The sequence below is a fragment of the Leucoraja erinacea genome, chromosome 9 (assembly GCF_028641065.1).
Source record: "Leucoraja erinacea ecotype New England chromosome 9, Leri_hhj_1, whole genome shotgun sequence".
Lineage (NCBI taxonomy): Eukaryota > Metazoa > Chordata > Chondrichthyes > Rajiformes > Rajidae > Leucoraja > Leucoraja erinaceus.
The window spans coordinates 54034916-54611631 of NC_073385.1; the positions used below are offsets into that span (position 1 = coordinate 54034916).

Below are 576716 nucleotides of genomic sequence, written 5' to 3' on the forward strand. Positions count from 1 at the left end.
AGTTGATGGTAGGAAACTAGGGAATCGTAGGCCAGTTTAACATCTGTTGTCAGATATCATAAGAGGGTATTGTTAAGGAATGTGTATCGGATCAGCTTGACATTATGCAGCAAGCGGCAACGTAGTTTGAAAATGGTGGGTTTCTATCTGCCAAATCTGAATTTATTTGAGCAGATGTCTAAAGTAACAGACACAAGAAATCCATACGCGTTATGCATATGGACCAACAGAAGGCATTGAACATTATCCCCATAGTGTTGGCTAAAGTCATGAAATTGAAGGAAAATTACTGCCACGATTAGCAAATTGGAAAATTGGCAGGTACTCGAATAGGCAGGATGTGATAGTAGTGTACTCCAAGGATCTGTACATTTATAGAAAAGACACATGGTAGGTACCAAATTCTGGAGTAACTCAGCGGGACAGTCAGCATCTCTGGAGGGAAGGAATGGGCGACGTTTTGGGTCAAGACGCTTCTTCAGACTGATCTGCTGTTCTCTATAATACATTTTGGCCGCTCCACTGCGAAATCTCCTCGATTTGCAAATCTCCTAGACTGGCAACTGGGAGGAAGTGGACCCCAGCGGAGGCTGTACAGCAAGCCAAATCTGCTCTCTGGCATGGAGACATTGTAGGAAAGGGCAGCAGGGAAGAGGTGGAATTGGACGGGACAAGTCGGCCCTCATAGCACAAGGCAACATCCACCCAGAGAAGAAAGCTGTTTGTTGCTGAGGTCTGTCAGCAAGAGGAGGCAGAGAGATGTGCAAAGGCAGTCTCACAGTCCAAACGGGGCAAGTGGACTACCTGGGAAAACATGGAGCATCGTAAGCTTACCTGGAAGGATCTGTGGGAGATGGAAGGAAGCCGTCTTAGCTTCATCATCAGAGCCGCCCACGATGTTCTTCCCACACCCAAGAACCTAAACCAGTGGTTTGCAGAAGATCCATCATGTTCTCTCTGCCAAACCCCAGCAACATTAAGGCACATCGTCACCGGCTGCAAAACCGCTTTCGCAAGGCCGCTACACCTGGAGGCACAATCAGGTCCTGCGACAACTGCCGATTACCTTGGAAGGAAGGAGAACTACCACCAATGCCCTCCCTCCCCAATGCCTGGTTTCTCGAACACCACCTCTTTTGTAAAGGCAGGACAACTTCCAGAGAAGTCACTTGCGAGAAAGAAACCGACCCTCCTGGACACTACCCGGGACTGGAAAATACAGGCTGATATAGACCAGAAGCTCATCTTTCTACCAGAGATCATCACAACTAATCTCAGGCCGGACCTGATCTTGTGGTGAACCTCACAGAAGTCCCTGTACATCATGGAGTTAACTGTGCCTTGGGATGCTGCAGTTGGTGAAGCGTATGAACGCAAATGTCTGAAGTATTAAGAGAGAGAGAGAGAGAGAGATTCCATATCCCACAATACTGATTACTTTAGCACTGGCTCAATTTTAAGCAGCATGGATTGAAGAATAAATTGCAAAGGTATATTAATCGATTAAGTGAATTGTTAAAAACAATTGTAAGTGGATTTCAATGTAGATAAGTGTGAGGTCATCCACATTCGACTTAAATAATGTTGAACTGAGCAATTTCTTAATAGTAAGATGCTTAGGGTAGTGAAGATCTAATGATGCCTAAGGTACATAAATCATTTAAGTTATAAATGGGTATAGAAAATAAGCAAGGAGCAGAAAGGAGTGCTAACTTTCTGCTTTGGAGGATAGTGCCAACTGGTACAGGTCCACCAGACCATCAGAGGTTATGGCCTCCATGAGGAGACCAACTGCACCAGAAAGATCCTCCTCTGCCGCCGAGATACCGGCCCACAAAGTCGACTATGGGAATGGATCTGCTCCCTTCAGCTATACCAGTCCCAGCTGCAGGCGGCAAATTCGAGCCGTCAATTGGCCGTAGAAGTTGGCTATGGCAATGGATCTGCTGGAGTTCCAGACCCCTGGCTGGAGGAGGCAAATTTGATCCATTTATTTAGTGTGGCATTCCCAATGAGGTCGAGATCCACCACCTTACCCAGCCTGGGCTTCTGGGGGTGGCAGGGGTGGGGGTGGATTTCAAGTGTGCTCTCGTTATTTTGTCTGGATTAGAGGAGGTACCGGATCACCAGTTGCCAGAAAATTGTTGGTGGACCTATACAAGAAATCTGTATACAACTTGTAAATCCATCCAGGACATCAAGAGGGATTCCTAGAACAATCTCGGCTCCCTGGGATATCCACATAGATTGCTGAGGATTGTGACAATTCTCGCAGGCTACAAAGTGAAGTTGGGCAATATCACTAGCAACAATGAATCCCTACTCAACAAGCTTAATGCATTCTTTGCTCTCTTTGAAAGGAAGGGCGGTGGAATGATGTCTCCCACCCTGACGGTCTCAGGAGCACCTGATCAGATTAACCATCCTGAGAGTGAATCCACGGAAATCAACTGGCCCGGTTGGAGCCCCCTGCTGTGTCATCTGATCACACCATATCTAACCTGGTGCAGATGTTTCAAATGTGCTCAGGAACTGCTGAAACTTCTCATAAGGTCCAGAGAGTCAAGAATGTTTTATTGCCAGGAATGGAACAATTCCATTCCTACTTTCTGCAGCCTTTTAGGCACATGAATGCAACGAATAAGTATAAAATATACAATGTAATAAATTATATTGTGGTAATGTACAATGTGGTAATGACACACCATAATAGTGTAAGCTGAAGTATGTAGTGCAACAGCAGTTTGTTACTGAGGTCGAGTTATGCTTGGGGTTCTGCAGGGAGGTTCAAGAGCCTGATGGTAGATGGGAAGAAACTATTCTTGAACCTGGAGGTAATGGATCCTGTATCACCTTCCTGAGAGAAGAGAAGAGAGCATTGCCCAGGTGGTGTGAGTTTAGTTTAGAGATATATCAAGAAACCAGGGCCCTTCGGCCCACCGAATCCGCGCCGACCAGTGAACCCCACACACTAACGCTTTCCTACACACAATTGGGACAATTTTACAATAACACCAAGCCAATTAACCTACAAACCTGTACGGAGTGTGCTAGAGAACTGGAGAACTGGAGAGTAAAACCAAGGAGCTGATTGCTGACGTTAGAACAGCAAGAACGAGAATCCACAAACATTCATTGACAGGTCGGTGGTGGAGAGAGCCAACAACATCAAGTTCCTGGGCGTGCCTATCTCTGAAAGCAGAGTAGAATCCAACACCAAACTGACCAATCAATTCGGAGGTGGTTTGATCTTCAGTTTGCATCTCCGTTAGCTTATTTAAGAATTCACTTGTTCCAGATTTTGCTATTGTACCCAGGTTTTTAATCAGGTCCACTTTAGTCATGCCAATGCCTGTATCTGTGACATGAAGCATGTTCTTCTGAAGGTCTGTCCTGGACCCAGCTCAATTGATTCGATTAGAAAGAATGCCCATCAATTCCTATACTTTCTAAGGAGATTTGGTATTTAGATAAATACTCTCTTGAGCTTCTACAAATGTGCAGTAGAGAGCATATTGACTGGTTGCATCATGACCTGATTCGGCAACTTAAACGCCCAAGAACGAAGAACATTATGAAAATGGTGAACGCAGTCTGGTACTAAACACGGTCTGAACAATCATCGCAGGTACCAACCTCCCCACCATCATAGGGATCTATAGGAAGCGCAGGCTCAAAAAGGCTGTGGCATAGCGGCGCAGCGGTAAAGCTGCTTAAAGTGCCGGAGACCCAGGTTCGATTCTGACTACAGGTGCTATCTGGATGGAGTTGTACATTCTCCCCATGACCATGTGAGTTTTCTCTGGGTGTTCTAGTTTCCTTCCACACTCCAGAGTGTGGAAAAGTAGAATGATAGTGATAAAATAAGTGCAACAACAAATATCTTTTAAGCCTGAGCAAAACTGAAATCAGTGCAGAGTTAATCAGGTGGCCAACATTGCAGTCATTGCCTGGAGTCATATGTATCACTTAGCAAAATTACCATGGCCAGAAACAAAATGCTGGAATAACTCAACGGGTCAGGCAGTATCTCTGGAGAAAAGGAATGCTTGGCCCACTGAGTTCATACTGATCAGCGATCCCCATATACGAGCAATATCCTACACAATTTACATATTTTTTACCAAAGCCAATTCCTCTCCTGATACACTTCTATAAGATCACCCCTCATCATCCTCCACTCCTAGGAATAAAATCCTAGCCTACTCAACTTCTCCCTATTGCTCAGCTCCATGAGTAATGGCAACATCCTCATGAATCTTCTTCGCACCCTTTCCAGGGTTAACAACATCTTTCCCATAACAGTGACCAAAATTAAATACAATACTATAAATGTAGCCTCACCGATGTCTTGTACATGACCTCTGTAACATGACCATAACTGTAACATGAGCTCCCAACTTCAATACTCAATGCTCTGATTGTTGAAAGCAAATGTGCTGAAAGCCTTGAAGACCACCCTACCTAATTGTGAGGCCACTTTCGAGGAAATCTACTGTACTTTAACAAATTGGATTATTTGGTGACATGTCCTGGAGAACATGTGTTCAGCACTTGTCTGAAGAAAGTTCTTGACCCAAAATGTTCCTTTTCTCCTGAGATGCTGCCTGCTCCGCTGAGTTATTTCAGCATTTTGTGTCTATCTTCAGTGTTCAACACTAAATCTAGTTGCTGCACCAGACCTACTCTTCTAATAATATTGAACCTGGGTTGGTCTCTCGCTTGAAAGTAATGGTGGAGTGAGGGATATACTGCGCCTGACCATTTGTGGAAGAATCGATTAAAGTTGCAGTTGATGGCTCACAGTTTTATATGGATGGTTGTCATTGGAAGTGATCTATGGTAATTCCATTATACTAGACCAAGTGCAGCATCACACACTAACTACTAACTGGTTTTATAGTCCCTCCCCCCTGCTGCCAGCGGGGGCAGCAGAGAGAATGGAGAATTTTGTAAAATCATTAATATCTCTGTCATATTCCATCGACGGGAAAAATCCTCGGCACACATGGCGGAGGGGGGCTCTGAGCGTGGTGGCCAAAAATGACAGCCGTAGGTGGCAGCGTTCTCTCGGAAATCGCAGCACAGATCACCAAAACCGGTCAAGAACAGAGTTTTAGTAATATAGATAGATAACATGGTGTATTGCCACATGACACAATGGTGAGATCTCAGTTTGAAAGCAAGATTTTAGAAACATACAAAATAGGTACAGGAGTAGGCCATTCGGCCCTTTGAGCCAGCACCGCCATTCAATATGATCATCCAAAATCAGTACCCCATTTCAGCTTTCTCCCCATATCCCTTAATTCCCTTAGCCTTAAGGGCTAAATCTAACTTTCTCTTCAATGATAATGAGATGTTCATATACACCGATGAGCTGGCTTAGACTTGTTGCATTTGTAGGGTCTCCTACTGTGTCATTTGACTAAGTTCTATTCCCTATTGGTACTGTGAACTAAAGCAAAACATTTCCCACATCAACAATGAATAAGGAACTATGTTATTTCCAATGTGGATACAAGGACCTGCAGATGCTGGTTTATGGGGGGGAAAAAAAAACACAAAGTGCAGGGATAACTCGGTGGGTCAGGCAGCATCTATGGAGAGCATGGATAAATGACATTTAAGGTCTTTTCCAAACTTATTGTGGAGGAGGGGAGAACAATTTGAAATTCTTCAATCTTTTTGTCTCGCATCTTCTGTCTTTTCATTTTTGGCTTTGTCCACCATCTTCCTAGCAAAAACCTCCTTCATCTGTATCAAACTAATACTTGCCAGGGCTGCCTCTCCACTATTCTAGCTTTCTTTTCTCAAGCCAGCTACAAACAATCTGAAGTAGGGTCTCAACCCGAAATGTTACCTATCTATATTCTCCGAAGAGGCTGCCTGACCTGATGTTATTCCAGTACTTTATGACATTTTCTATGTTATTCCGATTCTTGAATATCTGGGGCCTTGACATTTCATGATCAATTTTAATGTTCATAGATATTAATTTACTATTTCACAATTACAAACATGCTATTGGAAAAGATTACCTAATTAGAAGTATTTTGTATTAAATAGTTAATCTTTGGGCTAAATAAATGTGTTCACTGCTGTAGGGCCATGAATAATTGAAAATGGCGTAGGTATCAACGTTATATTGGTCAATATAATTAAGATATAAATCTTCCAGATGTTACAAATTTCAGAGCCAGTTTTCCTTTTAAGAACACTGTAGATTTAAACTACCAAGGTTGTATTATCAAGGGATGAAATGAAAATCAACCGTGGAGTGATTGATGGGGGAAAGCACAAGGTCGAAAAACAAACGCAGCACTTCATTATCATTTTCACCTCTGGCACACCATATATGAAAGCGCTCAACTGAATTCCGGATTATCCATTTTAACAGCACTTATTGATATCCCACAATCTCCAATATAGTGTCTACTTCCATTAGCAACTCTATCCTCTCAGAGTGATTTGTAAAAAAGTTATTTCCAAAGTGCACTTCAGAAGATTCTGAAACACAAGGGAGTGCATACCATAAGTGCACTTGACCTGTGTACTATTTTCATGAAAATGCCTTGTGTTGGACCCGAGTTTAGTTTAGAGATCCAGCACGGAACGAGGCCCTTCGGTTCGCACAGTCCCCACTGACCAGCGATCTCCACACATTAACAATACCCTACACATGCTGGGAACAATTTTTACATTTACATCAAGCCATTTAACCTACAAACCTGTATGTCTTTGGAGTGTGGGAGGAAGCCCACAAGGTCATGGGGAAACATACAATCTCTGTACAGACAGCACCCTTAGTCGGGAACAAACCCGGGTTTCTGGCACTGTAAGATACCAACTCTACCGCTGCACCACTATTTGCCCACTTTTTATACCAGGTAAATAAACAGTGGACACAGTTCAGCTCCATAAGAGTCATACAGCATGGAAACGATTCAGCCCCCTATGTGCATACAGAACCCATCCACATGAATCTCATTTTCTTTCAGGTTTTTATTTATTTGTTTTTTGGGGATCTGGGCATCAAGGCAGCATTTATTTCTCACGGCTATAGGTTTAATGGTGGATGGCTATGGAGGCCAAAACATTAGGTATTTTGAAGCAGAGATTATTTGGTTCTTGATTATGAAGAGCGTCAAAGAATACGGGAAGAAGGCGGAGAATGGGCTTGAGAGGGAAAAATAGATCAACCATGATCGAATGGTGGAGTACACAATGGGCTGATTGGCCTAATTCTACCCCAATGTTTTATGATGTTATGGACATGAAGACGAGAGAAATTGGGACTGTTAGGGAGATGACTTGAGGACAATCTGTATTACAGTTGAGTTTGTCCTAATAGCTATGAAAGTAAATAAATCTCCCGGGCCTGATTAGGTATATCGAAGGACACGTTAAGAAGTGAGAGAAGAAATTCTAAGAATCGTAGCTGAGTTATAGGAATTATTGTTGGAGATAGGTCAGATGCTGAAAGACTGGAAGACGGCTAATGGTTTGTGTCTTGTTAAGAAAGGCTGCAAGGAAAAACCTGGTAACTATATACACCAGTAAGCCGAACATCTGTGGTTGGAAAGTTATTGGAGAGGATTGTGAGGGATAATATATATATACCTTCATTTGGAAAGACTGGTTGATTAAGAATAGTCATCATGATTGTGTGCATGGAAGATTGTCTCTCATGGATTTGATTAATTTTATGAAGATGTAACCAAGAAAATTGATGTCAGAGCCTTAAACAACGTTGACTTCATTAAGGCTTTTGATAAGGTTCCTCCTGGAAAGCTGCTCTGGAAGGTGAGATTGCATGGAATTCAGAGAGAGCTAGCTAATGGGATACAGAATTGGCTTCATGGTTGGAAACAGGGTTGTATTGGACCTTAATTTCTTGAAGTGAAGGCCTGCACTCTGTATCTTCCCCTATGTTCTATCTACTGTACTTGAGTTTGAACATTGAATCGAAGTATGGAATATCTGATCTGTTTGGCCAGCATTCAAAACAAAGCTTTTCACTGTACCTCGGTACACATGACAATAATAATCTAACCTAACCTGATGATGTTTCGACGTCAGGATTATCAGTTTCAAGAAGGGTCCTAACCCAAAACGCCAGCACATTTAAAATCTAAAGGAAGATTGACTCATTATCATCATAATACTATTTAAATTCATCCAAGGTCAGGAAAATTGGAAATGATCTTGAACCAACAGAGATTTGCCTATTTATAATATGAAAGCTGAGAGTAAAGAAAGTACAGTAAATCCTCGTTATAACGGACCATTGTAGGGGTAATGGTGTCCGTTGTTGCTGATTGTCCACCATAACTGAGTAATGAATTATCATTGCATAAGTAGTAGAAACAAACAACTTCTGGTTAATACACAAGGCACAACGTGCTGGAGTAATCCAGCAGGTCAGGCAGCATCTCTGGAGAATGAATTTGAGCCCCTTCTTCAGACTCTCGATTTGGAACTTGGCCTGGAATCCAGGTGAGAGGGGTGGATTTGCAGAGTGATGGTCATGGCCTGCAGGAATCCAGAGTGCAGGTAAGGGGTGATGGTGGTCCCCCATGCTGGCTTGGAAACGGCTGGGGGGACATGCCACCCAGCGGTGGCGTTGGCAGTCCGGCCCTGCAGAGAAGTTCGGTAGATCCGTCCACCATAACTGAAATCCATTATGAAGAGGTCCGTAAAAACCAGGGCTTACAGAGGAAATAATGGAAGTTGAAATAAGGAACTCTTAAGACTCAGTCCTGATTTTTGGTCAGTGAGATAAGATGGAAATTTATGCATTCAGATTCAAAGCTAACATGGTTTGTATCCAATCTTGCTTAGCTTCAAACAATTAGCAAGCAAACCATGTAATGACTTACCACATCCAGTTTGACAAAAGTGAACCGAGTTTTAATAATTAGATATCCGGGTATCAGGTGATGGAGTTCTCGGGGTTTCAATACACCACAAAGCTGATAGAAATAAAAAGTTGCCAAGGAAGTTGGAAAAATGGAGACCTATAAAACCATGAGGTGCTCTTAGACAATAGGTGCAGGAGCAGGCCATTTGGCCCTTCGAGCCAGCACCGCCATGCAATGTGATCATGGCTGATCATCCCCAATTAGTACCCCGTTCCTGCCTTCTCCCCATATCTCTTGACTCCGCTATTTTTAAGAGCCCTCCCTAGCTCTCTCTTGAAAGCATCCAGAGAACCTTCCTCCACCACCCTCTGAGGCAGAGAATTCCACAGACTCACCACTCTCTGTGAGAAAAAGTGTTTCCTTGTCTCTGTTCTAAATGGCTTACTCTTTATTCTTAAACTTAATCTCTTCTTATTGTTTAGGAGCTCTAACATGTCCTAGTGAACAATAACAAGCTTTAAAACAGATGGTGGTCAGTGTAATTAAAATACCATGTATATACTGTAGCTTATTTTAAATTGGAAGCTTGATCACATCAAATTTCTGAATAAACCAAACTATATTAATTGCTGAAGTCTGAAGAAGGATCCCGACCTGAAAGTCATCTATCCATGCTCTCCAGAGATACTGCCTGACTCACAGAGTTACTCCAGCACGTTGTGTGTCTTCTTTTTTTGCAGTTCCTTGTTTCTCTGTATTTATTGCTTGTCCTTTAATGCAACACAGTACAAATTGTATATACAGTATAACCACTGGATTTCTTCACTTAACTTCATGGATACATATTCCTAAAGTTAACTTCCTTTTTTTATTAATGGTAAACAATCATCATCTCTCTTATTCCCACCACCTATTCCTACCATTTATTCCAACTGCCTGTTCCCATCGCCCGTTCTCTGTAATTACATTTATATTAGTAATCTAGTCAGCCTTAACATTGCTATTATTCTGTAAATTCAAATATGTACTGCAATACTGAGCAGATTCCAACACTAACTTTACACTAAGCTGTAGAACGTTGCAATTGAAAGTATCAATTAGACCATTGCATTAAATTGCATTAGAGAAAAATAATCTCCCAGGTATTTTTGTAGTCTGAACAAAGAGTTCCATTATTGTCCTGTAACTGGCTGTGATGATTTGTATGAGTGCACTATAATAAAATTAAATAGATTAACTATCCTGATTTTCATTGTCAGTGCATCAACTTTTCTATTCAGTAAGAAAGGAAACTGCTGACTCGGGATATATCTGTATTAAAAGCTGCAGTGCACACCAACTTAGTCCTTTGATGGTCATTGGAAAGCTTGCTGAGCCTGGCTGAATTTTTGATTCCTGTATTGTGAACTTGGCTGTTTTTCAGAGTCATTTTGACAGCCATGGCCATTGTGGGGATACAGAGTTGAGGGAGCAAGGAGGAATTTGTAGTCAAAGTGGCTTGAGCAGACTTTTTTTGCTGTTTAAAAATTGATAGCTGTATTTTGATAAAGCTATTTGCACATCATAGGTTTTAGCCTTGGGGTACTTCCACTGATCTTTGAATGCTGGAGAGCTTTGCTTCACAGGTATTCGCTGAAACCAGCATCGCAAGAATGTGTGGTTGTAATCGGACGAGGGCAAGCACAGTAAGAACCACCACTCCAGCTGTGGGGACTGCAGGAACATGCGCAGCACAGCTTGGAGTTGCTTTCCACTTCACTTTAGTTTAATTTTTAGTTTAGAGATACAGAGTGAAAACAGGCCCTTCGGTCAACTGAGTCAGCACAGACCAGCGATCCCAGCATACTAACACTATCCTACACACACTAGGGACAATTTTCATGTATACCAAGCCAATTAACTTACAAACCTGAACGTCTTTGGAGTGTGGGAAGAAACTGAATATCTCGGAGAAAACCCACGCAGGTCATGGGGAGAATGTACAGACAACGCCCGTAGTCAGGATACAGTAAGGCAGTACCTCTACCGCTGTGCTATCGTGCCGCCCCTAATTACTGCAAACATGGGCTTGCACGATTGGGAAAAGAGGACTAAAGATGTGGGGCTGCAGAAGGTCCACTGCAATTTCTCACATGTTCTTGCAAAGCTGATTTCAGCAACCACCTTTGAGGCTCCCAGTAGGCTGTGGACTGCAAGGAGTGAACCGGCCACCGTTCGGAGGTCCTGACAGACAGCGGCTTGCAGGAAGAGAGCCGCCGAACTGGCCCGTGCTCGTCTCCCACGGCCAAACGCAAGATCCAGTGGTCCGCAGCCTTCAGGAGGAAAGTTGCCGTGCCGGCTCCTACTCTTCCCCCGAAGACTGGGGATGGAGGATAGAGCCAGTGTCGGTGACAACAACAGATGCAGCAGGCGAGGATCAAGCCTGGTAGTAGAGGGAACCGTGGTCTAGCCTGCCATGTCCTCAAGGTCCACTGCGGGAGGCGCCCCCAGGGCACAAGGGTGTGGAGAAGGATGTCACGTCCAAGGAAGGCACTGGCTGGTGGCCCGCAGCAACTTTGAGCTTGGCTGGATCGGGCGCTGCTCATAAGAACTAAAGTCTAGAATGGAATTTGAAAATGGGGTCAAAACATGCAAGCACAGTGGGCTATTTCTCTACAATTGCTCATCGAAGCTATGCTTAGGTCTGGGAATTCTGTACTGGACTGTATGTACGAAAATGCACCAATGAACCATTTCTCAGAATAAATTCCAGGCTGGTTTTCTAGATAAGATGCAAGGAGGTATGGATTTAAATTAATCACAGTAGGATTGGGGGGAGCTGAGAAAGGAATGTTTTACTCATTGTGTGGTGGGGATCTGGATCCCATGACCTGAAATCCTCACCATCTTTAAAAAGTATCTGGGTGAGCACAAGGACCACAATCTGCCATTTTACTGAGTCTACACTAGCCATCGTACCATTTCCAATAATCCTACACCAATCCAATATTCCCATCAGCTACCCTGCCCTCCTCTGCCCTGATTCTAGCACTCACTTATAGCAGTGATGAATAACTCACCAACCTGCATGTACTTGGAATGTGGAAAGAGTAGAGGAAACCCCTGCTGCCCTCAGGAAAACATGCAAAGTCCACATATGCAAATCCGGAGATCAGGATTTATCCCGGGTAACAACAGGAGCCAGATTGACAGGGCACTGTAAACTGCCCCTAATGTAGTTGAGTTGCAGGGAAAACTTGTGGGCATGTATGACAGTATGTATGACAGAATAGGTTGCAGGATAGAGTAATAAAGGAGACATGGTGGCGCAGTGGTAAAGTTGCTGGCTTACAGCGCTAGAGGCCCAGGTTTGATGGGTGCTGTCTGTATGCTGTCTGTATGTTCTCCCTGGGCAGTTGGCTTCTGCAAATTGTCCCTAATGTGCAGGTTAGAACTAGTTTATGGGGTGATCGCTAGTTGGCACAGATTCGGTGGGCCGAAGAGCATATTTCCACACTGCATCTCGAAGGTGTAATGGTTGGAGGATAACTAGACTGTGCAGACTCGTTGGGTCTGCTCCCCCTACGCAATATTCCACCACTCATGCATAGCCCCCAACTGCGGAGGTGCGGCTCATTGCCTCTCACCCCCCAGCACTACCTCCCCCTCCTCTTCACCCTCCCTCTTCTTTCCCCTCTCCTCTTGCCTTCCCCCAATCCCTCCCTCACCTCTCACTCCTTTCTCCCACCCTCAGTCACTCCCTCCTGCCATAACTGCTCTTCCCTCTCTACCCCCTCCTATCCCACTCCTCACCTCCCCAAATCTCCCACTATCCCTCCTGACCCCCACTTCCCCCTTCTCCCTCCCTACCCCCCCTCCTCTCCCCATCCCCCCCCCCCCACTCTCCTTCCTCACCTCTCCCTCCCTATCATTTGCCCTACCCTCAGTCACTCCCTCCCTCCATAAAAAGCAGCATCTGCAGTTCCTTTCTCCACTGGTCATTCATTGTTAGCTGTGATTTAGGACTCGTTGACTTGACTCGTGCGTGTGTCTGCGTGTGTGTGCGAGCGCTCTCTTGGTGAATACTCAGTAGATTTCAAACATCTTTGGAATAAATGTTATCCTTGATTTCTTTGCTCGTTGGACACAATGGTCTCTGATATTTTCCAGTTGCTTTTAAGAGTTTTTATTCCAGTGAATTTATACACATCAAGGTGAGATACATCAGTGAGATATCGAACAATATTCCATTTGGGAATCGATTATGAGCATCAAGCACTCCCAAGGCAGGTATAAACCATTCAAGTGCATGTGAAAAGCTTCTTCGCCTAAGTCATACACACAGAATGTTATTACCTACTACATTCATGTCACATCCTATTTTATCTGAATAAGGCAACTAGTTTGACATTGTATATTCCATGCCTATCAGAGTAAATGGTGATCTATACTTATTTCAGTAATCAAAAAAACCAGCATATTTGAACATCTCCAGATTCGGCAACAGTTTCTTCCCAGCTGTTATCAGGCAACTAAACTGTCCTCTCACCCACTACATTGTGGTCCTGACCTACCATCTATCTCATTGGAAACCTTTCATCAGACTTTGTCTTGCACTAAATAATATACCTTCATCCTGTATCGGTATACTATGGAGATCTTGATTGTAATCATGTACCACCATCTTATAGACTGAATAACACACAACAAAAAAGCTTTTCACTGTACCTCGGTACACGTGACAATAAACTCAACTAAATGAGAAGGGCTAAATTGAAGCAAAGCACAAACTTGTAAAGGAATTATTGTGGAATGATAAACCTGCGAACCTTCGTTTTCTTGCTTGCAGGTTGGTAAATTTGGACTATTTTTATGACTACTATATCTCGAAATTATCACAATTTGTTTACCAGAAGATACAGGAGGCCATTCAGTCCATAGGGTTTGTGCCAGTGGAAAAAGACCTACCCAGCCTTGCCCCACTGTCACGTTTTAAATCTAACCCCGTAAGTTACAATTACTCCAATACATATCCACCTTAAAATTGTGATGAGCGTTTTGGCGTTCTAATCATTCCAGGTTGTGAATTCCAAATCTCTATTGTCCCCAGGTGAAAAATATTTCCTCATCTACACTTTAATCCTTCTACCGATTAGATCCATGCACCGGGTTTTAAACCACTATATGCCCTTCCTATTACTTGACTGGGGTCCAGAGAGTACTTTATGAATTGATGCTGTTTTGTGGATGATTGCTAGCTAAACGTTTGAGGAAATCGTGGGAGGAGGTGGCTGATCTAGCACTCTGGTGCCAGGCTCCTCTTTTGAAAAACTGATCATGGACTTTAGGAGGGCACATATTTGTACACTCCAGATAAAATCCTGTTTTTTCTGTGATATGAATGGGCATCAAGCCTCAGCATGGTAGGCAGCGCCTTTACCACCTCAGGCAATTGAGGAAATTCAGAGAGATCCTCCAGTGCTTCTACGCAGCAGCGGTGGAAAGCATCTTGTCCGGGAACATTACCATCTGGTTTGGGAATTGCACTGCCATGGACAAGAAGGCTCTGCAGAGAGTTGTGCGTTCGGCCAAACGCACTATGGGAACTTCACTCGCCCTACTACAGGAACTATACAACAGGAGGTGCAACTCCAGAGCCAACAATATCATGAGAGACCCCCTTCCACCCCTGCAACGGACTGTTCCAGCTGCTACGGTCAGGCAAATGCCTCCGTTGCCATGCGGTGAGAACGGAGAGGTTGAGAAGGAGTTTCTTCCCAGAGGCAATTCGGACTGTAAACGCCTACCTCACCAGGGACTAACTCTACTGAACGTTTTTCCTTCCATTATTTATTAGTAAAAGCATATGTGTGTTAGATTGTGTTTATAATTTGTTTGGTTTGTTTTGTTGTTTGTCTTTTGCACAAAACAGCACTATGCCACTTTCATTTCACTGCACATCTCGTATGTTATGTGACAAATAAATGACTTAGACTTGAATTGCATTGGCTTTTTTTGAGTATTTCAGAAATTTTTAGTGAAAGATGTATGGTACAGAAGGGAGAGATCCTGCATCTGCACAAGGTATCAGATACTCAAGAACATGCTCAGGAAGCACCTCCAGTTTAAATTCCTTTTGGAATATTTTGGAGGTCCAAGAAACCAAGAGCAAAGAACAGTGGAACAGAATTATTGCTTTTTAGGTGAAATGTAGAAAGAAGGTGAGTAATTTCAAGTTCAAATGCCGCCATTGGATCCAGTGACTCATCCACCTATAATATCTATCAGTTGGGACTCTCACGCATTGACTAGGCCTCGTATTAGCAGCACATTCTTCTATTGCAAACTCAAACCCATATCCCAACAATTTGCACATCCTCAATCAGACACAATGTACGGTACTGGGGCAAACATTGTGGAAAACTTTGGACAGCAAACTAAAAAAACATCCATGTCATTGTAATTTAAGCACAAGATGAGAGCATCCCTGCATCAGTAGTAGAGGCATCTCTGAGTCAGTAGGCACTGAAGCAATCAATGTTGATGGTATCTGAATAATTCTCCTGCTCTATTTTTATTTATCCCACATTCTCTTCCCTCAAGGAAGCTACAAAGATAATAAACTTGCACAGAGTAGTTTACCCTAACTGAAGCCTTGCTATCATAAACTTGCACAGTTTACCATAACTCAAGCCTCGTTACCATTTCATTTTCACCTACCTGAGAACTTTGGGGGGGGAAAAAAAGAAAGTTTGAAAGCACACTGTATCTCTAAATAGAAAAAAAACATCTCATCTGATGTTGCAGTTGAACCTCCACTGGACTTCTGCGCAGATATACTGAATGAAAACATCAGAGAAAGAAAAAGGAATAAGGCATTCAGTGAGATCATGACTGACCTTTTAGCTCAGTTCTGCTTTCCTGCACTAATTCAACATCCCGTGCGTTTCTGAATATCGAAGGCAAACGAGGGACTGTTACCAAGTAGAACTGCAGCCCACTTTGGAGCCCAAGCAGCTCAACATGATTGACTCAGGAAGGTGCTAACATGGCTATTCATGGTATATCTACCCTGAATGTCTTATTCACAGCATTAGCAATAATGTGCTTCACCATGATATTTCCATGTAACCCATTCATATATTACAAGGAAACTTTGATCACTGTTCCATTTTGTAGTTCTCCATGTTGTTGTGTGAATACATTCCTCACAGCTTGTTTGGTGAACAAATTCTGGGTTGGTTGGTTGATGCAGTTTTTTAAAATTCTGAGTTTCTGTTCAGCTTCTCAGCTGGGTATGATGTATGACTGATTTTTGCTTCAACTATATAATGATCTTTGAATTACTCATCCTAAACGATAGGAAAGAAAACCAGATCAAATACAGCTTTTCACTGTGGGGGTGATATTTTTGTGAATACCTTAAGCATTTGGCTTTCACAATGTGCTTGAAACATGGTGATAATTCTCTGACCAACTCAATCACCTGAGAAGAAACGTAAAAACTGGATTCATTGATCTGAGTTCCAGCGTATTTCAGACTTTGGAGCTCTGAGACAGCAGTCCCTTTTAACATGTTGCCCACCAAAGGTACAGTATATTTCAGGACAGCTGCATTTATGAAGAGCTGTTCACATCCCTGAAATGGCGCAAAAATGCTTCCAGCCAACTACCTATGGAATTGTAGTCACTGATGATATATTGGCAGACTTGGGAGCTACTTTTAGATTAGAGATACAGCACGGAAACAGGCCCTTCAGCCCATTAATTCAATGCAGACAAGACCATCGATCATCCATTCACACTGGTTCTATGTTATCCCACTTTCTCATCCACTCCCTACCTACAGGGGCCAATTAACCTACAAACCCGCCAGTCTTTGGGGTGTGGGAGGAAACCGGAGCACCCTGAGAACACCTATGTAGTCACAGGAAGAACATACAAACTCCACGCAGACAGCATCAGGTGTCCACATTGAACCAGGCCTCTGGCACCAAGAGGCAGCAGCATGTCCAGATGCACCACTGTGCCATACATTTACAGCAGACAAGATGGCAAAATCAGATGAGATGTATCTGAAGGGAGTTAGGGTTAAAGCGGTGCTGTCATTTTGAAATGCAAACAACTTTAACAAAGATCAATTAATTCATCTGCTTTGGTAGTTGTGATTAGCAGACTAATGCTAGCGGACACATTTAAAAAGTCCTGCACAATGGCACAAAGGTCCAATGGAGCTTTGCGACATTTTTGCCATTGTTTAGATATTTGATTAACAATTCGATTTTTGTGATAAATTTATTTCAAACACACATGGCTTAAATATGTCTCGGAGCAATTTTAAGGCAAAATTGGAAAAAGTCATTCTAAAAACTGCTGGCTGATTGTACTTTTCAACAAAATGCTAATTTATTTTAGAAGTATCTTGAGAGAATAAAACTTCTCGTGTTTTGTGGAAATGTGGAGACATTGTGCACTTGGATCGCTAACTGCATCTGAAGTGAAAACTCCCATGGGTCTATCCTTGTTTTTCTAGGTAATATAACTTGAGGAGTGGTGTTTGTCTAAAATATAATTGCACCTCAACTAAGATTCAGATTTTGTTTAAAAATAAGCCCTCTGGTTAGATAGTTGAATGGTGCACAGTGTAGCTTTTGGATTGCTGAATGCAAAAGAAAATCAGCTTGTCTACCTGTATAAGAAATTGTAATTCTGTAACTAATTGAGAGGACCTTGTGTTGCACAGGGTCAGAACTGGGAGTTGCATCTCTAAGAAAGAAAAAAAATCTGTATTAACAGGGATATTTTTAAAAACATGTGCTGGCCATTTGTGCTTTTCAAGACCGGAACTTTCAGATAAAATTTTGTTTGGAAGGTCAGATTTGCATTGTTATAGGGCTATCATATTTACATTACTGGGGTTCAAATCAATAAAGTTTGGGATCCCTTGCTACCTACAAATGTGTGATGGCAGCAGATTATTCCAGTTTCTTCGCAGATAGACAGAAAATGCTGGAATAACTCAGTGAAACAGGCAGCAACTCTGGAGAGAAGGAGTGGGTGGTGTTTCAAGTCTAGACCCTATTCCAGTTTCTTCCATCTACATCCATGTATTTTAGGTTGAAAGCTCATGAAAGTTTCATCAAAACCTCTCCATTAAACACAATAAATTTTAGGATAGTACCTGACTCTGTAGAGGTGATAGAGATTCTTGCCAAAGCTAGCAGCAATTTAAATCTTGGGATTGTGAGATCTGATAATGTCTGGTCTTAGCCCGAGTAATGTGAATCTATCATGTGCTATCCGAGGGAACATCCACAAAGTAATGCATGGCATTGTCTACAGGTTATTGTTCCCAAATAACCTAATAGTTGCATTGATGGCAATGTATGGAGAGATATGACAACATTTAAGGGTGGCTTTAAAAATTGTACATGTATGGATGAAATAAACTGATATAGACTGCTGCCATATCAGGCAGTGAAGTGTTTCTGTCTCAAAGGGTTTCAACTCCTATATACTGTAGCTGGTAGCCTTAACATTTGCTTATGTTGTGAAAAGTGAATTGAAGAAAACTAACAGCCATTGGAGTCATACAGCATGGAAACAGACCCTTTGGTCCAACTTGCCCACACTGACCAAGTTGTCTCACCTACACTAGTCCTACCTGCCTGCCTTTGACTCGGATTCCTCTAAACCTATTCTATCCATGTACCTGTCTAAATGCTTCTTAAACATAACAATAGCACCTGCCTCAACTACCTCCTCCAGAAGCTTATTCCATACACCCACCACCCTTTGTGTGAAAACATTACCCTTCGGGTTCCTATTAAATCTTTCCCCCTTCAACTTAAGCCTATGTCCTCTGGTTCTTGAGTTACCTACTCTGGGCAAGAGACTGTGCGTTAACCTGATCAATTCCTCTCATGATCTTGAACACCTCTTTGAGATAACCCCTTATCCTCCTGCACGCTAAGGAATATCCTAGCCTGTTCAACCTCTCCCTATAGCTGAGGACTTCAAGTCCTGGCAACATCCTCGTAAAGGATTGCCCTTCCAAAAAGATGTGTAAAGATAAAGGAATATTTGGAAGTGGTGGCAGTGATACACAAACTTGTTTGGAACATGTAACATCGGTAGGTGTTGATTTAGATGAAAATACTAAGTATTACTTTGCTGTGCTTTTCTTCCATAGACAGGACCTGTACAATCTTTTATAAGATTAGAGCTGGAAGCTGTTGGCTCTATCTAAAATCACTGAGCCTATTTCGAAAGATGCAAGGAGATAGAGAACTGACAGATCTACTATGTTAAAGTGGGAGCAGGGACGAAAAATGTTTGACTTTTTTGGGTAATTCTGTCAAGGAAAAAAAAACGGGCAAAGAAATAACTGCATGCATTAAAATAGGTAAAAATAAAAAAAGGAGACTGTTATCCTTGTGATAGGTCTGTCTTCATACAATTTCAGGCTTAAATAGCAATTTAATGTACCACAAATCCATTTTGAATGCATTAGATAACTAGTTACTGTAGAGGGCAGAGTGGTATCTCATAAGTTCTACCAGAAACCAAGTCACTGAATTTCACTTGACAGAGAGAGGCAGATGCTCCATCAAATACATTGCTGTAAATGTCATTCCTGGCAAAACCAGAAATGATTTAATTATGATCAGATTTCATTTTTTTAACTGCTAGGTGTTGTCTGAGCATGTGATTTCTATATGTTTTGCTTACATTTGTATATTATTTGCATACAATTTTGCCCAAGGAATGTCAGGTGTAATTGATATTTTTTTACCCTTGTGTAGGAAGGAACTGTAGATACTGGTTAAAACCAAAGATAGACACAAAGAGCTAGAGTATCTCAGTGAGTCATCTCTGGAGAAAAATAATAGGTGATGTTTCGGGTCGAGACCAGTCTTCAGAATGCGAACCCTTCAGACTTCCCCTGATGTAGACAAAAATGTTGGAGAAACTCAGCAAGTGAGGCAGCATCTATGGTAGCGAAGGAATAGGTGACGTTTCGGGTCAAGACCCTTCTTCAGACTGGGTGGGATGGGGGGGAAGAAAGGAAGAGGCGGAGACAGTAGGCTGTGGGAGAGCTGAGGAGGGGAAATAGGGAGAAAGCAAGGACTACCTGATATTGGAGAAGACAATGTTCATACCAATGTTCGACCGCTGTGGTATAAACTACCCTAGCAAAATATTAGGTGATGCTCCTCCAATTTGCAGTGGGACCTCACTCTGGCCATGGACAAGGCCCAGAACAGAAAGGTCAGATACGGAATGGGAGGGGGAGTTGAAGTGCTGAGCCAGCAGGAGATCAGGTTGGTTAATGTGAACTGAGTGGAAGTGTTGGGCGAAGCGATCGCCAAGCCTGCGCTTGGTCTCACCGATGTAGAGCAGTTGACACCTAGAACAGCGGATCCAATAGATAAGGTTGGAGGAGGTGCAGGTGAACCTCTGCCTCACCTGGAAAGACTGCTTGGGTCCTTGGATGGAGTCGAGGGGGGAGGTAAAGCGACAAGTATAGCTTTTCCTGCGGTTGCAAGGGAAAGTACCAGGGGAGGGGGGGGTTTGAGTGGAAAGGGACAAATTGATCAAGAAGTTAGAGGGAGCGGGATATAGAGGAGACCCTGGTGAGAGCCTCATCTATAGTCGAAGAGGGGACCCCCGTTCCCAAAGAAAGAAAGAGGACATTCTTCTGATGATGGGGACATTCTTCCCCTGATTCTCAGTCGAAAGGGTCTCGACCCAAAATGTCACCTATTTATTTTCTCTAGAGAAGCTGCCTAACCCGCTGAGTTACTGCAGCTATTTATGTTTTACCCTTGTGTCTGGGGAGTGGCTTTTAGGAAGAAAACATTTGCTAATCAATTTAGAGTGGAATTATTTTGAAATTCATTAAAACAAAATCAGTATTATCTCAAAAATCTGCATGGAAAGGTTTGATTTGAATTATAGCTTTTGAATGTGGTAAAATGAATCCAGACTCACAGAGTAACACAATCCAGAAAACCATTTTGAAACAACAATTGCAACTGAGAAAAAGCTGCAAATAAACTCATTTTTTATAAAGACTACAAGCAATGTGCCATAAAATGTATGAAATTGCTGAAAACATGATGCAAAATGGTACAGATATGAACTGTACTCTACCCACTCTGCTTTAGTATTAAATGCAACCTCTTTCTGATCAGCTCTATTCACAGTTCTCTCTCACATGTATGACAAACTTTGTGTGTGTGTGTGTGTGTCCGTCCATTACAATCTGAATGATGTATCTCTTTCTTCTCATTGTACAATCTGCATCCTGCATTATAGTGTGTGAAATCATAAACTGTCCAGTATATGTACGTTTGATATCCAACCATTAAGACAAATAAAGGGGCGTGCAGGTTTGGAGGTTAGTCGGTCTCTATATATTGCTTCTAGTGTGTAAGGTGCAAAAGTGGGATAATACAGAATTTGTGTATGCGTGATTGTTGGTTGGCGTGGACTCGGTGGGCCGAAGGGCCTGTTTCCACACTATCTATAAACTTAACTAAACATGCTTTTGTGGGGGAAAAAGCTTGATTATCCATCCATATCACAAAGCTCATATGTTTGACGAAGGTTTAAGCCTTCCAAAGACATGAGGGACTACAGATGCTGGAATTTGGAACAAAAAGCAAACTGTTGAAGGAACTCCTGCAGTTTTTTTTAATTTATTTTTTTTAATTTAAGCAGTATAGCGAATTTGTCTGATTTGAGTCAGTTTCTCCTATACCTCAGTAGCTGACATTTTCTCTTATAGCTATGTCACAAATGAAGATTGCCTTCTATATAACCTTTTTTTAGAAATAAAATTGGGAGCGGCTGTATCTCTTCAACCTATTGATTGCTGTGATTCAAAGTTGAAAATCCCACTGAGACAGTCAGGATATTGGTGGGAAGTGGCTGCTTGGCTATTAAAACTGGACAACTGTAGGTTGCTATTAGGAATTCATTTCCATACCATACAGCATGGAAATGGGACCTTCAGCCCAACCCATCCGTGCCCACCAAAAGGCGCCATCTAAGTTTAAAAAAATATATATTTTATTTTATTAGATGTAAGTGCAATCATATGACACCAAAGTGCCTAATATATATTTTCATAATACATTTTATGTACAGCTTTATTTTGTTTGTTATATTAAAGAAAGATTAGAATAAGAAAAATAAGTTAGATTGTAAAGGATAGAAAGACGCGAGGTATATAATGTGTGAAGAAAAAGAAAAAAGATGAATGAGTGAAGAAAGTTGAGAAAAAGAAAATAGGAAAAAGAGAATAAAATATTAAAAAAATAAATTTAAAAAAAAAGTAAGGAGATCATTGTTTATAATCTTGACCAACCCTCGTCCAGTCCTGAAACAGTTACTTTTTACAATTACAATGGAAGTGCTGAGCCACCGGGAGATCAGGTTGGTTATTGCGAACTGAGCGGAGGTGTTGGGCGAAGCGATCGCCAAGCCTACGATTGGTCTCACCGATGTAGAGCAGTTGACGCCTAGAACAGCGGATGTAATAGATGAGATTGGAGGAGATGCAGGTGAACCTCTGCCCGCACCTGGAAAGACTGCTTGGGTCCTTGGATGGAGTCAAGGGGGGAGGTAAAGCGACAAGTGTAGCATTTCCTGTGGTTGCAAGGGAAAGTACCAGGAGAGGGGGTGGTTTGGGTGGGAAGTGACAAATTGACCAGGGAGTTACAGAGGGAGCGGTCTCTGTGGAAAGCCGAAAGTGGAGGAGATGGGAAGATGTGGCCAGTGCTGGGATCCCATTGGAGGTGGCGAAAATGTTGGGGGATTATTTGTTGTATGTGAAGGCTGGTAGGGTGGAAGGTGAGGACAAGGGGGACTCTGCCCTTGTTACGAGTGGGAGGATGGGGAGTGAGAGCAATTATGGGGTATAGAAGAGACCCTGGTGAAAGCCTCATCTATAATAGAAGAGGGGAACTCCTGATCCCTAAAGAATGAGGACATTTCTGATGCCCTGGATGTTAGGAACACCTCATCCTGGGTGCAGATGCTGCATAGATGGATGAATTGGGAGTAGGGGATAGAGTCCTTGCAGGAAGCAGGGTGGGAAGAAGTGTAGTCCATGGTATAACAATCTCTGGTGGGAAAGAAAAATATGGATTGATGAGAAAAAGTACATTAATTATTTATCATTTATTCAATTTTGTGAACTTTCTCTTAACACCAATGACACTCTTACTTGGGATTTTAATTTATTTCATTGAGCTTGTTTGTAAAGAAATCTAAAATATCTTGGAGAGGCTGGTTAATAGAAAAAGACAGTGCTCTAGTAACTCAGCTGGTCGGAGAGCAGCTGTAGAGAATGTGGATAGGTGACGCTTTTGGTTACGACCATTCTTCAGACTGTTTGTGGTGTGGGGGGGGGGGGGGGGAGGGGGGGGGAAACAGCTGAAAGAGATGTGCACCCATTTCTTCCCCCCCCCCCCTCTCTCATCCTACTTTCCACTGCCCCCCCCCCCCCCCCCCCCCCCCACCTGCATAATCTGAAGAAGGGTCGTAATTTGAAATGTCACCTCTCCATGTTCTCCAGAAATGCTGCGTAAACTTTGTCTTGCTTCTATTAAGTTTTGCTGTGGTGAGGACAAGATTTACTATTTTATGTTATGTGGAAATTTATATAGAGTACCAGACTAAGTGGGACCCGTTGGGTCCCATGTTCAAATGGGAGGGCTGGTCCCCCAACACAAAATTTCACTTCTCCACCAATTCCAATATTGGTGGCCAGTAGGGGGGGAGGGGGGGGGAGCTTTCTGGAGCACCAGTATGGGTGTTCTGGGCTGAAGGGACTGGCCAGAGGGCTAGCATGGACATTGTGGGCCAAATGGATTGTTGGGGTGGAAGCTCAGTCACTCAAGCCTGATGTGCTGGCAGCTCGCTCACGGCTGGTGAGTTGGCAGTTGACTCACGGCTATTCCTTGAAATTCCATTTCAAGCTGGGTGCAAGGCCACCAAATTCAGATGCAGTTTCCTACCACTTCAAGCAGGGTGAAACCACCATAAAACCACACAAAACACTCATAGTTCACTAGACATTCAATGTGTTCAGTTGATTCACAGCTCAGACAGTCATGACCTCTCCATCCCCCATCTTGCAGAGACTGAGCCACACCCACACTTCCAGGTTTTATAATCCCTCCCCCCCTCGTGGCCTTCGTGGCGTGATTGACATGAGAGAGATTCTCAACATTTTTAACAACACCAATAAAACAAAGCATTTTATCTAGAAGAAAGGAAAAAGGAAGAGGAGCCCGAGGGCTGAGGGATGGGAAACAGCCCAAGGGCTGAGGAAGGGGAGGAACCTCCACTCGGTCCACAATAACCAACCTGACCTCAGCACTTCAACTCGCCCTCCCATTCCCCATCCGACCTCCCTGTCCTGGGTCTCCTCCATGGCCGAGCAAGCAACACCAGAAATTGGAGGAACAGCACCTCATATTCCGCTTGGGGAGTTTGCATCCTGCGGGCATGAACATTGAATTCTCCCAATTTTGTTAGCCCTTGCTGTCTCCTCCCATCCCATGGCCAAAAATCAAGTGGCAGCGTTTTTTCTAAAATCAATATACAGAACAACAGGAAGTGGTCAATATGAAACTTTTAGTAATATAGATGAGGTGCTGCCATTGTTTGTCATGGACTTCTTGCAGAGTTTAGATGTGTCAATAAATGTTGGCTTTTCATAATATATGATAACATTTTTGACTTAAGTTATAAAGATCCTATCAGTAAACTTAGATTGCTGAACATGTCTTGATAACGTAGTTAATATTTCATTTCTATGGTAATTCCCAGAGTCACTAGCTTGGTGATGCATTCTGATATTAAAACACTGAGTTGAAGGAATTGATTTATAAAACTGGTGCATTGAGTTCTGTATCATGAGTAACATTTTTGTGTTTTCTATTGGCTGGAATAGATTTACTGTAGTTCCATGTTCCATTAATTTGAAAGAAATTTACTTTTTTTCACTATTCTTTTATTTTTCTCTCTCTGCTTCTGGGCCAAAGATTCATGCAGGGGTATAATCCCGCCTGATGCCAGCAGCAACATTGTGGCCTTTGGATGAAAAGCTCAGAGGTAGCTGTTAATGAGCTGTGCAGCCAGTACGACACAGATCGTTAACTCCTTACCAAAGCTCCACAATTTTGAGCAATAGTCATTAACCAGAAGTAGACTCTCTGAGTGATTCCCCTCAACCCACTCCCTATTTCATGGTATCAAAACCATTTCCACACTTTGGTTCTGGCTGACTCCGACACCACCGATTGTAGCTGATATACCTGGCACACCATCAAATGATAAAAAACAAATTTCATCTGTGCTATAATGAAATAAAGAAACTAAGATTTTAATGTGTTGCTTTTTGTAATTAAATTACATTTTGTTCCAGAAAATGGATTCCAAAAAGCTTAATTTTCCAGTCAAATCAGTAGTGCGATGTTAGCATTTATTTCAAGAGGATTTTAATATAAAAATGGCTGAGGCTTTATAAGGCACTTGTCAGATCATATATGTGAGGAGTTTTGGGCCACATGAGGAATGATGTGCTGGCATTGGAGAGGGTTCAGAGGAGGTTTACGAGAATGATCCCGGGGATGATTGGGTGAACGTATGATGAACGTTTAATGACACTAGACTTTTACTTGATGCAGTTTAGAAGGATGAGGGAGGATATCATTGAAACTTACTGAATAGTGAAAGGCCTGGATAAAGTGGATGTGGAAAGATTTTTATTTTTTCTCCAACATTTGATAGTTACTATTTAAAACATACTGATTGCCTATTCTTCCTATGAAAGTACATCTTCTCATAGATTCCTACAAGATGTTCAGTCTCATCCTTATTGTTCATTTATTTCAGCAATCAATATCCCTCTGCATTCATGGCAGATGCAGTGTAATGTGGATAAATGTGAGGTTATCCACTTTGGTGGCAAGAACAGGAAAGTAGACTATTATCTGAATGGTGGCCGATTAGGAAAGGGGGAGATGCAACGAGACCTGCATGTCATGGTACACCAGTCATTGAAAGTAGGCATGTAGGTGCAGCAGGCAGTGAAGAAAGCGAATGGTATGTTAGCATTTATAGCAAAAGGATTTGAGTATAGGAGCAGGGAGGTTCTACTGCAGTTGTACAGGGTCTTGGTGAGACCACACCTGGAGTATTGCCTACAGTTTTGGTCTCCTAATCTGATAAAAGACATTCTTGCGATAGAGAGAGTACAGAGAAGGTTCGCCAGACTGATTCCTGGGCTGGCAGGATTTTCATATGAAGAAAGACTGGATAGACTCGGCTTGTACGCGCTAGAATTTAAAAGACAGAGGGGGGATCTTATAGAAACTTACAAAATTCTTAAGGGGTTGGACAGGCTAGACGCAGGAAGATTGTTCCCAATGTTGGGGAAGTCCAGAACAAGGGGTCACAGTTTAAGGATAAGGGGGATGTATTTTAGGGCTGAGATGAGAAAAAAAAAATTCACAGAGAGAGTGGTGAGTCTGTGGAATTCTCTGCCACAGAAAGTAGTTGAGGCCAGTTCATTGGCTATGTTTAAGAGGGAGTTAGACGTGGCTCTTGAGGCTAAAGGGATCAGGGGGTATGGAGAGAAGGCAGGTACAGGATACTGAGTTGGATGATCAGCAATGATCATATTGAATGGCGGTGCAGGCTCCTGCACCTATTTTCTATGTTTCTACTTTGAATCCTCTCCAGTTTACCTAGTTATGTATTATCAATTAACCTGAATACTGTACTTTGTCTTCATCTTTTTTTTGTCCCCATTATCAATCTTTTTAATTCCTTGAGCCTTACTTCATGTAACAATCTATTCGGCGAAACCTGATCCAAGTTTATTACATCCATTAGTTCTCTCTTATCTCTGCTAGTTGTATCCTCAAAGCTTTTAGATTTGTTAAACACTATTTCCCTTTCCTAAATAGAATCTATGGTTAAAAATGACAGTTTATGCGTCATGGCATTTAACGTTATTTCATCTCTCCCCCACCCCAAATTGTTTCTTATTCTATTTGTATATGCCCACTGGCCTGATCATTAATAATTAGTACTTTATACATACTAAGGGGCATAATGTGCTCAATCTGTACTCATTAACCCACGGCACGCTCTTTCAGAGATATTCCCTCAGTTCTAACAATCCATCACACATCTCCCTACAACCAAGTTGGAGCATCCCTCTATCACTCAATGCCACAATCTGCTCTGCAGCACACCCCAGAGCCATACCATTCACCGTGTATGTCGCAGAGAGTGGTGAATCTCTGGAACTCTCTGCCACAGAGGGTAGTTGAGGCCAGTTCATTGGCAATATTTAAGAGGGAGTTAGATGTGGCCCTTGTGGCTAAAGGGATCAGGGGGTATGGAGAGAAGGCAGGTTCGGGATACTGAGTTGGATGATCATATTGAATGGCGAATGGTGCAGGCTCGAGGGGCCGAATGGCCTCTACTCCTACACCTATTGTCTATGTTTCTATGTTTCTATGTCCTCTCCCTTAGTCCTCCTAAAATACAACACCTAATATGTAGCAATATTAAATTCCATCAACCATTGTGCCCAACCATTGTTCCATCAACCTGCCCAACCGATCGAGATCCTGCTGCAATTTGTGCCAACTATCTTTACTATCTACAATACCACCCACTTTAATGTTATCTGCAAACTCATGTCACAACAGTTAGTATTTAATTGACTTCCATTATATGCTATATATAATCCATATTCACATGCTGCTCTTCTACAAGTAGTCTTACATATCCCAAATTTTTAGTAAAGAGCATTGTTCTTGTCAAAGATTATTAATGGCAGATTTCCATCGGCCTGTTCTTATCGAGTCCACACACAAGATTAGGTTGTTCAGCCAAACCTGAACACACTTCTCGGCATCTGCATACAATGGTGTCTGCCTTGTCACTTCTTGTGTTTGGTGGTGGAAACAGGGCCGCGACTTGAACAACCTTTCCTTGACCCCATCGCCCTGTTGAACTATTAATTTATTTAACTTGTGATATATATGTTTTTCCTCTAGCAGTTGTCCAGACCTGGCATGTGTGGAAAGATTTGGCATCCCATCCTGGATGAACCAGCCTGCTCATGAAGATAAGGTTCTGAAGCTTCCTGGACTGGGCACAATAATCCAGCCAAGAGGCACATCAATTTGCCTTTAATTTAGACCAAGCCTCAATTTTGACGATTTGTATGATAATCAGCATCGACAATACTTTAAAGGTTAAGGGGGAAGTGCATGCAATTGATGTTGGTTTGTGACCTGAAATGCATGTTATTGGACTCCCTTAATGCAGTAGCTGGGTCGGACCGAAACTTTAAAGGGTAACTCGCTCCCGATGAGTTTGAGTAAATAGTGGACGTTGGTTGTAAAGGCACGGGAGTTGATGTTCTTCGGGCATCTACCTTCCAGTGGCGATGCTGCCTGACCCATCGAGTTACTCCAGCACTTTGTGTCTTGTTTTTGTGTAAATCAGCACTTGCAGTATCCTGTTTCTACTTCAGTGATTTATTGTCGGACCAAAGTTTGGAGGTGGGAAGAGCAATCAGTGATCTGAATGTAATTGTATACCAAAGCAATTGAAGCAACCCATTTTTTTTCTAATCGTCCGCCGCCATGTATATTGGTTCTTCGTTATAATTGTCTGCATGGTTTTGCGATGTACACCAGAAGACGTGGATCGTTCTCTTCCATCCATTTCACTCGCGGAAGAGGGAATTCCCCTGGTATGTAGGCGCTGAAATTTCCGCTGTCTCTGGTGCTGAAATTGCAGCCGGCCTCCTACAAGTCGGAAGTGCAAAAGCACACGCATTGAAAGGACACGCCAAATCGTGTTGTAAGTTTGCCTGCTGCTGTAGGAAAATAATTAGCACCCCCAAGCACGGTGTTGAATGTGATTTTTAAAGAATGTGGTTGCCAAGGGGAAGCAGAGTCGCCGCAACGCAAAGCTATGACAGGAAAAATTACTTTGGCGCAATTTGTAACACATTTTTCGGGGAAAGGAATCTGTAGCTACCGTTAAATAAACGTGCGGTGCTGATTGTAGGAGTCGGCAGCGTCAGTGGGCGCTACTGCAGTCGCAGCTGTGGGAGCTTGGATGGAGGGCTGAGAGAGTGAATGAGCGGAGCCGGTGCATCTAGCCGATACATCCTCCCACTCTTGGCACTGACTCACCTGCGACCTGTATCTGGTCTCCTGGAGAACACACACAGACACCAAATAAACAACCCCTCTCGTCCCACCCACACTGCTCGGCACTGTCTAATTCTCCTGTCGTCGGCGCTGTGGAAGAGGAAGGGAAAGTCGTATCTCGGTTGCTAAGGTACGAAATAGGCCAGATGATGCGGAGAAAAAGTGTGTGTGTTTATATATGCAGCTAATTTGTTACTTCCTCTAGCATCACGACATCATTTATATAGAGTTGTTATTTGTGGATAATGATTCGCCGTCTTATTTTTGGTCTGGGAGACAATTTCTTGTCACCACAACCCACCCTGTTTCAGGCGAGGAGTTAAAAATAGTTTGTAGCCAGTGCACCGGGGTTGGAGTTCGGATGCAGATCGGTCGGAGGGATTTATGTACAAAGCAAGAGGCAAGAATACTCGTCGGCAGTCCGAGTGGCGAAGCTGTTTCATGGCTCAGTTTGCCATCCGAGCTGAGGTGAAGCGTGCGCTTGTAAATTCAATGGATCGGCCGTGTGTGTGTTTGACCCGTGTGGACTGAGTGTCACCCATTCCCTTTGTTCTTCTTTGTAGAGTTCAACTAACAGTCCCGAGATGGCTCAAGGCTCCTCCGAGCAAATTGTGTCTGGGGGCGGCGAGTCGGAGGAGACTTCCCCCAATATGCTCGTGTACCGAAAGGTAGGCACGCGGATTTAATTCCCTACAGGAATTTATTTTCCTTTTTATTGTTGGGATTTGTGTTTTGTATCGAAAAGTTGGTTGCTGTGAAATTCGGTCAGTGGAATTTTGGCGATATTCAGTGTCCTTGCCTTGCTGGGGTATCAGATCAACTTTTGGTCTGCAAGGCTTATTCCACAAATATCAATGCAGCTGTGTGATTTGGTATCCCGTACTGTTATTTTAAAAGTGTATTTTAAAAGATGACATGGATTCACAGTCAGTTGAACTGGAAGTTCTCCCGGTGTTATAGTCCACCGGATCCCATCGAAAAACAACACATCGCTCCTTCTCTAACCGTGTGTGGGCTGGAGGGGGAGCAGGGGGCAGGCACCGTCCGGGTCAAGTGTTTATCCACTCGAAGACAGTACTACGCGTTGGCGGGCCGTTGTGCAAATGTAGCTATCGCTGTGGACAGGGCTAACCAAACAAATTAGAGTGTTCTCACCGGGGGAAGACCGTTATTTACCTGGTGGAATTGTAAATGCAATTAACCCGCTGTATCGGAGTTTACGAGGTGCACGATTTTTTTTTCCAGCAACATACCCTGGGCTGTAGGAAAAGCTTCAGAACCATTAACACAAAAAGTCACCTGTGTTAGTTTGATGCTTTTCTGTAAAGTATTTTGTCAGTAAAATGTTTATTTTTCCGACTTATTGCCAATGTGAGTGGGGGGGGGGGGGGGGGGGGGGGGGGGGATCTGTTGCTTGTTTAACGTGGATCACGTTTGCAATGATCTCGCTGGTTGGCATCTGAGAGAGGTTAATACATTGGAGAGCCTTTTGACATCTCCAGCTGATGTTTGATCACATTGCTGAACATACGTTGGGGCATTGGCCCATGAAGCTGTGAACTGGTGGACGAGAAAATTATTTGGAGGACGTGTGTAGGGAAGGAACTCCAGATGCTGGTTTAAACCGCAGATAGACATAAAATGCTGGAGTAACATAGTGGGACAAGCAGCATCTCTGGAGAGAAGGAATGGGTGACGCCACCCATTCCTTCTCTCCAGAGATGCTCCCTGTCCCGCTGAGTTATTCCAGCATTTAGTGTCAATCGTTGGATGGACTCTCGGCTTTAGCTAGAACTGTATTTATCTCGTGAGTTATTGCATCTGCAAAAGTGACTTTTTAAAAAATAATTTTACATTCTTAATGCAGTTTGACAATCTCACTGCAGTAGTTGGAAGAGAGCAGCTCCATGGTTAAAGATGGGTGTTCACTTTATATATGGTGGCACGTTTAACCCCGTGTATCTTACCTGATTCGATTCATTCAGAGCAGAAATGAATTTCCACATTTAAATCTTCACCCAAAAAGAGATCTATGGGTCATTTATTGGGGAAATGGGAAATAAAATGGAGTGGGAGGGGGGGGGATTCAAATTTAAATCTTCAAATATTAAAATAGTGTAGGCGGAGAATTGTAGTCTTCGACATGAAACTGAATGCGGAGTCTAATTCCGAATATTAGATGAACAAATGCATTGGCAAATTTTGGACTTTAACGGTCATTGTCACCTCCTGACAAAGTAATGAATGCTTGGCTTTTCATGGGTTGCTGTTTCAGTAGTATTGATAATGGCAAGAGCAGAGAGCTGTACAAAAGCAATTATTTGTTTGGATGAGGCGCAGCCTCATGTTTCCAGTGTAAGAACATAACTCGGATTCAGTTCCCCTGTAACCCAAAAATGACCAATTACGGTGTTGAAGTGTTTGGGACTTGTGCAAGTTGGCAGCTAGACTTGAGGATACAAAATGTTGGAGTAACTCAGCGGGTTGAGCAGCATCTGGTGAGCACATGGATAGGTGATATTTTGGATTAGGACCTTTCTCTGACTGATTGTCGTGGATGGTGTGGTGGTGGTGGGGGGGAGGGGTCTGTGTGGAGGTGGTGGAAGAAAGCTTGAAGAGAGGAGAGGCAGGACAAAGTCTGGTAGGTAATAGCTAGACATAGGCAAGGTTTTTTTTTTATAGACAGATAGTTGGAACGAAGGTCAGAGATAAAAACAGGAGGTGTAAGAGTAGCAAATTAGGAAGCTAGAGGAAGGATGGGGGAGGAAAGAACTTGGTGCAATTCTGGCGAATCAGTCTGAAGTAGGGTTCTGACCCAAAACATCACCTATCCATGTTCTCCAGAGATGCTGCTTGACCCGCTGAGGTATTCCAGCATTTTATGTCCTATTGTGTAAACCAGCATCTGCATTTTCTTGTTCTTACATGATGCGAGCTGGACTTGCTGGTTTTGTGGTTAAATGATGAAAGTGAAGCTGAACAGAGTGACTGCATTTGGCACTCTGCAAATGGGAGAAAATGTGTGTTAAGCGCAATCAGCCCTTTACTGCTATTTAAAGTGGCTGAATGATGCTTTCATTATCTGAAGGGATAGCTGCACATGTTCTTCCTAAAGCAAGATCACATGCCAATGCATCCAATTTACTTTTGGAAATGTTATTTCCCACTTTTTATTTAATTATTCATTTCCTTGTTATCCTTGTTGTGTTTGTCAGAAGCAACCCACATTTACGTAGCACCTCTTAATGTAGTAAAGCACCTGAGTTCTTCAGCTACATAACGAACAAAATTTGGCTCCACTTCCCTTTGAAGAATATTCACAAACAGTTTCTCTGCATTCTTTTGTTTTTTTGTCAGTTCGTTATCTATCCATTAAAGCGGTTTAGAACTTATGGTAAGGAGTATGTCAGTAAATAATTCAAAGATGCATTAAGCAATTCATTCCTTTCAACCATTTGTGGCCATGAAGTTGAGATAGCTAGTTAAAGATTGAAGGCAACCACTGAATAAATAACTGAGTAGCTAACTACTTTTAACACACTCCCCTCGGGGATGAGATTTGGAATATGTTGTAGACCATTTTGGAGTGCGTTTCGTTTTTCAGTTTAGAGATACAGTTTGGAAACAGGCCCTTCGGCCCACCAAGTCCACGCCGACCTGTAACCGTACCACTAGACATTATCCTGCACATTTGGGACATTTTGCTATTTTTAACCGATGCCAATTAACCTATAAACCTATCCATCTTTGTAGTGTGGGAGGAAACCAGAGCACCCAGAGAAAACCCACATGGTCACAAAGACAACGTATGAACTCCGTGTAGACATAACACATAGCCAGGATCGAACCCTGGTCTCTGGCGCTGTTGGGCAGCAACTCTACCACTGTGCCATCTTTCCACCCCTTGTAATGAGAATAAATCTAACTCAGATGGTGTAAACTTCTGGAATGCAGTTGAGGACAGTGAGAGAGAGAGAGAGGGTGGAGTTTTAGCCATGCAGGTTTCTTTTTATATCTATGGCTGACAATCTTTTATTGACATAAGTATTTTTCCATAATATAACACCGCCTGAACTTTTGCTTTTTAAAACTGTTCCTTCATATTCAAAGTTTTTTTTGTAAATCAATGGTATTACTTTAATTTCATAATTTAAATTTTAACTTGTTATTTTGTTATTATGAGCAACAAAACATAATCTATTTTGAAAATTGTGTGTTGCCTTCTGAGCACATCTGGTGAAATTCACCTGCACTTATTCCCTTTTTGTTTATTCTGCATGATGAGTTTAAGTTAATTATTCTATTAAATTAACTGGGAATTTGCCCAATGTTTAGAATGCAAAAGACTATACAATCAGGATATTTCATTGTCACATGCATTGTTTAACACCAGCACTTGAATTATCTTATAATGGATGAAGTAATTATTGAGTCACTCTTAAGGGCCTGTCCCACTTGGGCGTCATGCAGGATCGAACCCTGGTCTCTGGCGCTGTACGGCAGCAACTCTACCGACCTCGCGTCACTGCCTACGCCACCATGCCTCACCACGCGCCATGTGTGCGTAATGCACGCCATCGTGTCGTGATGCGTAAATGATGTTGCGTAAATGACGTGCAAATGGTGCCCAAGTGGAATAGGCCCTTTACTGGGAACTGTAGGGTTTGTGGAGGCTGATTCACACATTTCTGTTGAATTTCTCCTGAAGATATTGTTCTTAAATGTATTTAAATTTTATTCGTTTATGGGATATTGGAATCACGGATGATACCTACATTTATTATATGTAACTTTAAATAGCCACACCGCAGTAGTCAGACTTCAAATGGCCCCTGGCGATGGATAGGAGATGATCTTGATTCTACTTAATCCCATTTTCATAGTCATAAGATTTGGAGTCGCTATTATATAACCTGGAAGCAGGTCCTTTGGCCGACTGTGTTTGTGCATCCACCAGGCACTCTTTTTCCAGTATTCCTCCAGTAATCCCATATTATTTCCTCAACATTCCCATCAATTCACCACTCAACTATGCACTACAGGTAATTAACTGTGGCGTATGAATCAAACGACCAGATGCACCCTGGGGTGTGGAAGGAAAGTGGAGCACCCGGATTCTCTTTGATGTCGGTTACTTCCTGCATGAGCTTACTGCCTAGTGATTGGCATTTAGAATACTAATCTGTTTGTTTTTCTCTTGCCATTTATTTAACTATTCTCGGGATATTATATTCAGTGGGGGCATTTATATCGTCTTCCTGGCTGATGTCACAGCAGAGGTTGGTGGGGAAACTAAGATTCTTGTCTTCATGGTTCCTCACTGACTACCCTCACATGACATTGGTTAGTGTGAATGTATTTATTTTTTCAGCATATTAAATAAATATATTAATTTAGTTGGCACTATGTTCAACACAGTGTCAACTAAACATTACAAAATTCTTAAGGGGTTGGACAGGCTAGATGCAGGAAGATTGTTCCCGATGTTGGGGAAGTCCAGAACAAGGGATCACAGTTTATGGATAAGGGGGAAATCTTTTAGGACCAAGGTGAGAAAAACATTTTTCACACAGAGTGAGGAATCTCTGGAATTCTCTGCCACAGAAGGTAGTTGAGGCCAGTTCATTGGCTATATTTAAGAGGTAGTTAGATGTGGCCCTTGTGGCTAAAGGGATCAGGGGGTATGGAGAGAAGGCAGGTACAGGATACCGAGTTGGATGATCAGCCATGATCATATTCAATGGTCTACTCCTGCACCTATTTTCTATTTTTCTATGTTTCTATTTGAGTAGTGCAGTTATGCTTTGTTTTAGATTTCAATCATTGTCATTATTCTGAACTGTTTTTATAACGAATGCGCCCTATAATTAAATGCAGTACTGGTGGTAGGGAGGGGGGAGTTGTTGTTGGTGATAATCGTCTGCAGAGGACCAAGTTCATTCATGGTGTTCAAAAGGAAACTGGAGAGGGAAGAAAAGGAGGACAGGTTCAGGGATCTGAGGAAAGAGCAAATAAGTTGTTTAACAGGATTCACAAGGCTGGATTTATATTGCAACTTCCTCTGATTCTGAGCATTTTCTCACTGTGAGCCTTGGGGGGGGAAATACAAGTGCAGAAGGTGATGATGAAATGTTTTATTTAGGGACATGGCTATTATCTTGCTGATTCTTCATAACATGATCTCTTGATATTTCACTTCTATCCTTGGTATGGCAAGAGTTGGATCCATGTTGGCTTTATATCAACGCCTCTCATCTTTGACAGAAAAGGAAAACTTACATTTTTGACTGTTGGATTACCCAAATAAATTCACATTGTGAATTAATATTTCTTGACTTGGTGACTAGTGGCCATTTGGATTAATTTAGTGTGTCATAATGATGGCCTTTGCCTTTAAATTTAGTCTGTCTGTAATTGTGTGGGTGGGATTTATTACGGTCGGAGGCATGTTTGCTGCTGGGTTATTTTGCACAGAAGCTGTTAGCTTTTTAGTTTAGTTCGGAGGACCATGGTTGAAGGAATAATTTTCGACCATGAGGAGCTTTCCTACATGAGGAGTTTTCTAACATTTCTAAGCAACATGCTGAAGTTTGACAAAGATTAAAGTGTACGAGTAAAAAAAGGTTGGAAGAATATCTTACTGTTTTTCTTCAACAATAAACTATTAATCAAAAGACTGTTATGAAGATTCTTTGTAACGAGAAGTTTGTAAAGTCTCGGAGAGCTCACATGCGTAAAAGGACATTCTCCTAATGCCATGTTTTCTTCTAAGTGGCTAGAGAGGTAACAGCGATCTCTTGAACGATATAATAATCTGCCACTATAGTGACTGTTGCACAAGCGATTTAAGCAAGCTGTAACATCTCACATACTGTGATGAGATGATGATTGATTACCCTGTCATCTTTATAGGTAGTCTCATCTTCTTGCGTTTGAGGCAGCAGAAGTTATGTAATGCCCTCCAGCCTTGGGTCTTCTGCATTCAGCTGCAGCAGGGTGATGCCATCCAGTTCGACATTATTTCTGCTGCTGGCTCTGTTGTCGTTCACCTGACTGAAGTCAGTTGACAGGGCTCACCATGGGGAGGTCGACAACATGAGCCCCTTTATAGGTAGTGCTAGTTGGGGAATAATTTACAAGGGATACTAATGCTTAGCCCTCTGTAGTTTAGTTTAGTTTATTGTCACATGTATCGAGATAAAGTGAATAGCTATTTTGTTGCGTGTTATTCAGTCAGCAGAAAGACTGTACATGATTACAATCAAGCATTCACAGTATACAGATACAGGATAAAGGGAATAATGTTTATTACAAGTTAAAGTCCAGTAAAATCTGACTAAAGATAATCTGAGGGCCTCCAATGAGGTAGATGGTAGGTCAGGACTGCTGTCAAGGATCGGATGGTTCAGTTGCCTGATAACAGTTGGGAAGCAACTGTGCCTGAATCTGGGAACTGTCCCTGCCCGATAGGAAAAGTTAGAAGAGGGAGTGGCCAGGGCCCAGTGCCGGATTTACGTATAAGCTAAACAAGCTATAGCTTAGGGCCCCCACTTTCTAGGGGGCCCCCGAAAAAATTAATGGGCCCCGAGGTCTAGGGGGGCCCCCGGCCAAGGCAGAACACCTACCGTTCAACTCTGGGCGGCCCCCCTCTCTCTCTCTCTCTCTCTCTCTCTCTCTCTCTCCATCTCCCCCCGCTATCCATGTCCGGGCCGCCGGGCTCCACTCGCTCCTCATCCGCCGGCACGGCAGGCCGCCTTGCACATGCGCACAACCACGGCCAGCACATCATCGGCCGCCCTGCGCATGCGCACTGCAACGGCAACTGGTCACTTTCTCCCTCGCTTTGAATTGTGGGCGATTTGGCCGCCATGGCTGTCCGGTCGTTGGGGGCCTCGCAAGTGAAACAGCTTAGGGCCTCTCTTCATCTAAATCCGGCACTGCCAGGGCCTAGGATAAATAAAACCATGTTAGTGCCCTCTCCCATGTCAAAGTTGCGGTATTAAGCTCTTAGTTACACCGATCACTCCACGAGAAGGGCACAATGTTCGCTTTCCGGCTACATAGTTCACACAACAGCCACTCTATCTTTTTCTGAAGGAAATTACAAATGGACAGAGAATATGCCCGGAGCTTTCTTGAATAAATGCAGCATATAAACCATATAACAATTACAGCACGGAAACAGGCCATCTCGACCCTTCTAGTCCGTGCCGAACACATAATCTCCCCTAGTCCCATACACCTGCGTTCAGTCCATAACCCTCCATACCTTTCCCGTCCATATAACTATCCAATTTATTTTAAAATGATAAAAACAAACCTGCCTCCACCACCTTCACTGGAAGCTCATTCCACACAGCCACCACTCTCTGAGTAAAGAAGTTCCCCTTCATGTTACCCCTAAACTTCTGTCCCTTAATTCTCAAGTCGTGTCCCCTTGTTTGAATCTTCCCTACTCTCAGTGGGAAAAGCTTATCCACGTCAACTCTGTCTATCCCTCTCATCATATTAAAGACCTCTATCAAGTCCCCCCTTTACCTTCTGCGCTCCAAAGAATAAAGCCCGAACTTGTTCAACCTTCCTCTGTAACTTAGTTGCTGAAACCCAGGCAACATTCTAGTAAATCTCCTCTGTACTCTCTCTATTTTGTTGACATCCTTCCTATAATTAGGCGACCAAAATTGTACACTATACTCCAAAATTGGCCTCACCAATGCTTAGTACAATTTTAACATTACATCCCATCTTCTATACTCAATGCTCTGATTTATAAAGGCCAGCACACCAAAAGCTTTCTTTACCACCCTATCTACATGAGATTCCACTTTCAGGGAACTGTGCACAGTTATTCCCAGATCCCTCTGTTCACCTGCATTCTTCAATTCCCTACCATTTACCATGTACGTCCTATTTTGATTTGTCCTGCCAAGATGTAGCACCTCACACTTATCAGCATTAAACTCCATCTGCCATCTTTCAGCCCACTCTTCCAACTGGCATAAATCTCTCTGTAGACTTTGAAAATCTACTTAATTATCCACAACCCCACCTATCTTAGTATCATCTGCACACTTACTAATCCAATTTACCACACCATCATCCAGATCATTGATGTACATGACAAACAACAGTGGACCCAACACAGATCCCTGTGGCACCCCACTAGTCACTGGCCTTCAACCTGACAAACAACCATCCACCATTACTCTCTGGCATCTCCCATTCAGCCACTGTTGAATCCATTTTGCTACTCCTCCATTAATCCCCAACCATTGAACCTTCTTAACCAACCTTCCGTGAGGAACCTTGTCAAAGGCCTTACTGAAGTCCATGTATACAACATCCACTGCTTTACCCTCATCAATTTTCCGAGTAACCTCTTAAAAAAAAATTCAAGAAGATTAGTCAAACATGACCTTCCAGGCACAAATCCATGTTGACTGTTCCTAATCAGACCCTGTTTATCCAGATGCTTATATATATTATCTCTAAGTATCCTTTCCATTACTTTGCCCATCACTGACATCAAACTAACAGGTCTATAATTGCTAGGTTTACTCTTAGACCCCTTTTTAAACAATGGAACAACATGCGCAGTACGCCAATCCTCCGGCACTATTCCCATTTCTAATGACATTTGAAATATTTCTGTCATAGCCCCTGCTATTTCTACACTAACTTCCCTCAATGTCCTAGGGAATATCCTGTCCAGACCTGGAGACTTATCCACTTTTATATTTCTCAAAAGTGTCAGTACTTCCTCTTCTTTGATCCTCATAGTTTCCATAGCTACTCTACTTGTTTCCCTTACCTCACATAATTCAATATCCTTCTCCTTGGTGAATACTGAAGAAAAGAAATTGTTCAATAACTCCCCCATCTCTTTTGGCTCTGCAGATAGCTGTTCACTCTGACTCTCTAATGGACTAACTTTATCCCTCGTTATCCTTTTGCTATTAATATAGCTGTAGAAACCCTTAGGATTTACTTTCACCTTACCAAAGCAACCTCATATCTTCTTTTAGCTTTTCTAATTTCTTTCTTGAGATTCTTTTTACATTCTTTATACTCCTCAAGCACCTCCTTTACTCCATGCTGCCTATAATTATTGTAGATCTCTCTCTTTTTCCGAACCAAGTGTCCAATTTCTCTTGAAAACCATGGCTCTTTCCAATTTTTACTATTTCCTTTCAACCGAACAGGGATATAAAGATTCTGTACTTAAAATTTCACCTTTAAATGTCCTCCATTTCTCTTCCACATCTTTCCCATAAAACAAACTGTCCCAATTTACTCCTTTTAAATCCTTTCGCATCTCATCAAAGTTAGCCTTTCTCCAATCAAAAACCTCAACCCTAGCTCCAGTTCTGACCCTCTCCATAATTATATTGAAACTAATGGTATTGTGATCACTGGACCCGAAGTGCTCCCCAACGCATACCTCGGCCACCTGACCCGTCTCATTTCCTAACAGGAGGTCCAGCACTGCCCCTTCTCTAGTAGATACTTCTATGTATTGCTGCAAAAAACTATCCTGCACACATTTTACAAACTCCGACCCATCCAGCCCATTTACAGAATGTGTTTCCCAGTCTATGTGTGGAAAATTGAAATCTCCCACAATCACTACCTTGTGCTTACTACTAATATCTGCAATCTCCTTACATATTTGCTCTTCCAATTCTCGCTCCCCATTTGGCGGTCTATAATACACCCCTATAAGTGTTGCTACCCCTTTCCCATTTCTCAGTTCCACCCAAATAGCCTCCCTAGACGAGCCCTCTAATCTATCCTGCCAAAGCACTGCTGTAATATCTTCCCTGATAAGCAATGCAACACCTCCTCCTCTTGCCCCTCCAATTCTATCACACCTGAAGCAACAAAATCCTGGAATATTTAGTTTCCAATCACAGCCCTCCTGCAACCATGTTTCACTGATCACCACAACATCATACTTCCAGGTGTCAATCCAGGCTCTAAGTTCATCCACATTTCTTACAATGCTCCTAGCATTAAAATATACACATTTAAGAAACGCACCATCTCTTATTCTCTGTTTATTTTCTTTTTCTTCTCTCTCCCCTACATTTTGGGTCAGAGTGCTACCATTCTCTGCCTCCTGCCTTACACACTGACTGCTAGCTTTCCCAATTTAAGTCCCTCCCCCCACCCATACTAGTTTAAAGTCTCCCCAGTAGCCTTTGCAAATCTCCCCGCCAGGATATTGGTCCCCCTCAAGTTCAAGTGCAACCCGTCCTTTCTGTACAGGTCGCACCTTCCCCAAAAGAGGTCCCAATGATCCAGAAACTTGAATCCATACCCACTGCACCAGTCCCTCATCCACGCATTTATTCTCCACCTCGCTCCATTCCTACTCTCATTGTCGTGTGGCACAGGCAGTAATCCTGAGATTGTTACCTTTGCAGTTCTTCTCCTTAACTCTCTACCTAACTCCCTAAATTCTTCTTTCAGGACCTCTTCTCTTTTTTTACCTATGTCGTTGGTACCTATATGTACCACAACCTCAGGCTCCTCTCCCTCCCATTTCAGGATTTCTTGGACACGTTCAGACACATCCCTGACCCTGGCACCAGGGAGGCAAACTACCATCCGGGTCTCCTGTCTACGTCCACAGAATCGCCTATCCGACCCCCTGACTATAGAGTCCCCTATTACAATTGCCCTCCTCTTCTTTTCCTTATCCTTCTGAGCAACAAGACCGGTCTTTGTGCCAGAGGCCTGGCCGCTGTCGCTGCCCCCAGGTAGGCTGTCCCCCCCACCCTTACTCAAACATGAGTACTTATTTTCAAGGTGTACAGCCACCGGGGTACTCACCAGTCCCTGCCTCTGCCCGTTGCCCTTCCTAACTGTGACCCAGTTTTCTGTCTCCCGTGGTCTTGGAGTGACCACCTCCCTGTAATTCCTTTCTATGACCTCCTCGCTCCCCCTGAGCAGACAGAGGTCATCGAGTTGCTGCTCCAGGTTCCTAACACGGTCCCTTAGGAGCCCCATCTCAACGCACCTGGCGCAGATGTGGAGAACACTCACTCCATGACCTCCCACATCTGACATCCAGAACAGTAAACTGCTCTGGCCCTCATTCTCCCTCTTATCCAAATACAATAAAGCCTTACCCAGGATACGCCAATCAGCTGCTTCCTCTGGTCCTCTTCCACCAATCTACAGGGACGTGAGGTAACTGGTCTCATGGTCACTCAATGTGGAGAAAGAAAATGTGGGTTTGTAAAGCGAACACATAGAAGTTCAGTACGAATGGCAGGAGTGCATTACCTCACAAGCTACCAACTTGATTGCTCACTTCATCAGGAATCGTGCCTGATCTGTCAAAAATTCTGCAGTTGCCATAGGGGCCTCATTACTCACTTCAGCCAACTGTTGTGCAAACAATTGAACCCCAATCCTTTGGGACTGCAGAACAAGATATTCATATTATGTAGGAAAGAACGGCACATGCTGGTTTAAAGATGGACACAATGTTGGAGTAACTCAGCGGGACAGACAGAAACTCTGGAGAGAAGGAATGGGTGACATTTTGGGTCGAAACCTTTCTTGAGACTGAAGAAGGGTCTCGATCTGAAATCACCCATTCCTTCTCTCCAGAAATGCTGCCTGTCCCACGGAGTTACTCCAAGCTATTCATATTACTGGGTATGAAATCCAATGTTTGACACCATATGGTTTCAGGAAAACTTTATCAGTACATTACACTTTTGGTACAAAACTTTAATTTCACTAACTATCATTGAACTGTATAGATCATGAAAGGGATCTCAAAAGTGATGAGATTCTGTATTTATTTTCTCCTACATTATACCCATACAATACTTCTGTACACACGTAAACCAAAGAAGTTCTTCTGCATATTTTTTGTATTTTAATTTGTATAGCTAACATTCTGTCAAATGTTTGGAAGCTCAAAATAACAATAGCTGTATTTTCAATGTTCTCTCAGGTTATTAGAGTGTAGCATAATTAAAAAAAAAAACTATTTTATTCCTAATCTCCAAAGAAATACAATTGGCACGTATCTTTTTCAACATTCATTGTACCATTGTTTAAATGTGTTATTTTTACTATGTGTTAATGCCATTCATGTTTCCTCATGAAACAATGCATTCATGAACTGATTGAGAGGCTGTTACACGGGCCCAGCCCCTCGGCAGGGTCCTGGATTGTGCTCCTATTATCGGAATGGTGTCAGATTAGGAAAAGGGGAGATGCAAAGAGACCTGGGTGTCCTTGTACATCAGTCACTGAAAGTAAGCATGCAGGTGCAGCCTTTATTGGGCTTCATTGCGAGAGGATTTGAGTTTAAGAGCAAGGAGGTCCTACTGCGTCTGCACAGGGTCCTGGTGAGACAGCACCTGGAGTATTGTGTGCAGTTTTGGTCTCCTAATTTGAGGAAGGGCATTATTGCTATTGGGGGAGTGCAGCATAGGTTCACCAGGTTAATTCACGGGATTGACATATGATGAAAGAATGGGTCGACCAGGATTGTATTCACTGCAATTTAGAAGGATGAGAGGATATCTTATACAAACATAAAATTCTTAAAGGATTGGACAGGAAAAATGTTCCTGATGTTGGGAAAGTCCAGAACCAGGCGTCACAGTTTAAGAAAAAGGGGTAGGCCATTTAGGACTGAGATGAAGAAAAGCTTTTTCAGCCACAGTTATGAATCTGTGCAATTCTCTGCCACAAAGGCAGTGGAGGTCAATTCACCGGATATTTTCAAAAGTTAGATTTAGCTCTTAGAACTAAAGGAATCAAGGGATATGGGGGAATAAGCAGGAACGGGGTCCTGATTTTGGATGATCAGCCATGATCATATTGAATGGTGGTGCTGGCTCGAAGGGCCGAATGGCCTACTCCTGCACCTATTTAAAAAAAAATAAAAAATTTCCTCTGCTTCCAAACAAAGCCTTTGCATGGTTGCCCCAAGCTTTGGTACATCCTTCAGCCTGGAATGGGACAATCAGCAGCATTCACATATGAACATTCTCCATCCAACTGGAGGGCATTATGCTGGGGGCTTAGTTTAGTTTAGAGATACAGTGTAGAAACAGGCCCTTTGGCCCACCGAGTCCACAGTATTTGCATGATTGTCTTATCTAACTCCTACCTCATGATATAGTTATTATGACATGTAATGAATGCAGCTTTGGCTTTTTGTGGAAACTGTTTTGTTTTCAAACAAAATCTGAGAACTTGAGAGACCATGGTAAAGCTGCCAAATAGCCTGCAAAAATTGTTAGATGCTAACATTTCTCATTAAATATCAAAGCATATATTTTTAGAACATAGAAAAATACTGCACAAGACAAGCCCTTTGGCTTACAATTTCTGTGCTGAACATAATGTCAAGCAAAACCAATCTTATCTGCCTCCATGATCCATACCCCTTCATTCCCTACCGATCTATGTGCTTATCTAAAAACTTCATAAATGTCGCTATTGTATCGGCCTCCACCTTTGCCCTGGCAGCACGTTACAGGCACCCACCACCCTCTGTGTAAAAAGAAAACCTGCCCCGCACATTTCCTTTAAACATTGCATTTTCACCTGATAGCTATGGCCTCTAGTCATAGTCATGGAGTGATACAGTGTAGAAACAGGCCCTTCAGCCCAACTCGGCCACACCGGCCAACATATACCAGCTACACTAGTCCCACCTGCCAGGGTTTGGTGCATATCCCTCCAAACCTGTCCTATCCATATACCTGTCTAACGGTTTCTTAAACATTGGGTTAGTCCCAGCCTCAATTACTTCCTCTGGCAGCTTGTTCCATGCACCCACCACCCTTTGTGTGGAAAAAGTTACCCTTGCCGATCCCCTTTAAGTTTTTCCCCCTTAACCTTAAACCTATGTCCTCTGACATTGTCTTTGACATTTTCATTTTGAGGGGAAAAAGGTTCTGACTGTCTATCCTATCTATGCCTCTCATAAATTTTCTCTATGTAATTTTAGTTCAGTTGAATACAATCACTGAATGTACAAGAGACGAAAGGGCCTGGCTCACTTGGGCATCATTTGCGCCTCATTTACGCGTCATGTAAAATTGGTCGACACGTGCATAGTGGATGGTGAGGCGGGGAATCGCATGGAGTGGCGAGCGGTATGGCGTAGTGTACCGAAATCCTTGCGCTCCATCTGCGTGACGTATCGCTTACGCACGCTGACGCATTGGCTATGCACGCTGACGCTTTGGCGTCGCATGCTGGATCGCGTGGCGATGCATGGTTCTGTCACCGTGCGTCAACGTCCGTAAACATGCGGCAAGCGCGCCACCCGTACGCAGTCGGCCCGCCTTTTACGTGTCATGTAACCTTTAACCTCGTCCACACAGACCTCTTCCTGGGTTTCTTGCTAGCCTTTCGTGTCGTACTCCTGCCTGGCTGATCTGTAAGTATGAGGGCTGCTGCTAACAGACATCTCTGTTGTTGCTGTAGCAATAAAATCTGTAGTTCTTCCATGATGGTAATGATGCAGAATAGGGAAGCAGGATTTCCTAATGACGTCTGTGCTGACGCACGATGACGCGTGATTTGCGTGCGACAGTCGCGCGTCAGTCACTACTGGCCTGTCGCGTAAATGACTCGCAAATTATGCCCAAGTGGGACAGGCCCTTAAGAGTCTCTCTGATTTGCATTGGTAATTGTTGACATATTTGCCGTGAAAAGCTTTTTGTTGTAACGTTCTGATAATTGCAAGAACCTGTGTGGGCCAATTTTAAAGCCAATAGTTAGATTAAAAGGCATCTGCTGTACTTGGGCAAATCACAAACTTAAAGTGCTCAAGCACACTTAAATGCTGCTCAGATGATGGAATTCTATTTTCTTGAGATTAAAATAATCAATTAGCACTCGCCTCATCCATTAAAAATCACTTTTTTTTAACTAATGCCCGGTTGAATTACCCTCGCACACTGGAGTGTTTCCATCTTTTCTTTGAACACAATAACATATGCCTGCTTATCCTGAAATTTATGTAGAATTCTTTATTCAGGTTGGGTTGCTTATCTGGAATGAATTGGGCAGTCAAAGAGGGTGTGTTCTGTGTTAGGGATAGTCAGCATCATTTTGTCGTGTCTCAAACATCTGAATTTTTTGAGGAGGTGACCAAAAAGATTTAAGAGCAGAGCTGTAGATGTGTATATAGTTTAAGGATAGTTTAAGGTCATAGTTTAAGGATAAGGGGGAAATCTTTTAGGACCGAGATGAGGAAAACTTTTTTCGCACAGAGAGTGGCGAATCTCTGGAATTCTCTGCCGCAGAAGGTCAGTTCATTGGCTATATTTAAGAGGGAGTTAGATGTGGCCCTTGTGGCTAAAGGGACCAGGGGGCATGGAGAGAAGGCAGGAACAGGATACCGAGTTGGATGATCAGCCATGATTATATTGAATGGCGGTGCAGGCTCGAAGGGCCGAATGGCCTACTCCTGCACCTATTTTCTATGTTTCTATATGGACTTCAGTAAAGCATGTAACAAGGTTCCATATGATAGGTTGCTCTGGAAGGTTAGGTCACATGGGATCCAAGGAGAGATAGAAAAATGGATAGAAAATTGGCTTCATGGAAAGAAGCAGAGGTTGATGGTAGAAGGTTGCTTCTCGGACTGGAGGCCTGCGACTTGTGGCGTGCCTTGGGGTTCGATGCTGAGCACATTACTGTTTGTCATCTATATCAATGATTTGGATGAGAATGCACATGAAAAGATTAGCAAGTTTGCAGATGATACAAAAGTGGGTGGTATTGCAGATAGTGAAGATGATTGTGAAAAATTGAAACAGGATCTTGATTGGGTGGCCTGATGGGCTGAGGAATGGTTGAAGGAATTAAATACCGAGAAATGTGAGGTGTTGCATTGTGAAGTCTAACATGGGCAGGACCTACACTTTGAATGGTAGGGCTCTGGGGTGCGTTATAGAGCAGAGGGATCTCGGAGTGCAGGTACATAATTCCTTGAAAGGAGTTGCTGGTAGATGGGGGTGGTCAAAAAATCTTTGGCACATTGGCCTTCATCTGTCAGTATTGAGTATAGAAGTTGGTAGATCATGTTGCAGTTATGTAAGATGTTGGTGAGGCTACATTTAGAGTTTTGTGTTCAGTTCTTGGCTCTATGTTATAGGAAATATGTTTTCAAGCTGGAAAGGGTACAGAGAAGATTTATGAGGATGATGCCTGGACTCAAGGGTATGAGCTATAGGAAGAGGTTTAGTAGGCCGGGACTATTCCTTGGAATGCTGGAGGATGAGGGGTAATATTATAGGGAATATATATATAATATCATGAGCGGAATAGATCGGGTAGATGCACAGAATCTCTTACACAGAGTAAGGGAATCGATGACCAGAGGACATAGGTTTAAGGTGAATGGGAAAAAATTCAATAGGAATCCGAGGGGTAACTTTTTCACACAAAGGGTGGTGGGTGTATGGGACAAGCTACCAAATGATGTAGTTGAGGCAGGGATCATCACAACATTTAAGAAACAGGCAGGTTCATGAATAGATCAAGTTTGGAGGGGTATGGCCTAAATGCAGGCAGGTGAGATTAGTGTAGCTGGGACATTTTGACCGGTATGGACAAATTGGGCTGAAGTGCCTGTTCCCCTACTGTATAACTCTATGACTCCAGTTGCACGATTAAAAGCCAGAGTTATTCTCCTTTTGGATAAAGAAATATGAACAGAGATTTGATGGAGGATTGCAAGATCATGACTGGTTTAGATGGAGGGAGCTGTTCCCATCAGTTCATGGATCAAGGTACCCAGATATAGTATTTTGTGATATAGACCTTAATAGAAACTTAAGGAAGAACTTTATGCAGGGAGTAGTTATGATCTGGACTTTGTCTGCAGGGATGATGGAAGATACAAGATACATTTATTTGCCACATGTACCAATTGGTCCAGTGAAATGTGTGGTCACCATACAGCCATATGAATATTAAAGTTGTTTATAATAAACCAGTAAGTACATTTTCAAGAGAATTGGATAGGCAAGAAATTAGATAATTTTCTGGGGGTTGTGGAAAGAACCTGCAGAATTGGCACAGATGGGATTTCATAACCAGAGGTCAATGTAGACTTTGGCCTGAACAACTTCCATCTCTGACTTGATAATTCCATGCTTGCAAGGGCTTTAGTGGCTGGAGTGGCTGATGTGTGATGATAGATAAAAGCAGATCAAGAGCTGGTTTTGTTGGAATTGATGTGCAAAATAATTATGCACTAATCTTCAATGCTTTCACACTTTGTGCCCATGAACAGCGTGTGTGCAGCTGCTACTATGGGCTCTCGGTCTCAGATAACTCATGATGCCTGATGTATCCACGCTGTATGTGTTCAATCAGTTTTGGTTTCCTGTACTGTTCATCATACATTGCAGCCATTTCAAACTGACCTTTCTGTCCTGGGCCTCCTCCAATGCCAGTGAGGCCACGTGCAAATTGGAGGAACAGCAGCTCATCTTGGTCTGAAGAAGGGTCTTGACCCAAAACCTCACCCATTCCTTCTCACCAGAGATGCTGCCTGTGCCGCTGAGTTACTCCATCACTTTATGCTTATCTTCGGTGTGAACCAGCATCAGTCTTGATTAGTACAGGTGTCAGAGATGGGGAGAAGACAGGAGAATGGGCTTAGGAGGGAGGATCAATCATGATTGAATGGCGGAGTAGATGGGCCGAATGGCCTAATTCTACTATTCCTTATGACCTTGTGCAGTTCCTTCTGACACACCTCGTATTTAACATGGGTAGCTTACAACCCACTAGTATGAATGTTGAATTCTCTAATTTTAGGTAATGTCTACATACACTCCTCTTCCCCCCCCCCCTCCCCCATCCGCTTGCTCGCCCCGACACCCCTTGCTCCCCTTCCTTCACTAAAAGTTGGTTAACCAGTTCTACAGTTTGCAATGATGTATCACACTGTCCCTACCCAACAATTGGCCTATCAGGGAACCACCCTGCCTGAGGTCATCCGTTGTTGGCCTATGATAGTCTTTTCATGCTTCGTGTTTTCCCCCCCCTCGTTACAATCAGTCTGAAGAAGGGTCCCGACCCGAACGTACAAACTCCATGCAGAAAAGCACCCATAGTCAGGATCAAACCTGGGTCTCTGGCACTGTAAAGGGCCTATCCCACGAGCATGCGACTACATGCGGCAAGCGAGACCAAACCAGAAGCAGGGGCCGCGCCTAGGTCGAGTGATCCCGTACGAGATGACATGAAGTTCGAGCGAAAGCGTATGCCGTGAAGATGCTGCGACGGCGTCGAGGCGCTGCGTACGGCCTCAACACGGCAGCGGGCTGGCAGGCCGTTGCCGTGCGGAATTTTTGGACAGTGTCAGTATTTCGGAGCCCCGCGCGATGTCTGGACCAGCTCCGCACAACTCCATACGGCTCCGGCGTCGAAGTGGGATTGGCCCCGCGAGGCCGTACGGCTCAAGCGACCACGTTGGGTCATGCTTGTCGCATGCAGTCGTATGCTCGTGGGACAGGCCCTTTAGGCAGTAGCTTTACCACTGGGTACCTTGCTACCATTCAGCAATGCCTGGTTAGATCCTATTGCTTTCTGAAATTCAGCTCAAGAAATGTCTTTCCGAGTGTTTTTTATGTTCCACAATCATGACTCCATGCATTGCAACATGGAAGATGCATGGAGTCGCGTTAGGAAAATCATGTTCAGCAAGAATGGGGCTGAATATAGAGGAATGTGGGGTTGCTCCATCAAAGTGATTGAAGTCAAAATTCTACATCGGGTCAATAAAAAGTACTCCAGGTGACCAGTACTTGTTTTTTAACATTAACTCAAGAGCCAAGCATCATTCCCAACACTAATATTGCACTTGTCCATGAGCTAAAATTAATATTGATGTTAGCTAATTTACAAAGCTTCCAACCACTGTTGTAAATGATTCCAATTAAATTCAATTCAACTTTAATGTCATCGCACAAATGCAAGTATGAGTACAACGAAATGCAGTTTTGCGTCAGTCCGTAGTAGTTGTGCATAAATTAAATTTTAAAAAAAAAAAAAAATAGAAAGGGGGAAGATACAGAATAATCAAAAAATACAGAATAATTAAACAATGGGGACGGAGGGACCGGAGAAATCTATCGGCGGGACTCCGAGTTCAGCAATGTGATTGTATTGTCGTAGAAGCTGTTCCTCATCCTACTAGTACGTGACCTGAGGCTCCTGTACCGCCTCCCTGATGGGAGGAGGGCAAACAGTCCATGGTTGGGGTGTGAGGGGTCTTTGATGATCTTCCCAGCCCGTCTCAGACACCGTTTTCGGTGGAGGGCATCCATGGCAGGGAGCGGGGCACCGATGATGTGCTGCACGGTTTTCACCCCCCGTTTTAGTGCCTTCCTGTCCGCAGCAGTGCAGCTGCTGTACCATACCGTGAAGCAGGTGGTCAGGATACTCTCTATGGTACGGCGGTAAAAGTTGGTCAGGATCCGGGGGGACAGGTGGGCTTTCTTGAGCCTCCTCAGGAAGTAAAGGTGCTGCTGTGCATTTTTGATCAGCTTGGAGGTGTTGAGGGACCAGGACAAATCCTCCGAGATATGTATTCCGAGGAATTTATAGCTGGAGACGTGCTCCACCTCAGTCCCGTTTATATGGATGGGGGTATGACTGCCTCCTCTGGTCTGCCTGAAGTCAACAATAATCTCCTTCGTCTTTTTGGAGTTGAGGACGAGGTTATTGTTGGCACACCAGGTGGTCAGGTGCTGGATCTCCTCCCTGTAGGCTGACTCAACGTTGTCGCTGATCAGTCCTACTACCGTGGTATCGTCAGCAAACTTAATAATGGCGTTGGATCCATACTTTGGGATGCAGTCGTGGGTGAAGAGGGAGTAGAGGAGAGGGCTGAGCACACAGCCCTGTGGCACTCCGGTGTTCAGTGTTATAGTGGAGGAGGTGAGGTTATTGACCCTAACAGACTGTGGTCTGTTAGTGAGGAAGTCCAGTGTCCAGTTGCAGAGGGAGGTGGAGATGCCAAGTCCGCTGAGTTTGGTGATCAAGCTGGCGGGGATGACGGTGTTAAAGGCAGAGCTGAAATCAATGAACAGCAGCCTGATGTAGGAGTTGTTGTAGTCCAGGTGGGTCAGGGCAGAGTGTAGGGCCACCGATATGGCGTCCTCTGTAGACCTGTTGGTTCGGTAGGCTGATGATTTCCACAATGGTCTGCAATTCCTAATACTTGGTGACAGCTCTTTAAATGATGTGCTTTCTTAGACATTTGCTCTAACAGACCTTATATTTGTGGCATGAATACAAATGCCTCTGCCATTTATCGAAGGAATTTTATATTAAGGGCCCTGTAAATGATAATTAATTCTTGTGTCACTTGACTCTCTAAGGGATTGATGAAATTCTGTTGTTGCTGAGGGTTGGATTTTTTGAGAGGATATCTTTGATGTTTTTGTTTAAAATCTTTTCTCAATGCAATCTTTCGGCAAAATTGAGAAGGAGGTGACATTTCTGGTCTACAGAGGCGAGGAAAAGGAGCTGAGGAGAATGAATAAAACAAGGAACTGTTTTGTTTTTTTTCTTCCTGTTTACCTCTTTTTTTTCCCCACTGTTCTTCATTCTGCTACTTTTGCAAATTCTTAAATTTTATAGGTGATTGATTTCTGCACGCACGCGATTGCTGTGCAATGTTCTTGCAATTTCTAGGTAGTTTAAGTGAATTTTATTTTTTAAACATTCATTAACTGATCCTTAAACTCTTCCCTGACTCGTGTGTCATCCCAGGCACCTCTTTGGAATTCCCTTACTTTAACCCATTTCAGACTGACCCTGGGGATAAATGTGCTGGAATTGTGGTGCATCTTATCCTTTGCTGGACCATTTGTAAGCTCCAACCACAGTAACATCCACCTAACATGGATTCAGTACAAGGGTGGGTACGTTATTTTAATCTACCAAGAAGGTTCTTGCATCATATTTACAAATGTCATTAAGTTCTATAATCACATGTCAAACTTCCCACAGTTCCTACTCTACATTTATGTCTGTTGAACCCTATTCTAATTATTGTCTTTGCTGCTCTTCCAATTCCAACCTCTGACCAGTAAGTCTTCGCATCCTCTCCATACCCATCAGCACCTGTGCTGTTATCTGGCAACGAAACCATCCCATCACCAACTCAAGAGTGGTCCTGACCCACCATCTACCCCATTTGAGACCCACGGGCTATCTTTAATTGGACTTCATTGGACTATATCTTCCCTTAACCTGTATCTGCACACAGTACACTCTGGACGGTTTGATTGTAATCATGTACAGTCTTTCCGCTGACTCGTTAACACACAACAAAGAAGCTTTTCACTTTACCTTGGTACACATGGTGACACGGTACACGGGCGGCAAGGTGGCGCAGCGGAGAGTTGCTGCCTTACAGCTCTTGCAGCACCATAGACCCGGGTTGAATCCCGACTACGGCTGCTGTCTGTATGGAGCTTGTACATTCTCGCCATGACTGCGTGGGTTTCCTCCCACATTCCAAAGAGTACAGTTTTGTAGATTAATTGGCTTGGTGTAAATGTAAATTGTCCCTAGCATGTGTAGGATATTGTTAGTGTGCGGGGATTGCTGGTCGGTGCGGACATGGTGGGCCAAAGGGCCTGTTTCCACGCTGTAACTCTAAACTGAACTAAACATGACAATAAGCACACTAAACAAAACTGAAAACCTGATTCTGTCACAACAGATCCAGCAAGAAGAAAATGGGGTGAACATTTAACATGGTTCTCCCAATCTCCTGACACTAGCTTGGTGAGAGATTTGCCAACGCAATGTAAACATGTGAAGCTCCCAGTTAATGATTGCAGTGCCGGCAAACGTCTAGGGATGCCATCTCTACTCCTTTGCCCTCATTACAGCCAAACACAATGTGCTTTACAGCAATAAGTTGTACTTCATTGGCTGAAAAGATCTTCAGAATGCCATGACATTATGAAAGATACTACAGCACAAGTAATTTTTCTTTACTATTTGAACGGGACTATCCCTTTAGATTTTAGATTCTGGAGATAGTGTGGAAACGGGCCCATCAGCTCAGTGGGTCCATGTCGACCAGCAATCACCCCGAACGCTAATATTATTCTACAGACCAGGGACAATTTTACAATTTTATCAAAACCAAAGGAAATGTGAGCACCTGGAGAAAATGCACGTAGTCACAAGGGGAACGTTCAAACTACATATAGACAGCACCAATAGTCAGGATCGAACTTGGATCTATGGCACTGTAAGGCAGCAAGTCTACCACTGTGCCACTGTGCTGCCCAAAACTTGTTATAACAACTTTATAAAACGACCATGATATGTGGTGACTATAGATCTGAAGTGAAAATGTATAGGACAACACTCTCAGTGTGGGGAAAAAATGCCAGATAGAAGCACTAGAATGAAATTCTACTTGCTCACTGTAGATGTGGCTCCGATTCAGTGCTAGTAACTCAATCCCATTATAAAAGATGCATAACCTCGAGCTTAATACACACATCACCATGGGAGAGAAACCAGTGCATGTAGACATTTAATAAATTGGAGTGATTTCAAGTTTGTAATCTCATTTGAATTCAGATGACTGTTTTAGACTCATTCACTTAAAATGTCATCTAAATCCCTGAATGCAATAACTCCTTTATAATAATGTCAGTTAGTTATTCATTACACCCTAATAGTCTACCTTATGACTTCTTATGAAATTTTTAAAGAGTTCACCCACAAGATGCAGGATATAAATAAAATCCTATTCTAAGCATACTGTATAATGACAGATTCAGCTTGGTAAATTGCATTTCACAAAATTTTATTTGGGGTAAATGGATGCAAACATTAGCAAAGTTTTCAGGGACCTAACCTCCAACGTGAAATTGTGATGTTCTTTTTACTGTGTTTTTTTTTTACTGTTGGTTTCCAAACATGCTGACAGAAGCATGCACAAAAAAATATCAGTTGTGGCAGTTCCATTGAGATGCAAGTAGTACTTGAAGTTTAAAATTAGAAGCTGTGAAAGAAGTGTTGGATGAAGAATAAAAGACAGTAAGCCCTTGCAATAATGGGACTTCTTTGGGTTGGCATCTGTTATTGCTGATTGACCGCTATAACCAAGTGAGGGGACTCGAGGCCAGGAGGGAAGGAACTCAGCATGGAAGAGGGGGAGGGGGGGTTTGAACAAGCGGTGCACCAGATACTCATACCCCCTTAATACTGCTCGATCTCTCCGCTCCTGCAACCGGTCACTCCCATCATGTTCCACCAGCTCATTGGGTAACTGGTGAAAATGGGGGTGGTGCAACAGGAACCTCGGTCTGCTAAAACCGAAATCCGCTCTATAGAATGCGAAGTCTATATTTGGTCTATAGCTTTCATCAGGTCACAGGGAATAGACCATTCGGCCCATCAAGTCTACTCTGCCATTCAGTCATGGTTGATCTATCTCTCCCTCCTAATCTATCTATCTCTGCCTTAAAAATATCCAGATGGCCTCCATAGCCTTTTGTAGCAAATAATTCCACAGATTCACTACCCTCTGACTAAATACATTTCTCCTCATCTCCTTCCTAAAATAATGTTCTTTAATTCGGAGGCTATGACCTCTAGTCCAAGACTCTCCCACTGGTGGAAACATCCTCTCCGCATCCACTCTATCCAAGCCTTTCACTATTCTGTATGTTTCAATGAGGTTCTCCCCCATTCTTCTGAACTCCAGTGAGTACAGGCCCAGTGCTGACTGAAGCTCATCATAGGTAAACCTACTGATTCATGGGATCATTCTTGTAAACCTCCTTACCAGTGCCTTATAAAGCCTTTCAGTTGTTGGACCTTCTGTGACAATGTGCATGCACATCTTCCTTCACAAAATCATGTGATTTTTCTGGGCAGAAATGAGACAAATCCAGTCCAATATAAGGGTATGGGAAGAAAGTACTTGGGGAAATCTTAGAAATTCCCCTCAAACCCCTGATTAAGGAGGGTTGAAGATCCAAACAATGTGGTTATTTTACTCTTTCCACAGATGCTGCCTTTCCTGCCTAGTGAGATCAGTATTTTCTGCTTATTTCAGACTTCCAGCATCTGTTTTTTTGCTTTTAAAAACATGTAAATGATAAGAGTTCTTGCCATGCCAATGTTGTTTCTCTGAGGATTAAATTACCATCCGTGCACTGTAGAGTAAGTATAATTAATTACATTTGTGTTCTTCTGTTATTCACCCACATTTTGGTGATGACAGCATCAGAGAACATCTTTCTAAACATTGGAGTGTATGGTTTGCAGCTGCCAAAGGCAGATTATATGCAACTAAATCTCAGTTAGCAATGCTTCTGCGTCAGTGGTCCTTCTGAGAGATTCCCAAATTTAATGTTCATGCCATTGGATTGTAAGCTCTCCAAATGGAGTACGAGGTGTTGTTCCCAAGCACCGTTCCCTCCTTGGTTCACTCATTGATCCCTTCTCCCTTCTGAATTATATCTACTATAAATTCAAATTCACACATGCACTGACTACACCGCCCAACACGGACTTCCATCTGTATATATGTATATTTGTATGTAGCGCCGCAGAATGTGTGCACCTATTCCACCCCCCATCTCCCTTCTGTTTTTTGTTTTTTCTGTTTCTTGTTTGTTGTGCTAAATTGTATGTACATAGGAGCTTTCAGTTTCACACCTGTCCCTCTAAACCTATCTCCCTCCATCTTCCATCCACCACCCCTCAGCAGGCTTTTTGCCAGGTGAGATGTAAGAGGTCCCCCTCCACCTCCTCATAACTTCAGCAGGCTTTCCATTGGATTTGCACCTCCTCTAACTTCACCTATTGTATTTGGTGTTCCCAATCTGACCTCTTTTATATCGACCAAGTTTGGACTCGATGACTGTCTCGCCGAACACTTGCGCTTGGTCCACCAAGGCCTGATAGATCTTCCAGTTGCTAACCATTTTCGCTATCTTTCCCATGACTATACTGACCTTTCTATCCTGGGCCTTCTCCACTGCCAGAGTAAGACCATATGCAAACGGGAGGAACAGCACCACATATTTCATCTCGTATTTCGCTTGGGTGGATTACAACACAACTGTTTGATCATCGTTTTCTTTATTTTTGTATCTCTAACCAACAACCACCCCTTGCCCTTCCCTCATACCCTACCACATATATCCATTCCCTTGACTTTAATGTTGGTGCCTCATCCTTATCTCAGCATTTTGTCTGCCTCTCATCTCGGCTTTTGTTCACCCATCTGCCAATAAAGACCCGACCCACCTCGCCTGTATCCACCTATCACTTGCCAGGCTTTGACCCATTCTCGCCTCTCTTCCAGCAGTCTCTTTCCCCCCCCCCCTTCCCCACTACAATCAGTTCTAAGAAGGATCCCAATCAGAAAAATCACCTATCCATGTTCTCCAGAATGTTGCCTGACCCACAGAGTAGCTTCAGCACGTTGTGTCTTTTTTTGCTAAAGATCTGCCGTTTTTTTCTTTCCACGGGATGAGCACATTACTCTTCTGTCCATCACCATCACACTACACAGAAAGTGTATATGTCTCTGCACGTACCAGAGAAACAAAGCATTTTGTGCAGGGGTGGGATTGTTGCCAGATATAATCATACAGTTGCAGTTTGCAAGAGAAAAAAGGCAATCGTATCACTGCTGCTTTCACCCGCCATCAAAAACTAGGAGATTGCTAATGCGTTCTAAAGTGGAGATTCTGTGGCATGGCTTCTGAAGACAGGCTAGTGTTTTGAAACAATGCAAATTTTCCTCTCTCAGTCTGCCTCTTCAGTGTCACTTTATTTCAAGTTCAATATCGCATTGGAGCACAAAGGAATGTCAGCGCTATGTTTTCATCTCGTTCTGTCTCAGAATTTATCTAATTCTACTCCCGCTAGTACATATCTAATTTCACCTCAAATGCATTTATAGATTTGCTTTAGCTGTTCTTTCAGATAGCAGCTTCCATTTGCAATGCTGTATGTTTGAAAATCAAATTTCTGTTTAATTCCCCTTCGACTATTTTGTATGCACAAGTTTTGAACTCTCCCACAAGCGTTTGTTTATTCAATCACCCCCTTTACCTCTTCAATTCTGTTACTGAGTAGGAAATCTGTAGAACTACAATTTCTGTGCGCAGCCTCAAGCGGTGCACATATTCCTGTAGTTTTCTTGAATTCTTAGTTTTCTAAACATAGAATCAGAGAATGATAGTTACCGAACATGGAGACCGGCTGTTTGGCTAATTCATCAATGCTGACCAAGATGTCAATCTGAGGCAGTCCCATTTGCCTGTGTTTGGTCTATATTCCTCTAAACCTTTGCTATCTATGTTCCTGTCTGAATGTCTGTTAAACATTGTAATTATCTCCACGTACAGCTTCTGCTGGCAGCACATCCATATACCAATGCCCTCGGTGTGAAAAATGTACCCCTCGAGTTCCAATTCAATCTTTCTCAACTCTCCTTAAATCTATATCCTCTAGTTTTAGACGACATTGCCCGGAAAAAAAAATCCTTGATCATTCTCCTTATCTGCCTCAATCTTATGTATCTTGATAAGATCACCCTTCAATCTCATATGCTCCAGGAAGAAAAGTCTCAGCTGATTCAACCTATCCTTGTGCATCAACCCCACCCTCCGAGTCCTGATAACATCCTCATGAATCCTTATGTACCTTTTCCATTTGACATCCTTCCTACAACAGGGCAACCAGAACTCTGCATATTCCCTTTGTTTGTCATCTGGCTTTTTTTTTGCCATCCATCAGTTTTATTTGGTGTTGTTCAGCCATTAAATATTTAATTTAATTTATTCTATTTAAACATTTAATGATTTTGAGCTCATTCATGACTTCTCCATCCTAATTAGAGAAACTTCAGCTTCTTCAGTTGATCCAATATTTGACTATTCCAACATTCTGAAATTCATATGCTTTAATTAAATTCAGTGTTCAGAATTGATGACATTTCCACATGATTTTCAAAGCCTACATCCTCAATGACATCAGAATGTGATATTTTGTGTGTGATGGGGTTGTGAATCCTTGTCCTTCATTATGTTGGCAGCTCTCCTGAGGCAGTGTGAAACGTAGATGGAATGGGGAATGCAGTCTATGTGCTACATCAACAACTCTCTGCAATTTCTTGTGGTATTGGGCAGAGGTGTTCCCAAACCAAGCTGTGATTCAGCCCAATAGGATAGTTTTCATAGTGCCTGCAGAATTTGGTAAGAGTCATTGGAGACGTACAAACTTTCCATTTATCTCTTGAAAAAGTAAAGGCACTGGCGTGCTTTTCTGAGTGTAGCTTCAATATGGTTGATCCAGGACAAGGCAAGTCAAGACAGTTTATTATCATGTCCCAGATAGGACAATGAAATTCTTGCTTGCTGCAGCACAACAGAATATTGTAAGCAAAAATACAGAACAGTTCTGTTCAATATACACATAAATAAGTAGATAAAGTGCAATAGGCTGTTACAGTTCAGAGTCTGTTTGTTGGCGAGTTTAATAGCCTGATGGCTGTGGGGAAGGAGCTGTTCCTGAACCTGAATGTAACAGATCTCAGGCTCCTGTACCTTCTGCCCGATGGTAGCGGAGAGATGAGTGCGTGGCCAGGATGGTGTGGGTCCTTGATGATGTTGGCTGCCTTTTTGAGGCAGTGACTATGATAGATCCCTTCAATGGTGGTGAGGTCTGAGCCGATGATGGACTGGGCAGTGGTCACAACTTTCTGCATCCGTTTCCGTTCCTGGACACTCAAGTTGCCGAACCAAGCCACGATGCAACCAGTCAGCATGCTGTCTGCTGTGCACCTGTAGAAGTTCGAGAGAGTCCTCTTTGACATACCTACTCTCCATAGTCTTCTCAGGAAGTAGAGGTGCTGATGTGCTTTCTTTATGATTGCATCAGTGTGCTGGGACCAGGAAAGATCTTCGGAAATGTGCACGCCCATGAATTTGAAGTTCTTGACCCTTGCCACCATCGACCCGTTGATATAAACGGGATTGTGGGTCCGTATCCTACCCTTTCCAAAGTCCAGAATTAGTTCCTTCGTTTTGCTGGTGTTGAGAGCCAGGTTATTGTGCTGGCACCATTTGGTCAATCGGTCGATCTCACTCCTATACTCTGACTCGTCCCCATCAGTGATACGTCCCACAACAGTGACGTTGTCGGCGAACGTGATGATGGAGTTTGCACTATGTCCAGCTACGCAGTCATGAGTATAGAGTGAGTAAAGCAGAGGGCTGAGCACGCAGCCTTGAAGTGCTCCCATGCTGTTTGTTATCGAGGATGTCACATTTTTTGAGTGTAGCTTCAATATGGTTGATCCAGGACAGATTTGTAGTAATATTTACTCCTAGGAGGTTGAACATCTCAACTATTTCCACCTCAGTACCGTTTGAAATGTTTAGGGTATGTACTGCACCATGCTTCCTGAAGTCAATATTAACTCATTTATTTCACTTCTTATGCTGAATTTTTACAGGTCCTCCCCAACATAAACGCCTGACTTATGTACAGACCGTACAAACAAACGGACTGGCGAGATAGATTTGCCAGCTGCTGTGGTATTGCGGACATTTGCACATGTTATCAAGAAAGAATTAGATTTGGCTCTTGGGGCTAACGGAATCGAGGGATATGGGGAGAAAGCAGGAATGGTGTGCTGATTTTGGATGATCAGCCATGATCATATTGAATAGCGGTTCAATAGTGGTTCAAAGTGCCGAATGGCCTACTCCTGCACCTATTTTCTCTGTTTCTGTGTTTCTGCCATGCAGGAAGTAGGTTTGCAGCTGCAATTCCCACGTGCAAACTGTTTAGGTTATAGTTCTCGGGAACAGCACCCTGCCATAGCCTGGGGTGGAGCTGTAGTGCATAAATTAGCAGCAATAAATTGATTCATTGGATATGAAGAACTTAATGTATTGAGAGTACATATGAATATAAATTACGTGAGATTACAATCAACATGTGAATATTCACTCCCCTCCCTCCCCTCACACTTCACAACGATGTATCCTTCTGGGGATCTCACTGTCCTTGACCGACAATTGGCTTATTAGGGAACCACCCTGCCTGAGGTTACCTGTTGCTGGCCCTGATTTGTCTTGGTCTTTTCTTGCTTCCAGTCTCTCTCCCCACCCCCGCATCATTCTGGAGAAGGGTCCCATTCTGGAGAAGGGTCACATATCCATATTCTCCAGGTATGCTGCCTGACCCGCTGAGTTAGTCCAGCATTTTGTGTGTATCTTTGATATAAACCAGCATCTGCAGTCCCTTTTCAATATATATTGCTTAAAGGTTTCCTCCATGGTGACTTTGCATATATATGTTTTCTTTGGCTGAAATTTGGCAGGTTAGCTCCAAATACACTGGTATTGCAGAACCAAGGATGAGTTTGTGAGGGGGACAAATGTGGATCTTGCTGCTATTTAAGGGCCTCATTGAAGAACTAAAATTGTCATCTAATTCCTCGCTGGCTCATTGTCCTGGCGTACATTAACCACGGGGCTTTAAGTTATGAATGGGATTTGCAGCTCTCTTTTTGAAACCACCATTGAAGCAATCAATAGATCCGTATCATTGGGTATAATCCACTGGAATATGTTTTAATGAAGACGATAGGATGTGACTCCTAGAAAAATAGAATGGATGAATAGTTAATGAGAAACACAGAGGTCAGGCAGATTTATTTTTTCACCTGATTCTTGTTTTCTTCCTCCTTTTGATGTGGTGGCAACAACGATCAAGATAATTGTTACAGGGATGTGCCCTGTGGAGATACTTTAAACATTTTTGATTAAATTATTTGATTTTCTGTTCCCACGTATGATTAATATTAAGCATTAGGGTTGCTCTTGCAATATAATGCCTGATTTGTTTGGATTGAAAATCAATCTTTTCTCTGAGGGCCCCCATGTCTTTGACATCATCAACCCTACTTCCGACAGCATCTGTAAATGTGCGCATTTCAGGCCTCTTGATTTTAATTGCTTTGCAATTGACAAACATATCCCTGTTACCTGGGCTGCGAATTCTGGAATCCCTCTCAGCAGCTCTTCTAATTTGTTCCCCTATCAGCTTACTTTTTAAAACATACTTCCTTTGCCAAGCATTTGATGAACTGCCTTAATATCATTCCATTACCCTGCTCGATGTAAAATGGTGTTTGAGAATGCTTCTGTGAATCATCTTGAGATTTTTAGATTTTAGAGATACAGCGCGGAAACAGGTCCTTCATCGCACCAGGTCCGCACCAACGTGCGATCACCCCATCCACTAACACTATCCTGGTGTCCACACGAGGGATAGTTCACAAATTGCAAAATCCAATTGACCTACTAACCTGCCTATCTTCAGAGTATGGGAGCAAACCGGTGCATCCGGAGAAAATGCACACGGTCACAGGGAGAATGTACTGTACAGACTGCATCCATGGTCAGGATTGAATTTGGGTCTCTGGTGCTGTGAGGCAGCGATTCTACTGCTGTGCTACTGTGCTGGCAAGCCAGAAGCCAATAGATTCATAATAAACAAGAGGGTGAAAGTTACCAAGGGACAGTTGAGATTAGAATCGGATCGGAAATGGAACAGGTATTCCTGCTCTTAATTCCGTATATGTCCTTATATTCCGTATTTTACATGGTAATGGTAGGGAATTGAAGAATGTAGGTGAACAGAGGGATCTGGGAATAACTGTGCACAGTTCCCTGAAAGTGGAATCTCATGTAGATAGGGTGGTAATGAAAGCTTTTGGTGTGCTGGCCTTTATAAATCAGAGCATTGAGTATAGAAGTTGTGATGTCATGTTAAAATTGTACAAGGCATTGGTGAGGCCAATTCTGGAGTATGGTGTACAATTTTGGTCGCCTAATTATAGGAAGGATGTCAATAAAATAGAGAGAGTACAGAGGAGATTTACTAGAATGTTGCCTGGGTTTCAGCAACTAAGTTACAGAGAAAGGTTGAACAAGTTTGGGCTTTATTCTTTGGAGCGCAGAAGGTTAAGGGGGGACTTGATAGAGGTTTTTAAAATGATGAGAGGGATAGACAGAGTTGACGTGGAAAAGCTTTTCCCACTGAGAGTAGGGAAGATTCAAACAAGGGGACATGACTTGAGAATTAAGGGACTGAAGTTTAGGGGTAACATGAGGGGGAACTTCTTCACTCAGAGAGTGGTGGCTGTGTGGAATGAGCGTCCAGTGAAGGTGGTGGAGGCAGGTTCGTTTTTATCATTTAAAAATAAATTGGATAGTTATATGGACGGGAAGGGAATGGAAGGTTATGGTCTGAGCGCAGGTATATGGGACTAGGGGAGAATATGTGTTTGGCACGGACTAGAAGGGTCGAGATGGCCTGTTTCCGTGCTGTAATTGTTATATGGTTATTATATGTGCGCATATTATTAAATACACACAACACTGTAATTGAACTTTGAATTGCAAGTACAGATAGTGTTCATTTATGTATCTTACAACTCATTAATCTCACAATAAAGATCTCATTGCTTCGAAGCATTTGGATCCATGAGGGCATCAACAGTGACAGATGGTGAAATTGCCCAGTCGGATCAAAGATGAAGAAACCTGCAGGCACGTTAAGAGTATTCTTGCCACAACTTTGCAGAGCATACATATAGGGTTTGCCCTACATATTCTTTTGCCATCTATTAACGCCATCTATTAGCCCTATCTCGAAAATTAAGAACCATTGATGCAACATCTCTGTATCTCTGCAGAAGGAACTTTTGAATCCAGATTGGTCTAATCAACCACCACTGTACGTACCACAGCAGTATAGACTATATGTCATGATCTTACTTGGGAATGAGTGATGTATAAGAAACTTCCTGTCTCAGTCAGATTGATATTTTAGATTACAACTTTTGGCAAATGTTTTGTCCAAAGATTTCAGTGCTCATTGACATTAAACAAAGACTAACAGATCGAGAAGAATCATCTGTCACAGTCATTTGGACTATCTGGCTCAGATCCAGATAGTCTGACTCCGGTGCTGTTTTAGACTAAATGTGTCGGAAGGAACTGCAGATTCTTGCTTACACCAAAGATAGGTACAAAATGCTGGAGTAACTCAGTCGGACAGGCAACATCTCTGGAGAGAAGGAATGGGTGATGTTTCAGGTTGAGGCCCTTCTTCTGACCAGTTTAAATTGCATAATTCTCACCAGACTTGGACGATATTAAGATATTAAGATATGCTCAGAGTGCATGTTCCATTTGTCAAATGACATGTTAAATAACGAGTCTGTCTATTCACTTAAGTGGACATTTGTTTGCTGCTCTTCCTCCCTCAACCAACATTAATTAGAGGAGATGCAGAAACAAGGAACTGCAGTTGCCGGTTTATGCAAAAGGATACAAAGTGCTAGAGGAACTGCCCAACCCGCTGAGATATTCCTGCACTTTGTTTCCTTTTGATTAAAGGAGATCATCTGTTCATTATCACCTTGCTCTTTGCATGCTTGATCAGCACAGGCTGGCTGTGGCTTTTCCCACATTGCAACACTAACCACACTTCACTCTCTGCGATGACTTGTGACATCCTGAGTTGGTTAAAAATGCAGGTTCATCATTCTCTTCTCTTCCTTCGTGACACAGTGCCTTTCTCTTTTGAAATATTTGCTGTTTTGGAAGCCTCTTGATGATGCAGATTTCTGACATCAAATTCACTTCTGTAATGTTTGCAGCTGCAGAAATACATGAGCAATTATTGCTTCCACACAAAGCTCAGTAAATGGGCATCCCAGCACCGCACACACAGTAATAGTTTGACAAGCTACTCTCCCACTGTTGTGACAGGCAGCAATGGTGATTCATTGCTGACTGATGGGACTGGCTATGTTCTTGGGCAGTAATCATGGAAAATATTTGGGTTTAACATTACCTTTCCTCAGTCGCAGATGGCTGTATAGCAATCTTAACTAGGCTTAGCATAATACAGCGTGGAAAAAGGCCCTTTGGCCCACCGAGCCCTCGCTGACCAGTGATCATCCGTATACTAATTCTATCCTACACATTACGGGCAATTTATATAGGCCAATTTACCTACAAACCTGCATGTCTATGTAATGTGGGAGGAAACTGAAGCACCCGGAGGAAACCCATGCAGTCACAGGGAGAATGTAAAACTCCATGCAGACAACACCCATAGTCGGGATCGAACCCGAGTCTCTGGTGCTGTAAGACAACAACTCTATTATTGTAACAGTGTGCCTTCCCTGCTCTCAGCACTATGCCGCCACTATGCCAATCCTGAAAACAGTAAAGATTTTCTTCCCAATGGTGATTTTTGATCAGAACCCTGAATTTGCCAATGTACTGCCTCCCCTGATAAAGTTCACTACTTAAAACAGACTATAACACTTAACAGACTATAAGGGTTAAAGGTAAACCAAGCCAGGCTTTACTCAATTCATCATGACGGGGGTGGCAATACACTCAGTATACCAATACACTCAGCATTTTCCGAGCAGCCACCCAAATATACAGTGATTTACAATTATATACTCTTAAAGTCAAGTAAATGCCTTAGTCATTTTTCCAAGAAACAACTGTTGTCATCTGTTCCAGTGACTGTTATCTTATCTTTTGCAGAGAAGCGATCTATGTACATCGGTTCGCTCAATTGCCATTCTGTAGCTAGCTTATCCCAGGCATATTCTGTTCTGTGGTTTTTCCAAGGATTGCAAGTTTCGGTCACATCAACATGAGTCAGCAGTATTTCAGTTATCAGTCACCCCCATACGAGGCACCAGCAATATTTCAGTTTTTATCTACATGAGTCAGCAGTATATTTCCTCTGTCAATAGTTTTAAAGTTACATGAGCATTTAAGCAAAAATAGAAGATGGTCAAGTATCCCATCATGCAAGGTAACCCTAGCTAACAGTGATTCAATCTTTCATTGATTCTTTTTTATCATTACATGATAACATGCCAGTCCTCACAAAGCACAGAGTGGTTAGATACATTGCATAACATATATCAACGTAAGCACCAACAGAAAAATAGAACCGTAATGTAGTATGGTCCCCGAGAGACCTCCAAACCAGCTAAATAGCCACCAGCTGCCCCCATCACTGTAGACATGCATCAGGCTTCAAATTTTAACTTATTGGGATATGTGGACAGCTAGGTTAGTAATGCTAAAGGATTCATCGGGAACATACGTGCAGCATTCCTGCCCTATTATAGTACAGGTACCTCCTTTTTTTTCTGCAGGGCTATAGTTCAAAGTGCAACCATTTCAGCTGTTTTGGATGAGAGGGCCTTTTGCGTGTAGGTAAAGGCGACCGCAGTTTCATTAACCAATGTCTCCAATACAGCGACCGTATTAATCGATTCCCGTGATAGGCGGGCTGTCCCGTAATGCGGGAAGGCAATCATCCAGAATCGCTTTGACTTCGATATACTTCACTTAGCCCGCATGGGGAAATACAATTCAGTTAAATGTTACACAGCTCGCATGTGAGGGACAGCAAAGGGCAAATAACTGCATCCCCTTCAGTTGTAGGCTGGCCTGATCAACCTTTCCCAATTCTTCTCATCCCCACGGGGGCATACCAGGTAACCTTGGGTATGCCCAGGATCCACACACAAAATACGTCCCATTTATTGGATGTGGCGGGCCACGAACACTAACCTTAGTGCAGGTGCTGTTCCCTAAGTATACCCCGTTGCCTCTTTTGTCACAGTAACTGGTGGTATAACTGGGCTGTGGGGGCAATCCACTAATTTAAGCTGTGGCATTTCCCAAGCTCTGATCTCATTTACTTTCCATCCCAGCTTGAAGGAGGCTGTATACCATACCATCCTTTAAATATGGGTTAGTCCTCAAGTTTGCCATTCTGAAGGCATCCATTAGTTGCTGTTTTACTGTGAAAACAGAGTAAGGCAAGAATCTCAGTAAAATTAATGGGTATTGTCAAGAGCAGTATTCCTCCTCCACCATTATATGGATGTGCGTACACATCCCAGCATACACTTATATTATCACAAAGGGAAAATTCAAAACTCATAGACAGAAACAAATTATTTCCCCAAGACAGTCCATCTGGGCCAACCCCAGAATACAAAGAAGGGTCAATAGCTCCATTGTCTTTTCTTGGTTCTCCGATCCGTTTACAGTCAATCAGATGTACCAACGGGGGTGATCTTCAATCTTCAGGGCGGTTGATGTTGTTGGTAGCACTTGGTACAGTCCCTTTCAACAAAGTCTTAATTTCTTCTGATCCAATTACCTTATCAGCACGTAATCTGACAGTATGAACTCGTCCCTGAGTTCAACTGATAGTAGCTCCTGTGCCTCTCCTACCTGGGAATGCAGACCTGGCAAGGCATGGGTTAATTGCTGTGCATACCTAATTGATTCATCGCTGAGGGCCTGTGGGTGTAATTTCCACACTAGTCGCAACCCGAGGGGTAGGTAGCGTGGGATCATCCTCATTTCAAGGAGGGTCATCTTCTGGTAGGTTTATAGCTTATCCTGTTATCAATTCAAAAGGCTTTAACCCTGTCTCTCTAGCTGGGGTTGTTCTGAACCATCGGAGTGGCTGGGAATACCTTAACCCATTCCTGTCCAGTCTCAGTCAAGGCTTTACTTAAGGGCCTGTCCCACTTGGCGATTTTTGCCGGCGTCATATCAGTGTCGCAAAAAGATTTCGAACAAATCAAAATCCAGCGGCGACAAAAAAAGTGGTTGCGACACTTGAGAAAAGACCACGCATCATACATCATCACGCCGCATCACCGCCGCGTCATACGTCATCATGCCATGTCACGCCGCGTATTTTGTGGTGATATGATACGTCAGTCAATGATGCCTGCAGTCGCTGAAATAATCGCCAAGTGGGACAGGCCCTTTAAACTCTTTAATACTATTCATTTCCTCCACTAATCCAAAACTGTGGGTGGTTTGGGAATGTGAAATCACTCTTTAACTACTTACAAGTCAGAAGCCTCCTTCATCACTCTCCCTGTGAATGTGTTCCCTGATCAGAGTCTATCTGAAGAGGGACCCCCACCCAAATATTACCTTTCTGACTCTTTATCACAATTCTAGCTGTTCTGTCTTGACATGGGAATACCTTTACGTAGTCACTTGCTTAAGCACATCAGTGCAGCCCAGCGACCACTGGACTTTGCCTAGTTGAACAGTATGCAACCGGCCTCATTCTGTCTTCATGGTCTGTTACCACCACCTTTTGTACCCTCCGTTCATTATCATAGCACAAATGGTAGTGTGTAGTCAATATAAGAATCCCAGTGCTGGGAAGGAGGTCAGGGTTAGTTGGTATTTTTGTCTTCAATTGTCCAAATATGTTTCTCCTCCCCAATCTACTTTATCTCTCACTTTGTAACCCCCCTAGTGAGTTATTTCAAACCTCCTTTTGTAAGCTATGGTCTGATGTAATCAACTAGCTAGCACAATACTGCACGGACCTTCATTTGTCTTTTACACAGCACATGCTTCAAGCTTCCACACAATTACTTGCCTGGACACAGGAGACTTGGCTGCTCATTTGCATTCTAAAAGACAAACACAATGAACACATCAAAACAAGCTTTCCCAAAAGAACTCAAACTCAAAATCAGTAATCCATAACTCGCCAATATCCTTAAACCCTTTAAAATAGATAATTATTAAGAAAAAACAATGTAAAAATTATTCCCAATTGTTCCAATCTATCTCCCCAAATTCAGTTTCAAATTCCTTGTATAAATGTATACTAATCACAATTTTCCCAATTAACATTTATTTTACGATATTGGCATTTCTAATCTCATCTAACACTTTAACCAGGTCTCTTTTTGAACTCAATTCAAAATAAATAGGAGAAAACAAACTTTAAATCATCGATAAGACAAAACAAACTGTATATTTGCATTTCTCCTCTGTTTAAGAGTTAAATGAAAACAAAGAATAAACAGTTAATTTCCACATAAATAGATAAGCATATCCAAAGAACAAAGAAAAAGAAAATAACTGGCTCCACCCACACAAAACTGCAATTTCTTAAAGAGACACTACCTCTTAAAACACATGAGATTCTACAATTATTTATTACGTAGAAGAGCAAAATCAATCAATGACATCCTATTTCATCTGAATTATAGAATTAATTCACCGTTCACCCAGACGCGGTTCTACCAAAACGTAACAATCTTTAAACTCACTTACTTTATACCTTTTTTTTCCTGTGACATTCACTCACAAGTTGCCACACTTCATGCAATATTCTAAATCACACAGATATTCACACACGTTAAAACAATAAAATTCTCACTGAAAAGTAAAATACTATTATATATACCTCAAAGAAATTATTCAAACTCTTAAAACTTTGATACACCCAAATACGCAAATAAGCTTGCGCACCATTCCACACGTGATGTACTGAATTAACAAGGAATTTTCATGAAAGAAAATGGGCATCACAATTAGGTTTTGAAATTGTAAGATGTATCTCCATTGTTTTCTCTCCTTACCAGCATGTGTAAGGGAGCGTATACATTATAAAAGAATGGGCAGAAAAACAAAATCATGTTATACAAACTTTTCCAGGAGTGGTGAGCCAGAGGCCCATCAAAGAGTCAATGGCGCAGCCCTCTCGTTTCCAAAAATCGCGTTGCGCGGTGGAGGCGTCCCTCTGTATTAACTTTACATCACTCATGTCTTAGCAAGGCCGTTCTGTCTACTAGAATCCTTGGTTGTGTAGGAACCAATGTGCAGAATTTGGTGCCTTGGTAAAGGGGCGACAGTAGTATACTGTCTCAATGATACTCTGTATTGTTTAACTCTCTCACTGATAGTTTCAATTACTACTCCTCCTTCCCCTTTTCCATAAACAGGGTTGCCATGCCAGACAAGGGGTCCCCGGGGTTATTTTGTTTTGGCGCTTTTTTTTAACCAATTGTCGCTTAAATTGCGACTCAATCAGGCCTTTTCTTTCTCGGCCTTTTCCTGTTTTATCGTGCCAATTACATTCTGCTTGTAACACATCCCAATTCTTAGGTATACCATCCTTTTTCAACTTTTCTGCCTTTTAAACAGTTTCTACATTTCATGTTCCTCCGACTGGCCAGGATTCATCCCCTAAACGTTTGGTTAGCTTATAACTTAATATTCTATAGTTTTTATTACTTTTAGGATTCAAATAACAGATATGTTAGACGGGCGTTCCCACTTTTATCCAGACTATTCCCCATAGCCGCAAGTCTCTCTCATCCCGGCTACTTTGTGAATGACAAACTTTTTTTGTTTGCTATATCCAATCGCCGACTACTCTCTTTAGTAGCAAAAATGTATTAATTAACAATAAACCTTATTAGTTTGCTCTATCCAATTGCCAACTACTTTCCCAGTAGCAAAATACCTCACCAACTACTCTCCTAGCAGCAAAACCTCTTATCAACTACTTTCCTAGTAGCAAAAATATATTAATTTATGACAAACCTTTTTGGTTTGCTCTATCCAATTGCCAACTACTCTCCCAGTAGCAAAATATCTTCCCGACTACTCTCCTAGTAGCAAACCCTTGTACCAACTACTTTCCTAGTTGAAAAAATATATAAATTAACGACAAACCTTTTAAGTTTACTCTATTCAATTGCCAACTACTTTCCCAGTAGCAAATTCTCAATATAGTTGGCCTTACCTTCATTATCTGCTTCTAAGGATTTCGGCAGGAAACCAGATCAATCATCTGATGAGGGACCTGAATTTTCCCGGGAGCTTCTATGGGAGGTCGGGCTCAAGGGGTCCGACGTGCACTTTTTTCTCCCCATCCAATCCCAGTCAAACTGCAGCCTCTCACTCAGTCGTCTGTTGATGGTCCCAGCAACATCCTGCCGACTATGCCAATGATAAAGTTCTCTACTTAAAACAAACAACAACACAAGGGGTTAAAGGTAAACCAAGCCAATCTTTACTCAATTCGTCATGATGCGAGTGGTGGGGACCAGTACAGACAGTATACCAATACACTCAGTACTCCCCGAGCAGCTACCCAAAGATACAGTGTTTTACAATCTCTTATATACACTTAAAGTCAAAGAAAAGACGTAGTCATTTTTCCAAAAACTACTGCCGAGGAGCACTTCCAAGAAACAACTGCTGATGCCTGTTCCAGTGACTGTTATCTTATCTTCTGTGGAGTAGTGATCTATGTACGTCTGTTCAATCAACTGCCATTCTGTAGTTACCTTATCCCAGGCATATTCTGTTCGCTGGGTTTTCCAATGATTGCAAGGTGCGGTCACATCTACACGAGTCAGCAGTATTTCAGTTATCAGTTACCCCCAAACGAGGCAACAGCAGCATTTCAGTTTACAGTTACATGAGTCAGCAGTATATTTCCTCTGTCAATAGTTTTTAAGCTACATAAGCATTTAAGCAAAAATAGAAAATGGTCAAGTATCCCGTCATGCAAGATAACCCTAGCTAATAGTGATTAACTCTTTCACCCCTGCCACAGTATCTTCACCCCCATTTTTGTACTTAGAAAAGAAAGATTTATATTATTGGGATTGTTGGTGATAACGTGTAGATTTATGATTATTTCACTCCACATCCTCCAGTTAAAATGATAAACTTCTTCCTTTCAATTAAATGTAGCCCCATTGTGTTTGGAATTTTACATTTGCCTCAAAGAAACAGATTGCAGCTGACTACTGCCAGACGGTCTATAGCTCTCAAGGCAATAAGGAAAAACGTGGATAAGAACCAGTGATGTAGAATTAAAATTTGATGCCCCTCACTTAGCTAGAATTGATTGGAAATGTTGTTTGATGTTCGCAATGCAAGTGAACAAATTCTCAGGAGCCAATTTACCTGGAGGAAAGCAAAACAATCATAAATGTGCTATGCAGGTGGGAGCTAAATACTTTAGAGGGTTACATGACTTCATTACATTTAGTATACTGTAGTTACTTTCACATTTTCTTTAAAAATATCATATGTTTGTGATAACCAAATCAGATTAGTTGATCATCATATACACCTTTTAATTCCGGTTCTTCAAGCACTGGAATCCAAACCCTTTTATTCAACACCGGTGGGTCGACTTCTGCTCCACTCACTCAAGCCCATGACAGTCTCGCATAGACAGAACAGAAAGAGAGACAACACCCCTACTGAAAGATCATCCTTTATACCCCTATAACTAACGGCGCAAAAATATAGGGGGAGGGCAACCCCTACAAACCCAATCACCGATACCAAAGAGAAGATGCATGGAGTGACAACTTCTTCGCCCAATCATATAACAGTACCTGCAAACATCTTCATACATAGCAACAAAGAAGAAACACCTTAGTACATCGAGAAACATAACATTGAAGGCAACCAATCACAGGTGACGGTGGAGAGATACAGACCAAAGTTAGAAACATCTTTCGGGCAATAAGAAACTTCCAGGGTTACACAAAAAAGCTGGAGAAACTCAGCGTGTCCAGGTGCAGGTGAAGGCCACCCTTCTGGACCAATCACAAGCATGCATCAGTGTTCTGGAGCTCCTGCAAAAGCCCAGACTTTGTGGCAACCAATGGGTCACAGGTGCAGAAGCTTCCTGAAACTTATGCAAAGTTCCAGACTTCATGGAGCCAGGTCCACCGGCTTGCAAAGTGATGTCATCAGCCCATTCTCACAGATACCCACTTGCCTTTTCCCAAGTACCCAAACCTCTGCATATTAATACACCAGGATGCAATTTAATTCCTTATTCACGCAGCCCACAGAGCAAATAATATACACACTGTATTGATAAATACAATAATGAATACGAGTACAGTAATAGATTGTAGCGCAATAGTTTGGATTGAGGAATTGTGAGGAAACACACCAGCTTCTCTCAACTAACAAATAATACTTCAAAAGTGCATCTCGCTAGGAATAAAAATAGTATCTCATCTGGTCCCAGCTACTGGTTTTCCCAAAACCAATGGAAGTCTTGGACCTATGTTTAAAAATATTATGACTAATGGGCCTGTCCCACTTAGGCGATTTTTCAGCGAATTACCGGCAACTTAACAACTTAACTGAAAAACAGGCAATTGGAACGGTGACTGTCAGAGTGGAACACACACACATACGAACACATCACTTCCTTCACCAGGCTGTTATGCAGGCGGGGGACAGGGCAAGCGGAGGGAAACTGTCTAAAAAATTCACATGGTGCAAAGCCAAGGTTATATAGACGCACGCCGCTAAGAACAGGAAGGTTGGCGCTGTAATTAAGGTGGCTAAAGCACAGTGTACGGTAAGTCCTTTAAAAGGGGGGGGGGGGGAGAGAGAAGGAATGGAGACCACTTTTAAGAAGCCAAGATACACGGCTGTGAACCTCGGCGGACATTTAACATTACCGGTCGGACTTCCTTGGTTCTCAAAATTACTGCTTACCTATTTTACTTAATGAGCCAATGAAATTCATAGGTCACTCTCCATGCCGGCTTTATTTTAGTCGCCGCAAATTTTTCAACATGTTGAAAAATTTGCGGCAACCATAATGAGGCCGTGACTAGTTCCCAGAATGCAGGAACTCCACGCGACCATGAAGGCGACTCCCCGGCAACTACCCGCGAACATGTGGCAAACGTGGCGACTTTCAACTAGTTAATAGTTCAATAATAAATCAATATATCTTAAGCCGATGACCTTACTTTCAGCTCGCTTTTGTTCCAGATTTTCTACAATTAAATCTCTTGCACTTCACAATCCACCCCTTTTAAGAATTAAAATCGAATTCATTATTTTCCACAGATTAATTTTTCAGCTTCTGAGTTCTCTGATTCCATTGAAATCCTAAAATTGGAAATCTTGTCACCCTCAAGCTATTTGGAATGAGAACTTCCCGGTAGTTCACAGTAGTTTCTGGGTGTTCAGCTACATTGAGGATTTAATTCCAGACTTGCATATGATTAAATAATTAGCCAGCAAAGAAAATGCTGAAAAGAGCTGGCATCCTGTCGCAAATGGGTGACATACAGAGCCAAGGAAATCATTTCAAACACATTTTGCCTCTTATAGTTATTAAATAGTAATTAAACATTCAGAGTAAAGTAGAAGATAATAAAGTGCAATTTAACGACCAGGGAATTTAATATTGGAATATTCACTGTGCAAGAAGCCAAAGCAATTTGCAAGCAAGCGCACCTAATCAGCTGAGTAGCAGTGCTGGATATGCTCGATTTTTAAATAATTGATCATGCCCCTATTACAAACCTGATGAAGTGTCATCTCATTCTGTGCTTGATTGATTGATCAATCAGGTCAATGGTAAATTCCTTTCCAAGGTTCAAAAGCCATCCAAGCTGGAGGGCAGGTAGCTTTCCTGCCTCTACAAGCAAGATTCTGACTATCAGCTAGTATACATCTCATAGTGGACTGATGCAACCACATTTCTTTAACATTCCATATCACGGCATGAATGAGGATTTGCCCCTATTGAACGTTACCCTAGTCATTCTATTTGACTGTGCAGTGAACAGCGATGCAGTCTATTGTGCATCATCATTCTGTGGAAGAGGCGATTTCCTCCAGAGTATCTTTGATCAAACACACAGCAAATTAGCATTAATGTTTTAAATACGGTAACTGCAGAATTTAATTTCATCTGATTTCACATGAATATCGGTATTAAGCAATAAACATGCATGTAAATTGTAGGGATGTACCTATTTGGAAAAGGGCATTTAGCTTTTTTTTTGGAAAAATGTTGTAAGAAAGTAATTGTCAAAAACTTATTCAAGACTTTACTCTGGGGAAAAAAGGCTATAAAAGTTACATTGGGGTAATCCAATTGGAATTTTAGAAGTGTTGTTCATATCACTGTGGGCAAAAATACAGTAGGTACTGAAAATATTTGCTCATGGGTACAAAAAAGACCAGTGCAATGATCTGTTTTAGTGAAACAAATAAGAACAACTTGTAGAAGCTAATCAATTCTATGCACATTGCATTTCAAGTCATTGCATCAAGATATTGTTTAAATATTGAAGCCATGAGCTGTTGGTCCCTCCAGCATAAGAAATCATACCATGGTTAGATTAACCTGAGAAAATAACAGAATAATTGTACACAAACGAGACTCTTGTGCCACATCTTCTGACACTTGACAAGTTAGTTAGAAAGGGAATTTAGATTTGTCTTTATTAAGCTGAGGCAATTTTTGCTGTTCAGTTCGAGGTTGAATCTGCAATCTCACTTTTGGGAATGGAAAAGGAACTGGACAAAGCAATAGGTGAAATGATACTCAATCAAAATCAAGTACCAAGTGGAGATTAGATACAAAAAGCAGGAAATGCTCAAAGATTAGCATTGAGCAAATATCTGTGGGCTTATCTGTGGTGAGAAACATTCAGGTCAATGATCTTTCATCAAAACTGATCATTTCTGACATTGACAATTTTGGGAAAGTGACTGGAAAGGATTTAAGAGGATTTATTTGCCATGTACAAATATATGGACAATATATGAATTACCAAAGAGGAGGCAGTCTTAAAGCGCATTAAGGTAGATAAATCTCCAGGCCCGGACCAAGTGCATCCTCTGGCCATTTGGGAAGCCCAGGAGGAAATTGAAGACGCTCTTGCAAAGATATTTGCTTCATTTTAGCCACAGGCAAATTTCCAGAAACTGGTGGATAGCTAATATTGACCATTATTTAAGGTGGGCTGCAAGAGCAAACCAACGAATTATAGGCTGGGATGCCTGACATCGTGGTGGGTAAATTAATGGTGGGAACTTGGATAGACAAGGGCTGATAGGGATTTGTTCATGGGAAATTGGCTCATAAATTGGTTAAAGTCTTTTGAAGACCAAGGGGATTATGAGGGCAGGGCAGTTGACATAGTCTATATGGACTTTAGTAAGGTCTTTGACAAGCTCCCGTATGGTAGGCTGGCCTGGAAGGCTAGATTGTATGGGATGCAGAGAGAGAGCTAGCTACTTGGATACTTTATTGGCTTTATGGTTGGAAACAGAGGGTGTTGGTGGAAGGTTGTTTTTGGAGTGAGGGCCTGCCACAAGGGATGTGCCGCAAGATTTGGTGCTGAGCCCATTGTTGTTCACAATTTATTTGAGTAAGAATGTACAAGACGTTTTGTATGTTTGCAGTTGACACTAAAATAGGTGGTATTGTAGCAATTAAGAAGGTTAAAAACAATTACAACAGGATCTTGGTCAGCTGATAAGTGGACCGAGGAATGGCATATGGCATTCAATTCAGTTTGGTGCAAGGTATTATAGTTTGAGGTCAAACAGGGTAAGACCTTCACAGTGAATGGAAGGACCAAGGGGAGTGATGTAAAACAGAGGGACCAAGGCGTACATATACATATCTCCTTGAAACTAACATCATATGTGGCCAGGGGGGTGAAGAAGAAGTTTGGCATGCTGGCCTTCATCAGCCAGGACACTGATTACAGGAGTTGAGACATTATGTTTCAGTTAAGGGCCTGTCCGACATAGGCGATTTTTTCGACGACTGCCGGCAACTGTCACAGTGGTAGCAGGTTGGCGAAAAAGGTTGACTGGACCCCCCCCCCCCCCCCCCCCCCCCCCCCCCCCCCCCCGACGACAATGTCTACGACAAGCTACGACAACCTACCGCCTGGTCGGCGTCAAGCTACGGCAAACCGGCGACCCATTAGGACGTCCACCTACGACCATACCTACAAAAACCTACAACCACACAGATGACAACCTACTACAACCAGTCAACCTATGTCCACCCGTGACAAGCTACGACGAACAACGACCCTGTCGGCGACAACTGATGACAATTGAGTCGCCGGTACCTGACGTAGGTAATCGCTGATAGAATTCACCGAAGTCAGCACCTGGCGACAACCTGCATCATCCTGGCGACAACCTCCGTCAGCACCTACGACAGGAGATGATAAGCTACGTCAAACCCGCAGTCGCCAAAAAGTTTTGAACATTTCAAAATCCAGCAGCAACCAGAAAAAACGTACGACTCTTCAGGCGACTTGAGGAGACCACTCATGACCATACAGGCATCACCCCGTGAACATGTGGCTACAGCCTAGTCCCCTGTAGTTGCCAAAAAAGTCGCCTAAGTGGGACAGGCCCTTTTTACAAGACAGTGGTGAGACTACATAGGAAAGACATCATTAAGCTGGGAAGTGCAAAAAAAGATTTACAAGCAAGTTATAGGGAGAGGTTTAGCAGGCTAGGGGACTGAGGGCATGGCCTTATTGAGGTGTATAAAATCATGAGTAGCACAGATACAGAGTCTTTTTCTATGGGACACTAGGAAATACTAGAGGACCGAGATCTAAGGTGAGAGGGAAATTATTAAAAGGAACCCGAGTGATAACTTCATCACACAACAGACCACCTGCAACTTATTAGATAACAGACAATAGGTACAGGAGTAGGCCATTCGGCCCTTTGAGCCAGCAACGCCATTTAATGTGATAATGGCTGATCTTCCCCAATCAGTACCCCGTTCGAGATGGCCTGCCTTCTTCCTATATATCTCCATATCCGCTATCTTTAAGAGCCCTAGCTAGTTCTCTCTTGAAAATATCCAGAGAACCGGCCTCCACCACCCTCTGAGGCAGAAAATTCCACACTCAACTCTCTGTGAGAAAAAGTGTTTCCTCGTCTCCGTTTCTAAATAGCTTACCCCTTATTCTGAAACTGTGGCCCCTGGTTCTGGTCTCCCCCAACATCGGGAACATGTTTCCTGCCTCTAGCATGTCCAAACCCTTAATAATCTTATATGTTTCAATAAGATATCCTCTCATCCTTCTAAACTCCAGAGCATACAAGCCCAGCCGCTCCATTTTCTCAGCATATGACAGTCCTGCCATCCCGGGAATTAACGTTGTAAACCTACGCTGCACTCCCTCAATAGCAAGAATGTCCTTCCTCAAATTAGGGGACCAAAATTGCACACAATACTCCAGGTGTGGTCACACTAGGTTCCCTATACAACTGCAGAAGGACCTCTTTGCTCCTATACTCAACTCCTCTTGTTATAAAGGCGAACATGCTATTCGCTTTTTTTTTAACTGTCTACTGTACATGCATGCTTACTTTCATTGACCCCCAATCCCGTTGTACTTCCCCTTTTCCCAACTTGACACCATTTTGATAGTAATCTGCCTTCCTGTTTTGGCTACCAAAGTGGATAACCTCACATTTATCCACATTAAACTGCATCTGCCCACTCACCCAACCTGTCCAAGTCACCTTGCATTCTCATAGCATCCTCCTCACAGTTCACACTGCCACCCAGCTTTGTGTCATCTGCAAATTTGCCAATGTTACTTTGAAACCCTTCATCTAAATCATTGATGTATATTGTGAATAGCTGCGGTCCCAGCACCGAGCCTTGCGGCACCCCACTAGTCGCTGCCTGCCATTCTGAAAGGGACCCGTTAATTCCTACTCTTTGTTTCCTGTCTGCCAACCAATTTTCTATCCATGTCAGCACTCTACCCCAAATACCATGTGCCCTAATTTTGCCCACTAATCTCCTATGTGGGACCTTATCAAATGCATTCTGAAAGTACAGGTACACTACATCCACTGGCTGTCCCTTGTCCATTTTCTTAGTTACATCCTCAAAAAATTCCAGAAGATTAGTCGAGCATGATTTCCCCTTCGTAAATCCATGCTGACTCGGACCGATCCTGTTACTGCTATCCAAATGTGCCGCTATTTCATCTTTTATAATTGACTCCAGCATCTTCCCCACCACCGATGTCAGGCTAACAGGTCTATAATTTCCTGTTTTCTCTCCCCCACCTTTCTTATAAAGTGGGATCATATTAGCTCCACTCCACGATTTCTAGAGCCACTTCCGTAAGTACCCTGGGATGCAGACCATCAGGCCCTGGGGATTTATCAGCCTTCAGTCCCATCAGTCTACCCAACACCATTTCCTGCCTAATGTGGATTTCCTTCAGTTCCTCCGTCACCCCAGATCCTCTGGCCACGAGTATATCAGGAAGATTGTTTGTGTCCTCCTTAGTGAAGATGGATCCAAAGTACCTGTTCAACTCATCTGCCATTTCCTTGTTCCCCATAATAAATTCACTTTTTTCAGTCTTCAAGGGTCCAACTTTGGTCTTAACTAATTTTTTCCTCTTCACATACCTAAAGAAGCTTTTACTATCATCCTTTATATTCTTGACTAGCTTACTTTCGTACCTCAACTTTTCTCCCCGTATTGCTATTTTAGTTCTCTTATTGTTGCTCCTTAAACATTACCCAATCCTCTAGCTTCCCACTCATCTTTGCTACGTTGTACTTCTTTGCTTTTATTTTTATCCTGTCCCTGATGTCCTTGGTCAGCCACGGTCACCCCTTACTCCCCTTGGAATGTTTCTTCCTCTTTGGAATGAAGCACCTTCTGTATTATTCCCAGAAATACCTGCCATTGTTGTTCCCCTATCATCACTGCTAGGGTATTTTTCCAGTCAACTTTTGCCAGCTCCTCCCTCATGGCTCCATAGTCCCCTTTATTCAACTGTAACACCGACACCTCCGATTTACCCTTTATCCTGATGATATTCTCCTATTCAAATCAATCAGATCAATTGAAATAGAGTTTGACCATTTATTTTGAGAAGAAAGCTCTTGTTGGTATTGTAGTTTTAAGATCCCCTGAATATGAAAGTTGATACAATCACAATTTTGCGGATGCGGGGAATCTGAAGTAAAACAGTGAAGTACACCTGCATCAAGCCTAGCAGAATTCATGAACAGAGAAGCTGTTTTCAAGGTTTCAAGGTCAGTTTATTGTCACATACCAATTAAGGTACAGTGAAATTCGATTTACCATAGAGCCATACTAAAAAAATACCATGTTAACATGTCATATCAAAGATTCTTCATCAGCCAACCTGACACATTAGAAGACCTGAAGTGCTGGAGTAACTCAGTGGGTCAGGCAGCATCTCAGGAGAACATGGAAAGGTTACTTTTTGGATTGGGACTGATTGTAGGGGGGGGGGGAGAAAACTGGAAGAGAGGAGGGGCTGGACAAAGCCTGGCAGTTAATAGGTTGATACAAGCTAGAGGATGGTATGTAGATGGAATGAGAGGAATAACACCTCATATTCTGCTTGGGTAGTTTACAACCCAATGGTATGAACATTTAAAGCTATAATTGGAGGTAACTACAGTATATAACCCTCCTCCTCTCCCTTCTTCCCCCATGTACACCCACCCCTCTTCTTCTCCCCTGTCCCACACTTCCCAATGCCTCACCTGGACTCACAACTTTTTCTCCCCTTTCCCTCCTCATCCACCTACATACCTTTCTCCAGCTTCACAATGTGCAACTCTTCAATCCTTTAGTCTCACACCATCTGTTTTTTCATCTGGCGTATGTCCAAGCATCTGCCTATCAAGAAACTCTCCTCATCTATATCACCCTATAATCTGCCACATTTGTCCCACCCCTCCTCTCTTATAGATTTATTTACCCCCCCCCCCCCCCCCCCCCTTACAATCAATCTGAAAAAGGGTACTGACAGAAAACGTCACCTATCCATGTTCTCTTTAGATGTTGCCTGACCTGCAGTGTAACTCCAGCAAATTGTATCGTTCATAGTGAACCAGCATCTGCTGTTCCTTGTTTCCACGAACTGAGACATTAACTATGTTTCTCTCCACACAGGTCCCCTTGAATGGTCGATTATTGACAGTACTTTTTGTTCTTATTTTGCAAGTAATTATAGTGCTGGAATTTGCTGGAAAATACAGATAAAACTGCCAGCATTTCAGTCAATGTGAGTCAGTGATTTCTCGACTCCCATGTATGAAATCCAAGTCACAAACTGGTTGGCTGATCCTGGTAATTTCTCTGCTCTACCTTTACCTTCACTATCTCCTCAGCATTCCACTGGGGGCTGTACCTGATGAATTTGGACCAATTTAGACTTAATCCAGCAAACAGAAACCAATCTATTTATTGGAGAGGATGGGCTGTAAGAGAGATGGGTCTCATAAATAATTAATTTATGTTATTGTCTTCTTTGCTTCATAATTTTCTTTACAAGTTTCTAATTTATTTTAGTATTGTTTAATCCCTCCGAACTGGCAAAGACATTTTTCATAGGTAGACAAAATTGCTGGAGAAACTCAGCGGGTGTGGCAGCATCTATGGAGCGAAGGAAATAGGCAACATTTCGGGCCAAAACCCATCTTCAGACTGATGTGGGGGGGGGGGGGGGGAGGGGCAGGAAGAAGAAAGGAAGAGGTAGTAAGGTCTCCTCCCCTTCTCAGCTCTCCCTCAGCCTCTTCCTTTCTTCTTCTAGCCCCCACCCTCCCCCACGTCAATCTGAAGAAGGGTTTTGGGCCGAAACGTTGCCTATTTCCTTCGCTCCATAGATGCTGCCGCACCCGCTGAGTTTCTCCAGCATTTTTGTCTACCTTTGATTTTCCAGCATATCCAGTTCCTTCTTAAAGACTTTTTCCATTACCTTTTTTTGTATGTGGGCTTTTTCTGGGCACTCACGGAATGGTATTCCAACACGCATGAGGGAGCTAGTCATTTTGGATCTGGACCTTGCATACCAGCAAGTTGGTGGAGTACCACTGATGTTCATCCATCAGCAGTTAGTGAGTAATCATTTTGGACCCATTACCTTATTGTCAGTTGTACATAATAAATTAGCTGAACCAAGGACACCTTTTCAGGCACAAAGTTGTCTCAATTGGTTAGTGAGTGAACCTTATTACAAACACTCCAAAAGCTGCCAAGGGATTGTGTACATTGAGTGTGACCAGGGTGGCACCAACTAAAGGCCGATTTCATAAGAAATACCATCACTATTAATTGGCCAGAGTTTTTAGACTTTAGAGATACAGCGCGGTAAGAGATTCAAGATTCAAGATTCAAGATTCAATTGAATTGTCATTTGGACCCCTTGAGGTCCAAACGAAATGCCGTTTCTGCAGCCATACATTACAAACAAATAGACCCAAGACACAACATAATTTACATAAACATCCATCACATTGCTGTGATGGAAGGCCAAAAAACTTATCTCTCCACTGCACTCCCACCCCCCCCCCCCCCCCCCCCCGATGTCAGAGTCAAAGTCAAAGCCCCCGGCTGGCGATGGCGATTGTCCCGCGGCCATTAAAGCCACGCCGGGTGGTGCAAGGTCGCATTCCGGGTCTTGGTGTTAGAGCCCCCGGCGTGCGCTCGCAGAGTCCCGTGGCCATTCCAAGCCGCGCGGGGCGGTGATGTCAGGCCCCGCTCCAGGAGCTCTTCGACCCCGCAACTCGGGCCGGAGAAGTCACCATTGCGAGAGCCCTGAAAAGCGGTCTCCCTCCAGGGACCCGCGGGCTCCCGGTGCCGCCGTCCGCCAGACCCGCAGTTGCAGCCTCCGAATCTCCGGAGGTCGGGCCGCGCAGCAGCAGCAGCGCTCCACCCGCTCCGGACTCGGCCAGCTCCGCGACGGTGAGGTGAGTCGTCGGCACCAGAGCCCCCCGGTCTTTCCTGTTGGAGGCCGCTCCTCGTTGCAGCCCCAACGATAACGGAGACCCGACAAGAAAAGGTCGGGTCTCCCGTGCAGGGAGAGATTTAAAAGTTACCCCCTCCCTCCCCCCACACACACACCCCAACAAAAAATAACAAAAACTACACAGAAACATAGACAAAAAATAATAAAAACGCGGACGGGCTGCAGAGGCCGCTGCTGACGAGAGTCGCGCCGCCACCAGTAAGAGGCCCTTCGGACAACTGAGTCCACGCCGACCAGCGATCACCCCCGTTCATGAGCATTATCCTACACACTAGGGACAATTTACAATTATTACCAAAGCCAATTAACCTACAAACCTGTATGTCTTTGGAATGTGGTGGGGTGGAACCAGAGCACCTGGAGAAACCCACACAGTTACAGGGAGAATGTACAAACTCCATACATACAGCACCTGTGGTCATAAACTAACCTGGATCTCTGACGCTGTAAGGCAGCATCTCTACCGCTGCATCACTGTGCCGTCCCTAGTCATCGATGAACAAGTGGCACTCTAAGATATCAGAGCTGGAATATTTAACAAGGACCAAGAATTGAATATTGAAGCTCAGGGTAGGCATGGGAATCTGTGGTTCCATAAGATTTTGAAAGAACATGGAGAGTAATGATACTCAATTGGTCTCCAAAATGAGTTTTTAGTGAATAAATTGGCAAATATAACAGTGCAGCTGCGAATGATATTGAGATGACTTTGTAATTAAGGTAGCATTGCTGTATCAATTTCACAGTGCACTGCATCATAATTCAGTTTTAAAGCATACTTTTGTAAGTCTCTCAGAAGACACATCAGTGCCAACATGCCTTCATTATTCTGAGTTGGGCCAAACCCAAAGCAATTATTGTTAAAATGTTACAGACAGCATGCCACTGTTCTCCAGCAGCTTTCTTTTTTAGAAGTCAATCTTCAATTATATTTTATGCCCAGGATTAGGATCCTGACTAATTGGGTCTATTTTCTATTCCCTACATTTCCAACTGTTGGAAAGCTTCAGTAGTTCTTCATGGGTGGTGAAGACCTTTGGAGCAACCTGAGATTAGTAAAGGTGCCTTTTGCCCTTTTGGTTTCTATTTTTCTTCCTTTAGTGGATTTAACGACAGTAATAACCATTCATGTTTCACACAGAATCTATCACTTTTGAGATACATCTTCAGTCGTTAGACTGTCCTTGGAATAGTTGGGAGTGGATGTATTTGTAAATATATAAACACCAAAGAAGTTACAATGAGCAAATATGTATGAAAGTTTCCTTGCCATAGATTATGTATCCTTTCTTTTATCCCTCACTAAACAACCTTTTACTGCTGCACCTTAGGATGCTAGTTCCATTGCCAAGTCAGTCAATGGCCAATCTTTGCAACCCATCTACAGTGGGATTCCAAGACCTCTTTGAAGCAACTGCAACTGTAAAGGGCTCCGTGATATCTTGGAATCCTCCATTTTTTTGTTTTGTTTATTTTATTAGAAGTTAATACAGTACAAAACAGTACAGTTTTAGGTGCCAACTATGTCATACCATAATCCATTCTATGTACAACCTCTAGTTTTATGTTATGAAAAGGAAGTAAGCAGGACAAGAAAAAGAAAACAATAGAAAGAGGCAAAAGTGGAAAAATAGATGGTAGAGAGTAGAAAAACGTGAAGTGTGTATGTAAAAAATAAAAAAGAAAAAGAAAAAGTGGAAAGTAGAAATAGAAGTGAAGGCCCCTTAAAAGAGAATTTTTCAAATCAGTATTCGGAGATGTAGCTCTATCCGCGTCATGAACTGAAATCAGCATTCTTTACGGTACCGCTGCATCACATGATTCCAAAAAGTCGATGAAAGGAGACCAACTCCTTAAGAATTGGTCATATTTATCTATTAGTCAGAGTCTCATTTCTTCAAGGCGTGCTATGTCCATCATATTCCTAATCCACCTTTTAACAGTTGGTATGGTTGTATTTTTCCAAAATTTAAGTATCAATTTCTTTCCAATTATTAACCCATAATTAAAAAAAAAAATTTTGGTCTTTATTTAAATTGGTATCTTCTCCTATTATTCCAAATATAATCCATTCTGTTTTGGGTTCTATTCTTGACTTGAAAAGCTTTGTAAATATATCAAATATATCACTCCAAAATTTATTCAACTTTGTACATCCTACAAATGAATGTGTTATATTAGCGTTTTGAAACAAACATTTATCGCATCTGGGAGAGACGTTTGGATAAAATTTATTCAACCTCATTTTTGAATAATATAGTCTATGGGATAATTTGAATTGAATTAAATTATGTCTTGCATTAATAGAACAGTTATGTGTATTCATCAAATACTTTTCCCATCTATCCTTCGAGATCTTTATCATTAGCTCATGTTCCCAATCTTCCCTTAGTGCTTCTGTTGAGGGTGATTCTCTATTTAATATATTATTATAAAAGTATGATATTAATTTTTGTGAATCAGCCTTAATATTCATTGCTTCTTCTAAAGGGTCTAAAAATATAGTTTGAAATCTATGTGTATATTTCTTCATAAAACCACATACCTGTATATATTTAAAATATTGATTATCCTTCAATTTAAATTTTAATTTTAATTGTTGAAATGATAACAGTTTGCCCACTTCATACATATCCCCTACTTTCCTAATCCCCAGTCTATCCCATTGTTGATATGTGTTGTCGATGAGAGAATGTTTGAAGGCGGGGTTGTTCAATAGTGGGGTTAGTACTGATAAATTATTTAATTTCAAGGATACTTTTATTTGTTTCCAAATTCTTATTATATTGTGAATAATTGGGTTCTTCTTATATATTATACTATTCAATTTTATCGGTGAGAGCAGGATCGTTCCTATATCGTGCGGATAGCACTCCTCTTTCTCCATTGTTATCCACTCCAACTGCTGAGTGGAACTATCCAGCCAGTACATTATGTTCTTAATATGCACTGCCCAGTAGTAATACATAAAGTTAGGTAATGATAAACCCCCAACTTCTTTAGATTTGCACAAATGCTTTTGTTGAATTCTATGTGTTCTGTAGTCCCATATAAAATTAGTGATAGTGGAATCTAGTTTTTTGAAAAAATATTTTGGAATATATATTGGGATCGCTTGAAACAAATATATTAATTGTGGTAAGAAAGTCATTTTTATAACGTTAATTCTACCTATCAATGAGAGCGGAAGCGTTTTCCAAAATTTAATCGTATCATTCAGTTTATTTAATAGTGGTATAAAATTGGCACTAAATAATGATTTGTGTCTTCTCGTAATTTGAATACCCAGATACTTGAATTTTTCTGTTGCAATTATGAAGGGGAATTTTAGTAAGTGTCTCGAATCCTGTGGTTTTAAAGGCATAATTTCGCTTTTATTCCAATTTATTCTATATCCTGAAAAATAGCCGAATTCCTCAATTAGTGTTAATAAGGTGGGTATACTCGTTTGTGTATTAGTAATATATAAAAAGATATCATCAGCATATAATGAAATTTTATTCTTTGAGTCCTTAGTGTTATATCCGTGAATATTCGGGTGATTTCTAATCCTTTCGGCCAGCGGTTCTATCATAAGGGCAAATAGCAATGGTGATAAGGCACACACTTGCCTATTACCCCTTGATAAGTAAAATTTTGGAGATAGCGTATTGTTAGTTAATATTCTTGCCGTAGGTCTATCGTTAAGTAGTTTAACCCATCTAATAAAATTCTCTCCCGTATTAAATTTTTGGAGTACCTTGTATAAATACTGCCATTCTACTTGATCAAATGCCTTCTCTGCATCCAGCGTGACAACTGAAATATCTTCATTGTCCTCATTATGAGAGTACATTATATTGAAAAGCCTTCTCAAATTATTAAATGATTGTCTTTTGGGTATAAATCCCGTTTGATCCGTATTTATTAAATTGTTAATATAATTATTTAGCCTTCTAGCTAGAATCTTTGCTAAAATTTTCTGATCCGTATTTAGAAGTGAAATAGCTCTATAAGAATCCGGTTCATCTAAATCTTTATCTTTTTTTGGTATAAGCGTTATTGTTGCTTCTGCTAGGGTTTCTGGTAGTTTATTTTCAGTATAAGCCTGCGTGTATAAATTGAATAATCTTGGTACAATTGACTCCTGAAATCTTTTATAAAATTCATTACTAAAACCGTCTGGTCCTGGGGTCTTCCCATTTTTCAGTGAGTTTATTATTTGTTTTATTTCTTCACTAGTAATCCGTGCTCCTAATTGCTCTTGTTCTAAACTATCCAATTTTGGGAGCTTGCAATTATCTAAAAAAATTGTAATTTTACTTACATCTGTATTTATTTTAGATGTATATAAATTATGATAAAATTGGGCAAACCTCTTATTAATATCCTTAGGCAATGTTAGAAACTCACCCTTATCTGATTTAATTTTAGTAATAGTTTTTTTTTTTTCCTTTTCTCGTTGCTTCAGTTGCCTCGCAAGTAGTTTATGTGGCTTATCCCCAAATTCGAAGTGTGCTTGTTTTGTAATTTGGAATAATCTTATTACTCTAGCCGATAGTATTCTATTGACTTTATATTTCAATAAAGTTATCTTATTATGTTTATTTATGGTTGGGTCAGTTGCATTGTCCAGTTCTAGTAATTTTATTTTCTGTTCTATCCGCTGAAGTTCTCTTTTATTTTACTTATTTTGAAAACTTTGGTAAGAGATTATGACACCGCGAATATATGCCTTGAAGGTTTCCCATAATAGCGGTGCAGAAATATCCGGCGTGTCATTTATTTCGAAAAAAAGTTTTGTTTGTTCTTTTATATACTCATAACCCTGCGGGTTATTTAATATGTGTGCATTGAATCTCCAAAAAGGTTTTATACTCAGCATTCCCTCAATTTTAAGTATAAAAGTCAATGGTGAATGATCAGAAATAATACTATTATGATATGATATGATATGACTATTATGACTATTAGCATCACTTCCTGGTTCGGGAGCTGCAAGGCGTACGAACGGCACCAACTGGACAGGATAGTGAAGACCGCAAGCAGGATTATTGGTGCTCCACTCCCCTTCCTGCTGAACATATACAAGAAGAGATGTATCAACAGAGCCATCTCCATCATCAAAGACCCTTACCACCCATCGCATGACATTTTCTCCATCCTCCCATCTGGGAAGAGGTACAGGAGCATTAGCTGCAAAACCAGCAGGATGCTCCTCAGCTTCTTCCCACAGGCTATAAGACTGTTAAATGGACTTTGCCCCCTGCCAAGTATCGCGCACAAACCCCCACACTGCTGCAGAGCCACTGTTGTGCCGCTGCCGGTCGGAACGGCTGTTGAATGTTTAGTAGAGTGTTAAATTTGTTCATGACATGTATTTTTTAATTTTAATTCCTATTTATTTTTTAATGCAAACTGAATGGACACTGGTTGAGCAACGTTTTTTTGTTTGCTCTGGGTATGCGAATACTCAGGAAATGACAATAAAGATTTACAATTACAATTACAATATGATGGTTTATTCGTATACGGGATTAATTTTGTGTCCAATAAGAAATAGTCAATTCGCGAATAAGTTTTGTGAACTGATGAATAAAATGAGTATTCCCTACCACTTGGATTTGCTATTCTCCAAACATCAGCTATGTTATTATGTTAATGAATCCTTCATTTTAATGACAACCAGCACTACTCCCTGGCGCCAGGTGCTTGTGATTATATACCCATTGTTGCATTTGAACCTGGAGGTTTCATTGGTGCTCATTTTTTTAAAAATTGATTTAAAAATAGACTTTATTCAAGTAATAACTATATACAATACAAGAAACCGTGCAAAAAACCCATCTGACATTATCGGAGGCTATACAAACATTCAATAATGTTTACACACATTGCTCAAATTTCACAAATTTATACCCCACCCTTGCCACTCATATGGGCCACTGATGTGGAATCCCTTTGTTTATTTTGAGGGGTGTCCCCACCACACCCTGCTCCCCAAGTTCAGCAGCGGAAGGGCCTTAGACTGTGGTCCTCTCCCACAGAACCTTGGCGTTGGCTGCATCAAGTTTCAGTGTGTTCCACAGCACGTACTCCTGCAGTCTGCAGCGGGCCAGTCGGCAACATTCCCCGATGGACATCCTGCTCCGCTGGGAGGTCAACAAAGCTCGGGCAGACCAAAGAGCGTCTTTCACTGAGTTGATGACCTTCTAGCAGCACTCGATGTCAGTCTCTGAATGCGTCCCTGGGAACTGTCTGTATATCAGTGTACACTCTGATGGAGCTGTTCAATATAAATCATGACAGGGACCCTTGCAAACCTCTCCAGACTTTCTTTGCAAATCCACACTCTGCAAAGAGGTGGGAAACCATCTCCTAATGATAATTGAAAACTTCACAATGTGGATTAATTCGACACACTCGTCCTAACCTGCTATTGCCTGATACTGGTCCTGTGCTAAGGTTGCCTAACTGGTAACGATATAAAAAATGTACTTTGAAACTTCCAGTGCTAAATATTTATATCCTTATGGTATTCAAGTAATTAATCAATTGGTGTCAACATATATGATGCCTTATTTTTATTTTAAATATGTATTGCGGGTCATCAAATGTAAATTTTGCTACCTTTTCAGGTCATTAGCTGTGCAATGTAATTGTTTTTGGTAGGAAGTTATCAAAATGGAACAGGTTTATATTTATACCACTGAAAAAATTGAGCCAGTATTTAATCTGTCCATAATCTGACTTGAATTCAAATAATATTGTAAATAGTGAAGGTTACACAAAAAAGCTGGAGAAACTCAGCGGGTGCAGCAGCATCTATGGAGCGAAGGAAATAGGCAACGTTTCGTGCCGAAACCCTTCTTCAGACGGCTATTGTAAATAGTGAAGTTCTACAGTCAGCAGGAAATATAACTTGGAGTACTGCACATGACCAGGAGAGATGTATGTGGCCAAACTGATAACACATGTCACCCTATCAGATCCCATTTACTAATTAAGATGCAACAGAAAGCCATTTAGTTCATCTTCTCCATTTTCCTCCAATACAACCACACCCCCTCCCATTTCTCTGAAACCTTACCACATATTTTCCCTCACTTGTCCATCAAATCCTGTTTTTTTTAATTCATTTGATGCTTTAGTCTAGTTTAGAGATACAGCGCGGAAACAAGCCCTTCGGCCCACCAGGTCAAGAGAGTAGAGTCAAGAGTATATTTAATTGTCATTTGGACCCCTGGAGGTCCAAATGAAATGCCGTTTCTGCAGCCATACATTACACACAAATAGACCCAGACACAACATAATTACATTTTACATAAACATCCATCACATAGCTGTGATGGAAGGCCAAATAAACTTATCTCTCCACTGCACTCTCTCCCCCGCCGATGTCAGAGTCAAAGTCAAAGCCCCCGGCTGGCGATGGCGATTGTCCCGCGGCCATTAAAGCCACGCCGGGTGGTGCGAGGTCGCACACCGGGTCTTGGTGTTAGAGACCCCGGCGTGCGCTCGCAGAGTCCCGCATTCCAAGCCGCGCGGGGCAGTGGTGCTAAGCCCCGCTCCAGGAGCTCTTCGACCCCGCAACTTGGGCGGGAGAAGTCGCCGTTGCAGGAGCCCTGAAAAGCGGTCTCCCTCCAGGGATCCGCGGGCTCCCGGTGCCGCCGTCCGCAGACCCGCAGCAGCAGCCTCCGACTCAGCAGCAGCAGCGGCGGGAGCAGCAGCAGCAGCAGCAGCGGCAGCGGCAATGCTCCTCCACCGCTCCACCGGCTCCGGTCTCGGCCAGCTCCGCGACGGTGAGGTGAGTCGGCACCTGAGTCCCCGGCTTCTTCCTGTTGGAGGCCGCTCCTCGTTGTGGCCCCAACGACAGCTGAGACCCGACGAGAAAAGGTCGGGTCTCCAGTGCAGGGAGAGATTCAAAAGTTTCCCCCTCCCTCCCACACACACACCCCAACATAAAATAACAAAAACTACATAAAAACACAGACAAAAAATAATAAAAACGCGGACAGGCTGCAGAGGCCGCTGCTGACCAGAGTCGCGTCGCCTACCGCCAGGTCCGCGCCGACCAGCGATCCCCACATATTAACACTCTCCTACTCACACTTGGGACAATTTTCACATTTACCAAGTCAATTAACTTACAAAGCTTTACGTCTTCTGAAGATCTCGGTGAAAACCCACGCATGTCACAGGGAGAACGTACAAACTCCATACAGACAGCACTGGTAGTCAGGATCGAACTCCACTTCGCGCCACCATGCCGCCTTCTATACTAAATGGTCATTTATAATGACTAATTAAGAATTAACATGTCTTTGATGTGGGAAGAAACTGGAGTACCGGGAGGAAACTCATGCAGCCACAGGGAGAAGATTAAAACTTCATGCTGGCAGGCAGGATAAATCCCGGGTGCCTGGAGCTGTGAGGCTGCACATACAAACTGCTTCAGCACTGTACCACTCTCCAAAATCTATCCAGTTCAAAGTATTGTCACCCCTGGTGTCTGCTCTTTATACTCAGCATGCCCTGGGTAAAATAAGGAGAGTAAATAAACCACACACTTACATTTTTTTTGATAATGAGTACTAATCTGCAATCTCAGGTAGATCATTGGAATTCACTTTAGAAGCAGGGAGTTCTGTCTGTAAGCACTTGAAATATTGTGGATGGACACTTTAAACAGTTCTAAACAGTTCTAAAAGCATAAAGGGTGCTTTGCTTAACAAGGAGCATGCTGAAAGAAGAGAATTGTGCTTATCTTTATGATGTCTGATTTATCAATTAGTTTTTATTACTGTGTTACGAGATACGAGACTTTAAGGAGAATGTCAATGTCCTTGGAACCACAGTAGTGAGATGAGAGCAGCCCCTTTATGGATAAAACAACTTTTTAATTAGACATAGAAACATAGAAACATAGAAAATAGGTGCAGGAGTAGGCCATTCGGCCCTTCGAGCCTGCACCGCCATTCGATATGATCATGGCTGATCATCCAACTCAGTATCCCATCCCTGCCTTCTCTCCATACCCCCTGATCCCATTAGCCACAAGGGCCATATTTAACTCCCTCTTAAATATAGCAAATAAATGATTATATATTACCTAAATCAAAGATTTCTCTCTTTCATTTTAATTCCAATATTATTTTAAAACAAAACATTTGTGATGTTGTGTATATTCAAATGTTGCTACAATAAGCCATTTACCATCTCTCAGTTAATTTCAGCAAATAGCTAACTTTGCCTCAGCACCGGATGCAGATTTGGCTCTAAGTATTTCACCATCACATGTAAAAAAAATTAAGCATCTTGATGCAAGACAATAATGTTTGTGCTGTAATCTGCAGAAGTTCTTATCTGTGTTTCTGACCTAATTTTGTACAGTGATTCAGAAGTAATTTACATCATCTTTTGATGCTTTCCCAGCCATTGTCTTTCAACATTGAGTTATTTACTGTACTTGCCACATGATATCAAAGGCTGCAAGTACTCTACTGTGGGAAAATATTATTCACAACCACAAAAATATCGGTGAGACATCTCATTATTGAGGCCTGCTTTAAAAGGACATCAATAATACCAGTGCCCAAGAAGAGTAAGGTGACAATCCTCATTCACTGCTGACCAGTAGCACCAATGTCCATTGTGATGAAGTGCCTTGAGAGGTTGGTTATGATGCATATCAATTCCTACCTTAGCAAAAACCTGGTCCCACTACAATTTGTCTACCACCACAATAGAACACTGGGGGAAGCATCTTGCTGGTTCTCCACTCTGCACTGGACCACTTGTACAATAATAATACATGCATCAGACTATCGTTCATCAACTATAGCTCAGCATTCAACACCATCATCCCCTCCAAACCTGTTATAAAGCTCAAGGAACTGAGTTCTGCACATCCCTATGCAACTGGGTCTTCGACCTCCTCATCAAGAGATCAACAATCAGCAACAACAATTCAGCTCAGGGACATTTGTGCTCTTTCGCCTGCTCTACTCATCCTTTCCCCTTGACTGTGTAGCTGACAGAGATCCAACTCTATCTTTACATTTGCGAAGGACAACAACATTATTGGATGATTTATAGGTATTGATGAGTCAGAGAATAGGAGAACAATCGTCTAATTGAATGGTGCCAGAACAATAATCTCAGCAAGACCAAAGGTCTTGACTAAGGGTATTGATTCTAGAATTTAGAAGAGGGACCCAAAGATCCACAAACCTGGCTTCATCGACGAGTTGGTGGTAGTGAGACTCAACAACTTCAAATTCCTGGATGTGGGTATTTCTAAATATCTGTTTTGGACCCAGCACATTGATGGTATAAAGAAAGTCCATAAATGCCTCTAATTCCTTCGAAGATTGAGGAGATTCAGTATGTTGACAAACACACTCTTGAACTGCAATGGATGTACAGTAAAGAGCATATTGATTGGTTGCATCTCAGCCTGGTTCAGCAACCTGAATGCTCGGAAACAATGGAGGTGCAAAAAGTGGTGGACTCCCTCTGGTCCATTATGGATACTAACTTCAAGATTCAAGATAGTTTAATGTCATGTGTCCCAGATAGGACAATGAAATTCTTGTTTTGCTTCAGCACAACAGAATATAGTAGGCATGAATACAGAACAGATCACTGTGTCCATATACCATTATATAAATATATACACACATGGATAAATAAACAGATAAAGTGCAACTAATCAGATAATGGTCTATTAATGTTCAGAGTTTTGTTTGAGTTGAGTTTAATAGCCTGATGGATGTGGGGAAGCAGCTATTTCTGAACCTGGATGTTGTAGTCTTCAGGCTCCTGTACCTTCTACCTGAAGGTAGCGGGGAGATGAGTGTGGCCAGGATGGTGTGGGTCCTTGATGATGCTGCCAGCCTCTTTGAGGCAATGACTGTGATAGATCCCCTCAATGGTAGGGAGGTCAGAGCATGATGGACTGGGCAGTGTTTACTACTTTTTGTAGTCTTTTCAGCTCCTGGGCGTTCAAGTTGCCGAACCAAGCCACGATGCAACCGGTCAGCATGCTCTCTACTGTGCACCTGTAGATGTTAGAGAGAGTCCTCCTTGAAATACCGGCTCTCCGTAATCTTCTCAGGAAGTAGAGGCGCTGATGTGCTTTCTTTATAATTGCATCAGTGTTCTCGGACCAGGAGGGATCTTCAGAAATGTGCACGCCCAGGAATTTGAAGCTCTTGGCCCTTTCTACCATCGACCCGTTGATATAAACGGGACTGTGGGTCCCCATCCTACCCCTTCCAAAGTCCACAATCAGTTCCTTGGTTTTGCTGGTGTTGAGGGCCAGGTTATTGTGCTGGCACTATTTGGTCAGTCGGTCGATCTCTCTTCTATACTCTGGCTCGACCCCATCGGTGATACGTCCCACAACAGTGGTGTCGTCAGTGAACTTGATAATGGAGTTCGCACTTTGACTGGCTACGCAGTCATGGGTATAGAGTGAATATAGCAGGGGGCTGAGCCGGAGAGAAAGGTTAGAATTCAGATTCAGATTCAATTTTAATTGTCATTGTCAGTGTACAGTACAGAGACAACGAAATGCATTTAGCATCTCCCTTGAAGAGCGACATAGCAAACGATTTGAATAAAAAAATTGGCAGGGTGATTGGCAGTCACCGAGGTACGTTGTTTAGTAGAGTGACAGCCGCCGGAAAGAAGCTGTTCCTCGACCTGCTGGTTCGGCAACGGAGAGACCTGTAGCACCTCCCGGATGGTAGGAGGGTAAACAGTCCATGGTTGGGGTGAGAGCAGTCCTTGGCGATGCTGAGCGCCCTCCGCAGACAGCACTTGCTTTGGACAGACTCAATGGAGGGGAGCGTGGAACCGGTGATGCGTTGGGCAATTTTCACCACTCTCTGCAATGCCTTCCGGTCGGAAACAGAGCAGTTGCCATACCATACTGTGATGCAGTTGGTAAGGATGCTCTCGATGGTGCAGCGGTAGAAGTTCACCAGGATCTGAGGAGACAGATGGACCTTCTTCAGTCTCCTTAGGAAGAAGAGACGCTGATGAGCCTTCTTGATCAGAGTAGAGGTATTGTGGGTCCAAGAGAGGTCATCGGAGATGTTGACTCCCAGGAACCTGAAGCTAGAAACACGTTCCACCTCCGTCCCGTTAATGTGGATGGGGGTGTGCGTGCCGCCTCTGGACTTCCTGAAGTCTACAATGAGCTCCTTGGTCTTCTTGGAGTTAAGGGCCAGGTTGTTGTCAGCGCACCATGCTGCTAAGTGCTGGACCTCCTCCCTGTAGGCCAGCTCATCGTTGTTGCTGATGAGGCCAATCACCGTTGTATCATCTGCATACTTGATGATGGTGTTAGTACCATGTACAGGTGTGCAGTCATAGGTGAAGAGGGAGTAGAGGAGGGGGCTCAGCACACAGCCCTGAGGAACGCCGGTGTTCAGGGTGAGGGTTGAAGAGGTGTGCTTGTCTAACCTCACAGACTGGGGTCTGTTGGTTAGAAAGTCCAGTATCCAGTTGCAGAGGGAGGGGTCGATGCCCAGGTTACCGAGTTTGGTGATCAGTTTTGATGGAATAATGGTGTTGAATGCTGAGCTGTAATCGATGAACAGCATTCTTACATAAGTGTCTCTGTTGTCAAGGTGGGAGAGGGCGGAGTGAAGTGCCGTTGAGATGGCATCCTCCGTACTCCTGTTCTTGCGAATGGGACTGGGAGTTAAAGGGCTGAGCAACCGGGAGATTATAGGAGTATATTATCTTTATATTTTATATTCTTGGTGTTTGTAATACTTGAGATACTTAAATATTATCCTTTTTCTATTATCCTTTGTATTAGCTTTGTTTTGGCATGTTTGGATTAGCTTGTTTATGTTGAGAGAAGACAAGACATTTGTGCAAGATAGTTGTGCTCACCTTTGTGTGTTTTGTTTATATAAATTGAGGGGGAAGGCATTTGGTTTCTGCTAGCTCAACACTTAACATAAAGTTACCTTTGTAACTTTGTAACACTCTTAGCTGAGATGACTAAGAGCGATAAAGGAGGCCTAAGATAGGAAAGTAAACTTGGATTCTGCTGGCAAAACACTTATCGTAAATCAATTGTGAGAATTATACGACCTTTGTAACTCTGTATCAAACCCTAGTTAAGAGAAATAAGGGGCCCAAGAAAGGGGTGTCATGTGATTTAAAAATAAGAATTACTGAATGGAAAATAACTGGGAAGGAGGAGAAAAGTAAAGGCAAGTGATTGGTTATTGCTGATGGAATGTTTGCAAGTGATTGGGTATGGAAATGCACCGGGGGTGGAACATACAGAGTTAAACATGCCGTAAAAAGGGATAGCTCTTTGTTTGGAGTGAACTATCAATTGATTTGTTCATTGAGTGTTCCAGCCTTGATTTGCAAATAAAGATTTGAACTTCTTGAAGAATTCTCCGCATCGCCTGAGTTAATTTTGAGTATCAGCAACCACAACAAGATCAGGTGGGGTTAAGGCAGACTGAGCAGAGGTGTTCATACGAAACAATCACCGAGCCTGCGCTTAGTCTCACTGATGTACAGAAGGTGACTCATGGAACAGCAGATACAGTAGATAAGGTTAAAGGAGGTGCAAGTGAACCTCTGCCTCACCTGAAAAGACTGTTGGGGTACTTGGCTGGAGTCAAGGGTGGAGGTAAAGGGACAGGTGTTGCATCACTTGCGGTTGCAGGGGAATGTACCTGGGGGTGGGGTGGGGGGGTGGGGGGGGGGGGGGCGTGATTTGGGTGGGAAAGGGATGAATTGACCAGGGAATTGCGGAGGGAGTGGTTTCTGTGGAAAGCAGAAAGGGGTGGAGATGGGAAGGTGTGGCCAGTAATGGGAACCCATTGGAGGTGGCGAAAGTGTTGGAGGATTATATGCTGTATGCGATTGCTGATGGGGTGGAAGGTGAGGACAAGGGGGCTCTGTCCTCGTTGCGAATGGGGGGAGGGGGAGCAAGAGCAGAGCGGATCAGAAATGGTAGGGAGATGTCGGAGATGATCCAAGTGAACTTGAGTGCAGGATGGAAATTAATCATGAATTTGATGGTCAGTGTGTTCTGAATAGGTGCAGGAGGCAGCACGGATGCCATCGTCAATGTCGCAGAAGTAGAGTTCGGGGATAGGGCCAATGTACGCCTGGAACAGTGATTGTTCGATGTACCCTATGAAGAGTCAGGCATAGCTGCGGCTCATATGAGTGCCCATAGCTACGCCTTAGATTTGGAGGAAGTTGGAGGAGTTGAAGGAGAAGTTGTTGAGGGTAAGGACCAGCTCTGCTAAGTGGAGGAGAAGGAGAGAATTGGTAGACAGAAATTGGCTGGTTCTGCGTATTGTTAGACGTGTAGGCTTTTGTTGCATGCTAACCTGTCAGTAGGTTCATGTGATGGTCTGTACTGCATTAATAATTCTCTGCAATTTCCCAAACCATACTGTGGTGCATCCTGATAAAATGCTTTCTTTGGTGCATCTGTAGAAGTTGGTGTGCCACCAATACATAACATAACATTGGTATTGCCAAGCATCAATCTGTAGGGAATTTAAAAACAACCCTTGCTCCAAATTTAATCTGTAGACATCAGAACTTGTTCCTACCAAATGCAGATTGCATAAAAATAGACAAGAAATCAGGAGTTTTGTGATTTGGATTGCACTCTGTTGTTGTTGAATGCAGGTTTAATTATTCCATTCAAAAGGATCTATTTAAAAAATAAATTAAGAAACCTGTGAGGAAAAGTAAAGGGGAGCATCCACATAGGTGGAATAGACTAAATGGTTTGCTTCTGTACTCTCTCATTGTATGAATATGTACTGCACAAAATGTTCACAGCGGAGGAGTTGATACCAAAAGAGACAGATTGTCTTTATGAAAAATTGTAAAATTAATATCTAAACAGGATTTCCATTTTGGGCAGGATTTCCATTATCTATTTAATATCATTGCGTGGTCATAATCACCGCCAAGCATCCACATTTTATGTCATTGATGTTCAATTTGAAGTATTATGGATGATACTTAATGGTCTAGATAATTAGTTTTCTTCCTGTTGTCTGTAAACTTGTACATTGTGCTAACCTCGAATAGACTGAGGCATGCACCATTAACATTGTCTGGAACATGGTAGTTCCACTGCAATGACAATGGGGCTGATCATAAAGCTGCACCATGTTATCATCAAAAGAACAAATGAGAAGTAAAAAATGCTCATGTGACGGTAGCAGAAAAAGGCCATTCGGTCCATCAAGTCTACTTTGCCATTCAATCATGGCTGACCAATCTCTCCCTCCTAACCCCATTCTCCTGCTTAGAGTATGTACAAATCAAAGAATAACAGAGTTCTCCCAATGTTCTGACCCACTGATATTCTGGAACTAAAGTTATCAAAAGCAGATTAACAGACCATCTGTTTCATTCATTTTCATCTGTCTTCATTGTACGTAAATTGGCTGCAGTGTTTGCTCACGCTTGAAAGATAATTAATTACCTACCCAGCACTTTGAAGCAGCCCACTGATGTGGTAGGCATGTATATTTTTATAATTTTTATTTCAAATTCAATACCAAAATATAATGGTAAGGAGATGCACAGTGAACTGAAGATCATGCCAGAGGAGTTATATTGTTAATAGAAAGATACAGCATTGCTTATGCAAGCCAGGTGATGTTTATTAGTAGGAAGGAAGTGCCGATGCTGGTTTACACTGAAGATAGACACAAAATGCTGGAGTAAGTGGTCCCTGTCTGCTGATCAAGAACTACATCTGCGCCTTCTTCTCTCGCACCATGGACCCGTTGCAGTTCGCATACCGTTCAAACAGATCCATGGATGATCCCAGGTTTTGCACACCACTCTCTCTCACCTTGACAGCCAGAAGGGGGGCTATGTGAAGATGCTGAGAAGCTGCTGGAACTGGAACTGAACACTCCCCTGGGTGATGGACTTTCTCACAGCCATGCCCCAGGTGGTCAAGATGGGGAGACCTACCTCCAACCCCCTCACCCGGAACATAGGATCCCCCCAGGGTTGTGTCCTCAGCCCTCTACTGTACTCCATGTACACACATGACTGTGTGGCCAGGTTCGGCTCCAACCCCATCATCAAGTTTGCTGAAGACTGTGGTGATGGGCCTGATCTCCAATAACAATGACAAGGCCTACCGGGAGGAGGTGGCTGATCTGGCACTCTGGGTGTCAGAACAACAGCCTCCTCTTGAATGTCACTAAAACTAAGGAGCTGATTGTGGACTTTAGAAGGGCACAACAACCAAGGACGTACACGGCACTGGAGATAAATGGGACTACTGTGGACAGGGTGAGCAGCTTTAAATACCTGGGAGTCCACATCACAGAGGATCTGACATGGACAACACACACTGCCACACTGGTGAGTAAGGCAAGGCAGCGCCTTTACCACCTCAGGCAGCTCAGGAAATTCAGAATATCTCTGAGGATCCTTCAGTGCTTCTACTTTGGTGCTGTAGAAAGCATCCGGTCCGGAAACATCTCGATCTGGTTTGGGAACAGCTCTGCCCAGGACAGTAAGACTCTGCAGAGAGTAGTGCGTTCGGCCACACGCACTATGGGAACTACACTACCCCACACACCCCCACACCCTTGCAGGAGGTGCAGATCCAGAGCCAGCAAGATCATGAAGGACCTCTTCCACCCCAGCAACGGACTGTTCCAGCTGCTATGGTCAGGCAAGTGCCTCCGCTGTCACGCTGTGAAAACGGACAGGATGAGACAGAGTTTCTTCCCACAGGCCTTCAGGACTGTAAACTCTGATTTCACTAGGGTGTAATTACTGTTGTGTTTTTTTTTAATGTAAATACTGGTTCTGTTCTGTTGTTTTGCACAATCCTGCAGGCATTGCCATTTTTATTTCACTGGACATCTCGTATGTGTATGTGACAAATAAAGTTGACTTGACTTGACATCTCTGGAGAGAAGGAATAGGTGACGTTTTGGGTTGAGACCCTTCTTCAAACTGAGAGTCAGGGGAGAGGGAGACACAGAGATAAGGAAGGGTAAGATGAAACCGAGAGATTAAAGGGGACGATGTGCATGGAAAATATAAAATAGAACATTGTTAGCTGGGGGAAGCTGGAAAAGAAGCATACAAAGGTAAAATGTAATTAGGAAGACAGTCAGACTGGTTGGAGAATTAGGATGTGGGAGGGATGGAAAGAGAGGGAAAACAAGGGATACTTGAAGATAGAAAAGTCAATATTCATACTGCTGAAATGTCAGCTGCGCAAGCATTTTATCAGGCAGCAGTCATGTAGAGGTAGAATGTTATTTAGTTACTATTAGTAGCCTGTGTGAATTAAGGTGATAAGAATGAATCGTGATAAGTTCATGTGCAGGTCATCTAAACTGTACGATCTCTAGACCTGCCATTTTGTGTTCCTTTGTTCCCAACATCTTTTGAAGTTGACTCAGATTTCAGTACGACATTGTTCATTAATAATGCCAGTGCATCACCTGTGGCAAAGCATGCGTGATACATCAAGGTAGGAGTCAAAGTGGTGAAGTGACAATCTGCACTCAGTGCCTTTGGCTTTTATTATAGCTAATTGTTCAAGATTTGCTGATTGAGTGGTTGTGATTCATGATTCACCTCTGTTTTGTTCTTTGTAAATCTGTGATTGATATTAATCTGGTGTAATACAAAGGATAACGGGAAATAAAATGAAATGCAGCATGTCTAAATGTCTTGCTTTTCAAATTGGATATTTATTGCTCACCATTAGTTTGTGTGAAATACTAGTGGTTGGAACATTCCTGTCTTTCAATGCATTTTTGGACCACAACTAGGAAGGGGCGCATCTGTTCTATGGGTCTCGTTGGTTTGGTTTATTATTATTATTATTATTATTATTATTATTATTATTATTATTATTATTATTATTATTATTAATATGTGTACTGAGATATGTGAGTCCAGGAAAGACATTGGATGTTTGAAGAATGATCTTATCCCAAAACCTCACCTATTCCTTTTCTCCAGAGATGCTGCCTGAACCACTGAGTTACTCCAGCCTTTTGTGTCTGTATTCAGTTTAAACCAACATCTGCAGTTCCTCCCTACATTTTTTAATGTTCTCTGTGTTCCCGGGTAGACTTTACTAGTCAAGTCAAGAGAGTTTATTGTCATGTATCCCTGACAGGACAATGAAATTCTTGCTTTGCTTCAACACAACAGAACATAGTAGGCAATGACATGTGTGTGGGGTGGGGAGGGCTTTTCCTCTACTCTTCTTTCCTTTAGTGACACATATCCAGGTGTGTATAAACCAAGGCAAAGCAGTGTTTCTTGTTACAGAAATCCCGATGCAATAGGCCACGACCTGTGTGTTAGAAACTCCTCTGTTCTATGAGCATCAATGAAATATGTGTTTATGAGGCCTCTGGATCTCAGTGTAAGTTACTCAGATTGCATTAGAAGAATGGGAAACCAGGAGCTACGGCTTCATTAGCTGTCATTGACCTATGGAAATTGGATCAATCATCACAGGAGATTCAGTACAATAAAATTTTGGAGGTGCTAATGGTGGAAATGGATACAAGCAAATGTACATCAATAAACCACCAATGCATTATCTAGATTAAGGAGCAGTGTAGAAATAGTATTAGTAGATGGAATTCAACTCTGACAAGTGCAGGGCGTTGCATTTTGGTAAATTGAACCAAGGCAGGACTGAGTAATAAATGGTAGGGCCCTGGAGAGCATTGTTGAACAGAGGGCTGGAGGGGTGCAGGTACATAATTCTCTGAATGTGGCATTACACATAGATGTTAGTGAAAAATAAATGTTTGGCATGCTTGCCTTTATGGGTCAGGGTACTGAGTAAAGGAGTAGGAAGGAAATGCAGATGCTAGTTTACATAAACAATAGACACCAAATGCAGGAGTAACTCAGCGGAACAGGCAGCATCTCTGGAGAAAAGCAATGGCTGACATTTCAGGTCGAGATTCTTCATAAGACTTGGGTCATCATTGCTACAACTGTACATATCATTGATGAGACTACTCTTGGAGCACTGTGTGCAGTTCTTGTCACCCATGATGCAGAAAGGATGTGTAAGGATGTCGCCGGATCTGGACGGCTTGAGTAATAAGAAAGGCTGGATGAACCAGAATATTTTTACTGGAAGTGTAGAAGATCGAGAGTGAACCTATAGAGGTATATAAATCCATGATTCCTGGGATGTCAGGACTTTCATATGAAGAAAGACTGGATAGACTCAGCTTGTACTCGCTAGAATTTAAAAGATTGAGGGGGGATCTTATAGAAACTTACAAAATTCTTAAGTGGTTGGACAGGCTAGATGCAGGAAGATTGTTCCCGATGTTGGGGAAGTCCAGAACAAGGGGTCACACAGTTTGAGGATAAGGGGGAATTCCTTTAGGACCAAGATGAGGAAAACATTTTTCACACAGAGAGTGGTGAATCTCTGGAATTCTCTGCCACAGAAGGTAGTTGAGGCCAGTTCATTGGCTATATTTAAGAGGGAGTTAGATGTGGCCCTTGTGGCGAAAGGGATCAGGACGTATGGAGAGAAGGCAGGTACAGGATACTGAGTTGAATGATCAGCCATGATCATATTGAATGGCGGTGCAGGCTCGAAGGGCCGAATGGCCTACTGCTGCACCTATTTTCTATGTTTCTATGAGAGATGGATTGTCACTGTTTTTTCCCCAGGGTGGGGAGTCTAAAACTAGATTTAAGGTGAGAGGGGAAAGATTTAAAAGGGACCTAGGGTGGGAGCATTTTTCATTCACAGCGGATGGTGGGCTTGTTAAATGAACAGCCAGAGGAAGGATACATGGATAGGAAAGGTTTAGATGGTTATGATCTAAACACTGGAAAATAGGACTACTTCAAGTAGGCATCTTGATCAGCATTGATGTTGGAGTAAAGGGCCTGTTTCAGTGCTGTGTGATTATATGATCATATAACATGGCAAACAAATTAACTTCAACATAGTACCTTATTTCTAAAGTGTGGGTGGATGCCTTTGTATGTGAATGGTGTTGTATCTGAATGGTGGCCGATTAGGAAAGGGGGAGATGCAACGAGACCTGGGTGTCATGGTACACCAGTCATTAAAAGTAGGCATGCGGGTGCAGCAGGCAGTGAAGAAGGCGAATGGTATGTTGGCTTTCATAGCAAAAGGATTTGAGTATAGGAGAAGGGAGGTTCTACTGCAGTTGTACAGGGTCTTGGTGAGACCACACCTGGAGTATTGCGTACAGTTTTGGTCTCCAAATCTGAGGAAGGACATTATTGCCATAGAGGGAGTGCAGAGAAGGTTCGCCAGACTGATTCCTGGGATGTCAGGACTTTCATATGAAGAAAGACTGGATAGACTTGGTTTGTACTCGCTAGAATTTAGAAGTTTGAGGGGGGATCTTATAGAAACTTACACAATTCTTAAGGGGTTGGACAGGCTAGATGCAGGAAGATTGTTCCCGATGTTGGGGAAGTCCAGAACAAGGGGTCATAGTTTAAGGATGAGGGGGAAATCTTTTAGGACCGAGATGAGGAAAAAAATTTTCACACAGAGAGTGGTGAATCTCTGGAATTCTCTGCCGCAGAAGGTAGTTGAGGCCAGTTCATTGGCTATATTTAAGAGGGAGTTAGATGTGGCCCTTGTGGCTCAAGGGATCAGGGGGTATGGAGAGAAGGCAGGAACAGGATACTGAGTTGGATGATCAGCCATGATCATATTGAATGGCGGTGCAGGCTCGAAGGGCCGAATGGCCTACTCCTGCACCTATTTTCTATGTTTCTATGTTTCTATGTCCTGATGTGCAATTGAATAATTCATACAAAAGTCAATGCTTTTGGAACTTGAGTGGAATCAAGTCATGCACGATCATATGGGTCTGCCCAAGAAAGGAAAGTAAATGCAATCATTTCACTAGGTACAAAAAAAGCCCTTTGCTGGATAATGACTCCATCTGACCTCACTAACATAGACAGTGCATTGCCTTTGATTAGGAAGTCAGATAAAACCATTACCCTATAGAATTATTATATTTTTAGCTGTGAAATGATTGTATTCCCTCTGCTTTCTTAGGCAGTCATTCATGATCAATGGTGACTTTCTTTTGCTCTTGTTTGGTGAATTCAGAGATGGGTGATAAGCCCAAAGGAGAGAGGGGGAGGGGTGGATTTGCAGGTTGTAATGGATGGGGAGAGGTCCTGATGGGGCAGGTGGTGGGTAGCTCATGAGGTGGTGTGCCTCTTCCACCATTTACTGTGGGCTTCTATGTGCTCGCACCACGTGGACCTGAGATCCATAATGCGGCCCTGAATGCTCCTCTATTTTGCGTGATCATAGATCAGATATTTCCAGGAGCCCGTGGGATGTTGCATTATTTTCAAGGAGATTTTGAAAACATCCTTTCACATTTTCCTCTGCCAGCCCAATGGTCCCTTGCCCCGATTGTGCTCAGAGTAGAGATCACACTAACAAAACAGGAAACATTGCAATTGTTGACTTGGTTTTTTTTGCCAAACAAACATCTCTCAATTGTTTGAGATTGATAGATTTTTAATGGGTAAAAATAGGTCAAGAGAGGGACATCAAATACAGGAAAATGAATTTCAATTGTGATCTCTCTGAATGATATACTTACTCTGGTTCCGAAAGGGGTGTTGTATTGGAAATGGAACAACTATTTGTTAGAGGGATGTTGATCCACAAAAGATTCTGAGTGGAACATGAAACAATACCTTGTGTAGACTGATCACAATCCAATTGTAGCCACAGTATTATGAGCTACTCCAAGTGGATTGGAAGAAGTGTCTTACATTTCATTGCATCATTTATTGAAGATATTAAAATTCAAAGAAAAAACAAGAATTTGAATGGTGCAGTTATTTATAACAAGGGATCATAAGCTTCACTGCCATATGTCGTAAGTAGATGGAATGAGCAAACACACAATCCAAATACTTTTTAACAACTCCCTTGGGGAGAATGTATACTTTAGATTAAATGGAAGCAGATAATTTAGAATGTGCAGAAAGGCATGAAAATTCTTCGACCTCAGACTGTCCTTTTAATTAGGCTGAAAAATCATAATTGTTCCATTTGTTCCGTGCTATTGAATCAAAATGGGACCATTGAAGAATAATACATTAGATCCTAACCTATGCCACTTATCAATGCATAACTGCCTGATTCTTGGCGATCGACACTTGGTTTATTATGATGGGTATTATTTTTGGTGGTGTTGCTTTAGCAGAGTTACATAAGATTGTGGGAGCAGGTATATGCTGGTGTTGAGTGTATTGATCTCTGCTGGAATAAAGTAGCAAAATAGTTACTGGGCTAATACTCGGCTGCTTGGATTAATGCATACTATGATCATGTATTGAACAACAGTGCCTATTACTCTCTGTGTAGCAAATAAACAATTGCCCCCATCTGGATTTGCAACTCGCCAATTGACTAGGTCAATGGGAATAGCTGCTATGAGAATACCAGCTGTAGAGGTTAACAAAACAATCAGGCCATTAAATCCGGCACTATGACAACAATAGAAGAGGAAGGAACTGCAGATGATGGTTTCTGCCGAAGACAGACACAAAATGCTGAAGTAACTCAGCGGGTCTGGCAGCATCTTTGGAGAAAAGGAATAAGTGACATTTTGGATTGGAACTGTCGAGTGACCCGAAAAATCACCTATTCCTTTTCTCCAGAGAAGTTGGGATGTAATGTTAAAATTGTACAAGGCATTGCTGAGGCCAATTCTGGAATATGGTGTACAATTTCGGTCGCCTAATTATAGGAAGGATGTCAACAAAATAGAGAGAGTACAGAGGAGATTTACTAGAATGTTGCCTGCGTTTCAGCAACTAAGTTACAGAGAAAGGTTGAACAAGTTAGGGCTTTATTCTTTGGACCGCAGAAGGTTAAGGGGGGACTTGATAGAGGTCTTTAAAATGATGAGAGGGATAGACAGAGTTGACATGGATAAGCTTTTCCCACTGAGAGTAGGGAAGATTCAAACAAGGGGACATGACTTGAGAATTAAGGGACAGAAGTTTAGGGGTAACATGAGGGGGAACTTTTTTACTCGGAGAGTGGTGGCTGTGTGGAATGAGCTCCAGTGAAGGTGGTGGAGGCAGGTTTGTTTTTATCATTTAAAAATAAATTGTATAGTTATATGGACGGGAAAGGAATGGAGGGTTATGGTCTGAGCGCAGGTAGATGGGACTAGGGGAGAATATGTGTTCGGCACGGACTAGAAGGGTCGAGGTGGCCTGTTTCCGTGCTGTAATTGTTATATGCTACATGACCCACTGAATTACTCCAGCATTTTGTGTTTATCTTCACATAACAACAATATGGGATATACGTCATGAGAGGCTAATGTACAAAAGGTGGAGAAGAGGTGGATGATTAAAGGGGGCATTTGGGGTGAGCAACTGGTCAATCTAAAGCATATCCAGAACTCATAGCAATGCACATATCTCTGTCTTCAAGAGCATTTCCCGAAGTCATGATTCCCTTATTAAATTTTAGGCTGCATCAGGATTTATTTACTTAAAACCATGTCTCTCAACATATCATTCCCTTCCTGAGCTCCTGAAGAGCTTAAGCCACGGCTGGATAGATTTCCAGAGATGCTGACCGTCTCAGGCTATGCCTAAAGAGCACATGCATGAGCCTGATCCAGGGTGATTGGTAGATGGATCGAGTAAATGACAAAAGATAGATGTAAAAAGGAGACAAAAGGGTGTTGGATAAGGAGAGGTGGAGGAGTGGGAATGTAAAGTTGGGAGGGAGTGATATTAGTGGAAGTGAAATGACCAGCAGATCATTCAATATCTGTATTTGGTAAGCATGGAGAATATTTTTTTTAGATAAATTGTCCCTGGACTTCTCATGAAGTGATAAAGACTACTTTATTTACTGAAATGTCTGATAACTCTGTCTTTGTCTTCAGCATTTGTGTACTTATCCATTCATAATTCAAGCAATTACCCTGTCTCTATGCCAGAAGGCACGGTTGCAGGGATTTGTATTTAATAACTCCTAATGGCCATTGACATGAACAGGATAGCAAAGAACCTGCAATGAGACACAGAAAATTGTTTTAGCAGATCTATATTTTTTATTACTGTGTTGGCTTTTGTGTTAAGGTGCTAATAGGTTCACTTTTGAAGTAGCCACTCGATCTGGTGTGTCACTGGCTGGTGTAAATGTACTATAAAAGATTTGACCATGTTATTCTGGGCTCTTAATGTCCAATTTGCTGAGTCTTAAAATAATGTTCCCACCGCTCCCTGACATTCGCCCCCAATCGTAACCTTGTGAAAACGACTGATAAACTCTGCATTATGAAGATAGACACAAAGTGCTGGAGTAACTCAGCGGGTTAGGCAGCATGTCTCCAGACTTCTTCAGACTGAAAGCAGAGGGGGGTGGGGCGGGACTGGAAGTAGGAAACGGTCAGAATAAATAAGGACCGTCAACAAATGACCAAGGAAGGGTGAAGCCCATAATGTCCCACTATGAATGCTTTCTTGCCACGTTCAGTCAGCAATAATGTAAAATAGTAAGATTAAACGAGTACTTACCAGTACGAAGTTTGATCTGTATTTTATGAGGAGTTACGATGAGGGATTACGTGAAGAACCCACCCAGCGCGCAGGCGCGGCATACTTCCAAGCAGCGGTGTGGAATCACAGATAGACACTAGTTGAAGTAAAGATAGTAAAGACCAACGAGACATTAGTCCGAATTTGATCTATATAATGAGGGTGGGAGCGGAGGGCACGTAATCCCTCATCGTAACTCCTCATAAAATACAGATCAAACTTCGTACTGGTAAGTACTCGTTTAATCTTACTATTTTACTTCGGAGTCACGTGAGTGACTACGTGAAGACTTCAAAGGTCTGTGATTTCAAACCGTGTAACAGTTATATCACTCACTGCCGAAAGATCATCGAGGGAGGAAGTGGTATCTAAAGACCAACAAGTTTGTTTAGTTATAAAAGAAATGTTTATTAACTATAACAAAAAATAGCTCCCCTGGGCTTTAAATCATAACTTTGCGGTTTCTAAAATGCTTTCCGCAAAGACGTCCGGTTCCATCAGCGGTTTTCTGTAGAATCTTTGGAATGTCGATTCCCTTGACCATCCCGCTGCTCTGAGGATGTTGTCTAGGGGAACCTGCATCCTATCCGCCGCTGAGGTGGACGCTGCCCTGGTTGAATGGGATTTAAAAACATCTGTGTTAATCCCTGCCATGTTGAGGACCTGTTTTAACCATCTGGATAAAGTCTGGCTGGTAACCCGTCCAAAAGGCTTTTTGTGGCTAACCCATAAGGCTTTCTCTCCCCCTCTAAGTGTTTGGGTAGTGTCTAGATAATGATGAAGGTGGGTCACCACACACAGCCTGGGTTCTGGAGGGTATGCCCGGAAGATCAACGGGGAGTTGGATGTACCTGGTCTACTTTGTTTTACCAACCCCGGCATGGTGAAAGTAATGGTATCTGGGGTGGTCACCATGTAGTTCAGATTTAGCTGGTGCAGCGACTGAACCCTCTGAGCCGAGACAAGCGCCATTAGCATAAGGGTCTTATAAGTGGCCTGTTCCAGGCTCAGGGATCCCACCGGAGGCCAACCTCGAAGGTGTGTAAGAACTACACTCACATCCCACATATGGGTGTATCTAGATGTAGGGGGTTTGGTGTTAAAGATCCCCTTAAGGAGTTTGATGACCAGAGGGTGGGATCCGACACTATGCTGTCCTATGGGCATGAGGTATGCGGACAGGGCGCTCCGAGCTGTATTGATGGCACTGTAGCTCATCTTGAGGTCATGGTGCAGGTGGGCCAGGAACTCCAGCACATCCGAGATCGAAGCCGTCTTGTAGGATGTGCCTGCTTCCAGACAGTACTGTTCCCATTTCCTGATGTAGGTCAGGTACTGCTTTTTGGTGGAAACTCGCAGGGATGCCGACATGGTGGTGATTGTTCTCTCTGATAACCCCAATCCCCGGTAAGGTCTGTTCAAAATCTGGAAACCAGGAGGTTCAATTTTTGGTGGCATGGATGGCTAATGCCAGTTACCGGGTGAGTCAATAATTGGGGGTGGCTATGAAGAACCATAGGTGTCTCTACCACCATGTCGTGGAACATTGGGAACCATGGTTGGGTAGGCCAGTCGGGTACGACCAGAATGCCAGAGGCTGAGTCTGCCTGAATTTTCTGGAGTACCCGACTGATGAGGCAGAAGGGAGGGAAAGCATAGAAAAAGAAATTTCCCCAATCCAGCGTGAAGGCATCTACCGCTGCTGCCTCTGGGTCTGGTTCCCAAGCCACATACATGGGTAGTTGGTGATTTAACCTAGATGCAAACAAATCTATATCTGGCGTACCATATTGCTTGACAATCTTAGCAAATAATTTTGGGTCCAACATCCATTCGATGTTGTCATTGAATTTTCGTGACCTGGTGTCCGCCACTAAATTTAGCTTGCCTGGTAAATAGGCAGCTGATAGCCAAATATGTCTCTCGACACACCATTGCCAGATAATAGCAGTTAATTTGTCGCATGATACTGATTTTATGCCACCCATGTGCTGGATATAAGATACCGCCATAGTGTTGTCGATCATAATTCTAACATGCACGTGCCGCATATCAGATGCATATGCTTTTAGCCCATAAAAGGCCGCGAGCATTTCCAAAAAATTAATGCCCAGTGATTGTAGTAGCGATGCCTCTGAGTTAGTCCATCTGCCACCTGTGCTGTCTATGGAGTTAGTAGCTCCCCAGCCTAAAGCACTGGCATCCGTTGTAATGATTATGTTAGGATTGGTTACGGCGATAGGACTGTGACTGTGCCAGATATTTTCAACCCACCACTGAAGTTCTGATTTAGCTTCAGTGGGTAATTCCATTTTGCGGTCATAATGTCCCCTATTAAGACGTAATGCATGAGTCCTTGCTCTTTGTAAATTTTGATAATGCAAGGGCCCATGTTGGGCAGCCGGGAATGCTGCTATGATAGAGCCAATAACTCTGGCTACATGCCGTATCCTAGGTTGCGGTGTAGCAATCAAATGGTTACAAGCTTCGATGAGTGAAACTTTTTTGTCTCTGGGCAGAGTGACAGTCATATGAATAGTGTCAATAGTGAAGCCTAGGTAGTCCATGTTAGTAGTAGGCTCCAATATTGATTTATCTGGGTGAATGATGAATCCCAAAGCTTCAAGGAGTTGCTTAGTGGCTAAAACTCCTGCGACAGCTTGTTCCCTTGTTCTTCCTAATATGAGAACATCGTCCAGATAGGCCACGACTAAATGTTTTAGTTCTCTCAATTTCCTCATGGCCACTTTAAGAATTTTCGTAAATAGTCTGGGAGCTGTCGTTAACCCATTGGGCAAGGCTCGGTACTGCCATAGCCGGCCCATCCAGATAAATTTCAGATATTTATAATAATTTTTATGAATGGGTACCAAATAGTAAGCATCTTTGATATCTATGCTTGCCATGTAGTATCCCTTGGAGATCAGTTGTCTGGCAGTGACAAATGTCTCCATTTTGAAATGTTGATACTCAACAGACTGATTAAGTGACGTCAGATCAATAATAATGCGACATCCACCATCTTTTTTGGATTTGAGAAAAATATTTGATACAAATTCTTGCGGCTCGTGTGTGGTCATTCCGATGATGCCTTTAGCCACGAGCCGATCAAGTTCAGCTTGTCCTTCTACCTTCTCAATTGCTGAGGGAAGGAATACCCTTTGGGGCATGTGCTGAACTGGCGGTTCTACGCCTGGTTTGAACTCAATTTTGTATCCACTAATACTGTTGAGTATAAACTTATTATTAGTAAGGGAGCACCAAACCTGCTTGAAAAACCTCAAACGTCCTCCTGTTAATATTACACCCTTTGTCTGTGTATGTTGACAGGAACCAGACCCACCTACCTCCATGTTTACTTGTGGGGTCGTTTTCGGTGGGTTTGGCCCAAGGTTGTCCGTGTTGGTGCTGCGGTGGGGCGGCGCATCTTCCCACGGCTCCGCCCTGGGCCCCGCTCTAAAAAAGAGCTCTGGGGGTAGTGGGAGGCGGTCACCAGGCTTTCACCAGCTCGGTACCTGCTGGTGGCTGCCGAGGCGTGCTGCCAACTGGGTGTCTTCACCCTGCTCGGTCCTGGCCCTGCCCTCATGAGGCCTACAGGTTTAGCCGCCTCTTCCAGCTCCTTCAGCCTTTTGGCCAGGTCTGCGCCAAATAGCAGCGCCTCCCGTTCGGGCGCTGGAGCCTTGCAGAGGCCCGCATATGTTGGGTTGAGGGCCGGCCTGATGTTGTCGCGCCGTAGGTTGTTTAACTCGTAGGTGGTGCTGCACATCAGTGCGAGGGCATCCTGTTGGGGTATGGTCAGGTCTTCATTCCCAACGGACCGAGCAAAGGCGGTGACGGCTGCTGAATGGAGCTTCAGGACTCGCTGCATTTTAACTTCCTGAGCCCTGATCTGCTGCCCCAGGTGGTTCCAGATCTGCCCATTGACCGTCTTGACCCTCAGCGCCTCACAATTTTCTGGCGCTGTGTATGTGTCAAGGGCCTGCTGGACGGCTTTGTCCTGCAGCGGGTTGTTGGACAGCCTGTTTATGCTGGCCGCCAGTCTGGGTGGCAACACCATCCCAGTTGTTGGGGGCGCTGCATATCGCCCCACTACACCCAGTAGCTCTTCTTCCACGCCCGGCATGCTGACGGTATCCTCCGCCTGCCCTTGAGATAGGCCAGCCCAGTCCTGGCCTCCCTTACTGCCCTCGAACATAGAGGGTACAGAAGGGTGTGGAGAGGAGGAGGCCAAAGCCCGTCCTCCTGGGAGATGCGTAGCCTGCATCTCCTCGTTGATCATTCGCTCAAGGAGCTGCCTCATGCAGCTTATCCGAGCGTCTCCCCTTTTCGGTGGGGGAGAGTGTTCCCGTTCCTCCGATTCATCGGAGGACACCGGCCGGTCGGTCTTATGAGTCGCCTTCCTCCCAGTGCGGGGCGTTGATATCTGCAGCACTGGGGGCGGCTCGGTGTCGGGAGAGCGGGAGCGTTGAAACGACTCCTCCGCTGCGAGAGGCTGCCGCCCAGCTATGGACCCCTCCTCGGGTGGAGTTGGGCAGGCAGTCCTCCTGGCTGGTCGCTTCCTAGAGGCCATTATTTCCCTGGAGCGACTCTGTAACAAAAAAGGCACTTACCTGAGGTCTTGTCTTTATGCTGCAGCTGGAGAGCCTGGCTCCAGCTGCTGCCGCTGTTGCACTGCTGACGTAATGCCGCGCCTGCGCGCTGGGTGGGTTCTTCACGTAGTCACTCACGTGACTCCGAAGTAAAATCTAGTTTAGATGTGTATAGATTTGACTGAGTTTGACAAAGTAATTAATGCTCAAATAAAAAATTGCAGATTCTGTGCCTCCCTTTGCAACTGGACCCACGACTTCCTCATCAACAGAACATAATCAGTGCGAATTGTCAATGACACTTCCCCCTCGATAACGATCTGAACTGGGGCAGCTCAAGGCTGTGTGCTCAGCTCCTTGCTCTAGTCACTATATACTCATGACTGTGTAATGACTCATAGTTCCAACTCTATCTTTAAATTTGCTGATGACACCACCGTTGTTGGACAAATTACAAATAATGATGAGTTAGAGCAGGGGTCTCCAAACTGGCCCCACGAGATTTTATCCGGCCCGCAGCAAGCTCTTAACATATTCCATGCGGCTAGCTATTTAGCGGGTTCTGTGGTAGCGTGGGAGCTTACAGTTTGCCGCAGGCTATCAAGTTGAGGGTTTGTGTGCAGCTGCTGACAGGTTACCGTTGATGGCCCCGAGGAGACAGTGAAGATCGGCAATAACGGTAGCAGTGGCTTCAGTGAGTGAGTGGGTGGGCGTGTGAGTGTGTGTGTACGGCCCGTAAAAATGTGTCAAATATATAATGTGTCCCTCATGTTGAAAAGTTTGGAGGCCCCTGAGTTAGAGTATAGGATGGAGATTGATGACTGATTGAACAGTGCCAGAACAATAACCTTACGCTCAACGTCAGTAAAACCAAGAAACTGATTGTTGACATTAGAAGAGGAAGGGCGAGGATCCACAAACCTATCTTGATCAATGAGTCCGTGGTTTAGAGAGTTAACAACTTTATTTTCCTGGGACTTCATATCTCTAAAGATCTTTTCTGCAACCAGCATATTGATACAATCACAAAGAAAGACCATCAATGCCTCTAGTTCCTTAGATTTTTGAGAAGAATCAATATTAGTGAATACTTTCTTGAACTTCTGCATGCGTATGCTAGAGAGCATATTGACTGGTTGCATCAAGGACTGGTTCGGCAATTCGAAAGCCTAGGAACAAAGGAGATGGCAAAAATTGTGTCTACTGCCCAGTCCATGATGGGTACTAACCTTTCTACCATCGTACGAATCTACAGGAGGCACTATCTCAAAAAGGCAGCCAATATCATCAAAGACCCACACTAGCCTGGCCACGCACTCATTTCACTCCTGCCATTGGGAAGAGGTTATGGTAGTCTTTTTGTTTAGTTTATTTTAGAGATACGGTGCATAAACAGGCCCTTCGGTCATGATTTTAAGATGTGCATGTGAACATTTGTGCTTCATCCACCAAGACCTGCTGCATCTCCCGAATACTAATAATTTTACTCCTCTTCCCATTCCCGTACTGAACTTTCTGTCCGAGGCCTCTCTCTAGCCTGAGAGAGGTTGCATACAAACCGGAAAAACAGCACCTCATATTCCGTTTGGGTAGCTTACAAGCCAGGGGAATGAACATTGAATTCTCCAATTTCAAGTAATACCCCCCTCTCTTTTCCATGCACCCTCAGCCCAATATGCATGCATTTTCCCACAATCTCTCCCCCCCATCACCTTGCCCTTTCCCCTACATCGTACATTCATCTCCAATCCCTGAATCTCATATTTCTATTTTATCCCCCTTCTCTCCCATTCCCCCTATCTCCTTCCACTTAAATCACTCCCTCCCAACTTTACATTCCCACTCCTTCATCTCTCCTTATCTGACACCCTTTCGTCTTATTTTTACATCTATTTTTTGTTACTTACTCGATCCATCTACCAATCAACCCCCTTACCTGTTTCCACCTATCACTTCCCAAGCTTTGCCCTGACTTCACCTCTCTTTATTAGCTTCCACCCCACTTCTCCAATCTGTCTGAAGAAGGGTCCTGACCTGAAACATCATCTGTCCATTCCCTCCACAGTTGCTGCCTGACCTGCTGAATTACTCCAGCACTTTGTGTTTAGCTGAAATAACCAATGCTTCCTTTCTCACTTTGCATCAATAAGTAACATAGATTTATTGGATGTCTGAACCAGGGTCTGCACTTTGTGTTGCCATCAATGCAAACTAAATTTTCCTCAAGCCATTATAGATCGGGATAAGTAGCAGTTCATGTACAGAATGAAATAATTGTGACAGCTAACTGATGACCAAGAATTTGAATCCAGTGAAGGACTGAATGTTAATGTAAGGGAATACGAAATGCATCCCCTCGCACCAAGTTGCCACTTTGTTAGAATGGATTTAGGGCAGTGGTGTTTATCTCTTTGGACATGTTTTAGCTTGGCTGACTGAATACAACAACGAAGAGGAAATCTGGGTAAGGTCCACAGAGAATTGATGTCATTCTCACTTTTCAGGATTTAGAGGACAGAATCCACACACAGGCGCACCCAAAGCACAAAAATACATGCACGTACACACCACACACACATAGACTTAACCGAAACATTGTTACCTTAGCCTTTTGCAAAAACGATATGTGAATTAGAACAAGTGCTCGATTATATTCTGTGACTTATTTTCATGTGAAGAGCAGAATCCTTAAATTTTAATTGTATCCATTGTCAGATTTTGTTTTTGTTCGTCAGCACATTTTTATGATCTGCTGCAACTCAGATTTTTGGTGAGGTTTCAATAATTTTGCTGGCTGTGTGAATCCTCCTCCAATAGGATTTGAAGCCTTCTGTAGGGAGATCTATATTGTTCAGCATCTGTGATGTTATTGAGCTGGCTGAACAGCCATCCAGATTGTAATCTCTCTCACACCACTAACCCAGGGAGCCAGAAGCCCCAGGTGTATAGATTTTTAAACAGTTTACAGAGAGTTAAACAAAGATTTGGGGAATACATTGATTTGCAGAAAAGGAAAGGATCAATGTAGAAGTAGAAATGTAAACCATTCAGCCACTAATTCATGGTGATAGAATGAATATATTTATCTTTAGGTCACCATCCTTAATGAATCCCATATCCCTTGGTATTCTTAATACGCAAAAGTCTATCAATCATTGTCTTGAATATGGAATATGTGACAAAGAACAGTGAAATCCTTTGCTTGTAGACCCAATGTATACAAATAGCGGCCACCTACGGCACTGACAAAGTTACAAAGCACACCGGCTCTTTTTGCTCCAGCGGTTTCCCATCGACCTTTGTTCTCCCTCCATTCCCATTGTCCATTGTTCTCCCCCCCCCCCACCACGATCCATTCTGCACCTGAGCCTCCACAACCCTGGGAGATTGGGAGAAAATTCCAAAGACTCTCTGGGTGCAATCTTTTCTTCCCCATCTATGATTGACCCCCTTACATTGCGACTGTGACCCCTGGTTTCCGTTGCTCCAGTCATCATACACCCTGAGAGGGGCGATAAAATTTTATATGTTTCAGTTAGAAGCATATAAGTTACTTCAAATTAGAGAATTCAATATTCACCCCTCTGGGTTGTAAGCTCCCCAAGCAAAATATGAGATGCGGTTCCTCCAATTTGTATGTAACCTCATTCTAGCAATGGAGGAGGCACTGGATACACTTCACCCTCCCCTCTAATTTCAGTCTGAAGAAGGGTCCTGACCCAAAACATCACTCATCCTTTTACTTGGGAGATGCTGCCTGACTTGCTGAGTTACTCCAGCATTCTGTGTTCTGATTTGATATAAACCAGCACATGCAGTTCTTTGTTTCTACATTTTGGCTGGTCCACTGAAAATCATGGGTTGGGCTATTTGATCCACTGATCAGCAGTTGCTGACTATTTTTCATCATTATAATCAGAATCTGTGTCTAAAATAGTTAGTTTTAGCCGCAGTTGTTCTCCCTCTGACTAACAGCAGAAGAAAAAGGGAAGAGGTTTGTTCTTCAATTCAAGTCAATTTTTTTGTAATTTGTACAAGTATGATGAGATACAGGTACAATGAAAGTTTTGCTAGCAGCACCATCACCGGTACACAACCCGAAACAGTACGTAAAAACATAAATTATATATAAATGACACAAAAACAGTGAGCAAGAAAAACACTGTGCAAATAAAAAAACAAGGCATCTTTTCGTGTCCATCTTGTTACAAATGTTGATGTCGCTGTCACCGTTCATCCTGTAAGGAAGCAAGCTTTCGGCGACAATCAGTGGAAGCCATCACTTGTCGCAATAGATGATGGTGGTAGCAGAATTAGCTCGGGATACTTCCAGTTTCCAGTCCCGTGACGTGGACGCTTCTGCTATGGGGCCGAGCCATTAGTGCAAAACAGAATTAGAAAACTAGTCCATGCTAGTGCAGGAGATGGTCTACAGCTGAGGTAGGGTGAGGGTTGCGCTGGTCTTTTCAAGAACCTGATGATTGTTGGCAAGTAGCTGTTCCTCAAGCTGGTGGTGTGGGACTTCAGGCTCCTGTACCTCCTGCCCAACAGTAGCACCAAGTAGAGGGATGGTGGGGATTCTTGATGATAGCTGCCACCTTCTTGAGGCAACGCCCTCATGTAGATGCTTTTGATGGTGAGATGCACTGTGGCCATAGACTGGACTGAGTCCAGCACTCTCCACAGCCTCTTACATTCCTGCCCATTGGAATTGCTGTACTAGGCCATGACATACGTAATCAGGATACTTTCAAATGAGCATCTGTCAACATTTGTTGGGAGTATTTGGTGAATTGCTGAATTAAAGTGATTCACTGAATACTCCCAACAACAAAGAAAGTATCTGAGATGTTAACACCCAGGGATTTGATGCTGCTAAGTCTCTCCATGGCCAACCCAACTACGGTAGTTATATTAAATGTACAAATGAGCAGGTTGTAGAACTTCTAATATCATCGAGTTTTGGGCAAGTGGCCATGGACGAAAGAATCATTATCTCAAAATTCCATCAAATTGCCAATCAAGCATTTGGCTCGCTCTGAGTAAATTAAATATGATGATTGTAAAAATTACCATCAAACGCTTTCAGCTATCAAATTAGCCCTGCAATCCTGGTTTCCCATTAGCTGTGAAAATATTTCCTAATCGATTCTTCATCCAATTCCCTTTTTGAAAGTTGTTTATTTCACTGCCCAGTGCATCTCCATGTTTCAGATCTTCCTGCATTTGTTGGGAGGTGGGGAGGAGATGGTGGGGAAGGGGGTAGGGGAGGGGATGCAAGGTAAATTAATTAGAAACTTGTCGTTTACTACAGCTATTTAATAATAATGTAATTGTTTTTGTTCTTTTTAATGTTGGAAATGCTTGTAAGCAATTTTCATCTGATGGCAGAACTTTAAGTCCAGGCTACTAAATAAACCTGAGTTGTATGTGTCTGCGTGCATGTGTCTGAGTGTGCGTTAGAGAGAGAGAGAGAGGGGGTGTTTGTGTGTGTGTGTGTGTGTGTGAATGCACATGTGTATCTTTGTGTGTGTGTATGTGCCTGTTTGTATGTGCACGTTTATGTGTCTACATGCATGTGTGCACACATGTGGATGCCTGTGTGTTATGCCTCATGGAAGTCGTATACTAAATTGGAAAGGTGAACTCTGTGCCACATGGTGATCCTAACTGTATAGTTATAAGTTTGGAAAGGAATTGGGAGCCCTGTGTTCTCATCCTGCTTTGCTTCAGTTATCACCTGGTTTACTCTGCAGGTGTTGTTGACAGTCAGGCAGAATGAAAATGAATCAAAAATTATTACTTTAACAAAATTAATTTTGATAAAATATATCTCTTGATGCTCCTGAACACATCATCAGTGATGTAACCTGGGGTCATTGGGTGTTTCGGGTCTCAATATCAGACACCCTCGCCCAGGCGACCCAGCCGTGGTTGATCACACCATGCCGTGCTCAGGTGGCATTCGCTCCTCCCCATGGACCTTCCCTCCTGATCCAGAGCCATCTCGAGGCGTTCTCCGCTGCCTCTGTGGTGTTCTTGATGGCTCTTCTCCTCTCCATTCTGTTGATGCCCAGTGCACTCAAGGCTTTGTAGAGCCATTGCCCTGCAAAACCTCTGCAGCCAACATCGATGGGCATACACCTTGCCTTCCAGCCCTGCATGTGGCAGTCTATGACCAGCTCTTCATACTTGGTCTTCTTCCTCTCATGCGCCTCCTCCAGCCAGTCCTCCCACGACACTCTCAGTTCCAACAAGACAATGTATTTGGTTGCCTCTGTGACCAGGAGGATATCTGGCCTCAGGATGGTCGTGACGATGTGCTGTGGGAAAGTCAGCTGTTTCACCAGGTCTACAGAAAGCTGCCAGTCCTGTGCAGTTGCCAGGATTCCTGATGGATTCCTGGCTGCTGTGGTGCTTGACAGCTGCACTCCGGCCTTCACGAAGGTGATCATCTGGGTGGTGGGGCGTTCTCGTCTGCAGCTGCTGATTCCCATGCTGATGGCTTCTGCAATGGGTTTGAGAACCTGGTCATGACGCCATGTGTACCGGCCCTGCCCAAGAGCCTTTGGGCAACAGCTCAGGATGTGTTCCAACGTCCCCTTGCCTGAGCATTGCTAGCAATCTGGAGATTCCGCTTTGCCCCAGATGAAGAGGTTCGATGGGCTGGGCAGGACATCATACACTGCCTGGACCAGGAACTTGATGCGCTGTGGTTCAGCCTGCCAGAGCTCAGTCCATGTGACTTTCAGGTCCATGGCCTGCTCCCACCTTGTCCAGGCTCCCTGCTGCCTCAATCCAACTGCTCTGGTACACCTCTCCTCCTCCACCGCTGCCCTCATTTCCTCCTGGACCAGCCCGCGCCTCTCCTTCCACTTGGCCTTGTCAAACTGGGGAGTTGGGATGGTTCCCAGACCAGCTCTTCCCTGCGTCACTGCACCCACTAGGACTCTGTGGCTTATCCGAGACTCAGCTTGCAGCACGGCTTCGCCGGCTCTCCACTTTCTCCCAGTTACACAAGAGCATAGGCCATTTAAATCTCTTTTCCGGGTGTGAACTATATTATTAGCTTGATGTGACATCTGAATCACTTAAAGAGATTAGAGTATTATTGTCACTCCTGAGTGCTCATTATTCTCCCATGTTGTAAATTTAGGACTCTAATATAAAATTAAAAGTAACTGCAATATGCCCTTTTGAGGCAACAGCAGAATTTAAACTGCATTATTATTTTGTGCCTAACCTTCTGTTGAGATGGCAGGGTCTTTTAAACCCAATCACAAATCTACTTGATGAAAACTGCAGATGCTGGAATCTTGAGCATAACACAAAGTGCTGGAGAACTCAGCGGGTCAGGCAGAATCTGTGGTATGTTTGTGTCATGATCAAGATTGCAGTAGCTGCAGTTCCTTGTATCTGCAAATCTATCCTCACACTTATTGTCGTTTAATTTTTGGGGAGGAGGAAAGTGGTTTATGTTTCGAGGGTCACTGCTTGCCATCTGAAACAGCAGCAGCTGTCACAGAAAATGACCATCCTTTGCATTTCCTGGTGTGGCACATATATACATATATAGGAGAGGTGGAAAGTGATTACCATCTGCAGTGGGCAATGGCTCTGGTCAAACCATGGTCCTGGAGGCTCTGCTTTTTTTAATGGAAGTCTAACAAATAATATTCACTGATTCCTTCCTGTCTTCCACTTGAATTGAACACCTGGCCAATGCGTGAGAGTAGATATTAGTAATAGGAGGCCGCATTCGGGGTAATATGAGATTCATGAAATAAGGGCATTGGATGAGAGGAATTGTATGGGAGCCATTAAAACAAAGGTCAGGTGTTGGACACAAGGGCCAGGATAGGGGAGGATTGAATAACAAGAGTGTACCTACAGATGTGAAACTTCTTTGTTAGACTTTGAGTAGGATTATAAACAGAGGCCCCATCTACCCTGTTGTGGAGGTGGAATAGATCATACAGCACAACTTGGAAATGGTAAGAGACGTCTTGCAAAATATTTATCTCTCAACCACTAAAGTGGGTGGTATTGTAGATGGTGAAGATGTTTGTTAAAAATTGCAGCCAGATCTTGATCGGTTGGGCTAGTGGGCTGAGGAATGATTGATGGCGAAACATGAGGTGTTGCATTTTGGGAAACCCATGATCTCCACCACCTAGAAAGACAAAATCGGTATGTCCGATGGAAGTTCCCTTTTATGCACCACACGCCGTCTAAACTTGGAAAAATATTGCCAATCTGTGATAACTAGATCAGAATCCTTGCACTCTCGACTCAACTAGTACTTCCACATCTGCAATAGTTTAAGAAAATGGCCCACCACCAACCCATCAACCATTTAGGGATGAACAATAAATGTCTGCCTTGCCAATAATACTTGCATCCTTTTATTGAATAAATAATATTTGAAAGTTCTGACAATTCCACCTCCAATTTCCCACAATGACACAGCTCCAGACTGAACAGAGTTTAATGAATCTTCCTCAGATTGTTTTTACACTGTTCTAAATGGATCTTGCCACATGGGGTTTCAGAAATGTGCCAGTGCATTAAATTATTTTATGAATGCAGTAAAACATATTTATCTATTAGTTAGCTTTTATTGTGAGCCTAATAGAAAAAATCAATTTATAGAGATATAGCAAATAGCAAATTGTTGGGCAGTTGGAAAGGCTCCCTTTATCATTAATATATCATTAAGAGAAACCTCCCTGAAAAGATGTGGAAAGTTGTGTGTTGTGGGGTATGATAAATGGCACTGCGCTTTGGAAATTAGGACATTGTGCACTGTTGAGCAGCCAAGATGTGGTTGTGAAAAATAGTCTAATGGCTGTGGGGAAGGAGATAATTTGGTCATAGCCAAATAAGTACCTGTACTCGCAGTGAAGGATCAGGATGTGGATGATGAAATGTTGCTGCTACTTCTTTAAAATAATGGGCAGCAAGGGAAGAAAAGATTGGTGCCCCATTGATATTCACAGTGCCAACTCCAGTACACTCCAGGGGACAGGAGGGAGAAGGAGAGTATGCTAGTTGAGGAGCTGATGGTGTCTGCTCTCATTACGTTCTGCCACTTGTGGTTAACAGATGCATGGTTACACATTGATTTCTAGAGCTGGGGAGTTAGAGAGTGTTTCTGAGCATTCTAATATCATTGTCATGAAAAGGACTGCAGTGCAGTAAATAAGGAAGTCCCATGACAGACAGATGGTGTTCAAATGACTTTAAAACAGAAGAGACTGCATTCATTCAGCATAATTTCAATGCTGTGAGTTTCTGGTGTGCCGAACATCACGGAGCTGGAAATAAGTTAGGTAAAGGATGCATCCCCACATAGATTTGGAGATGGGCCAACCTGAGATCCTTGGCTTTGACAGTGTATATGAAAATCCCTCCAATTTTAAATGGGTTGACGACTCTGTGAACACGAGCAGCTCAGTGGTGCAGCGGTAGAGCTGCTGCGTCACAGCGCCAGAGACCAGGGTTCGATTCTGACTAAGTGTGCTGTCTGTGTGGAGTTTGCACGTTCTCCCTTGAAAGTGGTGTTGCAGCTAGATACGGTGGTTACAAAGGCGTCATCAGTCAGAGTATAGAAGTTGGGCGGTCATGTTGCAGTTATGTAAGACATTGATGAGGCTGAATTTAAAGAATTGTATACAGTTCTGGGCACCATATTATGGATGAAAGATGTTGTCAAGTTGGAAAGGGTACAGAGGAGATTTGCAAAGTTGTTGCCAGGCTAGGACTCTATTCCTTGGAGTGCAGGAGGATGAGGGGTGATCTTATAGTAGTGTACAAAATCATAAGAGGAATAGATCTAGTGAATGCACAGAGTCCTTTGCCCAGAGTGGGTGAATCGAGAACCGGTGGACATAGGTTTAAGATGAGTGGGGATAGATTTAATAGGGAACTATGGGATTTTTTTTACGCTAAGGGTTGTTGGTGTGTAGAACGAAATACCGGAGGAGGTAGCTAGGTCAAGTACTATCGCAATGTTTAAGAAACGTTTAGACATGTATAGGTACAGATACAAGAAGGGCAATGGATGGTAGTGGGTTGATAAAGGGATATGCAAAGGAATTAATATTTTGCTTCAATTTTCATGATACAAATTAAAATTAAAATAACGTTTTCACAGTATCTTGGTAAATGTGACAACGGTAAACCAAAACCAATGGCATTTGTCACATTCAAGTGGACAAATATATGGATGGTTTACTTTTAAAAACTCTGCTATAAAGATGCAAAGTTTTTACCTTTAGTTATTCATATTACTATGGCTGATGTATCCACTGTAGTGAAAATGGTCACAGTTCATGGCATATTCTCTAAAAGAATAGCACCATTGATCTGCGCTTCTGAACAGTGATGCAGAAATAAGGCATTGCTCACACTGCTGATCCTTATCCTTTACTTAATGTAGATGTGTTGCAATTTCCCCTTCATGTACCGCCGTGCTCTATGATGCTCTAATAACCTTATTTTTAAAACAGTGAAAATAATGATAGAATATAGGGAGAAGGCACTTACAAAAAAAGACACAAAGTGCTGGAGTAACTCTACGGGTCAGGCAACAGGTGAAATGTTAATTTTAACATTGGAATTAGAGGATAAATTAAAATAAATATAGCAGCGTGAACAAGTGTAGGCTACACCTTTCTCAGTAGATTAATTTGTAAATAGCTAGTGTTGATCTGAGCCTAGGATATTAGAAATGCTGACAACTTTCATGAGGGAAAATGTATTCACTCATTTCTGTAGCAATCCAGTGAGTTGCACCATAATATGTTAATGCAAATTAGTTGTGGTTGTGTCTGATGCCTTCAAAAAGTGAACACCTTCCCAAAGCAATGCAGATCATGGAGACTTTTAGTCCAACTTTCCCGCACCGACCAACATGCTCCATCTACACTCCCACCTGCCTGTGAGTGGCCCACATCCCTCCAAACCTGCCCTATCCATGTACCTGTCTAATATTTCTTAAACACTGCAATAGTACCTGGCTTAACTACCTCCTCGGCAGCTTGTTAAATACAGCCACCATCCCTGCCGAGCACTTTGATGATGTGATGTAGGGCAGTTCCAGAACAACTCAAGCAGGGTCCAATGTCTTCAAATGATAAAGTAAACTTAATTAAAGCAAAACACAGGCTTGAGGATTTTTGTTCAAACCAAAAGTAAGGGGTGGCGCAGTGGATGGTGCCAGAGTGCCATACACCCGGGTTCAATCCAGACCTCGGCTGCTGCCTGTGTGGAGTTTACACGTTCTCATGTAGGTTGTCCCAGTGGGACTTAAGTGAGATGAATGGGAGGTTGGAGCGGACTTGGTGGGCCAACATGCTATTTCAATGTTGTATGTCACTCACCCACAAATGAAACAGTGACTTTGTAGAATCATAGTGAGATATTATGCAGAAAAGCCCCCCAGCCCATTGAGTCTACACAAACCATCAACCACCCATTTACACTAATCCTGCCTTCAACCCATTAGCTATTCTGCCTACATTTTTATCAACTCGCCTTGCATTCTACCACTCATCTACACATTAGGGGCAATTTACAGAGGCCAATTAACTTACCAACCGGCATCTTTGGGATATTCTGATAGGAAACCAGAGTACCCAGAAGTATAGTTTGTTGTCAGCATGAGCCAATAAATGTTAAACTATAAAGTAGGTATGTTACAATGCTTACCTTCAGCGGCGCTGCAATTCTGCCACTGGCCGTGTGCGCGATTTTGGTGCCTTTGAGGGGGTGGCGGGGTTAAAACGTGGGTTTCTCCGACCTGGGCCTGGATTATATTTTGTTGGAGTGCAAACTTTTGCTGAAGAACTTTTTCAATACTGAAGATATGAACGTGAATTAGGTGTCAAATTAAACTTCCTTTTATGCTTTATCTGATGGGATAAATTACAGACTTGATTTTTTAAATCTCAAAATTTTGTAACATTGCTATTTAAAATAGTGTCAAAATATAGGCACAAAACAAATTCCAAGATTTCAATGGGCGATTATTCAGGCAAACCAATTTTGATGTCAACTTTTAAATGGGGTTTTAATACACTTTATGTTTACATATATTTTGTTGGGATCTAAATTGTTTGACAACAGTTGTTTGCATGTTAAGGAATGAAAAAAGAGGAAACATCCAGGCATTCAGCCAAGTCGCTTTGTGTGGCTGAAAGCTACTCAAATAAATCTCAATCGCTTAATAACCTCACTGGTAGTTTGTATTCATTCAACAAATTCATTTTCTCTTGGAATTACTGAAGTTTTCATCACAGAAAATAAAATTACTTTTTTGGCTTAATGCAACCTACATAAATCAAACAGATCACTTTAAATTATGTAAATACAAGAATCAAGGTCATTGGCAAAAACACTAAGTTATGCATTTAATCTTACAATTAAAAATAAACATTAAATAAATGTACATATTCTTACAATGGTATTTTACAAGAATTACCCAATGGCGCTACAATAGAGATGCTGCTTTGCAGCACCAGAGACCCAGGTTGAATCCTGACCAGGCGTGCTCTCTGTACAGAGTTTATACTTTTTTATTGTGATCATGTGGGTTTTCTCCGGGTGCTCCGGTTTCCTCCCACATTCCAAAGATGTGCAGGTTTGTAGGTTAATTGGCTTCTGTAAATTGCCATTAGTGTGTGGGATAGAACTAGTGTGTCTGGTGATCGATGATTGACACAGACTTGGTGGGCCAAAGGGCCCATTTCCACGCTGTATTTCTTAATTTAACAGATATTAAAACTAAAAAGTAACCATAAATAATAGAAAATGAAAAAAATAGTTGAGTTTGGGAAAGATATATAGGAATGTGGGGAGAATAGGATTAGTGTGGGATTAGTATTAGTTGGTGCTTGATGTTTGGCATGGACTTGGTGGGCTAAAAAGCCTGTGTCTGCACTGAATGATTTGATGACAAAAATTTGACATTATGAATAATATGTTTAATTGCAATTTGAATGTTCTAGCACAATCTGAATCCCTTGTTCTTTCAAGTCGTACATTCTAAATCATAAGGATTATCTTGTGGACAATGTTCTCTCTCCCTCTCCCTCTCCCTCTCCCTCTCCCCTCTCTCCTCTCTCTCCCTCTCTCTCTCTCTCTCTCTCTCTCCCTCTCTCCCTCTCTCCCTCTCTCCCTCTCTCCCTCTCTCCCTCTCTCCCTCTCTCCGTCTCTCAAGAATAAATCTGTCACCTAAATTCAGATACTAGGTCCAGATCCTCTAGCATATGAAACAATTCTCCATTATTCCCACAAAACCATTCATTATTTTGAATGCACATGTTAGCTCTTTGCCTTGCTACTGTGGGGAGAGCAATTACAGATTTTCTGAATCTATCTATTGTCTAGCGGAGAATAGGGATATGGGGAGAAGGCAGGAACGGGGCACTGATTGTGGATTATCAGCCATGATCACATCGAATGGCGGTGCTGGCTCGAAGGGTCGAATGACCTACTCCTGCACTATTGTCTATTGTCCCTGGGGCATCCTGATGTAGGTGATCCTAGGAATTTCCAGCCGGTGGAATTTAATTTCTGATTGTTCAGGTCTGGTCTAAGCCTCTGCTGTTCTGACTATCTATGACCAGCTGATAATTATTCACCTAGAGCAGGGGTTCCCAACCTTTTTCGTTCCATTAATCCCTGACAACTTTAATAGCACATAGCTATGTTATTTCACTTATTTATGAACAACTAATGATGAACAGATTCCGGTATAAGCGAGTTCTGTATTCTGAAAAACACAAGGAATCATGGGATTTGTCTAAGGTCACAAGCGATAAATCTCCCAGCAGCCGTGCCGCGGCATGGACACAGACCTGCGCCTCATCTGCAGCCAGGATCGATCCCGGGTCTCCAGCGCCGCGATTGCTGCCGAACCACCACTGTACCATCCCGGCCCCTCCCAGTGTCCCCCCCCCCCCCCCCCCCCCCCCTTGTACGGGGGGTGGACAGAGAGGTTGGGAGTGACAGGCAGCGCGGAGAAGCAGCGCTAAATCAAACTCAATTTTGCCTGTTAACCTACCAGCCCAGCCTGTAATTACAGGAACAATGGCCCAGGCCCACAGCCAGCGCGGAGAAGCCGGACTAAATCCAGCTCAACTCTGGCTGTCTCGCCGGGTTAACCTGCAGCCCTGCCTGGACTGACTGGACATCAGCCCAATGCCATGGAGTTAGCCCTGCTTCTCCGCGCTGGCTGTAAGCCTGGGCCGTCATTCCCGTAAGTCCAGGCAGGGATGGTAGTTTAACAGGCAGAGTTGACCTGGATTTAGTATTTCCTCTCTGCGATGCCTGTGGGCCTGGGGGCGCCGCACCCGTCTGACTCCCGACGTCTCTTGCGTCCCCAGACTGGGGGGCACTCGGGAAGGGCCGGGATGGTCCAGTGGTGGTTCGGCAGCGATTGGGGCACCGGAGATCTGGGATCGATCCTGGCTGCAGATGAGGCGCAGGTCTATGTCCATGCCGCGGCACAGCTGCCGAGAGTGTTTTTCGCCTGTGACCTATAACCTGGGCATGCGCAGTCAGAATACCAAACTCACTTATACCAGAACCAAACCCAGTCAGTCAATGAGAAAAAATATGTACACATCCAGAATCAACAAATTCACCCCCTGGGTAGGCGAAATTTACACCCATGGGGTCAATTTACCCCTGGTTGGGAGCCCTTGCCCGAGAGCCTACACGCAGAGCTGAAACTTCTATCCATGGTTGCAATCCCACATCTGTTGCTAACACTGTTTCAGTGATGTTTACAAACCCAATACCATCTTTTCATTCTTATAATTCTTTCCATTGAACCAAACATTAGAGGCGTTTTTAATGTCCTAACAAATGAATGCAAACCCTTCTTGGAACTGATCCCCATTGATAAATACAATTATGGGAAGAATTAATTTAGGTAGATAGTTCATGGGCAGCTTGGACTCAGTGGGCCAAAAGACCTGTTACCACACTAAATCCCTCTAAATTTATAACCAGGTTCAATGGCCTGAAACCACTGCCTGATATTATTACCTTTCTGTTTTAATTACTGTAGATACAAAATGTATTCAGTTTAGTTTAGTTTAGAGACGCAGTGCAGAGACAGGCCCTTCGGCCCACTCTGTCTACGCCAACCAGCGATACCCCTACACTAACACTATCCTACACACGAGGGACAATTTACAGAAGCCAATTAACCTACAACCTGCACGTCTTTGGATAGTGGGTGGGAATCAGAGCAACTGGAGAAAACCCAAAGAGAGAATGTACAAACTCCGTATAAACAACACCTGTAGTTAGGATTGAACATGGCTCTCTTACACTGTCAGGCAGCAACTCTACTGCTGCACCACCATACTGCCCTCGTTGTATTATATTTTATCTCTTTTCATTCAAGTAAGATGATTGCAGTCTGTTCAGCTCTGAAATTTCAACAATCTCAGTGCGTTGCACCTTCCAACCATTTTCACCCTGTATTCCTGCCTGGCCTCCACATTATATTCTCACCATTCCACTGTCTTTATCCACAATGCATTCGAATGGTTATGCTGGCAGATCCCCCACTGCATTTTCACAGTTACTCTGTCACTCTCCCTACTGCATTCTCCCCACTGCATTCTTGCCACTACATTAGTTGTCTCAATTTACATCCACTTCCTCACTGTCGGTGAGGTTTACCAGAATGCTGCGTGGATTAAAGGGTTTCAGCTACAAGGAAATGTTGGGTCAACTTTCTCTGTAATTTCTCTGCAATTTTGGAGTTGAAGGGAGACTTGATAGAAGTATATAAAATTATAAGATGTACAGGTAGGGTAGACAGACAGAAACTTTTATACCCAGGGTGGAAATGCACAATGCTAGAGGGCATAGCTAAAAGGTGTGAGGGGGAAAGGTTACGGAGATGTTGGGGGAGTTTGTATACAGAGACTGGTAGGGGCCTGGAACACATTGTCAGGGGTGGTGCTGGAGGCAGATACGATAGTGGCTTTTAGATAGGCACATGGAAGTGCAAGAAATAGAAGGATATGGATTATGTACAGTCAGATGAGATCAGTTTGACTTGGCATCTTGTTTGGCACAAACATTGTGGCCTGTAGGGCCCATTCCTGTGCTGTAGTGTTCTATGTTCTACTTAATGGCTACATTGCCTCCCTTACTGGCCTCTTATCATGTAATAATACTACAGTCCACTGTGTATTTCTACTCTCATTTACATTGCATTCCTCTAACCATTTTATTACTGTGGCACTACTGCCCTTACTGTGTTTTCATTTTTACACTGCCTGCCTCACTATTCTTATCACGTTACAGTACTCCAATCTGCTGCATCATTTTATTCTCACTTACACTGCGTTCTTCTCATCATGTTCCTATTGTTACACTGCTGCCTCACCTAAGTTTCATTGTTATGCTGCCTGCCCCATTCCTGTCTATACTGTATTCTCTCAATTATGCCCTTCATCAGAACTGATCTCAATTTTCATCACAAAATGTGTTTGTACTTGTACTTATCCAAGCCCACCCTCCTCCAACAATGGTTACGGTACATTTCCATGTATATGTGTAAATCAGTAATGAGTCACAATTCAAGCATTTGGAGTAGCTGCCAATCTTCAATGAAGGATCAAAACGCCTGTTTTGAAAGTCCAAGTATATCTTAGAATTTATTGAATGCAGCACCAACCAACTCTACAACTTGATGTACAGTTCGACTTCCAAATAGTTCCTAGAGTATGGGAATCGAGAACTACAAAATTGGTTTACAGTGAGGGGAAAACAATTTAATAGGAACCTGAGAGGTAACTTTTTTACGCAAAGGATAGTGGGTGTATGGAACAAACTGCTGGAGGAGGTAGTTGAGGCAGGTACTATCACAATGTTTAAGAAACATTTAGATAGGTACATGGATAGGATAGGATTAGAGGGATATGGACCAAACGCAGGCAGGTCGGACTAGTGTAGATGGGACATGATGATCAATGTGGGCAAGTTGGGCCGAGGGGCCTGTTTCCATCCTGAATTAATCTGACTCAATATACGCCAATATAAGTATAGTTGAGAGAAACATCAATGTGTATCCATCGCAATACACAGGGTCAGCTATTGATGAAATTGAGAAAAAAATCCTCACCCAGAGGAGAGTGAATGTTTGGAAATCCCGACCCAAGATTGTTGGGGATCATATTCATGTCCACGATCATTACCTTTTCACATATTATGGAAATATAAGACTAGTGCATGAAATTAGAACTGAGATAAAAGATCAGCCATGATCTCATTGAATGGCAGAGCAGGCACAAGGGCCTGAGTTACTCACTCCATCTTTGGTTTTGATGCACCACATGTTCCTTGGACTTCAATCAGTGCAGCACTTAATTCCCCTTTCCACCGTGACCTTTTTCTCCTGGGTCACTTCCATCGCCAGATTGAGGCCACATGCAAACATGAGGAACAACACCTCATATTCTGCTTAGCTAGCTTACAACCTAACAGTATGAACATTGAATTCTCCAATTTTAAGTCTAAATCCTCCCAGCCACCCTATTTTCTCTCCCACAACCCCTGTTCTCTCCTCCCTCTCCCTTTCATCCCCTCGGCCCCACCTGGACTCCCAACTATTTATCTTCTTCACCCCCGGTAATTTCCACCCCTGGCTTCACAATCCACAACCCTTTAAACCTGTCAAAATGCCTAGCATTCTTATCTGTGGTCTTTGTTCCAAACTTCCACCATGCTTTGTCCTGCCTCTCCCCTTTTCCAGCTTCCTTCTCCTCCCCTACAATCAGTCTGAGGAAGGATCTCGACCTGAATCATAAGGTATCCGTGTTCTCCTGAGATGCTACCTGACCTGCTGAGTTACTCCAGCACTTTGTATCATGTTGTGTATCATGCATCTACAATTCTTTGTTTCTCTACAAAAACAAAAACAAATTAACACCAAAGCATCACAGCCATACTTCCTCATCACCCAGGAATAGGTCCACATGAAACCCACATTATATTTAATAAACATGGGTGAGATGTGTGTGTTTACATGGTGTCAATTAAGCAGGAAATTTAATTTGTAATGGGCATTTCGTCCAAGCTTTCTGGTCTTCATCTGCCTGAGATTTAATTTATTTAATGGAACAAACTACTTATCATTATCCCCTTTATGCAACAACAATAGATTGACTGGGCAAAGCATGGGAGATCTTTATTGTCACGTTATTGCTTTGATCTTTTCCTATTGTGTCTTGGTGACTGGCCATTGACCACTTTCAACTGTGCTTGAAGGAATGCAAATCCTTTTGGACAGAACCAATTTGTGACACGATTCATGGGATTTCTTTTAAGACAAAAACAAATGGAACTGACAGGCATTAATGAGTGCCACAAAAGAGATGCACCAACATTGCAAAATACAAGGAAACCTAAAATGAACCATGACACACAACAAATTCAAGTGAATAGCTTGTCATTGTTGTGACAGGTGACTCATCATACAGCAGTTAGGGGGAAAAATATTATTTCTCATTTAATATGTATTTTGTAAGCACTCTATTCACTATGTCATTAAATTCACTATCATTTAACTCTTTAACGAACGAGCCTTGTTTTGGATGTATGCCTTGTCATTTGTCAGTGAATTGTAGATATGGTGGGGGCATTTAGCCGTCTTTGCTCATCCATCTTTTCAGTTGACTATTTTTCAGGTGGTGCAGTGTGCCAGCTAGTAGAGCTGCGACCTACAATGCCAGAGGTGTGAGTTTAATCCTGAACTCTGGTGCTGTTTGTGTGGTGTTTGTATGATCTCCTTATGACCAATGGGTTACTGGACAGACAACCTATTTTGTGCTTTATCTCTTTATAACTCCATCACTGTGAGGTGCAAAGATTTAATGCAGAATTAAATTGGTGTTGGGAGTGTGGATGAAGGTTAACTATATTAGGAAACATCCCAATTGGATGTACTTTCACTCTGATTTACTACATTATCTAGAAGTATCCAGTTGCAATGGCTAGGTAGGTTTTTATTTATGTTGATTTATGTGTGCTTGTGAAATTAAAATAGGGTTTAATCTAAGATGAAGGAAAGCATAGGAGGTTTTGCTTGATGCAGGCAGATTGTTACAGTATAGAGGGTAACCCTTTGGCCCACAGAGTCCATGTTGAATATCAGGAATCCACTGAGTTCCTCCACAGAGCACAGTGATAATAGAAAAACATAAAATATGAAGATAGACACAAATGTTGGAGTAACTCAGCGGGTCAGGCAGCATCTCTGGAGAAAAGGAATAGCTGACATTTTTGGTCGAGAGTCTGAAGAAGGGTGGCTACCCAAATGTCACCTATTCCTTTTTCTTCATGACCTGCTGAGTTACTCCAGCATTTTGAGTCTTCAGTAATAAACCAACATCTGCAATTCCTTCCTACATGAGTCCCTCCATCAAATGGTTTATTGCACCATGTAAAGTGATCTTATCAGTTTTATTCCCCATAACCAGCAAATTATTTTCTCAAAGGTGCCTTTCAATTCTCTACTGAAGGCACAAATCACATCTCTTTTCACCACTCTTGATAGTAATGAATTCCATATTCCAGTTTCAACAAAATGCCACAGCATCCATGTGAGACAGTGGGGAAAAAAATTATCAATTCCCTTCTGTTACTTTTCAACTCTACTTCGGTTAAAGCATTCCCTAGTTTGTATGGGGTCCTTCTGGTGGACCAACTTTCTGGTAGGCAGCTTGGGAAGGGAATGTTTCAGATGTGCTGAAGAAAGGTCTTGACCCAAAACGTCATCTATCCATTCTTTCCACATATGCTGCCTGACCTGCTGAGTACCTCTCGCACAATGTGTTTTGCACAATATTCCGGCATCTGCAATTCCTTGGGTGTCCAAGGGAAGATGTCTGGTGTGTTAAACCAAAACTCCCTTCTACACACCGCTTTTCCTGGAATCCAGAGTGGCTTGTGAGCTAACTCAAAATAGTCTACTCCACTGAGATAAAAGTTAATGTTTGGGTAATTCTTTCGCACTTCAAAACCGGGGGCCTCCCATAAGACTTGGCAGGGGCCTGGATCAATGCATCTCCTTCCAGTGTGGCTAATTAAAAGTAGGATTATTTCAACGTGTTTATGTATATTATTAACTTGCAAAAATCAAATCACTGAAGAGAAATTGAGTATTCTTTGGTCTTAATTCATTAACTACTTTAAGCATGCACATATTGATGAGGATTTGGAACATAATTACGAACATATTTGTTTATTAGTTCATGGGATATGGAGCTAGCTGGCAGTTTCATTTATTATACATTGTTATTTATCATTGAACAGAATAAGTTGCTCGACCATTTTTGAGAGCAGATAAGAATCGACCACATTCATATAGGCAGGAATGGCAAATCTTCTCTCCTGAAGGACCATTGTGAACCAGGCAGGCTTGTGCAACAACCCAATAATTATTTGGTCAGCATTTAATAATCATAGTTTTTTACTCCTGATTTATTTAATTAATTGAACTTTCCTTCCTCAGCTGCCATAGTCATTTTGCAGTCAGGACTCTTGATTCCTGACGAGAGTCTTTTAGAGCGTGATGTTTATATAGATTTAAATACTTACAGAGAAAGAGAAATGTTTACATGGGTTCTGCTTATTTAATCTGAAAAGCTCAATCCAAAATAATAACGCTTGGCTGCATGCCATAGTGCCCGAGGACATACAGTTTTTTTCTCCTCCTAGCATTGGTCTGCATTATTTCGCTGACAAAGACAGTTGACTGGAATGAGGCTGAATGGGCTGAGGTCAAAACTGAAGATGTTCACTTTTTTATAAATAAGTAGTTTTGGTGCATCCAGTGCTGAATGTGAGATTGTTAGTTGGAGAGAGTATCAATAAGCCATGATAGGAGAGTATATGTTGTTCTGCTGTTTACAGATTATTATGTTTTATATATGTTGTGCTGCAGCAAGTAACATAGAAAACATAGAAAACAGGTGCAGGAGTAGGCCATTCGGCCCTTCGAGCCTGCACCACCATTCAATATGATCATGGCTGATCATCCAATTCAGTATCCTGTTCCTGCCTTCTCTCCATACCCCCTGATCCCTTTAGCTACAAGGGCCACATCTAACTCCCTCTTAAATATAGCCAATGAACTGGCCCCAACTATCTTCTGTGGCAAAGAATTCCACAGATTCACCACTCTCTGTGAAAAATGTTTTTCTCATCTCGATCCTAAAAGACTTCCCCCTTATCCTTAAACTGTGACCCCTTGCTCTGGGCTTCCCCAACATCGGGAACAATCTTCCTGCATCTAGCCTGTCCAACTCCTTAAGAATTGTGTACGTTTCTATAAGATCCCCCCTCAATCTTCTAAATTCTAGCGAGTACAAGCCAAGTATATCCAGTCTTTCTTCATATGAAAGTTCTGCCATCCCAGGAATCAGTCTGGTGAACCTTCTCTGTACCCCCTCTATGGCAAGAATGTCTTTCCTCAGATTAGAAGACCAAAACTGTATGCAATACTCCAGTTGTGATCTCACCAAGACCCTGTACAACTGCAGTAGAACCTCCCTGCTCTTATAAAGAATTTCATTATTCCGTTTCAGGACGTATGACTATAAAACAATGTGCACACATTAAGTGGCTACAATCTTTCAGATGACAATTTGTCCATCTTGGGTTTCCATAATGCTGACCTATCTGCTATTAACTAGCAGGGGAGACAGGAAAAGATGTTTGGTTGTAACAAATAAATTGGTGGATTGTCTTACCTGGGTCTTAATAAATCTCTTATCAATGCATTGCAAGTTCAGGGGAATTTTGCTATCAGCACTGGAAGAGGACAACATGCATTTAGGCATCAGGCAAGCTCCTGTGCTATTGGGGGTATTCCTTGGTGATGCCCTCTGGAATCAGGCTGCTGTTGTCTCCAAAGAGAAACTGGGAAAATATCTACTTTTAATGGATGGCAAATAAAATATTCCGCAACATGCACGATAGAAAACATTGGATAGATATATTTCTATCTTTAAGGAAGGCTCCAGGAAGATAAAGGATTTCAAAGCAGATATTTGAATGGAAGTAGAATCTGCTCCTATCTTCTTGAGAGACCAAAGAGATTGCAGATTCTGGAATCTTGAGCAAAAAACAAACAGCTGGAGGAACTCTGCAGGTCAAGTATCATCGATGGAGAGAAATAGACTGACAATGACTTGGGTTGGGTTGGGTTGGTTGTTTCATTCTGAAGAAAGCTCCCGACCCAAAACGTAGTGTGATGATTCCCTCCATAGATGCTGCCTGGCCCATCTTCTTTGAGCCCCGGTGCCTGTGCCTGAAGGAGATAGCTGGAAATAAACAGAATAATTTGGCGAAACAGTGGCATCCTGTCATGCAGAGAGCAGCGTGCTGGGCAGCTTCCACTGTGGTTTCACCTGAGTACAAAACGTTGAGTCAGTATTGTGTGCAAAATCAGCATAAACCGCGTTATAAAAGCTGAGATATATCCATTGCCTAATGCAGTGATTCAATTTACTATCTTGGCAGGCAAAGGTTCTTCAGTAAACTGAATTTATACTTTGCCCACTGATGCTGGTTGATCCAGAGTTAGAGGTCTACCTCACTAGTAAAAGGGTGTGCAGTCATCACCACCTTGCCTATGGGGTTCCAACTGCACCAGTGTGTGAATTAACCTACAAACCTGCACGTCTTTGGAGAGTGGGAGGAAACCAGAGCCCCTGGAGAAAACCCACGTGATCGAGAACGTACAAACTGCACACAGACAATACCGGCAGTCTGGATCGAACCTGGGTCTCTTGTAAGGCAGCAACACCACCGCTGCGCCACTGTGCTGTGCTAATGCTTGGATGAAAGAGGATTCACAAAATAGGCTCAGTTGATATTTGCATACTGGGGCACACTCACATGCTAATTGAAAGGACACCTGTTAAGGTTTTAATCGCCACATAAACTTCACACTCAATGGCTTTGCTCAAGATTGATTTGTCCTCCACTATTTCCAGATGTCATCTGCAGCATTTTATAAGACAAGTAGGCCGATCTGAATGTTGTGTCCTAGAGAAAGGTGATATTCTGGGATTTCAGGCAAATAGAGTGCCTGTGGATTTCTGGAGAGGTTGACAAGGCTAAGAGACCCTGACCTACAGAGCACCATTGAGAAGAGATATGTTCATGGTCACTTTGATTACCTCTCATTCTTTCCAACATCTATGGCAAACATTCTTCAGGATAATTGCGAGACATGGAAGACTTTGTTCCTTAACATAAGATTGCAACCTCAATCCTCACCAGCGATGATACTCCCAAGCAAGGACACTCTCTGCAACACAGGAAGACACTAAAAACACCTTCACTTTAAATTGAACATACCTGAGTGGATTTAGTTTATTGGTAACAGGTTCTGTAAATAGGCAGATTCATTGAACAACCTGCTTCAGTGGAGGAGTTAATAACTTCATGTACTGTGTCGGGTAGCGGCGGCAATGGCTGCCTCGCCAACAGTCTGTCTGTCTCCTCCTTCGTTTGTTGTTTGGTTGTAGGTGTTAAATGTATGTTTTTAGTGTTCTTTAATTTGTTTTATGTGGGGGTGGGGTTCAATGTGGAGGGGGTAGTTGGGGGAAGCTTTTCCTAATCTCTTACCTCGACAGAGATGCAATTTTTTTCGGTATCATATCTCCGTCCGCACTGTGGCCTAACATCGAGCAGTTGGCGGCCTTTGCTGGAAGCCAACCAGGACTTAGCACCAGGGATCGATCTGAGCTCTACCGCATGAGTCTGCCGGACTTTAACATTGTGGAGCTCGTGGTCTCTAGTCAGAGACTGACTTCTGGAACTCCAAGCCGCAGAAACTTTGATTATCCTGACACAGGGGTTTTGATCGCTGGCTGCAGGAGGTTCAATCGCCCCGACTGCAGATGGTTCGACTGCCCCGACCGCTGGAGAATAAAAGAGGAAGATCCTATAGCCTTCCACCACAGTGAGGAACATGGGGAACCTGCTGTGGTGGATGTTTATGTTAACATGTTGTTGTGTGTCTTGTTGATTTTTTTTAGTATATCTGTACGGTAATTCGAATTTCACTATATCTTAATTGGTACATGTGACAATAAACTGACCTTGAAACCATGAATAGTTAGAATTCATGTGTTCCTGTTAAGGGAGGTTTAGAAACATAGAAACATAGAAATTAGGTGCAGGAGTAGGCCATTCGGCCCTTCGAGCCTGCACCGCCATTCAATATGATCATGGCTGATCATCCAACTCAGTATCCCGTACCTGCCTTCTCTCCATACCCCCTGATCCCCTTAGCCACAAGGGCCACATCTAACTCCCTCTTAAATATAGCCAATGAACTGGCCTCAACTACCCTCTGTGGCAGAGAGTTCCAGAGATACACCACTCTCTGTGTGAAAAAAGTTCTTCTCATCTCGGTTTTAAAGGATTTCCCCCTTATCCTTAAGCTGTGACCCCTTGTCCTGGACTCCCCTAACATCAGGAACAATCTTCCTGCATCCAGCCTGTCCAACCCCTTAAGAATTTTGTAAGTTTCTATAAGATCCCCTCTCAATCTCCTAAATTCTAGAGAGTATAAACCAAGTCTATCCCCAGTCTTTCTCATAAGACAGTCCTGACATCCCAGGAATCAGTCTGGTGAACCGTCTCTGCACTCCCTCTATGGCAATAATGTCCTTCCTCAGATTTGGAGACCAAAACTGTACGCAATACTCCAGGTGTGGTCTCACCAAGACCCTGTACAACTGCAGTAGAACCTCCCTGCTCCTATACTCAAATCCTTTTGCAATGAAAGCTAACATACCATTCGCTTTCTTTACTGCCTGCTGCACCTGCATGCCTACCTTCAATGACTGGTGTACCATGACACCCAGGTCTCGCTGCATCTCCCCCTTTCCCAATCGGCCACCATTTAGATAATAGTCTGCTTTCCCGTTTTTTGCCACCAAAATGGATAACCTCACATTTATCCACATTATACTGCATCTGCCAAACATTTGCCCACTCACCCAGCCTATCCAAGTCACCTTGCAGTCTCCTAGCATCCTCCTCACAGCTAACACTGCGCCCCAGCTTAGTGTCATCCGCAAACTTGGAGATATTGCCTTCAATTCCCTCATCCAGATCATTAATATATATTGTAAATAGCTGGGGTCCCAGCACTGAGCCTTGCGGTACCCCACTAGTCACTGCCTGCCATTGTGAAAAGGACCCGTTTACTCCTACTCTTTGCTTCCTGTTTGCCAGCCAGTTCTCTATCCACATCAATACTGAACCCCCAATGCCGTGTGCTTTAAGTTTGTATACTAATCTCTTATGTGGGACCTTGTCGAAAGCCTTCTGGAAGTCCAGATACACCACATCCACTGGTTCTCCCCTATCCATGCTACTAGTTACATCCTCGAAAAATTCTATAAGATTCGTCAGACAAGATTTACCTTTCGTAAATCCATGCTGACTTTGTCCAATGATTTCACCACTTTCCAAATGTGCTGCTATCCCATCTTTAATAACTGACTCTAGCAGTTTCCCCACTACCGATGTTAGACTAACTGGTCTGTAATTCCCCATTTTCTCTCTCCCTCCCTTCTTAAAAAGTGGGGTTATGTTTGCTACCCGCCAATCTTCAGGAACTACTCCAGAATCTAAAGAGTTTTGAAAGAGTTTAATCTAAAGGGAAAGAGCATGGCATATCAATTTGTTGTTGTTTGCCCATCTTTAATTGCCATAGTTCTGGCTTACAAGCAGGGAGTGTTAGGAAGAATAAATAAAGGGCTGCATTCCGATGAATCGACTTTCTACATAATATAACAGCAGTTATTATAACTATGACCAACTTCTACAGATACAACATTTAACTGTATAACCCCTCCCCATTCTGTCGTGGGGTAGACTGAGACTGACTTCCCCCTCCCCATCTTTGCACATCCCCAATCCTTTCCACTCGTCACTTTAATTTCATGTTTCATGTATTTTGTGTTTTATGACTGTTGGCAGATCAATTTCCCTCCTGGGATAAACAAAGTTCTATCGCATTATGTTGTATCGTATCATATCGTAATATATTGTAACATAGAAAGTGTACTGTATGGTTGCTTCATATCCTGGTTTGGGAACAACTCTGCCCAAGACCGTTAAAGATCACAGACAGTTGTGGATGCAGTCCAGTCCATCATACAGACCAGACCACTGGCGACATGAACACTACACATCATGCTGCATTGGGAAAGCAGCCAACATACAGCTGTAGAAACATTTACACTCCAGTCTTTCCTTTTTCTCCCCACTCTGTCAGGTCAAGATACAGAAGCTTGAAATCACACAACATCAGACTCAGGAACAGCTTCTTCCCCTCTGTTAACAGTCCTTCCATAAGCTCATGCAAAGACCAATTCTCCTCTACCTCATTGCGGACATTGGATATTGTCCATAGAATGCACTACAATGCTGAGAACTATATTCTGCACCCTATACCTTCCCCTTTGCTCCATCTATTGTACTTGTGTTTGGCGATTGTATTTATGAATAATATTATCTGATTTGGTTGGACAGCATGCCACTCAAAGTTATTCACTGTACCTCAGTGCATGTGACAATAATACACCTAAACATTTAAGGCTCGATATAAAGTAGCAAATAAAGATGATAGGACTGAGAAAAGTTTCCAGGATTAGGTCAAACTCTATTTGGGTTACAGTTCCAGCTCTGTGTACATTTCTGGTTGCCGTGCTACATGAATTTGAAGCAGTGCAGAGAATATAGAAGCAATTTGGGAAGATGTGGCACAGGTAGAGGAGTCTTGCTATGAGGCAAGGAAAACTAAGGTGATTTTCTTTGGAACTGAGGGAGAATTTAATTCAGAGGTCTAGGTTGGACAGGAAAGACCCATTACCCTCAGTAGACTAGAAGAAAGTTTAATACCTTGAGGAACATTGACTTTAGGTAATTGTTAGAAGAATTTGATCCATATTTAATGATAGCATGATAGCATGATAGCAGGAAACGGAAGAGAATGTCCAGAACAGGTGTTGGGCTTTGATGATGGTGTGGATAGTGGGCAGGGTACTCTTGACATCAATTTATTTAAGACTCAATAATGTATCTGCATTGATTGCCTTGTTACTACAATGTAGTTTTGCATAAGTAAAATACCAGTGTTTCCCATGGTAATTAAATCTGCAGCGAATTAGTTTACACCAAGTAAAATAAATTACTAGGGGAATTGGGTGAATGCACAAAACAATTATTCTAACAATTAAAGACCTCCTTCAGTATAATGTATTTCTTCTGAAAGGGACTATTCCAGTAATATCTTTATGCTTAGGATATAAATAATATATTCTCATGCAATTAGATTAAAAGTAAAATCAAATTATATATTACATTTTGATGGTTGAGTTTATGCAAAAAAATCTGAATATAAATGCTTATTTTAAAATCTTTTATTTAATCTATCAATTTTAAGGGGATTATATTTTGTTTATTTTATCTTCTGTGTTATTAAAGTCAATATATCATTGGTGGGCAAGGAATTCTCTGATATTTGTGGGAGATACATTTTTGTCCTTTGTAGAAAATTGCATTATTGAAGTTGTGAATTTCTAATGTCATGTTTAATTTAGTTTAGAGATACAGCGTATAAAATGCCCTTCGGCCCACCGATTCCACATGACCAATGATCCCCACACATTAACACTGTCCTACACATACCAGGGACAATTTACAATTTTACCAAGCCAATTAATCTAGTGTGGGAGGAAATCTCAGAGAAAATCCACGCAGTTCATGGGGAGAATGTACAAACTTCATACAGCCAAGCACCCAGAGTCAGGATTGAACCTGGGTCTCTGGCGCTGTAAGGCAGCAGCTCCAACACTTCCCCATTGTGCTGCCCCTAATACACAGTGACACATCTGATACACAGAGTATTGAATGAGTAATGGATAAAGAGGGATGCACAAAACTTATCCTACCTCTGAAGCTCCTCTTCTCCCTTATCAGAACTCCAGTGTGACGTTGTAAAACATCTCTCTCTGCAATCCTGCTCTGTACTAAGTGACAACTGAGTTGCTCTATATCAGATTAGTAAGTACAATTCAATGATGTATTATTCCTGTGTACACTGATGCCGAATAGGCGGAGGGCCTATATGTGGAAATCCTTTGATTCATTGCTATTATTAATAGATGTTCCAAGTTTACCACATCAATAAACAATGATGCTAATTAAATATAACTTAACTCAATGGTTCTAGCTTAGTTCATATTTGCTGCACACCCTTAAATAAGAGAGAAAACTATTTGAAAGTGCCCTGACCCATTTACTGTGTCTGTGACTGATGCATAAGCCTGTGATAGAAGTAACCACCACAATATACAAAGACCACACTGAAGAAACCCTCCATTATTGTGTGCAGCACCACAGTTGAACAAAAAGAAATGGACCATGGTTAGTCATCCATGAAATGCTGTGGACTAGCATTAGCATGAGAAATGTAGACCGCCAAAATCAGTAATCTCGTGGCTGCATACATCCCTCTCACTACCATTTTTAATCAAGCCAGCAGCTTAACCATTAGTCGGCCAGGAATGCAAAAGGACATGTCTAATAGGCACATAGCATACTTAAATATGATGAGGTGACAATCTAGTGAAGATGCAGCAAATCAATATGTGCCAAGTCATTGTAGAGCCCACTATCTGACCAAGTGGGAGTAGCGGCGCCTAACGGCAGCGGCTCGACTACAGTCGTCTGTCTTTTTTTATTTTTGTCTTGTTAAATATATGTCTTGAGTTAGTTTTTATTATTTTTTTATAGTTGTGTATATGTGGGGGGAGCTGTGGGGGAAACCGTTTAAATCTCTTCCCTGTGCGGGGACGGGGACTATTCCCTGTCGGGTCTCGGATGTCGTTGAGCTTAATATCGTGGAGCTGGCGGCGACCTCCGGCCAGGACTAACCTGAGGGCTCCAGTTGCAGAGCCTGCGGAACTGACATCGCGGAACTGACATCGCGGAACTTCAGAGCGGGAAGAGCTGTGGTGGCGTGTGGCTGCGTGTGGCTGCGACCCGACTTTTGGAGTTCGGACGCACCGGCCGCAGACCCGGTGGACGGGAACATGTGGAGCTCGCAGGTCCCTGGTGGGAGACCGCTTTTCCGAGCTCCGCAACGGCGACTTCTCCCGCTGGAATCGCGGGTTTAAAGGACATGGAGCCGGGGCCTAACATCGCCCGGCGTGGCTTAAACGGCCTCAGGACTTACCATCGCCCGCCGGGGGCTTTAACATCGGAGCCCCAGTTCGCCTCGACACTGCAGTTGGACTGCTGGACCACGGGAGAAGGAACAAGGGGAAGAGATAAAGTATTTGCCTTCCATCACAGTGAGGAGATGTTGGAGACTCACTGTGATGGATGTTTATGTAAACTGTGTTAAGTGTGGGTCTTGGATTGTTTTGTAATGTAAAAAACTGTAGAAATTATATTTCGTTCAAACCTAGGTTTGAATGACAATAAATCTTATCAAATCAAATCAAATCAAATCAAAATGGTCCCAACCCGAAACGCCATCAGTCCATTTCTCTCCGCAGATGCTGCCTAACCTACAGAATTGGGGCAGCACGGTGGCCGAGCTATAGATTTACTGAACCAGTGACCCAGGTTTGATCCTGACTACGGTTGTTATCTGTACAAAGTATTTAGATGAATGCTCTACAGCTTTGGCAAATCAGGCTGTAAAGAAAGCCATGTGTGTAAGATCCTTCAATTCATCAAACCCATTCCCACTTTGAATATAGATACAAAATGCTGGAGTAACTCATTGGGCCAGGCAGCATTGCTGGAGAGAAGGAATGGGTGGCGTTTCGGGTCAAGACCCTTCTCCAGCATTTTGTGTCTATCTTTGGTGTAACCCAGCATTTGCAGTTCCTTCCTTTCCGCTTTGAATACTTCTGTTATATCCCACTTAAATGTCAAATATTTTTCTTTCTGACTTTTTCTTAACTTTCCTCATAAATTGGATTACATCTCCTGGTCCATTATAATTACTGGGTATTTTACTGGGTATTTCCTTCTTTCACCGCCTGAGATATACATCCACTCAGTATCCCGTACCTGTCCAGAGACCTTCTCTCTTACCCTCTGATCCCCTTAGCCACAAGGGCCACATCTAACTCCCTCTTAAATATAGCCAATGAACTGGCCTCGACTACCCTCTGCGGCAGAGAGTTCCAGAGACTCACCACTCCTTCTTTCACCGAATTATAAATGTATATAATGAAAAAAAGCGTAGAGCATGAAATTGTTTTTCATTTCTATTCATTCTCTCTGATCATACAGTTCTCTGTTTTCAGGAAAGTGCTGGGGTGATGCTTCAAATTAATGGTCTAAAGAAGTCTTCATATACTATATTGAGTGGCAACTTACACAAATCTTATTCTCTTGGGTAGAAGTTTTTCTGAGCTTTTCCTGCACCCTGAATCAGTAGAGGTGGATGATCTGAGACTAAGGCTGGACTAAAACTGGTCTACATGAGTTAGTTGGCAATGATCCTTGTCACGCCCACAATATACAAAAACACTTCTTCTTCACTTCCCCTTCAGCAAGATTGTAGTGGGATATATTTCCTTGGTGGTAAAGAACAGTATGAAGGGAGTGTGGACACAAGGAATTGCAGATACTAGTTTATCAAAAAAAAAACACCAAGTGCAAAACACAAGGGACTAATGACAACTGACAATGCGTATGGGGTGTGCTTTGGAGAAGAGAAGTAGCACTTCTATTCCTAGTTCCGTATTATTAATGGCAGCCCGATTTCCATCAGGAATTGCCATTTTATTGAGCTCAGCAAGGAATCCAACATTAACTGGAATGTTTATGAATTTGATTTCACCCAAAACATAGTGGTTGATTTGTTTGTGCTCAAAGCAGAACTTGGAATAATAATTGAGAATCAAAAATGCAGACGTTGGATATCTGAAATAAAATAAAAAGTGCTGAAAACAATCGCGTCAGGCAAAATCAGTAGAAAGAGACTCCGAGTTAGTTTCAACAGTTGCAAAGTTTAAAAAAAATGGATATTCTTATCCATAATGTTTGGTATACATTTCATTTTTTCTCTTCAAAATGCCATTTGTTTCAACCTCTTGACTGTACTGTAGGTAACCACTTTTACCAGTTACAATCCAGAATGATGCTAGGAGCTTCACTTTACGAAAGTCTAAAATGAAAGTCAAGTTTAGGAAAATGGTTGGGATTGTCCCTGCCTTTCTAGCTTGTGATGAGCGCTGTAAGCTTCTTAATTGAAATCTTCTTTTCTGGGACAAAGTTACATTTGTCCAGGAACAATGCCTATAAAATGTTACAAGGCATTTTCCACCTGTCATACATCATCCAGAGTTGTGTTATTGGTTGAGTTTAGTGCAGAGGAAAGAGAACAAGATTATGGTTTGCATCAAAAACATTTTTATTGATTTGTGTAGGTTTTGATCGAAGCAGCTAGGCTCAGTTGGGCTCAAATAAAAATAAAACAAAAATACTGTAATTGAAAGTGACCTTTCTGCCTACCCACAATTATTAAGGTGGAGTTGATGTTTAAATAACTATGGCCTTGACTTTTTGAGTGACAAGCTTTTAACCTACATTAAGCTACGTGGTTCTGTTGCTGAGCTTAAAATAGGGCAGACAGCACAATATGTCAGACATGGCGGCACGGTGGCGCAGCGGTAGAGTTGTTGCCTTATAGCGTTTGCAGCGCCGGAGACCCGGGTTCGAACCAGACTATGGGTGCTGTCTGTACATAGTTTATACTTTCTCCCTGACCTGCGTAGGTTTTCTCCGAGATCTTCGGTTTCCTCCCACATTCCAAAGATGTGCAGGTTTGTAGGTTAATTGGCCTGGTGTAAGTGTAAATTGTCCCGACTGTGTGTTATTGTGCGGGGATCATTGGTTGGTGCGGACTCAGTGGGCCAAAGGGCCTGTTTCGTGCTATATCTCTAAGACTAAAACAAAACAAATTGGAGACAAACGCCCTTCAGCCCAACATGTCCAGCCTGAGCAGCAATCATTCATTTACATTAATTCTACACTATCGTTTTATACTTCCTATGATCCAACCAACTCCCTCCAGATTCACCCATTCACTCACATGGTAGGGGCAGTATATACAATGGCCACTGACCGCCTAACCCACACGTTTGTGATGTGGGAGGAAGCTGGAGCACCCCACGTAGTCACAAAGAGAACGTGCAAACTTCACACAAACAGCACCCGAGGTCAGGATTGAACAGGGGGAACATGGTAGTACAATCTACAGTTGCACCATTGTGCTGCCCAAAGGACTGCTATTCTATAGCAAGGGTAATAGCCAGAAAGAAAAGTGTTAAAATGTAATTTTCATTTGCATTGTGTTGATGTCCAATGTATTCACAAGGTTCAACCACACACACCAACCACCAAATCTTTTTTTTTTGCCTAGAACTTGTACCCATGCCTGAAAAGTTTCATTGAACTTTAGGTGTTACTTTAGACATACAGCGTGCAAACAGGCTTTTCGGCCCACCGCCTCTGTGCCGACCTGCGATCATCCATGCACTTGTGCTATCCTACACATTTGGGACAACATACATTTTTTTTCAAAGCCACTTAACCTACAAACCTGTATGTTTTTGGAGTGAGGCAGGATTCCGGAGCACCGGAGCACTCGGGGAAGACCCACGCAGTCACAAAGAGAATGTGCAAACTCTGTATAGTAGTATGTATGTCTTATGATGAAACCCAGAAATACACCAGAGAATTTTCTTTTTAATCTGATAGCAATTTATAATTTGGGCATGTAATAGAATTTCCTAGCTTTTTAGTTTGCTGGCTGCCATGATAGACTTGAAAAGTTGTGAAAATATTGTAAAATGCAGGATCTTTATGTTCAATTTCCCTTAAAGTAATCAATGTTATTAATAAAGCATTACACAAGTAAATACTCACAGGCAATGCTAAACAAAAATGTATATAGCTTAAAAATTGGACACAAAGTTCTAGTGTAACTTAATGGGTCATGCAGCATCTATGGAGAACATGGATGCGATGTTTCTGGCCGGCACCCGTCTTCAGACTGTTTGGTGGAAGGAGAGAAAGCTGTAAGAGGGGTGCAGACAGAACAAACATTGGCAAGCGATAGGTGGAGAAAAGTGGGGAGCTACTGCAGATGAATGAATATATGTGGAAGGAGAAGTGGAGGAATGAGTGCAAATCCAATTGAGGCACAGGGAGGGGAAAAGTTATTGATTAGTAAGGGTGTCAGGAATGACAGGGTGAAGGCAGGAGGGTGCGGTTCAGAGGGAAAGGCAGATCAGATGATTGCATGATGGTGAAGACTTGATGCGTTGAATGGCCTCGTGGGCCTGTCCCACTAGGCGATTTTTGGACAGGTCTGAAAAATCAAGACAGGCCCATTAGTGTATTATGTTTACATATTCTGTTGTACTGCCCTGCAAGTTAGAATTTCATTATTCTATCTGGGACATACAACAATAAAACACTCTTGACTCTCTCTTGGGAGACGGGATACAGAGAGCTGGAAAAATCAAACAAAGAATCGGCATCAACTGCCTGTCCCATTCAGGCAACTTTTTAGGCGACTGCAGGAGACTATGCAGTCGCCACATTGTCGCCACATGTTCGCGGGTAGTTGCCGGGTAGTTGCCGGGGAGTTGCCGGGGAGTTGCCGGGGAGTTGCCTTCTTGGTTGTGAGGAGTTCCCGCTTTCTGCGTTGCCTCGAATTTTTCAACATGTTTAAAAATTAGCGCTGACTAGAATAAAGCCGCCATGGAAAGTAGCGAGAATTCTCGGGCCGTAGGTGGGTCGCCTGGAGGTCCTAGTGGGTTGCCAGGAGGTCGAAGATTCTCGTAGGTTCTTGTAGGTTGTAACTGATGCTGACCGGTGAATTTCATTGGGGAAAAACAAACGTAAGCAGTAGTTTTCAGAACCAAGGATAACCTTAATGTTAAATGTCCGCTGAGCTTCACAGCAGTGTATCTCTGGCTTCTTAAAAGTTGTCTGGCTTCTTAAACATTGTCTCCCCCCCTTCTCCCCCCCTTCTCCTCCCTTCTCCCCTCTTTTCCCCCCTTCGTCCCCCTTCTCCCATTGCTCAGCGGTAGAATAGCAGAGGGCTAAGGCAGTGGAACGTAGGATCTGTGGGCTAGCACCCCATCTTGTGTTGGTGAGCTTACTAACAACATTGTTACGTGCACTCACTTTCGCCTTTGTCTTCTCAATATGGGCCTTGAAGGTAAGACATCGGTCAAGGGTTACACCAAGCTAACCCGGATGCTCACAGTGCTCCAATGTTGTACCAGACCAGTTCACCTAAAGTTGCCTCTTGGCTTCTCGGTTTCTTAAGTGGAAGGCACACACATGTGTCTTAGATGGATTTACATGGAGGTGGTTCTCCTCATAATATGGTGTTAGTTGATTGAGAACATCTGTCAGCCTTTCCTCTACTACTGAAAAATCAGTATCTTGGGTGGCAACACCCAGGTCACCAGATAGTTGTTGGGAATCTAATACGATAAGAAAATTTTCTGCAAAAAGTCTGAAAAAGTAATTTAACTAGATAGCGAAAGAATGAGAAGTCCTGGGTGGAAGGAGAGTTGAAATGTTATCGTATTTCGCAAGGGCCACATAAATAATAATTATTGTTTGATGAGATGAAAATGACATGAAAAATACAAATGTTTAACCAACAATGATTTTACAAATACCAGATTTTGCTCTTTCAATTTTTCATTTGTATGCTGATTCACATCACACTGAGGAATGGAATAGATTTTTAATAACTTTCCTGTGCTACGGCTAAAGGTGAGTCTTGTCTATTCTTGCAACAGGATGCAGAGACTTTTCCCCAGTCATTTCCACAGTTACAATAACATGCCCATGACTACAAGAATATTTTACTGGTGCTTGTCACGTGGGCCGAGCCTTTCAATGGGAATCAGGGGAGATCCATGGGGAAAGTTGGGCCAAAGGGCCACTTTCTACACTGTATGACTATGATAAACTGATAGATACTGGGCACAAGATCAATACCTGAGGACAGGTGAAGGCAGTCACTGAAATGCCGTGGAATTGTTAGAGATTGACCACTGAGTTCTCACTGGGTTATGATCAGAATATTGATGTAATATATTTTATGAATTGAAATGTAAAAATAGAAGTAAAAATTGTTTGTTTAACAAAACCTGAATTTCACCTTTTTGACCATTTCATGGGTATTGGAATACAATTGAAAATTTAAGAAAAATATTTGTGTTGCTGATTTGAAAATAGCTTGTGGGTCAATAGCAGTATGTATCAAGTGTTCAGACTTCAACTGGGGTCAAACATTTCCTAGTTTAATCTGATGGGTTAGATTGAGGATGCTGATGGAAATAAGTAGTGGTATTGGTCTTGTATTTCTGGGTCCTATTGAAAGGGCTTTGTTGAAGTACTGACAAGTGACCAATGTGACATTAATTTTAATATAAAACAGGAGGAATAACCTGGATTTTTATCTCTTTTTTTCTTATTCTTCCTTCTTCCTCCATCTGCATCTCGATCATTCCACTGCCCAAGATTGCAGCTACATGTAGCTCAAGTGTAAATATATAGGAGGGGAGCAAACTGATGCCTGCTAGATCATAGTTTTCTTGGCCAGATTTGAGGTCTTGATATTCAAACAACCTTTTCCAAAATCAAGCAAAGGTTTGAATGGTGTATTAAAGATAGAGGTGAAATTCATCCTTAATGTCTGCCTCCACTGAGAGACATCTTCCTGAGATAGGAGAAGTTGTCCACATTTTCCAGGGTCTTACCATGAACCCTGATTGTTGGAGAGTGGTGTTGTTAAGCAGGAGCAGGTTGGGAAGAGATGCTTGGATGTTGAGTACAAGGTACTTTCTCCTGAATGTTTCAGGAGTGAGTTGAGAATGACCTGACCGTGACCTCCAACCGGACGCAAAATGTAACCAATGTTTAACAATTGCAGCTCAACTAATTATACAGCAATTACATTTAACATCAATCATTGGGAGAATGTTAGAATTTTAAAAACGAATAACTATCTAGAAAATAAATAGAAATATCCAACAAAAATGATTTTACAAACTTGATCCTGTTCTTTTGAGATGGTGATAAATATATTAAATGGGGCAAATAGAGAATGAGGGGCAGCTCGACTTTCGTTAGGCTTTTTTGAATTAATTTGAAGTGATGTTTTATTGTGTGAATGGAGTGCGATCGAGATGTTATGCGAAAACAAGGGATTTGTCTTGAGGCTGATTCTGGTCAGTGGCATTAAATACACAATATGGATCCATCAGTGTTATATCCTGGGTGGATGTTTGTTTCACAATATTGGCATATTTAGCGCTGCTGGAGGTTAACAAATTCTGGCCACCGGATTATACAAATCAGGATGAGAACTACCCCTGTGGGAAATAAACATCAAAGTAGATAATGTGTTGTAATTAGATGCAATCAATGTTGATCCAGGGAATTAATCTGGGAGGTGTTTCCTGACATGTTCAAAGTTGATATTAGAGGATTAGCATCTGGGTGTTACACTGGAAGTTATGGCCAATCTACTCTGTAACGAATGTGAGTGTCAACATTTGCCTTTGTTTATACCTTGTTCATAGCTGGAAGTCGAGAAGTAGCTTTCTGTATTTGCCAGCTGCTCCTGCACCCCCTCCTCCTTACAAGCTGTATAATCTCCATCAACCTATAAACTGACTTGAGGTTGAGGTACGTACAAGCTATTCTCCCTGTAAAATATTTACATGGAGTGGCATAATATGTGTGAATTTTATCGGTGTACTAAACTATACCCACTGGCTCTAAAATAATATCATTGTATATGTGTAGATTATAAATCCCTCATGTCATCTTTTCAAAAGTCAGTATTTTTTTTATTGTTTAATATTTCAGTTTCTACTTTAACCAAATGTGTACATTGCAATCTTTTATCTCATGTTCTTCAAAGTACTGATTCAAAAAATGCTTTTTATCCCCCTGGTTTGCTGGCTGTGAGAATTATTCACTGTGTCTGTTGGTCTCTCGGGAGCCACTTGAACTGGTACCTTCCGGCAACTGATGTCAAGAGAGGAGGAAATGCGTGAGCAGAGATCAATAAATTCTTTGAGAGCAGCTTTATTTGAGGCCACTGACGAGAAGCCAATTTGCCACTGATAAACTGTACAGGCCAAATACCATTGCTTACATGGTTGAACTGTTGTAAGCACTGTCACATTTTACACAATATTCATTACCTAACATACATTGGAAGAGTACATCCTGGTGAAAAATATGTCTTCTACTCAGTTCTGCCTAATTAATTTGAAGACCTGAGATGAAAGAAAAACATTCTAAAGCTCAGGTTTTGGGTGATCTTGTTTAACCGGAGTGTAAAATAGCTGACAGGTCTTCTCATTTATGCAATATGAGGACCACAAACCCATCACAGGCTGATCCAAGTTGTGAGCCCATGAGGCAACAACATTTATATTAGAGTTAAGAATCTTTTATTGTTATATGTCTCAAACAGAACAATTACATTTTCACGCAGCAGCACAACAGAATATATAAACATAGTAGTTAGACACAAAATGCTGCAGTAACTCAGTGGGACAGGCAGCATCTCTGGAGAGAAGGAATGGGTGACATCTGGGTCGAGACCCTTCTTCAGACTGAATCCTGTAAACATAGTACTCTGTTAACAATATAATAAATGAAAAATGTTCTATATATATATATGTGTGTGTGTGTGTGGGTGTGTGTAGATATATATATACACACACACACACACGCATGCACGCACGCACACACACACACACACACAAAAAAGTATTGCTATCTTGGGGGTTGGAGAGTGTGGGTTCAAAAATAAAGCCATTGATAATTACTGTATCAACTGATCAGGCTCGGAGATAAAAGGAATGCAGTCTGCAAGAAAGTAAGTAGTTGGTCTAGAAACTGGTAATAACCATGTGGGACAGTGAGCATGGAAATCTGAACAAGGCAGCATAGAACTGTACTGAACTGGCTGTCGATAAATTCTTACAATGTAACTGCTAAGCAATTCACTCATATTTTCTTGTGACATTGAAGGAGAGCATTCAGTTGGCCGAGGCAACACTGGCTCACATAGCAACCCCATACCCACATTTATTTAACTGTAATAATTCCTCTCTCATATGTCCTGTCCTGTGCTGTATGATCCTATGATATTCTATAACGTTCAACCTACCCTTTAATATTACTGGAGGTGTAAGATCCGATCTGTGTTGCATGCCAGTTCTAAGTCAAAACATTGTCTCCCAACTACCCTTGCCTTAGCTTAGAAAAACCTTCAGTTGTAAATCACTACAAACTACAAGAACATGCAGAGGATGAAGTCTGGTCACTGTCTCGATGTATCTGAGAATGGAGACATTTGTTACAAGCCATGAAAGACTGGATGCAGACGTTTCTCATGTCTGGAGTGAGAGGGGTGAGGGGAAAATAGAACCAGCTCATCACAGTTTTATTATAAATAATTTTTGACTGAGATAAGAGAGATATTACCTCATGCAAAGAGTGAAAAATCTTGGGAATTATTTATCCCACAGGGTAATGGTGGTTCAGTCATTGGATTCAAACGTCAAGAGTCAAAAGAGTTTATTGCCATATGTCCTAGACAGAACAATGACACTCTTACTTACAGCAGCACAACAGAATGTGTAAACATAGTATGTATGTATAGGAAGGAAGTACAGATGCTGGTTTATACCGAAGACACAAAATGCTGGAGTAACTCAGCAGGACAGGCAGCATCTCTGGGGAGATGGAATGGGTGACGTTTCCGGTCAAGACCCTTCTTCAGACTAGTCAAGGGAAAGGGAAAATAGAGATTTAGACAGTGATGTAGAGAGATATATGTTTGCTGCCTGACTTGCTGAATTTCTCCAGCATTTTGTGTCTGTTTTGATGTAAACATAATATTCTGTAAACAATATAATAAATGGAACAAAAAGTTCAGTTATATATATACACATATATATATATACTGTATGCACACACATATATATACATACACTTGATGCTAATTTGTGGATGCCAAATTCTCTCTTTAGTGCAGTTCTCAGTTTGAAGCCCAGAGGTAAATATCAGCTCAAGGTCCTTTCTCATCTCTCTTCCTGTGATGTTCAGAATTTATAACATGTGAAGCCCAATTTACAATGAATTGCTGCAAACCTGAGTGAAATTGAGGTCTCTGTTGATTTCTGCAAGGCCTTCCCAAGAGTAAAAAAGACCAGATAATAGGTTACGGCTGATTGAGGCGATGAGATCAAAGAAATGAAGTGGAGATTGGTTTCTATTGAAGCTAAACTGAAGAGTATTTTGTAACCATCAGTTTCATTTCACAGCTGGTTTAAGGTTCAATTCCTTTGTATTGGTGAGACTGTGCATAGCACTGATAAAGAACAAAGGAGTAATTGGCCTTTATATAATGCTGTTATTGCACAGTTTGTACTTACAGAGAATTCTGAAAAATGGCCCTAGATATTAACACTTCAAAGGCAGGCAAGTTTAAATATAGGAAACACTCACTACTTTATGGCAATTGGTAGCAAGAATTCAACATGCCCTGTTGCACTTTATTACAGTATTCAAATCCACAACACAGGCAGAATCCCCTACTCACAATTCCTCCGTCTACCCCGCATCTGCACCCAGGATGAGGTGAGCCAAACCAGGGCATCAGAGATGTCCTCCTTCTTTAGGGAACGGGGATTCCCTTCTTTGATTATAGATGAAGCTCTCACCAGGGTCACCTCTGTATCCCATAACTCCGCTCTCACCTCCACATCCCCCCACTCGTAACAAGGACAGAGTCCCCCTTGTCCTCAACTTCCACCCTACAAGCCGTCACATACAACAGATAATCCACCGACATTTTTGCCACCTCCAACGGGATCACACCACTGGCCACATCTTCCCATCTCCTCCCCTTTCGGCTTTCTGCAGAGACCGCTCCCTCCGTAACTCCCTGGTTAATTCGTCCCTTCCCACCCAAACCACCCCCTCCCCTGGTACTATCCCTTGCAACCGCAGGAAATGCTACACTTGTCACTTTACCTCCCCCCTCGACTCCATCCAAGGACCCAAGCAGTCTTTCCAGGTGAGGCAGAGGTTCACCTGCACCTCCTCCAACCTCATCTATTGCATCCGCTGTTCTAGGTGTCAACTGCTCTACATCGGTGAGACCAAGCGCAGGCTTGGTGATCGCTTTGCTCAACACCTCCGCTCAGTTCGCATTAACCAACCTGATCTCCCGGTGGCTCAGCACTTCAACTCCCCCTCCCTTTCTGAATCCGACCTTTCTGTCCTGGGCCTCCTTCATGGCCAGAGTGAGGCCCACCGCAAATTGGAGGAGCAGCACCTCATATTTTGCTTGGGTAGTTTACACGCCAGTGGTATGAACATTGACTTCTCCAATTTCAGGTAGTCCTTGCTTTCTCCCTCCTTCCCCTCCCCTTCCCAGCTCTCTCACAGCCTACCGTCTCCACCTCTTCCTTTCTTCTTCCCGCCCCCCAACCCCCACCCCCCACATCAGTCTGAAGGGTCTTGACCCGAAATGTCACCTATTCCTTCGCTCCATAGATGCTGCCTCACCCGCTGAGTTTCTCCAGCATTTTTGTCTACCTTTGATTTTTCCAGCATCTGCAGTTCTTTCTTAAACACAGGTAGAAACCTGATTTATGATCTTCTCATAGAGACTGCTGAGTCTCTGGAATTCCATGAGGGTGGCATGGTGATGCAGTAGAGTTGCTGCCTTACAGTGCCAGAATAACCTACCAGCACATAATTAGGATGTGAGAGGAAACTGGAGCATCTAAGAGAAATGCACATGGTTGCAAGGAGAACACATAAGCTCTATATATGGACAGCAATGGAGATTAGGATTGAACCTTGGTTCCAGATGCTGTGAAACAGCAATGCACCGATGGCTACACAATTCACAACTTTTCCAACCCGTGCTTAACAATTCGCAATTTTACATCCCTTTTGGGCTCACACCCGTCTTATCATCCCTGACCTTTGTCCAACAATCTGCCTGTCAAAAACAACTGCAGATACACCAAAAGCTAGTGTAACTCAGCGGGACAGGCAGCATCTCCGGAGAGAAGAAATGGGTGATGTTTTGGGTTGAGGCCCTTCATCAGCCTCTCGCCTGTGTTATTCTATTAACCGCCATGCTCAGCCCTGCCCCTATTTTCCAGCTTTCTTTCCCACCTCTCCTCTCCCCTCCCCCCCTGCAATCAGTCTGAAGAAAGGTTCCAACCTGAAAATGTCGCCTATCCATGTTCACCAGAGCTGCTTCCTGACCTGCTGAGTTATTCCACCACATTGTCTCTATCTTTGCTGCGAACCATCCCAGTTCTCAACAGGATGTCACTCGGTAGAGGTGGCAGAAATAATGAGAGGCAAGGTCATCAGGCGTTTGATCACAAGCATGGGAATTCAAAATCTGAGATGTTGGGACATGAATGCAAGTGACTGAATACTTTAATGTCTATAAAATGTGTGGAACACAGCAAATATATATCCAAACTGGATGATGTTTACAGTTTTTAAGCAATTGTGCACTAACTACTAACATGATCAGTATTTGAAGCTAGCTGCTATCTGAAGTTATTGATTGTGTAGGGGTTTTGGTTCCCTTTACTCCACTTCGGGCCCAACTGCCCGAGTGATTCTCTCCCTTGTTGGAGGGTCAATCGGCCACCACTCCACTCGAGCGGTTCCCAAGAGAGAGAATACAACAAAAAGGATTCCCCTGGGTTCTAGACCTCGGAATTATGTTGGGATATGATAAAAGGGTGAATTGACCAGAGTGTGCTGATGAGAGAAAACAGAAACTAAGACGGACTCAAAGCAAGTCTAAAATTTACAGGCTTTATTAAACAATGAGAAATCGAATCTCACCAACACTGCATAATACGTGGCTAAACTTATGCTTTAAACTAAGACTATGGAAGGAAAATTATCGGGCACGTTGTAAAACTTACTTTACACAATTTTACTTACAAGTACACCCCCTTTCCCCTTCTTCCCTCAACCTCTATCCTATTTCGGGAACTTCACCAAATCGTCTGGGGGTACTTACAGCTGGATCGATACAGGATCAGGAGGCGTCCAACAGAGCAGAAAAGAGAGCGAGTTCTGGCTTAACTCCTGCTTTTTATACCCGAGTTTCCCCCTTGAAACCCAGGTGGTCCTCTGGACAAAATGGGCTTTCGATGATTCCCAGTTTCGATCTGGCATCATCTGGCTTCCGATGATAATGGGTTTGCTGAGGTCATGATACCTAAGTCTGATCGTTATCCCATCACCTGGATGGGCTCCCATTGTCCCGATGGATGGGACATCCACGATGGTGATTGTGTTGCTGTTGGGCTGTTCACTGCCGTCTGCTGAGGCTCGGTTCCTTCCTTTGTGTTTCCAAGATAATCTCGTTATCTCCGTCTCAGCCTTTCCTGCTCACACCATCCGTATAGCGGTGTAATGCCCAGGCCCACAGACGGTTCGAAACTGGTTCTTCCTTTGTGGATTGGGGGTTTTTTTCTTTGCAGCCAGCAAGTTTGTTTTAAAAATGTCCATGGTCATCATCCCCGAGTTCTTCTATAATTTTGGAGGATTTGCCCCCAATAACTTACAATTGTGAAAGTTTTCATTCACTTGAGAAACAAGCACACCACAATACACTAAAATAATGACAATATAATCACATCTAGAGACACCAGAGAAAACATTGTGTTCCTTTTTTTAAGATAAATTGCTACTCTGCTCCCATTATTTTATTATGCACGTTAAACGAACGACAACTATTTATTTAGTCTGGTTACTAGTGTTCCAGGTCTGCCTGATCTCTTTAGGTGTTGTGGCATTGAACTAACTTTGGAGAGTTTGGATCAGTATTTGATCTCCAAGAAATTCTGTTCTTTGTCTGACATTTTTGGATTTGGTCCTTCAGTTCCTGAAATCTGCACTGGGGCTAACTTGGATACAACTTCATGTTTGAATGATTCACTACTCAGACAAGGTTCACCTCTAGCAGAGATCTCATGAACTACGTAAACACCACTTTCAACCAAATATCTCGGCCACCACAGACTTCTACAATAGATCTGCATTCAACTTGTGTGAGGTCAACTCGTTAGAGATGCTGAGAATAGAAATACTCTCCTTTTGCCTGAAGCTATGTTCCTTCTGATTACCGTAATAAAGATGATTTGACTCAACTTCTTTTGTTCAACTCCAGACGCCAAAACTGGTTGAACCATTCAAGCATACTCTCAACCTTTTCATAAAAAGCTTTATAGGTCATTGTGTACAGGGCTGACTTGGGGCGACGTTGGAGATAGTCAAGGTTAGACACAATGAGGAGCTCATAAAAGGTTTATAGAACAGCTTACTCTGGAGCCAATGAGAGAGAAGGTCAAACATTGTGCAATGAGATGGAATTAATTAAGACCTCAAATAAGTTTTTATATATAATCAAATCTTACATTCAATTCAAGGAAGAGAAGACTGAGCTGAACTGAAGGTAATTGTAAGGCCATGAGAGTAGAACTAGTTGAGGTGAGCCAACAAATTAGGTTGTCAATTGAGGTGCAATAGCGTGCATTTAAGTGCAGTTTTCAGAGTACAAAAACAAAAGATTTAACAAGTAGGTCATGGATGGCTCATGAAGGTATGATCTCCCCTTGCCAGAATTGCCCTGGTATCAGAAGATAATGATGATTCGAAGTTGAAGTGCTGCTGGGAACATTTGATGGGACATTCTCTGATGGGATAGTAAATAGGGAATAATGAATGATGTCATTGGGACTAAATAAAGTAGTGTGGCGGCTCCTAAGGGTCGTCCCATTATACTGCCGAACCCCTCGGCACAGGAGTGGTGCAGTCCGGAGGCGGTCCTTGATAATAAACCTGAGAATATAGAAATGCAAAAGAAAGATTGGAGATATTAGACAGAGCAGAAGTTGAACATGTTTCAAATATTGATTGAGTCATCGGCCCAACTTGCCCCATCTATAGTTCCACCTGCCTACGTTTGGCCCCGATCCCTCTAAACCTTTCCATTCCATATACATGTCCAAATGTTTTTTTAAATGTTGCGATAATATCTGCCTCAAATACCTCCTCTGGCATCTCATTCCATATACCTACACCCTTTTTGTTAAAAGTCGCCCCTCAGGTTTCTATTAAATTTTTCCCTCGTCACCTATACGTATGTCCTCTGGTTCTGATTCCCCTACTCTTGGTTAAGGACAGTGCATTTACCTTATCTGTTCCTCTCATAATAAGATATATCTCTATAAGAACACACCTCATCTTCCTGCGCTCCAAGCAATAAAGTCCCAAGCTGCTAAACTTCTCCCTATAACCCAGGCCCTCTGGTCCTGGCAACATCCTTGTAAATCTTCTATGCACAATTTCCAGCTTAACACCATCTTCCTATAACAGGGTAACCAAAACTGAACACAATACTCTAAATGTGGCCTCATCAATATATTGTACAATTGAAACATGGCCTATTCAATACGCTGACTGATGAAAACCAATGTGCCAAAGGCCTTCTTGACTATCTACCTGGGACATCACTTTCAAGGAACTATGTACCTGCACTACTAGATCCCTATGTTCTAGAACACACCCTGCCATTCACTGTGTAGGTCATGCCCTGGTTAGATTTCCCAAAATGCAATACCTTGCACCTCTCTGCATTAAATTCCATCGAACATTCCTCAGCCCACATGGCCAACTGATCAAAATTCTGCTGCAATTTTTGACAACTATTTTCATTGTCTACTATATCACCCATTTTAGTATCATCTGCAAATTTGCTAATCATGCCTTGTATGTTCTCAACTAAATCATTGATGTAGATGACAAACTGTAATGGGCCCAGCACTAAACCCCAAGGCACATCAATGGTCACAGGCCTCCAATCACATTAGAAATAGACCCAACATTATCAGAGAGTAATAATGCCAAATAAATGAAGAGATCAACAATTCCACGGAAGAGTTCAACAAAACAATAAAGGAATTTCTGTACGGAGAAATCTTGTTTGGTCGCTGGCATTGAGAAGACTGGATCTTGAATGGCAAAGAAGTCCACACTGTATAATGAAAGGCTGTCCGAAGCCAAGCTGAGCAAGAAGATTAACCGTAGAGTGATATCCTTAAGATTTACAAAATATAGTACAAATTAGGTTGTCTATGGTAAAAAATATTTGGAAGACATTGCACCTATCAGTGTTTCGGAATATACTTCGGAATTTATGTGTGACTACTTTAACAATTTTAGCAATTATGCCAATAATATTTGGGTGTGGATCATTGACAGTTATTTATTACTGATATCAATCATGTGTCAACCTCTATCCATCAGGATACAGGTCCTCTCCAATTTATGAATGGCCAACTGGCTGACTTATGTACAGCCCGTACATACGAGCAAGCATTTCGGAGACGGCAGGATGGATATGCCAACTGCTGTGGGGCAGTAATCACCTTATGTCGTGTTGGAACTTAATTTACAGCTGAATTTCCAACTTGCAAACTCTTCTGTTTATGAACAGTTCACAGGAACATAACTCTTCCATAACCTGGGGATAACCTGTATCATTGTACCAAATTATCCACTGTGCATCTTGCTTAGCCTGTTAGATTTTACAATATTTTGCTTCCTAAAATGTTTTCCAGGAACACATCACCTCAGGAAATGGCTCTAAATTGACAGGAAGAAATGGATGATAATTTGTAATGATCAAGTACTTGAGGGCCTTTAGCATCTTGCATCATAAAGAGGAGGACATAGAGCATATGCTTTAGCCATAGATTCTCTAGACTAGTGAAGACACGTGAAATTTACATGTAAGGTTCATTATACAGGCCAATTAGTCGTAGAATAACACTGACCTGTGTTATTTGGAATATTGGGAAAAGGGGAGTCTAATACATTATAACTTATGACACACCCACTACTGACAAAAATATTTTTCCTATGTCATTTATAAGATCTCTAAATGTATTCCGACAACCAACCGAATCCTTTTATTGCTGGGTGCATATGTGAACAACTTGGTCATTGGAAATGTTGCTCTTTTTTGAACATTTATTAATGCGATGATACGTCAAACAGATGTCTTGATTTATCTTGGATCTTTCTTCTTTATTCTGGATTTAAAATCATGTATTGTTTTTTTTAATATATAATTTATGATGCTTGTATGTGATATACTAAGATGTTATGTATTTTAAGATGTTTTTATATGCAATGCATTTTTATATTATGTTGTTCCTTGTCTGGACCTTCAGTCTGATATAAAGTTTATTATTAATATAATTATTAATATAATAATAATAATAATAATAATAATAATTATTATTATTATTATTATCCACATTGATATCTGTGTAACTTCTGTTTTTAAGGTAGTTCAGGCTTTTGAGAAGGCTTGCAAAATGCTGATTTTGGTGCATTCATCTGTAAATTCTTGTTAAGTTTAGATTAGTTCATTATTGTCACATGTACTGAGGTACAGTGAAAAGCTTTTTGTAAACTTGACCACTACATTCTTAACCGGTCAAGTTGTGGTTTGTACAATCTTCTACATCTGATATACGGAGAGCTCTGTGGCTTCTGTGCTTCATTTGAGGTCTCTCCAAAAATCTTTTCTCCAAACCGACAGAGCATTTTGTCATCAGCTAAAAATTGTGGGGCAGCAGGAAAAAAGGGGGAAGAAATGGAGAAACAAGGAGCCGCAGATGCGGGTTCACAAAAAAGGACACAATGTGCAGGAGTAACTCAACAGGTCAGGGAGCATCTCAGTAGGACGTGGATATGTGGTGTTTCGGGTCGGGATCCCTCTTCAGAAATGGGCTAAGCAAGAAGTAGGTGAGCAAAGGAGAAGAACGTCGAGAGGGATGGGGACTGAGTGAGGCATTTAAGGGAAGTGAGTGGCAGTGAGGGGATAGTGAACGGGAGGGTCAGGATGTTAAAGTAGGGCAACTGAGGAAATGAATGTCTGCAAAGTTGTATGTCTGCATGCATGGAAAGTTGGAGGTCAGAATAAGTCAGCGCATTGTGCTAAATTGGTGCTAAAGAGCCTGATCTCAACCATTTTGGGTCTGCTTGCCACTGAAATATCTCCTTGCCCCGTGCAGTCTGTGGGTTAGATGGAGTGCAATGGCTACCCCTAGTGAAAGAAACCATAACATAATAACAATGAACTGCTGATGTACCAAAGAGAGACACAACATTCCAGAGTAACTCAGCGGGTCAGACAGCATATCTGGAGACAATAGACAATAGACAATAAACAATAGGTGCAGGAGTAGGCCATTCGGCCCTTCGAGCCAGCACCGCCATTCAATGTGATGGCTGATCATCCCCAATCAGTACCACGTTCCTGCCTTCTCCCCATATCCCCTGACTCCACTATTTTTAAGAGCCTTATTGTAAAGACGAGTCAAAACGCACTATGTCTTCACTACTGTTTTTATTGCTGATCACACTACTCATACACATTACTGCCCTAGCTGTCCGTGGTCTGTCACCGGAGCTAGAGAGCGATCTAGAGGTGGGGAGGTTACAATTATACTGGTGATGTGGGGAGTGGGTAGTAGTGATGAGGTCACTATGTTAAAGGAACATGCACTAGTCTACACTTATCTAGCTCTCTTTTGAAAGCATCCAGAGAACCCGCCTCCACCGCCCTCTGAGGCAGAGAATTCCAGACTCACCACTCTGAATAAAAATGAATCCTCATCATATGGGCAGGTAACACTTCAGGTCTTTTACCTTCTTCAGACTAATTGAAGTGGGGCAGGAAATAAAGGTGGAGGAGAGGAGGGGCAGGACTAAGCATGACTAGTAATAGGTGAACACATGCAAGGGTTTTCTTTGGCAGGTAGTTGGTTGGACAAAGATCAAAGATGAAAAAAACATGTGGGCCAAAAGGACAAAGAGCTGCGAATTGTGAAGCTTGAGGATTGAAAAGTTGTGAAATATATTAGAAACCCTGAACAGGCACCTTCCACTGCTCAGTCTTTGATCCCGATAGGCTACCTGAGAGCAAGTTGTCACATGCTATAATCCCTAAAGCCACATTTATTGTTCACTACCAATATTACATGTTACAATTTCTTGACAGCCCTTTTACACTTTGTCCACAGATTATGAATGCTCAATTAATAGACACGGATCGATACAAATAATCTCCCATAATATTATTTAAATCAAATGTCTGGCTTACATACGTTCGCTCCTATGAATGACAGAACTATTCCTCTTGTCAATTTTATGTTTTTGATGCCATTCAGTACAATACCATGAAAATATGATTATAACATTGAACAATGTTTGTATATTTTCTGACTAATGGACAATATTGATTTATGAATGTCTGCAAAAACAAAACCTGGTCATTACCTGAGACCTGCTTGTACCTTTAAAATCACTGGTAATGCAGAATATAACTACTGGATCTTCTGCATATTAAGGCACAGTGACAGCTTTCACTCACTCGTCAGTCAGGGCTTGAGGGTCTCATCTGAATTGTTCTATTGGAGGCAAGTTCATAGCAAGGACTGGATATGAGGACAGTTGATACAAGCTGCGGCAGCTTCACTTCACTTCTTGACATGTCTTACTTTATATTCAGCCCATCCTTTCACTACGAGTAACAGAGCTGTCTGGAGTCTTATTAAAATGTGGAACGTGTCCCACAGCTGGTCATGACCAGCATCAAGATGTGCGGCAGCTAAAAGTTTCTCTGCATCGCAGCAGTTCACGTTTTCCCTGATTGAAAAAAAAGCTAGCTGGCACTAAGCCTCACTACCACAGTTGTTGGCTTCCAATTGCAAACAAATGTCATGGTGGCACAGCAGTAGAGTTGCTGCCTTACAGCGCTTGCAGTTTTGGGGATCCGGGTTCGATCCAACTATGGATGCTGTCTGTATGGAGCTTGTACATTCTCCCCATGACCGCGTGTGTATTCTCTGAGATCTACCATTTCCTCACACACTCCAAAGACGTACAGGTTTTCTAGGTAACTTGGCTTGGTGTATGTGTAAAATTTGCCCTAGTATCTGTAGGATAGTGTTATTGTGTGGGGATCGCTGGTCGGTGCCAACTCGGTGGGCCAATGGGCCTGTTTCCACACTGTATCTCTAAACTAAAGTGAACATGTCCTGCAGGTAGCATCATGGAAATGGAGGAGAGTCACTGAACAACATGCACTGCTAGCAATCCTGGGGTCTGCCTTGATTTAAAGTAGATGTCTACCAGAATCAGCTGGAAGATTTTGGGCACACAGCTTCACCACCTACCTTGGAGCGCATGTTCTCTTGATGACTTGCTCAATGAAATCCAGCCATGCAGTTGAAGAGATTTATAGAAGATATGCTAGGATTATTTATGAAGGACCTAGATTTATCCACAAGAATAATAAAGGGCTGTCATCATTAGATGCAACTTCCCATTCACCAACTTCCTGTTTCACCACTTTTGTCTGAGTTTGATTCTTCTGTAGTTGCAGCAGTTTAGGGCCAATGATGCAGAACATGTATTACAATCTGGGCCAATAAACAGCACCAAATTGCACCTTTAATGCCTCAAGGTGTTCGAAGGTAACTCAGAAGGACATTACTATCTCATCATGGTAAAATTAAAACAAGTAGTCTTTCTTAATGAATTAGATTCTAAGTAGTGTCTTAAAGGAGGAGAGGGAGGTGGAGAGACACAGATGGTTAGAGAAAAAGATTCCAGAGATTCCAGAACATGGGGCTCAGCGAATGGAAGGAATGATTAAAATTGGAGTGGAGAGTTGGAAATGTGCAGGACTCCAAAATTAGAAGCAAGCAGAAAATTTGGAGTTTGTTAGGATAGAAAAGGTTGCACAAAAGTGAGTGGTGAGATCTGGCAGGATTTGAAAATAAGAATGAGAATTTTTACATGGTTGCTTTGTCAGGCTGAAGGCGGGATAGATCATCATCATCATCATCAAGAAGGAGTTAGTATATAGGGAGCAGGCAATGTTTAGGATGTTCAAGTTACTTGATGGTGAAAGATGGGAGGACACAAGAGTAGATTGATTGGTTACAGTGTCGGCAGTGTAAAAAAAAAATCAAAAGAGAGCTAATGGGCATGCATTGGACAACATAGATGGCAAGAGTGCAGGGAATGAAAAGAGGAAACAGCAACACATATACAATGGGAGTAAGTAAGTCACAAAATGTTTACAAATAGTTAAGCTCAGAGTTCAGCAACAGATGTTATGAAATAGCTGAGTTGATTGATGCTATGGAGCTAGGTGTATTGTATGTAATAGAGCATAAGGGTGGTCAGAAGCCAATCGCAGTCAAGTACATCAACAAAGTTTTAAATTGTTTGGTTTACGCAGATGTTGTCACAGATAGATAGAGAGTCAAATGGGTGGTGTCGTGGATAATGAAGAGGATTATCTAGGATTACAACATAATCTAGATGCATATTGGGCCAAGGAATGGTGGATAAAATTTAACTCCGACAAGTGTGAGGTGTTGCACTGGTAAGTTAAACCGGGTAGGTATGACTTTCACAGAAATGGTAGGGATCCGGAGATTGTTATAGAGCAGAGCAACCTGGGGTGCAAGGTACTTAGTTCCCTGAAAGTGGATTTACAGGTAGACAGGGTGGTGTAGAAGATATTTGGCATGTATGGTTTTATTGGCCAGAGCATCAGTACAGGGGCTATGTTGCAACTGCATGTCCTTGGCGGGACCACGTCCTTGGCGGGACCACAGAAACTCAGCGGGTGCAGCAGCATCTTGGAGCGAAGGAAATATATAGTGCACAGTTCTGGTCGCTCAGCTATAAAAAAGGATGCCATTAAGTTGGATAGGGTGAAGAAAAGATTTGCAAAGATGTTAGTGTGACTGGAGAGCTTGAGCTATAAGGAGAGGTTGGATAGGTTGGGATTTCTTTTCCCCTGGAGCAAAGTTGCTGCACTGTGGAAGAAAGACATGGCAGAAGGAGAGTTACACTCAAGTTAACAGAGTGAGAAGGGCTAGTTAACTCAGATCACCCTCATACTGATTTGTGTTGGTGACTATGCCAGGAACAGAATCCTGGGCAGGAATTTCAAAGTACTCAGGAACTTCAAAGTGCAAAGGGAGGTTGGTGGTGGTCTGGTTCTAGGGTAGGACAGAAAGATCAGTATAGATTTTTTGAGGAAATTAGTATTATTTAGCAGGTTGGAGGTGAGAAATACAACAATGTGTGGTAACATTGAACCCAGGCGAGCAAGCAGTATGACGGGAATAGGGAACAGATATGATTGAGGCGAGGTTGAAGAGGATCTGAGGGATAATGATAAGAAACGTGTGAAAGAGTGGCAGATGTTTGAGGTACAAGATCGTGCAGATGTTGAAATTTAGCAATAAATAATGTGCTGGAGGCACACAGTGGGTCAGGCTGTATCTGTGGATGGAAATGGACAGGGTATGTTTTGGGTATGGAGCCTTCATCTGTACTGACTGATGTTGTGATGGCAGTAATTTGAGCAAGGTTCAGAAGGGATTCGCCAGAATATTGCTGGCTTTACTTATAAGGATAAATTTGTCAGCCTGGGTTTATTCACTCTGGCAAGTCAGAAGCTGAGGAATGACCTTGTAGAGATTTGTGAAATGTTGAGGCGGGTAGATAGACTACCTTTTTTCATCCAACCCCAGCAGAATAAATCATTGCATTCTGCAATGAAAATGAGAATTGCTGGAAGAAATGCCAGGATCAGGCTGCAACTGTAAAAGAGTTCATGATTTTGGCCTTTTTCAAGGCTATAGAATTAATTATAAAAAGCAGCCAATTCTGTGAATTGTAAGTCTGAGGACAAATTTTAAGCAAGCACAATGGCAAACAAAAGCAGATGAGAAGGAGGAACAAAAGTGTCTATAGTAGGAACAAAGACAGGAGAGGTTAAATAGCAAAAAGGGGTGGTGATTTAACAAGAAAATAGAGCATATGATGTTATTTCAGATTTCTTCAATTGTAGTCTTCTGTGAAGTGTCTGATTACTTTAGTCTCGACCTATTTCCATGAACCACATTTTCCAGTGGATACTCCATTGCATTTTTGATGACAGGCAATTCTTCAGCAGTCTGTTAAGCAAATCAATTGCTCCAGGATGGAGTCAAATTTCCAGTTTTGTTTGCTTATTGCTTTGGAATCTGTTCCCTATTAATTATATCCTAGAACTGTTCTTGTAGTCTTATGGTGACTACCAGCCATCTAGTTTTTGTGGCTTGTGTTAACCCTCAGCCTTTTTCTAATCCTATTCTTGAACTGTAGATGATAAAAGAGATTGGCAGACCAAGTGTGGAAAAATATAATTAAAAGGAAACACTTCTCTCAGTCAGGAGTGGGCCATGCAATCAGTTTACCCTGAGATGGTGTTTGATTATATTTTGAGACAATTATCTGTGGAGTTATATTATGAAACACAATCCAACCAAGAGCAATACAGTTGAGATAATGAAAAAAATATAGGTAAGGGAGTATGTTCAGTTCATCGTATGCAAGCTGGAGGAAAGACGTTGGACTGGATGTCGATTATTACTGAGAAGTTCCTGCTGAAAGCTACATCCCTCACTGTTCATGGGCTTCAGCTGCAGGGCATAAACAAAATTTAAAATACAATATTAAGAACTTCATGTTCCATTTGGCATTATCATTTGATAGCCAAAAAATTCTATAGTAACTCAGCAGGACATGCAGCATCTCTGGGGAGAAGGAATGGGTGACATTTCGGTTCAAGACCCTTCTTCAGACTGAGAGTCAGCCAGCATCTCTGGGGAGAAGGAGACAGCAATATGGAAGGGTAAGGTGTGAATACAAGAGATCAAAGGGGACGAAGTTCATGGAAAATGGAGGATGGATCATTGTTAGCTGAGGGGAAGGTGACAACGAAGCATACAATCAGTAATATTTAATCAGGAGGACAGTGAAACTAGTCGGAGAACCAGGATGGGGAAGGGATGGAGAGAGAGGGAATGCAAAGGTTACTTAGTTAGAGAAGTCAAAAGGCATGCTGCTGGATTGTAAGTAGCCCAAGTGAAATATGAGGTGCTGTTCCTCCAATTTGTGTTGGACCTCACTCTGACAGTAGAGGAGGGTCAGGAAATAAGGGTCAGTATGGGAATGGGAGGGAGAGTTACAGTGTTTAGCAATCAGGAGATTATGTACTCAAAGGCGGACTGAGCAGAGGTCATCAGCAAGATGGGCGCTGAGCCTGTGCTTGATCTCGCTTGTATATAGGAGTCCACATTTGGAACAGCGGATACCGTAGATATGGTTTGAGGAGGTGCAAGTGAACCTCTACCTCACCTGAAAGGACTGTTGAGGTCTTTGGATGAGGACGGAGGTATAGGACAGGTGTTGCATCTCCTGCGGTTGCAGAGAAAGGTACCTGGGGGAGGGATTGGTTTGAGTGGGAAGGGATGAGTTAATCAGGGAGTTGCAGAGGGAACGGTCTCTGCTGAAAGTGGAAAGGGGTGGAGATGAGAAGATGTGGCCAGTAGTGGGATCCCGTTGCAGATTATGAAAATGTCGGAGGATTATGTGCTGTATGTGATGACAGATGGGGTGAAAGGTCGCACCTGTTGCGACTGAAGGGAGGGGGAGCAAGAGCGGATATGCGGGATACTGAGTAGACACGAGTGAGGGCCTCATCTCGGATGGAAGTGGACAATCACCATTCCCTAAAGAATGAGGACATCTCGGATATCCTGGTATAGGACACCTCATCTTGGGCACAGATGAGGCATAGATGGAGGAATTGGGAATAGGGGATAGAGTCTTTGCAGGAGACAGTGAAAAAGTGTAGTCTAGATAGCTGTGGGAGTCAGTAGGTCTCTAATAGATGTCAGTCGATAGTTTATCTCCTGTGACTGTGAGATCAAGAAACAGAAGGGAGATGTCGGAGATGGTCCAAATGAATTTGAGGGCCGAATGGAAATTGGTAATGAATTTCTTGAAGCCTGTAAGTTCTGCATTGGTGCAGAGGGTGGCCCTGATGCAGTGGTCAATGTAGTGGAGTTAGAGTTCATGGATAGGGACTTGGAACAGGGATTGTTTCACGTATCCGACAAAAGAGGCAGGCATAGCCGGGGTACATACGAATGCCCATGGCTACGCTTTAGATTTGGAGGAAGTGGGGGTATTCGAAGGAGAAGTTGTTAAGAGTAAGGACCAGCTCCACTAGGTGGAGGAGAGTGTTGGTAGAGGGAACTTGGCTGGTTCTGCATTCGAGGAAGAAACAGAAGGCTTTAAGGCCTTCCTGGTGGTTTCTGCGGTCAAGGAATCATTATCATTTGGATTGATTTAGTGGTTGAATGCTTAGAAGCCAGTAAAATCCATCTTTGCTGCGGTTACCATTAATCTATATATTCAATCCCATTTTTACGTCTAACAGTGGTAGTGAGTGACGACATTGTGAGATGCAGTTAAATCAATAATTAAAGACTGAAGAAGCAGAGAAAGTACTTAATTATGATTTCAGAAACCACATTCCAAAGGTAGATGCCATTGGCTGATCTCATCTCACCTTCACAAAAACAAAAGCAGTAGAAAAACCTAGGTTTACTACCAGGTTACCTTTTAATTGCATAAAGGCAGGGTTGAAGTGTCTTCTTTCATCAGTTCCTCCACATCTTACTTATACCAAAATTTTAAATGAGTGAGAAGAGGGCCATCTGCTTCTGGTGTCTCGGAGGAGGAAAACGATACATCAATCTATTAATTTTAATGATTTGCTTTCTGTCTATTTGGCTTGCATTATGTTCTGGGACTCGATTAAGCTGAGTGCTAATGGCACGAGTCTTGCAGGTTGATTCATGAATCATAAAAGTGATGGAAGTGATGTCTATGGTTCAGTGCGCAAGAGAGTTTTCTTTTTAAGTAATGCTGAAATCTAAGCCCTTAGAAATTTAACAGTCTGGTGCAGTGTTTATGTGTCCCACACAATGTAATTTCTATTAAAATTGGCTACGAGTTCGCTACGAGATGAGCCCGATACAGTGAAAAAAATTGTTTGCAAGCTATTCAGTGAAATCGTACTACACATGAGCACAATCAAGCCACACACAAATACAACGGGTAGTGCAAAGAGAAAAATGCCAGCATGCTGAATACATAATTACAGCAGTATAACATAGAACATAGAACAGTACAGCACAATCACAGGCCCCAAGGCCAACAATGTCTGTGCCAAACATTATGCCGAGCCCAACTTTTATCTGCTTGCACATAACCCATATCCCTCCATTCTCCCCATGCCTATCCAAAAGTCTCTTGAATACCACTATCACATCGGCCTCAATCACCAACCCTGGCAGCACGTTCCAGGCATTCATCACCCTCTTATGTAAAAAAACCCTGCCCTGCACATCTCCTTTAAACCCTCGCCGCTCACCTTGAAGTTAAGCCCCCATTGTATTTGATTTTTCTCTCTGGGAAATAGGTTCTGACCGTCCATTCTACCCATCCCTCTCATTATTTTATAGACTTCCATCAGGTCACCCTGCAATCTCCGATGTTCCTGAGAAAACAATTCATGTCTGTCTAACTGCTCCTAGTCACTAATACCCCCTAATCCAGGCATCATTCTGGTAAACCTCCTCAACTACCTCTCCAAAGCCTCCACATCCTTCCTGCAATGGAGCATTCAGAACTGTACACAATAGTCCAAATGTGGCATAACCAAAGTCCTATAAAGCATCACTCTCTCTCTGTAACGTTATATCTGCAGAGAGATAAAGAGAAACAACCCGCAAGTGGTAGGTTGGGAGATCAGGAATTCACCAGTAACTTATGCAAGGACCATTCAGTAGTCTGATAACAGCGGAGATATAGCTATTCCTGGATCTTTTGTTACATGCTTTCAGGTTTTTGTATCTGCTACCCGACAAGAAGGAAGAGGGAAGGAAAGACCGGGGTTTAAATGGTCCCTGATTATGTTGGCTGCTATTTTGAGCCAGCATGAAGTGCAAATGGATTCAAAAGGGGGATGGCTGTTTGGTGTGATGGACTGGGCTGCATTCACTACTCTCTACAATTTATTCTACACTGCATCTGTAGAAATAGGTGAGATTCATTGGAGACATGCCAAACGTCCTTAGTCTCCTGAGGAAGTACAGGTGTTGGTGTGATTTCTAGCTTGGAGCTTCAAAAAGCTTGAAAGTGCGTACCACCAGATTAAGGAACAGCTTCTTCCCCACTGTTATCACACTACTGAACAGCCCTCCCATTAGATGAGGATGAAGTTCCAGTCACCCAGCCTAGCTCATAGTAGCCCTTGGAATTTGTGTTTTATCATCCTCACCAAAACAAAACAAAATGCAATCCTGCTCCCCACTCTCCTCAGCCAAATGCTGAACCCAGATCCCAATGCTCCAGCTCAATTCTAGCTGTCTAAATGTTGCCCCTTCCCAGGGCCGGATTTACGTATAAGCTAGACCAGTTTAACCTTAGGGCCTCGAGATTTAGGGGGTGCCTACTCACCTCACTGCCTCACTGACCATCCGCCCACCGGGACCTCCTACTCTTTGCCCGCTGACCTTGGCCACTCCACAACCCTCCAGCAGCCCACAGCTGTCGCCCTACCTGCAGCCTGGACTCAGCACCGGGCCTGAAGTTTCCACGCTGCAGATTCCCACTCCCCTGGGTTTGACTGCGCTGGGTCTTAGTGCTAGGCCCCCTAACCCTGATAATCTCAGTGGCTGTTCCACTGGGTCTTCCCCATTCCCCTCAAACCATGTGACCCCAGCTCTTCCCCAACCACACTACAGTCCTCATACCCCTCTCCCCCCTGACCACCCACCACCCCTCCACCAGATATCGCCTCGGCCTCAGTCCACTCACCTGCCTTCCTCCCGCCCCAACCCCCATCCCTGCCACAGGCCCAACACTCCAGCTTCAAACGGTGATCCAGGTAAGGCATCGCCCGCTCCGCAGTGAATCCAATATGTATTTTAAAACCAACTGTTTAATGACAACATACAGTAGGATCTAAAAGTGTCACACTGTCACTGTCAGGTAGTCATGGTCCTCCAGTCGTGGGGGTGGGGGATTGGGAGGGGGTGGGGGGGCTCACTAGTGAAATAGCTTAGGGTCTCTCTTCATCTAAATCCGGCCCTGCCCCTTCCCCACTTCTCATTGACTGATGCCTCCAATTCTGACACCAATAGTGTGCATGGTGGAGTCACCCTTCACTGCGTTGATTCTGCTAGCCTTGTTCTCTTTCTTGGCATTATGCTGTTCAGAATTTAGCATTCATTAGTCTGTTGTGCACCTCCGATTTAATGCACCTTTCCAGTCAGCAAAGAATGTTGAGGATTGTGAGTGTAGCAGAGTATTTCCACACATTGCATGGTGCAGTGGCAGAGTACTTCACTTGGCCCCATTTCAGGCGTTATTTGCCATATTAGTGCTGTTTACCTCTTGCTATGTGAGGATCTCGGAAGAAAAAATGGACCATTCTTCATTTCATGTTGGGAAAGCAAATATCTTAATTACAAGAGAGAAAGAGAGAGAGAAAGAGAAAGAGAAAAATGAACTGGAACATATTTCAAAGTAAGGATCTTCCAAAAATCTGCTGAGATTGAAGTTAAAGGGACTGTCCCACTGTACGAGCTAATTCAAGAGTTCTCCCGAGTTTCCCCTGATTTGAACTCAGAGAATTACGGTAATTGCCGCTCGTAGATACTCGGGGCTGTTGCGGACATTTTTCAACATGTTGATGAATCTTCACGAGTCTTCACGAGCTTACCGCATTTCATGAGTACCTGCCGTTAGCGTTACGAGCCCCTAAGATACGTCCCAAGCTCCGACGTACCCGCCACGTACATTCTACGTGCTCACCACGAGTTTGATTTTTTTTTAAACTCTGGAGAGCTCTTGAATTAGCTCGTACAGTGAGACTGCCCCTTAACATTCCAATAAGGACTGGATGAGAGGTGACTTCACTGGAACGAGATGAGTGGAGCTAGATCGATAATCTTGCAAAAATATTTCACCTGTGAACAAGTTAAAATCCACCTATTATTGCTTCATGCGATCAACATCCAGAAACATTGACAGAGCAGGATTGGTGGCTAATTCAGTCATAATTTCACAAACATTTCATACAAAGATCAGAATAGAAGTGCTTGCCAGAACAGTTTGTGTAAAGGCTGCAATTGCGCAGTTATACATCCCTGATCTTGTTTTATGTTTACTCGTCAGTAAGGAGTAAGCATAAAACAAAATTCCTGCAGATTAGGAGATCTATAATAAGCACAGATAGATACAGAAGATATAATATGTGGGCCAAAAGAGGAATATGATGCAATCTTGAAAGGGATATTAACACTGTTATTAAATGATTATATAAATATAAAATGAGAAAGAGAGATAAAGGGAATTGTGAAGTCATTGCAGTTGAATGCACGAGAGACTATTTTGTGGTATCAGGACTTGGCAGATTGCTACATGAGCTTTTTGGTATCACTCTTCACAGTTGAAGAAGAGAACTACATATCAGTTGTACAAAAAGCTGAAAATAACCCGAGAAGCTAAATAGAAATAATATATTTTTGAATGTGATGGGGAAAATAATAGCACTTAATCTAGGAAAAGTACGGAGCTTTTGGCTTTGCATCCCCATGTATTAAAATAACCAGATGAGCAAAATGTAAGCACGGGTCATCATTCTGAATCTTCATTGTATTTCCTCAGATGACAACAGTTTCCACACTGGTGCCTTTGTGTTTTCACTCTTCTACATAGACTGTGGCTTCTGCGCTACAGGAGAGAGGGGGGAGAGAGGGAGGCAGATTGCATGTTTTGGTCAGGGTCCATTGCTTTGCAGGATTACAAATGGTCTATCTTGTTCACATTAAAATAGCAGCCACAGGAAAGGATTGGTATTGGTCTTGCTTTATTATTGTCACATGTTTTGAGATACAGTCAACAGCTTTGTTTTGCATGCCATATAGGTAATTAATTTGGCACGCAAATTCATTCCTACCACACACAAATCTCGCTTGCAGCAACATCATAATCACATAGACTCAGACAATACCGAAATACTACTTATATTAAGTTGTGGCGGCTCCCAATGGTCGGGCCATCCCAACTATCAAACCCCTCGGCACAGGAATGGTCGACCAGAGGTGACCCATAGCTAGAGGGATAAAAGGCAAGGGTTTGGGTGCCATCTTCCTCTTGTAGACTTCTTTGATGACAAGAAAGATTCTAATAGAGTCTTATTAAAGATACCTTTAATAATCTCCCGAAGCTCCTGGCTCCTCGCCTTCATTTCGGGACTTATGCCCCACATTGGTGACCCCTGATGCTCCATTATCGTCATGATGGAGACAACCGCCCGTCCTTCCACCTCAAAGGCCGACCCGGGCCTGTCTCTCGACGCGGTCTTGGTGAAGTTACCCACCTTCTTGACCGCCTGGCTGCACATCTGGTTTCAGCAGGCGGAGGCCCAATTCCAGCTGCGGGGCATATTACAGCAGATGATACCCGCTACTACTACCTGATGGGGGCCCTCGACCAGGACACGGCCGGAGAGGTCACAGACTTCCTCGCAGCCCTCCTGGGCAAGGAGAAATACCTCGGCCTTAAGGAGCTCCTGCTCCAGATTTAATTACACATAAATTGTGCAAGGTGGTAAAAAGAAAAAACATTGCAAGGTAAAACAAGATATTTGTGCAGAACACAATTAGAAACAAACATGTTCATGGTAGTACAAGAAGTACTGTAGTGTTCTGTGGTCGACATATAATTAGGGTTGTGATAGTTGTAGAAAAATAGTTGCTCCTAAATTTGTTGGTTTGCAAGTGTTGTTTCCCATACTTCTGCCTAATGACAGCAGCATGTAAAGGCATGGCCCAGATGGCAGGGTGCCTTGATGATAGATGCCATCTTCTTGCAGCAGCTCGTCTTGTAAATGCTTTTGACCATGGATAGGGCTGATGTCCTCCACTCTTTGTACCCCTTGCATTCTTGTGGATTGGAATTGGCATTACCAGGCCACAGTGTAACCACTCAGGATACTTTCTACAGTGCATCTGTAGATGTCTGTTAGAGTATTGGGTGACATGAGTCATAGGAGCAAAATTAGGCTATGACGCCCATTGAGTCTGCTCTACCATTCAATCATGGCTGATCTATTTTTCCCTCTCAACCCCCATTATCCTGCTTTCTCCCCGTAACCTTTGGCATCCTTCCTAATCAAGAACATATCAATATTTGCAAACTGCATTTCGTTGTACTCATACTTGTATTTGTGCGATGACATTAAAGTTGAATTGAAAAAAATATCCACTTTTAAAATACCCACAGCTGTCTGTGGCAATGATTCATCAGCCTCTGGCTAAAGAAATTCCTCCTCATCACCATTCTGAAGGTACATCCTTTTATTCTGAGGCTGTGCTGTCTGGTCCTAGACTCTTCCACAACTGGAAACGTCATCTCCACATCCATTCCAACAGCAACAGCAACCTACCAATTACATCCAGCATGTGGTCTCCCAGCTTTCCCTTTCTGAAGCTTTCACAAGACAGTGTGAAGTATAGATAGAGTCAATGAGGGGGGATGCTAAGGTCAGTCAAAAATTATTAAAGGTATGAAAAATATGACTTTAATAAATATCCACTTCGAAAATGCTAATTCTCAGCTCCCCTTTAACATCCAATATGGAGAAGATTGCTACTTCAACATGAATATTTGCAAAATTATGTGGTTGGAAAAATAAAAGCCAAAATGCTCACTATAAAATTTTTTTACCCTTTCTAAATAGTTAAGAAAACTGTTCAGTAATGCGTGGGAGTGTAATGATACTTGTTGGTGTGTGATAAGCTGTGTCATTATTTTTCTGTAATGGGTTGATTTGTACGTGGGATTTTATTTTTAGTTGAATTTCGGAGTGTTTTATCCCCTTTTCTTCCATAGTCTAATACACATAGAGTATTGGTGAATAACTATACATTTTTAATCTTGGGGTATGGGCACAGCCATTTATTTATTGTTGCTCCTTCACTGCACTTTGAATGGATATGAGCCTCATTGAACTTAAAAAAAAACTAAAGAAATCTTAAAAGCAAATTTGAATCATGCACATCTGATGAGTGGAAGGGGAATACTGACAAAATAACTCATTACTGTAATGCTTTAAACAATCTCAGTTTATACAATTCCATGGGTTTTGATTGTAAACTAGAAGTAATTGCAAGGTGCCAATTTAGTAAATTAGCAAACCTGGAAGATTTCATGATGGTATTCATTCTTTTGAGAAAGCATCTGTTACCTATTATTTTCTGGGAACTCAACAGAGCAGGGCACAAAAATAGAGCAAGTGTAGATATCCAAGGCACATACGAAAAATTATTACTTCGTTAGAAGAAAGGTGACATTCAATCTTGCCATATCTGTACATAAAGGAACACAGTGATACCATACAACACACAAATATATCTTCTGTCGATAAATATTTATGCTGGCATACATTTATTAATAATATTTGTACAAACAATGTACAAATATTTATGCTGATATTTTATTGTCATATGTCCCGAAATGGAACAATTAAAGTAGTTGCAGCAGCACAACAGATACATAAACATAGTACTCTGTAAACCCAATAATAAACAACAAAGAAAAGTTCTGTGCGTGTGTGATATATATACATATACTCACAAATACACACACACACGCATGCGCGCACCACACACACAACACACACACACACACACACACACACACACACACACACACACACACACACACACACACACACACACACACACACACACACACACACACACACACACACACACACATATATAATATACACACCACCCGCTGATTAAGGACATTTCTCTTCATCTCCATTCTGCTTGTTGTTTTATTCTGAGGCTGCACCCTCTGGTTCTAGATTCTCCCACAACTGGACACATCCTCTCCACACCTATTCTATCCAGGCCTCCTTCTGTGGTTTTGTGTTTTAAAAAAAGACAGTTTTTTTTTTCAAATAAATAGGATGCCCCTATTTGAGTCCTCAGCACTCACTGATTATTTTGATTTTGCTGAAATAATTCTTGTTCTAACTCTGAGCGATATTCAGCTGAAGTGATTTTTAAGTATTGATCCCTGTAGGTTAAACATTATCATCCTGGTAATAAGCAACGGCCACACATTGAAAACAGTCCTCAATAACAAAGCTACATTTTTTCCTCTCCCATTATTCACTATAGGATGTGCAATGGAAGATCTTAGTCAATTTCCCAGAGATTCATCTCAATTGGTTGCTCCGACTAATCTATATAGTCGTGTCAGCATATTATATTGCGTCCATGAAATTCACTTGTTTGAATTTAATGAACTGGATTTCAGAGGCAGAATAAAACTGTTCTGCCCAATAATTGGCAGAGCAAAATAAATAATTATTAATGTTTGAATCCAGCCAAATATGCTAAATGAAAGAGGGTGAAGTAAATATACGATAATCCAAAAAGGAAAATCCCTTTAACTTTCCCCATTTTACCAACTCAAATACGTAATCAGAATCTCATCTGATTGAGGATAGTCCAATTAATGGGAATGGGAAAATGACAATGGAATGACATGACAATGGGAAAATTAACATTGTAAAAATTGGTGGAAAAGAGTGTGAATCTTTCATATTCCTAGTCTAATCTGTATTTGTTCATTGACTTTGGAGTAGAATATTTGAAGTTAAGTGGACAAAGCCACCTGTCAGACAATGAGCTGAAATGATTGAGAGAGAACTGCTGGCAATATGGTCATTGCTGGTTACCTTGTCGCTGAGATCTGCACCATCTGGTACACCTGACCATTTACACCATCATTAGACGTAACGCTGAGTCCAGGGACAAAACTCATGTCATGAACTGAGGAACTGGATGCATTTTTAATCTGGCCCGTGGGTCAACTGTTGTAGATGGATCATATGGACAGCATCATCGATCTTAATTCAAAATGTGTTTACTTTTGCCACCTAATCCATTTAAAATAAATTATATCACTTAAATTGATTGATTAGTTTATTGTCATATATGTCAGCTGCATTGAAATTATTTGTTTGCATGAAGAGTAGAGTAAACTACCTTTACAGCAATTCTAAATACAACAAACAACAAGTGCAAAACAGTGGAATAGGGCAAAGATAGCACAGTAATCTGAATTAGTGCAAAAAAGACTAAAAGTATAATAATGGAATATTCGAATGATGCAGAGCTTCTGATCCAAAACATCACCCATCCTTTTGCTTCAAAGATGCTGCCTGACCCGTTGAGTTACTCAAGCACTTTGTGCCTATCTAACAATAAGATTGCGTGGCAGCACTTCTGGGGGAAGGGAATGTCAAAAAAGTGAATGGTTGAGGAATATGATAATAGTGCGGAAGAAGCTGTTATTAGACCCGGATGCCTGGGCTTTCAAGCTCCTATATCACATCCCAGAATGTAGATGAGACAAACGAGAATGGCCAGGATGGCAAGCATCCATGATGACATTTCCAGACTCCCTGATGCAACACACCATGAGGATGGGAGGAGGTGACGAGTCTGTGATGGACTGTGTGGCATTCATCACTCTCTGCAGGTTCAGGCAATCAAGAGCAGAGCAGTTTCCATAGCTTCTTGCCCACTTAAATATATTCCATCAGAATCTACTCTATCACTGTTACTTCCATCGTGCCAACACATTCTTGCTGTAATGTGTTGGTCAGGTCTGTATACCATGAGACAGTCATCGAACCTGTGGTTCCAACAGTTCAAGCATAACTCTGCAGTTCTCAACCAATCAGGAAAGTATCCCATTGTTTTTCATTGTCACCTCTCTTCCTGCCTGGCTATTTTTTCAAGATCTGTGCACATGCACTACAGTGTCCTTCTGTTCATCTGTACTTTTTAGTATCTTGATCTCATCACTCGCTACTTCACTGGGTTGGATTAAAGTTCTTATTTTTCTAGGTAAACTATTGAGACCTTCATGCTGTCTGCAAGTTTCTTTTTTCCAACAACTCCATGGCCAATTTTGAAATGTTCTTGATACTTATTCCTGCTTCCTGCAATTATGTTCAAGACATTAGTTTGTAACATAATAATCGGGATAATATTATTGTGTCCCATGCAACCCCACTAGAAATGGGTTTTGATTTGGTTATATTTCAGGTAATTCTTTGGAATCAAGATTGAATTGCTTCCTTTCTATTTCTGAAATGGATGATGAGGCCAATAAGAAATCTACAGACACAGCTAAAGATGTCCTGGGTTGTCTTAGGCGTACTCCTGATGAGGAGACTTGAAGTGCTCAGTGTTACCTCAGAGGATCCATCGCTACTTTGAATAATCAGAGAGCAGGGATTCCCACAAGTCAACAATGGTGCCATATTTTTAAGGAGACCATCCGGTTGTCAGCCAGGTGGACAACATAGCACATCCACTGGAGCTGGCTGAGCATAAACAGCACTTCGATTCTAGGGATTTTGGCCCTAGAGACAATATTGGTGAATGATTATTTGTCCTGTGAGAGGGTTTCAGTCACAGCATCAGTGGAATTCCTCCTATTCTTTGAGGTGCCTGCAGAAGGTAATATGGTCTCCAAAGCATACACACTGGCGTAGTTCACTGTAGCCTGATAATCAATACATTTGAGATTGTGATCATAAAACAGTCTTTTCCTCGTGCCATCCATCACTCTTTACCTTTTGCTGCTAATGCAGGTTTGGAGCCAACTTGCTATTTTTCTTGGATCTGTGCACCCCTCTTTTCTAACCAGATTGCCATGCAGCCCCCTGTCAAAGGCATTGTGGACTCTCCTAATAGACAACATGAAATATTGTAATATACTAACCTTATCATTCCTCAAAATATTATCCCCAAAATGTTTAATCAACTTTGTCAGATGAACTTTCAAGACAAATTCAAACAGTTCTGAAATGAAATTAGCAATGGCTATCAACACAGGGGTGTGAAAACAATGCTGTGAAATTGCCCCAGTATTGCATTCACTAACCTAGCATCATTAATTGCTTCTGGTTTATAGTGAAAATCTGTGGAACTGTGTGAACTTGCATGGCTAAGTAATTAACAGGTGTGTTTTGAGTGGAGCTGGAGTCAATATTGTTTCGTTTTTGTTATGTGAATGTTATTCATTCCTTGTATGGTACATTTCCTTTCACCACTCTTCTCAATTCCCCCTTGCCTCTGAACAAGTAAGAGAAACATTCATCAGCCTCAAGAAAAAATAATTTTGGACACAGTTAATAAATGTTCAAGTTTTAAATGGCTATGTAGTTTCTCGGTCGAAATCGCTCTGATAGATGCTGCTGGGAAAACTTTTGGTTTGGGAGCTTTTAATTACTCATTGTCAATGTATCCAGTTTGAAGATTCATCCTTTTTTGTAGCTCTTCAGCAAAGTTAAAATTAAGTGAATGTATTAGATTAATGAGATATGTATCTCAATGTTCCAAATATCTTCAATGGAAAATATCTTAGGACAGCTGATATTGGATTTGCCCTCCTGCACATCAGCCTACTCCCCATAAACCCAGGCATTCCAGTTGGGGTGAGATGAAGTGGGCTCCTCTCTGTTATTTATGTGCCCCCCCTACCTCCACCTGCTGCAGGTTTGAAGAGGACAGAACCACTGGGACAAGCCTCCAAGAACACCAATACCGTTGCGTTGTCAAGAGTGGGTTGCTGGGAAGATTTCCTCAACAGCTAGCGCCTCTACTGACACTAAGACTGAGTGGCTGGGGTCAGGGCCTGAGACACCAGACCACTTCCTGCCCATGGACAGCAAGGGAATGTGCTCACACACAGAGGCAATGATTGAGCTGCCAGGATGAGCCATAGTCTGTTAGTGCCCCCTCTCGGGGCAATTGTGAACTGCAGGAAGAAGCCTGCAATCGCCGTGCATCATTCTTTGACACCAGGACTGAGCTACCGGGAGAAGGCAAAGAACACCAACACACCAAAACGACAAGGTATGGTATTGAAATTGGATGTGTGTGTATTGCAGCTGGGCAAAGGGGACCACAGGGGCATGAGGGAGGAGATGGCCAAGAAAACAATCTTGATTAGTACAGGTATCAGAGGTTATGGGGAGAAGGCAGGAGAATGGGGTTAAGAGGGAGAAATAGATCAGCCATGATTGAATGGCGGAGTAGACTTGATGGGCCGAATGGCCTAATTCTACTCCTATTCCTTGTGACCATATGGAACCCCCATGCGGTCCTGGACTTTTGTGTCACTCTAAATAAAACATACTGTGTGAGTTCATCCTCGTGCAAGTGTCAGTTTGGTCATAGCCGAAGCTGGCATCATCTCTGATGCTGCAACTAAGATGGTACAGTCACTGCCCCAGTCCCAGGTTCAATCGTGTGGAGTTTGCATGTTCTCCCTGAGACTGCGGGGGTTTTCTTTAGGTCTCCAGGTCCCAAAGATATGTGAGTTGGTTGGTTAATTGGCCACTGTAAATTGCTCTCATGCCAAAGTGGGTGGTGGAATCTGGAGAGAGTTGATGGGAATATGGGAGAAGTAAGAAATGGGATTAACGTTGCATTAACATAAATAGGTGGTTGATGGATGGTGCAAACAGTGGGTGAAAAGTCTGTTTCTGTGCTGCAGTTCTCTATGACCATGATAATAATAATAATAATAATAATAATACATTTTATTTATGGGCGCCTTTCAAGAGTCTCAAGGACACCTTACAAATATTTAGCAGGTAGAGGAAAAACATGTAAGGGGAATGAAATAAATAGTAGAGACATGACTAGTACACAAAGTAAATACAGAATTCAATACAAAACACAGTATGAGGCAATTAATGCACAGATGAAAAGGGACAGCACGTGGGGCTAAGGATAGGCAGAGGTGAAGAGATGGGTCTTGAGGCGGGACTGGAAGATGGTGAGGGACACGGAATTGTGGATCAGTTGGGGGAGGGAGTTCCAGAGCCTGGGAGCTGCCCTGGAGAAGGCTCTGTCCCCAAAACTGCGGAGGTTGGACTTGTGGATTGAGAGGAGATCAGCTGATGTGGATCTGAGGGACCGTGAGGGTTGGTAGGGGGAGAGGAAGTCAGTGAGATATGGGGGGGCAAGATGGTGGAGGGCTTTGTAGGTGAGGATCAGGATTTTGTAGGTGATCCGGTGGGAGATGGGAAGCCCGTGAAGTTGTTTGAGGAATGGAGTGATGTGATGCCAGGATTTGGTATGGGTGATGAGTCGGGCGGCTGCGTTCTGGACCAGTTGGAGTCGGTTAATGTAGATGGAGCTGATGCCAAGGAGAAGTGAGTTGCAATAGTCCAGTCGGGAGGAGATGAAGGCATGGATGAGTCTTTCAGCAGCGGGCGGTGTGAGAGAGAGGGTCTGAGTTTGGCGATGTTGCGGAGATGAAAGAAGGAGGTTTTAATAACATGGCGGATGTGAGGCTCAAGGGAGAGGGTGAAATCAAAGATCACGCCAAGGTTGCGGGCCTGGGGAGATGGGGAGACAGTGGTGCCGTCGATGGTGAGAGTGGGGTTATTGATTTTTCTATTAATCCAATGCATCCCCACTGATTTGATGTTCTTCCACACATTCCCTCGCTTAATCCAGTACCATTAGCTTGACCTTCTACAATCATCCTTTCTATTCATTCCAATGTTAATTCCATTCCTCGTCCAAACTTATTTTCCCCTTCCACACCTACCTTCTCTTTTTTGACTTCATCTCTATCTCTACCACTTGCTCATTGTCAGAAATTCAAATCAATCAACTTACAATGCACAATTCCACAGCACCATCAGTTTTCTGAAGTGAATAGCAGTTTCCTATAGATAGTGCTTGTAGTGCAGTTGGAATGGGCACAATGAAGACACCAGTGAATCAATCTTTTGTTATATACCCTATCTCCAATGGAAAAGAGCAGCGGGTGAAAGTATATTCTCTTCCTCAGTAACATTGAATTTCTCTGAGCAGTTAGGTTAGAATGGCCCAGAGCTGAGAGGTTTCATTAAATACATGAACCACTACAGCGAACACTTGAAAAATGCTTGCAAATCATGTCATTATTGAGTTTAATTGCATTTAAATTGAAATTTGTTTGAATCTTGGCTGGTTGGTGAATGACTGGTGTATACAGCGAAAGCAGAAAAGGCACCAGAGATCTGGCAACGTTACAAAGGGCAGCATTGCATAAAATATTTGGGAATTAATCCTTCAATGTGATGAAGAGGTCTTTTTGTCTGATGAAAATGGATCATGTCTTCATTTCAATTTTTGAGTATTTGCAGCTGTTTCTACTTCTGAATTCAACTATTGTTCAGCTGTATTCGGATAAGTTTGGGGAAAATACAAGTTTAATTGGCCAGAAATTTGTCCGTGAATGATACATTGCTTTGAAGTGATTCTGGGCACTCAATAGACATTAGTCTTTGCAGTTGCAGCATGGAAACAGGCCCTTCGGCCCACCGAGTTTGCACCAACCTTCGATCACCCTGTACACCAGCACAATCCAACACACGAGGGACAATTTATAATTTTACAGAAGCCAATTAACCGACAAACCTGTATGTCTTTGGAAGGAAACTAGAACACCTGGAGAAAACCCATACGGTCACAGGGAGAATGTACAAACTCTGTACAAACAGCATCCAAGGTCAGGATCGAACCTGGGCCTCTGGTGCCGTAAGGTAGCATCTTTACTGCTGCACCACTGTGCCATCCTCAAGATTTCTGTAATCTCCGGTAAGAAAGGACTTATGTTTACATAGTGTCTTTTTTATAAACTTGACACTCTGGGACAAAGAAAAGTGAAGTACTTTCTGAATTGAAATTAGTTGTAATATAGGAAATGCACCAGCCAATTTGTTCACAGTAAGTTCTCATAGACTATAATAAACAGATAGTTTATTTGCTGGTTGAGAGCATTTATTGACCAGGAAGCCAACAGAACTTCTCTGTTCTTCTTCTTCAAAGAAGACACATTGGATCTTTCACTGGATTTGTTACTGAACCAATAAAACAAAGCCTTCGCTAATAAACTGAATGCATCTTGAATTTCTGCCATATCAGCTGAAATGTTTAGAGTCAAGTAATTAGAGTATCCAAAATATATGGATGACATCAGTAAAGGTAACCATGGGACTAACAGAATGGTGCTAAAGAAATCATTTAAGAAGGAACTGCAGATGCTGGAAAATCGAAGGTACACAAAAAAGCTGGAGAAACTCAGCGGGTGCAGCAGCATCTATGGAGCGAAGGAAAAAGGCAACGTTTCGGAAGAAGGTTTTCGGCCCGAAACGTTGCCTTTTTCCTTCGCTCCATAGATGCTGCTGCACCCGCTGAGTTTCTCCAGCTTTTTTGTGTACCTGGTGCTAAAGAAATGTCTGGTTCACCCATATTCTTCTGTAAATGAAGTCTGCTGTCCTAAGCCAATCTGGCCTATGTGTGACTTGTTCTTGTTTTGTATATATTTTTAATTCTGAATGAGGTTTATTCTTTAGGGAATAATAGTTTGGGAGAATAAATGGTGGTCTTGCTATATCCTGTGCATGAATAAATAATATCTGACAGAGCTGTAAGGAATCCTCACTTACAGCTACCATCCGTGTTTGTCAAACTGGGGTCACCACTAGATACTTTCTTTAAAGTTAAGCAAGCACTTCTTATTTTTTGTTTTACTTTATATTACTATAACATAAGACATTTCAAGAAACTATAAAATAATTATTATTTCCTTGATTAGTACGGGTGTCAGGGTTTATGGGGAGAAGGCAGGATAATTAAGTTGAGAGGGAAACTTAGATCAACCATGATTAAATGCTGGAGTAGACTTGATGGGCCAAATGGCCTAATTCTGCTCCTATAACTTATGATCTTATGAATTATACATGAGGGGGAAATTTCAGTGGCTAATTAACCCACCAGCCCACATGTTGTTGCAATGTGAAAGGAAACTAGAGCACCTACAGGAAACCCATGCAGTCACCGGGAGACTGTGCAAATTCCACATAGGATCCATCAAAGTCAGGACTGAACGTGCATCTCTGCTGCTGAGAGTCAGCAGTTCTAATAGCTGGGCCTCTGTGCCTCTCCAAAATGGTAAAACACTACAAAACGTTGAGTAAAGTAGGATATATTGGTGCACTTTTTGAGCCCACTGATAATTCTTAACCTGATTATTCCATGTTGAAATAAGAAAGGTGGTTTATCAGGCCAGTGAGACTGAAAATCTCTCTGGAGTTGAATTTTGCATGTTGCACTGCTGTTGATGACATTTTAGAGACTTTTGTTGCAGAAAAGATTGTTGGAAAATAAAATGCCATGTCAAAATTAGATAAACCTTCATGGGTGCTGAGGCATCTAGAAAGCATGAAAAACATTGCTTTATTCCTGATTAATTTGTTTTCCATAGCACAGCGCCATTTTTGTTTGAGGTATGAATTAATTTCCTGCTCCAAGAACGTGGATCTGATGATGATAACATAACTGACATATTTCCATATCAGGATGGTGTAAGACTTGGAAGGGAACTTACAGATGGTGGTGTTTCCATGCTGCTGCTACCCTTATCCTTCTTGGTGGTAGAGGTCATGAGTTTGAGAGCTCACTGGACAAGTAACTACAGTGCATTTTGCAGATGCAACACACTGCCAATTGGGTCCACTCATGTTGGAGTAGCTTACTGCTTACGGTGTTGGAGTAGGTGGTGATCAAGGTATCTCTCGGCATGCTTGCAATATTAATGTGGATTTTCTAATGCAAATGAGGAGCCCTGCCAGTAAGGCTAATAAATCAGTCAGTGATTTAAAATCATTACTCAAAGGTGGGGAATGGTAGTTTTTTGTGATTAAGTTATTTTATGGAGTTTTAGTAAGGCCACGTGAGGTCACCATTCCTCTGCCATTGATATTTTTTGTAATTGGAAGAATAATGTTATTCTTTCCATAACATTTCCCAATTTCACTTGTTAATGAAAGATGATATGTTTGTGTTGAGATGACCCAAGGAATCTGAAGGCTGATAAGTGTGGAAATGATTTTCAGAAGTCAAATTTAATGGCCAACCATTATAGCATTGCATGTTCAGTGCATGTAGGAGATGAGGAATCTCAAGTTCATTTCAAGACGCATGCTTGCAACCAATTAGAACTATTTAACACAAATGACTTGCACTTGATAGTTTAAACCTTACCTTTCAGTAATGGTTATGCATGGCAAATAAATAGGGGGAAACGGGACTAGTGGGAATGATTTAAGATACCTGTCGGATGCTTGGTTTCCCTGTGTGATGTCAGAAAATATGAGTAATGTGAGAAATATGATTGCACTGAATCTTATCACGTTGAATTAATTTGTATAATTTTTACCAATCCTATGACTGTCATTAAATGAGCCATTGTTAGTATGCACTAATAATTAAAGAATGCAAATCACCAAGTTACTCTAAAATACAGTATTTGGATACAGATTTTGCTTTAGTATTTCTGCAATGGTTTCCCATGCTGGATGAGTCCAATAATGCTTTAATGATTTATGTGAACTGTGGTTGGAAATTATTTTGGATGATTGATCTGATGCCATAATGCCATTTCATTTCTGGAACTGCATTTTATTGCAGTCGGGAAGTCTGCTACACCCTAAGCACTATTTCATGCTTTTGCATTAAACACACTGAGGTTGGCTGAATCCCAGATAGTGTGATCTATCTCAGAAGACTTTTAAGTCCCTTATATAACAGACAGGAAATAAATTGGCAACCTGGAATAACTATAGATTGATATCCAAAACATCATCTATTCTTTTTCTCCAGAAATGCTGCCTGATCCGCTCAGTTATTCCAACATTTTGTGTCTATCAGTGCAATAACTGAACCAGAACTTTAGCTGCTTCCTTTCAGCAAGGTAATTTTGTAAAACATGCATAGCTGGATCACTAGAAAATGGACTGCAAGTCTTTAACCAAGTACCCAACATTTCTAATTTCCCAGGCTCGACTGCTGCACTTTCTCCTCTACAGTATCCCCCAGTTGCCACTCTCCTTAATGACTCTATGTGCCATGATATCATGTGATGATGGTGATGATGATGATGATACTTTGTTGTCACACGTAGACACAAAATGCTGGAGTAACTCAGCGGGCCAGGCAGCATCTCTGGAGAGAAGGAATGGATGACGTTTCTGATCGAGACCTACTTCATTCAGACTGATGTCAGGGGAGTGGGCGGGACAGAGATAGGACGTTTCAGGGTGAGAAGTCTTTGTCCCGCCCACTCCCCTGACATCAGTCTCAAGAAGGGTCTCGACCTGAAACGCCACCCATTCCTTCTCTCCAGAGATGATGCCTGACCTGCTGAGTTACTCCAGCATTTGTCTCCACCTTCGACTTAAACCAGCATCTGAAGTTCTTTCCTATACACTTGTCACATATACCTAGATACAGTGAAATTAATTGCTTTTGCATACAAAGTACACAAAAGAGTTGCCACAAAGGCATTGACAAAGTTACAAAAATTACTCTTTATGGGTCGTTAGAACTTTCTTTGGTGTTCCTTCCCCCTCCCCCCCCCCCTCTTCCCCCATGCTGGGTCCCCCTTCATTCTAGGCAGCCCACCCCCAACGCTGGATCACTCTTTGTTCTCAGCCCATCCACCTCGGCACGACCATCGGGACTCCATCCTCCAAACTCCAGGGACTCCAACAAATGGGACTCTGGCCTGTGTAAATGACATCCAGGACAATGAAACGTAATTTTTTACACTGTTATATTTGGATGGATTTACAAAACTTATTACCCATAATTTGATCGATGTAGGACGGATCGGGGAAAAATCTGATTGTTTAGAATTTAATTTGTCAGGCACTGTGAAGGAAAATCTTTTTTCACCATTTTGACTTACACCAATCACCTTTGTAAATTGATCTATGCATTGCATTCTCGCAAATCAGCATACCAATATAGGATGATTTTTCAGTTATTCTGATCAAGCAAGGGCATGTTGAGGGAGAGGTTGGTCTGACTGACAGGAGAACGTTTGTAGCAGAAAGCTATTTATTGATAGGAAAGCCTGTGGCATCTTATTCTCACATTAACGTCCCTGGTTAAATGCTTGCTGTTGGGACCTGCTGCGTATTTCAATGGTTTCCACAGCTCATCACTTGTGACTAACAGCGGGCGATTTATTCTGATTATATCACGTCCTTGGCAAGATCCATCAATTAAAGAAAGCGCCTGCAAAAAGTGAAGTAAAACACAACACAGATGGCTGCTCCCTTGAGTAGAAACAGGACCCTTTGAGGTGTAACCAAAACATACCGACTATGAAGGCTGAAGTCCCCATCCTTTTTTTTGGAGAATAGCCATATCAGTCCTTTTTAACTTCCTTTGATGATGATTGTGTGCTGGAGATAAACTTGATATCATCAGTGACTCCATCTCTCCCCCTTGCCTGGACTCATTCCAAGCACTTTAGAGTCATCAGTCTCACTGTACATTTCACAGCTCCTCGGGTGGCTGCGAGACTGCCTTTTGCTGTTATCAAAAAGTTTCCTATCCCCACAGCAGTCTTTTTCTCTGTTATGGATAACTCTGTGGTAGTTTATCATGGCACTGTATTGGAAGAAGCGACGCAATACAACCCTCGATTTAATAGAGTTTTATCTCGGAATGGGCTCCTCCAATTTCTCAATTTCCTATTCTCTGTAAAAATGCTCGAAACTTTTCAACTTTTATTCAGACACTGAACAGGTGACCTGCACCAAAGCATTTTAGCTCTTTGGTTTCTGGAAGGCTGAAATAAAAGGCGGTATGAAGTATGAATGTAATTGATGGTGGATTTTGGTTGGGGTGGGGTTTGTGTTGTGTGATGGTTTGTGCTAGTTTGTGAGATGGGCTAGGGTGTGTTCAAAACTGCAATTTTTTTGTGTTTTTGGGCACAGCAGTTGCCATGCTAAGCAATGATGCTTCTGTATACGATGCTTCCTATTGTGCATCTATAGAAATTGGTAAAAGTCAATCAATCAACAGTTTCTTTATGTTTAAGAAGGAACTACAGATGCTGGAAAATTGAACATAGACAAAAATGCTGGAGAAACTCAGCGGGTGAGGCAGCACCCGCTCCAATCTATGGAGCAGATGCTGCCTCACCCGCTGAGTTTCTCCAGCATTTTTGTCTGCCAACAGTTTCTGAACCAGGTACAGCTAAAAACATTTTTTCCATACCGTTCAGCAAGACTGTCCATTACATGAGCACAATCTCCCCCCCCCCCCCCCCCCCCCCCCCCCCCTCCCCTCCCCTTGGTTAGTACAGAATGTGCAGAACAGCCCACTGAGACTATATGCAGGAGGTGCAATTTTGGTGCCATTTTACTGTCCCAAATGCAGCTGGCCACAAAGGCCATTGCAGCCATCGCCTCCATTTTGGCCGTCTTATGAACCAATGTCCTTCTCCTCTTCACCCCTTGTTTCCAAGGGGGGCCTCCCGCAGCCATCCTTGAGGGCATGGAAAGTACAACCCCCCTGGTTCTTCTTATGTTCCTCTCTATGCCTGGCCGTTTGTCACAGTTGAAGAATAAGGGGTAGGCCATTTAGAACTGAGATGAGGAAAAACCTTTTCACCCAGAGAATAGTGAATTTGTGGAATTCCCTGCCTTAGAAGGCTGTGGAGGCCGATTCACTGGATGGATTGAAAATAGAGTTAGATAGAGCTCTTAGGGCTAATGGAATCAAGGGATATGGGGAGAAGGCAAGAACGCGGTACTGATTATGGATGATCAGCCATCATCACATTGAATGGTGGTGCTGGGTTGAATGGCCTACTCCTGCATCTATTTTCTATGTTTCTATGTCCAACATGCCAAATTTTGTCAGCCTTCCAAGAAAATAGAGACTTTCTTGGCCACAGCATCAATGTGGTTGGATCAGGACAAATTGTTGGTGATGTTTCCACCGAGGAGCTTGAATCTTTTGACCATATCTACTTCAGCACCATTGATATAGACTGGGGTGTATACTCCACCCAACTTTCCAAAGTTAATGACCTGCTGCCTTTCTTTTGCAGATATTGAAGGAGAGATTGCCATCATAACACCTTGTTACTAAGCTTTATATCGCCTTCCCCTACTCCATTTCTTCATTGAGATTTTATCCACCACTGTGATGTTATCTGCAAACTTGTGAATGGAGTTAGAGCAGAATTTAAATGTGTGTGTGTGTGTAGGTATCACCTCCTCTCTCTGGTTTAGGTAAAATGTCTTACGGCACTTTTCTGGAACAGGGCAAGGAAATCATTCTGGTATTTTGTCAACATATGTTCCTCAGTCAACAAATATCAAACAGATGAATGGGTCCTCAGGTCATCAGAGTTGACGATGCACAAATTGTCTCTTGTACTGTGACCTCACTTGAAAAATGCCTCTGTGGCTATAAAACACTTCTGGATGCTATAAAGAATGCTATATAACTGCTTTAAAAAGGCAAGTCAGATGCCAACCTCACTCAGGAAACACTTTATTCACTCTGATGAATTTACATTCTATGAAGTACAGATTGCCATCCAAGGTAGATGTGGAAAGTCTATTAATACATGCAACATTTATCATATTTTGCAATTGCATTACTCCTGCAAACGTGTCTAGAAGCAGGAATCACATTGGCACGGTGGAGAAATCTAATGATCCTGTTTCCACTCCTTCACTCATAGCAGCATGCACACTTAATAATTTTTTAGCAAGCATAACTAATATAGCCAAGTATAACGCCAATCAATCTTTAAATTCGTCGATGATAACACTTGTCGCAAGGATCAGATTACAGGAGTACAGGAAGGAGACCAGTGTTATGATTCTTAAGGGGTTGGACAGGCTAGATGCAGGAAGATTATTCCCGATGTTGGGGAAGTCCAGAATAAGGGGTCACAGTTTAAGGATAAAGGGGAAATCTTTTAGGACCGAGATGAGAAAATAATTTTTTACACAGAGAGTGGTGAATCTGTGGAATTATCTGCCACAGAAGGTAGTTGAGGCCAGTTCATTGGCTAGATTTAAGAGGGAGTTAGATGTGGCCCTTGTGGCTAAAGGGATCAGGGGGTATGGAGAGAAGGCAGGTATGGGATATTGATTTGGATGATCAGCCATGATCATATTGAATGGCGGTGCAGGCTCGAAGGGCCGAATGGCCTATTCCTGCACCTATTTTCTATGTCTATGTTTCTATGATGTCAGAACAACAACTTAGTACAGTTTTTCCAGGTGCTCCAGTTTCCTCCACATTCAAGATGCACAGGTTTGTAGATTAATTGGCTTCTGTAAAATTGTAAATTGTCCCTGGTGTGCAGTGTATGATGATCAATGGTCGATGTGGACTCGGTGGGCTGAAGAAGCTGTTCTCATGCTGTATCTTTAAAGTCTAGCCATGAATGTCAGAAAGACAAGAGACTTGGTTCTTAAACGAATGAAGGGATGGGGAAGTGAGCACTCTCCTGTACTCGATAGTGGAGATGGTCGACAGTTTCAAGTTCCTAAGTATCCATATCACCAGCGACCTAACCTGGTCACTCCACACTGATACGGTGATCAAGGAGGTGCATCAGTGTATTTACTTTCTTTGGCGTCAGAAAAGAATCGGCACATCCACGAGAAGTAACTCAAACTTCTATAGATGCGCTATCCAAAGTTTTCTGATGGGATGCATCTCAGCTTGGTGCAACTGCTCTGCATTTGACTGCCTGAACCTACAAAAAGAACCTACAGCACAGTCTATCAGAGGCTTGTCACTTTCTTCCATCCTGTTCATATTAATGGTGTGTTTCAACAGGAAGGCTAGAAGTATCATCGAGGATGCCTGACACTCTGGTCATTCCATTACTCTCTTCTATTTTCTGGAAGAAGATCTAAGAGCTCTGGACTGAAGAACAGTTTCTTCCCCACTGCTGTCAGACATCTGAACCAATCACTTATTTCTTGCATCCTTCCTGGAGGTGCTGCCACACACTCTTATTCGTAAACTCTACCTCATTTGACTGTTCTGTTAGTTACATGTCAATTACATGTCAAAATGTAAATTACATTTTAGGGGGTTTTTTTGCACTACTTCAGATTGCACTCCAATCTGGTATTGGCGTTAGTTGCAAACTTCTAAATGGAGTTTGAGCACATTTTGGCTGCGCAGTCATGAACGAATAGGGAGTATAGTTGGGGGTTGAGAATGCATCCTTGCGGGGCACCAGTGTTAACAATTATCGTGGAGATTATTTTGTTGCCAATCCTCACTGATTATGGTTCATGGACGTTTAAGATCCAGTTGCACAGGGGGACGGGGACACAGGGTAGGCATGGTAGGGAAGGAGCTGACTCCTATGTCCAGTAGTTTGGAGTTGAAATTGGTTGGAATTATGATACTGAAGGCAGAGCCATGGTCAATAAATTGGATTCTGACGTAGGTGTCCATACAGGGATCCTATGTTCCAGGGTTGTGTTTAAACCAGGGAGATGCCAACTGCCGTGGACGTGTTGTGGCGGTGGATCAAGGTTATCTGGTATGTTGGAGTTGATGTGCACCATGGCCAACCTCCCAAATCCCTTCATGATAGTGAAAAGCTGAGCATCTGGACGGTCGGTAGTCATTAATCTTGAAACCATTTTGCTATTTTGCATTCATTGCTGCATTTATTGTTGTATCTATCATTACTTATGTTGTCAACTCTATGAACTTCATGTGAGGAAGGAATTTCATTGCATTCTGGTGTTTCTGACAACAAACTCATCTGAATCTGCAGTACTATTGATTTTTTCCCACTAGATTTTGCCTTGCTTCTGGTATGATGCTGAGCAGATTAGTGGACAAAATATTTTTTTTTATCTCTTGTTGGGCATTGAGCTCCTGTGCTTAAACTTAAAAAAAAATAGTTGATATTTGACAGTGTGAACAGGGCTGCAAATAATGAAGAACACAAGGTTTGCACATTTTATTGGCAGTTCTTATTGAGGCATTGTGTTTGCATTCACGGCCGGCACTTTCTTGTGTTTTCTAAATAGTAAAGAAATGGGGATTTCAAAAACTCTTGCAATCATCAGGGAATTAACAGTGCAGGTTGAAGGGATGCAAGTGACTGGTTTTACTAGTTTACATTGGATATAGTCATGTCATGATGGATGTGGAGACATATTGCTACTTTTAGTGTCTGCCCATTTCATTGGTGTTACTGTGCATGACTGGTCAGATTGATCAACTGAACATTCTTTATTGAAGGCATCTAATCTCAATGTGTCTGTTAAGCAATGAATTAAGGTCATAGTGACACAGCGGTGGAGTTGCTACCCTGCAGCGCCAGAGACCCTGGTTTGATCCTAATTACGGGTGCTTGTCTGTATGGAGTTCTGTGACCGCATGGGTTTTCTCCGGGTGCTCCGTTTTCCTCCCACTTTCCAAAGACACACAGATTTGAGGGTAGATTGGCTTCTGCAACTTGTCCCTAATCAGTAGGATAGAACTACCGAATGGGGATCGCTGGTTGGCATGGACTCAGTAGGCCGAAGGGTATGATTCTATGCTGTATTGGCTTATGATCTAACCTTCTCATCTTTTAGTATTTATGCTGTTTCAGTACCTCCATGAATACATGGCAATTCAATGCCCTAATGGTGTACTATAAACTTGATAACTTTCTCCATTATGGCTTTATTCAACCATGTAGCATTTGAACTAAGCCATGAATCTTCATGTCTTTGCTTTTAGTGTGTATCTAGCTCTCTGACCAAACTCATGTCGTAAAGAATTTATAACAGTAAACAATCTGTTTCCTGCTGATCTGCAATAGTGCCCAACTTGGGTTCCAATGGAGACAATACTAACTTTGAAGAACCGTTCTATGAAATCAGTTGAAAATTAGTTGAATTAATATTAATGGCTAAAAATCAGTAAATTGAAATATGTGCTTGTATTGGGTTTTATTTCCAGGTGCCTTTCATTTCCCATGGGCTGCTCAAAGCATTTAGCCAATTTTAAATGCCTGTCTCATTGCCTATTTAATGAAATAAGTAAGGTTAATCTTGATGCTTGAGACTGGAGAGTTGAGTAATTAGTTTGGGTTGGAATAAATCAAAAACACCCGCGCGCGCAATGGGAATGGGGAAACTAGGCCTGTGCAAAGTTGACTACAAGAACTTTAATCATCAATAAGAGGTGAAAATGTTTTTGCTTAATTCATAATTCATTGCCTGCTCAGGTCGGCACATTGTAGGTGGTGTATTTGCAGTTTCAAAGGTTCCATCAACTGGCAGACGCAATGAATTGAGAGATGTCTCACATGATTTAATCTGATCCCTATTAGATGAAATCTTGCGTAACTTTTTAAGTAATGGGTTGCTCCAATTCCAATAGTACCTTACATGAAAAAGCAATTAAACTGACCAACCTCAAAATGCACTTTCCTTCACAGAAGACTTGCAGTGCAAATAGGACCACTCAGCTGTTTGTGTTAATTATCTGCTTATTTTCATCCCCAATTTACTGCTTAAACAAAATAATCTTGTAATTATGGGAGTGTTCACTTGGTAGTAGATCGGTGTTCCTTTCTACAGTGGCTCCACAGCTTTATGCTTCAACCAAATAAGGGTGCTTCAGTATTCAAGCTGACTGAACAGCATTGATAATTGATGCTCAGTGCAACTTACCCTAGCCACATCTACACCTGCAGTGTCTCTGCTTAGATGTAAAATACAGTTCATTTAACTAAGAAAACCAGCAACCTGGTGAATCCCCCTCCCCCCCCCTTTTAGTTTCTTGAGGATGTACAACAAGTCAACAAAGCTGAAGCCTATTTTCTGTCGGCACAGGATCTATGAAGGTGAATGTGCGATATGAGCCCCTGGGATTACCATTCATATTCACTGTCACTTGCATTAAGCAATTGTAAACTCCACGCTGAACCTTTCCCTGGGGAGTCTTGGTGAGACCTACTGTCACTGTGTGTAAGGAACTAAATTAAGTAGAAACTGACTCGCTTTAGCCCATTAATTTCACTCGATCATCATTAGTGGCATTAATTCATAATACAAATTTATTTCAAGTTTAAAAAAAAAGCTGAATTAACGTGCCTGTTAAATTATAGACAATTCCGAAGTTGAATTTGACTAGGATGGTTGATCCATTTTCGTTGGGAGTTGTAGATAGAATCATAAAACATGAAAACCTGTTCTTCGACCCTCCAATTCCATGCCGACCATCAAGCACTCATTTACACTCATCATTAATGTAATGGGAACCCATCTTCCCATTGATTCCCCCCCCTCTTCCCCTAATTGTACTGCTCAACCATACACTGGGAGCAATTCAAAGTGGACAATTATCCTACCAATCCATGCATCTTTGGGATGTGGGAGGAAGCCAGAGTATCTGGGGCAATCCCATGCAGTCACAGAGAACATATAGAAACTCCCCACAGCCAACACCCGAAGTCGGGAACAAACCTGAGCCTCAGCTATCCCACTATGCCGACCTGTATTTTGAAATCAAATGATTAACATCCTCGTAACTTAAACTTACATCTGCTGGAAACAACTTTTCAAGGTATGCTGTTGTTTAGGAAGGAATCATTATTATTAAAGTATATCTTTGATTTGTTTTGATAATGGAAATTTAATGTCAACCATTTAAAATTTTAACAGTCATAGAAATAATGAAATTGTCACCGAAGCTAACATTTTTAAAGTATGTGTTTAATCTGAGTTATTTGAACTTTTTTTAAAGTGTTGCAATTATTCATGCTAATCGAAGAAGAGGTAGATTAGTAGTTCTTCCTTCATAATTGCTAGTTGTGATTGAGAGTCTAAGATTGGTAGGCACACCAAGCTGAAGTAACTCAATGGGACAGGCTGCACCTCCGGAGAGAAGGAATGGATAATGTTTTGGGTCTTGACCTGAAATGTCACCCATTCATTCTCTCCAGAGATGCTGCCTGTCCTGCTGAATTAAAGGGTCTGCCCCATTTTCACAACCTAATTCACAACCATTTTTTAGTCGTGGGCATTTTTCATCAGGCTAGAAAAAACACCCCGACCTACTTGATGCCATGAGTATCTACGACTAGCATCATGGCCTGCTACGACCTACCTACGACCTCCTACGACCTCGTGACGACCATGCTGTATGAGTCAAGGGCAACCTCGGCAGAGGTCGTGAATTAGGTCATGAAAGTGGGACAGGCCCTTAATCCAACTTTTTGTGTCTGCGGTTTGATCCAGCATCTGCAGTTTTTTCCTGCACTATGAGATTGGTCTGGAGATTCAAAGTATTGCAGACACTGGCAACGTGAACAAAACACAAAGTGCTGGAGGAACTCAGTAGATTAAGCAGCATCCATGGGGGGAATTGACAGGTGACCTTTTGGGTCAGGATCCTTCTTCAGTAGGGGGAAGAAAGCTGGAAAATGGAGGCAGAAGTGAGACAAGGATTACTCTGTACAATTTATGTCAACTGTCTTTCTCCACCATTATCTCTATACATTAAGGGAATTGCCAATTTTCGAATGTAATTTTCCGCTGTTTTATAGTGAAAGCTTAAAACACCTTGATTTATGTGGTACAAACTAGTTTATTTGAATATTATGTGGATTGCCGTTAGAGGCATGAATAATGTAGAGCTTTAGAAACAAAACATAGCATCCAATTTTCAAGAACTTTTTGAGAATTTCTTGCAAGGAATGCAAAATGATAACGGGACGACAGGCTCGCTGTCTCTCACTGGACCTGATTGGAACATATAAAGTAAAATCAGGCTCTGCTCTCATATTACAGACTCTTTAACCATTCAAGGATCTTCCAGGAATACCATCGTAACCCACAACTTCATTTCTCAAATACACAGTCAATTCAACTTCAACTTTAAGCATGATGAGCTCATAGGCTTCTTTGATACTCCGCATATATAATCTTATGACAGATACATTTTGAAGAGGACGTAAAGATGATACGTGGGGTTATAGATAAGCTAAGTGAGTGGACAAAGATGACGCAACAGGGGAATAATGTAGGAATTGTCCAATGTGGAAACAAAACTAAAAAGAGAAACATGTTTTCCAAATTGTGGCAGAGTGGCGCAGATACAAACAGATTTGTATGTCCTAATGCATGGTTTGCTAAAGGCTGGTATGTAAGTATATCAAAGACTCTAGCACAGTTGAAACTCCTGTGCATATATGGGGGAGATGCAAGGTCCGTGGCCTGGTATCCTCCCCCATCCAAGACACTATTTCCAGCAATTCATGTGGATGTCCTGGCCAATATTTATTCATAAATCAGCATGCTGTAAATGTCAATAGCAGTCTTTACATTACCAGTTGTGAACCCTTGCTTTGTGGCAGTCATAAGTTTGATTACTGTTTCAATTTGCTTAGATTCTGGGGTCACATTAAAATTGGAACACATTGGGAATTGGGTTGGGAAGCTCTGCCTGTGTGCGTTGAACACATGGTCAACATAATTGCTGGGAAATTTGTCCCATATCAAAAATACCAAGCATACTTATCAATTCACTGCAGCACTATAGACGATAAATGAATTTCTGGAAGAGTGCTTGTTTTATAAATAATATTATTTATACTTTCACACCAACATTTCTTGAAACAGTCTGGAAACACTTTTATAATTATGCAACACTTTTAGCAAGTTTATTTCACTATGCTGCTGTTAGGTTTTTAATGTGATTTTATATTAAAGCAAGCTATAAAAGGTTTATGTAGAAACAAGAAATTGCAAATGCTGGTTTATACCAAAGATAGACACATAGTGCTGGAGTAACTCAGTGGGTCAGATGGCATCACTGGAGAAAAAGGATGGGTGACATTTTGGATCGGGACTCTTCTCCAGACTTCAGAAAGGTCCCAATCTAAAACGTCACCCAGCCTTTTTCTCCGAAGATGCTGCCTGACCTGCTGAGTTTTTCCAGCATTTGTGTCTATAATAGTTTTATGCTGGATGCTTGCAATGTTTCATGAGAGGTGGCTCAGCCCGCTAGATGGGGTGCTCAGCTGGAAAACTGGCCTGTCATTCACCAGATCTCAAGGAAAATACGTCAAATTATTACTACTTAGAACAGGCTTAGTATCTCATGCAGGTTGTCTTTCAAAGATATTCATTTGGGTCTTCTTCTGTGCCCTGGGTGTGTTATTACATGTCAATCAGCTGTTATAAAGGGATGTGATATCGCTTCTTACAGTTCTGTGGAAGGAAATTATTTTACAAAACCAAACATTGGGGGAGTCCAGAACCAGGGGCCACAGTTTAAGAATAAGGGGTAAGCCATTTAGAACGGGGATGAGGAAACACTTGTTCACACAGAGTTGTGAGTCTGTGGAATTCTCTGCCTCAGAGGGCGGTGGAGGCCGGTTCTGTGGATACTTTCAAGAGAGAGCTAGATAGGGCTCGATGATAGCGAAGTCAGAGGATCTGGGGAGAAGGCAGGAATATCAGATTATTGAAGAAATCAGAAGGTATTTTTAGGATACGGTTTGGAAAAGCATTATTAAGCTGGCGATTAAGTAAAGTACTTGTTTGACAGTAACTGCACCTAAGAGATGTGAAAGTTGGCCTTGACTGTTCAACAAAAAGGATTGTTGCTGTCTACATTTATATGTTATATATGAATATTTAAGGAGTTCAATGAGAATGACAAACAAATGGATCCTTGAGGCAGTATAAGAAGGAAAAGGTGAGGTTGCTCTGAATGAGGCAACAAAATATGGCAAGTACTTTAAAAAAAAAATAAAGTCATGTCGTCATAAGGAATAGGAGTGGAATTAGGCCATTTGGCCCATCAAGTCTACACCATTCAATCATGGCTGATCTATCTCTCCCTCCTAACCCCATTTTCCTGCCTTCTCCCCATAAACTCTAACATCTTGGGGCGGTTTGCAGTTTGGGAAAATTAGTAATTGATGTTGGAGTGAGCTAGACAGATGGGTAGATGGATAGATGTAAGGACAATGAGGTACAACCATAGATACAACATGGAAGGTGTTTATTCAACTGAGTCTGTCCTGGGTCTACGTAGTAGCAAATCAGATGGTTCCATTTCCCAAACCTTCTCCACACGTCAGTTCAAGTTCAATCACTTATCTAGCTTCTGTTTTAAAGGTACTGCCAAAATGAAACTGCCTCCGTTACTCCCCATTTCATTGCATTCTAGGCCCTAACTGCACAATGTACAAAACAAATTTTCCTCGTGAGAGTTTAGGTTCTTTTGCTAATTACGTTCATTCTGTGTCTATGTCCCATAGGTCTTGTCTCTCTGGCAATGGGACCAGTTTCTCTACATCCATTTTAAATGCTTCATGATTTTAAATGCCTCAATCAGATCTCCTCACAACCTCATGTGCTCCAAGGAAAACAATGTCAGCTTCTGCAGGATATCCACATAACCAAAGTCCCTTAATCCTAGAATTATTTCTGTACTTGTGCACCTACAGTATTCCCATGCCTTCACATCTTTCTATGGTCTGATGCCCAGAACTGGGCACAGATGTGGCTGAAATAATGTGTTATAATGTTTCAAGATAGACAAAAAATGCTGGAGTAACTCAGCAGGTCAGGCAACATATCTGGAGAAAAGGAATGGATAGCGTTTCAGGTTTAAACCTTTCTTCAGACATCATGACCTCCTTCCTCTTACATTGTATGCTTCCATATAAAAAGCCCATGGTCACATTGCATTCTTAACTGAATTTGCAGTCTGTCCTGCCATCATTAATCATTTATATGCACAAATTTCTAAATCTCTTTGCTCTTGTATCCCTTTTAGAATTGTGCCATCTGATTTAGAATGCCTCTTTTCATTCTTTGTACCGGTGTTACACTTCACATTTCTCAGCAATGAATGTCATCGTCCACAAATCCATCCATTCTAACCTGTCTGTCTTGTAGAGTCATAGGGCAATGAGACAGACCCTGAGGCCCACCATGCGCGTGCCAACTATCAAGCTCCCATTTATACTCATCCCATTTACCAACACTTAGATCATAGTGTTTCGATGCCTTCAAATAGCCTGTAGAGGAACCAACGAGAGAGCAGGCTATTTTAGACTGGGTATTGAGTAATGAGGAAGGGTTAGTTAGCAATCTTGTTGTACGTGCCCCCTTGGGCAAGAGTGACCATAATATGGTTGAGTTCTTCATTAGGATGGAGAGTGACATTGTTAATTCAGAAACAATGGTTCTGAACTTAAAGAAAGGTAACTTTGAGGGTATGAGACGTGAATTGGCCAAGATTGACTGGCAATTAATTCTAAAAGGGTTGACGGTGGATATGCAATGGAAGACATTTAAAGACTGCATGGATGAACTACAAAAATTGTTCATCCCAGTTTGGCAAAAGAATAAATCAGGGAAGGTAGTACATCCATGGATAACAAGGGAAATCAGGGATAGTATCAAAGCGAAGGATGATGTATACAAATTAGCCAGAAAAAGCAGCATACCGGAGGACTGGGAGAAATTCAAAGACCAGCAGAGGAGGACAAAGGGCTTAATTAGGAAAGGAAAAATAGATTATGAAAGAAAACTGGCAGGGAACATAAAAACTGACTGCAAAAGTTTTTATAGATATGTGAAAAGAAAGAGATTAGTTAAAACAAATGTAGGTCCCTTGCAGTCAGAAACAGGTGAGTTGATCATGGGGAACAAGGATATGGCGGACCAATTGAATAACTACTTTGGTTCCGTCTTCACTAAGGAAGACATAAATAATTTGCCGGAAATAGCAAGGGACCGCGGGTCAAAGGAGTTGGAGGAATTGAGTGAAATCCAGGTTAGCCGGGAAGTGGTGTTGGGTAAATTGAATGGATTAAAGGCCGATAAATCCCCAGAGCCAGATAGGCTGCATCCCAGAGTACTTAAGGAAGTAGCTCCAGAAATAGTGGATGCATTAGTAATAATCTTTCAAAACTCTTTAGATTCTGGAGTAGTTCCTGAAGATTGGCGGGTAGCAAACGTAACCCCACTTTTTAAGAAGGGAGGGAGAGAGAAAATGGGGAATTACAGACCAGTTAGTCTAACATCGGTAGTGGGGAAACTGCTAGAGTCAGTTATTAAAGATGGGATAGCAGCACATTTGGAAAGTGGTGAAATCATTGGACAAAGTCAGCATGGATTTACGAAAGGTAAATCATGTCTGACGAATCTTATAGAATTTTTCGAGGATGTAACTAGTAGCGTGGATAGGGGAGAACCAGTGGATGTGGTGTATCTGGACTTCCAGAAGGCTTTCGACAAGGTCCCACATAAGAGATTAGTATACAAACTTAAAGCACAAGGCATTGGGGGTTCAGTATTGATGTGGATAGAGAACTGGCTGGCAAACAGGAAGCAAAGAGTAGGAGTAAACGGGTCCTTTTCACAATGGCAGGCAGTGACTAGTGGGGTACCCCAAGGCTCAGTACTGGGACCCCAGCTATTTATAATATATATTAATGATCTGGATGAGGGAATTGAAGGCAATATCTCCAAGTTTGCGGATGACCCTAAGCTGGGGGGCAGTGTTAGCTGTGAGGAGGATGCTAGGAGACTGCAGGGTGACTTGGATAGGCTGGGTGAGTGGGCAAATGTTTGGCAGATGCAGTATAATGTGGATAAATGTGAGGTTATCCATTTTGGTGGCAAAAAACAGGAAAGCAGACTATTATCTAAATGGTGGCCGATTGGGAAAGGGGGAGATGCAGCGAGACCTGGGTGTCATGGTACACCAGTCATTGAAGGTAGGCATGCAGGTGCAGCAGGCAGTAAAGAAAGCAAATGGTATGTTAGCTTTCATTGCAAAAGGATTTGAGTATAGGAGCAGAGAGGTTCTACTGCAGTTGTACAGGGTCTTGGTGAGACCACACCTGGAGTATTGCGTACAGTTTTGGTCTCCAAATCAGAGGAAGGACATTATTGCCATAGAGGGAGTGCAGAGACGGTTCACCAGACTGATTCCTGGGATGTCAGGACCGTCTTATGAAGAAAGACTGGATAGACTTGGTTTATACTCTCTAGAATTTAGAAGATTGAGAGGGGATCTTATAGAAACTTACAAAATTCTTAAGGGGTTGGACAGGCTAGATGCAGGAAGATTGTTCCCGATGTTGGGGAAGTCCAGGACCAGGGGTCACAGCTTAAGGATAAAGGGGAAATCCTTTAAAACCGAGATGAGAAGAACTTTTTTCACACAGAGAGTGGTGAATCTCTGGAACTCTCTGCCACAGAGGGTAGTTGAGGCCAGTTCATTGGCTATATTTAAGAGGGAGTTAGATGTGGTCCTTGTGGCTAAGGGGATCAGGGGGTATGGAGAGAAGGCAGGTACGGGATACTGAGTTGGATGATCAGCCATGATCATATTGAATGGCGGTGCAGGCTCGAAGGGCCGAATGGCCTACTCCTGCACCTAATTTCTATGTTTCTATGTTTCTAAATGCTCATCTGGACGCCGGAAATATTATGGGAGTACCTGCCTTCACTGACTAATCAGGTACTGCATTATAATCTCCAACAATCACCTGAGTGAAATAATTTATTTCTCAAATCCAAGGTTTTCTACAAACCTACCCCTGCGGGTGCACATTGATAAGCCTTTGGAATAAATTAAATTCACTTTCACAGTCTATTGCACCCTTGGAACTTATGGTTCCAGTTAATGCCTGAGAATATATGAAATGGATAGTACACTGGTAAATGCTTGGTTGATTTAGGTTTCAATTCACGCTTGTCTTAAGATTCTATCTGTCTTGCTGTATTTACCGAAAAGAGACATTTTTTTTAGATGATACTTGTAGAGACTCCTACAAGGGAGGGCAAACTTGACCTACTCTTAGGGAATTAGGCAGGGGGTGTGACTGAAATATCAGTTGGCGAGCCTTTTAGGAACAGCGACTACAGTTCTACTAGCTTTAAAATAGTTATGGGTAAGAACTGCACTGGTCCACAAGTTAAAGTTCTAAATTGGGGCAACGACAAGTTTGATGGTATTAGACAGGAACTTGCAAACATTGCTTGGAATACGTTTGCAGGCAAAGGGATGTCCAGAAAATAGGATCATTTTAAAAGTGTGCTAGTGAGAATCTAAGTATGCATGTTCCTGTTAGAGTGAAGGGCAAGATAGGTGAGAGCAAGGAAATCGATGACAGGAAAAATTGAGGCTCTGGTCAGGAAAAAGAAGGTGGCATGGGACAGGTATAGGCAGCTGAGATTAAGTGTATCCCTGGAAGAGTATAGATAATTGAGGAGCATGCTTAAGAAAGAAATCGGGAGGGGAAAAAGAAGACATGAGATAGCTCTGCAGATAAGATTAAGGAGAATCCAAAATATTTTATACGTATATTAAGGAGAAAAGGGTAACCAGAGTGAGAATAGGCCTCTTAGAAACCAAAGTGATCATCTATGTGCAGGGGGTGGACAAGGTCCTCAGTGAATATATCTCCTCTGTTTTTTGGAGAAAGACATGAAGATTAGAGAAATTGGGACAGATAATAGAGATGTCGACGGCAGTCCATGTTGAAGTGGAAGAGGTGCCGGTTGTCCTAAGTTCATGAGAGGAATAGGTAAATGCACAGTCTCTTGCCCAGTATAGGGGATTCGAAGGCCAGAGGACATAGGTTCAAAGTGAAGGGGAAAAGATTTCATAATAATCTGAGGGGTAGCTTTTTCACTCAAAGGGTGGTGGGTTAGACAGGTACATGGACAGGACAGGTTTGGAGGGATATGGACCAAGCACAGACTAGTGTAACTGGGACATTGTTGGCTGGTGTGGGCAAGTTGGGCCGGAGGGCCTGTTTCCACACTGTATCACTCTATGACTCTAAGATGTGTGAGGACCGATAAATCTCCCGGGCTTGTACACATATATTCAAGGACACTATGGGAAGCTAGAGAAGAAATTGTAGAAATCCTGGCTGAGATATATGAATTATCATTAATCACAGATGATGTGCCAAAAAACTGGGTGGCGGCTAATATTGTGCCTCTATTTAAGAAGGGTTGCAAAAAAAAACTCGGAACTTAGACCAGTAAGCCTAACATCTCTGGTTGGAAAGTTACTGGAGAGGTATGTGAGCAATAAGATATAAATGTATTTGGAAAGAGGGGTTGATTAGTGCTAGCTGTCATGCTTTGTACTTGGGAGATCATGTTTCACAAATTTGATTGAGATGTTTGAAGATGTAACCAAGAAGAATGGCAATGGACATAGTGTTTATAGAACTCAGCAAGGTCCTTGACAAGGTTCTGCAGAATAGGCTCCAGAAGATTAGATCACATGGGATTCAGGGAGAACTAGCTAACCGGAATGATACAGAATTGGCTTTATGGTAGGGAGCAGAGGATGCTGGTGTAAGATTGTTTTTTGGACTTGAGTCCTCAGACTGATGGTGTGCCTCAGGGGGTTGGTTCTGAGCCTATTGCTATTTGCCATCTATATCAATGATTTGGATGAAAATATATGGCATTATTAGTAAGTTTGCAGATTACACTAAAATAGATGGTATTGAAGAAAGTGAAGATGGTTATCAATTGGAGTGGGATCTTTGTCAGCTGGGCAAGTGGGTCAATTGAAGTTTAATTCAGATAAATGTGAGGTGTTGAATTTTGGGAAGTCAAACCAGGGCAGGACACTCTGTATCTCCAGACCTGAATGGCCAGGATCTGGTCTTCAGAAGAATGCGGATCTCATGCTTCATCCAAGGCTTCTTGGTAGGAAACACTCAGAAGGGTTTTGTTTGGATGCAGCCCTCCACACATTTCTTTATGAAGTTTTTAGTGAATGTTCATGTCTGTTCATGACCATTGCCCAGTCCCTGAATATTGCCCAGTTTACAAACTCCAAACAGTCCTGGAGTTGTTCCTCTGACCCCCCCCCCCCCCCCCCCCCCCCCCCCAGCTCTGTACAATCCTCACCTCTGTCAAATCAAGTCAAGTTTATTTGTCACATACACATACGAGATGTGCAGTGAAATGAAAGTGGCAATGCTCGCGGACTTTTGTGCAAAAGATAAACAACCAAACAACCAAACAAACTATAAACACAATCATAACACACATATTCTTTTACATAATAAATAATGGAAGGAAAAACGTTCAGTAGCGTTAGTCCCTGGTGAGATAGGCGTTTACAGTCCGAATGGGGTCTGGGAAGAAACTCCTTCTCAACCTCTCCGTTCTCACCGTATGGCAACGGAGGCGTTTGCCTGACCGTAGCAGCTGGAACAGTCCGTTGCAGGGGTGGAAGGGGTCTCTCATGATATTGTTGGCTCTGGAGTTGCACCTCCTGTTGTATAGTTCCTGCAGGGAGGCAACTGAAGTTCCCATAGTGCGTTCGGCCGAACGCACTACTCTCTGCAGAGCCTTCTTGTCCTTGGCTGAGCAATTCCCAAACCAGATAGTAATGTTCCCGAACAAGATGCTTTCCACTGCTGCTGCGTAGAAGTACTGGAGGATTCTCGGAGACCCTCAGAATTTCCTCAATTGCCTGAGGTGGTAAAGGCGCTGCCTTGCCTTACGCACGAGTGCTGAGGCGTGTGATGCCCATGTCATGTCCTCGGAGATGTGGACTCCCAGATATTTAAAACAGTTCACCCTATCCACAGGATCCCCATTTATCCTCAATGGAGTGTACGTCCTCGGATGATGTGCCCTCCTAAAGTCCATGATCAGCTCCTTCATTTTTTTGATGTTCAAGAGGAGGCTGTTATCCTGGCACCAGAGTGCTAGACCAGCCACCTCCTCCCGGTAGGCCTTCTCGTCGTTGTCTGAGAGGTGCGCTCTTCAATTGCTGCCTGTAGGCAGTAAGAAGCTGCACCGCAGTATGGTCGGATTTACCGAAGTGAGGGCGAGGGATAGAGCGATAGGCATCCTTGATTGTTGTGTAGCAGTGGTCGAGGGTGTTTGGTTCTCAGATGCTGCAGGAGACATGTTGGTGGAAGTTGGAGAGCGATTTCTTAAGGTTGGCTTTGTTGAAATCCCCGGCTATGGTGGTAAATGCCTCGGTGCAAGCCGTCTAGTGCTTGTTGACCACGGCGGCTGATCGACATTCACCACTTTGTTTCCATTTTTATATGATACATTTTTTAAACAGCTAACTGTTCTACTACCACACTGCCAATGAGTAGCTTTAGCTTTGAGAAACCCTTTTTGGTTATATACGGAAAGTTGCTGCAACATTTGAAGTTGAAATTGTAGTTGAAAAATGATTGCACACATTGGGATAGTTTTGATTGTTATTGTCCTATTGCTGCAGGAATTCTGTTAGAATTAACAATTTGGAAGTCATAGAAATAAACTAACATTTGTGATTCTGTGGAGTTCTGCAGTTTGGAAAATGAATTGATAATCTACAATAGATCTATTGGAACTGTTGCACGTGTGGGAATCGAAGAGTAAAGGGCCTGTCCCACTTTCACGACCTAATTCACGACCTCTGCCGAGTTTGCCCTTGACATACTCGCCGCATGGTCGTCACAAGGTCGTAGGAGGTCATAGGTAGGTCATAGGTAGGTCGTGATGCTGGTCGTAGGTACTCGTGGCTATCGTAGGTCGGGGTGTTTTTATCAACATGATGAAAAATGTCCATGAGTAAAAAAAGGTCGTGAATTAGGTCGCGAAAGTGGGACAGGCCCTTTACTGTTATAGGTTTATCCAGTTTAAAACCAAAGTACTGCAGTTCTGTTGTACTGAGGGAAGAAGCAGAAATGATAAGAGTTTTGCAGTGCAGAAACAGGTCGATGCTGACCATCAAGTTCCTATTTATACTAAATAAATCTGGAAATGTTATACTGTTAAGTATAAGAGTGTAGAAGCACATTAGGTTGCATCATTAGGTTGCATTTGGAGTATTATGTACAGTTCTGGTTGCCCCGAAATAGGAAGGATGTTGAGACTTTGGAAAGGGTGCAGAAGATATTTACTAGAATGATGCCTGGATTAGCTACAAGGAGATGTTGGACAGACTTGGATTGTTTTCACTGTAAAGGGGCTGTCCCACTGTGGCGAACTAATCTGCGAGTTTAGACGAGTTTGCCCTCGACTCAAACTTACAGCATGGTCAACACGTGGTCCGAGGAGGTCCTATGAGGTCACTGGAACACTCTTTCATGCTCGAGGGAAGTTCCCGAATATTCGTGGCCTCAGCTAGGTCACGGAAAAATTTTCCTCGATTAAAAATTGGTCGACCTGGTTCTTTTCAACGTAGTGCAGTGGAGTGGGGTCACTATGTAGTTCCGGGCAGTCGAGGGCAGCCGTAGGCAATCTCCTTCGCTGACCGGGCATTTTGATTGGCTCACTGGAGTTTTCAGGCCAAGGAAAACCGACCGTTAGGTTAAATGCCCGCTAAACTTTATTAAACATTTTCTGACCTTAAAAGTGTCTCCACACCTTCTCTCCCCCCCCTTCCCCCCCCCTTCTCCCCCCCTTCTCCCCCCCCCCTCTCCCCCCCTTCTCCCCCCCCCTTCTCCCCCCCTTTCTCCCCCCCTTCTTCTCCCCCCCTCTCCCCTTCTCTCCCCCCACCTCATGCTCTCTAAAGGACTTACCGTACACTGTGCAGCCGACTTTTACCTGCCTCATCATCGCGGGTGTAAAATTTCAGACAGTGCTCCCCCGCTTTCCCTGGCCCCCGCCTTTGCGATGAGTTTGTGTGCTGTCGGTCGATCCAGCTCGCGGTTTTCATCGCTGACAGTCGATCCAGCTCGAGGTTTTCCAGGCAAGTGCCCTCAAGCTTGAAGGTTGAAGACACTCTTCTGAATTTGCGGATTAGGTCGCAGCAGTGGGACAGCTCCTTAATGCCTGAGTTGAGTAGAGAGGGGGGGAGTTGTGGGGGGAGAGGGGTATGTGGGCGGGGGGAGTGAGCTCAGAGAAAAGACATAGGATGAGCCATGAGGGAGGGGGGTATCGCAGGGGGGGGGGAGGGGGGCAGGAGCCAGCGAGGGGGACCAGAGTGGTAGGGGCTGGAGCTGGCGGTGCGATGTGGATGGGCGCTGTCCTCCATTGGGACACTCCGCTTTCCGTTTGGTGACATCGGCGACATCTCCGACTCTGGGCTTTGCTGGGTCTCCGACTCTGGGCTGGGCCTCTGACGCTGGGCTGGGTCGGGTCTCCGATGCTGGGCCAGGCTGGGTCTCCAACTCTTGGCTGGATCTCCGATGCTAGATTGGGTCTCTGATGTTGGGCTGGGTCTCTGATGTTGGGCTGGGTCTCTGATGTCGGGCTGGGTCTCTGATGCTGGGCCACTGTTTCTTAATGGCTTTCATTATTTGCCTGTTGGGGACAGTGAAGAGCACATAGAAACATAGAAACATAGAAAATAGGTGCAGGAGTAGGCCATTCGGCCCTTCGAGCCTGCACCGCCATTCAATATGATCATGGCTGATCATCCAACTCAGTATCCCGTACCTGCCTTCTCTCCATACCCTCTGATCCCCTTAGCCACAAGTGCCACATCTAACTCCCTCTTAAATATAGCCAATGAGCTGGCCTCAACTACCCTCTGTGGCAGAGAGTTCCAGAGATTCACCACTCTCTGTGTGAAAAAAGTTTTTCTCATCTCGGTTTTAAAGGATTTCCCCCTTATCCTTAAGCTGTGACCCCTTGTTCTGGACTTCCCCAACATCGGGAACAATCTTCCTGCATCTAGCCTGTCCAACCCCTTAAGAATTTTGTAAGTTTCTATAAGATCCCCTCACAATCGCCTAAATTCTAGAGAGTATAAACCAAGTATATCCAGTCTTTCTTCATAAGACAGTCCTGACATCGCAGGAATCACTCTGGTGAACCTTCTCTGCACTCCCTCTATGGCAATAATGTCCTTCCTCAGATTTGGAGACCAAAACTGTACGCAATACTCCAGGTGTGGTCTCACCAAGACCATGTACAACTGCAGTAGAACCTCCCTGCTCCTATACTCAAATCCTTTTGCAATGAAAGCTAACATACCATTCGCTTTCTTCACTGCCTGCTGCACCTGCATGCCTACTTTCAATGACTGATGTACCATGACACCCAGGTCTCGCTGCATCTCCCCTTTTCCTAATCGGCCATAATTTAGATAATAGTCTGCTTATCTGTTTTTGCCACCAAAATGGATAACCTCACATTTATCCACATTATACTGCATCTGCCAAACATTTGCCCACTCACCCAGCCTATCCAAGTCACCTTGCAGTCTCCTAGCATCCTCCTCACAGCTAACACTGCCCCCCAGCTTAGTGTCATCCGCAAACTTGGAGATATTGCCTTCAATTCCCTCATCCAGATCATTAATATATATTGTAAATAGCTGGGGTCCCAGCACTACCCCACTAGTCACTGCCCGCCATTGTGAAAAGGACCCGTTTACTCCTGCTCTTTGCTTCCTGTTTGCCAGCCAGTTCTCTATCCACATCAATACTGAACCCCCAATGCCGTGTGCTTTGTATACCAATCTCTTATGTGGGACCTTGTCGAAAGCCTTCTGGAAGTCCAGATACACCACATCCACTGGTTCTCCCCTATCCACGCTACTAGTTACATCCTCGAAAAATTCTATAAGATTCGTCAGACATGATTTACCTTTTGTAAATCCATGCTGACTCTGTCCAATGATTTCACCACTTTCCAAATGTGGTGCTATCCCATCTTTAATAACTGACTCTAACAGTTTCCCCACTACCGATGTTAGACTAACTGGTCTGTAATTCCCCGTTTTCTCTCTCCCTCCCTTCTTAAAAAGTGGGGTTACGTTTGCTACCCGCCAATCCTCAGGAACTACTCCAGAATCTAAAGAGTTTTGAAAGATTATTACTAATGCATCCAATATTTCTGGAGCTACTTCCTAAAGTACTCTGGGATGCAGCCTATCTGGCCCTGGGGATTTATCGGACTTTAATCCATTCAATTTACCCAACACCACTTCCCGACTAACCTGGATTTCACCCAATTCGTCCAACTCCTTTGACCCGCGGTCCCTTGCTATTTCCGGCAGATTATTTATGTCTTCCTTAGTGAAGACGGAACCAAAGTAGTTATTCAATTGGTCCGCCATATCCTTGTTCCCCATGATCAACTCACCTGTTTCTGACTGCAAGGGACCTACATTTGTTTTAACTAATCTCTTTCTTTTCACATATCTATAAAAACTTTTGCAGTCAATGTTTATGTTCCCTGCCAGTTTTCTTTCATAATCTATCTTTCCTTTCCTAATTAAGCCCTTTGTCCTCCTCTGCTGGTCTCTGAATTTCTCCGAGTCCTCTGGTATGCTGCTTTTTCTGGCTAATTTTTACGCATCATCCTTCGCTTTGATACTATCCCTTATTTTCCTTGTTATCCACGGATGCACTACCTTCCCTGATTTATTCTTTTGCCAAACTGGGATGAACAATTTTTGCACGATAAAGTATGTTTAATTGCAAATGTTCTCTTGCTGTTACATAAGTCATATTTTCACATTTCCCTTTTGGTGTCCAATGACCCACTTCAAAAATTAAAGTTTGTTCAGCACCATTTCACTCGGCAACCTGCAGAGCGCTGCTATGGATATTGTTTAATATTTATTTTAATTAAATTTCAACAGCTCCATAGACCATTTATGCATTTAATTAGGCAGAACATCGAATGTAATTATACACCCATTCTGTGAGTGTCGATCTGTTTTCCTTTAGGACATGAATTCTTGACATTGGTATGTGCTAATTCTTAAATGCAGGGGATATAACCTTGGAACAGATAGAAGGTACCACAGTTGTAGGCCAAGTTGCATACTTTGCTAGGAGGTTCACCATTATCTCTGAAAACAGAAGTTTCCATTGACAGTGACAGCTGCGTAAGGAGGGAGTGCTACAAATCACATTGTCTTGAATGTTGTTTGAATGATTAAGGGGAGAGTGCGATGTCCAAATATAGACTACAAAGTTATGGTTGTAACTCAGTTGTTTTTGTGTCCCATGCAATCTTGATATACATGAAATATCCAGGGCTTGCATACCCTGTCACCTATATCCAACATAACTTGTTGTAGCTGACTGTATGGGTTTTGTAAGCAGAATAATTCATTTTAACTGTGATATCCTCAGGTCAAAGATAGACACAAAATGCTGGAGTAACTAAGTGGGGCAGGCAGCATTCATTTTCAACAGATGTCTTAACTACAAGCCAATATTTAAGGAAGCCTTAAACCGATTCACCAGTCCTCAAAAGGTAAGTGTGGCATCAAGGTACTGTGGTAAACGTCAAGTCAATGAGCATCAAACAGAGAATGGTTGGAGTTATACACATCCCCAGGGCATTACAGATGCATTACAGCTCCATTCCATTATGAGGAAATGCTGGTGGATTGCACAATGTTCAGTTCCGTTCACAATTCGTCAGCAAATGAAACAGGAAAACCTGCACTATTTTTGCAAAATCTTGAAAATATTTAGTTTAGTTTACTTGAGATTATTGTCACGTGTGTAGGTACAGTGAAACACTTTTTTATTGCGTTATATCCAGCTTTTTTGTTGTCAGCAAAAATACTGTAGATGATTACAATCAAGCAGCGCACAGAGTACAGATACAGGATAAAGGGAATAATGTTTATTGTAACAGTTCAGAAAAGTCCGAAAAGTCTGATTAAAGATAATCTGTGGGTCTCCAATGAGATAGAAGGTAGCTCAAGACCGCTCTCCAGTTGGTGAGAGAATGGTTCAGTGACCTGTTAACAGCTGGAAAGAAACTGTCCCTAAATCTGGAGGTATGCATTTTCACACTTCTGAACCATTTGCCAGATTGGAGAGGGGATATGATGGAGTGCCCAATATTCAAGCATACATGGATAAGTGGCGAGTGCATTTGTACTGTGGACTGTCAATGAGTTACCTGTTTTAAACTAAGTATTAAAGCCACAGATGACAATATGTTCTTGAGTTCCTACTGTGCATCAATTCAGATGTAACAGAGGTACTGGCACATGTAAATGCACAGCTTATTCAGTAACCAGCGCAGGTTAATTAATATTGGATCCTTGTCTCTACTGCCTTGCAAACTGAAGAATAAAGCAGAATGTTGAACACATTAGTATTTCAACCATGATATAATTTGGTAAGACAGTTTATGTAAAGTGAGTTGGTCAATTATTTAATGAAGCCCCCATTAAAATGACTATGACTTTGGATGTTGTGAGTCTCAGAAAGTGTCCAGCAGGAAAGATGCACTTTTTATTTGTGAAAGAATTATCTCCATGAGAATATGTAGGATGGTGTGAATTGATCTGACATGTTTTCAAGCTCACACTTGTGCAAAAGATCCCATTGGAGCTGTCATTTGGAGGTGTAATAATCACAGTTTTGCAATTCTATCACTGACATTTTAAGAATTGTCTCATCGTGGTTGAGACCTGCCTTTAATTAACCAGCCTTAGTATACGCTGAACTCTGTGAAAATATTGGCAATTAATGGGGATATTTTTATTATTTTAGGTAGGTCGGGCAGAAGATCTTTGCGTCATTTTTCTAATGTTTTTGTAATTCAATCGCCTGTTTGGATGTAACTTACGTAATTGGATTAGTGTTTTGTGAAACCCACTTCCATGGCTGTGAAACCTCTGTAATGCAGTAATGAATGCAGTGAATCCTCATTGGTGTAAAGTATAGAGATGATTCACAAACATTAATCCTTGCATTACGATATATTAAGGAATTCCGGGAAAAGAAAAGTCTCTGCCCAGATCATGGTTGGAATGTGGAGATCACTTTCATTAAGAGTGAGATAAATAGTGAAAACAGATTCAAAAGGGGAACTGGATGAGAAAGATAGGAACAGCGGAAGTTCATGCCGAGGGTCACTAGTGACATTGACCAAATGTCTGGAATATCCCACATCTGATTTGTAAATTCAGGTATTTTAGAAAGGTATCTTTATGTAGTGGGGAAGGAGGGTAAAGTCTCGTGTTCAAGTCAAGAGCCAAAAGTGTTTAATTGTCATATGCACTGGGACTGGGACAATGAATGTCATACTTTCTGCAGCTTTACAGGCATATTAAATACACGTGCTTTCTATGTAGGAGGTACATCAACGTGAAGTCCTAACTATCTTGAACCAAGCCACAGAACCCTAACATTGAGAGAAAATTATTGTTTTGGTGCCACTTAACCTGAATATTGATCTTCATGAACCAGACTCATTGTTACCCATTATTCGTACAACAACCAAGGTTTTGTCGATACATTTTAAAATGACATTGGGGCTGCATCTGCCTATACAGTTATGGGCAAACAGAGAGCAGAGCAGGGGGCTGAGCACACAGCTTTGGGCTGCCCCTGTGCTGATGGCCGGTGATAAAGAGGCATTGTTGATGAGAAGTGAATGAGTTTTATAACAAGAGGAATCGAATATAGGAGCAAATAGGTCATTCTGCAGTTGTACAGAGCCCTAGTGAGACCACACCTGGAGTATTATGTGCGGTTTTGGTCCCCTAATTTGAGGAAGGACATTCTTGCTATTGAGGGAGTGCAGCGTAGGTTTACAAGGTTAATTCCCGAGATGGCGGGACTGTCATATGCTGAGAGAATGGAGCAGCTGGGCTTGTACACTCTGGAGTTTAGAAGGATGAGAGGGGATCTCATTGAAACATATAAGATTGTTAAGGGGTTGGACACGCTAGAGGCAGGAAACATGTTCCCAATGTTGGGGGAGTCCAGAACCAGGGGCCACAGTTTAAGGAGTAAGCCATTTTGAATGGAGACGAGGAAACACTTTTTCTCACAGAGAGTGGTGGGTCTGTAGAATTCTCTGCCTCAGTGGAGGCAGGTTCTCTGGATGCTTTCAAGAGAGAGCTAGATAGGGCTCTTAAAAATAGCAGAGTCAGGAGATATGGGGAGAAGGCAGGAATGGGGTACTGATTGGGGATGATCAGCCATGATCACATTGAATGGCTGTGCTGGCTTGAAGGACCGAATGGCCTACTCCTGCACCTATTGTCTATTGATGTATACTGATTGAGATCGGCTGTTGAGGAAGTCAAGGATCCAGTTGCAGAGGCAGGAAACGAGATTCAGCACCCTGAGTTTGACAATAGGTTTGGAAGGTCCAATGGTGTTGATCGCCAAGCTGTAGTCGATGAACAACAGCCTGCCATACATATTCCTGTTGTCCATGTGGTTCAGCGCAGAGTGGAGTGCCAAATAGGGTTGCATCCACTGATGATCTATTGTGGCAGTAGCAAATTGAAATTGACCCTCTTTTCCAATTCAAATGTAGGATGTTAGGCCGGTTGCATTAACTCTATTAATGCAGGGAAGCATTAGCTGCTTCTCTTTCCATGAATGCTACCTAGCCTGCTGTGTGTTTCCAGTCTTTTTCTACTTTTATTGCAATGTATTATTCATTTACCGAGGCACCATGGGGTTGTTTGATTTCTGCCTCACCACAGCAAACAGAAGATTTGTGGGGGCCGTCACTTGTTTTAACATCACTGGGAGTGTTTTCAGATGATCAGAGTGCAGTCACAAATGACATTTTAAAACCACGATTTTGAGAACCATTAAATCTTCAAGTGCGAAGCCCTGCAGCCATTTCTTGACCTTTCTTTGCCAGCAATTGTAAGCATGGAGATTAAGCTCTTCCACACACAGTGGTGCAGGTATATTAATTTAATGTGACTGCACGACAAACAATTACAGTCAGTAAACTTCCTCTTCATTGCTCACTGTTCTATCCTGAAGCAGGCTTTATTTTTAATCAAAGCAGTGAACACACTGGAGTCATGGAGTTATACAGCATGGAAACAGGCGCTTTTCCCCAACTTGCTCACACCAACCAACATGTCCCAGTTACACTAGTCACACCATCCTGTGTTTGGCCCATGTCTCTCTAAACCGGCCCTATCCATGTTTCCTAAACATTAAAATGAAGGGCAGCAAAGTGGTGCAGCAGTCGAGTTGCTGCCTTTCAGCGCCAGAGACCCAGTTTCAATCCCAACTATGGGTGCTCTCTGTACGGAGTTTGTACGTTCTCCCAATTGACCGCCTGGGTTTTCTCCGAGATTTCCTCCCACATTCCAAAGACGTACAGGTTAATAGGTTAATTGGCTTGGTAGAAATGTAGAAATTGTCCCTGGTGTGTGTAGGATAGTGTTAATGTGCAGGGATCTCTGGTCGGTGTGGACTCGGTAGGCCGAAAGGCCTGTATCCATGCTGTATCTCTAAACTAAACTCAAATGAAAGAGACCTGTCAGAGAGGGATTTGAGTCTTTGGATTGCAGCAAAAAGAAATGCAGTGGAAGGAAGGGAAAAACATTCTCATCTGATTTAAAATCCTATGAGAATGCCAGGTTAAGTCCTGCCTCGGGTACTTGGTCCAGTGCTGAGCACCACATGTTTGTTTGATATATTGGCTTTAGAAGGAGGGCAATATATGTTTTCTGAAATTAGAAACCTGGTTTTCAGAAGGGTCAATTATGCGAAGAAATCAAATGAGAGTTGTGTTCCCCAAATATACAGATTAAGGGGTGAAGTAATTGATCGTTATTTTATAATAAGGAAAACCGAATGGGCAAAAGGAAGTTCTGGTAGCTGGATGGACCAGAGGGGATAGTCAAAGAATAGAGGCAAATCTTTCAGGTGAGGTATTATTAGGAAGCATTTCTGTGCATGAGAGTAGTGGAGATTTGTAACTCTCTTCTAGAACTGTAATTAAATCTGATTTAATTGTTCAATCAATCAGAGTTTCAACTTAACCAGTAGTATTAAGGCTGTGAAGTCATACAGAAAAAATCACCGTTCATCCCACGTCCACATCACTTATCAAGATTATTAAATTAATCACATTTTTATTTTCCAGTCTTTACCCAGATTCCATAGTTGTGTGGATTGGTAGGTTAATTAGCTACTTCAAATTCCTCCTAATGTGTAGATGGAAGAATTTGATGGGATTTGAGGGGAATTTGGGAGATTTAATTGAGTTAATGGCAGAATAAGGTTGTTCTATGAGCAAGTGTATTCTCGAGGGGTCATAATGGCTTTCTTATATGTTGTATGGGTTCCATTGCCTATCAAGTACATTGGAGCAATTTACAAGAGGCAATTAACCTATCATCACATCTTTAGGAGGTGGGAGGAAGCTGCAGTACACAGAAGAAACCGACATAATCACAGGGAGACCAAGTATATGCCACACAGATATTACCAGAGGTCAGTTCTGGAACTGAGAGGCAGCAACACCAACAACTGAACTAGTGTTCTGCTCTCCAGTTAGTTGCCCACACTGCACTGTCAGGCCAAAACAGTTCCAGCTCAATGCTGCAATACAAAGATAATAGTAAGATTAAACGAGAACTTACCAGTTTGAAGTTTGATCTTGATTTTATGAGGAGTTACGATGAGCGATTACGTGAAGAAGGGCCGTCCGTCTGCGTGCGCGTCAATCTTCAAAGCAGCGGTGTTAAATCACAGATAAAAAGAAGACCTGAGAATAGTAAGATTGTGAAGAAACTGGAACTTCCATATGACCTTGATAGTATGAGGGTGGGAGTGGTGGGCACGTAATCGCTCATCGCAACTCCTCATAAAATCAAGATCAAACTTCAAACTGGTAAGTTCTCGTTTAATCTTACTATTTTACTTCGGAGTCACGTGAGTGACTACGTGAAGATTTCAAAGCTCTGTGATTTTACGCCGGTTACGAATCAAGGCGTCACACACTGAATGGATTGACCATGGATGCGTGTAATCATTAAAGCATTCAGACATTATGTAGTTAAGTAAAGAAACTGATGCTTTAAATGAAAGAAAAGTTTTTTAAAAAGTTACCGCTCCCAACCTTGGGGGGAAACTAAGGGACAGAACGTAAAATGGTCCGTGCAAACACCCCCAGTCCGGTTATGGGTTTGTTATATAACCGGTGGACCGTTATCTCATTCGTCCATTCTGCAGGCACTAGCCACTAGGGGCACATCCATAGCTCTTGTTCCCGACGTAGATGCAGCCCTGGTGGAGTGAGATTTAACCATATAAATGTATAATCCTGCTACCGCCATTACCTCTTTTGACCATCTGGAGATGGTTTGAGTTGACACCTTTTGGTGTGTTTTTTTAATGTTTTATTTATGTTTTTTATGGCTGATGAGGACCGATTGTTCTGAGCCTCTGAGGTTCTCCGTAACTCTCAGATAGTGGTGTTAGTATGTTACCACCCACACAACCGTTGATCCTCTGGATATGCCAAGAACTGGATCTCCATCCTTGGCATTCCTGGCCTGCTCTGTTTTATCAGGTTCCTGATTAGGAATGTTATGTTTGTAGTGCGTGGGTCTCAGAATGAGGCAAGTAGTCCGCAGTTTGAGAAGCACTATACTTTATTTCCTCCCGGTTCAGGGGAAGACGAAACCAGGGGAAGATGGCACCCAAACCCTGCCTTTTATACCCTCCGGCTAAGGACCGCCTCCGGACTGCACCACTCCTGTGCCGAGGGGTTCGGCAGTATAATGGGACGACCCTTAGGAGCCGCCACAGGACCCCCCCCCAGAACCAGAGGCACAAAACGCACCGGCGGGCGCACGACCCGGCCGGCCCGCGTGCGGAAGTCAGCAGATCCCGGGGCTTGCGGGGGCGTAGGTGGAGGGACAGGTCGAGGGGCCGGCGGGAGGACAGGTGGAGTGACAGGTGGAGGGAGTCGTGAGGGGGGGACGCCCTCGGGGCCGAGGTTGAGCAACCAGCACCGGCTGGTCAATGTCCAGGTGCGCCGGCTTCAAACGGTCAATCGACACGGCCTCCGGCCGGCCCCCCATGTCCAGGACAAAAGTCGACTGCCCGTGTTCCAGCACCCGGAACGGGCCCTCGTACGGCCTCTGAAGTGGCGTCCGGTGGGCATCACGGCGCAGGAAGACGTATGGGCAGACCGTGAGGGCCATTGGCACGTGTGGTCGAAATGTCCCATGGCGGGATGTCGGGACGGGTGCGAGCCTGCCAACTCGCTCGCGAAGGCGTTGAAGGGCGGAGGAGGGCGTTTCCTGATGCTCCGGCGCCGACGGCACGAACTCCCCGGGCACTGTGAGTGTTGACCCGTACACCAGCTCCGCCGATGATGAGGCCAAGTCCTCTTTGGGAGCGGTCCGGATGCCCAGCATGACCCACGGCAACTCGTCCATCCAGTCCGGGCCGGTGAGCCGTGCCTTCAATGCCGCCTTCAGCTGCCGGTGGAACCTCTCCACCAGACCGTTAGCCTGCGGGTGGTAAGCCGTGGTGTGGTGCAGCTGCACCCCCAGCAAGCGAGCCATGGCTGACCACAGCTCGGAGGTGAACTGTGGCCCCCGGTCGGAGGAGATGTGCGCCGGCACCCCGAAGCGAGCAATCCAGTGCGCGGACAACGCACGAGCACACGTAGCCGATGAGGTGTCAGCCAACGGAATGGCCTCCGGCCACCGCGTGAAGCGGTCCACCATGGTCAAAAGGTGGGTGATGCCCCGGGACGGTGGAAGGGGCCCCACAATGTCCACGTGGAGATGGTCGAACCGCCGGTGAGGTAGACCGAACTCCTGGAGAGGTGCGCGGACATGGCGCTGGATCTTTGCTGTCTGGCACGGGATGCAGGTGCGAGCCCAATGGGCAACTTGCTTGCGCAGACCGTGCCACATGAAGCGAGCTGCCACCAGTGCCGTTGTCGCCCGGATTGATGGGTGAGCCAGTCCGTGGATGACCTCGAACACTCTCCGGCGCCAGGTGGCAGGGACGATGGGGCGCGGCTGACCGGACGACACATCGCACAGGATTGTCATACCCCCAGGACCGAGAGGGACATCCTCAAGACGGAGTCCGGAGATGGCAGTCCGGTAGGTGGGCACCTCGTCGTCCGTGAGCTGTGCCGCCGCCAGAGCAGAATAGTCCAATCCGGGCGCCACCTCGAACACGGCATTTATAGCAGGGCGGGACAATGCGTCGGCCACCCGGTTCTCTTTCCCCTTGACGTAGCGGATGGCTGTGGTGTACTCGGAGATGTAAGCCAACTGCCGCTGCTGACGTGCGGACCAGGGGTCGGAAACCTTCTGCAGGGCGAAAGTGAGCGGCTTATGGTCGGTGTAGGCGGGTGAACGGGCGGCCCTCCAGGAAGTAACGAAAATGGCGCACAGCCAGGTACAGAGCCAGGAGCTCACGATCGAACGCACTGTACTTGGTCTGCGCGCGGTTGAGGTGCCGACTGAAGAAGGCCAGAGGCCGCCAAACTCCGCCCGTCAGCTGCTCCAGCACAGCACCAACTGCCGACTCCGAGGCATCCACAGTGAGAGCAGTCGGGGCATCTTCCCGCGGGTGCACCAGCAGCACGGCCCGAGCAAGGGCCTCCTTCGCGCCGTCGAAAGCTGCCTCCGCCTCGTGGGTCCACTCTCACGCTCTTCTGCTGCCCACACCGCCAGAAGTTGATACAGGGGCCGCATGATGTGGGCCGCGGATGGCACGAAACGATGGTAGAATGCCACCATGCCGACAAATTCCTGCAGGCCGCGCACCGTGCGTGGGCGGGGAAACCGACGGACTGCGTCAACCCTGTCAGGTAGGGGAACTGCACCTAGCGCAGTCACGCGGTGGCCGAGAAAGTCAATTTCGTTGATCCCAAAACGGCACTTGTCCAGGTTGATGGCCAAACCATGCTCGCTGAGCCGCTGACAGAGCTGTCGAAGGTGAGCGCAGTGTTCCTGCTGCGAGCGGCTGGCCACCAGGATGTCGTCCAGGTACACGAACACGAATTCGAGGTCCCGACAAACCCCGTCCATGAGGCGCTGAAAGGCCTGTGCAGCGTTCTTGAGGCCGAACGGCATCCGAGTAAACTCGTAAAGCCCGAATGGCGTGATGATAGCCGTCTTGGGTACGTCATCCGGGTGAACCGGGATCTGGTTATAACCCCGCACCAGATCCACTTTAGAAAAAAATGTGGCCCCAGCCAAATGGGCCGTGAAGTCCTGGATGTGGGGTACGGGGTATCGATCCGCTGTTGTTGCAGCGTTCAGCCGTCGGTAATCCCCACAAGGTCGCCAGCCCCCGCTTGACTTAGGGACCATGTGGAGTGGGGACGCCCAAGGGCTGCTCGAAGGGCGGACGATCCCCAAGGCCTCCATCGTGCGGAATTCCCGCCGTGCCAGACGCAGTTTATCTGGTGGCAGTCGTCGTGCTCGTGCATGGAGGGGTGGGCCGGTAGTCGGGATATAATGTACAACTCCTTGGCTGGGGGTTGCTGAATGAAACTGCGGAGTGAGAATGTCCGGGAACGCAGCCAAGATTCGTGCGTATCGGGAGTCCATGGACGCCAGTGGCCGCCCCACCGATTGACCCAAGTGCAATGTGATCGGCTCCATTGTAGTGGCGTTGACCAAACGCTGACGCCCGACGTCCACCATGAGGGAATGCGTCCGGAGAAAATCGGCCCCGAGCAATGGTTGGGAGACGTCGGCAACGGTAAAGTTCCATGAAAAATGGCAGGAGCCGAGCACGATGGGAACCATGCGCAGTCCATATGTGCGGATGGGGCTGTCGTTCGCCGCGGTGAGGACGGGCCCCCGCTTACCGGAACGAATGTCGGCCAGCGAAGGGGGCAGGACGCTGAGCTCCGCACCTGTATCCACGAGGAAGCGAGTCCCGGAGCGCCGATCCCAAGCGAAAAGGCGGTGAATTTGGCCGGCCACCGCGGGGACTATTGGCAGCCGGCCCAGGCGTTTCCCGGGAACGTGCATGGCTGGCGGCATTGTCGTGCTGCAGCACCCCAGCGCTGATGGAAATAGCACCAGCTCCTTGTGTTCGTGCTATTTTGAGCTTGCCTGCCCCTGCTGGTGGTGCCTGCAGCTTGCTGGCGCTGGACTGCAGGTGCAGTACCCCTCACTGCCGCTGGGGGTAATCGAACGGGCCGTCGGGCTGGAGCTGTCACTCCTTCCACAGCTCCCCCGCCCCACCGGAGGAAATCGGGAGCTGCTGGGGTGACGTCATCGGTGTGCCTGCCGACGGCCAGCGCGTTGACGTCACCGGCGTGCCTGCCGACGGCCAGCGCGTTGACGTCATCCCGGCGCGTCGACCTCAGCGCGACCTCGTCTCTGCTGACGCCCAGCGCGCTGACGTCATCAGGGCGCGCCATCCACATGGCGTCGGCGCGCCTCCCGAGGGCCCGAAGATCAGCAAACGAGGCGTCGGTGAGTTGCAACCGAATGTAGGCCGGCAGCAGATGCAGGTAAGTGTACTCGAACAACAGGCATGGCGTGTGCCCGTCTAATAACGCCACCATTTCCTTTAGGAGGGTAGATGGCCGCCGGTCGCCCAGGCCACCCATATGCAGGATCCTACCTGCCCGCTCCATCCTACTTAGTCCATAAATTTGGAGCAGGAGCTGTTTCAGGCCGAGGTATTTGTCATTGTCCGGGGGGGCTGCGAGGAAGTCCGTTACTTCTTCCACCGCATCCTGGTCGAGGGCTCCCACCAGGTAATAGAAGCGGGTGGCATCGACCGTGATGCCCCGCAGGTTGAACTGGGCCTCCGCCTGCTGGAACCAGATGAGCGGCCGTGTGGTCCAGAAGCTGGGCAGTTTTACGGAGACCGCGTCCAGAGACAGGGTCGGGCTGGCGTGTGAGGAGGTAGGGCTTTGTTCTGTCTCCATCATGATGCCAATGGAGCGTCGGGGGTCACCAATGTAGTGCGTGGGTCTCAGAATGAGGCAAGTAGTCCGCAGTTTGAGAAGCACTATACTTTATTTCCTCCCGGTTCAGGGGAAGACGAAACCAGGGGAAGATGGCACCCAAACCCTGCCTTTTATACCCTCCGGCTAAGGACCGCCTCCGGACTGCACCACTCCTGTGCCGAGGGGTTCGGCAGTATAATGGGACGACCCTTAGGAGCCGCCACATGTTGTTCATATTGGTGGTCACTTAAACACTTTTTATATGTGCATAAATGCTCGATCAACGTACGACATACTCTAATCCAATATAAAACATTACATAGACTATATTATTCAAAATCTAAAATAAATAAACTTTTCCCCAATGTCTCACCCATTTGTGATAAATGTCAGTTACAAGAAGCTAACATAGCGCACTCTTTTGTTTTCTGTATAAAAATCCAAAAATTCTGGAACTAAATATTTGAAATCTTCACAAAATTATTTAAAACAAAACTACTACCCAAAGTAGAATGGATCATTTTTGGAATATCGGAAGGTAACCCAGAATTAAATATGTTTCAAAAGAATTTACTTAATTATGGGCTAATAATCAGAAAAAAGCATACTTAAATTTTGGAAAAATGCTCCAATACCAACAACAAAAATGTGGATTTCAAACATGTTCAAAACATTACACTTGGAAGAGATGAGACTCCTCCTAGCAGGCAAAGCAGATCACTTCCAAAAGACGTGGTCTGCATTTATGGAACTATTACAAGCATAAGGTGCAATAATAAGTTATAACATAAAGGCTACCAAGACCTGGAAACGGGGGGTATAAAATAAATTTTTAATAAAAACACGGTTGGTATATACTTTTTTGCGGAGTTTTGTGTTACAATAGAGCGATTGATTTTCCTTTCTTCTTTTTTTTTCTTTTCTTTCTAGGGTCTTATTTCTTTTCTTTGCTTCCTTCGCTAATTCCTTCCATAAGGGGCTCTCTTCTCCCAACACTTTCCTGCGCCTTCACGATTCTTGCTTACTTTCCTTACTTCTTTTATTTCTATCTTTTTTAAAGCTCAAAAAATGAAGTGGTACAACATAATGTAATAAGATATATGCGATGTATTAATGTGATTTACTGTACTGCTAATAAAAATAAAATTAAAAAAAAATATATATATATTGGTGGTCATGTAGTCCAACCGTAGCTTTTGCAGTGTCTGGACTCTTTGTCAGCATACCACCTTCAGGGTTAGTTATAGGCTGTCCCCTCTGTCAAAGTAGGGTTTGTACCACGCTCACATCCCATGTGCCAGTGTACCTTGGCCTTGGAGGTCTTAAATTGTAAATTCCCTTCATGAATTTTGTTGTAAAGGGGTGCGTTCCTATCGAACTGTGACCTGCTTCCGGCATCAGATTGGAGGAGAGTGCGCCTCTGGCACTATAGATGCACTATAACGTAGTTTATAGTTATAGTACAGTTGATAGGAACTCCAAGACATCCGTTATCCGAACTGTGTTGTATTTGTTCGGACAGTCCTATGCCTTGAAATGGCCTCCTCAGAATCTGCAGACCAACAAGTTATACGTTCATGTAGTGGATGATTGCTCCCTGTAACTGGGTTCACTAGGAGGTCCCTGCTCTTGGGTACAGCCATAACTGGCTGGACTATAATTCTCAAACTTTTTGGGGACCAGGCTTGAGTAGGCCAATCTGGCACTACCAATATGCCTGTGGGTTAGTCTTGCTTGATTTTTGTCAAGCATCGGTTTGTGAGACAAATTGGCGGAAAGCATACATAAACATTCCTCCCCAATTGAGGGAGAAAGCATCCACTGCCTTGCTCCTGGATCCAGCTCGCAGGACACATATCTGGGTAACTAATGGTTAGTCTAGATGCAAACGGATCAACATCTGGTATGCCAAATCGTGTAGTTATTTCGTTAAATACTGTCTGATTCAACATCCATTCTGTGTTGTTATTAAACATTCGTGATCCAGCATCTGTCACCGTGTTATATCTACCTCGTAGATTTCCCAAATATTCCTCTCGATACACCAGTGCCAAATGAGGTTCGACAATCTGTCGTAAGATACAGATTTTACACCACCCTTGTTAATGGATATATGCCACCGCAGTGGTGTTATCAATCTGAATTTGAACAAGCACCGGTTGAATATCGCTACAGAGAACCTTGAGTCCATATTGTGCCCCCAATAATTCTGGGTAATTGATTCCATGTGTTGGGGAATTGCAGACTCCTGCTCATTTTTCGGAGGAGGCGCTGTCCTGAACGGCTGCCTGTCCTGCAGCTGTCCGTTTTTTTCCCTTCTTTTTTGTTATTTTTAGTTCGTTAAGTGTACAGTCAGGGGGTCTAATCTTTTTATGTGTGGGGGGTGGTGGGGGGGGAAGGGGGAAACTGCTTTTCCAAGTCCCTACCTGGTCGGAGGGGTTGCCTTCCTCCGAGCAGCGTCTTCGACCCGTCCTCGCGGCCCACCAGCGGGTCCTGGAGCGACGTTTTCCTGAGGGGCCCTGCCCAGAACATCGGCTTTGGTGGCGGCGCAGAACATCGGTTTTGGCGGCGGCGTGGCGCTGGAGTGCGGTCCTGGAGCGGGCGATGCCTTTCCTGGGTCGCCGCCCTGGGACTCCAGTATGCTGGGACCGCCGAAAACATCATCGTTGAGCCGCGGTTCTGCGGAGCGGCCAGCTGCGACGTTGAACCTACATCCCAGAGCCTGGGATCTCTCGCCGAGATCGCCAGTGTGTGGAGCTCCGTCCGGCGCGGTTAGTTTGGCTAGGAAGCCGCGGGCTCCGGTGGGAAGGCGCCCGTTCCTGGCACCTCAAGCCGCTGGGGGCTCTCCCGACGCCGGAGTACCATCACATCAAAATGAAAATGTCCTCCAAATATGCCATTACTATGTGGTTTTGAGACCTTTGTAGTCCCAGAATTGGTTTCTGTAGTTTAGTCAACAGTCTAGGAGCTGATGTCAACCCATTTGGCAGAGCCATGCCATCTAGTTAAACTTCAAATATCTCCTGTTCTTAGTGAATAGACACCGAATAGTATGCATCTTTGAGGTCGATGCATGCCATGTGACCATTTTATAGGAAGCTCCTATAAAACATTAGTTAGACCGTAACAAAAAATTGCTATTTCTAAAAGTCTGTACTGCACAAATGAGTTAAACCTGGATGAAGTGACATCCTCCATCTGTCACCTGTCCTGGAAGGCAATCCTGCCCAAAATACTGGGCCTGCCTTGAAGACAATCCCGGTCCGAGTTCCAAGTCTGCTTGGTACCTATGTATGTTGTGCAGTAAAAAATAATCACATGTTGTTATCAGTTTTTTAAAACCAGATCTGAAATTCATGTTATTGTCATTTTGAACAAAAACACAAGAGTAAAATTACCAACATGTAACTGGTCCACAATCCCTTGTTTCAGTAAACCCAGACCCACCTACCTCCATGGCTACCGGTGGTCTTGTGGTAAGCCCAAAGGCCCCTGATGCGGGTTCCTTTTCTCTCCTTGATTGGGAGTTGGACTGGTAGGAAGTGTGGATTCCATGTTTCTCCTGACCTCTGCTTGGGTCTTGGTCTGAAAACCTTATCATACTAAGCCTGCTTTGTAGGACAATTCTGGCCATAATTCTGAGTCTTCCTTGAAAGACGACTGATCATATTTCCGTGCCCAGCTTTCAAGCTACCACCGGCTTCAGTGAACTGCTTACCCCCTATGGAGGTGTGTGGTGTGTTGTCGCCTACTGATGCAGTTTGCTTATCGTTGGTACCTTGATTGGTCCAACAGCTTTTGCTTCCTTCTTCTGGTCTCACCTGAAGAGAGGATTCGGCGGCTGGTTTCTCCAAAGCACCCCGGCATTTATGAGGATATTCTGCCAACTGCTGTCTCTTGAGGCCATATGCATGTGCTTCAGTATGTTCATACTTTAATTCGAGATCAGTTACCTACTGACCTCAAAACCAAATTTCGTTGGAACGTTATGTGAGGTTCAAATGACAAATAAATGGTATTATATAGTATTGTAATTCGAGATCAGTTACCTACTGATCACTCACACTCTCCTCCAGTGAGAGTGAGATTTGTAGGTAGCCCTGAAAACAGGTGCTGCCGCAGGCCCCTGAGGATACCTGCACTGACAGGGCCCCTCCAGCGGGCCTAAATGAGATTCTTGCTTTGGGTCAGACTGAAACTGACCGTGAATGCTCCTCCTCAGAGCAGGAGACATTTTCTAGATCTCTATCCAGGGAAGCACCCAGTGGAACCTGGATGATTGCAGAAGTATTTATTTTCTTTTGTGCTTATTATTTATTTTATGTAAAGCTCTTTGGTGCAAGTTAACTTAAACAGTGCTATATAAGTAAAAGTTACTTACTTACTTACTTTCTTCTGCTTGTCCCTGGGAAGGTTTCACCCCCCCCCCCCCCCCCCCCCCCTGCTTTTGTACTCTGATTCAGAGTGGTTTCTTCCATATGTACTTCCCCCTCCAATGGGGAAGACATTGGGTTGCCCCATTATGCGAGGCTCCCGGTACTGCCTGCTGCTGTAGGCCAGGGCTGACACAGCTCTCTCCTTAGAGCAGGTCATTGTTGGAGCAACTTCTCCAAAATGTTGCTCCTATGTGGGAGAGTCGTCCTCAGACGCTCTCCATTGCGGGAGGGTATCCCCTTCCCTCCCTGGACTCTTCTGATGCAATGGGTTGTTTGACTTGCGGGTGGATTTTCCCGTACTGCAGGACCACCAACGGAGCTCTCCTCCTGCACCAAGGCTCCTGCCGGTTCAGCTGCCGGCGCTAAATGTCGGGAAACACCGTTGCCCGCTACTGGGAAATGCTGCGGTCTTCGGCAGCCGACTTCCCCGCGGACCGTCTCCTCGACATCTGGGCCCTGAAACTACAAAAAGTTTCAAGCCCGAAAGAATGCAGGTAAGTGATTCAACTTTCCTTACCTGCCCATCCTAACGGCCTGGGAGGACGCAGTGCCTCTGCCAGTCCGTCACGCGTTTGCGTTCAGACGTAATGACGCACACGCAGACGGACGGCCCTTCTTCACGTAGTCACTCACGTGACTCCGAAGTAAAATCACAGGCTTCCTTTCATTTCATTAAACCTACTATTCTTCCACACCTCCAGAGAGGATGTCAGTAGCTTGCTGGTAACTGAGATTGGGATGGTCCAGGCAGCTGCCAATGCTGATTATCTCTGTTTTTCTTCCCTACCAGGCAAATCCAAGAATTTCCTTCTTTTCCACGTTGTAGCTCTACTCAATAACCAAAAATCAGTAGCCTCCTTTTGCTCTGGCATTCACATGTTTAATCAATAATGATTTATTATTAATGTTTAATTTTTTATGTGTCATTCCTAACTGTCACTGTATGTCGTTGTCACTTGCGTGCGGAGCATGAAGGCAAATTCCTTGTATGTGAACGTATTCATTCATTCATTCATTCATTCATTCATTCATTCATTCAATGTCCTTCTCCAGCCATTGTCTGAATCTATTCTATAGGTCCTTTCCTATCAGCCTTAAAATTTTCCCCAAGTTCATCTTTATTCCAGAGATATATCCTGCCTCCTCAACCTATTTCCACAACACCCAACATTGGTTCCTCATTCCCATGTCAGTTCATCCAGTTAAGTTTAGCATGAGCTCTGAATCTTCCAACATTGCCCACTTCTCAATGTGAAGAGCTTATGGTTTTCGAGGTAATATACAATAAGAGCATGGATAGAATATTTGGTAAACTAATAGGAAGCAGTGAGTATGGATAAGGGGCTTTAGTTTCAGATTGCCAATCTATAACCAGTGGGTTATGCAAGGATCAGTATAGGAACCACAGCTGTTTCCAAATATGCTAAAGATTTAACAGAAGCAAAGTATTGTGGCCAATTCTGATGATGACATTTAAATACAATAGGAAGGTAGGGTGAAAGGAGGGTACAAACAGTTTACAGTTTTGTTAAAGCTTAAGTGAGTGGACTCAAGGTTGGCAAATGGAATACAATATGTGTAAATGTAAAGAGGTTCACTTTTAAAGAAGGGTCTCGACCTGAAACATTACCTATTCCTTTTCTCCAGAGGTGCTGCCTGACCCGCTGAGTTATTCCAGCATTTTTGTGTCTCTCTTTGGTGTAAGCCAGCATCTGCAGTTCCTTCCTACACATGAAAAATAAGGAAATTAGTTTTTAGATGCGAAGAGCATCTTAAGATGGAAAGAGCTAGAAAGGACAAAGGGACTATCTCTGATCAGGTGAGGCCAAATGGGTTAATGTAGCGATTTGATGCAAATTATGCTTCTTTGTTGTGCTTTGTGTTGCTAATAGAATTGCTGTGGGACATGCCCAACTAGTCAAGCTGTACTAATGGAGTGAAAAATAAACAGAGGCATTATCACAGATGAATGATTGGCAGAAATGGCCATTTCTGAAGTAGATCAGCAACAGTCCCAGCTGTGTCCCTGGTTTGTACCAATTTACCTGATGCTGCTGATTGTCAGCTACAGTGGTGAGAAAAGTTTAGAATTTTCGCTCTGGATTAATCTCACTAATTCCTTACACAAGCACACAGATAAGGATAACATTAGTTTCTCCAGCTCAATGCAGGCAACCCTATGTTACTGCTGTTCGGGTAACGGAGATTCGCTCTGACAGAATTCACATACAATTCACAAAATCATTGGTGGAATAGAATAAAATTCACTTTCATTGTAAATAATAAACATTTTTTTATTAGCGTTTCATGACATATGCATAATGAATCCTGGGTTCAATCCTGACCTGAAGATAGGCACAAAATATTGGAGTAACTCAGCTGGTCAGACAGCATCTCTGGGGAAAAAAGGAATAGGCGACATTTCGGGTCAAGACCCTTCTTCAGACTGAGAGTCGGGGAAAAGGAAAACGAGGTCAATCTTGACTTCTCGTGCTGTCTGTATGGAGTTTGCATGTGTTCCCTATAACCACATGGGTTTCCTCTGGGTGGTGCCCTTTCCTCCCACATCCCAGAGACATGCAGGCTAGTTGTTGATTTAGCCACTGTAAATTTCCCCTTGTGTGCAGGTGAATGGTATAACGTGGAGTGAGTTGACGGGAACTTGGAGAGCATGAAATGGGATTAGTGAAGGATTAGTTCAAATGGATGTTGAAGGGTGGGCATGGATTCCATGGACCCAAGGATTTCCCTCTGCACGGCCTGACTCTATGACACTAATGTCTTTCTTTGTTTCTTTTTATCTAGCTGATTTGACATTAAATTTTATCCATCCTTTTCAATTTGCTGTCATATCCAAACTTTTGCTGTGTACTTCTCAAGTCTGAAGTCTTGTGGAGTTATGGTTATCTGATCTGTTTATTCAGGTCTCAGATTCCCTGCCTCTCCTACACTCTTCTCACCTCTCACTTTCAGTAAATTTGCAGAGAAAATCTTTTCAATAGGAAGAGTATTGTAATAAGACAGCCTAACGGAAAATTATATTTTCTGTTTCACCCTGTAAATAGTATTAAGATCATTTGGCTACAGCAATATGTAGAACATGCATGGAGAATCAAGCAATATTCAGATATCAGAACAGAAAATGCCAGAGACAGTCAGCATTGTGAGGTGGCATCTGTGAACATTTGCCAGGGTGTTTCAAGTATTTTTTTTATTTTTAGATAACTGATTTCCAGCATCAGCAATTTTTGGATTTTCATGTGTGTTATGCATGATTAAAACTGAAGCCCTATTGTGGCTTTGACTGCATGTATCTATTTAGATTGGTTAATTGGATCTTTCCTTTTTTTGGGAGCAGTCCCTTTTGGAAATGTTTTTCTTTGGACGGTACTCAACTGAATGAATGACAGAACAGAGTTGCTCTCTGAATAATGATGATCCACTAATCAGTGCATTGGGTCTGGAAAGATAGCTTCCTATGTTATCAGTCAATAGACCAAACAGTGCAGCCTCTACATTGTATTGAGGGTTGGTGCTGGCTCCTTGCTGCATGTGGTACACATCATTAATATTGCCTGCTTACATTTTTGAACACCACTTTTGTAATGTATCTGGTCCAACTGCTATTAAATGTATTGTTTTCTGCAAGTGGTGAAGGATTAATACAGGGTCAGTGAAAATGATGGCCAATGGCCGGTGCCTATTTCCTTTGCTCCATAGATGCTGCTGCACCCGCTGTGTTTCTCCAGCATTTTTGTGTACCGTCGGTGTTGACTTGATGGGCTAGAGACCCCTTTACAATTCTATGACTTTAATATATCATATGTGAAAAATATTCATAGAAACATAGAAACATAGAAAATAGGTGCAGCAGGAGGCTATTCAGCCCTTCGAGCACCAGCATTCAATATGATCATGGCTGACCATCCGGAATCAGCACCCCGTTCCTGCTTTCTCCCCATATCCCTTGATTCCCTTAGCCCTAAGAGCTATATCTAACTCTCTCTTGAATGTATCCAGTGAATTGGTTTACACTGCCTTCTGTGGCAGAGAATTCCACAGATTCACAACTCTCTGGGTAAAATAGTTTTTCCTCATCTCAGTCCTAAATGACCTACCCCTTATTCGCAAACACTGACCCCTGTTTCTGGACTCCCCCAACATCGGGAACATTTTTCCTACATCTAGCTTGTCCAATCCCTTAAGAATTGTATATGTTTCTATAAGATATCCTCTCATCCTTCTAAATTCCAGTGAATATAAGCCCAGTCGATCCATTCTTTCAATTCTGTACAAACTGATCCAAAAATTACTGCTCATTATTTTTAAATTGTATCCTTGTCTTTTGTTTACGGACCCTGAAATGTACCCCATTTTCTATTCATTTTCCTGCATCTCACTAGAGGGCTGACTCGCCCCTTGATGTATGGCCTCAGCCATTCTTTAACTCTCCCACTGCATAAAACCCATTTTCTCCAAAATACTCCAAACCCTATATCTTGGAACCACACCTTTGAAAGCTTTCTTAAAGGTTTTAATCACATTTCAGTTATTTCCCTGAATGCATTTAATTCCTGGTCTTTGCTCAACACAGATGAGCATTTAGGCAGTAAAGGGATTTTATTTTGCATTGAACCTGGCATGGAAATTTGGGACAATAGTTCTGTAGAGAGATTAACACATTATGAAAATGGGCCTGTCAGCACAACTGGACCTCACTGACGGCAAACATCCATGGTTCACAAATCCCACCAAATGGTTTTAATTTATCCACATTCCCATCAGCTTCCCACATCTACCGCAGTTGTCAGTTAACTTACCATTCCTGATGCCTTTGGGATGTGGGAAGTAATCAGCATACCCCTCACATTGACAAGATGCATACTTCACACATAGAGCACCAGAGGTCAGGATTGAACCTATGCCTTTGGAACTGTGTGGCAGCAGTTTTACTGGGTGTGCCACTGTGATGGCCTCTGTTAGCGTGCAACTGAATGCCATTTTTTTTTCAGTCAGCACAAATATCATTCCACTAAAGAAGTGCTAAATTTGGAAAGATAACTCTTAACCAGAATGCCTATGAACTAGTTTGTGTTCCAGCATACCTACTTGAATTTAAGATCATCAAGATGTTTTTGATCCTTTGAGACTTACGGGGTTTAAGGCTTGGATTGAAAGCTGTGTGCATTAGGTATTCAAATATTATAAATAATTTCTCACTTGAAGTAGCTTGCCATGCAGCTATTTACATAAGATCCATGTGCAGAGAGGCACCTAGCAATTCAAATGTGTAGGAATTAACTGCAGATGCTGGTTTAAACCGAAGATAGACACAGAATGCTGAGTAAATCAGTGGGACAGGCAGCATCTCTAGCGAGAATATGTGACGTTTCGGGTTGAGACCCTTCTTCAGATTGGAGAAGAGTCTCGACCCGAAATGTCATCCATTCCTTCTCTCCAGAGATGCTGCCTGTCCTGCTGGGTTACACCAGCATTTTGTGTCGGTCTTCGACCTAGCAATTCATTTGTGGAACTGCAAAAGAAAACACAAGAGACTGCAGAACGCTGGAATCTTGAGCGAAAAACAATCTTCTGGAGGGACTCAGTGAGTTGGGCAACATCTGTGAAAGGGAAAACATAGTTGCCATTTTTGATCTGTCTGAACATGAATCCGACCCGAAATGTCGCCTAACCATTTCTCTCCACAGATTTGACCTAAGCTGCCGGGTTTCTCCAGCAGTCTTTCTCCTCATGCTTTGACTCTCCCTGTCCATGCTGACTTTCTCTTTCCCTCGCGTTCTCTGAATTTCCTTCTCTCCCTCAAACTTTGACTCTTTCCAACTCTGTCACACACTGGCAATCTTTTCTTCATAGTGATGTTTCTTTCTCCCCTATTCTTTCAGTCATTATCTTTCAGATTCTCTCTATCCTTACCTCGCACATTCTTTCCATCACCGAGACCTCCCACCCTCTCTCTCTCTCTCCTGCATACACACTTTCCATTTATTTTTCTTAATTCTTCTCCCACTCACGTATATCAGTGGAAATCAACAACCACCAATTGACCTGTCAAAAAATTGGAGCATTCAGGAGAATTGCATATTGCCACAGTGAGCATGTGGCAAGGTCCACACAGGCACTACTGGAGATCTGGGTTGATTGCAGGTCTGCATTAGCAAATCTCACTCCCTCAACACTCAGAATAAGCCAATTTTATGCACCATGGTGGATACAACAGGGCCTAATGTGGCACGAAGGTGGCTCAAGGTCTCAAGACAAGGTTGAATAGTTAAACTGCTTTCAGTTTTGGTTTAGTTTATGGTCACGTGCATTGAGTACAGTGAAAATCTTTTTGTTACATGCTAACCAGTCAGCAGAAAGACAATACATTATAATAATCAAACCATTTACAGTGTATAGATACATGATAAGGGAATAACATTTAGTGCAAGGTAAAGCCAGCAAAGTCTGGTCAAGGATCAACCAAGGGACGTCAATGAGGTAGATAGTAGTTCATCACTGCTCTCTAGTTGTGGTAGGATGATTCAGTTGCCTGATTATAGCTGGGAGGAAACTGTCCCTGAATCTAGTGTGCATTTCCACACCTATACCTTTTACCTGATGGGAGAAGAGGGAGTGGCCAGGGTGCAACTCGTCCTTGATAATGCAGCTGGCCTTGTTGAGGCAATGTGAGGTATAGATGGAATCAAATGGAGCAGGGTTGAGAATTTGTTTCCTTCAACAAACCTATGAAAGATCATTGGACATGAGAAGTGCTCTAAAACGGAGAGTGATCCGCAGAGTAGTAGCAGTGGAAAGCCCAGTATAGGTGAAAAGCCAGAGAGTCTAGAAACTGCAGATCTGTCCAAGACTCTAAAGAGTGTGAAGAAGTGTCTCACCCAAAAAGCCACCAAAAAGCCACCTATTGAGTTCCTTTAGCACTTTGTGTTTGTGCAGGTGAAAAAGCCACTTGGGTGACCAACTTTAAAATGCATTGGGTAGTTAGTTTAAAACCTTACATTATTTTTAAGCTTACTTAAGTCTAAGTAATAGGAGTACATCATTTACCATTGACTTCATTCATTAAGATCATAGCTAACCTACTTCCATCTTTCTGCGCTATGCCCATCTCATAATTATTTTAGGATCTTGAATCTATTGATTTTGGTTAAGAAATTAGTCAGTGATAAAATATCAACAAACTTCAACAATCAACAAATTGCTGCATTCCAATGATTCTGATTGATACAAATACATCGATAGATGCTCCAGAACACATCATCAGTGATGTAACCTGGGGTCATTGGTTCTTTCGGGTCTTTCAATATCAGACACCCTCACCCAGGCGACCCAGCCGTGGTTGATCAGACCACAACTTGTGTTCAGGTGGCATTCGCTCCTCCCCATGGACCTCCTCTCCTGATCCAGAGCCATCTCGAGGCCTTCTCCGCTGCCTCTGTGGTGTTCTTGATGGCCCTTCTCCGCCACTCCGTTTATGCCCAGTGCACTCAAGGCTTTGTAGAGCGATTGCCCTGCAAAACCTCTGCAGCCAACCTCGATGGGCATACACCTTGCCTTCCAGCCCTGCTTGCGGCAGTCTATGACCTGTTCTTCATATTTGGCCATCTTCCTCTCGTGGGCCTCCTCCAGACGGTCCTCCCACGGCACTGTCAGTTCCAACAAGACAATGTTTTTGGTTGCCTCTGAGACCAGGAGGATATCTGGCCTCAGGGTGGTCGTGGCAATGTGCTGTGGGAACTTCAGCTGTTTCACCAGGTCTACAGAAAGCTGCCAGTCCTGCGCAGTCGCCAGGATTCCTGATGGATTCCTGGCTGCTGTGGTTCTTGACAGCTGCACTCCGGCCTTCACGAAGGTGATCATCTGGGCGGTGGGCCGTGCTCGTCTGCAGCTGCTGATTCCCATGCTGATGGCGTCAGCAATGGGTTTGAGAACCTGGTCATGACGCCATGTGTACCGGCCCTGCCCAAGAGCCTTTGGGCAACAGCTCAGGATGTGTTCCAACGTCCCCTTGCCTGAGCATTGCGGGCAATCTGGAGATTCCGCTTTGCCCCAGATGAAGAGGTTCGATGGGCTGGACAGGACATCATACACTGCCTGGACCAGGAACTTGATGCGCTGCGGTTCAGCCTGCCAGAGCTTAGTCCATGTGACTTTTCGGTCCATGGTCTGCTCCCACCTTGTCCAGGCTCCCTGCTGCCTCAATCCAACTGCTCCGGTACACCTCTCCTCCTCCACATTCCAATAATTCTATATTAAACCTGCTCATCTGAGACCTCAATGGCCAATCATTTAGATTGCAACCCTAGAACTAGACTCCCCCGGCAAGTGAAACATCTTTCATATACGTTTCCTTAAAAAATTGATATGTTTCAGGGAGATTATGCCTCCTTTGAAACGTTTGAAACTGCAGATTTAGATTGGTTATTATCTTCCCCTAGGATAATCCTTTCAGGCCAGAAATAAATCAAGTGCTTGCACTCTGCATGACAAGTATATCATTTCTTTGTAAGGACCTAAATTGTCAGCGGTCCTCCTGCTGTGATGAACTATTCGTTCACTGATCCAGGCTGCTGGGCATAAAGTTTGTGTGCATCGGGCTTTTTTTTATATAGCATCTTGTGCCTGTCCATGAGATTTTAATTATCCAATTACATAGACCACTATCTCTCTGATGCTCCACTGCAGTACTTAGAATATATTTTGTTCAATCCTATTTTGGTTCAACGTGTGTAACCTCACATTCGTCAAACTAAATTAATTTGTCATGGTTTTGCCCATTTGCTTAATCTGTTAATGCATTTTGTGGAATTTTGTGCTTCCATCTGCATTGCTGAAAATGTCTTCCGTCTTCATCAATAGCGAACTTGAACAATTAGCTTTCTGCCCCTCAGTCGTAAATCCTTCTCAGATAAGGAAAGTTAATCTGTGAGCAATACTTCAAATGCGGTTCCATATAATTGCAATAAGACGACTTTCACTTTTGTATTCCAGTCTTGTTATAATAAGGATCACCAAACCAGATGTGTTCGTAATGCCTGGTGTGTCAACATATTAGCTTATGTGTTCTGTGCACACGGGCACACGGGCACTGAGGTCTCTCTGAATATCAGGTTTCTGGTCTCTTGTCTTCAAAATAAAAAACATACATTTTCTAGTTTTCACATTGAAATGGATAACACTAGCAACTAATATTCTTTCCTGTTTACAGTAAGTACTCAAAGAGGTTACATTGCAATGTGTATAATTTGTATTCGATACTCCAAGTAAACCATCGATTATGATTGTATATAGCCCTGCCTCCAGTACTGTGTCTTGCAGCACCACACCAATTATTGGTTGCCTTACTGAATATGACCCATTTATTCAATGCATTAATCACTCTACAGCCTGTAGCTAATGTATTATTCACAATCCCGAGAGTGCTGAGGAACATACCCAGAGCTGGAAAACAAAAATGTTTTTTATTTGCAGTGGAACTGCTTTTAATGGATGATATAAAAGCTGTACTGTTAGTCTTGCTGAACAGCTGGGGCTGCTGGTCTGACCTGGAAAGCAGCGGTAGTCAGTGGGCATTCATGTCAAGGGAATACGTAAATGACATAGGAAATAAAGCCAACCAAAAATTAACATTTTGGTATGGAGAAATCTACTTTGTTTTTTTTTTTAATCCTTTTTCAAAATGGCACATACTTATTTGCTGATCTAACTAGTTTCACTGAGCATGAGAAGCAGTTACAGTTTACAAAGGTAACCAAAGGAAACCTTTAGGCAGTGCCTAAATGGACAGAGAAATGTTGACATGGTGCAGTCATCTTCTTGAAGACATTGTCCCTTATGGTATTTGCTGTATTCGTTTATCCATTGGATGGATTGAATTGGTGGGATCTTAAATGTGGAATATTAGAGCTGAATATAAAAACCAAGAGAAGGTATGTTGGAAAAGTGTGCAAGAAGTTTACAATGGAGTTTTTCCATTATAAATGTGGACATGGGAATTTACATTTACAACAATGAGAATAGATTTGTGGATAGAAAGAGGATATATAGATTAGAATTTTGTATATACCATGGCTTGGATTTGAAAATGAGCATTTAACTTGTTTATGTAGTGACTTATTTGCAAGCGATTCTAAAATTATTGGGTTTGCGTCAGAGTAATTGATTTGTATATCATGGATTGCTGTCAGTATGAGAAATCAAATTGACATATTTTTTTAATAATCACTGTGATTACTTGATAAATGATTGTGCCGTTATGTTTGACTTAGAAATGTTGTGTAATGGGAAGTGTGTTGGATCATTTCTACGTACAAATTGGACCTGTTTATATCCAACTTTGGCAAATGGCCTCGATAAGCTGCTCACTCTATGCCAGGAGAAAACTATCTATTCAAATGCCTAACACATGTCTGCAAAGGTGGTCCATTTTATATTACTATCTTCATGCCACAAAGATGTATACCATTCATAAGGCCTAACCATTGCCAGAACAGATGGGTTATTTGCAGTGCTAATTCAATGGCAGGAGAAAGTGGTCCATTCATAATGCTTTGCTCACACTAGAAGGAATTGCATTGTTCATTTTTATCAATTCCCTGCTTGGCGATTTATCTTATTCATAATGCCAAGTCTATGTTGAAAGGTGGTCATTCTGAGTGCCTAGTCCATTATGGATGGAGATGGTTCATTCATAATGCCAAGACTGTCCTTCCTTCCAAGTGCAAAATATGTGCCTTTTGCTTTCATCGCATAGCAATTAGCATTGTTTTTGTTTGAAATAAGTTTGTATTGTTCCAGGTGAAGAATCATTAGGGAAACAAGGGCATTTTTCTCATGTCCTCATGAGGCACTATATAAATGTATAGTGGAGCAGAATTTAGGTATGAATTTCTCAAGATTATTGGATATATAATTTGAAAGGAAACAAATGCAGGTGTGGGGTAAAGAGGGAATGGGATTGATCTGCACAAAATATTGGAGTAACTCGGGGAATAGGATTGATTGGAGAGCTCATTTAATGACACAGAAATGGCATGATGGGCTGAATGGCCTCTCCCTGTATTGTGTGAAAGTGTGCAATAGAAACCACTGATGGGCATCACAGGTAGACAGCATGGTGAAAACATTAGCAAGGGCATTGTGTTTATCAGAATGCTTGATGTGAACTCACACAGACTTTGGTCAGATCTTCCCCCATCTCACCAGATTTGGTCTTCCTCTGGGAATTGATCAAATGTTATTTGCTGTTTGCCATGATGCGCACTTTTGAAGCTGCTTATTATTGATTCTCCTTTCTTCTAGTGGCCTGGCGTGGGTATTACAATTGATCACACTGATCATTTGACAGCGGCTAAAAAACAAGCCAATGAAGGAACACTGTAGGAAGGAACTGCAGATGCTGGTTTATACCGAAGATAGACAAAAAATGCTGGAGTAACTCAGTGGGACAAGCAGCATATCTGGCGAGAACAAATGGGTGACGTTTCAGGTGACCTTCCTCTCAGAAGGTTGTGAGTCTTTGGAGCATTCCTCTTCAAAGGACAGTGGCAGCACAGCCTGGATTTTTGATAAACAAGGGGGTGAAAAATGACTGCAGGTAGTGAGGAATGCAGAGTTGAGGTCAGCTCTGACCAGCCTTGAATTAGATCAGCCATGATTTTATTGATTAACAGAGCTGGCTTGAGGGGCTGAGTAGCCTACTACTGCTCTTAGTTCACATGATCATCAGGGAATCACTTTTCTGAAGTCTGAAACTATTATTTTCCTGGTCAACTTTCTAAAAGTAACTGGAGACTGCAAGCCACTGATCCAGTCATTATTTATTTACTGTTTCTGCTCCTTGTTGTGGACAAATTGCAGAAACAGTAAAGAAATAATGACTGGATCAGTGGCCTGCAGTCTTGTAGTGGACAAATTGCTTGTTGTGTTTCCCCAGGTTATCTGGAGTAAATGTACATCAAAGTATTTCCATGCCTCCCTTGAGTTGTGCTGAAATCAAGAAAGAGTTGGAATAATTACATATCCTTTTCCCTTTATATATAAACTAGATCTTAATGTAGTTTAGAGGTACAGCATGGAAAAAGGTCCTTCGGCCCAACGAGTCCGTGCTGACCAGCGATCCCCATACACTAAAGGGCCTGTCCCACTTAGGAAACCTAAACGGCAACCTTTGGTGATCTTGCCCGCCACACAACATTTCCATGAAGTCACCGGAGGTTTTGGGTCACTCCCCCTAATGGTCAAAAGTGGTTTCCGCGTGGTCGAGGCTTCATCTAGGTTGCTGCTATTTTTTCATCATGATTAAAACCAGCTTCGACTAAAAAGAGGTTGCCATTTAAAAAATGTTTTAGTCGCAGGTCTAGTCGGTCGGTTGTCTTCATAGTCGAGGAAAGCTTTCAATATATGCGTGGGAGGTGGTAGGAGGTCGCAGGTCACCTCGACCTTGATTTTTTTTTTGGGTGGTAGGCAAGGTCACCAGAGGTTGCTGTTTAGGTCTCCTATGTGGGACAGGCCCTTAACACTACCCCACACACTAGGGTCAATTTACAATTTTTACCGAAGCCAATTAACCTACAAACCTGAAAGTCTTTGGAGTGTGGTAGTTAACTGGAGCACCCAGAAACAACCCATGCGGTCACTGGGGGAATGTACAAATTCCGTACAGATAGCACCCAGGATTGAACCCGGGTCTCTGGCGCTGTAAGGCAGCAGCTCTACTGCTGCTGCACCACCGTGCCGCCCCAGAAAATAGACAAGTTGTGGACATGTGTGTTTGCTGTTCCAGACAGAATCACTCCAAAACGGGACTGTATAAATACCCCTGCCACCTTCACCAGCAAAAACACAGCAGAAAGATTAATTGCATGTGACTCCTTCAGCAGGAAACTGTTTCTTTGTGAGGTTGCCATCGACGGTCATGATTGTTAATTGAAACAGTCAATGCAGATTAAATCAATTGAATGTTTATACGGTACACTTTAAGAGGCACGGATATGATTAGTTGCCAAGTGCAAGATTTAATGCTTCTGAAAACTACTAACTCGTGCCATGCTGAAAATATAATAGCAATTTGTGCGTCTGATGTCAAGTAGAGTATGACTTTAGCTCTCAAAGAAAGATTCTCCTTTCTGATTTAATTCAAAATGTTTCAAAGTTATAAAAACATCACATTAGACAAACAGGGTAGATTGTACTTCATTGACGGTTTCTGCACAGTTTGATTTAACAGAGTGGCCATACAGATTGAAACCATAACTTCACACCAGATTAATATCAGAAAGACTTAAATTAGTAAATTAGTTTCTGTGCATTCTGTCATGAAACATTCAAATTACGTATTCTCTTTTGCATCCAAACACACTTTACATCAGTTTGATGGCCTTGTAATTTTGAGGATGAATCTGCAGTAGAAAATAAGGTAGCAGAGACTTTTCCAATACACTGAAGAAATAGGAGATATGCTACAGGCATTTGCACTTGTTTTAGTCAAAGAAAGATACATGGATATGCAGCAGTATTGCAGGAATGGGGCGCTGTTTTGTATGGCTCCTCTGCCTGCAATCCGTCCTTTCACCCTTTCTTATTTTTATTTTTAGTCCTGTTAAAAAACAAAATGTTAGTTGAAGGTCTTTTATGTGGTGGGTGAGGGGAGGTGAAGGGGGAAACTTTATTTCTTAGTCCCTACCTGGTCAGAGAGGTGGCTTCCCTCCGAGCTGCTTCTTTGCGCCTTCCTCACGGTCTACCATCGGACTGGAGCGGCGTTTCCTGCCGGGACTACAGCTTCGACGGTGGCACAGCGCTGGGACACCATCACGGAGCGGGCGATGCCTTACCGGGTCGCCGTGCGGTAAGCTCCGGTGTGCTGTGACCGCCGACTCCAACATCCGAGGAGCTGTGGATGCGGGCGTCCAGCCGCGGGCGGCACTGGATTTAAAAAAAATGCGGAGCCTGTGATTCGTGATTGCCAGATTCGGAGCTCCAGCCAGCATGGCCTGTGGACTTCGGATGCTGCAGTCTCCGGGGAGGAAGCGGCCGCTCCAGACATTCCAAGCCGCTGAGGAGTGTTTCACTCGACGCCGGAGCTCCGTCATCTGGCAAGAGGGCCTGAAAACATCGGACTGGCTACGGAGGCCACAAATAGGCCCCAACCTCAGGTGATCAAGGAGGAAGAGGACTGAAACTTTCTGATGCCTTTGTTGATTCTGTTGTGGGAGGACATTCATGTTGTATTCTATAATGTGTAATTTTTCTTTTTTTAAATTTCTCTATGGATGTACGGAAACTTAATTATTTTTTTCTATGTAAAGCACTTTGGTTTCAACGCAAGTTGACTTAAACGTGCTATATAAATAAAATTTACTTATTTACTTACTATTGGGTGTTTTGCAAGGAACAAGGCAGTGAAAAGCAATATGTGACTTATTGTTTGTTCATCCTGAGACTGTCCTGTTTAATCATGTCTCTGGAGAAGGAGAATAGATAAAAAGGGTCAGCTGGTGAATTGAGGAGCTGCCGTTGGGATGATGAGGGCTTAGAATAGGCTGGACCAGTGCATTTCATGAGGAATTTCAATTTATTTTCCTCACCTGAAAACTTCAATTTATTCAGCATCAGAAATTACAAGGATCATGTGTTGACAACCGAGAAGTGAGGTGAACAGTGCATCTGGGACCACGAATGAAAGGACCAACATAGAAATTCAGTCATTTTTCAGGAATAACATTTAATATTAAAGCAAGCACACTGTAGCCTTCTGAACTCAACAATGAATTCAGTTTCAGGCAATGGCTTAAGAAAAACAAAGTGCTGGAGACACTCAGTGAGTCAGGCAGCATGTGTTGATGGTAATGGCCAGTCAACATTTTGGGTAAGACCCTTCATCTATACTGCAGAAGTAGAGGGAAGTAGTGATTTTGGGGTGAGATTGGACATGAGCTAGCAAATGAAATTCTTGCTTTGCTTCAGCACACGGAACATAATAGGCATTGACTACAAAACACATGAATAAATAAACTGATAAAGTGCAAATAACAAATAATGGGTTATTAATGTTCAGAGTTTTGTCTGAGCCAGGTTTAATAGCCTGATGGCTGTGGGGAAGTAGCTATCCCTGAACCTGGTCGTTGCAGTCTTCAGGCTCCTGTATCTTCTACCTGAAGGTAGCAGGGAGATGAGTGTGTGGCCAGGATGGTGTGGGTCTTTGATGATACTGCCAGCCTTTTTGAGGCAGCGACTTCGATAAATCCCCTCGATGGAAGGAAGGTCAGAGCCGATGGTGGACTGGGCAGTGTTTACTACTTTTTGTAGTCTCTTCCTCTCCAGGGCGCTCAAGTTGCCGAACCAAGCCATGATGCAACCGGTCAGCATGCTCTCTACTGTGCACCTGTAGAAGTTAGAGAGAGTCCTCCTTGACAAACTGACTCTCCGTAATCCTCTCAGGAAGTAGATGCACTGATGTGCTTTCTTGATAATTGCATCAGTGTTCTCGAACCAGGAAAGATCTTCAGAGATGTGCACGCCCAGGAATTTTAAGCTCTTGACCCTTTCAACCATTGACCCGTTGATATAAACGGGACTGTGGGTCCCCATCCTACTCCTTCCAAAGTCCACAATCAATTCCTTGGTTTTGCTGGTGTTGAGGGCCAGGTTATTGTGCTGGCACCATATGGACAGTTGCTCTCTTCTATACTCGGACTCATCCCCATTAGTGATACGTCCCACACCAGTGGTGTCGTCAGCGAACTTGATGATGGAGTTCGCACTATGACCGACTGTGCAGTCATTAGTATAGAGTGAGTACAGCAGGGGGCTGAGCACGCAGCCTTGAGATGCTCCCGTGCTGATTGTTATCGAATCTGACACATTTCCACCAATACGAACAGACTGTGGTCTGTGGATGAGGAAGTCGGGGATCCAATTGCCGAGGGATGCGCAGAGACCCAGTTCTGCGAGTTTGGTAACCAGCTTGGAGGGGATGATAATATTAAATGCCAAGCTGTAATCAATGAATAACAGCCTGACATATGAGTTTTTGTTGTCCAAGTGGTCCAGAGTGGAGTGGAGGGCCAGCGAGATCGCATCTACCGTTGGGTCTGCAGTGGGTCCAGGTTTTTGTCGAGGTTACGCCATGATCAACCTCTCGAAGCACTTCATCACCACCGGCGTTAGCGCCACAGGTCGGTAGTCATTGAGGCACGTCACCTTACTCTTCTTGGGCACTGGAATAAATGATGCCCTTTTGAAGCAGGTGGGAACCTCAGACCTCAGTAGTGACAGGTTGAAAATGTCCGTTAAAAACTCCAGCCAGTTGGTCCGCACAGGTTTTTTAGAACACGACCGCGTATACCATCAGGTCCAGGCGCTTTTCGGGGGTTCACCCCTCTGAAGGATTTCCTGACGTTGGCCTCTGTGACTGAGACTGAAATACCATCACAGCGAATGGGGGCTCGGGAAGGCACATCAGTATTCTCCCTATCAAAGCGTGCGTAAAACGCATTGAGCTCATCAGGGAGTGATGTTTCGCTGACATTCAAGCTGCCTCCAGGTTTCGCCTTGTAGGAGGTGATTGCATTCAGGCCCCGCCACAGCTGCCGAACATCTGTCTCATCCTCCAGCTTAGAGCAGAAGTCCCTTTTAGCCTTTTTGATGGCCTTACCAAGGTCGTATCTGGACTTCTTGTAGACCACTGTATCATCTGACATGAATGCCCGGTGTTTGGTCTTCAGAAGAATGAGGATCTCAAAGTTCATCCAAGGTTTCTGATTGGGAAACAATCGGAAGGTTTTGATTTAACATTTAACACCACAACATACATTTTGGATTGAATTTAGTTTGCATTTGCATTGCACATGGTGGATTGACAAATAACTCTCCCATGTGCACATTGAGGAGGAACACAAAAGGCCTTGAAGTTTATTGGGAAGATACACAAAATGGTGGAGTAACTCAGGCGGCATCTCTGAAGAGAAGAAATGGGTGGCGTTTTTGGGTCGAGACCCTTTATTATGATGTTTTCTCATGAAACTTTTTTTATGCATGTAAAGAAGGTGACAGCTCTACATTAAGAACTTTACAGAAACAGTACCACAGCTGTAATGCAGCCAGCCCTTTGGCTCATCAAATCCTCACTGACCATCAAGCTCCCATTTACACCAATCTTACGCTGATCCCATTTTATTCTCCACACTCTCCCATCATCTCCACATCCATTCCCTTCCCCCTCCCACAGACCCTTCCACTCACCAATACCCTAGGGACAATATACAGTGGTCAATTAACCTATCACTCACACATCTTTGGGATTTGGGCGGGAGACCAACACAGTAACAAAGAGAATATGAACATTCCATGTAGACAACACCAGAGGTCAGGAGCGAACCCACCAGACATGTCCCCCTGAATCAGCCTTGAATCGCCCCTGTGTGCATGTGTCGATCTGGGCAATTGTAGGAATTGTGGGTCTGTGCAAACAAATAGACTCACTGTAGGCCAGAAGTATGTTGTCTACCACACAGACTACGACAAAAATGAAGGGCCGTCTCAAAACAAGTCTAGAACATCTGCAAGTAAAAATAAGGTGTCACACAGTGGCATGGAGCCTCCGGTTGCCCTGATTGCTGCTGGCATGCGTTGAGCCAATTACTTTTTCACATGGACCAGTTTCCCATAGAACTGAACTAGCAGTCGTAAATAGTGTCGTCAAAGACTCCAAACTTCAAGGGAAGTCTAAATAGTACATTTCTGAACGTTGATTTATGTTAAAACAATCGGATGCTGCAAGGACACTTTACCAAATACTACCTCAGTTGCCATCCTGATCACCCTCCCTGTCTCTTTGCTCACCCATTCCCTCTTGCTTCCTACGAGGAGAGCTGCACATGGGATCTTGCTGTGGTCAAATTCACTACCATATTTTTCTTCCAACAGTGGCTACTTTCACCAACTGTATACAGTGCTATATATAAATGAAATATTATGAAAAATGAAATGAAAATTATTTATTTTTCAAATTTTTATGACATTTAGCAGTGCAAATTCCAGGAAAGATATTTTTGCTCAATTTCTGAATAGACCTTTTGTGATCAAAGGTCATGAAATGTAAACGTTAACTCTTGTTTCTTTCTCTGCAACTGCTGCCTGACCTGATAATCACTACCATCATTCTCTGTTGTTATTTTCGATTCTCAGTGTGACTGCCCTTGAACTTGAAACTGGAGCACACTGAGAAAGCCCATGCGGTCATGGGAAGAACATACAAACTATGTACAAACTCGGATCTCTGGCGCTGTAAGGCAGCAACACCATCGCAGCGCCATCGTGTCACCCTTCATCACATAATCATCATATAACGCTCACAAAGGAAATAATTCAGTTTTGCTTTCCCTTGTGAGAATTGAGTCATCTTCACCATTCATAATTCCCAACTGATCCAATCTTTGCCTCAATGGTATCATTTAACTTTCATCCTTTGACTCCCTTGTGGTTTAAATGTAGCATGGGCACTGCTTACACTATGGCTCAGATAAGGATGAACAGAACAGTCAGAGGGTGGTGAACACCGTTTAGTCAGAGGGTGGTGAATCTGTGGAATTTATCGCCGTAGAAGGCTGTGGAGGCCAAGTCAATGGATATTTTTAAGGCTGAGATAGAAGATAGATTCTTGATTAGTACGGGTGTCAAAGGTTATGGGGGGAAGGCAGGAGAATGGGACTAGGAGGGTGAGATAGATCAAACATGATTGAACGGCGGAGTAGACGATGGGACGAATGGCCTAATTCTGCTCATATCACTTATGACCTTCTGACCACATGACAGCACCAGCCTGCTCTCCACAGGTACTCAGGGATACAGTTTATCAGCAGCATGAGGCAGTCTGCAGTAGGCCATACCCAGCACTCAGGGCGAACATAAGAAATAGGAACAGGAGTATGTAATTCACCCTCTTGATGTTACACTGAGCCAATTGATGTTGTGGACAATCATGTGTAACTTGCCTCAGTTGTTCCATCCAAGCTTAACAAATTTAGAATCAAGACTGACCTCATACCCCCCTTGCCCCCCCCCCTATTACCCTTCCCCCCCCCATCCCCCCCCCCCCCCCCCCACCTCATCCGACAATCAGTCTAAAGATGGGTTGAACTGCCTGATCTACTGAGTTACTCCAGCTTTGTGTCCATCTTTGGATCAAGGTTAGTTATGGCAGAACCAAAACTGAGTATCAATGAACAGGTTACTGATAAGCACTGCTTACTAGGAATGGTGAAGTTACTTGCCATCCCTTTGGTGATGATTGAGGAAAATAAAAATGATGCAGAAATCAGTCATTTCCAGCGAGCCTTGACAACCTGGGTGGAGACATTCCTTCCTCCTCTGGCAGGGCTTTTAGTTTAGTTTAGTTTAAAGATACAGAATGGAAACAGGACCCTCGGGCTACCGACTCCAACATGACCATCAATCACACATTTACACATGTTCTATTTTATCCTGCTTCTCATTCACTTTTACTGGGGCAATTGTACTGAGTCCAATTAACCTACAAATCAGCAGGATTCAATCATTCTCGATCCCTTTTACCTGCCAGTTTTCCTGAGGCTCAAGTAACATAGTCAGCTGTGATTGAAATGAAGAACTGTTTCTTTAAACGGTTTGAACAACCCACCTTCCCATTGATCCACTCTGTTTAAATAATGTTTAATTAATGATGGTTCGAGGCTGGTAAAGTTCTCTGTGAGATTAATTCCCTTGTGATTTTTGATGGTAGAGATTGTAGATGGGAAGGCAATATTGTCAAAATTACACGCTTCATTAGAAAACAAAGTTTAGGGTCATAAGTTCTAGGAGCAGAATCAGGCCATTTGGCTCATCAAGTCTACTCCGCCATTCAATCATAGCTGATCTATCTCTCCCTCCTAACCCCATTCTCCAGCCTTCTCCCCATAACCTCTGACACCCGTACTAACCAAGAATCTATCTATCTCTGCCTTAAAATATCCAATGGCCTCCACAGCCTTCTGTGGTAAATAATTCCACAGATTCACCACCCTCTGATTAAAGAAAGATTATTTTTTAATTAATTCCTGATTCTTTGCATTTGTTAAATTTACTCAAAAAATGTAAAGCTTCTATTTTCTGTGGACATTTGATTTTTATTATTCCAAATTATAGTGCTGGCTGGTTTACGTTCAGTTGTCACAGTGAAATGGGACACAGCTGTCATTTGCAATAATAAGTCTTAGTGAATAATAATAACAAGCAATAATCTTTGGATGACAAGTAAATGGGCCGGAGCTTTCTCAGTTCTACATCTGTTCTTTATGTCTAATTCTGTACAGATGATGTGAGGAGCATTTTTGTTTCCAGTCTGTCAGTTAAACCAGCCCTCTCTGATCATCTGCATCAAGTATCATAAATTGCAAGGTACAATAATTGTTCCCAAGCAATCTTGGATATGTACAAATGTTGAGATTGTTTTAAAGGGAACGGAATTACATATCTTGATTAAAGTTAATTAAACAAATCTGACATCTCAAAGTATTTCTGGAATTAATAGGTTTGGAAGATAGATTGTTGCTACAAGCTAAACTCTATGGGCATGTTGGAGAGTATAACAGGCATTGAAATCAGGTTCAAAGTTTGGTGGAACCTTTTAGAAAATAATTTTTTAATGCGAAACGAGGCATCAGCATATTACCAGAAGTGTGTAGCATGGGTAGATCATAGTGCTGACAATGTGCAATGGCAACTTGGCGTGAGATGCCACTTCAGAGCTCAACATTTCAGCTATCCCCCTCTTCCTGAAGAAGCATTTATCAGCAGGAAATATACCACACCAGTGCTCTTTAAAAGGAATAAAATTGCTTATGTCACTCATGGATTTCTTTCAACTCTTTCTAGGATTTTCTCGGATTAGTGTTTGTTGCTACGCTTGGTTGTTTCAAGTTGCGAGTCTGTAGCGAATGGTGTGTATGGTGAGGAATGACCTTTTGCAGGCTCTTCTGCAAATCGATTATTCCTGGACATGGATTCCTCAGCAGACGTCAAACTGGAATAGGTCATGACTGATAATAAGCGGAGGTCCAGCAACTTTAGACTCGCCGTAAATGGGATGAGGGAAAGTGGGAGAGGCTCTCACTATCTGCCCAAGCTGATAAGTAAGCAATTCTTGTCTCCGTGAAGAACCTTGTGTGAGACCATCTACATTACTCTCCAAAATCTAAAATCTGATGGAACCAGGACTGCAATTTCCAAGTCAGGGAAGGACTAACTTGCCAGTAGATATTGACACAATCAATGCAATAAACTCTGGCCCACTTGTTTCTAGATATACTTGTGGACCATTATTGCATATGCAGGGACTCTATTCAAACAGTGATGACTGCATTTCATCCCCTCTCATCAGAGAGAGAGAGAGAGAGAGAGAGAGGATACAGGGCTTCAAAATGATTGTGAATTCCCTAAATAAGGCAAGGAACCGTTGGCTTTGGGGTTTCTACAACACAACCACTCCTTCAGTCTCCAATTGGCTTGTGACTATTGGCACTGAATGATGCAAGTAAGGTCTTGGTAAACTGACAGCAGCAGACAACTGTTTGGATGGGGCTGGAAGAGCTTCCATTGAATGATTGCAATGGGGTCATCCACCATATTGATGGACAGATTCCCTGGTTGGTGACACAAGGGCCCAGTATGAGAATTCAATTGTAGCTACTCCAGCCCTATTTAAACAGAGCCAACCACATGAAATTTGTAGGAAGGAAGTGCAGATGCTGGTTTACACTGGATAGACACAAAATGCTGGAGTATTTGTGCAGCATCTCTGGATAGAAGGATTGGGGGATGTATCGGGTCGAGACCCTTCTTCAGACTTCTCTGATATAGAAGAATTTAAGCTGTGCGGCATCCTCAGTACTGTTAAGACTAAGCCCTTGCCTCACAGTAAGTGCATGAGTAGTAACAGCGTGAAGAGGAGGAGGAGAAGCAAAGTGAAAAGGTAACTTACTCATCTCCTTTCTGTATAACTGGTAATAACACCACAGCCCCCTATTCCCCAACCGTCTCACTCTGTCATTAACTAAAAAACAACCTTGAGTCAAGCGTCAAGAGTCTTTATTTGTCATACGTGCTGACAACAGGACTATGAACTTCTTACTTGTGGGAATTTAACTTGACAGTGGCAAAAGTCAACATCAATGCTCCATGTAAAAAGAGAGGGTGGCATAAGGCAGAACTACTACCTTCTTCCCACACTCCAAAGATGTACACGTTTGTAGGCGAATGGCTCGATAAAAATGTATAAATGTAAAATTGTCCCTGGTGGGTGTAGGATAATGTCAATGTCCAGGGATCGCTGGTTGGTGTGGACTCGGTGGGCCAAAAGACCTGTTTCCATGCTGTCTCTCTAAACGAAACTAAACTAAACATGTCCATAAAAGTGACACACAAAAATAAACACAATAATAATCAAAACCATCAATAACCGTAATACTGCTAATTATTATAAAACACTAGTGCTGAGCTGCATCACTAAAACAAATACAATTAAGACAATGAACATTCCTGATCAAAATTACAAAGGAAACAATGCCTAATTGTAAAGAAATATCCCTTGTAGATTCTCTTAATACTTACCTACCTAATGCCTTTGCCTGCCCAAATGTCCAAGTCCAATGGCTGCTGGAAGATTGTTGACCTTCGTTGAAAGAGACCGGAGATACACATGGAAGGCAACATTGAACAGCTCTAGACCAGATGAGGACTACATCCTCTTGCTGTGAGTGATGCATTATAGAGCATTGACCAGTTGTGGTCTCTAAAATAGTAAGATTAAAAGAGAACTTACCAGTTTGAAGTTTGATCTGTATTTTATGAGGAGTTACTATGAGGGATTACGTGAAGAACCCGTCCAGCACGCATGCGCGACATACCTCAAAGCAGCGGTGTTGAATCACAGAAAGACACAATAATTGAAATAAACATAGTAAAGAAAAGGAGAACTTAAATTGATCTCTATTATTGAGGGTGGGAGCAGTGGCACGTAATCCCTCATCGTAACTCCTCATAAAATACAGATCAAACTTCAAACTGGTAAGTTCTCGTTTAATCTTACTATTTTACTTCGGAGTCACTTGAATGACTACGTGAAGATTTTAAAGCTCTGTGATTTCAAACCATGTAACAGTTCATACTTCACTCACTGCCGAAGTCGTTCGAGGGAGGAAGTATGTTATCGTAATCAACCATGAATCTGTTTGTAAAAACAATAATGGTGTTTATTAAACAATAACAAAAAACAAATTGCTCCCCCGGGCTTAAATTATATATTTGCAGATTCTAATATTTTTTCTGCAAATGATGCAGATTCTGCCAACGGCTTATTATAAAAAGTTTGAAACGTTCTTTCCCCAGACCACCCTGCTGTAGCCAGGATGTGGTCCATTGGCACGTCCATTCTCTTAGCCGCCGACGTGGATGTTGCCCTGGTGGAGTGAGATTTATGCACGTTAGTATTTACACCAGCGGCTTTCAGCACCTGCTTGAGCCATCTTGAAATGGTTTGGCTCGTCACCCGACCATGAGGTTTCTTGTGGCTGACCCATAAGGCTTTTTCTCTCCCTCGAGGGATTCTAGTTGTGTCAATATAGTTCAGTAAGTGGGTCATGGCACATAACCGTGGTTCTGGTGGGTAGGCCCGGAATTCCATGACTGGGTTTGATGTTCCTGGTCTGCTCTGTTTGACCAGCCCCTGGATAGTAAATGAGACATGGTCTGGTGTTACAACCATGTTGTCCAATCGTAATAGGTGAAGTGACTGGACTCTTTGTGCTGACACAAGTGCCATCAGCATGACCGTCTTCAGAGTTAATTGTTCCAGGGTGAGGGACCTGGCTGGTGACCATCCCCTAAGATATGTCAGGCCCACACTGACATCCCAGATTTGGGTGTACCTAGGTCTGGGGGGATTGGAGTTAAATATCCTTCTCATGAGCTTGATCACCAGCGGGTGGGATCCCATGGCCTGTTGTCCTGGTGCCTGAATTAAATAGGCTGACAGAGCACTTCTGGCTGTATTAATGGCGCTGTAGCTGAGTCCTTCATTGTGGTGAAGGCCTGCCAGGAACTCCAGTACATTGGTTACAGTAGTAGTTGAGTATGTGGTTCCTGTGTCCGAACAGTATTTTTTCCACTTCTTGATACTTGACAAGTATTGTCTCCTTGTGGATACGCGGTGGGATGCTGTCATAGTGTTGATGGTATTTTCTGACAATCCCACACCCAGCAGAGGCCTTTTCAAAATCTGCAACCCAGGAGTTTAATTTTATCGTGGCATGGGTGGCTTATGCCAGATACTGGGTGAGTTAGCAATTCTGGGCTACTGGGGAAAGTCATAGGGGTCTCGATGACCATGTTGAGGAGCACTGGGAACCATGGCTGTGTAGGCCAGTCGGGTATTATCAAAATACCTGAAGCAGAGTCCATTTGTATTTTGCATAGTACCCGACTGATGAGGCAGAGGGGAGGAAATGCATAAAAGAAGAATTTTCCCCAGTCCAGTGTGAAAGCATCTATCGCTACTGCCTTAGGGTCTGGTTCCCAAGCGACATACATAGGAACCTGGTGATTTAGTCTGGATGCAAATAGATCGATATCTGGCGTGCCATATTGCTTTGTAATTTTAGCTAATACTTTGGGATTTAACATCCATTCGGTGTTATCATTGAATTTGCGTGACCTGGTGTCTGCCACTGTATTTAGCTTACCTGGTAGGTAAGTTGCTGATAGCCAAATATGTCTGTCGACACACAATTGCCAGATTGTGTTGACCAATTTGTCACGATATCGATTTTATGCTGCCCATATGGTTAATATAGGCCACCACCGTGGTATTATCTATTTGTAAACGAACATGCAAGTGATGCATATTTGTTGAATATGCTTTTAATCCATAAAATGCACCCAACATTTCCAGATAATTTATGCCCAGTGTAAGTAGTAATGATGACTCTAGGTTAGTCCATCTACCACCTGTGCTGGATATGGAATTAGTTGCTCCCCAGCCTTGAGCACTGGCATCTGTTTGAATAATTAACGTAGGGTTAATGATGATGATAGGGTTGGAACTATGCCAAATGTTCCCTACCCACCACTGTAACTCTGATATTGCTTCAGTGGGTAATTTCATGACTCGGTCAAAGTGACCTGCATGTCTTTTTAACGCCTGCACTTTTGCTCTTTGCAAGTTTTGATAGTGCAGAGGTCCAAATTATGTAGCTGGAAATGCTGCTAACATCTTTCCAATTACTCTCGGCACTTGTCGAATGATTAGTCGATCGTTGACCATTAAATTGTTACATGTTTGTGCCAATTCTGCTGCTTTGTCTTTTGGCAAAGTTACAGACATGTGGACTGAGTTAATTATGAAGCCCAGATAGTCCATGGTTGTGGATGGCTTCAACTTAGATTTATCTGGATGTAAGACAAATCCCAAGGTTTCAAACAATTGTTTGGTAGCTGACACAGCTGATATAGCCAATTCCATGGTTTTGCCTACTATTAAGATATCATCAAGATATACCATGACAATATGTTTCTGTTTTCTTAATATTGCCAAGGCTGGTTTTAGTATCTTGGTGAATAATCTTGGGGCTGATGTTAACCATTAGGCAACGCTTTAAACTGCCATTGTTGCCCCATCCAGGTAAATTTCAGGTATCTGCGATGATCCTTTTGAATGGGTACTGAATAGTAAGCATCTTTAAGGTCGATGCTTGCCATGAAGTATCCTTTGGAAATCAGTTGTTTGGCAGTTACAAACGTTTCCATTTTGAAATGTATATGCTTAACAAACATATTTAGTGAAGTTAAGTCAATGATGATGCGATGTCCACCATCTTTTTTAGTTTTAGTGAATATATTTGAGACAAATTCCAAGGGTTCATGTTTGGTTTTTAAGGGTTCAATGATACCCTTTGTAATTAGCCTCACCAGTTCAGCTTGTCCCTCTCGTTTTCCTTTAACTGAGAGGGAAAAGGCCCTTTGGGGTGTATGCTGAACTGGTGGCATGTTTTCTTGAGTAAATTCTATTTTGTATCCACGAATGCTGTTGAGTATATATTTGTAATTCGTGATAGATCTCCATGCTTGCACAAACAGGTGTAATCTCCCCCCTGCTAGTATAGAACCCCCACTTTTTATATGCTGGTAGGAACCAGACCCACCTACCTCCATGGTTACGGGTGTTTCTTCTGTTTCTTTGTGCAGATGTGTTGTCTGATGTGTTGTCTGATGTGTTGCTGGTTGGGGGTGGCGCATTTTCCATGGGGTCCGCTCTGGGCCCTGGCCTAAAAAAGGCTTCCGGTGGTAATGTGCGGACCCCGAGCTTTCACCAGTCCCATAGGGTTGACATCGACTGGTGGACGCGGTGGGGTACTGCCGCTTGGGTTTTGTGGCTTTGCTCGTCCCGGGGCCTGCCATCATGAGGCCAAATGTTTTGGACTCCTCCTCCATGTCCTTTACTTTTTTGGAGAGGTCCTTGCCGAAGAGCAGGATTTGTGGCTCTGTGGCTGGCATTTTGCACAAACCCGCGAATTTCGGGTTGAGGGCAGGTCTTATTATCTCCTTACGGAGGTTGTTGATTTTGAATTGGGTATTGCACAGCAGTGCCAATGTATCCTGCTGATTCGTGGTCATTTCCACCCCATCCATGGAACGAGCATAGGAAGTGATGGCTGACGTCAGGAGCCTGAGGATCCGCTGTAGTTTTAGTTCTTGGTTGCGGATGTTTGGCCCAACGTGCCCCCAGATTTGGCTATTGATGGCCGGCACGTTGAGCGAGGCGCAATTCTCTGGGGCCGAATACAGCTCTAGGGCCTCATTAACTACCTGCTCTTGTAGGGGCTTGAAGGACAGGTAATTAATGCTGGCCGCCAGTTTTGGCTCTAATGGCCGTCCTGCTCGTGGAGCTGCCACGTAGCAGTTGACCATACCCAGCAGCTCTTACTGGTCCTGTACCACAAGTGTACGCCCGACATCTTCGGCCAGACCCTTCTTCTTGACCAGCCCAGCCCTGGTCACCAACGCTGCCCTCGGTTGAAGGGGAAGCGATGACCAGTGCATTGTGAGGCACTGTGGTGGGAGTGCCTGAACTCCCTTTGCAGACTGCTCCAGCTCACGAAGCAAGTCTCGCTGGTGCATTTGCTCCATGAGCTGCTCCATGCGGCTCAGGCGGCTGTCTCTGCCCCGCTCGGGCGGTGAGTTGTCCCCGTCCGAGGAGTTGGATACCACCGGCCGGTTGGTCTTCCGTGCTGATTTACATCCAGCCCGCTGCTCAGGCTGCGCTAGCGGGACTGGGCTCGGCTCGGTGTCGAGGATGGCAGACCGTAGGGTTTGCGGTCCTACCGCCTCTTGCCCCCCCGCTGATGGAATGCTCCTCCGCTGGAGCACGGGGGGCAGGTTTCTTGGCTTGCCTTGATTTGCTCATATTCTTGATGAGACAAAACAAAGCAACTTCTTTTAGGAAAAAACGACCTCAGAATAAACTTACCTGATGGTCCGTCTTTTTTAAGCTGTAGCGGGAGCGCCTGTACTCCCGTTTGTCGCTGTTGCACTGCGTGAACGCTCATGTCGCGTATGCGTGCTGGACGGGTTCTTCATGTAGTCACTCACGTGACTCCGAAGTAAAATTTGATATTTACGTCCTAGGAAATAGGTTCTGACTGTCTACACAATCTATGCCTCTTGTAATTTTGTACACTTCCATGAGTTCTCTCCACAACCTCTAGCCATTGTTTGCAAGCTCTTCTTGACCAGCAACAGCAAGGATACAGGTGATAAGCCTTTTATGCTATAAAAGGCTTATCACCTGTTTGGTCAGGCTGGTAGCACAAGTACTATCTTCGTGACAGAGGGCAACACGGAATCACTCCCATTCCCCCCTAGTGCAGTGCCTCAGCAGTACAGGTGATACTTGGGAATGCAAGTTGCTGGATTGCTGAACATTTTGCACGTCCCTCAGCAGGTTTTAATCTGCACACTTAACTGACGTGGTGCCAAGCCGGCCTTAACAATCTTAAGAACTGTCTTAACGTTTCCCAGATCACCCAAAAACAGCAATGCCTGCACAATATACAATAGTTTCTGAGTCTGAAGAAGGGTCTAAACCCGAAACGTCACCCATTCCTTCTATTCAGAGATGCTGCCTGTCCCGCTGAGTTAAGTGCCTGTCCCACTTGGGCGTCATTTGCATGGCGTGCATTACGTGCGCATGGTGTGTGGTGGCATAGGCAGTGACGCGCGGTGCCCCAGGATTTTGGGTTTCACAAAATCTTCGCGCGTCACGCAGGTGGCTCAAGTGGCAAAGGCCCTTAACTCCAGCATATTGTGTCTAGCTTCGGTGTAAACCAACATCTGCAGTTCCTTCCTACACATAATAATTTCTGAGCCCTTTGCTAAGTTGGTGATAGATGCCTTCACGCTCCTTGATTCTCCCTGCAGGCTTTCTGACTGGCTTCCAACGTGCCAACCATTTAATTGTGTGTTATCATCTTCCTTCCTCCATACCAGTGCTCGTACATGCCCGTGAACTGGCACTTTGTGCTGTCCTTTTCTGATGCCCTAGCTACAAGCACACGTGCTCCCTATCAGTGCCTCACCAGTGTCCAATGTATAGCAACAACTTGCACAAGTCCATGGAGTGGTTTTGCTAGGATGGAATTTCTAACATGTCATCTAGTTCCAAGTTCATTATTTTCCTATTAATTGGCCAAGCTAATATTAATGAAAAACTCTGTTCCACACATGGTATTGGAACTCAGCCACAGTGCTGTCTCTGCACCTGCTGCACAGCACCTGTTTGACAGCAAGAATTGCTTCATTATAGCAATATTTCCAGCTGACAGTCAGAGTGGCTTCTCTTTTGCGCTGTTTTCTTCAATTTGCAGTCATTAATGATATGCTATTATATTCAAAATCAGCTACTTTGCAAATTGTTTTACTACATTTCAAACAATGTTTTGGTGCGAAGAGTTTGTAATGTGTGTCAAAAGCTGCAGGAATCCTGCGTTTTGTACAGCTTTGAATCATATCGGCATGTTACTGTCAGCAGTGGATTTCATGTTTAAGTTATAGTTTTTTAGTTTTAGATTTAGAGATACAGCTTGGCCCTTCGGCCCACCAAGTCCATGCCGACCAGTAATCACACGTACATTAGTTCTATCCTACACTCTAGGGTCAATTTACAGAAGCCCAGTAACCTATAAACGTATTTGGGATGTGGGAGGAAACTGGAGCACTGGAAGAAAACGCACGTGGTCACAGAATGAACGTACATACTCCATACAGGCAGCATCCGTAATTAGGAACAAACTTATGTCTCTGGCGCTGTATGGCAGCAACTCTACTGCTGCACCACCATGCTGCCCACATCCATGTGCAGGGGTCCTGTTACTTTTTTCTATCATTTTCCAATCTTAGTATATGTGCTGCCGAAGCCAGCACAATGTTTTGATGTATTTTAGAAAATTGGTTTGGGATCTATAGCAGCAACGGAGGATCCAGTTTTCAAATATTGCTAATAAACATAATTAAGGATTTTGAACTGCCAAGGAGATTTCACTGACTCATTGTGGCTCATAGGCAAACTGTTATTCCTACTGCTCTCCAATTGTTTTCTGATTAAGACTTCGATCTTTTGTGTTTGTTTGAAGGCCCCATTTGGCTTACTGCCACCAGAGAAGCAATCAGAGATCTCTGACAGGACCATTTCTGCTTAGTGGGAAACAGATACTCATTAGAAATTTCCATTTTCAATCAGGGAAGATTGAATGACATCACCTGACTATTTAGACAGGCTTTTTTACAAAAGAGTAATTAGTTCCTATATCACTTTCGGCTACTAGAAGTTGCAATTTTAGCACAGATACCTCTACAACAAACAGATAAAGGATCCTGGTAAAATTACCTTAAAGCTGTGTTTTGGTAAAACCAAGTATGTATAGGAAGGTAGTGTCTACTTTCATGGAAACATAGAAACATGGAAAATAGGTGCAGGAGTAGGCCATTCGGCCCTTCGAGCCTGCACCACCATTCAATATGACCATGGCTGATCATCCAACTCAGTATCCTGTACCTGCCTTCTCTCCATACCCCCTGATCCCTTTAGCCACAAGGGCCACATCTAACTCTCTCTTAAATATAGCCAATGAACTGGCCTCAACCACCCTCTGTGGCAGAGAATTCCACAGATTCATTACTCTCTGTGTGTGAAAATAAAAAATCTCATCTCGGTCCTAAAAGACTTCCCCCTTATCCTCAAACTGTGACCCCTTGTTCTGGACTTCCCCAACATCGGGAACAATCTTCCTGCATCTAGCCTGTCCAACCCCTTAAGTTATGGTTCATTATGGTTCTATGAGGAACCAAATTCAGATTCAAATTTGTTTATTGTCATATGCACCAGGGTGAAATTAAACTGCTTGTTGATCTCACAGAGTGAACACTATACATGCAGTAATGTTAACGAGTGCAAAACAGCAGAAGTTTCAAGAATTGGAATAGTTTTGGCTCAATGGATACAAGAGAATGGGAAGATACAAGATGCATGAGGATTAGAAACACTTTTGCTGGCAGCTTCATCAGGATTCGTTTAGTTAAGCTTAGAGACATAGTACTACATAGAAACAGGCCTTTTGGCCCACTGAATTCACGACTACCAACGATCATCCTAACACTAGGTCTATCCTACACACTAGCGACAATTTACAGAAGCAAATTCACCTACAAACCTGTGGCCATAGGGTTTCAGCCCGAAACATTGACTATGATGGGTTTCGGCCCGAAACGTTGCCTATGAAGGGTTTAGGCCCGAAACCTTGCCTATTTCTTTCGCTCCGTAGATGCTGCCCACCCGCTGAGTTTCTCCAGCAATTTTGTCTACCTTCACCCTCAAACCTACACGCCTTTGGTATGTGGGAGGAAACCCAGAGAAAACCCACACGGTCACAGGGAGAATGCATAAACTCCATACAGACAGCACCCATAGTCAGGGTTGAACCTAGGTCTCTAGTGCTATAAGGCAGCAGCTCCACCGCTGCACCACCATGCTGGATCTGAAATTCACTGGTGGAAAATCAGTTGCTATATTCAGTCAAGAATAAGATGACACATGAGAGATAATGATTTGAAGAGCTACAGGGCGTGAGGAGGGTGGGACTGATGGAATTACTTTATTTAGGGTTGACATAGAATTGGTAGGATGAATAGGCTCGTCATGTGCTTTTGTAACGGTAGGTTTCTCAGAGCAGTCAAAAAAGAATCAGATGAATATGCTTGTGCATGACTGATATTGTCATGGTGACAATGGTAATATGCTTGATGGGGAGAGGACACAGATTTTCCAATACACACAGACTTTTGCGATTGGTCTGTTTTTGAAAGCGTGACTTTGAATTTGTGTGGTATATTTCAAACTACATGGAATTTCAGTAATTCTATCCCAGCATGTTTAATCAAAAGATGCTGTGTACTAAGAAGAAGTGTGGGACTAAAGTATCAATCAAAAGGGAAAGGAAGGTATGAACATTTCAGAAAAAATAGATGGATAGACCAGAAAGAAAACAAATATTTTAGTGTCATCTATTACAATTCAGCTCAGTCATGATTTGTCTTGATCTACGTGAGTTTGATGATATTCTATAATAAATCTATATATGATATTTAGATTACGCACTTTGTCATTTGTGCAATGAATTAATTTAAGATTACAAATTGAAATGTGCTGATATATGGCTCCATGATTCTCAAGGACAAGTTGTATTGTTATTGTTTTATTATTGTCACCGGTACTGAGGAAATGTGGAAATATCAGGTAAACCAGCAGCTAAATGCAATTACTGATCAGAATGTATAGTCCATATGCCCAGGAATCTACATGCATAGACACTCTCAAAGATAAGGCTCTATAGGATTCACTGATGAAAACACTTTATTGTATGAATACTCCTCATCAATATACTTCTCAGGGGGAAAGGATGTGGAGGATGAAGCTTTAGGGGAGGGGTCTGCTAATATTTTAGTACATGTCACTGTCAGGAAGTAGCAAATGCACACAAGTGACCACACATTTAGGTGGACAAATCCCAGGACCTGATGGGATCTAGTGGAGGGCAATATGGAGAGCAAGGTAAGAGATTGCTCAGTGGAGGAAGAGTTGCTACCTTACAGCACCAGTGATCAGGGTTTGATCCTGACATATGCTGTCTGTGCGGAGTTTGTATGTTCTCCCTGTGACTGCGTGGGATTTCTCCAGGTGCTCCAGTTTCATCCCATATTCCAAAGATGTTTGTAGATTAATTGGCTTCGGTAAAATTGTAAATTGGCCATAGTGCGTTGGATAGTACCAGTGCATGGGATAATTGCTTGTCAGCATGGATTTGGTGGGCCAAAGCTCCTGTTTCCATGCAGTATCTCCAAAACCTATCTCTTACACCTGTCTAAAGTAGAGGCTAAAAATTGCCAGGGCTTTATTAGAGATTTTTGCATCTTTGTTTTCCACCAGTGAGATACCTGAAGACTGGAGGATAGCTAATGTTGTTTTCTTAGTCAAAAAATGCAGTAGGGATAAGCTAGGAAATTACAGGCTTGTAAACTTTGCATCAGTCATAAGGATATTATTTGAGAAAAAAATTAAGTGACAAGATTTCTAAACACATAGAAAGACTGTTTAGGTGGAGTCAAGATATTTTCACAAAATCCTCACAAATCTAATTGAACTTTTGAGAAATGTGGATGAAAATGTAGGTGGACTGATTAGTAAGCTGATGACACAAAAAATTGGTGGAATAGTAGATGGCGGAGAAGGTGGCAGAAGTATACAGATCTGTTGCACAACTAGAGGGTTGGAGAGAGATTGAGGATGTCAGATGTGAACATGATATATACAGTAAAATGGCATGAACCTCTAAAATGGTGATGTACAGAGGAACCGTGAGCTACAAGTTCATAGTTCTTTGAAAATACATCACAATACATTGGATGGTGAAGAAGGCATTGAGGACAAGGTATTGAGTACAAGTTGGAATGTTATTTTGCAGGGTTTTTTCATTCATTCAATAGTTAAGTGTTCGCAGCCAGAGGTGGCATTTAATTGATCATCCCTATTTGCCTTTGAGAAGGTAGTGGTGAGTTGTCTCCTTGAACCACTACAGTCCTTGAAGTGTGGGGATGACAACAATGAAGTTAGAGGAATTCCAGTATTTTGGCCTGGCAATGGTGAATAAAGGGTGATGTAGTTCCAAGTCAGGATGTAGAAAACATTAAAGTGCTGGAGTAACTCAGCTGGTCAGGCAGCATCTCTAGAGGGCATGGATTTGTGTGTTTCGGGTCGGAATCCTTCGTCAGACTATACAGAACATTTTGTATAGTTCTGGTCGCCACACAACAGAAACAAATGTGGTGTAGAATTATGAAGAGTGTAGAAAAGAATCACCAGGATGTTGCCTGGAATGGAGAGTTTCATTTATAAGGAGTGGATATATTGGGTTTATTCTCACTGAAACGTAGGAGGCTGGGTAATGACCTAAATAGAGGTTTCCAAAATTATGAGAGGCATAGATAGGGTCAGAATCTTTTTCCAAAGATATTCAAGTATAAAAATAGTGGCCAAAGCTTTAAGGTAAGAGGAGAGAAATTAAGGGAGATTTGAGGAGCAACTTTTCCATGCAGAAGTATGGTGGCAATATGGAACAGCTGCCAGAGGAAGTGGTAGAGGCAGATACGATTACAGTTTTTAAAAGGCATTTGGACTGGTATTTAGACAGGAAAGCAATAGAAGGATACAAGCCTAATGCAAACAAATAGGAGTAACATAGAAAGGCATCTCATCATGGATGAGGCAAACTGCGCATTTCTGTGCTGTACAACTTTATGGTTCGATGACTATGACATAAAAAGCCATTGGCTGTTAGTTTGATCCGTTGGTTTTGCGCACGTATTTTATGGTGTTAATTTTGCTCCTACAGACCTGAGACCTAGGTCAAAAATTTCCCAACCTCTCAACATGAAATTGTATACAACACTCCCATTAATCTCTTTCAAACTATTTGACTGTAATTTAAAGCTATGAAATAATCTGTAGTGTTGTCTTTCAGTTAATAGCATGACTCCTTACATTAAAAGAGTTGAAAATGTCAGAGAGAGCAGCTAAGGAAAAAGAGTTGCATATTAACCGATCTTTTATATGCCCAGATTGCATGTGGCCAGTTTACCATATAGATTAAAAAAATAATGACAAATTGTAAATTAATCCCGAAACTGCCTTGATATGATAATCCCTTGTGCTCCATTATCCAGTTCATTCCACTAATCCTATTTCTTTAATATCCCAGTAGTTTCGGAATTGTGGCTCTAACTTATTTTTTATGACTGTTTTTCTTTAAAGGGAGTTACAAAATATTTAAGTTTTAAAAATATATTGCATGTGAGATGACATACCATGATAGTTAACTCTTTAACTAAATCAAGCGTATATTTAAAGCCGGCTTCAGAGTTGTTTTTAATTCATTTTATATGGTATGCATACTACATTTTTCCAAACATGATGCTGGCTGTTTTGCCTTTGAGTTTGCTGTTAAAATCTGCACTGATCTTTCACTAAGGCTCCTCCTTCTTCACCCTATCTCGGAGTAACTTGCCCAATTTTTATTTAGCTGCTACATCTCCAAGAGATTGAAAGGAATCTTTGCCATAGATTCACATTTGCAAGAGGATATGCATTTTATACATGAGGCAGAAATAGGTTAGAAATGATGATTCTGATAAAAATAACTGCAAGGCCTAAAGATGATATTTTTAGACGACTCAAGAAAAATTGCACAGATTTGTAAATGAATGTTAGAAAAACTGCTGCGCAATACCAAAATATTATGGGCTAATTGAGAGCTATAAATTTAACGTGATAATTAACCTCATGCCAAGCATCCTTGAAATAGATTGACTAGACTGCACGAATTTCTTAGTTGGATAAATCTGTAGAAATAAAATGAATCCTTTATGTATTTTTTAATTCTTAAAAAAACCTTCAGATTTGGAGCAAGTGTTTAGCTTAAAAAGGCTATTTCAAGTACTTTAACATCCCAATAACTCGAATAATACACTAGAATCCGAATAATGGATGTTGAGATTTCCACAACATTGAATATTCATCCTTTAGCTATCAGAAAGAGCCAAAACTGTTCTTTGACTCTAGAGAATCTGATTAACTCGCTGAGTTATTCTAGCACTTAGTGTATTTTTTTGTTGCAGTCCCTTGCTTCTAGTCTTCTTAGGATTTTATAGGTAACTAGACTAAGTGGGACCCGTTGAGTCCCAGCATCACACAGGAGGGCTGGTCACCAACGCAATATTCCACCTCTCCACCAATTCCAATACTGCTCGCCAATGGGGGGGGGTTGTCTGTTGCGCAAGTATGGGTGTTGAGGGCTGATGGTACTGGTTTCCAGAGGGCTAGTATAGACATTGTGGGCCGTATTGATGCTTGGGCAGGCATCCAACTGTTGCAACGATTTTAAAAGCCAAGCCAAGGCAAACAATTGGGCTGTAGACACCCGACAACCAAAATTCATTTTGTGAACACAAACTTATTAAAAAAAAAGGCGAGGCAAACAATTGGGCTGCAGACACCCGACAACCAAAATTCATTTTGTGAACACAAACTTGTTAAAAAGGGCTGCAGCCACTTTACAGCCACATCAAGGGGACTCACCGTGGAGTAGACGTGCGTTAAGTGTTATTCGCAGCTCAGAGAGCCGTGACCCTCTCGCTTCCTGGGTCTGGCAGAGACTAAGTGAGGCACGACATTTCCTGGTTTTATAGTCCGTCCCCCTGCCGCCAGCGGAGGCATCAGAGAGAATGGGGAATTTTGTAAAAACATTAATGTCTCTCTCATTTTTCATCGACGCAAAAAATCCTCCGCACTCATACGGCGGAGGGGGGCTCTGAGCGAGGTGGCCTAAAATGACAGCCGTAGTCAAGAGTCAAGAGAGTCAAGAGTCAATTTAATTGTCATTTGGACCCCTGGAGGTCCAAACGAAATGCCGTTTCTGCAGCCATACATTACACACAAATAGACCCCAGACACAACATAATTACATTTAACATAAACATCCATCACATAGCTGTGATGGAAGGCCAAATAAACTTCTCTCTCCACTGCACTCTCCCCCCCCTGATGTCAGAGTCAAAGTCATAGCCCCCGGCTGGCAATGGCGATTGTCCCGCGGCCATTAAAGCCACGCCGGGTGGTGCGAGGTCGCACACCGGGTCTTGATGTTGGAGCCCCCGGTGTGCGCTCGCAGAGTCCGCGGCCATTCCAGCCGCGCGGGGCAGTGGTGTCAGGCCCCGCTCCAGGAGCTCTTCGTCCCCGCAACTCGGGCGGGAGAAGTCGCTGCCGCAGAAGCCCCGAAAAGCGGTATCTCTCCAGGGAGCCGTGGGCTCCCGGCGCCGTCGTCCACAGACCTGTAGAGAGCCTCCGACTCTCCGGCAGCAGCAGCAGCAGCAGCAGCAACAGCATCAGCAGCAGCAGCGCTCCTCCACCGCTCCGGACTCGGCCAGCTCCGCGACGGCAACGGTGAGTCGACACCTGAGTCCCCGGTCTCTTCCTGTTGGAGGCCGCTCCTCGTTGCGGCCTCAACGACGACTGAGACCCGACGAGAAAAGGTCGGGTCTCCAGTGCAGGGAGAGATTCAAAAAGTTTTCCCCCCCCCTCCCCACCCCACCCCCCCCCCCCACACACACACACCCCAACATAAAATAACAAACACTACATAAAAACACAGACAAAAATAATAAAAACGCGGACAGGCTGCAGAGGCCGCTGCTGGCCAGAGCCGCGCCGCCTACCGGAACTGCGGTACTGTAGGTGGCGGCGTTCTCTCGGAAATCACAGCACAGTCAGCCAAAAGCGGTCAAGATCAGAGATTTAGTAATATAGATGGTTTCATATACCCAGTTTTTCACTGAACAGCTGTAGACTATTCCAGGGTGGTAAAGATTCTGACCACTAAGTCAATGCTGCTTTTGCGATGGATTGTTATCAATTTGGTCTAATGATTCCCGTAGCCTCATTTTTAAACCATTTTATTATTAGAATCTGTGCCTTATTATGGGCCCGTCCCACTTAGGCAATTTTTTCGGCGACTACAGGCAACTAGGCTGTCACCACATGGTCGCGGGATAACACCTGCATGATCGTGAGTAGTCCCCTCAAGTCGCCCAAAGAGTCGTACCATTTTTCTGGTCGCCGCTGGATTTTGAAATGTTCAAAACTTTTCGGCGACAGTTGGTTTGACTCCGATGATCGTAGCTTGTCTTCTCCTGACGTAGGTGCTGTCGTAGGTTCTCGCCAGGATGATGTAGGTTGTTGCCAGGATGACGTAGGTTGTTACTGATGCTGACCAGAAATTCATTGGCGACTACCTACGCCAACCTACGTCAACCGGCGGCAGCTACTGGCGACTGAATTGTCTTAAGTTGTCTTCAGTTGTCACCGACAGAGTTGTTACATGTCGAGGATGAATGTAGGGTGTCATAGGTGGACGTCCTAATGGGTCGGCAGTTGTTGGTAGCTTGCCGTAGCTTGACGTCGACTAGGTGGGAGGTTGTCGTAGACATTGTCGTAGTGAGGTCCAGTCGCTGGTTTTTCAGCGACCTGCTACGACTGTGATAGTCACCAGCAGTCGCCGAACAAATCTCCTAAGTGGGACAAGCCCATTATTCTGATCAATAAACCTGTTTTTAAAGGCCTAAATATGTATATCTGCTTAACCAAGAACAGGAGAGGAAGATGGATATCCCTTGTAATGTCATTAATAAGGATTACTAACTACAGTAATTCTATCGGATAGCTTTGGATTAAACACATTTGGATTTTGAGCTGTTTACTGCTGTGAACATGTGCTAAACATGCATACGACAAATGAAAGACAGAGATGCAGCAGACAGTGCCATGAAATAATCATCTCCGAGACCCATCTCCATTGCTGCCAATGGCTTTCATGTTATCTTAATGGAGTTGCATGTTCTTCCTATGATCGGGGGAAGAATTTCCTCCCACATACTAAGGACATGTAGGTTGGTAGGTACACACAAAATGCTGGAGTAACTCAGCGGGACAGGCAGCATCTCTGGAGGGAAGGAATGGGTGATGTTCTGGGTCGAGACCCTTCTTCAGACTCTTCAGGTTTGAAGAAGGGTCTCGACCCGAAACGTCACCCATTCCTTCTCTCCAGAGATGCTGCCTGTCCTGCTGAGTTACTCCAGCAATTGTGTCTACCTTCGATTTAAACCATCATCTGCAGTTTTTTCCAACAAACCTACAACCTTACAAGCCTGCATGTCTTTGGAATGTGGGAGGAAACCGGAGTAACTGGAGAAAACCCATGCGGTCACAGGGAGAACATACAAACTATATAGACAGCACCCATAGTCAGGATCGAACCAGGGTCTCTGGCGCTGTAAGGCAGCAAGTGCGCACTGTGCCCCCCCTCCCCCCACCCTGTGATATTCAAATAAATCACAGCATACGCGAGTACAATCGAGTTATAGACAAGTAAAACAGGTAGTGCAAAGTGAAAAATACCATTGTAGAGAATATAATATTACAGCATTTATAGCATTACAGCTACAGGGAAAGTGCAGATAAAAAAAGTGCAAGGTCTGCAATTAAACCAATTGAGAGATCGGGGTATGAGAAGGGCAGTAGTTTGAAAACAGCGGGGGAATAAGCTGTTCCTGAATCTGGTAGAACATGCTTTCAAGCTTTTGTATCTTCAGCCCGATGAGAGAGGGGAGGAAAGAAAATGTTGGGTTCAAAATGGTCCTTGATCTCTTGGAGAACCAACAGACTGCGATGGAATCAATAGACAAATTACCAAGCCTAGTCCTTGAATGAGAATGTGTATCTCTGATATTACATTAAAATGGAATAGTGTCGCTTCTGTCCAAAAGTTAACCAGCGGCAATAATAGAAAGTGGAAAGATTTGCAATTGATACCGTAGTATGTGTAAGAACATTGTGCAGTGCCAGAGGCAGTTGGTACCTTTAATATGACATCTGTGCTTGCATATTACTCTAATCTGATACAGAAGCAAACCAGATGGACTGAGACCTCAGATTAGATTTTTATTGCTCCAGAAGGATAATTTTAGCAATGTCACCATGGGAAGGTGTCGGGTAATGAATAGCCAGTGTGCAATAGTTACACTTCTTCACAGAGGACATCATAATCATGAATTTCATATTTTATTTTATTGGAAGTCTTTTTCATTCCAAAATTAAAGTGACTAAGCAAACACTGGTGATCTAGTGACTAATAGCATTATTTATGGAAGGTACAGCTGCAGAACTGATGTTTTATTTGGATACCTGAGGGACATTACTTGTCAATAATAAAATAATTGTAAAAATATCTATTACATTACATTAAAATTAACTTTTAAATTAAAGCTTTGCTTAGAATTAATGAAAGGACTAAGATGGATGTCCCAAAAAACTACACTTTATTAATAACTTGTTTTTTTATGATACTAGATGGTTTGTCTTTATCCACTGTACCTAGCACATCAGAATTAATGAAAGGACTCAGGGGGATAAGATGTTCGAGTCTAAAATGGATATGAATTCTTGCCAGCTGGTGATCTCCAGTGCTGACCCTATCTTTGCTTGAGCAAAAATTGTAAATGGTAATAGGTCGGAGAACATTTTGGAAATGGATTTCAGACAATTGCTTTCCCCTGACAGCCTGAAATTCCCGTAGCAGTTTCTGTTGCTCCGACAGCAATTCTTAGTGAATGTCAAGTTGTGCATACAAATAAATCATTTGATACTGGAATCGGACAATGACCTGAACCTTGATCTCAGCTTTGATCATCCTGCCGTTCGAGTGGTCGCCACTTGTATCTATCACCGGGGCACTCGCACCAGAACCTAGCACATTAGGTTTCTTCACAGCCTCTACACTCTGTGCTGCTACCAACAAGGCTGGGAATTGATACAACTTCTAGTTATTTTGCCTTTTTTCTAGATTCTGGGGGGTATTGGTTTTGAAATACTTTATAGTGTGTCTATGATGGGGCTAGATTTTCTTGCAAGAAATGCGAAGCGTTGGGGTCGGAAAATACATTGTAGAAAGGAATTGCAGATGCTGGTTTACCCAAAGATAAATATTTCAGTAAACTCAGTAAATTAAAGGGAGCATAGGAAGCAGAGTCAGTTGAGTTTCAAGACAAAAGAATGGAAAGTGCTGGAGTAAGTGGGTCATGTAGACATCTTGGCAAAACAGAACCAGGTAAATTTTGAGGGAATACAGAAGCTAGAATAATTAAATCCCAGTGGAGCAGAGAAAATGTATAGGAAAGAACTACAGATGCTGGTTTATACCAAAGATAGGCACAAAATATTGGAGTAACTCAGCGGGTCAGACAGCACCTCTGGAGAAAGGGGATAGGTGACATTTGGTGTCAGAACCTTTCTGGAATCAGCAATGTGATTCATTGTGATTTTCGAATAATGGCACAACACATAATTGGAATTGTAGAGATGTTTATGAACTATTTGTCTACCTCTACATTACAAATAAAATACCAGATCAAGTTCAGTGACCAAATTTCTAATTAAATTCCCTTACATAGTTCACAAAAACATTGGCACAATACAATAGAAATTCTAGGCTACTACAGTCTGGCTGCTGTTGGTAGCTTTTACAAATTCATATTACATGGTGACAAAGAGGACAGTGCAACAATGTAGCTAATAGATCATTTTACATGAGAGCCATGAAAGCTTAAAAGCAGCTCTAAATATCATCATATTGTAATATAACATTATATAAATATGTGACAGTAACAGAAGTCAAAAACCTATAAATACAAAGGAAGCTGGTGATCAGCCCAAAATAAAAGCACTGTAGGAGACTGTCAGAATAATTCACAGGTTTTATTTTAGGTGGATTGCTGTCTCCTGATGCTTGTTTGTTTGCAGACTTGCTTTTGATAGTTTATTTTCAATTCAGACAATTGAAATGTGGAGGTCACAGAGTGTTGTGCATGTTGGGATATCACAAATTAAAAAAATTCTTGAAATCAAGTATTATAAAATGTGTGGATGTTCCTGAGACAAATAATAAAACTTGCCCACAGATGACACAATGCTAACAGTTGCACCACTCTACACCTCCCCTCACACCTGGGCCCTCTGCAGTCTATTTCGAAGTTAAAAGAAATTGGCAAAAGTTTAAATATATCTGGTATCTTTAGTCAGAGAAAATTCTTCACTTTAGCCAAGCTTAAATTTGCAATCTAACAGCCACTTCCTTTCTTACTCCAGTATTCGTGTCTATCTTTGGTATAAACCAGCATCTGTAGTTCCTTCCTACACAATTTTGCCTCAAGCAGATAAATCCACCACATATCGTCCATATATCCACCACCTCTATGTTAAAATGCTGCCTCTTGGGTTCCTATTAAATCTTTCACCTCTCATCTAAACCTATGTCCTCTGGATCTTGATTCCCTTAATCCCGTAAAAGACTCCGTACATTCATCATATCTATTCCCCTCATGATCGGATACATCTAAATAAGATTACCCCTCAGCCTCCTGCATTCCAAGGATTAAAGTCCTAACCCCTCCCCACAGCTCAGGCCCTCAAGCTGGCAACATCTTTGGAAATCTTCCCTGCACTCTTTCCAGCTTAATGACAACCTTCTTATAGCAGGCTGACCAAAACTGAACACAATACTCCAAACGTGGCCTCACCAACATCTTGTACAAATGTAACATAACATCCCAACTTGTATAGGAAGGAACAGCATCTGCTGGTTTAAACCGAAGATAGACACAAAAAGCTGGAGTAGCTCAGTGGGTCAGACAGAACCTATTATCTCAGTCTGAAAAAGGGTCACCTATTCCTTTTCTCCAGAGATGCTGTCTGGCCGGCTGAGTTAAGTCCCACCTACACGATTGTTTTTGGCGACTTGCCGGCACCTGTCATAGTCTCAGCAGGTCACCGAAAATTTTCAACAGGATGAAAATCCAGCGGCGACCAGACTCTTTGGGGGACTACTCACGACCATACAGATGACATGTTGCGGGGTGACGCCTGTTTGGTCGTGAGCAGTTGCCCAAAGAGTCGTACCTTTTTCTGGTCGCCGCTGGATTTTGGAGAAGACGACTGGAATTGTGATGGGGAAATTAGCATTTGGTGTTAGTGCACAGGGATGTGGAATTGGGATTGGAAACGAGAGACTAATTTCAGAGTTGTGACGGTGGGGGATGGAGATCGGGGTCAGAGATTGGCATGTGTTGTGGTGAGTGACAGTGGTGTAGTGGGGAGAAGTAGATTGGGATCATGGGTTGGTGGAACAGGAAATTGGGCCATTGAAACCAGTATTAAAACCGGACTAAGGAGAGGGGGTGTTTTGAGATCACAGCGATCATCTCATTCAGATGGGGAATGGAATTTGCAATGGGCGTGGGGATGCTGCAGTATTCGAGGGGTTGGCCTGGTGATTGAGGATAACTTATTTAGGAATCATATGTTCTGATGTCAGGTCACTATGAATAAGTATTTACTATTTAATTACTGTATTTAACTTAGAAGACAAATCCCAGTATATTTGAGTAAGAATCAGCTGGCTGGAAGGGGTTAACCAAGAATACAGTCTTGGCTGCCTGCCATCTATTTTACTCCCTTCCAGCTTGGGTGATTCTTTGTTAGTTTGGCTCTCATTTTCTTTTTAATCTATACTCCCCACATTGTCATCAACTTCCTCCGATTCTACCACTTACCTAAAAACTTGGGGCAATTCAAAAGCTAATCAACATACCAATCCACACATCTTTGAGATGTGGAAGGAAGCTGGAGAAATCCACAGTCACAGGCAGAATGTGCAAAATCCGCACAGACAGGGCAGGATTGAACCTGGGCCACTGGGAGCTGTGAGGCAGCAACTCCAATCGCTGCACCACCATGCCATCCTTCCCAGGAGTACCTAATGATGGTCAGGACAGCATGGTGCACATCCCTGCCAGGAGCTCCAAAAGGTATATTGTATGGGATGTAATATCATGTAGTGCATCCCCTGCAATATAAAAATCCCATCACCATTACCAGAATGGCTCCGAGTTGGAAAGTGCCAGAGCAAATTCCCAGTGTCATGCAAAATGATAAAGTTATTATTATATTTCACTCGGAATATAATTGACTTTCCGTTGCCTAATGCTGGAAAGAACATTTACAGTTCACCTCAGTAGGCAGAGCCGATACATGGACTAATGCTGCAGTTCAGTATTTATGGAATCCTATTAGATTGGGAGTTAAACCAAGCTCTCTGCTGAAAGCCCCCAAATAACAAAGGATTAGCTGTTGTAACATCAGATCTTGTACCCAACTCGAAATTTCTACAGTATGTGCAGCATTTTCTTTCCATGGGTTCTGGGAAAAGGAAATCGGGAAGCTTGGGCGATGGAGGAACTGAAGGAGTTTTGATAGCTGATTATTGTGCAAGCAAAGTTTTACATGCTCTGTGTAAACAGCCCACAGTGATGAGTCAGTCGAGTTAGCTCAGGCGTAGAGAGACATGTCCTGTCGCTAACATGGCAACACTGATGTCATAGCATTGTGCCCACCCCTTGAAAATGAAGGCAAGAGATTGATTAGGGGACAGAATAATCACAAGTAAAACACTTCCTAATTATGAAGGCCGTCCAGGAGGCACACGAGCCACAGCGGAGTTAGCATTCTTTTTATTCCCTCTCTCTTTGTTCCATTATTCAAGTCCTATTTTCCATCTGCATTCTGCATCCCCGGCCATCATGGTGACTCATTCCCACCTCAAGACATCACAGTCATCACGCACTGCAGATGGTTTAACAATCACCCAATCAATGAAAAGGTGCTGTGGTTAAAAAAAGAAATTAAGCTGTAGCGCAGATGATCCCAGCTATCCTGAGGTTAGAATTGCTCTCATTATATTGACCTGATTTTCACTTAACCCCGCTGACTTTGACCATTGGGTTAATTCCTGCAGCATAATGGTGAAGTAAAGGTTTATCTGCGCTTTCCTTAAATGTGTCAATTGCTTCGCGTCTAACTGTGTTCGGTGTTCTGATTTAAGGAGTAAGTTTCCACCCACTTAGCAGCTGTGCCTTAATTACCTCCTCCAGCAGCTCATTCCATATATCTTTGTGTAAAAACATTGCCCTATCAGGTACATCAGGTTCCTATTAAATCTTTCCCCCTTCACTTTAAACCTATGTCCTCTGATTCTTGATTCCCCTACATTGGGTAAAAGACTGTGCATTTACCCGGTCTATTCCTCTCATGATTTTATCACCATAAGATCACCCCTCATCGTCCTGCGCTCCATCGAATAAAGTCCTAGCCTGCTCAACCTCTCCCTGTAGCTCGGGCCCTTGAGTCCTGGCAACATCCTCGTAAATATGAGCTTATGTGAGAGACAGAATTAAGTCCACAGCGGAGACCATACTGGGAGCTATAGCCAGAGACAGCATTGAAAGTCCTGGCTTCATGTGCTAATCACAGCCTTGCTCCCTTTGTCAAACCTGGCCATGGCTCCTGGTCCTGTCCCTCAGCTATGACTCTCCACCTAAACTCTGGCCATGGGTCCTTCCACTGTCTTCACCATATCACCCCATGCTGAAAATGTCTCCGTAACATTGAGTGTCATAGAGTCATGCAGCACAACCGTGGGACTCTTGGTCCATCATATCCATGCCAACCTTATCTAAACTGATTCCCATTTACCTGCATTTGGTTGGTCAGAGCTGAGGTTCACACCACGAACCATGAGCTTCAATAAAGATCACTGCAGTTTTCCTGAGATCATTGAAGGTAAAAAGAATAATCCACCCTTACAACACACTCCTCCCCCTCCCCTTGGCTATCCTCTTGCCGCATGTCTTCAGATATAGGACAAAGTTAGCAAAGGGTAACAGTTTGTCTTTTCTGTTAGAAGTTATAACAGTGCAAATACCTTGCTTTACATTTATTGGGTGTCCACACATGTGCACTGGTGTAATTCTTCAGTTTGACAGTACAAATTGCATATATAGTAATTAAGGTGTAATTAACTTTAATAGTTCACCCCGTCTGTTTATCTCTTCACTGATGTTTTAATGCCATGCTGTAAATTGGCTGATTAAATAACACAGAGCTCTCTCCAAGATCTTTCCACAGCCCAGACTTTTGCAAAATGTCATCATTCCTTTAAAGCACTGGACAAAATTATATTATGATTTCACCCTCAGCGGGTGGCACGGCAGCACAACAATAGAGTTGCTGCCTTACAGCACCGGAGACCCAGGTTCAATCCTGACTATAGGTGTTGTCTGTACAGAGTTTGCACATTCTCCTTGTGACCGCGTCAGCATTCTCCAGATGTTCCGTTTTCCCCCCACATCGCAAAGTTGTGCAAGCTTGTAGGTGAATGGGTTTCTGTAAATTGTTCCTAGTGCATAGGATAGAACTAGTGTACGGGTCATTGTTATTGGCATGGACCTGGTGGGCCGAAGGACCTGTTTCCACACCGTGTCTCTTAACTCAACTCAACCAAAACTAGCCACTGTTAGGGTTAGTGCCAGAAAACACTAGGTCCAATTAATGTAATTGTATCTCAGGCACCAGTTCCTGTTAGAGTCATGGTTCAAAACATACCATCTATTGGTTGGGTCTTGGTACAGCATGCACTGTCTTTTCATTGGATTTTCACACTACCTACACTGATTCCGCAATGGATCTTTGTATCACATGCACCAGCTCCTAGTTGGTTCATCGTTCCATAATCACCTGCTCTTCATTGGGTTGTGATACAATACACACTGACTCGTCAATGGGTCATGGTCCCACATGCTCTGATCTCTGTTTGGGGTCATGGTCCCACACACACTGGTTTATTTTACAGTCAGGAATTGGTATTTACTTATCTATCAAGCCACAAAAGGAAATCTTCCTGTCCACTGGATTCATGGCAGCTCCCGTCAGTCCCTTTCCCTTTTCCCTTGAAACATATTCTCTCCCATTTAGTTATTTCACCATTTAGTTCTTTCACCAAGATTAGGTATTTCCTGATAATACCCATTGGGCAGACTAGTCAAGAATTCCTTGATTTCAGTTTCACATCTTTCATAAATAGGCATAGCATGATATTTTCAATCTAAATAAATAATTTCAGAATCAGCAGAACTTTGGAAGATTGTGGTTTAAGGATTTATAATGATTTTCATTCACAACCCTCATATTGCAAACCATCAATGTCAACATCTTCTCTGCTGTTCTTTTCCTTCAGTCAATTATGGCAAGTCCTCATCCTTCATTCAGCATCAACTTTGTCAGGATATCTGAGACTATGCTGTTCCTCCGATGTGTGTATTAAAACAAAGTAATGTTAAACATCTCTACCACTTTCTTATTTTCAGTTACATCAATGCTAAAAAGTCACTGTGTAGAATGCAGAAATTAGTTGTCGCAGTAGGGACATTAATTTTCTGTGTTGCAGGGTGCTAAGGGAAAGCAAAGTGCAAAGTAAATTTAATACATTTTCCTAATCCCCAGTTGTCAAGACCAAATGCAGCTTTACTGTAAAGTACAAAAAAAAACAGCTTTGTGTTATTTGCCTGCCATGACTCATTGAATACTCACAACAAATGAAGATGTTTGCTCCAGTGTTATTTCAGGAATGCTGTGTAGTATTACATGAGGACTGCAGAGCTAAACAGCACTGGTTATACTAATTTGATCATAGCCATTTGATTGAGAGGCAGAAATTAATTAGAAATTATAATGTGCTTAGAAACATGTGGAAAGTAGCACAGCACAAAAGGTCTATGTGGTATTCCAGTCCTGGAGAGGAGAATTTTTTTGTGTACGCAACATGCAAAGAGTCTTGCATGTAAATAGCACAATTATAAGGTCTTCAGCAGAGTGATCATGTACATCCTGGGGATTCTCGCAACAATTCAAACTCCTAATGTGGTGGGAGTTACTAAAGTGGTGGTTCTCTTTGGTATCTACTACCATAACTACTGGAGCTGAATCAGATGGCCTAATGTGCGAACTGGTGGGTTGGGTGCATGTGAAGCATCCCACAATGTGATTAGACACATTAGAGGCAGAAGTAGGTCTGGGAACAGCTATTGGAGCAATCAGAACCTATAACTCTCACCTAGAAAGCAGATTAGCAGTGGGCCCAAATCTGTTTCCAACGCTTGAATCGTAAGCCTTTGTTTTAAGTTGGACAACTGGAGCAAGAGTCCAATGAATTTACACCATAATTCCAAAAGTTGTAGCAGAAATATGCTTTCATCATTTTATTAACCTTACCAGCTAGTTATCCTGTTAACTGTATCTTGGTACTAAAAAACAATCACTTGATACAGTATGTCTCTGATTGCAAACATTTCTCCCCACAAGCCTTCTCTCACCATATGATTTTTATTTTCAATTTCCCTGTATGCTCGCCACTTTGGGGTTTCCACAAGTAGAAACATCTTTCACCTAATGAAGTTCAACAATTTCAGTAACATATTTCAGATCACTTGAAAATCCCTCTTCAAGAGAAATGAGCTGTTTCCAAATGAACTCGTGTTTTCCAAGGAGCTTCTTACGCCTACCATAGGGCCCGTCTGCAATTTGATTAGTTATTGAGTAGGGTCCTCAGTTTAACTATGCATCTCAAGTTGGTTCCTCCACCAACTTTTATTCAGTTCTTATCATTCCCAGGTCTGGATCACTTTGAACATAATAAATAACAATGGCACCAGCTCACAACTTTGTGGAGCACTAATTTCCACCTTCTGCTGGTAATTCCATCTTCATTCCTCCTCCAAAATGCAATATTGTCATTGATCTGCATCAAATGAAATCTTCCATGTTTCTGCCAATTTCAGCGGTTTGACAGTGCCCTCCTGAGATTTATCCCTTTCCCTTTCATTGGTTATAGTATGAAATAGAAAATTGCAGTGAACTGTTGAAAATCACTTCAGTTTTGTTTTAGGTGTAGGCTATGGGTCAAGAAAGCACATTTTACTTCACAAGTTAAAAAAAAGTTGTACTTAAACTAGGGATGATAAGTGGTTTGAAACATTTATGGTACATGCCAGGAAACGGCTTGTGTCTAACACTGCCCTTGTGACTCAATGACATGGCCATCATTCATTACTCAATGATCATGCTCATCACCAGGTCCCCCATCTGGAAGCACTCTAGGAATATATTGACCAGAAGGATTACTGCAGTTAAAGAAACACTTAAGGACAATTAGGGATTGCCAATGAATCATGGCCTTGCCTGTGATGCCCTTATCCTATTAATAAAAAAAACAAGAACACATATATATGTTACGATACGATACAATATAACTTTATCTATACCAGGAGTGAAATTCTTCTGCTAACAGTCATTAAACACAAAATACAATGAAACATGAAATTAGAGTGATGAGTGGAAAGGATTTGGGATGTGCAAGCATTGGGGCGGGGAGGGGGAGGGGAAGGGGAGTCAGTCTACCCCACGACAGAAGGGGGAGGAGTTGTACGGTTTGATATCCACAGGGAAGAAGGATCTCCTGCGGCGTTCTGTACTGCATCTTGGTGAAACCAGTCTGTTGCTGAAGGTACTCCTCAGGTTAACTAGTGTGTCATGGAGGGGGTGAGTAATTTGAGGAGCATGCTCCACTCCAAGACCACCTCCCATGAATCCAACTCCGTCCCCAGGATAGAGTCAGCCTTCCCAATGAGTTAGTTAATCCTATTGGCGTCTGCAGCCTTCGCCCTGCTGCCCCAGCAAACGACAGCAAAGATGATGGCACTGGCTACCACCGATTGATAGAACATCTGCAGCATCTTACTGCAGATGTTGAAGTAGCAGAACGTTCTCATAAAGTACAGACAGTTGAGCTTAACATTGGCATGGAAGGATTATTCAACAATTATGCTTATTATAAAATCCTTTGTTCCAGCTCAGTCTTTGGATTAGCTTCCAAGGAAAACTTAAATCGTTTGAGCTTATTTTGAAGTTGTAGTCAAAGAAACATAAGAATCTAATGCATTAATTTGCTTTAAGTTAACAGGGATCAGGAGCTGAATCATTTTTATCTGAATACACAAGTTACTGCTGTTCACATATTGAAAAGACGATTTGATTTCATACCATGATTAATCTTTTAATTCATTATATGAACACCAACATTGATAGCCATTTGATTGCCCTTCGTTGTTGCCTAGATACAAGTGAGTAGATTGATCAGATACTTTATAGGGACATTAAGAATCATCTCTTCTTGCTGTGGGACTGAAGTTGCATCAAGGTCGGATGAGCTAAGGGCATGTGTGAACTGGTTCAGTCAATTTTACAGGTACTGGCTCTTATTTTCCTGGTGTTTTTAAACTGAATTTTGCCTGTAAATCATCCACTGGCAATTGTAACCAAACTGCTGTGGTCTCCTTGTAAGTATAAGTAGTAAAATCTGCTAAAACAAGGTCCAGAGTAATTTGCTCCTATCCTCTGGGCATCTGTGGTGTTGCATCGCTTGTAGTCCTTGAGTGTCAAAGTTAAAGGAAATCTGTTTCTATTGTTATTAATATTATGATTAAAGAACTTTAGTTTGCATCGTGAATGACACAGTTTACAGCCATCTGAACATTTGCCTTCATGCTGCAGCATTTTGCTATATTGCTATAAAGTAGGCCAAATGTTTGCCCTCTCCCTTCAACCTCTTGTTTTATAAAATCTATTAACACATGGTATAGAGTAACTTGGATGAGTCTCCTGTCAAAAATGCCAAAGGAAATGCATAAATCATAAAGCATTCTAACTCTCCCCAAATTTTCATGCAGAGCAAGCAATCGACTTTCAAAATGATTATATCTTGAATTGCCTTGTCGTTAATTAAAATTACATTTATATTAGCCTCAAAACTCATTTAAATTCTATTCGGTAAATGCTAGGTGGCATAAGGCAAACAAGAAAATGACAATATAATGTGCTGAAAGTTACAGTGAACAATATTGTGAAGAAATTCATTGAATTAAGCGAACTTTCGGTTCCCGTTTTACTCGTATCCTTTTTGTAATTAATTAATTATTTATTTAGTCTTCAGTTGTTTGACACCAAATTCTGTCTCTCTCCACTTCAAACAATAGTAATTTTTTCTGTATGCTTGTTAAAAGGTTGTCTAACTTCTCTGATTTACATTAACCTTGTCATGTTGCAATGTTATCAAGTGGCCAAACACATCTGTAATCCATTCTTCAAAAACTTATCCTTGAAGAAACAAAGAACTGCAAATGCTGGTTAATACACAAAAGGACACAAAGTGCTGGTGTAACTCAGCAGATCAGGCAGCATCGCTGGAGAAGTCTAGCATCAGTACGTCTGGCATCATCTAGCAGTCTGAAGATGTGTCTCGACCCGAAACGTCACCCATTTCCTCTCTCCAGAGATGCTGCCTGTCCCGTTCAGTTGCTCCAACATTTTGTGTCTATCTCTGGAGAACAATGATAGGTGATGTTTTGGGTCAAGACCCTTCTTCTTGAATCCTATTTGGCCTCCAGCAACCCAACAAACCTCCATAAGTGCAGTCTCATGTAACATCCTTGGACTAAGAGAAGACTGTGTGAATAGAGAGTTATGGGGTGGAGGTAATGAAAATAATGAGCTACCTCTAAATGGGCCAAATCCAAGTTATTACATTTTTGCCAAGAAATTGGATTTCACCTTCCTTAGGTGCACTAAACAACAACTATTTGATTTTAATGCCCAGGTGAGTATTCCCACAAAATTAAACATGAAATTGTACAAAATATGTAGAAGCACCTTGATGTTTACACAATATTTACATTATTAATATAGTCATACAGCATGGAAACAGATTCTTTGTCCATCTTAACCATCCAGCACCCATTCATATTAATGTTATATTAACGTCTCCATATTCTCTTTAACCTCCCCCAGATTCGAACACACACCTACCTACTAGGGCAATCTATAGTAGCCGACTAACCTGCATATCCCTGTCTTTTACTGCATCAAAGGCACAACATTGGTGTTACTTGCTCCTCCCTCCATCCTGCTTTCCATGGACAGCCACAATATAATTCACACTGAAAGCTGAGGGAGGTGTAGCACCTTGCCAACCTTGCACTTTCTTTGCTAACTCAATACCAACTCTACCTTCTCAAGCACACAACCAACCCAACCCATGACCTAGTAGCTCAAACAAGTCTGGCATTTGAAGGCCTAGGACTGAATTAATGCCTTAGAATTTAAATTCGATTACTTGAAAATGTGGAATGTGAAATGAACTCTCACGTAAAATCTATGCCAAAGAGGCTGCCCATAATAGGATTCTCCTGTGACTTCAGTCTTTATTTTAGACTTTAGAGATACAGCATGAAAACAGGCCCTTCAACCCACCAAGTCCGTGCCGATCTGTGATTACCCCATACCCCAAGCAACACACATTGGGGACAATTTCACAACTTGCCAAAGTCAATTAGGGACATGGTGGCGCAGCGGTAGAGTTGCTGTCTTACAGCAAAATCCGCACCGTAGACCCGGGTTCGATCCCTACTGCGGGCGCTGTCTGTATGGAATTTCTACGTTCTTCCCGTGACCAGCATGGGTTTTCTCCAAGATCTCCGGTTTTCTCCCACATTCCAAAGACGTACAGGTTTGTAGGTTAACTGACTTGATAAATGTAAATGTAAAAATTGTCCAGTATAAAATTGTCCAACTTCCAGTATAGTCCCTAGTGTGTAGGATAGTGTTAGTATACGGGAATCACTGGACGGTGCAGACTCGATGGGCCGAAGGGCATGTTTCCATGCTGTATCTCTAAATTAAACGAAAAATAAATCTTGCCAAACCATTAAATTAATGGTCCGGAAAGCCATTATCTATTGTTTGCTAGAAATAACATCTGCTTGACTCTCTCTCTATATATATATATATCCCAAGGAGATCGCTTGTGATCTCCTTGTGGCTTTGTGCTGAAATATTCACTCAGGTGAAGAAAATGAAAATGCGGTAATGGCCCAGATATAAATTTAAATTCAACCATCCAAATATTATTGTTTACAGCATTCTACCAGCTGTCTGCTGTAAGGATTATCACTTTGGTAGTTTTCTTTGAAGGCAGAACAAATTATCACATGCAAGCACATAATTCAAAAACCAAATCCCAATTGAGAAAGAACTAAATGTCATTTTACTTTTCTTTTTCAACTCTCGAACCTCTTAGAATAAGGTTAATTACTTTGCTTAAATAATATAGTCCAGATTGTTGCCATGGAGACAGAAATTTATATTTCAAATCATTAAACATTTACAAAATCTAATACGGGCAACTATAATGCATAAAGTTTCAAGTCCAGAATGAAAGAGCATCATACGAATTTTAATTACTAGAATTTGGTTATTGTTCCACTATCAAGTTAGATTTTAACAATTTAATAGATAGTTGACCTCAATAATTACAATTTAATTTAGTCCAATATATTTAGTTAAAAATTGTTAATTTATTAACTATTGTTATCTTCAAAACATTAAAAGTGAACGACAGGGAGATGCTAGTGTTAGAGAAATTATTCAATTGTAAACTGTTAATATGGTCAATGTAACGTGCTTTTAAAAATTCAATGTCAGTGATAATATCAGGTGCCTTCCATATGGTTAGGCACTGCCATTTTTACCTCATGCTCAAGTCTGCAACTCAGACTTGTTCCAACTTGTGCAGAGCTTCTCAGACTCACCCCGCCATTGCAGTCATGTCATTACTTGACATCCTCGATGACTTTATAACTTCTCATGGCTGTGATTCTAAAAATGACTTTCTCAATTGGGATTTGTTTTTTGAATTGTGTGCTTGCATGTGATAATTTGTTCTGCCTTCAAAGAAAACTACCAAAGTAATAATCCTTACAGCAGACAGCTGGTAGAATGCTGTAAACAATAATATTTGGATGGTTGAATTTATCTGGGCCATTACCCCTAGCCATCTCCATTGTACATGATGTGCATTCATTGGCTTCTTAACCTCTAATAATGTCCAATGCAGAGTTGAGAATATATTTTTATACCTTTAACTTGTATGACTGGTTGACACAATTCTGTATTAGGAGTTGGGAGTTGGTCATAATCAGTATGGTTCAAAGTTACACCCATGTTACTTTTTTTAAATGTCTCCTGCCATACGTCAAAATAGAACAACTAGCACACAAGATACAGAGTATGAAAGCCATTACATGAGACTTGAAGACTTAAACAAAGTCGGCGTAGTTTATTCCACAACTCTTCACTGCCTCCAACACGTTCTATACATAATGTTTGCTGTACTCCCACACGGACATTGATTCCTACACATCCTCTGTTCTGGACTTTATAAACTCAACCATCAATAGTGTCACCTCCCTCAAACGGGTGACCATATTCCCGAATCAGAATCCATGGATGAACAGTGAGGTCAGGCTACTGCTGAAAGCACGGGACACTACTTTCAGGTCAGGCGATGCTCGAGCCTACAGTTATTCCAGGGCTAACCTGAAGAGGGGCATCAGGAAGGCCAAGCACTGCCATAAGCTCAGGATTGAGGAGCACTTTCAACAACAACTCCGACCCCCGACGCATGTGGCAAGGCATCCAGGCCATCACAGACTATAGACCCACCAACACCACCCCCACATCCAGTGACGCCTCCTTCCTTGAGGAGCTTAATCACTTCTATGGCCGCTTCGACAGGGACAATCTAGAGACAGCCATCAAGGCTGTGCTCCCTGCTGATCACCAACCCCTCACACTCACCCCCTACGACGTGTACGTGGCACTGAGTAGGACTAATGCACGTAAGGCTGCTGGCCCTGACGGCATCCCCGGGCGCGTCCTCAGGGCCTGTGCTGCGCAGCTGACAGACGTCTGAACTGACATCTTCAACCTGTCACTTGCCCAAGCAGTTGTTCCCACGTGCCTTAAAACCACCTCCATCGTGCCGGTGCCAAAACACTCCACTGCGGCAAGCCTCAACAACTTCCGCCCAGTTGCACTTACTCCCATCATCACCAAGTGCTTCGAGAGGCTGGTCCTGGCACACCTCAAAGGCTGCCTACCCCCCACACTGGATCCCTATCAGTTTGCCTACCGCAAGAACAGGAGTACGGAGGATGCCATCTCAACGGCACTTCACTCCGCCCTCTCCCACCTCGACAACAGAGACGCTTACGTAAGAATGCTGTTCATCGATTACAGCTCAGCATTCAACACCATTATACCCTCTAAACTGATCACCAAACTCGGTAACCTGGGCATCGACCCCTCCCTCTGCAACTGGATACTGGACTTTCTAACCAACAGACCCCAATCTGTTAGGTTAGACAAGTACACCTCTTCAACCCCCACCCTGAACACCGGCGTTCCACAGGGCTGTGTGCTGAGCCCCCTCCTCTACTCCCTCTTCACCTACGACTGCACACCTGTACATCGTACTAACACCATTATCAAGTATGCAGATGATACAACGGTGATTGGCCTCATCAGCAACAATGATGAGTCGGCCTATAGGGAGGAGGTCCAGCACTTAGCAGCATGGTGCGCTGACAATAACCTGGCCCTTAACTCCAAGAAGACCAAGGAGCTCATTGTAGACTTCAGGAAGTCTAGGGGCGGCACGCACACCCCCATCCACATCAACGGGACGGAGGTGGAACGTGTTTCCAGCTTCAGGTTCCTGGGGGTCAACATCTCCGATGACCTCTCTTGGACCCACAATACCTCAACTCTGGTCAAGAAGACTCACCAGCGTCTCTTCTTCCCGAGGAGACTGAAGAAGGTCCATCTGTCTCCTCAGATCCTGGTGAACTTCTACCACTGCACCATCGAGAGCATCCTTACCAACTGTGTCACAGTATGGTATGGCAACTGCTCTGTCTCCGACCGGAAAGCACTGCAGAGGGTGGTGAAAATTGCCCAACGCATCACCGATTCCTCGCTCCCCTCCATTGAGTCTGGCCAAAGCAAACGTTGTCTGCGAAGGGCGCTCAGCATCGCCAAGGACTGCTCTCACCCCAACCATGGACTGTTTACCCTCCTACCATCTGGGAGGCGCTACAGGTCTCTCCGTTGCCAGACCAGCAGGTTCAGGAACAGCTTCTTCCCTGCGGCTGTCACTCTACTCAACAATGTACCTCGGTGACTGCCAATCACCCCCCTCCCGGACACTCCTCCCACAGGAAAAACACTATGACTTTATGCATGTAAGATTTATTTATTGAAATCATATTCTATGTCGCTCTTCCAGGGAGATGCTAACTGCATTCGTTGACTCTGTACTGTACACTGACAATGGCAATTAAAGTTGAATCTGAATCTGAATCTGTATTAATTCCATCTTCCAGCATTTGGTCTTTTATATCCAGGAAATTCAAGTACTCTAAACACTTTGAAAATTGACCAAGACTTTGCTTCACTATTCTCTTAGGTAGTGTACTCCAGGTACCCACCACAACCCTTCTCAGATTCTTCTATTGTTTTGCCCTTTGCTCCTGTGCCCTAGTTTTATTTTACTTTGAAATGGAGATGTCCTGCAGCCTACCTTTTCTATGTCCCTCATAATTTGATATGCCTTAACCCATTTGCACCATAGGAGGGTGGGTTTGCGTTAGTTTGCTTAGTGAATGGCTTTGAGATTTCTAGTTGTGCCCCACCTGACTCGAACCTAGAAATCAAGAAAGCAAACGCACTTATTTTTAAAGTAATGCTTAGGAGATAATAGCTGATTTGGAGTCACTAACAATTGGCAGAGGGAGAATATATGCCACAAATCCCAGCCAGCCTCAACTCAGTCCGTTGGTTTGCTCCATACATCTAATAGTATTGTCTTGCTGCTCTGTTAGACTTGCTTTTAGATGCTTACAGACATTGAAACAGTGAAGTGCTGCTGCAGGATCTGTTTGTCATCAACACTCTCTGAAGCAAACAGAAAGAACTCTCACTGCTGAAACCAGTAAGGACCAGAATAATCGATGCAAGGCTCAGGGTCAATGCTCTGCAACATGTCTTTCAGCCTTCCTATCTTTGGGCACCGACTTGATAACACTCAGATGGGGATGAATCTTCCACTGCTTTTCCTGTATTGTGTTTTTATTGATGTATGACAGCAGCCTAACACACTTGGAAAGCTTTCCTGAATGTGCACAACCCAATTTCAATGAAAGCTGAAGAAAGAAGCAAAATGCTGGAGTAACTCAGTGGAACAGGCAGCATCTCCGGGTCAAGATGCTTCTTCAGACCAATTAAGTCATGTTAAGAGTTAATTCCATTTGGAGCATGATTTTAGCTCTTAGATTCTGGTAGTTCTTGTGCAAAGTTATGTATCTTTATATTTAAGTAATCCTCTTTCATGAAGCTCCCCAATTGAATAATTTATCATGAATGAACGGTAAATTGGCACTGGATGTTGGAATGCACATGGGAATAAACTTTCAAGAGGAAATATAATTAATTTAGCCTGACAGATTTTGGCAGACATTGCCACACTCATACTGAGAGAGGACTGAACTGTTAGAGAGGTGCTGTCTTTGTGATGAAATATTAATAAGGCCCCAACTGCTATCATAAGCAAATAGAAGAGAGTACAGCAGTGATTCCAAGAAAGTGGGCAAAAGCAGGCAAATAGGGTTACTGTAGATAGGCAAAAAACAACAGCCATTGGACCCATTTTTGGACTGCATATTTATATTTAGATATTTATCCCTCAACCAATACCTTTAAAGTAGACTATCAGGCTTTTATTGCTACTCTTTTTGGTTCCAGATGCCATAGATGGTTGTGGGGCCCAATATCCAAGTCAATGGATATTTTTTAAGGCGGAGATTAGTATAGGTGTCAGGGATTATGGGTAAAAGGCAGGATAATGGGGTTGAGGGGGATCAGCCATGATTGAATGGCAGAGTAAACTTGATGGGTCGAATGGCCTAATTCTGCTGCTGTAACGTATAAACTTATGTACAATTTGCTGACTGAATGTCATGCTTTAGAGTTTCAGAAGTTCGTTATCAACTACAAAGTAACATAATATTTTAAGGTTGTGAAAAGCGACATAACGATGAAAATGTTTCTCTTCTAAAAAAACATATATACAAAACAGAAATAATTATTCCATTCAACTATATTACAGAACTAAAGCCATCAAGGAGTGTGGTGAGAGGATTAGCTTATTATATGATAATGATCAGCAGTGATTATATTGAATGGCAGAGCCATTTCAAATGACCGAATGGGCTACTCCAGATGCTGTTTACTCTGAAATAATGGAAAAAGGGTGCGGATACTCTTTTGAAATAGTCCACTTTCCTCTATAGATTGTGCACTGCTGTTGCCGCATCCTTAATGTTGGGGATCACGTACAGCCTTCCTAACGTGAATGATGCACAATGTAATATTTTTCTAGATTAAAAACATTAAAGTAACCACCAGTAACACCTTCGCCAGAATGATGATGAAAATCAGAAATAAAATAGGAAATGCTGGAGAAAACTCACCAGCTCAAGCTGCATTTATGAGAGAGAAACAGAATTAATATTCTAGGTCAATTATTTATTTTATGAGAACAAGGAGAAATTGGAAATAAAAACATTTATATATATAGATACATAGAAAATAGGTGCAGGAGTAGGCCATTCGGCCCTTCGAGCCTGCACCGCCATTCAATATGATCATGGCTGATCATCCAACTCAGTATCCCGTATCTGCCTTCTCTCCATACCCCCTGATCCCTTTAGCCACAAGGGCCACATCTAACTCCCTCTTAAATATAGCCAATGAACTGCCCTCAACTACCCTCTGTGGCAGAGAGTTCCAGAGATTCACCACTCTCTGTGTGAAAAATGTTTTTCTCATCTCGGTCTTAAAGGATTTCCCCCTTATCCTTAACCTGTGACCCCTTGTCCTGGACTTCCCCAACATCGGGAACAATCTTCCTGCATTTTGCCTGTCCAACCCCTTAAGAATTTTGTAAGTTTCTATAAGATCCCCCCTCAATCTCCTAAATTCTAGCGAGTTATAAGCCGAGTCTATCCAGTCTTTCTTCATATGAAAGTCCTGAAAGTCCCAGGAATCAGTCTAGTGAACCTTCTCTGTACTCCCCCTATGGCAATAATGTCCTTCCTCAGATTTGGAGACCAAAACTATACGCAATACTCCTGGTGTGGTCTCACCAAGACCCTGTACAACTGCAGTAGAACCTCCCTGCTCCTATACTCAAATCCTTTTGCTATGAAAGCTAACATACCATTTGCTTTCTTCACTGCCTGCTGCACCTGCATGCCTACTTTCAATGACTGGTGTACCATGACACCCAGGTCTCGTTGCATCTCCCCTTTTCCTAATCGGCCACCATTTAGATAAAAGTCTGCTTTCCTGTTTTTGCCACCAAAGTGGATAACCTCACATTTATCCACATTATACTGCATCTGCCATACATTTGCCCACTCACCCAGCCTATCCAAGTCGCCTCCTAGCATCCTCCTCACAGCTAACACTGCCACCCAGTTTAGTGTCATCCAAACTTGGAGATGTTGCCTTCAATTCCCTCGTCCAAATCATTAATATATATTGTAAATAGCTGGGGTCCCAGAACTGAGCCTTGCGGTACCCCACTAGTCACTGCCTGCCATTGTGAAAAGGACCCGTTTAATCCTACTCTTTGCTTCCTGTTTGCCAGCCAGTTCTCTATCCACATCAATACTGAACCCCCAATACCATGTGCTTTAAGTTTTTATACTAATATCTTATGTGGGACCTTGGTAAAAGCCTTCTGAAAGTCCAGATACAACTGGTTCTTCCCTATCCACTATACTAGTTACATCCTCGAAAAATTCTATAAGATTCGTCAGACATGATTTACCTTTCGTAAATCCATGCTGACTTTGTCCAATGATTTCACCACTTTCCAAATGTGCTGCTATCCCATCTTTAATAACTGACTCTAGCAGTTTCCCCACTACCGATGTTTGACTCACTGGTCTGTAATACCCAATTTTCTCTCTCCCTCTCTTCTTAAAAAGTGGGGTTAAGTTAGCTACCCTCCAATACTCAAGAACTACTGCAGAATCTAAAGAGTTTTGAAAATATATCACTAATGCATCCACTATTTCTGGAACTGCTTCCTTAAGTACTCTGAGATGCAGCCTATCTGGCCCTGGGGGTTTATCGGCCTTTAATCCATTCAATTTACCCAACACCACTTCCCGCCTAACCTGGATTTCACTCAGTTCCTCCTTTGACCCGCGGTCCCCTGCTATTCCCGGCAGATTATTTATGTCTTCCTTAGTGAAGACGGAACCAAAGTAGTTATTCAATTGGTCCGCCATATCCTTGTTCCCCATGATCAATTCACCCGTTTCTGACTGCAAGGGACCTACATTTGTTTTAACTAATCTCTTTCTCTTCACATATCTATAAAAACTTTTGCAGTCAGTTTTTATGTTCCCTGCCAGTTTTCTTTCATAATCTATTTTCCCTTTCCTAATTAAGCCCTTTGTCCTCCTCTGCTGTTCTCTGAATTTCTCCCAGTCCTCCGGTATGCTGCTCTATCTGGCTTCTTTGTACTCTTCATCTTTTGCTTTGATACTATCCCTGATTTCCCTTGTTATCCATGGATGCACTACCTTCCCTGGTTTATTCTTTTGCCAAACTGGGATGAACAATTTTTGTAGTTCATCCATGCAGTTTTTAAATGCCTTCCATTGCATATCCACTGTCAACCCTTTTAGAATTAATTGCCAGTCAATCTTGTTCAATTGACGTCTCATACCCTCAAAGTTACCTTTCTTTAAGTTCAGAACCATTGTTTCTGAATTAACAATGTCACTCTCCATCCTAATGAAGAACTCAACCATATTATGGTCACTCTTGCCCAAGGGGCCACACACAACAAGACTGCTAACTAACCCTTCCTCATTCCTCAATAGCCTGCTCTCTCGTTAGGTCCTGCTCAAACATGTTTGATCTGAAACATTTACTCCCTCTCTCCTACCTCCTATCATATATTTACAAACTTAATTGCCCATTCCCTTTCCTTTTCCCTTTCCCGCTAATTTACTGTCCCACAGCTGCTGTTGTAAAGCTTTCCCTCTCCTCTCTTTCATGTCAACACCATTAACTTCCTCAATTAGCCAAAGCTGTGATTTCCTGGAAACTACTAATACATCTTCCAATTTACTTCCTTTACACACGTTCTGTATACATGATTTCATCCGCCTAACAGCTGGTTTCTATGCTGGATAAGGTTTATGCTCCTTCTGTGACATACAATTGGCCCTAATCAGGATCATAAACGTTCTGTATGAGTCTGACAGTGGGCAATATTACCGCTTTATTCCTTCCAGCCTTCGATATGGTGTGACTCCGATGAGAGAGTGTCAAATCAAATCAAGTTGAGTTTATTGTGTCGGAAGGAACGGCAAATGCTGGTTTACATCGAAGATAGACACAAAATGCTGGAGTAACTCAGTGGGACTGGCAGCATCTCTGGAGAGAAGGAACAGGTGACATTTTGGGTCGAGACCGTTCTTCAGACATATGCACAAGTACAGGTGCAGGTAGGGTTGCCAACTTTCTCATTCCCAAATAAGGTACAAAATGTCAAAATAAAGGACAAATTCCCGACGGCAATTCGTTGACCAATTCGGCCGTGGCTGGGCGAATGAGTAGTTGTCCCGAGTGCTGGTCTGCACACAAAGCCCAGCCGGCTGGCCAGCTGAGGAGTTTTGGCCCATGCGACGTCCGGCAGCCCATCCAACTCATGAACTGATGATCGGCCATGAGAAGGAGGGGTGATGGTGTCGGCGATACGCAAAGTTCGGGCAGCTGGCCAGGCTCCCGACTGCCAGGGCCACAAGTGAGGCACTGCTGCTGTACTCCATGGGCTACACTACGTCGGGACGGGTGAAGCGGGGCCGGACGCAGCGCTCCGACCCGACAGTCTCCGACCCCTCAAACCGAGTAGGAGCAGTCAAATACGGAACAAGGGCGGTCCAAATGGGACAAACCAATTGAGCCCAATTTACGGGATGTCCCTGCTAATACGGGACAGTTGACAACCTTAGGTGCAGGGTGCACTAAAAATCTTGCTTGCAGCAGCATCACAGACATATAGACTCAGACAATACAGAAAAACATAACATACATAAACGACACATAAATTATAAAAAAACTCAGAAAAGAAAAAGTCAGTGTAAAACAAGACATGTTAAAAAAAATCAGTTGGAAACAAGGCCAAAAAGCAGTGCAAGAGAGGATTTGTGGTGTTGCACTTCTAACGTAGGGTTAGGGTTGTGCAGTTTGGTTCAAGAACATGATGGTGGTGGCAAAGTTATTCCTAACCCTGATGGTGTGGCACTTCTGGTTTCTGTTCCTCCTGCCCGGCAGCAGCAGAGGGAAGAAGGCATTGTCATTGTCCTCACTGGCTTCATGGTTTCCTGTTCAAAGGTAGCCCATTTGTCTTAACAAGGAACTGTGACGGCTCCTAAGGGTCGTGCCATTATACTGCCGAACCCCTCGGCACAGGAGTGGCGCAGTCCGGAGGCGGTCCTTAGCCGGAGGGTATAAAAGGCAGGGTTTGGGTGCCATCTTTTCCTGTTTCGTCTTCCCCTGAACGGGAAGAATTAAATAAACTCAAACTTCAATACTTGCCTCATTTTGAGAGTACAGAAAGCAATGTTGCTTTCACAGCAGAAATCAAAATCTGGAGTAAAGCATGCATCTCTGGAGAGCATGAATAGTGACATTTTGGGTTGGGACCCTTCTTCAGAACACAGTTGTGTTTATAAATGGCTTGTCATCCACCATCTCACTGTTGTCTCCATAGTCCTATTCTTGGCATTTTCCTGATCTACATAGTGCTCTTGGAATCTCATTCACAGACCAGCACTCAGAGTAGAATGATCATGGAATTGAACATAGAAATATATAGAAAGAGCCAGTGTAGATCTTGAAGCTCCTTAATCCTACCCTGCCACTCAATAAATTCATGGCTGGTCTGGCCTTGCATGTTTCCATAAGATCATTGTTCATTCTTACAATACAATACAATACAATACAATTTATTGTTCATTCTTCTCAATTCCAGAAATTTTAAAACAAACCTTCATCTCAAGGATTAACCCAGTGGGCCTTTTCCGAAATGCTTCCAATACAAATATTAACCTCTTTAAATAAAGAGACCTAAACATTACACAGTGTGGTCTCTCCAACACCCTATATAGTTGGAGAAAGGTTTTAAACTTTTATACACATTGCCTTCAGATTCTCAAACTACTTCTCTGATAGTTAAACTGTAATTGCTCACTAAAGGCAACATCTTCATTGCTGCATCATCCTGCATCTTTCAATTCCCACTCCATATCAGTCTTCTTAGACCAAATCAACAAGGATATTCTTGATATCCTATTTGATCCAGAGCTGTATATTTCACCTTCCTGGTAATTTGATTATAAAGACTAACTATTTCTGCCTCTCCAACATCTGCTTCTGAGACTCATTAATCCTTAACTGTCTGACACCATCTGTCTCAACCTTTGCCATGGGTAAATTGTAATTAAAGTAAACCTCTGAGACTCATGTCCTATCTCAAACCATAACCAACGTTGATATCCCATGATTTGAGACCTATTTTGCATCTATTTTATTATGATTTTTTGAAAAAGTGAATAGTATTCTTTAAGTGCCATTCTTGTTGCTGGTCTCTCCACACCCAATCTCACCTGACTTCAATGATCTTCACTGACCATGTTGCTCCTCAGCTGTTGAATGCCTCCAGTGCTTTGCCAAGGCATCCATTGTTTATACATGAGATTAAACAACAGAGGGCGGCACAGTGGCGCAGCGGTCGAGTTGCTGCCTTATGGGCCTGTCCCACTTAGGCGACTTTTCAGGTGACTACCGGTGACTGTTAATTTATGCAGGAGGGGGACAGGGCAAGCGGGGGGAGCGCTGTCTTAGTGAAATTACATGAAGGTTGGAGCTGTAATTAAGGCAGCTAAAGCGCAGTGTACAGTAAGTCATTTAAAAGAGGGGGGGAGAAGGAGGATGAAGGAGTGGAGACAACTTTTAAGAAGCCAGAGATACACGGCTGTGAAGCTCGGCGGACATTTAACATTATCGGTCGGTTATCATTGGTTCTGAAAACTACTGCTTATTTCTTTTTCCCAAAGAGCCAATGAAATTCACTGGTCACCACCGGCTACAACCTACGAGAACCTTCGACCTCCTGGCGACCCACCTACGGCTCGAGAATTCTCGCTACTCTCCATGGCGGCTTCATTCTAGTCGCCACTAATTTTTCAACATGGTAAAAAATTCACGGCGACCATAATGAGGCCGCGACTAGTTCCCAGAATGCGGGAACTCCTCACGACCATGAAGGCGACTCCCCAGCAACCACCCACGAACATGTGGCGACCATGTGGCGACTGCAGAGTCTTCTGCAGTCGCCTAAAAGGTAGCCTAAGTGGGACAGGCCCATTACAGCACTTTCAGCACTGGAGACCCAGGTTCGATCCCGACTACGGATGCTGTCTGTACGGAGTATGTACGTTCTCCCCATGACTGCATGGGTTTTCTCCGAGATCTTCGGTTACCTCCCACACTCCAAAGACGTACAGGTATCTAGGTTAATTGACTTGGTGTATGTGTAAATTGTCCCTAGTGTGTGTAGGATCGTGTTAATGTGCGGGGATCGCTGGTCGGCGCGGCTGGTGGGCCGCTGGGCCTGTTTCAGTGCTGTATCTCTAAACTGAACTAAACTAAACTAAAAACAAGAGTTATGGACTGTTGAACCGTAAAGACAACAGCCTGTCCTTGCTGGACCACCACCTCCTTTGTGGCAAGGTGGCTGATTAGTGACTAAAGATGGGACAACTCTGGCTGATTTGGTTCTCACACTCTCGACTAGGAAATGTGAACCCAGTTTGAGGTGAGCCTGAGTTGAAGCAATCTAATGCACTTTCTGTTGTGCCTTCTTTATCAAAGTGGTTTGCACCATGCCAGAACATACAGTTTTTTAATTAAGCTCTTAGGTCAAATTATCAACACAGCAATAACAGAGCTTGAGAAACTATAAATACTGGCAGCTCTGGAAGAATCTCAGTTGGAGGAGAGAAATGTGCAAATTAAATACAGCAGGGTGCAATGGAAAGGAAATTAAAGAAAGAGATTCTGGCTGTATCTCTTTTTGATAGATCACTCTAAATCACATGGTGCTGCGAATCCCACTGTGGTTGTTATGTCATCCCATGGGAATGTCGGCTCAAATCCCATAGGGTCAGAGAGTAAACAATGATGTTCAAATGATTCAGGGCCACACTTAAAATGGAAGGAAATATTTATTACCATGCCTGCATGCAATATATTGCATTCCCAGTTATTACAGAGCAAAACATGCCCTCCTGTTCCACCTTAACATTGAAAACATATGATGAGCATTGGATGGCAATGGCCCTGTACTCGCTAGCATTTAGATGAAGGCGGGACCACATTGAAATCTAACGAATATTGAAAGGCCTGGATAAAATGGATGTGGAGAGGATGTTTCCATTAGTGGGGAGTCTAGGACCAGAGACTATAGGCTCAAAATAAAAAGACATATATTTAGAAAGGAGATGAGGAAGAATTTCTTGTCAGAGGGTGGTGAATCTGTGGAATTCATTCCCACAGAAGGCTGTGGAGGCCAAGTCAATGGATATTTTTAAGGTGGAGATTGCGAGTGGATTAGTAAGACATTTCTGTTGATTACAGATATTCTCATTCCTGCACGAAATATCACCTCCCGTTAGGCCATTTTAGTTTTCGTATTGGTTTATTAGTGTCAAGTGTACTTAGATACAGTGAATTTCATAACTTCATGAGTCATAATCTGTCGTAAGATACAGATTTTACACCACCCTTGTTAATGGATATATGCCACCACAGTGGTGTTATCAATCTGAATTTGAACAAGCACCGGTTATATATTGCTACAAAAACCTTGAGTCCATATTGTGCCCCCAACAATTCTGGGTAATTGATTCCATGTGTTGGGGAATTAAAGACTCCTGCTCATTCCATCTGCCCCCACAGCTCTAGACTGTGTTGGTGGCTCCCCATCCTTAGCCGCTTGCATAGGTCTGAAGAACCCTCGATGGCTTTCGAGCAAAATTTCCCTTGAGCTGTCTCACGTTCGTTATCCACCATAGTTATTCAACAATGGCCTCTGCTGGCAATCCATAGTTTTGCCAATTTGGCCTGCATGCAATCTGAATGTTTGTTCCTTTGCTCGCTGTAAATTCTGGTAATGCAAAGGCCCGTGACGTACTGCTGGAAATGCAGCTACTATTTGCCAATTACACTCGCTGTTTGCCTGATAGATGGCTAGTATTTGATTATCAGGTCATAGCAGGCCTAATTAATATTGTTGTTTGCCCCTAGGCAAAGTCCCCAACATATTTACTGTTTTTGATAGTAAATTCTAGGTAATCAATTACCCTTGTAGGTGTCAATTTTGATTTAACTGGATGGATGAGGTAAACAAGTCTTTCAAACAGGGTTTTGGTTTGCTTTGACTGATGCTTCTGCCAATTCTTGGTGACTCCAAAATGAAAAATGTCCTCCAAATATGCCATTACTATGTGGTTCTGAGACCTTTGTAGGCCCAGAATTGGTTTCCGTAGTTTTGTCAATAGTCTAGGAGCTGATGTCAACCCATTTGGCAGTGCCATGCCATCCATTTAAGCTTCAAATATCTCCTGTTCTTAGTGAATAGACACCGAATAGTATGCATCTTTGAGGTCGATGCATGCCATGTGACCATTTTATAGGAAGCTCCTATAAAACAGTAGTTAGACCGTAACAAAATTTGCTGTTCTGAAAGTCTGTACTGCACAAATGAGTTAAACCTGGATGAAGTGACATCCTCCATCTCTCACCTGTCCTGAAAGGCCATAATACTGGGCCTGCCTTGAAGACAACTCCGGTCCAAGTTCCAAGTCTGCTTGGAACCTATGTATGTTGTGCAGTAAACCAGATTTTAAAACCAGATCTGAAATTCATGTTATTGTCATTTTGAATAAAAACACAAGAGTAAAATTACCAAACATGTAATTGGTCACTTGAAACAATCCCTTGTTTCAGTAAACCCAGACCCACCTACCTCCATGGCTACCGGTGGTCTTGTGGTAAGCCCAAAGGCCCCTGATGCGGGTTCCTTTTCTCTCCTTGATTGGGAGTAGGACTGGTAGGGTGTGTGGATTCCATGTTTCTCCTGACCTCTGCTTGGGTCTTGATCTGAAATACTCATCATACTGAGCCTGCCTTGTAGGACAATTCTGGCCATAATTCTGAGTCTGCCTTGAAAGACGGCTCTGATCATATTTCCGTGGACAGCTTTCAAGCTACCACCGGCTTCAGTGAACCGCTTACCCCCTATGGAGGTGTGGGGTGTGTTGCCGCCTATTGATGAAGTTTTGCTTGTCGTTGGTACCTTGATTGGTCCGACAGCTTTTGCTTCCTTCTTCTGGTCTTACCTGAAGAGAGGATTCGGCGGCTGGTTTCTCCAAAGTCACCCTGATAGCGCTGTTCCCTTGCCGGCATTAGTAGCGTGCGGATATTCTGCCAACTGCTGGCTCTTGAGGCCATATGCATATGCTTCAGTATGTTCATACTTTAAATTCAAGATCAGTTACCTACTGATCACTCACACTCCCCTCCACTGAGAGTTAGATTTGTAGGCAGCCCTGAAAACAGGTGCTGCCGCTGGCCCCTGAGGATACCTGCGCTGACATGGCCCCTCCAGCGGGCCTAAATGAGATTCTTGCTTTGGGTCAGACTGAAACTGATCGTGAATGCTCCTCTCCTCAGAGCAGGAGACATTTGCTAGATCTCCATCCAGGGAAGCACCCAGTGGAACCTGGATGATTGCAGAAGTACTTATTTTCTTTTGTTTGTGTGGGAGCTTATTATTCATTTTAACACTTTGGTGTCAATGCGAGTTAACTTAAACAGTGCTATATAAGTAAAACTTACTTACTTACTTCCTTTTCTTCTGTTGCTTGTCCCTGGGAAGGTTCCCCCCCCCCCCCCCCCCCCCCGCTTTTGAACTCTGATTCAGAGTGGTTTCTTCCATATGTACTTCCCCCTCCAATGGGGAAGACATTGGGCTGCCGCATGTGCGAGGCTCCCGGTACTGCCTGCTGCTATAGACCCCGGGCTGACACAGCTCCCTCCTTTGAAGCAGGTCAATGTTGGAGCAACTTCTCCAAAAGTTGCCCCATGTGGGAGAGTCGTCCTCAGACGCTCTCCGTTGAGGGAGGGTATCCCTCTTCCCCGGACTCTTCTGAGTCAACGGGTTTGTCAAACTTGCGGGTGGTATTATGTCCCTCGGGACCACCATGGAGCTCTTCCTCCTGCACGAAGTCTCCTGCCGATTCTGCTGCCGGCGCTAATGTCGCCCGCTACTGGAAATGCTGCGGTCTTCGGCAGCCGACTTCCCCGAGGACCGTCTCCTCGACATCTGGGCCCTGAAACTACAAAAGCTTCAAGCCCGAAAGAACGCAGGTAAGTAATTCAACTTTGCTTACCTGCCCATCCCGACGGCTGGGAGGACACAGTGCCTCTGCCAGTCCGTCGCGCACGTTGCGCTCAGACGTAATGACGCGCACGCAGATGGACGGCACTTCTTCACGTAGTCAATCACGTGACTCTGAAGTAAAATCAGGAACCAGTTATTTCATGTGAACTGAAATGTCCATAGACACTATTTTCACTGTAAAATACTTTAAATGTTGGCTGATAGATAAATTAATTTACAATGGTCTATAAAAATCATAATTAACATTGTCTGCCTAGAAACCAAAGTTCATATGTGTGGATTTAATTTCCTCAGGTAAATATTTCAGCTATAATAAATAGATATATACATTGATTTATGCTTCTACCACAATCTTACGTTTATGTCCTAACCTTTATTTTGTGCTTTGTAAAATCCTCAAAGCTTTGATTTAAAATTGGATTTTACTCTTCCGGGTTTGCTGTCGGTAAGATACCATCAGCATTATTGGGTGCCAGGGACCCTTTAGAACTGATAATTGATAGTAACTAACCCTGGCAGTCCATGACGCAAGGATTGTTAGGTTTTTGTGGGCCAAGGTGGTTAGGGTCTGGGCACAAGCAAGACAGATTTAATTATGGAAGTCAAAACTTGCATTCATATCTATTTCTACCTTGGCAAAGTCTATATCCTTTCCCATTTTTATTGCAAAGCTTATGATATTATGATGGCTTCTTCCTAAATGTTCCCTACTGATACTTCTGCCTAGTTCATTTCCTGAACATATCCAACAATGTTAGCTTCCTCAGTGGACTAGAAACTTACTGATCGAGAAGTATCTCCTGAACACCCTCCAGAAACTCCTTTCCCTCTTTGCATCTTATCTTATGGCTAATGATAGATAGCTGAAGTCTTTCATTATCACTCCTTCATGGCTTTTGCACTTGTCCTTGATCCTCTCTGTCTATCTGTCCACAACACTTCATCTCTCTTCTTTCTTCTATGTTAGGGAAGTCCAGGACAAGGGGTCACAGCTTAAGGATAAGGGGGAAATCCTTTAAAACCGAGATGAGAAGAACTTTTTTCACGCAGAGAGTGGTGAATCTCTGGAACTCTCTGCCACAGAGGGTAGTTGAGGCCAGTTCATTGGCTATATTTAAGAGGGAGTTAGATGTGGCCCTTGTGGCTAAGGGGATCAGGGGGTATGGAGAGAAGGCAGGTACGGGATACTGAGTTGGATGATCAGCCATGATCATATTGAATGGCGGTGCAGGCTCGAAGGGCCGAGTGGCCTACTCCTGCACCTAATTTCTATGTTTCTATGTTTCTATGGTTCTCTTCCCGATGTTTCCTGAAAAATTTGGAGCCTTTCCCCGCTCTTTTCAGAGAGGTCTCTTATTTTCATATCGTACTGCACGTGGTTGATTGAACCTGAAGTACACCTACTTTGTTTAATGCACTGTATGCATTTCCAGACACACACTGTAAACCTATCGTAGATTTTCTCATGTAGAAAGGAACTGCAGATTTGGGTTTACACCAAAGATAGACACAAAATGCTGGAGTAACTCAGCACGTCAGACTGCAGCTCTGGAGAAATGGAATAAATTACTTTTTGGGTCAAGACCCTTCTTCAGATTGTTCTGTGAACTGCATACAAAGCAGAGACCTTTGCACAGGGTCTGTCAGTTTATGCTGAAGTGTCATACCATCCGCCCAAACACCTCCTGCTTTGAATATTCATACTGTTTTTGTCACCAACGGATCCTTTTGCCTTGCTGCATTTGATATTTATATATTTATTTGTATTGTTTTTAAATGTTCCGTAACTTCAGAATGTACAGAATCATGATGATCTATCAGTGACAGGAATTCTGCTGCTGTGGGGAATCAATTGATGTATCGAATGAGTAACGTCTCCCCAGACACTGACATTATCTCTCATTATCTGTGTGTATGTGAACAATTGAAGGCCCTTTTCTCTGCATCATGACGTATACAAGGAGTTGACGGTAGGTAAAGCGACCAACATAAGCAGAGTACTTAATGACATCCTGATGGACACATATGCATACTGGACAAATAATACAAGACTTGGGACCGGTAACACAGGAACCTCAATTCAAATCCCAAACAACCAAAGTATGTAATCCCAGTCAATTAACTCTGCAATTAAAATGTTAGTAATGGTGACCATGAAACTACCAGATGATTGTAAATACCCATCTTGTCCATAAGATTTGAGGCACATATAACTTGATTCCTAGAATAAGGAGACTGATGATTTCCCTAGCTAAACACGGAGTTCAAAGGGATTTAAGAATCACCAGATAGACACAAAAAGCTGAACTAACTCAGCGGGTCACCCAGCATCTCTGGAGAAAAGGAATAGGTGACATTTTGGGTTGAGACCCCTTCTCTTCCCTGTCTTTCCAGAACACTGTATCCAGGAACACTTTGAATCAACAACTATGTTGGCCTAGTTACTTCTTGAATATACTAAACGTAAGTAATGAGAAACGTGCAGATTAACAGCTTTGTTTCCTTGTATTGGACCTGCAATGTATGCCCATTATTAGCCATGAACTTGCATTATTAAATCTGCTTCCACATTAATGTTTCAGTTTTCAAAGGTATTTTATTGTCACGTGTACCAATTAAGGCACAGTGATGTGCGAATTACCATATAGCCATACTAAAAAAAAGCAACAAGGCACACAACTACATAAAAGATAACATAAACATCCACCACAGCAAATTCCCCACATTCCTCACTGTGATGGAAGACAATAAAATCCAATCTTCTTTCTCTTTATTCTCCTTTGTCTGGGCCAGTCGAACCATCCATCAGGGTGATCAAAGCTCCCACAGCCAGCGTTCGAAGCCCCCGTGTCAGGGCGATCGAAGCTCCCATGTCGAGGCGGTCGAAACTCCTGCGGCTTGGAGCTCCCGAAGTCGGCCTCTAACCAGAGACCACGAGCTCCACGATGTTAAAGTCCACAGGCTCCCACGGCTGGAGCTCAGAGGTCAATCCCTAGCAAAGGGATCACGGGCTCCGCGATGGTAAGTCCATAGGCTCCCGCGATTGGAGCTCCCGGTCCAGCAAAGGTTGCCAACTCCTCGATGTTAGGCCGCAGTGTGGATGGAGATACGATACGGAAAAACTACGCATATGCATCGAGGTAAGAGATTAGAAAAAGTTTCCCCCAACTCCCCCCCCCCCCCCCCCCCCCCCCCCCCCCCAGCCCCCACATAAAACAAGCTAAAGAACACTAAAAACATACATTTAACACATACTATTAAAACAACAAAGAAGGAAGGGACAGACAGACTGTTGGCGAGGGAGCCATTGCTGGCGCCACCTGGTGAATGCATTCCAAATTATGACATATTAAATTAAATGCCCTTCCCCACCCTCTACAAGCACCATAGTGGATTTTTTTCCAATTATCTTAAAGGGAAATTCTCTGCTTAGTGGAATTATTTTCTCAAATTTATTTCTCCACCACCTGTCCAAATTTTACAACACATCAATTGATCTTTTACTCAGATGAGCAACCCTGGTTTCTTTACTTTCTGGTTATTGCTCCCCAGTAGCTTTAACAAGGTTGTTGTGGTACAACTGGTGTAGTCTGTTGTTGATCCTGATCTCTGTGTGGGGATTGGATTTTATACCCTTGCCTGTGCAGTTTTCTCCTGGATTCTCCAGTCTTCTTCCACTCGCAAAGAAATATGGATTGGGAAGTTAATTGCCCATTGTCAATTGCCCTGTGTGTGCAGGTCAAGGGGAGTTTTAGAGAATGTCAGGTGAATAAAAGTTGAATTAGTATAACCGGATGCTTGATGGTCGATACAGACTTGATGGGCCAAAGGGCCTGTTTCCATGATGAATGGCTGCATGAAATACTTTCAGAATTGGACAAAAATTCTACCTTGAATCTAACCAGCGATTTAGTAAGATTCTTGAGTGTTTATGAAGCAGAGAATACTGTACAATTATTAATAACCTTTATTAACTTATCTTGCCTTCAAACATTTATTTATGCAAAGCCAGTGGTCTCTCACAATCTCTTTAAAATAATGTGATGCAGTTAACACTGCTTCTCCTCATTCTATCTTCAAACATGCATCTCTTTACAAATCTTTGCTTTGTATGTCATCTCCTCTGTGCCTTCCCTTGTCAGCAGTATGTTTCATTATATGATCCATGTGTTCTCAAGCTTTGAGTCATTTACAGGCTTTGAAATTGTGCCTCAGATACTCAAGTCTAGGTAATGATATACAGCAAGAAGATCTGTGATCTTATCACTGATGCCTGGGGATTACTGTGTGCCCACTTCTGTTTCATATTATATATAGCAAGCTTACATGATATAATCTCAACTGACAATACTTATTCAAGTTTGTGATGAAGTGTGCTTGCAGATTGGAGATGCGATAATTGGGGTTTGAAATTATGTGCTTTTTTAAGATTAGGTTTAGATTTATTATTGTCATATCTATTGAGATAATTGAAAATTAAAAGTTTTGTTTTGCACGCTACCATACAAACAGTTTAAACTCAAGTACAATAGATTGAGGGTGAGCAAAGGGGAAGGTACAGAGTGCAAAATATAGTTCTCAGCATTAGTGTGCATTGTAGCGCATCAATTCCTTAGACATAGTCCAATGATCTCGTTGGTGTTGAGGTGCCTAGCTTATGAAGAGACATTCAGAAGCCCGATAACAGAGGGGAAGAAACTGTTCCTGAATCTGGCATTGTGCATCTGAATGAGAGCGGGGAGAAGAATGAATGACCAGGGTGGGACAAGCCTTTGATTATGCTGGATACTTTTCAGAGAGCGGGATATGTAGATGGTGCCAATGGTGGGAAGTCTAGTCTTTGTGATGGGCTGGTCTCCATCAACAACTCGCTGCAATTTTCTGCGGTCTTGGGCAGAGCTGTTCCCAAACCAAGCTGTAATGCAATTTGATCATGTGCTTTCTATGGTGTATCTTTAAAAGTTTGTAAGAATTATTGGAGCCATGGCGAATTTCCTCAGTCTCCTCATAAAGTAGAGGCGCTGGTGTGCTTTCTTGACTGTTGTAATGATATAGTTGGTCCACCACAGATCGTTGATAATGTTGACACCGTGGAACTTGAAGCTCTCAACCATTTCTACCTCCGCAACAATGATGCTGATTACGACATGTACTCCACCATGCTTTGTGGAGTCAATAAGTAAACTGCTTTGCCTTTCTGATATTGAGGGAGAAGTTACTGTCCTGGTACCAAGGAAGAGATATTCTTGTAATCCATCTACATCTGTACTCCATCTCGTCATTTCTCCTGATTCTGCCCATGACAGTGGTATTGGATGCAAACCTGCAGAATTAGAATGTGGTTGTGAATGTAGTAGAGGATGGTCAGCAGCAAGTAATGCAGTATAGTAGGGAGTAAAGTAGGGGACTGAGAACACACCCTTGCAGGGCACGTGTTAAGAATTATCGTGGAAGAGGAGTTGTCACCTCTCCTCACTGATTGAGGTCTGTAGGTCAGAAAGACAACAATCCAGTGGCAGAAGGGAGGCGGCTCTGATTTCTCAGACCCAGAGTTTGGAGATGAGTTTGGATGGAATTATTGTGTTGAAGGCAGTGCTATAGTTGATAAATGTGAGTCTAACATATGAGTCCTTGTTGCCTAGGTGTCCTCGAGAGGAGTTTAGGGTCAGGGAGATGGCATCTACTGTGGACCTGTTGCAACGGCAAGCAATCTGCAGTAGATCAAGAGTAGCTGGAAGGCTGGAGTTAAGCCATTAAGTATACTGTAGTTGCTGGGCTTACAGCCATGTTGGCTTCTTACCTCACATTTTGCTCTGCCAATTATAAGCATTGTTTTTACTAATTTTATCGGACCATTGAATAGAAGTGGAAGGAGATTATGTTGCAACTTTAGAAAACATTTATCAGATCTCAGCTAGAGTATTGAGTGCAGTTCTACATGAAGGATGTGATAGCACTGTAGACTGTACTTAAGAGATTCACCAAGATCTTGCTTGCGATGGAGCATTCACCTATAAGGAAAGACTGGAGAGACTGTTTTCCCTGGATCAGAGATGAAGAGGGGACACGATTTAGGTATATAGAATTACAAAAGGTAATTACAACTAGGGTAGATTGCAGGAAATATTTACCCTTATCACAGGCAAATAAAACAAGAGGACACACATGTAGTGTAAGGAGTAAGAGAGTTAGATGGGATCTGAGGGGGAATGTCTTTCACCTGAAGAATGGTAAGCAACTAAAATGCGGTGTGTGAGAGAGTGGCAGAAGCAGGGTCATTAATGGTGTATAAGAGGTGTCCAGACAAACGCTTGCATCGTCTAAGCATTGAAGGCTACGGTTCAAGTAGGCTGTGGGCCGTATCAAAAATGTGTCTAGAAATCAGTTTTCGTGACCCAAGTCACCAAACTACATGAAATTTTCCACAGATTTAGATGAAATATAATTGAGAAGGAAGTCATAACTCGTCATTGCCGAAAGTTGCACATTAATTAATTAAACTAATTAGAAAATGAGATCGGGAAAGTAAGCGCCATCTAGTGGCCAATGCCCATATTACATGATGGGCAGCCTATTTCCGTGTTGCAGTCCATCTAAACTACATATCATTATACCTATATATATTCCAGATAGTAATATAGGTATAATAATATTATATTTAGGTATAATAATTTCATATTATATATTATTATACCTATATATATTCCAGATAGGATAATAGGTATAATAATATAATATATTATTTAAAAAAACATGATATAAATAACACTTGGAACATTGTGTGCAGTTTTGGTCAATGCACTATAAGAAATATACAGTATGACTGCATTGGAGAGCATGCAGAGTAAAGAAGATTAATTTGTGGACATTAGACACAAAGTTCTGGAGTAACTCAGCGGGTCAGGCATATAATATATTATTATACCTATAAATATTGCAGATAGATATATTCCTCCGTTTTCTTCACTATGTTAAATACATAGGCCCCGCGATCGGAGCACCTCTTCCCGGTAAGTTATCGCAGGCAGCTCCGAGATTAGATGATTAAGACTTATTACTCTACAACAAGCTGGCATTAGTGAAAATGTTTAATTTATCTTGTTATTGATACATATAGTTTAGGCCCTCAACTTCATGAATGAATGTCTAAGTGCATGAGTGAATGATTGAATGAATGATTGAGTGAATGAATGAGTGATGATGAGTGAATGAATGAGTGACTGAATAAGTGATGAGTGAGTGAATGAATGTGTATGAGTGAGTGATGAATGAGTGAGTGAGTGATGAGGGAATGAATGAGTGAGTGAATGAAGGAATGAATGAGTGAGTGATGAATGAGTAAATGAGTGAATTAATGAATGTACAGCCTCCAAATCTAATTTTTCACATTATAAAGGGTGCAATTAAATTAATTAAAGTCCATACAGATTAATTTTCATAAATTCAGACTTTAGATCTTACCTTTCAGTTGATTCACAAAGTTTGATTGCAGCACCTCAGCAGGGACTTTGCTTTCAAGACTTTCTTCCACTTCTATCCACTTAGCTGCACATTTTTCAGACTTCTTAATGCTTTTCTCACTTTTCTCACAGCTATGATGTGTGCTAGCCTGAAACAAAGCGCGTGATTGGCCAACTGGCAGAACTCTATGTTAAACTGTTTTGATTGGACTAAAAATACCCGATATTTTTCCGTTTTTTCTCTAATTTAATTAAAAAATGTGCAAGTCTTGTTCATGATGAGTTCCAGGGGTGATTTATATAATTTTTTTACACAATATGTGAATATTTCATGTAGTTCTGTGACTTGGGTCACAAAACACTGGAATAAAGCTCCTCGGCCCACAGCCTAAAGTGCTAGAGGATGGGATTAACATGGATGGGCGCCCACTGGTTGGCATGGTGGAACAAATGGCGTGTTTCCATGCTGTGTGTCTCTATGGTTTGATATAATATCATCATCCTTTTATTTCTGAGAACTGTGGAAGAGGATTCAATAATATTTTTTAAATGGGAATAGTTTATGTCTATGGAAAAAGGAAGGATTTCCCCGGTGAATGGGAAGGAGCTAGGGTTAATTGAGTTGCTTTCACTGCTACAATGATCTGACCTTGTGGGTTGATTGCTCTTAGTTCTGGTGTGAGGCAGAGCCTTATCAGAAACACAGTATGTACAGTGGCACAGCTAGTAGAGTTGCAGCCTCACAGCTCTGGTCACCTGTTCAATCTTTAAAGAAACATTATTAGAGAATCCTACAGTGTTTCCAATTGATTATTATACATTGTCCTTGCTAGTGTTAACTGGTGACATGTGTCTTGCAATGTAGCCACATGTCCTTTTAACAGTGATCTTCATCTGGTATGTCAGTGTAAGTGGGAAATCCTCTGAATATAATCACTGGTTGTCCTCTTGGGGTATCACTGGAAGGAATAATGTCTCAACCTCTACTGGTGTTTTACTACTGTCACAGGAGCAGCACAGTGGTGGCACAGTGGTAGAGTTGCTGCCTTACAGTGCCAGAGACAAAGGGTCAATCCTGACAATGGGTGCTGTCTGTACACTGTACACTGTACAGTGCATACGGGAGGTATGCTCTCCCTGTGACCGCGTGAATTTTCTCTTGGTGCTGCTGTTTACTCCCACATTCCAAAGACGTTCCGGTTTGTAGGTTAATTAGCTGTGATTAAAAATTGTAAATTGTCCCTAGTGTGTAGGATAGTGTGGTGCAGGGTGGTGATTGTTAGTTGTCGTGGGCTCGGTGGGCTGAAGGGCCTGTTTCCGCACTGTATCTCTAAACTAAACTAAACTAAACACTTATTGGCAACTGGGGAATAAAAGTACATTATGAGAATTTAGCTAGCAGGTTCATGGTGCAGGCTTTTTATCTTTATGTATATATTTGAAGGGAAAGCTTCTGTTGAGCAGCATGAAGGAGGACGTTGCAATGCAGTCACAACTGTAAAACATTTGGTTTGCTTTAATATGCAATTTCAAGTTGGAATGGAGCTGTATTTCAATTGCCACACACAAAGGATGCAGATGCTGATATCTTTTAACAAAATACAAACAGCTGGAAGAAGTCAACGGATCAGACAGCATCTCTGGACGGAAAAGGACTGTCTATCGGTCTGAAGAAGGACCCTGATGTGAAACATTGCCTGAAGAAGGGTCCCAACCTGATTGTCATCTTCCATTTCCTTCCACTGATACTACCTGACTAACTGAGCTCCTCCAGCAGCTTATTTCATGCAGCTTCTTCTTCTTGCGTAGGGTGTACACAGCCCAAAGTTTAGGACAACTTGTTTGATTGTGCACGCCGGGTTGATTGCATTTGTCGAAACAGGGCGGACCACATGAAGGTTGCAATCTTCCACCCCATTTCATACAGCGACGCTATGCAGACTTCCACCAAGGGACCAATACTGATTTGGAGCACAAGCTCAGCTGCTGTTAGCTCTGGAGACCTCCGCAGACCTCCTTAAACATTCATCTCTTTCTCAACATCATGCTGCTCTTTCTCAACATCCTCTGAAGACACCCTCTGAAATCTACCTCTCACCGTTCTTGAATGAGCTATGATTTTCTCCGTAAATATTGAGGGTATTGAAGCCACTTTTGTTGGACCTGCTCCTCCACAAGTCCAAAACCTTCGCCAATTAGATATTTGTACATCTTCCATGTATAATTTTAATAATGGTCAATAAGTATTTATTAACTTCATTCAATACAGAAGAATTGACCAAAAGGTCCACCTCTGCAAAGTCTCCACATCCTTCCTATAATGAATGGGGCGACTAGAGAGGTACAACTGTGAGAAGACAAGTATTGGTAGATGGTGTTCTAGCTATGACCAGACTGAATGGAATAGAACCAGCTGAGGATAGTCCTGTTCAGCCCAAGGATTGAGGAGAGGCTCTGGACGAGGCTGGACTGCTCATCTGAGTGGGAATAGATGAAGGTGGATCTCTAGGGTCAGGAGGCTGATTCCTACATCATAATTACATCAGATATAATCTCTGACTGTTGTGAGGCATTACAATTAACAGCACATTTTTGGTGAACATGCTGTGCATCTACTCCTAGTCTACTTGCCTATAAATATTCCTAAAATCTGATGCCCAAAGCTGAGAGCAATATTCCGAATGGGATCCAACCAGAGATTTATATAGACATAACACAATTTTGCATTCCATTTCGTATTTTTGGCATTGCAATCATTTTTCCATATCGAACCAATTTGTTTTCTTTCAATGACTGTGACATTATTGTATAACTTCTTGCCTAGTTCTATGCTGTAATTTTTCAAGTTGTTATGTGAATCAGGACAAATTATGATGTTCTCTCGTGCATGCAACATTGTGGTATTGTGATAAAAATAAGTCTTGCATTTGTTTTTCAGTCAGTTAATGGGAAAACCCCATCAACAGTCCATCCGGAATTTGTTAAACCAGCATATGCAAAGAGGGAAACAAAAGGCTAATCCATGCCTAGTTAACAATTCTTTATAATCATTTGAGCAGATAAGCCTGTTAAACTAAACCGTGCCTGCAATCTACATGAAGTGTTCAATAAACCTACTTTAATCACTCTGAACAGCTTAGAAAGAGTGAAAAGCAAATATACAAGACATTGCTTGTGGGACTGCTCTAAGTAGGTACGAATAAACAGCCATGGAGACATACAGCATGAAAACATGCCCTTCGGCCCAACAAGCCTGTGCTAACCTCAACCATTCATTTACATAATTCTAGGTCAATCACAGTTTTTATTCTCCCCACATTCTCAACAGCTCCTCCCTTTCCACCCATTCTCACTCACCCAGAGTTTACCATTTTCCAACACTTCAGGGACAACTTCCAGTGACCAATTTACCTATCAACACGTGCATTTTGAGATGTTAGAGGTAGCTAGAGCACTTGGAGGAAGCATGTGTGGGCCATAGGGAGGGTGTGCAAATTCCGCCCATACGATGCTAGAAATCCACATGAAACCTGGGTTGCTAGCACTGTGAGGTAGCGACTCTACCCGCTGTAGCCATTAACTGCTATAAGTATGTCAAAATATTGCAAACCCTGTCTTGGGTACCAAATTTCAAAGGGTCTTTCCTGATGGGAACATTCAGTGTACAGCAACAGGCACGGTGGCTCAGCGGTGGAGTTGCTGCCTTTCAGTGACACAGAGACCCTGGTTCGTTCCTTACTGTGGGTGCTGTCTGTATGGAGTTTGTACGTTCTCCCCGTGACCTGCATGGGTTTTCCCCGGGTGCTCCGGTTTCCTTCTACATTCCAAAGCTGTACAAGTTTATAGGTAGCTGGCTTTAGAAAAAGATTGTAAATTGTCCGTAGTGTGTAGGATGGTGCTAGCGTACGAGTTGGTCAGCGAGGATTTGGTGGGTCGAAGGGCCTGTTTTTGCATTGTATCTCTAAACTAAACTAAACTAAAACTAAATATTAAGTAAAAATCAGTTTCACCATTCTTCATTAGAATGAGTTGGTAACAAGAGGAGCAGCAGGGGTTTGTGCAATGGATACCATGTCTCATGAATTTCCCAGTGGAAGTCCCAGAAGAGGTCTACACGAATGATTCCAAGAATGAGTGAGATAGCATATGATGAGCACTTGACAACATTGGGCCTCAGTTCACTGGAGTTTAGGTTGAGGGGGAACCTCATTGAAAGTTACAGAATAATGAAAGGCATAGATAGAGTGGATGTGGAAAGGATGTTTCCACTGGTGAGAGAGTCTAGGACCATAGCCTCAGAATTAAAGGGCGCTCTTTTAGAAAGGAGGTGAGGAGGAACTGCTTTAGTCACAGGATAGTTATTCTGTGGAAATCATTGCCACGGATGGCTGTGAAGGCCAAGTCAGTGGCCAAGTATTTTTAAGGCAGAGATGCGTTTTCAGGCAGTTGTCCTTGTCTTAGATTGAAGACTAGTTTTCATTTGTATTAACTGGCTGCTACCACACTCCATAACTTTTGAAAACTTCCTCATACCTAACAATCAGAGGCTCAAAAGGCCCCAAAATCACAACGCATACCTAGTACGTGCAAAGTTATTGCGAGAACCTTAACAGCAGTGATTTACAGAGGGATCTTGGTGTCCAACACCATAGCTCCCTGAAAGTGTTAACATGAGTTGATAGAGTGGTAAAGCGGGCCTTTATTGGTCAGTGCATTGAGTATAAGAGTCAGTAAGTCGTTTATCAGCTTTATAGGAGTTTAGGTCACATGTGGAGTTTTGTGTGCAGTTCCGATTGCCCTATTGCAGGAAGGATCTGGAAGCCTTGGAGCGGGTACAAAAGAGGTTTACCAAGACACAGCATGGATTAGAGGATATTAGCTGTGAGGAGTGGTTGAACAAACTTGGATTGTTTTCTCCAGAGCATCAGCAGCTGAGTGGTGATCTGATAGACGTAAATAAAATTGGGAGAGGCATAGATAGAGTAGACTTTCAAAACCCTTTTCCTAAGGTGGATATGTCAAAGACTAGAGGGCATGGCTGAGAGGGGCAAAGTTTAATGGAGATGAATTGACCAAGTCTTATACACAAGGAGAACCTGGAACATACTGCCAAGTTTGATGGTAGAGGAAGATATAATAGTGGCATTTAAGAGGCTTTTAGATAGCAACATGGGCGGTGGGCGGCGCGACTCTCGTCAGCAGCGGCCTCTGCAGCCCGTCTGCGTTTTTATTATTTTTTGTCTATGTTTTTATGTAGTTTTTGTTATTTTTTGTTGGCGTATGTGTGTGGGGGGGTGGGAGGGAGGGGGTAACTTTTAATCTATCCCTGCACGGGAGACCCGACCTTTTCTTTGTCGGGTCTCCGTTGTCGTTGGGGCTGCAACAAGGAGCGGCCTCCAACAGGAAGACCGGGGGCTCTGGTGCCGACTACTCACCTCACCGTCGCAGAGCTGGCCGAGTCCGGAGCGGGTGGAGCGGTGGTGGAGCGCTGCTGCGGCCCGACCTCCGGAGATTCGGAGGCTGCAACTGCGGGTCTGGCGGACGGCGGCACCGGGAGCCCGCGGGTCCCTGGAGGGAGACCGCTTTTCAGGGTTCCCGCAACGGCGACTTCTCCCGCCCGAGTTGCGGGGTCGAAGAGCTCCTGGAGCGGGGCCTTACATCACCGCCCCGCGCGGCTTGGAATGGTTGCGGGACTCTGCGAGCGCACGCCGGGGGCTCTAACATCAAGAACCCGGTGTGCGACCTTGCATCACCTGACGTGGCTTTAATGGCCGTGGGACAATCGCCATCGCCAGCCGGGGGCTTTGACTTTGACTCTGACATCGGGGGGGGGAGTGCAGTGGAGAGATAAGTTTTTTTGGCCTTCCATCACAGCAATGTGATGGATGTTTATGTAAATTATGTTGTGTCTTGGGTCTATTTGTTTGTAATGTATGGCTGCAGAAACGTGATTTCGTTTGGACCTCAAGGGGTCCAAATGACAAATAAATTGTATCTTGTATCTTGTAAATGCATAGAGAGGAGAAATATGTATCAGCTCCAGGCAGAGAAGATTAGTTTAACGGCATCATTTTCAGCATGGCCATTGTGGGTTGAAGGGCCTGTTCCTGTGCTATTTTGTTCTGTGGCAATGACCTGTATGATACATTGGATGTCGTGTGGATAGAAGAATTTAAAAATCCAATGGCTCCCACAACTATCCTCCATAAAGTGGTTTCAACGCATTTTTAGTTGTAAAGGGCCTGTCCCACTTACACAATTTTTTCGGCGACATGCCGGCACCCGTCATAGTCGCAGCAGGTCTCCGAAAATTTTCAACATTGAAATTCTAGTGGCGACCAGAAGAAGGTACGATTCTTTGGGTGACTCCTCACGACCATATAGGAGCTTCACCCCATGACATGTCGCCAGTGTGTCGCCTGTATGGTCGTGAGTAGTCTCCTCAGTCACCCAAAGAGTCGTAACGTCTTTCCGGTCACCGCTGAATTTTCAACATGTTGAAAATTTTCGGTGACCTATGACGGGTGCCGGCAGTCGCCGAAAAAATCATGTAAGTGGGACAGGCCTTTAAGATTTTCTAAGCAGAAGTATACAATAAACTTTTGACCTTCACAGCTATTGGAACAAAATATGAGTGCTCTTCTTGTGAGATTTATTTCAGGGATTGTGGATTGGGATTCAGACTGCCGTCACTGCAAATCTTCGGCATTTGAAACATTATTTGATGCATTGTAGGACACCTTTAAATCAATCTCCGAAATCTTCTGCATTACAGATTTTGAACTATTTTAATAGATGCCCTGATGAGTTATGTTATTTAGAAACAAGGAACTGTAGATGTTGGTTTACACAAAAGGACACTAAGTGCTGGAGTAACTCCCCTGGAACTTACTCTGAAGAAGGGTCTCGACCCAATATGTCACCTATCCAGGTTCTCCAGAGATGCTGCTAGAGTCGCTGAGTTACAAGCATTTGTGTCCTTCTGAACTACATTATTCTACATTTTCAGCATTTTTTATGTCATTGGCCACATATTATTGAAAATTTGATTAGTTAGATTGGCATCATGTTCAGTGCATACATGATGGGCTGAAGGGCCTGGTCAAGTGGTGTACTGTTGTATGATCATGTCCACACTGACCACCAAGTATCCATCTTTACTGAATGTATTTACCAGCACTTGGTCAGTAGTTTTCTATGACGGTGACTATAGTACTTATCCAGATGCTCTTTAAATGTTGTGAGAGTACCTGCCTCCACCACCTCTTCAGGTAGTGTATTCCACCATCCATCAACCTTCTAGGTGAAAATATCTCTTCCTCAGATCTGCTCTAAACCTTTCATCCCTCGCTCTAAACCTGTGCCCTGTAGTGATAGACAACTCTACAATGGGTACACATTCTTACCCCCTCAACTTTCTCTGCTCCAAGGAGAGCAAACTCAGCCTTTCTAGTCTCCCCTCATAAATAAGACTTCCCATCCCAGGCAATGTCCTGGAGAATCTCTTCCAAACTCACTACCTTCTGTGGCAGAGAGTTCCAGAGATTCACCACTCTCTGTGTGAAAAATATTTTTCTCATCTCGGTCCTAAAGGATTTCCCCTTATCCTTAAGCTGTGACCCCTTGTCCTGGACTTCCCCAACATCGGGAACAATCTTCCTGCATCTAGCCTGTCCAACCCCTTAAGATTTTGTAAGTTTCTATAAGATCCCCCCTCAATCTTCTAAATTCTAGCGAGTACAAGCTGAGTCCAGCATTACTCCAGCATTTTGTGTCTATCTTCGTGGCAATGTGTAATTGATAGAGGTTCAAATGATACACTGATTGGCATTCATATATATTGATAAACTGAAGATAAATTGCTTCAGGAATTTTCAAAAATGTCTACACCATCATCACTCTTGTGTATCCCTGGGCTGTAACCACTCAAAGTGAACGAGTCTATCCAGGAATGTAACAAGTCCCTGACTCTCACAGAGGTCATGCACAGGCAATAGGACAACACATCATTCCAAACAATCCACCTCCTCATGCAACACCCACACCATCCTTGGCACAGTCTGTGAGACCAGAACGAACCACCTCTGAACGTAAAGAGTGCAGTAGGCTGACACACGTTACCCAATAGTCCCAGGAGACTGCCTGAAAAGAGGGTGACATTGTGAACTTCCAGTTACACTTGGTCTCTGTTCTTCCTTTTCCTCACCTTTGGTAACATAAGTAAAGACATCTTCCATTCAGTGCAGTTACGGATGTCATTTTCTGGAAACCAACATTTCTCTAAGACGGTGTTGTGTTTTGTGCATCATTTCATGTTTTAGTACCTTAGCTGTCTTTGCTGCCTGAATTAGATGTGTTGACAACAATTCCAATCAGATTTATGAGAATGTTACTGGATTTATAAGGAGAGGCTAGACTTGAACATTGTGTTGGCAAGACAACCCTTCTTTATCTAGGTTTAGTCGGGGGAGTTGCGAATGCAATGCCCATGCTGATGAAATCCAGGCGTATGGCACTTAAAGCAATGTGAGGAGATATACTTTGCTCTTTACATATACAAGGCCGCCCTGCCATTTCACAGGGTTGTGCTGGATCAGAGTTCAAGGAAGTGTGCAACTTAATCAGTAGAACTGAGAGGTGATGCAGAGGGATAGTGGTGTCCTGGGCGGGTGATTCACCAAAGGTTAGCAGGCATACCTCATAATCACAGCTTAGCGAATGCTTGGGTTGCCTGATCATACATTCATGTTTAATTTATTTTATCAGATGCTGAGTTAGAGCGGTAAAGACCATCTACAGTATGCATTGTAGGTATATCTGGCAATAGGTTAGAGGGACACAGTGTTTCTCTTATGCACATGGTGCCCTTGATGGTTCAAAAGGGCTGGCAAAGCATCCATTGCATGGGATATCCTGGGGCAGTCATGGAATATTCCGACTCGGATGATCCCTTTGATGAGCTTGAGGAATAGACAGTTTTTCTGGGTACCCAGTCATGGCATCGAAGGACAAGAAGCCAAAGCAAAGAAGTGGAAGCCAAATAACTGAACGGAAACAAAGCCGAAACACCAAATAAGCAAAGGCGTACAAAACCGAAATGCCAACAAACCGAAAGGGTGGGTTGCCTAAAAGCCACCTAACCGAAAGGGTGGGTCGCCTAAAAGCAAACTCACTGAAAGGCCGCTCTGCCAAAACGGCAACTCACCGAAAGGCTGCGTCACCTACAAGCCAACTCACTGAATGGCTGCTCTGCCGAAAAGTAAAATAACGGACATGACATCGTCGGGGGGGGGGGGGGGGGGGGGGGGGTCCTTGCTCTAGTATCTTTTGTTTTTTTTCAGCTTTTTGACGTCTTGTCCGCTCGGCGTCAGATTGTTTTTCGGCTTAAAATCTGACGGGCAACGAAAATTATGTTGAATAGCCTCTGCGGCAATCGCAGCACAGACGAGTCACTGCCAAAGATCATAGAAGCGGATTCACGTCTGACGCCACTAATGCAGAGCGGCTATGGAAGTTGGGAAAACTGGCACTGACAGCGGTCCATGTGAAAGATCAGCATCTACCAACAATGAAGGCACTATGAAACCAGCTGCCGCAAGCCCTTCCCACAGGACTGGGTCGGCATTAAAACTCAAAAGAGAGTTACTGATTTAAAAACAAAAATGTTACATGTATAAATAGTTCTTACATTCAGGAACCTGGTGAATTAAGTGGTGGGATTATTTCCCTGTCCTAACTATGCCTTTGCGTTAGCCAGTGGTTACATCCATTCCATCCCTCCCTCGCAAAGATATGATATTTCATTAAGAGCACACTTGGATGGATAGTTGTAAGTGGCATGTAAAGCATCTCTTCCATGCGCGTAATACATGAAGCCGATGAAATGAGACAACTGTCACACCAAAGATATACACAAAATGCTGGATTGACTCAGTGGGACAGGCAGCATCTCCGGAGAGAAGGAATGGGTGGTGTTTCGGGTCGAGGCCCTTCAGACAGTCTTCAGGTCTGAAGAATGGTCTCGGCACGAAACATAACCCATTCCTTCTCTCCAGAGATGTTGCCTGTTCCGCTGAGTTACTCCAGCTTTTTGTGTCCATCTTCGGTTAAAACAGATTACAGATTATCTGGTGTTTTGATGCATGGGAGCTTGTGTGTGTTACGCAGGCATTGAACTATATAGGATTACTTTCTTAAGATCAGGCATTTTAACTTATGAACAAATTAAATCAAGTAGAATCCATCTGGTGGGAATGTTTCAAAAGTGAAGATATGGAAGTTTTCACATCATTTAAATAAAAGGATTTAAATTATTTGAGTACACGCCTCCATTAGAAACATCAAAAATAATACGAGCAAACATTGTGCAAACGGTTGATTGATAATTTTAGGTCAGTGGAGTGTTAGTGATGGAGAGGAGCATGTAACTATATCTCAGTTGCAGATATCGCCACAGTATCACTGCCCCAGGATCATAATATGGAGATTAGTTACAGAAAAAGCAGGCTGGAGTGAAACTTAGAAAGATTAGAAAGATGCACTCAGTCAAATGCATTCTCAACAATTCAAACATGAAATGCATATGAAAAAACCAAACTGCAATAGGACCTCCCCTCTTCTATTCCAGTTTAAATCCCCCCCCCCCCCACCCCCCATCCCCACTTCCCCACAGTCAAACTGAAGAAGGGTCCCAACCCAAAACATCACCTGTCCATGTTCTCCAGGAATGCTGCCTGACCCGCTGAGTTACTCCAGCACTGTGTCTTTTTTTGTAAACCTGCATCTGCAGTTGCTTGTTTCAACTGCTGGAGAATCTCCATGGGTTAGGCAGATCTGTGGATTGGAAATGGGTAGATGATGTTTCGGGTTGGAACCTTTCTTCAGACTGATAGGAAACCTGCTGAGTTCTTTCAGCACTTTGTTTATCATTCAAGATTCCAGCATCCGCAGTTTCTTGTGTTTCCTTTCATCTATATATTGAAATGTTATTCATCTGTAGGCATCATAATGTGTGACTGTATGGAGTGTGCATGTAGATGTACTTTACTGTAGACTGAGGCTGGTGTGCCAGGCAAAGGGCAGTCGGGTCCCTGAAAAATATACTGAAGGTATTGAGATCAGTCAAAGAAGGGTAGGGTTTGGACGATTCTGTCCAAATCTATGCCTAGCTGGAACAATGAAATGTCCTGCCCTCCTAGCAACATAGCTGAGGCTCTACAAGGCGCTGGTAAGGCTGCATTTGGAATATTTTGAGCATCTTGGGCACCATATCTGAGTAAGGATGTGCTGGCTCTGGAGAGGGTCCAGAGGAGGTTTACAAGAATGATCCTAGGACAGGTGTCAGAGGTTATGGGGAGAAGGCAGGAGAATGGGGTTGTGAGGCAAAGATAGATCAGTCATGATTGAATGGCGGAGCAGAGGCTTGAGGGGCCTAATTCTACTCATATCACTTTGACATGATGAAACATTGCAGCCTTCATCAGCGCTTGCCTAAGAACTTATCAACTGCACAGTGGTGCTTATAGAGACATAGAAAGTGGCCGCACAGAACAGACCCCACCGATTCAATGCCAGCTGGCACCCACCCATTTTTACATTAATCCTACCCCTAACTGATTTTATTCTCCCCATTCTCCCATCAACTGCCCAACATCCCATCCCCCAAATGTTATCACTCATCTATACACTTCGGGTAGTTTAGAGTGGCCAATGAACCTACCAAAGGGGTTTGATACTGACCTTCAGTGGTGCCCATATGTAATTTGCCCATTCTTGCTCTGACTGCATGGGTTTCCCCACAGTGCTCCAGTTTCCTTCTACATACCAAGGACCTGCAGGCTGGTCGGCTAATTGATCATGGGAGATTGCCCCTTATTTGTAGATGGCTGGCAGGAAGATTAAGAGGATTTGTTGGGGATGTGAGTTGAGGTGGGTCACCAGGAAATTTGGTGAATGGGACTGGTGGGGTTTTCCTGAGAGCAGGTATATATGATGTGGGCTGAGTGGCCCTCTTCTATGTTGTAAGAAACAATGAAACTTCATATCTCTGGCCTTGGTTCCAATCTTCTTTTCTCCAGCATACACTCCAATGGATTACCAAATATCTAGCCTGCAAATTACTGACCTGGGGAATCACGCAATGTGTGCTTTGTTTTTACCTTTCCATCTTTCACCGTTCAGCTTAAAAGCTTTTTTTAGTATACCTAATTTGCTGGAGATAAGGTATATACCTATAGCACATTGTAGACTGAGCACAGTGGCACAGCCACTGCCTCACAGCTCCAGAGTCCCAGGTTTCAATCCTGATTTTGGGTGCAATCCATGTGGAGTTTCCATGTTCTCCCTGTGACCATGTGGCTTCCCTCTGGGTGCTCTCGTTTCCTCCCAAAGTCTGCAGACCTGCAGGTCGATCGGTTAATTGGCATCTATAAATTGTCTCTTGTGTGTAGATGCGTATCTGTGGGGCGTTGATGAGAATATAGGTTGATTTAAAAAGGGGATTCATGTAGAAAAAAGGACACAAAGTGCTGGAGTAACTCAATGGGTCAGGCAGTTTCCCTGGAGAACATGGTGTAGCGGCAGATTTGCATATCTTTCAGGTAATTAGCACCCTAGCCGCTATTTGGATGAAAATGGTTGAAGGTGGTGTCTTCTAAATGCATGCAAGCTCACTCACAGAGACCTTCAGAGCTTCTTCTCAGATATGGCTTCAAAACACAGTCATTTGAGTATAGAAGCTGGGATGTAATGTTAAAATTGTACAAGGCATTGGTGAGACCAAATCTGGAGTATGGTGTACAATTTTGGTCGCCCAATTATAGGAAGGATGTCAACAAAATAGAGAGAGTACAGAGGAGATTTACTAGAATGTTGCCTGGGTTTCAACAACTAAGTTACAGAGATAGGTTGAATAAGTTAGGTCTTTATTCTCTGGAGCGCAGAAGGTTAAGGGGGGACTTGATAGAGGTCTTTAAAATGATGAGGGATAGACAGAGTTGATGTGGACAAGCTTTTCCCTTTGAGAATAGGGAAGATTCAAACAAGAGGACATGACTTCAGAATTAAGGGACAGAAGTTTAGGGGTAATATGAGGGGGAACTTCTTTACTCAGAGAGTGGTAGCGGTGTGGAATGAGCTTCCAGTGGAAGTGGTGGAGGCAGGTTCATTGGTATCATTTAAAAATAAATTGGATAGGCATATGGATGAGAAGGGAATGGAGGGTTATGGTATGAGTGCAGGCAGGTGGGACTAAGGGGAAAAAAAGTTGTTCGGCACGGACTTGTAGGGCCGAGATGGCCTGTTTCCGTGTGTCGGGTTATGCTTGTAATAAGGCTCGTACCACGACGTAAACAGAGTATACCTTTAATCTGTACAATAACAACAGCAACTGCAACAGCCTCGTGTAAGCCCAGGCCTCTCTCTCCAACTGCCGACACCCTGGGTTTTCCAGACACATCCGGTTACTGGAGCCTGGCTTCTGGCAGGGTCCTAGTGCCCCTCTGCTCAGCCTTACACTATTAAAGCATAATACCACATCTCCCTTTCTTTGAGAACAAAGGGTGGACTACCTTTGTCTCTGCAGGTCTTAAGGGGTTTATTCTGCCCTTTTGCTGGAAGACCTGTCCCTGATCTAAGCATGCAAAATAGAAATAAAATAACTTACACGTTACCATACTGTGAACTATTCTTTCAGGTTTCAGGTAAATGTAACAGGTTTACAGAACATTTTCACATCACATTTCACTCTCTCTTTTTCTTTATTGTAGAAAACAGATCAATAAATCACAAATCAAGTCTCTTCGGCTTTCTAACCTCTCTCCCACACCTAGTCCGCACAGTCTCTGTGGTGGGGCCCTCTCCGCTGGGTGATGCTGTCACTGGTGGAGCTGGGTCTGGTGGAGCTGGCTCTTCTCCCACCGGTGGCTCATCCGCGTCGACTACCTCACTGTTGGTCTGCAGCGGCACCAAGTGCTGCCGGTTCCTCCTCAGTGTGCCCTGAGGCACCTGGACGATATAAGAGCGAGGTGCATTGTGTGTAGATAGCACTTTGCCCTGGACTCGTGCATCGGTGATCCACACATCCTCCCCAGGTATTAGTGGCTCCAGATTTCTCGCTCCGTGCCTCTTGTCAAAGGATCTTGCGTCGTTCCACCTCTTCTCCCTTTCTTTGGCCCCCAGCGCGTTGTAGTCAGGCAAAACTGGATTCAGCAGGGTTGGAAGGGCAGGAACTGTAGTGCGGAGGCGGCGCCCCATCAACAGCTCGGCTGGGCTATAGCCGTTCCGTAGAGGGGTTGCTCTGTAGGCCAGCAATGCAAGATATGGGTCTGACGCCTTTGTTAGCAAGTTTTTCACGGTTTGTACAGCGCGTTCCGCCTCCCCATTGCTCTGAGGAAACCTGGGGCTGCTCGTGATGTGCATAAAGCCATACTCTGCTGCAAAGGATTTAAAGTGGCTACCTGAGAATTGGGGCCCATTGTCACTTTTAAGAAATTCACAAATTCCATGACGAGCAAATATGGATTTCAGGTGCACCACCACATCTGTGGACCTTGTGGGTGATAGTAGCGCAACTTCCACATATCTTGAGAAATAATCTACGACTAGCAGATAAGTCTTGTTTTTCAGCGTGAATAGGTCAGCTCCCAAGGTTTGCCAAGGCCTGTCTGGCATCTCCGATGGCATCAGCGGCTCTTTGACGTTCCTTCTCTCTTGGATGCAGGTTCTACATTTCAGCACCATGTCATTCAGCTGGCTGCTGAGTCCTGGCCACCATACCGTCTGTTTGGCCCGGCCCCTGCACTTTGTCACCCCCAGGTGTCCTTCGTGTAGTCTCTGCAGCACATCACCTTGTAAGGCTGATGGGATGACGAGCCTCGTGCCCCGCAGCAGCAGCCCATCGTGCACAGTCAGCACTGCTCTATCAGCCCAGTAATGTCTCAGCACTCCCTGCAGTTGGCTTTTGTCGGGCCAGCCGTCTGTGCAGTACTCCATCAGTGCAGAGCATGTGCTGTCTGCCTGTAGGTGCTCCCGTAGGCTGCTCAGATAATCTCCACTGACAGGAATGTTGCTGATGACAGAGTCTACATAGATGTTGGTGTCCTCTAGTAGGCTTGTGTCTGTGTGTGTTCTTGCAGCTCTCAGAGGAGCACGAGATAAGGTGTCGGCTGTCCACAGGCTTTTGCCAGGGACATGATCTACTGTATAGCTGTACCTCATGAGTCTCATCCTAAATCTTTGGATTCTTGGTGGGAGGTCATCCAAAGCTTTCCCTCCCAGCAGACTCACCAACGGCTTGTGGTCAGTTTCCAGCTCGAATGGTCTTCCCAGGATGAAACAGCTGAACCTTTCACATGCCCACGTCGCAGCCAATGCCTCCTTTTCTACTTGAGCATAGCGCTGCTCTGTTGGTGTCATTGCCCTGGACGCATATGCCACAGGTGACCACATGGCATCGCTCTTCTGCAGCAGGACTGCCCCCAGGCCAAAGGAAGAGGCATCAGCAGAGATCTTTAGAGCACTGTTTGGGTTATATAATGTGAGCACTGGTGTGGATGACAGCTCTGTTTTTAACTGATCAAAGGCGGCCTGCTGCTCTGTCCCCCAGTACCAGTGGTTCTTCTTGGACAGCAGGTCTCGTAGCACTTTGTCTTTTTCAGCCAGGTTAGGCAAGAAGCGGCCCAGCTGATTGACCATGCCCAGAAAACTCCTGAGTTCGCTGACATTTTTGGGTGCATCCAACTCTTGTACTGCTCTCGTCTTCTCTGGATCTGGCTTCACTCCATCTGCTGAAATTACATGACCCAGGAATCTGACTGTGTGGCGTGTGAGCTCACATTTGTCCATGTTGAGCGTAATGCCGGCCTTTTGTGCCTTCTCTAGCACCGCATGTAGCCGCACATCATGCTCCTCCTGCGTCTGTCCCCAGACCAGGATGTCATCCATATGACACAGTACCCCCTCCAGGCCACCGGTCACTTCTGTCATCATCATCCTTTGAAAGTGCTCGGGGGCTGATGCTATGCCAAAGGGTAGACGGTTAAAATAGTAGCGCCCAAAAGGCGTGATGAAGGTGGTGTATTTGGCAGACTCTTTTGTCAATGGTACTTGCCAAAAGCCCATGTTGGCATCTAATTTGCTGAATACTGTTGCCCCAGCTAGCATGCCCAGAGTGTGCTCTACAGAAGGTAGGATAAACTTTTCTCTGCATAATGATCCATTCATCATTGTGAAGTCCACACAAATGCGAACATCACCTGTTTTTTTCGGCACCACCACCATCCCGGCACACCAATCAGTCGGCTCCTCAATCTTGGTGATTACGCCCATCTTCTCCATACGGTCTATCTCCTCCTTCACTTTTCCCATAAGCGGCAGAGGGACTCTGCGTGGCGTGTGGAGAGAGAAGGGCACAGCCTCTGGCTTCAATTTAATTGAGTATGGCCTCCGAACAAGACCCAAGCCGCTACACAGCTTCGGATATTGTTGTCTCACAGATTCCAAGGTGATGCCGTCAACCCTGCACACAAGCTGAAGCCTTTCTATGGCAGGTCTTCCCAACAGTGCAGTGTGGAGGTCTTTGACTACATAAATGTCCTCTATGGCTGTCTTGTTGCCTCTGCGCAGTGCTTCTCTGGCTACGCCCAGGACAGAGAGTGCATTGCCCCCTGGCCCAAACAATGGGCGTGTCGACACTGCCAGGCACTTCACATCATGCCCCCCTGTAATGTCATGGTACACCTCCGCTGGCATGGCGGTCACATCAGCACCAGTATCTATTTTAAAGCACACTTTTTGTTGTCTCACTTGTAGCTGCACCGTCCATGGGTCTTTTCCAGCATCCACGGATCCCAGGAAAAAGCTCTCTTCTTCCTCTGTAGTGACAGCATTGAGAGATTTTGCACTGTTTCTGCACACTTTGCCATAATGTCCCTTTTTGCCACAGTTGTGACACACAGCATCTTTAGCAGGGCATTCCAACTTTCCATGCGAGGGCATTTTTCCACATCTATAGCAGGCCTTTGAACCTGGCTGTGGCTGTGTATTAAATTTATTTTTGCCTGGTGTTTGTGCTTGTGGCTGAGGCTTTGAGGGAAATTTGGGTTTTCTGTAGCTTTTAGCATGCACAGCATCAACATTTGAGCACTTGCTAGCACCGCTATTTTCTCCTCTTAAGTCAGACCGCTGTCGTCTAACTTCTTCAGACTGCCTTGTCTTTGTTATAGCAGTTTCAAGGGTTAGGTCTCTGTCTAGCTGTAGCTTTTCGGACAATGAGACGTTTCTCAGCCCAACCACTAACCGGTCGCGGATCAGCTCGTTCTGTAACTGTCCATAGTTGCAGTGTTCGGCTAATCCATATAGAGCAGTGATGAAGGAATCCACCGTTTCTCCTGGCAGTTGCACACGCTGATTGAACTTGGCTCTTTCATAGATAACATTCTTTTTAGGCACAAAAAATGCATCAAAGCCTGCCTTGACATCCGTGTACACCCTCCTCTCATCTGCAGTTAGCGTTAGCCCCTTTAGCACATCATCTGCTTCATCGCCCATGCAATACACTAACGTGTTCACCTGGTTTTCTGCCGACGTCGCGTTTAAATTGCTTGCAAGCCTGAAGCGGTCGAATCTCCTGATCCAACGCTCCCATTCTTGAGGCTTGGTAAAATCGAATGGCTCTGGAGGTTGTATTGTGAACGTAGCAGTTGGTGTAGGTTGCGCCATATCTGCCAGCTCGTCTCCCATTTCCCGCCAAAACGATACACCGTCCTCTTCTTCTTTAATTATTTTCTTGCTTACAAGTCTCCCACTTCTGGCACCATGTCGGGTTATGCTTGTAATAAGGCTCGTACCACGACGTAAACAGAGTATACCTTTAATCTGTACAATAACAACAGCAACTGCAACAGCCTCGTGTAAGCCCAGGCCTCTCTCTCCAACTGCCGACACCCTGGGTTTTCCAGACACATCCGGTTACTGGAGCCTGGCTTCTGGCAGGGTCCTAGTGCCCCTCTGCTCAGCCTTACACTATTAAAGCATAATACCACACCGTGCTGTAATTGTTATATGGTTATATGGTTATTTGATGAATAAATGTTTTATTGGTGATAGAAAACAGTAAGATACATCCAAACTTCTTCCGACTCGTTACTACAATCTTCTTCGCACTCCAGCTTATTACTTTAGACATTAGAAAACGCCTCGTGTCTCTGTAACACTGGCAAGATCTGGCATGATCTCCTTTAGATCTCCCATGGACCCCGCATGGCCCGCATGGCTCGCATGATCTTACATGATCTTAAATGATCTTACATGGTAGAAGGGTTAACCTTCCCCATGGTCTCTACAAACTAATCTACAAACTAAGCTTCTGAGCAAGCATCTAAGCTCCAAACATGCCCAAAAACACGTCATAAATCCCACCCACAACATAACGGGCAGTCTAAAATTTAAAGGCACATGCCATCCTCAATGACATGCAAAACAGGCCAAATGGTCACTACACATGGATAGGCAACGTTTTGGGTCAAGATCCGACTTAATTGGAGTTAATTTAAATGTAGGTTTTGTTTTTAGTTTAAATGGGTTGTTGCTGGTCAGAGTGGACATGAACGGGCAATAGGGCCCGTTTCCGTGCTGTTTCTCCCTATGTCACTCATTCAATGGGAGTTAAGGGTGGAGAAAGAAGCAGAAGATTAACAAAGAATGAATCAGGGTCAGATTAGGATAAAAATAAATACAGGATTAGATAGAGGGAAGGTAAGGAAAGTGCGAGAAAAATAATAAATATTACCATTAAAATGTATTGACGTTTTAAAATGGGACCCCACAGTTTCTGAAAAGGTTAACTGTCTTTCAAGGAAGATAAATTACATCATTAAAAATATTTGTGCTTGAATATGTGGCACTGATTATTCTCCAGTGAGTTTAATTGGCAATTAATGGACAAATACTACAATTTCATGAAAGTCGCAAAGGTTAAGAGGAAGGCATAGGGACTGGAAATAAACTTGAAAAATATACATTTTTGGAGCCATGGGAGATGCCACTAATTAGATAGCTAGTGATACCGTGATGAAATGACTGTTGTTTCAGCCCATGCAATCCTATGAGTGTGTGACGGCTGGTATGTGGGAAATGGAAAGATTGGCTGAGATGGAGCACTGCTTAATGAGTCGAGTGGAGACAGACCTTGCTGGGGGTTTTGCAGACAGATCTTTGGTCGTTGAAGTTGATGATTGTTTCCCCATTGACCGGGGTGGGGTTAAGTGTTCGGCACCAAATCCATTGTGGATTTTCCGCAAGGCAGGACAGGCCACAAGCAGCCTCCATCTTCCACGTATCCTCTGTTACCACGGTGAGATTTGAACCTATGTGATCCGGAACATTGGATGCTGGTCCAATAACTTAACTATTATGCTACCCCACCCTTCACTTGAAGTAAAGCCAAATAAAATGGAAAAGATGACAAGCAGCAGAATTGTTTTTTTTAATTACAAGTATTGCTGTGTCTTGGTGTGGTATGAGGTAGGTCAGTGTTGAATATATCTCACGCTGTTCCCATTCCCTCACCTTCATGTCCCATTTTTGTTGAAGGAAAGATGTCAACTGAGAGAATTCCACTTCCAATCCCCCACAAAATAAAATGTTTCCAAGGCAAATCACCAATTATGTGAGGTTTCAGCGTATTGTGATTGAGTAAAAAGCACCAGCACAGTGATCGGAGTTGCTGCATTAAAGTGCAGCAAGGGGTAATGAAATATTAAAGGAAAGTGGAAATGAGAGAAGGTTCCTGGAAATAGACAGCGTTGCCGATGAAATTCCGTGGATTAAACATTCATTTGTGTCATGCATGTCTTTTATGGGCTGCAACTCTCTATTTGTGTGGTGTGTTAGTTTGAGATTGCTACATTAAAACACGCCTCATGCAGCTTGTAAGATTAAAATGACCTTTCCGCATGGAAAGTAGTGGGGACATTAATCACCATGTCACATGCTCAGTTGATGACTGTCCTCTCATGTTGGGCTGCAGATATATAACTTTGACTCATTTTGAGCCGCACACAGCAAGTCAGGCTTGGAATGACACTGCCTCTATTTCTATCCTCCTCTTGAGTTGACTCGATTCATGATAAGTAGTAAGCAGAAACACTTTAGACTTTAGAGATACAGCATGGAAACAGGCCCTGTGGCCCAGCAAGCCCATGCCGACCAGGAATCAACCCGTACACTAGCCCTATCCTACACACATGGAACAACTTTCAATTTACCACCACCACCTGTATGTTGCCCTTTACATGTATGAAGCTATGGCCAAGAAAGCACACCAGACATCTCTACTTCCGCTGACTACCAATTGAATCTTTGTGATGAAATGCCTTGAAAATTAGATCAGATTCACTGTGCCTCACCATTTTAATTTATGATTTACAAAATGAAAAAAGTTGCTATGCAGTTAAAGCTTGTGAATTTCTGTTGATGTAACATTGAAGTCTGTCCGAGCAGCTTTTCAATAGCTTTTTTTTTTGCAGAAAAATGTTATCGTAAAAACACTTGAGTGATTGCAGTTTCATAAAAATAATTGTCGCATGTTTGTGTGTTGGAAGTAACGACGCTGAGTGTTGTGCAAAAGGTTATTTTATCTCCATTTTTGGGTGCAGGGACCCCATAAAAAACCCGAGCAACTCAGCTCCAGAAGCATTGACATGCATTGCTCTATATCTGCATGATAAGTGCAAGCGTCAGTAATTCCTCCTATTAATTTGAACTGGATTTAAGCGTCGGCACATATATAGGCACACATATAGGGATATATAGGGCAGCACAGATGCGCAATGGTAGAGTTGCACCTTATAGTGCCAGAGACCTGGGTTTGATCCTGACCACAAGTGCTGTCTAGGGAGTTTGTACATTCTGCTTGGGACCGCGTGGGTTTACTCCAGGTGCCCCAGTTTCCACCCACATTCCAAAGAAGTGCAGGTTTGTAGGTTAATTGGCTTCATAAAATTGTTAAATGTATTGCTAGTGTGTAAGGTAGCGCTAGTGTACTGGGTGATCGCTGGTTGGTACAGACTCTGTGGGTCGAAGGACCTGTTTCCACACTGTATCTCTCACGTAAAGTAAAACATTCTCTTTTGCTCATGTGCTCCAACAATATATTCAAGGTGAAACTGAGCAAATGCCTGGTGAGAAGACAGATACAGGTTGCTAAATGCTTTAATATTAATTAAACAAACATTCAGGCCACCAGTTGTGCACTGACTCACTTGGGTCATTCACTCTCCAATACGTGGAATGGGTGGGTCGTCATGAGAAAAGGTTGGTCAGGCCAGGTCTGTTTCCACTGGTGAGGGAGGACTTGAATGAAATGTGGTGTGTTGACAGGTTGGATATGGAGAGGATATTTCCCCATGTGGGAAAACCCAGAACAAAGGATGTGTAACAAGGAACTGCAGATGCTGATTTAAAGCGATGATAGACACAAAATGCTGGTTAACTCAGCAGGTCAGGCAACATCTCTGGATAGAAGGAATGGGTAATGTTTTGAGTCGAGACCCTTCTTCGGACTGAGCCCAAGGGACTGAGACAAGGGATCACTGTTTAAAGATAAGCAGCCGTCCGTATAAGACAAGGATGAAGGGAAACATTATCCCTCAAAGGGTGGTGAGTGTTAGAAACTTTTTCCCTCAGAGGAAGGTGTCGACAGAGTTTTTGAATATTTTTTAAGAGAGAGGCAGATCACTACCTGATGAGCAGGACTGTGGTTCATTGGGATGCAGAGCTGAGGTTAGAGTTAGAGAAGCTGTGACCTTGTTATGTGGCGGAACAGACCTGAGTGACTAAATGACCCACTCCTGCCATAATTTATAGGTTTAAATGTTTAAAGCACAAAATAATGAACGACCTCTGAATCCCCATAACAGCAGGTCATCTGACTTGATTTAATGAGCTAATTTCTAAATCCGTACTCCCAAAGTGGCCTCCTTTTTATCTGCGAAACCAAGCATAGATTAGCTGAAAACATGCGCTCGGTCCGCCAAGGCCCGCTGAATCTCCCAGTTGCTAATCACTTTAACTCACCTCCACATTCCAATACCTCCTCCATAGCCAGGGTGAGGCCACATGGAAACGGGAGCAACACACCTCTATGGACCAACTCACTTGGGTCAATCACTCTCCAATGCATGCAATGGGTGGGTTGTTTAATGGGAAAAGGTTGGGTAGGCCAGGTTTACATCAATAGATATTTAGAAGAGTGAGGGGGGCATGACTGAAATGTAAGGTCTTCACAGGTTGGATGTGGAGAGGATATTTCCCCCTGTGGCAGAACCAACACAGGGTTGAAGGGAAACATCATCTCTCAGAGGGTTGTGAGTGTTCTAAACGATCTGCCGAAGATGGCAATGTAAACCGAGTTTTTGAATATTTCTCAGATGGGTAGATGAGGAAAGGAGTAAAAATATATTGTGATTCAATGGGATGCTGAGCAGAGGTCACAGACAGAGAAAATGTTCAGACCTGAGGGATTGAATGGCCTGCTCCTGCCTAATTTATAAGTTTAAATGTTTTAAAGCAGCAAATAATGATGAAGCTCTGAATCCCCATAACAGGTCTGGTGATTTAACAAGCTCATTTTGAACTCATCACTCCTATATTACATTCCCCTTGTTGCCTGGCTGTCTGGTAGCATTCTCTCTCGGACTTACTGACTGACTGTCGGTATCTGTACAGTTTTAAATCTTTTTCCCACCCACATGTGAGAAATTAAAGATCTGATACTTCAAATGCCCTAAAGGACCTGTCCCACTTTCACAACCTAATTCTAGACCTTTTTTACTGGTGGACATTTTTCATCATGCTAGAAAAACGCCCCAACCTACTTGATGCCATGAGTGCCTACGACTAGCATCATGACCTCCTACGATCTCCTATGCGACCTCGTGACGACCATGCTGCGAGTATGAGTCAAGGGCTAACTCGGCAGAGGTCATGAATTAGGTCGTGAAAGTGGGACAGGCCGTTAACTAATGGCTCTGCAGCACATTATGCTTATGTTTATCTAATACCGACACAAGATGATAAATTCCTCGTACACACTCTGTGAATAAACATGAAACCTGCTTCTTGAGCATCCTAATTACTGGATGCCTTGGTCTATTCCTTCAAACTTGCATGAAAATGCAATGTTTTAAGGCAAAACCTATATAACTAAAACACTCATCTTGTTTGTGTGTGTGTGTGTGTGTGTGTGTGTGTGTGTGTGTGTGTGTCGTCTGGCACAATCTGCTTGATTCACATTTCCTTACAAACGCTAGGCCACACCCTTCCCATTTTCACAAATTCTACTCACTTCTATTCCTGTGGAGGTGATAAAAATATTCCCGTCGCATTTCCACCGATATTCCAGAAGTTATTGATAATAGAAATTTTAAACACATCCCAATGATGTCACAATGCACTCCAGCTCTTCGCAGGGGGGAGGGGACGCCATGCTTGAATTTTGTGGAACCCCCCCCCCCCCTTTACCTGGCCCAGTCGCAGTCCTCCAGCTCAGGTCTGGGCCCGGGCTGGAGGTGCTGGAGCTGAAGTGAGGGCCGAGCCTGGGGCTTGGCATGGGGCCATCACCGGAGCTGAGAACGAAGCCGCCCGGACCCGCCTACAGTCTTACTCGAGTCTGGGCTGGAGGCGTTGGAGCTGGAGTGAGGGCTGAGTCCAGGGCTTGGGATGGGGCCGTGACCGGGGTCGAGAAAGAAGCTGCCGGTGGAACCAAGGACCAGCCAGGGCTGGTCCAAGGACAAGAACCAGGACGAGTTCCAGGCCCTGGCACAGCTCTACGACCTGCGGCAGGGAATGGGAGTGAGCAAAATGAGGAGGAGGGAGATGGCGTTGGGTCTCTAACCCTTCCCACTCTGTCCTTTCCCTCTCTACCCCCCCCTCCTCCCTCTACCACGCTCCTCCTCCCTCTGCCCCCCCCCCCCCCTCCCTCTCTGCCCCCCTCCCTCTCTCTCCCCCTCCCTCTCCCCTCCCTCTCCCTCTCCGCTCCCCCCTCCTTCTCTACCCACCTTCTCTCTCCACGCATCCTCTCTCTCTACTACCCCTCCCTCTCTACTACCCCTCCCTCTCTACTTCCCCTCCCCTCTCTCCCCCCCCTACCCCCCCCCCCCTGCCCTCTAGGGAGGGGTGGGTATTGGGACCTATGGGGGGGTGGTGGAGTATTGCGTTCAATGGGTCCCACTTGGTCTAGTTTACTATAAATCCTTTCTGCAAAAATGTTTCCAAGGAGCAGCTGGAGGTGGTGCTGCCTCACAGTGCCAGAGATCTGGGCTCACATCAGGTGCTGCCTGTGTGGAGTTTGCTTGTGACCAGGATGGTTTACTCCGGGTGCTCCGGTCTCCAACCATATCCCAAAGACATGTGCGTTTATAGGTTAGTTGGCCTTTGCAAAATTGTACCCCACGTGTCGGGATTGGTTAAGAAACATAGAACAAGTGCATGAATGGGTGATCAATGGTTGGGCTGAAGGGCCTATTTTCTATGCTGCATCTCTAAGCTAAACAAAATACCCCAAAATACCCCCAAATGTAACTGACTTCGATTTTTACAACACTGTTCACAACATCAGGTCATCCCTTTACAATCTGTATTTCAGCTTTACAATCAGTGAAATACATTAAGATTTTCGTCTTATGGTTGTAATATAGGAAATCTACTTCCCTAGCTTCTTCCGTCCAGCCATTCAGCTATTAAACACTTCAACCTTAAATAAGCTCTGAACTACATAGACTATTATTGTTATTGTTGCACTATTACTATTGTTTCGAATGGGTATGAATGGGTACAAATCGTACATATATATACTGTCTCGTATATGATCTATATAAATGTGTATTTGTGAGTATGTGTATATATACACACACTGAATTTTTTATCTCTCTCATTTATTATATTGTTTACAGTGTACTATGTTTACACATTCTGTTGTGCTGCTGCAAGTAAGAATTTCATTTTTCTGCCAGGGACATTTTGACTCCTAAAATCTGTCAGTCAATTATCACACAGCAAGCTCCAATATACACAGAGTGAAGACGATCGGATCATTTGTCTTTGTGACATTGGTAAAGAGATGGATATTGACGAATACTGGGAAACAACTCAATCAATTTCAGAATAGTGCCTTGCTACCTTTCAAATACTCAGTTTAATGCTTCATTCAAAAGGCACTGCGGTACTTTCTCTGAACCAACCTACAGCTTTGGCTCTTGCAATTGAAGCAGAAGTGGGATTCAAACCTATAACCAGCTAACTGAGCTGAAGATGTTATCCACTAAGCCATGGCGTGGTGGGGAATAAAAGCCTCAGAACAGCAGAGTACTTGATAACCTGAGATTACAAATTGAGCATAGCATGTTTCTTATCACCTCGTCCATCTGACTGTGATTCATGTGTATGCTAAACCCATTCGTACACATTAGGTCCATATCCATCTACTGAAGTCTGAAGAAGGGTCTCAACCCGAAACGTCACCCATTCCTTCTATCCAGAGATGCTGCCTGTCCCGCTGAGTTACTCCAGCATTTTATGTCCCTATACTTTCCACTGGGTGGTGAATATTTGGAATGAGCTAACGAGGAGGTAGTAGAGGCTGATACTATACTTTCCTGTCTAAATGCCTTTTATGCATTGTGCCACCGTGTTGCCCCCACTTAACATAAAGCAAATTAATAAGAAGTATTTTTCTTTCTCTGACAGATAGAAAACATCATCATACGGATGCAGGATGAAAAAGCAGGTGGAGTTCCTATTCGAACAGTGAAGAGCTTTCTGTCAAAGATTCCCAGTGTCATCACAGGCAAGTCTACTTTTCATTCCTTGGCTAGCATTTCCATAAAGCTGATGCAACTAATCCCACACTGCAAACGTATGAGTTGATATAAAATATAATAACAGGCAAATGATTATTTTTAAAAAATTGCTGATACTTGCAATATGACGGAATAGCAGAAAATATTGGAAAATTTCAGCAGGACTGGCAGCACTTGTGGAAAGAGAAATGCTATTACTGTTTCAGGTTGAAGAGTCTTCCTCAGAACCAGGAAGGAGAGAAGGCAAACCTTTCTGTTGGCTTTGGTGTCACCTTCTCCTAGCTAACTACATTTTCCTTGATCTATATCTCTTTTGATGTCTCATTTTCACACCTTACCCTTCTTTATCTCTTGCTCATTCTCCCCTGACTCAGTCTGAAAAAGGGTGTCAACCTGAAACTTCCTTCTACCCGGAGATGCTGCCTGTCTCGCTGTCAATCCAGCATTTTGTGTCTATCTACAGAGACGAAGCAAGTTAGTGATAAACTGAAGAGAGACTGGAAGAGGATTAGGCAAGGAAATATCGCTGGTATTTGGGCTTAGGTGAAGTCTTCTCCGCTACTCAAAAATAACTTGTTTTCTCTCATTTCCAGGAACATAAAGTCTGCTTTTCTCTCCATAGATGTACTTGACCTGATGAGCATTTCAAAGCAGTGAATGTGTATTAAACTCTATTTATGTTCAAACTAAAATGTGTAGAGACACTAGTCCATGCACCTCATAGATACTATGATACTGTTTTATATATGCAAGTATTTTACAGCCTATGTCTCATTGATATTCTAACAAGATTAGCAGTTTATCTTTTCCTCGCTGCATAACTAAAATCTTTCCACCTATTGGATTGCCATTTATCATTAACTCATGTTAGATTAATGCTACTTGGGTCTCTGACATCCATTGTTATTGCCAGGAGTTCACTGCTAATATCCCAATCAACATTTACTAATAAAATGGAGCTCCACTATTCTATTTTTGCATCCAAAGTGACTGGCACTTCCACCAAAGTAACATCAATAACAGCAGTTCACTTTATGAGATATTGATGAGAGAGGGGATAAGCTTTATGTAAATTTGAACACCTGATAAGATGTAAACACACAATGAAACAGAAGGTAAGACTATACAAACATTAGTGTTTTTATTTCATTCATATTTGGCTTGGGCAGCTTACGTATTGATTTCTCTAACTTCAAGTAACCTTGCTTTCCCTCTCTCTCCACCTGTCCCCCATCGTAATTCTCTGACTAATTTTATTGTCCTCCTGATTAAATTTCACCATTTGTATGTCTCATTCGCCACCTTCTCTCAGCTAACAAAGAATCATTCTGCATTTTCCTTGATCAACATCCCCTTTGATCTGTCGTTTTCACACCTTACCCTTCCATACCTCTATGTCTCCCTTTCCCCTAATTCTCAGTCTGAAGAAGGGTCTCGACTCAAAACGTCATCCATTCCTTCTCTCCAGAGATGCTGCCTGTCCCGCTGGGTTACTCCAGCATTTTGTGTCTATCATCAGTGCTTTCAAGCTGATTAAAAGTATAACTGATGTCTATTACAAACCCACTGACTCCCACAACTATCTCGACTACACTTCTTCCTACTATGCTTCCTGCAAAGACTCTATCCCCTACTTCCAATTCTTCCGTCAACGCCGCATCTGCGCCCAAGATGAGGTGTTCAATACTAGGACATCCGAGATTTCCCCATTCTTTAGGGAACAGTGGTTCATTTCTTCCATCATAGATGATGCCCTCAAAAACTCCTGTCCTCCTCGGTACCCCCCCCCCCCCCCCACCTCTGCCCTTGCTCCCCCTTCCCCTTCCCCTAGTCGCAACAGGGACCGAGTCCCCCTAGTTCTTACCTTTCAACCCATCAGCCATCGTATACAACACCTCATCCTCCAATATTTTTGCCAACAGGATCCCACCTCTGGTCACACCTTCCCATCTCCACCCCTTTCCGCCTTCCGCAGAGACCATTCCCTCCGCAACTTCCTGGTTAACTCCTCCCTTCCCACCCAAACCATCTCCTCCCCAGGTATCTTCCCCAGCAACCGCAAGAGATGCCACACCTGTCCATATAGTTCCTCCCTCGACTGTCCAGGTATCTAGACAGCCCTTTCAGGTTAGGCAGAGGATCACTTGCAGCACTTCCAAACTCATCTACTGTATCCGTAATTCAAGATGTAGACTCTTATACATCGGCGAGACCAAGCTGAATATCTTTGCTCTGTCTGCCTGGACCTATACGATCTCCCAGTTGCTAAACACTTTAATTCTCCTTCCCTTTCCCACGCTGACCTTCCTGTCCTAGGCCTCCTCCATAGTCAGAGTGAGGCTAAATGCAAATTGGAGGAACATGGTCTCATATTTCACTTGGGCAGCTTACAATCCAGTGGTATCAATTTTGATTTCTTTAACTTCAAATATCCCCTGCATTCCCTTTCTCTCCATCCCTCCCCCACCCAAGCACCAGCTTCTTGTTCTCACCCAACAAACAGCCAACATTGGCCTGTTTCCTTTATCATTGTTACTTTTTTGCATATCTTTAATTCACTGTTCTTTACCTCTCTACATCATTGTCTATGTCTCCCATTTCCCTTCCCCGTGACTTTCAGTCTGAACAAGGATCTCGACCCGAAACATCACTCATTCCTTCTCTCCAGAGATGTTGCCTGTCCCGCTGAGTTACTCCAGCTTCTTGTATCTATCTATAGTATAATTATCAGGTTTCATTACATTGTTTTTATGTTGCCAGTTACTGTGACATCAAAGGGAAAATTAAAATGTGCCAATATCACTTCAGTTTGTGTGTACATCGATTGGTTTCTCAATGGGTCACCAGAGAAAGTTTCATTCCTTGATGAATCATGCTTTCAGGTGCTTAAGTATTTTGGGGTAATTTTATGTTAAATTATCCACAGGAGAAAGACAGATTGAGTTTAGAACCAATGTTGTACTACGTCTAATGTTATATGACGCCGAATATGGATTTGAAGATTAGTAGCATTGCCAAATGTTTACTTTAGTGCTGTACTCTGATGTGAGATCCTCGATTTACAGTTACTATCAAGTCTGATTGCTCTACATGTAGATACAATGCTGAGGCTCTATAAGGCACTGGACAGGCCACATTTGGAGTACTGTGAGGAGATTTTCAAGAATGATTGTAGAATGGGTTACAAGAGTGGGTTAGCATATGATGAGCTCTTGACAGCCCTTGGCCTCTACCCGCTGGAGTTTAGAAGATTGAGGGGGGACCTCATTGAAACTTACAGAATAATGAAAGACGTTGATACAGTGGATGTGGAATGGATGTTTCCACTGGTTGGGAGAGTTTAGGACCAGAGGTCACAACCTCAGAATTAAAGGGTTCTGTTAGAAAGGAGGTGAGGACGAACTTCTTTAGTCACAGGCTAGTTAATCTGTGTAATTCAATGCCACGGAGGGCTCTGGAGGCCAAGTCTGTGGATATTTTTAAGGCAGAGATAGATATATTCTTGATTAGAATGGGTGTCAAGGGTTATGGGGAGAAAGCAGGAAAATGGGATTGTATTGTATATCTTTATTGTCATTTCCTGAGTATTCGCATACCCAGAGGAAACAAAAAAACGTTGCTCAACCAGTGTCCATTCAGTGTGCATGAAAAATAAATAGAAATAAAAAAAATACATGTATCATGAACAAATTTAACACTCTACTAAACATTCAACAGGCGTTCCGACCGGCAGCGGCACAACAGTGGCTCTGCTGCAGTGTGGGGGTTTGTGCGCGATACTTGGCAGGGGGCAAAGTCCATTTAACAGTCTTATAGCCTGTGGGAAGAAGCTGAGGAGCATCCTGCTGGTTTTGCAGCTAATGATCCTGTACCTCTTCCAAGATGGCAGGATGGAGAAAATGTCATGCGATGGGTGGTAAGGGTCTTTGATGATGGAGATGGCTCTGCTGATACATCTCTCCCTGTATATGTCCAGCAGGAAGGGGAGTGGAGCACCAATAATCCTGCTGGCGGTCTTCACTATCCTGTCTAGTTGGTGCCGTTCGTACGCCTTGCAGCTCCCGAACCAGGAAGTGATACCGTAGGTCAATGTGCTCTCGACAGTCCCCCTATAAAAAGTCCGTAGGTGTGTAGTGGGGAGACCTGCTTTACGTAGTCTTCGGAGAGGGTGAAGTCGCTGCTGGGCTCTCTTGACCAGAGCTGTGGTGTTGGCCGTGGACATCAGGTCATCAGACAGATGTAGTCCTAGGAACTTCATGCTGCTGACCCTTTCCACATCAGCTCCGTCGATGTGCAGAGGTGTATGGTGATGTTTCCCCGCCCTCCTGAAGTCAACCACCATCTCCTTAGTTTTTCCCACGTTAAGAATGAGGTTGTGGGATTTGCACCAACCTGTGAGCAGCTCCACTTCCATCCTGTACGCCGATTCATCATTGTCACTGATGAGACCCACCACTGTTGTGTCATCAGCGAACTTGTTGATGAAGTTGTTATTGAGTCTGGCAGTACAGTCGTGTGTCAGCAGACTAAACAGAAGGGGGCTTAGGACACAGCCTTGGGGTGAGCCTGTGCTCACGGCTATGGTTTTTGATGTCCTACTGCCCACCCTGACTGTCTGCTGCCATTGCGACAGAAAGTTCAGGACCCAGTTGCATGTGCCAGCATCAACCCCCAATAGCTCCAACTTCTCCACCAGCTGCTGCGGAATGATTGTATTGAAAGCAGAGCTGAAGTCTATGAAGAGGATCCTGGCATAGGTATTTTTCCGATCGAGATGTGACAATACGAGGTTCAGTGTTGTTGAGACTGCGTCCTCTGTGGATCGGTTGGCTCTGTAGGCGAACTGCAGTGGGTCTAGGTCGGCAGGTAGACTATTTTTGATGTGCTGCATAACTAGTCGCTCAAAACACTTCATTACAATGGGTGTTAGGGCCACTGGTCGAAAGTCATTATGGCGGGCTGGGTTTGGTTTCTTTAGGAGGCAGTGATCAGCCATAATTGAATGGCGGAGTGGACTCGTTTCGCCAAATGGCCCAATTCTACTCCTATAACTTGTACATGGAATGAATAACACACTCAATTTTTAATTTTGGCATCTGGGTTAAGCCAGATGTGTTGTCATAAAAATGAAGATCTTCTTCCTGCTTTTTACGTTGAAAAAACTTAATGTGATCAACGTTCAGATAATTTCATCTCATGTCATGTGGGCAGGAATCCAAAGCACAAATGTGTGCACAAATGGGCAATAACTGGCCAGATGGTGAGCTGGAAACACCGAACTGGTGTAGTTGGGAGTTGCTGTCAGCTCTGGTGCAGCCGAACTGGTTGTACATATGACTACATATGTCAAAAGGATAGATTCATCAGAGCACGGATTTAATATTAACATGGGAAATAAATAAAGAATTACATTTCCCTTGACTCTTTGCGTTAGTTAGTTCAGTTTATTGTCTCCTGTACCGACGTACAGTGAAGAAGCCTTTTGTTGTGCGATATCCAGTCAATGGAAAGACTATACATGGTTACAATCAAGCCTTCCATGGTGTGTAGGAAGGAACTGCAGATGCTGGTTTACACCCAAGATAGACACAAAATGGTGGAGTAACTCAGTGGGACAGGCAGCATCTCTGTAGAGAAAGAATGGGTGACAATTTGGGTCTTGACATCCACAGTGTTCAGATACAGGTTGAAGGGAATAATGTTTAGTGCAATATAAAGTCAAGCAAAGTCCGATTGAAGATAGTCCGAGGGTCTCCAATAGTAGCTCGGGACCGCGCTCCAGTTGTTGATAAGATGCCTGAAAACAGACAAAGTAGCATCTCCTGATAATATTCACAACAAAGCCAGACGTGCTCTTTCATTTATCGCAAGCATTCTGCAATGTGAATCCATTGTGTGCAGCACTTTCTCAGCTTGGAAGGCTGAATAGCACTCACTCATGTCACTTTATCATTGGTGTGCCTTACTCTTTATATAGGTACATATCAGACCTTTTTGATAAACACTTTCTCTAAATCCAGTGATGGAAGATTGGGACAGAAATAGAATACAGTAACTCAATCCTAATGTTAAAGTGATAGAGATTAAAATTACACAAAAGAATCAACACTGTTTATGTATTTCGAGTCCCAAGGTCAATTTTATAATAAAAAAATGTGGATAGTGCAATCCAATGGCTGTTAACGGCCTGTCCCACTTGGGCGACCTCATCTGCGAGTTCTGGCAAGTTTGCCCTCGACTCATACTTGCAGCATGGTCGACATGAGGTCGTAGGAAGTCTTCGTAACTCTCCGTCATGCTCGAGAATGGTCTCTGGGTACTCGAGGCCTCAGCTAGGTCGTGGCGTTTTTTTCAATATGTTAAAAAATGCCCCTGAGTAAAAAAAGGTCGCCATGGAAAAAATTTTATTCGTAGGTTTAGTCGTAGTAGGTCGGCTTGTTAGTCATAGGTAATCGAGGGTAGTTGAAGATAGTTGAAGGTAGTCATAGATAGTCTTCATCATAGTCGAAGGGAGGTCGAAGGAGATCGAAGGAGGTTGTCTTCACTCTCCACTATTCGGTGTCCAATTTTCCCGAAGTTAGTCATAGCTTGTCGAAGCTAGTCTTCAACATAGTCGAAGGAGGTTGAAGGTCTTCTACATAGTTGAAGGGCGTCTTCAACATGTCATTTTTTTTAAACTCTTCTAAACTCGCCAATTAGGTCGCCCAATTGGGACAGCCCCTTTAAGGATAGAAAATTGTGATGGTATCCAAAATCTATGTGCAGTTCATGATTTGGACGGATTGCATTTTTCAATATACATGTTACGCATTGAGATGGCTGCTATTTAAACAATATTGTTTTGGCTTTCACATTGAGAAATTGGTTGTACGTTGTTATGTATACATTGAACTATTCACAGGGATTGGGAAGAATATTCTTTTGTGCAAAGTTCATTTGAACTATCTGTGAGCCTTTATCTAAACACCCATTATTAAATGTAATTGGACAATTAGATGTTCTGCACCCTTTTGCAAAACAATTCGGGTCCTCTGTGTATGTGGCACGTATATAAGAGAGAGCCACTTGCATGAATTGCTGTCCTTTGTGCACGATTTTTATAAGGTCTTGAACAATGATGCAGGTCTGCGCTGGAAGTTTGATGAATTAATTAATGTTAATCAAGGGGCCATTCGTTTCTGAACTGTTGCTGGAGATTATGAGGTGTATAGTTTCCATAGGTTGCTATATTATCTTTTCATCAAAGACATAGAATGCTGGGATAATTCAGCGTGTCAGGCAACATCTCTGGAGAACATGAATGGGCAACGTATTGGATCGGAACCCTTCTGCATTCAGCCTTCTTCATTTGCATATTTTTGGGCAAACCACCCCCTCCTCAGGTGCAACCGCTGGAGATGTAACACCGGCCCACCAAGTCCACGCTAACCCACACGCTAACACTATCCTGCACACACAAGACAATTTACAATTTTTACCAAGGCCAAATTTACCCACAAACTTGTACGTCTTTGGAATGTGGGAGGAAAGCGGAGGTCCTGGAGAAACCCACGTGGTCACAGGGAGAACATGCAAACTCTAGACTAACAGCACCCACAGTCAGGATTGAACCCTGGTCTCTGGTGCTGTAAGGCAGCAACTCTACTGCTGCACCACCATATCGTCCCATGCCTTTATACTTCGTCCCTCACATCCATCCAATGACCCCAGCACCCCTTCCAGGTGAGACAGAGGTTTACATTAACATCCTTTATCCTCACCAACTGCGTTTATTGCTCCCGATGTGACCTTCTTTACTTTGACGAGACCAAGTGTGGGCTAGGCGACTGTTTTGCTGAACACTTGCATTCGGTCCACCAAGGCCTACTGGATCACCCTGTTGCTAACCATTTTTAATTCCCCTTCCCATTCCATGCTGACCTTTCAGTCCTGGGCCCCCTTCAATGCCAGAGTGAAGCCACACATTAACTGGACGAACAGTGCTGCATATTCCACTTGGGTAGTGTACAACCCTCAGTATGAACATTGATTTCTCCAAGTTTAGGTAGCTAAATAAAACAACCCTTTCCCCTTTCCCTGGCCCTTTCCACCTATATCCTTTCCTCTGGCTTCACATTTGGCACCTCTTCCCATCTTATCACACATCTCACTGCTTTGTGTCTTCTTCCCATCTCTGGCCTTTGACCACCGATCTGCCTCTCAAAATCCCACTCATCGGTCTCTACCTATCACTTGCCAGGCTTTATCCTGCCCCACCTCTCTTGCAGCTTTCTCTCCCCAACTACAATTAATCTAAAGAAGAGTTCTGTCCCGAATCATCACCTATCCTGTAAGATGCTCCCTGACCCCCCTGAGTTACTCCAGCACTTTGTGTTATTTTTCACAATCGGTATAAATTTTCAACAACACTTCCTCCTCAATAACCATGAACACGGCGGCACCTCAAGGCTGTACGCTGAGTCCGCTGCTCTACTCTCTCTATGCTCATGTCTGTGCAACCACACACAGTTACTTGATTAGTACTGGTGTCAGAGGTTATGGGGAAAAGGCAGGAGGGAGGGAGAGATAGATCAGCCATGATTGAATGGCGGAGTGGCGTAATTCTGCTCCTATCACTTATGATTTTATGATCTTACAATGCCATCTTTAAATTTGCTGAAGATACCACCATAGTTGGATGAATAACAGGTAACCATGAGTGCAGGAGGGAGACTGAAAATTTGTTCAAATGATGTCAGAACAACAATCTTGCTCGCAACGTTAGCAAGACCATGCAGCTGATTGTTAACTTCAGGAAGGGAAGGTGAGGCATCCATGATCAGGTCTTCATCAATGGGACGGTGGTGAAGAGAGTCAATGGCTTCAACTTCCTTGCAGGGGCGTGCATATCTGTTAATCTTTCCTGGGCCCAACATACAGCTACAATCACAAAATGTTCATCAATGCCTTCAGTTCCTAAGACGATTGAGGAGATTTGACTAGACCATGGGTGACAAGGTCCGTGCCCTGAAAGGTTTTAATGTAGGGTGACTTGTACAGCAGTCTTTCAGTACTTCCTTCCTCGATAAACAAACGTCTTTGTTTATGTGGTGTTAGCCTACAGTTCACTGAATGTATCGAATTCCTATTAACAACTTGCTGATTGGATTTGACTTGACATAAGAGTTGTGACCTGATTGTGATGCTGACGAGAACCCTAGAATGCAGCGCTATCATTTCCATAAAGATGGTTTGAGAAAGCAAAAATAATTGCTGCTGTGAAAAGCAAAAAAAAACTGGAAATGCTGTTTGCCTGAAACAAAAACAGATAATGCAGGAAACACTCAGCGGGTCAGGCAACATCAATGGAGAGAGAAATATCGGTAATGTTTCAGTTATTGTTTCATTGTCAGAAACGGGAAAGGGAGGAAATAGGTTAGTTTTAAGTTGCAGAGAAGATGGGGAGAGATGGATGGGACAAATGAATATCTTTAATTAGGTGAGGCCAAGGTTGATATGGTTCACCTCTGCCCTTTGTCACATTCTCCACTCACCTACCAATTAATCCCCCCTCTCCTGTATCACTTGTCCAGTTTTGTCCCACCCCACCTCACTTTTCCAACTTTCTCCCCCCTACCACGGCCAGCCTAAAGAAATGTCCCGACCCAACACCTAGCCTATCCAGTCCCTCAACAGATGCTGCCTGACCCGTTAAGTTCCTTCAGCACTTTGTGTTTTGTTATTTACTGAGTTGTAGCTCAGGTTATAGACATGGGCAGGCTTTATGAATCTATTATGAGATTCATTTTCAATGGAAAAGTTAACAAGAGCAGGAATGTAAAATGCATGCATGCAGGATTACACCATAATATAATTTATTGTAGATTAGTGCATTTATTATCTAACGTTGAAGCCATTTGATATGCTAGTCATGTATTCCTTTGAGATAATTAATAGGAAAAAAGAAGCCAACAAAACTACGAGAGAGAGAGAGAGAGAGAGAGAGAGAGAGAGAGAGAGAGAGAGAGAGAGAGAGAGAGAGAGAGAGAGAGAGAGAGAGAGAGAGAGAGGAGAGAGAGAGAGAGAGAGAGAGGAGGCCGAGAGGAGAGAGAGAGAGAGAGAGAGAGAGAGAGAGGAGAGAGAGAGAGAGAGAGAGAGAGAGAGAGAGAGAGAGAGATGAGAGAGAGAGGAGAGAGAGAGAGAGAGAGAGAGAGAGAGAGAGAGAGAGAGAGAGAGAGAGAAATTTGATTACATGTGAGAAAATTCTCATTTAGTTTTTTTGAGGAAGGAAGCCTGAGTTTTCCAAGAATATGTAAGGAGACATGCTGTCCAGCTAAAAAAACATAAATTGTATGCCAATAGTCTTAGCGCTGGGTCTCTGCCACTAATGCAGCAGCTGCTCCGCTGCACCACCATGCTGCCGGTTTGGTTAGAGCAGTGGTTCCCAACGTGGGGCGTACGCCCCACAGGCGGGCAATTGAGCGCGACTGAGGAGGTCTGGGTCCAAATTTCCGATTTTTTTTTTGGGGGATTTTCCATCAGGTAAACATATGTAGTTTATGTTTCAGATGTTATTTTGAGTAAATAATTTTTTTTGGGGTAAAAAAGGTCTTTATTGTGTAGTTATTACATAATCACCGCGCCATCGCTCTTCATGCACGTCGCACGAAGCGCGCGAGGTCATGGGAGAACCTTATTTATTGAATTGGATTTAGAAATGCGATTCAAAGAGCTTTTGCTAAGTTACCCTTATAATATCTATTTCCTCCGTTTTCTCTCAAGGGAAATCAAGGGGGGGTGGGGGGCATCAGGATTTTAGAGGTGATTAGGTGGGGCATGGCCAAAAAAAGGTTGGGAACCACTGGGTTAGAGGGAACTGGAAGAGCCTACAGAGAGGGTGGGGGGAGTGAGCATGTTGAGAGATTACTATCGTCAGGGCTAGAGAAAGAGTTGAGAAAGAAGAGAGAAGCAAATGCACTGTGGAGGAAAAAGGGTGTAGACATTCTACTACACAGATTGAGATAATGCTGATAGGAGAGGAGGCAAAGGTATGGAAAGCCCCTCACTTTGTGGATGATTTTCTGTTGTAGAAGCAGACATATTAACTTTAATTCCTTTACTTTTGATCTTGTTTTTTTTATTCCGTTTTGCTTATATTTCAAAACGTTGATCTCCCTTCCCTTCCCTCTTTCTTCCACGGTCACCCCCTCATCAGGCCAGGTTCCCCAGTTTCTCTGTCACTCTCATACTATGCACAAAATTTACCCTGGCCTCTACCTCCCTGCTACTGAACGCAGTGCCTGTAAAAAGGTGGAGATACAAGAGACTGTGGTTGCTAGAAGCTTGAGCAAAATACACATGCTGGAGGAACTCAATGGGTCAGGCAGCGGCAGGGGGGAGAATGGACTGGCAACAATCTAACCATAAAAATTGTCTGTCCATTTCCCTCTCCAGATACTCCCTGAGCCGCTGAGTTACTCCAGCACGTAGTGTTTTGACATAAGGTGGAAACTGATTAAGTCGGTGTAGGTGTGCAAGACAGACGGGCACGACACAGGAGAGTACAGAAGCTTACAAACTGAGGAAATGAGAAATAGATTTTTGGAATGAAAGGTGAAGCTCCACCTGTCCCCCCAGATCCTGACCAACGTTTACCGCTGTACCATCGAAAGCATCCTGACCACCTGCTTCACGGTATGGTACAGCAGTTGCACCGTAGTGGACAGGAAGGTACTACAACGGGTGGTGAAAACCACGCAGTACATCATCGGTGCCCCGCTCCCTGCCATGGATGCCCTCCACCGAAAACGGTATCTGAGACGGGCCGGGAAGATCATTAAAGACCCCTCCCACCCCAACCATGGACTGTTTGCCCTCCTCCCATCAGGGAGGCGATACAGGAGCCTCAGGTCTCGTACTAGTAGGATGAGGAACAGCTTCTACAATAATACCATCACATTGCTGAACTCGGAGTCCCGCCGATAGATTTCTCCAGTCTCTCCGTCCACATTGTTTGCTTATTCTGTATTTTTATTTCTATATTTCACTATTACTACGGACTGACGCTAAACTGCATTTTGTTGTACCCATACTTGTATCTGTGCAATGACGTTAAAGTTGAATTGAATTGAATTGAATTAAATTGAAGAGAAAACAATTGAAAGGTATAAGAAAGACAGAGAAAAAGAGAGAAAAAAAACCGCAAAGATGCAAGGATGAAGCTATTGGGCGAAAAATATTTTAATTCTCAAATCACACAAAAACAATTTCTACCTTATTGGAAAGCTGTTTCAGTCCTCTGCTAAAGAGTTATTTACTCAGCTATTTTGGAAGCAAATAGATCGCCTGAAGTGTTTGATGTGATATAATGCACTATAATTCCTATTGCATTTAAATTTAGACCCTATAATCTTAATAGCACTGTAATATTCAGCCTCAGCAGCATGCTGATGTATGATAACAACTTGATACCCCATTAAAGGGCGGCAGTTCAATTCTTAATCCAACACAACACTTAAGTCGTGACCTTGGACAATTATATCAGTTTTATTGTAAACTCCCTTGGTTACGTTGAAAGGCTGTTACACAGAAGAGTGTTATGCTGAGTGTTACCACGGGTGCAGTGCCGTCCGCCAATTGTTATCAAATGGGAAACATGTATTCTCCATCCAAATAGATTAATGGCTATTGTCTGAGTTAGTGTGATTTGTGGAAGGGATAAACTGACAGTAAATCATGCACAGACTGCACCTTAGTGCTACTTGCATCAAATGGCTGAAAAATCTGAATATTCCCACATGTAGAGAGACCAGATAGCATCTACAAATGTGTGTGTGATTAACCTGTGTTCATTTGAAGATGTTGTAAGGGTTAATATCGTCACAACGGCTGTTGCAGTTGTACAAGATGTTGGTGAGGCTGCATTTGGAGTATAGAGTTCAGTTTTGGTCACCCTGCTAAAAGAAGGATGCCATTAAGCTGGGAAGAATACAGAGAAGATTTACAAGGATTTGATCAGGACTCAAGGGCCTGAGCTATAGGGAGAGATTGGGCAGGCAAGGACTTATTTTCCTTGGAAGGTAGGTGGCTAAAGCGTGACCTTATAGAGGTGTATAAAATTATGAGGGCATTGATAGGCTGAATGCATAGAGTCGTTTATCCAGGGTAGGGGTATCTAGAAGCAGAGGGCATTGGTTTAAGTGGAGGGTGGAAAGATTTAATAGGAACCTGAGGGGCAAATATTTCACTCAGAGGGTGGTGGGTATATGGAATGAGCTGCCCAAGGAGGTAGTTGAGGCAGGTACAATAACAACATTTAAAAAACAATTGAACGGGTACATGGATAGGAAAGCATTTGAGGGATATAGGCCAACTGCGGGCAAATGGGACTAGCATGCATGGGACAACTTGATCGGCATGGATGAGTTAGGCTAAAGGGCCTATTTTTGAGCTGTCTGACTATAATGCTCTGACTAGTGGGAATGGAAGGACCAAGTACGGGACAGTGGGATGGGTATAGGTAGGTACTTGATGGCTGGCATGGAGATAGTAGGCTAAATGCCAGTTTCTGGGCTATATGACTTTATTAGTGCCTCCCTACATTGTTTTGGACACTTACATCCAGCAGGTGCGTAACTGTGCTGCAGCTGACCTTCCCACCTCAGCAGAAGGTCTGCTCTTGTCAGCCATGAGCAGTTAGCACCATTTCAAGCAAAAACACAAATTGCTGGACCAGAGCCAAAACATTGTCTGTCCTTTTCCTCCACAGATGGCGTTTGACCCACTAAATGCTTCCAGCAATTTGTGTCTATCTTTGGTGTAAACCCGCATCTGCACTTGTTCACAATGTACCAGGTGTAACTTCATCAGTTCCTTATGCAATTGCAGTAAAATAATTTCACTCTTGAGCTGCAATCCTCTTAAATCAAGGCCTTCCTGTTAGTTCTGCACATGTATATTTGGTTTCAGTAACTTGCAGGTGCATGAGTTGTATACGAGAGGCAAAGTGGTTAGTGCATAGCAAGTTTCCACCCTGTGGCCACCCTGACATTTGTTGCCTAAGATCAGACATAGTTGGCACTGCTGGAGATTGTATCGAGTATTGGACTGCATGATGTGTTCTGGTTTGTCACATACCAGCTGGACACTGAGGGAGAGGAATTTACTTTCTGCATATGATGTACATTCAGGTTGCCACATGAGTGCAGTAATTGGTGAATTGCACCACAGGGAAGTTGACAGTACTTGTAGAGCTGGTTCTTCATTCTGCCTGCTGTTCTTAGGCAAGGAAGAATGATACAAACATAGAAACATAGAAACATAGAAAATAGGTGCAGCAGTAGGCCATTCGGCCCTTCGAGCCTGCACCGCCATTCAATATGATCATGGCTGATCATCCAACTCAGTATCCTGTACCTGCCTTCTCTCCATACCCCAGATCTATTTAGCCACAAGGACCACATCTAACTCCCTCTTAAATATAGCCAATGAACTGGCTTCAACTACCATCTGTGGCAGAGAATTCCAGAGATTCACCACTCTCTGTGTGAAAAATGTTTTCCTCATCTCGGTCCAAAAAGATTTCCCCCTTATCCTTAAACTGTGACCCCTTGTTCTGGACTTCCCCAACATTGGGAACAATCTTCCTGCATCTAGCCTGTCCAACCCCTTAAGAATTTTGTAAGTTTCTATAAGACCCCCCCTCAATCTTCTAAATTCTAGCGAGTACAAGCCGAATGTATCCAGTCTTTCTTCATATGAAAGACTGGATATTGGTAGGAAGGAACTGCAGATGCTGGTTTAAACCGAAGGTAGACACAAAATGCTGGAGTAACACAGCGGGACAGACAGTATCTCTGGAGAGAAGGAATGGGTGATGTTTCGGGTTGAGACCTTTCTTCAGACAATACAATACGGTTTTATTCGTCACATTGCACATAAAGTGCAAGTGAAATGAATTCGACCCGAAACTCCACCCATTCCTTTTCTTCAGATATGCTGCTTGTTCCCGCTGAGTTACTCCAGCATTTTGTGTCCATCTTCGGTGAATGATATTTATTGGCTCTATGCAAATCTGGACATTGATCAGGGATATGTGGCAAAAATCTTCAATTTCCAGCGGGAAAGATCGTAAATCCTAAAAATGTCTGGTCACCGTGACCTTAGATGGCTAGTAAAGTGTCTTTATGTGGCTCCGCAGTTTTAGCTCTAAGTATGCGGCATGACACAGTGGTGACATATCACTGAAGTGCCACAGGATGCTAATTAATTGAGGTCTGTATTTAAACCCCATGAACTATTTACTCAAAGGATATAAATTAATAACTTAAGCATGACTTGAATATTCTGCATTGCATACGTTTGGATATTTATGAATTAAGTAAATTTTGAAAACCTTTATTGAAGTGAAGTTGCATCATGTCTTGACCTTTGCTCTGATTCAGGGAGTAGATACATCCTTGGTATCCCCAGATGTATATACGCTCCTGCTGGGATCCTTTCTTTCCACTGCTTCTCGTTCCTTTTTGATCGGTTTGTGGCCTAGAATACCCAAGGACCCCTGGCAATTGTGGAACATCAGAGATCAAGACACAAATCCTGCTGCAGGTAGCTAGCTCCCTTGGCAATTTTAAAGATGTGTTGAGTTTAAAAAAAAATGACTAGCTGGTAAAACTTAGCAGCCAGTCCAAAAGATGCTGATGATCCATTTCAACGGTGAAAACTGGGACCATTTCAGTTGCTCTACATGTATTTAGTTTAGTTTAGAGATACGGCGTGGAAACAGAGCCTTCGGCCCACTGAGTCCGCTCCAAACAGCGATCACCTGTGCACTGGTTGGCTCCTACACACTAGGGACAATTTAGAGAAGCCAATTAGCCCGCAGCCGTGCACGTCTTTAGAATGTAAAAAAAACCACGGTCACGGGGAGAATGTGCTAACTACGTAATGACAGCACCCGTAGTCAGGATCAAACCCGAGTCTCTGATAAATTAAGTCAGCAGCTCTACCGCTGTGCCACCATGTCGCCCACAAGTCATCCTTGCTCTGTGAGTTTGCTGCATGGAGTAGCTCTGTCACTGAACCCCAGTTTTGCATCATTGGTTTCATATTAATGCACACTATGATTGATGATTCAATCTGTTTACTTTGAATAAGTATATATTGGAAACATGGTAGCAACCTAGCATAACTCATGCACGTCGGATATCACACTTGAATAAAATCTGTACCTAAACAATGTGAGTGCAAATCTTACAGCCATTGATTCTTCTGGAGAAACTCTAATGACATCCCAATTCTCTCTCGATGTGAAACGAAATGACAAATGTATGAAGTGGCAAAAGGATTAATACTTAATACTTAATAATAGCTTATTCAAGTTCAAGTGCAAGTGAGTTTATTGTCATCTGTCCCTGATAGGACAATGAAATTCTTGCTTTGCTTCAGCACACGGAACATAATAGGCATTGACTACAACACATGAATAAATAAACTGATAAAGTGCAAATAACAGATAATGGGTTATTAATGTTCAGAGTTTTGCCCGAGCCAGGTTTAACAGCCTGATGGCTGTGGGGAAGTAGCTTTTCCTGAACCTGGTCATTGCAGCCTTCAGGCTCCTGTACCTTCTACCTGAAGGTAGCAGGGAGATGAGTGTGTGGCCAGGCTGGTGTGGGTCTTTGATGATACTGCCAGCCTTTTTGAGGCAGCGACTGCGATAAATCCACTCGATGGAAGGAAGGTCAGAGCCGATGATGGACTGGGCAGTGTTTACTACTTTTTGTAGTCTCTTCCTCTCCAGGGCGCTCAAGTTACCGAACCAAGCCACGATGCAACCGGTCAGCATGCTCTCTACTGTGCACCGGTAGAAGTTAGAGAGTCCTCCTTGACAAACCGACTCTCCGTAATCTTCTCAGGAAGTAGAGGCGCTGATGTGCTTTCTTGATAATTGCATCAGTGTTCTCGGACCAGGAAAGATCTTCAGAGATGTGCACGCCCAGGAATTTGAAGCTCTTGACCCTTTCAACCATTGACCTGTTGATATAAACGGGACTGTGGGTCCCCATCCTACTCCTTCCAAAGTCCACAATCAGTTCCTTGGTTTTGCTGGTGTTGAAGGCCAGGTTATTGTGCTGGCACCATATGGACAGTTGCTCGATCTCTCTTCTATACTCGGACTCATCCCCATCAGTGATACGTCCCACAACAGTGGTGTCGTCAGCGAACTTGATGATGGAGTACGCACTATGACCGGCTACGCAGTCATGAGTATAGAGTGAGTACAGCAGGGGGCTGAGCACGCAGCCTTGAGGTGCTCCCGTGCTGATTGTTATCGAGTCTGACACATTTCCACCAATACGAACAGGTCTGTGGATGAGGAAGTCGAGGATCCAATTGCAGAGGGATGTGCAGAGACCCAGTTCTGCGAGTTTGGTAACCAGCTTGGAGGGGATGATCGTATTAAATGCCGAGCTGCAATCAATGAATAACAGCCTGACATATGAGTTTTTGTTGTCTAAGTGGTCCAGAGCACAATGGAGGGCCAGTGAGATCGCATCCACCGTGATCTGTTGTGGCGGTAAGCTAACTGCAGTGGGTCCAGGTTTTTGTTGAGGTAGGAGTTGATTTGCGCCATGATCAACCTCTCGAAGCACTTCATCACCACAGGTGTTAGTGCCACAGGTCGATAGTCACCTTACTCTTCTGGGGCACTGGTATAATTGATGCCCTTTTGAAGCAGGTGGGAACTTTAGACCTCAGTAGTGAGGTTGAAAATGTCCGTAAAAACTCCAGCCAGTTGGTCCGCACAGGTTTTTAGAACATGACCAGGTATACCATCAGGTCCACGCGCATTTCGTGGGTTCACCCCTCTGAAGGATTTCCTGACGTTGGCCTCTGTGACTGTAGGATTCACAAGAAACTGCAGATACTGGACAAAATGCTGGAGGAACTCAGCAGGCCAGAAAGCATCTGTGAATGAATGGCATTTTGGGTTGGGACCCTTCTTTGGAGGAAGTCTCTTATAGCAGTATTGGACAAAGATCTTAGAGCTCTATGATCTTTGGTATTGGGTAAGAACCTCAGAAGCCAAGCAGGTGATCAACATTCTGCAGTGTGAGAGCTTCATTCACTCAAAGAGGTTTCTGTCAAATATACAAATAGCAGATAGTTCTCCCAAAAAAAAATCAAGAAAGTGCAGATGCTATCTTGCACAAGACTCCAGCTTGCACGACCAACAACATCCTCACTCTGTACTTGAAGTGTTTGAAGATTGTCCCAAAGGAACAGGAAAACAAGAGTGCGTTTAGAAGCACTTCAGTCCTATTCCTCTGGTAGATCGTGGCCAAGCTGTGACCTATTTTCCTATGCTCCATGTGATCTCACCCCCGATACATGTGGTCAACAAAATGTAGATTTATAAGATTCAGCGAATGTGCAAATAATTAATGTTCAGGCTGACATTGTCCCACAAGTTAAGGCAATTTGGAGACACAAGAGACTGCAGATACTGGAATAATGAGTGAAACCCAAAGTGCTGGAGGAACGTAGCAGATCAGGCAGCCTTCTGTCTGAACACGGATCCTGATCTGCAACACCGTCTGTCCTCTTCTCTGCACGGATGCTGCCTGACCTGTGAGGTATCTCCGGCAGTTTGTTTTTATATAGACAATAATTACCGATTAAATATTATTTAAATGAGACAATTTGCCCTTGCATCTTGTGTGTAAGGTTAATGCCTTCCCTCCACTGTATCCAGGATTACTTACTCAACATTGACCCAAGAATGTGTAGGAAGGGACTGCAGATGCTGGTCTAAACTGAAGATAGACACAAAAAGCTGAAGTAATTCAGCGGGTCGGACAGCATCTGTCTGATCTGCTGAATTGACCCAAGGATGTTGTGAGCTGCAATTTTTAATCTTTTGTTTTGATGGCACTTCATTCAGGGTGCCCAAGCTATCAGAAACAGTAGCACAGAAGTGAAGTATTTGTTTTCCATAGAAGGTTGTGACTGCTGTCAGTCATTGAGATAACAACCAACATAGATAATTTCAGCAGAGAATAACTCCTCATCAGAAAGCTATTATTCACTTTCACAAAATAGCCCGTTATCTATGTTCCAGCTTGTACTTAAAAGATATTGAGGGAAAACATGACAATACATGCAACCTGCTACAATACCATGTTGTCTGCTTTGTGTAAAGGACATTGTTTTACTGAATTTTCCACCTGGTTTATTTGGCCTGTTAGTAGATTTATCTTTCTGTGCAGGAGCTGAAAATTAATCTCATATTTTATTGGAAGCCCATTTATTTACGAATGCAGCATTTAAATGTGCCTATTGCTGGAATAAATTGATACCAGGAGCCAACCACCTGGTGCACTGTAGATATGCAGATGAATAGAACCAAACAATGATGTATGCTGCAAATGTTTGCTGAGAGATCTTTTCAACATTTATTCTGAATAATTTTTGATTCCAAAGTAGGGCCAGATTTGATTTTGCCAAGTGCTATTTCAGAGATTTGAGTTCTCATACTCTGTGCACAGCTGCCATAGGGATCCAAGATTGAGGAGATGCAATGGCTTGTTCAGCCGTTCCTTCTAAATACATGACCTCTATCATTGAGAAGGACAGGAGCACCAGGTGTTTGAGAACACCACCATTTGCAAACTCCCCAATCTATCCCACAATAACTCAACTTCAAAATGTAACTACATTATAATAAAATTCAAAATGCAGGGTCACACAGCTGTGGTCTGAGGAGACGGAGGATCTACTTCAGGACTGCATTGATTCAGTGGAGTGGAACATGTTCAAGACCACTTCACCCAGCTTGAATGTGAATACCTCAGCAATCATCAGTTTCATTGAGAAATACAGTGACGACCGTATTCTGACCAAGATAATTAGGGTTCATCTTAACTAAGAGCCTTGGCTGAACAGGGAAATCTAGACACAATTGAGGCTTTCAAGAAGAGTGACACCACAGTCTACAAGAATGCCAATTCCGATCTCTGTAAGGCTATCAGGGATGCCAAGAGGGTATTCCAGAACAAGCCACAGGCTCAATTCAGTCAAGCAGATGCCAGTTTTCCGTTGCAGGGTCTGAATGCCATCATGGACAAAAGCTGAAATAGGGGGCGATCCCTGGGATCACAGATCTCTACTGGATGGGCTCACTGCTTTTACACCCATTTTGAACAGATGAACAAAATTCCACCAAAGCCCACCCCCTCATTGTCCATTGGCTCTGTCCTATTTGTTTCAATGGCAGGTCAGATCTGCTTTCATGAAGGTAAAGTGCAGAACCCGAAAACTCTTGTAAAGTGACTCTCTGAATGGAGTTCCTGGTCGGGTTCTGAAAGCGCATGCCAATCAACTAACCACAGTCATCGCTGACACCAATCTCGCACTTCAACAGTCCACTATCCCATCTTTTCCCAACGAAACCTCTATTATTCCTGTCCCTAAGAAAAGTGAGCTGATTAACGCCCAGTAGTTCTAACACCAACTATAATGAAGTGATGTGAAAGATTGGTCGTGGCCCAGATCTGCACCATCAGAATAATAGGTCTACTGAAGATACCATCTCCCTGACACTACACTCAATTCTGGATCACCTCGACCATAAGAACACATATGTCAGGATGCAATTTATTGGCTTAGTCTTCAACACCATAATACTGAATAAACTCATCTCTAAACTTCTGGACTTTGGCTCTGGAGCTTTCATCTATGAGTGACTTCTGGACTGCATGACCGGTAAACCGTAGTCAGTCAACACTGGTTATAACATTTTCTCCACCCTGGCGCTTCACATCGATGCCCCTCAGGGTTGTGCTCTCAGTCCCCTGCTTACTCCCTGTATATCAATGATTGTGCGGCCAAGTATAGCATCAACAATTTATAATAATTTAAATTGATAAATAGTTGGCCGGATCAACAACAAAGAGACAGTACACCGGAAAGAGATCATGAACCTTGTTTCTTGTTATCAGACCAATCTAGCCCTTAACAGCAGTAAGACAAAAGAAAAATGTAGGAAGGAAGTACAGATGCTGGTTTACACCAAAGATAGACACAAAATGTCAGGATGACATGACAGGCAGCATCTCTGGATAGAAGGAATGGGTGAAGTTTCTGGTCAGTTGGTTATTAACCTAAGGAAGTAGAGGGGAAGGATGGTGAACAAAACCCTTTCCCCATCAATGGAGCTGCAAGATAGATGGTTGCCAGATTTTTTCCAATTGGTATCCATATTGCCAGCTCCCTACACACTGATATGTGGGAATTAAGAAAGGGCATTTCTACTTTCTTAAGTGTCTGAGAGACACAGCACCATCCATCACAGGCTCAACGCTTACTTGTATCATGAAGGCTCCAGGTATCGTCAAGATTCCTGCCACCCTGAACATTCCCTATTCTTTATTGAAATAGCATTGTGGAAATGTTTGTGTCTTCCTGTAAGCGTTGAATTCACCAGCTTATCAGAAAGACAGTTTGACTGATATTGCAGCATTCCCTCAAACTTCACTGGAGTTCCAGTGCTGATTATTTTGCACTCCTACCTCCAGTGAGGGACTTGTACCTATAACTTTTTGACCCGGAGACAAAATTGCTTTCAACTGATCCACCGTGGGAATGACTTGTTATAAAAATGTTGACCCTTTTAGCAGGTTAAGTGCAATCTATTTGAGTTGTTTACATGATCTAAAGGACACAATAGGCTCGATGTGAAAAAAAAACCAAGATAGATCCAGGGCATCATTGAGTGAAATCAAGAACATATTTTAATGTGAGGATTAGAATGTAACTTTTGCTAACAAAAAAAAAGGAATACAAGTCTTCACATTCTTTGCTCAATGCCATTAAAATGTATCACGTGTTTTAACAACATATTAGTAGAACATTTTTTAGCAGATTCTGAAACACAGAAGTTGAACTTTATGTGTGACAACTTTGAACACCAGGTACATTTCCCCCGAGGAATTTAAATGATGAGGGTAAATCGTCTCACCTACTGAGCAGACTTGTCTGTTCCCATGGTTATGAATGTCAAGCAACAAATACAATTTATACAAGACAAAACAGACAGCAGATGCTGGAATCTGAAGCAAGAAAAATAAACTGCTGGAGGAACAGGTCAGGCAGCATCTGTGGAGGGAAATGGACAGATGATGTTTTGGATCGGGACCCTTCTTCAATACTATATTTTACATTTGGATGGTTAAGAGTGATAACTGAGTCACTGTGATGCCTCCGTTTGAGAATCAGACGTTTGCTCATTAAGTGATCCCTGGCCTTTCCTAGGTGATTATGGTTTTACATTTTATCTCCTCTTTTGGATCCACCTTCCACTTCTTGAACTATCCATACTATCATAGTATGAAAGTCTGATTCCATTTGCCAAATCACATCTAGTCCTGCTGTCCTATTTCTCTGGTCCACATCTCCTAATCCGTCCTGTTACCAAACATGTATTGAGTATTGGCCTAGCAACAATTGGCATTTGTGAGGAAAAAAAATCCAAGTTTCGTTAAACATTGTGTGTTGAAACATCTATCCTGATAGGCTTCCTTTAACTTCCTGTCATGACCTAGTCTTAGATTCCCAAAACCGCTTGCATAGACAAAAAGAGTCCCGCATAGAAGGCAGGTCCACAAGGCTAAGCCACATGGAGTCCAAGAGGAGCTGGCAAATTGGGTCCAAAACTGGCTTGGTTATCGGAGGAAGAGGGTAGTAGTAAGATGGATGTTTCTATCTGGTTGTAAGTCTGCGACCAATGGTGTGCTACAAGATTTGGTGTTGGGGCCTTTACTGTTTGTGATATATCTGAATGATTTGTACGTGAAGATAGGAGGTATGATTAATAGGTTTGTGGATGGTGCAACAGTTCTGGATAGCAAGAATGTTGTCTACATCAGAATACAGACCAGAAGGAGAGTTGAGAGTATCATTGGCAGATGGAATTGAATCCCAATAAGTGTGAGGTGATACAATTTGGGAAGTCAAATAGAGGTAGTACATATACAGTAATTAGTAGGGCTCAAAGGGATGTTAATGAACAGATACTTGCCAATTTTTCCTAAAACTAAAGCTTGATGGGGTGAAGAAGAAGGCATACAGTATATTTGTCATCATAGGTCGAGGCATAGAATATAAAAATTAAGACGTTCTATTGCAATTTTATAAAACACTGATTAGGACGCACTTGGAATATTGTTGATAATTAGGGCTGCCGCATTCTAAGAAGGATGTGATTATGCTGGAGAGGATGAGATCTAAGAAGGATGTGATTATGCTGGAGAGGATGAGAGGAGATTCTCCAGAATATCTGGATTGACGGACGTAAATTACAGGGGGAGATCGGGCAGGCTGGGCTTGTTTTCGCTGGAGCAACAGAAACTGAGAGGGGCCTGACAGAGTATGTAAAATTTTGAGAAGCATATATATAGTCAAATTGTTTTCCCCCATTGGGAGGGTATCAGAAACAGAATTACATAGGTTTAAGGTGAGAGGCAAGTGTTTTAAAGGAGATCTGAGCTGCAAGTGTTTTACATAAAGAATGGCTGATAGCTGGAACTCTCTGCCAGAGGAGGTGGTTGAATCAAATACAATGACTACATTTTAGAGGCATTTAGACAGATGTTAAATCAGCAAGCTTAGAATGATATGATTCTGATGGAGGCAAATGAGATAGTGAAGATCGGCACGGGCAGGGTGAGCTGAAGAGTTGTACTTTCTGTGTTGCATAATTCTATCTCCATGACCACTTACTTCTCCCCAGTGTGCAAGGTCTGTCATTCCTGTTAGTTTGGAAAATGCATTAAAAGACGAACCCAGGGTCTCGAGAACTTCATTCTGATGTGTCAAGTATGACAAACCAGAAAATCTACCTGCCACTCTGCCATATACTTTACCATGCACAATTTCCAAAGGTCTTAGCACATTTTGCAAACTGTAAGACTAAGGATTTCCAAACAGCTGAATTAGAGTAGGATGCATTTCCTGCTGAAAACCAGTGATGTTTGTGAAAATAATGCAACATTTTACAATTGTCATTGACTGACTCAGATTGAAGTGTCTAGTTCTACCTACCTGTAAATTGAAGCACTTACATGAGCCCAGGGGTTTCAGAGAAGCAGAGTAAACAAGCCATTATTTGAAGAAAAGTCAAAAATGCAGTTGATCAGATATGGGGTGAAATGTAATGCTCAAAAGGGGAAAGGAAGATTTGAAACAAAGAAAATTAGACATTGGTTATAGGTCTATAATCATCAGTCTTCAGCTAAATGTCTGTGGTATCGATTTCTACAAAATCACCTTAAGGATTGAACCAGAATTAACAGCTATTAAATGAACAACAGACAGAATTAAGAGCATTTATTGAAATAGAACTTGATTTGATGTGACTTGACTAATGAAGAACGTTCTTTATCGAACATCCAATAAGATGCATTAAATTACATCATGTCTAGTGCTCCTAAATTATCACCCTATTTTGTAGGAACTATTAGCAGTACTTTATAATTATGCTATTAATAAACTGCCAAAACTAATTTAATATTTATTTACATAACGCAACTTTTTTAACAAGGTGCCTTGGGTACATTGATGTTCAAAATTGCCTTCATACATTAACTATCCTGAAGAGATGGGATTTTACTTGCGAATTTGCCTGCAACAATGCAGAGTGTGAAAAATAACAAGGTATATTCCACAAGGGAGAAAAATATGTCAATCAAAGCATCGGATCCCTGGATAGAAACATAGAAAATAGGTGCAGGAGTAGGCCATTCGGCCCTTCGAGCCTGCACCGCCATTCAATATGATCATCGCTGATCATCCAACTCAGTATCCTGTACCTGCCTTCTCTCCATACCCCCTGATCCCTTTAGCCACAAGGGCCACATCTAACGCCCTCTTAAATATAGCCAATGAACTGGCCTCAACTACCTTCTGTGGCAGCGAATTCCAGAGATTCACCACTCTCTGTGTGAAAAATGTTTTTTTCATCTCGGTCCTAAAAGATTTCCCCTTTATCCTTAAACTGTGACCCCTTGTTCTGGACTTCCCCAACATCGGGAACAATCTTCCTGCATCTAGCCTGTCCAACCCCTTAAGAATTTTATAAGTTTCTATAAGATCCCCTCTCAATCTTCTAAATTCTAGCGAGTACAAGCCGAGTCTGTCCAGTCTTTCTTCATATGAAAGTCCTGACATCCCAGGAATCAGTCTGGTGAACCTTCTCTGTACTCCCTCTATGGCAAGCATGTCTTTCCTCAGATTAGGAGACCAAAACTGTATGCAATACTCCAGGTGTGGTCTCACCAAGACCCTGTACAACTGCAGTAGAACCTCCCGGCCCCTATACTCAAATCCTTTTGCTATGAATGCTAACATACCATTCGCTTTCTTCACTGCCTGCTGCACCTGCATGCCTACTTTCAATGACTGATGTACCATGACACCCAGGTCTCGTTGCATCTCCCCTTTTCCTAATCGGCCACCATTCAGATAATAGTCTGCTTTCCTGTTTTTGCCACCAAAGTAGATAACCTCACATTTATCCACATTATACTGCATTACCTGGATATTCACTGGTACCATTTTTGGAAACTGTTTTGTGTTGCCCTGGCGCAAAGGGAATATGATTAGAATCTGAGATTGGAATCACAGAACAAATCCAGGTGCATTTTTGGTCAAAGACAGGCTTCTTAATTTATTTAGTTTAGTGTAATTTAGTGTAGTTTAGAGATACGGCACGGATACAGGCCCTTTGGCCCATCGAGCCCACGCTGACCAGCGATCCCCACACATTAACCCGTTTCTATTTGTAAAAAACAGCATAAGCCACTTTGTTTCATATGTGAATTCCAAGCTCCAGTCAGCAGTTAACCATGGGCAATGGGCAATGGGGCACTCTTCGTAGCATTCCAACGCTACCCACAGTTATAATAGCTGCTGTAGAAGAGAGAGAGGTCATGTACAGGTACAGTGTGGAAACAAGCCCTTCAGATCAACTTTCCCACACCAACCAATATGTCTCTGCTACACTAGTCCCACCTACCTGTGTTTGGTCCATAACCCTCCAAACCTGTCATATCCAAGTACGTATCCTGCTGTTTCTTAAATGTTGGGATAGTCCCTGCCTCAACTACCTCCTCTGGCAGCTTGTTCCATACACCCACCACTCTGTGTGTAAAAAAGTTACCTCCTCAGATTCCTCTTCACCTCTCCCCCTTCACCTTAAACCTATGTCCTTTGGGCCTCAATTCACCTACTCTGGGCAGGAGACTGCGTAGCAGAGGGAAGATAGCAAGGCCTACTCCTGCCCATCAATTCCTTGTTTGCTGATTTAAAAAATACTTGTTGAAGGACTGAAGACAAGGATGGAGGTGAAGCCTCAAGCAGCCAAGATGTGGGATGAAGAATATAGTCTGTTGCGGGGTCTCCACAGAGTTGACCGATACTTGTTCACTTGTGATGAGAATGTTGGTTATTGAAACAAATGTCACATTTTTATAGTAGAAGTGCTCAACTTTCATGAAGGTCCCAGGAATTTGGAGAAAATTCCTCTCAGTCAAGAACCATAGGAGCAGGTTGAAGATCTTTTGGTATGTGGCAGGTTTCTGGGTTGTGAAGTAGAGGCCATATCACCAAATTAATGTGGTCTACTACAGTCTAATATTAATAGGTAATGCTGCCAAAGGCCCCTGCTCAGAGCCAGGTAATCCTCATTGAAGATAGCAATGGGAAGGTAAAGTTTTAGTGACTTCCACCGGAAGACTGTAAGGTGTATCAGATCGGCTGCAGTAGACCAAACCGAGGCTGAGCACTATAAAATGAGAGTGCAAATAATAATGTCCTCCATAAATGTAGCATTCCAGTCTCCTCTAAATGAAAGAAAAAAGGAACTGTAGATGCTGGTTTACACAAAAGGACACAAAATGCTGGAGTAATTTAGTGGGTTAGACAGCATCTCTGGAGAATGTGGACTGGTGACATTTCTGGTCAGGACCTTTCTTCAGACTCAAGTTCAGGAAGTTCAGTCTGAAGAAAGGTCCCGACCCGAAACGTCACCTATCCACGTTCTCCAAAGATGATGCTGACCCGCTGAGTTACTCCAACACTTTGTGTCCTCCTCTAAATCATGACTGTTTAGCAAACATCAGGACGCAGGGACAATGTGCCTTTGGTGAATGAAACAGGAGCATGTGTCTTCTGCAGACTCCAATGGCCTTGTGACGTTTGCAACAATCTGGATGAAACACATGGTTTCCATGGTAACACATTTCACATCTTCCCTGGTTTCCATTGACATTTCAAGAAACGACATTGGTTTGACAATTGAATAGGCCATGGTCATTCATAGAAAGAAGCAACGCTGAAACTTTCCTTTCAAACAAGATTTGAGTATGGAGAAAGAGTAAATATAGAACAAATAAGAGAAATCAAAGGTTTAGTAAAATGTTTTTGGTTGATTGCGTGCTTTTGCTGCTGTCACCTCCCAGTGACTATCTCAGCAGCTACAGTATATGCTGGGAAAAGCATTGCGGTTAGGTGTAGCACACACTGTCGACACTGAGTTGGTCAGGTCATCAAATGGCATCAAAGTGCCTCATTAGATAACAATTTATAGTGGTATTTGTTGAAATTGGATTGATGTAAATTAAACCATCATATGGTACGTGCTTGCAAGATGTCAGGAAGATTTTAACTTGAATCTTGTATGGAAATACCTGCTCCATTTTCTCACCAATTTCACCAAAAACATGACCTCTAGCGTAATCTATCCATGGTAAACTTCAAATTTGCCTGGTGATGCCCAGAATACAGGACGGTGTGCAATCCAATTTGCTGCAGGTTCTGAGGGAGATCTGCACCCTGATTCTTTCTTAGTGAGGGAAACTGGTGCTGCGATGAATGATCAGTCACGATCATGTTCAGGTGTACAGGTCCAAAGAATTGAACATTCTTCTCCTGCTTCTGTTTCTCACATCCCACCAACCTACAAACCATGACCATAATCTCAACACTCACACTCCTGCATTCTTCCTCTGCAAGTCAATGGTCGTGTCCAATTCCACACTTTCTCGTGTTTTACACCAGGGATGGTCTAAGTGCATCCTACTCTTTACCTCACCAGGATTGCCAAAATCAATAACCAGCATCACATCCCCTCCCTCACCTTCTCGCTCACCACAAATTACGAAAACTGACCTTCCTGTTCTATCAAGTAAACAAAATTCACTGAGCCATAATGCCCACTGCACAATCGTAATCAGGATGTGATAAATCAGTTTAGTTTATTGTCACGTGTACCGTGGTACTGTGAAAAGCTATTGTTGCATGCTGTCCAGTCAGCACAAAGACAATACGTGATTACAATCGAGCCATTTACTGTGTATAGATACATGATAAGAGAATAACCTTTAGTACAAAGTAAAGCCAACAAAACAAAGTACAATCAAGGATTGTCAAGGGTCACCAAAGAGCTAGATAGTTCAGAAAAGTACCAAGCAGCCCCATGTGCTTTTTGTACACCTTTTCAACTGACCTTAGTGAACATGATGCCCTTGCATTGTGACCTTAGAGTTGGTTGTCCCTTTATATAAGGTAGATCATTAACCAGAAGTTTATTTATTTTTAAGAGTATCAAATATACTGACACCAAGATAGCATGACTGGATGGAAACAATGCCAAACATATAAGATTGTTAAGGGTTTGGACACGCTAGAGGCAGGAAACATGTTCACGATGTTGGGAGAGTCCAGAACCAGGGGCCACAGTTTAATAATAAGGGGTAAGCCATTTAAAACGGAGATGAGGAAAAACTTTTTCACACAGTTGTGAATCTGTAGAATTCTCTGCTTCAAATGGCAGCGGAGGCCAATTCTCTGGAGAGTTAGATAGATCTCTTAAAAATAGAGGAGTGAAGGGATATGGGGAGAAGGCAGGAACGGGGTACTGTTTGTGGATGGTCAGCCATGATCACGTTGAATGGCGGTGCTGGCTCGAGGGGCCGAATGTCCTACTCCTGTACCTATTGTCTATTGTCTATTGTCTACTGTATGCAATGTTGCTGCAGTGAGATTATTTCACATTTACATGCGATTGACTGGGCGAGTCATGGTGCCATATTTTAAGTAACTGGCTCACCTCCCTCCTTTGCCATATCATACTGCACACTTTACAGAAAGTGTTCGCCCAATACATTTGGTATGCAGCATGGAGCATACCAAACAAACATAAATCAGTTGTCTAGTTCACTGGGTACAAAACCCACCCTGTTGATATACCTGTGGTTTCAGCTGGTGTAATTCCAAAATATATGTAGTTTTGTTAAATTTCTGCACATAACACTATTTTATTAGGTTGATATGGTTGAGTTCTTTTGATAGAAGTAGACTGCGGCTGGCACTTATAATAGAGGACTTTGCGAGTCCTAATGTTTTACAGTGAAGGCAAATTGTGGGGCTAATGGGCCTGTCCCACTTAGGCGACTTTTTAGGCGACTGCAGGAGACTATGCAGTTGCCACATGTTCACGGGCGGTTGCTGGGAAGTCGCCTTCGCGGTCATGAGGAGTTCCCCCATTCTGGGAACTAGTCACGGCCTCATTATGGTCGCCGCAAATTTTTCAACATGTCGAAAAATTAGCGGCGATTAGAATGAAGCCGCTATGGAGAGTAGCGAGAATTTTCATGCCGTAGGTGGGTCACCAGGAGGTCCTTGTGGGTTGCCAGGAGGTCGAAGGTTCTCGTAGGTTGTAGCCGGTGCTGATTGGTGAATTTTATTGGCTCATTGGGAAAAAAAACGTAACCAGTAGTTTTCAGAACCAAGGATAACCAACCGGTAATGTTAAATGTCCGCCGAGCTTCACAGCCATCTATCTCTGGCTTCTTAAAAGTCATCTCCTTCTCCCCCCTTCTCCCCCCTCTCCCCCCCCCTCCTTCTCCCCCCCCCTCTTTTAAAGGACTTACCGTATACTGTGCTTTAGCTGTCTTAATTACAGCACCAACCTTCCTGTTCATCGTGGTATCACCTTGGCTTTACAACGTGTGAATTTCACTCAGACAGCGCTCCCTCCGCTTGCCCTGTCCCTCGCCTGCATAATGGGCTGGTGAAGGAAGCGATGTGTTTGTGTGTGTGTGTTCCACTCTGACAATCAGCGTTCCAGTTGCCGGTTTTTCAGGCGACTGCCGGCAACTTGACAGTCGCTGGCAGTCGCCTGAAAAATCGCCTACGTGGGACAGGCCCATAAAGATCCTGCATCATAATATACTTTAACATATAAAGTGATTGCAAAAAAGAACAGCCTAATCGGATGGTCTAAAAACTAACTACAAAGCAAGCAAGTAATGAGAAATACCTGTGTGTCACATGTATGAAATTTAATAATCCTGGAATCTGCCTAAAACCTGCAACCCCAGAGTAGATTTTAAGGATACTTGCAAACTGCAAGGCAATTGACATGCAATTAACCCCAGCTTTACTTTTGCAGACTCTTCAGTAATGCAAAGCGAGACATACTTAAATTATCCGTTTCATGGTTTTGAAAACTCTCAAAATGCATTGCCGTCAGTGAGGTATCTTTGAAGTGAAACATGGCAGCTAACTCTGCACTTAATACATTCCCAATGACTACAAGCTGATAATGTCCAGATAAGGGCCAAGAAATTCTATAAAGGGATTGGATGTGAAAGCTTATTACATGGTAGACACAGTCTGAAGAAGAGTCTCGAGCCGAATCGTCACCCATTCCTTCTCTCCAGAGATGCTGCCTGTCCCGCTGAGTTACTCCAGTATTTTGTGCTATCTGGTTTAAACCAGCATCTGCAGTTCCTTCATGCGCATACTTGTTACATGGTTTGTGACAGGTACTAAATGCTCTGGTTTCCTTTTGCATATGGTGTGCTAGAGGTGAATGACCATGCCCAATGATCTCCTCTTACGGGCAACACCCATTTGGATGGCACTTCTGCAAAACACAATTGCATGAATTTGGGCTATGGATGGCCTGATTATTTGAAATATCCCTTAACGAGATTTAAAGACGACCTACTGGATTATGTTTGACCCAACTAATTGAAACCATCTACATTTAAGTACCGGTAACATACTTATTTTCAAAGCAGGTTCCATTTTGTGGTCCATCTCTGGATGCCACATGCATGATTTCCCCCTAGCCTGTCCTCACCTTCCTCACATACAGAGCTCGTAACCCCAACCAGTGCATCACCTCCACCATCAACTGCACAACCGACTGCAAGCCACCCATGTCTTGAGCTGGTTTTATAGGTGCCGAAACTCCTGACTTAAACTATCAACTGCACCATCAATCTCCTCCACACATCTGACAACCTGAACCTACACCATGGGAAGAGGCCTCAGTGCACAAGGAGTGTGCAGGTTCAAGATTCAAGATTCAAGATACATTTAATTGTCACATGTGCCAGATGGCACAGTGAAATGAAATTCCCATACAGCCATACTATAAAAAAAATAAAGAACACAACACACTATAGAATTTAACATAAAACATCCCCACACAGCAGAATCAAAGTTTCCCACTGTGTGGGAAGGCACCAAAGTCAGTCTCTTCCTCCACTATTCCCCGTGGTCAGGGCCTCCCCAAGCCCTCTGCAGTTGCCGCTACGGGCGGCCCGATGTCCAGGACCGCTCGCCGGAGTGATACAAGTCCGACTTCTAGGCTGCGGGACGTCCTTCAGCGGTGTGGACACCAGAGTCGACCCCCTCCTACCGGAGTCGGCGGCTTCCAAAGTCCGCAGGCCGCGCCGGGTGAAGACTGCTGCTGTAGACCCTCTGCAAGGCGCCCCAGGACTCCGCGATGTTGTTCAGCGCCGCCCGCGTTGGAAGCTCTCCGCACCAGAGCTCCACGATGTTGGAGCAGTGGCCCAATGCTCCGGAGCTCCAAACGGCGACCCACGTAGGCATCGCCCGCTCCGCGGTGACTTCAGCGCTGTGCCGCCGCTGTAGCAGCCCTGGTCCGGTACTCGGTCCCCGGCAGGAAAGGCCGCTCCGATCCAGCTGGTAGGCCGCGAGGTGGGGGGGCGAGGACGCGACTCAGAGAAATAGTCGCGTCCCCGCCAGGAAGAGACTGGGAAACGGTTTCCCCCTTACCCTGCCCCCCTCCCCCACATAGAAAAGTTAAAGTTTCCCCCTAAAACAGACTTTGGACTAACAGAAAATTAAAAAAAGATAGAAATGACAGACAGGCTGTAGGTAGAGGCTGCTGCCAGTGCAGCGCCCCTAGAGGTTCAATGGTGCTTTATTGTCACGTGTGCACTACACAGTGAAATACTTTTTGCATAGATCATAGGGTGATTTCACCAAAGGTGAAATGAGCGTAGATCCCCCCTCACGTGACCGAAAATTTTAACTGGAGGACATCTCTCAGTTTGGTATATGTAAGTGAATGGGGAAACACGCACTTTCCCACCCGTTAAAAACATGGAAAACGGCCGATTTTTGAGCTGAAATTTTCTGTGCTAGTCGGGGTGACCGTGAAGCACAGCGAGCTAAATTTTCAGGCAAAAAAAAAGATAGAAAGTGAGGTAATTACAAGAGGGAACTGAAGGTAGAAAGCGGCGGAAGTGAACAGCTGACAATTGCCGTGGTGATTTTAAGATCCAAAATATCGGGAATTATCGCGTTTGCTCGCTGAATTTCATCAAAAGTAAGGCATTATTAACTTACTTTTGATGAAATTCAGCGAGCAAACGCGATAATTTCACTTTCTATCTTTTTTTTTGCCTGAAAGTTTAGGACGCTGTGCTTCACGGTCACCCCGACTAGCACAGAAACTTTCAGCTCAAAAATCGGCCGTTTTCCATGTTTTTAACGGGTGGGAAAGTGCGTGTTTCCCCATTCACTTACATGTACCAAACTGAGAGATGTCCTCCAGTTAAAATTTTCGGTCACGTGAGGGGGGATCTACGCTCATTTGACCTTTGGTGAAATCACCCTATACGTGTGACTTGCCATATTTTGCCGTTTTCAAAAAGTCTAAAGTACAGTCCATGCACTCGATGAGCTGGAGTGGCTGGTGGGCCTACTCTGTCACCCTCAACCTGCCCATGGTGGCAATGGAATAGGAATTGTCACATGTGACTAGGCACAGTGAAATTCTTTGCTTGCATACCCAATGTATACAAAAATAGCAGCCACCTACGCCACTGACAAAGTTACAAAGCACGCCTGCGTGCGTGGTGCCGACCCAGGCCCCGACCCGGGCTTCTACGCGGCGATCTGGCCACAGGCTCCGCCGGCCGTTCCGGGAGGTATCGAGACCGCGATGCTGCGATAAAATGTAGACACATGCAACAGCAAATGATGCTTTACAAAAATGAACAAAGTGCAAGCATCGGGGCCAATTCAGAGAGGAGCAGTTATTGTGGCATCATGGATGACAGCAGGAAAGACGGAACTGAGACACTAAAGATTGTAGACATTGTAACCTGGAGTAGAAACCCAACTGCTGGAGGAACTCAGCAGTTTGAGGAGCATTGGAGGAGAGAAGGATAACCAACACTTTGGTTCAAGACCCTGCATCAGGACTTGGATAAGAGAGAATGGCTGATGTCTACACGTTGGATACAGGGCAGTGTGAAAGCAGAGGCAAACTGGTGAGATGTTAAAAAGCATCCTGAGTAAAGTAGTAACTAACCTCTCAGTGTCTTGTATTGTACCAAGTACAAAGTTTAATCAGTTACTGTAGTAGCTATCAGGTGTTATAACACAATACAGGGCTTTATTATTGACAATATGGAGGTATTGTTATCGTGTACAGGGTATTGATGAGGCCACATTGAGCGGACCCTGCACAACTTTGCACCACGTATTTAAGAAAGGATATACTGGCATTTGAAGCACCAATGGAGCTTCAACAGGCTATTTCATAGTATAACTATACCTATAAGTAGATCAGCGCGGGTGCTGTACATGACAGCCGCACTAACAGCCTGTCTCATCTTTGTCTTTTTTTTCTGTTTTGGTCTGTGTTTACTTGGATGTTTTTGATGTATCTTTAGTTTGTGTATTATGCATGAGTGGGGGGTAGAGGTCGGGTGAAACTTTCTTTATCTCTTTCCTCGACAGAGATGCAACTTTTTTCATCCTATCTCAATCTGCACTGCGGCTTTAACTTTGTGGAGTTGGCGGTCCCTTTGTTAGGGATCGACTGCGGGAGCTACAACCGCAGGAGCTTCGACCGCCGCGATGCAGGAGCTTCGATCGCCGACTGCGGATGTTTCTATTACCCCGACTGCGGGAGTAAAGGAGGAAAGAAGGCATATGTTATTTGCCTTCCATCACAGTGGGGAATGTGAGGTTGCTGAAAAAACAAGATGGACGTGCTGCCTGCACTGGTGAGGAGTCGGAGGGAGTGCCATGAGTGCATTAATATCAGTGTTTTGCGGGGACATGGCTCCATGAGGACGTCTGGTATGAGTGTGGACGGCTTTCTGACTTCGAGCGGACAGGGTTTGCTGAGAGAATGACAGCAGTCGGTATAACTCTGGTCACAACACGGTGAAGGAGCGTGTGTGTGGCCCGGACATTGAACTGATGGCTGTGGGTCTCCGCTTATGCTGTGTGTCCTGGGAATTCTCACACGCCATTGTGGTGGCTGTTTATGTTTAATTTTTATGTGGTTATTCTTGTTGTTTTTTTGTTTGACTGTTGGCAAATCAAATTCCTTGTATGTTTACATACTTGCTAACAAATTATTTACAATTACAATACAATTAAATACAATAACAAGGATTGTTCTATCTCATGTGGCTACAGAAATTATATCTATATCCATTGGAATTCAGAAGATTGAGGGCTGATCATGACAGGGTAGATGTTGAAGTGTTTCCACCAATAGGAGAATCTTGATTGAGGAAGAATAGTTGCAAGAGTATGGCAATCATTTAAAACTAAGATGTACAGGAACTCCTCTTGCAGATGCGGATGAATCTAAGGAATTCTCTAGACTGGACGGTTGTGGAGGCTAGATCACAGAGGGGAAGAATATCAGGGCATTGTGTCGGAAGGAAGTGCAGATGATGGTTTACACCGAAGATCGACACAAAATGCTGGAGTAACTCAGCGAGTCAAGCAGCATTTCTGGAGCGAAGGAACGGGTGACACAAAATGCTCTCCAGAGATGCTGCCTGTCCGCTGAGTTACTCTGACATCTTGTGTCTAAGATCTGGGATTTGATGATTATGGGAAACTGGCACAGAAGAAGGGTTGAGGTTTGGAGCAGATCAGCCATGATCGTATAGAATGGTGGAACAGGTGTGAGGGCCTGAGTGGCCTACTCGTGCTTCTAGTTTCTAATGTTCCTACATTTGAGAAGACAATATACACTATATGGGCATGTTCTTACCTGTACATGCCTCTTTGACAACAGTTTCAATTTGACTTCTTTCATCAATTCATAAACACAGTGCCTAAATGTTAACGACATATAGGCACTATGCTTATAAATCGGTGAAAGAGTCGAAAGAAATACGATGGATTGATCATGGGAAAAGGGGAGGACTAATTGAGAATAATTAGTCTACTCAGATCAAAAAGATATGGGCAAAACGTGGCTAACAATGAATGCAGTCAAATAAGTGAAAACGGATGTATGGATTGAACTGCCACTACTTAAGTGAAACTCTTTTAACTCGAAGTAAAATTAGGTGAATATGAACATTGAAACCACTTCAAAATGAAAATTTGTGGGGATGAATTTAGAGATTAGAAAGTGCACTGAGATATAGACATCTCCACAAGAAGTACTAACCACAATTCATCAGGATGATTTGTTTGTGGATTGAATAGCTTTTACCACCTAACAGATAAATTGCTTTGGAGAAATTGCAACAAATAGACAAATTACTTGAACAAGTTGCATTTATATCTTACCTGAATACATCTTAGAAATTTGCCAAGACCTTCACAAAGTGAAATGAAGCAATTCCAGTTATTTATAAAATAGGTCTTCTTTGTGCATGGCAGGATATCACAAACAAGTTGAATGTTGATGTTCAGTTTGTGATGTTGTTTTTGTGTGAGTGCTGTTGCCAAGAGCATATGTTCTGAAGCAGGCAAGAGATAGTAGATGGAAGAGGCACAGTGGCGCAGCTGATAGAGCTGCTGCCTCACAGCGCCAGTGACCCGAGTTCGATCCTGATCTGGGGTGCTGTAGTGTGGTGTTTGCACGCTTCCTCAAATGCTCCAGTTTCCTACCACATCCCAAAGACTTACGGATTTGTAGGTTAATTGGCTGAGGTAAAATAGTTGTTAATGGGGAGGGAGTGCATGCAAAAGCGAATACCAAGAAACAGTGTGAAGACGTCATCAGTGTGGACTCGATGGGCCAAAGGGCCTGTTCCATCGCTGTACCATCAATACGTTGGATAGATTAATTGAAAATGGAAGGACTAATTAAGTATAGACAAGCATTTTCAGAAAATAAAGATATGGGGGGAAACGCAGCGACCAATCAAGTATTCTCTCAAGTGAAAACAGATGCATGGATTGGACTGCCACTATTTAGGTTAAATCCTTTTTACTCTGTTCCTATAATAATCATAATCATCATCATACTTAATTAGCCGAGTATGTTTTGCAATATACGAGGAATTTGATTTGCCGTACAGTCACACCAATAAAAAGCAAAAATCCACCCAAATAAATTTTTAACATGAACATCCACCATAGTGATTCTTCACTGTGATGGAAGGCAAAAAAAGTTAATTCTTCTTCCCTTCTTTGTTCTCCCGCGGTTGGGGCAGTCGAACCTTCCGTTGTCGGTGTGATCTTGGCTCCCGCTGCCAGCGATCAAGCTCCCGCATCGGGGGGAATCTCAGTTCCCCTGCACCGGGCGATCGGACCCCGGGTCGGGGTTGGTGGAACCTCCCACAGCTTGGAGCTTCCGACGTCAGTCTCTACCTGAGACTGCGAGCTCCTCGATGTTGCAATCCGCAGGCCATGGTTGGAACGTCGATCCCAGGGAAAGAGATCGCAGGCTCCGATGGTAAGTCCACGGCTCAAAGTCAGTCTCGGGCAAGGCCGCTAGCTCCATGAAGTTAGGCCGCAGAGTGACCGGAGATACGATCAGGAAAACAATCGTATCTTTGTCAAGGTAAAAGATTAAAAAAAAAGTTCCCCATGACCCCTCCCCAACCCTCACATAAAACAAACCGGAGAACATTAACATATACTTTGAAAAGACACTAAAAATAATAAAAAAGACGAAAAGACAGACACTGTTGGCGATGCTGCCATCGCTGACAACGCCACCCACTATAGGTCTATCCCAGTCAATCAAAAAAGTCTTGATTTTGGTATTTGTTGAAGTGACAATGATGTTACAGATAGAAAAGGATGTCTAGCAGATTACACACCTAAAGAAATTCTAAGAAAGAAGTGTACACAAGATGAAGTTTACATTTGGAACACTTTTATTTTAGTCACCTCATCCGTGGAAGTTATCTATCCCTATAGAGTGACCGAATCAGACTGTTGGCAGCCTGAATGTTGTATTTCACCCTGAGTGTTGAGCCAAACATGCCCAATTTCTGTAATCAAATATGAAGAGAAAAATTAGAAATGATGCACCCTGAAACCTCACTTGAAAGTTGTCAAAACTGGCTTTGGACAAGGAGCCTATTCATCTCTCCCCTCGACTCCATCCAAGGACCCTAACAGTCTTTTCATGTGAGGCAGAGATTCACGCACCTCCTCCAAACTCATCTACTGTATCCGCTGTTCCAGGTGTCAACTTCTGTACATAGGCGATCATTTCGCTGAACACCTCAGCTCAGTCCGCCTTAACCTACCTGATGTCCTGGTTGCACAGCACTTTAACCCCCCGTCCCATTCCCAATCTGACCTTTCTGTCCTGGGCCTCCTCCATTATCAGAGTGAGGCCCAGTACAAATTGGAGGAACAGCACCTCATATTTCACGTGGGTAGCTCACACCCCAACGGTATGAACGTTGACTTCTCTAACTTCAAATAGCTTTTGCTTTCCCTCTCTCTCCGTTCCCCCCCCCCTTCCCAGTTTTCCCACAAGTCTTACTGTCTCCGACTACATTCTATCTCTGTCCTGTCCACTACCCTGACATCAGTCTGAAAAAGGGTCTCAAACCGAAACAACACTCTCCAGAAATGTTGCCTGTCCCGCTGAGTTACTCCAGCATTTTGTGTCTATCTTCTATTTATCTCTGATGTCACATTTTATAATAAAAATCTTTTAGCCTCTGTTTCCTCTCTAGATTCAGAACAGTTGGCTCAGAGAAGGAAACTGCCTGTTCCCTTTTCTGGGACAACTAACCATGTTTATGCCTTAGCACATCTAATGCCAAAATGTTTGATCACAGTTCACTATTCTGCCACACTCCTGGCTGGTCTCTCTCATTTTACTCTCTGTGAACCTGAAGGACAACGAACAACTAAAATTTGTTTCATAGTAAACACCATGCAGACAGGACCACTTTATCTGCTTCTATTAAGCAACAGTATTTAAAACATTTCATCTTGTTTTCAAGTAATTTCTTGGACCTTGCCCACCCTTATTTTTAAAATCCTCGCCAATCCTCCATGTCCCCAATGATATCTGCGCTCCTTGAATTCTAATCTCTTCATCAACTGTGAACTGAATCAGTTTATGTTTGGAGGTCATGTCTTCTGAAGACTCGCCCCATAATCTCTGGACAAAAAGACGCAAAGTGCTGGAGTAACTCAGCGGGTCAGGAAGCATCTCTGGAGAACATGGATAGGCGATATTTTGGTTTTGGAGTCTTCTTCAGGCGGATTGTAGTCGAGGAGAGAAAGTTGGAAGAGAGGCGGGGTGGGACAAGCCTGGCAAATAATACAAAAAGCTGGAGTATCTCAGCGAGACAGGCAGCATCTCTGGAGAGAAGAAATGGGTGACGTTTTGCGTCGAGACTTCTTCAGACAAGTGATAGGTGGATACATATGAGAGGGGGGAGGTTGTTTGACAGATCTGTGGACAAAGGTTGGAAAAGGGAAGAAGAGAAAAGGCTGTGAGATAAAGAGATAACAAGAGATGCGTAAAATGTGAAGCTAAAAGAAGGGATTTAGGTGGAGGGAAATCGGGGTTGGGGAAAGTTTTGTCGGTTAGTTCCCTAAAATTGTAGAATTGAGTGTTCATACTGTTGGGTTTTAAGCTACCCATGTGGAATATGAGATGCTGTTCCTTCAGTTTGTATGTTGCCTCTGGCAATGGAGGAGGCCAAGGACAGAAATGTTGGTGTGGGAATGAGAAGGGGTGTTGAAATAGTTAGCAGCCACAAAATCCATCAAGTCTTAGCAGATCGAGCATGGGTTTGCCGAAACAGTCATCTAATCTACGCTTGATCTTTCTGATGTATAGGAGGCCACATCAGAAACACCAAATAAAGTAGATGATGTTGGTGGAGGTGCATGTGAACCTGGAAGGACTGCTGCGCTCCCTGATGGATGTAGGGAGGAGATATAGGGTGTTACATCTCCTGTGGTTACGGGGGAAAGTACCCGGGGAGGGGGTTGTTTGGGTGGGAAGGGATGACTGAACCAAAGCATTGTGGAGGGAGCCGTTTCTGTGGAAAGCAGAAAGTGGTGGGATTGGGGAACGTTTGACTGGTGGTGGAATCACGTTGAAGGTGGTGAAAATGTTGGAGAATGACGTGTTGGATGCAAAGGCTAGTTGGTTGAAAGGTAAGGACCAGGAGAACTTTATCCTTGTTCCATCTGGGGAGGATGTTAGGTGAGAGTTGAGCAATGGGAGATGCAGGTGAGCTATCCACTTACAACAGCAGGGGGGAGACCATGTTTACGAAAGAAAGAGAACATCTCTGATGTTCTAAAATGAAAATCCCCATTTTGGGAGTCGTAGCGGTGGAGATGGAGAAATAGAGAATGGGGAATAGTGTCCTTGCAAGAGGCAAGGTGGGAGAATATTTTGTCCAGATAAATGTGGGGAGTCGGTGGGTTTGTAATATATGTCAGCCGATAGTCTGTTCCCAGTGATGAAGCTGGAGAGATCAAGTAAGGGGAATAAAGTGTCAGAGATAATCCAATTGAATTTAGGGACAGGGTGGAAGTTAGTGGTAAAATTAATAAAATGAACAAATTGTACATGGGTGCAGGAGGCAGCCCTGATGTAGTTGTCGATGCTGCTGAGAACGAGTTGGGGGGTGATGCTAGTGTATGTTTGGAACAAGGACTGTTTAGATATAATCAACAAAAAGGCAGGCACAGCTGGTATCCATGTAAGTGGCCATAGCTCTACCATTAACTTGAAGAAAGTGAAAGGAGTCAAAAGATAAGTTGTTGAGGGTGAGGACCAGTTCTGCCATGCGGAGGAAAGTTTAGTAAAGGTGAACTGATTAGGTCTCTGTTCAAGGAAGAATTGGAGGCCCTGAATTCTTCTTGGGAGGGGATGGAAATGTAAAGGGACTGGACGTCCATGGCAAAGATAAAGGAATGGGGTTCTAGAAATTGAAAGTTATTGACGAGGTGAAGGGCGTGTGAGGTTTCTCGGATTTCGGATCAGAAGGGATGGACAAGGTGGGGGGAGGGGGAATAAGATTGAATCGAGGTATGTGGAGACAAGTTCTGTGGGGCAGGAGCAGGCAGAAACAATGTGGATTCTGGGAAGGAGATAAAAGTGTGCAGTTTGGGCTGGAGGCTGTGGAAGGAGATATCAGTTTGATGAAGTTTGGGTTACAGTCTGTGGAGACGGATATCAGTTTGCTGAGTTATTCTATCACTTTGTGTATTTCTTTTTGTAAAGCAGCATCTGCAGTTCCTTGTATGTACTCCAATCTCTGGAACCTCTCTCAACCTCTTCTTCTTCCTTTAATTGACCCTTAAAACCTACATCAACAAACCTTTTTAGCCATCTGCCTTAAAATGTTCCTACATTGCTGGGAAAGTGTTTCATAGCACTTGTATGAACTGCCTTGAGATGGTTTGATGTGCCGAAAACACCACATTAATAGAAGATGTTAGTGTTATTTTTTAGATCAAGCATGGGTTTATCCTTTGAATGCCAATGAATGTTACATGAACTTGATTTTTATACGAGTTGTATTGTCGGGAAATAAAAAAGATATTACCTTTCCAATGGGACTGACTCCTTGAAAGCCCTGTCCCACAGTGCGAGTTCATTCAAGAGCTCTCCCGAGTTTAAAAAAAATCAAACTCATGATAAGCACGGAGAATGAACGTAGCGGGTACGTCGGAGCTCGGGGATGTCTCTTAGCAGCTCGTAACACTAACGGCAGGTACTCGGGAAGGCTCACTAATGGCAGGTAAGCACGATAAGACTTGTGAAGATTTTTCAACACGTTGAAAAATGTCCACGAGAGCCCCGAGTACCGACGAGTGGCCATTACCGTAAATCTCCGAGTTCGAATCAGGGCAAACTCGGGAGAGCTCTTGGAATGAACTCGCACGGTGGGACAGGGCTATGAGAAACAGAGAAACATAGAAAATAGGTGCAGGAGTAGGCCCTTCGAGCCTGCACCGCCATTCAATATGATCATGGCTGATCATCCAACTCAGTATACTGTACCTGCCTTCTCTCCATACCTCCTGATACCTTTAGCCACAAGGGCCACATCTAACTCCCTCTTAAATATAGCCAATGAACTGGCCTCAACTACCTTCTGTGGCAGAGAATTCCAGAGATTCACCACTCTCTGTGTGAAAATTGTTTTTCTCATCTCGGTCCTAAAAGATTTCCCCCTTATCCTTAAACTTAAATGAGATTCTAGTCCTGCCTTTGTACCAAAGGGCTCTGAGCCCCATACCATTTGCACCACCATGAAACACTGAAACTGTGGTCATGATCGAACCCAGATCTCTGCCGCTGTATGGCAGCAACTCTAATGCTGTGCCACTGTGAGTAACTGCTTCCACCACCTCCTTAGCAAACACATTCCAGATTCCAACCACTCTCTGTGTGCAATGATTTTCCCTCACATCCTCTCTGTACCTCTTGTATCTCTAAAGTAAACTAAACTAAAGTCCAGGGCAACAGAAAGAGAAGAAATATTTACCTAAGGTGCAAAAATAACCTAAATATTGTGATAAAAAAATTAAGTGCTGGAGTAACTCGTGGTTGTGCAGCATCTGAGGAATAAATGGATAGGTGACGTCTTGAGTTGGGACTGATTGCAGTACGGAAGAAAAGAGGTGGAGGAGGGAAGTGCAAGTGCAGATGAGGGATTCTGAGATGGGAGTTGAGTGTATGAAGGAGGGGAAAGGAACTGGGTGACTGTGGGGGTGGGAGATAGTGGTAGAAATATTGGATGCACACCAGATTGGGGGTGGGTGCAGAGGGAAGAGAGAGCACAAGTGTAGTCTATGCTTTGTCTCGTCGATCTAAAGGAAGCCACATATTGTGGATTATAATTATGATATTGTAATTATTATAATGTTAAATTTGCTTACATGTTGCATTATATACGTTATCTGTCCCGCAGTGACTCTCAGTGGCCAGAGATTGCAACTGCATGCAAGAAGCTTCCATTAACTTCAAACGTACTGCCAAAATAGGTCATTTTCCGTTCTGTAATGTTTAACACTGGGAAATCTATTGTAGCATTACTTACTACAGTAGTGGACAATTAATTTAATTCGTAACTTTTTTTTCTTGTATTTTTCATGGCTGGAGTCTTCAATCATTTTGAAATGGAATCTGGGGAATCTGTGATGGAATCTGTGATGGACTAAAAAGTTTTGAAATAACCATTGATATTTTGAAAAAGCATTTTGCTCATTTATAGTTTGATATCTAAAGATGTTCATGTGTCTAATTAGGAGGCTTTATAACAGTATTGATCCGCCCCTTTCAGCATCCAGGCAGCACTGAGGCATAAATCTTCAGTTTAAGCCAGCATTTGCAGTTCCTTCCTACACAACACTGAGGCATTAGTCTGGCTTAGACACAAAATGCTGGAGTAACTTAGTCTGAAGAAAGGTCTTGACCCCAAATATCACCCATTCCTTCTTTCCAGAGATGATGCCTGTCCCGCTGAGTTACTCCAGCATTTTGTGTCTATCTTCAATGTAAACCAGCATCTGCAGTTCCCTCCTACACATTACTATAGCTTGTTAGAATTGGACAGTGAGCACTGGTTCGCTGTTAGCCCATGGAGCACTTTACAGTCCACCTGTAAACTCATTCATCTCATGCCAACAGTGGTTCAGCTCCTCTGCCAGCGAGGCGTCACCTTCAACAGCTCCAAGGTTGGTCTTATAGTTGGTGAGATACTGGATCCCCTGCCACACCTGCCTGCTGTTATTACTGTTGTCCAAAGCTCATGCCAACATGTCCAAAGCGACACTGGGTCAGGATTGAGAGGAGAGATCTCTGGTCAATGTTTCACCCAGCTCTATAGATCAGGCACTGCAGCATTTGAAGGAATAGAAATCTTTTGTCAGTGCATTTACTTTTTAAACTCCAGGTACTGGAAATCTGCAACAAAAATAGAAAATATTGGAAACACACAGCAGGTCAGCCAGTGCCAGTGGAGAGAAAACAATCTATACACTATTAAAAGTCTCATTTATATGTGTGTGTGTGTATGTGTTTTTCTACCTTCGTCAAAACGCTACGCGGTAGCGCTTACATTTTTACATATTCTGACACATTTTTCTCCTCCACGCAATAACCAGGTTCACTGAAGATTTCGTCCTATATTTCACGTTATTGACGATTCAATTAAAAAAAAAGGCAAAAATGGATCTCACACAGCCTTTTTCCAGGACTTTCCAATGATGATAATCACAACGGGCTCTCAAGCTGCCGAGTGCCCCCCCCCCCCCCCCCAAATAGTTTAATTTTAGTTTTTAGTTTTAGTTTTAGAGATACAGTGGAAACAGGCCCTTCGGCCCACCAAGTCCGTGCTGACCATGATTGCTCATACACTGGTACACAGTAGGGACAATTTACAAAAGCCGATCAACTTACAAACCTGCACAACTTTGTAATGTGGGAGGAAACCAGACCAGCCAGAGAAAACCCACGTGGTCACAGGGAGAACGTACAAATTCCGCATGGACATCACCTATAGTCGGGTTCAAACCTAGATCTATTGTGCTGTCAGGCAGTAACTCTACCGCTGTGCCACTGTGCTGCACATGTGAGAGTATCTGCCTCCTCCACCTCCTTAGCGAACACATTCCTGATTCCAACCACTCTCTGTGTGATATAATTTCCCCTCCAATCCCTTCTGAACCTCCTGTATCTCTCATCTTAAACTCATGCCAAAATGATCACATGGATAGACATTTATTTGCCAGTGCCGTGACAAAAGCCACTGACAAAGACATCTGTTGTAAACATTTTGGATAGTACAAATTAAAGGAGCCAGAGGGTTTTCTTAACATATTGAACAAACAGCATGCAGAGATTCAGGTGACTACCTCCCTATCACAGTGAAATAAATAAATTATTCCAGCAATATTTTATTAAGACCTAATTGCCAAGCGATGAATATTGTTTGATGGTTGTTGTGGCGGTGGATCTCAGTCATTAGGGGATAGAAAGGTAAGTGCAGACTATCCCCAGGTAATGAACAGTTTCCCTTTTTACACCCATCCATTAGCCGAATTGGCATGACAATCATAAGCAGAGCAGCTGTTCCTGTTTGATAGCCAGCCTCAAGAGGATACCATAAAATAAGGAAATGGACCCTTAAATTGATGCACTGGAAAATTATCCAATGACTGTTGATGAACTGTTATCTGTTACTGCAAAACAATTTGAGTAGAAATGTCTTGCTCCAAATATGTAGAACCCAAGTGAGCCCTCATCTAGATATTGATGCAGAAGAGATTTTGGATGATCAGCCATGAACTGGAGATGGGGACTGGACATTGTGCCTTCCCCCACAGTGGCAACCATTGTGGGGGGATGATTTTTTTTGTGTGTAAGTTAATATGTTAGTCTGTGTCCAAGATGGCTGTCGGAAGGGAGAGTGTACGCTGGCGCGGTTTAGCTGCCGCTGCTCTCTCTTCACATTGTGTTTTTGATTTTTTGTCTTTGGAGCGATTTCTGTCTTTAATTTGTGTATTGGTGATGTCCTTATTATTTATTTTACTCCGACTATATGTTTTTTCTCTCTTGTTAATTTCTGTAAGGTGTCCTTGAGACTTTGAAAGGCGCCCGCAAATAAAATGTATTATTATTATTATTATTATTATGATCGTATTGGATGGCGGTGCTGGTTCAAAGGGCCAAATGGCCTACTCCTGCACCTATTTTCTATGTTTCTAAGAGGCTCCCCACATAAGGAATGATAGACTTGTGACTGAGTGCAGTGAAGATTCATCAGATCAATTCCTGCAGTTGTGATATGATGAGAGATTAAACAGATTGGGCTGGTCTCTGAAATAAAAACTGCTGGAAACACTCAGCAGATTAGCACAGTGGCACGACCAGCCACAGTGCATGGGTGTAATGGAGGCCTTAGCCTGGGAATATGCTTGCTTCAATTGGATAAGTAGGCTAGTCAAACGGAGAATGCTAGAGAAAGGAAGAGAGGTATCAGAGTACATTAGTGTGTTCAAAAATACCAGGGGCATTAGAGAGGAATGATTAGTTTAATTTATTAATGTCACGTGTACCAAGGTACAGTGAAAATATTTTGTGGCTGCGTGCTATTCAGTCACTGAATAGACTATACATAATTACAATCAAGCGGTCCACAGTATACAGATGCAGGATAAAGGGCATATCATTCAGTGCAAGATAAAGTCCGATAAAGCCAATTAAAGATAGTTCAAATGTCTCCAATGAGGTCAGCACCTCACTCTAGTTGGTGAGGATGTTTCAGTCGCCTGATAACAGCTGGGAAGAAAGTGTTCCTGAGTCTGGAGGTGTGCATTTCAAACTTCTGTATCTCTTCCCTGATGGGAGTGGGGAGAAGAGAGAGTGACTTGGGTGAGATTGATCCTTGATTATGCTGGTGGCCATGCTGAGGCAGCGTGAAGTATAGACGGAGTCCATGGAAGAGTGGTTCATTTGCATGATAATCTGGGTTATGTCCACAACTCTCTGTAATTTCTTGTGCCTTGGATGGAGCTGTTCCCAAACCATGCAGTAAAGCATCCCGATAAAATGCATTCTGCTGTGCATCTGTAGAAGTTGGTGTGGGATTTGGGGGACATATGCACTTCCTAAGCCTTCTAAGAAAGCACATTGGTGTGCTTTCTTGGCCATTGCTTCGAAGTAGCTGGTCCAAGCCAAGTTGCCGGTGATATTTATTCCTAAGAACTTGAAGCTTTTGACTATCTCTGCTTTGCATGCCATCAATATATGTGTGTGTGAGTATTGTATCGCTTCCTGAAGCCAAGCACCATCTCCCTTGTCCTGCTGACATTGAGAGAGAGCTTGTTGCTTTCGCATCAGGTTATGAGGTCCTCAATCTCCTTCTTGTACTCCATCTCATTATTATTTGATATCTGGGGCATTAGGGTGGTGTCATCTGCGAACTTGTAAATTGAGTTGGATTGGTATTTAGCTGCACAGTCTTGAGTGTATAAGGAATATAGTAGGGGGGCTGAGAACACATCGCTCCGGACACCAGTGTTGAGAATTATTGCAGCAGGAATGGAAACCTGGATGAAGAGATTCATGTACAGAGTTAGAAGGTTGATTTGAAAACTAGAAAATGACAACTGATTTGTATTTTAGCCAAAGGTTCAGCTTTGAGCCAAGCAGAGTGATCTGACATATGTCAGCACCAGTAAAAGATGAAGGTGGGTCTCATTATAGTTGCTCAATGGCAATTATCTGATTGTATCTTATGACCAAATTGTTTGAATTAACCTGTTTTGAATGCAATTGCCGATCATATGTTTTCTTGTGAATGGTAAATGTTTTAACTATTTATCCATTACCTTGGTACAAGATGGGGACCAGTTAAGAATCTGAGTAACTTCTTAGTTCAACCGATGTTCATTCCTGATCCAACACATTATGTGCATTGACTTTGAGACTAATACTGAATGTAAATCAGATGCATAGGTCCCATCACTTGTGTTGGAAGGAACTGCAGGTGCTGGTTTACACCGAAGACACACAAAATGCTGGAGTAACTCAGCGGGACGGGCAGCGTCTTTGAAGAAGGAATGGGTAACGTTTCGGGTCGAGACCCTTCTTCAGACTGAGAGCCGGGGGAGAGGGAGACACAGAGATAAGGAAGGGTAAGGTATGGAAACGAGGCATCAAAAGAGATGCAGTCAAGGAAATGTAGAGTAGATCATTGTTAGCTAGGAGAAGGTGACAACAAGGCAAACAGAAATAAAATGTAATCAGGGGACAGTCAGACTGATCCGAGAACTGGGAAGGGTCACTGAGAGATGGAGAGAGCAAGGGTTACTTGAAGTGGGAGAACTCAATACCCATCACTTGTCCGTCTGGTCTGTGCCCAGACAGGTTTGGCATCCCAACTATATTAACATACTTCTTCATTCATGACAATGGGTCCAGTCTGCCAGATAACTCTTACACTGATACTGCCCTGTTGAATCCATGTAGAATTGGTCTCAATGGCTCCCCCTACATGCAACGGATTTCACTTTTCTTCCTTTATAAGAATTTCCTCCTTCATCTCAATTTTTGGAAGGGTGAGGTAGGACGGGGTTGAGATATTGCTTCAGTGAACTCTTTGTTTAATTTCAGGGAAATCAAAGATTCATGTTATATTTTCTGTTGAAAGAAAGAACACAGGGGAATTTATTATAAACTAATGCTCAGGGAGTAATAAATCCAGGACTGCAATATCCATAAATATGAATAAACATATAGAATCCAATATGTCAGAGGAAATATAAGAAAAAGCTAGGCTGAACTAACAAACTTTAAATCAACAAAAAAATACACCTGCACATCACAAAAATTAAAAGGGATTATTCTAAGAATCTGTTCCAGAGTGTAGGATGGATTTTATTAGGGACAAAACAATATAATTAAAAAAGAATATTACAGAGGAGAGCTGACTCTTCAGTTTTTTCTTCTCTGTTTGTTTTGCTAGGAACTGGGCTGCAGCCAAAATCAATGTTTGGCACTATCATGTGGAGGTCAATGAGGACCAGCAAAATGGAATGAAAAGTGATTAAAACCAGAGCAAAACAATTCCAGCAGCAATACAAGAGTATTTCAAAAGACTGATTGGCAGCCGAGGCAAAATTACAAGAGCAAAGGATGGATGCTTGTCTCCAGAAGGAGTTAATTTACTTTGTGAAAGGCACAATATAAATGCAAATTGCGGTTGTTGCCACTCGACTTCCTTATCGTAATTTAGGGAAGGGATTTACAAGTAGGCTCTGGTCATTAATGGAAGCAAGGAATCAAATGGAGCTGAGCTGCTGCAGCACATACAAAGACAAACACTGATGCCAACTGGCACATCAGATTCACCTTATCTGCTCTTTGCTTAGGGCGTCATACAAGCTGTAGTGTGAGGTGTTGTTCAGGAAGATGGCAGTGTGGCTAAAATGCAATGCGACGGCATTAGAATGATTTTTGTGAGAAAATATTTGAGTCCTTGAGTGGGGGGTACGTAAAACACTGAGAATATTAAATTATGTTTTTTTCCCACCTGAGACACACTTTGTTCACTTTAGTTTAGAGATTCAGCGTGGAAATAGGCCCTTTGGCCCACCGAGTCTGCGCTAACCAGCGATCACCCTGTACACTAGTTCAATCCTATACACCAGGGACAATTTATAGATCAATTAACCTACAAACCTGCACGTCTTTGGAATGTGGAAGGAAACCGGAGCACTAAGAGGAAACCTATGCAGTCATAGGGAGAACGTACAAACTCCGTACAGACAGCATCCATAGTCAGGATTGAACCCTTTGTTTTGCTGTAACGCAGCAACCGCTGTGCCACCGTTCCACCCTATGATTTAAAAAAACACATCCTGATTGAGCTGAGTCGGCAGACATTATATAAAGCTGCACATGGCCGTTTTTGTCAGACTTGTGTGAGGATAATGAATATTTGAACATTTTTCTTGAACAATTTTTGAACCAGTTGTTAAGATGTACTTTATTAATATTCTGGGGATTGTTTTATAATCAAAACATTCTTGACATTTCCTACAATTACACTAAATGCACTGAACACATCTAAAATAAAAAACACTGAATGGTAGGGGAATCAAGAACTAGATTTAGTGTGAGAGGGGAAAGATCTAATAGGATCCTGAGGGTTCATTGTTTCACACAGAGAGCAGTGGATATATGGAATGAGCTGCCAGAGGAAGTAGTTGAGGCAAGTACAATAAAAACATTAAAAAATATTTTTTTAGCAGGTACATGGATAAAAAAGTTTTAGAGGGATATGTACCAAACGCAGGCATATGGGACCAGCTTATTTGGGCCATCTTGGTCAACATTAACGAGTTGGGCCGAAGGGCCTGTTTCAATGCTGAATGACTCAATAACTCTCTGACTCCAATGCTGGAAATACTCAACCAGGCAAACTAGAGAGCAGTCCTGAGCTACTATCGACCTCATAAGAGACCCTTGGACTATCTTTAACTGGACTTTACCTAGCACTAAGCATTAGTCACATTATCAGCAATTAGAACCAAAAATGTATGCTAAATCCAGGCATTCAAAGACTAACCTTATTAGTGCAATCAGCCTTTAACTGAAATAATCTTTGTGAGCTGATAAAATTGCTACTTTGCAAAGCCCTGACATTTCCATGCATAATACAACATTTATCACAAAATGTGACTTGCAGCACAATTATGAGCCAATTTAATAATTTAATTCCTGTTTTCCAAAACTAAATATTCAGAGCAACCCTGCAGCTCTGGGTTTAAAGGAATGAATATTGGAAGTAAAATGGTCTTTCTGATGAATACATGATTTCAGTGAAGGATGTTTTCAGATGATAACACCTCTGCCAGGCAAAACCTCACTATTCTGGTGCAGTGAAGAGTGAGTGTAAAAACATTTTTCACCTTCAATTTTTTAAAAAGATCATATACTCAGTGTGTACAAAATACTTGACGAAAGCAATTTTTCATAAGTTAATAAATTCATCAGTCATAGGAACAGAATTAGGCTGTTTGACACACCAAATCCACTCTGCCATTGAATCATGGCTGGTCTATCTTTCCCTCTCAACTGCATTCTCCTGCCTTCTCCCTGTAATTTTTGACACCCTTACCAATCAACAACCTGTCAATCTCCTCTTTAAAATACCCAATGACTTGGCCTCCACAGCCATCTATGGTAATGTATTCCACAGATTCACCATCCTCTGGCTAAAGAAATTACTCCTCATCTCCTTTCCAAAAGTACTTCCTTTTATTCTGAGGCTGTGCCCTTTGGTCCGAGACTCTCCTACTAATGGAACATCCTCTCCACATTTACTCTACCCAAGCCAATTTTTGTTATTTAAAAATACCCAATGGCTTGGCCTCCACAGCCATCTGTGGCAATGAATTCCACAGATTCAGATCCAAGTTATTTTTACAACCAATGTGGCCTAATTTAATTCCTGTTTCCCAAAGCTAAATATTCAGAGCAACCCTACAGCCCAGGGTTTAAGGGAATAAATGTTGGAATATTCATACAGTATATGCCATATGCTCTATACTATTTCCATTGCCTCCTAACTCCAACTTATCAATGGAAAACAAGACTATGTAATATTCATTAGCGCCTTTCCTAAACTCAGTATCAGAGTCATAAAGTATTGAGAAATACATCGTGGAAACAGGTCCTAAAACCCATTCTGGCCAAGCCAATCATGTGACATTTACATTAATTCAACATCAAACCCACTTTTTATTTTTGCCACGTTCTCATCTTTCCAATAGGAAGAAAAATAGTGCAGATCTGAAACAAAAAGCAGGAATTGCCTTAGTAATGCGGTAATTAGACTTTCCCAGAACTACATCCAAATGTTAAACCACCAGACCCCTTTGCTGTTTAGATGGATCTGCTGGCTTTTAAAATATTTTATTCAAGTGATCTTTGCTTCCAGTCAGATAATGCACTCAATCTCAAGCATTGTAAATTAAAAATCAAATCTGTAATGTTTCTAAATGTGCTGCACAGCAATGAAATAACACCAAGGGGTACTTTAGATCACTCTAAAGTATTTACTTTTTTTTGCAGAGCCATAAACTGTTGCAATATTGACAATCTATCACTTTGTATTATCATCAGAGGCTTAGAAACCAACAATGCTTCACCTTAAAAAATGAACAGCATCATATGTTCAAAATATGTACAGTTTTTGTAGCTTGTATGATGCAATTGATTCACCTCCTTTAATAGAGCACCTCAAGTCTCCCCTGCTTAGTTTTTTTCTTGGCAAATGCCCATTAACTCCAAGAGATCTAATTCAAAGCTGCACTAATTATAATCCACCACCACCTTATTTAAGCTTTTTTTTAGGTTTCATCGGTTATTTTTGTGATTAACAGTTAAATTGAATATAAGACTCCTTTTGATGCTTGTAAAACATACCAGATAGCCAGGGCTGTTGCACTCAATATCAGAGAGGATCTTAAATGAGTGGCTGATGCTATGCCACATGTTTTCATTCTCTATTCTTTTCCCTCCCTATATTTTCAGAGTTAATCTGCCCCAATTTTCTGCAGTCACCATTCCTTAACAACTTATTCCACTGCCTGGAATCTTTCACTTAAAGGAATTAGACCCCAATACTGCAAATTGTTTGAATTTTCCTGTCAATCTCCGTTAATTCACTTTACATTATTATCTGCTGAATGGGTGTCTTGGAAAAATTGTAACTTGTCCCTAGTGTATATGGGGTGATCGCTGGCCAGAGCGGACTCAGTAGGCCGGAGAGCCTGTTTCCATGCTGTATATCTAAGGTCTAAAATGCAAATATTGCTCACTCTCACTCTTGCCAAACTCAACCCTCACTTTTCCTGACCCAATGCGAACCTCATAGCCCACACATACATTCAATCATGCGAGCATCAATTTGACCAGGAGCAATATTATGTTACAGGAAGTATGGGTGGCACAATTTTTGGTTTGACAAACTGTGTCGACAGGAGTGCACCTGGACTTTGCCTAATGATCTAAGAAATATGCATGCAGCATCCAATCTCTCAGTTCTTTGAGCAACTATGTTCTTGTAATTATAGCAATCAATTAAAACTGTCATCAATAGGGAAAAGCACTTTACTCTAATGTACAAGTCTGGCCAAGCTTCAGGTCCAAGGAGGCAGATAATGAGTTTGAATATTAAATGGTACAACAGATGGGTGGAAATGCATGATCCAATGGAGAATGATACAACCGCACATATTTATACAGCACGTTTAACACAGCTGCCTCAAAGGAACATTATTGGGAATGTGGGCGGATAATAGATAGAGTTGTTCCATTTTACCTCAGCATGCCTGATGTATAGAGGAATAATTCAGTATGGATTCCCACAGCTGACTCCACTTCAAGGTCACCATTAACTGGGTCTGATTCATTGGGATACAAGGACTCACCAGGAGGTAAGGTACCAGTGGGATCCCACCGGTGTGTCTATCTTCAATGTAAACCAGCATCTGCAGTTCCTTCCTACACATTATGTATGGAATAAGCTGCAAGGGGAGGTAGTTGAGGCAGGCACTATCCCAACATTTAACAAACAGATAGACAGGTACATGGATAGGACAGGTTTGGAGGGATATGAACCAAACACGCGCAGGTCGGACTAGTGTAGGTGGGACATGTTGGCCGGTGTGGGCAAGTTGGGCCGAAGGGCCTGTTTCCACACTTTATCACTCTATGACTCTATGGTGAACATGATACAGATGGTGACATATGATGCAACAATAAAAACTGGGAATGATGCAGAAAGTGCTGAAAATACTCAATAGGTCTGAGTGTGGCAGTGGAGGAAAATACAGTGAACATTTCAGCTCGTTGATATTTAACATTGAGTCTGTTTCTCCTCTCACCTGACCTCCTGAGTATTCCAGCATTCCAGGAAAAGAACAAAGGGAATGGCTATGTGGAGATTAAAGGTGGATGGGAAAAACGGATTGGAGAAGGGTGCAGAAGTCTTCTAAATGGCAACTAATCTGTCTGGAGAAGGTGTTAATAGAAGCAAACTCTCTTGAGTGGTTGGAGGACACTGGTTAGCTCCCTTAATGAAAGGAGTTGGGGTTGTCTGTGTATGGCAACTCTATCATGAGTTGAAGGTGTAACAAGATGGAAAGACCATGGTGAACATTCACCAATCAGAACCACAAGTGTCATTGCTTTCTGTGATATCACAGATTTAAGTGGGATTTTGTTTCAGATTCCCAACATCTGCAGGTTTTACTTCTCAATCTCTCAATACCTCTAATGTAATTCAAGATTTATTTTTCTTCCCATTTATGCTGCCTCTGCTCTTGGGCTTTCCCAGCATTTTCCTTTATTTCAGGTTTCCATTAACTGCAGTAAAAGTTGTTTTTACTCTTTGCTCTGTCCTCCCTCTCTCTTCCTACACCATCATGACGCATTGCCAAAAAGTCTTCAGCACCTGATTTAAGCCGAGTACTATCCATCTTAGTCTTCACTCTATCACAAATATTTCCTTTATCCCTCCGTCTTCTCTGCAAGTTTAAACTTTTTTTTCTTAATGGTTCCAGTTCCAGAAGAAGATTGTCCATCTGAACCATTATCTCCGTTCCTCTCCCCACACATACTCCTTGGCCAGTTAAGCATTTCCAGCACTTTCTGCGTATAATTCTGAATAATGCATGCATAATGCTGTGCAAAAATAAGAAGATCCAAATACTTAATTCTAGGAATTTATGGCAGCTATTAAATTTTAACTGTCCCCCCCAAAAAAATTGTAAAAAGTTGCTGCTATGCAAATACATTAAAAAAACAAATCATTCTGAATGAAGGAGGTTTTGTCTAGACAAAGCCTGCACATGCAGTGTAGGAAAGTGGATGACAAATGAATATCAATACACCTTAGTGCAAGTTGATGAAGCAGGAGAAATAAAGAAAGTTTTGGAAAATGTCTGAGGATGGGAGGGGAGAAAATGCTTTTATACCTTATGCCAGATGAGGGAGGGGAGCAGAGCGAACAACCAGAGTGAAAATATTCCTTGATTGTGTGAGCTGCGTTCCCAAGGCAGCATGAAGTGTAGATGGAGTCAATGGGACGGAAGGGTGGTTTGTGCGATGAACTGGGCTGGATCTAATTCTCTGCAATTTCTTCCAATCTTGGGGCCAAGCTGTTACCAAACCACGCCGTAATGTATCCTGATAGAATGCTTTCTGTGATTCATTTGCAAAAATTGGTCCGAGTCATTGGAAACATGCCAAACTTCCTTAATCTTCTATGTGGCCATAGCCTCAATTCTCATCTTACTTCCTAAAATCATAAACTAGCAACTTCATCTTGCTGACATTGAGGGAGGCGTTGTTGTCTTGACACCAAGTTTCTAACCTCTCTATCCCTTCCATTACCTCATCTCATCATTGTGTAAGATACAGCTCACTACGGCAGTGTCATCTGCAAACCTGTAATGAAGTTGGATCATAATTTAGGCGCAAAGTTATGAGTGTATAGGGAATGTAATAATGAGCTGAGAATGCATTTATGTAGGCCATTATTTATTATTATTATTATTATTATTATTATTATTATTATTATTATTATTATTATCATTATTATCATTATCATTTCGGACTCAAGGTCCAGACAACATTACATAAAATACAATGCATATAAAAACACCATAAATTACATATAAAATCTTAGTATATCACATAAAAGCACCATAAATTATATACAAAAAACACAATTTAAAATCCAGAATAAAAAGGAAAGATCAGTGTCCGACAACGAGACAGCGATACCAGTGTCTCCACAACTGGGATTCGTAGCGTGTAGTGCTAAATCTTTATTGTAATCATGGCAGATGTTGTGTACCTACTTTCACTGATTGTGGTCAAGGATCTGGTTGCAGAAAGCAGTGCTATCTCCTAGATTCAGGGGTTTGGAGATGAGGTTGGACACCAAACCTGAGAAGAATTCAGTAAAGGTGAATTATTTTATTGCTTTTGCATTAGTGGACCTTACCCTTGCATGTTCAGTTCTTTGTTTCCAGATCCCGAGTAATTTGCTGTTGTCATTGTATTTTCAGATCTGCATGCATTTTATTGAACATTATTGTTTTGTTTCTGAAATGCCCCAGAGCGCCAATCCAAACCTCCAGCCACTTACTCATCTTCAGAATTAATTGAAGCAACTATCGCTAATTCTGGGAAGTATTTAAAATATAATGGCTCCCATTAATTCCTAGTAGTGGGGGGTAAATGAGTAAATAGGATAGACCATCACGATAATTGCATCTTCCGCCTAGAAAGATTGATTACAATGGGGCCCTTGTCTAGATATAAGACTATTAGGTGGCCTAATGGTGTTTAAAATTCTGAAGGTGTGTATCAAGATAGAGCACCAGATGTTTTCACTGCAGGGGAGTCCACAATTAGCAACTGTGAACATGAAACAAATACAATTAAATCATGTAATACATTCAAGAGAAACTTATTTACCTAGAGAGTGGCTGGAACATGGACTTGCTAATACATGGAGTAACTAATTCAATGGGGATGTACGAGAATGGAAGAATAGAAGATCATAAGATCATAAGTGATAGGAGCAGAATTAGGCCGTTTGGCCCATCAGGTCTACTCCGCCATTCAATCATGTCTGATCTATCTCTCCCTCCTCACCCCATTCTACTGCCTTCTCCCCATAACCTCTAACATCCATACTAATCAAGAATATATATATCTCTGCTTTAAATGTATCCACTTACTTGGCCCCCACAGTCTTCTGTAACAAAGAATTCCACAGATTCACCACCCTCTGACTAAAAAAAATATTCATCTCCTTCCTAAAATAACATCCTTTAATTCTGAAGCTGGAGTAACTCAGCGGGACAGGCAGCATCTCTGGAGAGAAGGTGGCGATTCGGGTCGAGACCCTTCTTCAGACCCATCCCTTCTCTCCAGAGATGCTACCTGTCCCTCTAAACCTTTCCTATCCATGTAATTTTCTAAGTATCTTTTAAAGGTTATTATTGTACTTGCCTCAACCATCTCCTCTGGCAGCTTATTTCATATAACCACGACACTCTGAGTGAAAATGTTGGCCCTCGGGTTCCTGTTAAATCTTTCCCCTCTCACCTTAAATCTATGTCCTCTGGTTCTCAATGCCCCTACCTTGGGGAAAAAACACTGTCCATCCACCCCATTAGTTCCCCTCATGATTGTGGACATAGTTAATCTGAAGGAAGAAAGTGTGAGGGTGAAATATCGGATGAAAACAAACAGGTATACATGGTAGTTTCTATCTGATGAGCCACACAATGCTACTGAGATGCTTAATGAATTCCCACGTGGTTCCCCATCCCAGAATAGTTCTGGCCTAATTCTGCTAATCTGCACACTGACAGTGAGCTCTGATAAGGAAGCTGCAGCACTAAACTCTGCAGAGAGTGGTGATGATATGGAACTCACTGCCTCTAGGGGTAGTAAACACAGCTAATCAAGTCAAGTCAAATTTAATCTCATATGAGCAACTACAGTGAGGGAGTAGTACAATAAAAGATCTTGCTTGCAGCAGCGTAGGCACATCAACTCAGAAAAACACAGAGACAAATTGTACATAAAAATTGTACATGAGTTTTACATAGAGGCTTCTAAAAGAAAGAAGACTTTGCAAAAAAAAAAAACCCAGTGCAAAAACATAATTTTATAAAATAATCAAGTCCATGGTAGTGCAAGAGGTGATGCCTATAGTAGGAAGGAACTGCAGATGGTTGTTTAAACCGAAGATAGACACAAAATGCTGGAGTAAGTCAGCGGGCCAGGCAGCATCTGTGGATAGAAGGAATGGGTGACATTTTTGGTCAGGACTGGGTCCGTCTCACTGAGTTACTCCAGCATTTTGAGTCCATCTTGGGTGATGCCTAGTGTTGTGTTGCCGTAGTTTGATTGAGGTTTTGTCGATTGATTCAAGAACATGATAGTTTAGTAAAGTAGTTGTTCCTGGACCCTGAAATGTGGGATTCAGGCTTCTGTATGTCCTGTTCGATGGTAGCACTGGGAAGAGGGCATGGCCCAGGTGGTGGGGCTGTGTCTGTGATGGACCAAGCTGAGTCCACCACTGTCTGCGGTCTCTCACATTCCTATGCTTTGGAATTACTATACCATGCCACAAAATGCAACCAGTCAGGATATTTCCTACAGTAAATCCGTAGAAGTTTGGTTGAGTATTCAAAGACCTACTGAACCTCTTTAATGCTTACTCAGGACTCTCAAGAGTGAATTGGATAAGTCATTGAAAGAAAATAATTTAATAATAAAGAGAATTGGACTGTGTGAGGAACAAATATAGACTCAATGGACCAAATGATCATCCGTGCTGTAATAATTCAATTACTCTAGCTTCATCCAGCATTACATAAATGTCCCTGCTTAATTAAAGGCAAACATCTGAATTAGAACTAAGCAAACTGAGTGCTATAAATCTATTGTGATTTAGATTAGGTGAATAAGCAAAGTTGAGAAAATGAGACAAACATCAAGTTGATAGGATAAGATAGTGTCGTTCCGCTGGTAAATGGATAATTTGCTGTATAATCAACTTGTATATTTTGTAATTCTGTGCAATTATTGAAAAGGCAATATGACTGAACCAGAAGGCTATCTTGAACATGTACAGTATGAACAATTTTGGTTTTTGAAGTTAACCCTTTTCTCTTTCACTTCTCGTGCAAGACTGTTTGAAGATCTCTGAACTCTTGGAAAAAAAACATTTAAAAAATGTGTGTGCGCATGAAAATGTTATTATAATAATTATTACAATTATTACATTAAGCTGCTTTGTTATTACAATAATGAAGAACATTGTTACAATAAGCTACTTTGTAAGGATCAAGAATTGACTGACTGGTTTTCAATCTAAAATGTAACCATTTAAGTGGCAAGCAGATCAAGTGAGGAGACCTTATCCAATTCATCAAAGCAATTAAATTAACAATCAAGGTGTAAATCAACAGTGAACAGAAAAATAATGAATATTGTATCAAATTTGAAATAATCCTTGTGAGGACATAATACAGGACACATTAGAATCTTGCTGGGAAAATTAAAGCTGATAAATATCATGTTTCTCAAGAAACAGATCCATCAGGCAGGAATATTAAAATAACAATCTATGTAAAGACAATATTTAAATGGATAACATTGTAGAGCCTGAATTGCCGGCTTGGAACACCAATTTAACTCAGTGGAACAGGCAGCATCTCTGGAGATAAGAAATGGGTGACGTTACGGGTCAAGACCCTTCATCAGACTAGAGTCAGGGGAAAGGGAAACAAGAGATACCCATTACTTCTCACCAGAGATCCTGCCTCTCCCGCTGAGTTACTCCAGCATTTTGAGTCTATCTTCGGTTTAAGCCAGTATCTGCATTTCCTTCCTACACACAATAATCTTTGACCAATTCACTTTGACACAACAATGGTCCAATTCAAGCCAGAATGTTGATATCAAAGATTCCTTTGACAGCCAAGGGTGAAACAAATTTCAGAAATTGCAATCTAGTTCACAGTGAGCATGCACCCGTCAATATAATAAACATTCTGCACTAAACGGACAGCCATACTTTGTTAGGATAGCATGTGAGAAGCTGGGCATTTTCCAGCGGTAGTTAATGATGTCAATATACTGTAGCTTGATGGAGTGAAGTAAAGGGAGAGTTTGAATCCAAGCTTCTGCGATTGGCATGGGAGTGATTAAGACTGTTGTTGGCACAAGGTCTCAGGCTACCTATGGATGATTAACTCAGTTTAATTCACCTAACAGCACTCTTCCTATCCTTAACCATTTGTTTGTTGCTTAAGTGGTGCCAAGATTTCCCTCTCCACTCTTCTGCCCAGTCTATTCTGAATGTAATTTCCTTCAAAACTCACTGATAGACCTGGTAATAACAATACACTTGCCTTGGGCTCCTTATTCAATCATTCATTTCCATCACCTTTCCATTTTAGGTGCAGACATCGTACAGTGGTTGATGAAGAGCCTGAATATTGAAGACCCAGGTAAAGAAGTTTAATTATGTGGCTTGTAAAGGAAAAATTCTGAATGTACATCTGCTGTTTACAGCTTATCGGGTGCTCTCAGTGTGGAGTTTACAAGTTTGCCCCGTAACTGCATGGGTTGCCTCTGAGTGTTCCTGTTTCCTCACACATCCCAAGTGCGTGCAAGTTTATATGTTAATTAACCTCTATAAATTAACCCTAGTGTGTAGGAAATGGATGCAAAGTGGAATAACATAGAACCACTGTGAATGGGTTGGCATGGACTCTGTAGACTGAATGGCCTGTTTCCATGATGTGCCTTTCAATAATCAATCAATCAAACAATGAAGACCAAAGTGGAACCAAGACTGGATGACTTTTTGAGGAGGAGCTGGGCCAGTCAAATGAATCACAGTCAAAAAGATTTCTGAGGTGATTTCACTTAACAACAAAGGGCTTTCAAATATATCCATAGCAATAAGTCCAATAGTAATATGATAATTGGAGGATTTAACCCAGAGCATTAATTATAAATCAAATATAGCAAAGGGACTCAAGGTATTTAAAGGGGAAGTAGATTACTTTTCGTGAGACTGGAAATATTTGAAAGATTGGTGAATTGAAGGTTATGTGGAACAAGAAAAGAAAATGTCCTGCAGACCACACTGCGTCTGGGGTAAGAAAACTGAGTTCATTATTCGGATTGAAGACCTGCACAACCCCTAAGCTCTTGGATCTGTATACTGCAACAAAACACCCAAAACACTCAGCAGGTCAGGAAGCATCTGTGGAAAGAGAAACCAAGTTAACATTTTTGGTCAAAATCCCTCTGTCAAATACTTCCCCACAACCTTGCTCAGTAGAATTGAAAAGTGGGAAAGGGATGCTTAATCATATCCTACCTGGAGTTGTGCTCAATGGGCTGCACTATGATGAAGCTGGTGGAGCCATTGCTTCACAACGCCAGGAATTTGGTTCATTGCTGATCTTGGACGCTGTCTGTGTGGAGTTTGCTCGATCTTCCTGCGGCCATGTGTGTTTCCTCCAGGTAAACTAGATTCCTCCCATCTCTCAAAGTCATTCAAGTTGGTAGGCTCATTGACAATCTAAATTGCTAAGTAGTGTGTATGTGAATCTGTGGAGATAATAAAATAAATGGGATTAATTTAGAATTAGTGTTAATTATGAAGTTAATGTTAATGTTAAGCTGTCAATGATTGGTGTGGACTCTGATGGCCTGAGGGCCTGTTTTTGTGTTATATCTCTGAATGACTCAAATTCTGTCAGAACCATAGACTAACTCTTAAAAAGTGCAGAATGATACCAGGCCATCCATGGTTAAATTATGGGGCCAGTAATTGACACTGATTCAAAAGTATTTTATTGGTTAAAAGTGCTTTGAGAAAATTGATAGGCAATTGCAAGTTTTATTCCTTGGTATAAATCTCGTTATAAATGTTCTTCTGCGAGGTCCGAGAATTGAGGGATGTTGAGACCAAGAGGTTTAAAGTAATAAAGGCATTTGATGAACTGAAAGCTATTTCCTTTGAAGCAAGAGCTCAGAACAAAGGGGTAAATATTAAAATTAGCCAGCTCATTAAAGAGTGAAATGAGCAAACATTAGTTCTCTTTAAAAGACAGATGTAAATCAGGATCTCGCCCTCAAAGCTTGTGTCATTTATGTTGTTGAGTTTATTGTCATAGGTACAAGTATGGTGATGTATGTACAATGAAAAGCTTACGTATCACAGGCACTCAGTGTACAGAACATAAAGTTTTATATATCTAAAGATATTAATATATATTATATATATTACAAGAAAGTGAAAGGAAAAGATTGCAAAACAAGACATTAATGCAAAAAAATTGAAAACAAGTCTATAGCTTCAAAAGGTGGTTCAAATTGTTCCATTGCTAAGGTAGTATTAGGGTTGGCTCCAAATGCTGAAATAACTCTGTGGGTTATGCAGTATCTCTGGAGAAAAGGAATAGGTGACATTTCGGCTTGGGACACTTCTTGAGACTAAGAGTCAGGGAAGAAGGAAACTAGAGGTATCAAAAGGTACAATGAACAAATGAATGAAAGGTGTGAAAAGAACAAATCAAAGCCAGCAACGATGATCAAGGAAAGGCAGAGCCCACAATGGTCCATTATTGGCTGTGAAAAAGATGATAATGAGAAGATACAAACAGTGAATATAAGCAGGGCAACAGTAAATCTGCTAGGATTACTTTGGTGGGGAGGGACAGAGAGGAAGGGAGTGGAAGGGTTACTTGAAATTAGAGAAATCAATGTTCATACCGCTGGGTTGTAAGCTGCCCAAGCAAAATATGAGGTGCTGATCCTCCAATGTGTGTTTGGGCTCACTCTGACAATGGAGGAGGCCCAGGACAGAAAAGTCGGAATGGGAATGGGAAGGGAAGTTAAAGTGTTTGGCAACTGGAAGATCGCAAAGGCCAAGGTGGACAGAGCGTACTCGGTACTGAGTTTACACTCGATGTAAACCAGCATCTGCAGTTCCTTCCTGCACACTAAGATTAGGGATGAGCAGGTCAGTTTAAGAACATGATGGTTGTGGGAAAGAAGTTGTTCTTGAACCTGGTGATATGGGATGCCAGTCTTCGGTACCTCCTGCCCAACAGTAGCAGTGAGAAGATATTAATCCCGGATGGTGGGGATCCATGATTAAAGATGCCGCCTCCTGGAGGCAATACCTCACGTAGATGCGTTTGATGGTGAGGAAGATTGTGCCCCTGATAGAACAGTGACATTGGCAGACAAGGGAAATTTCCAGACATGGAAATCTCATACAGTAGTGGGCAGGCAAATCTTTACCGTTACATTAACTCACCCCAGAAATAATCATTATCAGATTCACGTAAAGAAAAAAAGTCTATTATCAATCTCATAAAAATGAAATAAACACTGCTAGGCACTTTAATTTCTATGCAGAATATCTATCTGAAATCAACCAAATGTAATGAAATTGCAATGGTAATGAGCAATAACTAAAAATGTATCTTGGCATAAAAGTGAGTTATGGTGAAAAGGAAACATAAAGTGGGAAGAGTGCTCAGAAGGACTGCAGTAGCATTGAGATTCAAAACATCTTTTCTTTTCCCCTGTTCACAGGTGAAGCAATACACTTTGGGAGCCTCATTTCTGCTCAAGGATATGTGTTTCCTATCTCCGACCACGTTCTGACATTGAAAGATGATGGGACGTTTTACAGGTTTCAGGTGAGCAACCATGCCTTCTTCTCTGGAATCGGAGATCTTTCATCCTCAGGTATTTGAAGTGGAAAGGCTCAATTGCCAATGCTGCCTTAATACTGAGGCATCACAATTCAGCAGCTTATTAATGTTCTCCCACTATAACTTGGGCAGGAAACCTCCAAGCCAGCGGGGAAACTGAATTTTCCACATTTGATCTCTCCCATCCGATCTGCTCCTGACAAGGCTGGAGGCAAGTGTCAAAAATCCCTTCTCCATGGTTTTAGTTATTGTGAGCAGCAATTTTTGACATCTCTCTCTGTGAGATTGAATCAATCAAGCTATGTTCATGTCTGGGAGCTCCAAAAACGAATGGACTTTTTTAACTTGAATACTATGGGTTCCTACACCAACGTCTGAGTGTCATAATTTAAGAAGTAGAATGAGGTAAAGGTCAGTTCAGTAAATTCATGGTGATCTTTTACCACAGCTCTACTTGCCAATACTAACTCCATTCTTCTTGATTCTTATAGCATCTAAAAATCTATTGATCATTTCGGGAAGGTACCATTACATTTTTTTTTAAATTATTAAATTAGGCAACATTATGAGCATCAATTCATTCATTTTGAGGGAACAAAAATATAAAAGCAAGGTGCTGGTGAGTCCTCTTTGGAATATTATAAGCTGGTTTTGGGCCCATATCTGAGGAAGGATATGCTGGCTTTCGAGCGGGTCCAGAAGTGGTTTCCGAGAATGATACCGGGGATGATTGGGTTAACATATTAGGGGTGTTTGCATGCTTTGGGTCTGAACTCGCTGGAGATTAGAAGGATGGGGGGGGGTGGGGGAGATTGCATTGAAACCTACCAGATAATAAAAGGCCTAGATACAGTGGAGAGGATGTTTCTAGCAATGGGGGAGCCCAGAATCAGAGGGCACAGAAAAAAGGACGTACCTTCAAAATAAAGATGGATGAATTACTGTAGCCGGAGTGTGGTGAATCTGTGGAATTTGTTGCCACAGACAGCTGTGGAGGCCAAGACATTAGGTATTTTTAAGGCAGAGATTGATAGGTTTTTGACCAGGAAGGACTTCAACGTTTTCAGGGAGAAGGCAAGAGAATGGGGTTGAGATGGAAAATAGATCAGCCGTGGTTGGATGACAGAGTAGACTTGATGGGGTGAATGGCTTAATTCTGCTCCTATGTCTTATGGTCTTAATATCCATGGAAAAGGTGAACGTTTTACTTCTAAGAGTTGGTCCCTTTCCACAGATTAGCTGACAGAACTTCCTTTGCAGCAAAGTTTCATATCATAAAATGGTGATGGTGTGGGGGTTGTGGGAGGGGATAGTGGGGTCAGAGTTTGGATTGGAATAGTGTGTCGGGATTTTCTCATGGCAGCATGGACTATGGAAAAGTCAATGGCTGGGAACTCACCCTACCCATGTGCACCTTGGCTCTGACACTGGAGTGTGTCCAGGATCTGTGTAACTGAAACAGTAAACAAAATGAAATGGTTCCACGCAGCAAAACTGTTTAAAATCCCCATGCTATAGGAACAACCGTATATTATTATTACCTCGGGATGATTAGATTCCTGTTATCCCAGGCCGTGACTGGAATCATTGAATCAAAACATCAAAGTAGCAAATCTCCATAAGATATGCATTTAACAGAAACTGTATTCATCGGAGACTCACATTTACACGATGAATATTGATCTGAAACCGTGTATTGTGGTAAATTGCTCTTTCCTCTTTAGTAATATGTGCCAAGGACATTGTGAAGTGCAGTTACTTACAAACAGCATCGATAATTCACACAAACTGCTAGATTACATGGAATATTGGACCTTTGCTGGTTGGCACCACATCTTTTCTTTCATTTTGGAGGATTCAAATTGACTTGCAGCATTTGGTATCTCTGTTAACACAAGAGCCCACATCTTCATACTTGTCATTTGAAGTTGCATCTGGTTGCATCACGGCCTGGTTGGGCAACACAAATGCCCAGGAATGACGAAAATTGCAAAAAATGGTGAACACTGCCCAGTCCACCATGGGTACTGCCCTCCCCATGATCCAAGGGATCTACATGTCGCTGTCTCAAAAAGGCTCCCAGAATTATCAGAGACACACACCACCCTGGCCACACACGCATTTCACTCCTGCCATCGGGAAGTCGATATAGGAGCCTGAAAAATGTAATGTCCAGGTTTAGACACAAAATGCTGGAGTAACTCATTGAGACAGTTAGCATCTCTGGAGAGAAGGAGTGGGTGACGTTTCGGGTCGAGACCCTTCTTCAGGGCCTCGACCCGAAACGTCACCCATTCCTTCTCTCCAAAGATGCTGCCAGTCCCGTTGAGTTACTCCAGCATTTTGTGTCTATCTTTGATTAAAACCAGCATCTGCAATTCTTTCAAAGAATTAGGATATTTTAAATATATACCAAACTTTTGTTTTCATTTATTTTATTGTTTACAGTGTACTATGTTTACATATTCTGTTGTGCTGCTGCAAGTAAGAATTTCATTGTTCTGTTTGGGATATATGACAATAAAACACTCTTGACTTGACTATTGTTTCAAGAGTTATTGTCCAGGATTCTGTAGACTTGGTTGCACAAGCAAACATGTAGCAAGGCTTTCTAATCTCTTCAGTGTTGTTACCTTCAGTGCAGTAACAAATAAATCTTCATTGTAGGCTCCATATTTTTGGCCATCGAACTGTTGGGAGCCAGAAAACACAGACTATGGTAAGTGTATCCCTCATGACTTTTACAAGTTATAGTGGACAGCACAGGAAGCAATCAGCAGGTGAATAGCCTCAACAAAGATAAATAAAGGGAATGTTTCACATAGAACATTGAAAATTGAATAGTGAAGCACAGGAACAGGATCTTCAGCCCACACCAGAGCACCCAGAGAAAACCCATGTGGTTACAGGGAGAACGTACAAACTCCGTACAGACAACCCTCTTAGTCAAGACTGAACCTGGTCACTGGCGCTGTCAGGCTGCAATTCTACTACTGCACCACTATCCCGCCATGTAATACTGGAGATTCATTTCACAGTGACTGGAACACAAACCAGAAGCCTAGTTCAGAATATGTTTTTTTTTTCTCTTTCGCAGCGTTAAGTGAATAGGTTATACTCAAAAGTCCATTCTAAAAGCTACTGAAGATAGAGTTTTTAATAAACAAGAATAAGGAGAGACATAGGATCAAAGTAATTGCTGAAAGAATTGTGATTTTTAATGTTGTGTGCTTTCCAATGAGTTCATGTTTCCACAAAGACTGATCTCGACTGGTACAATCTAGGTACATAGACTGATGGTATGAGGGGAGAACAAAATGGGTTAAAGTAAGATTTGTGTAAATATGGTTGCTTGTTTGTCAGCGCAAATGCCGTGGACTGAAAGGACTGTTTCTATGTTGCAACTTCATTATGACTATATTCTTTGGTGAACTTTGTGCTGCATAATGATGAGGATATATAGAAATTGAGATTTGAATATTTCCATGCAGGATGTTTCAATGCCAAGTTCATCTAGCCCTGTCACAGAACATTTAACAGCAGCCTTCACCCTGATGTGATGCATCAGTGCCAAACCATTTCCCCCTCTAGAATATGGGAGGAAATGATCATACGGCTGAACCTCAAGGATGTAGAGTGTTTACAATTATTTTCCAAAAAGCCAATATATCATTCAAATTTCCTGTAAAGTATTTAGAAAACTAAAATAGAATGCAAGATTCATTCCCTTAAATAAGACTGGGACCTTGAAACAACACGGCACCCAAAAGCTAGTATGGCCAATACAAATAGAGGCAGCACACAATATTTTTGCTGTCTGTTAATCGCCTGTAGAGAACAGTTACTGCACTACTCTGTTGCTGTACAATGCTCAGGGTTGTTCATTCAGATAGTCTACGGAACCCAGTCTTTATCTTTCAAATGTCATGGATGGAGAACACACAGGAAGAATTTAAATACTGAATGTGTACCTCAAAGCAACTGGAAAATTAGTGTTGCATGTTCAAATCTTTAAGGCCTTGTGTCTACATCCTTTGGGGATGTCCCATATGTGGTTAAATTGCTGCAACGAGCCAGATGTCAATGATTCTTGAAGCCAATATAAATGTCGGAGATTGGAGTGATTACATGATAATCATCAGGAGAGTCTGACTATTTCTAGTCTGTTAGATTGAGGGCAATACTATTCATCCAGTCTTGATTGAACGTGCAAAATGACCAGATTGCTTGATCCTGCACTTGACGTGTGTTAGCAGTGAATTCTCATGGGCACAACAACAAATATAACAATATAACACATTGCTGTCTTGCATTGCTAAATCAATGAAGTGCCATTTCACCCCTAACTATTTATTTACAAAATGTTTACTTACATTACCTAGCTCAGGAAATAAATTGTAATAGCTCATTTTCAGTGATAAGGTTTGGTCTATACCCATTGGTGAGAGTATGCATTTATTTTTCTGAGCCACTATCTCTGTGATATAAGACCTATCAATTTGGAAATTATATTTTGACCCTTTATTTTGTGGCTGTGACCCCTGGTTCCAGGCATGTCAAGAAACATTACTCCTTCATATACTCTGCCAGGCTCTGCACAGATTTTTGTCTATCGCTCCTCTCATTCACCTAAACTCTATAGAAGAAGGGTCTCGAACCAAAACCTCCGGGAAAAGTGCTTTGTTTGCTCTGACGTTTGCAAATATCTCTTTCCTTCAGTAGGGAGACCAAACTTGTACACTATATTCCAGTCCTCATCCAAATCATTTGACTGTGAATAATTGGGGCCCCAACATGAAGCCGTTTCCAACTCCAATTATCACAGCCTCACAGCCTGAAACTGTCCCTTTTACGTCTACTCCATTTGCTGTCTAAACTAAATCTTAAGCTACTTCAATACCTACAGATACAGATCATACTGGGTATTTACCAGGTGCCAGTCTCATTAATCCCTCCACATTTGTTTTAGCTAAAGGTAATTTTTATTACAGCTCCTCATTCATGATCTATTGGTTACTATCTTCAGGATTTTTCTCTCACCTTCATGAAGACAATTACAAAATATCTGTTTAATTTCTCTACCATCTTCTTATTCCCCAATATCAATGTTCCTGTCTCAGTCTGTAAGGGACCCACATTAACTTTTGCTGATTCCTTCCTTTTTTTTTTAAATCAAGCCCTGACAATCTTGCCAAATTATTCTGACATTCGACTTTCTCCTGTAAAACTTGTGATGTGCCCTGCTGAATCCTGTAAGTTTCCAATCCTCAGGCTAATTGCTGTTTTTGGTAATATTATCAATATGTTGATATTTTATAATATGACTTTGATCTGGTACAATTCTTAACTTCTCTTGATATGTTTCCACCCTTCAGCATCTGCTTGGCTTTTCTCTTGAACTTTCAAATTTTTCTCCTCATCAGAATTCTCCTCCCCTCACTTACACTGCCACCATCATTAAGTCAAAGCTTTATCTATGATCATGGTTGTTCCTTTTGTTAAAGTAGTGACCCTTACATATTCAAGTAAAGCCTGTCAAGGGGACCAGCTGTTTCTGTCCCCACTACAGGTGCTAGTGCCTCATGAATTAAAACCCATTTCTCCCACATGAATCTTTGAGCTATTCAAGCAGTTTTTTTTTACCTTTATTGACCCTATCCCAATCTTGGCATGGTTCTGTTGGTCAGCCAGCTTTACTCTAGTGGGCTGCTTTATTTTCAGCATCTGTGGTCACTGACAAGACCAGCATTTATTGCCCATTCTTTATTGCTCTTGGAAAAGGTGGGGTGCGCTGCTTTCCAGCAGTTTCCTGGTGAAGGCACTCCCTCTGAGCTGTTGGACAGTGGTAATTTGAGGATTTAGACCCAGCAATGATGATGGGCTGCCAACATATCTCCAAGCCAGGAAGGTGTGTGAGTAGGAGGAGAACCATCGGGTGATGGTATTTGGATTGCACTGCCTTTGTTGGTAAAGGTTGTGGGCCTAGGCCTTAACTGCTCAAATTTCTTCAAGACAAGATACAGGATACATTTATTTGTCACATCCATTCCACTCCACATTGTTGATCCCACTATGGACCATAACAACTGGATCCTCCCTTCCCATGTGATGGTTCTCACCACCTGCAAGAAGACATCTTTAATCCTGGAACTAGAAAGCCAACACACCCTTCAGTACTCATGCTCACAGATGCAAAAAGTAATTTGCGATTTTTTTTGGCGACTGGGAACATCAGTGACTGACGCCCGTAGTCGCCCTAAAAACCATCAAGTTGTACGACACTCCGCGTCACCGTCAAGCCACGACACTCCGCATCACATGCCTTCACAACACAAGAAGGTTACACTGAAGTATAATAATCACATTGGAAATGAACTAATCTACAATAAATCTAAGGACCAATAACTTTTTAGGAAATAAATTGTTTATTTAACGTCAGCTTAAAAATAACATCATATTGAAAAACAACAATTTGTTTAACAAGAAAGGTTTGACTTCAACAAAAGTAACTATATATTTAACGGCATATTTCAAAGAATATCATACTTAAGCAAAATTTTATTCAACAACAATATTCATATCTGACAATAACATTACAATTTACACCAACTCCAATGAACTTCAACAAGACACAAAGATCTTTATTTTTTCACCACATTAGAAAGAACGTCATTTCAGATGTTCTTAATAATGTACTTTGTACATTTATGTACTTTTGTATTTTTCATTGTTAATGGGCACTTTGCCCCTGGCTATCTTCAGCCAAATAATCTACAAAGTTTTGAAAGTCGGTGCTTTATATACCCGCGTTACTGGCCGTCACCCGCAGGACAGCATACATCAGTGTGTGACAGGTTGCACGACATGATAAGACACCCAGATGTCGCCAGAAGATTATTAACATTCCAAAATCCAGGGGCGGCAGGGAGACACCGCGCGTCACTACATGCGTCACCCCGCGTCACGCCCCAACCACGCGGCGACAGCCTCTTTTCAGCCTGTCGCCGATGTCGCCCAAGTGGGACAGGCCCTTTAGTGTTTGTGAGGTAATTGATCCATTCACAAATTAACACAATTACCATAGTTTTTTCAGGCTTGAATTTGTATGAAAATCAGAAGTATTCTGAAACTGAAATACCATATCCTCTTGGTACAAGTGAACATCAGTGAGGAGGATACTAAAATGTGCGTTTTGCCATTGATATAACTGAGGTGAAAAAAACAATTAAACAGAATTATTTTTTGAAAGGAAGCTATTATAAGGGGGTAATTAATTGTTTCATTTTTTCACCATCATAGCCATCTACCTGTGTAAGCGGACAATGCAGAATAAAGCGAGATTGGAGCTTGCTGATTATGAAGCCGTAGGTATACCAATTTTATAATTGACAATGTGCTATTATAACACCAATGAGTTATTTTGAAAACTACAGCATGGATTCCAGTCAGAACTTGCACTAATAAGTAAAAAACAGAAACCTGTTTTCTGTTGTAACACAAAGCTGTTCATTCTGCAGGAAAATTTGGCCAGGTTGCAAAGAGCATTTGCAAGAAAGTGGGAGTTCATCTTTATGCAAGCAGAGGCCCAAATAAAGTACGTAAACGCTCAACATTATGTATTTGTAAAGTGAAAATAAAATAGAAAATAACAGGGCTTTTCTTCCTGTATATGTGCAAGCTGATCTCCTAAGGAATTATTTATGAATGATCTAAGCCTAGAGCATGATAATAGGCAGCTGGTAACCAGACTGTGCTATGGAGTGCCTTATTGGGAGTTGCCCCAAACACATCCTGAAGCCAGTCTGAGCGTAACCACTTGATATCAAGCCTTTCTGGGTTGGCTAGTTCTTGCTGTTAACATGGGTGAAATGAGCCAAGAAATATCTTGTGTTCAATGTAAAACTTGTGATTGTCATTTTCATGCCAAGTTTGGAAAATGATGGATGCTTTCAGAACTCTACATGAATAAATCATTTCAGAAAACCAAATAAAACATTTTTCCGCTTGCATTCAGCTGAGCGTGTTTGGGTAATTTAGCTTTATCCTGATCAATAAGCAGATTATATTTACTTGCATTGGCATGTATTGATTGGAAACAATTTGTAGGGTGGCGCAGCGGTAGAGCTGCTGCCTTACACATCTGCATTCGATCCTAACAATGGGTGCTGTCTGTATGGAGTTCCTGTAGCCATGTGGGTGGTCTCCGAGTGCTCCGGTTTCCTCCCACATTCCAAAGATATACAGGTTTGTAGGTTAATTGGCTTCAGTAAATTTGTAAATGGTCCCTAGTCTGTGGGATAGTGTATGGGGTGATCGCTGCTCGACGCAGATTTGATGGGCTGAAGGGCCTGTTTCCACACTGTTTGTCTAAAGACTGAAGTCTAAATTAGCAAATGTATCAATGGATCTTCCTTTCCTCAACCAATTTTAAAGAACACTAGACCAAGTGGGACCCATTGGAAGTGGCACCTGTCATATGGGAGGCCTCGTCCCCCAACACAACATTCCACCACTCTCCCATAGCCCCCATGTGAGGCCTGGTTCCCCAACGCAACCCATTCCCCAACGCAATATTCCACCACTCACCCGTTCCCCTAATGCAACCCATTCCCCCAATGCAATATTCCACCACTCACCCTAAGCCCCCAACTGAGCGGGGCGACTCATTTTAAACTTCTTTTTAAACTTTTAAAAAGATCCAATTGCACTTGCTGCCAGGAAAAAAAATCCGATTGCATTTGCTGCCAGGACTCTGTCCTGAGATTTGCAATATTGTAGCGGGCAGGGCTACAATCCCATTGTGACATCATAGCTGTAACTGTCACTGCAACATCACATCATTTTTCTCAAAGTGGGGTTTTATATAGTAAAAATGTGAATAACATAAAACATCAATCTGAAAAAACTTGATAAAAAAATACACCACAGGACAATTGTGAGTAAGGTGGTCCAAAAATTGTAGCGCTCCCCCAATCATGTACCGTTTTGGGAGCACGCACATAGAATCCCAAACAAGATGCGAGATTTAATTATATATAGATAATTCTTATCTGATTGTTCGGAGCAATAACTAAGATTTGATATCAGTGGTCTTAGTGCAAAGTCACCAGGTAGATCTTGTACCAGTAGTACCTCGAATAATGATACATTTCTACCCAACGTTTATAGTGTACAATCCATGCGAAATCTAAAAAAAGAGAAATTTTATTTTCAAATTGAAACTAGCAAGGAGGTATCTCTAACTATGCACTCACAGTAAATTTATTTTTACAGTATATCCTTAGTCCTCGCAATGGTGAAATATGCATTCTCTGAACATTATGCAGGAACAAGCACCATGCTTGACGTTGATAGTTACAGCTCCACAAGAACTTTAAGAGCCTGGTTCAGTGGGTGTACCCTCGCTCTGTTTCAGTAGATCCTGAATACAAGTCCAACGACCAAGACTTGAGAATACAAGCACCTCATGTTTCACACGTGTTTTTAAACTAGAACCAGTATAATATTGTGGCAGTTAAAGGAGAGGATTGATGGTCAATATATTATGTGAACATTGGCCAAAGAACTTAAGAAATAGAACAAGGAGTGGGTCAATATGTTTCTCATGCCTGCTCCAATATTGCAGACAATTTTGCTGAAAGTGAACATTTTCCAAGCACAGTACACGTGGGTCATTCCATTTAACCTTGCTTTATCCTCACAGTAAATGAGAAATATTACTGTTTCTATTATTGGATGATTTTTAATTGCTAGTTGTCCTTTGATAGACCCACCCTAATGTTCCCTTCCGTGCCCATCCCTGAATTTTAGGCAACATAGTAAATAAGAAGAGCATTGACTGATTTTTCCATTGCAATTTTAATGAGGGGGGTTTGGGTCCATTGATAGATTATATTCTCCCCAGGGGGGTGGGAGATTGCAACCTTCACATGGTCCACCCTGTTTCGACTAATGCAATCAACCCGATGTGCACAAACAAATAGATGTAGATGCACAACTTTAGGCTGTGCACGTCACACGCAAGAAGAAGAAGAAGAAGGTACACAAAAATGCTGGAGAAACTCAGCGGGTGCAATGTTAGAGAGGAGGTTGTGAAACTGTCTCCAGAGGGAGGAGGAGAACTTCTTCAAAGTAGGCATATCTTGAGGAGATTTCGCAGTGGAGATTCTCCCCAGAAGATTCTCCCCAGGAAGATATAAAGTAACTTGCATTAAAAATAATGAAAAAGCATTAACCTTTCTTAAAAATTGAGTAATGATATTACATCCTATTGGGACTCAAGACTACAGTAAAAGTGTCCTGGATAATTTATCGTCAGCTATGGTTTTTGTAAGACAACAATAATACAGAACGTAGAAGGCTAGGTAGCATCTGTGAAGAAAGGAAAAAAGTTACTATTTCAGGATGTTGATGTTTTGGATCAGAACACATTATTTCCTAATTTTTCTGCCCATTGCTAAATCTGTCCCTTTTATTAAGACTTGAGAAAACTTGAGCCTAATAACTCAAAGACTGGTCAAATTAGCTAACATAGTAGTTGTCCCTTGGAAAGACAGTATAGTGATGGAATTGACTGTTCAGTGACCAAAATAAAAAAGGAGAGGCTAACAACCTACGTACCATAGAATATCTCAGACAGAGAGGAATTTGGTTTGTGAAGTAGAAACACTGCTGAACTGCGGAGACTGTGGTATTTGTAAAGTTTAAGTGCAACCAAGAAACAGAAGTCCTGCAAATTCAGTGTTTCCTTTGGAAGTTGATATCATCTTCTTTTAGAATTGACAGAAAGAAGGATAAAACGGAACGTAAGATCCTAGACAGTCAAGAAAGAGCATTCTGGGATGTCCACCGGCCCGTTGTGAGTATACTTGAATTTTACCATCATTCCTTGGATATTTGTTGAAGGCACAAGAAGTCCATTCCCAACTTTGTGCTACTAGCAGGGAGCTTCCACACAAGTATTTCAATCAAAAGTGTAGCTTGTGCACCTTTAAGCCATTAACTAAAGTAGACAGAAATATATGCATGGAGATGTTCAATCTGCAGTGTCAAATATATGAATCAGGAGAACGAGTATGTCACTCCATCCCTCAAAACTGCTCTGCCATGCTATGATTAAAGTGGAACTGATTTAATCTCAACTCCATACTGCCACCTACCTCTGGTAATCTGTCACTGTTGAAAAATCTGACTACCTCTGTCTTAAAAATATTGACTAATTCTGCTTCCATCACTCTTTGAGGAAGAGGGTTCCAAAGACTCATGACCCTCTGAGTGAAAAAAAAAATAATCTCATCTCTCAGCTAAATAGGTGACTACTTGTTTTTAGACAATTACCCCTAATTCTAGATTTTCCCACAAGAACGTACATCCTTTCCTCTTCAGGTTCAAGTGATGCTCCAGAGCGATATACACTCCTTTACTTTAGCTTCTCTCTTCTTAGCTGCAAGGATTCTCTGCACTGCACTGCAATCCTAGTGAATATTAGCTAATTTAAAAGGTGGCACGGTGGTAGAGTTGATGCCTTACAGCGCATGCAGCACCAGAGATCCCGACTACGGGTACTGTCTGTATAGAGTTTGTACGTTCTCCCCGTGACCGGGTGGGTTTTCTCCAAGATTTTTGGTTTCCTCCTACACCCCAAAGACGTACAGGTTAGTAGGTTAATTGGCTTGGTATTGTCCCTAGTGTGTGTAGGATAGGATTAATATGCAGGGTTTGCTGGTCGGTGCGGACTTGGTAGGCCTGAAGGGCCTGTTTCCGTGCTCTATCTCTAAACTAAACTACACTAAATTAAACATTTAGTCTATAACTTCTGCATTTGTTTCATTTAAACAAATGTTTCCGCAGGGCAACCACTTTAATACCTATAGTGCTGCAGTATCAGTATTTCTAAAACCAATGAAAGTATGTTAACCTATGAAATAATGAATTTTACATTTAAAATGGAAGTTTAGGTTTAAATATTGACAACGATCAGGTTTGCTTTGTAATGGGGGAATATAGTGCAATGGCAGTAAGCTTTGCTGCCTCACTTTTTTGGTCCTGACTTTGGATGCTGCTTGCGTGAAGTTTGCTTATAATCCCTCATTTCTCCTGAGGTGCTCTTTCTTTCACATCCCAAAGATGTGCTGGTGGGTTAATTGGCTACGGTAAATTGATTCTAGTGCACATGTAGCAGGAGAATAGGGTCAAGGTAGGAAATGATAGGGAGGTAAAGGCAAAAATAAGATTAATATTTATGGTTGGCATGGACATGGTGGGCCGTAGGGTATGATTAGATGCTGTATGACTTTGAGAAGCTATATATGATTTTGTTTCGCTGTTGCCTTCTTCTTACTTCCTTTCTGTAAGGGTTTTGATATTTGAATACTCTTATGAATTAATCAAGGATTATTATATCACTCTAATAGGCAATGAATCTGAATATAAAGATTTTATTCCAAACCAGTCCACACATTTTGTTTCTAAATCGTGAAATACCAATCAAATTGCTGATGATTATAACCAGACGTTTTCCCATCTAGCTTAGATAAGAGAAAATCAGCTAATCAGCATTTTCTGTTTAAATTTCAGATTTTCAGCATCTGCCGTTTTCTTTTTGATTTGCATAAATCAATGATGGCCATTAGCGGGAACTTATTATACAAAGATTTGCCCGTCAAATCACAGCGTAGAAGAGAGGAAAATGGCAATGCTGACAACTGAACATTGAAATTGAGCATTGGACAGGCTAGATGCAGGAAGATTGTTCCCATTGTTGGGGAAGTCCAGAACAAGGGGGCACAGTTTAAGGATAAGGGGGAAGTCTTTTAGGACCGAGATGAGAAAAATATTTTTTACACAGAGAGTGGTGAATCTGTGGAATTCTCTGCCACAGAAGGTAGTTGAGGCCAGTTTCATTGGCTATATTTAAGAGGGAGCTAGATGTGGCCCTGGTGGCTAAAGGGATCAGGGGGTATGGAGATAAGGCAGGTACAGGATACTGAGTTGGATGATCAGCCATGATCATATTGAATGGCGGTGCAGGCTCGAAGGGCCGAATGGCCTACTCCTGCACCTATTTTCTATGTTTCTATGTTTCTATGAAATGTAACATCAAATAGTCATTGGCACTGACATAATCTCTCACTAAATTCCTCCTTTATTGTCCTTTCTGCAGCCTGGCTGTGTGAACACTACAGAAATGGACATCAGGAAATGCCGCAGGATGAAAAATCCGAACAGTGTAAAGAAGGTGTGTACAAGCATCCTGCTCACATCTGCTCAATAAGGTCATAACTGATAGGAGCAGAAATAGGGCACTTGGCCCATCAAGTCTACTCCGCCATTCAATCATGGCTGATCTATCTCTCCCTCCTAATCCCATTCTCCTGCCTTCTCCCCACAAACCCTGACATCCGTACTGATCAAGAATCTATCGACCCCTGCCTTAAAAATATCCATTCACTTGGCCTCCACAGCCTTCTGTGGCAATGAGCTATAGAACGTTAGTAAAATAATCGCTAGGTTTCCTGCCACCATATTATCTTCATGCTGAACTAGAATGGAAAGCGTGATCAAAAACAGTCAGAAACTGTATTCTACTGATAACTAGTATTGGAACTATTTGTGTCATTTCATTGTCCTATCTGGGACACATGACAATAACATTCACTTGACGCTTGACTCTTGTAAACAATGGCTAAATAGCTTCCAAAATGGCACAGAAAATTTACTCAGCAAACTTGTTTTCGTTTTTTATTGAAGCTTGGAACAACTTAAGTTAGTAAATCTTTGACCTGAGTATTATGGAGTCATTCAGACGTAGCATGACCTCAGTTTTGAGTGTGTGCTTGTGTGTGTGAGAGCATGGTGTGTTTTGTTTTTCCTTTAAATGCTGAGCCTGACATCATTGGTGGGTAAGTTGTTGGAGGAGGTTCTTTGTGACAGGATATATCAGCATCTAGAAAGGGATGGGCTGATTAAGGATCGTCAGCGTGGTTTTGTGTGTGGGAAATCGTGTGTCTTACAAATCTGATAGCATTTTTAAAGAGGTCACCAAGAGGTTTGATGAGGACAGGGCAGTGGGGATTGTCTAAATGGACTTTAGCCAGTCCTTATACAAGGTCCCACAGGGTAGGTTTGGCTGGAAGGTTAGATTGCATGGAATCCAAGGTGAGTTACCTGATTGGATTCAAAGTTGGCTTGGAGGAAGATGTCAAAGTGTAGTTATGGATATATTTTCTTCTGATTGGAGATCTATAACCAGAGTGTGCCACAAGGGTGGGTGTGGGGTCTTCTGTTGTTTGTTATATACATTAATGATGTGGATGACAATGTAATGAATGTTGTTAGTAAATTTAGAAAATTGTCATAGTAATTGGTGAGGAAAGATGTCTATACCTTCCTAACTGATCTAAATCAAGATGTAATGGAATTTAACTCTGACAAGTATGAGGTATTGCACATTGGTTTGTCAAATCATGGCAGGGCATGTAGAGTAAACGGTGAAGCTTGGACAGTATGGTTACTTAAATTAGTAAGGGTATTGACCATACGGTTAGGACATCATGATGCAAGTGATTGGTGAGACCATGGTTACATAATATGTGCAGTTCTGGTTGTCCAGCTATAGGAAGCCTGTCATTAAGTTGGAAAGAGTGCAAAAGTGATTCAACAGGATGTTACCTGGGCTCGCAGCTTGAGTTACAGGGTTGAGGTTGGAAAGGTTGAGACTTTTTTCTTTGGAATATAGGATGCTGAGGGATGACCTTATTGAGTAGTACAAGATTATGAGACCATGGATAAAGTGAACACTTTTACCTAAGGTAGAGGATTCTAAAACTAGAGGGCACAGATTTGTTGAGAGCATTGATATTTCAGAGGGACTACAGGAGAATATGTGCACTCAGAGGATAGTCTGTGTCTGGAATGAGCTACTAGAAGAAGCTGTGGGAGTGGATATAATTCTGAATTCTAATAGACATTTGGACAGATATATGGAGAGGAACGTTGAGAGGGTCATGGGCCAAATGCAGGCAAATTAGACCAGCCCAAAATGCGAACTTGGTTGGCAAGGAGAAGGTGGCTGAAGGGTCTGTGTCCAAGCTGTATAGCTCTGTGAATTTACGACTAAATGCAGACATTTGATGTTGATAACAAATGGCTCACATTTGTGACACAAAATGTTATCCATACTTGCGCAGAAGATATTAAATAATAATTGAAGAAATTCTGTCTTCTTGAATTAGCATTCACTATAAAGTGCTCTTAAATGCCATTAAATCCAGACATGTAGATAATCTCTGTGAATAATGGAAATAAGAATGCTGAGTAATTGTGTTTGAATATACTCAGCAACTGAACCACCACCATGGCAGAGAATTTCAAAACATTATCCACTGGGTGAAGATGTTTCTTCACGTCACAGATAAGAAGACCTTTCTTCAACCAGGATCTAATGGGTCTTTAGAATTGTCTATGCAAGAGAGCTAGTAAGGTTCCATTTGCTGACAGAGACTTTTGGACGTTAATGGAATTAAGGGCTATGGGATTAGTAGTAAAGAGGCAGGATAGTAAATATTCAGATTGAAAGGGGTGCTGCATTTTTGGAAAAGTCACCAAGACAAGTAGTGTGACGCAAGTGGCTTTTGGGATGGTACATGTTACCATCTATTCCCTATGAAGGTATTGTAATATCTTGAGTATTAAACTGGCTTGAATCTGTTGCGTACACTGGGCCTTCCCCACACAGGGTAAAAATACCCAATTTCCCTCTCCCTGTCAAGTCTTTTTAGTTTATGAACAATTTGTAAGTTTAGTTTATTGGGCATCTTCCAATATCTCCAAGGGAGAAACTCAGCAGGTAGAACGGCATCTGTGGATGGAAAGGATCGGTCAATGTTTCAGGTCAAAACCTTGCATCAGGACTGAGGGTGGAGATGGAAGATAGCCAATGTAAAGAGAAGAGGAAGTGTGGCGAGAGAGAAATGAGAAGTGATTGATGGACTGAGATGGACAAAGATGAAGGGCATATGGAGTGAGGTGAGGGAGGGGAGAGGTGGTTGCAAGGCAGAGGCAGGTAGGTGATAGATGGAGGCAGTGGAGAGAAAAAAGAGGACATGGAAAAAAAAAGAATGAAAATGCATATGGAGGCAGGTGATAGGGAGGTGAGGGTGGGGACAGCTGCTGGAGGATGATAAACTGGAACACAAAGACCACCAGCGCTGGAATCTGATAAGTAGGGAAGGTGATAATGGAAACCATGGGAGGCGAGGTGACTGGTAAATGCAAGCAGAAGCAGATGGGGATGGGGAGGAAAACCTGAGGAGTAAACATGTGAGAAGTTGATGGATGAAAACAAGAGTGAGAGGGAATGTAAAGATATGATGGGGGCAGGAGGAGGGGGGGTATGGGGGAGTGGACAAAAATGGGAGGATGGGAGGAGGATCAGAAAGAGAGACTGGACGAAAAGATTACCTCGAACAGGAACATTCTGACTGAGAGGAAAAGCACAGTAACCATCATTTTACTTCGGAGTCACGTGAGTGACTACGTGAAGAAGGGCCGTCCGTCTGCGTGCACGTCATTATGTCTGAACGCAATACGCGCGACGGACTGGCAGGCACTGTGTCCTCCTAGTCCGTCGGGATGGGCAGGTAAGGGAAGTTGAATCACTTACCTGCGTTCTTTCGGGCTTGAAGCTTTTTTTTAGTTTCAGGGCCCAGATGTCGAGGAGACGGTCCGCGGGGAAGTCGGCTGCCAAAGACCGTAGCATTCCCAGTAGCGGGCGACGGTCTTGTTTCCCGACATTTAGCGCCGGCAGAACCGGCAGGAGACTTGTTGCAGGAGGAGGAGCTCAGTTGGTGGTCCTGCAGTACGGGAAAAACCACCCGCAAGTCAAACAAACCTGTTGACTCAGATGCGTCCAGGGGGGGGGAAAGAGATACCCTCCCTCAACGGAGAGCATCTGAGGACGACTCTCCCACATTGGAGCAACTTTTTGGAGAAGTTGCTCCAACAATGTGTCAGCCCGGGCCTACAGCAGAACCGGGAGCCTCACACATGGGGAAGTCCAATGTCTTCCCCATTGGAGAGGGAAGTACATATGTACATATGTGCCGCCGCCGAAGCCAAGGTTCTGGGCGGTCCCCGACAGGAAACGCCGCTCCAGGCCCGCTGGTAGGCCGCGAGGACAGGTCGAAGCTGCAGCCCGGAGAAAAGCTGCCTCTCCGACCAGGTAGGGACCCTGAAAGGTAGTTTCCCCCCCCCCCCCCCCCCCCCCCCCCCCCCCCCCCCCCACACATAAAAAAGTCTAGACCTCCAAACAAAACACTTTAACTAACTAAAAATAAAAATAAAACGGTGAAGAGACAGACAGCTGCTGGCTGGGCAGCCGTGCACAGGACAGCGCCCTTTTTGCATCTAGACTAAACCATTAGTTACCCAGACATGTGTCCTGCGAGCTGGATCCAGGAGCAAGGCAGTGGATGCTTTCTCCCTCAATTGGGGAGGAATGTTTATGTATGCTTTCCGCCAATTTGTCTCACAAACCGATGCTTGACAAAAATCAAGCAAGTCTAAGACACAGGCATATTGGCAGTGCCAGATTGGCCTACTCAAGCCTGGTCCCCAAAAATTTTGGGAATTATAGTCCAGCCAGTTATGGCTGTACCCAAGAGCAGGGACCTCCTAGTGAACCCAGTTACAGGGAGCAATCATCCACTACATGAACGTATTAACTTGTTGGTCTGCAGATTCTGAGGAGGCCATTTCAAGGCATATGACAGTCCGAACAAATACAACACAGTTCGGATAACGAATGTCTTGGAGTTCCTATCAACTCTGTACTATAACTGTAAACAAAGTTATAGTGCAATCTATAGTGCCAGAGGCACACTCTCCTCCTATCTGATGCCGGAAGCAGGGCACAGTTCGATAGGAACGCACCCCTTTACAGCAAAATTCATGAAGGGAATTTACAATTTAAGACCTCCAAGGCCAAGGTACACGGACACATGGGATGTGAGTGTGGTACTAACCCTACTTTGACAGTGGGGACAGCCTATAACTAACCCTGAAGGTGGTATGCTGACAAAGAGTCCAGACACTGCAAAAGCTACGGTTGGACTACATGACCACAAATATGAACAACATAACATTCGTAATCAGGAACCTGATAAAACAGAGCAGGCCAGGGATGGAGATCCAGTTCTTGGCATACCCAGAGGACCAACGGTTGTGTGTGTGGTAACACACTAACACCACTATCTGAGAGTTACGGAGAACCTCAGAGGCTCAGAACAATCAGTCCTCATCAGCCATAAAAAACATAAATAAAACAATTTAAAAAACCACACCAAAAGGTGTCAACTCAAACCATCTCCAGATGGTCAAAAGAGGTAAAGGCGGTAGCAGGAGTAAACATTTATATGGTTAAATCTCACTCCACCAGGGCTGCATCTACATCAGCAGCAAGAGCTATGGACGTGCCCCTTGACAACATCCTAGTGGCTGCAGGATGGACAAATGAAATAATGGTCCACCGGTTTTATAACAAACCCATAACCGGACTGGGGGTGTTTGCACGTACCATTTTAAGTTCTGTCCCTTAGTTTCCCCCCCAAGGTTGGGAGGAGTAACCATTTTTTAAAAACGTTTTTTTCATTTAAAGCATCAGTATCTTTACTTAACTACGTAATGTCTGAATGCTTTAATGATTGCACGCATCCATGGTCAATCCATTCAGTGTGTGACGCCTGGATTCGTAACTGGCGTAAAATCACAGAGCTTTGAAATCTTCACGTAGTCACTCACGTGACTCCGAAGTAAAATTGTAAGATTAAATGAGAACTTACCAGTTTGAAGTTTAATCTTGATTTTATGAGGAGTTACGATGAGCGATTACGTGCCCACCGCTCCCACCCTCATACTATCAAGGTCATATGGAAGTTCTAGTTTCTTCACAATCTTACTATTCTCAGGTCTTCTTTTTATCTGTGATTTAACACCGCTGCTTTGAAGATTGACGCGCATGCAGACGGCCCTTCTTCACGTAATCACTCATCGTAACTCCTCATAAAATCAAGATCAAATTTCAAACTGGTAAGTTCTCGTTTAATCTTACTATTCCTGGGTGGACTGCTGTTTGCTTGTACTGTATGTATCTGATACATTTCCCAGGCATTTATGTTATCGCATAGATCTCTGCTCTTGTCGCCAATAAGATCAATTGCATCATTACTTGGTTCCATTCTGATTTATCTTGAAAAGCTAGTTTAATCAGTAGAATCATACATCACAGAAACAAAAGTTTTGGACCACCAGGATGCAGAGTGTTAAGGGCCTGTCCCACTGTCACGACCTATTTCACAACCCTTTTTACTCGTGGAAATTTTTAATCAGGCTAGAAAAACACCCCGACCTACTTGATGCCACGAGTACCTACGACTAGCATAATGACCTGCCTACGACCTCGTGACGACCATGCTGCGAGTATGAGTCAAGGGCAAACTTGGCAGAGGTCGTGAATTAGGTCGTGAAAGTGGCACAGGCCCTTATTTACAGGGAAGAGTTTACATTCCGCATTACTATGCCTTTTCTCTCAGTCAGGAGAAGGAAGAATCCATGTTGCTACCTGAGTTGTGCTGAAAGTTAGCAGGTTACGGGACCTTTGCAGGTTTGCATGACCTGCTTATCCAAGATCAGTCTTTCATGGAATTTGGGAGTCCAGACTAAAATTATACTGTTGCATTTAATTCTAGAAAGGGACATATGGAGTTGCAGAGATGTGGGAGGGGTAAGGCAAGCACGAGTAGTTGGATGGACAGAATAAACAATTAACCAACACACCTACAACAGAATAAACAATTAACCAACACACCTACAAGGGGTGGAGGATTGTGAGGAAGGCCAAAGAGAGGGACCAGAGGGAGATCAGAGAGAGAGAGAGACCAGATAGAGAGAAAGAGAGAGACAGAGAAAGAGGGAGACAGAGAGAGAGAGAGAGAGAGAGACAGACAGACAGACAGACAGACAGAGATAAAGAGAAACAGAGAGAGAGGAGAGGGAGAGAGTGAGAGAGGGAGCAGAGAGAGGGAGAGACAGAAGAGTGACAGAGAACACTATCAATTCCCCATTCTCTTCTTTATATTGACGTCAATACTCCAATAACACCATATGAAGAAGAGCAAGAAGATGTTTTTCTTTTCTAACCAAGAAGGAAGGTTTCTGGTAAACCTATGAGATTTTTGGCAGTAAGCAATGACAATAAGCAATTCACTCTATGACTCTTTGGCCACCTGCATTGAAAACCCATTCCTCTCTCTGGAGATACCACCTCTCCTGCTGAGTTACTCCAGTTGGGGGAGTCCAGAACCAGGGGCCACAGTTTAAGAATAAGGGGTAAGCCATTTAGAACGGAGACAAGGAAACACTTTTTAACACAGAGAGTTGTGAGGCTGTGGAATTCTCTGCCTCAGAGGTGGAGGCCGGTTCTCTGGATACTTTCAAGAGAGAGCTAGATAGGGCTCTTAAAGATAGTGGAGTCAGAGGATATGGTGAGAAGGCAGGAACGGGGCACTGATTGGGGATGATCAGCCATGAGCATATTGAATGGCAGTGCTGGCTCGAAGGGCCGAATGGCCTACTCCTGCACCTATTGTCCATTGTCTATTGTCATATTGTGTCTGCCTTTGAAAAACGAGGTGGCAGTTTTCAGAAGCAGGCTTTCTGGGATTCTACATTTACTTGTCACTGATTGCTACATTTATATCTGGATAATGTAGGATTCATTTTTGGCATAATTTGAAGATGAAATAGTATTTGATTTGCGATTCTGTAATTGTTTTCCATCAGTCAGTGTATGGGATTTCTGAAGATTCACAGACACACAGTCCTGTACATACAGTTGCACAAACAGCTAAGAAGCCTGCGAAAGATGATCTGAAGAAACAGGTAACATAAGACTTGATCGAGCTTCTATTCTATGTGAATAAAGTGTATGTAATTCCTCAGTAAATTTCATAATCTATATTTACCATGCCATGGTAATTGTTAATTTATGTAAATGTGAATCCATGGGTGGGTTTGGGGAGGGAGAGAGTGTAAAAAGTATATATGTGAATGTATGAAGTTCTTTTAAATGGAGAGACACAGTAATCTCGTTGTATGTGACACATGCAATGACAATAAAGCATTCTGATTCTGATCTGTCAGCTAAATTCTTGATCTTCTACAGTTTAAACTTGCAAATTAATCTAAACAAATTGCCAGAATGTGATATGTGACATGACACTGATCAGTTTCATAACACCAGCATTAAGCAATGTGAACTGTTAATTGGTGCATAAAATAGTTCTGAATGTATATATGCCTAGATTGGCAGCCAGTATATTGTATGTGTTGGCTGGAATGGTGTGTAGTTGTATTGATGTATTCATATATATCTTAACCATTGTTTCTTTTTACTTCCAGATAACATTTTTAAATATCCAGCTAGAAAGACATTGTTTAAAAATGTCTAAAGTAGCTGAAAGGTAAGGGCTTTGTGTAGTTGATGATGGCTGTTATTTTTCATACCACGTGGGGAAAAGTGACAGGAGGCTAAGGATCCACATCAGTGCAGGCGAGAGAATTTGAGGAAGCAATGTCATGACAAGATTGACACACAGATATTTATATCTGCACATGTTCAAAACCAGAAGCCATAAATAAAAGATAGTCATCTAGAAATGCAACAGTGATTTCAAGAAAAACATCTTTATCCTGAGGATAAAGAAACTGGAACTTGCTCCCATGAGGAAAATAATGATGTGGATGTAAGGAGGAGTTGGGTAATGATGGCATAGTGTCAGAAGAAGAGCTGCTTCTTCACAGCACTGGAGACAACGACTAATGCTAATCTCCAGTGCTGTTGATATCAGGTTCCCACTAAGTGTTTCCCAGTTTCTACCAAATCCCAAAGATGTGCGGGTTTGTGGGCTAATGGGTCATTGTAAATTTACCCTAGTCTGTAGGTGAATGGTGGAATCTGGGCTGTTGATGGGAACATGGAGAAAATAAATTAGGTTCCGTGTCAATCATGTTTGGCATGGACTCAATGGGCCAGTTGCTGTGCTGTATGGCTGTATTACTGTAAGTAAACTGTAGAACCTCAAACAGTGCAGCACAGAAACAGGCCCTTCAGCCCATAAAGTCTGTGCTGAATGTGACACCAAGTTAAACCAAACTCCTTTGTCTGCACGTGAATTTTAAATGCCACTTTCCTATCGGCTTCCACCACCACCCCTCGCAGCACATTCCAGGCACCCACCACTCTCTGTGCATAATAAACGTGGCATGCACATCTCCTTTAAAACCTTTCCCCTCTCACTATGCCTTCTCGTCTTTGACATTTCCACCCTGGGAAAAGGATTCTGACTGTCTACCCTATTTATGCCTCCCATGAATGATCAAACTGCTGACATGTCTCCCCTCAGCCTCAGATGCTCCAGAGAAAACAATCCAAGTTTGCCCAACCTCTCTTTACAGTGAATACGTTTGAATCCAGGCAGCATTCTGGTGAATCTCGTCTGCGCCCTCTCCAATAAGTGGAGCAATTAGAACAGCACACAATAGTCCAAATGCAGCCAAACCAAAATCCTATACTCAGTGCCCTGTACGATGAAATCAAGCATACCATACACCTTCATTCCCACTCTATCTATGTATGTTGCTACTTTCAGAAACCGCAAGATACCTCTGTACATCAATGCTGTTGATGGTCTTAGAAACATAGAAACATAGAAATTAGGTGCAGGAATAGGCCATTTGGCCATTCGAGCCTGCACCGCCATTCAATATGATTATGGCTGATCATCCAACTCAGTATCCTGTACCTGCCTTCTCTCCATACCCCCTGATCCCTTTAGCCACAAGGGCCACAGCTGACCCTCTTAAATATAGCCAATGAACTGGCCTCAACTACCTTCTGTGGCAGAGAGTTCCACAGATTTACCACTGCGTGAAAAATGATTTTCTCATCTCGGTCCTAAAGGATTTCCCCTTTATCCTTAAACTGTGACCCCTTGTCCTGGACTTCCCCAACTTCGGGAACAATCTTCCTGCATCTAGCCTGTCCAACCCCGTAAGAATTTTGTAAGTTCCTATAAGATCCCCCCTCAATCTTCTAAATTTTAGCGAGTATAAGCCGAGTCTATCCAGTCTTTCTTCATATGAAAGTCCTGACATCTCAGGAATCAGTCTGGTGAACCTTCTCTGTACTCCCTCTATGGCAAGAATGTCTTTCCTCAGATTTGGAGACCAAAACTGTACACAATACTCCAGGTGTGGTCTCACCAATACCCTGTACAACTGCAGTAGAACTTCCCTGCTCCTATACTCCTCCCTGCTCCTATACCTTGCAGTTAACTGTATACTTTCTCCATTTATTATTCCACCTATCCCTCCCAAAGTGCCATATCGCTCACTTGCTCAGATTAAACTCTATCTACCATTTCTTCACCCATTTTTGTAGCCGATCTATATCCCACTGTATATTTTGACATAACCTCCTGACTGACTGCAACTACACCAATTTTGGTGTCACCAGCTAACTTACTCACCAACCCATCTACATTTATGTCCAAATCGTTATATGTATAACAAACAATAGAATTGCCAGCACAGGTCCCTGCAGACATCCACTGGTCACAGAACTTCTGCCAGCATAACACTCTTCCACCAAAACCCTCTGTCTTCTATGAGTAAGTGATTTCTGAATCCAAACAACTGTGGATCCCATGCACCTTAATCTCCCAGATCCTCTGGATAGGTTTTGACTTTGCTTCTTTGCTTGTTCCATTCCAACCACTTTCTGACTTCTGACTTGCACCAACATCCCTTTGTAGATTTTCCCTCTAGTTCTTTCCTCCCCATCCCCCTTCCTTTGCCCTTTTTTGCCTGAAACATTTTTAGAATTCAAGCTTTCTCAGTTCTGTGGATCTAAAATTGTTAACTTTGCCTCACTGTCTCCAGAGACATTGCCTGAACCGCTGAGTATTTTCAACACTTACCGTTCTGACTTCAGGTTTCCATTGATGATTTCCACTTTTTTGCTAACACTTTTCTGATGCTTTGACTTTCAGTTTAGTCAGTTACACTGAGCAGTATTTGGACTATGATCCCCTCCTGACTCCTCAAGATCCTCCAAACCCTTGGATCAGTGACGACAGCACATTCTGGGACATGGAAGCCAGGTAACAAAGGAAGGTTTGTTCATTGATAGATAGGATAAGTAGAACTCTTGATGTAAAAAGATAAAGTAATTTTCAGTCCATGGTATCAATGTTAAGTGAGTCTTAGAAAGAGAGAGTGGGACTAAATGAGTTCATGAGGTGCTTCATCCCTGAGGTCTAACATGGCGTGCAGTTCTGCATTCAACAATCTTTTCAACAGTTCTTGAAGACTGAAGCAGAGATTAAAGATGCATACTGGGTAGAAACTCGCAATGTAACACCCACTCTATATCCAATATTAAAATGAAGCTCAAGATGAAGGCTGGTTCATTTTATATTTATTTTTAATTTTATATTTCCCGCACTCTTCTTTCCGAGAATTGTCACATTTAATCTGTAATGTGCCGGCCGATTTCATCAGCCTGTCGCTAGGAAGTTGGAGTTCACCCATTCTAGGTGGGGCTGGATGGGAGCCCAGTTAGGTGAGCTTCAAAATTGGTGGGAAAAGGGGTGGTTTACACCCTGAATTGTAGAAGCCTTTTACGGCCCGTTTCCTGGTGCCAGCTGTCTGCAGAGTTTGTATGCCGCTGCACTATAGCAGCATCAATGGTGAGGAAGTGAGTTACCTGTCAAGAACACTCGTCCACAAAAGCCACAGTACAGCAGTATAAAAGGCCACCATGGGGGTGAGAAGAAACGGATGAGAGGAATATGGGATCTACAATGATTCCACATCTCCAGAAACATGCCACACATTTGTTGATCTTATCCACTCCTCAAACCGTGTCCACGAGTGGTCCCAAGGTACCAGGAGGCAGTGGCTCATTGAGGGGCCAATGACCACAGCACTCTGTACCCAGGGCAGAGAAGTGATCAGTGATGCTTGTGAGTGAAATGCAGCACTGAACAATGATCCATTCAGAGGCTGTGAGCAAAACACAGTGGGAACACTGTACCCCAGCTCTACGCTGTATTGTGGTGCATTTTCAATGGTTTAATAGTGTTTTTATTGTCACGTGCAAATGCACAGTCCAGTAAAGTTTTGCCATACCCAATCACAATCCCCAATTAGCAAAGCGTGCAGAAATAGTCTACTGAACCTGCATGCTAGAGGCGACGGGTTTGGGCTCCATTTTCAAATGCCAGCCACACTGTAAGTCTTATGAGCGTTGCCCGACCCTCTTTTCTTTAGGACATTAACATGTCAGAGTGGACTATTAATAGCTACTTCCTCTCAGTAAATGGGAAAATAACCCTGAATTATTAAATTACTTATTGGATGAGATGTGCATTAATAATCAGCACTAAATTACATAATTGGAAGAGATACATATCATAACCAAATGTGCTTGAGGTCTTTTTCCTGATAGTCTCTAATCAACTCAAAATTGATTGCCATTGTGATCTGATCTGCTCAAAACATCCTTTGTGTGCAAACCCAAGAAACAGTTTTGGGCATGTCTTTGCGATTTTTATTCCTTTAATCCTCACTATTTATGTTATCATATTTTGTGTCATCTGTACTCATTGAAATTACTATGTGTCATTTGGTAGATGTGGTAGCAGTGGTCTGATTGCCAACTTAGAACATAGAGCATAGAACAGTTCAGCACAGACCAGGATCTTTGGCATGCAATGCTGTACATGAGGCAACATCAAACTAGTATCCTCTGACTGGGGGTGAGGGGAACAAGTCAAGTAACCTGTGAACTGTGGCACTTGGGGAGTAGCAACATTGGTGATTGGGAGTTTTGGGTTTGAGGTAATTAGATGATGCTTCCTATTTGGCTTCTGCTCACAGGATCTACAACAAAACTAAGGATTCATTAGAGAAAGGTTGAGTCTCTAGTGGAGCCCTTTTGTATTGTGTCTCATGGAATTACAAAGGCAGTAACCTTTTATTTTGTTCATTGGCCTATCAATGTGTTGAGCATATTCTATAGGTTTCATTGAACATCATTAAATAATTTGTTCATCACAAGCAGGTACTATTGCAATGTTTAAGAAACATTTAGACAGGCACATAGATTAGACAGGTTTAGAATGATATGGGCCAAATGCAGGCAGGCGGGACTAGTGTAGATGGGACATTTTGGTTGGTGTGGGCAAGTTGGGCTGAAGGGCCCATTTCCATGCTGTATGACTCTATCACTGTGACTCTAGCAGTATTGTTGCGGAATGGTAATGGATCACCTGAGCTTGGGATTTGTCCAAGTTGTGGAATCGTTTTATGTTCGATCTGATGGCGTCATTTTAGCTGAATAGCGTTATGAAAAGTGAGAGATGGTGCTATCTAAATGCACCTTCATTACTTATTTGCTTTGAATGAATTATTGGAAGCAGTATGCATGAGATGTTTTTGTTAAAAAGTTGCTCTCTTCTTTCTCCTGTCCCGGAAGCAAAGAGCCGAGCCAGCAGCGTGTGAGGAGGTGGGGATTCTCCTTCGATGAAGTGCTCAAGGATCCTGCAGGACGCGAACAATTTCTGAAGTTCGTCGAGTCTGAGTTTAGCTCCGAGAATCTGAGGTAGCGTAATCATCCACTAAATCTCCACTAAATCTGTCCTACAACATTTTCTTTTTGATAAATGCATGCAGATTCTGGTCAAACATATGGTTTTCTGCATCCTAAGCCTTGACAATGGATTCCAGCATTTTCCTGACAACCGATGTCAGGTTCTTTTTCCTCTTTTTTTTAATAGTTGGGGGATGGGGGTGGATTACGCTGGCATTTTGGAAGATCATTGGTATTGCATTCATGTATACACAAGGAACTGCAGATGCTGGTTTACAGAAAGACACAAAGTGCTGGAGTAACTCAGCAGGTCAGGCAGCATCTCAAGAAAACATGGAGAGGTGACGTTTTGAGGACAGAAGGCAAACTCAATATTGTTGTAGGTATATGTTTTAGAAACCTAGAGTCAGACAATCAAGTCATCAATTTGAAGCATTTGGCGATCTCTCATAATTTCTAATGACTTTACATTCCTCTGCCATAAGACCCTTGGCTCCCCTCAATTTCCGTTACATGCATTGTCTTCTGCAGAGTAGACAATTAACATTACTTCACATTTTTCCCATCATTTTTCTCCATTATAATTTCTCCCATCGTTGCACATTTCCTTTTTAACACATTTCCTTTCCTACACCCAACCCTCAGCAATATAATTATTTTTGACAATGTTATAAATCCTTTCTTCATTATTAGCCAGAGATAGATCATTGAAGTGTTTATTCCAAATATACAATGAAGATAATCAACGTTATTAATCAATGAATATGTTTGTTGAGAACTGAGAAGTGTATTATTAAATGTTTGTTACTGGGAACAGTTTCCTTACTGGGAATAGTGTTCATCTACTGCACAATCTTCCCTGGCCAATTCAATGTTAAATCCATGTAATAGACTGTAAGAGTCCAGTTTCCAACTGATTTGTGTCTCCACAGAACAGCATACAAGGCTGGCTTACTATGAGATAGCAATGACATTGTCTAGTAGCATTAGATGTCTAAGATAGCCTGCTTTCCAGTTGTTTCCTTGATATATTGCTCCCTGAAATTGGCCTTGGCCTTACTATGAAAACATCCTCCAGGCTTTTGCCAATTTGATTTACCCAGTTGACACACATTAAGGTCCACCCTGATTATTGCAGAACCTTTATTACAATGTTTTAAGTCTGTATTAGTTTGAATTTGAATCACTGCCAACAGTCTGATAGAGGTGATGTTTGGGTTAGGACCTATCCATGTTCTCCAAGATGCTGCCTGACCTGTTCAGTTACTCCAGCACTCTGTCTTTTTATGTAATCCTGCATTTGTAGTCCCTTACTTCTCTACTTCCATGAGTATTTGTTTTCCCTTTTTATCACTTATCAGATCTGATCATACTACACTATGGCCTTCTGTCTTCTGTTTTTTTCAATGTTCCTTACTTTTCTTGGCTGTTCCTTCTGAGCATTGTACCTAAGCCTAAAATGTGCATTGGCAGAGTACACAAAGCAAAGGCCTTCAAATTAAGTTTTGGAATTTCCCGTCAGAGGGCTGACTAAACAGCAACAGGTGGAAGTTACATAGTTAGGTTAACAAAAGTCTTACAGCATGGAAACAAACCCTTTAGCCCACTGAGTCAATGCTGACCATCAAGCACCTAAATGTAATACATTTGTACAAATCCAATTTTATTCTCCTCCTATTCTCATCCATACCATCAGCCCCTATAATTCACCAATGCACTTGGAGCAACTTACCATGGTCAAATAACCTACCAACACACGTTTTGGGGATGTGGAAGGAAGCCAAAGCACCCAGAAGAAACCAGCACCCAGAAGAAACCTTTGAGAAACAAATTCTTGTGCTGTATAACATAAGTGACTATGTGCTGGGATAACAAATTCAACAAATGTAGTGCATTGCTCAGGCAAGTTGTTGGAAACTGGAGGGAATGTTTTGTTTCACGCACACTTTAATTTTATTTCACCTTTGTTGCCGAAGGTAGATAGTGCTGGATTTGGACAATAAAACAGAGAGAACCAAGATGGAAATGTTTTCATAATAAATATTCTATAATTAATATGTATAGAAAGGAACTGCAGGTGCTGGTATATACACCGAAGATAGGCACAAAGTGTTGGAGTAACTCAGCGGGTCAGGTGGCAACTCTGGAGAAAACGGATGGTTAACGTTTCGGGTCTGGACTGAGTCTGAAGAAAGGTCCTGACCCGAAACGTCACCCTTCCTTTTTCTCCAGAGATGCTGTCTGACCAGCTGAGTTATTCCAGCACTTTGTGTCTGTCTTCTATAATTAATACTTGGGTAAGAGCCAAAAGCACTTGAATTGGAGGTTGCTTATCATTAACCATAATTCTTTCAAAGGCACAGATGTGACAGATTGGATGGTACTTGGAGGATTAACACATTCCCCTCATAACTTGGATATATGTTTGAACCCATGCCAGATTTATAAAATAAAAATAACAACCTTTGCACCCAGCTGTGAAGGTTTGAAGTAAAGGTGCACTCAATCAATTTTAAACCAATTATTCATAGGCAATATTCCACACCAAATGGCATTTAACCAACAATCTCCGACAGGCCATATGTTGGGTGTAAAAATCTTTACTGACACAGCTGCCAGCAAAGATAAAAGTGATTGGGATATTCTAAAAGCGATATTCTTTGTCATATTCCTTGAACAATTTGTTTGTTTTTAAATATCAAAGTTAGGAACATTGGCTATTTAACTCAGTGGAATTCTCCAAGGGACTACTCTGGCCAAACGGATTTGGAAAGTGTGTCATCATGAAGAACGACATATTGGATGACCAATAGCAATAGGTTGCAGAAGTCCCTGAATGGAAATGTTGCAGTCTATTCAACAAGTGTTAACAGCCCCAAACTGGGTAATAAGTTTGAGTAATGTTAAGGTTAGGAAGATGCTAGCATGCTAAATGGAAAGTTGTGCGCATTCAACCCTAGTTTACACCTGAGTTTGTGAAAGAGGAATCACTAGCAATTAACATTCATCTTTGAAGACAAATATTACAAATTCTAGCATGAAGTGTCTTCCAAGATGAACCGTCCTTTGATGGAAAGCCAAAACAAGTTGGCTCAGAAATTGAAAATCTTTTTTTTTTAATCTGCAGACAATGTACATTTATTTAAGAAAGTCAGCAAAGAGAGCATGAGAACTACTGCCAGTGAGCCTGACCTCAGCGGTGGGAAGTATGTTGGAGGGGATCCTTAGGGGTAAGATTTACCCGCATTTGGATAGGCACAGACTGATTTGGAATAGCCAGCATGACTTTTTGTATGGGAAATTGGGTCTCAAGAGGTCAGCAAGAAGATCGATGAGGGCAAGACAGCAAGCATGGTCTGTTTGCAAGGCCTTTGACAAAGTCCTGTATGGTAGCGTGGTCTGGAAAGTTAGAGCACATGGAATCCAAGGTAAGCTGGCAAAATGGATTCAAAATTGTTGGACTCGGAGAAGGAGTCAAAGTTTAGTTGTGGAGGGTTTATTTTAATTGGAGGCCGGTGACCAGTGGATTGCTGCAGGGTTCAGAGCTCATATCCACTGGTGTTTGTTATGTACATTAACAATTTTGACAATATTTGGATTTACACTGTTAGTACATTTGCAGATGACACCACAATTGGTAGTATAATAGATGGTAAGGAAGGATACATAGGTTTACAATAAGATCTAGGTCAGTTGGGAAGGTGGGCAAAAGAATGGCAACCGAGGAATGGATTTAACTGCATTGTGAGGTGTTGCATTTTATTATTTCAAACCAAAGCAGGGTCTATACAGTAAATGGTAGAGTATTGGTAAGTGTGGCAGAAGAGACTAATCTGGACGTGGTTCCCCAAAAGTGACTGGTCAGGTGGACAGTGTAGTGAAGAAGGCATTTGGCAGGCCTACCTTCATTGGGAAGGGCAATGAGCATTGTGAGATAATGCTTGTACAATACTGTGTGTAGTTCTGGTTGCCAAGCCATAGAAAGCATGTCATTGAGGTGGAATGGGTACAGCAGAGACCAACCAGGATGCTACCCAGCCTTTGCGGGCATGTTAAATGGAGAGTTCATAAGTTCATACTGTAAATGATAGGAGCAGAATTAGGCCATCAGGTTTAGGCCACCATTCAGTCATGGCTGATCTATCTTTCCCTCTCAACCCCATTCTCCTGCCTTATCCCCATAACCCCTGACACCTGTACTAATGAAGAATCTATCTATCTCTGCCTTAAAAATATCCATTGACATCCTCCACAGCCTTCTATGGCAATGAATTCCACAGACTTACCACCTTCTGACTAAAGAAATTCCTCCTCATCTCCTTCCTATAGGTACATCCTTTTATTCTGAGGCTATGGCCTCTGGTCCTAGATTCTCCCACTAGTGAAAACATGCTCTCCACATTCGCTCTATCCAGGCCTTTCATTATTCAGTAAGTTACAATGAGGTCCCCCTCATCCTTCAGAGATTGAATAGGCTGGGACTTTTTTTTTGGTGTAAGGGAGCCTGAGGGTTGGCATAACTGAGGTGTTCAGGATCATGAGGGGAATAGATAAAGTGAATGCACACAATCCTTTTCCCAGGGCAGAGCATTCTAAAACTAAAGGGAATAGGCTTGAGGTGAGATAGAGGTATTTAAGAGTGATGGTTAGCTTAGTTTAGTTTACAGATACAGTGTGGTCCACCGAGCCTACGCCGACAAATGATCACCCATGTTACATTCTATTCTACAGGCTAGGGGCAATTTACAGAGGCCAATTGGCTAGATTAATTGGCTTGATAAAATGTAAAAAATTGTCCAGTGCTGAGTGATGCTCTACCTGGAGCTTTTCAGCGTACCACATCCAGATCCAGATCCGGAATTAACTAAAACACCTGCACATCTTTAGGATGTGGGAGGAAACTGGAGCACCCAGTGAAAACCCATGTGGTCACAGGAAGAACGTGCAAACTCCATGCAGACAGCGCCCCTAGTCAGGATTGAACCCGGGTCTCTGGTGCTGTGAGGCAGTAACTCTACCGCTGCACCACCGTGCCATGCATGCGGAGAACTTCTCACTCAGAAGGTAGTCATTTTCTGGAATGAGCTGCCAGAGGAAGCTATAGAAGCAGATGCAATTATAATGTTTAAGGGACATTTAGACAGATATATGGATGTGAAGGGTTTAGAGAGTTATGGACCTAAAGCAAGCAAATGGGACTAGCCCAGTATGCCAACCTGGACGGAGTGGACAAGATGGGCCAAAGGGCTGTTTCCATTCTACACAACTCCATGACTCCATGAGATGCTGGAAATCTAAAGTAAAAACAGAATATGTTGGGAAGGGTAGATGGTCCCTACCCAAAATGTCACCTATCCATGTTCACCAGGGATGCTGAGTTACTGAGTTACTCCAGTGTTTTTTGTCTGTCCTTTGTAAACCAGCATCTGCAATTTAATGTTTCTCTATGCTGGGGGAAATACTCAGCAGGTTAAGCTTCATCTGTGGGAAGAGAAACAGAATTAATGTTTCCAGCCAAAGTCCTTTCTTGGGAACTGGGAAAGAAAGAAGAGCATTTGTTAAACTGCAGTCAGGGTGGGAGAGAGGAGATGTCTCAGAGAGGGTACAACTGATGTCCATAGGGATAAACTTAATAAGATTATCTGGTCAATGAATGAGTGGGAGCACTTAGAAGTGAGCACACAGACAAAGGAACATAGGCAAAAGAGTGTAGAGCAGGAAGACATACTCAGTGGGTCATCGGTCTGTTTCCTGAGCCAAGATGAACTGTGATAGTCCAGGCACATTCAATCTGGGTCATTTCAGAAAGCTGCTGGAGTAGTCTTGACCATAAAAATTCTTGATACTTGGTTGCAGGAAACTCTGAAGATACCATATTACTGGCTTGATTGGTCTGAATCAGCAACCTAGGTGATTTTATTAAGTTGACCCCCCCACCCCCCCCCCCACCTTAAAACGGTATCCTCTGGTTCTTGATTCCACTACTCTGGGTAAATGGACAGTGCATTTACACTCTCTATTCCTCCCATGATCTTATAGCCCTATTCCTCTTATGCTCTAAGGAATAAAGTACTAACCTCCTTAACCTCTCCCTATAGCTCAGGCCTTCAAGTCCTGGCCGCATCCTCGTAAATCTTCTCTGCACCCTTTCCACCTTAATTATTAATATAGCGTTCCAATTACTGTACTTCTGCACATTTCTAAGCTTTAGTTCTTAATAATTTACAGTTGATCGCTCTAAATTAAAAAAAAACCCAATATGTATTCCCCCAAGTATGTTCCCCTTTAGTTGTGAACATTTCTGCTACTTGGTTGTGGATAGAGAATCCCTGGCAATTGCCCAATGTAGAAAATTGCAGTACTGCATCTGTCCTAAACGATACAGTATTTAAGGCAATCCTTCCTTCCCTTAATATTTAACCCGCTTGTATTTAACATACAGAAATCTATTTGATCTGACGTTACAAGTTTTATTTGCACACCTCTAATTCAACTTCTTTGAGGATGCAAAATGATCGATTACAGATTTTGATTGTCTGTACTATTGATTAACGTTTATTCTGCAGCCCATTGAGCCTTTTTGAAATAACCATTCTTCCTCCTATTATGCAATGCTTCACATTACATTAGACTAGACCTGACTATTAGTCGCTAAACTACCCAAGTGTTCTAGTATATAAGCCACAGCAGAAAACTTTAAGGAAAAAAGAACAATAAATTTGAAGCAGTAGAAAATAATCATTTACCTGAAGGCACAGAAGATAAAGTGAAAATTAAATTAAAATTGCGCATGCTGGAAATCTAAAGTAAAACCAGAAAATTCTGGAAATAGCATGTCAGGCCACCCTTTCAGAAGAGAAACAAAGCTTACATTTGGAAACCCTTCGTGAGAACTGATCAAATGAAAGGTCTTTGGCCCAAATGATAGTTTCATTTCTATTCCATCAGGAAAGATAAACATTGATTCCTGTGTGGTGGGGCTAGGAAGAGATTCCAACAAAGAAGAGTGTGGGAGGATAAGTGGAAGAGAATGTGAGGACATTGAAGTCCAACTGGGATGGTATGCAAAGAGAGGCTAGAGCGTGTGAGGATGGCAGGTGTGAGTACAGAGAGTGTTATGAGTTCATGATGGAAGACAAAGTGAATTGACATACGTACTTGGGATTAGGATTGACTGGAATTTCCGAGAAGTGGCAATCAGAATGGAAGAACAGGAAACACTGTGAATGGAAAGGAGGGTTAGAAGATAGGAGTCATCCAGTTTTCATTCTCATTCTTCTCAGCAATGCAGAGATGCATGGACAAACTTTTCCAAAAATATATAACTTTTAGATAACGTTTTTATGAGAGTGTTGATCTTTGTGGTGTGAAAAATGTAGAGCATTTAATGAACGGTTGAAATCCAGCAGTATATCCTTGAAATTGCAGCACCATTGTTTGGGAATACAGACCATCGGTATATAAATATTTCACAATAAAATGTTATATAATTTTCTGAAATCTCAATATCCTGGAATATTTATGAATCTGATCTAGCTGTTATTTTTGGACACCACCAATACTATGTTTATTAGGCATTGAGGCAAATATCCAACCAGTGAATAAAAATATTTATTAATTGACAGATCATTTGTCCTTCAGTAGATTGGAACAATGACAACATTCATCCATTAAAGATTAATGTCTTTAAATTATATATATTTTTGTTCTGTTTCATTTTCTTTCCAGTAAACCTTCATTATAACTGACCATGGGGGAATTTGTGGGGGAATGGTGTCCAACGGCTCTCCGACATCCCTCCAATTCAACAGCCTCTAAAGTCAGTTATCAGTTTAGCTTATTGTCACATGTACTGAGGTGCAGTGAAAAACATGATAAGGGAATGACGTTTAGTACAAGGTAAAGTCAGCAAAGTCCAACCAAGGATCATCCGAGGGTCACCAAAGAGGTAGATAGTAGTTCAGCACTGGTCTCTGGTTGTGGTAGGATGATTCAGTTGCCGGATGACAGCTGGGAAGAAACTGTCCCTGAATCTGGAGGTGTACGTTTTCACACTTTTTTTGCCTGGGGGAGGGGAGAAGAGGGAGTGGCCAGGGTGTAACCCATCCTTGATTATGCTGCTGGCCTTGCCGAGGCAGCATGAGGTATACATGGAGTCAATGGAAGGGAGGTTGGTTTGTGTGATGGTCTGGGCTGCGTCCACAAAACAAAAGGAAAAAGGTCCAGCAGAGACTGCACTTCCTGAGGGTGCTCAGGAAGAATAACATTACTCAGAGACTGCTGCTGTCCTTTTATCGGTGCTCCATTGAGAGCATCCTAACATACTGTGTATGCGTGTGGTACACCAGCTGCACAGCGGCTCAGAGGAAAGCGCTCCAGAGGGCCATTGACAACGCCCAGAGGATTGTCGGCTGCCCTCTCCTTACCTTGGAGGACTTACACAGTTCCCGCTGCACCAAAAAATCCCAGAGTATCATAAAGGACATTTCCCACCCCGGACACTCCCTGTTTGAACTGTTGCCGTCAGGCAGACGGTACAGATCTACAAGGACAAGGACGAACAGACTAAAAAACAGTTTTTACCCCACTGCTATAAAAGCACTAAATGTAGCCGCCAAGTAAAAGAGGGGCCAGACATACTAAGGGAATGTGGTACACTGTGAAATCGACAGAAGGATGGAGGGTTGGGTGTTTATGCGTGCTATTTTCGTGATATTTATTTTAGTTGTTTATCTTTTAATATTTTATCTTGTATGTATCGTTAGCTTTTAGAAATGTTTGAATGGTGCACTGACTGGCTGACATTTTTAAATTTCGTTGTACATGGTTCATGCTACAATGACAATAAAGAAACTATTCTATTCTAATTCGCTGCAATTTATTATGGTCGTGTAACTAGTAGCCTGAGTTCTGAAAGACACAGTCTGCTATAACCAAAATCGGTTATAAAGAGGCCTAAAACAACAAGGGTTTACTGTATGTTCCTTCCACCATCAGATTTTGGTTAGCCGCAGAAGACTTGAAGAAGCGTCCACTTCAAGAAGTTCCAGATAAGGTTCAAGAAACCTGGCAAGAATTTCTTGCTCCCGGGGCACCAAGTGCGATCAACCTGGATTCCCATTCGTATGAGATCACCAGCCAGAATGTCAAAGATCCCGGGAGGTATACTTTTGAAGATGCGCAGGTTTGTTAACGTTAATATCAAATAACTTGTGTTTTTAAAGCCAAACAATATTAGATTATTATATAATTGAAGCCCAGGCATGCGTGAGTGTTTGCCTTTCACCAATGAGCCTCTCAAACCCATTCACTTTAAATAGGTTAAATATGAACCTATTTCACATAGGTGAAATGTGAAATAGCTAATTGTTAGCTCAGAGAAGGTAACAATCATGGTAGACAAAAATTCTGGAGAAACTCAGCGGGTGAGGCAGCATCTATGGAGCGAAGGAATAGGTGACGTTTCAGGTCGAGACCCTTCTTCAGGCTGATGTTCATCAGTATGAAGAAGGGTCTCGACCTGAAACCTCACCTATTCCTTCGCTCCATTGATGCTGCCTCACCCGCTGAGTTTCTCCAGCATATTTGTCTACATTCGATTTTTCCAGCATCTGCAGTTCTTTCTTAAACGTAACAATGATGGTGATCAGGTATGACTATCCACGATCAAACCAGTCTGTGTGCTTTAGCTGCACAGTGCACTCCAACTTTTGTCCCAGACCACATGTAATTATCATGCTGCAAGTTCAACAATAACTCTCCAGGATTGCATGAAATCAAGCATCTACAATGGCAGTTCAACACAGCGAGTAGCCTTTTAAAGGTGAGCCGTACTCTGAAGAAATCTCCAAGTATCCCCACTATTATACCTCCTCCACTCCCACCAACTCTTCCTTTCAATTTCCCAGATGGCCACACAGCCAGTACATTTGTAGTTTGCCCTACTGATGGTCATGTAAATTTAACTAGCTTGCTGGGACATGGCAGGTTGTTTTACAGCAATAGAAGAAGCCATTCAAAACAACACTGTGGGAACATTGAGTCATAGAATCATGCAGCATAGAAACAGGCCTTTCAGCCCACCTTGCTTGTCGTGACCAAGATGCCCTATCTATATTAGTTCCACCCAGTGGCGGACTGGCCAGGGTGTCAGCTTGCCCAATGGCAAGTGGGCCCCTGATGAAGTGGGCTCCCTATATCAAGTGGGCCCCTGATGAAGTGGGCCCCCTTTGACTCCTGGCAACCAATATTTTTAGACCCAGTCCGCCACTGGTCCCACCTGCTATATCCTTCTAAACCTTTCCTATCGATTCTAAACCTTCCCTATACATCTTCACCAAAAACATCACTGTGGAGATTCACAAGTATGGGTCACTATTACCTTCTCAAGGCCAATTAGAGAAGGGTAATAAATGCTGTCCTTGCCAGTGACATTTGCATGCTACATTGCATAAAGAAGATAGGGTGGAGCGCTTGGATGAGATGGGGAAAGATAGGAAAGAGGTGGAGAGAGGGTGATCAAGGTACATCCTAACTTCCACATTTTTATATTAGTTCATTCATGGTTTGCAGGTTATACTTGCAAGGCCAGCAGTTATTGATCCTCTCTCATTGTCCTTGATAAGGGCATTGGTGAGCCACCACCCTATAGGACATCTACTCCTTTTGATGTGTACTTGTACTGTGCGTTAACTTGTTTCTGGTCAACCTAATTAGTGCTGCGTTTGGTCCTACACGATGGATATGCTCCTGTTTGGTTGGCCCTTGTTTGGTGGCAGATGGCACTTCCCAAATGCGCACTGAGTCACTTGAGCCAAAGGACCGTCTACTTAGAAACGATCGAAGGCAATAAGGTTTAGTCCAAGTAGTCTGACTACCCCTTTTGATTAAATGTTATCTCTGGATGCTTCATTGTTAACTTCTCCGAGCTAACGATGAGCTATTCTGCATTTTCCTTTAAAATTCATCCCCTTTGATCTCTCGTTCTCACACCTTACACTTCCTTATCTCTGCGTCTCCCCCTCCCATGACTCTCAGTCTGAAGAAAGGTCTCGACCCGAAACATCACCCATTCCTGCTCTCCAGATATGCTGCTTGTTCCGCTGAGTTACTCCAGCTTTTTGTATCTATCATCGGTGTAAACCAGCATCAGCACTTACTTCCGGCACTATAAGGTTTAGGTTCCTGCACTTGGATTATGTCATGCACTTGGATTATGCACTTGGTCATGCACTTGGATTATGTCCTTAGTCTACAGAGTAATTGCCCCAATAGTTAGTGACACATTTTGTGAGGATGGAGAACTTGCTACACCCTTGCTTTGTCCAATATTGATGATCCCATCCTAAGGGGCTGTCCCGCTGCAGCGACCTAATTGGCAAGTTTAAAATAGTTTGCCCTCGACTCATACTTGCAGCACGGTCGACACGAGGTCGTAGGAGGCCTTTGTAACTCTCCTTCATGCTCGAGAGTAGTCCCCGCATACTTGAGGCCTCAGCTAGGTCGCGTCGTATTTTTCAACATGGTGAAAAATGCCCGTGAGTAAAAAAAAGGTCGCCATGGAAAAAAATAAATATTTTTTTTACTTGTAGGTTTAATCGAGGTAGGTCGTAGTAGGTCAGCATGTTGTTCGTAGGTAATTGAGGGTAGTCTAAGGTAATCAAAAGTAGTCGTAGATAGTCTTCATCATAGTCGAAGGGAGGTTGAAGGAGGTCGTCTTCACTCTCCATTATTCGATGTCCAATTTTCCCCGAAGCTGGTCTTCAACATAGTCAAAGGAGGTCGTAGGAGGTCTTCAACATGACATTTTTTCAAACTCTCCTAAACTCTCGAATTAGGTCGCCGCAGTGGGACAGTCCCTTAAAGGAATACATTGGCCACAATATGGCACCATCCAAAAATATCATCTTTGCTGTTACATCTTTTATATCTCCAACATAACACTTGCAAAAATTGTAGCATAGCATGACATTTGCTAATGAATGCATCTCATCTGGATATTAATGTCTTCAAAATACATACTTGACATTCCACAAAGATAATTAGTAAGCATACACAATCCAGTGATTTGAGTATGCTTGACCAAAAATAAAACATTCTAACCACTAATGTAACATTACTTTTGCAGGCTGGTATTTTTCTCTTCTTGCTACCTGTTGTACTCATACACGACTTGCTTATACTCACACACACTACCATTTCACTACGATAGCACACCACAAAATTACTAATTGAATCTCAGTGTATGTGAGAATAATATACTAATACCAAACACTGCCACTGCCTGAAATGTGAAATAAAAGCAAAACATTTTCAGACTCTCATCTGTTCATGGAGATTGAAATAACCCTTCGTTTTTCAACTAACTCCCAGGATTATCTTCGTGTTGGGGCTGACCCCAAAATACTGACTTGTTCAAGGTTAGCAACTGCCTCCTTCCACCTGCATAAGATGAGCATCTGCCTGGCAGAATGCCAATGAGCTTATGGAATTAAAATAGGTATTCACACTTGGATGGGTTTTATATTGTCTGCTTCCAATGCCTGCCTGAAACATGTTCCCAGTTAAAAACCTGCAGATGTCTGCTGATGTTTTCAATGCTGTGTGAAACATCGCAATGGACATAGACACCCAAGTTTTTTTTTACAAACCATTACACAGCAGCCAGACAAAGATGAGACACAGCCTATAACAGATGCCTTGTTGCTTTTTGCACATGACCATAAATAGCAATTGGACACCTCACCTTATCTGGATAAAGCCTTTGAACTCCTCTCCTGGGAGTGGAGTTTCCATTTGGATATAATTAGCAAACAAGGTGCAAATTGTACTTTAAGTGAACACTTTGCCAAAGAGTTTTCAAGAAGGAACTGCAGATGCTGGAAAATCGAAGGTACACAAAAAAGCTGGAGAAACTCAGCGGGTGCAGCAGCATCTGTAAGGATCCATCAAATATTTTGATGCTGCTGCACCCGATGAGTTTCTTTTGTCAAAGAGTTTGTTTTGGTATCCACTTAAACTCATGTGTACATCCTGAGAATAAAAATAAGTTTTTAGCCTGGACTTAAAAGTGTCGATGAAGGGGGCAGATCTGATAGGGAAGGGGATACTGTTCCACAGTCTAGGGGCCGCAACAGCATAGGTACGGTCACCCCTGAGCTTAAGTTTAGATCGCGGGACAGCCAGGAGCCCCAAGTCAGCCGACCTGAGGGAGCTTGAGGTGGAGTAAGGGGTAAGAAGGTCTGTGATATAGGGGGGAGCAAGTCCGTTTAGAACTTTATAGACAAACAGGAGAACAGCAGATGAAATCTATTGTAATCGAGGTGTCTATACATAAATCCTATTTACAGTGTTTACTCACTTTTTTGCATTAAATTATCATTGCAGTGTTTGACCAGTGTTTGATATGTTAATGTTTTTTTTAATTTTTTTACAATGTTTAATGTATTATGTATTTTGTGTCCTTTCCTGTTTATTGTTTTAGTTTTAGTTTTGCTTTTTTAGTTTAGAGATACAGCACGGAAACAGGCCCTGAATTACCACTGAATGCAGAACATTTGTGTCAAGTTGGGAAAAGGGGAAGTACAACGGGATCTGGGGGTCCTTGTACATCAGTCTATGAAAGTAAGCATGCAGGTACAGCAGGCAGTGAAGAAAGCGAATGGCATATTGGCCTTTATAACAAGAGGAATCGAATATAGGAGCAAAGAGGTCATTCTGCAGTTGTACAGGGCCCTAGTAAGACCACACCTGGAGTATTGTGTGCAGTTTTGGTCCCCTAATTTGAGGAAGGACATTCTTGCTATTGAGGGAGTGCAGCGTAGGCTTACAAGGCTAATTCCCGGGATGGCGGGATTGTCATATGCTGAGAGAATGGAGCAGCTGGGCTTATACACTCTGGAGTTTAGAAGGATGAGAGGGTCTCTCATTGAAACATATAAGTTTGTTAAGTGCTTGGACACGCTAGAGGCAGGAAACATGTTCCCAATGTTGGGGGAGTCCAGAACCAGGGACCACAGTTTAAGAATAAGGAGTAAGCCATTTAGAACGGAGACGAGGAAACACTTTTTCTCACAGAGAGTGGCGAGTCTGTGGAATTCTCTGCCTCAGAAGGCTCTGGATGCCTCTGGATGCTTTCACGAGAGAGCTAGATAGGGCTTGACAGCCATGATCACATTGAATGGCGGTGCTGGCTCGAAGGGCCGAATGGCCTACTCCTGCACCTATTGTCTATTGTCTTTTGTCTATTTATTTTCACATTTTCAGCATCTTGTTGTTCAGTTGAGGTGTGGGTGAGCAGAGACCTAGCACAAAGCTTTGTCTTCCTAGTTTCATGGGGAAGACTGCAAAGACCATCTGATGGTGCTTTGGAAGAGTATATTCCTGTAGATAACCTCCAAGCATTGCCATTTGTAAAAAAAAAAGCATATCTGTCCCAAGGTATGTTATCTTGCAATATGTCAGAAGATGTATCATTTTGGAAAGGCAATCCACAACCCTTCTATTTGCATAAAGTAATGAAGTAATTCAACGGGCAAGGCAGCATCAGTGGAGGACATGGATAGTTGACATTTCGCCTATCCATGTCCTCCACAGATGCTGCCTCATCCACTGAGCAACTCCAGCACTTTGTGTTTTTTTTAAATAAACCAGCACCTGCAGTTTCCTGCATCACCCTTCAGTATATGTTCTGTTCAGCTCAGATTCTTAGGTCGATACCTATTTTTTTTTTGCTGGTTGCATGGTAAAGCAGCGATGAATTGGGATTAGGATAACTAGAACGCATCTTGCCTTTCAGGAACACATCTACAAGCTGATGAAAAGCGACAGCTATGCTCGCTTTCTGCGTTCCAATGGCTATCAAGAACTCTTACAAGCAAAGAGGAAGGTACTGTCCCAGAAACTTGTGGCTTCTCACATTGGCAGTTGATAATTCTCATCCTAATCTGTAATGCTTCTATTTCTTTGTTGGCATTTCAAATCTCAAATCTCACTAACAGAAGATTTAGTGGTTAAATGTTATGCTTCCATTTATTATTAAAGCCAAAAGTGCCAGAATTTCATCACTACCTAAGTTGTATTGGCTGAACCCTTTGGAGTGCCACTGTTAGTATTGGTGCCTTTAGAATGCAGAAGGTCACCAGAGGGCGTAGTGAGCAGGTGTGAAGAGTGAAGGGCCTGTCCCACTTGGGCGTCATTTGCGCGTCATCGTTTACGCGTCATGATGCGCTCGTCGTGCGTCGTGATTGTGCATGCCGTGCATTACATGCGCATGGTGCATGGTGACGTAGGCAGTGATGCGCGGCGTGCCAGGATTTTGGGATTCACAAAATCTTCGCACGCCACCTGCGTGCGACGCAAATGATGCCCAAGTGCGACAGGCCCTTACGAGTATCTGCCTTTGATAAGCAGCAGACCACGAGTCTGTGAAGCAATGTGCAGGTGGAAAGCATTTGAAATGGCCCTACTGATGAAAACTGGGAATTATTAACATTTGCTTTTTCAATAAAGTGCTCTTCTCTGTGCCAGTTTTTCCTCCCTTTGCAAAGGAAATTGTTTTCAGAGGTGTCAAATACTAGGCCCAGCTGCTTAATATCTTATGAGCTTCATAGTCAGCTTTGGAGCATCCGAGGCCAGAAATATCTGCACATACTGTAGGCTTTTCATGGGATAGCAATCAGGAACAGAGACCAGGGCTGAACTCACAGAATATTTTCTAATACCGGTAGTTTCTGGGAACATCAGTGTCTTTATTGACTATTTTTGATCCTTACTGAATTGCATGGAGAAAATCCACTGAACACCTACTAAAATTACACACAGCTAGGAGTAAATAATAAACTGCTGGAAGAACTCAATTGATCAAGCAGCAGTTGTGGACGTAAAGGGATTGAGGTTTTGGATCAAGTCCTACATCTGGAGTGTAATCCGATTCCAGCATCAGCAGCCTCTTGTGTCTCCAAACAGTCAGGAGCATCTTAGGACTTTAGACTTTAGAGAAACAGCTCAGAAACAGGCCCTTCGGCCCATCAAGTATACTCAGACCAGTGATCACCCTGTACATGAACGTGTACACACTTGGGACAATTTACAATATTTTACTGAAGCCAATTAAGCTACAAGCCCATGCATCTTTGGAATTTGGAAGGAACCCGGAGCTCCTGGAAAAAGCTCATGCAGTCACAAGAAGAACATACAAACTCCGTACAGATACCACCCGTAGTCAGGATCGAACCCGGGTCTCTGGTGCTGTAAGGCTCCAACTCTACTGCTGCACCACTGTGAGGCTTCTGATTGTCAGAAGCTTCAAATCAGGACAAAGTCTGCCGCCTTGGCATACCATCCCCTTCCACGGTAGGCACTTGGGAGAACTCTAAAGAGCACCCTAATTGCATTTCATAATTCCAGTCAGAACATTCACTTCGATCGTATTCAATCTGTGGAGATTGTCCGTGTGACTGAGTCAGCAACTTTTCCTCCCTTTGCTTTATCATGGGTTGTATCTCCTACGTCACTGCCAATTATTCTAGAATTGATGTTGTGATTCTCAGCACGTTATTTTCTGACTCTATCCTTTCCGCTCCAGCTTGAGAACGAACAGGGCCGCAGAACGTCGCTGGAAAAGTTCACTCGCAGTGTGGTGAGTTTCACAGTGCTGTTGGCATAAAGCATGAACTAATGGCATTGTACGGAGGCATCAGAGGTCAAAAGGAGACCAGGTAAAAGATTGTAAAATTATGAGAGGTATAGATAAGGTAGACAGTCAGAACTTTTTCACCAGATTAGAAATTTCAAATACAAGGCACAGCTTTAAGATCAGAGGTGAAAAGGTTAAAGGAATCATGCGGGGCAAGTTTTCTAAAGAGAGAGTGGTAGATTCCTGAAACCAGCTGCCAGGGAGGATGGCAGATACAATGGTGGTAATTGAGAGACAGTTAAATAGGTTGGTTGATATGCAGGAATGGACAGATATGGGGCACTTGCAAGCAGAAGGAATTGATTTAACTTGGCATCATGTTTGACACAGGAAAGGGCGTGTTCCTGTGCTGAACTCTTCTATGTTCATGTGAACTAGGAATTGCCTGTTGCACATGATAATAACCTAATCTGAGTGAATCTGAGATAGTGTTCAGCTTAACTTCAGCCAGACTCCACATTTTTTATAATTATCTGACCCAATTTATGACACTTCTAAGGCAAAACCATAATTAAATATATTTTTGGCACTGCTCCAGCATTCGTATGCAACTGTTCCCTCTGCAACATCTATTTCACTCCACAATCACATCCACAACTACCTCACCTCACCACACCATGTTCTGTGTAAGAGATGCTGCCCTTGCCCTTTCCATATCCACGGTGTCAGATTCTTCTTCCAAACATTTCAGTTATATGTTTTACAGTTTGCTTTATCATACTAACTGCTCAAGATGTCGTTACCCCAACACTGGGCAGACCAAATCCAGGTGGGTTAGGTTCTTTGTGGAAGATCTAGTTTCAGTCTGCAGACATGACACTAAGATTCTGTTTGCTTGGTGTTGTGCTGTTTTTTCAAGAATCTTGTCAAGATGGTTTTATTGTCATATGTCGGTAATCGATTGCCCTTCTTATTGCACCGTAAACAATATAATAAACAAAAATAAAAGTTCAGATTATATATATATTTTGTGTTCTTTTTCTAGGTCTGCACAAAACTTGATGGTAGAAATTGCTCTAATGCAAGACAACTCCAAACACCACACTCCCCCTTTCCAGTTTCAAGTCTCCTTTAGCGGACCTCGCTTCACTCTGGTTGTCGCAGCCCTTTTTTGCAAGCTGCAAAAAAAATGCAACAAAAAATTGTCTTTCTTCGAAATGCAGCTGCAAAGCCGTTGTGATTTCAGCATATGAAACTTCAGTTACTTCTTCTGTAAGTAAATTTTGAACGTGCAAAGGTTTCTGGAGACATTGATGAACACAAGAGAGCCTTCTTCCTCTGGTCAGTTGTAATTGCCTTACTTTCAAAATAAAACTCAGCGCGCATTAAATACGACGACCACCTTTCTCGCTCAGGATCGAAACGATTGAATTGCGAGACATGTTAGTTGTAGTTCTGTTTTTGTATAAATAAAAAAAATAGGCTCTTATCTGGGTCTTTGGACGCAATCCGAAGTATCCCCCCCTGACACCACTTTAGTGATCTTTTTCTAGGTCTGCACAAAACTTGAGAGTCTTTAATTTACAACCAAAGTCTTTAATGCTTTACTCAATGCTAGCAGCAAGACAATTCAAAAATTGCTGCACACTGACCGTCTACAGACAGGATAAACTATATACAAAACATCTCCCTTTGTCCTGTGCAGCGCACCTGCTGCACAGGAGGAGCAACAGTCCACCAAACACCACAATATCTTAGAAATCGAGGCACAATAAACACACACACACACACACACACACACACACACACACACACACACACACACACACACACACACACACACACACACACACACACACATATATTGTAGTGTGTTTTTGTGTGTGTGTGTGGACGCAATATATCCCACCCCTGACACCACTTTATGATATATATATATATATATATATACATACAGATATATATGTATAGTCCACCAAACATATATATATATATATATATATATATATATATATATATATATATATATACATATATATATACCCATAAAAGGGACCACATCACCCCAATTCTGGCCTCTCTCCACTGGCTCCCAGTACTGTACAGAATCAATTTCAAGCTCCTCCTCTATGTATACAAAGCCCTTAACGGGCTTGCCCCTACCTATATCAAAAATCTGCTAACCTACCATTCTACTTCCAGGTCCCTCAGGTCGGCCAACTTAGAAACATAGAAAATAGGTGCAGGGGTAGGCCATTCGGCCCTTCGAGCCTGCACCGCCATTCAATATGATCATGGCTGATCATCCAACTCAGTATCGTGTACCTGCCTTCTCTCCATAGTCCCTGATCCCTTTAGCCACAAGGGCCATATCTAACTCCCTCTTAAATATAGCCAATGAACCGGCCTCAACTACCTTCTGTGGCAGAGAATTCCAGAGATTCACCACTCTCTGTGTGAAAAATGTTTTCCTCATCTTGGTCCTAAAAGATTTCCGCCTTATCCTTAAACTGTGTGACCCCTTGTTCTGGACTTCCCCAACGTCGGGAACAATCTTCCTGCATATAGCCTGTCCAACCCCTTAAGAATTTTGTAAATTTCTATAAGATCCCCCCTCAAACTTGGGACTACTGACTATCCCGCGGTCCAGGCTTAAGTTCAGAGGCGACCGCACTTTTGTAGTTGCACCACCTAGACTGTGGAACACCATCCCTCTTCACATCAGAACTGCCCCCGCCATTGACATACACGCACACAGATACATACGTACGTACGTGTGTGCATACATACACAGAAAACAAACAAACTATAATTGTCCAAAAAGACAAAACCAAATCACCATGTCTATGTACTGTAGTTCATAGCTTATTTGGAGGTAGTAGTGTTTAAAAGCCTGATGGCTGTATGGAAGAAGCTGTTCCTGAACCTGGACATTACAATTTTCAGACTCCTATATTGTCTCGATGGCAGGAGTTAAATAAATGTGTGGCCAGGGTGGTGTGGGTCTCCAATGATGCTGGCTGACCTTTTGATGCAACGACTCCTGTACATCCCTTCGATGATGGGGAGGTCAGTACCTGTGATGGACTGGGCAGTGTTCACCACTTTTTGCAGTCTTCTTCATCCCTGGGCATTTAAGTTGCCAAACCAGGCCGCGATGCAGCCAGTCAATATGCTCTCCACTGTACACCTGTAAAAGTTCAAGAGAATACTCGCCGATATATTCTTAAAATGTCATTAGAAAAACATTTTCCTTACAAAATATTGTGTTGTAGTGATGATCATGTGCAACTGCCCGTGGCAGAGAATCTGATGTCTCTATTTAAGTGAGCAAAGGCATTTGTGTTTAATCACTAATATTGGATATGAAAATCGTCATTTTCATTCTCCCATCTGCATTTGTTCTGAACTGTTGCCTCCAAAACTATGTTCTAAGAGATTTAGTGCAGACTCAAAGATTAGCACTTAATTTCCCCTTTAGGCATTTTACATCCCTTCAGATAAAATGCTGAATTTAAAAATTCTCAATCATAATCTTTGCTCCCATTTTAACCACCAGCAATTATTCTAATGACTTTGCTATTTACACTCACACTTTCTCTCTACTGAATCAATTACTGCCCAGTTATTTTTCGCAGCATCGTTGCATTTTTCATTTAATCGCTCCTCTCCTCCGTCCTATCATGGATCTTTGTTTCTGTCGCTCACGCATATCTCTTTTTTTCCTGTTCACAAACCTGCTGAAAATGTATCGTAGAATCATAGAATTGTACATCACGTAAACCAGCCCTTTTGGCTTACTTCTGCAATGCTGAATGTGATACCCAACTACACTAATGCCATTTGTCCATCAGTATCCCTTCAAGCCCTTTCAAGATTCAAGATTCAAGAGATTCAAGAGAGTTTATTGTCATGTGTCCCAGATAGGACAATGAATACAGTAGGCATGAATACAGAACAGATCAGTGAGTCCATATACCATTATATAAATATATACATCCATGAATAAATAAACAGATAAAGTGCAAATAACAGATAATGGTCTTTTAATGTTCAGAGTTTTGTTTGAGTTGAGTTTAATAGCCTGATGGCTGTGGGGAAGTGGCTATTTCTGAACCTGGACGTTGCAGTCTTCAGGCTCCTGTACCTTCTACCTGAAGGTAGCGGGGAGATGAGTGTGTGGCCAGGATGGTGTGGATCCTTGATGATGCTGCCAGCCTTTTTGAGGCAGCGACTGCGATAGATCTCCTCGATGGTAGGGAGGTCAGAGCCGATGATGGACTGGGCAGTGTTTACTACTTTTTGTAGTCTTTTCCGCTCCTGGGCACTGTCCAAGTACCTTATATTCAAACGTTGCAATTGTATCCACCTCTGCCTTGCCCTCTGCCAGCTCATTTCCTATACCCACCAACCTCTGTGTGAAAATGTACCCCTCAGATCTATTTTAAATGTCACCCCTCTCACCTTAAACCTGTGACTTCTACTTCCAGACTCCCCTGCTCTGGGAAACAGATCCTGACTATCACTCCGAAATATGCTCATCATAATTTTATAAACGTCTATAAGAACACCATTCAGTCTCCAATGTTACAGTGAGAAAACCCCCCAGCCTATTCAATTTCTCTTTATAACTACAGCCGCCCATTGCATGCCGCATCCTGGTATATTTGTCCCAAAAAATAATGTTTACCTGTCACATTGACATGAGGTGTGCAAAAGAGTAGGGGTCGGGGACCTAAGAGAGACACGCTTGTGTATAATACCTAGGTTTAACATGCTCTTCCAAAAATGGTCAACTTAAATTGTAAATTCCACTGTCTTGATCCTTGTGCTTGCTCGGATAACACTGAAGAGGAACAGGAGTGGAGAATGCATTTCGTTGTCTCTGTACTGTACACTGACAATGACAATTAAAATTGAATCTGAATCTGAGTCAGGAAGGAAAGAGGAAAGAGCAGAAAGAATGAGGGAGGGACGAGGAGTGAATGGCAACTGAAGAAAATGAAACCACAGGGAAGGGAAAGCAGGCAGGGAGAAAGGGCACGCTTGATAGAAGCAAGGCCCCATGAACGAAAATGGGGAAAAAAGAGAAGGGCAAAAGGGGAGGGAATTGTAGTGGAAGGAAAACAGAAAGTGAGCGTGAAGAGACTATGAACAAGATGATCTGCAAGGCAGAAGGTGCCAGGCAGAAGGCAGGAATGGGCAGAGACAGACATGCAGATTAATCTTCAGGGTGGAAGGCAATCATTTTAAGACTTCAATGAGGTTACAATAATTTCCCCATAACTTTTGGTGCAGTGGTAGAGCTGCTGCATTACAGCGCCAGAAACCTGGGTTTGATCCTGACTATGGGTGCTATCTGTATGAAGTTTGTACGTTCTCCCTGTGACGCCGTTGGTTTTCTCTGGGTGCTCTGGTTTCCTCCCACACTCCAGACATAAAGGTTTGTAGCTTAATTGACTTCTGTAAATTACCCCAAATGTGTAGGATGGGATAACATAGAACTTGTGTACGGGTGATTGTTGGTTAGAATGGACTTGGTGGACCGAAGGACATGTTTCCACACTCTATCTCTGTACTAAACTACTGAGCAAGGTATGGTGAGGAGGAAAACTGGATTAATATGCATTTCGTTGTCTCTGTACTGTACACTGACAATGACAATTAAAATTGAATCTGAATCTAATAGATTGGTTGCATTTGATCAGAACCCACTCTTATAAAAGATCATCATTAGGAAATAATTCTGAACAATTCATTGAATTAAACTAGTGGTTCTTATATTTGTTGTGTCTGTGAATTTGTTGAACCTTATGGTTCATCAAATGGTCTATGCTAATAAACCAACCATTATTATAGTTCATTATTATGGTTGGTTTATAGAATTAAAGAGCCATAGAGTTATAAAGCACAAAAAAAGATCCTTCAGTCCAGCTTGCCCATGCCGACCAAGGTGTCCCATCTACACTAGTTCCACCTGCCCGCATTTGGCCCATATCCTTCTAAACCTGTCCATGTACCGATCCAAGAGTCTCGCACATGTTGCTATAGCTTCTGCCTCAACTACCTCCTCTGGCAGCCCATTACATATACCCACCACCTTCTGGGTGAAAACGTTGCTCCTCAGCCACACATTCACCTTGCCCATCTTCCTATTCCTACTGAGTATAGACACAAAAAGCTGTAGTAACTCAGCAGGACAAGCAGCATCTCTGGAGAGAAGGAATAGGTGACGTTTCGGGTCAAGAACCTTCTTCAAACCCTTCAGCAAAAGTGACTGCATTTAAAAAAAACATTAATCATGTGAAAGGCATTTAAGGGACAAGGATTTTTTTGTTATAAACACAGCATTTCTTCATTGCAGATCTTCAACTCAAGTTTGGAGATACTAATGCCCCTGTTCCACTTAGGAAACCTGAACGGAAACCTCTGGAGACTTTGAGCCCCACCCAAGGTTTCCGTGCGGTTCCCCGGAGGTTCCCGGAGGTTTTTGTCAGTCTCCCTACCTGCTTCCACCACCTACAACCACCTGCAACTTCCGGGAAATGCACGGAAATCTTGGGTGGGGCGCAAAGTCTCCAGTGGTTTCCGTTCAGGTTTTCTAAGTGGGACAGGGACATAACTCTGCAAATGTATTTTTGGCTGTGTTTGAATTGGAGAGGTTATGAAAATTACCAACTGCAAATCGATTCTTGCGAAGCTTTATTAGTGGTTTAGTCGGTGTCTTCTAATAACTAGTGCAAGTGTTAGCTGTATTTGAGCATGTCTTTCTGTCTTCCAGGGCAAATCTCTGACTGGCAAGCGGCTTACGGGTCTCATGCAGTCTTCCTGACACCAATCCACACTCGCCAGTTGGAATGAAGTGAGAAGTGGCATGTACCTATACTCCTGGAAGTTACCATGTAAAGGAGCCCACCGCAAGGAGTTTTACTGTACAACTCGACAACGGAACATTTTAATCAATCTTCAATGTGGAATGAATTTGAGCTACCACAGATGAATCAAAATGTCACCTTTTTTTTATTAAGGAACAATAAAATTAGACTAGTCCCAGGCACAAGGAAGCATATATTGATTTTCTGGCTGTCAGTGAAACTACCATATCTGACCTCCTGGATACGTTAACGGGGGAATGCCTGTGAATTCTTGGAATCCAGTTGTATCCAATTGTCCACAAGTGAGTGGAGAATATTAGGAAGAGGTTTATAAATTGCAAGCAAGCCCAGTAGCTGCATATTTTGAAAGTCTTTTGCCAGAGGGGAAACAGGTTGATGTATCTTTAGGCAATAACCTACTCAGACTCTCTGAGCTTCACGTTCACTTCAGCCAGTTATAGGTCTTCCATTTTTCTCATTTGTGCACCTTAGAGTATTTGATGCACCTTGTATAACCTAGAAGGGGCTGGTAGTTTTGCTGACTGACTATAGTGAAACAGATGATGCAACAGTGTGGGAAATGACTTCACATCATTGTGTAAGTTAGTTTTAAACTCATATTTAATTAAAGAAAACCTCGTAATTTTTTTAACTTGGTGTACAGACACCACATTAGATGTATCGCCATTATCCTTTGGACATTGTGATGTTAATAACAGACTGAGACAGGGCTAAGCTGGTACAATGTACTGGTAAGACAGAGGCCAAAACTTTGTCAGTGATATCACCTTACAGGTATGAAACGTAAGCTACTTTCACTCATAAACTTAGCAACCTCAGAGGAAGAATGGCTCAGTGAAAATACATCTTGTCCAGTGTTAATTCTTCAATTGACTTCACTCCAGTATATTTAACTTGTCATGTGTCTTATTGTTGTTTGTTAGATCCTGCTATGTGTAAATTGGTTGTTATTCTTGCTGTCATAATAATCTTTACAATTCAAAAGTACTTCATTGCCTGTGAAATTCTTTGAGGTGCTCAGACAATGTGTAGGAAGCTAAATAAACACCTCCTGGTTCTTGTCAAGTTATGCCTATAAAAGACAAGAGGATGGACGTTGCACTGCACAAAAAGAGAATTTGAATTTAAGTGAATTAATTTGACTTATGTAATGTTACTTACATAAATTGCCAACAGAGTGGGTGGGTGCCAGGAACATAGTGGGGAATTTGAAGAGCTTGGGAGAGAGAATAAATAAGAAGGAGAATGAAGACACAATAATTTGCAGATGTTATAATCTGGATCCAGATCAGTGCTGGAAAAACTCAATGAATCAATCAGCTTCTGTGGAGGCAGAGGAATAGTCAGCATTTTGGGTAAAGCACCTGGACTGGGAAATGGGATTACTCTAAGAGTTGGCATAGACTCAATGGACAAAATGGCCTCATTCTAGGAGAGTAAATAAGAAGACTTATTTGGACCATGCTGTTATTTAGGATCTGTTTGAGCCATATCCCACTCTTCACCATCTAATCCCATCTAGATCTCGATCTGATAGACACAAACTGTTGGAGTAATTCAGCTGGTCCGGCAGCATCTCTGGGGAATAAGATGAGTGACATTTTGGGTCAGGACACTTCTTAAACGTCACGCATCCTTTTTCTCCAGAGATGTTGCCTGACCTGCTGAGTTATTCCAAGGGTTTGTGTCTATCTTTGGTATAAGCCTGCACCTGCAGTTATTTGTTTCCACTCTATAGCTCCATCTGATTCTCTTTCCCTCTAACTTTGCTTTGAATTCTTCCCTGATTTTCTCCTCAAACACCCGTTGTAATAAACCATTCATATTCAAACCAGTATCTGGGTCATGACGCTTCTCTATAATAATAGACTTAAAGACATGAAGTCACACAGCACCAGACCTTTTGACCCAGCTCATGTCTGCTGTCCTTGATGTTATCTGAGCTTGCCTAGGTTCTGCCCATATCACTCTAAGCCTGTCGAAATGCCCTTTAAAAGTTGTAATTGTGCCAGGCTCGGCAGATTTCTCTGGCAGCCCGTTCCATATATCCAGCACTCTCTGCCCCTCTGGTCCCTGTTAAAACATTTCCTCTCACCTTAAACCAATCCCCTCTAGTTTTAGATTCTCCTACCCTTGGAAAAAGACTGTGGCCATCCACCTTTTACTGTACCCTTTATGAAATGATGTACCTCTATAAAGTCATCCCTTTATAGAGGCACATCAAGCTCCAGTGAAAATGATTCCAGCCTAACCAGCTTCTTATGACTCAAGCCATCTAGTCCCAGTAATATCATTGTGAATCTTCTCTGCACCCTCTTCAGCTTAATGGCATCTTTCCTAAAGCTGGGCGGTCAGAACTGCACACTCCAAATATGGTCTCATGAGCGACATGTACATTTGCAACATGATGTCTCAACTTGTGCTAAAAGCCTGACCAATGATTCTATAATGAATTTATTAATAATAATTTTGGTCATTTAATCACCATTAAGCATCCAAGAATACTAAGTCCTGAAATGGAATGCAATAGCAACCATTTCTACCTCAAATAGAACTGCTCCAGATATTCATTTGGGTATTAGCAGGATTGACCTTGCACTAATGGCATGATTTCTGTATTAGATCCATGCAGGGTAATATTATTTGCCATTCAAAGAAATTGGGCCACATTGTTCCAAGGAGTACAGGAAAAGATTTATGAAGTAGTTGCCAGGACTTGCGGGCCCTATAGAGGTTGGGCAGGCTAGGACTTGTTTCTTTGAAACACAGGAGTATGAGGGGTGATCTTGTAGAGGTGTGCAAGACCATGAGAGGAATAAATGGGGAACATGCACAGGGTCTTTTACCCAGAGCAGGGGAATCAACAACCAGAGGACATAGGTCTAAGGTGAGAGGGGAAATATTTAAATGGACCCCGAGGGGCAACGTGCATGATGCTAAATAAGCACCTCCTGGTTTGTGTGAAAGTTTTACCTGTAGAGCGCAAGAGGACGGAAGTTGCGCTGCACAAAAAAATAATTCGAATTTAAGTGAATTATATTGACTTACAGTATGTACCATTTCTTTTGTAAATTGTCTCTAGAGTGGGTAGGTGGCAGGAACATAATGGGGAATTTGATGAGTTTATGAGAGAGAATAAATAAGAAAGAAAATGGAGACACAAGAAACTGCAGAAAATCAAAGTGCTGGAAGAACTCAATGGGCAGGCAGCATCTGTGGAGGCAGAAGAATAGGCAACGTTTTGGGTCAAGACCCTGCATCTGGATGGGGAAATGGCAATACACTAAGAGTTGCCATATATTTAATGGACATAATGGCATCATTTTTGGAGATAAAATGAAATTAATTGGACCATGCTGTTATTTATGATCAGTTTGAGCCATATCCCACTCCTCATTGTCCAACCCCATCTAGAGCTCCAGCTGATTTTATTTCCCTCTAACTTTGCTTTGAATTCTTCTCTGTTTTTCTGCTCATTCACTCCTTGTAAGAACCCATTCATATTTACGGAGGGTTGTGGATACATGCAACGAGCTGCCACAGGAGATAGTTGGTACAATTGCAACTTTGTACTTTTAAAATACATTTGGACATGAACAAGGATTGGAAAGGTTTAGTGGGATAAAGACCAAACGCAGGCAGGTGGAACTAGTGTAGATGGGTCATCTTGCTTAGCATGGGCAAGTTGGGCCAAAGGGCCTGATTCCGTGCTTTATGACTATGAGTAACCATCATTGGTCACTCCCAGAACAACCACAATATTGTTGAATCTACAAGTGCAAGAGGTCTTCCAGAGTATGTTTCCAGCCCTCAGCCAGCCATCCATTCTCTTAGCTCACTTCTTTGCAACTTAGCTACTCTTATCACATTTCCTCCCACCCCTCTACTGCACAAACCACCTCAACTTCCCAATCCCTGGACTCCTCGGCTACATCAAACCAGCCCCTGATCTCCCAAATCTGCTGCAGCAGCAATCGGTCTCCTATCCCAATCATCTCTGCCCAATCATTGGCCCTCTCTCCCCATGAACACATGAATTTGCATTAAATTGCATCTGTATTACTTTTACAGACTCTGCAACATGTAAAGAAATGTGTCTACCAAACATCAGTAGCCTGAGCATTGCTGACATACATTCTATTGGAGTGGACCCACTGTAGAACTGTTGGCAAGGCTGGCATTTATTGTCCATCTTTTATTGATCTTGAGTCAATGGTGACTTCTTGCTCTGCTATAATCCTTCAACTGAATCAGACCGGGTGAAGTATGTCATCCAATAATCCATTACAGCCCTTTACAAACCATTAAATAATTCCCGTACCCGTAAATGTTGAAGCCATTGGTTTTGGGTTCCCTTGCAGGTAGAATCCTTTCCATCTACTCCATCATAATTTTAAACATCTCTATCGGGCCACCCCAAGCTTTCTCCTTGGTTTGAGAATCTTCACCCTCCTTGATCTGTTCTGTTAGGTACAACTTCTCAGTTTGAACATCATATTTGCAATATTCTTTTTCACATTCTCTCCATTGCTTCTGTTTGCTTTCTACATTATAGCTACCAGGGATGTTCACTGTACTCCTGTTAAGTTCCAACACATTTAACCTAATATCTCTGCGTTCCAATTGTGTTCCTTTAGAAATTAATCAATGTATTTTGTACTTTTATGGCCTTATTGCTAACTTGCTGGTTGCTTTGATTAGTTAATCTTTCTATCTTAATTACCTTGTTCATATATGGACACTTACCTTCTAAGAAGCACATGGCAACCTATGGATGTCCATTCTTAATGTTTATTACCAACTCATTGGTGTTTGATGCAGTTTTCTTTGGTTTTCAGTCAACCTCCCCATTTGCCACCACCTGTATATTTTGAAACTGTGCTTCTGATTCCCAAGTCTAAACTCTGTAATTAATTTATGAATGTGTTTATGGAGAGCACATCATTAGGAGACCATCAGCTATTGTCCATTGCAAATTGCCCTTATAAGTTGATGGTGAGCCTTCTTCTTAAACTCCTGCAGCATTTCTAGTGAAAAAGGTCCCACCATGCTGCTGGGTAAAGTTTCAGGATTTAGACCCAGCAATGATAGAACATAGAACATAGACAAGTACAGCACAGGAACAGGCCCTTCAGGCCACAATATCTGTGTCAAACATGATACTGTGGTGGTCCCTGGGGATTAGGCCACTTCTTGGGTCATCCCCCTCGGCTCTTGAGGGACAGGGACAATTGTCTGTCCACGGGGTTCCCCGGTTCCTGGTGAGAGGGCGTTCTGTGTGTTTGCCAGTGTATTTCATTCAATGACATCAGAACCTGCCTGGTGTCTGGCCTTTTCCAGGCTACTACAATACCAAGTTAAACTAACCCTATCAGCTTGCACATGATCCATATCCCTCCATTCCCTACATATCCATAAGCACGTCTAAAAGCCTGTTAAACGCCACCATTGTATCTGCCTCCCCCTCCACCCCGGCAGTGCATTCCAGGCACACACCAGTCACTCTATTAGAAACTTTCTCCAAACTTTAAAGTTTTTTCTTTATACCTTACCCCCCTCCCCTTAAATCTATGCCCTGTAGGCATTGCTATTTCCACCTGATGAAGATTTTCAGCAGAGAAGAACCATAAGACCATAAGGCATAGGAGCAGAATTAAGCCATTTGGCCCTTCAAGTCTACTCCGCTATTCAATCATGCCTGATCTATTTGTCTCTCTCAACCACATTATCTTGCTTCTCCCCATAACCTTACTAATCAAAAATCCTATCAATCTCCTCTTTGAAAATACCTGAATATCTTGGCCTCCGCAGCCTTCTTTGGTAATGATTTCCACAGATTCACCACCCTCTGGCTGAAGCGATTTCTCCACATCTCCATTCTAAAGTTCTGTACTTTTATTCTAAGGCTGTGTCCTCTGGTTCTAGACTCTCCCTCTAATGGAAACATCTTTCCACATCCACTCTATCTAGGCCTTTTATTATCCAGCAGGTTTCAATGGGACCCCCCCCTCCATATCTATAAACTACAGCGAGTACAGGCCCAGAGCCTTCAAGAAGATCATTTGGTCCATTAACCATATTTGATCTATGTAAGAGCAATCTAGTCCTATTACTGGCCAGTGGCACATTTGCAAGTCAAAATGGTATTCAAGGGGAAGCTGCAGTCCTCATGTTCCCATTTGCATTTTGCCCTTGGTGGCTTGGGCTTCTAGAGGTGAGACATTCCCCAGAGGATAACCATCTCCAACTTCCTGGTATAACTCCAATATTAATGAAGCTTGTGCATCCCTTAGTGAACCAATTCTTAGCCTAATTGTTCTTTGCTTATGTGGGGATCTATCAAATACTTTCCTGTGGAGTTCACTTTATTTGATGAATTAATCACATAGTTGCTTGTTGCATTTCTGCTTCAGTCCTAACATCCCTGTATTTCCATTTGTCTTCCTCTCCATTGACATGAGGGTTGGTAGGCTAATAAGCCACAGTAAATTGGCCATGTATGTAAGTTAGTGGTAGACTCTGGGAGGAGTTTATGAGAATAAAGCCGGATTTGGTTAGGTGTAGGTGGGCACTTGAAGGCTAGGCACATACTTAGTGGGCCAAATGGGCTGCTTCTCAACTAATTTATTATATGGAAATGACTAGAGGCCATGTTGTCCTGTTGACCTACCCAATATTCATGTAGTACTGTATACTCCAAATAATTACAATATGTTGTACTTTGTGACAGATAATCTGGGAGCATGGCAAAGAAAACATGTAAGATTAGATGCACTTTCAATCTGAGTTAACCACATCAAAAATAAAAGAAACCAGTTGCTTTATGTTTCACTGACAGCCTCATAAGAAAGATTTATACCTGATGGCATCCTTGAAAGATAAATTGTTGCAATGTCCTCATATGCGTATGCGTGAAAATAATCCTCATATAAAAAGCATATTATAAGGTCAAGCATGTACATACTTAGAACACTTTAAACAATTGCTTTGTCTTGCGTGTTTATGTCAGTTATTGGGGCAGGAGATAGACTTGTACAGTTCAAAGCATCATTCGTAATTACAATTAAAATCATGTTAAAGATTTGTCATATGATCAATTGTTGTACTTATGAACGTTTTGGAGATGATGTAACATGGTTCCTCTGGCGTCTTTTATATCTACAGTATATTATACCACACAACTTGCACTATCACTTTAAAATGACAGCACAGGAGCTTGTGTCCTGCCATGAATCCTTCAATATCCTGCATCTTTTTCACTGATCCTGGCAATGAACCACAGGCAGCAGAGTAGACTCACAGAGTCAGGAAAGAGATCCTGTCATTAAAGAATTTACTCTGTAAATGCAGATGATGTAAAGTAACAAAGAGTCAGAGCGGCATGGTGGCGCAGCCAGAGACCCGGGTTCGATACTGACTAAAGGTGCTGTCTGTACGGAGTTTGTATGTTTTCCCTGTGACAGTATGACTTTTCACCGGGTGACCATTTCCTCCCACACTCCAAAGACGTACAGGTTTGTCGGTTAATTGGCTTTGGTATAAAATATTGTAAATTGTCCATAATCTGTAGGATAGTGCTAGTGTACGAGGTGGTCGGCGTGGACTCGGTTGTCTGAAGGGCCTGTTTCCGCGCTATCTCTAAAGTCTAAAGTCAAATGTGATTACATTTTCACCCACATATATTTTAATGGCAGAATCAAAATAATTTATGAATTAAACATGACAAGTAATTGGATTTAAGCAGCAAACTGTTATAATGTTGATATTGAGCTCCAAGTTTAGTAAAGGGCTGACAGTGCAGTCGCTGTGACAACTCCAAAGAAATTCCTTTACATATACTTTAAACAAATGGGAGATGCTCCCATTGGTTTTTTTTTCTATTGTTCTGATCATGCAGTTGTTTCAACTCACTCTCTTGCATATTAAACTTGTGCAATTCCTGATCTATCACTATAGGAAGTCCCCAGGTTGTGACAGGCTTCTGCTCCTGAGAACTATTCATAAACCAAACTGTTTGTACATCGGAAATGAATGAAGAAAGTGTAGAGAGAATCGCAGAAACAGCTGAGATGGGAGAATGAGCAGACGTGGAGAGAGCAGCCATCAGCCCCTCTCATTGAGTGAGCGAGTGAGTCTGCCTAGCACTGCCAGCTCTGCTCGGCTTTACCCAGCCCCCGATTCTGTGGGTTGGAGCTTCAGGTACCCTGGCAGACGGTACCTATAGCCCCACAGCAACTGTCAAATCCATCCCGCCACTCTCCCAAATGCTGGTTCGTATGTATGGGGTGTGTATAAATTGGCCAGGGACCTGTAACATGGCACCATCTGCACACTTAGTCAAGTGCTTTTACAGTATCTTCTTGCCTCAGTGTCAAATATGGTTAATGATGCTTCTGCAAAGTGTTTTGGAATGCTCTGCAATGTGAATGAATTTTAATTGTGGCTATTGAAATGCCAGTCACAATGGTTTTCAATGCCTTAGACAGCTATTGGTCTTGGCAAATTCAGAGGGGTCTGCAAGCTTAATAAATGGGATGGGAATGATTCACAATGGCATATCTATGCAAGCACTTTTCCCTTAATGGAAAATAAGATCAAACTCACTATCCGTTCAGTTAAGTTTATTGTTGCATGTACTGAGGTACAGTGAAAAGTATCTATTTTTACCTTGTTGAGGTACCGATGAATACCAGGTTCCAAATATTGCAGAGATACGTCACAAAACGATATTGACTGCAAGTAAGATCATTCCAGTTTCCTTGATCCCATCCTCTTTGTCCTGTTTTCACACCTTAAATTCCCTTATCTATACATCTTCCTTTCCCTTGACATCAGTCTGAAGAAGGGTTTGGACCCGAAATGTCACCCATTCCTTTTCTCCAGAGATGCTGCCTGTCCCGCTGAGTTACTCCAGCATTTTGTCTACCCCTCCAGTCTACCTGTGTGGACAGGGGTAAAACACAGGCTATTTAGCCCCTTGAACCCATTCTTCCTTCAATAACTTTATGACTGATCTCTGAGTTCATGGGGTATACCAATCTTTCATCATATTCTTCCATTACCTGTTCTTTACAACATAGCAGATTCCAAATTAACAATTAACCTTGCGTCTACTCCCATTTGCCAAAATTAACTTCCAAATTTCTACCTGTGTGTTTTGTTGTCATTCCTAAAATACCTGAATCAATTATCTAGACGATGACCCAATGGAAATAGTTTCTTGCAGCATAATTTGTGTAATCTCTCCTCATAGTTTAGCCCTTGACACCCGAGTTTCATTTTGGAAAATATATTCAGAAATCTTTCAAAGTCCAATTCTACAGTTTGTGCCCAGAGCTGCTGATGGGACTCCACTAATGGTTTTACCAATGCATTGTTTAAGTATTAGCAAAACATCTATTTGTGTTCTTGACCTCCACAAATAAAGTCTGAGATTCTGTAAACCTTTTTGTACCTGCCTATTGTATCTTTAATGTTTTACATATATACAGGTACGTAAGGTATATGGCTCTTTAGTGCTTTATGAACAGGAGTCACTTGGTAGAGGGTCAACCTAAAGCTGAAGAAAGGGGCTATGAGTGTGGAGGATGTTCTTTATTACAGATTAACTGTGACTGAAACTAACACATTGAAAACACTGACATTAGGTATAATAACAACATTGCTACACATACAATCTATAATTCTCTTCCCCAAAAGCTTGCGGAATATCAAGGTTAATTGAACATTTTCCCAGCTGCTTTCGACAGGATTTTGACAGGATAGCAGGGAGCACATATGAAGCCAGCTACCTAGGGATAGCCTTGAAAGGCTGAATTACCTACTTTCCTAAGTGAAATCAAGAAGACTCTCAGAGATATGTATAGATGTTTACCAAACTCTTAAAACTCAAGAGGATTATGTTGGGCAATATGCGTAGGAAGGAACTGCAGATGCTGGTTTACATCGAAGATAGATACAGCTAGAGTAACTTAGCGGGATAGGCAGCATCTCTGGATAGAAGGAATACTGTAGGTGATATTGTGGGTCAAGACGCTTCTTCAGACCCCTCTTCAGTCTGAAGAAGGGTCTTGATCTGAAACGTCAGCCATTCCTCTACCCAGAAATGCTGCCTGTCCAACTGAGATACTCCAGCATTTTGTGTCTATGTTGGACAATATGTTGTCCTAGTGAGAAACCATGGTTAAAGAACCCTGTAAACAATAAACTAACAACATTCCACAGCTGAGCTATGCATTTGAAGCTATGATATGTCTGTATTCCTGTCAGGTAGCTTGGGTGATAATTAGAAACTGCAACACACACTTATGACATTATTCACTGAAACTTTCATTGCATTTGAAAGCACAAAATGACTATCACAAAACTATGCATGCAAAATATGTACAGCAGCCCTCCATGTTCTTGGGAGGGCCAGATAATTGCTTGGTGGAAATGAGAGAGGAAAGGACAAGCATTCAATGTTATCTGGAGTCTGAAGAAACGTTTCGGCCCGAAACGTTGCCTATTTCCTTCGCTCCATAGATGCTGCTGCACCCGCTGAGTTTCTCCAGCAATTTTGTGTACATTCAATGTTATCTGATGGTTTAGTATGTTAATGGATGCACCAAAACTTGAGCAATTGCTGTATCACTCTGTGATCTTTCTTAAAAATAAAATATGACCCCTAAATGGCAACATAAGAGGTTATTATCTTTTTACAATCCTCAGCAAAGTGATAGAGCTGCAGCCTCTGAACGCCAGGGACCCTGGGTTCAATCCTGACTTTGGATGCTGCCTGTGCGGAGTTTGCATGTTCTCCTTGTGACCATGCGGGTTTCCTCCGTGTGCTCTGCTCTCCTCCACACATCCCAAAGACGTGCGAGTTTGTAGATTAATTGTCCTCTGTAAATTGCCCCGAGTGTGTTGGGAGTGGTTGAGAAAGCGGGATAACATAGAACCGGTGAAGAAGGGTCTCTACCCTAAACATCACCCATTCCTTCTCTCCAGAGATGCTGCCTGCCCCGTTGAGTTACTCCAGCATTTTGTGTTTATCTTCGATGTAAATCCGCATCTGCCGGTTACTTCCTACACTGAATGGGTGGGCCAAAGGGCCTGTTTCTATGCTGTGTCTCTAAACTAAACTAAAGTAAATAAACTGCTGGATCAGATTGCAACCTCGGATGCTGACTGTATGAGCTATTTATGATTTATCTGTACCCATGCTTGTTTCCTCAGCCCCAGCTTCCTCACACCTCCCAAAGGCATCTCAATGTACTTTCTGGTCATTGTAAATGTCCCTGGGTGCAGGTGGATGGCAAAATAGTAAAATGAGAAAGTTAATGGGCAAGTGAGATATAGCTGCAGGATTACAGGAAAATGCAAAGAAAGGGAACAGAACTGACGAGACCACAGTCTATGAGTTAATATATTCCCAATGGGCCAAAAAGCTTCCTTTCTTATTGTCGTAAGTATAAGAAATGGTTTGCTTCTGTCTTGTGTCGGAAGAAACTGCAGATATTAGTTTAAACCGAAGATAGACAAAATGCTGGAGTTGCTCAGGCAGCATTTCTGGAGAGAAGGAATGGGGACGTTTCAGGTCGAGACTCTTCTTCAGATATAGAGTCTGAAGAAGGGTCTCGACCCGAAACATCACCAATTCCTACTCTCCGGAGATGCTGTCTGTCCCGCTAAGTAACTTCAGCATTTTGCTTCTGCATTTGCCTTACAAATCAACAAGGAGGTTCCAAAGACCTTGTATGATCCCAAAGACCATGGGCCACCCATGGGCCTCATTTGCCGCTGCGAAGCCGGTCATAGCGAAGGCCAGTGCCTGCAGGGGGGTGGAGGCTCGACAACCGCCGAGCTCGGTCCTGAAGACTGGAGAGTCAAGGTGGAGTTAGCGCCGCTGGCAACTACGGACGCGGGGGGTGGGCCGATAGGAGAGGGACTGGACTATTGTCTCCAGTGCCTTCAAGGTTGGCTGCAAGAGGCAACCCCTGGTACACAGAGGCGGTCGGGCGAAGAGAAGGATGTTGGTCCGTGGGCTGAGCAAGTCGAGAGAGATAGAGGGGGCCTTGCAGTAGCCTGAGGCTTAACTGGATCGAGAGCCGCTCCAGCGCATCACTGCGAACTTTTGTAAATGGCACCAAAATATGGTGACGTGTGCATGTGTGAGCTGTGCAATAAAGAATTTCACTGTGCAGTGCATAAGTGATTATAAAGAACCATTGAACCATTGAAACTCCAGCAATAGTCTCTGCAAATTAATTTGATCTTCTGCAATTCAGCAGATTCTTCCTTCAAAGGATCAACATAGATTGGTGGTTTAATAGCCCATAGTTGCAACATGCTGGGGTAATTCAACACAACAGGCAGCATCTCTGGAGAGAAGGAATCAGTGACGTTTCAGGTCGAGACCCTTCTTCAGACTGAGTGTCAGGAGAGTCATTCTGTTTTTCAGTCATGGTAGAAAAATTCTACAATTCAGAGGGTGTCACCCACTCTTCACTTGTTACTGTTAGTGTGCAATTTGGCTCCCTTGCTAAGTGGAATCTTAGAGGAAGATAAGTCTCTTTGAATTCCTGGCTTCCACTGCACCCTCCCACAAGGGGAGAAAAGAAGGAATTGTCATTAAAACTAGGTGTTAGAATTCAAGACCTGAAAAACTGTGGAAATTGAATTAATGTTTTAGAAAATCAATCTCATAAAAAAAAAACAACAGCTGAAATTTGATTAACTTCCAAGTAAAGCAAGTTTTTTAAGCAAAAAATATTCCTTATATATCAGGTCAATGACCCTTCCATCCTGGATCGATTTTGATGAAAGATCATAGACCAGAAACAACTCTTTCCCGTTACATCGATGACGGCATCGCGGCTGCCTCCTGCACCCATGCAGAACTTGTTGATTTCTTTAACTTTACCACTAATTTCCACCCAACCCACAAATTCACTCTGACACCTTCATATTTTAGAGAGATACAGCATGGAATCAAGCCCTTCAGCCCACTCAGACTGTGCTGACAAGCGATCACCCTGTACACCAGCATTATAATACAATACAATATGTTTTGTGTTTTTATGTTGTTTATTTTGTTTTGGTTAGTCTAGTTTTTTGGTTTTAGTTTGTTTTTGGGGGGGGGGGGGGGGTTGAAACGGGGTTTGCAGTCTCTCCCTGCGGGGGAATACGACCTTTTTGTCGTATTCCCCTTCTCTGCCTCCGTCTGTGCTGAGGCCTAATGGAGCTGACGACCTCGAGGCTCCGGACGCAGAGCACCGTCAGGACTCGCCCTGAGCTCGCTCCCGTGAGGGTGGTCCGGCTCAGGGCTGGAAGAGGTTGGGACGCTCCCGTGAGGGCGGAACGAGGCTCCCGTCGGAGCGGCCGAGCTCTGGAAGGTGCGGCGCTCGCAGCCCGAGAGAGGTTCGGCGCCCATGTCGGGGCAGCTCAGCCCGGGGAAGAAGCGACGCCCAAGTCGGGGCGGCCCGGTCCGGGGGAGAAGCGACGCCCAAGTCGGGGCGGCCCGGTCCGGTGGAGGTTCGGCGCCCAAGTCGGGGCGGCCCAGCCCGAGGCTGAAGACGGCACAGTACTCACGTGAGGGTGGCTGGGACGGTGTTCTGGCGGTGGTGGCCTGAGTCCGGCGTTCGGCCGCAGGCCAGCGGCTGCGTCTGCAGGACTGCTGGGCGGCAGCTTCAACCACCCCGGGCCGCGGTGTTTGAGCCGCGGGACTGTTTTTAACATCGCCCGGGGGGGGCATCGCCCCAGCGCAGAGGGAGAAGAAGGAAGAGACTGCAGACCTAAGACTTTTGCCTCCATCACAGTGAGGAGATGCTGGGTGGACTCACTGTGGTGGATGTTAATATGTGTTTATTGTTGTTTTATTGTATTGTATTATATGTATGACTGCTGCAATTTCGTTCAGACTTCGGTCTGAATGACAATAAAAGGCTATCTATCTATCTATCTAATACAATACAATACAATACAATTTATTTGTTGTCATTTGAACCCAGAGGTTCAAACGAAATTTGGTTTCTGCAGTCATACAAACAAGAATAACCAAGACACAACACAATTCACACGAACATCCATCACAGTGAATCTCTTCCTCACTGTGATGGAAGGCAAAGTCTTATCTCTCCCCTGCACTCCTCGTTCTCCTCCCTATGTCAGAGTCAAAACCCCCGGTGTGCGCTAACAAGTCCCGCGGCCACTTAAAGCCGTGCCGGGCGATGTAAGGCCCCGCTCCAGTTACTCTTCAACCACGCAACTCGGGCGGGAGAAGTCGCCGTTGCGGAAGCCCTGAAAAGCGGGCTCCCGGTGTTACTGTCTACCAGACCTGCGGTAAGCCTCCGAATTTCCTGGGTCGGGTCGCAGCAGTGCGCCACCACCGCTCCTCCCACTCCGAACTCAGCCAGCTCCACGATGGTGGGTAAGTCCACAGCTCCGCGACTTCAGCCCCAGGTCGTTCCGGTTGGAGGCCGCTCCACGGTGCTAGGCCCCAACAACAACGGAGACCCAACAGAGAAAAGGTCGGGTTCTCCGTGCAGGGGAAAGATTTTTAAAAGTTTCCCTACCCCATTTTGCTGAATACATGCACTGAGTCCACCAATCCCTACTGTGTCATCCAGCTGTTAACCATTCTAACATGTTCCCATTCCCATACTGACCTTTCTATCCTGGGCCTCCTCCTTTGCCAGAGGGAGACCACACGCAGACTGGAGGAACAGCACCTTATATTCCTCTTGGGGGTAACTTACAATCCAATGGTATGATGGAATTCTCCAATTTTAGATAACTACAAACTCCCCCCTCCCCCCTCCCCCCTCCCCCTTTTTTCCCCTTTCTTCCCCCCTCCCCATCCCCTGTGCCCCACCTGAACTCGCACACATTTCCCCCACCCCATTCCACGCACATTCCTTCCTCTGACTTCACAATTCACAACTCTTCATTCCTTATCTAAAACCTTTTGGCTTTTCACCTCCAGCCTTCGTCCAATAATCTGCCTATCATAACCCTCCCACACTTGTATCTTCTATCCAGGCACTTTGCATCCTTTGGACATTGAATTTAACAACTTCAGATGAACTGCTCTTTCGTTGTTTCCCATTATCATGCTTTTCCTTTCTCATCAGGATACTGAGTTGGATGATCAGCCATGATCATATTGAATAGCGGTGCAGGCTCGAAGGGCCGAATGGCCTCTTCCTGCACCTATTTTCTATGTTTCTATGTTTCTATGTCTCAAAGATGTCCGTGTCTCTGGCCCCCACCCTTCCCCTGTAGTCACTACTCATGCTCCAGAACACCTCATCTGTCCCAGCCAATCTCTATATAGTCTCTTGTTTTATAATACAACCTACACTAGAAGAATTTTAATCCCAGAACTCAACATGATTTAAGTCATTGTGATGTATACTGAAGAAGGTTATTAATATTATTTAATTATTAGGCACATAAAGAGACTTTCACTGCCAGATGGATAACACTGTAAAGTTATCACACAATGTCAGTCACAAGGTAGTTATTAAAACTTTGTAATACACACCGTGTTATTCTGGAAGCAATTTACTTGAATCATGAATCTTCAAGCGTGTTGGAGAGGATTTAATTGTCAAATGCAGTGGGAACAGAACATTGAAATTATATCTTGCTGCAGCTTTACAGGCACATTAACACAACACAACAAATAAATAGACAATTAATTTTACTTCGGAGTCACGTGAGTGACTACGTGAAGAACCCGCTCAGTACGCAGGCGCGGCATTACGCCAGCAGGTGCAACAGCAGCAGCGGGTCAGGCGCTCCCGCTACGAGCCTGAAGGAAAGGAACGTTAGGTAAGTACTTACCTTCAAAGTAAAGTTGGTCTTTGCTTTTGTGTTTGCTCCAGGGGGAGCAGAGCAGCAGAGAAGCGGCCCCCGTTCGACTCCAGGGTGGAGCCGACAGTGGAGGGGGGAGAGGCGGCAACGGGACCGCACACGCTGCGGTCCACAGACACGGGTGCTGCGCTGATGCCCAGTCCGCTAAAACAGCTGTCTGACCAACAGCAGCGGACTGGAGGGAAATTTAAAAACCGGCCGGCACCCCTGCAGACTCCCGACAAGGAGACTCGCCGCCCGGAAACCGCTGAAATGCTGCCTCGAAAACGGTCAGGACCTCAGGCTGGAGACAGACAGGGAAGAAACAAGAATGTCTGTCTCTTCAAGCCAGTGGAAGGTCATGGAGCTAAAAACTCCAGCGAGACTGCCTCAGGAGCAGGGGCAAGTCCGCCAAGGGAGCTAACACTCCCACTCCAGTGCCTACAGCACTGACCATCTCCCTTGTCGAGGGTATTGATGGCGACCAGGGCTGGGCTGGTCAAGAAGAGGGGTCACTGGCTGAACAACATCGGGAGTATGCTTGAGGTACAGGATCAGGAAGAGCTGCTGGGTGTGGACGCTATGTGGCTCCACCACTAGCGAGATGGCCTTTCAGTCTCAACTGATGGTCAGCTTACTACCTGTTCTTTAAAAAATCTCCAAGACAGGTAGTCATGAGGCGTTGGATTTCGTCACGCTTCTCCTAAATTGCATTTACTCATAGTGCCCACCATTATTGGAGGGTGCATCGAGCATCGCTTTTAAAGAAAAAAGCCAAATATCTAAAATGAATTTGATATCCCTGACGTCGGCTATCATTTTCGCATGCTCATTCCAGAGGGTCACGGTAGTATGGCAAAACACCTGACCCTACTGTTCGCAGTGCTCCGCAACTTCTCAGGAAATTATAAAACCTGCCCTCAACTCAAAATTTTTTTTCCAGGACTGAGAGAACGCCGACCTCACAACCACAGATCCTGCTGTCTGGCTAAGTTACAAACCAAGCCTAAAACACTGGACGAAGTGTCCAAAAATTCGGCGCAGAGGGCAGGGTCTGGAATGAGCACCACACGTAAACCAGTCAGCAGTACCTCTAACGCGTCCACCAGAAGGGGCTACCTCATGGTACTGGTGAAAGCTCGGGGCCTGCATGCCAATCCCGGAAGCCTTTTAGGCTACGGCCCAAAGCAGGCCCCATGGAAAATGTGCCATACCCCAACATCACCGCCACGTTACACAACGTGCAAGACTCGTTGGATCGGCAGGAAACAGAAGAACACCCATAACCAAGGAGGTAGGTGAGTCTGGTTCCTACCAACGTATAGAAAATAGGGGCTTAATACTAACAGGGGAGAGATTACACCTGTTTTAAGAAGCACGGGAGTCTATCAGAAGTGATCAGTATATACTCAATGGCTTTAGTGGATACAAAATACAATTCATACTAGAAAAATTGCCACCAGTGTCAACATTCACCCAGAGGGTAATTTTTCCCCTCCGTTAAAGAAACAAGAGGGACAAGTTGAACTGGTGAGAATAATTACAAAGGGTATCATGGGAAAACCTGAACCCTTGCTATTCGTATCAAATATATTCACTAAACCCAAAAAAGATGGTGGATATCGCATCATCATTAACTTAACTTCACAAAAATATGTTTGTTAAGTATATACATTTCAAAATGGAACCGGTTGTTACTGCCAAACAACTAAATTCCAAAGGATACTTCATGGCAAGCATTTATCTTAAGATGTTTACTATTTAGTACCATTCACAGGGATCATCGCAGATACCTGAAATTTACCTGGATGGGGCAGCTATAGCAGTTTAAAGTACCCAATGGGCTCACATCAGCCCAAGAGTGTCACCCAGACACTAAAACCAGCTCTGGCAATATTCAGAAGACAAACACATATTGCCATGGCATATCTTGATGATATCCTAAGTGGTAGGCAAAACCTTGGGATTATCTTACATCCAGATAAATCTAAGTTGAAGTCATCCTCCATCATGGACTACTTGGGCTTCACAATTAACTCAGTCTACGTGACTGTAACATTGCCAAGAGACAAAATAGTTGAATTGGCACAATCATGCAACAATTATGGTCAACAAACTACCAACTACTCGACAAGTAACAGAGTAATTGGGAAAATGGTAGCAGCATTCCGGCTACATAATTCGGACCTTTGTACCAAAAAACGACATACAGGTCATTATTGTGTTCAAGAAGGAACTGCAGATGCTGGAAAATCGAAGGTACACAAAATTGCTGGAGAAACTCAGCGGGTGCAGCAGCATCTATGGAGCGAAGGTCCTTGAGGAGATATCGCAGTGGAGTAGACAAAGTGTTCAAGAAGGAACTGCAGATGCTGGAACACAGGTCATTATTGATCGTTTCATGAAGTTACCCACTGAAGTAATATCAGAACGACAGTGGTGGGCAAAAAACGTTTGACATAGGGTTCAGCCTAATATTATCACTAACCCTACGTCAGTTATCCAAACAGATGCCAGTAGTCCAGACTGGGGAGCAACTAGCTCTATATCTAGCACAAGTAGGAGATGGACTAACCCAGAATCATCGTTACCACTTACACTGGGCATTAATTATCTAGAGATGTTTGGGTGAATTTATGGTTAAAGCATATGCATAAATATGCATCACTTGCATGTACGGTTATAAATAGATAATACTACGGTGGTGGCCTACATTAACCATATGGACGGCAAAAAAATCGGTATCATGCGACAAGTTGGTCAACACAATTGGCAATGGTATGTCCAAAGACATATTTGGCTATCAGTAACTTACCTGCCAGGTAAGCTAAATACAGTGGCAGACAATAGGTCGCATCCATACCTCTGAAGGACCGGCTAATGCCTTTTACTTTCTGCAGCCTTCATGTTTGAGTATTTGAATTACCAAACAAGGAACTGATGCAAGTGTCCAACTACTTCACGGTAATTGCTGTGATTTTATTTTTATCACCCACTATAACTCTGTAAACCTTTCCAGTCTGACGTTACCAAATTATCACATTGGATAACTTGTGATATGAATTTGGAGATAATGAGGTGGGAGGCCTGGGGTGAGGGGAAGATCTCCAGTGGGGCAAAGTCAATAACAGGCTGGGAGGAAGAGATTGATGTTGAGTGATGAAGTTTACTGCAGACAGAGGGCAGCCTAACACCAGAGTTCAAGTCAAGAGAGTCAAGACAGTTTAAGTGTCTTATACTCAGAAACAGAATAATGAAATTATTACTTGCAGCAGCATAGCAGGTCTGAAAACACAAAACTCAATAGATCACATAAAAAACAAACAAGAAAACGTTCAATAAACAATAAACCCCAATATTAATCCAAATCAAAACAAAAGCCCAAAGTTCCTAGTGCAACCAAAACAGTTTGCAGTTCAGAGTTTAGTTGGTGCTTGTGGTGTTCAATAGTCTGATGGTTGTTGAGAAGAAGCTGTTCCCGAACCTGGAGGCCACGGTTTTCGGACTCCCATACTGTCTTGCCGATGGCAGGAGTGAAATGAGAGCGTGGCCAAGGTGGTGCTGGTTCTTGATGATGATAGCTGCCTTTTTGAGGCAACGACTACTGTAGATCCCTTCGATGGTGAACTCCCAGTGTAGACAGCTCACATTGCCTCCATAGATCCATGTTTCAAAGTCAATGTGTTACAGTTCTCTTCAAACTCTTTCCTCTTTACTAACTGAAGAGACATTTTGAAAACACCTGTAATCGGTATGAAAGTGTCAAACAATCAATTTAGATATTTAAGGTAACTCAGGTCTAATACATGCTTTCTCCTACAAATATAATGTCTTTCTGTCCTTCTAAAAATTAACAAAATTGTTTATACAAAATCTACACACCATTATTCCACTGCAAAATGCCATTCTCTCCACACTGTTCCACCTCTATAAAACACCATTCACTGTGCAGGGCTCTATATTTGTAAAACACTATTCACTGCACACTGTTATTCCTCTGCAAAATCCCATTCACAGAGCATTGTTCAACTTCTGTAAAACACAGTTCACTGCAACTGCTCTCCCGCTGTTAAACACTCCATCACGGGCAACATCGACTGTATAGAATCATGAGATCAAACACTGAAGAAGGGTTCTAACCCGAAACATCACTCATCCTTTTGCACCAGAGATGCTGCCTGACCCGCTGAGTTACTCCAGTACTTTGTGTCTATCTTTGCTGGAATGATGTCTGAATTAGAAGGTACAAGGTACAAGGAGAAGTTGCTCACTCGGATACTTTTATCTGGAAAGCCGGAGGTTGAGGGGAGACCAGATAGGTATATAAAATTATGAGAAATACGTAAGGTAAACAGTCAGACAATAGACAATAGGTGTAGGAGTAGGCCATTCGGCCCTTCGAGCTAGCACCGCCATTCAATGTGATCATGCCTGATCATCCCTACTCAGTAGCCCGTTCCTGCCTTCTTCCCATATCCCTTGACTCCGTATCTTTTAGAGCCTTATGCAGCTCTCTCTTGAAAGAAATTCCACAGACTCACAACTGTCTGTGTGAAGAAGTGTTTCCTAATCTCCGTTCTAAATGGCTTACCCCTTATTCTTAAATAATGGCCCCAGGTTCTGGACTCCCCCAACATTAGGAACATGTTTCCTGCCTCTAGCGTGTCCAAACCCTTAATAATCTTATATATTTCAATAAGATCCTCTCTCATCCTTCTAAACTCCAGAAAATACAAGCCCAGCCGCTCCATTCTCTCAGCATATGACAGTCCCGCCATCCTGGGAATTAACCTTATAAACCTATGCTGTACTCCCTCAATAGCAAGAATGTCCTTCCTTAAATTTGGGGACCAAAACTGCAGACAATACTCCAAGTGTGGTCTCACCAGGGCCCTATACACCTGCAGAAGGACCTCTTTGCTCCTATGCTCAACCCCTCTTGTTATGAAAGTTTCCGAAGATGGGCCTATGAAATACTAGAGGGTATAAGGTGAGAGGGGCAGACTAGAAGATGAGCGGCCAAGGTTTTTACACAGTGCGGTGGATGCCTGGTATGCGCTGGGAATGAGAATGTGTACTATAAAGGACAACAGAAATATTAGCAAGAGACATCAACCTGCACACACAGAGAGACAGCAGCAGCATATACCTGCTATCGCTAGTTAATCATAACTAAGGGTTGGGGAATTTTATATGGTAGTCAAACAATTTGCTGTATATTAAACATATTGCGGTAATAATTTTGTAGGTTTTGCAACAGGCTTGTTGGAACAGGATAAGGAAAGATGCACATAGTTTGTCAATATGACAGCACATTTGTGGAATGTCGTTTGCTAGAGGCACACACATCACTGCAAGGAGGTGCAGACCTCTGTGTTGGAAGTGTATGGAGATAATGGGGCCAGCTCAGGAGTAGTGGGAGAGATCACTCTGGTCTCCAAGGGTGATGCTGAAACAATCTGAGCACCAGTTAGAACAACTGCATACTCAGAGGATGTGACTCGACTGTGAAACCTCCAGAATATGGAGCCTTTACATGCAAGGTTAATGATGCCAGAAAGGACGTCATTAGGGGTGGCACAGTGCCACAGTGGCACAGCGGTAGTGTTGCTGCCTTACAGTGCCAGAGACCTGTGTTCGATCCTGAAAATGGGTTCTGTCTGTACGGCCTTTGTCCCTGTGACTGCATGGATTTTTCCCTGGTGTTCTGGCTTCCGGTTTGTAGATTAATTGGCTTTAGTAAAAAAAATTGTAAATTGTCCCCAATGTGTAGGATAGTGCTAGTGTATGGTGTGATCGCTGGTCGGGGCGGACTCGGTGGGCCGAAGGGTCTGTTTTTGTGCTGTATCACGAAAGTCCAAAGTAAAGTCTAAAGTCCAAAGACTGATGGCCAGCTCGTCAGTACCGGGTTGGCTCAGTGCGAATAACAATATATCTACGTGTTGGATGAAGATAATGTACCTTGCAACAACAAATGCTGTGCTTTGTACAATCATAGAGAGTGTATGGATAGCACATCATAATGTGTACAGCTCCCTCTCCCATTTATAAGTGTAAATTTGATCACAATAAATGAGCTGAAGAATGGAGATTATGGGTGATCCTCTTTAAGAGCCCTATCTAGCTCCCACTTAAAATTATCCAGAGAACCGGCCTCCACTGAGGCAGAGAATTCCACAGACACAACTCTCTGTGTGAAAAAGTTTTTCCTCATCTCCGTACTAAATGGCTTACACCTTATTCTTAAACAGTGGCCCCTGGTTTTGGACTTCCCCAACATCAGGAACATGTTTCCTGCCTCTAGCGTGTCCAAACCCTTAATAATCTTATTTGTTTCAAGAAATCCTCTCATCCTTTTATAGATTTGTTGATTTTATCCATCAGAAAATACACAAGAATCGCAAGAGGCACTTTCTGACTTGAATAGCAGGCAACTTTGTAAACGTGCACTTGCACAGGCAATTCTTTGAGCCCAGACGCCCTTGTGGTCTCTGTGCAGGAGGTTCCTCATGGTCTCCCCCAAGGGCTCCATGAAGGAAGTGCCACGTGGTATCCGTGTAGGATCTTGCATGTAGTCTCCACGTCGGAGCTCCCCCATGGTCTCTGCATAGAAGGATCCACATGGTCTCTAAGCCGGAGCTACCCTGTGGTCTCCACATTGGAGGATCCACGTGGTATCCACATCAAATAGTGAATTTACATATGCGCAGTAGCACCTCTGTTTCAGCCTTGTGTAATATCCGACTTAGGCAGGGGTCCACGGGCCTTATCAATTACATAAGTCAAGGAGTGTCTGTGGTGGATTGATGACATCAAAAGCACAGCCAAGGACCGGTGGTTTAAGGATGAACTTATTCAGTATTGAAGGTTGAGCTGTAGCCAGTGAATAGCTTACTGTTCCTATTGTCCACGTGATCCAGAGCTGATTGCAATGCAAGACAGATGGTGTCTTTCATGGACCTATTTTACCCAAGAGGTCTAGATTTTCTGGAAGACTGGCACAGATGTGGGCTATTCCCACTCTTACAAAATGGGTCTCTACCCAAAACGTCATCCATTCCTTCCCTCGGGAGATGCTGCCTGTTCGGCTGAGTTACTCCAGCATTTTGTGTCTATCTTCACTGTAAACCTGCATCTGCAGCTCCTTCCGACATACATCATTATGGTTGCTGAGTGGCAGTCATTGAGACAGGTCACTTTAAGTTTTTGTTATTGGAATGATGGAGGCTTCCTTGAAGCAGCTGGGTACAGCAAACTGGTGAATTGTGGGATTGCAGTTCTTGGCAAAGACTGTGACCGGTTGAGGTATGTTCCCATGAGGGAAAAGGATAGGGCAATTTAAGCTAGTCCTTGAATGATCAAAAAGAAAGCAAACTAATAGAACTGTAACAAAAGAGCATATGACAGATGCCAGGTGATTAACACACAAAAGACTGCAGACGCCAGAATTATCAAAGCAAAAGAAACAAAGTGACACAAAATGCTGGAGTAACTCAACGGGACCAGCAGCATCTCTGGAGAGAAGGAATGGGTGACGTTTCGGGTCGAGACCCTTCTTCAGACTGAGAATCAGAGGAGAGGGAAACTGGAGATATGGAAGGGTACACAGACAATGTAAGGTGTGAAAACAACAGATCAAAGCAGACGATGGTCAAGGAAATGTAGAATGGTTCATTGATGGCTGAGGGGAAGGTGGCAACGAGGCATACAAACAGTAAAATTAATAGGAGGTCTGTGAAACAAGTTGGAGAACTAGCGTGGGGAAGAGACGAAGAGAGAAGGGAAGCAAGGGTTACTTGAATTATGCTATTTGGAAAACATAAAACAAACCCTCAAGTACAATTGAAAATAGATAACATAAGTATAGAAAGAGTATATAAAAATAAATTTATTGGCGTGATCTTAGACCACAAAATCTGCTGGAAACCACATATAAACCACATCAAAGCAAAACTGGCAAAGTCTATAGCAATATTGGGAAAATCAAGACACATTCTGGACCACAAATCATTACATACTCTGTATAATACACTCATATTGCCATATCTGAGTTACTGTGTGGAGATATGGGGTAACACCTACAAAACCAACCTACAGCCGTTATGCACATTACAAAAAAGAGCAATAAGAATTATCAATAACGTTGGATATCTTGAACATACCAATTTATTATTCTTAAAGTCACATACACTGAAGTTCACCGATCTGGTTAAATTTAAGACTGTGCAAATCATGTACAAAGCAAGAAATAATTTACTTCCAAGAAATATACAAAAACTGTTTATGGAAAGACAGGGTGGGTATAATTTGAGGGGAACATAATTAAAAAAAACTCAATGTCAGACCAACTCTTAAAAGTATGTGCATAGCAATCTGTGGTGTGAATTTGTGGAATGGTCTGGAACAGGAGATAAAACTTAGCACAAACATAATTCAGTTTAAAAAGATGTACAAAAACACTTTTTTAAAAGGATATTGGGATGAGGATAGGTGATTGTGAGTGGGATATTTGTTATACTGGTTGTATTGGGAAGTGTGATTATAGGGTGATGGGTTGTATATATGAATAAGATACTGTATAGTATATGAGGGTTTTTTCTTTTCTTTTTTTTTTTTTTCTCTCTTTTTTGTATGGCTTTGTAAATATTTGATTAGTGTATAAATGTAAATAATTTGGTGTACATATAGCTGCTGGTGTACATATGGTGTACATATAGCTGCTAAATTTGTATAAGATAATTATAAGCAGTTGAATAAGAGGTGGGAATTGATAAGCTATGTCTTCTTCCTGCTCCTTTTCAGACACATACGATTTCATTTATTTATAGATATTGTTTATGACACTTTATAAATATTCTTGTTTTGTTTTTTGTATGCTGTTTCACACTTGCTTTTTATTCTTTTATTCTGTTCGAAATAAAGAATTAAATAAAAGTTAGAGCAATCAATATTCATACCATTGGGTTGTAAGCTACCCAAGCATATTGATTTCTCTAACTTCAAGTAACCTTTGTGTTTCCTCTATGACCAGGGTGTTGTTCAGAACCATAGTCTTTGCTATGTCTATTGCTCTGTCAGATTTTAATATATTCTGGAGGAATTTGAACACAGAATTTAGAACAGTACAGCACAGGAACAGGCCCTTTGGCCCACATGTCTGTGCCAAACATGATGCCAAGAGAAACTAATCTTATCAGCGTGCACATGATCCATATCCCTCCATATCCATGTGCCTATCTAAAAGCCTCATAATGATCAGTGGCAACAGACAGGGTTTTGTGACCTGGGGATCTCCACCATCACAGCCAGAAATATTGAATTGATCCTTCACTGGGTACTTCTGGCCAAACATGGTGGCACATCCTTCAGTCTCATCTTTCAACTTTGCATGTGGGGCTTATCTTTATTGACAATGTTCTTGGACCCTCCTTCTCCTTTCAGCCATTTAATTGTCCTTTAAACATTGGTTGTTTCAGGAGTGTAGAGCTTTGATCTGTTCTGTTTCTTGACATTGCTCAGATCAGACTTCAGCTGATGTTTAGCATGCACCTTTGCCTGCTGCCAGCACTATCCTAGACCACGCTTTTGCGCGTTGTTTGTGCGATTTTGTGTGGATATGCAGCACCTTTGTCATCTTTGCACTTCATTTTGATTCAGTTCTCAGCATGCCCTTCATCACTCTGCTTGATCCCAGGGTGTAAGGAGTCAGGGAGGGTTTAACGGAACTCACACACTGCTGTAAAAAATGTGAGACATTCTACATCCATCTGAAAGAATAAGTGCTCCTCATTTTTTAAATGTCTTCCTACAAGAGGCGACCTCCAGCAGTGCAGCTCCCTCACGGTTTACAAGGTGTGTTATTTTGTCCATCTTCACTATAATTTCCTCAGGACTTTTTTGGGTTCAAGCTCCACGCCTGAAACTTGATTCTCCAGTGAAATCCTTAATCAAAAGATGCACTGCTGAAGCTATTGGATTCCACGTGAGATATTAATCCAATGTCCCATCCGCTCCCTAAGGTGGCTACAAAGGATCACCTGACAGTATTTCATAGCATAGTCAACCAGCGATCTGCCATATATGAGGCTGGTTCGAGGTAGGATAGCTGGTGGGGTAGCTATACTGTGGAACATCAAATATGACTCACTGGTGAAGGTGGTGCATCTAAATGTTGACTGGGCCATAGGGCTAGAGTGTAATTATAATGAAAAGAAATTTACTGTCTTAAATGTTTATACACCGTATGAATCATATGAGCATGAGGACGAATTTCTGAACAGGTTAGCTTTTATTCAGTCCTTCATAGAGGACAACAGCTCATCCTGTGTCTACGTCATGGGTGATTTTAATGCTGACATGGCAGATAGCAAATCTTTATTTGCAGCACACCTGCAGCAGTTTTGTAATGAGTCTAAATTAATTCTATCGAGTAAGGCTCTGTTGCCTGACACAAGATTTACCTATGTTAGTGAGGCGTGGCACACAGCATCTTGGTTAGACCATATTGTGACCACAGCTGATGCTCATGCCTCACTGGAAAATGTGGAGATTTGTTATGAACTTGCCACCTCTGATCACATACCTATTGCTGCACAGTTAAATGTCGAGAATGTCCCCCTGCTGTCCAGTAATAATAATGTTGCTTCCTCAAGTAAACTGGACTGGTCAAAACTGAGCAGTGAGGTTATGGCTGGATACTCACTGCGAATGGACAGTTTTTTAAATAATATTGCATTGCCTCAAGAGGCCCTAATGTGCTCGGATATGAATTGTAAGGATGTGCAACATGCTGAAAAACTCTGTGCCATGTATGATGTTATTGTGAAATGTCTCAATGCTTCCAGTGAACCCTTTCGTAAAAGTAAATGTAAGGTACCCAACATCAGACCTGGGTGGAATGAGTTTGTGGCTAAGCAGTACGCTGAGGCAAGAGAGGCCTTTAGACTCTGGTCAGAGGCAGGTAGGCCTAGACAGGGGGTATTGCTAGATATGAAAAAAGGCACAAATGCTAGAGTTAAGTATCGATATGCGATATGCCATTTATTGTCACTATACATGTACAGTGAAACTGAAAGCTGCTCGTACTCAGTGCATACATACAATTTTACACAAAAAACAAGAAACAGAAAAACAAAACAGAAGGGAGATGGGGGGGGGAATAGGTGCACAAATTCTACGGCGCTACATACATATATACATATATACAGATGGAAGTCCGTGTTGGGCGGTGTAGTCAGTGCATGTGTGGATTTGAATTTATGGTAGATATAATTCTCGGGAAGCAGCTATTCCTGAGTCTGTTTGTCCTGGATTTGATGCACCTATAGCGCCTTCCAGAGGGCAGCAGGTCGAACAGTCCAAACGCAGGATGGGAGCTGTCTTTGGTGATCTTCTTTGCCCTGCTAAGGCAGCGGGAGGTGTAGATGTCCATCAGGGAGGGGAGAGGGCAACCAATGATCCTCTGTGCTGTCCTGGTTACCCTCTGAAGCCTCTCCCTGTCTGCCATGGTGCAGCTGCCATACCATGCCGTAATGCAGTATGTCAGCAGGCTCTCGATGGACGAGCGGTAGAAGGTCAGCAGCAGGTTAGAGTCCAGGTTGTGCTTCCTGAGGACCCTCAGGAAGTGCAGCCGCTGCTGAGCCTTCTTGATGACCGCTGTCGTGTTGTCCGTCCAGGAGATGTCAGCAGCGATATGGACGCCGAGAAACCGGAAGGTGTTGACCCTCTCCACACACTCGCCGTTGATGTGTAGGGGGACTAAGTCGGTCCTGTGCCTCCTGAAGTCGACAATGAGCTCTTTTGTTTTCCTGGTGTTCAGAGCCAGATTGTTTTCTGAGCACCAGGTTGTCAACTTCAGGACTTCCTCTCTGTAGGCTGCCTCGTCTCCCTTTGAAATAAGTCCGACCACAGTAGTGTCGTCAGCAAATTTGACGATGCGGTTGTTGTTGTGGGCCGGACTACAGTCGTAGGTGTAGAGACAGTATAAGAGGGGGCTTAGCACACAGCCCTGTGGGGAACCGGTACTCAACCTGCGAGTGGAGGAGAGGTGGGGGCCGAGTCTCACAGTCTGGGGCCGGTTTGTGAGGAAATCCTTAATCCAGGCACATGTGACAGTGGGGAGGCCGAGAGTGACCAGTTTACCAATGAGGATGTCCGGGATGATTGTATTAAAGGCTGAACTAAAATCCACAAAGAGCATCCGGACGTAGCTCTGCCCCTGCTCCAGATGGCTCAGCACAGAGTGGAGAGCTACGGTGATGGCGTCTTCTGTGGATCTGTTTTGGCGATAAGCGAATTGGTGGGGGTCGAAGTCTGGTGGTAGATAGTCCTTGATGTGCTGGAGGACCAATCTCTCGAAGCACTTTGTGATTACCGGAGTGAGGGCAACAGGACGGTAGTCATTAAGGCTGGTGATGGGAGACTTCTTCGGCACAGGGACGATTGTGGCTGATTTTAGGCAGGACGGAATAACTGCCTGGGCCAGGGAGAGATTGAAAATTCTGGTGAAGATGGCAGTGAGCTGGTGGGCGCACGCTTTGAGCACCTTACCAGGGACTCCATCTGGGCCGGTAGCACTTCGTGTTAAGAAAAATGAAAACACAATGAGAGCAGACTCGCTTGCCAGAAAGCTACAGAACAACAACCTTACTAACTTCTGGAAAGAGGTCAAAGTAATGAATAACAATAAAACACCCCTACCGTCTGACATTGAAGGTGTTAGTAGCCCAGAAAAAATAGCTGAGAGTTGGCGTGAGCACTACCGTAACCTATTTAATTGTGTTAAAAGTAACCCAGTTAGAATCAATCATGAACATATTGATCTCTCAGCAGATATGATAGTTAGGGCAGCAGATGTTTATGATGCCATTAACATGTTGGATAACAACAAAGCCCGCGGTATGGACTGCATTACTGCAGAACATCTAAAATATGCCAGCTATGCCCTTTGCTTTCCATGTGCTTTAATGGTTGTCTGGTTCATGTTGTCCTGCCAAATGCTATTATATCTGTAATGTTAGTGCCTGTGCTTAAAGACAAGGCTGGTAAGCTCAACAGTATTGACAATTATCGACCTATTGCATTAGCCAGTATCTTGTCTAAAGTACTGGAGAGAATACTGCTAACAAAGCTAGAAATGTATGTCCTTACTACTGACAATCAGTTTGGGTTCAAAAGAAAACATGGAACTGACCAGTGTATCTATGCTCTTAAAGAGATTGTGTTCAGGTACACAAGCCTGAATTCATCTGTATTCCTATGTTTTATTGATGCGTCCAAGGCATTTGATAGAATTAATCATGAACAATTGTTTGTAAAATTGCTAGATAGAGGTGCCCCTAAATTTTTAGTGACAATTTTAGTGTTTTGGTATGCCCATCAAACGTTTCAGGTTAAATGGGTCAATGTTGTATCCGATCCATTCTGTGTTAGTAACGGAGTGCGGCAAGGAGGAATTTTGTCTCCTATTTTATTTAATGTTTATATGGATGAATTATCAAATCAGTTAAATAGGTTAAAAACTGTCTGTCTTGTGGGAAACACTATTGTTAATCATCTTATGTATGCAGATGACCTGGTCCTGCTCTGTCCATATAGTGCTGGGCTGCAGCAGATGTTGAAGGTGTGCTCTCAGTATGGCCTTGATTATGAGATAAAATATAACGCTAAGAAAAGCCGCATAATGATAGTTGAGGACAGGAAATCAACTTTTCCGACCTTTTATTTGTCAGACAGTGCTCTAACTGTGTGTGAGGAAATTAAATACCTAGGTCATGTCATATCCGATGACTGGACGGATGACAAAGACCTCTACCGACAGTGCTGTAAAATTTATTTTCAAACTAACATACTTATAAGGAAGTTTTCTATGTGCTCTGACTCTGTGAAGTGTTCCTTGTTCAGAACCTATATCACACCGTTATATACTGCTCAATTGTGGTCTAACTATAAGAAAAAGAGTATGCAGAGGCTCAAGGTAGCATACAATGATGCAATGAGGTTGCTACTTCGTGTCCCTAGGTGGCATAGTGCCAGTCAATTGTTTGTGTCCACTAGAGTGCCAACCTGTGAGGCACTCTTAAGACAGCTGATGTTTAGTTTTATGTGTCGCCTGGACAAGTCAGAGAACCACATAATTGAAGCCCTAGTCAGCCCTCTGAAAAGCAGCTATAGATTCACTTCTAGGCTAAGATGGCATTGGTGCAATAGCTTGTATATCTTATAGGCTAATATGCAATTTTAATGTATTTTTTGTATCTCCTTATACTGTATGATGTGTTATATGGACCTGTGCCTGAAATAAAGCTTTATTATTATATACTTGTCCACAAGCAGTTTCAATGAGGCAGATTTTCTGGTCATTATTTATGTGGCGCTTAATATATGCAAATTGGCTGTTGAATCTCCCACTATCTACTGGCAACTCTACGTCATTGTCTGCATTGGAGTAGTCTAATGTCATAAGAGGCAGTAACTAGGGGTGACACGATGGCGCAGCAGTAGAGTTGCTGCCTTACAGCGCCATAGACCCGGGTTCGATCTTGAATATGGTGCTGTTTGCACATTCGTACGTTCTCCCCGTGACCGCATGGGTTTTCTCCGGGCGCTCCGGTTTCCAAAGACGTATAGGTTTGTAGGTTAATTAGCTTTTGTAAAAATTGGAAATTGCCCGTAATGCGTTTGATAGTGCTGGTGTACGGGGATTACTGGTCGGCGCGGACTCGTTGCGCCGAAGTGCCTGTTCCGTGCTGGATCTCTAAACTAAACTCAACTAAAAGGTGCAGCTTTCTTTTAGCCTCTTTTATTTTCCTTGTGAAATGAAAAATCACGTTCCTCTTTTTTGCCAAAGCATGAGGTCGTTCTACAGATTTCCAGCAGTCTTCCGAGCTTAGCTAAATTTTACAAATGCTTTTCAAAAACGAGCTCATGGTGTGTGAAAATATTTTACGACTCTGGCAACGGTGTTGTACATTTAGTCCCAAAGAAAACACCTTAGAATTTTATAAACCAACTAAGATAAAACCATTGAAAGCTGGTCAGTGTTTCTGTCTCAATTCCATTCATACTCCCTCACCACCTCTTCCACTGCACAAGTGAGTGATTCAGACTCAATGACGGCTGGTTTTGACTTCATTCCTGTGAGGGTGGTTGTAGCTCCGTGGATAACACTCTTGCCTCTGAATTAAGAGGTCATGGGTTCAAACCATAATTCCACAACCTTTGAGAACAACCCTCATACTGGGGTTGCCTTTTAGTTAAGGTCTTCAACTGGGGCATTCTCTGCACCCTCATAATATCGGGGGGTTATTCTGGTGTCCTGGCAATCACTTATCATTTAACCTGTAGGTTGGTATCTGAAGAAGGGTTTTGAGCCAAAACGTCACCTATTCCCTGTCTCCAGAGATGTTGTCTGACCCGCTGAGTAACTCCAGCTTTTTTTGTCTATCTTCAGTTGGTATCACATAGTTATCTGTTGGAGTTAGCCAAGTGCACATTATTTTCAGGATTTTCCACATTACAACAATGTAATTTGGCGCCTCCCAGGTGAAAAACATTCTAGAAAGCTTAACATAAGAAATATCAAATGAAAAGTTGACATTGAGATTGGGACCGATGACAGGAAATCCCATAGGATTCTTACAGTGATTGCTATAAAATGTTGTTCGAGCCATCTGATCACATCCTCTTCTTGGATACATTCATCCACTCTATGATTACAACCAGTGTTGAAAAATGTTGAAAAAGGACGCGGTGGTGGAGTAACTCAACAGGTCAGGCAGCATCCCTGGAGAACATGAGCAGGTGATGTTTTGGGTCAGGAGCCTTCTTCAAGAGACCCAGGTTTGATCCTGACCTCAGGTGCTGTCTGCATGGAATTTGTATGTTCTACCCATGACCACATGGCTTTTTCTCAGGATGCTCTGGTTTCATCCCACATTCCAAAGATGTACAGGTATGTAGGATAATTGGTTTAAGTAAGAATTGTGAATTGTCCCGAGTGTGTTACCTAGTACCATCATTGCCTGGTTCGGCAACTCCGGGAGTGGAATAGACTGTGAAAAGTTGTGAACAATGCCCAGTCCATCATTGCCCCCCCACCCCCACCATCGAATGGATTTATCAGAGTCTATATGCTCTCCACTGTGCACCTGTTCAAGAGAATCCTCTTTGGCATACCGAGTCTCCATAATCTTCTCAGGAAGTAGAGGTGCTGATGTGCTTATCTTTAAACCTATCTTTAAACTTTAGGTGAAAAGCAGGCCACCAGAGTGTATAACTCAACCCAGATGAGCAACTGCAGTCTGACACAAACCAGGAGACTGAGGAATCAGAGAATGAAAACAAAAGGGTAAAAACTAGCTGCCCTAGTTAAAAGTAAAACTCAGGTCTAAAGGAAATGTGGGCATACCTTGCATTTATATTCCTTGGTTTATTTTTTTTTAATTTAGTTTATTTTAGTTTAGTTTAGTTTAGTTCAGAGATACAGCATGCAAACAGGCCCTTCGTCCCACCGTGTCCATGTCAACAAGCATTATCCTACACGCTAGGGACAATTTTACAATTTTTATCAAAGCCAATTAACTTACAAACCTATACGTCTTTGGAATGAGGGAGGAAACTGGAGCACTCGGGGAAAACACCTGCATTAATGGGAAGAACGTACAAATTCTGTACAGACAGCTCCCATGGTCAAGATCAAACTTGTGTCTCTGGTGCTCGAAGGCAGCAACTCTACTGCTGCGGCAATTTTTCCAAAGCACCCACCACATTCCAAGCACCCTGGAAACAATGAGGTATTTTCGAAGTGAAGTCACCATTGTGATGCAGAAAACAAAGTTGTCCACAGCAATCTTCCATAGAGAACATTGTCATAATGACCGGGTCTCTGCTTTGGTGACATTGACTGAAGGATACAAATTACTCTGCTTATAGAGTCATAGAGCCATAAAGTCATACAGCGAAGAAACAGGCCCTTCAGCCCAACTTGCCCACACTGACCAACAACATGCCCCATCTACACTAGTCACACCTGCCCATATACAAAACTGTCCTATCCATATACCCGCCTAATTAGTTCTTAAATGATGCGATACACCCTGGCAAAATCTTCAAACTAGTGGCAAGGGTACTTAAAATTCATCCCCGTGTATCAGCGAATGGTATGTTAGCTTTCATTGCAAAAGGATTTGAGTATAGGAGCAGGGAGGTTCTACTGCAGTTGTACAGGGTCTTGGTGAGACCACACCTGGAGTATTGCGTACAGTTTTGGTCTCCAAATCTGAGGAAGGACATTATTGCCATAGAGGGAGTGCAGAGACGGTTCACCAGACTGATTCCTGGGATGTCAGGACTGTCTTATGAAGAAAGACTGGATAGACTTGGTTTATACTCTCTAGAATTTAGGAGATTGAGAGGGGATCTTATAGAAACTTACAAAATTCTTAAGGGGTTGGACAGGCTAGATGCAGGAAGATTGTTCCCGATGTTAGGGAAGTCCAGGACAAGGGGTCACAGCTTAAGGATAAGGGGGAAATCCCTTTAAAACTGAGATGAGAAGAACTTTTTTCACACAGAGAGTGGTGAATCTCTGGAACTCTCTGCCACAGAGGGTAGTTGAGGCCAGTTCATTGGCTATATTTAAGAGGGAGTTAGATGTGGCCCTTGTGGCTAAGGGGATCAGGGGGTATGGAGAGAAGGCAGGTACGGGATACTGAGTTGGATGATCACCCATGATCATATTGAATGGCGGTGCAGGCTCGAAGGGCCGAATGGCCTCCTCCTGCACCTAATTTCTATGTTTCTATGTTTCTATGTTTCTATGTGTACTTGCCTGGCCTCACAATGGGGCCACAACGGCTCCACGGGTAAGTTTCCATCTATTTTATAAATGCCACCACGGGTCCTCTCTTCAATTTATTAACTTTAATTTAATTCCTGCCGTCAACGGCACAACTTTGAACGTGACAGCAACGCATGCACAGTTTGGTGGAATATTGTGTTGGGGGAGCTGGTCCAATGGGTCTGCACTTGGTCCAGTGAGAAAATATAAAGCTCACCAGAAAGAGTGAAATGAGCTTCAGTTTAAAATCTCATCCAGGGACAGGTCCTGCGACAGTGAATACTTCACTGAAGTGTTAACTTGGATCGTGTGCATTCAGACTTGTAAGGAGAACCTCCCTTCCATTGACTCAATTTACACCTCATGCTGCCTCGGCAAGGCCAGCAGCATAATCAAGGACAAATCGCACCCTGGCCACTCCCTCTAATGCCCATCAAGCAAAAGGTATAGAAGAGTGAAAACGCACACTTCCAGATTTGGGGACAGTTTTTTCCCGGCTGTTATCAGGCAAATGAATCATCCTACCACAAACAGAGAGCAGTGCTGAACTACTATCTACCTCTTTGGTCACCCTCGGACTCCCCTTGATCGGATTTTGCTGGCTTTATCTCACACTAAACCTCATTCCCTTATCATGTATCTATACTGTAAATGGCTCGGTTGTAATCATGTATTGTCCTTCTGCTGACTGGATAGCATGCAAGAAAAGCTTTTCACTGTACCTCGGTACACGTGACAATAAATTAAACTAAACTAAACTAAAGGGCCTGAACTCATAAACTTTGAACAGAGAGCTAAGAGAGCAATGCCATCCGAGCCGTATCTATTATGGAGGGGCTTTGGATTGAGATGCTAAGATAGTTGCAAGTGAATAGCTCCCTTGGTGGGAGATTCACAGCAAGGGGGAAATAACCCTTCAAATTAATGAGGATAGTCAGAGACAATGCCAGGGAACACATCTTCATGGACTTCTGAAACTCTCTCCCAAGTGGCTTCCATGGCGAAGGGTTAATTGAACCTTTTCAAGAGTAAACAGATTTAAGATTCAAGTAACGTGTAAGAAAGAACTGCAGATGCTGGTTTACATCGAAGGCAGCTACAAAATGCTGGAGTAACTCAGCGGGTCAAGTAAGATTCAAGTAAGATTGAATGAGAAGGGACTTCAAAGACACAATGGACCACATATTCCTACTTACTGACATTCAAATTTAATGTTTCAGTGTAGATAGACACAAAATGCTGGAGTAACTCAACGGGTCAGACAGCATCTCCGGAGAAAAGGAATCGGTGACATTTCAGGTGGAAATTCTTCCTCGGACTGTTTCAGTTCTGTTTCAAGTTAACATTTCAGTTCTGTGACAATCCATCTGAACATGAAATATTGTTGACCTAGAATGATTTTTTCGGTTTCCTGCTCCACACAAAGTTGCTTGACCTGCGGAGAGTTTCTTGAGTTTTCGTGTTTTATTTCATATCTCCTGTCATATTTCTTTACATCTGCTTCAGCGTCAGATATTCATGGCATCCAAAAAAAGTTAGAAAACAGTTTTAGAAACATTCCAGCCTTGATTACCCTGGAAGTGAAAGGCAGAGCAGACAGGACCGAGGGTATGATTTTTACTTTGATGCTGTCGCTGAACATAACTTAACGTTTTTGCACCATTTGATCACATCAGTGTGTGCCAGATCTCCTCAATGGCACAGTTATGTGTGTGCAGCTTCAGGGGATTGTGGTATTCAAAATTGCCAGATGCATTCAGAGCTACCTCTGTACCACAGTGAATTAGACAGTAAACTTTTACACAGCAAAAAAACGGTAAACAGGCCGTAGGTTTAAGAGCAAATACTTTGGAAACACAACACTATATTTTTTTGCCTGTCAGTTTTGAAATTATTTCCGTTCACTATATCTAATTACTACACTTGTTTGTTCCTGGTCCCACTTCAGGCTTTTACAAAACAGCCAGATCCTCTGCTGAATATTCTGCCAAGGAAATTAGAAATCCAACAGCAATTAGCCTGAAAAATATTTTTGTCTGTGGAATGTTCTGCACCAATTAATTTGGTTGCATTAATCAAAATTGGATTTATAGAAGTTTGCATAAATAGACATTAAAGAGAAAGGCGGTTGACTTTCTGGGTGGAATCTAATCGAGAGGGTTAGTTAGTGTCAATATTTTTCAAAGTATTCGTTATATTATCAAGAATAAGTTGCTAGCAAATGAGTTACTTCATTACGGGGAATAAGTTCAAAACTGGGATCTAATCTATGGTTCTGATGGTTTCTGTACAGAATCATGGGGTATCGTGTAGCAAGTTGTAGAGTGGAATCTAATTGTGGGATTCAGACAGTTTATGCAGGAAATGATGGACCGTCAGGAAGGAGGCACGGAATGAAATTTAACTGAGGGATGCAAACATTGCCATACATTTCCAAATGAAAGTTTGAAAGTTTTCATTGAGAGGAATGTAGTTTAATGGTCTGCTTGCAATTCTTTATTTTAATGACATCAAAGTCAATGTGTCAGCCATATGTCTGCAGGTCTGATCCTCCCTAGCAAATTTTGTCCGATACAACATCAGGAATTTGTGCAGTACCTTTATGCCCCTGTCCCACTTAGGAAACCTGAATGGAGACTTTGCGCCCCACCCAAGGTTTCCGTGTGGTTCCCGGAGGTTGCAGGTGGTTGCCGGAGGTTGCAGGTAGTGGAAGCAGGTAAGGAGACTGACAAAAACCTCCGGGAACCTCCGGGAACCGCACGGAAACCTTGGGTGGGACACAAATTCTCCAGAGGTGTCTGTTCAGGTTTCCTAAGTGGGACAGGGGCATTAAAGTAACAAAGCACTTTGTGGCTCCCTAAACCTACTGCATAAATGCAAGTGTAGAAACATGCAGTCAATGCTGCATTTCTTGCAGTCTCATGCTGAACCATCGCTCATTGCTGCTCAAAATATGGGCGTGATGGCATTTATTTCCCCCAGAGTGGCGGTGATGAGCCACTTGAACCACATTAGTTCATCTGATAGAATTGTTCCCTCAGCAATCAGGTATAGGATTCCACGACTTTGACCTAATGCTGTCAACAGGACATCTAGTTGATCTTGCATTCAGCTTGTGAATTTGTGAAAGTGAAAACCCCACATTTTATTTCAGTTACCTTAACTTTCCCCCTTACTTTGTGGCTAAACTCATGTCTTTCTGCTCCAATTTTTAATTCACTAAATCACTTCATTATCAGCAAAGCATGTTAGATCATATTCCACTGAATTAATTTTCATTGACATACCCAAACGGGTCAGTGTGTTGTTTATAGAGACATTAATGCTAGAGTAACTCAGCGGGCCAGGTAGCATCTCTGGATGGAAGGAATGGGTGACCTGCTCCAGCATGTTGTTTAATTTGTTTATAGCCTTTTGATCAGTTAACCATGTTTCTTCCACACGATATCTCTCGAGTTACTGCTTAAACCACATCTGGAACACTGTGCCCACATTTGGTCCCACCACATGCTGGGCCAAACAGTAGCTTTGGAACAGCTCCAGAGCAGACACACAGGTCGATCCTTACATAAAGAACTTTGGCTCTCAAAGTGGCACGCACAGTGGTGCAGCAGTAAAGTACATCGCTTTCAATGCAAGAAACTCGGGTTCAATCCTGACTATGGGTGGTGTCTGTACGAGTTTGTACGTTCTCCCCTTGACCGCGTGGGTTTTCACCGAGATCTTTGAAGACGTACAGGTTTGTAGGTTAATTGGCTTGGTATAAATGTAAATTGTCGCTAGTGTATGTAGGATAGCGGTAATGTGCGGGGATTGCAAGTCGGTGCAGACTCAGTGTGCTGAAGGGCCTGTTTCCATGCTGTATATCTAAACTAAACTAAACTAAACTAAATTAAACTAAACTAAATCAGTCTGAAAAAGGGTATCAACCCAAAATGTCACCCATTCCTTCGCTCCGGAGATGCTGCCTGTCCCGATGAGTTACTCCAGCATTTTATGCCTACCTTCGTTTTAAACTAAACTAAATTTGCTTTATAGTACTGCATTGGTTTGAAGGGGATCTGAAGGGTAAATGTTTCATGCAAAGAGTAGTTGGTATCTGGAAAGAGCTGCCTGAGAAGGTGGTGGAGATAGTAACAGTAACAACATTTAAGAAGCATCTAGACAGATATTTGAATGGACAGGGCATCAAAGGATATGGAATTAATTCAAGCAAGTAAAATGAGTAAATATAGGCATGATGGTTTACATAGATGTAGTGGACGAAAGGATATGTTTTCTATCCTGAACAAGTCTATGACACCTCATCTACTCTGAGAGACACCATGTCTACTTATGATGTTCCAACCATTATTCAGCATGAAGCAGACTTGAATGATCAGCCAGTCTCTTGCCTCCCACTCTCTCCTGTCCATCCATTTCTGTGTGGCCATACTTTTAACATTGTGTCCCCGGGTGTCAGAACAGCCTCCTCTTGAATGTCACAAAAACTAAGGAGCTGATTGTGGACTTTAGAAGGGCTCAACATCCGGGGACTCCTGTGGATATGGTGAGCAGCTTTAAATACCTGGGAGTCCACATCACAGAAGATCTGACATGGACAACACACACTGCCACACTGGTGAGTAAGGCAATGCAGTACCTTTACCACCTCAGGCAGCTGAGGAAATTCAGAGTCTTTCTGAGAATCCTTCAGTGCTTCTATCTGGTGCTGTAGAAAGCGTCTTGTCCGGCAACATCTCAAACTGGTTTGGGAACAGCTCTGCCCAGGACAGGAAGGCTCTGCAGAGAGTAGTGCATTTGGCCGAATGCACTATGGGAACAACACTCACCCCCCTGCAGGACCTATACACAAGGAGGTGCAGATCCAGAGCCAGCAAAATCATGAAACACTCACCACCCCAGCAACGATCTGTTCGAGCTGCTACGGTCAGGCAAGGGCCTCCGCTGTCACGCTGTGAAAACAGAGAGGATGAGACTGAGTTTCAGGACTGTAAACTCTTATCTCACCAGGGACTATTTTACTAATTTACTATTGTGTTGTGTTTTTTTTAATTTATTTTTTCCTAAAATGTATATACTGGTTCTGTTCTATTCTGTTCTGTTCTGTTCTTTTTGCGCAATCCGCAGGCATTGCCACTTTCATTTCACTGCGCATCTTGTATGTGCAGTGAAACATCACATATGTATGTGACAAATAACCTTGACTTTAATCACAGCACCATTTTTCCATTCTATTCGCAGCATGAACTAAGAACTGAACAAAATCTTTTGTTCTTAATTCATAATTCATTTAGCTGTGTAACATTCACAGGATAGCATTCACTGCAATCTTCTCAGGAAGTAGAGACTTTAATGGGCTTTCTTTCTTCAAATGTGTTGGACAAGGTTCCCAATTTGCACTGCCATTGTGTGAAATCATACCTTCAAAGGTCCTTGCAACATTTAAAACTGGGCTATTTTTCATTTTGTTTCCCTGTTATTGAAATTGTGTATCTTTCCGAGCATAGTTTTAGATTATTATTTATTGTATTAAACATTGGCTAAAAACTCATTAGATGACCTCTCAGCTTTTGAAACTCTGGGCAGTAAATATGTAATATGTAACCTGTCCTTGTAATTTAGACTTTCAGGTATCATTTTCAAAGACCTCTTTCAGCAACTATGCAGAGCAGGAACTCATTTATAGTAATCAGTTAATGACGGCCACATGTTTATTGTGGGTGCTAATCTAAGTCATTAACAATTTATTTGACAAATTGGAATCAAGCTCAAAAATGGAAGCAACAATTGGAGATGCCATAATTTGAAGAAAGAAAGCCCATTAAAGTCTCTACTTCCTGAGAAGATTGCTGTGATTCGGTATGTCAGAGTGGACTCTCTTGAACTTCTACAAGTGAACAGTAGAGAGCACATAGACTGGTCGCATCACGGCCTGGTTCGGCAACGTGAATGCCCAGGAGCGAAGAAGAGGGCGAAACGTGGTGAACACTGCCGTCACGGGTCCATCACGGCTCCTGATCCTCCCCAGCATCCAAAGCATTTACAGGAGTCGCTGCCTCAAAAAGGCAGCCAGCATCATCAGAGACCCACACCCACTTTTTTTTTTCATTTATTATATTGTTTACAGGGTACTACGTTAACATATTCTGTAGTGCTGCTGCAAGTAGGTTGTTCTGTTTGCAACATATGATAATAAAACACTCTTGACTCTTGAGGTACCTGTACTGGAAATCTGAAATATCAGCAGAAAATCCTGGCAACTATCAGCAGGTAAGACTGCATCTCTGGAAAGCGAAACAGTTATTATCAGGTCTCAGACCCTTTGTCAGAACATGTAAAGAACTGGTAAAGAGAGAAAATCAAGTTAGCTTACAGCAGCAAAGAAGGTGGGGCGAGATGGGCAGAATAGATGGAATATCTCTGTTAGAGTGAGACTCAATAGTTTAATGGAAGCAGTTAGAGCTGCAATAATAAGCACATTATTTTATGTGAGAGAAAGAGGTTATTATAAAGACCTCAGAAAGGGATGGCACGGTGGTGCAATGGTAGAGTTGCTGCTTTACAGTGCTAGAGACCTGGTTTCAATCCCGACTATGGGTTCTGTCTGTATGGAGTTTGTTCATTCTCCCCGTGACCGGGTGGATTTTCTCCGATATCTTTGGTTTCCTCCAACACTCCAAGACATACCGGTTTGTTGGTTAATTGGCTTTGGTTTGTATACTTGGATATACAAGTGTGTAGGCCTGTGTTAATGTGCGGGGATCGCTGGACGGTGCAGACTCGGTGGACCAAAGGGCCTGTTTCCGCACTGTATCTCTAAACTAAACTAAGCTAAACCATTTAAATTTCCCAATGAGACTTAAGAAGGGCCTCAACATCATCTATACATTCCCTCCACTCATGCTGCTTGATCCGCTGAGTTACTCCAGCACTTTGTGTTTTGCTCAAGATTCCAGCACCTGCAGTCTTTTGTGTCTCTAAATTAAAAAGCTATTAGCTTCACAGAAGGTCTTTTGCTCCTAACTACAAATGGTGTGGATAATTCCAACTTATTTTAATTGTCTTGATACTCTGTGTAACAAAGTGGCATAACAACAATATCCTAAAACATCTAAGTCCCACGATGAATTCAATAAAGTGATCTGCTATTGTGTGCCGAGTCAGTCAGGAATCCAGGCAGCATCTGTGATAAGCAATGTATCAGATCGCATCTCTTCCTGCTGCTAGACCAGCATTTTAATTTTTGTTTCAAATTCCAGCAATTCCAGCGTCTTCAATTTCATTTATTTTCCAAGATATTAAGGGGTATTGATTTTAATGACTGCCAGAAGGGAAGAATGCCCCAGAAAAATCAAGCACAGAATCTATATTGTCATAAAGACACATTACACATAAACATAAACAGTCCATTCAGTCCGCGCTGACCACAAACAATCCATTTATCACAATCCTACATTAATCCCATTTTTATTCTTCCCACATTTTTCATCAATCTTCCTTAGATGAATGAATTAATAATTTTATTGGCCAAGTATTCACATACAAGGAATTTGCCTTGGTGCTCCGCCCACGTGACAACATGACATACAGTGACAGTTATGAATGATACATAAAACATTAAACATTAATAATAAAACATTATCGATTAAACATGTGAATTAAATAAAATACCAGAGTTAAAGGAAGCTACAGATTTTTGGTTATTGAGTTGAGCTACTACTCGTGGAAAAAAGCTGTTTTTAAGTCTGGTTGTTTTTATGTCTGGCTTTGACAGTCCGGAGTCGCCTTCCAGAGGGAAGTGATTCAAAGAGTTTGTGGCCAGGGTGAGAGGGGTCAGAGATGATCTTACCCGCTGCATGGTAGTATCCCACCATTGCATGGATAGGATAGGTTTGGGTGGATATCAGCTAAATTCAGCATGGTGGGAGCATTGTAGATGGGGCATGTTGGTTGGCATGGGCAAGTTGGGCCGAAGGGCCTATTTCCACACGTGCAACTATGACAGTTTATATTCACTGGAATTTAGAAGGATGAGAGGGTATCTTATAGAAACATGTACATTTTTTAAGGGATTGGACAGGCTAGATGCAGGAAAAATGTTGGGGAGTCCAGAACCATGGGTCACAGTTTAAGAATAAGGGTAGACCATTTCGGACTGAGATGAGAAAAAACGTTTTCACCCAGAGATTTGTGAATCTGTGAAATTCTCTGCTACAGAAGGCAGTGGAGGCCAATTCACTGGATGCTTCCAAGTGAGATTTAGATATAGCTCTTAGGGCTAATGGAATCAAGAGATATGGGGAAAAAGCAGGAATAGGGTACTGATTTTGGATGATCAACCATGATCTTATTGAATGGCAGTGCTGGCTCGAAGGGCTGAATGGCCAACTCCCACACCTATTTTCTATGTTTCTATCCATGTTCTCCACAGATGGTGCCTTATCTGTTGAGTTACTCCATTACTTTGTGTTCTTTTGTGTATCAACCAGCATCTGTAGTTCTTTGTTCTTTCATCAATTTAATTGTAACTGGCAAACTTTGTTTTAGTTTCAGCAGATTCTAGGGGATTTCTCTATGTAATTTATCTCAACCTAGATTTGATCTAAATTTCTAACCTTAAAGTCTGCTGCTTGATTGAACATAACGAAATAGCATCTGTTTACCAATTTTTACATCTACAACTTGTTAAATGCATATTTCGGCTGTAATGTAATGTAATGCATCCAATTTATGGACACTACTTCCTAAATGCAGAAATGTGGTAAATTAACAAATTATCTTAAGTGTTGCAAGTCTGGACACTGGAACAAAATTGCTCATAAAGCATTGCAAATTATTTACATCTGCCCCCATGGAGAGGAAGCAATGCTAACAAGTGAAGCAGTCCTTCAGCACTACACTGAAACGATAATGCATGTCCACAATTAAAGGTGACTTGTTTCAACAACACAGGAAATGTTGCAGATCATAACCAGACATGGAGAACTGTAGGATCATTATTCAATTTGTGTTTACTCCTGCATATGTTAGTACACTTAATATGCTGCCTTCCCCTTACTTGAAAATTGGATTTATTTATTTACATTACTTACAGTGATTGTTTCTTCCGTCATTTTGATCTTCTCCAAGGATGTTCTGTCATTGACACTGTATTCTCTGCATGGCCTGAGGTGGTGTCACTTTGTACTTAATTTACGCAAAACACGCATTGTTCCTTGCATAGACTCCACTTCGTCAACACATTCATAATTATAGAACTCTTCAAAATTGTCTCACAGGAATTAAATACACTCCTTTCTTTTAAAATCTTTTTATTAGTTTTTTTCCTAAAAACAAAAACAAAACAAAAAGCAAAACAAAAAGCATAATGATAATTGAATACACATTGAATATAGACCTCCCGGTCTCTATGTAAATATAGTTAAATATTTAAAAGGAAAACATATATGTAGAAAAAAAACCCAAAAAGATAAAAAGAAAAAGAAAGGAAAAAAAAAGAGAAAAAAGGAAGAAACAAAACCCCCTTAAACTAGAAAAAAAAAGCAAAACAGAATCTGAGCTGAGAATTTCAACAGTTTGTCGTCGTCCGTTCCACCATATAAAGGTAAAATAATTTTTATAACGGTTGGAGAGGGAGCAATTTATGTTGTGTGAAAATGTTGAATAAATCTTCAAATATAACCAAGGGTTCAACAATGTCACTCCTGATTTTTTTCTAAATTTAAATATGATATTGTTTCAGAGTACCAATGGAGTGTGGTCGGAGGGTTAGAGTCTTTCCATTTAAATAAAATAGATCTTCTGGCGATTAATGTGGTAAAAGCAATCAGCCGATGGGCAGAGCGGGACAAATGAATAGAATCTAACATTGGTAGCCCAAAAATTGCAGTAATAGGATGAGGTTGTAAATCAATACCTAAACGACAGAAATAGTATCAAAAATTTAGTTCAGACGATACCAATTTTTATTTGCCAAATCTTTCTTTGATACTATTGATTCCAAAATGTATTCATATATATGGCAGAATAAAAATTCCAGACTAAGTAAAAAATATTTACAGAAATCAAAAAAAGACGGTGGTTTGGCACTGCCGAACCTCAGATTCCACTATTGGGCAGTTAATGTTCGTTATTTAACATTTTGGACAAAAGATTTAGAAGATACCCAATGCCCATGATGGATAAATCTTGAACGTGATTCTATACAAGGGTTATCATTGGCTTCTATTCTATGGGCCTCGTTACCTTTTACAATTATGAGATTGAATAAATATACGACTAACCCAATAATAAGACATACATTTCGAATATAGTTTCAGTTTCGTAATTTTTTTGGACCGAATGATTTTATCTTATCGAGTCCTATCTTATCTAATTTTCTCTTCCAACCTTCTAGTCCTGATCAAGCCTTTCTGTTATGGAAGAGGAAGGGATTAGTAGCTTTTTGTGATTTGTTTTTGGATGGTTGTTTTATGTCTTTCGAACAACTCTCCAATAAATATAATTTACCTAATTCACACTTTTTTAGATATTTACAAATTAGACATTTTTTGAAGGCTACTCTACCCTTTTTTCCGCTACCACATCAAACCGAAATCTTGGAATTTTTTTTACATCTGAACCCTTATTAGAAAGGATTAATAACGACTATTTATGAGTTGATTTTGAAATTACAAATAAATATATTTGATAAAATATAAGAATGACTGGGAAAGATAACTCCAAATTTCTCTATCTATAGAGAAATGGGAGGATTCTTCAATTAGTTAATACTTCCTCAATGTGTGCAAGACACGCTCTGATACAATTCAAGGTGGTTCACAGAGTTCATATGTCAAAAGATAAGTTAGCTCGTTTTTATGGTCTTTTAAATCCTACCTGTGACAGATGTAACTCTGAAGTGGCCTCACTGACCCATATGTTTTGGTCCTGCCCACTTTTGGAAAAATATTGGAAATTAAATATACTCCTGGTTCAGTCCTCCATTTTTCAAAAATATCTCTCCGACATCCCATTTGTGAATATTGGATTATTAGATGGTATTAACACATCATCTTGCTACATGGCTTTGCTTCTCCCCTGACTTGAGTTGTAATTGTATGTACTATCATACAATTTAGGAATAGAAATGGGCCATTAAGCCCCTTAAGCCTGCTTCACCATTTTATAAAGTCACAGCTTATAACTTTGTTTGTATTTGTTCACCTAATGGGATTAACATAGTATTAATGTAATAAGTGGGGTGGTACGGTGGAGCAGTGGTATAGCTGCCTTACAGGTCCAGGTTCTATCCTGCCTACGAGTGCTGTCCATGCAGAGTTTGTACATTCTCTCTGTGACCATGTGGGTTTAGGCCAGGCGCTCCAGTTTCCTCCTACACTCCAAGGACGTACAGGTATGTAGGTTAATTGGCTTTGGTAAAGATTATAAATTGTCTCTGGTAGACAAAAGTGCTAGAGAAACTCAGCAGGTGCAGCAGCATCTATGGAGCGAAGGAAATAGGCAATGTTTTGGGCCGAAACCCTTCTTCAGACATAAATTGTCCCTAGTGTGCAGGATAGTGCTAGTGTATGGGAATCGCTGGTCGGCTCGGAATTGGTGGGCCGAAGTGTCTGTTTCCACACTGTATCTCTAAACTAAAAGTGGCTGGCTCTGTGGACTGAAAGACTTGTCCCTCTGTGAGCAACACAGCCAAGGTGTGCACATCTGCATGGGATCACCAACTTTCATTGTTTTTTTACTATAACACCTGTGCTGCTGACACTGGAGGTCCCTTACAGCGCATACCCATCTGACACACCCTGCTGGTCAAGTGCATATCGTTATTATTCATCAAGTTTCTACCGTTAGTACTCTCCTAACGGCCTCCCAAACCATGCCATTCTGCATTAGAGAATTGGGGATAACATCAAGCAGGAAATTAAGGATGCGTGTAGCAAAGATACAGCAGTTATCATGGATGACTTTAATCTACATATCGATTTGGCCAACCAAATTGATAATGTTGCTGAGGAGGAGGATTTCCTGGATTGGATACGGGATGGTTTTTTAAGCCAATATGTGGAGGAACCGACTAGAGGGCAAGCCATCCTAGACTGGGTATTGTGCAATGAGGAAGGATTAGTTAGCAATCTTGTTGTGCAAAGGCCCTTGGGCAACAGTGACCATAATATAATGGAGTTCTGCTTTAGGATGGAGAGTGGCACGGTTAATTCAGAGACTAGGGTCCTGAACTTAAAGAAAGGAGACATTGAAGGTATAAGATGGTAATTGGCTAGGATAGACTGGCAAATTATACCTAAATTATAAGGAGGAGATGCAATGGCAAAGATTTAAAGATCGCATGGATGAACAAAAATTGTTCTTCACTGTCTGGCGAAAGAATAAAAAGGGGAAGGCGGCTCAAACATAGCTAACGAAGGAAATCAAGGATGGTGTTAAATCCAAGGAAGAGGCATATAAATTGGCCAGAGGAAGCAGAAAACCGGATGACTGGGAGAAATTTAGAACTCAACAGAGGAGGGCAAAGGGGTTAATTGAGGGAAGAAAAAGAGCATGAAAGAAAGCTTGATAGTAATATAAAAACTGACTGTAAAAGCTTCTTTAGACATGTAAAAAGGAAAAGATTAGTGAGGACAAATGTAGGTCCCTTACAATCAGAGACAGGTGAATGTATAATGGGAAACAAGGAAATGGCAGAACAGTTAAACGAGTATTTTGGTTCTGTCTTCACTAAAGAATACTCAATCTCCCAGAAATACTAGGGGACCGAGGATCTAGTGGGAGGCAGGAGCTGAAGGGAATCCACATTAGTCAAGAAATGGTATTAGGTAAACTGTTGGGACTGAAGGCTGATAAATCCCCAGGGCCTGGTGGTCTGCATCCCAGGGTACTTAAGGAGGTGGCCCTAGAAATCGTGGGGATCATTGGGGATCATTTTCCAATGTTCTCTCGACTCTGGATCAGCTCCTGTGGACTGGACAGTCGCCAATGTAACATCAATTATAGACCAGTTAGCCTTACATCGGTAGTGGGGAAGATGCTTGTCGATTATTAAAGATGTAATAGCAGCACATTTGGAAAGCAGTGACTGGATCGGTCAAACTCAGCATGGATTTATGAAGGACTAATCATGCTTGACTAATCTAGAATTTTTTGAGGATGTAACAAGTAGAATGGATAAGGGAAAGCCAGTGGATGTGGTGTATCAGGACTTTCAAAAAGCCTTTGACAAGACCCCACACAAGAGATTAGTGAACAAAATTAGAGCACATGGTATTGTGGGTACGGTATTGACATGGATAGAGAACTGGTTGGCAGACAGTAAGCAAAGAGTAGGAATTAATGGGCCCTTTTCAGAATGGCAGGCAGTGACTAATGGGGTGCAGCAAGGCTTGGTGCTGGGACCCCAGTAAAATATATATTAACGATTTTTAAATGTAACATCTCCAATTTTGCACAAGACACAAAACTGGGTGGCAGTGTGAGCTGCGATGAGTATGCTATGAGGATGCAGCGTGACTTGGATATGTTGGGTGAGTGGGCAGATGCATGGCAGATGCAGTATAATGTGGATAAATGTGAGGTTACCCAATTTGGTGGCAAGAACAAGTTGGCAGATTATTATCTGAATGGCGTCAGATTAGAAGAAGGGGAGGTGCAACAAGACCTGGGTGTCCTTGTACTTCAGTCACTGAAAGTAAGCATACAATGCAGCAGGCAGTGAAGAAAGCTAATTTCATTGACCTTTATTGGGAGAGGATTTGAGTTTAGGACACAAGGAGGTCCTACTGCAGTTGTACAGGGCCCTGATGAGACCGCACCTGGAGTATTGTGTACAATTTTGGTCTCCTAATTTGAGGAAGGACATTATTGCTATTGAGGGAGTGCAGCGTGGGTTAATTCCCGGGATGGCGGGACTGACATATGATGAAAGAATGGGTCGAAGGGCTGAATGGCCTACTCCCGTACATATTTTTCTATGTTTCTATGCCTTCTGCTGTAGAGTTTGGTTTAGGCTTTAGAAACAGGTGCACTAATTCTGAGTAAATTGTCCCTAGTGTGTAGGATAGTGCTAGTGTACGGAGTGAGTGTTGTCGTCCACCAGCTATCATCCTGTACGCTAGCGCTATCCTGAACGCTAGGGACAATTTACAATTTTACCAAAGCCAATACCTGTGGAGTGCGGGAGGAAACCGGAGCACCTGAAGAAACCCCTGGACTCTGAGACGGTCAGCAGAGGAGAGGAAACATCAGGTTGTGAGCCTGCTGCAGCATGGGCTTACCAGGGCTTACTTGGATCAGGGGCGCACTGGTACTTCCAACAGGTGGACTGGACTTTAGATTTTCGACTGTTTTTTTCCTTGTAAACGGCTCCAAAACATGGCGACTGATTTTGTGGTTGTGCAAAATAATTTCACTGTTCTGCGCATACGTGACTTTAAGGAAACCCCTCGGACCCAGGAAGAACTTACAAACTCCGTACAGACTAGCACTTGTAGTCAGGATTGATCCCAAGTCTCTAGCATTGTAATGGGGCTGTCCCACTGTACGAGCTAATTCAAGAGTTCTCCAGTTCCCCCTAATTCGAATTCGGAGAATTACGGTAATAGCCGCTCGTAGGTACTCGGGGCTCTCGTGGACATTTTTCAACACGTTTAAAAATCTTCACGAGTCTTCCCGAGCTTACCGCATTTCCCGAGTACCTGCCGTTAGCGTTATGAGCCACTAACAGACGTCCCGAGCTACGACGTACCCGCAACGTACATTCTACGTACTTACCACGAGTTTGATTTTTTTTTTTAAACTCTGGAGTGCTCTTGAATTAGCTTGTACAGTGGGACAGCCCCTTAAGGCGGCAGCTCTACTGCTGCACCACTATGTCATTGTATTCTCTCCTGCGCTCACACACACCTGAGCTGTTAACTGTTGCTACGCTCTGCAATGTGGCCAGTGTTTGAAATATGGTCAGTCCACAGAGAAGTTTACCTACTCAACACAAAGTACATTGCTGATACTCCAGTTATCAACATGAAACGTAAGTGTGTATGCATGTAACTTATCTAAATGTGGGTATCATGAAGAGACCAGGAGCTGCTACGTAGAACACTGGCATCTTGTTGATGTGGTTCATTAATTATCTTACCTGCATGAGCATACATCATAGATTTGTATAGACTGGGGTGTGCTCTCCTAAATTTTTGTTCCCAGGCCAGGAGTCAGCCTTCAAACTGGACGGGTTTAACAGAGCAAAGAATACTATCAACTGGCCCAAAGCTGACACTTTACTATAGTTAATTTACTTTAGAAATGTAACATGGAAACAGGCCCTTCGATCCTCTGAGTCCATGTCGACCACAGATCACCCTGTACACTAGCACTATGCTACACACTAGGGACAATTTATAATTTTACAGAAGCCAAATAACCTACAAACCTGTATGCCTTTGGAGTGTGGGAGGATACAGAGCAGCAGAGAAAGCCTATGCAGTCACGGGGAGAACGTACAAACTCCGTTCAGGCCCGTAGCACCCGTAGTCAGGATCGAACCCGGGTCTCTGGTGCTGTAAGGCAGCAACTCTACTACTGCGCCACCGTGCCGCTCCATAACAGAACAACAAGCTATATCATTAATCAACCATCGTGGTATGTATGACCCAAAACAAATTCACCTCAACTCCATGTACAGTTTGATAGTTTAATGGTTCAAACATGATGGTTTACATTCATCGTGTACAGCTCATTATGATAATTTACCGACACATAAAACAGTGACAATTTAAAATTCTAATCAGAAGTACATTGCTTATAAAAATAGCTCTATTAAAAACTCTTTAATTTTGTTGTAAAAGCTATGTTGCTGCGTCCAACCTCAATCTGCCACCTACTGGGATGCTTGAGTCTACTTCAATTCGATACACAATTCATGGTATCCCATGAAACAGTGCAAGGAAAAGGTGAAGCGATTGAATGTAGGAATGGAGTTTAAGCCACTGCCTCAGCCTCTTAGTAAATCTTCCCCTTCAATTTATAACTGAGCATATCCTAGAAGCTTACACCAAATCTAGGCCAGGTTGTCATGGCACAGACCTAAATCTTGACTACCTCCCTCCCACTGATCTTCTTTCCATGAAGGTGCCTGACCAGAGATAGGATAAAGAGCAAGAACGTAAAAACAAGATACGCACTGTCAAGCTTCAATAAATCTTCCATAAACAAACACCGCCACCTCAAGCTTCCACACCATTGAACTATTGAACAAGATCAATACACTGATCAAATTATAACATTGAAGTAAAATTAATGATCATGAACTCAACCATTTGAAGGGTAACATGGAACTGTTCCGGTGCTTCCATTGTGAGGTTTAGAAGACACAAGGATAAAATTCACGAGGATGTCTGCTGCAACTAAAATGGTTTCCTTCAAACACCTGCTGACATTGGATGGCAGGAAAGCAGGACCAAGCCCTTAGGCAGAGTAATGGAGATCATTTACCAGGATCCAAAAAGAACCTTGTCTGAAAGCTCAACCCATGTTTGTCAAAATGGAAAGCAGCTGGAGGCACCTCATCTTCTTTAGTTTCATAATAACTGTGCAGGTATTGGAGGAGATGAAGGATACATCCAGCAATGAATGATGAGGCGATAATGGAGGTGGTAAAGAATGCTGTTAAGATAGTGAGGGGATGTAAAGGCAGATGGAATAGAAAACAGGTGCAGGAGTAGGCCATTCGGCCCTTCGAGCCAGCACCGCCATTCAATATGATCATGGCTGATCATCCAAAATCAGTACCCCGATCCTGCTTTCGCCCCATATCCCTTGATTCCTTTAGACCTCAGAGCTAAATTTAACTTTCTCTTGCAAACATCCAGTGAATTGGCCTCCACTGCCTTCTGTGGCAGAGAATTCCACAGATTCACAACTCTCTAGGTAAAAAAGCTTTTCCTCATCTCAGTCCCAAATGGCCTACCCCTTATTCTTAAACGGCGACCCCTGGTTCTGGACTCCCCAAACATCAGGAACGTTTTTTGTGCATCTTGCTTGTTCCATCCCTTAAGAATGTTATATGTTTTTATATGAATGAAGTGATATCATTAACAGAATAATGAGAGGAATGATGAAAATTAAAATAAGTTGATGGATTGTAGAAGTTGAAGAATTATATGAGAGTGATGATACAGAAAATACAGTGTACACATTTTACATTCTTTGCACACTGGTTTGCTTGGATTGGTAGATTATGTGGAATCAAATGTTAAGTCAGCACTGGGCCAAGTCATATACCAAATCTATATAAAGCCCCAGGCCTGCAACATTGGATCTGCCTATTTTGATGATTGAATAATGGATAAGCCTACCTTGTCCACAAAACATTAATATCAATTTTTTTTTAATTTTCTGACTATCAAAAGCAACAAAAATATGGAAGTCATAACTGTCAGGGTATTTAACCCCTTATGCTAATGTATGTGTGCGTGCAGCATCTAGAAAAATAGAATATAGAACAGAACAGCACAGGACCAAGTCAAACTTCCGACAACATCCATGCCAAATATGATGCTATTAAATTAGTCTTCTCCTCTGCCTGCGTGTGATCCATATCATATTCCCAGCATATCCATGTGCTAATCTTAAATGGCACTATTGTAACTGCCTCCACTACCACCACTCTCTGTAAAAACAACCCGGCCCTGCATATTTCCTTTAAACTTTGTCCCTCTTACCTTAAAGTTATGTCCTCTAGTCATTGACATTTCCTCCGTGTGAAAAGAAATTCTGGCTGTCCACCCCATATATGTCTCTCATAATTGTAAATACTTCTATCAGGTCACCCCTTATGACAAGGATGCATTGGGAATGAAGGTGGGGGATGCAATGGGATGATAGAGATAAGATGGGAGTCACAGAGAAACGTTAGGAATGATGGTATCATGATGATGGTGAGATGAAAATGATGATTATGGGCTGCAATGAGGCAACAATAGTGGCGAAGACTGGATGGGAGTAATAAGGATATCAATGAGATAGTAGTGAGGTGATGATATGGAGGTAATTATGACAGTGATGCAATGTGAGCGATGTGGGTGAGATGGGATGATGATGAGGATGAGATTGGAGCTGATGAGAGAGGAGAGATGATGATGAGTGAGGAGAGATGATGAGAGAGGAGAGATGATGATAGGGGAGAGATGTTGAGGAGAGATGATGAGATGGGAGTGATTGTGAGAGGGGAGAGATTGTGAGAGGGGCGAGATTGTGGGAGGGGAGAGATTATGGGAGTGGAGAGATGTTGATAGGGAAGAGATGATGATGAGTGATGATGAGAGGGGAGTGATGATGAGAGGGGGAGATAATGAGAGGGGAAAAATAATGACAATGATGTAATGACAGTAAGTGTGAAGAAATAAAAGTGCTGGTGAGATGGGAATTGTGATGATGAGATAGGAGTGATGGTGGTAATATTAAAATAATATTGACATGTTACAATGTAATGATGATGATATTATGAGAATAATTATAATGGGATGTGACAAGACAGAAATGATGATGACAGTGCTACAATGTGAGTGATGAGGATGAGATGGAAGTGATGAGGAATAGATAAGAGTGGTGAGCATGAAATTGGATGATGAGGATGAGTTGGGATGATGAGGATGAGATGTAGTTGAGATGGGATGGTGAGGATGTGATGAGATGATAGGATGAGTTGGGATGTGGATAATGAAATGGGATGGTGAGGATGCAATGGGAGCAATGGAGATGTGATGAGATGATGATGATAATGAGATGGGATGATGTACGGGATGGGAGAGATGATGTGGAAGAGATGAGGATGAAATAGGATGATGAGAATGGGATGGGATAATGAGGATGAGGGGATGGTGATGATGAGATGGGATGATGAGGATGCAATGGGATGATGAGGATGAGATGGTATGATTGGATGCAATGGGATGATGAGGATGAGATGGTATGATCAGGATGCAATGGGATTTTGATGATGAGATGGGATGATGAGGATGAGATGGGATGATGAGGATAAGATGGGATGATGAGGATGAGATGGGATTGGGATGATGGGATGATGAGGATGAGATGGGATGATGATGAGGATGAGATGGGAGAGATGAAATGGAATGATGAGGATGAGATGGGATGACGAGGATGAAATGGGATGATGAGGATGAGATGGGATGACGAGGATGAGATTGGGATGATGATGGGATGATGAGGATGAGATGGGACAGATGATGAGGATGAGATGGGAAATGAAATGATGATGAGATGGGATGAAGAAGATGAGATGGGAGAGATGAAATGGGATGAGAATGAGATGCAATGATAATGATGTGGTGGGTTGATGAGGATGAGATGGGAGAGCTGATTAGAAGAAGAGATGACAATGAGATGGGAAAGAAGATGAGATGGGTTGGTGATGATGAGATGGGAGAGCTGATTAGAAGAAGAGATGACAATGAGATGGGAAAGAAGATGAGATGGGATGATGATGATGATGATGATGATGAGATGGGATGATGATGATGATGCAATGATGAGGATGAGATGGGATGATGAGGATGAGATGGGATGATGAGGATGAGATGGGAGAGATGAAATGAAATGATGATGAGATGGGATGAAGAGTATGAGATGGGAGAGATGAAATGGGATGAGAATGAGATGAGATGATAATGATGTGGTGGGTTGATGAGGATGAGATGGGAGAGATGATGAGATAGGAGAGATGACAATGAGATGGGAAAGAAGATGAGATGGGTTGATGATGGTGAGATGGGATGATAAGATTGGGTGATGATGATGTGATGAGAGATGATGAGATGCGGTGATTATGATGATGAGATGGGATGATGATGATGATGATGATGATGATGATGATGATGATGATATGGGATGATGATGATGAGATGGGATATGATGATGAGATGGGATGATGAGAATTAGATTGGGATGATGAGAATTAGATGGGACGATGAGAATTAGATAGGATGATGGTGAGGGATGTTGATGATGAGATGGGATGTTGTTTAGATGGGAGAGATGATGAAATGGGAGAAATGACGGTGAGCTGTGAGAGATGATGAGATGGGATGATGTGGATGAGATGGGATGATGATGAAGTGGGAAAGCTGATGAGATGGGATAATGATGGTGAGATGGGATGATTATGGTGCGGTGGGAGAGATGATGAGATTGGAGTGATGATGATACTGATGCAATTACAGTAATGGGAATGCCGATAAGGTGAGAATGATACGGATGATAGGAGTGATGGTGGTAAGATTGTAGTAGTACTGACAATGTTACAATAGAGTGATGATGACATGATGGGATCAATAACAATGAGAGTGATGGTGATGTGATGGGGGTGATGAAGTTGTAATGGGGGTGATGATGGTGCAATTGGGATGATGATGACAATGATGAGGCTGACAATGATGATGATGTGATGGGAGTAATAAGAGAGAGATGGCGTGAGAATAGTATTAGTCATGAGATCTCAGTGATAATGATGTGACAAGAGAACGGCGGAAATCCTGGCGGGGATGGGGGGGGACACATGTCACTCCCATGTTTTGAGAGGTGAGGAACAATCCCCCCATGTTTTGTAATCCGGATTTTGAAATTCGGTGGAAATAAAACTTTAAATCTCCGCTTTTCGCGAGACAGTGGAGGTGTCACTGTTAAGTGCTTGTTAAATGGCTCCATTAACATTGTATTAACACGATGTGTCATCAATTGGGTTTTGACCTTCAAGTATTACTGAAGGTATTCACGGAGAATTTCTTAAAGCTGTCTGATGCTGGTACAATTATTTATCACATTGTAGCTTTTGAAAGATTCAAGCGGGTATCAGACCTTTCTAAGGGCTGAATCAGCCTGTTTGCGGGGCCCTGGAGGGTAATATAATGGAAGTGATGCTGATAAGATGGGAGTAATAATGATGAGAAGAGGCTGATGAGATGGGAGTCATAATGATGAGAAGAGGCTGATGATAATGCTGATGAGATGGATGTAATAATGATGTGAAGAGGCTGATGATAACAATGAATAGTTTGGAATAATGATGATAAGAATGGAGTGATGTTTTGGGAGTGATGATGATAACATGGGGTGATATTAACAATGATACAATGGAGTGACTGTGGTGTGATGAAAATAACAATGGCAATGATACAAGTGGAGTATTGGTGATAAGATGGGAGTAATAATGATGAGAGTGATGATGATGTTAGACAGGCAGCATCTCTGGAGAGAATGGGTGACATTTCTGGACGAGACCCTTCTTCATTGACGGTGATGTAATGGAAGTAACCGTCATGTGATTATCTGATAATGATGATGATAACGATGATACAATGAGAGTGATAATGAAATGATGGATGGTGGTGAGATGGAAGTGATTAGGATATGATGGAGATGAAATGTGAGTCTTGTGATGAGCATGTTGATGACAATGACGAGGTGCAAGAAACACCAAAGAGATAAAGTGATGATGATAATATGGACGGCGATAACACCATGGACACGATAGTGGCAACAACATAATGACATCCACAGGTAGCAAAATGTATGAAAATGCTAACATGCAAGCGATGATGTGGAGATGCAAAGAGCAGCACTGAGGTGTTGGCTGATGGTGCTGAGGAGCAGGTGCTCACCACGTCGATCCGTGATTGATGAAGAGATGGGAGTGATAGTAATGAAACAGAGAGCGGTGAATGCAGCATGAGTGATGATGATGAGAAGGAATCAAGATGAGAATGATGAAGTGGGAGTGAAGGTGATGGGGACAGGAGTGACGATGCCAATGATATAATGGTAGTGATGCAAATGAAATGGAAGCAATAGCAATGATATGGTCCTTATGTGCTGGGAAGATGGTGATAAGAGTGCAGATGATAAAATGGAATGGATGGTGATGAGACAAGTGGAGTGATGACAATAATAAGAAAGGATTGGTGGCAAATGGAGTGCTGATAACAATGATGCAATGGTAGTGATGGGAATTTGATGTGAGTGATATAATAAAGATGCGATGGAACTGGTGGCATTGGGATGAAACTAATAATGATAATATTGAGTAATTATGGCAATGGGAGTGACACCAGTGAGATAAGGGTGGTGGCAATAGATGGGAATGAGGATAGAGATAATGTGATAGGACTGATGCTGATATGAATAATGGTGAAAGAGATGTGATAGGAATGAGTGAAATCAGCTAGATGCCAGAGCAGTGAGATGAGACTAATGATAAAACAATGAGATAACTGAGAGTGATGAGAGTGATACTGGCAATGATACAATGGAAGAGATGATAATGATGTGATGGGAGTGATAATTATGATGATGTGGTGGAAGTTATTGTGATGAGAGGGGAATAATGGAGTAATTAATTGCAGTGATGTTGATTAGATAGATGTGTTTTTAGCGGTGATTCTAATATCTTTAAGGAACTATTTGGGAAGTGACCAAGAGGGTGCAGTACCAACTTAGGAAGTTTAGAACATGGGCACAATTTTAATACTGAGAGGGCCATTTTTTTCACTCAAAGAGTTGTGAATCAGGGTTTCTTCCCCCTAATATTCAACTCATGAGCATTTTCTAGGCCGAATTCAATGGATTTTGGATGTCACAATGCCACAAATTTGAGTGCGGGGGCTGGAAACATTTACACGATGCTTACAACCTATAAAAATGCTTTTGGGTGATAAAATCCTGAAAAGTAGCACATTAAAAGAATAATTACTCAACTCTAATCACTACTGCATCTCACTGCTATAGCTGCCTTTTGTTGAAATGCCCATTGCGTCCCCAACCTGGATTGTGACAGCAGGCAGCAGTATGAATCCAATTGGCAGAGCCACTATATTGAGAGCTGACCTATGCAATGTTGGTGAAATGTTCTGCATCAAGCTGATCTATCGAAGCATACAAATTAGGGACAGGAGTGGGCCTTCAGCCTGTCATTCAATACTACCATCGGTGCTTATCCAAGTTAACTGCCCTGTTCCTCCTCCGAAACACCCCTTCCCCTCTTCCCACCCCCCTCCCTCCTTGATCTCCTTAGGTTGATTTCTCCAGAAGAATCAACCCCACTCCACCACCCTCCCCTCCCCACCCCTTTTGGAAGGAACAGATAATATAAAAAATTCACAGATGTTCCTGAAACAATACTGCCAATACTACCAATAACTGGACTCACAGATATATGGATACCCACTGACCCTCCTCCACCTTCTTCCATTCCCCCACACCTTCTTATGGTACAAGGAGATGGGACAAAATAGATGTCCACTAATGAATTGTTCCATTATCACTTCAAATGTTTGATTAGTATCACCCACTCTACCCATAGCACCATACAAGACTATTGCCAACGAAAGGTGGAAAGGGTCTTCTGAAAACTTTGGTGTAAGGAACTTGCCTGACCAAGCACATATAAGGGCTTAGGATATTGTAGGCCTCTTGCCATTTAAATACCAACCAATGCAACTCTTTCCATCATCCAGCTCTTCAGCCTTGTTCCTCTGAGGTTCTCCTTCATTCTGGCATGGCAGCTGCATGCACGCCCATTATAGTGTAGCTTGATATTATTCTGAATACTTTAAGCATTTTTAAACTCTCTAATGGTTATACGCTTAATTTATCTCGGTTCTCCTTTAAAAATACGGAAGGGGGGGGGTCATGCCGGTACGTGGAGTTCACCTAGAAGTTGTACTGTGAGACAAAAATAACGACCTTGGAGATGTGTTTGGTCAGGACAGTTTTCCCATGGAGTTCCGTCATTTCCATTTCAACCTCCAAGGTTGCAGGGCCTTGGATGGGATGCACCAGCACCAGCTCCCCCGTCTGCCTTTCCGACCTCTGGATGGAAAAATGGTTCTGCCCGACGCCGCCCACGATGCTGAAGCGCATGGTGTCCCCCGTGAATCGGCTGCTTGTCATCCGGAACAGAGCCCTAGGGGCTCGCAGGTTCGAGGTCAGGGTGAGGTAATGGAAGGTAATGGAGTAGGCGGCATTTGCACACGACTTGCTGTCCACCAGACATGGGTTTCTCTCACATTTACTAGGATTAAAAGAGAAAAGTGTTAGACCGAGATCTCATACAGTGAGACGCAGATCTTTATTGGATCTGCATTTTTTACAGTATGTAATGGGTCGGCAAAAAGATTTTTGGCAAAACACAGCTGCACGCTCCATGTTTACAAAATGAAGAGACGCTGGACTCTGGAAGGGACCAGGTTGTGCATTCCTCCTTACAATGTGCATGATGATTGTATCTTAGGCATCCTAGCATTTTTAAAGAAGCTTCAGATTAATAACAAAGCAATATCATGAGTTCCTGAAAAAAACAAGGAACGGATTGCACCAAAACCCTGGGCCAGCATTTATAATTTGGCGATCATTTAAGTCATTTAATATCTGTGGTCAATACTTTAACTCACAAAAAAGTAAAGAGTAACTCAGCCGTTCTGGCAGAATCCCTGAAGAACTTGGATAGGTGCTGATTTGGGTTGAGACTCTTCTTCAGATTTGTTTCGACATTTTGACGATTCCATTGCAATATCAAGAAGCCCCTCGATCCGAAATGTCACCTATCCAGGTTCTCCAGTGATGCTGCCCAACCCACTGTGTTATTTCCAGCACTTTGTGTCTTATTTTGTAAACCAGTATCTGCAGTTCCTTGTTTCTACACCTTAACTCACAAACCTTTATCTTTTTACTCAGTTTTCCCATATGGTAAATAGCGGCTGAAGGTGGGTGAGAACGAACGGGGCTTAAACACTGGAGTTTCTATTAATAGGGGAAATAATGAGCTATGACAAGTCTGCCAGCATTTGACCCCCCCCCCCCCCCCCAACTCCCCCTCACGGAGGTCTTTGTTCGGAGGGGGAGTGAAGGGAAATGTATTGTAAAGGCCTGGTATAAATATCATATCTTATGAGTTTATGTTTCCACACATGGATAAGATAACATAGACGGGTCGACTCATTCTTCATTAATCTTTATATCTGACGCTAAAATCCGATTTAGCCTCCGCAGCTCCCTTGCCAGAAATCTACAAAGTATCAGTGAATGTTTTCATGGATAAGTTCTGATTTAGGAATGCAATTATTCTGTTTGCACTAATTAAGCTAAATAATATATAATAAGATTAAACATTTCTGAACTGTATTATTTTATCATTATAAATGATCAAGGTAAGATCAAGTGAAATAGCATTGAAGATGAGCTTTGATGATAATTCTGTGTGTTTAAAATTATTTGACAGGAAGTTTGCGTCGTGTTGGTCTGTGCCTTATTCACTGTCATGGGAAGTTATTAGTTCAGGTACTTTTCAACTATTGGAATACCACATTCAAACCAAAATATCATCACATCCTCAAATTGTGCAGCAAATACTGGTTGAGAAAATATTTCCTGCAGTATTATCCTCTACTCTCTTATTATATCTTGGCTGAAACCTTCTGTTACATTTAGTGCTGTGGATTATTTCAACGTATATTTCAGCTATGCTGTTAATTATTACTGTAAGTTATTTACAAAGATTGTTCAGCGCAATCCAACATTCCTCTTTTACAATTTCGTAAAAATACACTTAATCACGTACGAGGCAAAACATAAATGTACTAACATATTTGTTTAATTTGATTTTTTATTTCCACTATTCAGTTGAGAATATAAGAGTTGAGATAATAAAAGCATAAAAAAACAGAAGTGAGAGTAAATCATTCGTCCCCTCATACCTGCTGCACCATTCTATAAGATTGTAACTGCATCTTTACCCCAGCAGTATCTTCCTGCACTATCCCCATCTTCTTTTATTAAACACCACAACCTCAAATAAGCTCTGAACTACATAAACTATTATTATTATTGCACTATTATTGTTTGTTTTATGTGTGTGCACGTGCGTGTGCATGTTTATATATATATATATATATATATATATATATATATATATGATCTATATATATATGTGTATTTGTGAGTATGTGTATATATATATATACACACACACGGAACTTTTTTTTCTCTCTTGTGTATTATATTGTTTAAAGTGCACTATGTTTACATATTCTGTTGTGCTGCCGCAAGTAAGAATTTCATCGTTCTATCTGCGACACATGAGAATAAAACATTCTTGATTCTTTTTAAGAAGGGAGGGAGAGAGAAAATGGGGAATTACAGACCAGTTAGTCTAACATCGGTAGTGGGGAAACTGCTAGAGTCAGTTATTAAAGATGGGATAGCAGCACATTTGGAAAGTGGTGAAATCATTGGACAAAGTCAGCATGGATTTACGAAAGGTAAATCATGTCTGACGAATCTTGTAGAATTTTTCGAGGATGTAACTAGTAGCGTGGATAGGGGAAAACCAGTGGATGTGGTGTATCTGGACTTCCAGAAGGCTTTCGACAAGGTCCCACATAAGAAATTAGTATACAAACTTAAAGCACAACGCATTGGGGGTTCAGTATTGATGTGGATAGAGAACTGGCTGGCAAACAGGAAGCAAAGAGTAGGAGTAAACGGGTCCTTTTCACAATGGCAGGCAGTGACTAGTGGGGTACCCCAAGGCTCAGTACTGGGACCCCAGCTATTTACAATATATATTAATGATCTGGATGAGGGAATTGAAGGCAATATCTCCAAGTTTGCGGATGACACTAAGCTGGGGGGCAGTGTTAGCTGTGAGGAGGATGCTAGGAGACTGCAGGGTGACTTGGATAGGCTGGGTGAGTGGGCAAATGTTTGGCAGATGCAGTATAATGTGGATAAATGTGAGGTTATCCATTTTGGTGGCAAAAAAACAGGAAAGCAGACTATTATCTAAATGGTGGCCGATTGGGAAAGGGGGAGATGCAGCGAGACCTGGGTGTCATGGTACACCAGTCATTGAAGGTAGGCATGCAGGTGCAGCAGGCAGTAAAGAAAGCGAATGGTATGTTAGCTTTCATTGCAAAAGGATTTGAGTATAGGAGCAGAGAGGTTCTACTGCAGTTGTACAGGGTCTTGGTGAGACCACACCTGGAGTATTGCGTACAGTTTTGGTCTCCAAATCTGAGGAAGGACATTATTGCCATAGAGGGAGTGCAGAGACGGTTCACCAGACTGATTCCTGGGATGTCAGGACTGTCTTATGAAGAAAGACTGGATAGACTTGGTTTATACACTCTAGAATTTAGAAGATTGAGAGGGGATCTTATAGAAACTTACAAAATTCTTAAGGGGTTGGACAGGCTAGATGCAGGAAGATTGTTCCCGATGTTAGGGAAGTCCAGGACAAGGGGTCACAGCTTAAGGATAAAGGGGAAATCCTTTAAAACCGAGATGAGAAGAACTTTTTTTCACGCAGAGAGTGGTGAATCTCTGGAACTCTCTGCCACAGAGGGTAGTTGAGGCCAGTTCATTGGCTATATTTAAGAGGGAGTTAGATGTGGCCCTTGTGGCTAAGGGGATCAGGGGGTATGGAGAGAAGGCAGGTACGGGATACTGAGTTGGATGATCAGCCATGATCATATTGAATGGCGGTGCAGGCTCGAAGGGCCGAATGGCCTACTCCTGCACCTAATTTCTATGTTTCTATGTTTCTAAGTCTGTTGATCTTTATTGTGACTACGAGCCTCTGGTAGGAAATTCCAAAGATTCGCCAAATTCTCGGTGCAGAATTTTCTTCTCATCCCCATCCTGGTTTTTGAGTTTGACCCCGATTCTTGAAATCTTAACTCCAGAAATATAAATCCTTCATGCATTCTGCCAAACTCCTTAGAAATGTGTATGTTTCAATGGCAACACTTATTTATTTTTTAAACACAAGAGAGTATAGATCGAGTCAACATGATATATTGGGTCGCTGCCCAGGAATTAAGCCCGCAAATCTTTGATGCACTCCTTCAATCTCATCTGTATTCTGCAGAATTTTAGTGAATGCTAATCTCCCCCTTTGTATCTCCACATCATGTACATGTGTGTATTTGGGGAATTTAACATCTGGGGATCAAAGGCAAAAATATGCTAACATTTCTAAGGTGTTGGACTGAAGAGCAGTGATACATGGCTTGTTTTTATCTCATTGGCACACAAAAGCCAATAGGAATTTGAGTTCAGTACAATACTGCATTAGGTTTGAAGGGCTGAAGCCAGGAGTCCATCGTTAATACTTCATGGTGATTTCACATTACTCTGTACCAAGTGCTTCAAGTGCCAAAATTCCATGAGAATAAGTCAGGACATCACACAATAATTAGATGCAGCCAGAGAACATAACTAAAAAAATACCTCAGACAAAATAGTGATTAAAGATTTTTTTTTCTATTTTAAACATAAATAGCATAGACTTTTATTCCACTATCAAATCTGAGGGTCCATGTGCTTTTATTTATCAGAAATGTTGCCTTCTATCATATTGTCTTCAGTTCCAAGTTACCTACACTCTTGTAGAGACAAGGAACTGCAGATTCTGGTTTATAAAAAAGACACAAAGTTCTGGAGTGACTGCGTCAGGTTCACCATGTCCATCAGCAAACATGAGATCACGAGTGCATTTATAGCTTCAAAGCTCGTTCCTTACTGCTGTCGTTCTGGCTGCAGTTTGAACTTTAAATATGGAAATATGTACGTGTTCTCCAGCATGCTGCCCACAACATGGTGCCACCCTACGGTGCTAATTTTTAAATTATGTCCAAGTGCCTTTTATATGTCATTATTGTACCCACCTCTACCACTTCTCCTTGGGGCTTGGTCCATTTATGCACAACACTCTTTGTGAACAAGTTACCCCTCAGGTCCCTTTCAAATATTTCCCCTCTCATCTGCAAACTATGCCCTGTAGTTTTAGACTCCCTTACCGTGAAGAAAAGACTGTGATTATTTACCTTGTCTATGCTCCTCACAAATTTACATACCTCTGTATGGTCTCTCCTCAGCCTCCTATGCTCCAAGAAAAATGTACCAGTCTTTCCTTATAACTCAAACCCTCCAGACCTAGTAACATCCTTGTAGAACGTTTTTGCACCCTTTCCAATTTAATGACAATCTTCCTTTAGCAGGGCAACCTGAACTGTACACAGTACTCCAAATATGTCCTTACCACCATCTTATACAGTTGTAATATGACATCTCACCTCTTGTACTCAAAACTCTGACCAACAAAGGCAAGCCTGCCAAAACGCAGTCTTCATCACCTGTGTTTATACCTTCATGGAACCATGTAACTGCAACATTCAGTCGCACTGTTCTATAACACTCACCAGGACCCCATAATTTACTAATCCTTGTGGTACACCACTTGTTACTAGGCCACCTGTCCGAAAAACAACCCTCCACGATCACCTTCTGTTTTCTACCTTCTAGCCAATTTTGTATCCAATTAGCTACTCGCCCTAGACCTCACGATCTAACCCTCCAGACTGGACACACATTTTGGATTTCAGCTGTAATTGAAAATCAAAAGACTGCAGATGCTAGAAATCGGAAATGCAATCACACAATGTTGGAAAGGCACATTTTGTCAGGCAAAAACAGCAAATAAATAAATAGACTAAACACACTGGGTCCCCCAATGCCTGTCTATTAAGCATGCACCAGTGCCTGTCCATTACACATACCCCACTGAGCGACATGGATGAGTTAGGCTGAAGGGCCTGTTTCCATGCTGCATGACTATGACTATGACACTGCCTGTCCATCACACACACCCTGCTGCCTTTCCATTAAACCTAACCCTCTGCTGTTCATTATACACACCCTACTTCTTGCAAATGTTACTCTCCCATGCCGCATGTGCAATATTCCCTGAGTAAACTCTCCTCAGATACGTCTGGAAGATTGCCATTTAATATTTTTTGTTCTCAGATTTCCTATCCTGTTTGAGACTGCAGGTACATTTTGTTTTCCTATGCTTATAACTCTAATATGCTCTCTCACACATGCAAGAGTTCAATCAGGCAAGACCTCACTGTGGAACAGCTCCCTTAAGACTCTGTGACCATAACTAGACAGACTTTTCATGAGAAAACCATTTTTAGACACGGTAGATGTAATTTTAGAGGTGTAGTTAGTTGTGCAGGTACTTACAATTGTGATGTTTTTACGTAGCTCGCATTGTGCCGAGATTTTGGGCACTCCGGGTGAACACAGTGGAAGCCACCGTGTATATTAATGCAAATCTCTTCTCTAGTACAGTTATGGTGATTGCTCAAACACTCATTAATATCTGTAAAATCAGTGCAGTAGTAAAATATACAATAACACATAACACATAGTTATGGAGAGTAGAGATTCATCAGCAGTAGGTTAGAGCATAATATAACGTCGGTCTAGTTTAGTTTTAGTTTAGTTTAGAGATAGAGCACAGAAACAGCTCTTCGCCCAATGAGTTAGCGATCCCCACACACTAACACCATCCCACACACACTAAGGACAATTTACAATTTTACCAAGCCAATTTGCCTACAAACCTGTACGACTTTGGAGTGTGGGAGGAAACCGGAGCACCCGGAGAAAACCCACGCAGGTCACGGGGAGAACGCACAAATCCCGTACAGACAGCACCCGTAGTCAGGATCGAACCCGGGTCTCTGGCACTGTAAGGCATTAACTCTCCTGCTGCGCCACTGTGCCATCCTGTTGTGAGTTAGAGTATAAAGAATAGCTCGCAGTGAGAAAAGGACGGGGCGGCAGCAGAGAAGTGGATTTAGACAAGTGATAGGACACAGTATAATGGCCAGGCAGTGGGAAACGTATAACGGGAAGGCAAAGGAAATGATTATAATGAAGTGCAACGGGGATAATGTTGATGATGATGACACAGTGAGAATCTTTGGTTTGTATCCAATCCAGCAAAATCATACTGTAGCTAAGCACAATCATAGATAAGTACACAAGTGCAACACTTGTAGTGTTGTAGTAGACTTCACCAGCACAGCACACAAAGATTTGCCACGTTTCTGGTGCTATCAATTTTTCAAAGTTCTGGAGAGTACAGTCTTATGGGATTAGGGGTTGTGAAGAATAATGAATGAATGAATGAATGAATAAGTTTATCGGCCAAGTATTCACCTATAAGGAATTTGCTGCCAACAGCAGCCCGGATAATGCTTGGGCAGTAATGGATTATAATGGTTGGGCAGCAAAGAGTTTCAGTAACACACAGGCAATAATGACCTTTGTAGACTACATTTGATGAATGAATTTGAGGATTAGGAGAACTTACCTTCACAGCTCCGAGAATCCTCCAGGATGTTATATCCAGATGGGCAGGCACAAGTATAGGAACCTGGTGTGTTCACACAGGCATGTACACAAAGACGAGCCAATCTGCCAGTATGAAACATCTCACACTCATCTACATCTAAAAGAAATCCAATGTTTAGTTAACATGCTGGGAGAAGGAGCTTCCTCCATGTGCCGTCTGTAGGCTGATGGGAAGTCAGCAAGCCCGTCACCAAATCAGCATGGAGTTTCAGCGGGCGATGAACTTCAAACACTGACGTAAAGTCAGAGTTGGCCTGAGCCACCGGTATGGACGTCCTCTGCAATCAGTCATGAGTGAAGACTATGGAATACAGATGAACAGGGAGAGAGAGAGAGAGAGAGAGAGCGGGGGAGAGCGGGAGAGAGAGAGAGGGGGGAGAGGGGGAGAGAGGGGGAGAGAGAGGGGGAGAGAGGGAGAGAGGGAGAGAGAGGGAGGGAGAGAGAGGGAGGGAGAGGGAGAGAGAGGGAGAGAGAGAGAGAGCAAGATGGAGAGACACAGAAAGGGTGGGTGGAGAGGAAGGAGAAGGAGAGAGTAGGCAAGAAAGAGGAGGGGGAGAGAAAGGGGGGAAGAGGGGGAGGAGAGAGTAGGGAAGAGCAGGGGAGTAGGGGAGAGTAGGGGAGAGAGAGTAGAGGAGAGAGAGTAGAGAGATAGAGGAGAGAGAGAGAGAGAGAGAGAAAACAGGAGATTTAGAAGAGAGAGAGGGGGGAGGGAGAGAGAGAGAGAGATAAGGAGAGAGAGGGGAAGAGAATGAAAGGGAGAGAGAGAAAGGGAGAGAGAGAAGGGAGAAAGGGAGAGATAGAAAAGGAGCAAGAGATAGAAAGAGAGAGAGAGAGACTGAAAGGGAGAGAGAGACAAATGGAGAGAAAGAAAGGGAAGGAGGGAAAAGGAGAAAGAGAAAGGGAGGAAGAGAAAGTGGGAGAGAGGCCCTCTTGTTACCAAAGAATGAGTAGTAATCAGTAATTCTCTCCATATGTTTATGAATTTTGGGGTTAACTGGAGTATGTATGTCTGAAATTTATAGATTTTTATTACTATGAATATAGACTGAAAATGAATATGAATGGAGGTAATCTAAATGAATGGGGTGACAGGATGCAATGGCAAGTACAGGGATCTAATGGCAAATTTCTATCCCTAATTTACATGGGTAGTGGTGTTCTTCAAACAAGGACAAAGGAGGGTAGCTAATGTTGTCCCAGTTTTTAAGGAAGGCGGGAGAGAAAAAACAGGGAATTATAGACCAGATAGCCTGACATCGGTGGTGAGGAAGATACTGGAGTCAATCATAAAAGATGAAATAGCAGCACATTTGGATAGCAGTAACAGGATCGGTCTGAATCAGCATGGATTTATGAAGGGGAAATCATGCTTGACTCATCTTCTGGAATATTTTGAGGATGTAACTAGGAAAATGGACAAGGGAGAGCCAGTGGATGTAGTGTACCTGGACTTTCAGAAAGCATGTGATATGGTCCCACATAGGAGATTAGTGGGCAAAATTAGGGCACATGGTGTTGGGGAAAAAGTGCTGACGGATAGAAAATTTGTTGGCAGACAGGAAACAAGAGTAGGGATTAATGGGTCCCTTTAAGAATGGCAGGCGGTGACGAGTGGGGTATCGCAAGTCTCGGTGCTAGGACCGCAGCTATTTACAATATACATCAATGATTTAGATGAAGGGATTCAAAGTAACATTAGCAAATTTGCAGATGAAACAAAGCTGGGTGGCAGTGTGAACTGTGAGGGGGGTGCTATGAGAATGCAGGGTGACTTGGACAGGTTGGGTGAGAGGGCAGATGCATGGCAGATGCAGTTTAATGTAGATAAATGTGAGGTTAGCCACTTTGATAGCAAAAACAGGAAGGCAGATTATTATCTAAATTGCATCGTTGGGAAAAGGGGAAGTACAACGGGTTCTGGAGGTCCTTGTACATCAGTCAATGAAAGTAAGCATGCAGGTACAGCAGGCAGTGAAGAAAGCGAATGGCATGTTGGCCTTCATAACAAGAGGAGTTGAGTACAGCAGCAAAGAGGTCCTTCTGCAATTGTATTGGACCCTAGTGAGACCACACCTGGAGTATTGTGTGCGGTTTAGGCCCCTTAATTTGAGGAAGGACATTCTTGCTATTGAGGGAGTGCAGCGTACGTTTACAAGGTTAATTCCTCGGATGAGTGGACTGTCATATGCTGAGAGAATGGAGCGGCTGGGCTTGTACACTCTGGAGTTTAGAAGGATGAGAGCGGATCATATTGAAACATAGAAGATTATTAAGGGTTTGGACACGCTAGAGGCAGGAAACATGTTCCCGATGTTGATGGAGTCCAGAACCAGGGACCACAGTTTAAGAATAAGGGGTAAGCCATTTAGAATGGAGAACAAGAAACACTTTATCACACAGAGAGTTGTGAGTCTGTGGAATTCTCCATCAGAGGGCGGTGGAGGCCGGTTCTCTGGATACTTTCATGAGAGAGATAGATAGGGCTCTTAAAGATAGCGGAGTCAGGGGATATGGGGAGAACACAGGTACGGGTGTACTGATTTGGGATGATCAGCCATGATCACATTGAATAGCGGTGCTGGCTCGAAGGGCCAAATGACCTACTCCTGCACCTCCTGTCTATTGTCTATTGTGTATCTTGAGCTGAAATATCTCACATTCGTCAAAATATTAAAGATGGGCTTCACTTTATCCAAATCACTGCTGATATTTGCATTTAAGGTCCATTTCTCAAAGCAACAGATTCAACAATGGAGAAATGGTCCTTAAATTCCAGCTGTAATGGATGCTGCCTTACCATGACACTGCCTCAGGTCCACCGCATTCAGCTGGAAGCCGGTCTCGCAGCTGCAGTGTTGGGATCCCTGGATGTCCGTGCACCGTGGTTGGCGGCTGTAGGATGGGTCACTCTGCACCATTGTCCGCTCTTTTAAAAATGGGAAGAGGTCTGTGTAAGTACAGGCACAGTACATAGGAAATGAGAGGGCCAAACAAATGCCCACTGCCACAGGGTAAGCTTCAGCAGCAGCACTGTGTACAGTTCTGGGCACCGCATCTACAGTATATGAGCAAGGAATCCACAGAAGTACGCCACTCGGCCCCTCAAGGCTGCTCTGTCATTCAACCAGGCGCAGTATTTCTATATTTCAACTCAACATTGAAGGAGGCCATTTCCACCCATTAAATTTATACCGGCTGACCAGCCACTATTAGTTTTCCCTGTAAAATATCTGCTCCCCAAAATCCTATCAATACCCCTCCACCCCCCCTACAAGTTAGACCACTCACCGACACACGAAGGACAACCTACAGTGGTCAGTTAACCTACAAATGCACATGTCATTGGGGAGGGTCGGGAAACCAGATCTGTCACCGTTTGAGGCTCGGGTACAGCACTGGTGCATACGTCAGAGTGTGTAATAGGGTCGCTCTGGTTGCCATTTCTGTACATTTCCAGTAGATTCAAGCAGGCACGTGTCGGCGATAACAATTTTCACTCAACAGCACAAGCGATTGCTTCAAGCCACATCCAAAAACCTGTGTTGACCTGGGCTTGCAGGACTGTTCGTGGAGGTGTAGGAAGGAACTGCTGATACTGGCTTATACCGAAGATAGACGCAAATTGCTGGAGTAACTCAGCAAGTCAGGCAGCATCTCTGGAGAAAAAGAATAGGTGATGTTTCGGGTCTGAAGAAGGGTTCTGGCCCAAAAGGTCATTAATCCTTTTCTCCAGAGATTCTCCCTGACCCACTCTAGCACATTGTGTCATCTGCTGTCCTGGAGGTGTTGTCTTTAAAATAAGTTGTTATGCCCCTCAGGAACAAAAGGTGCCCAGGTATTATATTGAACAAAACCACATCCTAAAAATATTGCTAGTGAATCAGTATATTTCCCTCAGTAAGAAAATACCTTACTGCTGTGGGATGTCACCGAGTGCAAATTCTCCTGAATGGAAACAATGACAACAGATTGAAAGTATGCATCTTTCACCATATTATGCTGTGCAAAACAGCTTCAGATACCAAAGAATAACTTTACTCGTCCTGGGCTGAGTACCAATAGGTATGACTCACTGCCTCCCACATAGTATACAGCTGATCAATGAGAGAGCAGGCAGGTTTAGAGACTGGAACCCACGGCTATTTATCTCTCGGCTACAGCTTTCACTCACTGCGTTCCATCCTTTGTTCCTGTAACTGATCCCTGCCCCCGAGGAGCCTGCATGTTCCCTTTTCTGAACAAAACAACGATCTCTTTGTGCCAGAATCACTGGAGATACGTTGAGATCCATCCAACCGATTGAAATAGTCGGCTTCAGACAGGATATGCATTCCCCGAATAGAGTCAGCCTAGCAACGTTTCAAGATTCTCACAAAGCACACTACAAATAACGGCAAAAAAACAGCTGTTCCTACCAGCAGGTGTTAGATCACATTTTCCATATTTTGCAGCGTGCTTGAATTGAGTTTGTTGTTTTTACATCAACTCTTTCATGAGTAAAGCACACAGAGTTTGTACGTTCTCTCCGTGACCTGCGTGGATTTTCTCTGGGAACTCTGGTTTCCTCCCACACTCCAAGGACGTACTGGTTTGTAGGCTAATTTGCTTGGTAAAATTGTAAATTGTCCCTAGCGTGTGTGTAGGATAGAGTTAGTGTGAGGGGATTGATGGTCCTTGCACACTCAATGGGTCGAAGGGCCTGTTTCTGTGCTGCATCTCTAACCTAAAACACATCATTATTACTGGAGTGGCTCTGTAACATCTCAAATTCCCCATAACTTTTATTTGCCAGTCAGTCCTGCATAACCTTACAGTCAACGTACGCAATTGCCATGGACGATCAAATAGAGTGATAGTGATACAGTGTGAAAACAGGCCCTTCGGCCCAACTTGCCCACACAGCCAACATGTCCCAGCTATACTAGTTCCACCTGCCTGCTTTTGGTCCATATCCCTCCAAACATGTCTTATCCATGTATCTGTCTAACTGTTTCTTCAACGTTGGGATAGCCCTGCCTCAACTACCTTCTCTGGCAGCTTGTTCCATACACCCACCATCCTTTGTGTGAAAAAAGTTACCCCTCAGGTTCCTATTAAATCTTTTCCCCTTCACTTTGAATCTACAGCGTGTCCTCTGGTCCTCGATTCCCCTACTCTGGGCAAGAGACTCTCTGCATGTACCCAATCTAATCCTCTCATGATTTTTTACACCTCAATAAGATCGCCCCTCTTCCTCCTGCGCTCCAAGGTATAGAGTCCCAGCCTACTCAACCTCTGCCTCAGACCCTCTAGTCCTGGTAACATCCTTGTAAATCTAAAAATATATCTGTCAATAACACTGACTGTTTGTTATCAACACTGGTGTTCATTACTGAGGCTCAGTGAATATATTAATTGTGCTTTCTATTAAGGGCACACAAAAATCAAATAGTTTTAAAGCAAATGCCACTTCAAGCAAAGAGACATATTGTAAGAGAAAGAGGACACGAGTAAAAAAATAAAAGGAAAAAGATAATGAAGCGGTAATTAGAGAAGAGAAAATAGTGAGACATACGGATAAGGGACTTCCATTATACAGAGTATTCCCTGAGCTCAGCTTACCGAAGGTGTGCGGAGCTACTAAAAATACTTCAATCTGAGGTTCACAGACTGCAATCACTTCAATGCATGGTTTAGATCAAGTGCAAAGCTTTCAATGTGTGGATTATTTAAAGTAGTTTCTATGATAGCAGTTGTTTTGATGTGCAGCTCATAACTAGACCAGTGCTTTCAATGTGTAGGTCCTAGTTAGTGCTGCACTTTCAGTTAGTTCGCAGATAGTAGAGTTTCTATTGTGTACTTCACATACGAGGCAGTGTTTATACTCTGTAGATCACTGAGAGTATGGTGTTTTTAATATGTGGTCACAGATTGTACAGTGTTTTACTGGGCAGTTCACAGATAGTGAATTGTTTTACTGTGCAGGTCACAGACTGAATTTTTACTGTGTAGTTTGCAGATGGAAGTGTGTCTACTGTGTAGCTCACAGACAGTGCGGTGCATTTACTGTGTAATTCACAGAGAGTGTGATGTTTTTAGTATGTAGCTCCCAGACAGTGCAACGTTTTAACTGTGTAGTTCACAGCTGATCTACTGATTTTACTGTGCAGTCCATAGTAGGTGCAATGTTTTTGCTGTGTTTTCCACAACCAGTGTTGTGTTTTTACTGTGTAGTTCTCTGAAAGTGTGACGTTCTAGTGTGTGGTTCATAGATAGTGCAGTGTTTTACTGTGTGGTACACAGATGATGCACTGATTTCACTGTGTAGTCCACTTTTCATTTCATTGCCACTTTTCATTTCACTGCACATCTCGTATGTGTATGTGACGAATAAACTTGACTTGACTTGACTTGATAGTTGGTGCAATGTTTCTGCTGGGTTGTCCATAGGCAGTGGCGTGTTTTTACTGTGTTGTTCACACACCATACAGTATCTTTTCTGGAACAGTGTTTCTACTGTGCTGGTGTTTCAATGTGTCCTTCCAGGTAATGCGCTTGAGTCCACAAGGCCAGAGGACTGTGTGTCTTCTGGAGTTAAGTGACCTATGGAGACTTACGTGAGTCTAAGGCAAGGCGGCAGTCTAAACCAGCCCAGCCTGTACGGCAGAGACAGGCAAAGCGGTTTACATCATCCACGCACGTCCCACCATTGAGACAAGGATTACTGGCACACTCATTTATATCTGCAGGAAGAGAGTATAAGCAATGGGCAGCATTAGATGGTTAGCTGATGTCTCCTCTTGAACTGACAAAAACCAACATGCATTTGTACGTCACCGTTATAATAAAAAAAGTCTCAAGGTCCCTTCTGGACCAAATTTGACCCTGAGACATATAAAAGAAGAGGACACCTGGTCAGTTAGTTTCAGAAAAGGTTTCAAACGAGGAAAGGGAAGTGTGAATTGTGAAGAGTTCAAACAGCATATTTCAATTCTTGGAGTAGCAATGGGGATTAGACTAATAGAACAGTGGAATAGACTGCATGGAGAATTGCTGTACAGCAAAAGGCCAAAAAATGCTGGAATAACTCAGCAGGTCAGGCAGCATCTCTGGAGAACATGGATCATGTGGCGTTTCAGGTGTCAACCCAAAATGTCATCTATCCATGTTCTCCAGAGATGCTTCCTGGTCTGCCGAGTCACTCCACCACTGAGCTTTTGTGTATTAACTGGCATCTGCAGTTCATTGCTTCTGATAACAGGGGCTGCCTTGTAGATCAGGGAGGCTGCAGAGCAGATCCAGGAAGCACAAGAGCAGGGCTTGAAGAGGTGACGTGAAATGGAGAGATTTGAACATCATAAATTTAGAACTGATGCAGATCTCATTAGAGTTCATCAAGCACTGAGGGTGATGGGTTATCAGCTGCCTGGGTGGATTCATGGGCAGTTGGCCACATTGAATTTGTTTCATTTCTTCAGGTGGAAACAAGGAAGCCCAAGGTTTTCAACTGAGTTTGGCTGAAGGAGGACAATGGTGTGGAACTGGTTGGGAGGTCATGTTGCAGTTATATAAGACACTGATGAGGCTGGATTTAGAGTATCGCGTTCAGTTCTGGACACCATGTTACAGGAAAGATGTTGCCAAGCTTGAAAGGGTACAGAGAAGATTTGCGAGGATTTTGCCAAGATAGGGAGAGGTTGAGCAGGCTAGGACTCGCAGGAGCGCAGAAGGATGAGGGTTGATCCAATAGAGGTGTACAAAATCATGAGAGGAAAATATTGGGAAAACGCACAGAGTCTCTAGCCTTGAGTAGAGGAATCGGGAACCAGACACAATAGGTTTAAGGTGAGGGGGGAAAAGGATTAATAGGAACCCGAGGGGTAACACATATGGTGGTGGGTGTATGGAATGAGTTGCAGTGGGAGGTAATTGAGGTGGGTACTATCACAATATTTAAGAAACATTTAGACAGGTACATGATTAGGAGAGGTTTGGAGGGATATGGGTCGAACACAGGCAGTTTGTATTAGTGCAGATGGGACATGTTGGTCGGTGTGGGCAAGTTGGGCCGAAGAACTTTCCATGCTGTATGACTCTATGACTCAATGGTGCTGAGAGCCACGTTTGCACCAATGGCCTGGGGCTAGAAAGCATTGATTAGCCTGCAAGATAGGCAAAGCAGACAATGATCAAGGAAATGTAGAATGGTTCTTTGTTAGTTAATGGAAGTTGGCAACGATGCATACAATCAGTAAAATGAATTGGGTGGAAGATTGCAACCTTCACGTGGTCCGCCCTGTGTCGACTAATGCAATCAACTCGACGTGCACAAACGGAAGATCAAATAGAACAAGTTGCACACCATAGGAAAGAAGAAGTAAATGAATCAGGAGGACAGTGAAACTAATCTCCACTGACTCTCAATCTGAAGAAGGTCCTCGACCTTCACCCATTCCTTCTCTCCAGAGATGCTGCCTGACCCACTAAGCATTTTATTTCTATCTCCAACACATAACCTCCCACCTCTGCTCAATACTCCAGTGGCATCATCAGCACAGGTTTGATGCACCAGTTCCTGGAAGGACACCAACAATGTGCTATTTAAAAGCAGTGAACGTCGTCCATTGAATCACGGCCGAGATCCTTGTGCCCAAAATTTCTGGGTTAAAATTCATTCTCATCTTAAACAGCAAAGTTACTGATTTTCACAGAATAAGGTTTGAGATCATGACTGGGAGTGATTATTTTCCAAAAGAACAACAGAACTAGGGAATAGACTGAAAGGAGAATTGCTGGGCACATTAAAGGACACAAAGTGCTGGAATAACTCAGCAGGTCAGGCAACATCTCTGGAGAACATGGATACGGTGATGTTTCGGGCCTCATCCCAAAATGTCACCTATCTATGTTCTCCAGAGATGCTGTCTGACCTGTTGAGTTACTCCAGCACTCCAGGGTGGGGGAGAGAGGGGGGGGGGGGGGGGGGGGGGGGGGGGGGGGGGGCGGGAGAAGGATGAGAGGGGGGGGAGTGGAGAGCAGTACTGCAAAGCATAATGCATTGAGTTGCATCAGGCAGATGAATGGACAATAAGTCCATCCCCTGCATGTTCTTGCTGATACATTAAGGGCAATGACTTCTGTTCATGCTGAAAACAAACAACCTGGTGACTACATCAGTTCGAGTCACTTCATTACAGAATTTAAATTTATTTATTTAAATAAATTCTGGACTGAAAAGCAAATCAATTGCTCTAAAACTACCAGGTTATCATGAAGCTCATGGAGCTACCAGTGGCCCTTAAGGGAGGAAATCTGCAATCCTTACTCAGCCTCTTGTATGTCATATATAATGTTGTTCACTGTCAACTCCACTGCAATGGACCTTTGGGGATAGGCATTAGATATTGACTTGCCGTTGCTAGGGTGTCAGGGTTATGGAGTGAAGGCAGGAGAATGGGGTTAGAAACATAGAAAATAGGTGCAGGAGTAAACCAATCAGCGCTTCGAGCTAGCTCCGCCATTCAATATGATCATGGGTGATTATCCAAAATCAATACCCCATTCTTGCTTTTTCCCCGTATCCCATGATTCCTCTCGCCCTAACAGCTAAATCTAACTCTCTTGAAAACATCCAGTGAATTGGCCTCCATTGCCTTCTGTGGCAGAGAATTCCACGGATTCCAAACTCTCTGGGTGAAAATGTTTTTCCTCATCTCACTCCTAAATGGCCTACCCCTTATTCTGAAACTGTGGCCCCTGGTTCTGGACTCCCCAAACATCGGGAACATTTCCCTGCATTTAGCCTGTCTAATCCTTTATGAATTTTATATGTTTCTATAAGGTACCCTCTCATCCTAAATTCCAGTGAATACATGCCCAGTCGACCCATTCTTTCATCATATGACAGTCCCGCCATCCCGGGAATAACCTGGTGAACCTACACTGCACTCCCTCAATAGCAATAGTGTCCTTCCTCAAATTAGGAGACCAAAACTGCACACAATACTCAGGGTGCGGTCTCACCAGGGCCCTATACAACTGCAGTAGGACGTCCTTGCTTCTTAACTCAAATCCTCTCACAATGAAGGCCAACATGCCATTAGCTTTCTTCACTGCCTGCTGTACCTACATGCTTACTTTCAGTGACTGATGTACAAGTCACCCAGATCTCGTTGCACATCCCCTTTTCATAATCTGATACCATTCAGATAATAATCTGCCTTCCCGTTTTTGCCACCAAAGTGGATAACCTCGCATTTATCCACATTGCACTGTATCTGCCATGCATCTGCCCACTCGCCCAACCTATCCAAGTCACCCTGCAGCCTCATAGCATCATCCTCACAGCTCACACTGCCACCCAGATTTGTGTCATCCGCAATCTTGGAGATGTTACATTTATTTCCCTCGTCTAATTTGTTAATAATATATTGTAAATAACTGGGGTCCCAGCACTGAGCCTTGCGGCACCCCACTAGTCATTGCCTGCCATTCTGAAAAGGGTTGAGAGGGAAAGATAGATCAGCCATGACTGACTGAATGACTGAGTAGACTTAATGGGCCGAATGGCCTAATACTGTTCTTATCACTTATGAACACCCAACCCTTACACCTCGTTATTAGCTCCAGTGAATATATAATAATGATAAAAGTGAGCAATTCTCTTTCGTGAAAATAAAAAAAATGTAGATGCCAGAAATCTGAAATTAAAAAAACTGAAAGATGCCAGAAATCTGAAATGCCAAAACTAATGAAAACAATGGAAAAATTCAGCAGGTTAGAGGTTTACTTCTGTTTGAATCATGGCTGATCATTTGTGCTTATTATTCCTCTTTTTTCTTTAATTTCTCCTTTCATTTGTACATTCTGGTCTGCTTGGTACATCCAGACCACGCAACATCACCCAGACCTCGTAACGTTAGTCACCTACCACACAGAGTCTGAAGAAGGGCCTTAACCTGAAACGTCGCCTATCCAATTCCTCCAAAGATGCTGCATGACTCGTTGAGTTCCTCCTACACTTTGTGTGTAACACAGGAACGGCGCAAAATGTGGCAGTAACTCAGTAGGTCAAGCAGCATCCCTGGAGAACATGGATAGGTGACATTTTGTGTCGGGACCCTTCTTCAGACTGATTGTGTTTTACACAGATATCTTAACGGTCCATTCAATGGCTACATTACTTCACCAGGCAATACAGGCAATCCCTTTGTTCCACCCACTGCCCTTCCCTATACTCTCTGTTGCCTTGACTACCTCACTTTCTTCTTCCTCGGGTCTACTGACGGGTCTTAGGCTTGAAACATTAATTGTTTCTCTTTCCACAGATGCTGCCTGAATTTCTCCAGCATTTTCTGTTCATGATTCTCTTTCCTATCTTGCACTGCACCTTACAGATCTCAGCATCCAAGCATCAGCATCTGAACATGCAGGTGCGGGTTAACGTGAGCCTTTCAGTCATGAATCATATTGTATAGCCCAGGTTCGGTTGCAACATTATATAGATATTACTGTAATTAGATGATTATTGAAGTGAAGGTCTTTCATGCGTGGCAGGAGTTTGCTAAAATATCACTTTCAGTAAAGTAATCCAAGATGATTGGACACTTAAGAAGCCAAACTAGTAATTATAAATGGAGTCTGCACTTCTGAGTCAGAGTGATAAAACAAACTACTTTAGCTCTAGGCTGGGTAGTGTTACAAAATGGTTTCCTGAGATAGGATTGCTGCACCAACATGTTCCAAACTGGAGTAATAAAAAAGGAACAATATCATAATTATAGTTCTTAAACAGCAGGAACACCAAAGATCACCCTGGTGGTTAATGTCTTCATCCAGTGGTGCCACGATTTTCAACTTCAAAATCACCCTTTACCTCAGGAGACTTACTTTTACAGAAAGGCGACTGTCCGCTCCAGCTCCTGTCCTTAAGACACACCCTGGTGTTCGAGCCGACCAGCACAAACCCAGGATCACAGGCATAGTGCACCTCGTGGCCCAATAGGTACCTGCTCCCAAATTTCTTCCCATTGCTTGGTGCATTGAGCCTGGGACAGGTTTCTGTGGAAACAAAAGTCAAAGTGAAACAGGGACAAGAACTCGGGAAGGGCGGTGCAGAGTATATAATTATTGACGACATTGAAATTACCAAACAGGTGGCACAATGGCACAGTAGCACAGCGGTAGAGCTGCTGCCTTACAGTGCCAGAGACCCGGGTTCAATCCGGACTATGGGTGCTGTCTGTGCAGAGTTTGTACACTCTCCCTCTGACCACGTGGGTTTTCTCCGGATACTCCAATTTCCTCCCATACTACGAAGAAGCGCAGGTTTGTAATTAAATTGTTTTTTATAAATTGGCCCTAGTGTGTAGGATGCGAAAGTGGGATAACATAGAACTAGTGTACGGGTGAATGATGGTCAGCACAGACTCGATGGGCCAAAGGGCCCATTTCCATGCTGTAGCTCTATATCTATTACTCTGACCAACATCATTAAACTAAAAATAAATTGAACTAACAGAATGCTTTCATGACACCAGGAGTATTCCAACATAATTTACACCAGGTTATAGATATTTTATTTGTGGAAAGCAATATAATTAAAACACAAAGTCCAGGAGGAACTCAGCAGGTCATGCAGCATCTTTGGAGGAATTGGATAGGCAATGTTTCAGATTGTGGCCTTTCTTCAGAATCTGTGTAATATATGGCTAATGTTGTGAAGTCTGGGTGATGTTGTGTAGTCTGGATGGATCTACATTATATCTAGAGCTAATTCAGTTGAACAGTTATGAGATAAATGATCAGACAATTTGTTTTGATTGTGATCTGGGAATTTCTAATTGAGGAGGAGAGACATTGCCCAGAGCACCTGGAGATCTCCTCTAACATTATCTTGTGTATTACCTTCTCTTTCACATGGGAAAGCATATATCAGAATGCCTCATCCCAAAGGCTACACTTCAACAGTGCAGCATGTACTTGGTTAGGCACTGGAGTGTTGGCCTACACTGTATTTCAAGTCTCTGATTTAGTTTGGAGATACAGTGCAGAATCAGGCCTTTCTGCCTACCAAGTCCACACTGACCAGCGATCCCCTGCACATTAACACTATCCCACACACACTAGGGACAATTTACACTTACACCAAGCCCATTAACCTACAAAACCTGTACGTCTTTGGCGTGTGAGAGGAAACCGAAGATCGTTGTGAGAACCCATGCAGTTACAGGGAGAACGTACAAACTCTGTACAGACAGCACCCGTAGTTGAGATTGAACCCGGGTCTCTGGCACTGCAGCAATTGTAAAGCAGCAACTCTGCTGCTGCGCCACTGCACCACCCTGCCTGTACCTGGCGTGGTAATTAAACCAATAACCTTCCGAATGAGTGTCATGAGTGCTATGAGCAAATCAAAGGTACCACGTTAGCCAGGATACACAATGAACGTGGAGGTTCAATAGCTGAAGGAAATTTAAAATAGACAACGAGAAGTCATTATAGCCCAGAATACCCTGACCTAAATCCTCAAATAAGTTATATTGGCCTTATGGCGATTTGTTATGATGATGTTGTATAAAATGGGTGCATTCTTGTCAGTTTAAAACATTCAGAGATTATCCAAAGGAGGTGGATAAATTAGTAGAGGGATGGAATATGTTGGATGTATGGAAACTACATTCCCTGATGGAGCAAATCCAGAATAATGAGCATGATTTTGAAATTAAAGCTAGGTCCTTCAGGGAGTGAAATCAGAAGGGATTTATTCTCTCAAAGGGTTGCATGCGTTTTCTCAGAGAGTTGCAAATGTCTGGGTTCAATGGATGCTTTCAAGATCTTGATGAGAACATTATTATGCGGCAAGGGTTATCAAAAAGTCAAGCAAATAAAGTAAAGCAACATAAAATACACTGAGTACGAGCTGCTTTTAATCTCATTGTACATGTATAGTGACAATAAATGGCATATCTATCTATCTATATCTAAGAAAGACACAAAATGCTGGAATAACTAAATGGGCCAGGCAGCATCTGTGGAGCAAATGGATAGGTGACATTTTGGGTTGGGACCCTTTTTCAGCCTGATTGTGGGTAAGGGGGGGACACACCTGAAACAAGAAAAGACCAGGAAAAGTCAGGGCTGGCTACAGATGATCTCAGGCAGGGTGGTTTCCTGATAGTCTAATTGTTGGCTATGGACGGTGTGATGCCAAGAGGAATACATCGTTGTGAATTGCGGAACTGGTTAACTGACTTTTAGTGGTGGAGGGGAGAAGCAGGGGGGGTAGGAAATAAGGGGAGGGGAGTGTATGTAGAAGTTAACTAAAAATATCTATTAGTCATAATCTAATTGAAGTGTGAAATTACTAGATAAATAATAGCATCTTTAATACACAAAGTTATGTCCCCTAACTTGATTTCCCCTTTAGCGATAAGTTCTTTTCACTCTATGCTATGAAAGCAAACAATCATTCTTTAAATATATGGATCAGATCACTCCTCAGCTTTTACAATCAAGCACTGTTCCTGTCACAGCAAATGATGACATCTGAAGGTAAATACAGGTACGAGTAATTATGATCATGGGGCTGTAAAAAAATCCAACTCATTCACGGGTCAGGCAAGTAAACCGGCCACCTTTATCAGGTCTAATATGTATGTGTTACCCATTCCACATTACATAATTGACTCCTAGATGTCCTCTGTAGTACAGTCATTTTCAAAGTGGGCCAACTAGACACTCAAGACCCATCGGAGCTGGATTAGGACAGGTGTCTATCTCCTCCAAAACTAAGCCATGTCTATGTCATTGAGGTGGGAATGCTGGAATTGCATTTTGTAAGATTTTTGTTTCCCTAAATTAGACACGGGCCGTTTTTCCCCTCTTCTAGGCTTTCGCTTTTTGAATTGACTGTGGCGTGTCTACCTAATGATATGCAATGTATAAAAACCGTGCCATCTGGAGGTTGGATCAAAGGGTCGTTTATCCATTGTGGATTTGTACATTTGCAGCATATTGGAAAAAACATTTTCATCGCTCTACACTAGATTTAAACTCAGGCCTATGTCCAATTTAAAATACTCCACAATTCACATTCAAAACGTATTGAAAGCTACTTATTTCTGAGTACAATTGAAGCAAATGCTTACCCAAGTCTCCAATGTAAAGAAATCTCTGCGGGAATCCAGTCAACAGAATATATTCTGCCTGATCTGGCCATTGAACTAACAAACTCTGAACCCCCTGTACATGTACAAGTCTGCTGGCTTTACTTCGAGTTCCCACAATCATGTTCTTCATCTCCTCTGGATCAAACAGAGGGTCCATTCCAAGTGGATTAAAACAATAAAGCACCAGCTGTGAGGCAGAGTTGACTAGTTATGGTTACACTGCCCTAATCACATTACTTTCCTTAATCCATTGCAATCACCTCATTCCTTTGCAAATGTTTATTTCACTGGAAACTACTCAAAGGAGATTTTAAAAGATACATGGAAATCCAGATTTGCGGGCAGTGCAATGCAAAACATTTGAGCAGCACCAGTAAATCACGTCAAACAGTCGCTGCAAAAAGAGCAACAAATATCCTGTTTGGAGGCACAATGCAGCAAAATTCACTAGGGCTTGAGGTGCAAAATATTACGCATTACTGGACAGCTCTTAAACAGAGGCCATGTAACCACATGCTCTGGGGATTTGTTGGGATGAAGATGGGTTGTCAGGGATGGGTGGTTGAGTCAATGAGCAGTGATCGGTATTCCAGAGGGTAGGCATGGTCATGGGACAAACAATGGAGTGGCAGTCATCTGGGGTCAGAGAATGGATCAGTGGGGAACAGGTGTTAGAAAAGAAAAAATACTTTAGGTGCCACAAATCGTGAAAAGCACGGTGGTGCAGCTGATAGTGCCGCTGCCTCCCAGCTCGAGACCCGCTATTGATTCTGATCTCGGGTGCTGTCGGTGCGGAGTTTGCACGTTTTCCCTGTAACTATTAGGGTATCATCTAGGTGCTCCGGTTTCCTCTCTGATCCCAAAAACGTGTGGATTTGCATGGTAATTTTCCCTTGTCGGGTCTCCGTTGTCGTTGGGGCCTAGCACCGTGGAGCGGCCTCCAGCCTGAACGACCTGGGGGCTCCATTCACGGAGCCTGCGGAGCTGCGGACCTACCATCGTGGTGCTGGCCGGCATCGGAGCATGGGGAGTGGTGGTGACTCGGAGGCTCCAGCAACGCAGCTTCTGTGGACTGTCGGGATATCGGGAGCTCGCGGGTCCAGGTGAGAGACCGCTTTCCGGAGCTCCCACAACGCAACCCCACAACGCAACGTCTCCAGCCCGTGTCGCGGGGTTGGAACGATCCGGAGCGGGGCCGTACATCGCCCGGCGCGGCTTAATGGCCGCGGGACATTCCAGCACCCGCCGGGGGCCTCCAACTTTGTGACATTTAGACCAGGAGCGGGGCCGTACATCGCCCGGCGTGGCCTAAAATGGCCGTGGGACTTATCATCGCCCGCCTGGGGCTTCGACATCAGGAGAGAAATGGAGAACAGGGGAGAGAAAAGACTTTGCCTTCCATCACAGTGGGTTCACTGTGATGGATGTTTCTGTAAATTGAATTGTGTGTATGTATGTAGGAAATTGTCTTTGTTTGTATGGCTGTGGAAACGGAGTTTCGTTTGAGCCTCACTGAGGTTCAAATGACGTAATAAATATTGTATTGTATTGTAATTGGCTTCTGTAAATTGTCCCTAGTGTGCAGGGAGTGGACGCAAATGTGGATAAAATGTAGAACTAGTGTGAATGGTGATCAATGGTCGGCATGGACTCGGTGAGCCAAAGGTTTCCATGCTGTATCACTAAACTAAACTTGAAATAAGAATAGCAAACACAGCAACGTATTTAGTGAACAGCAAATAGCATTTATTTCATGTGTTCAAAGCTGTAAAATGTCTCAAGGTGTTTAGCAGAAGTGTATTTATACAGACATTTTTTTTTGTTTAGGAAGAGTCGGTTGAAATAAGCTAAAATGATACTGACAGATTGCACAGACATGTTTTCCCCAAGAATTGAAGATTATATAATGATCTTTGTGATGTTCAAAATAATTGAAGGTTATTAATGAATTAAGAGACAACCTGCTTCCTCTGGTGAAGCTGTCCGAATCAGAGAGCTTAATCTTCAAATTAGAATCAGCAATGTTGTTACAAAGTACTTCTTTACAAAAAGGGTATCAGAAATGCTCAGACCCTGGATGAAGAAAATTTGGAAACTCAGCGATATTTGAGCATTACATTAAGCCCTCGTTTTAACGGGCCTCTTTATAATGCCTTTTGGTTACAGCAGACGAACCTAACGACATCTGCTGATGCCACCCCTGCCTTACACCACCTACCTTGCCGCTTCCAGGCTACCGCCACTATCGACTCTCACCTGCACTCTAGCCCACCTGCAGGCCACGACCAATGACTCTGCTGATCCTCGTCTCTTGTCTTGCTGCTGAGTTGCACCAGAATCTTGTGTCGTTTTTTTTGTATTAACCAGCAACTGCAGTTGTTTGTTTCTACTACTTAAACAATGATAATACCATACTCAGTTAAAGCTGACAATTGGCAATAATGGACACTAATCCCTCCGTATGGTCCATTATAATGAGGGTTTACTGTAGTTACAACAAAAAAAACCAAGGTGACTAGGATATAGTTCAGCTTTCATCTGAATTATTGGTGGGACAGGATTGTGGGATGAAATGGCCTAAGACATGGAAGATCTCCTTGAGGGGAGAAGGCAGGAACGGCGTACTGATTGGGGATGATCAGCCATGATCACATTGAATGGCGGTGCTGGCTCGAAGGGCCGAATGGCCTACTCCTGCACCTATTGTCTATTGTCTATTGATCGAATATGTAGTTACCCTTGTAGAACTCACCGTTGTGCTTGGCAACCTGTTTGTTCATTGTGTTCTGCAACAGGCTAAGCTTCCTCTTCATCATGCGAATACCCTGTGTGTACTGGGTTTCCTGCGTGGACAGCAGCTTCTGCATTTGCCGTATCGCACTCAGCACCTGCTGCTTACTGGGACAGCCCTGCAGAAGGAAACATGGCACAGGTTGATCCCGCACAATTACTGTGTGTACACACACATAACTTGCACACATGCTCGTGCACATACTCAAAGACCATCATGATGTGCGGCACTATTAACATAATAAATAGGAATTTCATTGTACTATCTGGGACACATGACAATAAACTATCTTGAATCTTGAATAGGATTCATAGAGTCACTGAATTGCACACCACATCTGCACACCGTTGATGATTTGATTGTCATTATGTATAGTCTTTCCGCTGACTGCGTAGCACGCAACAAAAAAGCTTTTCACTGTACCTCGATAAACTAAAATAAACTAAATGAAACAACATTTAGTCTTAAGTGAATATGCTACAAGTAAACATACGTGCCCTGGTTTGGCCCAAGAAAGTGAGAGACTAACACTAGTCACACTAATCCCATTTCATTAGAACATAGAACAGGACAGCACAGGAACAGTTCCTTCAGCCCGCAATGCCTGTGCCAAACATGATGCCAAATTAAACTAATCTCTCCTGCCTGAACATGATCCACATCCCTCCAATTCCTTGCATATTCGTGTGCCTATCTAAATCCTCTTAAATATCAAGCTTGGTAGCATGTTCGAGGCACCTACCAACCTGTGTAAAAAGAATTGCCCCACTCCTAATATCCCTCTTACCTTAATGCGATGCCCTCTAGTCCTTGACAATTACACCCCGGCAAAAAGGTTCTGACTGTCTCCCCCATCTATGCCTCTTATAGTTTTATACACTTCTATCACGTCTGCCCCTCAAACTCTGATATTCCAGAGAAAATAATTCAAGTTCGTCCAAACCAGACAACATCCTGGTAAACTTAATCTTCTCTCTGCCCAAAGCTCCCACATCCTTCCTGCAATGAGATGACTTGAACTTCACACAACAGTCCAAATTTGGCCTGACCGCATTGTTTACATGGTTCCACCAACTCGCCAGACATTCCACTGCACACCTACACAATTTACAGTCGTTAATTAACCTACCAAACTGAGACAAAAGGTGCTAGAGTATCTCAGCGGGCCAAGCAGCATTTCTGGAGAACAAGGATAGGTGACTTTGGGTCGGGACTCTTCTACAGACTATTCCTGTGCTGTACTGTTCTATGTTCAATGTGCTATGAATCAGACCACAGTTTTGAATGCTGCCATAGAGTGGGCGCAATGAAGATTTGCATAGTATAGCCATGGGGAATAATTTGATGATTTACCATGGTTTAATTTGGCATAGAGGGGCTAGAGGGACATGAGATCACAGGGAGGATGTGCAAACCCCACACAAACAGAACCAGAGGTCAGAATTAGATTTGGAGCTGTGAGGGCACAGTTCTACTCGTTGTACCACTGTTTCACATTTAGCATTTAAGGAATAAAACCAGCAGCACCAATCTGGAAGCTGGTAAAGCCCTTTATCCTATATCTGGACACCGTGGATGACTTGATTGTCATCATATATTGTCTTTCCACTGACTGGTTAGCACGCAACAAAATAGCTTTTCACTGTACCTCGGTACAAGTGACAATAAACTAAATTTAAGTCTGAATGGGGTTTAATTTAGTTTAAGTGAATATGCAACAAGTAAACATACTTGCTGTGGTTTGTCCCAAGAAATTGAGAGACAAACAGCCTTTAGCATTTAATGGAACTACCATTGTGGTGTTCTGCAATCAATAGCAATGACCAGAAAATAAACCACTTAACCAAAAATAAGGCGTACCACTTGTAGCATAGTGTGTAACTATGTGTGTTGTGGAGAATTAATCTTTTTGCAGTTCGTTACAAAGCTTTTCCGGCATCTGCAAGGTGCAAGGCAGGAGTATGATGGGGCACTCTTCACTTGCCTGAAGAGTGTCCCATCATACCCTTGGTGGGAGTACTCAAGAAACTTAATGTCAAACAAGACATGGTCACCCCTGCCATGTTCTCTCCTTTCCCCATTGGCACATCATCTATATGGTGCACAGCAAACAATGGCCCACAGCTCCCTCTAAAGCACCACCACAATTCGCCAAAAATAACAAGGATAGCGGGCATGTGGCAACATCACCATCTCAAAGAACATCTCCACATTGTGTATCATCACAACTTGTACATAAATTGTCATGAGCACAAAACCAACTGCTGGGGAACTCGGCGGGTCAGGCAGCATCTTTGGTGGGAAATAAACAATCAACATACAGGAGCCGGGACTCTACTTTAGACTGATCAGATGCGTTCTGACCCATAGATTTGCTCCAACAATTTGTTTTTTCATGTTTATAAGTTATAGGACAGAATTAGGACATTCGGCTCATCAAGTCTACTTTGCCATTCAATCATGGCTGATCTACCTCTCCCTCTCAACCCCATTCTCCCACATTCTCCCCATAACCCCTGACACCATTACCAATCAAGTTTTTGTTCAAGATTCCAGCATCTGCTACCTCGAGTGACTGCATATACGATTCCTTCTCTGTTGCTCGGGGGTAATCCCTGGAAGCCCAGACCTAACAGTATTTTTACCAGATGGACTGAGGCAATTCAAGCCCCACTCCTGAATCTTCAGTGCAAATTACAACTTGATACTAATCCCTTGCAAAATTGAGAACTACTGGGAAGATACAACCTTTTGCATAACAGAGTAAGCCAAGGCCTTCTTCTGCCCACTGAGCTGGATAGAAATTATTCCACTCTTTCTATCCAGTTACGCAAAAATGCTGCAGTAACTCAACGGGTCAGGCAGCATCTCTGGAGATAAGGAATAGGTGGTGTTTCGGGTTAAGATCCTTCTTCAGACTGAATGTCCGGGGAGAGGGAAATTAGATATATCATGCTACATCTCCATCATGCATGGATCGTTTTCCTCTTGAAGTCCCAAAACCATGATTTGTTTGGTATGCGCGGTTGCTTCTCACATATGTCTTACTTTGTTTGTACACGACACATACTCCAGAACTGCTGTGGTGTGCAATATGTGAACGGAACCTCCCAAATTACTCCATCTCAGCTGAAATATATCCTTAAACAAATAGGCTAAATGCATAATGGAATGCTCACAACAACACTTTTGCTGACAACCAGTCCTTTGAACTACATGCCTCGACACCAAAGCATGGCAATTAGAAATGTTTAACACTATTCTCCCCTTGAGCAACAGACAGCAAGGGGAGAACTCTGCTGGGCCAACAGCAAATCCCAACTTCATTTTACCCTCATTCTCTGGCTGGAACAAGAACAGAATGAATCATTCACTTTCCTGTTTTTTTAAATAAAAATGGCATAGCACTGAAGCAATATATTTATGCTGGAAGACTTCAAAAGAATCCTTGGTGATTTTTCCTAGATTAACTTGCAGAACCAACTTCACATAACTTACACTGGTACATAGACTAGGTGTAGATCAAATCAGACCTCAGCCATTAAGGGTATGGAAGAGAAACTCAGTTTAAAATCCAGAAGAAAGGAATGCTTGTACTTACTTGGCATCTTTGACAACCTCAGGACATCTGAATTTTTTTTACATTCAATGAACCTCTTGAAGGAAACATCATGACTGGTGCAATGTTTGAAATCTTGGAACCAGCTCTGACATAGCAAGAGGTCACAAACAACTCTAAGCACACCAGACAAAGGTTTCGGTAATGAGGATGGAATATTACCCCAAGCAAAAGGGAGGGCTTAAGGATGGCACAGTAGCACAGCGATCGCATTGCTGCCTTATGACCCTGTCCCACTTAGGAAACCTGAACGGAAACCTCTGGTGACCTTGCCCGTGACCCAAGGTCTCCATGAGGTCGCCGGAAGTTTTGGTTACTCGCCTGGAATGCCTCGACCTGGATCGACTGAAGCATGAGCTGCATCTACAGACCAAAGGTCCTATAGGATCTTTGCTACCGACTGCACATACACACACAAACACACACACACACACACACAAAAACACATAGCGAAGGTGGGGGCCATGGACAGCGGAGGAGCACTGTCTGCGTGATGAAGAGGAAGGTAAATGGCTGCCACAGAGCACGATAAGTCCTTTAGAGAGCGAGCGAGGGGGGGGGGGGGGGGGGGGAAAGGGGAGAGCAGGAGAGAGAAGGAGAGAGAAGGGGACACATAAGGGGGGAGAAGGGGGAGAGAGTGGGGAGAAGGGGAGAGAAGGGGGGGGGAAGGAGTGGAGACAGTTTTAAGAAGTTTAATAAATTTAGCGGCAATTTACCTACTGGCGGGTTTTCTAGGTCCTGAAAACTCCAATGAGCCATTCAAAATGGTCGGTCAGCGAAGGCGATGGCCTTCGACTGCCTGTAATTAAATAGCGACCCCACTCCACTTGCTTCGACCAAACGACAACCTATTTTTAGTCGAGGCCGGTTTTGATTTTGTTGAAACAAACGAAGCAACCTAGATGAAGCCACTAGTGACCAAAACCTCCGGCGACCTCATGGAAACCTTGGGTCGCGGGCAAGGTCACCAGAGGTTTCCGTTCAGGTTTCCTAAGTGGGACAGGGGCATTACAGCGCCAGAGATCCAGGTCCGATCCTGACTACGGGGTGCTGTCTGTGCGGAGTATGTATGTTCTCCTAGTGACTGCGTGGGTTTCTCCAGGTGTTCTGGTTTCCTCCCACACTCCAAAGACATACAGGTTTGTAGACTAACTAGCTCCTGTAAATTATAAATTGTCTCTCGTGTGTAGGATAGTGCTTGTGTACGGGGGTGATCGCTGTTTGGCGGGGACTCTGTGGGCCAAATGACCCGTTTCTAAGCTGTATCTCTAAAGACTAGAGTAAAAAGGGAGAAGTTCGCTGAGCCCTTTCAATAGTCTCTTTGGATTTCTTGCGATCACCTAAGACGATAGATGGGATTTAACACTTTTGCTCAAAGCATCTGAGGGAGATAGTGGAGCAAATATATAAAGAACATTCGGACAACCGCAATAAACACAGAGCAGCCATGATGAGAGAGTCATAATGAGAAATTTATATTCTCTTGATACTAACTGGGATACAGTCAGTATAACAGCTGCAAAAAGAGCACAGTTTCTAAAATATATTCATTAGAAGCTTTATAGCTTTATATCCTTAAATCCAAGAGTGGATTTATAGTAGGAAAGGAGATTGGGATGATGAAATGAATATAATTGGGCAGGTACTTTTGTGACAGTGATTATAAATTCAGTAGGTTATGTGAATGAACAAAACTAAAACACAAGGATCTAATTTGGGGTTTGGCTAATTTCACTTGGCTATTATCAGGTTTAGAAACAGTAGACTGGAAAAAGATACTTGAAAGTAATGTAGCTGTAGGAGCCATTCATGCTTAGGCTAGTTACTGATAGCATATTTTATTGTTTTGTCTAGATATTTCTTGCAGAATTATTTTGTATGCTTGGGGGTGGGCTTTTGATACGTAGATGAACGTTAGATATATTTACTGGAGAGGGAGTGGCCAGATCAGACTGGAGTGGGCACGAGAGAGAAAATACAGTTTTTACCAGAAGAGAGAGAGAGAAAACGGAAAGTTACAGCTTGTATGAGAATAAGGAATACCCGATATGAATAATCTCTTTGTTTGTACAACTACTTCAATAAAGAATCCATTAAACTGGGAATAACGACTGGAGGATCTGTTTTCTCTATTGTATACGTAAGTTCCACTCCTCCCTGCCTGTGTAGCAATGGCAATGGAAAGTTGGACATTGAAAAAGTTTGAAATTGCCATTACAGTAGCAGTGAAACAATGGGAAAACGTTAGAAAGGAGATATTAAGGAGCATCCAAAGTTACAGGGAGAAGACAAGACAATGGGGTTGAGAAGGGAAAATAGATCAGCTATGATCGAATGGCAGGGCAGACTTAATATGACAAATGGCCTAATTCTGCTCCTACATCTGATGGAGAATCAAATGGTTTAAGGTGAACATATTCCCACGCAAAAATAATAAGATGGAACTGTCAAATGTGGAACCTCAGATAAAATGGTGTGTTGAGTTTAAGGTAAAAGAAGGCAAGTATATACCAAATGTAAGGAGCATAATACAGCAGGAATTGTAGAAATTTAAAAAGGAAATTAAGAAAGCAAAGAGGGGATACGACACATATTGACGTATAAAATAAAAGAAAATTCCAAAATTATTTCTCAATGCACAAGGAGCAAGTTGATTACTATGAAGGAATAGGATTCATTAGGGATCAAAAAAACAAGTGTGCGGATGTGGGTTCATAATCAATTTCTTGTGACAGACTTCATAATAGAGAATGCTGTTAACGTGTATGGAAGACAAGTGGGTGAAATTCTAGATGGGATAAACAGTAAAAGAGGATGTATTAAAGCTTCATCATCTTTGATAAAGGATATATCATCATGTTCAATACATATTGCAGAGTCAAAGGGATGGAAAGGATTTCTGAGGCACTGATCACTGTGGCTGTGGAAGTAGGAAGAAAGCATACTGTCATTGGGTTATTTACTAAGTCTCGAAAATCTACAAACCTTAAATGTTTGTCCTGTGGGCTGCGGAAACCGAAGATCCCTTCCCATGCGAGCAAGGGGAGAACTGTACAAATTCCTTACATCCCCCAGCACCATTGTCGGGATTGAACCCGGGTCTCTGGCGCTGTAAGACAGTAGCTCTACGGTTATGCCACCGTGCTGCACAGTGGTTGACAGTGAGGAGGAAAGGTTTGGAATGCAAGAAGAAAATAGGTTACCAGTCAGGCAAACAGAAACATTGTACATAGAAGCTATTGCAGAATTTGGGAAGCTGCAAGACAAGGGTATTTAGAAGTATGTGCAAGGACAATGAGGTATTTAGAATATGTGCAAGGAGGAACAGAGTCATTAATGTTAGCAGCACATGTCAGTGAAGTGGTTAAGAATGGTTGCAGGGCACTATCCTTTGTTAGTTAAAGCAAAAATAAAAGCAAAATTCCACCCAATATTAGTTTCTAAAATGCACAAGGATGGCAAGTTTTTTACTATGGAAGTGAATAGTCAAAAGATTCATTAGGGATCTAAAAAAACAAGGGTGTGGGGATGTGGCTTCATAATCGGAGGATTTCTTGTGACGGGCACTTCATACATAGAGAACGCTGTTACAGGTGTATGGGATATGGGACAAAGTGGGTGAAATTCTAGATGGGTTAAACAGTAAAAGAGGATGTATTAAAGCTTCATCATCTTTGATAAAGGATATATCATCATGTGTTCAATACATATTGCAGAGTTAAAGGGATGGAAAGGATTTCTGAGGCACTGATCACAATGGTCTGTGGCTGTGGAAGTAGGAATGAAAGGCTACTGTCATTGTGCAGTTATTTACTAAGTCTAAGGATAAATCTACAAACCTGTAAATCTTTGCAGTGTGGGTGGAAACCGAAGATCACGGAGAAAACCCATGCGAGCAAGGGGGAGAACGTACAATTTCCTTACAGACAGCATCATTGTCAGGATTGAACCCGGGTCTCTGGCGCTGTAAGACAGTAGCTCTACGGTTATGCCACCGTGCTGCATAGTGGTTGACAGTGAGGAGGAAAGGTTTGGAATGCAAGAAGAAAATAGGTTACCAGTCAGGCAAACAGAAACATTGTACATAGAAGCTATTGCAGGGAATCTTAAGGTAATGCATTTGGAGAAGTACTGCAAGACAAGGGTATTTAGAATATGTGGCAAGGACATTGAGCTATGCAGAGGAACAGAGTCATTAATGTTAGCAGCACATGTCAGTGAAGTGGTTAAGAATGGTTGCAGGGCACTATCCTTTGTTAGTTAAAGCAAAAATTAAAAGAGCAAGGACTCGTACTCTTAAAGAGCACCCAATAGAAGTATATAAAATTAAGAGGAAAATTAGATAGTGCAGATGGTTAGTCTTTTTCCCAGAATGGAAGTGCCAAAATTATATCAAAAGCAAGATTTAATAGGAACCTAATGGGTAACTTTTTCACACGAAGGGCAGTGGGTGTATGGAACGGGCAGCCGGAGGAGGTAGTTGTGGCGGGCACTATCGTTACATTTAAGAAAGATTTAGACAGGTACATTGTCAGGCCAGGGATATGGGCCAAACGCAGGCAGGTGGGACTAGTGTAGATGGGACATGTTGGTGGGTATGAGCAATTTGGCCTGAAGGTCTCTTTCCACAATGTTTGACTCTATGATGAATCTATGACTAATGTTATTGGCAAAAGTGAAAAATCCTATGTGGTTAAATGCCTCGGGTGCTCATGTGCTTTGGTTAATTGGTTTCTTCTGTGCATGTGAATAGAGCCTCCATATTAGGCCGAATTCTCTCTTCTGGTTGCACCTACAAACCTTCTGTTCCTTACTCAGACCCTATTAATCTTGACCCCAAATTGTTTTTTGGAGGGAATTTTCTTCGTTTTGACTTGTACTTTCCTTTTCCCATCCCTAGCTAAATTGCGCTCGCACTTTTTATTTATTGTTTGCACCGATGAAACCCACGGAAATTGAGAGGAATAGATCAAGGGGTGCTAAATGCATTTCAGTCTCTAGCCCAGAGACAATGTGATTAAAATTGGACCAGAGGACACAGAATCTCAAGATGTGAAGGGGTTAGAAAAAGAGATGATTAATAGGAATGCCGACGGGGGTAACTTTTTTAACACAAAGGATGGGGCTGTATGGAACAAGCTGAACCAAGAGGAGGCTCCAAGTTAAGGCTGGGAACTCCCATCGTATAAGAAACATTTAGGGCGGGGTACATGGATAGGACAGGTTTGGAGGGATATGGAATTAGTGCTCCGGCCGCAGGCCCGGGACTAGTGTAAATGGGACATTGCAGGCCGGTGGTGGGAGAGCTTTTAGGGGCCGAAGGGCCTGTTTCCACACTGTATCGCGGGGTTTAAATGACTCTATGGGCCTAATATTGGTCCCGGCTTTACTAAGGAGATTACTCAGGTGCTTTAACATGTGAAAATCTTGACCCTGCAATTGGTGGACAGAAAAATAAGAGAAAGGCTTTTGCCTTCCACCACAGTGAGCAGGTGTTGGAGATTCAACTGTGATCATGTTTGTGTAAAGAAAGAGTGTGCGTCTTGGTTTTCTTTTGCAATATCATGACTGTAGGAATGAAATTTTGTTCAAACCTCGTCTGTTTGAATGACAAACTGTATACAAGGCATAAATTTGGGCTAGAACTTCCGGAGGAACTTTCCTGTCCTTTAACATCCATGTTCAACCGAATCAAGGATCTCTTATATGTTTTCCAAGTCTGCAAATGTGCCACATGATCTGGGCCATCTTCATGAGACTAATAGGAGCCCTTCCTTCCCCTAAAACATGAGCACAAAGTGCAGGTATGGAGAGATGAGGAATCGCCGTTCTTCTGCCCAAGATATCCGTTGGGATAATTACATCCCAATTGCAACCTTGAATGATCAATGAACTGTAACAGTTACAGCTTCCCCCACAGACTGGAAGAGATGTTGTTCCTTTTGAAGGTATTTTCAGTGCAATGCTGAACTAAACTCGAATTTACATGTCTCAGAAATTATTAGCATTAAAAAATTATTCGACATGGAATGAAGCACCGATTTCTCACTGCAAATATTATACAAATTTCATATAATGGGCTAGTTCACATTCCCGTCCCTGCCAAGTCCCAATCCGGACATCCAAAATTGCGTTACAGCCAATTCCAAAATGCGGACACCGTTGCAATAAAAAAATCAAGGTCAAAATGCAAACCTTTATCAACAGCATTGTGATAATCCTCATTTTGCCACAAGGATAGAAGGATGCCATGTAATCATTTAATGAATGAATGAATAAGTTTATTGGCCAATCTACTTGAGAGAGCTGATGGGGCATCAGTTTAACATTTCTTACAGAGGGTGGCACATCCATCAGCACAACACTTACTCAGCAGTGTGAAGAACTATGAGGCTTGTGACCCAGTCTCTAGAATGGAAGTCAGTTCACTGACTTCTCACACAGACTCAAGTGTACAAGCAACTGATCCACAGCTGGAAGTAAAGAAGCTATTTGTAGCTGGAGTTTTTGATTATAGGTGGTGGGACAGTGATTTATGGGTTTGCCCTGTGTTCCGTTCCTCTACTTACTACCACCATAATCAGGTACAGGAAGCAAATTCTTGGCTGTGAGCACAGAGACTAAAGGATAACTCTGGCTTTTAAGAATGTGCTACCAGAATTGCGGCTGGGAGGCTTCCACAGAGTTCTACGGCCTATGTAGAAGCCGGCGCGGTGCAAGGTCAAAATCCCGGGGTTGGGGCCTCGAGGTAAGAGGCCTGGTGGCCGGAGTCCTGGAGATCGGAGTCCCAGCATCAGAGCCTCGTGGTCGGAGTCGGGCATAGGTCGGAGTCTCGTGGTCAGGCCGGGGTGGATAAGCCACGCCGTCGATAACAAAGGGGGACCCCACATGGGGGGGTGGATGGCCAAGAAACTAACAGGAACCCAGCAGGGGGGGGGGGGGGGGGGGGGGGGGGGGGGGGCGAAGGCAGGATGACTATGTTTTGTTACATACAGCGCCTTTGTGGCGACTTTCGTGTACTTAGTATGCAAAAACAAAGCATTTCACTACAAGTGATAATAAAGTATTAATAAAGTATAGATTCTTGATTAGTACAAGATATCAGAGATTATGGGGAGAAGGCAGGGGAATGGGGTTAGGAGGGAGAGATAGATCAGCCATGATTGAATGGCGGAGTAGACCTGGTGGGCTGAATGGCCTAATTCTACTCCTATCACTTATGACCTTAAGTATTATCATCCTCAACCTCAGTGGATCAAGGCAATGTTGCTTGTGTATTTACTTCACAACTTCATGATCACTTTCACTTGCTTGTGTTCAGGGGTGTACAAAGTCCTCAGCAGGAAATTAAATTAATTGCTCTCAAACGGGTAACAAGGGAATAAGAAAAGCTGATCTTTGAATAAACCAAACATAATTCACACAATTTTGGATTTTAAACGAACTAGTCAATGCTCTGGGAGAAGATCTTGCCACAAATCTCATGTTAAAATAAACAGATGTTCCAGTTTCCTTCAACATCCCAATAATGTGCGGACTGGTAGATTAATTTTCCACCATACATTTTCCCCAGCGTAGAGATGAGTGGTAGAATCTGGATAGAGTGAATAGGAATGTGAGGACAATAACTTGGGTGTTAGATGGGCTAATGTCTTCATGCTGTGTGAACTTTAAAATTGCTTTAAAATTGCCTTTTCGTTGGCTCTGGGGAACCAAGAACACTGATGTCTCCATTCGGCATTTGCCTGGTCATAGAGAACATGCAACGTCCTGTTGCAGCCCACCTTTCCTGACTTTAAGCATCCCAATGGCTTTACAGTGAATGAAATCCATTTGTAGGCCAATTACTAGTACATTAATGGAGACCCAGTCACCTGCAACATCTGACAAGTAGCAGGGAGTTAATGGCCAGAAAGTCAGTTCAAGTCGCATTAGTTTACTGAGAATTCTGGTAGCACATTCTTGAAAGTCAGAGTTATCCTTTGGATCTCTAAGCTAAACTAAACTAAACTAAAGAAGCATTCACCAGAACTCCTCTCACCTTCGTTGAATAGCGACAGGGGTTTGTTTACTTGTTCATTTGCACATTAAGGTGTGCATCAGTTCATCTGATTCAGAAGACGGCACCTCCAACATTGCAACTCTCCCTCCTAACTTCTGAGTTGAAGTCTCAGAATAAGATCTATGGATGTACAACTATTCAATGGAGCATGACAACCATCACTGAGGCAAGACTGCCAGTAAGAAAATGGTGTATCGGTGCAAGTGATGTGTTCACCACAGACTATATTTCAAAAGTATGTAAATGTCTGCAAATTGTTTTAGACCCACTGAGTATGTGGAATGCATTATGGAAGTGTATAGAAGTATATTTCCTGGAGAGGGCAATTTTACCAATCAGATCAAATTATATATGCTGTGGATCTGGCGGCCTTGAATGACTGGTGCCATACATGAATTGGAATGTTATTTACTGGAATCAGGAACAGCGCATAGGATCTCTTGGGATGTATCTGATTCATTTCACTGGCACTATAATTTTTACAGGCAGCACAACTTCATCCTGCGTATTGACTCTGAATCCTGTCTTTCGTTGAGGTCACCGCCTCTCGTGCACGAGCGTTTTCCTGGTGACGTCACATAATTTAACATTTAATCTCCATTTTAGCCCAGGTATTACACCAAGCCTGGCCGCGCTCCATTCCAGCAGCCTATGATCCGCTTACTGCAATGTCCCCATTTTCAAACCGTCCACATGCTGTACCGAGCCTTGATAGAAAACTCTGCTTTCCATGCCAGTGTACAGAATGTAGCAACAGAATGAAATAAAGAAGGGTCCCGACCCGAAACGTCACCCATTCCTTCTATCCCGAGACGCTGCCTGTCCCGCTGAGTTACTCCAGCAATTTGTGTCTATCTTCGAAATCAACACAGAATCATTTACCAAGGTCCTAAGTCTCAATTATTTGGAATTTAATATTGAAGGCTGGAAAAGTGGAGAGAGGGAATGGACTAATAAATCCACCTTGACTCTCCTGGTAATTGATCAATAGGACAAAAATAGAACTGTTGATTTATCACAGCAATCAGCCTCACGGTGAGGCAGCGGTAGAGTTGTTGCCTTACGGCGCTTGCGGTTCCATCCCTACTATCGGTGCTTTCTGTACAGAGTTTGTACGTTCTCCCCGTGACTTTTCTCTGAGATCTTCGTTTTCCTCCCACACTCCAAAGACATACAGGTAAATTGGCTTGGTATAGGTGTAAATTGCCCCAAGTGTGTGTAGGATAATGTTAATTTGTGGGAGATCGCTGGTCGGTGCGGACTCGGTGGGCCGAAAGGCCTGTTTCTGCGCTGTATCTCTAAAACTACAAACTAAAAATAAAAACTAAAATTAATCTCCAACGGTTTCGGGTATAGTGAGGGAAATCCCAGTAGAAGATATAAAACCATTAGAATCAAGTCACCTGCTCTTCTAAGGCATGCCACACATCGTATCTCAAATTACCCAAAGTCCAGATATGTCGTCCACAGTCAAAAAGGCACAACGGAGGATGTATTTCCTGCGGCAGCTGAGGAAGCAAAAGCTGCCACAGGCAATGATGGTCCAATTCTATACGGCCATCATAGAGTCTGTCCTCACCTTCTCCATCATGGTCTGGTTTGGCTCAGCCACCAAGCACGACATCCAGAGGCTGCAGCGAATCGTCCGATCAGCTGAGAAGGTTATTGGCTGCAACCTTCCCTCCATTGACGAACTGTACACTGCAAGGCCCAGGAAGCGAGCGGGTAAGATCATCTCTGACCCCTCTCCCCCTGGCCACAAACTCTTTGAATCACTTCCCTCTGGAAGGCGACTCCGGACTGTCAAAGCTGTCACAGCCAGACATAAAAACAGCTTTTTTCCATGAGTAGTTCAACTCAATAACCAAAAATCTGTAGCCTCCTTTTGCTCTGGTATTTTATTTAATTCATGTTTAAACTATAATGTTTTATTATTAATGTTTATGTTTTATGTGTCATTTCTAACTGTCACTGTATGTCATGTTGTCACTTGCGGGCGGAGCACCAAGACAAATTCCTTGTATGTGAATACTTGGCCAATAAACATACATTCATTCATTCAATCCATGATAATCACTTTAATATTATCAGATATTTCTTACCAGAGAAACAGATTCAATCATATCTATGCATCAGTGGTAACTGCATTATACACAACACTCAATGTGACCCTGTCCTCCTTTACTGGGCACATGTTTTTTTTTCATTCTTTAGAGATACCAAAGTGTAGAAGGTTCCCCTATTGCCATTATGGTGCAGACATGGCGCACAAACTAGTCTTCTCATCTTTCGATCTGAATATTGGAGATTTAATTTCCTTTCTATAAAATGGAGCATTTGGATAACACAGTAGCACAGCTGGTAGAGTTGGTGCCTCACAGCGCCAGAGACCTGGGTTTGATCCTGACCTCGCGTGTCGTCTGTGTGGAGTTTGCATGTTCTCCCTGTGACCACGTGGGTTTCCTCTGGGTGCTCCAGTTTCCTCCCACATCCCAAGGACGTGCAGGTTTGTAGATTAATTGACCTCTGTAAATTGCTCCTGGTGTGTAGGCAGTGGATGAGAAAGTGGGATAACATAGAACTAATGTGAGCTGGTGATCGAGGGTTGGCGTGAACTTGGTGGGCCGAAGGGCCTGTTTCCACAATACATCTCTGAACTAAACTAAATACACACTGGTATTCCTTATGGAGGACTAAATGCAAACTATTTTCAGATGAGACACATGAGGATGGGATATTGGACCAGGAGCAGATCATTTGACCTTTCTTCTCTGTTATTCATCAGGTTCGTGTTTGATATTCTAACAGTGCCTTTTTGTTGGTATTATCTCCATATTTATCGATTTCATTAAAATTCAGAAACTTATGCTAAGCAGAGGTCCAATCTAGCGCCTTAGTTAAAAGATGTTATGGACTTACTTTAAAGAATGTTCTCTAATGGCCTGTTCAATCTTCCTGCGAACTACACTAAAATAGGGTTTGCTCTTCATTTCCCTCTTCTCTGTTGCTGAGAGCTTACTCTGTGTAAATTGGCAGCATGCTGCCTTCACTACATCAGTACTCACAGTGCAAAAGTAACTCTTTGGTTATAAAAACAACTTGGAACATGGTGAGGTTAGCAAGTTATACGTTTCCCTTCAGTGCTATCTGCATATGTTTATCACAGCTTCTAACCATTTGGCCTTCTTGTGCCAAAATAAATTATGCTTTAAACTCCAACATAAACACACTCTTTAATTACCCAGTCACAGTACAATGTCCTCATTCTTGTGCTTCTATGTTCCAGATAGCTGAACTACCACGAGGTTTTCAGACAAATCTGTGCACTGTGAACTTACACCCACTCTCCTGAACTGAAGACACAGGCCACAGTTGTATTGCAGAATCAGGTCTGGTACCTGCCTAAAGGTGTAAGAAGGAACTGAAGATGCTGGATTAAACCAACGATAGAAACAAAATGCTGGTGTAACGCAGCAGGACAAGCAGCATCTCTGGAGAGGGGGAATGGGTGACGTTTCAGGTCGAGACCCTTCATCAGACGCCTCGACCCGAAAGGTCGCCCATTCCTTATTTTCAGAGATCCTGCCTGTCCCGCTGAGTTACTCCAGCATTTTGTGTCTACCTGCCTAAAGGTGACTTGTGGGACCAAAGTTACCCAGTTGCTCTTGCATCTCACAGGCTAATTGTGGAACGACATGGTTCCACTTACTGGTCATCAAAGCTAATTGTTTCTCAAGAGTCAACATTTAAACATCGTCCAACAGAAAGCTCCAACTGACCACCCTGGTAGATATAGTGACACCATTTTAGCCTCAAATACCAGCTGTTACATCTCTTGCACAGTACACTTGGTAACTCGATTCCTGATCCCAGTCTGTAGAAGGTCCACACCCAAAACGTCCTTTTTATCCAGAGATGCTGCCTGACCTACTGCGTTACTCCAGCACTTTGTGTCTATCTTTGGTATTAAGCGGCAAATGCAGTTTGTAGGAAGGAACTGCAGATGCTGGTTTAAACCGAAGATAGACATGCTAAATGCTGGAGTAACTCAGCGGGACAGGCAGCATCTCTGGAGAGAAGGAATGGGTGACGTTTCAGGTAGAGACCCTTCTTCAGACTGTCTTGATCCAAAACATCACCCATTCCTTCTCTCCAGAGATGCTGCCTGTCCTGCTGAGTTACTCCAGTGTTTTGTATCTATCTTCAGCAAACGTGGTTCTTTGCTTCTACACTTGGTAAAGTAGTTGATGCATCTTATTAATACACATCTCCCAGCATTCAAAAACCAAGGGAGTAATTGGACCACAACAACACACACTTTGCTTGTAGTCTTTTTATACAACTTTTTGAAAATCCACAGCTATACCTAGAACTGGCAAATATGGGTACTGGTATCAATATCTTATAATTTCTGCCATCATAGTTTATCAATTAGAACTGCATCGGGATTCACAAAGTGGCAAGTGTGTTTTGACTATTCAAGGCGACAAAGATTACACCGATGTGACAAATATCTCAGACAAAGAAGCGACTTAAGAGCACTTCCGCAGATACACAGCAGCTTCAGGTGAGGTGAAGGTGGTTTTTAGCAATGCTCGGCTTAAATGGGATGTATGCACATTCTGGAGCGATGGAAAACCTACGAATCACACTGGACTCATGCAAGAGCTAAAAGCATGCCTTGGTTCGGAATAACCGAATTTGATCAAATGCAAAGCTGTCTGCCCGTTTAACTCATTCGCGGAGGCCAAGACAAGTCACCCCAGACCGTTGGGATGTCCGTGAATCCAGGGCTTCACAAGAAGGATTACTTTCTGTCCGTGATCTTAATCAATGCACTGACCGTGCCGGCAATGAATACCTTTGACTCGCAGTTCGTTAAAGATGATTGTTCGCTATTCCTTATTCCCCTACCAGGTGACACATGCACATACCCCACAGATAAATCCTCAGCATGTTTTACATCCCGGAGGGGTAAAGATTTAACAACGGAAAATAAAGGTTACTTGCCAAACACGAAAGTAAACACAATTGAATCTTCCCTGCCTGCTGGATTTAAACATTTGAGCGCAGCTCTGAGCTGCTTTTCCAGGTACAAGCTTCCTTACCTGGTCGGCAGCAGAAACTAGTTCTAAAAGGCACAGCATCATCCAACCAGAAACCCCAAGGATCATCCTGAAAGTGGGAAAGCGAATCGCCCCAGAATGTCGCGATGGCACAGACCGATCCCTGCAGGTTCTTATCAAAAACAAAACAAAGCCTTCTTGATACGTTTGCTTGTTCTTCTGTTGCGCTCTTCTCCAAAACTCTGGGTCAAAGTTTAGACTTGCTCTGGCCAGGGGGTATTTATGGTCTGTGCATCTGAGTGTTTTGCAAATCCCAGGGATTAGATGCTGCGAGTTTGACTGACATTTAGAAGGAGTTCTGCGAGTGTTTGTGTGTGTGTGTGTGTGTGTGTGTAGAGAGAGCGAGTGGGTGGAGAGCGGTGACTGGAGGCAGGAGTAAGTTGCGAAGGGATATGGAAAGTTATAATTTACAAGTTATTCTGGGCAGGAAATCCACGCCGTGAAATGATGCCAAACGCCTGAAGTTAGGAGTTTCCATTTATTTAGACTGTCACGCTTTGATGGCTGCTCCCCATCCCTTCTCAATGAGATCAAACACCCTGTCTGAACGTAGTAGATATGTTTCACATCTGTGGCATAAATACGCTGTTTCTTAGAAGCCATTTACCAGGAAGAAGTTAGTCAAAGGAAGAAAAAGCCTAATGAAAAGTGTCTGCACATATTCAGGAGCTGTATTAAACCTTGAGTCATGGGCTCCATAGATACACAAGGAGTTCATCACACTGGATGATGCAAAGATGTATCTCTTTGCTGTTTGTTGGGATCTTTCTTGGCTCAGTGAGTCACAGCCTTCTTCGTTACTCAGAATGTCACCATTCTGGATCACCTTCTCCAGAATGTCACCATTCTGGATCACCTTCTCCAGAAATGTGGAAAGAAGGCCCTTATAGCCACTGAGACCAGGCCAATTTATCAATCACCCATTCACACTAATGTTATAGTCATACAGCATGGAAACAGGGCCTTCGTCCCACCGGGTCTTGATGTTGGAGCCCCCGCCGACCAACATGCCCCATCTACACTCGTCTCACTTGCTTAATTTTGGCCCGTATCCCTGTAAACCTACCCTACCCTGTCTGAATGTTTCTTAAACATTGTGATAGTACCTGCCTCAACTACCTCCTCCGGCAGCTCGTTCCATACACCCACCACCCCTTGTGTAAACAAGTTACCCTCAGGTTCTCATTAAATCTTTCCCCCCTCACCTTAAACCTATGTCCTCTGATTACCCTACTCTGGCATAAAGGAGTCTGTGCATTTAACCAATTGGAGTTTCCTCGTGATTTTGTACACCTGTATAAGATCACCCCTCATCCTCCTGTGCTCCAAGGAATGAAGCCCTAGCCTGCTCAATTTCTCCCTCTAGTAAATCCGATGCTAATCCTATATCTAATTTTATGTTCCCCACATCACCAAGAATTCCCCTGTAGATTCTACCACTCACCTGCACATTAGAATCAACGTGCACGTCCTTGGGATATGGGAAGAAGTCTGAATCATCCAGTGACCTATGTGGTCACAGGGAGAATATACAAACTCCACATACTGTGAATGGCTGTCATCGATGAATCCAGGTTGCTGGAACTATGTGATTGCATCTCTACTACCCGCACCACTGTGCCACCTTTTATTAACCTAATGTCAGTGGATAAAACAGGTTAGTTCTTGGGGATATCACACCAATGGCAGCACAAAAAAACAGCAGACTAAAGGGATTCCATTGAGAATGTGTAGGAAAAAACTGCAGATGCTGGTTCCAGAACAAGGGGTCACAGTTTAAGGATAAGGGGGAAATCTTTTAGGACCGAGATGAGAAAAACATTTTTCACACAGAGAGTGGTGAATCTGTGGAATTCTCTGCCACAGAAGGTAGTTGAGGCCAGTTCATTGGCTATATTTAAACGGGAGTTAGATGTGGCCCTTGTGGCTAAAGGAATCAGGGGGTATGGAGAGAAGGCAGGTACAGGATACTGAGTTGGATGATCAGCCGTGATCATATTGAATGGCGGTGCAGGCTCGAAGGGCCGAATGGCCTACTCCTGCACCTATTTTCTATGTTTCTATGTTTACATCGAAGATCGACACAAAATGCTGGAGTAACTCAGCGGGACAGGTAGCATCTCTGGAGAGAAGGAATGGGTGATATTTCAGGTCAGGACTAAAGAAGGGTCGCAACCTGAAATGTCACCCATTCCTTCTCTCCAGAGATGCTGCCTGTCCCAGCAATTTGAGTCTATCTTAATTGAGAATGAGTCCGATTAACTTGAGGATGGACTATTGGAGCTGAAGGTTCACTTGGCAATTATTACAGCAGAGCAAATCAAAAGAGGCAAAACTTAAAATGTAAAAGTGTGTGTGGCTACGGCTTGCAAGGATGAAATTGATCAAATCAATTGATCTGGAACCATAATTCAACTGAAAATCACCTATTTTAGAATGAAAATCATTCTATTTTATTCAACTCGGTAAAGTAGGTGTACATTTATTATTGTCATGTGTAATGAGGTAAAGTGAAAAGCTTTGTTTTGCATGCTGTCCAATCCAAATCAGATATTACTATACATAGTATAATCAAGCAAAACTCAACTATAATCGGTAGAGCAGAGGAAAAGGTACAGAGTGCAAAATATAATTCTCAGCATTTTCACACATCAGCTCCAGAGACAAAATACAATGTCCCCAATGGGGTAGAGTGAATTGGCTTTGCCCTAGCATATGGTAGGGCCATTCAGAAGCCTGATAATGGAGAGTTCCTTTGTCATGCAGCACATGCTTTCAACCTTCCGTACCTTCCGACTGGAGACGGTAGAAGAAGGATTGATTCAGGGTGGGACAAGACGTTGACTATGTTGGCTGCTTTCCCAAGGCAGCATGAAGTGCAAATGGTGTCAATGGTGGGAGTCTAGTCTATGTGAGGGGCTGGGCTACATCCACAACTATCCACAATTTCTTGTGGTTTTGGGTAGAGCTTTTCGCAAAGCAACATGTGGTGCAACCTGATTGAATGCTTTCTATTATGCATCTGTAGAAGTTTGTAAGAGTCACTGGAGATGTGCCAGATTCCCTCAGTCTCTTGAGGAAGTAGTGGCACTGGTGAGCCTTCTTGGCCGTCTCTTCAACGTGGTTCATCGACGACAGATCTTTTGAAGTATTGACTCCGAGAAACTTGAAGCTCTCAACCATTTTCACTTCAGCACCATTGACACATTGACACACTTCCCCAACTCCTTTGTCCTGCTGACATTGAGGGAAAGGTTGATGGCCTGACACCATGTAATAAGTTCTGTATCTCCTTTGTATAATTTGTCACTGTTCGTGATCTAGCACACCACAATGGATTGAGTTAGAGATGAATGTGGCTGCACAGTCATAATTAAATAGGGAGTAAAATACGAAACTGAGTACACATCCTTGCAGGGCACCAGTGTTGGGAATTATTGTGGAGAATACTTTGCCACCTATCCTCACTGAATGTGATCTGTAGGTCAGAAAGTCGAGGATCCACTGGCAGCTGAGGGTGCCAGGAGTTTAGGGATGAGTTTGGATGGGATTGTGGTGTTGAAAGCAAAGCTTTAGACTTTTAGACATTAGACTTTAGAGGTACAGTGTGGAAATAGGCCTTGGCGCCCACAAAGTCCACGCCAACCAGCCATGCTGGCACTACCCTACAAACTGGAGACAATTTATTGCAGAAGCCAATTAACCTGCAAACTTGTACCTCTCTGGAGTGTGGGGAGAAACCGGAGCACCTGGAAAAATCCCAAGCGATCACAAGGAGAATGTGTAAGAAAGAACGGCAGATGCTGGTTTAAATCGAAGGTAGACACAAAATGCTGGAGTAACTCAGCGGGTGAGGCAGCATCTCTGGAGAAAAGGAATGGGTGACGTTTCGGGTCGAGACCCTTCTTCAGACTGATGTCAGGCAAGAGGGCAGTAGAAAGATAGAATGTAGGTGGAGACAGTAAGACTAGTGGGAGAACTAGGAATGGGAAGGGGATGGAGAGAGAAAACAAGGCAAACGTATTAACTCTGTACAGATAATAGACAATAGACAATAGGTGCAGGAGTAGGCCATTTGGCACTTTGAGCCATGGCTGATCATCCCCAATCAGTACCCCGTTCCTGCCTTCTCCCCATATCCCCTGACTGCTATTTTTAAGAGCCCCATCTTGCTCTCTCTTGAAAGCATCCAGAGGACCTCTGAGGCAGAGATAGCATCCATAGTCAGGATCGAACCCGGTTCTCTGGGGATGTAAGGCAGCAACTCCACCTATAGTTAATAAGTGAAGCTGTAGTCCAAGTGCACCTCTTGGTTCATCCATAGTTTGCATTGAGGAACACACACATTATCATCTTTGGCACACAGTCCACTACACACTTGCCGATGAAATAAGTGACAGCAGTGGCATATTCACCTAGGTTAGATTACTGGTGCTCACTGCCATTCAATAACATAATTGACCAGCTTCCCAAATAAGTCCAATAGAATTGATCAACTCCTTCACAGACATCTCCTCCTCACGAATGGAATGAAATCCAATTCACTCTGATTCACTTCAATGAAATAGAATAAAGCCAAATCTTTGCCAGTCACCACAATATCATTGACAAATGAGCACGAGTCACTTCCATTCACATAGAGAAATAGATTATAACTGATCAATTACGTACAAATCATCATATATAAATCATTTCAGAAGACCAATTCATTATCAAATTTTATTCAAATGCAATTCCTGTGTTACAACAGTAAACACAATTTTAAAGTAATTAAGGATTATATAGGTATTTACAATATCCTAAGGCCATGAGACAAGCAATACAAATGCAAGTCTCTTTATATATATTAAGCAATATGTTGACAGGTCAATTCATTGACCTCTACCATGAGCAATACAAATCAGTACATTAATTTATTTCCATTTACCACAAATAACAGAATTATAAGAGATGAATTACCTTATTTTCACCTCAATTAAATATAATTCCCTTCCAGATTTGCCTCAATAAAATCCATTTTTCACCTGTTTAATTACATTTGAATAACGTATTCTTATCTTATTCAATGAAATAATATTAAATAGATAATTAACCTTACGACTCATCACAATTAAAACTGATTTAATTACAAAGTCTAATAATTTACTATTATTAAAATTAAATTGAGCTACTTGTGTACCAACCTCCTAAATTAAACACATATCCAAGAATTCAATCTCTTTCTAATTTGTTGCAATTCACCAGAAACACCAGCAAGCCAAATTCTATTGCCATTTTAATTAATTAACTTGAATATGTAGATTTGCACCCACCCCCATTCATTCAAACCAAATAAAGCCGTTCTCTTCCAATTCATTCTATTTAAATAGAATATATAAAGGCTTTTCCCATTCATTGCATTTGGACAGTAACAGAATTTTAAGAAAATTGCGTTTCGTTCATCACGCTTAAATATAATTCTCAATCATTGCAACAGACCTACCAAGCTTAGTTTAATTAGTAGATAAGCTACCACTTCATTAGATTAACTTCCAGTAGACCAATCTCTTCTCATTCGTCTCATCCTCATGGAATTCCAATGGACCAACTCCCCTTTCCTTTTACCTATTTAAATCCACTTTCATTAATCCAGCCATTTCCGGTCCATTTATTGTCACCGTCCCCATTGCAAATGAAACTGACTGATTTAATTAATAAATTAATTATATTCCGATTCGCTTTGTCTAAAAAAGTGTTTCAATGAACCAAGTCACTTTTCCATCCACATTACTTAAAAGGAATATCAATAAACTAATCGCTTTCACATTAAGCAGCTAAACCTCAATCTCAGCATGCCCATTTCATTAAAAAAAAATCATAAAATAGTAAGATTAAACGAGAACTTACCAGTTTGAGGTTTGATCTTTATTTTATGAGGAGTAACGTTGAGGGATTACATGAAGACCCCGCCAGGACGCATGCGTGTCAATATTCAAAGCAGTGGTGTGAAATCACAGACAACAGTTATTGAACTGAACAAAGTAAGATAAGAGAACCATAATACCAGTTGACCTTTATGATAGAGGGCTGGGAGCGGAGGGCACGTAATCCCTCAACGTTACTCCTCATAAAATAAAGATCAAACTTCAAACTGGTAAGTTCTCATTTAATCTTACTATTTTACTTCGGAGTCACGTGAGTGACTACATGAAGATTTTAAAGCTCTGTGATTTCATGCCGTGGAAAACGAGTCCAGGCGTCATACACTGCATCAGTAGGCCAATGATGAGTGAACATTAATATTGCATTCAGACATGACATTGATATAGACATGTTGATGCTATTAATGAACAATAGTGCAATAGTAACCTCCCTCAACTGGGAGGAAACATACTTAACATAGTGTTGGCAAATCCCCCCAATCTGGCAATGAGTTTGATCTGAATCTGGACAGATCAATAGTTTGACCATCCTGCAGCCGCTAGGATGTGGTCCATAACCCTGCTGCTGAGGTATAGCGGTCCTGGTGGAGTGAGACTCAAAATGTCAATGTTCACTCCAGTATATGCCAGACCCATTTAATCCTCTGGAGAAGGTTTGTAGTGATTCCATCTAACAAGGTTTATGTAACTAACAATATAGCTAGTCAGAGTCTATAAGATTCTTAAGGACCTTGACATACTGGTGTAGATGCGTGATCACACACAACCCAAGGTCCATGGGATATGCAACATCTAGTTTGGTCTTATGTCCCTGTCTACTCTGCTTGACTAATCATGAACAAAACATGTTATTATAGCCCACAGATATGATCATCCTATCCAGTGCAGCAATGACTTGACCCGTAGCTCTGTACTCAGCACCATGGCATAACCACTAGTAAGTGAGTTTGACCAAGGACAGGGATGTTGCTGGTGCCCATCGGCGAAGTGACGTAGCACAATGTTAACAACCCATATCTCTGCGTCCCTAGACCTGGGAGGTTTTAAGTTGATGATACCCTTCATAATCTAGATGTCGGAGGGTGAGACCGGACAGAGTGGTTTATGTTCACTGCAGCCAAATGATGAGGATGTACTTCAGGCGTAGTAAATGGAGTATTAACTTAATGTTATAATCCCATAAAACTAAATTTCAAGATGTCTGTAATCCGTGCTGAGTTAAACGTAAAGAAGCATAAACAATACTTCCCATCTCCTATGAGGAATGCTGCTATTTGATGCTATTCCTGCAATCTGCAGTGAGCACTCCCAATGCTTTAGGGTTGACAACCCGATCCACAGGAACGGTCTCTCAGAGTCTGTAAGTCAATTAATTGATTATATCATGCAGAGGATGGTTTCAACATCACAACTGAACCAGCATCTTTGTGCCCAGAAATAACCATGTAAGGTTTTATGCTCATTCCCCACATTAGCAGGAACCATGGGTTAATCACCCAGGCAGGCACTATGAAAAGCCGGAAGTGGGAATTTTGCATGACCCGTCCTAGGAGGCCAAATGGAGGAAGACATAAAAGACCATTCCTCCCTTGTGTAGCGAGTATGCACCCTTCGCCACTGATATGCCTCGTATTTTTGCAACTGGTGATTGAGCCTGGATGCAAGCATCTCGATCGTTAGTGTTCCATTGATTCACAATGTCATTAAATACCTTGTGATCGCACATTCATTCTGTGTTGTCATTGATTTGCATGATAATACACCAGTGTTAAAAGCGGTTAGGTAAAACTATCACCGGATACTTTGATTTGATTGTTCCTTAGTGATTAACATATTCCACCACCAAAGTGTATCAACTAGGACTTCACACATCCTTTAATGCACAGAACGCACCTGGTGTCCATTGGCAGTTGATACCATGACTGAACAATTGATAACTCGTACTAATCCCATCTGCCTCCGTAACTAGAGATGGTATTAGTAAATTTCCCATCTTTGAGCAATAGCATCAGTTTGTGAATGACTGAAGATTTATGGATGAGAGGTTTAGTGGAGCAACGCTGAATACTGTTCGTCCACCATTGTGACTTTGATAGTTTCAGCTGCGAATAGCAGATGTTCAATCTTTTGTCTCAGAACCGAATGCCAGACAAATAAATGGATTGATTGTATTCCAATAATCAATAGTTTCAGTTGGTATCAGCTTGATTTAAATTTAACTGGACGGGTTAGAACCCCAATTGATCAAATATAGCTATGTGGCTGATAAGGCTAATTTAGTAAAATTCAGTATGTTCAATATCATCCAGATTGGCCATAACACTTATTTGTTAGCTCTGGGCAGTCAAAGCACTGATTGTAGTGATTTGGTAAATAATCTGGAAACTGAAGTTAGCCCATTTTGCAATGCAACTGAGTGTCTCATTGCCTCATCCATTTAAATTCCAATTATCTTCGAACCCTGTGAGTGGAAATGATCACATGGAAGTTATTCAGAAATGTCTATACTGCACTTGAGGTTTGAGGCTGTTGACAATGATCAGTCCACATCTCCATAATTGTGAGCCTGCCTTGAAAGGCTACTCCAACCATACCTGTTGTGCAGTATAAACTAATCTTATGTTATCCCAAACCAGGGTAAATATTCAAACCAGTGTAAATATTACCAACTTGTATCCGTGACAGGAGACATCATAATGTGGCTCCCTACCTTCACACCGCCGGATGGGGAACTTCCAGGAGTTGCCTCAATCAGCTTCATCCTTCCACATCCGAATGGAAGGACTTATGCAACCCGACCCAGGAGCTGCCTCAACCATGTGTGCATGATTTTGCACTTCTGCTCCTGGGAGGTAGAGGAGCTCGAGTACAGGGTTGGCGCATCTTCCAGGAAGGCCATTCTGGCTGTGGCCTAAAATGACCTTTGTCCTGGTTGTACGGCCTTCAAGCTTTCACCAGCTTCAGTGTATCGTGGTTTGCTGGTGGGTGCGTAGGGGTGCTGCTGCTGGAGATGTGAGGTCTTGCGTGATGATGTGGCCTTCATGAGCCCAACGGCCCTTGTCGAGCTTCTTGACTTGTTTCATCAGGTTGCCCAAATGGCTGTATTCCCCTGATAGCGGTTCACCACAGGGACACTGAGCGAAATACAGTTCCCTGGTGCTGGGTATTTGGTAGTTGTTATTCACAGCCTTCTCCTACTGCTGGTTGTGTTGTTCGTGCACCCCGAGCACACTTGTGGTATCTTCAGCCAAACCCCTGTCTTCAGAGTCAGCCCAGAAGTGACTCCTAATGCTCCCCTCTGTCGAGGGAGATGCATTATGCAGCCCTCAATAAGGTGCTGCCATGGGCGTCCTAGGATCCCATGGTGACTAGAACTCCATATACCAGAGCATGTCACATTGGAGCATCTGCTCCATCAACGGCTCCATGCGGGATATGCGATCATAGTCACTCCCGCAGGCGGTGAGTCTTCACAGCCCGACTCGTCCGAGTCTTCGGGCCTGTCCGACTTCTGCTTGGCTTTCCCGCCAGTCTGTGGCATCGATTCCGACTGTGCAGGTGCCAGGTCGGAGACTGCTGATCAATAGCGATCCAGGTGCAGCCTACCACTGCTGACTGCCCGCAATTCCGCGGTCGTCCTCAGTCAGTCTGGATGCGGTCCATTCCTGTAACATTCTCATAAAATAGCACAAAACAACCTTTGAGTTAGGATTTTACCTGCATGTCCTGTTTTAAACCTTCTGCTGCAGGGGCAACGCTCCTCCCGAGCCTGGTCTCCTGGTCTTAGTTGTTGCAGCTGGTGTTCCCTCTGTGGTCCTTGTAGAAAGGTTTCCATGTTGGGTATTTCTCCCCCGAGCTTTACCTCCACGGTCCCTATAGCAGGGCTTTTCCGCGATGTTCTCCAATCGGGGCTTCCCCCCCCCCGCCCCCCCCCGAGCTGGGTATCCCCGCGGTCCTATAAAAGCGATAGCCGCGATTTGCAATGTCGGGGGGGGGGGGGGGGGGGGGGGGTACCTGCACTGGGTGCCACCAACACAAATATGAAGCCGCTGGTTCCACCGCCAGCGGCTCGGTAGGCGAATCCACCGCCGCCCGCTCCCCACGTTCCGCGGTCTCCCGAGCGGGTTCTCCACCAATATGAAGCCGCTGGCTCCACCACCAGCAGCTCGAAAGGCGAATCCACCTCCGCTCGCTACCCGCATTCTGCGATCTCCCGAGCGACTTGGTCCGTGGGCAGGCATCCCCGTGACCGGGGTTCCCTGAAAGTTCATGACTGGGGTTCCCCCTAGTCCCGACTTTGCCCCGGACTTTTCGCAGGACCTCTAAGTGGAGGTTCCTGCAAGAAGATGAAAAACCTGAAAAAGTTTTTAAAAAACTTACCTCAGGTCTGTTGCTGGCAGGAGAATCACGTCCATCCTGCCAGTCATCACGCAATGCGATAGACGATATGTCACGCGTGCGTACTGGCGGGGTCTTCACGTAGTCACTCACGTGACTCCGAAGTGAAATCATGGAATTGTTAATGCAGGGAAACAGCCCGTTAATTGAAAGACTCTGCCAGGTCTTCACAAAACAATCCCATCACTCTCCTTGCCCTGTTCTTTCCACATAATCTTGCAAAACACTCTTTCTTGTGCCTATTCAATTTCTTTCTTGAAGCACAGGGCTCCACTGAAGAATGGAGCGACTGGGCTTGTATACACTGGAATCTAGAAGGATGAGAGAGGATCTTATTGAAACATATAAGATTAAGGGATTGGACATGCTAGAAGTAGGAAACATGTTCCCGGTGTTGGGGGAGTCCAGAACCAGGGGCCACAGTTTAAGAATAAGTGGTTGGCTATTTAGAATGGAGATGGGGAAACACTTTTTCACACAGAGAATCGTGAATCTGTGGAATTCTCTGCCTCAGAAGGCAGTGGAAACCAATTCTCTGGATGCTTTCAAAAGAGTTAGATAGAGCTCTTGAAGATAGTGGAGTCAAGGGATATGGAGAGAAGGCAGGAAGGGGGTACTGATTGTGGATGATCAGCCATGATTACAATGAATAGCGGTGCTGGTTTCGGAGGGCCGAAAGGCATACTTCTGCATCTATTGTCTATTGCCATTAATTAATTAAATTCCTAGCACTCCTACATGCAGTGAATTCTGGATCACAACAATCTCTGAGAGTGAAAGATTTTCCTTCTAATCTCTTCTATCTTTTTATCTGTTTGACCTCCTGACCTTGAGGCACCTCCTCATGGGAGCAGGTTAGATTCACTGAGTCATAGAGTGATACAGGTTCCTCAAGGATCGAGTGTCAAATAGATCCACCTCTCCTGCCCAATCCATTCAAGATCTTGTCTACGTCTCTTCCTCCAGCACGTGTATTTTCCTCAAGGTCTTGTCCACCTCTTTCAAATTTCTGCTCACACTTCTTAGTTCCAAGGAGATCAACTCCAGTTTCTCTATTTAAAATCTATTCTGCACCCTTTCTGGAACATTCATATCCTTCCTAAAATGAGTTTAGAATTTAGAAGTTATAATACAGTGGTGCCCTGGGCAGTGATTTTTCTTTACAGGTTTAGTGTAAATCCCTTGTCCCACGATTCGAGTTTACCCCAGAGCTCTCCCGAGTTTAAAAAAATCAAACTCGTGGTACTTCATCACAAGTATTTTTTTACTCTTGGCCATTTTACACAGTGTTGAAAAAACTTCACGAGTATCCGCGTTTCCCGAGTACCTGCCGTTAGCATTACAAGCCGCTACGAGACATCCACGAGCTCCGACGTACCCGCTACGTACATTCCACGTACTTACCACGAGCTCGATTTTTTTTTAACTCGGGAGAGCAATTGGGTAAACTCGCATCGTGGGACAGGGGCAACTCTCCTGGTTTTTTTTGTACTGTATGCTTCTAATTATGAATCTCACAATTCCAGAGAGTGGCTGAGCTATAGGGGGAGGTTGAACAGGCTAGGATTTTATTCCTTGGTGCACAGGAGGCTGAGGGGTGATCGAATTGAGGTGCATAAAATCATGAGGGCAAAAGAAAGGATGCATACACAGACTTTTATACAGGATAAAGAAATCAAAACTAGAGGACGTATGTTTAAACTAAGAGGGGCAAGATTTAATATGAATCTGGGGGTTAACGTTTTCACTCCGGGTGGTGGGTATATGGAACAGAGTAGGTAGTCGAGGCAGATAGCATTTCAGTTTTTAAAAGGCACGGCAGATACGGAGACTGGAATGGTTTAGAGGACGAAGTGTTGAACGCAGGCAAGTGGGACTAGTTTAGATGGGATCTTGGTCAGTAAGTATGAGTTGGGTCGAAGGGCCTGTTTCCATGCTGTATGACCCTACGGCATTACCACTTTTTAATTTCAAATTAAACCACTTCATATTTTGCTGCCCAGCATGACTCTCACATTACAGCCATTATGGTTACGGAAATTCGCCCTTACAGAGCTCACAAATCGTAACCCAGATATTTGAGATACAGAATAAGATTTGCTCACATGGGATTTGTATGAAAATAACGTGAATAAATCAACACAGAATATATATATTTTTTAATTTACATTTCTTGACGCAAGCAAAAATGGTCCAACTAACCCCAGCACTGAACCCTGGGGCCCCACACAGTCTACTGTCTGAAAGATCATCATTAATGTAAACTCTTTGCCTTTAAGCCAGTTTACAATCCACAATGCTACCATTTCATTTTCTTTTACAAATGTAAGTTAATTTACAGGTTAAAAAATGACAACGGAATTGCTATTCTAAGTGGACATCAATCTAAAAAAAAAAGAACATACCATGTAAGTATCAAAGCAAAACATTTTACTCTCATCTAAGAAGCACTCGCACTCCAGCGGGGCCCTGTGTTCTTGGAAAGTGGCCACGGGCCACGCTCCCCCTCCAGGGATATCCAGGCACAGATTTTAGCCTGAAAGAGGGGCAGGCAGTCGGCCTGGGTAGAACCCAAAGCTGCCTGCCGCTGTGACTCGCAGATGGCCAGCTTAGCTAGGCACAGCTACAAACTGAACAAAAGATCCTCTGACTGACCCACCACTACCATCTCATTAGTTCCATGGGTCTCGATTTCATTAACCTGCCTTTTTTGTGAGATCCTTAAAATCCATTCCGATGTCATCTATTGCTCCTCTTCATGAATCTCTATTATTTCATCAAATATTTAGTCATGTTAGTTAAGCATAACACGCATTTATCAAATCCATGCTGACTCCTCGTTCTCAAGTCAATTTACCTATACATGTTTTTTTCTGATCATTATTTCTCCACTCTGGCCCAAAGCTAAGAAGGCCTGTCAATTCATAGCATTTCCTTGCAGCTTTGGTTTTGGATATGCATGTTTCATTTGCCATTCTCCATGGCTTCTGTATTGAACCGGAAGATTTCAGCAAACCCTTCTGCAATCTCCATTTCTATCTCTTTCAGTAACCCGAGAGGTGTCCCACCTGTATTTTATGACTTTAGGGCAACACCGTGGCTCAGCAGTAGAGCACCAGAGATCCAGGTTCAATCCTGACCTCGGTGCCGTCTGTATGGAGTTTATATGGTCTCCTTGTGACTGCGTGGGTTTTCTCTGGGTGCACCAGTTTCCTCCCGCACTCCAAAGACGTACAGGTTTGTTGGTTGATTGGCTTTGGTTAAATTGTAAATTGTCCCTAATGTATAGGAGAGTGTCAGTGTATGTGGTGATCACTGGTCAGCACGGATTCAGTGGGCCTAAGGATCTGTTTTCGTGCTGCATCCCTAAAGTAAAGTAATCTAAAGAAAGGTTTTGGTGAAGGTGCACAAAATTGCTGGAGAAACTCAGCAGGTGCAGCAGCATCTATGGAGCGAAGGAAATAGGCGACGTTTCGGGCCGAAACCCTTCTTCAGACTGATGGGGGGCCTGATGATTTGGTTTTGGTGAGCTGTGGGCCAAATGCAGGCAAAAGGAACTAGCTTACAAAAACAATTTGGTTGGCATCGATATGGTTGACCGCGGGCCTCTTTCTGTGGAGTATAATTCCATAACTTCTCATTTAAAGTGACCCATAAGGTCATGTCATAAGGAATCGAAGCAGAATTAGGCTATTCGACCCATCAAGTCTACTCTGCCATTCAATCATGGCTGATCTATCTCTCCCTCCTAACGCCATTCTCCTGCCTTCTCCCCATAACCCCTGACACCCGTACTAATCAGGAACATTCATGGGTGATTATAGTGGAAGACTTGATGAATGTAATGCTATTGAATATTAGAGAAGTGGTTAAATTCTCTTGTATTGGAAATGGTTGTGAATATCATTGAAAATCCCTTTCCAATTATCCAGGTAATTAGACTACTAATAAAATCACACTACATGCTCAGTTTGCTCTACAGAAATAGATTTGCTATTGTTTGGGATTCAACTAAATAATGTAGAACTCGAATAAATCATTCTCCTCACATTCACAGAAGATAATTGGTATATCAGTGGATTAATCTTCACGGTTTTCACCTGTGGCAAATTGAATTGAAACAATGCCCTTCCAATTGATTTCAATTAAATATACAACAGTACACCAATTCCCAACCCATCCATTTCTTGATGAAATAGAATATTAGCCAAACAATCTCTCCATTGGAACACACTTGAAGTTATTTAAGACTGTCTCTTCAATATTGGAAGCTGAATGCACAATGATACCTGTTGTGATTTATTTTGGCCAAGGAAGCGTTAATATTTAATAGACACCACCAGGGGCGCCGTACGATGTCAGCTCCGCCGACAGTCTGATCGTTTTTTCACCTTTTTTTTTTATTTTTAGTGTTTGTTAAAAGTTTGTGTAAATGTTCTCAGGTTTCTCTTATGTGGGGGAAGGGGATTGGGGGAAACTTTTTTCAGGTTCTTACCTTGCCGGAGATGCGATTGATTTTCACATCGCATTCTCCGATCGTTCTGCAGTCTTCCATCGATGGAGCTTGAGCCCCACGGCTCAACATCGGAGCTGATCCCTTGCCTGGGATCGCTCCAACTGTGGCCTGCGGACTTACCATCAAGAGCTCGCACTCGGGAGAGGCCTAGTCGGGAGATCCAACGTCGTGGAAGGTTCGACCAGCCCCGACGCGAGGTTTGATCGTCCAGCGCAGGGGAGCTGATATCCCCCCGATTCAGGAGCTGATCACCTCGATGTTGAGGGCCTGAACGCCGCTGGCTACGGGAGTCAAGATTGTCCTGACAATGGAAGGATCAAGGCCCCCGACCGCTGGAGAACAAAGGGAAGAGACATGAACTTTATTTCATCTTCCATCACAGTGAGGAATGTGTAGGAGTTACTGTGGTGGATGTTCGTGGTAAAATGTGTTTTGGGTGATCTGTTGCTTTTTATTTGTATGACTCATTTGGCAAATGAAATTCCTCGTATGTTGCAAAACATACTTGGCAAATAAAGTACTATTCTGATTCTGATATTTCAAGACCTTCGATAACTTGAATCTATCTGTTTTCTCCCTTAAGGACCCAAAAGTCTTAGGTTCTACCTGATTTTCTGGAAGTACTGAGAGAACCATCTAAGCATCACTAGTTGTGTTGTTGTCAAAGGCCCCGCTGTTCACTTTTAATCCCTAGCAAAGGTTCTGTTTCCATTTCCCACGGTTAATAGTGTGATCCATAACCATGATAAAGAGGTTCTAACTAAAATAATAGCTATGTTTTAATAACAGATGAGAAATTCAACCACATTAGTTTAATTTGTAGGAAGGAAACTGCAGATGCTGGTTTAAACTGAAGATAGACACAAAAAGCTGGAGTACCTCAGCGGGACAGGCAGCATCTCTGGAGAGAAGGAATGGGTGACGTTTCATGACGAGGCTCTTCTTCAGACTGAAAGTCATGGGAAAGGAAGTCTAGCTGAGTTATTCCAGCTTTTTGTGTATATCTTTAGTTTAATTTAGTTTAGTTTATTGTCACATGTACAGAGGTACGGTGTAATTTTTTTTTTCTTGTTGCGTGCTCACCAGTCAGTGGAGTGACTATACAGGATTACAATCGGGCCATCCACAGTGTAAAGATACATAATAAAAAACGGAATTACGTTCAGTGCAAGATAAAGCCAGTAGAGTCTGATCAAAAATAGTCCAAGCGTCTCCAATGAGGTAGATAGTAGCTCAGGACTGCACTTTGGTTGTAGGTAGGATGGTTTGATTGCCTGATAACAACCGGGAAGAAACAGTCTCAGAATCTGGAGGTGTGGATAACAGAAATGACTGAGACCTTGCATTTGGAACAAATAAGATTTGTCTTAATTTACAAACCAGAATTTTTTGTTAGAATATGGTCTCCATTTATTGAATTTTTGAAAAAGTAAATTGGTTTAACACAAAATCAGGGTTGAAACCTGAGTTTGGGACTGGATAAATAGTCACACTCAACATTTCCTGGAATCACCGTAATCTTGTTATTGGTAGTTTCTTTTTGCTTCTCCTTTTTTCCCCTCTCTACCACTTTCTCTCATCTTTTTCTCTCTTTATCTTTATTCTTTAAAAAAAAACTGAAGCTATGTAAGAAATCTGTAATTAAATTGTCGCTTACTATTATTTGTATACATGCTTCTAATAAAAATATATATTTTTTAAATAAAAAAAAGAATCTGGAGGTGTGCGTTTGCACACAACCTCTTGCCTGATGGAAGAGGGGAGAAGAGGGAGTGACCGGGGTGAGACTTGTCCTTGATTACGCTGGTGACCTTGCCGAGGTAGCGTGAAATACAGATGCAGTCAATGGAAGGGAGATTGGTTCATGTGATGGTCTAGGCTACATCCACAGAAAAACAAAATAGCAATCCCAATAATAAACCACAATCCAGAGGAACATTATAATATTCAGAAGTAACAAACAGGATTTATCTGGTTACACTTCAGCAATCTTATAAATAGCTGGAGTATTCTCACAGAACATGATACGACAAGCATCGTCGTCTTGATTTGTTCCTTTCCTCATTCTTCTGGCAATAATAATTATTTTTTCAATACCAAGGCTATTTGTGTACTGCACCTGTCAGATGCCAACACACATTTCAAAGGTGTTCACTTGTGCAGAATAATATTTTTAATGAAAAGCTTTGGGTTATTTAACTCTTCCAATGCTTAATCCCTCAAAACCTCCTTGTAAACACAGTTAACATGGTGGCTGAAGAAGGGTCTCGACCCGAAACGTCACCCACACCTTCTCTCCAGAGATGCTGCCTGTCTCGCTGAGTTACTCTACCATTTTGTGTCTATCTAACAGGGAGATGAGTTGTCTCTATCTCAATCAATTTTATTCATTCTCCTAATTGTGTGTTATTAATGTGTACATTAAATACATATAACAGTATTCAGTACAAAGTAAGTCACTATAAACTGAATGTAATGCTACTGTACAGCCAGCGTACATGTCAAAGCTGTGTAAAAGGACCCTTCAGGAAATTCATCACTTAGAAAATACGTTTCTTCTTTTTTTAATGAACATGAGTTTGCTAACTTTGCAAACAAACAAAGACAGCACGGGTAAACTTACAGCTCAGACTGCGACTCTTGAAAAGCTTACAAAGCCTGTCAGCTGCGCCCTTACCTGCGATCGACACACGGCAGCTGAGCAGGAAAGTATTGTAGGTTTTTGCATTTATGCAGCAGCGGACAATCAACTATGTACTTTGGTTTTGTACTATTAGGGTCCAGTTACCTAGTATTGCTGATCATTAATTTATTGCATAATTGTTTATTGTACATTTATCATTTCATTATCTCTTTAATGGGCCTGCAACGCTGCAGCAAGTAAGAATGTCATTGTCTCGTGCATATAACAATTAAACAATTATAATAAATAATTCAAGATAAAATAAGCCAAATTAAGTAAATTTACAGTCATTTACAATACAAAAAAAACATGAATGCATATATAGGGGAACAATGAACAAACATTAGATGCTATGCTACAGTTGAGCCCTGGCCAGTGATTTTTCTTTAGAGGTTTAGTGTAACTCCCCTGTTTGTTTTGTACTCTCTGTTTTTAATTATGAATCTCTCGATCTAGAGAAGATTTACAAGGATGTTGCCAGGACTTGAGGGGCTGAGCTATAGGGAGAGGTTGAGCAGGCTAGGACTTTATTCCTTGGAGCGCAGGAGGCTGAGGGGTGATCAAATTGAGGAACATAAAATCATGAGGAGAATAGATAGGATGAATACACAGACATGCAAAGCTGTAGCAAGTAGGAATGTCATTGTTCAGTCAGTGGTGCAGACATTTACAATGTTCCATTCCAGCCCAGAATCAAATGCATGACCAGTTAATGCAGGAAAAAAACATGAATGCATATATAGGGGAACAATGAACAAACTTAAAGCAACACCTGTGTAGGAAAACACAATAATGTTTAATGCATCTAATACCAAAGACACTCCATTGAGTGTTGTTTAAGAAAACTGCAGATGCTGGAAAAATCGAAGGTAGACAAAAATGCTGGTGAAACTCAGCGGGTGAGGCAGCATCTATGGAGCGAAGGAATAGGTAACGTTTCGGGTCGAGAACCTTCATCAGACTAAACCTGTGTTGTCTATTGACATCAATTCCCTTCTGAGCTGCTTTGAAGTGACTGCAAATCCATCACGTAAAATTCTCAATGCCAACTGATAGAATTAAAAAGAAAAAGACAAACAGTTCATGCAGCCCATGTCTAGCCGAATTTCAACATAAGACCAAAAATGTACAGCTTTAAACTGAAATTACTGCTTTTGTTCAGTGGCTTCTCATTTGCTTTGATACAAAGATATGGCAGTGTGCTGCTTTTATCTTGTGTTTATGGAAAATGTGATTCAAACATAATATTTTTCCATAAACTGTGTTAGTCAAAAGGAGGCAAGACATTTCCACTCAACACCTCATGGCTGCACTAATCTTGTTGGTTGACATTGAGTAAGAAGGTGGTGAAAGCATTCTCATTGATAATGAAGCAAAGAAACCTACCCTGAGGCACGGATCACAATAATGAATATCTGAGCCAAGTTGTACTGGGCCAGGGACACATTGACAATGAACAAGTGAGGATTTCAACTGTATCAGATTAAGGTTGCAATGATAATCGACAAAGTAGTACCACCAGGCTGGGGCCATATTAATAATGAACCATGATCATTATAGCATCAGGCCCAGCAGTGATAATGGACATTTAAGATTTAACATCTCTCACACTTTCCGCTTTTATCTCTGGTATTTGTTCCAACCAGCCCTTGTGGTTAAGGGGATCAGAGGGTATGGAGAGAAGGCAGGTACGGGATACTGAGTTGGATGATCAGCCATGATCATATTGAATGGCGGTGCAGGCTCGAAGGGCCGAATGGCCTGGCCTACTCCTGCACCTAATTTCTATGTTTCTATGTTTCTATCTGCTTATTAAAACCCCGCTCGCCTGTGTTCACCTATTACCTGCCATGCTTGGTGCAACCCCCCCCCCCCCCCCCCCCCCCCCCCCCCCCCCCCCCCCCCCCCCCCCCCCCCCCCCCCCCCCCACCCCCTCCCAATACTAACACTGAAAAAAATCCAAAATATCACTTCTCAAATAAAAGCTGGTGTCAATATTATGTTCAGCACATATACCGTGGGCCTGTTCTTTTAGATTGGTTTAGTTTAGTTTAATTTAGATATACGGTGCAGAAACAGGCCCTTTGGGCCACCGTGTCCGCACCGACCAGCAATCCCCGCATATTAACACTATCCTACACACACTAGGGACAATTTACATTTTCATACTAAGCCAATTAACTTACAAATCTGTCCGTCTTTGGAGTGCGGGAGGAAACTGAAGAGCTCGGAGAAAACCTACGCGGAGAATGTAAAAACTCCGTACAGGGATCGAACTCGGGTCTCCGGCGCTGCAAGCGCTGTAAGGCAGCAACTCTACCGCTGCGCCACCGTGCCACCCTGTGATCAGCTGAGAGAGATCCAGGAGTTTGGGCCCAGGTCATGGCTGGAATTATTTCCTACCATTACTAATATATCACCATTCTGAATCAATGTACCTGGTGCATGAGAGAGAAAGCACTGGCCTTTCATACAGGTGACTGACACGTGGTCACAGGAAGAAGGTACAAACTCCGTACAGACAGCATCCGTACAGGGATCGAACCCGGGTCCCTGGCGCTGAAAGCGCTGTAAGGCAGCAACTCTACCGCTGCGCCACCGTGCCGCACTGATCTGTTCTGCACCCATGCCACAGTGCTGCACTGTTCCATGTTCTATCTGAATGACGTACCAAACCAGGCTCATGTTGATGATGAATGGCAATACAGTAAATGCAGGAGGAATTCAGCGGGTCAAGCTAACACAGATCATTTGTGGAGGGAATGGGCAGACTGAATTTTGTCTGAAGAATGACCCAACACATCATATCTTTGTTCCCTCCTCAGATGCTGCCTGACCCGCTGAGTCTCTCTAGCACTTTGTGTTTTGCTAGGGTTTCCAATGTCTGCAATTTCCTATATCTCTCAGTAATGTACTATTCTGCCAATAATGAACTGAACTCAACTGAACAGTACAAGACCTGAGTCACATTAATAATGAACTGAGATGAATTGTGTTAAACTGGGATCAGATTGACAATGAAAGGGAGCAGGACTGTTCCAGTTATGGTCACATTAACAGTGAACCGAGCCAGTCTACATTAGACTGGGATCACAGTGGTAATGAACAAAACTGAACTACACCAGAATGAGTTCATATTGGCAGCAAATATTGATCTCACCAAATATTGATCAATGTCTTTGGGTTGTTTAAGGACAATATTGTCCTAGAGTTTAGTTTTTCAACATTATTTAACAATGTCAATTTGCATCACACTACTACAGTAAAGGTTGTTTGGTTGGAAATCCATATTGCCTCAACTTTGTATACCTGTGTTTGCACATCAGAGAGTCTGGGATAAAGTCACAGCAATACTGAGAGGGCTGCTTCGAAAAAGTGGTGCCTGCTTTTGGAGGAGATGTTATGAAAAGGCCACTGGTGTATATGAATGTTCAAATTAAGATCAGGAGTGTTCCTTTCACCTCTTGAGCTTGCTCTGTCATTTAACAAGATCGCAACTGATCTGACTGTAGCACCATATTCCCTATAACCTTTCACCCCTTTACAGTTATAGTGATACAGAGTAGAAACAGGTCCTATGGCTCAACATGTCCCAGCTACACTAGATACGAGATACATTTATTTGTCACATGTGCCAGATGGCACAGTGAAATGTGATTACCATACAGCCATACAATAAAAATAAAGAACACAACACACGATAGAGTTCAACATAAAAACATCCCCACACAGCAGAATCAAAGTTTCCCACTGTGAGGGAAAGCACCAAAGTCAGTCATCTTCCTCTAATGTTCCCCAATATTCACCCGCAGTCCCACCTGCTTGCGTTTAGCCCATATTCCTCAAAATCTGTCCTATCCATGTACCTGTCTAAATGTTTCTTAAATGTTGCAATAGTCCGTCTCAACTATCTCCTCTGGCAGCTTGTTCCATACACCCATCACCCTTTGTGTGAAAAAATTACCCCTCAAATTTCTATTAAATCTTTTCCCTTCAACCTTAAACCTATGTCCTCTCATCCTCGATTCCCCTACTCAGGGCAATAGACTCTGTGCATCTACCTAATCTATTCCTCTCATGATTTTATAAGATCACCCTTCATCCTCCTGCGCTCCAAGGAATAAATCCCAGCTTACACAATCTCTCCCTGTAGCTCAGGCCCACTGTGGCTACATAGACCTCATAAATCTTCTCTGTACCCATTCCAGCTTGACAACATATTTCCTATTACATGGTGCCCAAAACTGAACACAGTACTCAAGATGCAGCCTCACCAACAGCAACCTTATATAACAGCAACATGACCACCCAACTTCTATACTCAATACTCTGACTGATGAAGGTCAATGTGCCAAAAGCTTTTTTGACCACCCTATCTAACTGCAACCACCTTCAAGTAACTATCTACTTGCATTCCTAGATCCCTCTGCTCTATAACTTTCTTTTCAAGAATCCATCCAACACTGCGTTAAAAATATTCAAAGACTCTTTATCCATATATATATATTTACAAAGAGAGTCTAAAGACTCACAGCTCTGAGAAAAATAAATTCACCTTATCTCGCTTCGAAATGGGCGTTTTCAGACAATTACTTCCTGTTCTGGATTCACCCACAATTTGAAACATTCTCTCCACATTTATCCTGTCAAGAGTCCTTAAGATCTCATATGCTTCAATCTCAGAGTCCCATCTCACTCACCTAAACTCCAGCAGATACGAGCTTAGCTTGTCCAACCTTTCCCCCCAAAGAAACCAGCCCCAATTGTCAGCCTTGTAAACATTCTCTCAACTGTCTTCAGTGCTTTAATACCCTTCCTGGTATAACGAGATCAAAACAATACACAATGCACCAGATATGGCCTCACCAATGCCCTATATAACTAAAGGTGTATGTAGAACACCCCATTATGTTTACTCCAGGAAGACTAGGGAAGTTCTCCTGAATTTCCTGGTTAATATTTATCTCTGAAACATCATGATTAATATTGTTGAGATATTCATTATAACCTTAATAGACAACCTTAACGGGTGACTTTTTGGATTGAAATTCAGATTCAGACTGAAAAAGGGTCTCGACTTGAAACGTCACCCATTCCGACTGAGTCTGAAGAAGGGTCTTGACCCGAAATATCACTCATTCCTTCTTTCCAGAGATGCTGCCTGTCCTGCTGAGTTACTCCAGCATTTTGTGTCTATCTTTGGTTTAAACTAGCATCTGCAGTTTCTTCCTACACATTACAACCTTGCTGTTTACATAGATTCAACTGTAATTCATATGGTACAATGGTGCCCAAAATATGCCTTCAGTTCAAAATACCTGCCATCAAATATCGTTTGAAGAATAGCTGAGAACAAGGAGCACCAGTGAGTACTCTGCAATCAAGTTTCTGAAGTTGTGCTTGAACACGACTGTATTGATTGCAAGGAAATTATGTACAGGTATTTAACCAAGAACACATTTTTACACATGTCGGGGCAGCCTGGCGCGAGGCTGAACGGTACTTACGTGAGGGCGATCCGGCTCGGGGCTGGAACGGTGGTCCGGTGGCTGGGACGGCGTTCTGGCGGCGGTGACTTGAGTCCGGGGTTCGGCCGCGAGCCAGCGGCTGCGGCAGGACTGGTGGACGGCAGCTTCGACCACCCCGGGCCGCGGTGATTGAGCCGTGGGACTGTTTTAACATCGCCCGGTGGGGTATCGCCTCAGCGCAGAGGGAGAAGAGGAGGGAAGAGACTGCAGACCCTAAGATTTTTGCCACCATCACAGTGAGGAGGTGCTAGGTGGACTCACTGTGGTGGATGTTAATATGTGTTTATTGTTGTTTTTTATTGTATTGTATGTATGTATGACTGCAGGCACGAAATTTCGTTCAGACTTTGGTCTGAATGACAATAAAGGAAACCCTAAAAACCCTGAAACCCTGAATTGGCCTTTCTTTGCTGCAGTGTAGCATTAATTGCATCTGATAGACACAGGAAAGCCTCACTAAAAGTGACATCTTATGGACACTACTGTAACGGATGCGCTACTTTTCTTTTGTTCTGTGGATTATAACTGGAATAATTCCCTGTTTTTTAAATATTCATGGTGAAAATGAATCGCAGGAAAAATAAGTTGCAGACCCTAACATTGAGATCCTTTCATGAGTAGCTCTCAATCTGTTCTGTAGCCAAGAGCAACAGGACATTTTTCGTGAAAAACAGTTTATTTTTGGCTGCCTCTTGATTCTTGAATTTAAAGACACAGCCCTCTATACAGTCGGACAAATGGGATTTAAATGTACAAACCATGTTACATTAGTGCAAACTGAAAGGCACAGAGAGATTGAGTTTCTGTAAATTTGACTTTAAAACCCATCTCCTTTTGTTACGTGTCAAGTGAACTTCAAGACAGAGCTGCTTTTAGACATTTATTTACTAAATTAATTTAAAGACAAACTGAATTTCTTCACCAATGCTGGCCCATTATCTAAATCATAAGACAAAAAAATGATTAGAAAAAATTCAGTTGCTCTTACACACTTGATTTTTTTTTAAACTTGCTATCCTCACCTAGATTTACTTTTTAGAGAGTTAGATCGCCAAAGGGAGAAGCATTCAAGCCCAACCCACCTTCCAGGGCTATCAGTAATGTATATGTAAATACTCTTGCCATGAATACTATTGCAACATTTGAGAAACATTTAGACAGGTACATGGATAGGATAGGTTTAGAGGGATATCGGCCAAACACAGTCAGGTTTGATTAGTGCAGATGGGACATAATAATAATCATCATCATCATCATATTTTATTAGCCAAGTATGTTTGCAACATAGGAGGAATTTCATTTGCCATACAGTCTTAACAATAATAAGCAACAGAACACACAAAATACATTTAAACATGAACATCCGCCACATTCCTCACTTTGATGGAAGGCGAAAAAAAGTTCAATCTCTCCCTTCTTTGTCCTCCAGCGGTCAGGGGCCACTAACCTTCCGTTGACGGGAAGATCTTACTCCTGTGGCTGGCGGCGGACCTCCTTGTCGGGACGATCAAGCTCCTGCATCGGGGGGGGGGGGGGGGGGGGGGGGGAATCTCAGTTCCCCCGCGCCGGGCGATCTACCCCGGGTCGGAGTTGGTCGAACGATGTGCGGCTTTTGGAGCTTCCCGACGTCGATCTCAACCCTGAGACTGTGAGCTCCTTGATGTTAAAGTCCGCAGGCCGTGGTTGGAGCGTCGATCCCAGGCAAGGGATCGGCTCCGATGGTAAGTCCACATCCCCGCGGTGGGGCTCAAAGTCAGTCCTGAGCAAGGCCTCCAGCTCCCATGATGTTAGGCCGCAGAGTGACTGGAGATACGATCCGGAAAACAATCGCATCTCCGGCAAGGTAAGAGATTGAAAAAATGTTTCCCCCGACCCCCTCCCCCACATAAAACAAACCAGAGAACATTAAATATACTTTTTTAAACACTAAAGAAAAGATGAAAATTACAGACAGACTGTAGACGAGGCTGCCATCGAAACGCCACCCGATGGAATGTTGGTCAGTGATGGCAAGTTTGGTTGAAGGGCCTGTTTCCAAGCTGTAGGACTCTATAACAACATTTAAGACATTTGGACAGGTACATGGATAGGAAAGGTTTAGAGAGATATGGGCCAAATGCAGATAGGCGGGACCTGCATGGATGAAACCTCTTGATTGGCATGGACAAGTTGGGCCGAAGGGCCTGTTTCCATGCTGTATGGCTCTAATAACGTGTAAGAGAAACAGCAGAGAATGGAGCAATGGAGAATCAGGCAGCAAGGGCCAGCTGTGTCTCAGTCTGAATCTCACATCTCAGAACTGGGTCATCAGCCTAAGTAAACCCAAGCTCCATAATGAGAATCAAGCACATTATCTGAACCTCCACAGCCAGCATGGTATTGATGTGATGTATGCAGTTGGCGGTGTCTTCTTTGGTGAGACATCAAACCAAATCCTTGCCTGTGGTTCTCTTCATTGCGTTTGAGATTCCTCATCTCCTTCCTAAAAGAACGACCTTTAATTTTGAGTCTATGATGACCAGTCCTAGACTCTTGCACTAGTAGAAACATCCTCTCCACATGCACTTTCATTATTCAGTAAGTTTCAATGAGGTCTCCCCTCATCCTTCTAATCTCCAGTGAGTACAAGCTCAATGCCGTTAAACGCTGCATGACATGCACTATGCGTCATTTCTGCTTGACATACCCTCCAGTATGTCCTCTCGTAGTACTGCCGTGACATTCTCTCTGATTAGCAAAGCAAGTCCTCCACCTCTTTTATCCCCTTTCTGCTTCGTCTGAGACATTGAGAATCAGGCATGTTGAGCTGCCAGTCACACCCACATTTCTGAATTGGCCACAACATCAATATTCCAAGCCCTGGTCCAGGCTCTGGGTTTATCAGTCTTGCAATAGAATACTCCTTGCATCGAAGTAAACACACTTCAGCACTTAATTATCTCCATATTCATGGAGATGCCTGTCCTTCCTACTTATTATAACCAACACTTTCTCATCAGCCCTTATGCTGACCTGCTGCTCTGGTTCCCATCTCCCTGCCATCCCCGTTTAAACCCTCCTGAGTAGCACTGGCAAACCTCCCTACAAGGATATTGGTGCCCCTCCAGTTCAGGTGCAACCCATCTCTCTTGAACAGGTCAACTCTGCCCCAGAGGAGATCCCAATGATCAAAAAATCTTAATCCCTGTCCACTGCACCAAACCCACAACTGTGCATGCATCTGTCCTATCCTGCTGTCGCTACCCTTACCATCATGTGGCACTGGTACTAATCCAGAGGTTATCACCCACGAGATTCTGAATTTTATCCTTCTGCCTAAATCCCTATAGTCACTACAGCAGGGCCTTATCCCCTTTCTTACTTGCGTCATTTGTGCCAACATGAATAAGGACTATGGCTTCTCACCCTCCCGCGTCACAATGCAGTTCTGTAGTCACTCCAAGGCCTCTGGGACCCTGGCATCAGAGAGGCAACAGACCATCTTGGAGTCCCATTCACTGCCACAGAATCTCCTGCCTGTCTCACTTAGACAGTCCTAGACACCCTAAAGATAGCCGGAAGAGGAGAGGAACGTCAGTTCTGCTCCAGTACATTGAGCGCGCGACTTTGGACTTTGAATAATGGCGGCAAAAAAGGTAGTGCCTGCATGTGTAATATATGCAAAAAGAATTTCACTGTGCAGTGCATATGTGACAAATGAAGCATGATTCGACTATTGAACTATCGAGTCTCCTATCACTATCGCTGTGTCTGCCTCCACCCTACCCTGCTGTGTCTCAGAGCCAGACCCAGTGCCACAGGCCTGACTGCTGCTGCTATCCCCTGCACAGTCATCCCCCTCAACAGTATCTTTCCAAGTCCCTCTTCAATTTGCATAACCATCCCAAAGGAGGCATATGTCACATTCACTTTATAGTCACTGGGTCAACAACATTGTGGTTGCACCCCCAACACATAGATTGCAGAACGTCAATGATTCAATGATAGTTTAATGTCACATGTACCCATGTCCAGTAAAAATATTATTTTGCATTCAGTTCATTGACAAGCCTAGTGTACATTAGGCATAATCATACTAAGTATAAGAGTGTTGGATAATACGCCGCATTGAGTCCATACCCAAGAGTCACCACAGAGTCATGCCATATCTCCTGTGGGCCATAAATCCTTGGGTCCAGATCTTCCATATAAAATCCATCATTGCACCAAGAGCTGTGCGGAAGTATACATAGCTGCGCAGTTGTACAAAAATTCAGAACTAAGGCAGAGGTCCTGAATTTCTGCAGGGATTTCTGTGCTCTTTCCTAGTGTTTATGGGTCACCTTGAGTAAAAAACAACGTGCTGGAGGAACTCAGTGGGTCAGGCAGCATCTGGGAGGTAATGGACAGGCAGCGTTTTGTGTCGGGACCTTGCTTCAGACAAATCTTCCCAAGCATAACTGACAATGGGTAAAAACTACTTTCCATCTTGTCTTTCCAACCACCTTCTCACAGCAGAAAAGAAAATCACACAAATAAACTGAAAAACTAATCAGAACAATACAAAACTAAACAAAATCTGAAATAAAACAGAAAATTCAGTAAATAATCAGTAGACTAGGCAGCATCTGTGGAGAGAGAGGAAAAACAGTCAACATTTCAGTTCAAAGATCTTTCATCCAAAGCCAAGCCTCCTGTGTAGACCTTGAGATTCTACACTACATAGAAGGTGGTCTATAAATGTAAGTTCTGTAAATGATCCAGCCCGAGATTGGTTACGTGAACTGATCAAAGTTTATTTTCAGAACATACTGGTCACTCGATCTCCTTGCTGAACTTGAGATGAATAGCTGGATTGACAAACCTTCCTTCCAGACTCCTGGTTATTCAATGTTTGCATTATGAATACATATAAACGAGGACTTGAAAACTGAAGGAGTTGTACAGTTCCTCGGGTATCTTTGCATTTCTACAGTTCAGGTAAAAGGGTGCTGGTGTCCGACTGTCTCACTATCTCACGGCAGCTTCTTTTTCCCCTTGGCAGAATGACGAATAACATATTCCGAATTACAGAAGAGTCAGACGGTGCCAGCTGTGGATCAGTCGGGTAGCACTTTCACCTCTGAGCCAGAAAGGTTAAGACAGACTGTAAAGGCTGGAGGATAAAATCCCCACTGCCGCCATACCGAGGCAGCACTTCCCAAAGCTTGCTTTCCCCGCATTACCACCGCAACTGACCTCAAACACACCCAATTAGCTGTAAAATGCATTGGGATATCCATGTACATGAAGAATGCAATTCCAACTATGTTTTTCTGTTTCAGGCTGTGTTTGATCCAATGTTCTTTGTCCAATTCTGAAATGCATCACCCCATGTTAGGCAGGATGGATGGTGATCGCCGAGAAGTGGGTTTCCCCACTCCTGAGACCACCAAATGCCATGGTTTATTTTGAGGAAGGGGGTCAAGGGATGATTGGGTTATAATTAGAGCATATTATCTGTATGTGTGCAGCAGGTGGCTAATGTGGACCCTGAACTGTAGGTGCATGTTAAAACCCAGTGCAAATTAGCATTCTCCGATTTGTCCATCCCATTCAATCCCCGAGTACATGGAAGACATATGAACCTGCAGATGCTGGAATCTGGAGCAAAAACAAAGTGTAGGAGACAGCAGTCCTGAGCTACCATCTACCTCATTGAGGACCATCGGACTATCTTTAATTGGGCTTGACTGGACTTTATCTTGTTCTAAAGGTTATTCCCTTGTATCTCTGCACTGTTGATGGCTGGATTGCAATCACATATAGTCTTTATGCTGACTGGATGGCACGCAACGAAAATGAAGCTTCTCACTGTACCTCAGTACACGTGACAATAAACTAAACTAATCAGTGGGTCAGACAGAATCTGTAGAGGGGATGGGCAGATAATGTTTTTTCTTGTCTGATGTCTCATATTCCTGGGTCATTCAAAAACATCTCTGCTCATTTCCCTCCATCAAGTGCGTGATTGTCAGCCATAAACCAGACTGTACAGCACGCTGTCCCAAGGGGCCAGGGCTCAGCCAAACGACATAGACCACAGAACCAGCCTGTTGAATGATGCCCAGGAAACCCATTCAGTCACAAGGAGAACTTGTTAACGCCACACAAACACCTGAAGACAAGATTAAATCTGGGTCTCTGGCATTGAAATGGTAAAGCATCTGGAAGAGATGGTGGACCAGTAAATAATCCCCCACACCACCGAGAAGTACAGGTGCACAACCTTTTAGCCTTGGGACCATGTGTGGATTTGACATTTTCGGATTTCCATGATTTTTAGCGTGATTAGGTAGTAGCGCGGGCGGCTTGAAATCTTCGGCTGCCTCCTCCTGGAGACCAGGAACTACATTGCAGGAGTTAGTTTATATGGGGGAGGGGGGGGGGGGGGGTGAAGGGCACACAGATTCTTAGTCCCCTACCTGGTCGGAGAGACGGGGAGCGGTCAATGCCTTAAGGGTCGCCGTGCAGTAAATATTTAGCGCTGTGGCCGCCAAACTCCCCTGAGGGGCGGCGCCGGTTTTCACCCAGCAGAATGGTGCGGGGGCTCCAAATCCACCGCCGCCCGTGGAACAAGGTGCCAGCGGAGCGTGGGATTGAGAAGTTTTTCGAGATCGCTGTGTACCGACACACATGACAATCTAAAGTAGGCGTCGGCCGTGGGCCGCGCTGGATTTGAGCGCCGCGCAGCCAAGGTAGAATTTGCCAACCGGCGCCGAGAGCCGGATGAGTATCAGTTTGCCACAAATTTGAGCTTTTTGAAATTGTAATATTGACCGCTCAGAGCCAATCCGATCATTAATAATTAATAATTAATGATTAATCACTTCACCCCCAAAATTGATCCCCCCCCCCCTTTCCGTAAAAGCCCTCCAAAAAGCTGACCCGGCTTGTGAAAATTTTGGTCTGTCTCAATTAGGATGGCGCTACAGTAATACAGACCTGGGTTGACCGTGGGTGAGTCAAGTTTGGCGCCAAAACTACTGAAAAACTTATCTAACATTTTACACCGGATAAAATGTAGCGTATACAATCAAAGTGCACTGCTGAATTAACACATCTTCCAGTCCCCCTCCCCACAAATATAGTGCAATTTCACAGAGTTATCCAGGGGACATAGGCTTTACATGCATTTATACCATCAAAGTGAACCTTTACCATGGCGGATAAATGGAACAACCCCTACTTAGAAACTGAACTGAACTTTCACTTATCTAATAATTTACATGGGGCGCATGGGGCAAAAAATGGATGATCATTAATCCGGGCAGAAAGTGTTCTGCTGGTGACCATTTTGGTTGCCGGTTCGAAATCCCGGTTGGACACAAATACTGTCGTTGTGTCCATGCAGGTAATCAACACTGCTAAACCACCTTTGCCTGTGTGTAATGTAATGTAATTATGTGAAGCACTTTGGGGTCAATGCAAGTTGACTGAAAATGTGCTATATAAATAAGATTATTATTATTATTATTAGCTTACTACCAAAGTGAACTGCTCACCACACCACCCCCTTTCCTACCCCAACAAACCAGCAGACGTTTACCCATATCTCAGTACATTTCACATCATCGATGAAATCAACTTCACCATCGGCAAAGCGAGTGTGGCTTTCTGCAGATTACTTGCAAAACTGTGGAAAAGAGAGAGGAATTGTCAACAAATAAAACTCAAGGTCTAGGCTGTGATTGTATTGCCTACCCCGCTGTGTGATCTGAAATGCCTACAAAGGCCACATTATAGAAGTGAACCACTTTCACATGCACTGTGTATACACAAAGGCTGGCATTCCAGGCATCCACATTGCTGGCATGCCAAACCAGGACTGGCGGAGAAAATCTTCCACAGCCGGCTTAAGCTATCGTAGGAATGTGTGAAGGAATTCTTCAAGCCTTCCTTGAAATGTTTCAAGGTGGACTCAAGAGTCTTGGGAAAATCCTGGTCGTGATAGAGCTGCCTGCCACAGCCTTTGTCATTGTGCGTTGCAGTCTATCAATGGAGGAGAATTTATGAGGCAGAGTCTGGCTTCCGTAATTATCTGAGGAAGGATGTGCTAACTCTGGAGAGGCTCCAGAGGAGGTTTACAAGAATGATCCCAGGAATGAGTGGGTTAACATAGGATGAGCGTTGGTCAGCACTGGGCCTGTACTCACAGGAGTTTAGAAGAATGAGTGGGGACCTCATTGAAACGTACAGAATTGTGAAAGGCTTGGATAGAGTGGATGTGGAGAGGTTGTTTCGACTAGTGGGAGAGTAGGAATAGAGGTCAGCCTCAGAATTAAAGGATGTTCTTTTCGGAAGGAGGTGAGGAGACATTTATTTAGTCAGAGGGTGGTGAATCTGTGGAATTCTTTGCCACAGAAGGTTGTGGAGGCCAGGTCAGTGGATAATTTTAAGGCAGAGATAGGAAACTGTCGCAAGGGAAAGAAAAAGCAGAGTGAGAAAAACAGGTGGGAGTTCAGGGTTGCAATGGAGTATGGCAGAAGGATGGGAAAATCATAACTCCATCGTATCCTGCTCAAGGTTTACCATGGTATACCATTAGCATTGCGCATATAGGAAGAGGTAGGATGCAAAGTCAGATTAATCGCTGTTGGTGGTGGCAAGGAATGGGCAGAGATACAGCTGTACATTGTCAACGGTGCATAACTTGTGCGCAATGCGAGCCAGGGGAGGCACTGAAAATACGAACTTGGAAATCAACCCAGGCCAAAGAGACCATGGGAACATATACAGATGGACTTCACTCAACCCTTACTGCAGGCGCAAAATAAAAAATATTGTTTTGTTGCAATTGGCTTTTTGGAAAGTCTCATTAATTTGACTCAATTTTAAGACTGGAGTTAGGGTCTGAAGAAGGGTCTCGACCCAAAACATCATCCATTCCTTCTCTCCAGAAATGCTGCCAGTCCCGCTGATTTACTCCAGCTTTTTGTGTCTATCTAGGGTTACATACTGTAACCTCTGATTCCAGACACTCCCTTGACCATCTGCTGGGATCTACTCTCCAACCAAGAACAACTCTTTCACAGCCGTAGATGTCAGGTGGCAGGAGTAACGCTGACTAATATTAATTGCAACACTCAATCTCCTCCTCGTCCACAACTATCCTGCCACCACCCGCCCTAGCTATGAACATGCACAGAAAAGTGCAATGCAGCTACTCCTGGAGGAGCATGGTAAACCCACACAAATGATACACATCAGTGATCTGTGGTAATTAGTACACATTTGAAAATACTTATGAAACATGCTTTCGAGCCTGCACCGCCATTCAATATGATCATGCCTGATCATCCAACTGATCATCCATTCAGTATCCTGTACCTGCCTTCTCTCCATACCCACTGATCCATTTAGCCACAAGGGCCACATCTAACTCCCTCTTAAATATAGCCAATGAACTGGCCTCAACTACCTTCTGTGGCAGAGAATTCCAGAGATTCACCACTCTCTGTGTGAAAAATGTTTTCCTCATCTCGGTCCTAAAAGATTTCCCCCTTATCCTTAAACTGTGACCCCTTGTTCTAGACTTCCCCAACATCGGGAACAATCTTCCTGCATCTAGCCTGGCCAACCCCTTAAGAATTTTGTAAGTTTCCCCCCTCAATCTTCTAAATTCTAGCGAGTACACTAGGGTGTCACTGTGGCACAGCTGGTAGAGCTGCTGTCTCACACCACCAGAGACCCACATTCAATCCCGACCTCAGCTGCTGCCTGTGTGGAGTTTAGACATTCTCCCTGTGACAACATGAGTTTCCACCAACAACCCAAAGACATGCAGGTTTGTAGGTTACTGGATCTCAGAAATTTGCCCCTAGTGCGTGGAAGCATGTGGGATAATGTAAATCTAGTGTGAAAGGATGATCGATGGCCAGCATGGACTCAGTGGGCCGAAGGTCCTGTTTCCATGCTGTATCTCTAAATTAAAACTATAGATTGGTCTGTGCCTACATCCCATCACACCCATCGTCTCTGCTCTTTTGTGCAGTTTTTGCAACAGAGACATCTCTTAGGGCAATTAAAAGGATCCAATTCATGATCACGTTCTAATGAATCAATGGGATGAACAATCCCACTTGCAAACAGGACAATTTTCATCATGTGATTTGAATTACATCTCTCCCAATTAAGCAGGGATAGAGAAGACACATCTCTGCGAAACAAGAGAGGACTTGTGGTTTTACAACACCTTTTGAAACATTAGGGCATTAAATGAGGTGCTGTAGAAAATAAAGCACTCTTTAAATGTGTGGACATTACTGTACAGCAGCAAATGTGGCAATGGGAGAAATGATCACAGTGTGGCGTCAGCTGATGGTCAGACCACTTGCGGTCGAACCCTCGTCAGTGGTTACGAGGACTGTCACGTGACGTCATGGGTTAAGGGCAATGTCCTAGTACTTAAGCAGATCTCAACTGGAGATCATGAGTTGACAGGTAGGTGAGCTCGAGACAACACCCTCGCTCAGCTGCAGCAGCAATGACAATATGTTAGAGGACCAAACGTGTATGTATTTCATACCTATTATGTCTGAATAAAGCAACTGTTTATTCACCACATTTGGTGCCGCTACATTGGTGACCCGCGACGATCCAAATTGGGATTTTGGATTTCGCCCGACACACGCAGCCTCAGGAGACCTGATGTCTGCAGCCGACAGCCCAGCCCTGTTGAACGATGCTGCCTCCAACCCTGCCCTTCCGTAAGGTATGCCGCAGGCCGCCTGGATCAATGGGCGCAGTCCGGGCCTTGTGTGACGGTTGCCAATCTCTCCAGCATGACCTGCCTGGAGCCGACCACTGGGGCTGATAGGTCGCGGCTGCCACACCAGCCTTTGCTACCCCACTAGCTGCCGCTCCCCCACCAGCTGCTGCAGGAGCTGCGAGTTTAGCAGCCCCTCAAGCGGGGAGAGGGCGGACCTGCCCATTACCCCGCCGGACGCTGCTCAAGGCCTAGCCTCCCGATAGAGCGGGCCTACCTGGGGCGGCTGCCCGAAGACGTCCTTTTGAACCTCACCGGCGCAGACCCTGGGCGCTGGCTGCCTGTACGGCTGGGCTGTGGTCGGCCCAGCAGTGGGGCGGTGCCTCGGCCGGTCGTGAGTTGGCGGTCCCACAATGGATTCCCCGGCAGCTTCCAGTCTCCGACGAGGGAGCGGAAACGCACCCAGTCCCCGATGACATCGGCGACGGTGGGTGGAGTACTTACCTGCAGCAGTGGGGTGAGGCCCGTCAATGCCGGCCGCCTCGCATGCATCCGGGAATCGGCTCGGTTGGACGTCTCTGGAGGCCGCCTCAGCCGGTCGCCAAAATGGCCACCGCGGCCTACTACCACATGACTGCCGCAGCGACTGCAATAAATGGCCACCGTGGCTGGCTGTTATTGAAATCTTCAACAGAAGGTTTCAATAACATGATAAGTATTGGCATGTGCAACAGTGCAAACTCCCTCCTCTTTTCAAATGAATCCTCTAGCACTACAAAAGAAGGTAGAAGATGCTTTGGTTAAAGTATAATCTGAAAATCATTGCCAGCAATGTAGACCTCTCTGCAACTGGACTGAAGTGTCCGCCTGGATTATGTGTGAAGCCTCAGCAATGTGCACAAACTGATTATGCTGTGACTCTCAAGCAAATTTGCTGCCCTGAGCTTTGGCTGACACCTGCAGTGCAGCTTTAAGTATTGGCATTTCACACTGATGTTGTTTTCACACGGAGTCTGAAGGTTGTTGGGAAGGCCAGCTTTTATTGCCCATTCCAAAATGCCTATGCTGTCTGTGGGGTGACATTGTGCTGTTGGGAAGGGGAGCCCAAAGATCTTGCCCCGACGATCATGAATCTGGTGCTCTTTGTCATTGGGGGGTGGAGTTACAAGCTTTCACGGTGCTGTTGAAGAACCTTGTTGAGTAGCAGCAGTGTATCTTAAGGGCCTGTCCCACTAACACGACTTTTCAGCAACTGTCTTCGACCTTCAAGCTCGAGGTCACTCGCCTGAAAAACCTCGAGCTGCATCGACCGTCAGCGATGAAACCGCGAGCCAGATCGACTGTCAGCGCACACACACACACACACGCGCGCGCACACACACACACACGCGCGCACACACGCACACACACGCACACACACGCACACACACGCACACACACGCACACGCACACACACGCACACACAGCAAAGGAGGGGGCCAGGGAAAGCGGGGGAGCGCTGTCTGAAATTCACACCCGCGATAAACAGGAAGGTAAAAGACGGCTGGCACAGTGTAGAGAAGGGGGGAGGGGGGGAAGACACTTTTAAGAAGCCAGACAACTTTTAATAAAGTTTAGCGGGCATTTAACATTACCGGTCGGTTTTCCTTGGTTCTGAAAACTCCAATGAGCCAATTAAAATGCCCGGTCAGCAAAGGAGATTGCCTACAGCTACCTCGACTGCCTATAACAACATAGCGACCCCACTCCACTGCACTACGAATTCAAAAGTACCATGCCGACCAGTTTTTACTCACGGAAAATCTTTCAGAATGCTCAAAACTGTTCCTCGACCAAACTGAGACCGCGAGTATGCGGGAATTTCCCTTGAGCATGAAGGAGAGTTACAGTGACCTCCTAAGATCTCCTAGGACCATGTGTCGACCATGCTACAAGTTTGAGTCGAGCGCCATCTCTTCTAAACTCGCAAATTAGGTCCCTGCAGTGGGACAGCCCCTTTACTAAGCAGCCGGAGTTTGCTAGGAAGCATCAGTAATCCCCATGTAATTATTGCCACTTCTCCCCATGGCTGTGTGTAGATACAAGATCTTCATGTGAATCCAGAGGTCCGAAGTTCCCATCTTCCAACCCACCTCATTGCAATCGGTACACTTTAAACAAAAATCTGCATTCTCTCTGTAACCATAATGCTGCAACATGACAATGCTATATTCTGCACTCTTTTATATTTATTTTTGTACTATCTGTTGTACTTGTGTAATGGATACATGTAAAGTATGATTTGGAGGAAGCAACTGCAAGATGCTGGTTTATGCCGAAGGTAGACACCTAGATAAGGGCTAGAAAAAAAATCAAAGATACAGCATGGACATAGCATTTGGCGTAACTCAGTGTGACAGGCAGCATCTCTGGAGAGAAGGAATGGGTGATGTTGCTGCTCGAGACCCTTCGTAAGACTGGATTTGACTGGACAACATACAGAATTTTACACTGTTTCTCGCTACATGTGGCAATAATAAATCAGTACCAATCCCAAGTGCAGTTGGCATGCCCTGGTAGTTTTCCAAACTGCACTCTGACCGTAAACACAGAGTTAAGCAATGGAACGCAATGGTAAAATATTTCGGGCGGCGGGCGGTGCTGACTTTGACATCGTGGAGCCTGGGATCTTTGCCGGGGTCGCCAGCTCGGCCTGTGGACTTCGAGAGCCACAGTCTCCGGTAGGAAGGGGCCGATTCGGAGGCACCGGGCCGTTGAGAGTGTTGTTCCGTTCGAGGATGTGAAACATCGGGCCACCGTTGCAGCGACTGCGGTGGCCCCAATAGGCCCTGACCGTGGGTGAACAGAGGAAGAGGACTGAACTTTGCTGCCTTCCCTCACAGTGGGAAACGTTGATTCCGCTGTGGGGGGATGTTTTTTATGTTCTAGGTTAAATTCTATAGTGTTGTGTTTATCTTATTTGTGTGCTGCATGGTAACTCAAATTTCACTGCACCATTTGGTGTATGTGACAATAAATGCCCTTTGTCCTTTGTCCCCATCACTTATGGAAGGGAATCATCCTGAACTACCAATGCTATCTTGTTCCTTACACAGTGACATCTATCCCACTAATGTCAGTGGAGGGAATGGCTCTGGGAAGGAAAGGTAAATAGACCTTTGACCAATTGGGAATGTTTGATTTCATTGAATATGTTATTTGTTACAGTTTTAACAGTTGCAAAGGTTTTAAATTTTGAAATATTCAAAGGTTCTTTATTTGTCACATACACCAATTGGTGTAGTGAAATGTGGTTGACACCCAACACTTTTGACATTCTGCTAAGCCTGAGGAGTGACTGTGATTAGAGCGGCACAGTGGCACAGCGGATGGTGCTGCTGTCTCACAGCGTCAGAGACCTGGGTTCCATCCAAACCTCAGGGTGCTGTCTGTGTGGAGTTTGCATGTTATCCCTGTGACCGCGTGGGTTTAGTTCAGTAATATTTTTTGTTACATGTACCAAGGTACGGACAATAAAACGTTTTTATTGCATGTTAACCAGTCAGCAGAAAGACTATTCATGATTACAATCAATCCATCCACAGTGCACAGATACATGATAAAGGGAATAATGTTTAGAGCAAGATAAATTCCAGTGAAGTTTGTCCCCAATGAGGTAGATATTAGCTCAGGACTGCTCTTTAGTTGTTGGTAGGATGGTTGCCTGATAACAGCTGGGAAGAAACTGTCCCTGAATCTGGAGGTGTGCGTTTTCACGCTTCTGCCTGATGGGAGAGGGGAAAAGAGGGAGTGACCGGGGTGAAACTCATTTCCTACGAATGCTCTGGTTTCTGCCCATATCTCAAAGATGTGTGTGGGTTTGTAGGTGAACTGGCCTTTGTAAATTTCCCCAGATATGTGAGGAATAGGTGCGAGAGTGGGATAACAGAGAGCTAGTTTAAACAGTAGGTCGATGGTCGATGTGGACTTGGTGGGCCGAACGCCTATTTCCAATGCTGTATTTTTCAATCAATCCATTGATTTAGCTGTATTATGATCTTTTTTTTTCTAGCCATTCTCTCTGCTGCAGAAAGCTCTTGTTGCAATGCTGGACCTTACACGATAGAACTGTTTTCTCTACAAATTCCCAGCAGGGCTATCATTTGGGTAATGTGACTTTCTTCAGAGGTTAGCAAGTAACACCATTGCCAATATAGATTCACTACAAACCAAAGATCCTTGGTCAATGATATAATGAGCAAACAGTTGTGAGGATGTCAAAAAATGGAACTCAATATTGTTCAACGTTGACCATCACATTTTTTTGGAGCTTTCATCATTGTTTCACCTTAACTTCAGTGAAAGAATGTGATATGCTGTCTGTGCAGGGCGACAGATAGCACAATGGGCTAAGAGTTCGGCTGGCGACCGGAAGGTAGCCGGTTCAAATCCCGCTTGGAGTGCATACTGTCGTTGTGTCCTTGGGCAAGACACTTCACCCACCTTTGCCTGTAATGGAATGTAATTACGGCGGCAGGCGCGGGCACACCGCGACGCCCTGTGTCTCCCTTTCAAGGGAGATGCTAAAAATGCATTTCGTTGTCTCTGTACTGTACACTGACAATGACAATAAATTGAATCATTTCATTTTTTTTTTCATTTCATATGGCAATAACCTGTTCAGTTAGCAAGACCCTCTTAAGGGCCTGTCCCACTTACCCCTGCCGAGTTTGCCTTTGACTCATACTCGCAGCATGGTCGTCACGAGGTCGTAGGTAGGTCGTGATGCTATCGTAGGTACTCGTGGCATCAAGTAGGTCGGGGCGTTTTTTGAACATGATGAAAAATTTCCACGAGTAAAAAAGGTCGTGAATTAGGTCGTGAAAGTGGGAAAGGCCCACTTCTTCCACTCTACCACTCCTCTTTTTCTTCCCCCCCACCCCGGTCCCCACCCACCTACATCTCTATCTCTGGCTTTACATTTCACTCCTCATCTCTCCTTGTCTGGCACCCTTCTTATCTATAAGTCTTTATCCTCTTATCTGTCTCCTTATCATCATCTTATCCACCCATCTGCTAAGCAAGCCCCCTCACCTATATCCACCTAACTAACACTTTACCAGGCTTTGCCATGCCCCCATTTTTTTTCCAGCTTTCTGCTCCAGACTGCCATCAGTCTGAAGAAGGGTCCCAACCTGAAAAGTCACCTATCCATACCGTCTGCAGATGCTGCCTGACCCTCTGAGTTACTCCAGCATCCTAATGGTTTGCTCAGGATTTTGCAGTTCCTCGTGTCTCCCTTTAACTCGTATCCTATCTGCAGCAGTAAAAATAAGTTCCATTTATATAATGATATATAATGAAGCTCTGTTCTTTAGAGCAGAAAAGATTTAATTTAAATTCATGAGAGTTTCTGATGGAGAAAAGTAGGAAAAGGTGTAACTACTGATAGGAAACCCTGTAACCAGGCGATAAAGGTTTAAGATGAAAGGGAGAGTGGGGGAAGGAGATATTTTATGATAGAGAAATCTGCTGCGATCATCATTTGTGATCGTACCAAGCGGTCCCATGAAAATAATTAATGGAACGACAAATGGTTTTAGCTGGTTGATGAAAGCAGGTTCAATAACATCATTCATAATTACACATATACGTGAGGGGCACAGAGTTGCTGCATTACAGCATCAGACACCTGGGCTCGATTCTGACTCTGGGTGCTGTGTGTATGGAATTTGTACTTTCTCCACGTGATCGCATGGGTTTTCTCTGGGTGCTCCGGTTTCCCTCCACACTCCAAAGACGTACAGGTTTGTAGTTTAATTTGGCGGCTAATAATTGTAAATTGTCCGGAGTGTGTAGGATGGTACTGGTGCACAGGGATCGATGGTCTGCGCGGACTTGGTGGGCCGAAGAACCTGTTTCGGCATTGTATATCTAAACTAAACTAATATACCTGTGAAGGAATATGTAACCCCATGGCTAAAGTGGAGCAAGATGCGGCTGATCAGATAGCTCTTTCCAAGAACAAGCGCGGGTATTAATGGGCTGAATGAGCGTGTTCTGTGCTCTTTGTGTGTGCATTTAATATGTGTGCATTAAGAGTTAATCCAAACTGTCAACAACTGCACCACCTACCATAGAGTAAGGCAGAGTCATAGTGATGACAGGTGCATCCTTGTCCTTCCAAATCTCCATGACCGCGGTCACAGGAGGGATTAGGATTTCTAATGAGTAACTTTCACTGGAAGAAAGTCGACCCTCGGAAATCCCAGATGAAAGAGAATGAGGCAAAGAGGAATTACATTTCAAACCAGGCACTTTCCCATGTACTGATCAGAGTGCTGTGGAATTAGCGATAACATGTGAGACCAGTGCATGAACCCACTTAGAGAGTCAGATAACACAGAAACAGGTCCTTCAGCCCATCCTACAGCCAACCATCGGTTACCCATTTACACTATCAGCTTTCTATCAGCTACCCCAGAACTTTTCCAAGCCGCTGAGTATTGTTTCACCCGACGCCGAAGTTCCATCTTCACGGCAAGAGGGCCCTGAAAATCATCGGACTGGCTGCAAGGCCACAAATGGGCCCTGACCTCGGGTGTTTCACAGAGGAAGAGGATTTAACTTTCTGGTGCCTTTCCCCACAGTGGAAAGTTTTGATTCTGCTGTGGGGGGACGTTTGTGTTGAACTCTATGATGTGTTGTGTCCATTTTATTCATTTTTTTAACCTTTTTCTATGGTTTGTAATGGAACTTATTATTTAATTTATGTAAAGCACTTTGGTGTCAATGCGAGTAGACTTAAAATGTGCTATATAAATAAAACTTACTTACTTACTTACCCCCATATACTCTAGTCTAGTGTTGAAGAAGGCTCCAAACCTGAAACGTTGTCTGTCCATTTCATGAGGTCATAAATCATTAGTGATAAGAGCAGAATTAGGCCATTCGACCCATCAAGTCTACTCCGCCATTCAATCATGGCTGATCTATCTGTCCCTCCCAACCACATTCTCCTGCCTTCTCCCCAGAACCCCTGGCACCCGTACTAATCAAGAATCTATTTATCTCTGCCTTAAACACATTGACTTGGCCTCCGCAACCTTCTATGGACTTTCCCTCCACAAATACTGCCTGAGCCATGAAGTTCCTCCAGCAGTTTGATTTTTTCTCCAGTTTTCCAGCAACTGCAGTTTCTTGTATCGACACTAATCTCATTGTATTCTCCCCACATTCCCATCAGCTTCCTCTTTTTCATCTATTTCAAATTCTACTTCTCATCCGTATACCGGAGGCAATTTACAGAGTTAAATTAACCGACTGATCCATATACACTATATCTTTGGGATATGGAAGGAAGCACCCAGAAGAATTCCTGCAGCCAGGGAGAATGGTCAAACTCCATATAGACAGCACCAAAGGAAAAGATTAAAAGATTTAACCAGAGATCATGGGTTTCAGGTGAGGGGGAAAAGATTGGAACCTGAGAGGTACCTTTTTCACACAAAGGGTAGCAGGTGTATGGAACGAGCTGTCGGAGGAGGTAGTTGAGGCAGGTACTATTGCAATGTTTAAGAAGCATTTAGACAGGTACAGGGATAGGACAGGTTTAGTCTATGCCCAGGTATGGCCCAAATGCAGGCAGGTGGGACTTGTGTAGATGGGGCATGTTGGTTGGTGTGGCAAGATGTGTCGAAGGGCCTGTTTCCTAGCTGTAGGATTCTATAGCCCCGGTTCTCTGGAGCTTTTAGACAGCAACTCTACCAGTTGTGCCATTGTGCTGCATCTTCAACTAAGTTAAAACCAGTTGCAGTTCTTAAACTTAGCAGGAGGAACATATCTGGCATGAAGTCATAGCCTCATCTCCCTCCACAGGGCAAAGAGCATGCATGTGAACCTAAGGCTAATTGCAATCATGCCCATATTCAAGAAAGGAATTATCTGACTGCATTAACTTCAAAGGGTCTTCCAAGTGACTCCCAGAGCACCCCCCCCCCCCCCCCCTCCGCACCCATTGCTCCCAGTGAGACAGAACCGCCTTTGAACTTCAAAGGAGAAATATATTCTAAACCTCATTCCTTAAACCTGGTATTAAGCTCATGGTCACTTTGCAACAGGTATCCCTGCTGTCTTGCATGCATTGGACAACTTTCATCAACTACATCAAACCACTACTTTTAGAGTTTTACGTTTAGAGATAGGGCATGGAAATAGGCCCATTGGCCCACCGAGTCTGTACCGACCCGAGATTCTTGTGATCCTGTGATTCCTAATCTCTTACCACTCACAACGGACAAGAAGCAGCTGGGAAGGTTCTGAGCCCTCCGCATCTTTTTGACTGGTGCGTGATCTACTATCTACCTCTTTGATGAGCCTCGGACTATCATTGATCGGACTTTGCTGGCTTTACCTTGTACTAAATGTTATTCCCTTATCATGTATGTATACACCGTGAATGGATCGATTGTAATCATGTATTGTCTTTCTGCTGACTGGTTAGCACGCAAATGCTTTTCACTTACCTAGGTACATGTG

General features: G+C 42.9%; 2 protein-coding genes and 1 long non-coding RNA gene across 5 annotated transcripts; 1 reads left to right on the forward strand and 2 right to left on the reverse strand.

Annotated features, from left to right (window-relative positions):
• The first annotated feature begins 29674 nt into the window (after nucleotides 1-29674).
• On the forward strand, nucleotides 29675-440745 carry LOC129700391 (regulator of G-protein signaling 6-like). Its single transcript, XM_055640840.1, has 17 exons — nucleotides 29675-29775; nucleotides 321993-322092; nucleotides 381191-381241; nucleotides 384354-384460; nucleotides 387143-387194; nucleotides 391775-391839; nucleotides 391993-392069; nucleotides 395252-395333; nucleotides 397638-397712; nucleotides 405314-405412; nucleotides 405932-405993; nucleotides 408583-408693; nucleotides 411072-411197; nucleotides 420183-420369; nucleotides 425983-426072; nucleotides 427771-427824; nucleotides 434603-440745. The coding sequence occupies exons 1-17, from the start codon at nucleotides 29692-29694 to the stop codon at nucleotides 434651-434653; spliced, it is 1473 nt and encodes a 490-aa protein (XP_055496815.1). The 5' UTR covers nucleotides 29675-29691; the 3' UTR covers nucleotides 434654-440745.
• Nucleotides 59156-70582, reverse strand: LOC129700392 (uncharacterized). 2 transcript variants are annotated; one of them, XR_008724052.1, is made up of 4 exons: nucleotides 68828-70582; nucleotides 67484-67566; nucleotides 62618-66698; nucleotides 59156-59786 (listed from the first exon to the last, which is right to left on the reverse strand). It is a non-coding gene; the product is annotated as an uncharacterized LOC129700392 (long non-coding RNA). The 2 variants fall into 2 exon arrangements; XR_008724051.1 differs by lacking the exon at nucleotides 59156-59786 and having other exon boundaries at nucleotides 60498-66698.
• Nucleotides 440746-491548: 50803 nt separating the features above from the next.
• Nucleotides 491549-535242, reverse strand: LOC129700393 (fibulin-7-like). Of its 2 annotated transcripts, XM_055640841.1 has the most exons (8): nucleotides 534410-535242; nucleotides 517582-517738; nucleotides 511549-511719; nucleotides 506277-506402; nucleotides 502478-502606; nucleotides 499640-499777; nucleotides 498502-498640; nucleotides 491549-492487 (listed from the first exon to the last, which is right to left on the reverse strand). In XM_055640841.1, exons 1-8 carry the CDS (start codon nucleotides 534473-534475, stop codon nucleotides 492127-492129), a joined length of 1287 nt encoding a protein of 428 aa, XP_055496816.1. In that variant the 5' UTR covers nucleotides 534476-535242; the 3' UTR covers nucleotides 491549-492126. The 2 variants fall into 2 exon arrangements, with proteins under 2 accessions (XP_055496816.1, XP_055496817.1); XM_055640842.1 differs by lacking the exon at nucleotides 506277-506402.
• Nucleotides 535243-576716: the final 41474 nt, after the last annotated feature.

Coding starts and splice junctions, on each gene's coding strand:
- LOC129700391 (XM_055640840.1), top strand. CDS start 29,692: ATGGCTCAAGGCTCCTCCGAGCAAATTGTGTCTGGGGGCGGCGAGTCG. Junction 29,776..321,992: donor ATATGCTCGTGTACCGAAAG/GTAGGCACGCGG, acceptor TTTCTCTGACAG/ATAGAAAACATCATCATACG. Junction 387,195..391,774: donor GCCAGAAAACACAGACTATG/GTAAGTGTATCC, acceptor TCACCATCATAG/CCATCTACCTGTGTAAGCGG.
- LOC129700393 (XM_055640841.1), bottom strand. CDS start 534,475: ATGATCCTTGGGGTTTCTGGTTGGATGATGCTGTGCCTTTTAGAACTA. Junction 511,720..517,581: donor ACAGGTTGCCAAGCACAACG/GTGAGTTCTACA, acceptor TTGTTTCCACAG/AAACCTGTCCCAGGCTCAAT. Junction 498,641..499,639: donor GGATTCTCGGAGCTGTGAAG/GTAAGTTCTCCT, acceptor CTGATTTTACAG/ATATTAATGAGTGTTTGAGC.